Source organism: Larus michahellis, chromosome Z (assembly GCF_964199755.1).
Source record: "Larus michahellis chromosome Z, bLarMic1.1, whole genome shotgun sequence".
Classification (NCBI taxonomy): Eukaryota; Metazoa; Chordata; class Aves; order Charadriiformes; family Laridae; genus Larus; species Larus michahellis.
Genome location: NC_133930.1, coordinates 14,313,841 through 14,890,556, shown reverse-complemented (window position 1 = coordinate 14,890,556; position 576,716 = coordinate 14,313,841). Strand labels below are relative to the sequence as shown.

Here is a 576,716-nt window from a genome sequence, read left to right as displayed (position 1 = left end):
CAAATACGTTATCTTTTATCCTAAAATGCACCATTCATGAAAAAGATCACATTTTAATGTGTGATAGTGTCTGAAATCACCATGATGTTATCCACTATCATTTCAATGCAGTTGTCTTTATTTCACTTCAATTGATAAACCCGTGTAAGTTTAATATCAATGCCTCAATGATGATGCCATTAGAAATATATTTGTACTATATTAAGCATTCAAGATTATCAAACAGAGAGGTAGATGGGGCTCACCAGTGTATTCAGACCATGGTGGAATTGGACTGTCCTTCAGAAATAGGGCCAACTCTGAATTCCTCATGATCTTCCTTTGCCTTCCAAGCAATTCATCCCAGCCCAATGCAATCACTCTGAACAATGGGAGGGTCTTGCCTGTATGCTTGCAAATTATTAATGCTTGCCTGTATTTGTGACAAGGCAAGTGGTGTGTATGCATATCACTTGATGTATTTTTCCATGTGTGTTATCAAGCAATAGCAGACTTAATGGATAGCAAGCTGATATGTCAGCTGTATTTGTGTGCAAATCATAACCCAGGGATTATACTATTATTACTGGCTGCATTTTCAGAGGATGCTTAGGCATAAGGGTGTCTTACAAATAACAGGAATGAAAACAACTGCAAATTCTAAGCAGCATATACACATACAGAGGCTGGGCAGTTCTACTTCAGTGTTACAATATAACTGTATTTTTCTATTAATTTAAGAGAAAAACCTGTTAGTCAATGATAGGTCCAGTTTAGAAAGAAACCCTATTTTTTAAAAAAAATAATCTTAATGCCTGCAGAATGGCATGTAATACAATAGATGTCTAGAAGATAATCCCATGAGTTCAAATTATGAAAGTAAAACACAGAAAAACAAGACCCATGCAATAACCCATACACTAAGCCTCTATATTAGTGTATGTACTGATGTAGTTTGCAAATTATGATTGTTGCTGTATTTTTCAGATCAATACTCTTTACTTTGCAATTCCTTGACTATAAACGCACAAAATCAAAGTGAAAGTTTTGTCTTCTTAAGGACTGGTTGAGGAAGGAAGTTGTACCAAACCATATTGCTGTGCAATTGCAGAGCAAAATGAATCCTAGTTGATGAGGCTGTTGTAGGAACAAGCACCATGCAAATCATATCATAAATCCATGATGCAATTAGTTGAAGACGCAATTACCCAAAGACCTGCAATATGATATTGAAGTACGTATTAAAAAATAATGTAGCATTTGGAAACAGTTAAACAGTATTTTATTTTTTTTAAGTGGCAACCTTTAGGCTGTACAAATGCATTCTTTGAGTAGCAAAATTAAATAATGGATTATAGGGACATTTTCTGTAAGTAATATAAAATAGTTTCTACATCTCAGAATTTTAAAAGCAGTTTTACAACTCAAAATGGAAATGAAAACTTATTTCCGATGACCAATTCTACCATGACAGTTTTGTTAGCTAATTCTTTCAGGAATATTTATTCTCTGTCTATGCGATTCTCTCTCTCTACAGAGATATGCACGATGTACAGCAAGGGTTTTCTGAATTTGTCAGAGGACAGTGCTAATAGTCAGGACTCCAGGAGTTTACACAAAATGGAGCAACTTGCCCAATCCCAGGAGCTTTTTTGAGTGTAATTAATTTACAATGCTTCATTTTTGTTCAGGTGACGTGGAAGAAATACACAGATAGAATAGCAGCTCTTTGGCCATCTAGGAGTGCAGCCAACAAAGCAAACAGATAACTGATATTTGTTATTCTTGCTTTCTTTTGGAGAATTTTTTAACCCTTATCTTTTCTATGGAAGAACTCCTTAAAATCATCTTCACATGCAGAATTAGAACACATCTACACTCCCATGAACAGTCCTTCACACTCCCAGCTTACTCCATAACCAGCTGCAATCCAGATGCCATGTGACTGCATCAGTGTGATGCGGAGTCCAGGCTATAAATCCCGCCTTCCTGAGAGCAGACATGCAGCTGTCTGCACGATGCATAAGCGTCCTTGATGTCTCAGGACGCGCTCGGCAGTAAGCCAAGGACATGAGGGATCCAGTGAGTGTCAGCACAGCCAGACTTGCCAGGGAAAGGAGCTAACATCATGGGCAGCGTTAAGGTCTTGCAAGCAGCACAGTGACGCTGTATGTCTCCAACCGCATACATTGCCTGGACACAGATGCCTCCGAGTGCACAGCTTGACCACTCCTGCTAGTCCCGGGATCAAATATGGTGTGTACACCATGTGAAGTGGCAGAGAGACTGCTGCTTTACTAACACATCTGAGATCTGTTTGAGCACAGGACCTGGGACTTCAGCCTCCTGCTTATTCTAGGCCTCCTTGTATACCACGGCTGGGTTGTGTCTGGGCTTAACAGTTCTTTGTATTCTTTAAGGAAAGAAGTTTATTTAAGTTACAAAGCCCAGACCTTCTATAATTATCCTTAAGAGTGCCAGTTCTGTGTACATTAAGTCCAGAAATATTAATGGCATCACAGGCTGAACTTGAGTGTGTTTGAACACTCAGTTAATTGGAATACTTGGTCTCTCTCTGCTTTGGATTGCACGGATACATGGGACTTACCACAGCCACATCATCACATTGTTCATTTCCAGTATGACTTGCCCTCCAGTTCCACAAGGTTAACTTCAATGGTTAAGTTTATTTTTTTAATATTAACATTCACATTCAGTACAGTTATTTTCTGTTATTGATTAGAGACAGAACTCCCTTCCTTTGGCCCATACTTGGTATCTCTCATAGCCGCATCCCTTTTCACCAGCATGCATTAGTGCTATAATGGAAAATCCAGAATGCTTCTCAGCTTTGACAAGGCTGTAATATTAATCAGTGTGCTCTACTAGAAATGCATTTAAGCCTTGTTAGCAGACATCACATAATCTCACTTATATCAGAATAGTACAAAATGTGATCAGCCTGGCTAATCTAAGACGCAGTACTTCTGCTGTGTTATGTTATGTCTAATAAATGGACAGCTGCCTTATACCGAAGCTTGCACTTATTTAGTTTTTGAATGCTGTTTTAGACTGACAATAATGAGTTTAGAAAGATGTTTTCAACTGTTCCCCAAAGATGTTTGACCTGCCAAGATCAAATAAAACTCTGTCATAATATAGGCACAATAGATTAAACATGTTTTTTAGGTTTAAATCTTTTTCTGGCAGTGACATTGTAATCTGCAAGCCAGAAAGATATATGAAGACCATACACTGAAATATTCCCAATAGGAAACCAAAGCAAAATATGTAAAAAAATCACTGAAGCCTATTGCAATCTCACGGTCCTGAAATGAGTATTTCCCTCAGAAGTCAAATCACTAAGCAATGCTAGTATGGTTATTCTGCTTTTTAGTTACAGCTGTGCTTCATTGCCTGTAAAATTGTAGAACATAAAAAGGAAGGAAGCAGGGGAGGCATTAAAGTCTCTGAATGTTTTTGATGGGGTCTTTTCTGTCCCAAGCGTGGGAGGTGAGAAAACATCAGAACTTCGGGTGCAGTAAGGGCAGCTAATGACACTCAACTGGATGTGAAATATCTTTTACAGGGAGGATGGAAATATGGCCAGGGCAAACTGCTTTATGGACAGATGGGCAAAAATTTCTTGGAAAAAATCCATGGCAGCAGAGTCATGCTTCAAAAATAGTGCTGATGGGGTTCAGTTTTCATTTTAGCTTTATCTCCTTCTCCATTCAGTTTGTCACTGCAGCAAAATCATTGGGAATACTGACACCAGTGCACTGGAAGGTGAGAGGTTTTCTGTACTTTTTCAAAGCCTGCTAAGGTGATTGGGAGATTTTCCTGGATTCCTGAAACTTCTGTGAGTCCCCAGTGAGAATGGGATGCTTTTTCACAGAAGTACCTCACGCTTCTGTTGTATTACAGAGATAGATTTATCGGACAGCAAATGAATACCTGCGTTTCTCTGCCAGCAGCATCAGAAAGGGCTTCAAAGTTTCTCTGAGAGGTGCCCTTCTCCTATCTTTGTATGAAGGATGTTGAATTTTCTTAGCATGAGTGCGTTCACTCCTGCAATTTGTAGTTCTGCACATCCCCCTGTTATCACAAGTTCAGTAGATTATGATTATTGATTCAAGTAGTTTATAATATTAATCAAGTAGGTGTCTGAATAACATAGCTCATAAAATAGTGCTTTATTTTTTGCATAGGGAAATTACGTTTATTTGTCCATGATATTTATATGAACATGACCCTATCCATTTGTCTCACAGGTCTCCCCTAATAGTACCCAAATCAATCTACCAATATTTCAGCTGAATTTAACAGAAGGATCAGTACCTGCCATTAAGACAGGGAGAGAGATTTGCTACTACTGCCTCTGATGATGGGAAGAAAAGGTGCTCTCATCCCTCATCCACTTGGTCCTACTGAGCAGGGCAGGCTGGATGGCCAACCGGCCCATGAGCCCCTCAGGTGACACACAAGGTCCCTGACCCATCACTGCACATGCTGCCTGCTGCCAGTGCAGAAGGATGGAGGTGGGAGACGGTGCTGAGGACATTGGGTTGTGATGGGGACATTGGGTTGTGGGGCCCAAGGAAGTGAAAGGCCAGACCTCTGGATATTAAAGAGAGAGAGTGTGGAACTGGGCAAAAGTGAGAGCACAGCAATAGTGTTGTAGAAAAGCACACAGGGAGAGAGACTGCTGTGGCAAGGGCAGGGAGATGGAACCAGGGGTCATGCAGGAGGGCCTGCATTGTACGGCCAACAGATCACAAATCCATAGGAATCCTGAATTCATCTTTTCAGGGAACAACTTGTTTTGAACACTCCTGATAGGGTATTTGGTGTAAAACTGCTTACATTGGCATCACACCAAAACTGTGGTTTTGCTGGTATTCTCTGAATCCAAGGGTAGGCTGACCTATTTCCCATCTTTTCCTTGGTACAAATTCAGATGTACCAATGCTCCAGTTTATGGGAAAAAGTTGGTCTTTTCAGTAAAACCAGAAATTCTAGCATAAAGGTTAGAAATGGCTTCAAAAAAACCCCTTTCTAATAGTTTCTGAGAAATCCTGCTTCTTTTCAGCTAGTGACACCCTCTCTCCAATTTTTTTTTCAACATGGAAACTCAATTTTTTTAATTAAAGAAACATTGAGTATTGTATCTCAGTTTTCACTCAGGGTTTTTTTTTGAGTCACAATTTTTTAAGCCAAGTTCAAAGTTTTTATTTTAAAATGGTTACTCTTGTCAATACTGGGAAGCAGTAGGGGGGAAAGCTTCTGTTCTCAGCTCTGCCAATGACTTCTCATGGGACCTAGCCATCTAAATTTCATGCTGTCTTAGTTTAACCCATCTGTAAAATGAATGCAATAAGCAACCTCATGAAGTTGTTGGGAAGTCTCTTTAATACCTGACAAGTATTTTGATGTCATCCCATGGTCGCTTGCATAAGGGGAGTATGGTTATTGTGAGTGTTTTTTAATTCCTATTTCCTTTTCTCAGCCCAATCTTGTTTTCATGTCTTTTTGCTGCAGCTCTGATTTCATCCTGTGGAATCTGTTGAATTTGTGCTATATAGGGACCAGAAATGGGTTTGTCTTTTAAAGCACAGATATCATATTATGCATTTTCTAGCGATGTATCTCTTTCTCAATTAACTACTTCTGGCTTCTTACCAGATGTTAGTATGGTAAAATTTAAAGAATCTGGAATCCACATTGTACGTGTGTACAAGGTTCATTTAATTAAATGGAAAATATGCTGCCTTGGCTATTTTTCTTTTAAAACTAATGCTTCTCCACTTCAAGTTTTAAAAACTACATGAAAACCAGACTTAAGGTAGATTGAAAACAGGTTCATGTTCCATGCAGAGCATTTCAGAGTATATCCTCAAACCTTTTCCTGCACAATTTGAAGTCTGTATTAGCTACTGCAATTGACCCATCTTTGTTAAATTAGATTTGAAATAAAAACCAAACCATACAGTGTAAGTTAGCTGAACACAGTAATTCTGCATCCTGATACCAAGAATAAAAGTAATTTTCCTGACATATTCAACACAAAAGCTATCCCTGGTTAGTGCTAAATCTGTGACAATCAGAAAAATCCATGAAAACATAAAGTTAATGCTGACATTTTCTCCTCAGTACTTTTCAATACGTCATTCTCCTAGGAAATTATTCTTTGATTTCAATGAAAAGCAGATATCCAGGTGTCTGAGTGAACTGAGACCTAAAACACGCAGTGAGAACAACTCCTTATTTCTTTCCATGCAAGTCAAACTACAGGTTACAGTCATGAGTCTTATCAGAAAGACAGAGTCTTTGCTTGTTAGGAGCACAGCTGATATGGATTAGATGAGAGGACTGTGATTTAAGGTATTAATAAAGTGGTGGGAAACACAGGCTGTTTCTCCAGACCTGGGAGTTTTAATCCCTTTGGGAGCAAGGCACACAATATACCCTACATTATGGTATTTCTTACTAGCTCCTTGCACAATATGCTGCCTTTAATGAATCCTATTTTAAGTCTCAAAAGTTAATACAGTACTAAGGTAATAACTTAATAGGTATTGCCCAGTCATCTTAGATAACATGCTATACAACTACTTCTGATTTGTTCTGCATGGTTGAATATTGAGACCATTGAAAATGGAGCAAGAACAAGGGAGAGCAACACTGAAAATGCCCTTAGTACCCTTTAGGTACCATGTCTTTCAATATCAAGGCGTCAGTGTCTATCTCCAAATCGCCCAGATTGCCAGCCAGCCTGATTTGGTTGTTAATATTTCTCTGGGCTTTCCCCAGTAGTACATCTCACACACATTGTAAGTACAAGCCAAATAACCCATTTTTCCTACCTCAGTTCACTGCATGGTCCACACATTCTACCAAAACTTTGATAACAATAGGGCTTAGGTTTACTAGTGTGCTAAGAGCATAATTACTACCTCTTTCTTGATTTTCATCCTGTAATTAAATTTCAATTTTCTTTGGTGCAAAGAGGTTTTTTTCTGCTTCTCCAGCATTTAACAAGATGCGGTCTACTGCTTGACTGTGCATTCTAGACCTTGAAGCTTAATAACACCAACTCCTACTCTGACATCCTCTAAGAAATTGCTTAGAACCATCAGGACACACTACAACACATTCATGTTCACACCTGAAGGACTTAGAGATGGGTACCTACATACAAAATTTAAGTCTTCAGTGCTCTGCTTACCTCCACAAGTACCTCCCTTTTGCTCAATCAGAGAGCCATGTTGCTGCAAATATATTGTTCCAGGGCAGAAGCAATATCTACTACCATACCAGAGCATAGGAGAGATACATGTCTGTACTCGCCTGTGTATGCTTAACCCTAAATTTTTCACCTAAATGTTTTTTGCTGCTGGCCATACACATAGCTGCACAGATCATGACTGTACTGTGCAATGTAGTTACTGCCTCAGGTTTAAACCACAGTTTAACATTTCACACATGAGGTGCTCTCTGCATTTTAAGGGAGAAAGTGTACTGTAAGCAAAATTTGCCACTCACAAAATGGTAGAGTTGATGCCAGAACCACCACCATATTTTTATTTAGAAGCCTAAAGCTGTGGAGTAGAACATAGTGCTCTATAACTAAAATACTAACATACTGGGATGTAAATGAAGCAAATTCAAGGCCATGTAAGGTACAAATTGGAGCAGAGATCTGAAGGCAACTTCCAAGAAAATGCTTTTATCACCAGGCTACTGAGCATTTGAAGGAATGCTGTCTCCTGTTGAAGCTGTTGTGATACTGGAGTGAATGAGAACTGTGTGAATAACTGATTTGGGATGGTTTGCTGAACTGGAAGACCACCAGACTAAAGCTAGATAATTACCTATTTTTGCATAGATAATTAAATATTCACTGGAGCAGGAGGTGAAACATAACTGTCCTTTATTTCAGACAAATCTCTGCTGACTGAGCTGTTTGCCAGAAGTGCAAATGCACCACAAGCTCCTTCCCCACCTCCTATTCCAGCTGCACTTTATGTGAGAAAGGCCTGGCCACCCACCTACTTGCAGGAAAGGATTCATGGCTGTGAAGGCCCAGAAGAGACAGGGGCACCTTCCTTCAGAGTTAGCTGCCTAAGCCTCTTTGAGAGAGTAGGATGAAAGACTTCCTACATCCTTAGCATCTCTGATCAGTCCCCTGCTTAGTGTCCCAAGTTCCTGCCCTTTCCTCGCATACTAGGCAGACACCCCTAGCTGCCTACATCGGGACTGCAAATTCTGCCATTCAAGATAACAGCTAAAAGATGGGCACCACAACATGAACCCAACAAGCTTAATGTTGCCCTCAGAGGCTCTCCAGCAGTACAAATTTCTGAACCCATTTTATTTGGGTTATGAGGATTGCAGCAAATGAATAAGTAGACTTTGACTACTTCCAGATACATCCAAGACTCATCCTGAACAAAGCTAAATTTGTAAGACTGAATAACAGCAACATGTGGCTCCAATGCTCCACTTTGTCTAAACATTTTTAAATAATAATGTTTTACTAACAAATGTACACTGAGTTTACAGAATTACTATCCACTCATAACATTTTGCAACATTTGTATTTAAACCACCCCTATCTAATTAAATTCCTATTGGGGGAAAAAAGAAAAAAAAAAAAGGAAATAAAAGCCAGACAAACAAATCAAGATAACCTGTTCTTTAACAGTCATCTTTTTCCTATGTCAGCCAGATTCTCTGACCTATGTTATGGACCTGTTATAGAGCTTACTCCCTTAATCAAAACCAAAAGGATTTGTGTGATATCAAAATGAAAATCAGGCTGACAATAAGTAATGCCCATGTTGCTGTTGTTTTTAATTAAAAAAATATAACTAATTATCCGAATTAATTGTAACAGGTGTTCCAAAGAGAAAATGTGTTTACTATTTATTGATGCATTTTTGCCCTGAACCATGAAAAATATGTATTTATAATGCAATATGACATTTGCTATCCATCATTTTTATTGCACATTGTTTCACACGGATTCAGCAGACCAGGCACTGCACAAACCACAGTCACTGCCCCTACACCCACTTTCAAAGATCCGCTGGGGAGCAGGAGGCTACTGCAAGGTCTCCAAGCCACTGACTTCCATCCGCACACAGACCCACAGTCAGCCTAGAGACTGCCTGCAAGCTGTCCATCTGAGGGTACCTAGCACCCAATTCATCCACAAGATCTGGCATTTTCCAGAGGACATTTCCAATTACACATCTGCTTACAGAGGTTGCTCTCCCTTGCTCTCAGTCTCGTCTTGAAAATGGCTACAACTACCCTGCAAAAACTAACCTAAAACAACTTAGAGAGAGATAACCTTAGTCATGAAAACTTGATGGCATGATGCTTTCTTCTACAAGGACAAAAGGCACACATCTACACACAGCCAGTGCCACTTTACTGCAGTGGGGATCCAACGCAGATGTACTCAAGAATCCATTTGCCTTCACCAGAGTGCAGCAGCAGGGCTTGGGCCTATGACAAGCTTTTGCTAATGAGCAGATAGGGTGAAAAACTGATTTAGGAGAGCTGGGTAAAGCAAAAAACCTACCACTCTGAGACAAAACCTTCCACTTTTATCCAGCAAGACACGCAAAAATGTCTTTCAGGTGATGCAAGCCATTTCCAATAGGAGGGAAAGCAAACCTTAGGGTTTTTCCAGTATCTGTAAATCCATGCACATTACTGAACAGAACACGGCTCACTGCTGAATTTTTATTCTTCAAAGATACCAGGTTGTAACATTTCAATGCTTTCCTAAAATACTGGGGTTTTATATGAAGCAAATTGCTGAATTCTAGATGAATTTGTAAATAATTTCCCATCAAATGAAATTATAAATTTGACAAAAAAATATTAGTGATGGTGGACATCTCTCATGCACTAGAGATAAAGGTGTTGAGGACCTCCCAAAAGACATTAATTTCTGCACACACTCAGGCCGTTACAGTGATAGGTGGAACCTTATGTCCTCATAGATGAACTGTGTTCCACAGTAACCAAAGAGATCAGTGATTAAAAGATCCAATCCCCTCTCCAGTACATGTGGCAAATACCCATGTGGCCTACTGGGAAATCAAACAAAGGCTTGCTTGGGCAGTAAGAATCATGACTAGATTTTTCTGAAGTTAGTATAACCAAGTTCAACCAACATTTGTATATTTTTATCACCTTGTGTTAAAATGGGGTGATCATATTACTGTGATATTGAATGTTGGGGTTTTTTTCCTAAAGGGTACAAAAACTCTAATTTTCTAGAAAAAATAGTGTTTTCAAATATGAAGAGATATAAAATGAGACCTTATGCCTTATTCATGAGAGACAGATGTTATTTTTGGCTGCACAGTTTAATGAATACCATATTATGCTCTTTTTAACCTTAAACCAGAAATAACATACTTCTAGCATTCATGAACTTCAAGCCATTATCAGTAAAAGCTTCTATTAACATCCAGAACTTTTCTCAGTTCTCACTGCAAAAGCTTTAAGCTATCAGCCACAGTCCCTATTATGGAAGGATTTTTTTTTTTACCGATCAAAAGGTATTAATGCAAAAGATATAATCCTCAGCAGTCAGCTAGCTGAGGTTGAAAACACTGCAATATTATCTTGTTGTCTTCTCTCTAGTATCGAATTTACACATTTGATGCCTTGCTGTATTTTTGTACGTGTGTTTTGTTTTCTGGCCTTCTAAAAACCAAAGCACGGCAACCCTTTTAAAAATGCTATTATACTTCTGTTTATTTTCACTGATTTGGAGAAACGCCTGCCAGTAAGTATGAGCTGAAACTAATTATGATGAGTACAAAATCTCCAAGCTGAACTGGGATGCTGACAAAAATGCAACCAGAAAATGAATAAAATATTTCTTGGGAAGCAGAAATCAGTTTCGCCAGCCAGTGACTACAATGAAAAATAAAACCCTGCATACAAACAGTTATTATTAGCATTTCATTTCTGTAAGGATAACTTTCTTCATAGAGTAAAGTCTGTGTTTCATTCAAACTGCTTGATTTAAGCCAACTACAAAAGATTTTGTGATGCCTGCACCGCAATTGTGTCAGTGTGTGCAATAGGATTTTTCCCACTGCATCTAATATAATGTATTGAAACAAACGAGGCTGTTCTAAGAAAGACCGTTAAAATCTAAAGTCTTGGGCATCTGTTTCAGCTTCATATATGAGAATATAGCAGGATATGTCCCAAAGAGGTAAGCACAAAACAATCCTGAGGTGATGGTTCCTGGGCCTGAGGTACAAACAAACCAAGCTCAGGAGTTAGAGCATGGAGAAGGAAAGATACCTTTACAGCCTACCACAAGCTCAGACTGTATAAAAAGCTTCCCTTTGAAGGTAGGTGTAAAAGTGTTCAAATTACTGCCTGTGTCTTCATGCCCACAAGGAGCCATTCTAGCAGATCTTAGCTACAAAACCCTGCTGGTGTGGGCTTTACATAGGAACACACCAAGCAGAGTGCTGAAGTCAAAAGCTGATCCAAAAGCTTTATTAAGGAAATATCAAGCTGATGAGAGACAACAAGGAACAAGAGCAACCAAAGATTAAACAAAAACAACAAACTTATGAGCAAATCATGCCTCACATTGCACAACTGGGCGGAGGGAAAACAGAGCAGCACTTCCATGGCAGCAAGGGAAGACAAATCTCTGGCAGTCAATTCACCTCATGATTAGCCTGGCTACAGCACCAGTCAGCAAGTCACAAAGCAAAGAGGATGTGATCAGAGCAGACCGCGTGTCATTACTCTTCCACAGAAGCTGACACACTCTCTGTTGAGATAACAGAAAAGTGCCCAACAATACACTTTTTCCCAGGGCAAATGGAGCCTCTAGCTGTGTGAAGCACATCCATGACAAGAGCCATCTGCAAAGACTCACCGCAGTCTACACATGATAAATTCTGGGAATAGTAAGGAGAGCCTCAATTTACACAGGCAGAACAAGTGCAGGATGTACCACATTTCTCCTGGGCATCTTATTGCTCTTTATTTTTTTTCTGAAAAATAGAATGGCCATGACTCAAGCCAAAAGTTTCTCCAGCTCTGTATGTTGTCTCTGGAGGTAGCCTGGCAATCTAGCAAAATAAACGATAGCAGTAATATCAGTAATTATTTGCACTTGCCAAATTGTCAGTGTGAAGAGGAAGTCAAATGTGAAGTCTTACTTACCCTTAGGGAGTCCACACACTTAACATAATTGACTAGCAAAAGAACTATCCCTGAATGCACAAGTGAAACCCAGCAAGAGAAAGTAATGTATTATTGGCAGTAACAAACAGAGCTCAGTGGTTAAAGCTGTAGTAAAGGGACTTTAATGCAGCTGAACAGAAGACAATTTACAGTGTTTAGACTACACCAGTGCTGGTATTGACAAATACTCCAATCAGGCCAAAAAACCACTCAAAACTTTTGGCTAAATTTAAATATGGCTGCACATGCACAAGAACAATTGTGAATGTTTTATTGTAATTCCTTCCTTTCCTTTTTAATATTTCATACATGGTACAATTCACCCTCCTGACCACTGACCTGGAAATTTAAATAATAAAATGCCTCAAAATGCTTTGAAGTTGTAGATGTCAATGAAAAGTGCTCATAAAATGCCTTCAACTTTTATTATTGTTTGTACTCTTTTATCTCAAAAATCATCAAATTGCCTTTTTCAGATGTCTTGAGACTTCCTTGTGTTTCCTGTACTCAGCTGCTGATGGCCAAATTTTACCTGAAAAAATCTTTTTACAGTTCCATTAAAAATAGATAAAAGTCAGAAATATAGGGTTACGGTATGCTGATACAGAAAGGTTTTAATCTTGTAAAAGGGAAAACCAACACATTTCTGAGGGACAACGTTGCCCAGAAAAAGCAAGATACTGAACAGTGATTGTTCCTTCACAGTGCTGATTTGCATCAGACGTGCATTTGTCCCCCATGTTCTTTTTTCTTATTAAATATTTTCCTTCTATCCAAGTGTTCAGAATGTTTGAGGGAAAAAAGCAAGGTGTGGGAGCCAAAACACCGTCTGGAGAGCTGGCAGTTCCTTAAACCATTTCATCACACTGTCTCCACTTGGGAGACTTGGGATAAAATCCTTCCCTGGTTGACTGAGCTGTTGCAAGGACCAATCTATCAGTATTTTAAATATTTCCAAAAGAGCAAGTTCCATACAGATTACAGTCCTGCAGAAATCCAGTTCCTGGGTCTGTATCTTTTATTCTTTGGGTTATATTATGTAAATAGTCTATCAGAGGTGCTCTGCAACTTTAGATGGCTGCATACCAGCAAGCCCGGTAGTACGATGGCAATACCTTGCCATAAACCACCATAAGCCCTGTTTCATTGAGACCAGGCTGTAATGGATGGAAGAACAGCTTCAGACAGGCAGATTCTGCACATAGTTAAGCACTTAACTCTCAGTCATTTCAGAAAAACGGGGATTATGTCTACATGGTGAAATAGAGAATGAGGCAGAGACCACCAAATCGGAGCCAAACATGCTAGCATGTATTCATAGAATGGGGTAAAGCTGGGCAGAAATGGTATCTTGGACCCTCAAACCAGACACTACCTCAGCACAGCATGAGCCTGGTACTAATTAGACTCGTTATGAGGCCCATAGCTAAAAAACTCTGCATGAGAGTGGCCATGTTGCTTCTCATTGCGAAGTTTCATTAGTCACTGCCTAAGGCACTCAAAAGCTTCTACAAATGCTTCCCAACACCTCTAGGCAGATTCACATACCCAGGTTTTATCCTACACGTAATTCCAGGGCCTCCACTAATGCCACTGCTTGAACTTAAGTCACTCAAATAGCCAAGTGTTTCGCTGATGCAAAACAGCTGGGCCCATGCCTGAAGCAGGAAGGAGAGGTAAGGATGGAAGACAAAAGGAAGATGCCAGACAAAAAGGGGAAAGCCAAGTCAGTTCTGAATCTGACAGCAATTGTGGACTGCGTAACTTAGCCACCTGCATCTTTGGAGAAATACTTTTTAAGCCCAGAAGCTGTCCTTGATGGATGGATCGTTATTCTAGCTGGAAATATATGCCGCAACAGCAGTTTCATACCCTCCCTCGGCAGCTGTCTTTTTTGTTCCACGCCTCTAACAAACCCTCCCTGCTCAATTTATATTTTCATTCCTACTCTGTCCATAATTACTTCTACCATCCTCCTAGATTAACATGAATAATGATGTTGCTTCTCCTTGTAAGATTGTTTTGATGTGAAATAGTCAGGTCCCATGTTCCCATCAGTCATCTCTTCATTACATATTCTCACTTCTTTCCACATAGGTCTTCATTTCCAAAACATCTATCACATTCGCTGCTCTCCTCTGATCTCTCTCCAGCTTGTCTGGGTCTTTTTTACAACATGTTGCCCAGAACTGAACACAGTACTACAAATCACGTGTTGACTACAGCAAGCTAAGAACACTTGCCTCACACATAATACCCTTGGTAGTTCAATGAAATATAATAGTAGATATTTTTCTCATTAGTGGTGCACTGTTTACCAACTCATACTCAAATCACCATTGACTATAATCCCCAGATACTTCTCCATGGTTTAAATACATGTCCTAAAAGATTTCCCACATTCTATATTTATTCTTTCTTATGTGAAACATGCTATATTTGCATCTGAAACTTCACTTGATTGACTTCAGTCTTTTTCTACAGTTATCACTCATACAGTATTTTTAAGCTCTGTTCTCCAAAACATTTATGACTCTTCTCAGACTGCTTTTATGAGAATTTAATAATGAAGGTTCTGAGAAATACTGAATCCCCCTCGAGTACAGGCTCCTCATATATCAGCATGTCCTGGCAATGAATAAATAGCAATTACTGCTTATATTGGTTTAAACTAACCTTGGTCAGAAAAGTCTAGAGTTTCACTATGGCAGCTACACCTCTACCGCATCCCTGAGCTTTTCAGAGGAAGACTTCACAAAAGCAAAAAACCGGTATGGGTACTGCACTTCTTTCCTTCATGAAGATAACCACCAAACACATAGTTTAGCTTGTCATGAGTCTTTCATAACAAATCCACATTACCTTCTCTTCATTGTCTTATTTTCTTAAGATTTCCCTCTGGTCTCTGTGCCTGAAGCATTTAAGGACATCAGTGGGTGAGAAAAAACATCTATGAGATTTCTTTCTTCCATCCAACCCAACAAGAAGTGGGTTAATTAACCCAATGCAGTCTTCCTTCTTTTGATCTCTTTCAGTACCTGAGCTAGCATGTGTAAAGCTACCTCCTCATCTCTACTCTGCACTCCAGTCTGGAACACAGGCAGAGAAGCTCTTGTTATCCATAAGTATGAATGCAAAACATAGAAGAATGCAGATTCCTTGCAGTCACTGATGGGTAACTGAGAATCCCATTACAGTAAGGGGAAAAAAGACATCCCCCTTTACAAACCAAATATCCTATGGTGGGAAAAATGAGACTACAATTAAACACAGCTCCTCTCTCCTCCCATTATGACCACCACCAAGTTAAAAGTCTCCACAAAATGAGAAACTTTTGGGAAGCATTTATAGTGTTTCATTATGTATCTGCCAGCAGAGGCGTCCAGCAGAAAACAGACTTCAGAGCGCAGCAGCTTCTGAAGCACTTGTTACCGTTCATCAATTTTCATTTATTTCTGGCAGAGAAGGCTAACTATGAAACCATGCTTAAGAAATGGGAACAGTTCTGCATGCCACATAAAAATGAAACATACGAGAGATGTCATATGTTACACGCTTAAAATGAGTGTAGAAAGAAGGCCAACCTATAGAAGAGTTTGAGGCTGATGTAAACCTGAAGAACAAATTTCTCCTATAGACAAATGAAAAGGAGAAAGGATAACAAGCTTGATCCATAATACAAACCAGATTGTCACTAGGATCAAAGTCAAAAACTCTAGGAAGCAGAAGACTGAAACTTTTGACAAACAACCTTAACAAAGCAGTTATGATTTGCAATGTGAATGAAATCATCCACTCTGGAATGAGGTGGACATGGCTATTGTACAACAGACATGACCAACAATCAAAGACACTGCAGCTGAACAGAGCCTGCACATCAAAATAAATGGGTATGCTTGCGCTTTGCCATGATAGAAAACAAGGTTACTAACAAGCATCACAGCCTAACCAGGGTTTACGGTTTTCCATACCAGACAAGCATATGCTACTAAAGACTAGGCAATATGCTGCTCACATCTTCAAAGGAAGAAAGCACCAAGAGTCTTGTTTTGTCCAAGAAGATGTCAGACAGGCAAAACATTGGCCATTAGAAACAAGAGAGCACCAGGATACAAAAAAAAATCCAACTAACTCATTGTTTTTGAAAACCAGCAGTGCTGGTGATGCAGGCACCAGCTGCTTGCATACATGCAAACTTCAAACCTGGTTTAGTGGAGGGTCTTCCTGCCCATGGCAGAGGGGTTGGAACTAGATGATCTTTAAGGTTCCTTCCAACCCAAATCATTCTATGATTCTATGAAGAACATAAACCTGTTACAGGACAGCGTTTATAAAAGCCAGTAAGTGTGAGAAAGACTGAATGGATCCAGTATAATGGTCTGACAATGCCATCCAAGGGCTGCATCAAGTTTGCTAAAAGAAATATGAGAGTTGGATCAGAAATCAGTAACACAAAAGGAAGTACTGGAAGTAATTAATACTCAGCTGATGAAGGAAATTATGGACTATTCAAGTCACACCTCTTTAGAAACCTTCCAAAAGAAGAGTCTTTGGGATCAAAGAAAAATTGAAACTATGCCAGAACATATAACTTCTTCAAACATGCTTTGAACAGCAGGAAGAGGGACTTCTGGGCAATACAGCTTGCATCAGTGACAGGAGAACCCCGAACCCCACCTCAGATGTGATTCTTTCTTTCCTGTTGCCACCTCTTCCCTGTCTACCCTCTCTTGCCTACTATCTCCTTCAAATCTTATTTCCCTTTATTGTGTCTCCTTTTTTAGCCATTTGCCTCAGAAAAGTCCAGTTTAGACAGCCCACAACATGTCTTACGAAGCACTGGTGTGATCCAATGTCTTCTGAGGAAATTAAAAGCAGTGTTCAGTGAACAGGCTGATGCTACTAGGTTTGCCAAATTTTGTAGTGACTGCAGCTTTGGTTCTCTGAGAGTCTGAAATTCAGTCTGTGCTGTTTCTACTGTTCTTTCCTGCATCTTTGGTCTGCACATCTTGCTTTGCTTTCAGAAACAGAATCAGATTTTAACAACAGCATCAGGTCCAGCCACAGAACCCAACTCATGTCTTCTTTTTCCCAAAATGGAAATGTATTAACTACATCTCACAGACTACGGAACAGGAGCACTCCTTTGGCAAATTAAACCCTCCACAGTTTAAGGGAAAAATGACCGACTAAATCATCATAATTTCTACAAATAAGGCTCAATTTTGCTATACCTCTTCTGTGAATAAATTGGAATTTTTTGTAATCAGAGACTGACTCTCAAAGGCTGTTCCTGTTTTACATTACCCTTTAGTTCTGATTCTGTATTCTTTTGTGGTGGTTTTACCACCTGTAACAAAGGGAACTGCTCAGAGAAGTAGAGTGCAGAATCTTTATCTCCTTTTTATTACAAAATTGTATTTCAAAGCATTCATCAATTTCTGACTATTGGAACGACAGAAATTTTCAATTTTACTGCCCTGCCATCTTCTTTTGCCAGTATCGTTACAAAAATAAAGTCAAAATGTTTTCTTTCTCTGTACGCCAAAACCATCTGGAATTAGGCCTCAGAATTAGTATCTCAAAACTACAGCATATTTCAGAGCTCTGGCTGTCAATTTTCTGCAACACGAGCGACTTTTTGCTGTCATCTATACATGCTCTACCTTAAAACTGCACTTTCTGATGACCAGGGCTGAAAGTCAATACACAAAAATATCCTTGTAAATTAATGCAGTGCTTTATTACCTATACCTTCTATAGAAATAAGCTATAAATGTTGCAGCCAAGTTACCTCCTGAATTTCCCTCCAAAACATCTCATCTACTGCCATGGATCAGGAGTCCAGAGGTCGTTACTGACGGCTTTATATTTGTTTCTGAAGACTGGAATGGATACATACCCTAATCAAAACCTCAACGAAATTAAAGATTCTTTTATTTTCTGCCATATTTCTGGAGCAGTGTCGTTACTGAGGCTTTTATGCTAAGATTTCATTTTTATACAATAGTCCAACAAAAAATCTGCTACAAATGAGTACAATTCTCATTATTTTACATTGGCAACAAAGATTTAAAGCATTCCTTAACATCACAGTAACCACTGATTGTGTATGCTAGGGTGTCAGTAAATATCTTTGTTGGTCAGGTTCCATTTCCACAAACTTGTGAAATCCACATTTTCCAATCTTGTAAATACTACATCTTTTTAAAATAAAAAAATCAAGGGAAACTGCAGTTTAAGAAAAAACATTAGCTAAATAGTTCATGCAACTGTTTCTATGATGCATTTCAACCTACTGAAGCAAGGTTTAGATAGCTAACACTGTGCAACTTTAGGAAATACATCTAAATGGCAAATCAATAAATACATTCCATTATGAGTTGTACCATGAACTCTAAACTATGGCAACTTCTGTTTTTCAAAGGAAAGCATTCCACTGATACTTTACACATTAATAAGGAAGGGCATTTCTAAATAAATAATCTTCCAAATATTACATAAAGAATAACTGGTCTAACACGGGAGATGGATGAGTGAGTGAAGATTTCAGACAATGCATAAAACATGACAGAGACAAGTATCCATGTTGTGTAACCTAAAAAAAATAGTTACCTGATTAATGACGCATTTTAAATAAAAAATTCAGTAGAAGTCACAAGAATTTCTGTAACATCCTTCAAAAATGGCTGAAAACAAAATAATCTCTCTATTCTCTCTTTTCTCTCATCTGTTTTACAACTGTTGGACTCAGCAGAGACAGGAGAACAGGAAAGATATATATACTCATTTTGGAAAACAAGAGAATCATTTTAAGTTTTATTGATGAGTCCTTATGTGGTTACTATGTTGGCATGCTAACAGGGAGGAGAGCATCACCTACAGGAAAGAAGACATCACCTACACTTCTTGATCATCTTTGGTTTATGATAGATATAAATACTATGGCTTCAGGGCTTCTGCTGGCTGCTTGAAGCGGTCAGGAAAGAACTAATTTCCCCTTTATTATAAAATCTGACATCCATATTCTTTTCCCTTCATATTTCCGAATATTGGAGAACAGTCACATCAAAAAAATAATATAGACCAAGTTTTTGAACATGCTAGTGGTACTGATGTTATTGTCTTACCAGATGTAAATTCAGTACAGGGTGTCTGCTTTGTGGTGTCTGATAGATAGAGGCACACGGAGTAAAAGTTCTTCTGGACTAACCACCTCAGATGTGGTTCCCCAACCCTGCTGAAGACAGGACTCAATGACACTATCAGTCTCTTTTGTCCATCCTGCATTCGTATGCTCCTGTGTCTGAGCATAATGAAAGACTGTATTATATGCTGACTTCATTATGGTCAAACTATGTTGTTCAAGTAAAGAAAATCTTTAATTTCACAATTCTACTGAACAGGGGTGAGGCAGCACTGCAATGAAAGCCCCACGGATATATCCCTTAGCGCTACTGCTTCCTATGTAAAGAGCCTGTGAAGGACAAGCATGTGAGGTTGAGCCAGTTCACTCTTGTGAAGCACCTTCACCATCTGTCCTTCATGGATAGGTCCAGCCTCTGGGGAAAGCAAATGTTGACGGCACCTCAGAAGCAACCAGAGTAACCCAGCACTGTGTCACGCCAACAAGCTTCTGTTCAAGGTGCACAAGCTCCTCCCAGACTTTTTCCTAATACCTTTTTACAGTTTGGTAAATGACTAAGGAAAACACGTGGCTCCCTCTGTCAGTCTGCAACTTATTCATCAGCCTGAAGTTTGCTACAGCGCAGCAGACAGGGAAGGAAAGGGGAATTGCCTGAGGAGAGCAAAACCGAGGAAGATACTGCTATTTTCTTCTGTATTTGTTTCTTATATGTCTTTGTCTGGAAAAGTAAAGAGACAGAAGACGCAAGCAGTGAAAAAAACAATCTCCACCCCATCTCCTCTTTCTTCTTCTTAAAGGTTAATTACTCACTGTATGGAAAGGAATCTCTAATTTGGATTAAAAAAACAGTTTAAAAAAACAGCACAAGGAGTGACACAGAAAAGGATTAAGAGTGGATACCACATGAATTTTAACTTTTTCAGAGGCATAAACAGGTGCAGAGTTTATTCTGAAAAGATGTTCTGAGGTCCTAACAGTGCAAGGACCAAGAAGAGTAATACCAAGGTGGCAACACTGGAACGTGAAACAAGATCCTTCTGGTCCACCAAACCTGAGAAAGACTAGTAAGGCATATAAGGAAGCTGGCAACCAAATAAGAGAGTGCCAGCTGAAAACCAATGGTGGTAAATGCAATATAATGAAAAAAGGGGCAAAGAGTTAAATGTAGTGAAAACAGTACCAAAAAAAGCCTAGTGGCTATGGTGCAAAGTAGAACCTGATGGTGCAAAACCCATACTGAATAATTAGGCTTATTAAATAAGCAGAGTTTATTAGACTTATACAAATCCAATGCTGGTGCAACTATACAACTTCTTAGGAATGACAGTAGTCTGACTACCTCTGGATACCTATTGCATTGTCCAGTGCAGCTATAATCTGAAAATTATCGTGCTAAGCTTCACAAATAACATTCACCCAACTGAAGAAAATCTCTAGAAGGCATAAAAAGAGGGCTGGAAAATAATACCAAGTACGTTGTAATGGTGTTACATTTTGGTATGACATGCTCCCACCTAGAACATTGTCTCACAGACTATCTCTTTGGCTCAAAAAGACACCCAGGCCTTTTATAGTCCTGGACTGCAGCTAATGAGACCCAGATGACCTGGCTAACAAAACAAGTCAGATAATTCATTGCCCCCAAGTCTGACGTATCCTTACATACTCCTTCCTTGTTTGGGTTTGGAAAGTCTCAGGCTGAAACTCTTGTCCTATCCATTATATCACATCTACAAGCCTTAAAATTGTTTTTAGAAAATGTTCATCCCAGTACTGTTTCAAAACATTTAACTAAATACTGCTTTACATTAAGCTAAACTTGTGACTCCATTTGGTCATTTTATAATATCTTGCCCTGAAAAATGCATGCTGCAAATTGACAGCATTTCTCAGCTTGGAAGTACAGATGATAATGGCAGCATTTACGTTTGACAAGTCAAATCTCTCAGTCAGGAATTCTCTGTGTTCTCTGCAGAAACAGTGGTGAAGATCCTGCCTACCAAGTGCTCTTGGGAGCTCAAACTCCCTCTTTCACCCATGCACCCCTAAAGGCCTGAGAAAGTCCAGCCCAAGAGTGCCAGAACAGCCTGATCCAATCTGGGCAGGAGACTTTGCATTGAGCGTGATGTACTCAAGCAGGATGTAGCCTTATCAGCAACACAAGTGAGCAGGGCACAAGTCGGGGAGGAGGAAAGAGACCTGCAAGTGTCCCAAGATGTCCATCCACAGGACAACCCTACCGCTTTTCATGTGCTGTAGCCCAGATTAGCCCACGGCTGACCCAAGAGGGAGTCGGGTGTGCCTCGCACAGTGGCCTGTACATGGCAAATGTAGCAGCACCACGCTAGAGACAAATGCATGTAGTCAGTGGGGTGGTTCACACACCTCAGTGTAGTGAGGGCAAGGGGAAGGTCTGCACAGCACTGCCCACCCTCTGTGTGCACCTTATGTGTTCAGCCGAGGACACTCTGGTGTGGGCCGTGCGGACCTCGGTGCAGGTCACGCCTGCTGCTCTGGCAGCAGGACGGGCGGGCAGCCGGCCCAGCAGGGAGCCGCCATTTCGGCGGTTACCGAGCAACACCGGGGTCCCGGGCCCAACATGGCGCTGGCTGCTAAACTCCGCCGTGATTGGCTACAGCCGCTGGGCAGGCGGGCGGGCGGTTGCTAAGCTACCTCGGGTCGCCTAGCAACCGAGGCCCAGGCTGGGCCTGCAGTAGGCAGGCGGCGGCCCCGGCGGGGTGGCCCCGGGAGGGGTCTCAGGCCGTGTCCCCGCAGCTATCCCAGGGCCCTGGTGAGGGACTGGGGCGTTCCTGCATGGTGCAGGGTCAGCGGCACGTTTTTTAACACTTCAAAGTGCGTTAAAAAGCCACTACATGGCTGCGTGCCTTCCTGATGGGAAGGGGACCTCATCGCCATCCTTCACCTGCGTGTGGGTTTCCTGCAGCAAAACCTGGCTCTTTTCGTCCCAGCAATGGGGCGTGAATTTTATTTCTGTTGACTGTCGACCTTGGAAAAGGCCTCAGGCAACACTCTTCCTTCGCTTCAGCCAGCTCGGGATGGGGCTTGCAGAAAACCCAGCATTAAAAGCCCTGGTGGCAGGTAGAAAACAACATTGTGTCAAGTGTAGAAATTAGGAGCAATTTGACTGACTCTTACTTCTACAGTTGTCTCCACGTGTAGGTGGATGAGCAGAAAGCCATGCGGTGATGTGAAGTCTTTGCTGTTCTTTCCCCCCTATTAAAGTCATATTCTGTCAGCCCAATCCCTCAGCTCTCAGGAGAAAGTCTCATTAATTTCATTTTCAGAGTATAAAGGAGTAGATAATCACAACACGAAACTCATTAGCAAAGTTTAAAAAAGGAACTAATTTAGCCAGCATTTACTTCTCTGCTCTGCAACACAGTACTCAGTCGGTTCGAAGCTAGGGGCAAATTAAGAAAATATTTCCAGCGGGGAAGAGGCGGTTGCAGCATGCCATTAAATTTGCCCACGGCATTCCAAAGCAGAACCTCTTGCTCGATGCATACAGCCTGCTGGGGGCTTATCATTGGAATCCCCACGCGTGCCTGCACAAAGAATTGCCACGGGCCTATATGTACAACTACTTAAAAACGCATGCGGGGTGTGGGGGGGTGTTCCATTTCCTACAATGACTAATTGGAGCTGCAATCCTCGAGGTCAAATTCTTGCAGGTAGATCCAATAAGAGAGTTAACCCCTGCAGATTAGGCACTGAATACCTGGCCTCTAAGCATCTGGCTCCTTCTGTGAAATTCAAAACCCAGAGCTGGGTGCTAAGCCTCCCCCCATTGAGCTCAGGCAAAGTTAGACCTCTCAGAAGGGCCATCCAAGAAAGCACATGTAGAGCGGGAGCCACTTGGAGCTGGAAATGCTAATTGCAGGAGCGTGGACGAATTCTTGTCCCCTCTCCAGAGCTGTGGCATCCGCCCGTGTCAGAGCTCCAAATAGAGCCTGACCCTGCTCCCGCCCGCCAGCAAGCAGCCCTCGTCAGGCTTCTGTTTTCTTTCTAAAACCCAGCCAGGATGCTCAAGCGGTGTCGGCATTCATGCAGACATCATGCCCTGATGCCGGTAGCACCCGCCCAGGGAGAGGCACAGGGGTGCATGGGCTCCTCTGCTGGCTGGTGGACTGTCTTCTGCCTCCCAGCAGAGCTGCCTCATTGCAGACATCTTGGATGATGTGAATTGGATTTCCATAGCTTCCCCTGGAAATCCTAACCCTGATGATGACTCTAGCAGCAGGTCTCAGCACTTCAAGTGTGTACGATGAAAATGGATGAAGTTTTAGCACTTCACAAGAACTGCCTCCCTATGGCTACCCATAGGAATCCCCTGCTATCATCCTAAACCACTATGAGCTTTCATTTGCCTCTTGTGAACATCAGATATACCATCCTTGCAAAGATCTTTCTACCTGTAATACAGGTTTCACCCGCTAGAAACAAAATGCACTCTCTCTGGATTTTGTCCTGTTGTATGAAAGGAAATGTGTATATATATATACACACACACACATATATATATGTATGTATATGTATAACACTGATGATTTGGGGCAACCTACACAAACACATAGTGGCCTTTTTCAGTTGTCTTTTGCTAATTTTACAGTTTTCTCTTTTGTCCACAACACACACACCTGTACAGTAACTGCCATTGCTTTTACACAGGAATATATTTTATGACACAAAACAGGGTGAAGTTAAAGCTAACCTGTCATAAGTTAAAAAGAAACACACGTTTAGCAGTGATGTTTGACATTAAACACATGTCCTTAAAACATATCACTTCCTGTGAAAAATATTTCTTTTAGCAATGAAATTAATTTTGGTCAATATTGTCCCTGAACATGGAATAAATAATAAAAGAACATGGTGATCTTTTTGAAAAATGAATTTCATGTCTATCGGAATTGGTGTCCATAGATATTAGTGGTAAAATACTGCTCTGAAATGTAACTCTAACGTGTATCTATGGTGACATCATATTTCTGTTTTTTCCCTCTGCTTTGAGCACCTGCACCCGAATTCCCTATCGTAAAATCAGTTGAATTGGGTATAATATAACAGATAATTTTATTTAGGCGCAGAAGGAAAATACTGAGATTCATATTACACGACAGAAAATAAGAACTCCCATTAGACCAGAATAATTCAAAATAAAAGCTATCTTTTAAAGTCTTAAGGCTTGGAATTGGATTACTGAGAGACCTTTTTTGCATCTGAAAATACTAGTTTAAAATTGTAAGTGTTGCCTCATTGGAAAAAAATTCTGGAAAGTGAGTTATGATTTACACCCTGCAGCATTGCTATAAACGAGTAATTCAAGAAGCTCCACAGAAACCTCAAGCGCATAATTCCAAAATAAGTTGCATTGAAATGGAATTTAGCAAAATATGTTCCCTGCCATGTAGCAGGAGAGCACGGGGCACAAACCTCCAAAACCCATGCTGGTCGCAAGTCAGGACTCTTATTTCCCAGAGGGACTGCGACCTCTGGCTATTTAAAAAAAAAAAAAAAATTAAATTAAAACCAGTGTTAGAATGTGAAGAAGGAAGATGTCCTCACTCAATTTGCAATACCAAGCCTAAAAGGAGAATGCTGGCAAATTCCTGAGAACTTGAGTGCACACTAAAAAAACAGGCTGTTAGACAGCTGGGGCACAGACACAATAAGCTTTTAGGCAGACCTGCCATCTAGAGAGTGCTATCTGCCACTGACATGTGGCACTGTGGTTGGGGAAAGAGGTGATCTTTCCAGGAGACAAAGGTTTTCTATTTTTCCATAAAATGGCATGAATGCAAAAGTATGTCTTTCCAAAACAAGCTTACAACAGTTGGGCAAATGAAATCATTACAACTAAAGACCTCAGCATCTGTTCCAGGGTAGAGGAGACACTTTTGTCATTGTTCAATCCTTATGCTGCCATGAAAAAATTTCCAAGTCCTCCTTTATAAAGCAGCTTCCTGCTAAAGTGTATCGGTTTAATGCTTTCCACTGTTCATATCTGCTAGGCTTTCCTTATCTGGAGGACCCCTCTGACTTAAATGGAATGAAAGAAGAAAGCCAAGATATGCACAGGATGTCTCTATCTGAAAAAGTAGGAGCAGGTAGATAACTTCTATCACACATCCAGGCACTGAGCCAAATTTTCAGTGTGTGTAAGCAAGCATAACTTCACTCAAGCTGGTGGAGGTTTGACAGTAGAAAACTCACTAAAAGTCCATTCTCTTTACTGCAGTACCAAGCTGATATCCTAGGATAAAACCTGAATTCCTCAAAACAAACAAAAAATAATAAAAAGTAAAGGTTTTGGATGAATAAGCGTCTGAAAGAAAATCAGAACCCTGAAACTCTAAGCTCTCGCTGTTACCTAGATATAATCTATTTAATGAATATTGCCTTTACCCCAAGAAGTTTTAAATGAGGTAACAGGTGATGTTCTCTGTGCACATGACTGTTCGTGGAGCTACAATACTTCTCTCACCCTGGATGAAACTAAACAATTGATTCTTCAAAAGTAGGGATGAATTTCTCAGGATGGCATGGCTAATTTCTCTCCAGTAAACTAAAATCACTCTTGTGCAGTTGTGACTCACTTCAGATAAATGAGGACTGATCTTGTGTCAAAGTTCTTAGACACTGCATCTTATTTCCAGAAAATGTAGGCACTTATGTGACTCTAACTTAAATATCATATGTCATACATCCATATATGTTGGCAAGATTCACAAAGAGCAAATCGGTAAATATAAATATATACCCATAATATAAAGGAAAAACCTGTTTTATGACCATGAGCATGCAAAGCTCAGAAACAAAGGGAAGAATCCTTGACAAAGTTTTATGTATAAAACAGATGTGTACCATCATTTCAAACATTTGGGAGCTAAATTCAGCAGGTCACGAACCTCAGTAAGAAATTTCTATGTGAGAATTAATGATATGCATTATTTAGTAATTCACTGGGAATTGGGGCCGGAAAATTACTTTTCTGGTTACATTATTACTAAATTATTTCAGAAATTGCAAGAGCTTCCATAAAAAAAAAAAAAAAAGGAAACAGCACCAGAAATTAAAGGTGGAATGTCTCAGTCTAAATGGACTTGTAAGAACTGCAGCGGCTAAACTGAAATATATTTTACATTACTGTAAAGTTTTGAGTTGCCCAGGGCCTAGCTCGCTGAAGATGCCTCATCGTCTAAAGTAATGCTTAGTATAAAGTGTTGCCACTATTGCAATTCTATTAACTTTACTTAGAGCAGAACAGTGTTGCAAAATACAAATCAATTTGTAATGCACTTACACTGTTTTTTTCACCTACCATCATACTATCTGAGCAGCACTCATTAGCATCCCTTTCATCTATCTGATATCTGCCTGTTGAAGACGCAGAAATAGATGCCTGATGGTCTAGCTCACTAAGTCTCCCACTAACCTCCAGTCTGGCACAGAGGCGTTTATATTAGCAAAGACCTCATGTGCCTTTAGGTTTTGAACGCCTCCCCCCGTACACATGGTTGGTTGAGTCAGATTTCCAATGCATAGAAGAGCTGGAGTGTGCAAGTTTGAGAAACATGTCCTGTTTTCTAGTCCTCTTGCAGTAGATTATTTAGCATGCAAAGCTAATACCCTGAGACGATTTGTAGAAACATAGTCGTTAAAATTTACACCTCCCCAGTCTCTCCTGTACAAAATAATGATCAGGCTCAGGGAAAAAACACTGTACCTTTCTCACTCTCCCTCCAATTCTGTTTATACAAGATTTTTCTCTATTAACATTTTTCACAGGACAAATACTTCTCTACTGAATAAAGATTTATATTGCGGTTTCCTAGAATAATCCTCAAGAAGGAAAAGGTATTTCCTCCCTCACAAATCCCCTCACTCCATGCACACACAACAGCATGCTCTGAATAGGACGAAGAAAAATTAGTGAGGATAGGATTACTTTACTAGAGAAAGCCTACTCTCTTCCCGCGCCAACAAGATATTATAGGTCAAGTCAAGTAAGGTCAAGTGAGTTCTTGTCATGTCCAGGATCCCTGATTTATTCTGTCAGCTGTTCACTGTCATGCAGCGCGATGGGGTGAGTGTCAATACTGAGATAGTGCAAAGTGACTGGACACGTTGATTTAAACTAGGGTGGCTCATGTTCACTTGAAACACTGAGTCCTGCTGGGTGATTATGGATGTCATGGGGAGTGTGGGATGAACAGTATATTAGCACACGTAATTTATGTACAGGGCTTTCTTGGCCGTTAAGAATGTAGCCCCTGTGATGGGGAAGTCCCATCGGTTCTCCTGAGCTCCGTTATCCCTTAACAGACAAGGATATATGAAGGAATCAAATGCAGAAGAGCTGGTGCAGTAAAACCCACTGCCTCTCCTCTTAACAAACCTACCCAAGGTCAGACAGCAAAACAGAGATACAGCTAGGACCCGAAGCCATGAGTTCCTGTTTGGTATATACCTGCCAGCTTGGTGGGGTATATTACTTCCTTGCTCATCTGAAACTACATTTCCAAGGGCTGCATTTCAGCATTTCCATTGAAAAGGCAAAGTATATCTATATATATAAAGATTTGTAGTGGTGGTGTTACGAAAGCAAATGATGGCATCAACCCTGCAACTTTTTTTTTCTTTACTTTTATTGGTAGATTTTTATTTTTGACTGTCCTTTTATTAGGAGTTAGGCGTATTTGTTTATGCTGATCTTTTTCACTCCTTTTTTATAAATACACATTTTCTGTGGGCAGAATGCAAAGCGGAACAGTTGCTGAAAGGGATCTGATGATTATCAGAACACCCTGCACTTTCTTTTAAGCACTACTTTTTGATAGCCTAAGATTTTACCGGAACGGTTTTCAACAGCTCAGGTGTCAAGGGCCTCGCTTCAAGTGGTAGCTGCAGACATTCATCAGATATGGAGTAGGAGGTACTACAGTTACATGCAATAATTGTATCACTGTCCAAAATTTCAATTTGTTATAGTAAGTGTATATGGGAACTAGATGCTTATGTATGCATGCATTTTTGTGCATTGGCTTATGCAAAACCAGAATTTAATAGAGTTCTTTACTAAGTCTGGTCACACTATGGTGCAAAATGCCTGGAAACCTGATTAGCAAGTCAGGTTACCAAGAAACATTATGTATTGTGGGCAAAACCATGGCTCAGATGAATTCAGTGGCAAAACTTCTAGCACACACGACATTTCTCAGTGCGAATGTTATGAAGCAGGGTTTAAACAAGAGTGGAATGAAACAATCAACTTCTAGCTGTGATATACTATGCTTTTGTCTAAATTGTACTGATCTGGGCCTGTCCAAACCCTATGGTCTTTCCTCTTCCCACAGGGTGTAGTGGCTTTTGAGCCAAACCCTTCAATGCCTAAGTCTGAGTTTCTGCATGGTCTACCGTGGGATCTGCAGCAGAGCGTAAGGCTGGGCTGACACTTTGATAAACACACCGAACAAGCATCTGCTCTACGGAGTAAAGGGAAGGCAGAAGATGTCAAAATAACAGGAAACAGTGCTAAAAATTACTTTTCTTTACAGACTTTGAGACCACTGGAGCCAAAGGAGCTGAATACTGTCAGGTAAAGCAGATGGGACTCCATGGCTGTGTCTCTGGAGCCCTGCAAGTATTTTCCACTGGTTCCTTGTCACAGAACTAAATTTCATTTTGAATTTTGCATTCAGAAAAGAATTTCCAGTTTCCATTTCTATTCAGTTCCTGAAATATCCCACAATTCATTTATTTTGGATATCAAAACCATTAAGTAACACCACTGCAACTTGGAACTTTGCCCAAGGTGGATCAAAGAGGCTGAGTCTTTGTGCCAAGTACCAATGCTGCCAGGGCATAAAAGGTCATTGCCGTTCTAATTTTCAGCTTCAATAGAGAAAATATTTGACAATCAATATTTAGTGACCTTCTCCATGGAAGTCCCTGTTTCCAGACCGGCTTTTATTGGTTAGGGCTCCAAACAGCAAAATACTCAGGCACACGCATAACTTCAAGCAACTGAGTAATCCCAGCACTTTGGGCTGCACTGCTGAAGTGAGTGGGAGTCTTGCCATTGAATTTTATAGGAGCATTATCGGACCGTAAGTGCTTTGCTGGTCCAAGGCCAATATTTTCTCAGACTTCAGAGGAAGCCAGATTGGGCCCGATCTCCACACAGCCTCTCCTAGAAAGACCAAAATAAAAACAAATGATACTAAGCAACAGGAATGCACATAGCATAGAGGAAAGGATTGCTGAACACAAGACAAGCCAAAGAAGCATTAGTCATTGAAATACTGGTATAGGAGAGAATGGTGGCAGGTTGTTTTCTTCGCTATTTCCTTCACACCGAGTTTTACAGACAGATAATTTGTCCATCTAGCAAACAAGCCTCTGTCTGACTGAGATCCAGACAGACAAATAAGCCAGCTGCAGAGCCAGGGCTGCAGCCTTTCTCCAGCGGAAGGGTTGTATGCTGCACTGGTTAGAGAACAGGCTGTGTGAAATACTGTGTACGCCAACCACCCATTCCACACACCTGTAGCGGCAGTGAGGAGAATCAGCCTCAGCTATGGGCAGAGTAGAAAACTATCTGTGGCAGCCTCCAGCAGCAGCGGCAGACTGAGCACGGCCCTTTCACTCCTTGGGGCTGTCCCTGCAGGCAAGGTGACGGGAGAGGAGGAAGCAGGAGGGGCAGCTGCTGCTGAGCACTGAGCATCTCCCCTCACACCAGGCACCCGCACGTCGCTCCCGCAGCAATCTAGGCTGCAGTCAAGAAACATCCACCTCTGCCCCTGTACCCTGAACAACCTTCCTAGAGCAGCAACAGCCGACTCCTGAGACAGCCTTCCCCTAACACCTCCTCAACACCATTTCAGGGAAATCACTGGGTCCATATTACAGCACTATTTTGCTTAAAATAGCTCTGTTCAAACTGTATTTGGTGCTATGGTACTCCCCTCATATTAAGAAATTCTTACTATATTAGCGATTATGTAGACACCCATTTTGTCCAATCTGTGTGTCATTTATATGCTCTCAAAGCTTGATATATTCCATGTATAACCTACTGTAAATATGGACCCATAACAGCCAGAGATCAATGTAGGTCCTCTAAACTAACTGAATCCTGCAAGAACACAGTCCTTCGGGTCCCAAACTGCTGACTGATATACTTTAAATTAGGAATAAAGCAACCTCTTTTCATTTTTTTCTAGTAAGCAGGGGTGTTTTTTCCGCTGTTGTGGCTGCTTTAGACAATGATTCTTTAGGTAAAAAGCAGCAGGTATACACTTCGGGTCTGATTCTGTTATTCCTTTCAGTGTAATCCAGTTACATGTGTTGCTACTCCCATCAAAGTTAGTATGATTATTTTTCTGGCTAAGATTTATTCTTCTAAAGCCACAAAACCCAGACCCTTGGTTTTCTACTATATTTCCTTCAGTGGGATAGCCCATGCTGGGAGAACATTTATTTTTTGCTCTCATTCCATTCAACCACACAATTAACCAACTCTTTTTTTTTTTAAATGAAATAAAAACCAACTACCAAATGCTCTGTTTTTTCAAGCCAATTAAAATCAATGCTCTACAGAGCATATGAACAGCTCAGCTCCATGAAAGGCACATACCTTGAATTACTAACCAGCTCTGGATAGACCAGAGAATGCATTTTAAATGACAATGTCACATGCAGCTTTGAGTGAGTAAGAAGCTATGCCACTATGATGTCTCTGGAAACAAGTGCTACTGTTTTCCCTAGGCACTTCATGACCTTGTGTGTTGATCTTGGTCCATTTTCCAGGACCGTAAATAAGAGCACTTGGAAAAGCTTTTCTGTTCACACATTTGTAGTTATGAGGGAGAAGTCCTGAATGGAAGCATGGCATCCATCAGGCAAGCACAGCAGGTGGCACAGGACAGACTGCATTAAGTAGATTCTACAACTGGGACTTCTGTAGCATTTTATTATGGCAACAACTGAATATATATTTATCAAACAACATTAAATAGGAAAAAGTTGTTCCCATGCACAGTAGTAAGCTGGCAAGTTTCCAGTCAGCAGTTTTGCTGTTGGCAACACAGAGAAGTCACTTGCTGGGGTCACCAAACTGCTGAGAATCTGCAATTACTTTCATCGTATTATTGAGAAGCACATCACTGACCCGGTAAGAAACTTTGGGCACCTATGTACTCCCAGAATAACTCAGATTTGGTCAAAAGAAACTTAGATTAGTTAAGCTGAATTGTTTCATTCATAGTGTTGTAAACATGTTATAAAAGTTACTTTTTTTCCCTTTTTCAGTTTCACAAGTGGTGATATTTTCTGCTTTTAGTTTTTATTTCTATTTTTCTGTTCAGGGCTATCCATGGTGAATGACTAAGAAGCAAGTAAAATTACAAAGTGCCTTCTATCTATTACAGACTTTTTTCGTATTGTCCATGCTACTGTGATAGAAAAATGTTGCCAGCATAGTGTCTGGGTGCTGATCTGAACTAGCTCCAATCCAAAAGGCAGAAAAGAATCTTCAGGAAACCACAGCCACTCTATCACTTTCACATAAGGAAAAGAAAACCCTGACATGGAAAATGACATCTACAGGATAACATATGTGCTAAACATGCTGCCAAAATGAGGAAGCACTAAGTCCTCGACACCTGTACCTTTCAAAAACACTAATGCAATTACAATGCATGCATCACTATTTTTAAAGAAAAACCTCCATCATCCCCACGATTTCCTGGAATCACCTTTCAGACAGATAGAAAAGAAGAAAGAATAGAAGCAGAAATAAGTAAATGGGAGACAGCAGTGATTGTTGGCAAAGTTTCTGCTGCTTCCTTCCTGTAATCTTTGTAGATTGCATCACCTGCACGTTGTTCTCTATATGATCAGCTGAACTCTGTATCTACACTTGCAAGGCCGGACACTGCTTACCCCAGCTTGCCTTGCAGCTCCCACCCGATTTTGAGAGGCCAAGTGAAACGCAGGAGATGGGCCCTTTCTAACTGCCCCATTTCAAACTGCAGTAATCTATTGTTAAATTTTCAAACAAGTACCTTCTTTTTTCCACCACGCTGGTCTTCGCACTTGGGAGCAGCTCTCTGCAAGCAATCACAAAACTACCTCATTTTAGATTCCTCCTTAAAATTTGCCTTTGTGGTGATGTCCACCAAGAGCTGACAAAGGCAAAGCACTGAGACTGTGGGTTAGCCCCCTTTTCCCTGTCTAGCTGCAGCCTGATTTTCGCTCCTGTACTTTTATGATAAGCCACTTAAGATGTGAGGGCTTGCCCTGGTGGTCAGCAAAAATGAGAAATGAGGATAGCTCTTCCTTTCACAATATCCATTCCCCTTCACACAATACTGAAGGGTTTAACTAAAGCACATTATAGCCTCACAATGGCTTCTATGATCTCAGAAACTCCCTGAGTACAAGAGCCCTTCCAAACTCCACATTAGGGAGGAGAATTGTCATACAGGAGTACGGAGAATAAGACCAAAACTCCACAGCTTCCAGATATGCCAAATAGAGTACCGAAAAGTGGACATACTGAATCCCTAGAGCTTCATATAACGAAAAGTTCGTTGGATTTAATACCAGATGACTATTCCTTCTCATCGAAAAAATAAGAAAAAAATCAGTGGTTTCACCAGGAGTTACTTGTCCTCTGAAGTTGAAGAAGAGAACCTTCACCAGGAAGAGAATGAGAAATTATAAAGATAAGCCAAAGAAAAGTACAAAAATAATGCAAAAGGAGTGGTAAAGAGAGAGTGTTCAAAGAATCCTTACACGCTTCAGAACTAAGGTTTTTTTCATGTAAACATCTTCCTCTCTACTGAAGTCCTTACTGGATAGAAACAGATTTCACCCCTGCAGCACAGCATGGAAAGATGATGGAGAATCATAAGACAGAAAAATTGCGCTGAAGAAAATTCAGAATTTCAAGTAGGAATCTAAACTGAAATGGTTTTCATTTGAATTTCCAGTCTAATAGTTCTAAATTTTTATCATCCTGTGGTATTACTAACACTTGAGAAATGTGGCATTTTGTCCCATACTCAATAACAGGGCAGGAAGGAGGAGATTGCCAGTAACAACACTGAAGAAAGGACGTGTCTTTTCTCAAATTATCCAGTGTTTGGAGTTTCTGTAGGACCTCCAGCCAAAGTCACTTGTGATACTGAGGGCTTGTCCACCAATGACATTAGGTTTCTCCGTTCTCTTTTGGAAAAGGAGATTGATAGTCATTTTTAATCCCCTTCAAAGACATGTTTTCCTATACAGTCTTTTGAGCTGCCAAACATTGAGCCAGACCTTTCTATAGCAACAAAGCACAGTAGGAGTCATCCCTTCTGGAAGCTTGGAAGGGCAGGAAGAGAGATATGCCAGTGTCTCTCTATTTATACCTTTAAAGCCTATGAGGAGACTGGCGGGGCATGAGGACCATGGCCAACTAGGAATTCCTTGCAGAGCTAGTATTGCTAGCTACTCTGAACCTAGATTTCTGTGTCTAAGCTGACTGCTACTAAGTGGAAATTACAACTACAACTCATGTGTTTTGCCAATATTTTGAGACAAATAAATTAAGATATACTGGAAGCTACGGGATCATGTGTTTTGTTAATAAATACAGACCACATGGTATTTTCGATTACTTAGTTAAGCCACGCAAATAATCCAATAATTGCAATATTTAAAAAATCCAAACATTCCATAACAAAACTACCAGAAACCCATGGAAGAGGCTACGAAGACTGCCCACAGATATGGGCAACTAGAGGAGGGCCAGCTGCATGCAATAAGGGCGCATATTTTATACTAACAAAACCAATTTACTATACAAGGAAAAAATATTTATTTGATCAAGATCTGCATCACATCTGATAAATGTTTCTTGGTACACCAAGTTTTTCCCAAATGAGTCAAACACTTACGTGCAACGTTAATAATGCACATAAATATCAAAAAAATCAGATTTGTTTCTGGAAGCCAGGAGGAAAGGAAAAAAAAGGATGGGAGTCCTTTCTAAAGAGAAGATTAACCTGTTTAAAGCATAGCTCAACATACAAGTAAGTGAAAATATATTTCATGACGAGGCAAATCTGTTTGCATTTTATTGAGATGAAAAAAAATTTGCTTCTATATCTTCCAAAATATGAACGTCTGTTAGGTAGATCACTAGAAACACTGAAAAGTGTTTTTAACTCTAATTTTAGAGCACTTATTAATTGTTCCCATGGAAAAAAATGTCCTTTCGGTACAGATTCTGAGAAACTTTCAGCAGTTTATTTCATTTTTGTTTCTGTTCTGAGACAAGTTCTTTTTTCTTTTTTTTTTTTTCTTTCTTTCTTTTCTTCTTACTTTGTTTTTCTCTTTTTTTAACTGAAAGATTCAAATCCTCCTCTGGTGTAACACCAGCCAGTATACATCAGGAATTAAGTTGCTCTCTTCAGCCCTTATCAGATAAAACTTTGCACCTTTGACCGTAGCAATGATTGATTTCATTGATTGATTGATTTCAATGGTTCAAACTGTTGCACAAGCCCAGAGAATTTCCTTCACCTTAATTGTCTCATTTAACACTATTAGCTGATACTAATTGCTGGGTCTTTTCCTTCCTTCTTTGGTTTTAGCATCTCTCCATTTTTCAGTCTCACGGAAACTGAGGTTGTTTTGTACTTGCAGTTTAGCAGTATTCTTCCAGATTCAGCTGTATGTTCTTTATCGGTGCAACTTGGTAATGCAGACCAGAGTATTCAAATCTAATTTTGCACTGCTCCAGCTCTGGGAGCTTGACACAAAAGGCTGCCCCAAAGCTTCACAGCAGCTCAGAACCACTGTATCTCCACACATCAAAGCAGCCCCAGGCCTGTGTCCATGACGTTATTCTAATCTGCCCTCTGCAAAGAGGAAGGGCAGTGAAAGTCTAGTCAAAGCTGGTTTTACGTCTTTGTATTAAGAAACTTCAGGCAACTTTGAATCAAACCCTCAGCTGAAAAATATTTCTGATTATTCATTACCAACTTACATTCTTCCTTTATGTGCTCATATTTGAGATATTCTCTGGCAAAGACTCGATATCTCTCCTCTGTTGATTCATGAAGTTCAATTTAGCCTGCATATTTCAAACCTGGTTCGGGTCTGCAGAGGTTTATCCAGGAACAAAACATCACTCTTTAGAAAGAGGACACAGAAAAGCTACAATGGATGACTAGCTTGTCTCAGCCCCATGAACAGCCATTATCTTCATGAATAACAACACAGGAGGGAAACTGCTCTTGAAGTTTTGTCCTAATCATCCAACTGTTCTATTATCTGCCTTTAACAAGTCCAGAACTAGTTGCTGCAAATGGAAGGGGAATAACCCAGCAGTAGACAGATGGAGGCATGATCTACTCCTTATGAGAGGTCTCATTCCAGTCCATAATTGTTAGCAGAAATAATAAATAAGATGCTATTTATCACACGATGCAGCATTTTGTCAACTTAAAGCTTTTTTCTTAACTTTTTTTCTGCTTCTTCTTAATTAGTACCTGGCCTTTACCATCTGCTGAAGAGAGATACGATAGCAAACACCAGATTATCTTCACCAGTATCAGATACAGCTAACTGTTTCATGTCAGAATTGCCTAAAATGTTTTTCTCTGAAAGAAAGGATAAATCACAGCCCTCCTTTTTCAGTACATGTTCCAAGGCAATGGTTTCCAAACTGTTTTGGACCTTGCCCTACTGTCAACTCTCAGCATTACTTACACACCATCAATCACCATTACTGTCAAACATTTAGCCGAACTCCTAGGAAAGCGGGTCTGTGTGTGCCAGCTGTACGCCATGCCCTCGCAGGCCACCATTTGGGACACTCTCCTGCTAAGAAACAGGTTTATACGCACAGGCCACAGTACAGTCAAAACCAAGTCTCCCCTCACCACATAAGAGGGAGATCTGAGGCACAAGAAAATTTCCATCTTCCTGTAAGTCCTGTATGAAGGCCAGCGATAAATGGCAGCCCAGTGTTCAGATGAGCTTAATGGTCCACTTTTCTCTGCATGCTGTAAGACTAAGGGCAAAATGCTTTTACTTCTGCAGAACACAGTACAAAATATTGGAAAACATCTTGTAGAAAGAGTCCACCAAGACAGCAATACAAGGGTTGAGATGTATGGAAGACATATGAAGGGTACATGTTTTTATAGCTTCCTCCTATCTCCCTGCATGCATTCAGAGGAGCTCACGCAACATGTGTACTTGTGTAACGTAGCAGGAAGCTCCTGAAGGTGCTGGTTTCTCCTGGACACCTTGCCACCTTGATGGAGCATCATCCACATCACACTGCTGGCTCTAACTATTTCTGTGAGGCTGCCTCCCACTCCTGCACCCTTTCCGTTGCAGGACTGCTCTTTTCCTGCACATAGCAGTGCCAGCAGCTCCAAGGAGCTGAGCAGCGAGGCCTCTGATTCAGTGGATTCAGTGACCATGAGGCTTCTGGTCCCCCTCAAATGCCTGGGCCAGACCCTGCTGTCACTGAAGTCTGGGGTTTTGTGTTTGAATTCTGTGAAAGCAGCACTGAAGCCTGCTGCCTGGTCAAGGGACTCGAACCCTCCTGACCAGGGTGGTAGAAAGAGGGAGGGCTTGCGTTACATGCCTGCTTCGTCACTGAAACCTCAAATGTTGATGCTTTCAAGATTTCCCCAACAAGTCATTCTCCAAACTTGAAAATTATGCAAATGCCTGAAGAGAGGAGACGCAGGCAGTTTCTTTCCAGTTGACTAGCTGAGGATTTTAACTCTCTGGCCTACAGTCAGCAGAGCATCTACCAGTTCATGTGAAGCTGTAAGTGTGTCATCAGGATACCACATGCTTTGATAATTACTCTAGTGGGTATTAAAGTTAATCCTGTGCTGTATAGATCACTTACAAAACACAATAACTGAACCAGAAATCCTTATGTGAGACAGTCGTAAAATCAGCGGCTGAAAGTGCCAGCACGTCTCTGACACGTCCGGCGTAAACTGGAACCCAAAATTCCTACCCAGTGCAGCCGGTCAGGAATCCAACTGTCCTGTGATTACGAAATCTGAAGCATGGCAGAGCAGCTTATATCAGATCTACTGCGTATCCATGAGTCCTAAACCAAGACTTGTGAATATAACCCATGCCCTTCCTGGCTTGTGAGAAGGGTCATGAGCAACTGGTGAAATTTCAGACCAAAATAGCCAATGCATCATTCAGAGGACCCAGCTCTTCTTCCTTTAAAGACCAGACACCCATCCCAGATGCACTGGTCCTACCCAGCTATATTCCCAGCATGAAATCTCCCATTCTGCAGAAAGCCTACTGCAGAAAGCCTGCTGGGGGTACTGGTGGATGAAAAGCCAACAATGTGTGCTTGCAGCCCAGAAGGCCAACTGTATGCTGGGCTACATCAAAAGAAGGCTGGCCAGCAGGTCAGAGGAGGTAATTCTGCCCCTCTACTCTGCTCTGGTGAGACCCCATCTGGAGTACTGTGTCCAGCCCTGGAGCTGTCAGCACAGGAAAGACATGAACCTGTTGGAGCTGGTCCAGAGGAGGGACACAAAAATGATCAGGATGGAACACCTCTGCTATGAGGACAAGCTGAGACAGTTGAAGTTGCTTAGCCTGGAGAAGGCTCCAGGGAGATCTTATTGAGGCCTTTCAGTATTTAAAGGGGGCTTACAGGAAAGATAAGGGCAAACTTTTTAGCAGGGCCTTTTGCAACAGGACAAGGGGTAATGGTTTTAAACTAAAAGACGGTAGACTCAGACTGGATATGAGGAGAATTGTCTTATGATGAGGGTGCTGAGATGCTGGAACAGGTTACCCAGAGCTGATAGATGCCCCATCCCTGGAAACTTTCAAGGTCAGGTTGGACGGCGCTCTGAGCAACCTGGTCTAGTTGAAGATGTCCCTGCTCATTGCAGGGTGGTTGGTCTACATGGCCTTTAAAGGTCCCTTCCAACCCAAACTATTCTATGATTCTATGAAAAAAGATTCTAGGCTTTATCAACCTTGGCTCAAGGCAGGACACAGAGCTAAAGTCACCTTTACAAGCATGATAGCGAGGGAAAGATATCCATCCTCCTCACCCTACTGCTCTTTTTTGTTACCTCCCTACAGCAGCTGACATGTTAGTATGCTTTCACAGTAAGTTTTCACGATACTTTCACTATACGAGTAGTGAAAGTCCTGAGAATTATGCTAAGATAGTATCAGTCTTTCCCAATTAGAGAAATTCAGTGATCTAAGTAATAATGGCATGCAGCATGTCCACATAACACATCCTTTGGATCAGTACTTTCTCATTTTTTTCCTATGTCTTTGTACCATACTGCATTGAATAATAATGACTTTAACACTGGATAACAGTCAGCATCAAGTATTAATACCAAATATCACCACCTGCTGCCACCACAGCTGTCTAGTGCTTGGGTAATACTGGCTTAAAAGTGAAGAATGGTTATAACCCAGCAACAATACTTGAAGGTAGTTTTATCCATCCTGAATCATTTGCAGGGGTGAAATTGTTATCTTTGCCTAAAGATTTCCAAGTAGCTGCCTCCACTGTGCTGGATCCACCATGTGGTCTGAAAGCAGTATTCATCAATAACACTTTCTGTATCCCTGGTTAGACACAAGAACCTTCCCTTGCTTTCAGATGTGAACTGCAGCTTGTAACAGACATCAAACAGTCCAAATGCCAAAGTAGCACAAGATGTCAGGAGGATATCAAGCCTATCCATGCTATAAATTGGCTCAAATCAACTCCAAGATCTTGATCATTATCTTGGAGGCATTCTTTTTGCCTAAGTCCAGGATATGTAAAAGGCTATGAGCTAAGAGTAGGTAGGAGGAACTTCCTCAAAGACCAGGAGTAAAACCCGGGGTACCTCAATACTCACTACTCTACACATAAGGCACATTCTCTGGTCCTATCCTCCCCTTGATTAAACACACAGAAATATCTACAGGTTAAAAAAAAATCTTGCTAAAATAAGATAATTTACAGAAATTATTTCTCATCAAGCAAAGAATAAAGAAAACTTAACAGAACCTAAGAGTTCAGACACCTAATGAGATTCATTAGGTACCGTAAGATGGAACAGACTTTGTCCTAGAGCCCCAGGAGGCAAAGGCCAAGCCTAGACTGTTGAGAAGGTGAGGAGATGGAGAGGACACAGCTGGACTGTCAGTATCTGGGGTAGTTGAAGGATGGCTTTGGGAGCAGACAGAGGAAATGCATCATCCTACTGGTGCACCGCACCTTAAAGTGGGTTATCCTAACATTCCGACAAGCCCCAGCGCTCATGTAGGAGCTAGTAAGGAATGACATTTATAGTTTCCATCCTGGATTATATACAATGGCTCCTTGTCTACATCCAGGCCTATCTAGCAAGGAAAAGATGTATCCTTCCAAAAGACATCCACACAACATGCTCCCAAGGAGGTAGACCTCTGTTCTTAATAACACAAAGGGGATGCAGTTCCCAATTTCATATATGTTTGAAGTATTTAGAGGGTTTGGTGGTTTTTTCCTTCTATTTCATATCCAAAAAGGGGTTGGAACAGGGTTTGAACTTTCTATCAACCATTCTTTTTGCCTAGCGGTCTTTTTAGCCATGTTCCCTGCCAGTGTTATTTCCACTAACCTTAATTATTTTAATCAGGCTCATTATCCTATTCATTAGACTTGAAGCAGAGGTAATGCTCAGTGAGCTCTGAGTTGCAGTGCCACTAAGACTAAATAGCTATTAATATTATTAATCTATATGAGCTCTAAAAAACAGTCAAACTGAGGTTAAAACCACAGCAAATAGACAAATTAGCAGGAACATTGAAATTAAATGGCCATTTTGGTTAGATTGTCAAACTGAGATGGCAGGGAATAAATCTTCATAAATCCTTAAACAGGAAGTTAAAAGAGGTAGTTATTTAGGTAGTTGCAAATCATATGAGCAAATTTTTGCCTGCAGCACTAAAATCAAATTTCGGCTGGGTGTACGTTTTAGTGCTGAAACCAAATTACTGTTTATGTCTAGATCACAATCTCAAGGCCAGCAAAGGCTTCCTCCCAACATTTTTGTTGTAGGTAGGCTAATATGTTTCCTTCTACCTCCCCACAGAAATTACAGACTTCAGCAGGGCAATCTTTGAGAGAAATGTCTAGCAGCTTGCTCTCTCAGATGTATATGTATATGTATCTCTATACATATACACACACACTTATATATATATAGCTGACAGCTTACATTTTTTGGAATCCTTCACAAAATGGGACACAAAGTTTTCAGTCTGAGATTTGGGCTATAGAAATTTCAGAGATTAACCTTGGTCCCTGAGTAAGGTTTTTGCAGGAATCCATAGGCACAGGGCTGCATCAAGCCAATTAGCTCTATCAACCTTCCCAAGTGAGTTTGCAGTCCCGAAAGATCAGGCCTTCACCCCATCCTTTGGCCCTCAGCTGGCCTCCCCACAGCATCTCTGCTGGAGGCTCCAGGCAGTGTGAAGCATGCCTTGGATTTGGACAAGAGGTGTACAATCCAGGCAGTTCAATATATGCTGCTGAGCCAGAAGTTTCCTTAAAATAGTATCTGTGGTTACAATAAATATAATCATACCAATAGAAAGGAACATGTGAGGCCCTCTTTGAACCCTCCTCTCTGGAAGAGGCAATCAGAGCATACCTTTGATATTACCAACACCTGGTAGAGTTTCTAAAAAGCCATAAAGAGACAAAAAGACCTCTGAAGGTGAGCAGAGCACAGAGGAACAGCAACAAGAACGGATCAGAACAAGTCTGTGTCCTTGCAATCTGTCACTGCCCCCCTGGGCCTTCTACCTCCCTAGCACAGGGCCACTGGTAACAGAAAACTGCTCCCATTCCCTGCTCCCAAGCTCCTTAGGAGGGTTTAAAACTTAAGTTCTCATCCTCAGTGTTTTACTGTTTCTCTTCTATGGAACAGATCTGGAAAACTAGCCATATAATCAGGAAGCATTACATGTGAAGGTGTACAAAATGTTTTCATATCCAACCTCACATTTCATTCTTTTGCTTACTTCCTAACCTGTCTGAAAAATATGTCCCAGAAAAAAGTTAATACCCAGGAAGGAAGATGAGAAAGGAGACAGGGGAGTTTTCAGCGATACCTTGGTGAAGCTATATAGAAACACAGAATGGTTTGGGTTCAAAAGGACCTTTTAAGATCATCTAGTCCAACCTCCCTGCTGTGGGCAGGGACATCTTTCACTAGACCAGGTTACTCAAAGCCCCATCCAGTCTGACCTTGATCACTTCCATCTACAACCTCTCTGGGCAACATGTTCCAGTGTCTCACCACCCTCATTGTAAAGAAATATCTTCCTTAGAATCATAGAATCATTTAGGTTGGAAAAGACCTTTAAGATCCATCAAGTCCAAACATAAGCCTAACACTGCCAAATCCACCACTAAACTATGTCCCTAAGCAGCACATCTACACAACTTTTAAATACCTCCAGGGATGGTGACTCCACCACTTCTCTCTAAATCTACCCTCTTTCAGTTTAAAACTGTCTGCCCGTGTCCTGTCACTACAGGCCCTGGTGAAAAGTCTCTATCTTTCTTAGAAGCCGCCTGTGCTGGCTGAAGAGCCACTCAAATACTTCAGTTTTGCCCCTGCCTATACAGCCCTTAGATTATATTGAGGAAATGATTATTCCCCTCCTAGCCACAACTCCTCTCCTGCATAGATATGACTACGTACATCCTGTCCCACTCATGCACCACTCCAAAAGCCATCCAAACTATGATTCATATCCTTTCCCCAGGGATCCTTTAAAATTTCCTGGCCATACTTGCCATGGGAAGCCTGTTTGTCCTTGGGCCATGAAAAAAGTTTCTGCTGTCCTGTGTGTTTTTAAATGGTATCCCTGCACGACTTTCAGAAACAATAGCATTGTGGAAGAGCTTTTAAGGCTAAAAGACATTCACTTCATTAGGACTGCTTCATAGGAAAAATAGTTTGGCAAAAATAAGCACCAAGTGGAAAGCAGATGCTAAAATTGGTTGGTCAGTTCCTCAACCATCTATGGCTCCATTGAAAAGTGCACAGAGCCATTATGGTCAGCCGCCTGCCTTTTAACACTGGGTTTCTGTATCAGTCCCACATACCTAGCTGCACGAGGATTTTCTATCGCTTGTCAAATCAGAGAGCAAAAGCATTCTCAAGGCAAAACAGACAGTATCCTGAATGAGTCATGAGGCAAATCCACTGGTGACTGAGACCTCTTTCTCCAGCTTGTTGAAAAGTTGCAAATTGTGAAGATTCAACAAGCTTTACTCATTTTAAATGAACCACTCTCCACACACACATTTCAACAGGCCCCTATGATTTTTAGGGGGACTTTTGTGTAGGCCTAGAATTTCATTGCTGTATGCAGATTATTTCAGAAAAGTGAAATCACTCTTAAAAGGTAGTACAGCCTGCTAGCGTCCCTCTTCTCCAACTCTTGCTCCAATCAGTTGACCTTTGCATACAGAGGGAAGGGATTCAGAAGTGATTCAGACTGGTGCTGGAAAAGCATCAGTGAAATTACTACCACCCTCAACTTCCCGAAAGCAGATGCAGGCAGAGGCAAAGCACTCCGCTCTGGAGCAGTTCCTGGTATAGGACTTCACAGGAATGCTGTAGTATTGATCCCACAGCATGAAGCCATCTACTCTGGCCAGCTTTAGTTTTATGCTTTTTATCTTTTGAAGAAGAAGGGGAAATACCCAGCTGACCTGTCATCAATCCAGAGAGGTGCCTGCTTACCGATGCAGGAAGAACTCTTTCATGAACACATGTAGCACGTACCTTCTTACATCCTTCTGCATAAATTAAATAAAATGCTACGCAAATACTTCCTACGCTACCACATATATAACCAAAATACAACCTACTATTTGAAGATTTAATTTTAGGCCTTGTACTCAGCATATATTAGAACATACAGTTCTGTATATTTATATCATTTTCTTGATTCACAGATGAGTGACAAACTTCAGAAAAGTTATTTTTAGTGAAAAGAGAAGCAGACAGACAATTTCATATGGATCTGTAGAATACAACAAGACTTTCATGACTATTTTAAGAATTTTCAAATAATTACATTTGCCACATGCCCATAGTTAACAGTTTAGGGGCAGACCTGCAGTCACCACTGGCTGCTCAGTAACTGGGGTGACTGCACTGTTTATGCCAGCAGAAGTTCTCACGTTTCTTTGGGACCAGATATAAGGAAGGGTGGGTGCAGGCCAGCCCCGGCAGATCTTTGTAGACATCCAGTCCTAACAAATTGCACAGTCAGCAGCTAGAGCAGATGAGGTAATAAAATCTTCAGTAGTGCCATACTGGCAAACACAGGGTGCTGAGACTGGGGACACCATGAAAGAAGGACTTACTCAGCTCACACAGGTCTTATATAGATACAGATCTTTTCTTCCCAAGCTATACTTGGCTGCGGTCTTAAGGAATTTATTTATGTCACTGTAGATTTCATGGAGCTGTCGTTTGTCTCCCAGCTCAGTTCTTTCATTAGCCTTCGTTATCTACCATCTGTCTCTTCTCCTTTTTCTTCCTGGTCTGACTGGTGTGGTTATTACTAGAAAACTTCTTCATTCCATGTTGAGAATTTGCTCAATTGTCCACAATATTTACTTAGGGAATTCCAGTAGCCCAAAGTAAAAGCATCATATTGGCTAAGCTTATGTAAGCCTGGAATAACTCCACTGATTTGAGGAGAATTTGCCTGGATTTACATTGGTATGACTAAGATAAAAATCTGGCCCAGAGTTTCTCTTTCTTTGCTCACTTTAAACTTCACGAGTCACACAGCCCTGGATGCTGATAGTTTGACTAAAAGCGGAGACAGGTTTTTTCACAGAGGCTGGCACTCCATGGTCTTTTCCAGCTATGGAACATCAGCCGTCTGTCCCAGGAAACTTCTGTTTACTGGAGCAACTTAAACCCCGAGCCTAAATTCCGAATAGTAATTTAAAGCTTTTACTAAAGTGTTGTCAGAATTTTTTAACAAGTTCTAAATGCATTGGAAAATTAAAAAAATCAGGAAACTACTACTTGTTTGGGCTGCATTTCTCATTTGTAAACTAACACAGCTATATACTGGCTGTAGATTATTGCAGTATCCTCCCCTTTGAGGACCACTTACGTACTCCAGAGGGTTATAAAGTGGCTTTGCTGTAAATATGAATTGGTCACTTTATGTTTAGCATTTCTTTTGCTGTTTATTGCCAATAATTCTCTGCAGTGCAGCGATTTCTTCTTGTGGATAAGATGCATATGGTTGTTGACCGGCTTCTGCTACTGAGACTTTTATCCCCTCTTGACTCTGCCTGTCTCAGGGCATGCTCCTCCGGCAGCAGCACTGGGGGCACACACCACCAGCCTTGCCTTGCGGTTTCATTGTCGCACACAGTTTTCCCCAGGGCAGCAGCAATTTTCCTGCAGCGATGACTACAGACATCAAGCGCTTTTGTGTTATGGATGACCATCCGTAGCAGACGCAGTAACACTGCGCAATCGAATGCCACTGAAGCCAGCGGGAGCACCATGGGGCTTTGGGTCAGCAGAGTTTGGGCAGCAGCTCATTCATCTCCACTGCATTGTGTAAGGCATTGTGGCTGCACATTACTGGTGACAGTCCCTGTAAGAAAACGGTTTTTCTCCCTGGTGATTTATTCAAAACACTTTGAAGTCAGGGGAAAACCAGTGACACCCTGCAATTTTTAATTTATCTGGCTGGCAGAGCCACCTTCAGAGTTTAAATCAAGACACTTACTGCAGCTGAAACTATCTAAACCCAGATCCATCAACAGGGTAATATCATTTTTAGCTTGCTGCCTGAGGGCACATAACTGACATTTTGTGTATATAAAGTATTGGCGTTCCTCATATGCCAAAGTTTAAACCACAGAAGGAATCTTCTGGCAGATTATAACAGAAGCTCCCCAGAGGCAGCTGAAACAGTCTATTATCTGTGCATGCCTGTGTTGACTAAAAGTTACACATAGGCTGCACTCCACCATCCAGTGAGAAAAGGCACAAAGCCGGCCTTATCCCTGCAGCACTTCAGAGCAGGGGTTCCCACCAGCATTGGGGCCGCCTTCCCATGTGCACCAAGGCAAGCGCTGCCCACTGCAAAACCCATCAGGAGCTGCATGGGGAGCACCCTGTATCCCTCACTGCAGCTCTGGAACATCACCACACCGCTCCGGCCACTACCTAAAAGGGACTAGATATGTACAGGGATGGGAGGATACCATGTTGGGTCACCTAGGAAATTATTTTAAAGAGTTACGGACTAGCTAAAGGTGGAAAATCCGTGAAGCAGCTTGCACAGAGAATACCAAGAAGTTTGTTCCTAACTTTTACGAGGGATTTTTTTCACCCCAAGACAGCCCAAAGCCTAGGAGGAGGGTAGTTTTTCATTTATGCTGCTTTCATAGGGCTGCTCGAATGAGCTCTCTTCGGTCTTTAATGTTTGTTTCTCAAATCCTCACTTTACTTGTAAAGCTAGGATGCAAATAATAAAAGCTACCAGCGAGAGCAATGTTTATCTTTGTGTTGTTTTTTATGGAAAGAGCTTTAACATGTTTGCAGTAGTAAGTTTTGTGATTTTAATTACGAGAAAGCTAATCAATGTAGTGGGTCATTTTGGCTCTCCCATTTAAAATGAATGATGAAATGGAGATGAAGAGCAGCACAAATTGTCTTTTTAACTAAGCTTTTCTCCCCAAGTTAAAATGGCAACATTTTATTAGACATGTTATTGAGACAAGAGTTTATATTAAGTTTTTTCTGTACAACTTAGTAACAACAAGGCCCTCACTACCGTTCTTGTGGCATAAAGTCTTAAATTCATAGTAATTGTAATTTAGATCCATTGTAAGTTTTATTTGTGTTTTCAGTCAGTCTTATTGTCAAGGAAGGTTTGCCACCACGTACCTCGCTCTTCTGGCCCTGGCTCACAATCACAATCAGCCACTGCAGGTAAAGCAGTTAAGCATGTGCAAAGCCAAGTCATATTCAATGGGCCAAAAATAACACTTATTTATGTCTGTGTTTTGCTCCCTTTCTGTAGTATTTACCACATTCATACTTCTTTGTAGAGATCTTGTTTCCAGTTTTGTGAGAAATTGACACTAAGAAATTCCTACCTCACCTACCAAATTTACATATTCTGGTCAAACACTGCAGGAGAGTGGGATAACTTTTTCTATAGGTGTATATACTCAGATGCAATAATATACTTAGTAAAGACAGACAGCATTTTTCCTGTTGTTCAAAGCTATGATTCTGTTTTTTGCCTGTTCCAGTATTACATAGCTGCTGCCCTTCCTCCGCAAACATTAAGTTCATCTTGAGGGTAGGCTCAAGTGGTTGACCTATAACAAAGTAAACACATGTAGCTCAGTCACATGAGCTCAACGCATGCTTGTGTGAGGTTGCTTGACAGCCTGGGGTCTGTGAAAGCAAATGTGTAGCTGCAGCAGTGCAGGCTGCTTCAGAGGGTAATAGTTTACACGAAGGCAAGGCAGAGTTTAGATTAATATCCTCTGGTACGGAGATGTTGCAACCTTGGCCAAGATTATTCACCTCACAGAGCTTTGTTTCACAGCCTCCAGGGTGGTGGAAACGACACTGCGCACCAAGCACAGCCCCTGCCCATCATCAGTCTGCCCTGACACTTACAGACTCATAGAATGGTTCGGGTTGGAAGGGACCTTAAAGATCATCTAGTTCCAAACCCCCTGCCATGGGCAGGGACATCTTCCACCAGACCAGGCTGCTCAAAGCCCCATCCAGCCTGGTCTTGAACACCTCCCACGTTAGGAACTGTCCTGGGCTCTTTTCTGCTCTGGCCAGGCTGTCAGCAGCACCAAGGCTGGGCACATCAGAGAAGGAAGAAAGAAGAGTTTGAGTGGCTGATCAGAGCATCACCTCCTTTCTCCCACAGTGATGGAGAGGACATCTGCCAGGGTCCAGTGGGAAGCATTCAAGTGTAGTTTTAGCTTTCCCTCCAAATACTCAGAAGCAAAACCACTCACAAATATCAGAAGCTGCAGTAGAAAGGATCCATGAGCCCCAGTAACATTTCTGTAACTAGGCTGGACATCCTCTGCCTGGTGCAGCTTGGACCTGTGCCCCAGTCCCACCCCACACCCATTCCAGCTGCACTGCCCGTGTGTCCCTTTACCCCTCTGCACTGCACATTTCCCCTCAGCCATACTTCCATCCTTCTCCCCTTCCAGCCTGCCTTTGCGCACCCCAAGAAGACCAAAACAGAGCGAACATGGGTTTTGCAGCCACAGTGCAGTCCTCTGCACCTGCTTGTCCTCTTCATTTTCTCTCTACCTGTGTCCATCCACAGCATTTGGAACACGTTTAACAACTCAGCAGTTAGCTTTCATATTTTTTGGTGCTTTTAGTTTATGAAAGTGAAAAAAGTATCTGAATATATGAATAGTTTGAAAAGACAAAATTCAAGTTGCACCTGCATTTAATTAAGAGACAAATTTTCAGTCACCAGTTCCCGCTATCACAGGGAGTAAACCAAGCACACAAGTCACCTTGCGCACAGGCAGCATCATGTCTGCAGGTAAGGATTTATTCCACGATAGTTGCAAATGAAGGTGAAAATTACTTACTGCAAAACTAACTCCAGATTTCTGTAAGGCAGAAATGCCATACCTGATCAAGTCAGACTAAAAGTTTGGTCCCAGTAATTCAACATCTGCATGTACTGATGACTGGACCTTTGGTAAACTTGGAAGAGGAAAAAGTTAGTCATTTATCTCAAATAATTATTCTCTTCATGCAGAAAACAGCTCTTTTCAGCATCTAGAGTCATTAATACATGGCATTGGTTGTCTGCAGAGGTTTATTTCTAGTATACGGAGTTGATCAAAATGCAGACGTGAACACTGCTCGTATCTAAACAGAGCTTCTTTTTACTTCCCATTTCTCCTTCCCTTCTCTTCATTTTCACCACAACATAAAATGATTTATCATGATATTATGATTGCTGGTGGTGTAATATTTCAAAACCACCAGAAGTTAAGACTCCTGCTCATAAAAGAATCTTAGCTAATGCATTTTTAAAAACAGAGTTTTTCTGGGAGAAAAAACTTGATGTGACCCAACGGTTAGCCACCACAGACAATGTCAAGAACTCCAGCTTCTCCAGCACACTTTCCAGGGCTGGCATTCAAAGTCTGACTGGTAAGTCCTAAAAGCCTTAAAACACACCAAAACAAAATATCTTTATGCTAAATATATCCAAGTAGACAACATCCTAACAGCAGCTAGATTGTCTAGTTCATCTTTTTCCTCTCTCTTTATATAGTGCCTAGTGTGAGAGAAGGCTGGCCCATTATGAGGTCTCCTGTGCTCACCCTGCATGGAGAATGGGGGTGATCCCGCCTCCCAGCGCAGTGGGGCACGGCAGCCCCTCTGCCCTTCACGTGGTGTTTATTCCTGCTGTCAAGAGCAGCAGGGGTGTGCTAACAGTGTTACTAAAACTGTTTTGATCTTGTTGCAGAATGAATAAACAGACTCACTGGATTGGGACCAACCTTGTACCTCTCCTCCTAAAAAAAAAAAAAAGAAATCCATCCTCATCTTCCATGGCACAAGCCAGGCTCCCATGGGCACTCCGCTGCATTTGGGGTGGGGGGCACACACATGTGAGTGTGCGTGTTATTCTGGCACTTAAATAAGGAACATTCAGCGATTCGTACTGTCACTGGAAATGCAACTGTTGAATTTCTAATAGTTTGGACTCAATTGAGAGCTAAAGGTCAGTTTGCATCAGGCTTTCTATTTAATGAGTAAAACTTAAGTGCTCAAAAATATGCCTCATTCAAATGAATGTACTTAGTCCAGTAGGTTTATTTCAGAGTAGTGATGCTTTGAAAGCCTATAAGCATCATTATTACTGTCCTATAATCAAGAAAACCAAAATCCAAGTGCTATCCTGAGAGGTTTTCAGGATTTTATCACCCACACAAGAGAAGGCAAACATTCTTTTAAAGGAACTGCCCTTAAAAATGGAAAAGCTATTTTAATCAAGGCCTGCTGGCCTGCTTTATCTTGTCACCTGCACCCAGCAATGGAATACTTTTTTCCTTTAATAGATATGTTTCTTAAAACATCCTGATCATAAGTGACCTTTGGTTTTTAAGCAGAACACAATGGAACAGTTTAGTCCTGCTTCTCTTCAGGTCAGTGGGAAACCTGCCACCCCCTTCCAGCACAGGGCGCCTCAGCCTGCAACGTGCACTGGGCTCTACCCTGCAAAGCCATTTCACCCCCCACCAAAGTTCATGGACAAGGGTAGGCTCTCAGCCCCTCCGAGGACCATGGCTAAGAGATGCTTTCCAAATGATCCACAACAGAAGAACTCGGCATGCAGCAACCAGCTGACAGATGAGAGTGCTGTGGGAAAGAAGCTTTCAGTTTTGATTTAAAGAGTGAAAGGGCAGCAGTGTCTCCAGCATCTTTGGGCAGGGACTTTCATAGATGAAGTAGCATAAATCTGCATAAATTTATGAACTGGTGAGACAAGCAGGCTGCTATCTGCTGGCCCTTTGGAGGAGGAAAGGTGTGGCCAGTTTACGCAGAGAGAGAAAGAGCTCAGGTTCAAGCCCTGAAGGGCTTCATAGAGTCAGTGGAAAGCAAATTACCTCAAAGGGAATACTGAAACTGGATCTAAGCAAAGAAGTAGGATAGTATTCACCAGCAGCTGGTGGAACCCTGGAAACATGTGCAAAACAAATTAGGGCAATTTTTTTGTGTGCAGGAAACCAGCATGAGAGGCATCACAGTTAAAAGTGGCTAGAAAGTTTGTTGTCAGAGAAAGGTGCACTGGCAAAATAAACAGTTTTTCATTAACTCACGTCAGTCTCAGGAAAATCCCCATTAAAAAGTCTAAATATACTTTTTGCCACCAGCTGTAAGAACCCTTTCATTTTGCTTTGAATTTTATTTTATTTCCTTTGATATTTCTGTTTTATTGTAATGCTTTTGTGCACAAACTACTACCTAAATCAATAGCTAGGAGACACAATGCGTACTTAACTTTTAAAAATTATCAGATACTGAACATAATTTAAAGACACCTAATCAAAGAAGCTGCTATTATATTGTAAGGAAGGAGCTTCGGCCAGCTATATTTATTACAACATACCCAGATGAGACAAATATGCAGTTAAGTATTTCAAATGGGAGAGCTGCAGGTCCAGGAGACAGAGTGCTGATATTTGTAAAAATGTTAGAGTTCATCCCAGGAAAAACCAATGACTCAAACATTAAATCTTCCTCCCGCAACTATGCTTCTCTGATAAAGGTCCTTAAGAAATGGCACTGAACAGACACAACGGGGGGAAAGGAGTGCAGATCCCCAGGCAATTAATTGCTGGAAATGTAACCAAGGGTAAGTTTCTAGATTATCTAGTCCCTGATAGAGCATAGAGAAAGAATAAGAATTTTAAAACAAAGTGATGACACAAAGGCTTATGACTAACATCTAATACCACATTGAAACACTAAATTTTCCTGGGTGAAGCATGTACAGATCTAAGAGCAGAAGCCAAGAAGATGACCCAATAGGCTGAGGAGTGACCCCAAAGGAGACCCTGAGAGCCACCAGGGGGATGAAGGAGCTCAGGTGAGCATGGACCATCAGGCAAGAGGCTGCAAGCCTCTGGGGATCCCCGTGGGCAGGGCAGCAAACAGACCACCTTCCCAAAACACAGGGAGCTCTCTCTAGACCTCAGGGCAAAAACTATAATGCTCACAGAAAATAGCAGCAAGCTCCTCTGAACACTGTCCAAGGCTCCTTGGGCTGTCAGTCTAAAACCAGCCCTTAGAGACTCTGACATTTTCTACATCTCAGAGGCTTCATTACAGAGTTATTGCCCATCCAGAAGTTTGGGGTTAGGTCTCTTCCAAAGTAAAACACCAGGAATACAGCTGTTTACCATGTTTTACAGTAGGATTTAATATTATCATTAATGACCACAGATTACAGTAAAGACCTGCCTATTACCCAACATTTCAGATAATTTCCAAAAAACAATCAACCATTTCAGAGAGATCATTACCTTTGCAGTCATTCTCTTCACAGAGTAGCAGTGATAAAAAACCTCTTGTTTGGATTGTATTGAGGTTTGCTAAAATTGTGTGTGCCAAGTTAACTCTAAGTCTCGCAGGAAAACTGATACAGCTGTGATGCAGCCAAGGGGGCGGGCTACTCCCATGTGTTTCCCATTTCCTAGTCAGCATAAGCTGCAGCAGATACACAGAGAGCAGACAGAGAAATTATGCAGAGCTTGTTTCAGCTTTGATGGTTGTACCGCCAGTTATTGGGACTGCAGCTGTTGAAAGCTGAAGGCACTTCGCTTCACATTGCCTGTCAGACAGGCGCTGACATACCAGGGAATCTTACCTGAGAGACTGCACGCTCATAACACCACTGTTAGCATTTGTCTTCCAAGGGATCATCAGCTTAGCAAGAATTCATTAAACTTGGTGATTCTTAAATGTTTCCTGCCGTGCGCAGTGCCTATGCCCTCGCATTTTTCCATGCACCTGTGCTGCATTTCCCCTGATGCCAGGGAACAAGCCAAGATCCATGTTTCTCCTTAGGCAACATCTTCTTCTGTGAGAAGCAGCCTGAAAACTTCCTGCCAAGAAAACCTGGCAACACGGAGCCCAGAAGAAGCACAACTGAGTCCCCTCCAGACGTTGTGCTCTGGGGAATTATGGATGAGGGAATATCTGTATGTTGGATACGTGCGTACGGTGTACGCACACAGCAAGGTCTGGACAAGAGGAGCCCTGCTCCCAGGGCACTGCTCAGGGAGAGCGGAGGGGAAGAATTAGGCCAGAAAGATCTCCGAAATTAGGTGGGCAAGACACCCCAGCAGCTGTGGGAAGGACACAAGGGAGGGAAGGGTTTTCAGGACCGCAGGGCTCTGTAGGTCAAGTGTGTATGTTTCCATAAGGACAGCCAGCCCAGGACACGGAACAAACGGTCTGTGTGGAAAAATACACCTCTGGGTGCTCCTGGCAACATGTATGCACACATCAGAAAACAGGTCCTTTCTCCCCTGCTCCCATCCTATGGCCCTGTTCTCATCTGAGATCGTTTTGCAGAGATGCCTCTTTTATGAGACTGGTCACCTCTGGTTTCCTCTCACACCAATGAACAGACAGAGAGCTGCTACTCGTCTCTTAAGTGGGCTGAATTGCCCTCTGGAGAGGCTGTAGCCTCCAGGAGCTACTGAAAAAGCCTGTGACAAATTGGCTGCTCACTTGGGCGCCCAAGCTGCCTGCCAAAAGTTAGGTGGAGGGGGGCTAACCCACAGTAACTCCCTCTCAACCCCTTTCAGTGGGCTTTTCCCAAAATAAGTCAACGTCAAAGGGGCAGAAGGTGGTCCAAGATCATCAATGCCAAGGGTCTTTGTGTGTGTCTACTTCCATTCCCCTGATCCCTCCCTCCCTGAAAAAAAAAACACAGAAAAAAAAATCAGTTTTTCCCTGGCTCCTTTCTAATTGTCCCAGAAGAAGAATCCAAAGGGAAACATAATGAAGGAAGGCTGTGGGGAAACTCCCCTTTTACCCATTTCCAGAAAAATGAATCCCCTAGACCTTCATTAATAATAATATAATCCTGCACAAGAGTGAATTTCTTCTTAGAATAAGAATGTCTTCTTGCTTCTATTTCTCTTTTCCATTCCCCCAACAAAAAACAGCAGTTCTCAAAAACCTGATACAGTGGCTCAGGGAGTACAGGTGAGATATTTTATGGAAAGAGTGATGTTGGGAAAAGATCACAGAATCATAGAATCATTTAGGTTGGAAAAGACCCTTGGGATCATCGAGTCCAACCATCAACCCCACTCTACAAAGTTCTCCCTTACACCATATCCCTTAACACCACATCTAAACGAGTCTTAAACACATCCACGGATGGTGACTCCACCACGTCCCTGGGCAGCCTATTCCAGTGTCTGACCACTCTTTCTGTGAAGAATTTTTTCCTAATGTCCAGCCAAACCCTACCCTGCTGCAGCTTGAACCCATTCCCTCTTGTTCTATCGCTAATTACCTGTGAGAAGAGACCAGCACCAACCTCTCTACAATGGCCTTTCAAGTAGTTGTAGAGAGTGATGAGGTCTCTCCTCAACCTCCTCTTCCTCAAACTAAACAGTCCCAGCTCCTTCAGCCGCTCCTCATAAGATTTATTCTCCAGGCCCTTCACCAGCTTCGTTGCCCTCCTCTGCACTTGCTCCAGCACCTCGATATGTCTCTCATATTGAGGTGCACAGAACTGGACACAATACTCAAGGTGTGGCCTCACCAGTGTTGAGTACAGGGGGACAATCACCTCCCTCCTTCTGCTGGTCACACTATTTATAATACAAGCCAGGATGCCATTGGCTTTCTTGGCCACCTGGGCACACTGCTGGCTCATGTTCAGCCACTTGTCAATTAGAACCCCCAGGTCCTTTTCTGCCAGGCAGCTCTCCAGCCACACTTCCCCAAGCCTGTAGCGATGCATGGGGTTGTTGTGGCCCAAGTGCAGGACCCGGCACTTGGCCTTGTTGAAGCTCATTCCATTAGCGTTGGCCCATCGGTCCAATCTATCCAAGCCTCTCTGTAGAGCCTCCCTATCCTCATGCAGATCAACACTCTCGCTTAGCTTCGTGTCATCTGCAAACTTGCTGATGATACACTCTATGTCCTTATCAAGGTCATCAATAAAGATGTTAAACAGAAATGGTCCCAACACTGAGCCCTGAGGGACACCACTTGTGACCGGCTGCCAGCTGGATTTAACTCCATTGACCACCACTCTTTGGGACCGCCCATCCAGCCAGTGCTTGATCCAGCAGATCATAGATTTCAGCAGATCTGAAAAAAGAGGGACTGGGAATGAGGGGGTGAATTGACTCAAGGAAACAATAATTCTCCATGGGAAATAGCTTTCGCACAAGCCTGCAAAAACTATCCCCCATCCAACACCACCACACTGACTCTGAAATACACCATTCCCTCGGGAAATAGTCACAGTGAAGATAATGGAAATATTGCTCAAGTAATAACAGCAGACATAGCTCTCAATATTGTATATTTTGTATTGATTTTCATGGACCTAAGACAGCAGATACTTGGAAACCTTTGTAGCAAATTTACCCACAGTTATCAATGAAGCCTTGTAGCATCCTACCATCCCAAGATATATAATATGATTTTTTATTTTTTTTGAGGAGCTGTGTTGCCAATTATAACATTTCTGACATTTCTTTCAAGACTAAAAATGACTGGTCATATCTTTCGTGTGAACTCGGGATTCTTTCACACCTTCCTCACTTACTCACCTCTACATTCCTAAATGGCTGCACTCTATTTCAGTTTGCTGATTAATACCATCTATTTCTTTTTCACTTCGCCTGCACAAAAGCAGTGTAAATATAACTCCATCCTGAGACATTTAAAGATACAGGAACCAATTCAGCAAGAAGCTTGCATGTGTCTAAGTATGCTAGTCATCTCTGGCTCAAAGTCAATGTTTCACTGCTTTGCTGAATTGAGATGCTAAATGTAATCTTCAGAGGAACTTCCTTGAAGATCACACACGTCACTGTGCTTCAGAGTCTTACTAACTATGGAGAGCTTGGAGATGTAGGCAAGAGCACGGTACAGTACCCCACGCTTTTCTTTGCTAAAGGAGATAGAGGTCTATGCACAATCCATGCAAAGACTTCACAAAAACCGAAACAAAAGTGAGTGGCTCCCTCTGAGTGACTTTAAAAGGAGCCTGGTATAAATAAAATGTGTCAGTTTGCATTTTTGTCCCAGATTACAGCCGCAAGTTTTCAGAACTTTTTTCTTAACTTCTGAAGAAGATTTTCAGATGGGTAAGTTCACAGCTCCATTAATCATTGTTATACCTATTTTACATGTGAGCTATTTCCTCTGAATTTGTAACAAGTCGTAAGTCTCCTGCTCTGTGAAAGTATGTTCATGAATGTCTCTTTCTGAGCACAGAAACCAAATAAGTGCTTTTAGTGTCAGTAACAGTGACATTTTCCCAGTGTAAGACAGCATGTTGAAGCATTACAAGCTGATGGTCAGCACACATTATAGCTTTTTTCTGAAGAAAAAAAAAAAAAGAAAACAAACACCACCATAATTCCACGTTCACAAGGAGAGGAAAAAGTGTCATTTACTTACCTCTACATTACAAAGCACATCTAAGCAAGGAGCAGAAGATTTAGAGCCCGGTTGTTCTCACAAGCAATCCCAATTACAGTGTGTCTCTGCTCACCGGAACAGAAACATCTGCCTGGCAGCCTGGGCTAGGGATAACCACTGCTATCTGACATTCCACTGGTTTACAAGGACGATGCAGTTACAGCTGCAAGTCTGCCATAAGCGAACAGCTGAATACTCTGCTGAACGTATCACAGTCATTCAGACTGCTGAGATGCTTCTTCCTATCCTTAGTAACTGGCTAAGAGGGATGTTCATCTGAAAGCACCAAGCTTCTGCTACATATCTTGTAAAATTTGATGGGGGTTTTTTTGCTATTTTGTTCTGGTTTTTGTTTTTACCAATGTGGCCTGGCAGAAGTTGAGTTGAACAAGCGAATGAATACTTCTGAATGATCTTCCTTATGTCTTATGCCAACATCTGACAGCTGAATACAAATTCAGAAATATGGAGGAAAAAAAAACCTTCGGAGAGAGAATCCAATGGGAAAAGCTCACCGCTTTTGCAAAATGTTGCTGCTTGTTCCAGTTGTCCCGCTGCATGGCTCACTCCTCTTGGCTGCTTTCGGCACAGATTAGTGACCTTCAACCCTGACAAATATGTTACCCTCATGCTTTTATGATCTCCTAATCTCTCAGAAGGTGACACATTCTGAGATTAGAGTAAATACACCAGGATCCCAATGGCAGCATAATACAGATGTAGCTGTGATGAATGCCAATTAAAACAGTAGCAGCATGTGACAGCTGGTTTACAATTACTTTTAATTAGCAAGTTTTAAACACTCTGTTATCAGGCTCCTCTTTGAAGCATGCAACCAGAATAGCTACTGAGTTCATGATTCCTTAGTCCTTTGAGTAGCTCTCTGCCGGACAACTACTGCATTAAAGTCTTTAGCGGAAAAGCTGTATGTGATCTGCTAGCATTTCCCTGAAAAATGCCTCCTAAAGGATAAAGGAACTTCAGCTGTGGGGGGAATTTGGGCGCAGGACACTGCCCAGATGAACTGTTAAACACAATTTGCTCACAGTGTTCCCAATCACATGTTAAACTTCACCTATAAATATACAAGTTAAAGAATACAAGCAGGTATCTACAACAAAGTTCTGCAAATATCTGCCTAAAGAGAAGAAAAGTTAAGGTAGCTTTTAAGCCCCATTTGCCACATCTCGGGACAGAAACAGGGTCTCTTCTCTCCTTCTCACACCCCAGCAAGAGAAGAGACCCTGCTTAGGACTTGTTTCCATTGCGCAGGGAGGTTTGCCTGAAGCATGTGGAGACACGTTGGCTGCACCTACCCTGGGAAAATAAACACTGCCAGGGATGCTGCCAGGCCCAACCATTGATACTATCACACTGGGAGAACGGTCGCTGGCATGCTGGGGCCCATGCCATCCCAGGCAATCCCATCCCCGCATGGGTGCAGGAGTCCACAGGGATCAGGAGCCACCCCCAAGGCTACGTACGTGCAGCCACCCTCTCTGGGAGGGAAGGATGTGGTCAAAGAGCAGCAGTTGGCCCCTGGGCTAAAGAACAGACCTTGGCACTTGCTCACAATAATTCTAATAAACACAGCAATTAGGGCCAGCTTTGACTAGATTGCTTGAGCAATGCAGGTAGTCTGGGCTCAGGCGCAGGCTGGGCACTCGAGCAAATCCTCATGAGCCCCAACACACCTGCACTGCTCAGGGCCGCATCTACAGTGCCACATTTCCACTCTGGTTCTTATCTAAATTAAGGTCTCATCATTTGCCCACCAGTTACGTCACCATAATACACAGGCCATGGGATGCAGGAACAGCAGGTCCAGCGTTAGATGCCAGTGCAGAGCAGAATGGCCACCCATGTCCCCAAAACATGTGAATTCATACCAACCTGAATCATCTTAGATCAAAGAAAGGAAATGAATGCTCAAAACTGAGTTTTGAGTTTCATGCAATGAGTTTCCTGCAGTGGCCCAATGCCTCAGGGATGTCCTGCAGGTCCAGGGATGACCAAGGGCATTCGACATCACGCAGGATGAGGCAGATGAAGGCCAAAACAGAACTGCTTGCCCGGGCGTGCAGCCACCCAGCGCATTTCCCTGGTACTCAGGTGACTTCCAAGGGCACTCGCTTCAACAACAGCGCAACCTCCTCTCTTACTAATACCAGAGAACCAACCGTTGATTGCCTGAGCAGTCATACTGCGACTAGGAAATCATGTTTCATATTTCAAAGGTAACTTGGAAATTACAATATGGAGCGCTTGACATCTTAAGAGTTCTATACATCATGTGGACACATATAAACAAAAAATGAGACCATACTGCATAATGTCAAACAGTTTTTTAGCTTGTTTTAAAAGAGGCAACCTTTACAATGTAAAGACACACTTTATTTAGGTCTGAATGGGTCATTTTTCTCTTTCCGTTTTTTTTCCTGACAGTAGAAGGTTTTTTTTTTATTTCACCAAAAAAAGTTTTACCTCAAGCAGCTCCTAAACACTTGTGCTTAAAAGTTTATGATGTCTATAGAAAAATATAATCAAGTCTTAAGTTTTTGTAGCTTTTGTTAGCTTTTAATAGAACTATGGAAGTTTTCCAGCAGCTACTTTGGTTTCCATAAAGCAAGAGAGCGCAGGGGTCTCAGTAACCCTCCTTACCAAGAGACTCACAATGGCAGGGCAGGGAGAGGCAGGTACATTATTTTTGTGATTAAAAAGTAGCAGGTTTACTCTCCATGTATTTTTATCATCCTACTACTGCAGCTAAGACATCTGCATAACATTTCCTTTTGCTATGGTTCATGTGAGCTAAGTAACGCATATGTTAAAAACCAGGCTTTCACTGGCTTTTAATAGCAAGGAAAAATAAACTCCTGCAGTATTACAGATACACAATATCTGTCTTGGCTTTGTTGCCTGATGTTATTTAAAGAAAATTAGTGACATTGCACTGACAAAAGCCATGCAAAGGAATAATGCATCAAGCTCATTTTATCCAATGTGTGCAGTAAAGGTTTAGTTAATATTCTTTTAGTTAAAATGCTAGGACTCTGTTGCACTGCGTGTTAAATGGGGTAACCAAGACATTCACTTCAACGCATCTCAGTCCCTGATCTCTAATAGAGGCACCACATCGAATCCATTCCTCCAGCATTTCTGCCTGCTGTGTTCAGGCTGGGAGCTGGGAACGGCTTTCTGGGGCATGCGGCACTTGGTGTATATACAGCACCTTGTGCATACGGCAGTCGGTGTATACAGCACTTCATGCATACAGCACTTGGTGCATACAGCACTTGATCCATCACCCACCTCACAACTACGTGTAAATAACTTCGTGGCAGAGGCAGCACCACCTGAATGGTATCACTGAGCCAAACCAACCACTGCTTCTTGCAATGCCTTCTGTCCCCTTCTGGCATGCACGTATATATAGACAGATGCATTCATCAGATGGCTGCGTCTTTGTTGTACAGATACCATATAGCCTGTTTCTTTTTAACAGATTGTTCTGTCATTGTTCCACCCATTTGTTGTTGTCTGTAAAGAGGCTGCACTTCAGAAACTTTTATTCCAAGTGCCTATCACCAGATTGCCTGTACTGAAAAAAAAGTTAGGGTGAGTTTTAAGTGTCTATTGATGTGTAATACTGTTTCAAATTTATAACAGGAGATAACATTTGGGGAGCACTTGACTCTGCTATTCTTATGAGAAATCTCTTTTGTGCAAATCTGTCTTTCCTCCAATGGTGCAGTTATGAAAATAAATATCCTGAAATTGTAAAAAAAAAATCTAGTAACATAATTAATTCAGGCATTATTCCTGAGTCGCAAATCTGTTGCTCCTGTAGAGGGGGACACACTTTCTCAAGGAAGGCTGCCCCCTTCATCACAAATGCCCCATTTAGTGGAAGATAGCTGTGAAATTTCCCCTTATCAGGTAGATAACTGCAGCAATGGAAAAGCCATGCTGCCCAATGGGGTTTGTGAGGAGGTTTGTGTTCATCTCTCCGTCTTGTCATCTGATGGAAATTTAGAAGATGTCTTCTGCAGAAACATTTGTCCTGGCAGCCCATCCAGATGACATTAGCATCCTCCAAATTTCCAATAAACACATCCTAAAAACCTTCACTACTCTGACTGCGGAGGGCACAAGCATTGATCCTCACTCCTATTACACCTGGTGAGGTGACCGTGACCCCCTCTACAGACCTACAGCCCCTGGCCTGACATCTCCTCCAGAACCAGGCGCTTGGAGGATTTGGCACTTTTCACACTGATGAAGAAGTGGAAACAAGTGTTTTTGGCATGCAAATGCCTGGCTCTGGAGTCCACACCTGAGCTCCTCATCCTACTTTGTGGCCAAGGGGTGCAGAGAGGGTGCAAGGGGTGCAGCAAGGGCTGTGCAGAAAGCCCAGGATGGACAGGAAGAGCTGGTCCTACCTGCCTCCTGCATCCTCTCACTGTGGGGCTTGGGCTGGCTGGAACACACACAGGGCAATGGGGTGGAGGGGAGAAGGGGAAGGGGAAGAGAATGAGGAAGGGGAAGGGGAAAGGGGGAAACAGAGGGAAAAGGGGAAGGGGAAACGGAAGGGGAAGGGGAAAAGGAAAGGGGAAATGGGAAAGGGAAGGGGAAAGTGAAAGATGAAAGGGGAAAGTGAAAGGAAAAGGGAAAGGGAAAGTGGAGAGGGAAAGAGCGAGGGAGAGGGATATACAGCAGAGGAGGTGGTCCAGGAGAGGCAGAGTCGGGGAAAAGCATCCCCGAGCCTGCTGGCGGTGGCGGTGCCGGTGCGGGACGAGTCTTTTCGCGGCCCGCACCCTCCCCCGCGCCCCGCCGGACCCCCCGGCAGCAGCCGTGGCCGCCGCGGCGCAGCCGCCCCCGTGGTGGGGCCGGCACCGGGCAGCGGCCACCGGCGGGGCTGCCGGGGGCTGCTCGCCTCTCCCGGGAGAGCGGGACGATCCGGTGCGCACACACGTGTGGGTGCACCACCGTAACCACACACATACACACACACGGCGGGGAGAGTGGCGGGGAGCCTGGAAACAAACCCGCAGCCAGGCTACAGCTTTCGGGGCAGCTCTGCCGCCGACCGTGCCCTGCGCGGGTCCTTCCGTCCCCGCAGCTGCGGTGCCCGGCGCGGCGCGCTGCGGGAACGGGCTGGTCTGATGGGGGTTTCTCTCTTCCATCTCGTACCTCAGCGCCTCCACACACCCACCTCCCACAAACGAAAACAAAAAAAAAAAAATCCAAAACCAAAAAGCACATTAAAAAAAGAAAAGGAGCAGCGCAGGACGGACGGAGCGGTCCGTCGGCCGCCGCACAAGCCCTGCGCGCTCCCCCGCCGCCCGCCCGGGCTGCGCCGCGTTAATCTCATAGCACCGGCGACATGGGGACCTCATACCTCCGGACAACTGGGTGAGTCATAAATACACGGCGCAGGGCTGAAAGCCGAGACTGTTTACAGCCACTTTGCAGCGGCCTCCGGCGAGTCACACCGCCGCCCCCCGCGCAGGGGCCGGGCAGGGCGGAGGGGCTCCGCGGCGCAGCGCGGCTGCCGGCGGGGGACCCGCGGCCGGCGGCACCTGCGGCCGCCGAGGGGCAAGGAGGGGGCGGCCTCCCCGCCGCCGTCCGTCGGTCTGTCCGTCCGACCGAGCGGCGGGAGCGGCGCTGGGGGGGGACGCGGTGTTGGGTTACCCGGCCCCCGGAGCCGCCGCCGCCGCCGCGGGGCCAGCGGGTGCCGCGGGGCTGCGCCGGCGGCCGCGCAGCTCACGGTATGTCGGGCCGGTGACTTCAGCCGGGAGATATTTGGAGGCTCCGCGGGGTCCGGTGCGGGGGGCCAGCGTGTGTTTGGGTCTGAAAGCGAATCAGCGGAGGGCGCGTCACTGCCAAAGGGCCCTATAAATCCATCTGCGGCGCCGAGTCGCCCTGGCAAAGCCCCCGCGTCCGCCCGTCCGGTTCCGCGCTCCCCTCCGCCCGCCGGCGCGGTTCCCCCCCGCGCCTCGCCCGGCTCCGCGCCCCCACCCCGCACAGCCCCGTCGGCCCCGGGGAGCCGGGCGCGCCCGGGCCCAGCCGCAGCGGAGGCTCCCCGGCACCGGCCCGGCCTGCCGCCGGTCCCGCCACGCTCCCCGCTTGGATCTAAGCTTTCGCCGCGACGGGACCCCCGATCTGGAGGAGGAAGCCTCGCTGCTGCTGCTGCTGCTGCTGCTGCTACCGGCTGTACAGTTCCTAGCGCCGGCCTCTGATTCTCCCAGCAAGCTGAGGGGGGTGGTTTGATTTTTTTTTTTTTTTATTTTTTTTTCCCTTCCCTCCTCAGCTGGCGTGGGTTTTTTTTCGTGGGGTTTTTCTTCCTTTTTTTTTTTTTTTTCCCCCCTCTTCCCGCCGTTGCTTGCGTGTCCGAGCGGTGCGCGGCTCCCCGCGGTGCTGGACCAGCTGGCGTTACAGGAGCCCTGATGTCTTCATCTGACTCCCCGCAGTTGTTGATGGAGTGTCTTTCTCAGATTTCCAGGCAGGGTCCCAAGAGCAGCACCCAGAGCCAGCTCCCGCTGCCAGGCGGCGCTCCCCGCGGCTCGGGCCGCTCCCGCCGCTGCTGAGCGCGGCTGCGGGGCCGGAGCGGGCAGAGACCCCCGCGGCGCCGCTCCTGCCGCGGACACAGCACCTGTGGCGGCGGCGGGGGAGGCCGCCGGGGCTTGTGCTGGCGGATCCCCTCCACCTCTCCATCCAGACCTGCGACCTCGCCCCCCCCTCTCCGTACGTCTCCCCCCACGACCCCGGCGCAAAGAGGCTCCCGGCGGTCGGATCCCGACCTGGCCCACATGCATCGCCCGTCCGGCCGCTCGGCTCCCCGGCGTTAATGTCCATCTCGGGTCCAACGAGACCAGCTCAGAGGTGAGGGCGAGGCGGGGGCCGCGGCGGGGCGGGCGGACCGGGGCGGGCACTCTCCCCCGCGGGGCACAGGGCCGCCCTGCAGCCCCCCGGACCCGGCGAGGCGCGAGGGCAGCGGCCGGCGGGGAAAGCGGGCGGCGGGCGCGCACCGAGACCCGCCGAGGGTCCCCCCCGGTCGGGCTGCACCCCCCCGGGCCGGCCACTGCCCTGTGCCCCCGTCCGGGACGGGACGAACCGGGCTGGGGGCAGCTGTGATCCCCCGGCGGCGGCGGGCATCGGGTGCGTGTCGTGGCTGTCTGCGGGCGGGGCGACCGGGGAGCGAGGAGGAGAGGAGAAAAAGGGAATCGGAAGGGAAAGGGAGAAGAGAAAGGAAAGGAGAGAAGAGGGAAGGAAAGGGAAAGGAGAAGGGAAAAGAAAGGGAAGGAAAAGTAGAGGAGGAAAGGAAAGGGCGAGAGGGAAAAGAGGAGATGAAGAGATAACGAGCGAAACGAGAAGGAAAGGGAAGGGAAAAGGAAAGGAAAATGAAAGTGAGACGGAAACAAAGAGGAAAGAGATAAGAAAAGGAGGAACAGAAAGAGGAAGGAAAACAGAAATATTAAAACACAGAGAAAGGGAAATGGGAAGAGGAGGGGAAAAGGAAAGAAGAAAGGGAAAGGAGAAAGGAAGGGAAAAAGGAAGAGGACAGGGAAAGGAAAGATGACAAGTGAAGAGAATGGGAAAGAGGAAAATAGAGAAAAATGAAAGGAAAAAGAGGCAAAGGAAGGAGAAAGAGGACTGGGAAGGTGATAGGAAAGGGGAAAGAGGAAAAAAAAGAGGAAAGGGAAAAGGAGAGGAGAGGGGAAGGAGAAGAGAAGGAAAGGGAAAGGAAGGTTTGCCTGTAGCACAACAAATCCACGCAGCCCCGCACCCCACATCAGGCCAGTCCGTTGTGGCCCAGCCGGGGACAGGTGCTGTGGCGCCGCATGGGTGCTGGAGGAGGACAGGCACAAGGTGACCTGTCTGCCAGCACAGGGACACGTCCATGGGCAAAGGCTCGTGGGACCTGCCTGCCCACATCCCCCAGAGCAGCTCGCTTGGGCAGAGAGGGGCTGGAGGCCATCCTGCACCGCTCTCTCCCTCACCGCTGGCTGGGCAGAGCCCACCGCCTGTGCTCTGGGAGGCGATGGAGTGGGAGGCTGAGCTGGGCACAGGTTGTTTCCTTCTGCTCTGTCCCCGGGCCTGGCCAGGGTGGACCAGGCTGATCTGGGGTGCAAGGCTGCCTCAGTTTCGTCTCTGGGTTGGCAAGGAGGGGGCAGGACTGGGGGAGCGGCAGCAGCTGGGAGCTAACCCTGCCTCTCCTCTCTGCCAGGGGCCCGTGTTGGAAGGAGATCTAAGATGAAGTTATGGGATGTTGTGGCTGTCTGCGTGGTGCTGCTCAACACGGTCTCCACCTCGCCCCTGCCCACCGGTAAGACGCCTCCCAAGGGGCCCCCTTCAGTGGTAGAGGGGCCTGAAGATGATCTCTCCCCCATCAGCCTGCTGCCTCCCTATGCTGTGCACAGTGACTGTAAGAAACATTCCCCTTTGTAGCCACTACTGTCTGTCTTGCTAAACCTGCTCCCCTTTGCTCAGGCATCAGGGTGAGGGAAGGGCCCCCTCCACTTTCTGCCCCCACTTCTCCCCCAGGCAGGGTCACTGGCTCTGGTCTGGCTCCAGCAGCTCCAAACCAAGTCATCCTCCAAAGCTTGGAGTTGGCAATGGCTGTGGCAATGCCCCACCTCCCTCCCCACCTCCAGCCCTACCTTCCTGGCCATAGTAAGATCTCTTTGGTTGAAAAACCTGGAGAGATGGGAAAGTTATTTGTGTGGAGAGGAGCCCAGAGGAGCATCAGGTACATACACCTCGCAGTGCAGGCACTGAAACTGCTTCCCCACTGCTTCAGCCTCCTCTCCCTGCTCAGAGCTGCCAATGCAATTATTCACTGTCTGTAGTGGGAGCAAGTCCTGATGGAGATTGGGCTCCATGGTGGGAGGCACTGCACACATCCTGGAGTGCTGCTGGGTTTCATTATATCCTACTTGGATCCTGATACTGAAATTAGTGTGTCTGTGTGGAAATTTACAGAAGAGTAGCAGTGGCAGGGTTGGGAGCTTGGTGCAGAGCAATCCACGTGAAACGGCTCACAGTAAGACAGCTTACAATCCAAATGACAGATAATAATAATGCCTCGCTAATAATAGGTCTCCTACAATAGCAGATACAGGATTTTCACAGTGGTTTGTGAGTGTTACACTAACTCGGGTGGCTTTTTAAAGTGAGAGTTAATATGACTCCATAAGAAGTGCCAAAATACTCCCATGAACTGTGAAGATGTTCACTTGGCAAAGGCACAGATGCAGGTTGGAGGCTGCTCCTTTTGCCCTTGCCCAGCCCTCCCTGTTTAGCTCATTGCAGGACGCAGACAGTATCCAGTAATTGGGATTCATTTTTATCTCCTTATCTGGAGGCATGTCCTTTCCCTGCGCCTGCCGCAGCTCCAGCCATGGGCGGCCCCGCTCTGGTTTCTCCGGGAGCGGCTGGACTAACGCAGTGTGGAGGCACCAAGTGGGGAATTGCGTGCCGTGATTCCGCTTTCATCCCCTCCCCAACACCCATCTTTTGCGCACACATCTATGTCCTCCCCCATTTAGTCTTCTCTCTTTCCTTTTCTTACTTGTGTTTCCCCCTTGCTGGAATCTTGCCTAGGCTGCCGCCTCCGTGCGTCCCAGCCCGGGCTCCTTCCCCTCACCGACCAGCAGCCCCTGACGTCCTTTCAGCCCCTCCACGCAGGGAGGTCGGCCAAAAGTCCTTCCTCCCAGGGCTCCAGCCTGCCAGGGCTGCAGGGCCATCACACGCGGTCATCTTCTTTTCCATGGCGAACTGTGTAGCAGGATAGGTACTGTCCTGCAAAAGGCAGTGATCGACTTTTCAGGCCACAGGCTTGCCACAGCGCCGGTGGCAAGAAGAGCACTAGGGGGAAAGTGGTGCCAGTCAGTTTGTGGCTCCAGCAGAAGCTGCTAGGAGGGAGACCGTTAATGCTCCATCTTTCCAGGGTGATCATATTTGTATGATTCCTGCTTTTATCTTGAATCTTACTTCTGTGAATGTGTTTTCCTGGTGAGCTGGTTTCTCCGCAGCAGCTCAAGGGAACAGGCAGCAATAGTGGTCTTGCCTGTTGCTGGTGTCCAAAACTTCTCATTGTTGCCTCTTTTTTTGCTGTGGATTGGGTAAACAAGAAATGGGAAGAAAGATAACCCGTGTTTTATGTGAGCTATGGTAGTACCAACAGACAGCCTCTTCCAGAAATCTCTGTTTCTGGGGTACAGGCACAGGCTTTGCCAAGCAGAGCTGGGTCACAGGTTATTGCCCAGGAGAGTCATTTGAGAAAGGGCTGATAGGTTAGTCTCCGTCTCTTAACACTGCGGATCACAAATAGATGGGCCTAATTGCAAGGGGAAAGTAAGCAGTGCTGTTCTTCACAACAGAAATCGGGGAAAACCCAGGGAGTTCCTGTGGTCTTTGCAAGGCGGTGGTTTACGCAGCACCCATGCCCAAAAGTCAGAAACTCTTCTCTCCGCTACGTTGCCAAGTGGGATGAGTCAGGGGATACTTGCAGAAAGGCGGCCGTAAGAGAGCAGTGAAATACTTTGATCCACTTTTACGCTGGTTTTAGCTGATTTAAAAGTGTGTGGTGTCTGGAGAGCAGTCTGCAAACACAGAGCACATGAGGCTGATCCCATCCGGGCACACAGCTGCACAGCAGCACTTTGCTCGAGTCACCACCATCGGTGTCTTTGACATATTTGTTTCTCTCTGATTACCATTTGGTGGCATGGACCCTTCAACACACAAAAGACATACACAAGAGGAGTGACATCTACACCATGTAGGCTTCCCTCTCCTCTTCGAGGTTTCTCTTACAAGCAGAGGGCACTGTGCCACGAGCAAGCAGGGTGCTTGCAGCTCCCCGTCTCATCTGCTGGTGGACCTGCCATGTATTAATACCACTGCAGATACTCTTGGTCAGCTGCCTTTGCAGGAGGCAGCTCACAAAGCGGTGAGAGTGCCATTACCACCCACGTTGGCTCGTCGGCGTGTGGGTGCTGGGCAGGACTGGGTGCTGCGTGGGTTCACAGAGGGGTGCCCTGCTCTCCCCGAAAGCGATTCCCTGCACAGGCTGGGTGGGGAGCAGCCGTCACGCCCCAAGGTGTGCATTGGTCTCACTCCAGAGAGGTTGGGTCTCCCATACACCGCTTGCAGCAGGGGTTAGTAGGGTTGTGAGATCATGTCCTGCTCCTAGGGACAGGCCAAACACCTCACAGGTGCACAGGTCTGTTTTCCCAGGCCCTTGACACCTTTTTGTGTTCTCATTTGATGGGATTGCTTTCTCTGCAAAGTGCTCTGAGGTCACCTGATGTTACCCCATCCCTTTCAGATTGGCTTGAAACCTTCCTTCGTTCCAGCCTACAGGCAAGGTCCTAACCTCCTGGGCTGATCAGGTGTAATGTGCCGACCTTTGCTGTTCAGGGCAGTAATTAGAGATGGCAGAGGGTGTTGGCAATTGCAGTCTTCTGCATTTTTTAGTGGACTGGAGGCTGGAGTGAGAGTAGCCTCCATAAATGCAGTGCATTTGAGATGAATCCAGGGTTCACAAGTGTTTTAGGCATCAGCGTTCATGACATAGCTTAGTTCACACAAAGAAGGGTACTAAACTTCATAAGGTTTGTAAGAAAACCCTTTCTTCGTTTCCCTCATGCTCGTCTGCTCGGGGAAGGACAGAGCTAGCTTAAACAGTAACTGCAAACAGAACAAATATAAACCAAATTATTATAAACTAAATACTAAGTCAGCAGCTTCAGAAGCATGACAGTGCAGACGGAGCCAAGCACTTGGTTTGGCTTATACACGGTTTCCAGCAAATACATTTTGTAAGTGCGTGCTGCTGTATGGCCATAATCAGCATGTATGTGAGGACTGGAGTATCCTAAGGTCCAGGATATGATATATAATCTTTTAATCAAGTGAGCGTCTTTAGTAAAGACTAATGGTAAGCATGTAGAATTAAAAATGAAAAATCTCGCCATGGGCTTTACCCTCCTAAAAGGAGGAAAAGGGGTTTTTTTTGCATAACGTCTGAGTTACTTTGTGGCCACTATGTGGTAATTTGTTGTTGGAGCTCCTTTGGGATGTTTGTCATGCTATAATACACCATGGTATGTGTGCGTTATACCTCTGCTAAAAATTCTTCATAGCCCTGTTAAGGCGTATTTAATGTTAAGTTACTGCATTTAGTTGCAACATTATTGATTAATGTGGAAAGTATCTAGAATAAATGATATTGTAGGGCTCTTTAAGGCAAAACCAGTATTAAATTATACTTCCAGCTGAATGCATTTCCTTCCCTACAATATTTATTAGGCACATTCAGTGTTACGAACCAGAACTCTCATGTTTCTGCCCAGGCTTTCCTGCTCAACACACCTATGGTGTGGCATGTGCGCTTTAGCCTAAGACACCCAGAAGTTACAGTAAATCCCGTGTGTCGGAGAGGTGTCTGCCACACGGAGCAGGTGCCACCCTGCATTGTTTGATCTGTGCGTACCCAGTTCCACCGGTGCACCCAGCCACTGTCAGACCAAACGTGCCTGTGCCCCCGGGCCAGCGTATGTTTGCATGCTCACGCCCAGGTTGTCTAGGCATTTAGAAATCTCAAGCATTCAACTTGGCCCATTTGTGGGCAAAATTCTAGAAAAAGAAAGAACAGGACTTATCTGGTAAAATCCAGATGCATGTAGCCCTAGAAGCTGATTTCTCTGCAGTCTCAGGTTTAACTACTGAATATACTCCTGCGAAGAGTATTCTGGGACTTAAGGAGAAAAGGACTGAAATGCAAGAGAGCATGGTTTTATTCGCATTTTAAGAATTATCCTTTGTTTAAAGTTTTATGTCTTTGCTGCTTTTCCATTTAGGGACCTAAAAAATTTCCCGGTGGAAGCGTGAGTCCTTTTTAGATGTTTTGCAGGTGTGGGTTGCTAGATAACATACCTGAACGTGCTTTTCTTGGACCGCTTTCACAGACCTCTTCAATATGTTTTAGAAATCCCTGTGTTCAGGGTCTGCAGAAGACAAGCTGCAAAACCCTTCTTGAAAGGTTTCTTCAGCTGTGTAGTGACTGTTGATGGATTGATGGGAGAGGCATTATTTGTCCACTGGAGGATGATCCTCAGATTAACAGGTTGCAATGTGTTTGTAAATTACACTGTTCCTGATGAGGACTGCATGAAGTAGGTTTGAAATATTTAAGGTTACAGAGGCTGAGAGAAGCCATCGGGGCCATAGAGTTCCATCCCCTGCAACTGGAGGTGATCAGGGATGGACATCCAGTGCAAACATCTAGTATTCATCACCCCGTACAGTATCAAGGAACTGTAACTTAAAACTTGTAGTACCTAGGCCAAACCGCACATAACTACACTTGTGGTGGATTTTTGTACTTCTGAGGTAACAAGCTAATGATGAGTAATAAAAGAAGAATACTAAATATTGCAGCATAACCATGTTCAGGATCTTCAGGCATTTAAATAGGCCACTGCCACATTAGTGCTGGTAGAATGGTTGACACTGCACAGTTGTAATTTTTGGCAAAAACAGCTGTAGTTTCTGATCAAGTAGTATTTGGTAAGGGGAACCAAAGGAAAGATTTCAATGATTCTTGGAAATCCAGTCCTGATTACAAAGAGAAGGAAGAAAATAGAATCAAAGAGATTTACTTGAGACAGGTACGAACAAAGCATTGAGACACAAAATACACATTAGAATATTTCTGGTTTTAAGATCAAGGACAGAAAATTAATTATGTGAGTCATTTCAAATATCAACATTCTTTTTAAGGAATAAAGCCACATTGTATGACTTAGGCTATATGTATTGGTACAGCACTTAAACTGAAACCTGCAGGTACATTTCTTTGGAGTCAGTGGGACTTGTACAAATGGTTTCATGATTATTGAGCAGGAATAGTCTTCAAAAGAAGCAAACACTGAAATCAAAAATACTTGTTTTCCTACATCGGGGCCAGGCAGCGTTACAGCAGCATGCCAAAACGTCTCAGGTGGCCACGTTTTTAGAGGCAAGCTGATTGTATCCCCTTAACTAACAAGCTACATACAAACAGCTGGGCTACATCTGCTCCCATCCCAAGTAGGTAAGATTTCTTTGGGAAAACCAGCTATTACTCAGGAAACTTCTGACAAGGAGGTGTGGATCCAGCGTAGCAGCTAGGAAGTAGCTTGCTCTTCTGAGCACACGCCAGCGCCGCCTGGCAGGCCGTGGTCCACACATCCCAACACGACACCATCTGCAGAGGAGCAGGTAGCACCTGCCCTAGAGCCAGGGTCTGATTGTTATAATAATAACATTTTCCAAGCTGCAATATTAAAACTTTTTGTATCTTTCCTATTGTAAACACATTGAAATGCAGGTAGTGAAAGGCAACAGTGGAAGAACACGTATTATTTATAGGTCAGATCAAAATCTGATAGCGGCAGAGATTGCTGCAGGAGGGTCATCAGCCATGGTTTTGCCCGGATGGCTCTGCTTTACTGCCCCAGGGAAGAGACTGAGATAAGTTCCCTTCCTGCTGCTTTACTGCCTGTGTTTGTTCCTTGGGAACACCCCTAGAACCCATCGGGAGATGCAGGGTAAGAGCACAGGCAGTCCGGGAACAGCTGTTATTTATTTAGGAACGCTGTTCCCATTCAGTGAGCTGGCACTAAAGTGAGGCTGGGAGACCGAGGTGAGTCTTTACTGATGTATGTGAGGGCTGGGCTGGATCACTTCTGCACCAGGGATGCTAAAGAGAATTTCTTTTTACTACCAACAGTATTTCCTCCATTAAAGTCAGTGCCCTGCTCCTTAGCTGGCTGCATGCATTCTTGCTCACAGAGGTCACAGGTGTCAGGTGCCACTCATACATACTCATCTGAGGCTCTTGCAGGGTTGGGACAGAACCAAATATTAAGCATAAACCCAGGTTTTGCTGGGAAGATAGATATTTACTCAGCATGGTATGGATTTGGAGAGGTATGAGGGCTTAAGTGAGGAGACAACAGACAGATATGTGCCTTGCCCAGGTTTGGCTCCTGCTCCATCACTGCCTTCGGGCAGGGCTCTGCCACTTTTTCTTTTTCCCCCTTTTACACTCTTTATGCCATAACTTCTTCAGGCGCAGAGGCTGCCTCGTGGGTGCTCGAGTACCCAGACAGCCCCCTGCAATAAATCCCCAGTGCGCATGGGCTCCTGGCAGCTGCTGCAGGAGCTGTCACAAAACCTCGAGAGTGACCACTGAGAAGCTGTCTGCTCCTCCGTGCTCCACAGCTGGTTTTTCCAAGCTCTGAATCAGAGGCAAGACCATGTCCTCCTGCTGCTCCGTTGCTGCTTGTCTGCCAGATGAGACACACTCCTTTGCCCACCCCAGAGAGGCAAGAGGAGGGATCCAGCACCCGATTCCAGCCCAAAGTCAGGCAGGATCTTGTGAACAACCCCACCTGGACTGGATGAAGAACCTCTTGCAGGCAGGTCAGCTTCCTTTACTTCACCCAGTTCATCCGACCTTGCTGTTTCCCCCTGCCCCCAGGGAATTTCCCCAGCTGGCAGCAATTACGGTGGTCCTGCTCGTTCTCCCCTTTCTTCTTCTGGTGGGAACTAGTGTTTCATACCTGTGAGAAAGCAGGCAAAGGAAGCAAGAAGAGGCATTGCCAAGCATGGCAGTGTGAAAATACAAAGTACTCTGCAGATTAGCCGTTATGACTGACACAGGGGAAGCGGCAGGGTTAGCTAGTGAGCTACAAACACAAAACTTGGCCGCTGCATTAGGAACAAGCACACCAGGTAGGTTAACACTGTGCCTTTTTCCAGTGCTGCGTCACCGTACCTGACTGGTGTGAGCGGCCCTGGAGTCATCCTCCAGGTTACTTAGCACTTTGCCTTGATGAGAGACAAGCGACACCGGTGAGAGGCTCCATCTCTGAGGGCCCTCGGCATGGGAAGGGGGGCACGCAGCTTGTCTTGGGAGCTGGTGAGGCCAGGAGTGAGGCAGTGAACCAGAACTGTATTAAACATTTAAAGATGAGCTGGCCCTGGTGTGTTTGGTGCTCTATTTCCTAATGGACATGACCGACCGGTTTCCATTTCACTGTCGGCCCCCTGGATTTTCATGCAAGGCATGAAAGCAATGTCATTCCTCAGATGTGATATTTTAATTGTTTAAATCCTGAAAACCTTTCAGCACAACTATTTTTAACACCTGCCTTTGCTTTGATGCCTGCACGATAGGCTTTGTTTTCCATGAAAAATACTTCATTATCAATAAAATAAATGGTTTATTCCTGCCACAGCTGATGCTTTTTTACTTTGCAAAGCAGAATGATCATCACATTAGTAATTTTAACCTCACTAAGGTCGCGCTTCCACAAACAGGTTACTCCAAGGATCTCCTGAAGTATGTCTTTGTGTTGTGAGATGGAAGGATCCTGTGTTCAGACAGGGCATGCCCACTATAATAAGTACCTGAGAATACTACTGCAAATCAAGCTGAATACAAATATGACTAATGAATAAGTGGTACACCGGAGTACTCTTCATAAGCAACAAAAAAATGGGGGTGATTCGTTGCAGTCGCTGTTAGAGGCACATTCATTGTCTATTTCCCACTAGCAAATGATCTAAGAAGAAATGTACTTATGAGTATAACTTTGGAGGAAACTTAAAAAATAACTGGGAAAGAAAGGAAATGAAAATATTTTAGTTATGAAGGGCTCGGATTAAAGTACCAGAACTGTTTTTGAGAAAGGGCCATTTGATCCTGACACAGATCTAGGTCTGAATTTTCTAAATAATGCCTACCGTTATAATGAGCTGGATTAACCCCCTTGAACTTTGAAATTGTACTTTAAACTACAGTCTGAATGCTGCTGTTTCAGCTTCTCTAATTGAAAGACAGATGTGCTTAAATGAAATATCTTGGTAATTTTATTAAATATTTGGCTTGACATTTTGATGTAGTAGCTATACATTGCCACAAATGCACGCATAGAAGCTACAATGTAAAACAAAAATCTAATTTTATAATTTTAGTATACCTTATGTGACTTCTATTACATCACTTTAAGTCAGGATATACAAAGTGCCAAATGAGGCTGCAGTGATGTGTTTACATTTTCCCAAGATCAGTATGGAAAACTATTCTATAAAGTACAAACAGTCTCAAATAACTTAAAACATCAAGTTTTATGTGATTAAAAAAAAAAAAGAGAGAGAGAAAAAAATCCACTTATATAAATTTTTACTTTACAATTAGTAGAATTTAAGCTTTTCTGGTAAACCATAAAAGACAGTATGGTCAGAAGGGACTGTAGTTAGCCTTTTAAATCCATAACCAGGCACCAAAATGCGTAACTGGATTTTTTTTCTCAAAAGCTGAAGATCCATCTGTTCCCACTGAAATCAATTTGTGGTCAGGTACAAACTGAGGGTTTCTTGCTCTACCATGCTGGGTTACTGCCACTGCGGGGGAATATTTGGCTTTAAAATAAATCTGCTGCTAGTGAAATCAAAGGAGTAGTTATACACAATGTAATTGTGATCACATTTGAACAGACAGAAATAAATTGTCCAATTTTTTCTTAATGGAGACTGTGACGAGTTTGGTGTGGATATTCATTTAGACCTATTTTATGTAGAAGTCTATCTGAACATTGTATAATTTATTCTTCTAAAAAGTGCAGGTGTCAGATCCTGATCCTGCTGGCACACGGTGTCTCTAATTAATCCGAACGGCGGAGGCAGGCCCTGGGGAAGATGCCCAGAGGAAGGCACGTTTCCCTGCGTGCCCCAAGCAGAGGTCCAGTGGGGAGAACCACGGGTGTTTGGCTGCAGGATCCTGTGCCATTATGTGCTGCCAGCTCTTTCCCAAGGGACAGGGACTGGCTTGGGGACAGGCTGGTCAAAGCTTCGGGTTCCAGAGAGCAACAGTGAGGCAAGAAATTTCAGTTTGCGTTCAAGAGGGACATTCCTAACCTAAGAGGTTGGGTCAAAGCTATGATCTGAGGGTGCCCTAAAGGTTCAGAAAGCAAGCAAAGGGCTTGCAAACAGCAAGCAGAAGATGCAAATATTCTTGGGGGTTTAATCAGTGTTTTAAATTAGTCTCATTTCTTCTTTTTTTGTTTGACCCCTGGAGACCTGGACATTTGGCACCAACTGTGCCCCCAGCCTGGTCACTCTTACAGATTCCCATGTGCACCAGTCCTGTGGTGTTCCATTCTTTCCTTCTTTGCTTTTTTATTAATTTTCTGGTCATGTGAGAAACTCCTGGTGGATCAAGGGCCCTGGCTCAGCAGGACATGGGAGACAGAGAAGGTGCCCAGAGGCAGACTGGCACATGGACTGCCATCCATACCCCCCACTCTTGATACTCCAGCGCTAGAAAGCAAACTCATGCTCTGGTTGCCGCCAGAGGAAAAGGCTCTGCCTGTTCCTGCCTGGGTAGTCAGGTCCTTGGCAGGGCATTGGAAGAGGGAGCATGGAAGGGAGCTGCGGGGGAGCAAGATGAGCGGGAGCAGGACACACACGCTGCACACAGCTCCCACGGGCACCACTGCCGGCCCCGCAGTCCTGCCAGCCGGGTGCTAGGCAGAGGCGATGCAAAAACATGTGCACATACGTGCCCATGCACAGACCATCTTCAGGAGATTTCCCCAGGGAGTTGGACAGGCAGGAAACAGCTTTCAGAAACGTGACATTAAACCCAAATGAAACCTCGTGACTTTGCACCCGCCTTGTGAGTGTTCATGGCACCATGGTCTAGGCGGCGGGGCTCAGCACATCACACTGACCCAGCGGAGTCTGTGCACCTTTTTCCCACATTGTGAATGAGATACACACAGGCCCCATGTTCCCTGAGGGAGGATTTTACATTTCCAGGACATGTGGTCCTTTTCCCTCGGAAAACACCTGCTTTGAGGTGCATCACATGTGTGAGTCAACCTTCGCTAACCTATATGGAGCACATGCTGTTGTGGGCTATCCCATCCCATCCCATCCCATCCCATCCCATCCCATGCTGTCCCACTCCATCCTGTTCTATGCTAAGTGGCTTTGGATTTTTAGGTTCTAATTCCTTCACTCCCTGGAGCCTGGACTCGGGGACTGCTGCTCAGAGCTCTTTACTGCTTGGATTGCCATAGTATCCGAGCATTTTCTACTGGCACTTTGCACAGTGTGACAGGCATCTGTCATGTGTTTGTTCTCTCAGCTTTTCCACTAGAAGGCAAGTGTTGTCAGTAAACTAGCTTGTTTTGAAAAAATATGTGTATGTATAATTAGATATGTGTGTATGTGTAAATACAACAGACATATACACACATGCAAATTGTGTATGTTACAGGAAGGGATAATAATATGTGCTTCTCCCAGGGGTGTGAAATCCCCATGGAAAGTTCTGTCTGCTGCACAGTCAGGGTCAGCGCAGTCCATGCAGTATTAGAGAAGCAAAGCTGCTGGGCTGTTGACCTTCATTCTGAGACTATAAACGTTTTTTAAACAGTGTTGGAGACAGAGGGGTAACTAAGTACCCCTCAATCGAGTGGCTTTATTCAGGTTACAAACCAGCACTCGATGCTAAGGCAGCCCTTGTGAGCCTGGTCGTGTTCCCTGGCCATGCAGCTCAGCTCAGCACCGCCTTTGCACTTACCACAGTGCAGAGGGCAAACAAGTGCTCAGCGTGTGGTGGCTGTGGAGCACAGGGGTTTCAGCATCCCTGGAGCACTTCTACCAAGTGCCCATCAGGATGGGGTGGTCCTGCTGTCAGTCTTCTCCACCTTCCCTTCTGTCCATTAGCCTTTTACGGTCTTTAGTCCTTGGTCAGTGGTTATTGCTTATTCATGTATGATGTCTGGTGGTAGCTTCCTTAGCACTTACCTCTAGAGCCTTGTTTTAACCCGCCACGCTGGTGTTAATGCTGGCATTAATGCTTGGTTGCCCAGGGTCCTACTTCAGCAGTTTTTTACAGCGTTTTTCTTCAGGCTCTCAGGCTTCACACCTGTACTTTGAATATCCCTACTGAGTCATGACTTGCACCTTGGCGTAGGCTGCTAAGTCAACTCTCACTTCACTCCTGGCCATCAAGGTTTGCTTTAAACCCTTGCAAGCCACTCCTAGCGACTGTTTGTAGTCATGCTGATGACTATTCTTCATTAAGCAGCAGAAAATTAGCTTGGGTCCATGTTTCAGTGGTTGCTGGGTCCAGCTCCGCTTGACGCAGTACTGAGAGCACAGGCCCGTGCTACCGAGTTTGTGTTGAAACTTGGCTTTGTGGGAATGTATCATAAGTCAGAGTTGTACCAGCCAGAGGCTGGCTGATTGCGAGGACTGGAGGTGTTCCTCGAACGGTGCTAAATCATGAAAGAAAACTTGGCGTACATTGGCAGTCCACCTGGAAGATGCCAAAAAGAGCATTGTTGCATCGATCATGAGTAGTTTGGGGCTCCACCGGCAAAGAGTGTTGCTTCTTACAGCAACTTGCAAAGACTCACTAGTAGCCTGGTAATGCAGCTGCCATTGTGTTAATGTTGTGTACCCACATAGCCACAGAAAAGCCTGTGTGGTAGTAGGTGGGGAGACACTAGCCACAGTCAATAGGTCCAGCACATTTTCTCGAGGTGGGCTCTGCAGCCACTGCTCCCACCAGTTCCCTAAGATCACCCAAGTGTCTTGTGTCTCCTCCAGTGAAGAAATCTTCAAATACTGGGGGTCACTGCAGGAGTCCTCTCAACAGATTTGGATATCTGCTTGGGATATTTTCAGTCCACCCTGGGGACAGAAAATTTGCATTCATCGTAGTCATAGTGCTGGCATCACTCCCAATGAGTCTCCCAGGTGGCCTGATGTTACAATAGGGGATCAGCTGAGCAGGGATCCCCAGCTCCATTAAACATATTGGCCATGCACACCTCATCCCAGGTTACAGCTTGGAGCACTTCTTGCATGGTTTGTGTTAGAGCCACGGGGAGATCAGCGGGATCAGTCGTGCTGCCGATTACCCCATTTTTTGTTTGCAGCAAGTGTATAGGTAGGGCTTCTCAAGTTGGATACTCTGTTGGCCTGATCACTTGATGTACTTTTTGCCCTGGTGCTTCCACCTTCTGGAATGTTGACACCCCATGCCTGTGTTAGAAGTGTTGCATAGGGCTCTTTTATGGCGTGTTTCCTCCACCTTAAATGCTGTAGGCCACTCGCAGTGCAGAAGGCTCTCAGCAACATTAGCTTCCTTAGTGCAGTTAGGGTAGTGCTCATGCCTGAACCAGGGTAGATGTCAGCATGGGCTCTGAGCAAGGACACAGTCCACAACATGGGTCTTTCCTCCTCTTTATCTGCCCTCCAGGGCATACTGGGATTGGCATGGGCAGGACAGTGCTTGAAACCTGTAACTGTCTGACTAATATTTAACAAAAGTAGACTCCTGGATATAGCACTGTCACACGTGTAGGTGATATTTTTGCACCTGAATTGCAAGCAGATTAAAAATGATGTGCCTAGTTGCGTTGTTACCTCTTCAGGTAATCCACAGTTTTGTTTCTCCCTTCTTAAGTGGGGGACACTTACTCCCCTCACTGCACTGGCAGCACACCAGGCTTGGCATAAGTATGAGGCTGAAGGCTGCAGACAAGAATCTCCACATATATGTTGGATTTCCCTGTAACAAGCTCTTGTCCCCTTCCTGATGGTTGACAATTGCATGAATTTCATTGAACGCTAATAATCTGGTACTGCAGCAACTGGGGCTATGCCAGTTCCACATGGGTCATGTTGCTTGACTGAATCTAGCAAGGTGTCTACCCCTTCTCGCTTTGACCCATCACCTTGACCTTGCTCGGGACGGCATTTACGTGGTGTAGGCAGACCAGCCTGTCCTGCTGGTGGTGCATCCAATGGATACACCTATCCAAGCTACCCGCCTCCAGTAGATATGTCTTATAGTGGGTATTTTGGTAACTGCTACAGAGGTAATGACAGAGGAGTGCAAGAAGGGTGCACTTACCATTGTTGTCACAGGAATATGGGGCTTGGTGCAGGGTCCTGCCATGTTCAGGTCCCATATAGCTGTATAGATAGCAGCCATCCCTCCTTCAGGTCTTTTAGCAATCACTGGTTTGCGAGATTGTTGCCTTTTACATGGATATTTATAAAACAAAGTGTAATTTACTTTCTTAGTCCTCAACTCTACAGGTTATAGGATCCCACTTCCCATGTGTCATCCTCATTATGTGAAGGTAAAAGATTGCTTGCCTTCATTACTTTTTTACCAGTCTGTACTATTTTGATGCAGCCGTCTGTGAAAAACTGTATACTTCTGATCCATTACTGTTTTATCATGGAGGGGGGCCTCTAGGATGTGGCTGCTTCGCAGAGGGGTCCATTTTCCTTCTTACCTGCAGATACACTGTGTTTCACCAGACTTTTGCACCAACAGAGTTAGGATCCTGCTGCCCCCATCTCCTCTGTATTTGGTGCTTCTGTTGAAGATATGAAGGTGCACCTTCGCTAGGCAATGGGAGGCAGCCTCAAGTCCTCCTCTCTGCTGTTAACAGAGTCCATGCCACCACCTGTGGGCTGGGTACATGTGCTACCTGGCCTCCCATCAGGGCTTCTGTCTGTTACAGTGCTCGCTAGGGAAATGTGGTGCTGAGCCTTTGCCTAAAGAGCTGTTCCTATCGCAACAGCTGACTGGGTGAAAGCCTTTGTGGCTTAATGCAGGTACCAACCCCTGGCTAGGTGCACTGCATTGGGTAATGCCTTTCCAGATGTTTGCAGTTCCTGGGATATTTGTAGGGGTCCTTCTGCAGATGGAGCTCCCATACATGCAGGGCTGGGTGCGTGATGCTGGTCTGTGACATGGGAGGGCACTTAGGAGTTAAGTACAGAAAGAAGCATCCTCTTAGGTCTTACTGCAAAGGAAGTGAGTCCTCAAGTCTTGATTTTTGACACAATGAATAAGAAAAAAAACCTCAATACTGCAAAGTAGTTTATGTGTTTAAGAGACAATCATTAATAATACCACATAAGGGCACCTACACACAAGCTTCTGACAGCCTTACCCTCCGCTAAATTGCTGTATTCACTAGAGCAGATCACACTGAGGGACTTAGTCCATGGAAAGTTTAAAGATTTCAAAATGCTGAAATCTGAGAACATTTCAGAGCATGTTCCATTTCACCCTTCTTGAAGAAGTTAATTCTGCTAGTATCAAAACATTTCCTTGACTTCAACATTTAATTTACTTGAATAATTTATCACTGGTAGAGTATATTTCAAGTGAAAAATGAAATAGGTATTTTAACTTCATAAAAAGAAAACGCATTAATAACTTTTCCCTGAAAATTAACATAAGACTTCTATTCTGACCTATTTCTACTCAGTCTAATCAGCATCTTGTGATACAAAAGACTTCTATGAGAAATTTTTCAAAAGCTCTGATAATAATTATCCCCTTAGAAGCAGTAAAAAAGCAAGCATTCAGCCAGGAATAATAGTTCAGACCGGTACCCCAGGAAATTCCTCTTTCTGTTCTGCCCAAAAAACCTTATCGATAGGTGGCTTTGGCAATACTAACTGCTCGTGGTGTGAAAAGAAAACAATTAACAATTATAATCACAAAATTGCTTTGAAGAAACCTTGTCCTTTTGCTGCTTTGCTGGGAAGAGCCTGTATAACCTCTCTACAGTAGCTTCATCCACCCATTAACTAATACTCGTATTATGGTATGCATTCCCTTCCCTCGATTTTGACAGGGCTTATTCAATATTGAAAGATAAGCCGGACTACTACCAGGTATCAGCAGACACCTACAGAGATGCATACATATCTCATTTATTTTTCTCCAATTGAGTTTCCATGATGATCTGAACCATTCCAAATTCTCCCTGATTTCTGAGCGTCCTGGGCATGCACTCTGAAGTGATGGGCAGAGCAGCTTGCATGTGTCTAACATTTTTGAGCCACAAATGGACAAACTTAATGACAGCTATTGTGTGACAAAGCCTTTTCTCTCTTTCCCAAACAGCTAATATGCCAGAGGATTATCCAGATCAGTTTGATGAGGTAGTGGACTTTATTCAAGCCACCATTAAAAGACTGAGGAGGTCACCGGATAAACAGACTCCGGTTTTTTCTAGGCGGGAGAGAAACCGGCAAAACGCAGCCATGAACATAGAGAATTCCAGCAAAAAGGGAAGACGGAATCAAAAGGGCAAAAATCGGGGATGTGTCTTAACAGAAATACATTTAAATGTGACTGACTTGGATTTGGGATACGAAACCAAAGAAGAGCTAATTTTCCGGTATTGCAGTGGATCTTGTGATGCAGCCGAGACCACCTATGACAAAATTCTAAAGAACTTAACCAGAAAGAAAAAACTAGTCACCGACAAAGTAAGGCAAGCTTGTTGCAGACCCACAGCCTTTGATGATGACCTGTCCTTTTTGGACGATAACCTGGTTTACCACATACTGAAAAAACATTCCGCAAAAAGGTGTGGATGCGTCTGATGGCCGCACGCCAGAGGCGGCGCCAGTTTTGCATTCCTGCTACGATGCAAAGAGAGGGACCAAGGTTCCCGGGGAAGCGTCTGCTCAGAGCGGAGAAAACAGGACCAAGAATGCAGAACGAGGGGTCGTGAGAGCCCAGGGTGGTGGGCGCGAGGCGGCGTGGGAGGATGGAGGCTTTTGACATCCTACAGGAAAGTAAATAAAAGCTCGGATGGAGATGGCGACGGCTGGATGGCATGCACGCTCCCTTTGCTGTTTGACACAGTCCACCGTCAGTGAGACTCAGATCCATGAGGAATGTGCTTAAAAACACAACCCTGCTGTACCATGCTGTGTTGTAGTTCCGTGCCAGGAAGCTTAGCTGAGAAGTAGCTTAGGAGTACCTTACTCGTCCCCTGTGCCCTCAGCTTTACTGAAAGACATTGTGTTACTGCTCATTGAAGGGCAGTTCCTAAGCTCTTAGGACAATTTCTAAGCTATAGTAAGATTAACCTCGTAAGATGCTATATCGGGCAAATATCAAAATTCCCAGGCTCAAGTTCTCTAGGGTCAGTATTGATACGAAGCAAAACAGTTCCACTTACTGGTTAAGTTTGGTGATTTCCATCTCGTGTTTCTTCAAAAGGAGTGTAGGATTTCATTCTTCTGTTACCTATGGAAACAAGTTGAGTTTTTAAGCACTTCTTCCTACTATAGTAAGAGAAATAACAAGCCCGGCCTACACAAAACATGTTTCTTTTGGTTTACAAAGGACTAACGTCACTTGCGTAACTACATTTCTATTTGGTCATTGTGAGTGAGCAGAGACTACTTGATGCAATGCATCCATTCAGAGACATAAATATACAGAAGATATTTATTGAGATTAAGTTATTGTTATTTATTACAGTTCAGTAATGAGTCTCCTTTCCTTATTTATTGAAGTTTCTTTTCAAAGGTGCCAAAGCAGAAGGTGCTTGGAAGATATAGAGAGACAATGAAGTTGGGAACAACGGTCCATGCTTTTGATTGAAAGTGTTAACTTGAATGCAAAAAATCACTTACTTTACCTTTTTTTCTTTTAAATAAAATCCTGACTATGTTCACAAAGTGTAGTGCTGAAGCCTGCAGCCCTTCCTCCTGTTCACTAATATTTTTGGAAATTACTGCAGTCATACATGCACAGGAGCAGCAATAGCTCTGGACAAGTGAGGGTTGCAGGACTTGGCTCAACATTAGCAATTTGTTAGAAAAACTAATTCTAGTCATATTTAAAATGTAGCCATATTTTTTTCTCACACTTTTTGCCAACTGACCTCATATAACTATTGACAAATGGAAAATAATCACATTTAGCCTTATAATTTCTTGTTATATTTATTTAAGCTTTTCCTTCCATATTTCCATATAGAAGAGGTTAAATCCCTCTTACTAGTTAGCCCTGGATTTAATATAGCCTGCAGGTAAACGATTGTGTTAAATAAACAAAGTGTTATGTATAATTTGCTGAAATGTTACAGGATCATACCCACGCAGCAGAACAGTCTGAGTTTCCTTAGGATGAGGGAGGTTGTACAGCAAAGGCATTCATACCTGACCGCTAATGCAAGCTCTCATTCTGGAGACTTTTTTCCTGAAGGAGCAGCAGTGCAGGTCACTAGACATACCTGATAACCAGTGAAGCATCAACTCCCACAAAAACAACAGGAAAAAGAAAATAATCCCTACTGAAAACCAAAAAGTGATGGTCCAACATTTTATCTCATGCATCTCTGCACTCATTTTGCTCTGGGCACCACAGAAGAAGGGTCTAAAGGTCAAAAAAGTCCAGAACAGGCCTAGAAAGATGTACAAGGTATATGAAATGTAATGTAGCCCTGACCTCCGCTGCTTTCCTAGGCGGACGGAGGGCAGCCCCTAGTGCCCACCCACGGGGGTTCTTGCACTGTCAAGATGGGGATATTTTACCCTCCACGGTGGGCAGGGGTGGTACAGCTGGCACCGCCGCCAGCATCAGCACGATTTGGGCAGTAAAAGCCTGTGAAGCTGAGGGTCAGCTGCGCCGCTGGGCAGTCGCCCCGGTGCAGCGCTCAGTTGTGCTTTCACTTGCCCCAGCTGCTGAAAACTTGCTGCAAAGCATTTTCTGCGCAGCTTGAAGAAGCTGCAACCAAAGCGAATCACTATGTTCAAAATACAAAAGGGTAAAGTTCGTGATTTTTTTTTTATTTTCTAGACCTTACTGAAGACAGGAGTGTGCTTCTCTGGAGTTTTTTACTTCACCTGCGATTTATGTCTCAGTCATTTGTGTTAATCAACCAAAGTTCTCTACAGACTTTATTTTTGTACAATATTCATTTTATAACTTTTTACAAAATAAAACTCATTTCTATTGTTACCTGGTTGCTTGTGCATGTCTCTCATTGTACCACTTCCGAGTTACAGTATTGCCCGGTTTCCGACCCAAATGGGGCAATGCTGAAGAGCCCGCAAGTTCTCCAGGCTGTGGAGCTTTCCTCTCCTATCTCACCAGTGTCTTCAATGTGGATCAGAGATGCCTGTAGCTTCTTAGCAGAACATTAATTGGCCACTGCAATAAATGACTCAAAAATGCATGTGAAGCAATGACACAATAATCAGCCCAGTGACAGGCTTGAAGCCTGGTGTTACCCAAGCTGTCCCTTGCCCATGCAGGACTGCCGTGGTTTCGTGGTGGCCTTGGCTATGCATGGCCACAACTCCTGCACTTGGGGGAAGTTCGCATTTTGCTTTGCTAACCCAGGCGTTACATCGGTTGGACTGTATTCCATGCACTTTGGCAGTCCTTTTCCCTTCATCTCTAAATGGGAAAATACAACTTGAGGAATTTTCTTTTCTGCCACCATCACGGAAAAGATGAGGGCAGGTTTTGCAGCTGTGGCCAGCAACATTTTCTCAACTGCCTCGTGTTAAATGCTGCCGTTCCCATCACAGAGCTGATAAACACATGCAGGCTTACAGGTTCTGACACCAGGCTCTGTACTCCTCGAAACTGCTGCAGAGAGGAAGAGGGGAAGAGGGAGCATCTGAGCAGTGAGCCAGTGCGCAGGAGATCAAACGCTCTTTCTCTTAATGTACAGCATATGGATGCCTTGGCTTCATTTGTGCCGAGCGAGCCTGTGCACGCAGCTCTAGCCCAGCCGCTGGAACCCAAAGCAAAGCTTGCAAGCACTGCTTTCAAAGCAGAAGGTGTTGAAGGCATTCCTCCTCACGTGCCACCACCTCCTCTCCTTACAGCAGAAGCCCATCCACCACCCACCGGGGCTGCTGGTTGCAGTCTGGTTGAATATGGCACACATTCAGTGTTGGGAATGAAAATGACCTGCAGCTTCGCATTCAGCGGAGATTGTGCACTTTCCCAAGCACTGGTGTGAGTGCCTATGTAAAACACAACTGTGAGGTGCTCTGAAGATTAATCGCTGATCTTATAGCTGATCTTATAGCCCAAACCTTCTCTCTCATCTTACATGGATTGGGAAGCACAAGGCCAATGCTGAAGTCTTGCTTGGCCTTATCAAAGGCTTTAAGTGACCACATAATAGCCAGCAGGAGCAGGCTTGCTTGCATGGAGCTGTTTCACCTTCCTGGTGAGGATACTCTTGGAGAGAGCAGATGGGGTTTTGCCATTGCACCCCCAGGCTGACCACTGCTGGGCTGGCACCTTCAGCCTCATTTTCTCCTTAAGGTGAGGCTTGCAGTACTTCCCTGGCATCCTGCATGCATTAAAGCAGCTTGAAACCTTCAGCTGGCAGGTTGCATAAAAGATTTCAAAGAGGGCTTAAAGTTTCATTCATCACTAGGTAGTGCCAGCGCTGGGAGAGATGTTACGTCACTGCTTGAATAGCAGGGACAGAACTACCCTGGGTCCCTTCTGGAAGGAGACGATGTGTCCCAGGTTGGATAAATTATTTACAAGGGAGAGGATGAACCAAATCCCATGACTATTTACACTTATTCAGTACCAAAGTTAGGACGATGTTAAATTTTATTAACCAACATCTTGATAAGGAGATTTTTTTTTTTATTTTATATTGGGTTTTGTTGTATCAGTTGGCTTTGTGCTGTCAGACAAGAAGGGCTGATTAGAGACTTGGGACAAATTATGAACATTTAAGGTATTTTGCAGGAGGGCATATTTAGTGACGCAACTTGGAAACCTGGCCCTCAGAGAGTCCCCTCCATCAGAAGGGATTGCAGCCACGTGCATCCCGCAGGCAGCGTCACCACAGACAGGGCATCAAGAGAGAAATTGTAATAATACCAGGTCCTTCTGCAAGCTCTCACGTGCGCTCCATCCCTCAGCTGTCTGGTGGTGCTAATCTCAGTGCAGAGAGGATGAAGTGGGCAAAACTGTGTTTGATTTTGGGTTGTTTCACCTCTGCCCGCAAAAGGGGAGAAAGGCCAAAAGGCAGCCAGTGCCTCGGTCTGGAACAACGCGGGAGGAAACCTCACTCCTTGCAATCTGGATGGCTAACCAAAAATACGGAGGAAAATATCAGGATGAAGAAAACAAATGGAGCTGACACATTGTATAAATAGGTCTTCAAATGTCATGCACGGCTGGAACAAAGATGTTTTGTTCCAAAGCAAGAGACAGCTTGAAATGGCTCAGTAATACACATTGAGGAGTTTGCTTATTTGGAACAGAGCTCTTCTAATGAAAAGGTTAATTGTGTTGCAATGGAAAAGAAAAAAGGCGAAGCAGAGGCCAGGCCTGCACTCCTCACCCTAGCAAAATTTCCCACTGTCTTGAAGTGAAGATTTTCTATAGCAAACATCACAGGACTGAACTACTGTTACAATAAATTATACAGTAGATATATTCACAGGTCAATAAAAATAGCTAAACAAGCCGTATATTCTAGCAGTATTAATCCCAGTAGCTTTCAGACAAGCCGCAGCCAGTGAGAGAAACACGGTGCTCAGCTCAGCCTGATGCTGAGAAGTTTCCTTGGGCAGGCACCGAGCACCAGCACTTGAGGCCGGCACCGGGACATCTTCACTTGCCGTTGGCTTTTTCACTTCGAAACTGTGGCGTTTTGTTTACTTTTCCCCAAAAGGGTCCCTCACAAGTGTGGAAATCTTTCCACTTTGCAGCTGAAGAAATGGCAAGCAACACAATGGGCTTTTGAGGGCTGCAAAGGGTTACTGTAATTACCCACCAGGGTAATTGTGTGGGCAACTTCTCTAGCTTTCTTACAGCAATCTCAGCCCTGGGCCACAGGTGCAGGTTTCCTCCCACTGCCCTGAACCTTTGATTTCCCATCTGCCACCACACTGGATGAGGAAATTTGCCTCTCTGTCACCCCAGGGAAGACACAAACATCAGACCCTGGCCCAGAGCCACACACCTTATCCCCAAGGTCTCCTAGGAGGCCTAAAGCCACCAATGTCCTCACCAGAGCTGCTCCATTGACTGTCGTGGAGTTACTACCGTTTCACAGGAATGTAAATAAGCACACCAAAGCTGTTGATTTTCTTGGCAATATTCACATACTTATAGAATAACTGGATCCTTGTAGTCCCCCTAGTCTTCCTGTTTCTGTTTCAAGTTTTTCTTATTTCACATGTCCTGGGATTTCCAGAGCTTCAAGATATTTTATTGTGCTCTTATCACGTTGCAAATTCCCCTTTCTTTTCTCCCTCTCCATTGGTGCTCTCCCACAGCTTTCTCTTCCCTGACTGTCTCATCACTCCCTCATTAATCTCTGGCATCACAGATGCTGTAAACATGTTCAAATATTTCCTTATTTCAGGTTAAAAATCATTCCTCTCTGAGGTACAAAGAGGGGTCAACAGGCACTCCTTGTTAGCATTTGGTATTACTTTTAATAGCAGTTTTAAACTGTAGATGAAAAATTTCCTTAAAAAAAAAACAGCTTAGAGATCAGCTTTGAATAACTGAATTTCAGAAGATAGAGACTCCTTTTCTGCTGGACTAGGCAAGTCTTCTAGGGCTAAGAGTGGCTGCACAGCCGGGGCGAGGATGAAGATCTCCCAATACCCCATCTTTGGTAGTGGACCCCAGCTGGAAAAGGAAAGAGTAGAATAAAAAGGCAAATTGGGAGTGGTATTTTCCCTGGAAACCCCACCCCAGCTCCAATGATTTGCAGTTCAGGAACTTTCTGAGCCAGATGTTTTATTGGTATCCAACAGCCTTTGGCAGGTCTGTCTCCCTGGGAAGGCACCCAACATCCTCCTCTGTGAATTTATTCTTTCGGGCTCCCCTGCGCTCTGGGGCAATTTGATTCTGTGCAATGCAAGTAAGCACTTCTCTGCTGGCACTAAACTTCCATTTCATCGACTGCCCACTCATTCCTGTGTCCTGATGAGTTGCCAGTCATCATCCACCTCCGAAGTCCACATGGGTCTGTCTAATCTGATGAGCCCTCATATCTCTCACCATCCGTGTCTTCTCTCTCTCTTCCAACTGGACCACATGCCTCTTGAGGGGAAGATGCTCCCATCTGGATGCTGGATGGGAACAAACCCTGGATTTCTAAAGAGGCACATTGATGTTTTCTGTTCTGTTTTCCACGCTGTTTCCAACAAAATGTTGCATCCTTTTGGGAATCCCCTTGATTTAACACTGAGCTTTTCACCAAATATCAGGTCTGAACCTGACTAACTCCAATCGTGTTGGTCTACACAAGACACCATGTGGCAGCCAAAATAAGATTTTTGCTTTACTGATGTGAAATCATTGTGTGCAGTTGCTGTGGAGCCAGAAGGCATTGCCCCAGGACATTGTGGGATACCAACAAATACCCAGAGCTGTCAACGGATGGAGACCCCAAGTCTCCAGGTTTGAGACACCCATCTGACTTAGGAACAAATCTTGTGTCCTGCTGCTCACAGAAAGTTAATAAATTAAGTTAATTAATCAAAAAGGATCATAGACAGTGACTTGGCTCTTCTTGAAAAGAGTAATTACTGGAGGAAGGGATGTGCCAGTAGCCCAAGGACAAGGAACGGTGACCAAGTACTGCAGCAAACAAGGGGTTAAGGGAGAACGTGAAATGTGGCACAGGCCACCCCCCTCAAGCTGTGACGATCAGTGGAAAAGGGTTTCTGTCAGGCCAGGAAACAAGTGGGTAAATGAAAAAATGTATGCAAAAGAGAAAGTTTCTATGGCTCTCACATGGACTGGGTGCCTACCACAATGAAGAAATGAAGATGACCTCAGGGCAGATGTTTGGGAGGAGCTGAAGAAAGTCCTGCAGCAGTTTTTTCTGTGCACTTTCTTTATCTAGGAAGTTAAATTCTGCTAAACAGCACATCTTCTCCCATCAAGGATGTCTGCCCTAATTTCAGCTACAAGTGTGAATCTCATTGAAAAACCCAGAGCAAGTCAGTGATAAAGAGGTATTTTTGCAAGGAGTATGGAAACCTCCCTTTCTGATTCTGACAACTGGTGGAACAAAATTTGGAATAGTTAAAAGAAGTGCTCCAAAACTTTGGAATTTGTTCCATTAATCTATTAAGAACGGCTTAGTAAGACCTTAGGCTGATTTCTTAGTGTCAGTACTATGTAACTATTATAGGACAATGCAAGTAAGTCTCAGTAGTAGACTGCAGTTTATATTTGACCGTGAGAGAGTCTGTATATTATGTACTAATATGAACCAATGAAGCTTTGGCTAGATGCTCTGGGGAGATGGTTTTAAATCCGTTTAAAACTTCGTCTGTTCTTTTAGAATAGATGTGATATTGGCCATATTTAATGTAAACAAATCTCTTATAGATTTTTTTCTACATGACATCAGTGATACAACATGACATTTCCCTACATGACATGTTTTTTTGCACAAGATGAAATAATGCACAGCCTGAAATTGTTTCCCTATTCCCACCGTCTGAAAGATAAATGGAAAATAAGAGTGCCCAGAATCAGAGGTCAAAGTGATGCTATTGTACTTAGGAAAAGAAAGTTCATTAAAAGTTTCATGTATTGGTTCAATTTACCCATCTCATGATAAACCATAAATCTCTTCTGTCTTCTTTGACACTAACTACAGACTCTGAAGTGCCCTTTAAAATCACACCGTGTGAAGATTTTTGAGCAAATATGGTAAAGCCTCTCTTAAAAACAAAGGTAATCCCTCTGAGCCCGCATGGTCTCAGTCATGTTTATTCACCTCTTCCAGTGTTATAACTCAATAAATACTGCTATGGCTTAGCTAGGACAGCCACTAAATGTATAGTTTTATGGCCGAGTCTGCTCTCTGGCGCTCATTTAATCATGTGTTTTATTGTCAGCTCTTCTCAAACTGTCAAGCATTGTTCCTTATGAGAGAGAGACCTGCTTTCTGTAACACACATCCCCCCTAGTCCCACTCATCATTTGGTACAATTGCCTTTCTTTTCCCTAGCCTGTTGATGACATTTATGGCTGCTTTTTCCCAAGAAATAGCATATTTTTAACACAGGGCCTCTTTTTCACTTTTTAGTGCTTTGGCTCAATGATTCCTCACACGCTAGAAATGGCCCAGCTGATGTCTTGATCTTTATATCCAAGCCCATCCAAGAGCCGTAAGCAGCAGTTAAAACTCACTGTGCATACTGATTTCGCCTTTCTTTGGGAGGCCCCACGGAAAACCCCTTTCCTGCTCAGCCCGGTAACACAAACGCAGAGGCCTCGCTTGCCGTGGCCCGCGGCACCGGGCTGCCTGGCCTCTGCCACCCTCCCCGAGCACCGACACCGCGACCGTGGGCAGCCAGGGCCCTGCAATGGAGAAACGCAAACATTCGCCCACATTCACAACCAACAGAAGTCTAATACCAGTGGCATGACACTGCAAACTGGTGGTATGTAAATGTGCGGTGGCCTCCATTGCGCACAGGATTTACCAACGCTGCGGTGCTGTCTGTGTCCACACAAAGTCTCAGAATAGAATATTCTGACTATTCAGAATAGAATAGTCTAAATAATACACTATTTCAGCTGGAAGGGACCTACAGCGATCATGGAGTCCAAGTGCCTGACCACTTCAAGGCTGACCAACTTAAAGCACGTCCTGTGAGCTTCGTCCAAGGAATAGCACGCAAGGATCAGGGGGGAGAGATGCCGCTTCAGTGGTTACCAGCCTCCTTTAGACCTACAGGGATTCACACAGACTACTGTTTAGCAAGAGGAACCAAGCAAATAATCTGCTTCTTGGACTTTTAAGTATTTCCTCATACAAATATTTTAAGAAGAACAGTAAAGATTGACTGTTTTTCCTATGCTTTTTCCAAACTCAGCAGTTTGTTTCTCCATCAGAAGAAGTCAGCTCAGCAAAACGGAAACCTTTTGTGATAACTCATCCGTTGCTTCCTATGGCAAGCAGTAAAGGGAGCTCTGCTCACCTCTCCCATGGATCTCACAAAGCACGTCAGCCTATGCAGCAGAGCTGAAACAAAACACTCTGGCATTGCAGAGATTAAATATTCCACCAGGTTTTGAAATAAATCCTTAGCTACCCACTCCTGGCACTTCCCTTCCAATACTGGTCTGCAAGGAGGTTGTGTCCACCCTAATAAATGCTGTAATCAGGACATCCCAACTGATGGGATGCTAATCAGGGCATACATATTTACACTTTCTGGGACATGATGAAACAGAAAACGAAGCAGAAAAAAACTGTTCCTTCCCAATAGCTAACACTACAGAACCATCTTGCTGAAGTCAACAGAAAATAGCAACAACTTTAACAATCACCAGTTTAAGAGGAGCAAGATCACCTGAAAAGAGAGTCCTAATACTGCATTAAGTAAGTCACACAGTTTTAACCTCATCACCCGTGTGCTTTCTGCATGTTCCTCAAAAGCCTAACTCTTGCTCTAGGCTGCCTGTGCTGCCAGGAGTTACCGAAACTGCTCAGCAAACGAGACAGATGAGAGGGCAGTGAGAAAGCAGAAAGGTGCTCAGAGTTGGGAGGCAGGGTTGTAATATCACTATTCCAATCCAGCTGAAGAAAACCCTCTTTTTGAGATCTTACAGAGAGCAATAACTCTGTGTTTCCTGACCTCAGCAGGGGTCTGGCTGAGAGAAGCCCATTTCAGTTGCCGAAGCCGCGAGCATCAGTTTTGCAGATTTGCCAGCTCCCTCTGCAAGATGGCCTGCAACATGTGTACACATGGTATCTGGCAACAATAATTCAAAGAAAATGAAAAATGCTTCTCATTCATTGCAAACAAATGGGTACAGTGCAATCCCAGGCAAACTTTCCCAAAGCAGGCAGCTTTCTGGATTAAAAAAGAAGGGAGTGAAAAGAGAGTGTTGGGGCCCAGAGGACCCCTGACAGGAAATGCGTGGGAACGGTTACTTCAAAGAAGGGAGTAGATATCTAGGAAAAGAGCAAGTTTCCAAATGCAGACTTTGCTTTCTGCTCTGGAAGAGCAGACCTCTTCCCGTGGCCAGCCCAGGCACTCACACGTACACTGCCAGAGCTGCAAACCACAGCCACCATCAACGCCCTGCTCCCAGCATGGACCCTCATCGCTCATCGCCAGGTTATCCCCAAAACAATTACTTTTGGCATTTTAAAGCCCTGTGACTCTGCAGGCCTGGACACATTCTGAGGAATAAATAGGCTTTCATTTCATTCCACGTTTCTTTCTTGTAGAGGCTTTGTCTGCCAGGGCCTGTGATACTGGCACTCAAAGCTACTGGAAGAGAAAACCCATGGAGAAACTTCAGAGGGGAACCCCAAAGCTCGTCTAAAAGGGATGTTCCAGATGAAGGCACAAGAGCTGTGACAGTGAGTAATTGCTGACACAGCTCAGAGACACTTAGCCACACAAAATCTGAGGAAACCAACCTGGCGGTTTCCACCTCCACACCTTTACTTGATAATCCTCCTCAGTCTTCTCCAAAGTTTTTCATTCTTGGAGAAGCAAGGAATGGGATCAGCAGAACTGCCACTGTGGACTTCCAGAGGGCAGACTTTGGCCTATTTAAGGACATGATTGACAGAGTCCCTTGGGAGGCAGTCCTGAAGGACAAAGGAGTCCAGGAAGGCTGCACATTATTCAAGAAGGAAGTCTGAAAGGCACAGGAGCAGGCGGCCCCAGGTGCCAAAAAAGGAGCCATCAGGGAAGAAAATCGGCCTGGCTGAACAGAGAGACATGGTTGCAACCCATGGAAAAAAGGAGAGTTTATGATCTTTGGAAGAAAGGGCAGGCCACTCACAAGGACTACAAAGATGTGAGGCTATGTAGGGAGAAAACTGGAAGGGCCAAAGCCCAACTAGAACTTAATCTGGCTACTACCATAAAAGAAAATAAAAAAATGTTTCTACAAATACACTAGCAACAAAATGAGGGCTAAGGAGAATCTCCATCCCTTATTGGATGAAGGGGGAAACATTGGGACAAAGGATGAGGAAAAGGCTGAGGTACTTAATGCCTTTGCCTCAGTCTTTAACAGTAAGACCAGTTGTTCTCAGGGTACCCAGCCCCCTGAGCTGGAAGACAGGGAAGGGGAGCAGAACGAAGCCCCTGTAATTCAAGGGGAGATGGTTAGTGACCTGCTGCACCACTGAGACACACACAAGCCTATGGGGCCAGGTGGGATCCACCCAGGGGTACTGAGGGAACTGTGGAAGTACTCACCAAGACGCTTTCCACCATTTATCAGCAGTCCTGGCTAACTGGGGAGGTCCCAGTGGACTGGAGGTTAGCAAAGGTGTTGCCCATCCACAAGAAAGGCTGGAAGGAGCATCCGGGGAACTACAGACCTGTCAGTCTGACCTCAGTGCTGGGATAGTTATGGAGCATTTCATCTTGAGTGCCATCACACAGCACATGCAGGACAACCAGGCGATCAGGCACCGTCAGCATGGGTTTATGAAAGGCAGGTCCTGCTTGACAAACTTGATGTCTTTCTATGATAAGGTGACATGCTTAGAGGATGAGGGAAAGGCAGTAGATGTTGTCTGCCTAGACTTTAGTAAAGCCTTTGACACCATTTCCCACAGTATTCTCCTGGAGAAACTGGATGCTGATGACTTGGACAAACCGGCAGTGTGCCCAGGTGGCCAAGAAGGCCAACAGCTAATCCTGGCTTGTATCGGAAATAGTGTGGCTACCAGGACTAGGAAAGTGATTGTCCCCCTGTACTGGGCACTAGTGAGGCCACATCTCAAATACTGTGTTCAGTTTTGGGTCCCTCATTTCAAGACAGACATTCAGGTGCTGGAGCAGGTCCAGAGAAGGGCAACAAAGCTGGTGAGGGCTCTGGAGCACAAGTCTTAATAAGGAGTGGCTGAGGGAGCTGGGGTTGTTCGGCTGGGAGAAAAGGAGGCTGAGGGGAGACCTCATCGCTCTCTGCCACTATCTGAAAGGAGGGTGTGGTGAGGTGAGGGTCAGTCTCTTCTCCCAAGTAACAAGTGACAGGATGAGAGGAAATGGCTTCAAATTGTGCATGGGGAGGTTTAGGAAGGATATCAGGAAAAAATTCTTCACTGAAAGTGTTGTCAAGCATTGGAACAGGTTTCCCAGGGAAGTGGTTAAATCACCATCCCTGGAGGTATTTAAAAGATGGGTAGACATGGTGCTTGGGGACATGGTTAGTGGTGGTTTTGGCAGTGTTAGATTAGTGGTTGGACTTGATGATCTTAAAGGTCCCTTCCAAGCTAGACAATTCTATGATTCTATGAAAATTAGCAACTATTCAGAAAAAGGCTCAGCAACTAGGTGGAGAATAATGTATGGCATATATACCACTGACAACTGTGAAAAAGCTACAGCTGCAACATAGGTGAGCAAATAAACCACTTTTATAAAAAGTATGATAGGACATTCAATTTGGATTGTAACTGGTGTGAAAGCTAAAGCTTATTACTATGCATGGACAAAATTTAATTCTCACTTTACCTTTGGCATACATGTATTTATTTATACATGTCAACAGTGTATACAGTACAGAGCTCATAAATTTTCTTAGTGATAGGACCTCAATGCAAACATAGCCAATTTCACAGTCAACAACCAAAATGCTAAAATCAATAGCTCCTCTGATCTCTCCAAACCAATCGCAAACTGATCGATTCATTGTAGCATTTGTATTATCGTTGGTTTAAAAGCTATAAACATGCGTTCCTGAAGGCTAACAGGGAATAAGAGCTGGCGGCAACATCACCTGGGACTCATGACTGGAGACCTTTGGTTGGGAGTTGTTTTGCTTTCCCTTGTAAAAGCTCTGTTGTGTTTGCTTCACTAAAGTTTAATTTGGCTATGATTTCATGACTCCTGAATTCACGCTGCCCCCCTGCCAAGCCATAGAATAGCTAAAGACTCAATAAAGATGAGTGACATCATTAACCCAATACAGTAGCTATTCAGATGTACGCTGTGGTCTCCTTACATAATCACCTAATTTTAGCTACTGAGTGAGCCACATACAGTACCACAGTGTATTATGAGCTCTGAATAACTGTGAAATATCCAGATGCTTTTTCCAAGGTTATTTTATTTTCCTGGTTTAAAATTATTTCCTTACGCAAATCACAAGGTGTTATGTTCCCTAAAGCAAACCCTCTCTGCAAAACACGTTCAAGGCTTCTGCTGCTCCTGATCACCTTGACACATCATTAGCTGCTCATCACAGTTGTAATGGTGCTCATGACACTAATATATGGCACAAGACCTCAGGATTTTATAGTGACTGTCAACGAGAACGGTCCTAAGAAAACAGTAAGGTGACACAAGCCTTAATTCAAGCACTAGACACACAAGCTCAAGCAAAGGCACCTGGTTTGCTAAAAGTAGCTGTTCCATGAAGTTTTACAAAATATCTATGAAAATACTTTTTATACCAGAAATATTTTTGGGCAAGGACTTCTTTTTGCTGCTTGCTACAACAGCAGCATCTTCAAGTTCTTTTCCCTGCAATCAATTAACAGCTGACACATGCATATTTGACGCCATTTGGAGGTACAAACTCCAGATAGAAATCAAACGCGGTAGCGTAGACATCCTAGCGGTAGGGTTGGAAATCCCTCAGATGGATGTTCCACTTCTGAAGAAGAAGAGAGACAGCAGGGCTTTCATCGCAGGACTCCCAGGCGCAGTTTGCACCCGGGCGCTGAGCGCCCCTGCCAGGTAAGCTGCATGTTACATGCACTGCACCTACAGACTCCACGGGTCACACCACATACAAAACCAGCCCAATGATCCCATTTGGTCTAATTTACCTCTCTCCAGCTTTTTGTCTGATATTTTTACATAACTATCCTCTAGCAATGAGAATCGTAGCTTTAAAAAGCTCCTTATTTCTGTAGTGTTTTTCATCTAAATGACTTAACGCACTGAATCTCGGAAATTCTAATTGCTAATTGCTCAGAAGTTCCTGTGCCTGCAGAAAGTTATTGAAAAGAGGCTGACAGATTTCTTTGCAGTTACAGGAAAGAAAAGATAAAAGACTACGTACCGTGCTTGCACCAAGGCACTTTATTATGGAGCATGCAGAAGGAGATTACATGTAAAAGCCAACTGATGTGTTATGATCCCCAAAACCATAGTTCTGCTAATCCCTGCTATGCCCGTACTGGACGTTTGACGTTCTCTCCCTCCCTGCTGCCCGGAGCCGTTCTCCAGCCAGGAGAGCTGGCAGCCAGTCCCTGTCCCTTGTGTAATCAACTAGCTCACCTCGGAGATATGCTCACGTTGTGCTGGCGCAGACTCACTTCTTCCACTTTGCAGCGCTACAATCTGCAGACAGAACTCTGGCCGGGCTTTCTGTCTAGTTAAAACAAAACTAGTGCCTTTGTGACAATTTCTGGAAAAACAAACATGCGAAAACCCACGGCAACATCCTCTGCTGGCTTAAGTAACGGCAGCTCCTTCGCACTCATTTCCATGAGCAGAGGTGCTGGCTCAGGAACCCCGGTTCGCTCTGGTGCTACTGGCACAATATTTTTGATTGTGGTGTTAGTAGGAGTAAAAGAAATCACATTAATGTTGGGAGCTGGATGTTTGTGCTGCAGAGGGGAATTAGCTGCACACAGTTTCCCCCCACTCCCCAAGCATCTACTCTACGTCTAATGATACCATGGTAATTAACTATAAAAATTCCCTATGACCTGGTAAAAACTGACTGTAAAATTCCCTGTAAAAAAAAAATAAATCACATTTATTCAACAGATTAAAAACTAAATGAAAGCCCATCCCTGCAGGAACACTGAGTGAAGAAAACAGGAGTGCTGATGGCACCTTGGGACAAGGAGGACAGTCCAGCTGTCCCTGGGGTCCTGTCTGTTTGTCTAGGCATTTACAAACAGTGTAAGTGAAATAGCCAGGTTTGGTTCTGCCCAGGACTGTCAGATTGCAGCCCCGGCATTCATTCCTGCAGGCAGAGGGCCCAACATTTGAGATTACGATCATTTTCAATTAAAGTAAGCCTGGCTCCCAGGCAGCGCAGGGTGATTCAGTAACATACACCACCAGCACGGAGGCCAGGCTGCAGAGACACAGTGCAGCGCCCTCGCTTCCTGGAGGAAGAGGAATGTTCCTTGTCCGTGAGCAGAGACCGGCGTGCCAGGACGAGGGAGTCAAGGGGCAGAGTGAATACAGACAAGCACAAGGCAGAATTAAGCCATGCATCAGCTGGGGTATATTTCCAAAAGAGCCATTTCAACCTGAATTGCCGGCGTGATGTGCCCACAACTTGAAAGATTCTTTTTCTCGTGACAACCAAATGGCTGCTGATGCACTTACACCGCACAGGTTGTAACTCAGTTAGTTACAACTCACAAAACTTAGATTACAGCCACACAACAAGAGCATCTCCCTGGTTCAAAAAGATGTCTTACAGTCTCTCCTGCAGCAGAGAGGTGCTGGTAAAGAGCACCAAAGGGACACGGAAATAGCTGAATTATATTCCTATGAACTAATCTGACTTTGACTAACTCTCCTCATCTCGCATTTCTGGTTCTTCAGTCCTGCAGTAATGGTTGTTTTTCCCATTCAGATTCCTAGAGCAGATGATACCATCTCTGATCACCAGTTTAAGAAGCACCTAAAAGAATAAAAGCCTGAACGTGAACAAGGATTCTTGTAGCACAGCAAAAAGTAAAGGTGGGAAGTGGGGAGACTCTATAGAATTTGATGAAGTTACTCCCCCCCCCAAAGAAAAACATTTAACAACTTTTCTTATAGAACTGTTTAAACTCTGTTGTATGCCAGAGTAGGACAGCACACTAGACAGTAAAACCAGTGGTTAAAAGAAACAGGAAGAATATATACTTATCTCATTTCCAGAATGAAAGCTTCCCTTTAATTTTTTTTTGTGTAAACATGAGTTAAAAGCTAGTAAAAATTAACAAAAGAATCCTACAAATGGACATTTTATAGAGCCTCAACCAAAAAGACTATCACCTTGTGAACAACAAAGTCTCCCACTGCATTTGGGAACGTGACAGCTCTCTTCCTCACTGAAACCATCTTCTTCTGTAATCTTTCTTGCAGTGCAGGATGACTTTACAATGTTTCTGGAAAAGATTAACAAACCTTTGAATGCTGAATCTTTTTTTTTTTTTTGAACATGGGCTGTGATGCATGGCTGTGCATCATCTTCATCCTTCACCTTCAACCTATAACTGGCCTGGGGTGCCCATCTGCCAGCATGACCACTCCTACAAAGGTTTCCTAAAAAGCGTCAGGGCAATAGGACAGAAGCCTGAACTTCAGAGGGGAGGATAACTAAAAATGGGTGCCTCAGCACAGGGGAAAAAAATCTGACCAAGAAGATAATTGTCAGCATCATGTCAGTCTAACTCTCTCCTCCTTTATTTATTTTTCTTTTCCCATTTTGTGGCTCTCTGGGCTAATCCAGTGCATTGTTCCACTGTGCAAAGGGTTAATATCAGTGTTTTGCCTAAGCGTACCCCAACTGGGGTGAGGGATACTCATGTCTCTCAGATTAAAATACTTACTGCAAATTCTTCTACTTGTTCCTTCATTGGCTGTGACACTCATTCATTATTTGTCCCACTTCAGTTTCTCTGGTCCTCTACACTTCACCCAAGATGCTGCCTTAAGGTAAACAGCCCCCAAGATATCTGTTCACCCACAAAGTTAATGTACCACTTCAGATACGTAGCAAGTGACTTCTTGGCCATAATTCCCTGCATAGCATGTCCTCATCAATAAAAGAAACAACACATATACCAATAAAAGAATACGTATACACATATTTGCGTATACAAATGGTTGTCACATTAAAGACAAAGCTGTTCCCAGTTACTTGAGCATGCAACCTGTTAATCTGCAAGAAGATTATAGTTTGAACCATCAGGTTTTGTCATATATTTTCTGTCAGTCTAACACAGAACACTCCTTTTGGAACTATTTTCTCAGCAATCCTTCGCACTGGAGGGTAATCTGCCTTGTGGCAGTCCCCAGTAGTGCCATCACCGCAGGAGGAGGAAGAACCTCCTGTGAATCAGGAGCCTCTGTGCTGGCGTTGTCCAAACACCAAATTTTACAAGGATCACGGATCTGGAAGTTAAGCATGGGCTGTTTAGTAAATTAACAAAGTGGGAGGTACTTTCTACCTTACTACATATGGACAATTTATAATGGGCTCGCAAGTCCAATATCCGGCTTATTTTTTTTCATTATTGCATTTTCTTGACATATATTTCTTTGAAATCTTTATATGTTTACACACAGGGGCAGGGGAAGGATGGGAAATCAAACCCCAAAATGTTTAAAGCTTGTTTTTACAATGGAAAATTGTCTGTCCCAGCAATTCAACATTCATGACAAATTCTAAAACAGAGCACCTGAAGCACATCCACATGGATAACAGCATGACTGGGAAGAGATGCTTTCTGAAATGTGAAAACTTTCAAACTAGAGAAAGATAAACTCCTATCTTCCTCCAACTTCCCTTGAAAACTCCAGGATTTTAAGGATGCAAAGAGCCGCCACTACAAGCCGGAGAGAGAAAGCAGAGTTTTCAATCTGGTAGGAGACAAGAGTTTGTCCCTCAGAGAAGCAGCCAAATCTGCAAGGCTGCAAACAGAGGGGAGTGCTTTTAACTTGTAGTTAAAAGACACGAGCATCTACTGCTCACAAAAGGAGATCCTCCTACACTGCATTTACCAAGCTGATTTTCAGACAAAAGCCATCCCAACCACTTTTGTGCTGCTGCGAGATGGGACGTGCTACGTTGCCAGCCGGGGTGTCGCTCAGGCTGCTCGGTCAGCTGCTCCTCCTGGCAAAACCTCCACACGCGTTTTTGTTGTCTGCCTTGTCAGAGGAAACACGGAAATACAAACTGCCATCCACCAACTCCGGGGTAGCCGAGACTCGTCCCGCCACAGAGGAAAAAATAATCTGCATTTTTAATCGTTGTTTTCCAGACGTATTATCTTGCATTTGTCAGGGTGACTCCTCCTTATTTCCTGCTTCTCTTTTTCCAATGGTGTTTGCAGTGTTCGTCTGCATCATCTGTTAATTTCATTAACATCCTGTTTAATGATCTCGAAGGGGGTAGTTTGAAATGATGTTACATAACACCGGACACAAACTCCCTATTCCTGCAGCATCCCACCGACCACCTCCCACTCATCTCCGCACCCTGTTACTTACCATGACCTGTTCCCTTCTGCATGAGGTCACCCTCTGTCCATATGATGTGCCATTCTCAGGTGAGAATTCCTGAGCCACCAGGCCTTAGTTTCTTAGTCTGGGATTCCTTCTGCGTTTCCTTTGGCTGCTACATTGTGCCTTTAAGGATTGAATTACATTTATCTGAATCGTTACAATAACCACACAGTTTTGCCCCAGTTCTGTGATGCACTAGCAAGCTATGGGGACACCGCTACAGGCACTTTACTGTTACAAATTAGAGTGTCATTACTGTAACAAACTGGAAAATTCATCTTCTCCCAAAAATGTTACAATAAACATACACTATTAACTAAACTACTTCATTAAGTAGTATTCATTACTTCTTTATTAAGAAGTATTCTATAAGCGGCTGGCTGAAGCCTCGCAATAGCCAGCCCTTGTTCTGGTTGGGGACTTCAGCCTGTGGGGTATCTGCTGGAAATACAACACAGCAGAGAGCAGGCAGGCTAGGAGGTTCCTCGAGTGCATGGAGGATAACTTCCTGACACAACTGGCAGGTGAGCCTACCAGGGGAGGTGCCTTGCTAGACCTACTGCTCACAAACAGAGAAGGACTAGTGGGAGATGGGGTGGTCGGAGGTCATCTTGGGTTTACTGATCATGAAATGGTCAAGTTTTCAATTCATAGTGATGTAAGGAGGGGGGTTAGCAAAACCTCCACCTTGGACTTCCAGAGGGCGGACTTTGGCCTGATCAGGACACTGGTTGAGAGAGTCCCTTGGGAGATAGTCCTGAAGGGCAAAGGGGTCCAGGAAGGCTGGACGCTCTTCAAGAAGGAAATCTTAAGGGCCCAGGAGCAGGCTGTCCCCAAGTGTCACAAGTCTAAAGGGTGGGGAAAATGGCCAGTCTGGATGAACAAGGAACTTCTGATGGGACTTAGGAATAAAAGGAGGGTTTACCACCTTTGGAAGGGACAGGCAACTCCGGAGGAGTACAGAGATCTCGTTACGTTATACAGAGAGAAAATTAGGAAGGCAGAAGCCCAGCTGGAGCTCAACTTGGCCACTAACATAAAGGACAACAAAAAAAGTTTTTATAAATACATCAACCAAAAAAGAGCCAGGGAGAGTCTCCATCCCTTACGGGATGTGGGGGGGAAAGTTGCAACCAAGGACGAGGAGAAGGCTGAGATACTTAATGCCTTCTTTGCCTCCATCTTCAATAGTCAGACCAGCTATCCCCAGGGTGCTCAGCCTCCTGAGCTGGAGATAAGAATGGACAGCAGAACAACCCACCCATAATCCAGGAGGAAGTAGTCAATGATCTGCTTCTGCACCTAGACACACATAAGTCTATGGGGCCGGATGGGATTCACCCAAGAGTACTCGGGGAGCTGGCGGGAGAGCTCACCAAGCCTCTCTCTACCATTTATCAACAATCCTGGTCAACAGGGGAGGTACCAGATGACTGGAGGGTGGCTAATGTGACACCCATCCACAAGAAGGGTCAGAAGGAGGATCTGGGGAACTACAGGCCTGTCAGCCTGACCTCGGTACCAGGAAAGATCATGGAGAGGATCATCTTGAGTGAGCTCTCACGGCAAGTGCAGGGCAGCCAAGGGATCAGGGCCAGCCAGCATGGGTTTAGGAAAGGGAGGTCCTGCTTAACCAACCTGATCTCTTTCTATGACCATGTGACCCGCCTTCTGGATGTGGGGAAGGCTGTGGACGTTGTCTCTCTGGACTTTGGTAAGGCCTTTGACACCATCCCCCATAGCATTCTCCTGGAGAAGCTGGCGAATCATGGCATAGACAGGTGTACTCTTCTCTGGGTTAAAAACTGGCTGGATGGCCGTGCCCAGAGAGTTGTGATTAATGGGGTGAAATCCTCTTGGTGGCCGGTCACCAGTGGTGTCCCTCAGGGCTCAGTTTTGGGGCCAGTTTTGTTTAATATCTTTATCAATGATCTGGATGAGGGGATTGAGTGCACCCTCAGTAAGTTTGCAGACGATACCAAACCAGGTGGGAGTGTTGATCTGCTTGAGGGTAGGAAGGCCACAGGTGAAAGTGAAAGGAGGTTGGAGAGAGGTGGGTGTTGGCCTCTTCTCCCAGGTGAATAATGACAGGACCAGAGGAAATGGTCTGAAGCTGCGACAGGGGAGGTTTAGATTAGATATTAGGAGGAATTACTTTACTGAAAGAGTGGTCAGGCACTGGAACAGCCTGCCCAGGGAGGTGGTTGAGTCACCATCCTTAGAGGTGTTTAAGAAACATCTAGATGTGGCACTTTCGGGCATGCTCTAGTGGCAGAGACTGTAGGGGTTTGGGTTTTTTTGTGTGTGCATGGTTGGACTCGATGATCTCAAAGGTCCTTTCCAACCATGAAGATTTATAATTCTATGATTAAAATAGATATCAAGACATATTGAAATTATTCTATGAATAATCAAGGAGATCTTACTGGAAAATGCCATAAAAAACTTAGACCTGTTGTCAATAACATTGCTGGCAAAGGGTATTTTGAAGATGTTGACCTCTCTGTTTGGAATATTCCTGATGTTTGCCTCTGCTTTGTCAGAAAATTTTAAATGAAGAGCCACTGCATCACAGAGCGGCCCCCTTGCTGATGCCACAAGTCACAGCGTTAGAAAATCTGAAGTTTGCTTGCTAAGAGAAGCCTTCTATTAGAATCACAAGCAGACTCCTAAGTTTCAGAGTCCTTTGCACAACCATTGCAAACTTAGGTTTCACTGCACTAGAGAGATGCCACCAAGTGACAAGGGAAGTGAATAATGCAGAAAAAGGATAATCCCCCACTGGCATAGAATGGCTGCAGTTGGGCGCAGTTTATATGGGATGAAGCATGATTATGTACACCACCACACTACTATTACACCATACTACCACTACTGAAAAAGTCTGTGTAACAATACAGTTAAAATTGTTGTACAGACAATCCCTAGCAGGTACCCCTTCCCACCCATCCGCCATCCCTCTGGGTCCTAAGCTGACACCTAGAGCCCGAGGGGCGATGGGGGAGATGGGTGTTAGGAGAAGCTGTTCGCATCCCTCGCTCTTTGCCAGGAGACTGATGTTCAGTGGGGAAGGTTGTGGTGGTGGGGGGTGTTCTTCCTCATTCTTGAATCTGCAGGGGATTATTTTTTTACATTTTGTAAGACATACTAACCCCTTGCTCTTTTTTTGCTGCACCGTAGTTCCATGTTATGGTCAGATTTAATATATATGGCCTTCCTTATATTTGTTAGATACTTGATGTTTTCCTCTTTGCTATCCCTAAAACCAGCTTATCCAGCTCCCAAAGTTGCATTCTCTGAATGACAAGTAATTACTACGGGTGAGTTCCTATTGGCCCCAGGGCTGCTGGTATAGTCCCGTCTCCACACCTCCAAAGGCTCTGCTGTCAAACCCTGCCTGTATTCCTCTATGCTGCATTTTAGTTCTAGGGTCATCAATAGTTCATTCAACACATAACAACCACACGAATTACTGTTTACCAGTTACAAAGCCGTGAACGATAACATGAGTTTCCCCATCATCATACAAAGCCAAGCAAAACCTTAAACAAATGAAGCAGCGCTCACCTGCTCGTTAGACAGCAGGTAAAGAAGATCAGAAAAGCTCCAGGCAGCCCAAGGCAGGTCCAAAGCCCGGCAAGTCCCGAGGCCTCTTAGCTTAACACAAAACCTTGGCCTGTAACTAGCAATGGCAACTCCGTATTAAAGGGCATCCTAGGCTGCACAACAGACCCAGAGAATCAAGCTAAGGAACACAGGACAGGCATGAACCAGAAATGCAGGTGTCACAGTCTGGTGGACGCTCTGCAGAAGTCACGGACAAACAGCAGTTCTGGGTGGTCAGTGGCACACAAGGCACAGAAGTACAGACAGTGCCTGAAGACAGAGACTTAGAGAGATTTCTAACAAGCTCCAAGTTCCTCAGCATTTGAGCACTATGGAAACCTGCACACTAACTGTCACCTCACACCTGCAACCTAAGCGCCATGTACACTCCTGTGTTCTTACACCAGCTGCAATGCAGCCCCAGTGATCTTGACAAGCATTAGTAATGGGCTAGAAAAATGCCTAAAGATAATGATTTTCAGTAAAATGTTCCTGAGGCCACTGGAAGAGCAGATGGTGAACAGGAAAGCTGTGGAAAAAGAACCATTGCTGCTTCCATCACGACTGGAGTTTCGGGAAGCCAACATGTGGGCAACAAGACAATCACCACAAGCACGGCACCCCAGATCTCATTGCAGTATCACAGCGCTTGGCAGGTGGGAATGCAGCAATGCAACCCTCGTGCAGATCAGACCAGATGTGCACCTATAGGTGTGCAGCTAGCCCTACTGCCAATTCACGGATTATACAAGATTACAGTGGATGGCATGTTTTATTACAGAGGGAGAATTTAAATCAGTGAGAATTCAGGATCAAATCACCTAACCGTGACAGGCTGGAAATATGTTCAGAATGTGGAGTATTGAAATGCCGAACACAAGGAGGTCTTGAGGTCTCCCACATCTAACACTGTTAATGTCAGAAGGATTCCTGCTGGACACAAAGGGACAGAGCCATTAAAAAAAAATAATCCTGAAACCAAAGGACATAAAGGGACTCCAGCCATTTCTAGGAAAGCCGACTGTTTACAAAAATTTCTGAGTGCATTAACTAAAAGCTTATGAACTCTTAAGAAAATTAACACTGTATGCAACATTTCCCTCCCGTACATATGGGAAACCTTATGGATTTGCCACTAAACACCAACTTCAATAGCAGCTTCGCTGAAGGAACAAAGAATACATTCATTACATCTGCTGACAACTAGGAGCTGTAAAAAGTTGCAGGCACTTGGAGCCAAGAGAAAACTCAAAATAATCTGAACAAAATGGTGATGCATTTTGAGAAAATGCAATGAAATTCAGTACAGAGGACAAAATCCAGTAAGTAAGAATAATACATAACTACTAGACAGTAAATTGTCTGGGCAGCACCTTTGCAGTGGAGGCTCTGGAGCTTGAGGGGGATTAGGACCTGAAGACAAATCTTTAATGCCAAAAAAAGTGACTGTAATGAGACATGCAAACATTTTTCCTACTTACTCAGTAGTGCTAAAAAAGTAGCTTCATCTGAAACACTGAACATATTGCAGGAATACGCTTCAAGAAATATGGACAATTAGAACAAGGCAGAGAAAAGCAAATGCCAGAAAACATAAACCATAAAGAAAAGCTGAAAGAACTAGAGGAGACAGAAGATGATAATAAAATTCAAACACAATAAAAAGGTGCTGCAAAGGCGAACATCATAAACTGACTTCCACGTCTGCTGCGAACAGATAGGAAATAGTAGGCTTAAATTGTTGCAAGACTGTTTTTCTTAGAGATTATTAAAAATTTTCTACTGCTAAGAAGAATGAAGCACTGGAACAGATTGTTTAGGGAGATTGTGCTGTGTCTACCACGGGAGCATTTAAAGTGCTGATCCAATGAACATGCCAGAACTGGCTCAGGCATAGCTGTAACTTGAGTCAAGGATGGACTACATAACTTCTCATGGACCCATCTAGTCCATTTTATCAACTGCAGGCATTCATCTGTTGCATCTACTATTTCATGACATAACAAGGAAAAAGGCCAGAGCCCGCAGGAATACTTCTTTGAAAGAGTAAGAAAAATTGTAAGTACTAGACCTGACATATAACAGCTCTGCATGGTAGCCAAGGTAAAAAAAAATAAATTAAAAAGAGGCTTATTGGCTATGCTTTCTGCATCAGCCTTCTTTTGAGTCATCTCTCAGAGTACAAGACGAACATACTGTCTGATCATCAGCCATTAAAAAAATCATTAACTATTGCCAAGGCACTCAAGCAACACATAGGTTATGGAGATTCCAACAAGCTGATCTAAGACACTGCTGCCAAAGTGGGAGACTGTCAGCATGCTCCAATACTTTTGCACGTAGGATGGGAAGCTTTGACAACCAAAGCAAATTTCAACCAGGATGATATGCTACACAGAGAGAAATACCTTGTGTTTCAGAGCTATCCAGACTGCATGAAACAATTAGATACTGGAGTCCCAGAGGATGGATGAAGTGCATATTGTATACAAAATTGTGTTTAAATGGGATTAGCAAAAAGTCCTAGCAGATTTAAAAACTGATGTAATAAGATGCATCTATGCTTCAACGCCAGGCAAGCATAAGGTCATCTGTGCTAGCCAACTATCCAACTCTTCATTTACATGTATGCATGAAACAGTTCAAAAGATGAGAAGAGCTCAGGGATCAATAACAGGGGACAAAACCTCACGAAACCCTAGCCTACCCATGGTAAAATGTCAGAACGAGCCTGCTGATTTTTAATGAGGGCAACTGTAGGTCTTTCAGTAAGTTCCCGTTGCTGAGAGGCAGGCTAGGAGGACATACAGGCATTTAACATGACGAGGAAAGAGAAGAGGGATTTTGCAATACTGTTGTGACTAAGAGGCCACATCAAAATTTAAATGATTCAGTATTAAAGGAGAATGTGAGCTACAAATGTCTCAAGCTGGACACCCCAAAGGCATCAGAGGTCAAAGAAACTAATGGAAAAATATCTAACCAAGAGGATGGCACTTTGGCTCAGCAATGCCACCCATTGCAAAACGCTCCTCAGGGTCCAGCAGAGATTGTACTAATAGGATAAAGATTCGTGGTTTCTCTTCCCATAATACATATTTTTCTATAGCCCAACAGAGAAAAGGCAGGCAGGAAAAAGAACAGCAAGCTAGGCATGTAATTATAAGCAAGGAGCCAACTACTGGAGGCCTCTGGGCACAAATTCACAGTTCTTGGTACTGATCACAAAAAACAGAGGCAAAAGTATCACCTTCATTAAATTATAGTTCATAGGAAGTAGAACAGAAAGGAATTTACACAATAATAAAGTCGTTGCAAACAGCCACTGTAAAAGTCCTAGGACTTAAGGACAGCCTTAGCAATCTTCTCACCTGTTGCCGAAGACTTAAAAATTAAGATAGCACAAAGGAATAGGAGGATAGGACGAGACAAAGGATTACAGAGTCAAATTAAGACCTCTATAGCAATAGCTGCAACGCAAACAAGGAATTGGAAACCAGGCTGGCCACTAGCTGGTGGGCTGCAATGATCTGGCAGGTAAAGCCTTGGTCCTATATAGTACTTAACAGCTGGTCTTAACTAGTCATTAGCACAAAGGACAAAAGACCATAAACTGCTATAAAGAAACATCTAGAAGCTGCACAGAACATGGAGAAAGCACCATGGAAGCCATTCTGCATGCCAAAATGCTAGTGATGATTGTGGCACCTCTGTAAGCAAGTCTTCTAAGGAAGCAAACAAGAAAAGCCCACCTTGTTTCAGAAATATGGAAACAAAAGCCCACGTGGACTCTGGCTGCATTAACACTAAGTAGGGACACATGGAGGACCAAGACTACAACTTGGCAATCACTAAAACCTAGGTCCTTTGTGAAGTTTAAAAGAAAATTAGGTTCGTAAAAAATTAATACAAGTATATTCCAGTTTGCATGCGGAGTTCTACCTTTCATACCAAATATTTAATCATGTTAGTATTTTTAATAAGATTTTTCCCCGGACAATTCAATGGGTTGAGTCAGAGTTTGCTGTCCCAAGTATGGTCAAGCAGACTGTTTACATCTCCTTCCTGAACTGGATTAACTCTTACCTCTTCAAGATTAAAATCTATTTAAAAAAAATGCATTAAGATTTGCCTTGTTGGTGAACATGCCTGAAAACCCCGTGTAAGGAGTATGGCAAACAAACCAAGCCAAGAGTTAAAGTATAAGTACCATTTAAGTTAGTTTTAAATCTTTTAAATACGTATCTGCACAGGCACTGTTTTAAATTCTAGACTGCTAAAACAGTCATTCAAGATAATCACTGTAAGTAACAATGACGAACTCTTAGAGAAATTCTAACAGAACTTTTGCAGGGTTCACTTACAGAACTCATTCTCCTAAGAATTAGGAAACAAGATCTAGCTGATATGAATAAATAACATAAAAGGAGCATAAAACATCTCTTCAAGCTCAGAGAACAGCTGCAGCATTTTTCCTCATTTGCCTTTCCCGGCAGCTCTGCTCGTAAGCCACACAGCCTTAGCGAACAACTAACAACAGAAATGATAAGATGTTAATATTCAGCCTAAAACGAAGGACATGTTAATCCTTTTAAAATCTTATTCAAGATTTTATAGAAATGTATTTTAAAATACTTTATTTTGTAGTGCATTATGTGGATGAAATAAAGACAAAAATTAGTCTTAAATGAAACAACGCCATTTAATGTTTATTTACCGAGGGGGACATTGCATAGGGAGGTCTTTAGCAGGTCTTGTTAACAACTGCTGCTCTTCATCTGGTACTTCTTTTTCGCCTCCATTTACTGTCCACGTAGGTATTAAGTCCTTCATTCTATGTATTACAGCTGCAATTGTAAATTAAGCATTGAATTGCTATTCTACATAAGCAGGTACTAAAATATTTTTACAAAGGACAAAGACAAATTGTGGATTATTTAGTGAGGTTCCACTCTTATCAAAAGACTACACTGAGTGAAAGCAGTGGAAATATTTTGTTGTGGGAACGTTTTCCCAATGCTCATTACACCTTTTAAAGTCAGGCTTACTTTTCCATAAAGTATGAAAATGATAATTGAAAAAGAAAGATAAGCTTGGAAAAGAAAATCATGCGATGAAATAATGATGCAGAACAATGCTTGAAAAAAAAAAAAATCTAAGCTCTGCTGACTATGAGGAGCACGCGCTTGAGGTTAGGAAGGTGATTAAGTGCTTTGCTAAATATAGCCTTAAAATATGCCTTCAGAATTTATTAATAATCAAGCAAGCTTGATTGGGTATGATGTGTATTAATTTCTAGTCTTAGTGGAAATGCAGAGTGCTTGCTATATTGTATATTAATATAATCACAACACTTAGCATATTGTGTACTATTATAATCACAATATAAATGCCTAAAACTAGTATCAGTCTTCAGACAGTGTGAGGCAGGATATACATAATTCAGGCATACAGCAAAGTCAATAGATAAAAAGACCTGGTAATAAATACACAGCTCTGCTCTATCCTAACACTTATCAATACAACAAAATTCCACATCAACTAGGCAATAAGCATGTTATTTTTATTAGACCAGAATATATAATTGCCTGTTCCAATTTCACATAGTTGAAAAATAAAAGCTGTATAAAATACTACTGTGAGGTACTACACATATTTAAAAGGAACAACATTCAAGTAAGGATACTCACTAGACAATGTTTTCTACAATTCACACAAAAGTATGAACTAAATTGGAACTTGTGTGAACACACAAATGAACTCAACTGTATTATACCACATTAATTAAAGTGTGAGCTTTGTTACACTTGTAGCAAAGGGGGTAATTTGTTAAATCCTAACTAGAAAAAAAATAAAAAGAGTCTGAGAAACTATTTTTTTATTTATATACTTCAAATCACTGAACACTGTCACGACACAGCATTTGTAAAGTTGGCAGTAATTAAAAAAACATTTGGCAATATAATGAATTCACTAGAGTTCTATTTATAAAGAAGTATTTTTCATTCAAATCACAAAGCTAAATAACTGACCTAGAGAGCAGTTCTTAGCACAATATAATTCATTCCTTATTACAAGATTCAGATGTGGGATTACAATCCAGTGTAATACAACAATCCCCTTTTTAGACTGCAGCAAGTTTATGAACTGAAGTAATTTTTGCTTTCAAATTTTGACGCACTATCCAAAATAAAGAAATAAATGCTGCACCTTGTTTCAAATGCTCTGAAATTATTCTTTAAAGCAAATTTTTTCAAATTTTACGTTTTTTCCACTCTGGCTTGTCTGTTTCATCATCTTCTGGTTCCACTTCTGCAAAAACTGTTTTTGGCTGCGTCCTAGAAAACATTAAAAGATTAAAATAATGGTCAGGCTACAATTCTTTATCAGAAACTGTATTAGACATGCACTAGACACAAATGATATCCTTTCTGTACTTAGAAAAAGAGCATCCTAGACTTGTCCGTTTTTCATTTTCAACATAAACCTATCAAATAACCTTCTAAGAACGGAAGAAACTTGCGGCTCTCAGGCAAAGAACAAACAGACATCTTTTGCAAGTATTATTTCCCCATCAGCCCACAATCATTATCTGTGTATTCCATGAATAAAATTAAGATAGAAGAGAGGAACAAATCAATTCAATACAAGCTAGAAAAATGGAGCCGCGGGTCTTCTCACGCCACGATTTTAAAAAATGAAACCTCCATTTTGGTGCACTGTAGTATGACAGCAGCCAGTAAGTGAAAACAGAACCGCTAAGCCAGGTTTCTGGCTTAGCCTATGCATGAAAAAAACAGCTTCTCCTCCAGAGACTCTATCCAGCACTACCGTAACATAAAAAACCTAATGATCTTCATATGAGAACGCAGTGTATCCTGCAGTCAAGCTTGATCGTATCTATTCCTCCACTGTTTACTTCTATTTTAAATAACACTTAAACTTTATAAAAATAATTATTGATTACTTTTTAAACGAACACAGTATCAAGTAGCATTTCAATAAACTGTTTGGACATTCAGTTCCCCTGTTTTACACTTTAATCACTGCACGGTCCCCTTTTCCAACCTAATTCTCAGTACAACCACTGTAGAGCTGAAGTGACTAGATTTCTGATGATGGCTGTGCTCGACTTCTCATTACGACACATACGACAAAGTACAAAACGCAGCCAAGGCAGTCATCATCTCATTAATGTATTAACTAATGTTTTTACAGCAGTCTAAGGTTGTGAAGTAGTATTATTATAACAACTGTTATTTGTCAGACTCTACCAAACGCACAAACCTTAACAAAATTGCATCTGTACTTAACACAATGGGCATAATTCAATGTGGCCGCTGACTTTGAAGGGTGACAGCAAGCCACCAGCTATTAAAGGGCAGGATTCTCCACTTGTTAAATACGTGGCACAGAATAGATTTACTAGTCAAAGACAACTTCCCTTATATACAGGATCTTTCTATCGGCCTGCCTTCTCCTCTATCCTCCAAACTTGCCATGGAGGTAAGGAGCATACTAAGATGTTCCAGAGATGGTCCCACTGCAGGACTCTATTGGCACATGGTCCTTGTGTGCAGACTGTGTGTCTCATTACACCGAAGCAGACTGTGTACCCACATGAAAACCTACACTACTGGAATTTAGACGAGTTGTTCTGCTCTCCATGGAATGCAGAACTAAGATTTTTTTTAAAAAAATCAGATTAAAAAATTTCATTAGAAAATGGTTACATAAACTCTACTTAACTAACCACTGAAGGAGGATTTAAAAAAAAAAAAAAAGAAAGAAAATCAACATTCAATCCAAAACAGACACCAGGAATGAAGGCTTTCTTGGCCAAAATACTAGATTTTGTTAGCTGCTCAAGAGGTGGAATGTGTGGAATTTTCTCTTTTTTCAAAACATATTGCTGGAAGTTTATTTAATCCACTTTAACACTGTACCTTCCTTTTATCACAATACATGAAAGGTATCTAAACATCATATAGGATCACATCAGGTCAGTACTGAGATGCTTCTTAGTAAAGCGCAACTAATCAAGTGTAAACTTACAGTTTCTGACTGCAAAATCTGCACCTGTCATAATTTTGGTTAGAAACTTCCAACCAAGAAGAACGTCTTAATTTGTGAAACAAGCAGCAGAACCTATGCATCTCCCAGGATAGGAGCTGCACAGAGAAAAGTAATAGACTAATGTAAGTACACTACTGAGTCCAGTAAAGCTAGGCGTGGAGGGAAGAAACTGTAGCATAATCTAGCAGTAACCAGCTAAAGCAAAAACATGCCGAGGAAATCAAGTCTGCTTGCTATCTCGTTTTTTAAAATTAGCATGAAATGGCTGTAGCCTCAGCTTAGCTGAAATGTAAACTGTTCCACCTCCACAAGCTACACAGCGGTAACTGGGGCACCTGGGGTGATTCATATCCCTGGCCATTTTAAAGACATAAGCATAGAAAACACTGGTTTTGTCATAGCATTATCAGCAGTGATCGTTTAATTTAAACACAAATTGTTCTGCTTAGTAACTGGACTACAGATTGCTAGCGTAGTAGGAGCTTGCTGCATGATTAATATTTATACAAAAATTACCAAAACAGGTTTACTACTTCAAAATATTTTTATTTCTGAGGGCTAAATAATACATGTGGAAATCTGTGTTCTTTTTCACCACCAACTTTCTCAATTTTATTTATCCTTGACTTTGGGCGTTGATTTCAGATTGTTAGGCATCTGTTTGGCAGACCCCATGGGAGACTGCCGTGGAGGGCAAAGGAGCCCAGGAGAGCTGGTTGATCTCAGACAACAACATCCTCAAAACACATTCCATCCTGTGTGCAGAAAGTGAAGTCTGGCAGAAGTCTAGTATGGATGCGCAGGGATCTCCTGAGATAAACCCCTAACCCCAAAAAGGAATAACACAGACAGAGGAAGCAGGGACAGCCCTAGCCAAGAGGAACAAAGGCATTACGTGAACATGTAGGAACGGAGTTAGGAAAGCCAAAGTTCAGCTGGAGGTGAAACTGGAAAGAAATGTGAAAGGCAACACTAAGGGCTTCTACAGCTACGCTGACAGGCAAAGGAATGATAAGGAAGATGTGCTCAATGGGGCAGGTAAACTACTAACGTAGGATACAGAAAACATCAAGATACTCAGTGCTTTTTTTGGCTCCTTTTTCCCTGAGAAGGTCTGTCCGCAGGTCTCTGAGGACTGCTGCACTACCAGCAGGGTCTTTGGGAGGGAGTGAGACATTACCAACAGATGAGGAAGACAGAGACAAGGAGTACGTAGCTCATTGGACATACGCAAATCCCTGAGGTCAGAGGGCTGCATCCAAAGGTACCAAGAGAGCTGCCCAATGTCATTGCAAGGACAGTCTATCATCTTTGAAAGGTCATGGCGATTGGGGGAGGTTCTCAATGACTAGGAGAGGAAACCAGCCTCATCTTTATGAAGAGCAAAGGAGGATTTGGGGAACTACAGGGGATAAAAAAAGGAGGATTTGGGGAACCTCAGTCCCTGGGAAGGCTATGGAACAAATGCCATCCCCATGGAAGGCATTTCCAGGCACACGAAGGACAAGAAGGTGAGAGGGAACAGCCAGCATGGATTTATGAAGGGCATACTATGCCTGCCAACCAGACTGCTGGAGCAGGCTGCCCAGAGGGGTGTTTTGGAATCTCCATCCTTGAGGATATTCAAACTTGGCTGGGCAACTCCCTGAACAACCTGAATCTAATTGGACCTGAGCAACCTGATCTAAGTGAACACACTTTATGCAGGAGATTGGACTAGATGACCTCCAGAGGTCTCTTCCTACCTAAATTATTCTATGATCCTGACTGTCATGGATCATAGTCACATAACTGTCAGCTGAAACCAGCATCTTATGCATTCCTAGTGGGTTACACTAACAGGTGGCAAAGAAAAATGGGAAAACAAACTAACATGATTTATTTATACTCCATGCTTCTCTGTTTCAGTGGTTTTCAACATATTAAGATATGCAGACCCCTAAAAAATTTCCAGACTGCTTTAGAGTCACCATAATCCCCTCTGGTTATGGGTTGTTTTTCTTAATTACCTTTCAGGAATACAATAAAAGTAGCTCATTGACATCTGAAGTTAATAGACTAGCAGCTAAAAAAAAATACTGCTACAGCTAAACCAGCTGGAGATGACAACTGCATATCACAGCATGTGACTCATGTCACAGTAACTTTTGAAATTTGTGTTTATATTGCACTGAAACAAAGACAAATGAAGACTTTCAAGCATGCTTGCAAATCAGAATAACATAAAGGCTAGCGACTGAAAAGTGAAGGTTTTCAGCATCAGGCCCCTTTGTACTCCTTACCCCACCCACCAGCCTAACTCTTTGCTGGATCTCAGGGTCTTCTGTCTCAAAATTACCAATTTCCAAAAAAGATTTAGATTAACTATACCGACATGTACCAACAAAATCACTGCTACAAAATGTTCTGTTCAGTCCTGCTTCCTCAGTTGAAGATACTTGGGTGACTGCATGGCTAACACTTCCCACACTGGTACTGCCATTGAGGAAAAAGTTCAGTGAACACAGCACAGCTACAGGCAGTTGCTTCAAGTCATTCCCTTTTGCCTGTGACAAGCAGCAATGACAAAGACAGCAAAATAGGGGCAACATCACTGAACTGGAAGGTATTTTCTGAGAACTCTGGTCTACCTTGGTGGGGAAGGGAATCTCACCCTCACCTTCCCTATGGTACAGAAGAGAGCTACATCTGGCCCTGATTAAGCCCTCAGCTACAATGCTTAGTAATTCCTGCTGATCCTTCAGAGGGACATCTGAAGTCATTATAGTATCTCTGTACAGCTGTGTTAAAACAAACAGCTTACAAAGAATGTAATTTTCAAACATTTACAACTGATGCCTCAAGTTCCTTTCCTGTAGTTCTTTACTTGAAATCTTCAATCTGTCCTTCCTTTCCTTTCACTCCACTAGAATGGCTCTTGCCAAGGTCTCTAACAAACTTTTTCCTGGAAAAAAAAATCAAGATCTTGTCTTTATCCTCATCCATTATGACTTTTCTGCTGTGTCGATCACATCTTTTTTGACACTTTATTCGCATTAGGCTTCTATGAAATCTCATCTCTTAATTCAGCACATACTTCTTATCATACCCAGTACCCTTTTCAGCAGCGTCTGTTTTTTCACCCATCCTTTTGCCTCTTACATACTTCCCCCTCCTTTTCTGGCTCAAATTTTAGGAGAAACAGAAAGGTCAGGCTAATGATAACAAGCTTGAAAAAATTTTCAAGTGATAAATAATGCAAATGAGTATTTGGCTTCAAGAATAAATTAGGCACCTTCAATAAAAAGGAAATATTCTTCAAGACAAGGTATAAACTAACAGCAAAAGTCATGTTGCATGTATTTCTTATGAGAATTATTGAAGTGAAAATAAAATTTAAAAAAGCATGAAATCAGTTATCTGATTTAGAGATGACCTAATTGGTATGAATCAGGACCAGATGAACTCTAAACCAGTCACCACAATCAGAGTTATGAAAACTCTGATCAACCAGAAAAAGAGTGTTTCTTAGTCTTCTCAGTCTAAAATTATTTAATAGCCATCACTGAGGAAAGTTAAGTAACATAGTTTCCTTAGATATTTTCTTAAGAAGCAGAATGAAGAACTATAAGTGAACAACCATCTGTTAGAAAACAGAAGAACAAAAGCCTTGTGAAACACGAGCTGTATCAAGTGGATAGTTTTATATCATATTTAAGTGAAAATTTACTAAAAGAAATGTGGAAAAACTGACCGGAATTAGTAAAAAGAATAAATACTATTTTAAAAAATGAAACGTATTGGATATACTTTTTTGGTCTCAAGACAGAATGTAATTTTAATTATGTATCAGAATATCACCTTTCCTAACTCCATAGTATACTTATGCTATAGCTACAGCAGCCATTTTCCCTAGGTTTGTATATTCGTTCTCTGATTTTTAACAGGGCCACCGGGACACTCTTACGATCCAGTACTACATGATAATTTATATCAATTACTTGTAATTTGCACATTTTATTAAATATGCATCTGTAAGATCCATTATGTACAGGGTAAACATACATGCCCTGTAAAGTCAGATATAGGATATAATTAAAACAGCTTTCTATATTATCTGCATGTGCAGGCAAGCAGCTAACGAAACCTATGACTGTCATTGGTCTGCAGTGGTTAATATAGATGTCCATTTCGGAAAATTAAGAACATAACTCAATTATAAAGAAAGTTTTTGCATTTCGGCATCTTATCCAATAACAATAGTAGTAGCAGTAATAATAATAATTTATAAACGCTCTTTGCATAGAGTACATCTTAATGTCAAGCTTCTACGGCAAGGATAACGGCAGTTTCACTGACATGAGATTTATCAGCTGACAAAACCATCAAGGCAGCCCACTGTTGGCTGCAGTCCAGTTTCTCCACATACATATCACCGTCTGGTGTGTAAGTTAATAGCAGTCTGGACTTCCATCCTCCCCACTTCTCAGCCAGCTCTCTTCTTATCCTGCAGCTACATCTTTAACAAGAAACTGTAATGAGATCTGCCCACCTGACACAGTACGCCTTCTGTAATACAGCTATGGCTTAAAACTTTCATGTCTACTACATTGCAAGTGTCAGGGATGAAACTAAATATACTATCAATGAAGTTACTGCGCCAAAAATATACTGAGGTATCAATCCACCTGATCGAATGTGTGATTGTATTTACTTTTGAGAACGGATAGTTGCATATCTCAAATAAAACCTTCTTTGGTACCAAGGGTGATACAAGGATGATTGTATAATGCATTAATTTGATGTACGACATCAAATGCTACACTTATTAATTACCAGTATGACATACTTATTAATTACCAAATCAAAGCCAGGCTGGGTCACTGACGTTCTCAAGCTGCTTTGGAACAGCTATTCAGCTATCTTTGTGAACATGTGCGTCAAGTCAGATAACAAGTGTCACCACGAGAAACAGCTATGATTCTTAATGTATTTTGAGTTTCTGGAAAGAGGTGGTGATTGTCTCAAGAGCTAAACACTAATGAAGTGCAGTCAGTAAAGGACTAATGAATGTATAGCCTAGGAGACAAAATACTGGGCTGGAAACAAGAAAAAAATAGTTTGTTATTGGCAGACTGTTCTGTGGAGACTATTTCACCTCTTCAAAACCTTTTCCTTATGCATTTTGAAAATACTACTTATATTAATTATTTTGAGTAACAAAAACATCAATGATAATAACAAAATGTGAATATTTTAGTAATTTTGAAAGTGGTAGTTTCTGTTCATTAGTACGAAATGTATTTATTTAGTATTTATTTTAGTACTATTGCGAATGTCTTTATTTAATGGTCTGCATTGTATTTATTTTTAGAAAAAAAAATCTTCAGCAGAAAGTACTCTAGAAGCATATTGCACTATTTTCATTGTAGCACATACACACAAATACCACGCTCACACACAATTGAAACTGAGTGAACTACCATCTGTGGGATTACCGAGATTTTACTACCATAATCTTGATGAGACTCTTAAATTTATGTAAAAACAACTGAACACTTGTTTATTTCTGCTGAATTTTTGGCAGGAGATTTTATCATTGCAATTTTAAATATTGCTATACCTTTAACACCAAGTTAATTCCAGCAGGTACTCAGGTCCTTATGTAAGAAAATATCAAATAAAAACTTACGACATTCGAGAAATCATCTAAAATATGCTTTCATAACACCAAGTAAATGTTTTGAAGGTTTAACTTAAGAATCAGTCAGAACTAGAGGGTATACTGGAAAACTTATCATGCCAACCCGTCAATGGGATGGTACCTTATTAAAAGGTATATTGCAATTTCAGACGACATTGATCTGTAGAAGATTCTAAATTCTAATCTACTTAGAATCACACAGAATCACAGAATGGTAGGGGTTGGAAGGGACCTCTGGAGATCATCTAGTCCAACCCCCTGCCAGAGCAGGGTCACCCAGAGCAGGCTGCACAGGAACGCGTCCAGGCGGGTTTTGAATGTCTCCAGAGTTGCAGACTCCACCACCTCTCTGGGCAGCCTGTGCCAGGGCTCTGCCACCCTCAAAGTAAAGAAGTTCCTTCTCATGTTGAGATGGAACTTCCTATGTTCAAGTTTGTGCCTGTTACCTCTTGTCCTGTCACTGGGCACCACTGAAAAGAGCCTGGCCCCATCCTTCTGACATTAGAAAGCTTTAAAATCATTTTCTAGCACTGATAGGTACATTTTAAAAATGGAAATGTCAAATTTCAACAATCTTATCTTCATAAAAGAGTATGGCGTATTCTTGGTTTACGTATTTGTGGCAGCAATCTAGAAAAGGCAAAGTATACCATTAAAAATGTGTCTTCTATTTTTACCAAACTCCCACTGGCCTCCAGAAATATTACTTGTATTTTTAATTGTTTCCTTACTTAGCATATGCCGGAGCAACCCAGTATGGATTCTCCTCCGCTTCCTTTGCGTGACGTAAAATAGCCTCTCGAGGGTTGCTATCATCTGTCTTATCCAGTGCAATATTCTTGACTATATATGATGACAAGGTACCTCCGTGAGTTCCAACACGCCCACCACGACCTGTAGCAAAAAAAAAAGAAAAAAGAAAAAAGAAAAAGAAAAAGAAAAAGTATTGTAGAGAAAAATACTTAAGAAATAAACAGAGCAATGTTGTGCTGTCTGTAACAGTGACTTAATACAACGAAGTTATTTAATACTATAGGAAGAGTCTAATTTAGAGTTGCATTCACATAATTTACTGATTATATAACTTAAAGTAAATATAACTTAAAGTAAATCACTGTGATTATTGATTTATTCCAAGAAAGCACTTCAATCAAAAACCAACATCTTACAGTGCTGGACACTGCGCTGGACACTGGACGCTATACCTATATAGTAGAGTTACTTCCCAAAAAAGTTTGAATGCAAGTCCAAACGAGTGTAGAAGCCAAGCACGACAGTCCCTTTGGCATACAACAGTCTGAAATGGTTATGCGTAGATTACCTGGTCCTGCTACTGGAGGTTCAGGTTTGTGAGACTTCATGGGGTCCAGCCTATCCTTCTCCAGCTGTTTCCTGGTGCTTCGCTGTCGTGGTTCACGGAACATTGGAAGCGCATGGGCTAAAGGGTCACAGTTTGGATAAAAAGAAATGTTAGAAACTGATTTTCTTTATAAGGTTTTAATTACAAAGACTGTGATTCTTCCTTGCTATGGCAAAGGCAGCAGAAGCTGCCTCCCAGTTCTTCCGTATCCAAGCAGTGGTTTACTGAGGTTTATTTTAGAGGGCTTCTTTCTGTTGAATTTTTCAAAGATGAAAGGAGACAGATTTTTAGCGTTCCTTCAGGCAGAAGCCTTTCATCTGAAACACTGTTTTCACAGTTTATGCATATTTAATTTATTCCCCTGTCATTCAGTTCTCAACAGTAGCATTGTGACCAACTGGTTGCTCTTTTCTGAACTTTACATGTTTCCACAGCTTCTAATACTCTAAGAGCATGACAAAACCCTGAATGCATTCTTTGATCTGAAACAGAGAGGGGCGGAATCCCCTCAATGATCCCAAATATAATGTTTCTGCATATGACTATCTGGCTAAATTATCAAGATTTCAAACTTCTATTTCTTCATAAACCTGTTACAGTGTCTTCAGTCACAGTAATGGTTTTGGTCTGCTCAGACAAGAGACGCATTTGTCAGCAACAGAGAAACACCATGTTAAGGGACGCAGTTTTCTTGTGGTGAGGTTTAGCTCTCACATTCCGCTGTTGCTGATTGCTGCTGTTTCCAAAAATGCGGGAAACTGTGCTGGGGTCAAAAGACCCAAGAAAAACAAAAAACGAACAAAGCAAATCTTAAATTTAGGGGCACCGGCTCTATATTGAATAAAAAATGGAAGAGAACATCCAGGGACCTACCAGTTTGATTTTTCAACTTATTTCTGGAAGACTGCCCAATTTATTAGACTGAGTGAAGTCATAGCCAGGTGACACAGCAGTAGATCTTTGGAGATAAATGTTTAGGTTTTGTTTTTGCAGATTGCATGAAGTATGAAATGTCTGGGACAATTTGCTGGCAAGCACTCAGATCGATGGGTTTGCATAAAGCATCTGAGGTGGCAAATGCACAGATCCAAGCTTTTGCCATTTGTGCAGTCAAGGTTGCCTAAGGGAAACCCAAACTGCATATTCCCATGTTTTAAAAGTAACACCTAATCCCTCAAAACAACATTCCTGCATTTTCAAATAGCCATTAGAGGCAATCCTGAGATTAAAGAGCTGCTAGAAGTTGAAAGGAAAAAAAAAAAGGAGAAAAAAAAGGAGGAAAAAAAAAAAGAGAAGTCCTTTGCAAAAGGACTTCCAAAATCTTCAGTTCTTTCCAGTTCTACCTGTAACCTTAAAAGACAGACATCTAACCTCTGAAGAGTTTCCAAACTATGTAACAAACTTAAAAATTTGCAAAGCAAATCATTACAAAATTTTTTGCATTGCTTTATATGGAAATATCCTTTTTTAGTTTGAAAATAATGTGGAAGAAACAGTTAAACAGCTAAAATTCAGTGTCAAAATTTGAAACTTTGCATAATTGTGACCTAAATCTTTGAATGGCATTTATAAATGCCATTGAATACACAAGTTCAACTGGATTTTAAGCAGGAAGTTTTTTAAAAATCACAGAAGTTCTTTATAGTATAAACACTAACAACAGTGCACACAAAGTATTTAGATAATAGACCATGTACTGATATAGCCAAGGCTGTAGTAAGGATGGATTTGGAAAAACACCCAAAGGAGATAAATATTCCTGATCTTTGCCCGCTGCTACTTTACCCACTGCTACCCAAAAACTGGAGCTGGACATCTGCAGCAGTGAGGTAAGTAGGAGACAGCTGTGGCTGGAAAGTACCTGAGATGGGAACCCAGAACCAAAGTGCTTTGACATGGTTACCAGCGTGGTTACCAAGACTGACCAGACTTGCTCATTCTAAACTTTCTTTTTGTTTATTATGCTGCTAAACAACTACTTTGTTCTATAGAAGTGGCTTTAGCTACTTCTAAGACCAAGACTAGTGGAAAACAGAGCTGAGCCCAAACACTGTGGAACTGGAAGAGGATGAAGAGAAGGCAGCAGGACAGCACAACTGTGTCACTGTTCTCATTTCACAGCAGGAGACACTACTTCGGGCAATGCTAATGGGGAGGGCCAAAATCTCTAGGTCGATGCCCTCATTCCCTTGTAAAATTTGCTCCTGGGAAAAGGCAGATCACTATACATCTTATAGTAGCAATGATAACTATTTCTTATGCATCGGTGAGCCTTAACATGAACATAAGATCTTACACAAGTATAACCCTGAGGCTAGAGAGATATTTAAGCTGTTTAAACCCTACGTACCTCTGGGCAAGTTCTAGATTTTGAAATTTGTTCAAGACCCATCCCTAATGTCTCTGATTTTGCCACTGGTACTGTTAATATTCCCAAGTGGCAAAACATTTCCTAAATCCATCTACATGCACCAATTCAGTTGCAAAACTGAAGATTTAAGAAAGCTCAAAAATTTTGGAGGGGTGTTTTTTTGTTTTTGTTGTTTTGGGTTCGTTTTTTTTTTTTTAAGGCAGTTATGCTTTCAGGCTCACCAGAATCTAGAAACCAACCATTATTAACAACTTTACAGAGCATATGGAATATGACTTTCTGGTTGTGCAAGGCTACAAAAAAAATTGTATAAAGCACTAACATCTCCCACCAATCATCAATACTCAGTGAAAGACTGCAACATTTTGGAGGGGAAAATATAAAGCTAAATGATCTGCAAATAATTTCAGACCTGAGAAAGAGCTAAGGATGCTGCTATAAAGATACGTTTAAAGTCCTTACGTGTTATAATGTAATCCTGTGTAAGAGTTTCCGCTTGTCTTTCTTTTCGTTTTGTTTTGACCACACATAATTTTGCTCCCCTAGGAGGAAACATACAGCAGTTCAGTTGGTCTGTTTATATCAAACAGAAACTATTTTTCATTCAAGACATAGTCTCAACAAAATTATATAGCACTTTAAATATTCATGAATGTGTGTATCTTGGCCTGTCCATGCACATGTGAAGAAGGGTAGAGAGATTAGTATTTCTGTTAGAGAGCAGTTTATATGACATGCGGAAATAAGGGTGGAAGATTCATTTCACACTTCATTTGTCCGCAGTACTTGCAGGGTGCACATTGGAAGTGCTCTTCTCCAACCCGGGCAGAGATTTGCTCCTAGTACTCTTCCTAATCCGCAGAGGTAGCAGTTCTCTAACCAGAGGTGCCTGTAACACCGCAGCAGGAAAGGATGCGTGGGCCTGACCGCAGCAAGACTGATTTAAACTGGTGGTATTTTCCTATTCGTGGTAAGTACCCAGAAACAAACTGGGCACAAAACTGAGCTAGGGCTCTTGTGGTCTGTGCCTCGGAGACTCAGGCTGTCCTCTGGAGAGGGGCCCAAGCAATGATGACCAACTCTCTTGTTCTCTAAATTGACACAGACCAGAAAAAAAAACCCTAATTTCTGATAAACTTGTCAACTAGAATTTTTCTTCACCTCCAAGCATCCAGGTCACAGTAAGTATACAGAAACTGTTAACTGTAACACAGTATGTTTTTGGATGCCAGTGAAACAAAGATGAGCAGGTATAGGGGAATAATATCTTAATCATACCACTCAATATAGATGAATTGTACATTTCCCCCCGCTGACAGGAAGGAAGCATGCCCCAGTTCTCCAGCCAATCCAGATGGTAAAAGCAAATTAATTGCAAAAGGAGTATTTATAGATTAGTTAAGTCCTCCTCTTTTCATTCCAGGCTGACAAGTCACCTTCTGATGAATCACTACCACCTTTCTGTTAGATGTACAGGCAAAATCCACACGTGATAGATAGGTGTGGAGGAGAAGACTAGCAGAAAGATGCAGAAGTGCTTCCTTTGTTTGCCCCCTCTCAAATTCGGTCTTCCACTATTACCTCACAGACACTGAAGTTTAAGCTAATGCTTCTAAACCAGATTTTTACTTCAGGAAAAAAACCCAAATGACTACATCCAATAAATATGCTTTCAATAACACCACATCAGTAACCTCCAAGAGATCAGATGAAAGGTTGGTTATTCTTACTGCAGATCTCATGCAACTAACAAATGAAAGTGTTTGTAAATTCAGGTAGAACAGCCAGCATTTTGCACCATGCAAAGCCCCGAGGAAAACGCATGGCTTTTCAGAGACAAACTGCTTTGGGTTTTTTTTCTTTCTTCCTTTCTACTGTTACTAAATGAGTTAAACTCTGCAAAACAAATTTTACTAAACCAATTTTTCACCTTTCTTCGAATAGAACCACTGAATAAGGCTATATTTGAGAAAAAAATAACGTTCTTAATCCTTAATCATTACGCACCTCTGGCTTTTGACAGGATCATAGTACACTTTGGCCAAACCATTTCCTGTACCAACCATGATCTGGTTCAGCTTGGGATGCCAAAGGCAACGCACAACGCTCTGAAATAAAGCAACATATTGACAGTTAGTTGGTCATTCATCCAGATCTTAGAATTAATATTCTTATTGTCAAAAAGTAGGTCAAAGTCACACTGTAGCAGGAACATGCTTAAGCACGTGAATGAATATGTGAATGAATAAAAGTTCCTCTCCAGAGCAGAAAACATTGTAAAAGGACTGACAACACATGGAAGTAGGCAGAGAAAGAAATACAAATTGGTGGCAGTGTGATAACCAGTGGTTTCCACTGGCTAATTGCTCCAGGGTCTTCATGGCTATAATGGAAATGGGAAGTTAAAGGGGGGTTTGAATGAGAACAATGAAGTGCTTCAGACATAGCAATGCAGATCTTCATGACTTTTGCATTTTTATTTTTAATTCCAGATTCTTCCACCCTCTTCTTTATCTGTTTTTCCCTTCTTCTCACACAGTGCTGACCTTTTACTTGCTGACTGCAGAAATGCAGGAGTAGCTGATTTTCACTCTTGGTTCTTTCTTCCTCACAACACCCAGAACAACTTGGTATTTGAAGCCCATGTCTCACAGCTCTGTCACCCCTCTGGTCAGCAGAGAAACTCATTTTCAGACATTAAGAGTATTGTTCTTTTATACAGACAGCGTGGTTGTCCATGTGACTTTGAACCTCCGTGTGATTACTGCACTCAATCTGATTCAGCGGACCAGCTCAGAAACTCTGTACTCGAGCTTCTGACTCGAGCGAGCTGAAGAAGTTGGCACAACCTCCCACAGAGGACAACACATCTCAACACAAACACAAAACCTGTATTTGCGTCTGACTAACTGAGGGGAAAATAGTACCTATTTTTGAGAGACAGTAACTCTTCAAAGGGATACTGTCCAAGACTGAAGACAGGTTTTTATCAGTGTTTGTGTTACCTACGTAATAAATATATCCAGAGCTAGCATGACACATCATCCTATTAATATTTCACTGAAAAATGCTCATTTTTCTAGCCCTTTTTCCCCCTTAAGCTTACTGCTACTCCTCTCTCAAAAACCAGGAACAGACTCTTCCCAAAATTAATTAATAATTCAATATTCAACCACTGTCATCCTTCTATCATTGAAGTATACATATATAAACAATTTTTTACATAATACAGCACATGAAATTCACAAAATGGGAACCACTAACATCTTAACAAGAGGAATGCAGCAAAGCTAAAATCAGGGGTGCAATATAGCCCTATAACTTGGGAGATGAGAACCATCTCATCTTGAAGAGAATGGTTATGTTAGTGACTCCTGAATCACTTCCCATTTCATACTGCATACTATTTCTGGTTTGGTTCAGATGCCATTTTTCTGAATGTCATTCAGAATATTGAAAAATATTGAAAAAATTATGAAGCCCATTCAGCCATCATGAATCAGAACTTCATTCTGCTACAAGATGATGGATGACTCTCTTCTGAGCTGTTTTTCTGCTTTGTGTTCTTGTTTAGGAAGAAAAATTGAGATGACCTTTCTTTACAAGGTTCCTCTGTAAAGCATCCTCCTTCTCTATAGATATACATACAAGATTATACCTTCCCATTTACTTACAGGTACAAATAAATCTGGCTTGCTTATCATGAGACAACTAAAGGACAACAATCTTTTTAAAGGTGACTCTGAAGTACAAAGTAGAATTCTGATAACGCATTATGTCCATGATCCCTGCCACAAGCGACCAAAATAACCAATACAGGGTTGCTAATAAGTTGTTTGATTTAAATAAGAGATTCTCACTTACTGTTACATAATGCTCAAAATGCTACGGTAACTCTAAAATACAAAAAGCTAATAACAAGTATTGAAGGTCAAAGGTGGGTGGCCTTTTCTTTTATTAATATTTATTGCATGTGTTTAGCCAGCCTTTTTAAACTTTGTAGTTAATGTGGTTCTCCACTTTCTACTGTCAAGTAAATGTATTTTATAGCATGGTACTGGACATCAGCCAACAAAAACAAAGCCTGAGACAGTGTGGTTCAGCACTGATGGGGATTGCTAAATTTCTAACTTGTCAAACATGCACAGCACACTTAAAACCACCATGGCACGTGCTCCAGAGCAGGCAAAAGAAACTGCCATTAAATGCAGCCCTATAAATCTTCTGAAACCGTAAAACGTCCCCAGAATATAATTTATTAAAAACTGAACAAATACAAGCTCTGAACATGCAAGTAATTTTATTAATCCACTGGCATATAAACCTACTTCCTAAGAAATAACAAAAAGTAGTTATGCAGATTTTCGGATCATTTTAGAAATGGGCAATACTTTAAAAACCCCAAAATATTGAATTTCTGAACTAAATACTGATAATTTTTCCCAATCATATAATCCTAAAGAAGTAAAAATTCTAAACAACTATACAACCAAGGGATCATTGTAGACTAGGTTTTAACATTGGGAGTGAGGGGGAAAAGGGATTCTTCATCTTACAAAAATAATTAGTTCTTAAAGTGCATTTATCCTTTGATGCTTCTAACTTTCCTATTGTTTACACTTAGAATAACTCAGGTAGATGTCTTTATCACTGGAAATGCTAAACATCAAATTCCAGCTCATAGAAGGTCCTATCTCCCGGTCCTCCAAGCAAATAAGCATGTTAATAGTAGGAAAAGAAGTGCTTTCCTGTCTTGGCCTACTTATGCACGCAGGTAGGCACCTACCTAACTGATACTGAATTTTACACAATTACAGAATGTTTGCAGTTGGAAAAGAGCTCTGGAGACCACCTAATTCAACCCCCCTGCTTTGAGCATCGTCAACTACTACAGGTAGCTCAGGACACTGTCCAGTTTGGTTTTGAATATTTCCAAGGACAGAGACTCTGCAGCCTTTCTGAGCAACCTGTTTCAGTGTATGGCCCTCCCCACCATAACAAAAGCCCCAAACCCCAAACTTCTCACTCCACTTACCAAGGTGGTTTCATACGTGGTAAGAGAATTAAAAGAGCAGGGGATTAAATTGCCTAGCACTGCTTTATGGAAACCTAGCACAAAAGACTTGACTAACCATAAGTACTAGTTGGTAGGAAATTCTGTGAATGACAGCTTCAAGACTCAGAAAATACAAACCCCAAAACAACAAAAAAACCCCTTCAGTTAACTAATTCCAGATTCGAATATTCAATACAGAAAGACATAACCCGTTGCTTATAACATTTAAAGCTGAAACACGTCAAATCTATGCAAATTCTGAAATCCAAAAAATTCCAGGTCATATCTCAGCTTTGCAAATGGAAAATAATGTCTTATTATAACAATAAGAAAATGCAGGATGTATCATCACATAAACATCTTCAACATTTGAAAAAAATATTTCTGTAATGGCTGAATGTTTTGGACAGTATATCTTTTGAGCATTAAGTCCTGGAAGCCTGTCATAAAAATCCTGAAAATAGTTTTAATCCATGGAACGGATGTGTCCAGCTTCGTGACCATAAGATCTGAAAATACAGCACTTACTTACAAAAGACAATTGCAAGTAACGATTTAAAAGCTGTTTGGTACTTTTCCTGTTGCAAAAGCATTAAGTTCTTCAAATGAAATAAATCTGAAAAGCCTCTGGCAATGTCTATTGCATACACAAACACAGTAGCCTGCATTGGGAAATACTGGAAAAAGACTGTGAAAATATTTTTGTGAAGTCAGGCAGGGAAAATATTAAAAATGTTAACAGAAGCACTCCAAATTTACCTTCTTCATTGTCACTGTGAAAGAGGATAGAACAGATTCAGTGGGTATTTTTGAAAGTAGACCTTTGTAATTATTTTCAGGTAACAGATTGTCTTGTAGTACTGACTTAAACTAAAAGTCAATTAAAAAAATATCTACACAATTTTAAAGACATCTTTTCTGGCAATCTGGATGAAAATGTTTATTTTCTTAAACAGCTGCCTAATAAAATAAGAACATATAACTGGGTGTTCTTGAAACTAGCCATACCTTTTTCTAAAGTTGCTATAATATTGTTTTAAATAGAAAATATTAATTACCCGAACAATACATAATTTTTACTCTATTTTTAAGCTAAGCACTTCGGACACCCACTTCTTTTAAAATAAACTCAATTTTTAGAAAGTTTTACCTGTAAGAACTTAAAAGCTTAATAATACGTGGCACTCTTAAACCATAAAACTCATAAATACCTAGAAAGGTGGCAGACAAAAGCGATGAAACCACTACTCCCTTGTGTGCTATTCCACCCGCATTTATTCTGAGACATGTGCAGTCCAAGATCCTGTGCATTTCTGGGGTGGTTCATAAATAGTCTCACCCCTAACAGGCTCTTCTCACCTGTGTGTTTCCCTTTGTATCATATAAACCCAGCTGTTGCTGCAGGTAAACAGTAAACTACACCAAATAATTTTTCTGTTAGGTTATGCTCCATCTGGGTTAGCCCATCAGACAACTGCACCCATGGCTTTGCTGGTACTATGCACGCAGCAGTGCTTTGACAGGATTTAACAGTAGTGCCTTTAAATGAGAAACTGAAGCCTGAAACATAATTTTCTGTAACACAGAATGGGACATTTATTCTGGCCTAGAAATATACCCCTGAGTTTCACAGGCAAAGCGAAGAATAACCGAAGCAGATTTCTCAGCAAGTAAAAGCTAATTACCTCAACTGAAACTGTCCAGAGCACTTGGGTAACACCCCGATGGGAGTAAACAATGCAGAGAGGGCATTTTACAAGGTCAGCAAGAAAAGATTAAAATGATTTGTGGCATAGGAATGGAAAATTTACACCTAAGATGAAACCATGAAGCTGGTAAGGTCATAAAACTACAGACTGATGTCAAGGATTGAAAGAATTCTCCTGGATCTTTGCTTATAAAGATGTCTCAAGACTGCAGCAGCAAAGGCAAAATTCAGTTCCCTGGCCCATGCTTCAGGTAAAAACATTCAGTTTTGCGCCACGGATAGAGTGGATCCAGGATGGGAAGAGCAGCCTCAGGGGGGCCAGTACAGTTTGGAGGCAGGAAGGGGAGGAAAGGTTAATAAACTCCAGTAAGAGGGACAAGGAAGGGTTAGAGATGTTTCACATTGGGAAGAGGCACTGGCAGAGATTATGGGGGTTGTGAGCAGCTCTGGAGTGATGCACTATGTAAAATATAGATAAACCATATTAAGAAAAAAACCTGAGCAAATACAGCAAGCATTCCTAGTTCCTACGTATTATAGAGTATGTAAAGTATGTAAATAAATATTAATTCTTATGCCTAAAATATTTTTCTGCCACGTACCAGAGCCTGAGCAATCAATCTCACTACCACCTTTTGGATCTACCAAAATGTAAGGTTGCCTGTTACATAACAAAATAAGGACAGCGTATACAAAGAATGTATCTTGAAAGTATTATTCACCTCTACCCTCTTTCACTCTGCTGCAACAGAGCCAGGGAAAATTCAGGTTTCCCTCCATTGCTGTCTGCTTGTATTCCTATACTAACACTTTACATGTGTGTGAGCTGAAGCTGTACAAAAGCACTGATTTCTTATTTTTCGCATTGCAGTTGAAACTTTGACTAATATCTAACAAAATGTAACTACCTTTATATGCATACAAACCCCAAGATAATAGCCAAACTTTTGTTGTCAGCAAAATTTTAATTAAACAGACATGTATATGTGCATGCATATACTGATCTAATGGAATATGGAGGTCATAATTTGCCTCAAGACTGGCATGATATCAAGTTTCACCATTTTCCAAAAAATTCCAGGGCCTTTCATATGTTTGACATAAATAGGAATCATAATACCCTTCTGCAGCACTTAGGCCAATGGGGCTATACCCTTTCCTTGCTACTACAAAATGAAAAGTAAATCAGAGAATTAGAGGGGCCATATTTTACAATGATGTTTTAATTTCTTTTCCCTCCTTCGGGAGGTCTTACTGCTTCTCAGGCAGGCATTGTTTTCTTTGAAAACAACCCATTCTTCCTAAAGACAGTAAAGTTTTAAGGTTAAATACCATGCATTTGTCTTCGAAAATGAATATTTCATGTAAAGTGTATTTTCAGATATTGCATGATAATGTATCAGCTTTTTCAAGTTTAGTAGTAAGGTTCCTCCTGCCATGCAGGGAAGAAGAAAGATAAACATCCTTCTGTACCAGTTATGAACTGTTGGAATAAAACTTTTAAATTTTTCTTTCTCTTCACCTCAGTTACAGCCTTCCTCTGACAGTCCTCGACTCTCAGCCCGCTTATACATTTGCTCCAAAATGCCAGAATTGATTATTCAGTTATCTGCAGCTATCAGACTTTTGGGCTGAGCTCAATAAATTAATGTCTGCTCCCATGCCTATTCACGAAAAATGTTTAAACAATACAGACAAATCCGGTAAATGGAGAAGATGCATCTATCTACTTCCACACCTACAGAAAACTACCCTGAGAGGGTGGAAATCTCTACTGAATGACGCTGACACACAGCTGACAATCATTCGATCTCTGTGGTGAGCATGCAGCCAACATCCCACTTGTAAACTGGAACAAGTGAAAGTGAGTTACTTGCAAATTACCACTAGAAAAAAAATACTGCTAATTCCAGAGAAATAGTGAAAATGAAAGAGAACATGCGAATCCTAGGCTTTCACGCATGTCTTACTGCTGAAGGAAGAATTCATGGGATTTTGATGTTTCCTTCACGTGATGTTTCCACTGATTTAAAATAAAAGTTTGTTAAAATTTAGATAAAGTTGCGTAATTCTAAAGTGAAGCTGATGATATTTTGACAGCTACGTTTGGAAATTGGGTGCAAGTAAGTGAGCGTAGACTTGACTCTCAGCTAGCACAATCCTCTGTAGAGCGGCAGGCTTTTCTGCTGTAAATTGCCTACCGTCATAAAGCCTTAAATCAATAGAAATGAGTGCAAAAGTAACCCATTGTCTCCTACTTTGCTATTGGCAGGGTCAGAGCACAAGAGATTAAATGTCCCAGTGGTTTAGCAGGAGACAATCGGCACCAACGGAGGGAAGTTAAGATTTTACGTGGGACTTACCTCAACGAACTTAAGATGTCTACACCTCTAACCTTTAGAGGTCTACTCTTTAAATGTCTAAAAACCTTCACCTCCCTTTATAGTTAACGGAGAGAAATAAGCATTTTACAGTGGCCTTCATCTAACCTAATGTTTTAGATATCTATTTTAGGATGAGATAAAATCACAGTCTGGATGTGTTTATTTTTCTCTGTTGATTAGAAAAGGAGCCTAGGGTGACTGGATCAGCTGTAGACATCTATATTTGGTCAGGTGAATCCCTGCAGCCTACAGTGGCCAAAATAACTACATAAGAAAAACAGAAAACTAACGAGGATCTATGTTACAGCATGTTGCGCTACTTACATAAAACTCTCCAGTTCAAGGATAAAGGATTCTGGAAGCCAAATTAAATACTCCTAGTGCAGAAAGAACACAGAAATAAATACTCCTAAAACTGTCAAACAGATCTTTAGAATCTTAGCTTGAAAGATCAGGTCTAGCTCTGGAGATACTTAAAAACTGAATGGGGATAAAACAGGAACAAATACGGCCTATGTTCCCCCTTATTGCTTACCTCTTTCCTAACCTACAATCTAATAAATAATTCCTTCAGAATCTGTTTTCAAGCCATACAATAAAAAAGTGACAGCAATAATTCCTGCTCTAAGAAAATATTTTCAGTTAAGAAATGAAAAACTTAAACAAACCTTCTCTCTTTCCTACATGCAAGCTTTGCTTCAGTGGCCATGACGGTATGTGACGGGTTCTGTTTGAACAGCGCTGCTCGGATTTGCTGCACTTGGCTGTCCAGACAGCTCGATAAGCGGCATGTCAGCAGGGATGATAGTGAACGTGTAAAATGACATTCTGACTGTGGTCGTGGGCTCTGTAAGGACAGGTCACCACAGCAGTGGCCAAATGGGGCCTCTCTGACTGAACTGAACACTTATCTTGACTGTAATTTTTACAAATTCCAAGTTTGATGTAAAAAACACGCAGGCTGTCAAAATCAGTGCAGATACACACACAACTAGTTTATTTAGCTCATCTGTTCTGTCTTTTCCCCTCTAAAACCCCTACACAGTCATGGTGAAGTACTGCTCATGCAATACAGCATCTTTTAAACACACAAGGAGCTTAAAACACAATTAAGCAATGCTACTTAGGGAATCTAACTGCTTATTAGTATTTATTTTAAAGAAACAGTAATTATCTTTCAAATTAACATTACCTGTTACCTAAGCCTACACTTATATTACATTATCTTTATATTTGAGAGGGGTTAAGCAATTTCAAGTCTGTGTTGGAATGAGGGATCAAATCTCAGGGTGCTTTCCAGTTTGACCTTCTATAGTTTTGGAACTTGCACAACATTAAGTCTGTCTGACTTTCATGATATATCTTCCCAAAAGAGATGGGAAATGTACAAAGTTATTTCAGAAAAAAACCTGTACTCATTTCAAAGGATTTCTATGTCTTTAAATAAAAAATTAAAATATTTGGATGCTAACAGCTACAGACACACACACACAAAACCCACTACCACAAAACCTTTCAACAATTGTTCCCATCCCTATTTGGCTACAGCTGCTTTTAAACAACTTCTGTAATTAGGAAAGATATTAAAACAGTGGCTTTCAAGCTTTCGCATTTTATCATGAAGGCGTGAACCATCAGATACTTAGACTGCTGTACACGGGATACAAATCAAGCCTTCGTACAAGTCTTCACAGATATGTTTGAAGTGGCCCACATTTTACATGGACCGAAAACTTCTCTGCAACTGCTTATGAAACACATCCAAGCAAGAATGTATACACCACTTGTTAAAAGAGAGGAAAATGCCTCAGTATATAATAAAAATTTCATGATGTTGGGCTGCAAGAATGGCCCATATGCATTCTAACTTATAGGCAGCAGAGTGACTCCTGCCTGTCTTCAAGATCTCGAAGATTCAAAAGGAAACACTTATTTCCTCCCTCTCATTCCCTCATACTGTATACATAAAGTGCAAAAACAGGCCTAAAAGAGTTTTAAGGAAATGTACCAGCATGTTTTTCCCAAAATGAACCAGCACATTTTCCCCTAAATGTACAGAAATATTTTCTCTCCAGTTCTGTGCAACTGGAATTTAAGGACAAACTAAAAAAAATAATAAATTAGAAACTCAATATTCTAATCTGAAGCTAATGGCAATCTTACCTTGAGAAACACCACTATTCCTCCATAATAATCAAGGATCATTAATAACAGTGGTTTATAAGCAGAACAGAAAGTAAAATCAACTGATACAGTTAGCATAGTAAGGAAAGGCTTCTTTATAGATAGGTCTTTCTTTCTGCTACAGTCACCTTGATTTCTCTACAGAAAATCTACATGAAACAGCAGCTTCATTACCTATCTGCTGCCCTTCAAGAACAACAGAAGTTCTGCCTTGAGAATCATTGAAAGATAATGCTGCTCAGAGACAACGTTAATTCCCACTGGACACACTGTAATCTCTTTTCGTTGGTGGTGTAGAGCACAGCAGTGATCCAAAAGCCAACGACTTGGCTTGCCATGCTGCTGTATATGGGAAAGGCTGCTCTGCCTCCTGGATGCACACACTGACCCAGAGGAGGGGAAAAAACGTAGACTGAGTAACTCTTATAAAAATGCTGTTGTTTTATTTTTTAAGATGATTAAATAACAGATTTAGAACTATGCCATTTCCAAACGTCTGTAAAGCTGAAAAACAAATGCTACCAGTTTGCTGACACCTTGTTTCCTCCTCTTTTGAGCAAAAAGATGGCTAACACTCACATGTTGATACTATGCATGCTCTGATCCAAAAAAAACCAGGCTGCTCACACAATAAAAATACACTAATATTACATTAAAGATCTACTTTAAACCCCAATTGCAAAAATCTTAAGGTCTGAGATTCCCCTGGAGTTCTTTCAAGGAAAAGAGCCAACTACAATAAATAAGGTGGGAGGTTAGGGAATATGTAGAATGCAGTGACCTGCTATCATTAGATTTAAAATACTCATGAGAATACAGTAGTAGAGGAAACAACACTAACGTTTTTCTCTTGTGAAACATGACTTAGAAAATGTGTGGAAGCATTCAATAGAAAAGGGACCAGAAATGGATAAAATTTACAATTTTCTATATGGAAACCAGAAATATCCGAAACGCTCTTTCAGAGGCCAATAATTTAAAGCAGGATCTCAATACAGAACATATGGGTAGCAATGCTGTACCACTTACCTTTCAAGGTACAGCTAGAAAAAGTGAACTAAGTCACTGAGCAACACTTTCTTTTTTTGATGAATAGAAAAAGCGACTTCATCGAGGCGGGAAACTTGTCTTCCTTGTAATTGCAAGGCAGGGCATTTTCAAGCACCTGCTCTGTTAAAATTACAGCCACACTTTCATCACAGTATATCACAAAACTCAGGCAGACAGCCTTCACATAAACCCCCCACTTCCCATTACAGTGAGGAAACCTGCACAGTTTATTTCTCGCACATACCTCAAACCTCTAGTGACAGCCCCCCTAAAACAAAGTACATGCTGCTGCAGGAGATATGAAGGGAAGGAACACGTTGTCTTTATATATATGAAAGCAGAGAATAAAAAATGTCAAGTTGCCTCAGTATAAAAGAAAACACATTCTTGTGATTCACCTTTTATACAATTATTTTTTTTTAAACTTTAATCAGGACAAAAATTTACTGGACCTTATATATTGTGTTCACTTCCTTATTGTGGACAATGTGGTTTTTCCTTTCAAACAAAACAAATGGCTTTACAAAACCCTCAGAAGTTGCATGATGATCTCTTCCAGAAGTTAAAGAATTTATTTTTCTTAAATTCAAAAGCTTTAAATCTTAGTGAAATGGGCCACAGTGGAAAAGCCCTTTACTGTATTACTGCACCTTATAAATAGTAAATGATATCGTTTGAGGTCAAGTAAAGAAATACTGCAATCCTATATCAACTGTGTATAAAGGATGCTGGAAGTTTCATATTCCTTATTCCTTCTTTCCTTTTCACCCTTTAATCTAAAAAGAAATTTTATTTATAGCTTGTCTCAGAAGACCTTCCTGAAACATCCCTTGGAGGTATTTTCAGAAGTATTTAATAATTTAACTTTTGCCTATATTTGAGAAACTAAGAAAATATTGAAGAATCCTCCTAACATAAACAGGTCTCCCAAAACAACCACGAATCTATGGTTTTGGATTGTTGCTTATCTACAAAAACCTGCAGGATATTTCAAAAACTTGCACATCTCATTTTATAATACACACAATCTCATCATCTTGGCTCATATTTAAATTAAATTATTACTTACATTTTCATTTTAATAAGAAATTTCTGTAGTTGTGCAACTTTTTTTTTTTTTTATATTTTTCAGTGCCCACTCTTGCTTGGCAGTAACGGGGTGTACTACTTCTCCTTTCCATATGGGGAAAATGACTGCTTTACTGCTGCCAAAATCAATCTTGTCTGTAATAAGGATAACTACTGGGTGATCTGTTTGAACTAGCCAAACGAATGATAGGCATGTGAGAGTGATTCAAGTGGCTATCCACAGCTATTTTAAATTAAACTGACATTGGGGGAAATGTTGTGTACCCAACTCTGTTTCCCATACACTAGGTATTTATAACTGGTTCCCATGAAGATCTCATACTTGTATAACCAAACCAAGAATTAGGAATGAATCCTCCCTGACTCGCATCTGACAATTAAATCTTCCTTCAATTCCAGAAAGAGAGTTACAGTTACAGACATCGCAAAAGATGAGACCTCATCCCAAAGCAGGTACAGGTCTTCCTTCCTCTCATACTACCTGAAGAACGGGATATGGCCTCTGAGTTTTGTGCACACACTTTGTACCCCTTTTCTGGCAGTTATATTTCCTGACATCTGCTTAAGTCTCCCCATCCATCTAAATGGAGTGAAGAGACATTCTGCATGCATTTATAGATCTTTCACAGAAAATAAACCTCAAATGCTCAAATTGGGAAAGGTTGATATAAATATTTTCTTGTGGATATGTGAGGTAAAAGCAAAAGAACTGTTTGCAGATAATACTGTCAAGAGAGAAGAAAAAGAAACAGGAAAACTATGAACAAGCTGCATGTGCAACTGGATTTTTTTAAAGCTTGGTTCTTGTTAAAAAGAGAGGAATTCTGTACAATTTAGTATACATAACTATGGTTACAGTAAAGAGCCATCATAATTTCCAATCACATCTGTAGACACGGAGCCAGGGTAAGGCTGAAGTACTCCATGCAGACCATCAGCTTCCTCATGAGAGGGGGAGAGGCAGGAGCTCCCACCCCCAAGTTTTGATCTAATCTGCAGTAAGTAAATGACCCTGCCAGTAACTTCCACATGGGTAATTTCACTCCTTGATAAACTCATGGAAAAGAAAAAAAAATCCACTGTGTGCTATCAAGTGTAAAATTCCTGTGTCTGCATAAAGATATCTCTAAGTCACAGATCACTGAAGGCAGAAGAGGATAGTCAAAGAAGCAACATTGCGTATTTGCCCTGTTCACTCCTCCTCCTGCCGGCACACTGCTACTGGACAGGGATGGAGCCCATGGTCTGCTCTACTTCTGACTTTTTTTCTTCAAAAAGTATTGCTATTTATCAAAGAAGCTTGAGTTCTACAGAAGTGCCAATGCCTATATGGTGGCACTCAGTAGTGAACACAATACCGTCACTACTTTAGCCACAGATTGTAACTGGGAAAAAAAAACGAAAACCAAACAAATGCAAAAAAACCCCTAATATGTGAAATGAAAAGCCAATTAATATTCTATACCTAGCCACAACAACAGAGACCAATCAGACTGTTAGTCCATTAGTAAAACCACAAAGTTTCACTCCAGCAGCTCTGAAACAGTAATGGGTTTTCCCATGAAAACTTGAAAGAAAAGGTGAAAAAAGGTTTGTGTGGTATGATGGAAAGGAATGCCAGACACAGCTTTGGTCAAACATTCCCATTAAATATTTTCCCATTACCCCCTAGGTTCATTCACAGGCCAATTGCACTGGCTATTTACCAAAGAGGTTTAAGATAATGTTTACTGCTCTTTAGTGTTTTTCAATTTTCTAAGCTTAGTCGCATTTCCTTTAAAAGATCCCTGTGAAATTAAAAAAGTAACACATTAATAGTTTGTTTTCTCTCCTCAGTAGACTTTCCGTTATGCTGATTAGATATGTTCTACCTCTAAACTGGTATACAGATGCCCTCAAAGTCTTATTCTTTTCATTTTATACTTGAAACAAATGACTAATGATGTCCCTTTTTCATTAGCAATTTGGACTAAATCCAATTGAAATCACTGAAATTATTTTCATGAGGAATGAGCGCACATAAAGTTCTTTGCAGAGATAGATATTGGTGCATTTGTGCTTTTACTACACATATTGGCATAGTGTAACTTTATCTCTGCAATGCCTAAAAAAACCCAAAAATAGAAACATTGAAATTATATGTTTAAGCACTAGATAACATAAAAAAGGTTAAGTATGTTATCCAGTTACAGAAGACAAACTGAAGTCTTAGACAACATTATGTATTTATCTTTGATTACACTGCTATCTGCATTTTTGAGAGTATAAGGAAAAAAAGGAAACTAAGAAAGCAGTCTGTAGAAAGCAAGTCTTTACTGCACTGCTGAAAAAATGCTCTCATAAACTACACACAAGATATTAATTTACCAATTTATAGGCCAATTTATATGTTTCCAACAAAAAGCATATACTGCTTATAAAATACAAAAGCCAGCTTCTAGAAGATTCTTTTGTTTTTAGCATGCCTTTTTGCATTTATATTTCATCAAACACTGCAATTTGAGAAGAACACTAATGAAAAAGCAGAAAGAAATAGAAAGATCTTGAAAAAATATACTGCTTTTATTTTGTAAAATCACTTATAGTAATTTTTCTTCTTTTATATTCAGGTCGATACAATTAGCTGTGTTTTTCTTAGATGTGTAGCGTTGAAGTTAGAAACTAGACAGACTGATTTTAGACATATTATTAATGCTGACTCACTGAAAATAATGTCATAAGATCAGCATTTATAAGTCTCAATTCTTCACCTACTATTTCCATTATTTTCATTCGATCCATTATATTAAAAGCAGGAGAATGACAGTCTTAAGTTTCATAACTACAAATGAAGTAAAACAGCAGCACTAAAACCCTATAGACACAAGTAATTTACTACAGTCTTAAAGAGTACCATATAAATATCAGCACCTATATGAAATTATAGTATGAAATTATGAACCTGCTCAGATTTGTACACATCCTTAAAATTTTACTATGCGAGTGGCCCCAGTGAGGTCACTTACTGACCCCTAATTTTGTTTTTCCAACAGTCTCCTACTGTTGGTTCTCAGCTCCATGCCTGCATTTTGAAGCAGAGGAACAGAAATTTGTCTCTCAATTTTGAGAGAAACTGATAGCAAAACAATCTTTTCTGGACTCTCCTGTAGTATTATCTACCTCAGGAGGTAAACAGACCCTCTATTTCAGAGAATCAAAGAACTGTTTTCCTGAGAGACAAAGTTAGCAAGTGAAAATTGTATTTCTTTTGAACGCAAAACAGGTAGGTTGGTGAGCAGTAGTTCTCAGCATTTCATTTCTTTCGGAGGTACAGGATCCACCATTGACAAGCTTCTCATTCTTTCAGCCTTAAAGCTCAAGTGACGTTTCTGTGTGCTGCTACTGATTTCACCACCTCTAAACGCAGATGCCATCCATGACCACATCCAGACACTCAGCTCTAAGGAGTTCAAATTCATGGTGAATAGAATTGCAAAGCTATTTTGTTTCCTGTGCCCAATACTTGTAATACTTATATCAGAAAACTGAAATCCTCATGAGTTGAGGTTTAGTATGTTCCATAGTAAAAAAATTTAAAATCCAATGCATGCTATCTTTGGAGAAATTCTTTAGTACTATATAAAACTTCCAATGTCATATAACAACTGTATTTAGAATGTATGTTTAAAATAAAAACAGGGTGGTTTTTTTCCAGAAAAAACACATGCTTTCTGCTTTGACAGGAATTCTGCATTTTTTATTTGCAAGACTGCTGACACAGAAATGATGGATATAACATTCATCCCTAAGCAGATTTTGCTTTGGGATGAATTAGAAGAGAAAGTGGTATTTGAAAAGAAAAGTAAGTACAAATGTAAATTCTGTATAAATGATTTCCAGCACAAGGGGTTTTGGTCCGTTGAGCTAGGAAAGACTGGTGTGCTGGGTTAAGAAAAATGCAGAAGGAGAAAACAATATGCTGAAACAAAGCGACAAAGTTGCTATCTGACAGACTGCAACAACTAATGGGACCTAAGCATATACCAGTGTATGGCCATACAACAGAAATTTACCTCTTGGTTTTGAGAGAAACTGATGGTAATACTTAAGCAATGGTAATTCTGTTTGAATTTCCCCCATTTCTCTTTGTTATAATCTATAAGCTTAATTGTGTACATGACAAGAGTGAAAGGACCTTTTTTTAACCATGATACTATGACAATGATTCACAATTTTAGGTTTTTGTATTACTGGTGAGGATGATATTTTTGATGGAGGGATTCCTAAAGATGTCTTCCTTTTGCCACAAAATTGTTGCATTCACACAAGCTAGAGTCCATTGAAATACATTCTATAGTAACCACTACAGTGGAAGTCTAATTTCAAGGACAAGTAGGAGTTTTGTCACAATACGTGTTTCACCATAACCGGTGGAGTAAACAGCATAAACATGTAAAAAATTCAGGATTCGTGCCTCATGTCACAGATCTAGAAGAGTTCACAGAAATCCATGAGAAACACAATGGTAACACCAAAGCAGGGATCTCCTAGTCCTTAAACACCTTGCCGAAGATTTTCTTTTCTTTTTTTTAATTGGAAGGAGATAGCACCTATTCAGCCCACTCTATCTCTTAAATACGGAGTAGAGAAATTACAGCAGTGACAGTAGGTCATTACCTGTATAAGGGGAAAAATGAGTATGATTTCATTCATATTTTGAATAGTTGACAAAAGAAAACTAAAGTACATACCGCATCTGTAACTTCTATCTCATATAACTTCTGGAATGTGTCCCGATAAAAGAAAATAAGCTTCCCACTGCCACCACCTTTCTTAACAGAGGTGCCTGTGACAAGTATTTTATCATCTGGGCTGAAACAACAATCTGTCCTGTTGAAGAAAAATCATCATACTGGGTAAATCAATAATTAAAGGATAGGGAACTTACATATAAATTGCACTCCTTAAAAATAAAACATTATATTTTCTAATTCTTTCAAGACAAAGCTTTAAAAATTTTTTTTGTCAGCTGTCACCTATTACTATATTTATCAGACACAGTTCACATGTAGAATTACAGCTGTGCACAGAATCTGCAAAATTGGCAGATCCAATAAAAATTCTCCTCCCAAGAAAATTCTCCTCTGCCTAGAAGTCTTGTAAACTTTTCAACATGAAAAACAAACAAAAAAGTTATTTTCAAATCTGGTTATCATCATTAACTAAAACAAATAAATCAATCACGAACTCTGCTTTTGCTGATGATACATTCTTCAATGATGCAAGGCAGTGTGCTTATACAGTGGCCCAAAGTGTTTGTCGGTTTGTTTTCCCTTTATGCTACAAATTGCAGTCAAGATTGAGCTGTCCATGACCTGCCTTTCTAAAATCTTATTTCAAAAGTATAATCTATCCTTAGAGTTGGATTTGGCTGTGCTACAGCTATAGAAATGCAGGTAATACCAATAAATATATTAAATACAATACTTGGCACCATGCAGTACAATACAGTATTTTAGTACCAAAGAACACAGTCATCATCACTTCTAACATCATAACCTGAATTCATACCATGCACCATCATGTTATGTCTACTTTTCAATCCAGCTCTTTTTTTATTAATCATAGACCAAATAAGAATGAGGATTACTTATATATCTCATTACACAAGCATAAGGCAATGAACTGGCCTCCTCCTGAAAAGTTGCTAATCTAATTAGACAGAAGACATATGAGACTGAAAAATGGCATAAAATAAGCAAAGCGTGGTATGAATTATCACAAAAAATACAAGCTCTTTTAAAGCAAGATGAAGTCCTAAAATAGCAAAGAATCCTTGTTGTGCAGTCCTTTCTACACAGTTCTGGACCTAGTGAGAACTCCAATAGATTCCCTCCCATTCAGCACAACCACTGCTATTTGTACTAGTTGGAATAAATTAGAGTACTTACATTGGAAAGAAGCTGGGCAGTCTTTCTGCTGAATTAAGAGGCTTTTTAAATTGTCTGATATCCCATATCTTTAAAGTATCATCTCCTATGCAACAAAAGGGACAAAGGTTAGCAATAAAGAATTTTAGTCAAGAATTTAGATGTGCAGAAAATTTCATCCTCTAATTCAGACATAGAAAGAAGAGAATGATACGGTAGAAGCATTTGAGATGGGGATGGTTTGGAAGTTTTTTGTCCCCAAATGACTATGAAATGACTACTCATTGCTAGAATTCGTAGTTCCACCTGCTGCACTCCAGTACATCAGAAACTTCTCCTCAGTGGCTCAACTCCATCACGGCAATCCCTCCTACCAAGAACCATTATCCACAGTGAAATCAGGTTCCCCAAGCACTTACTTATTCTGTGTTTGTGAGCGTTGGTGCTTTGCTACTAGGAGTAAATTTAAAGTTTTGAGATACCAAAAGAAATTAAAATGTTACTATGGTTGGTCTAGATCAAAAACTGAACAACTTTTATGTGTCTGGCTTCTACTTGCCCTGAAAAAACGACCAGGAAGAATGGAAGGCACATGAAGTCTTCCCCCTTCTTTATGGGGCAAACAACAAACTGCAATCTCAGTATGGAAAACAGGCCCTGGAATCAGTCAGAAATTCTTGGGGAAGGGGCAGAAGGGAAGTAAGTGAACCTGCATTTACAAAATCTTTTCACATCCCTCCACACCACCTTTGGCCATAAAAGCCAAAATCAAGGTTACAGCAAGACATTTATAGCAATTCTCGTCTGCGCTGGATAAACATGGTGTGACTGCAGGCCAGTAAAAGTCAGGCTGTTTATTCCTTTTGAAAAGTTATGACATATTAACAAAGTGAGAACAGGAAAAAGAAAAAAAGGAGATTAGTTAGTTATTCTCAGAGAGATCTACATCTCTACTGATTATCCCTCTGGGATACATATTTCCAGCATGAGAGGAGCTACAGAATTCGAGCTTCGAAGCACCTCACTCAGGCACCAAGGCATTGCCTTGCATCGGTGCCTCAGCTCTTTCAAGGGTGAAAAGAGGGACTTTCAAACAACAATTCTCTTTAAAAATATCCAGAGATATTTTAAACAAGAAGTGACAAAATTTTCCCATCCTAGAAGGAAAAGGAGGCAAGTGGCTGGTAATCCACAGACTTGCTTCCTTCCAAAGCACAAACCTTGCAGGGAAGTAATTTTGTTGTCTGAAAGTATTTTGTGGATTCACAGCCTTTGAGATCAAGAGCTTAAATGAGGCCTTGAAAATAAAATGTAAAAAAAAAAAAAAAAAAAAGATGCTGTAACAAAAGAAATCAAGGCCAGCAGTACCCTTTACAGGGAAAGCAGTAATGTGTGGCCTCGTACATCATGTATGTTTATATTAAAGACTAGGATAACTCTTTACTACAAAATATTTTTAAGAAGTGGACAACTTAAATAAATGATGTCTAGAGCAGAATATATTTCTGTTGATTGGGAAGCTAGAAAATGACAAGAAAGAAAAATGTTGAGTCCCTATTTTGGGAATATCTGTTTTCTTATTGTTTCCCAGGAGACTCCACCCCCAGCACTTCAAAGCAATGTCTTGTAATATGAATCCTCTCTTTTCCCTCCTAACCCCAACAAAAAAACCTACTTATTTGCGAGATGTTACATCTAAAGTACCATCACTTTATAACTGTATGCTAAGGATACCAGTTGGCCACTCTACAAATCTCCGGATAGGGACAGATCTAAGGCTAGCAGCCAAGGCTGTTCTGTTCCTAGTGGAATGAGCCTTGACATGATCTTCAAGCTGTAGTCCTGCCAGGCTTTAGCAGCAGAGATGCAGTCAGACATTCAGCTATAGCTCTTCTGCTAACCAGAAAATGTAATCTGCTGCTTTAAAAAAATTAGAAGACTCTATAAGTACTCAAAAATTCATGGTTGATTTCAAATCAACACTGTTTTACACTGTGCAGGAACAGAAGATTAAGTATTTGGAAAGGGAGAAATGACAGTAGAATGACTTGGCCAATGTTGGGAAACTCTTACTATCATTAAAGATTTGCCTAAATTCACTTCTCGTAATTAAAATTTTCTGTGTTGCACATACAATATTGGTTTCTGAATCTAATCTGCATTTGGAGTTGAAATCACTAAGAAAACAGACATAATAACTTTCCACACCACCATGGATTTTTTCCAATAGCATCCTTCTATTGGTACTTAAGAGGCTTCTTTATGAGAGCTGTAGCAGTACTGATCTATTTTTAATTACTTCATACATGGCTGAAAATAGTTACCCTTAATCAAAAACATAGAAACAGAAGTTGTGCAGTTCAGTATGAAGCATTCAAAATAGCCCACTCAGATCATTCAGTATTTTTCTTGATGGCAGACTTCTCCAAAGCCTGGCAGGATTATTTGAAGATTTTATAGCATTTTTAGTAGCATTTCAAACTCTATTCTTTGCCATTTTAGTAAGAAGGATACCAATAAACAGGCTCTAGTTTGATACGATCTCGTCAGACACCATTATGCCAATGATATTGAGCACTGGATTTATCAAAAAGTAACCATTAGGTCCTAGAAAACACTAGAAAACAGTCTTTGGTGAGCCAGGATAGGCATTTTGCAAACAGCTTTTAATCAAAGTAAGGCCAATGCACTGATACTACAAAGATTTTATCTGATTTTTTTTTCCTTTTCAAAAGGTACTGACAAGGAAGACAAGTACATGGATGCAAATAGGCCCAAAAGAAGCAAAAGTGCTGCCAGAAACTCAAAAAGCCAGACGTCAGCAGCGCTCTTCAAGAAGATCCTATTTTAAAGAGGGAGTCTTGTGTTGAAAGCAAAGCTCACAGACAGAAATCCACAAAGATCATTGGGGAAAGCAAAGAAACATAGGAAATGAAAATTTAAAAAAAGAAAATACAGCACAAGAAAGGCATAGCATAAGAAGGCCTACCATGAGGGAGCACCAGAATACACTATGTTTATAAACTCTGAGCCTTTCTGTGAAGGCTTATACTATATATATGCAAGGAGAGGCACCTTACAAAGCAAAGTATATGCTTCTGCATTCTGCACTGGTTCTGCAAGAGGAGCTGCAACAGCTAACGCATGACCTTTGGAGGCACTACAGGTCAGGACCACGCTCACTCCAAGCCAACGGCCTAGGGAGGGAAGTCACAAATTGGGGATTCTGCACTTACACTTGAACAGCTGTCACCATCACCTGCATCCACACCAGCCTGGCCAAATATGTAAGTGCATCATTCTCTCTAAACATATGGAAGTGAAGGATACTGGAAGATTTTGAGAAAGCCATTTCAGCTCCAACTGTTACAAATATCTTACCGTGCCTTTTAAAGCAAATGAATGCATTTTTGGCATTGTTTGAAATGAACATCAGTATTCAGCTCCTGAGAAATATTACTTGATGTAAAACCCATTTGATTTTTTAAACGCTAATGTCTGTATTTAGCATAGAGACCAACATGCTATTACTCTGCACAAAATACAAAGTCACTGTACATGATGCTGCATAATCCTTGAGTATACAAGAAACTCCCCTACTTTTTAAACCAACTTCAAAATTAAATGTTTTATTTTTCCTCAAGAATATTGTGAAAAGAGAAATACAGCTAAAACTAAAAAAAATCCACCAAACTAAAAAAAAAATCAAAAGGAAACACAAAACAATAATTTTTTAAGCTCAAAAGAAAGTATGTATCTGCGTAACCCATCTCATAGGCTTAGATGTGAGTATTATTACTTGGGTTTAACTACAGCGAACTTTTTTTCCTATATGTTTACTGATTAAGATGGCACTGAGTCTGTGTGCCGTTCATACCACAGAAAATAAATGAACCATGAAAGCTAATAGCTATCATGAGATTCATGGAATTAATGAAGTCATTGCTTCATATTATGACAAAAACTATCTCCATAAATTTTGTACATACCGGGAGTCAAAAAAAGTGGTCGGTTTTGTTTGGTTTTTTTATTTTTTATAATAGGACCCCAAGTCCAGTCCCAATGCTTACCTTTTCACTGCTAAACAAAGGAAGTGTTCCCCAAATACTATCTTCACTGTATTTAGAAAAAATTACCTTCATCGTTACAAGCACGCAAAAATGTAAGTTTCTGTCAAGTTGCCTACCTAATGCCCAGCAAAAGTAAGACTGGGAACTCTCATAAGCAGCTCCTTAGCTTTTCATTTTCCCTTGTGCTTGCAGCTGAGCCCTGCCTCATCTCTCATATCCAACACAGAATCTACATCAGATGCAGGAGAGTCAATCAGGCTTTCAACGAAAGTCCCCATTCCCCAAACAACTATCCTCTCTTTGATCCTCAGCACTTGGCAGGTGTGTTAATCTATGAATGCTGGATCCACATCTGCTTTTGCTGGCACAGATCCAAAGCAATACTCATATTAAAGCACTAACCAAACAAGTCAAAATAAGGTATGAATCCTTATTCTTTAGCATAGCGCACACAGAACTGCTTTTTTTTTTTTTTAAATACACTAGACAAAGGTAGCACTTTTATCCACACTGAAGGGCCAAATTTCTGTAGAGTCTTACATTCTGCAAACAATCAATCAACATTTTATATAGCTTAGAGCAGTGTGGTAGACAAAACATAAGTAAGTGAAAGTCTGTTTAACATGACACAAAATCTGGAGACAGATGAGGAAGCGCAGGCAACCAAAAGTGCCACGTACAATAAAACCAAGCAAAGGTCATTTATGTGATCCACATTCATAAATGTGAAACATAAGAGAATTTACATAAATGGAGGTTTCAAGACAGCACTACTGAATATTCGTCACGTAAGTATTAACCTTGTTTGCTGTTAACATTTAAGAGCATGCTGAGGTTTCTCTTTAGATCTTATAAAGTACGTGTGTGTGAATTTTTGGGGGGCAACACTGCTGGCAGACAGATGCAGCATTTCACTTAGTCCGGAACAGAAAGACAGATGGTTCTCCCACTTTCCAAGGAGGAGAAGGGTCTCACATAGTTACTGTTGGGTTCAGTAAGGACCAGCAAGGTTGAGAGTTTTTACCTCAACCACTTAGGACTCGTTCATGATGAGTACAGTGGGAGTAGAACTATGGATCCAGGAGCCTGAACAGCAATTAAGAAACACCCCAGGTGCCATTACCATGCCCTAGTAAGCTGTCAAGGACAAGACCACCATCATCCTACTCTGCAAGATGTGATCTGGGGAACATAATGTTTGGAATCTTAGAAATGTGGCAAGGCATACAAAGAAGTCAGAGAAGTAGCATCCAATAGCAGCTGCATATTGCTGTAAAAGCCACCGATGCCACTCTACTCATCGGTCCCACTCTACAGGGGGAGGACACAAAGCAATTGCAAGCTACAGCCCCTGCTTCAGAACTTTTGCCGTCTATGAATACCTCTATCCTGGTATTTTGTATATGTAATCTCATTCTGTCTACGTACCAAACTGACCAGATGTCCCGTACATATGTTAGGCACAGCGTTAGCCGACATTAACATATACTGCCTCTCCCTAGGCCTGTTTATTTGGCCTTGGGGCCATGCTAATGCATACACATAGCTTCTGGTTACAGCTGGTTTCCATCCAGACAGCACGGATTGTATGCCTGCACCTGCCTGCAAAATACTGCGTAGACAAATCTCTGCATGAAAAGCTGTCTTGGGCAGACACCATCTTATCTAATACATCTAATACTGGAATGAATGAGTCTTCAAATATAACTTTCTCTTCTCAAAACTTTTTCTGTTATCTAAGACTTTTATAAAAAATTTATCTGAAGTTTAAAACACAAGCATTTTTTTTCCTGTCCTGTAGACTTTTCATATTTTTTTTGCCATTCGAGCACATCTTGGCCACTCACTTCCAGCCGTCACCTCTTGATGTTTGTAATATAAATCAGATAAAAATTCCCATTAGACGAGAAAAGCACATTGCATAAGAAAGCTGCTTGAGGAATTAATAACTACAGAACAGAGATACTGTTATTGAAAGGCAGTAATCTTCCTGGAAATAACTAAATAATGAAACTGGTCTTGTTTTATTTTTAATTAAGGTAGTAATTTCCTTTTGGTGTATTATTAGTGTATTATTAATGTATTTTTAAAAGTTTTTTTATGTATGTTATGTTATGTATGTATGTTAATGTATTATTAATAGACAAGAAGACACATCAGGAACTCTGCAATATAAACAGCAAAGTTCTCTTAAAATATTCCTTAACCATAAAATGGCAGGAAGACAGCATTGTATGGTGTATCAAAATAAAAGATGTAAATTGTGAAACACTTCAGGTTTAAATCACTAGTTGCTGGTTTCACTATCTTGCCTCCATCATAAAAAATTACATTCAACAATGATACAACTTAAATGGTTTGTTTACCAAATGATTTCACTTAGTAAAGTCAAAATTGTATTACATTCAACATATCAAAGGGTTCTTTCAATCACCTACCTCCGCGGCTGGCAAGGACGGTACCATCATAGGAAAATGTCAAGCATGAAGTGTCGGTGCCTGGAGCATGGGCTTGCCTGCAGTGGAACTTGGTGTGTACCTGTTTGTCAAACAAGTAAAACATTAGAAAATCTGCTTATTTCAAGACAGGCCAAACACTTCTTTATAGCATTTTGTGTACTCTGCCGCTATTCCTAAATTTAAGCAGAACCCCCTGTATTTTTAGCAGGTACAGAAGCTAAATATTTCTGCAGCCTTTTAAAAATGTCATATGTGTTTCAGAAAAAGCTTTCGTAATAAGAGCTTGAATGCAAAATTTGACTTTTTCATAGGTTTAATTATACAGCCCACATTTACAAAGCATCAGCCCTCTTGGAAAACTCCCACTAGCCCAGAATAAAGGTAGTTACGCCTAGTTAGGATAAAAATACATTTTAAGACAGGTCTCAACACTCCCCTAAGCAGGCTTATAGTTACAAAAAATAGCAAAATACAATATACATACTTTGGGAAGGACTTCAATGAAATATTGGAAGAATTTACTTTTGCCAAATTTAATAATCCCTGCCAAAATTAATGGCTTATATAACAGAACAAAGCTCAGATATTCTGAGGTCTACGCTCCATTTAGGTGCAATAAAATTCAAGTTTGGGAATGATGTATATTTTAATTATTTCTACTTTGCTAATAATCCTAGAGAAAGGTAGTAATTACTTTCAATTTAACATTTTGTTCTTGTACTTCTGTTAAGTCAGTATTTAGTAAGATCACTAAAAATTCTATTAAAAAGAGAGGAACCTCACCTAAATTTTAGCACTCTTCTAAAATCAAGCTTTCCTACTTCCGAACCAAAAACAAAGGTCTCAGCTAAGATGACAAGATGCCTTTTTGTATACAGGAAGGGGAAATGGAAGAAAAGGGAAAAGACAGAAACAGGGATGTAGGAATTTGAGACAGGTTGACTCCTTTTTTTAACACCTAAGAAATTACATTTCTCATTTGCCCTCTTTTCCTAACATAAAGCTAATTCATATAGTTGTAAAACAAAACATTCAAGAACTAAAGGTTGCCTGTGCAACTGTATCTTGGTTTCCCATCTGTAAGATGAGGATTAAAACATTCCCTTCCTCATAAAGAGGGGAAGAAAACAAATTAGTGACCTTGAAGTCCTTTATTTACCACAGCGATGAGCAAAACAGAAAAATACGCACAGAAGCATGTATTTTCAGAGGAGGGTTTAAACAGTATGCAATAAGTCAGATCTAGACTCACACCCTGAAAAGCAAGAGGACAAGAGAGCAGCTGCTTAGTGATTACTATCCAACCTATACATTAAGAGAGAGACGGTTCTATAGAATAAAAAAGGAGGATGCGGTCATCAAATGCAAACACACAGCCCGAATTAAGGTTGCACAGGAATACTCAGTTACTGCTGTATCTTCTAATTTTTTACTATGCACGTTAGTAAGGCTCTTTTTATGGGCTGCTTTGTATGCTAAAGTCCCAAGCTAGTAAAGTAATTAATGTTGTTTACCCTTTCAAATATTTATGCTAAATTTGGTCCAAAAGCTAGAGAAGCTTTGCGTGATGACATTAATAATGATTGCAAGCTTATTTTGGTGTTCTGAGAGGAGTCACTTAAGTCGTTCCCTCCACAAATGACTCTTCAACAAACAAAGGAGGACTTCAAACACAAAGTAAATGCTTCTTACAGTATTTGGAGATAGAATGTAATAGCCGACATTAGGCTATAGTACTTGTTTTGAAATTACTGTCACTTTAAGCAAATTGTGCATATCCTGGAGAAACTCTATGAACAGATTGCAGTTTACAACTGTATGTCTTTGGTAGGGGTGTTTATAAATACTAAGAAACATATTTTATGCATCCAATTACATAAAATTTTCCAAGAATGTGGTAGCATATAAAGGATAAACTGTGAATTGTCTATCAGAAAATAAATTTTCTGTAATATTTGTTAAACATTAACAAGCAATTAAAATGATGTATTTTCTGTCTAAGAAATATCATGGACACTTGCAAAAACATCATAAATGGTTAATAATCACACCTAAAAAAAAAAGACAGAAAGAGTACAATATGGTATTTAGCTGTTTCAAATAAATTGGAAAAACTTTGTTTGGCCTCCACTTGTCTACTCAACACTCCCATCCCTCCCTGGCAATGTCACATTAACATACATGTATTAAATTAACAGTTTTTTCATTTTGCTGCACAACTTAATGCAAGGGTGGGTTTTCTTTTCCTTTCACTTCACAATCAATCTAAAATTCCTTTCATTTGTTTTGTTTTAGATACAAATTAAAATAAAGAAAAAGATTCGGGGTCCAACCAATGCCTTTTCGTTTAGGTTTTACTAGTAAAAACCCAAACATATAGATAGATAGACAGATAGACAGATAGATAGATAGAAAATCACAATGTTTCAGGAGTTTTGCTATTTTTCTATGGCCAAAGATACTGGTTTTATTTAGCATGAATTTATGAATCCATTAATCAAATCTAAACTGCATCTTTCAGGTATTAAACAGCTCACCTTAAATGTGTCACCCACTATGGAGCCTTTTCAATGAAGTACCTATATTTTGACTAGTTCTTACCCTTTTTTAACTATCCCATAGAAAAAAAAAAAAAAAAAGCAACACACAGATACCCAAGACTCAGACATTATTTGATCCTTAATCACAAAAATTAAAACAACAGAACAAATTTATCCCAGCTCTATCCAACTTTGATGCCATAGGATTTCATGTAAAATGAGACTTGTCTGAAAGGGACAGTAAGACTGCATGAGCAATTGTGTTTGTCTTTAAAAATAAATTTGCTCAGCTTACCAGTAAAAAGATTGTTTTCCTAACTTTGAGCTCTGCAAGTTTGCCCTCCATATATTATTCTGCAAAGGAATATAACCCTGAGTTGTAATACTAAATCAAATATTCTAAAATGATTGAAGGTTGCTCTAAAAATTATAGAAGGTTGAACACGAAGTTTTTACATATACTGGCAAACGTTCGTTGCAGTTCTCAAAGAAAATAATGTGTTTGGCCTCTGGCCTCCGAACATTTTTAACAGATGTCTAATCTTGCTAACAAATCATTAGCAAAAAAAAATTGTTATCAGAATGTTTCTTGCTGGAAAGACATGAAACAACAGAACTAATGTATACAATACAACAGTTTGATTCAGGAAGGGAAGAGAGAGAGCATTGAAACACTAGATAAAGATGAAAAGATAATTAGAGCAAAGTGTATCTGCATTTCTCCCTCATTACTCCTCTCCTTTTGTTGCAGAAGTACCTGCTTTTACAGAGTACTAGTCACGTGCCATACAAAACTAGACAAGTTCATTAGTCCTTAAAATTTTTTAAAGGTTTAATTATTTCAGCAAATTCTGCAATAACACACTCCGTCTTCCACAACTTGTTTGAAGGCTTTCTAACAAATAACTCCAGCAATGTAAGCACTTTCTTACTAGCTTTGTATTAGCACGTATATTTTTGCTAAGCAATTACAGCTGACTGGACTTGCGTGCAACATGAAATGACAGGCAGAAAACATGAAGCATGTGTGAGAAAGGACGCAGTTGCATGTATCAAGAAAAATGAGGATAACGGACAAATGTCAAGGTTTGCAACATCACAGCAGTCCTCACAGCGAGGGTGAGAACCAGAAGATAAAAGGAAGCCAGAGAAAGGATTGCAAAGGAGGGATGGGGAGGTGGAGGGAAGGTACATGACTCGAGCGTCAGGTAGGAATGTCCTTCATACAAAAGTCTGGGTTGACTGAAGAGAACCACTATGGGAAGTGAAGAAGTCAGTGGCCACATTAAGTGTTTATCACAAATGAATGACCTACAACAGAGCTGCATGGTTAGAGTTTTGCTTCACACAACTGCTCTCCTTCTCCAGAATCCTAAATAAAACATGTTCGAGGAAATGCAGAAGATAAATGTAGTAAGTTTGTTCACCTCAGAAATCCAAGCCACGTCCATGAGAAAAACAACAATACGTTTAACTAACGAAATTTTTGAACTCGCACAATGTTTCTAGGATACAATATTTCACAGTAAGTGGACACTTTCCCAAGATTATAATGCTTCCTCCCCCCACCCTTTCTTCTTTTAATGAAACAACGAATGTCTAAGCCAAGATGTTCTTCTTCCTTCTTGTTCCTAACATCTTCAAGATTTTTTTAAAAGCAGAGGCAGTAAATTAAGTAAGGCCTTGGGGAAAGTGAGACCTACCAAGATTACTATATCAATCTTTCCCTGTATTACAGACGCGTAACAAAATTTTACTCATTTATTAGCGTGAACACAGTCAACCATGCAACCACAACCGTGCGTATAGCAAAAGAAACTCTATCCAATAATGAGTGTGCCACCAGCAATGTGCAATGTACTACAGTTTGCTCCAGCACAAGGAAGGTGTATTGGGAACAGGGATGCTCATGTCTAGAGATGACCCCCCTGCTCACTTACCAGCTGTTTCCCCTCTTTCACATCAAGGAATGTTTCCAATGATCCTTGACAGAGCTGGAAATCGGGATTTACGCTGGTTTCAAACGTGAGGCAGAAGGGCAAGACTAGCTGGGCAGAGATGCCAGACAGGCAAGCCCCAAGCCATATATGGCTGTTTGAGATTTAAATGGGTGATTTCAACCTGAGTAAGATACTGTCAGCAAAATAAATTATCTGACACTGTCAATATTCAACATGAAAAATGGTAATTTTCAATAAACATAAAAGCCTTCCAAGATAACATATTATCATAGGCCAGTCTCAAAGTGACAAAGGCATGAGCTATAAAGCTGCAAGAAGAAAACAAACAAACAAACCAGAAACCTTCTTTTTAGTCATAACTGAACAAGGCTGTCTGGGTCTTTGTTGAAAGCGATCCCATCAGAGACAGCCAGCAATCTCAGAGCTGTGATCACAGCTGACAAGACAAGACAGGTTCCCAGGGCACAAGTTACACTCTCCAAACGGTCATTTCCCCATCCCCCCTTCGGCCATCTCCACTGAAGGAAGCATATTTGCATTGCTCTCAATTGTAGTCCAGAAAAAGACACGTAACTGTACTTTCTGGGTTTAGTATATCACTTACAAATTATCAGGTCTACATATGCCAGCTGAATTCAGGAATTTCCCAATTTTTTCCCTGACTAGGCAGTTGCAGACTATATCAGATGCTTTCCTTAAGTCTCTGTAAACATGATCCCTGGGCTTTCAATTTATGTGACAGCTCTTCAATACCACTTCCCGTGGTGTAGAAATGGATGCTGTTTCAGTAATGACCATACTGATGCAAAACAAGATTAACTTGTGAAATTTGAGGTTTTAGTGTTTACATGATTACACTGTTATACGATTTGCTCTTCTCTGTGATTTTCTAACTCTCTGACATCTACATGTATCATTAGCAGACCTGAAACACTCCTTCCTTTCTCTCAATCCTAATTAACCAATTATGAATACAGTAACCTAACTTTATTTGCCATAACCAGGACATCTGACTGGCAATTTAACTGTCCTGTGTGTGCATTATATTCTCATCTGTTGCAACTAAGGCCTTTCACTGGGTGGAGGGATAATATTCTAGGGGAGGCAAGTCTTTGGGATTTCTTTATCTCTCACACTCAGCAGTGGTTTAATACCCTCCAATAATCTTTCACACGTATTTCATAGAGAAGTTTTCCTAGTTATTTGGAATTCTGAACAGATAAGAGACTTGGTTGGTTTTTGTTGGTGGTTTGGTTTTTTTTTAAATATTCTGCAGTTTTTCTTCAGTTACAGTATTGCGATGAAAAACATACATAACCAGAACAAAACACAAAAAAGATAACAGCTCTGTAACTATTTTTAAAGTTTATAAAAATTTTCAATCCCTTGGAATGAATCATGCATTGTATCATGTAACTACGAAAGAAAATAAAAACATAAGTGTGAAATGCTTAGTCGGAAAAGGTTGGTCTGTTTCAGAAAACAGCATTCTTCGAAGAGAAGCCATACAGCAGTGTAGCCAGTAAAAGTGAAAAATTATTTTGCATTTTGTTAATTGCAATTGACACAAAAAGTTGAGTTGACTGAAAAAAAATCATTTGCACAGAAGGCAATGAGGCACAGCAGATGATCCATTTGACTACATAACAAGGAAGCAAGCAGGCTGGCTTGCCTTAGAGATGCCTCTGAACCACTGCAGAGGGATGAGAAAGTCCTTCCTATCTGCCCATACTTCCTTCACCACTTAGAGAAGAATATCGCTGACTGCAGAAACAATTTCTTCTTCTTCAAGTTTATTTATCAAGAAAGATTTTAGGAAACCATTTTAGAAAGATGGCTTCTTAACAGCATTGCTAAATGTTTGCCTAATGGTTTGAAAATGAAACCCCAGCTGAATGTTTGGCTGCACTGTCAAACCTTGCATTTGAGAAAATAATCTATCTTGGCTACAAAAACAATAAATATTACTAATAAAAATAGCTTTTGGAAACTATTCAGTTGGCTTCCTTTGGGAATTTTTTACACCGCATGCGAAAAACACACAAGGATGCGAAAGAAATGTTCCTTTGTATCTTTTCGTAACTTATCTAACCCATCCCATGCTATCCTAGCAAATTTACGATTTTCCTCCTTTTTACTATCATAAATATGGCTTCTGTAAACCAAAAAAATCAACCACCCCTTCCTTTGTCTCTTTCAAAAATAAATTAATCACTCTTAGCCTTGCCCAGCTGTTGAAGGTTCCTTTGCCTTCCAGAAAATAATCAAATCTGATCCATGTTATTCTGTAAAAAATTCATTAAAAATTTAGTTAAGATATACTAGAACCCCACCAAAAGTCCACAGATTGCTTCAAACTCATCTATGCCAACACCAGGTTTTTCATATCAATTAAAAGTAGCTTTTTGCCTATTGGCAATAAACAAGTAAAAATATAAACAGGAAAAAAAAAAGAAGCTACAAATATGTCTTTAAAAAGGAACTACCTCTAAATTATTTCCACCATAATTCAATATAATTGCCCATAATCTTTCAGTATTCAGTGCTACCAAAGCTTAAGACCCATTTTAGTGATCTTATACAGGGTGAATAAAGTGAAATATAACCAAAAACCACTCACAATTTAGCATAAAGCTGATGTTTCTGGTTCAGTAACACTTGAGCCAAAAAACGTGTATCTTGCAATGAGTTATCAGAGGTGGCCATATAATAAATTTACTTACTTGTTGAAAAAAGGTAGCTAAAATGTGTGTGTTTCAACGAGACGGGTGCATTTCTCTAAGAAATTACAGTCACTCTCACTAAACTTTTTTGAAACATATAGTGAGCTATTATTTCTTCTCAATTATTTTATTTTTATAATAAAAATGTACTGTAAACTGCTATGCTGTATTTTCTCTGCCTATTAATTAAACAAATATAAATTTTTTAAAACATAGATTTGGTTTTATTTATTCAGGTGGAAAGGCAAAGATGGAAGAATGCCTCAGCTAAAAGGGAAGTGGTATTTTGCCACAAGAAGTATTTCAGTGATAAAATGAGCATTCTGAACTCAGAGCCTCAGTGGTTTATAAATAAGATGGCTGAGATTATTAGCTCAGTATACTCAACACTGATTTTCAAGGACCATACATATTTGAAATAATTTTTTAAAAGCCTCTAGAAAAGAAAAAATGCCATCACCATTCAGCAAAGGAAGTTGAGAGAAGTTGTATTTGAGAAGTCATCTGGTCATTTATGGATGGTGGGGAATATGCGTTTTTTTAATAACCAAATACATGTTTCTATTAATCCACAAAACACAAAGGTGCTAAATGCCCTCTATTTCAGTTACCTTAACTCATAATTTCACATGATGAGATCAGCAACGTCAGGATAAGCCCCCAGAGTTATGGATAAGTAAAACGTAAAAGTAAGAAACTAGTTGAGAAAAAAAGAAAAAGGCAACTCAAGCAAACTTTATTTTCTTTTCAAGCAATATTCCTATCTCAGTTTCATGATTGATTACTTCTTTGAACTTGCTTTCTTCTCACAATAATTTTATATAATTGACTGGCTAAATAAGCAAATAACTCTACACGTTCATAAGCAAAAAATCAGCAAAGTGGAAAAAATTTTCAAAAATTGTTCTTTGCAAGTAGTTTATACCAACTGAACACAGTGTTCCACAGGGAAAAGAAATAAATTCCCACTTAGCTTCAGACTCTGTAAACCCAAAGTTACAGATTTTTACAAGTAAAATATAACAGTGTTAATCACTGTTTCCATGCATATAATATACAGTTGTTGAAAGCTCTTTTGACAAAATGTGGTTTTGTATAAATACAACAAATTACAACTGAATACTGCATTTCATTTCATCTGGCATTTAGCTCAGAAACAACATACTGTCTTAAATAACTCTGGCAGTTCAGGTTTTGTGGTAGCATCAACTTCTGTCTAAAAAAGATCCCTTAAAATCTTCCATGATTAAAGATACTTTGTAAAATAAGTTAAATTTAAAACCAAGATTTCACTACTTCAGCAAGATGAGGGTCTGGTATACTTGGACTGGATTTCTGACACTCAATAGTGAAATCACTTGAAAATGAATGTTTCCATTTTAAAACACACTGTATATTTATCCATGTACACTGCACAACACCCTGTCATATCAAGTGCCCAGCTGGCCTACAGAGCAGCAACCAAGTACCTAAGCATTAGGTAGAGTGAAAAAAAACTTGTAATATCCTTTAGAAAAACATGGCTTGCTGTTCTACAGTGTGAGCTGGAGCGTGTCCAAAGAAGAGCAATAAAGCTGGTGAGGGGTCCAGAGCACAAGTCCTGTGAGGAGCAGCTGAGGGAGCTGGGGTTGTTCAGTCTGGATAAAAGGAGGCTATCTGAAAGAGGGTTGTAAGACAGGTGGGGGTTGGTCTCTTCTTCCAAGAAACAAGTGCTAGGATGAGAGGAAACAGCCTCAAGTTGCACCAGGGGAGGTTTAAATTGTATATTAGGAAAGATTTCTTCACCGAAAGGGTTGTCAAGCATTGGAACAGGCTGCCCAGGGAGGTGGTGGAGTCACCATCCCTGGAGGTATTTAAAAGATGTGCAGATGTGGCACTTAGGGACATGGTTTAGTGGTGAACCTGGCAGTGTTAACAGTTGGACTCAGTGATCTTAAAGGTCTTCTGCAACCTAACTGATGTTATGATTCTGTGAGATTCCTGAATATATTTCATACATGGATCGCTTTTAAAATTAGTTTTCTTTTTTTTAATAGATATTAAAAACAGATTAATGTTTAAATACCAGAGGATAGAATTCCTTCGTTTGGAATTAGTGTCCTTAAATCAAAGAATCCCTTCTGTCTCATTTAATATAAATAATAATCTGATTATTAAAGCTATGGTAACGTAAAAATGTCCCAGTCAATACCCAAGACTCCCTCAAATGGGCTGCAGTATCTCCATACCAATTTGTCCCTGAGAAATACAGAATCATTACAGAATTTTTTGTTCTGCAATTAGCCTTCTCTTGTTGCTTCAGTACCCTCTTTTCTTTTCCTATTTCCATTTTTTTTTATGATGCTTTGTAGTACACCTCTTGACTCCAATTCTCTTTCACCACTAACTTTTGTAAAATTCTTCTCCATCCAACAAAAAGATTCCTTCCATTTTGTCGTCCTAGCATTCCAGTTTCATTTCAGCATATTTCACACTCATGCCTGGCAACTTCTGGTTTCTCCTCCATCAGCAGTGGCATCTTCAGAGCAAAGGAGATACATAAATTGCTGCTGTGAAAGCCATATCTCAGAAATCTCATTTGCATCTCCACTTTTCACCAAATAGCTCCATGTTTCTTTCTCTCTCTCTCTCTCCATTACTCTTTTTCACACTTTGTCCTTTTCATCCAATACTGCCTTCTCCTCCTTCTTCATTCCTTGTCAATCCCACTTAAATTCCTTCCTGAGTCTCAACAGATTTATCCCTGACAAATCCAACAATCTACTCCATCCTCATTCTCATCAGCCCTGGAAAAAAGTGCCTATTTTCTACTCCCTTTCTTCATTGTTTTATGAGGTCCACTATCTCCTGTACACCTTCTACATGTTGACTCCTTTCTTCACTATTCTCTCTGGTGCGTGATTCTCTCTCTTTCTCTCAGTTTCACTGGTTATTCACCATTACTCAGTCCCCTTGGTCACTGAATTTGTCACTCTACAACGTATTTTTAAAAACCATATTCACAACCATGACTACCAATATTTTCACGCCATTAAACTACTTTCCAAGAAAAGGTACATCATTCTCTGTCTGCTGAACATCTTAGTTCATCTTGACATCACTTTGTGAATGTTTAACTGGCAACTTGAATTCAACATGATGAAAGCAGTTCATGATTTTCTTACCTGGATCTCCTCAATCTTCCTGGAAGATCTAGCCTCTTTTAACCATTCACCATAAGAAAAAAGTTGTTACATGCATCATGCCAGTATAACTACTTTTTATTATTATTACTTTGACCTCTTTTTGCCCTCTTTGTTTCCTTGATAATGGTCTTTCACTTTTCATTGTTGCCTCATTTTGTCTTCTTTAACAGCTGTATTTTGCCAATGACTTCAATATATATTCTTCCAATAATAGCAATTACAGATCCTTCACTTAATCCTTAAGCACATCTGTTTTTCTCACATAAAAAAAAAACAAAGTCAAAACCAATAAAACCACCACTCTCTTTTCCATAATACTTATGGACATACAGTAAACTATCATTTAAAAATGTCCAAAATAGGGAGACAAGTAGCAACTGAGTTTGCACACTGCCTTGCTTTCTTTTGTTGGTATAAACCTCTTACCAACTTGACGCCAAAGGATTCATTCTCTGACATAATCACATTTCTTTCAGGAGAATAATCAAAACTGAAGTTTGTTTTACGCAAGTAGGGACACAGCAGCACACATTAGTGCAGCCCTGCCTTGCTCTCCTACATGAATGCAATAGCCAAGAAACAACGGTGACCTGTCTGGAGTATAGAAAACATTCCTACACCCCTGACAACTCCTACCCAGTTTGGCACCACGCTTTCACACATCAAATAACCAAATCAACCAGGCATTTGCACATTTGTGACAAGTGACAAGCCACTGCCTGGCAAAGCAATGCTTTCTGCTGACTAAAACAGGTGTCCCTACTTCTGAAAAAATCACTCAGGCTCTTGAAGGTGGTCTTGAATATAAGCCAGTCCTCCCGTTACAAGGGCAGGGACACACTACCTGTACCAGCTGTGCTTTTGCAAGCCCTGGTGAAACAGCCTCTAAAAAGATCTAAGCACCATACTCTGGACCTCAACAAGATGCAGTTTGCTTACACGTCTTGGTCTCAACAGGACCACAGACCGACATACTGGTGTGGGCAACGGAACAGACCAAGAAGCTAGGATACAGTGCCCTTTACATGCTCTTACCAGGGTATGCGTTGATCACAGCAGCTACATTCATCAGAGCATGTGTCCATACGAAACATGTTCCGTGATTATACAATGAATTGGATTTTTGCAGAGTATTTCACTCTTTGTATGTGAACTAGCACAGTACTTTCTAATTTGGCCATCCTATCCCAACCTTAATAAAATGCATTACACCGAAAATTTATTATATATTAAATTTTAACTCTGATTACAGGCGGCTAATTTGAGCACAATAGAATCACAAGCCAAATCTGGAAGTGATGCATATACATTGTAAAAAGTTAAACAGAAACCATAAATGCATTTATTTAAAACCCTGCACTTTGTTTAATCTGAATGAAAATTACATATGTTGAATTATCTGAGAGTACCTTGTTAACTAGAGATTAGAATGGTTATTCATACACAGAAATTCTATTAAAACTAGAATTTCATTACAATTCTGTAGGCATACTTAGACACACAGAGAAACACTGTATATGTATTTATAGATAATGTGTGAAATACATAGGTAGTCATATCCAACTCCAAATCTAGTTCTCTATCTCATGAGAAATTTAGAACTTGGTTCGAGGAAGGCAGCTGTTCCACGGACGTATCTGATTTCAGTCTGTGTAGTATCACACCAGTCATACATTAAATAAAACACAGCTGGACAATGCTCTACCTATTTCACCACCCTCTCTGCTAAGTGTTTAGCACTAACATCTGTTGAAAACAAACTTTAGGAAATAGGGACATCATGAAAAAAACCCTTTATTTTAAAATATTTTGCACTGGAAGAAATGTTACTGATTCATAAATAAAGCCTCGCATACATACAATTAGGTTTTAATTGAGACTTATACCTAGAGTTGAAAGAAACTTCTTCACTGAAGGCTCTTACATAAAATATACTATTATTACAAATACTTTTCATTTCGTATGATTGGTTTAGTTCCGTACTTGTGGTGTAGAGACAGTGTAGTTGAGCAGTTTATCTACTCATAGATAATCATGGACACAAAAATAACTTCTTTAGTTTATAACCTTATTATGAATTTGCTACCAATGCTATGCAAACTTCTTTTAATTAAAGTTAACTAGACTTATGAGATGTTAATTAAAAACTGAGGGCAGTCTCTAGTATATTGCAGCCAACTATTTAAGCACATTTAAAACTGTATCCTCACAGATGTGCACCTTTTAGCGGATGTAGCCACGAAACAATCACTCTCTACGTAGAAACAGTTTGTTCTTTATCAGACTTCCTCTGTGTCAAGTGTACGTAACCTAATGTTACATACAAAAGCTACGCTTCGCTATAATTTATCTTCTTTTTTTTTCATTTTTCAATTTCTAAGAGATTCATGGAGAATATTTTTGTAACAAAAAAGTGAGTATATTTCCTAATGTTGTGAAACTGAGTACATTTCAAAATACATCACTATCATTCAACTGAAAAAAAAAAATTAAATACTGTCTCTCTTTGGTAAGTTTATTTTTTCTAAATTAAACAGTTATGAAAAAGGTGACGCACAAGCACCGCACAACATTAAGCTAGTTGTTTCCTAGATCAGTATCCATTTTCTGCTAGTGGTCACTGACACAGGAATACATGAAACTCCAACAACTCTTAAATGAGAAGAATTTGTTACCCATCTTCTACATTAGACCTCTAGAAAAGTCAGGAATCTGGTAATATTTAAAATGAGAGCAGGAAAAAATAAGAAGTAAAAGATAAGTTTACTCTACTATAGTAACGAGAAGAATTGAGGAAGGAAATATAAAATACATTTCAAAAGTTTAAAAATTCCAAATTGTTATTTTAGAGATTTTTGTATCATCTGAAATGACCATCTCATTTAAAAAAAACCCACTACCCTACCCGGCTAGCTCTTGGTACACTATTTACTAAAATTCACTTCACATTATTCTTTATGAATACTCCAGAATAGAAAGCTTTCTAAATGTTATGAATTGATGAGAAAAGTGAAGCCTGTAAGAGATATATCCAAATATGAAGCTGGAAGGGGGCGAAGGGCCCATAAATTTACCCAAAAATAGAGCAAGCATATGCAGACAGAAAGTACCTAATCTTCACTCAATAAGTTCCACAGATCAGAAGTCATTATTTCCTACCTTTTTTGTTCTTAAATAAATACACTTGATCAAGCTGTAAAAGCTTTCCTTTCATATTTTAATATATTGGAGTTCTAGGCTTCTCTAATAAAACAAACTCAATGACCAAGAGTTGTACAGAAACACACTTTTCATTGCTTTTATGAAATTCAGGGTATAAACCTGCTGTTCATCTCACTAGCTTCAAGAAATACTGACATACTATGAACCACAGCGAGAAACATTTGGACACAAACTAGCTTCCCAATACACACATCAAGCACAAACTCTTTTTGTAATATACAAGCCTTATCAGGCTCCAGACCAATGAAGTGTTCAGCTTGCTTGAGCACTGCATACGCTGCAGTATCTAAATGTCATTTTTCTGATAACCCAGACAACTCTGGAACTCACTTCTTGTTAGAACAAATGTGGCATCTGTACGTTTAACTTTTTCCCTCTGCATAAAAGGAAAATTTTCTCTAAAATAACAAAGCCAGCTGAAGAAGACTCTTCTATTTCTGTTTCATTATTTCTCATTATTTTATCTTTCTATTTCTGTAACATTATTCATCCTACATTAATATTAATAACACTACAATATTAATAAAGCCAATAATGTTGCTATAATGCCTACTCTTTTCTTCTCAAATTGTCATTTTAAAATTATTTCTGTGAGCTCTGCTGTTCTTTTTCTAAATACTAAATCAAAGAAAGATATATAATCCTTGTGGGATAAGCCTTTTTCCGCTAACCATACATGAATCCAAAGTAAAATCCTTTATCCTATTTTCATTGGGGTGTGACAGACTTCAAGATTTAGAATTGCCTTTCATCACTATATTAGATAGCGCAAACATTTAGATAGTTCTTAACTATAAACTGTTTATTACATAAGAGAGAAATGCACTTAGAAATACAGCAGGGTACATTTTATCTTAGCATATGATTGTCAGATTCTTTACTGCAGCTAGCTTCAGGGTGTAGATAGTGATGTACTGGTTAAACCAGACGTATACAAAAAGGAATAATATATGAATCTGTTAATATTTGCTGCTGGCAAGCTTGTGTGTGATTTCCAGTTTCTAGAGCAGAGGTCTGGCACATATACATACGGAATGAAAGGGTGGGATATTATGGATATGGAAAACTTACCTTAAGTTTGAAAGGGGAATATAGTATATTTGGATATCTTTCATCTTGTATTTACACAAGAAATTTCCAGATGTAGCCAGACTGCCCTCTTCAAAGCATGAAGCATGTTACATACTTGGGGGTAATTGGAAGATTTGCCTGCTGTTTAGCTGTAGTAGTGATAGTCAGCAAATTCAAGTACAGTCATTGTAAATTGTTTCTATTAAATATTGATGTTTCACTGGAATAATTTTAATTCTGTGAAGATGTCTGTATAAACCCCAAATTCTATATAAGCAAAACCAAAACAAAATATCCAAATTGACAAGTGAATATTTGATGGTCGAAATAATGAATAAAATCTAGCTGGTTGGAAAGAGCATAACCCTGGAACGCTGTAATAGACCAGATGCTAAAGACACACTATGATTTTTGCGTGGTAGAAACTGTGTCTAAAAAGGCATATGCACACTATTAAAGTTTTCTGGTGGACAGACATAAGACATACATTTCAAGAATTTATTACTGAGAGCTCTGTCTTTTGCATATCAGCATATGAAAAAAGCATCCTGTAACTGTGCAAAGATCCAACAGTCTCATCTTCCCAAAGCATGGGTATAAATCCCCTCAAAGGACCTTCCAATTAACGGAGAAAATATTTACAGCAAGTCTCAGATCTTACTACTAGTTTTCATTACTCTGTCTTGGCAGCATCAGCTGTAAAATCCATCAAGAACAGCAAAATAAAGTTTACCAAAAAATTTCCAAATAAGATCTGGGCTTGGATTACCGTTCCAAAACAAAAGGGTCACCCTATTTGGGCAGTGGGGTGGGGGAAGAAGTATCTTACATGATCTTTTTGCATTATCTAAATCTATGTACTTAGCTGTACAGTATTTCTTCAAAATGGCTTCAATATTTGTAAAACTTCTAATCTCTGAAAACTCTTACCTTAAAACTTCATACTGCACACTCCAAAACTAAAGCTTACAAAAATCCTTTCATAAATATAGAAATGTACTTATCTTACATCTATTAATCATGCAATTATTTGGAAAATACTTCTAACATGAGTATTTGTAATTAAAATGTACAGAGCTTAGATCTGCTTAACTTCAGGGCATACTGCAACACCCCACTTTTCCTCCCCTTATATTCTAAGCGTAGGGTGGCTTAAGGGCATGTGGAAAAATGGTTATTGGGATTACCACTTGATCACACCACTTTTGGGGATATTCATGTGGGCAGCATAGTAGTATAGTTTTGGATTTCAGTATTACTGTGCATTTTAAGTTCTGTAAAATCACTTTGAGCTTTAGCTAAGTAATTTAAAACTGATCAAAATACATAAATTATTCTAGCAATTTAAAAATCAAAGTAAGGTTTTAAAATGAAAATACTAGCAGGGTAACAGTTCAGCAATACTGTAGTAGATGCTCACTTTTGAGCAGGAAATAGCTTAAGAATGGAGCTAAACATACCACTAGATCTTTTATGAAACGAGATAGTAAAAAAATACAAGTTAATGACTAGCTATAAAAATCTTCCCCTGAGCACTGAATCAATTTGTGTTTAATGAGAATTAAATTGTGTTGAGAATCATAAAACTTTGCATCTTTCCTGTTCAGATTTACACTACATAAAAAGTTAAACCTATTACAGATATATCTGTCAAAGTTAATTCTTTACTACTTGCAGTGCAGCCATTAGCTAGCTAAAACCTTATAAAAATTACTCAAGGTTTCTAAACAGAACCAATTTAATATAGCTAGAAAAAAAAAAAAACAGACAAGATTTTGGGTGTACAGGCTGTTTTCTTAAAGGTGTTTTTTTAAAAGACATCACCACTCCTTACAAACTCTGCCTCCCCGACATCCTTATCAATATTTTTGTACCACAGCTGTAATGATATACAATAAATAGAAACATGATTCAGGCTGCCATATACAGAGAAGATATTTATGCAGTCCTGGGCTGAATGCACCCAGGAAGAGCTGGAGGGAAAATTCACATAACAGGTAGCCTCATCAGGTGGGCTAAAAGACTAAGAAAGGCTAACTACAAAGTTTAGCTTTCTCACCCTAATAAATCCTATTTGTAATCAAAGAAAAACATCTTGATCCTTTCCTGTTAAGTGTGGAAAATTAGGGTAGCTTTTTTGTTCATTAAAGAGATTTTTATCAATTTTAATTCACAATACATTTTTAACCTACCCACCAAGTATAAGAATAGTTTTTACAAAAATGACTTCAGTCTTTCCTTATCTCTATGAGTGAGATACTCCCACTTCTACACAGGAAAACTGGGCACAAAGGGGTTTACTGATTGCAAGACACACTTTGTTCTTGATACCAAAGACTGGCTCCACAGATCAGCTTGTCCAGCAACAGGTATTACTATTGGTCTTACAAAAAGCTCTGAGTGGGCAAAATGAGGAATTTGAACCTATTTGAACTGCAGGTCAATGCAGTGGTTTTACCACACTGCCCTGTGAATCAGTAATTTTCAAGATCCTGTCTTATTTTGACCACTAACACTCTCTAACTCTCCATATATGCCATACACTTCTCCACGTCTCAGAACATTTAAATTGAGAGAGTACTAATGTGTTATGATCGACTATTTCACACTATTGTTTCCACTATTCATTGGAAGTTCGAGGGAAGTTATTTTTTATGTCCTTTGAAGCTGTTATTTTAAGCCAAGTTGACAGTGTTCATAATATTTCAAACAAGCTGACAGATCGTTCTGCTAATGTGCACTGTAAATGCACACATACGTGAACTTTAAAGAAAAACCATGCACTGACAAAATAACATACGTGAGAAAATAACACAGATTTATGACAAAATGAAAAAATCCTCTGAGGCAGGTGATTATAATGGATCATGATCATGCTGAGGAAGTCTGGAGAAAGCCAAGGCAGAGCTGGAATGCATTTGGCTAACTTCAGCATTAGCAAGTTACCAATGTCAGTGTCACAAAGACAAAAAAAGTCTTCCTCCAAAAGTTCCAAAAGCGTTTTTACTCTCACTACATACAGCTGGGAGATTTGGAATTGGACCAAAAAAATAGTGGAAGCAGAAAACTGAATGAAATGGTCATGGTGTGCATTACTAGTCAAAATTCCTACTAAAGAAGGGAACTGATCACATACCAAAATCACTCCCTAGACACAACAACATAATTGAAAAAAAAAGCAGATACTGAGGTGGCTCTAAGTGGCTTGGAAAATACAACTAACTCATGACCCTAACTTGCAAAAACCAGATACTTTGATTTCAGCAGGGATGATAAAACATGGGATGGAAAAGATCTTGTCCCTTTCTAAATAAATAAAAAAAATATTCAAAGAATTATTTAATCACACCATTCTGAACCAAGTTCTTCTACAGTACTCAGCAGCAAACACAAGTGACACCTCGGTAGTGATGTGGATGCCACCACACTACAGGTTGATTTTTAATTTGTTTGCCCTTTGATAGACACATCAGCAGGATTCCTGTAGCTGGGCGTAAAGCTATCAACGAGTCATGCGTGGAGCAGAGTGTAATAAACCTATAACCAGCAGTCAGAAACTATGGCTACAGTGGCAAGGAAGATTTCCAGGAGCTTTGTCAGGGATCTTCTGCCACCTTGTTAAGCATTACGTTCTTTGTGAACCCTCAGAGGAAGAGTGGCTTCCTACCAGTACTGCAGCAGCGTGCCTGCCTCTCAGGAGCGACTCTTTTGCTCAAGGAAAGGGCATTATCAGACCTTCCTTCCTATCAGGGTATCCACTTCTGACTTTGGTACTGCTGTTTTCATGACCATGTTTTCATTTACAGCAGGAAAGTGGGGGCTTTACATTTTCACTGAAGGAAAGAGAAACCTCCCTCTCTCTCTGAAGTGTTTGACGGGAGTTTTTAATTCTGTCAAAAATAAGCGTGTCTAAAAAACCTTCACAGACATCAGGATAACAGACGCTATGGATACTACAGCCATAATATCTGCTAGGAACATCTTCCTGGATTTAGTTTGTGCTGTTATCATCATATGCAGGAACAGTGTTACGGGCAGTCAACAGCAGGACTGAAATATAACTTATATTTTTGCTTAAATGCACAAATGAATTCAGACACTCAAAAACAGGCCTTTATCAGATCAGCTATGGCACAACAGCAAGGTCAACTAAGCTACAGTTAACTTTAAACACCTTCCTAATGCACATGTACCAAAACCATAGTCTAAAATAATGATGCCAGAATCATTCCTATATATTCCTATAAGAAATTATAGCAACTATTTTCTGCTTTCAAATACTAGTTATTTTTGTTGCAGGTTCAGTAGAGCCTTCTCAAGTTAAACACAAATGCTGTCTTAAGTTTTGACTTGAAACAGAGATGCACTGTAGTACAACAAAACCTGTGTACACAGCTCTACACTTGTTTCAACAAAATCAAATTATATTTACGAGATGGGAATTAGAAAAATTTCTTCTTCAAAAATCAGAAGTTAGTTTTTCTACTGTATATTTCTTCAAGCAGCTTAACCCTCACATCTTGTTTTTCCACACTTTTACCTGTTTTCCTGTGTCACCTACAGTTCGTTACCCCCAAAACCGCACCACTTTGTCATGACTTAACATTTTCGTGTTCGCCTTTGCAAGCGTCTCTGCATCCTGCCACGCCACTAAGTGCTTTCATCATTCCAGTGCAGGAGTCAATCCCTTCATCATTCCAGTGCAACAGTCAATCCCACCCTCCTCTTTCTAAATCCTACTTTGAACACATGTTCCTTTTAAATTTTTTTTCTTATCACTCCCCCACCCCCCAAGTGTAAGATGAAGTCTTCTTCATTTCTCATTTATTTCATCAAGATGCCTTTTGAAATGCCTGATTTTAACTTTACACACAGATTTCCAGAGGGTACTAGTAGTTTTAGGTAAGAATGCCACTAAAAATACAATTTCTACTGCTGCTTTACACAAAAATCTTGCACATTTCTTAATGACACCAACAAAAGCAAAGACAAAAATTCTTTAGGCTTTAAAAATATAAATCCAAGGACACTACCAACTTCATTTCCAGTAGGAAATCGTTTTAGTCTTGCATTATTATACAGGGGTTACCAGTTTGAAATTGCACAAGATCCACAGGATATATCTTTAAATTATTCATAATCACCTTAAACTGCACTCAATAAGCATTGCAATATGTCATCTTATAGACACACAAAAGTTCAAAAGGAAAAGCACATGAAAAAGCAGACTACCAAGAGCACTATTGTTAAAACTACACCAGAAAGCTTAATATTTCAATACTGTATATGTTACAATAAACAACATACACAGGTGATGAAAGCCAGTCTCTGAAAAATTTATTATTCTGTTAGAACAAGTTTACACTTAGGATGAATTCTCAAGCTTCATGCCATTAGGAAGTTTTACTGGGTTTATAGTGGAAATAAAAACAGAAATAAAAATAGATGACAATCTCAAAATACATGCTGTACTTTGAATATGATCAACGGGGTTTCTTTTCATTTTACATCTATACATTTCCTCTTGCCTCCAGCAATCAAATTTTATTCAGCCTTTGTGAAAAGTTCCCTAAATTGCCTGTTTTCCTTTTTAAAAACAAATGTTTTAAAAGATTAAGTTTAACAGACTCATGTAACTTGTATTAGTTCAGTACTATTTCCCCAAAGCCATCCTATTGGAATTATAGAGCTTTCAAAGATCTATGATGTCAGTTTGATTCAAAGGATCCTGCTCCCCTGCCCCATTTCCTCTGTAATCTTACTTTGGCCTCCCAAGTAATTGACCCTAATCTAATTTTCTCTTCTAGGCATGTCATAAGTACTTATCCCACTGAAGTGAAAGGGACTGGGTATCAATTCTTTGGGTAAGAGGAGCATTAAGAAGATATGGATGATTATTAGGATGATTAATTTTAAAAGTAGCAAAGCTTTGCCTGGTGAATTTGCACTCAACATTGAAAAATTAAACTCTTGGAACTGGACTTCTTTGTAAACTGTACTACACAAAGCAACAGGGAACACTGATTGATCTAATCTTTGAATTATAAAGTAGTAGCAAGAATTGTATGTATTCTTTGTCAGACTCATAACTACTGGAAATTAAATTTTAAATTAAATATGAACAGAAGAAATTACAATGTCTATTTCATAATTTTTAAGAACTTGAAATAGTTCCCATTCTGACTCTTTCTGACCACACTGCATTTAAATAAATTGTTCAAATTTGCCTCAGTGTTTATTTTCACACGTTGGACAACGTAACAACATTTGGCATTTAAGTGCAGCATTACCCTTATCCTCTCCCACTTGGATGCTATTCTCCTCTGCCTATTATCTGGATGAATAACTGGTTTCAGTATGAAGTTTTATGACTTACTGTTTAATACGTTCACCATCTCAAATAAAATATGGAAGTATACATTTTAGGTTTTATATAAGAACCAACAAGAAATTACAGCTTTTTCCACAAACATTGCCTCTTAAATGAATAATATTCTAAATATAGGTATGTGGTCAACTTTATTTTTTTCTTAAAACAGACTGCCAAGAGTTTCCTCAGTGTTTTGAAGTGAATAGCAGCACACTGAATGATCAGTTGTAGAGAGGCAGAAGAAATATTAAAGTTTCTCTATGAGTTACTTAGTTTTTGGGGGGAGGAAAAAATAAAGTACCAAAATTGATGTTATCATCTTCAACATTCAGCATTTGCTATAGTAGAAGCATATATTGTTATCAAATACTTGACTTACAGTCATATTCCTATCCCAGATCTGGATGGACCCATCTTGACAGCCAGCTGCAATAAGTTTACCATCTCTGCTGTACGTGCAAGTTGTAGGAATCACCCGTTTACCTTGAACTGATCGTGGTTTAAATACGCTTTTGTGCTTTTTTTCATTGTTAACGTCCCATGTCCTGACAGTTCTGGAAAAATGTTTTAAAAAAGAAATGGTTTAGATAAAGTTAATATATGAATATAGGAATGAATATATATACGAATGAAGTAATTCTTATGTTATAATCAAACAACTTTTTCAGCATAAATGGCCTATAACATTGTTCAAATAAAGTTTTAACAGCAAAATAGTACTTAATATATGGTATGGCAGTCATGAAACTAATGCAACAACTTTCCAAGTAAGAAATATCATATTCACTAACATGCATGTGAAGGTTACAAAAAGAAAAAAAAAAAAAAAAGAAAAAAAACCAACAAAACAACACCCCAGATCTTCCCAAGTTCTCATGTAAATACATCAAATTCTTTACAACTGGACAAATGACCAAAGGTTAATATGCAGGTACTACACAGTCTCCACTGTCATTGGAAATCAGGAAGATGAAAGCACTCAGTCCTTTACAAGAATAAGGACCTCGGGAAGCAGGCATAAATACTTATACAAATTCATTAACTAAACAGATTGTCTTAATTGTTCTGACATGACAACTGACAAACCTGCTTTTAACTGGCAGTATGGCAAACTGGCTGGTTATTCTTCAGGCTATTTTTAAAAGGCACTTTAAACAATTGATTGCAATATTATTATAGTTCTCTTCCACTAATCCTGAAGGTCTCAGAGTTCTGTCATAAAAGTGTTATTCAAATACTTTACAAAGGCTCATTTATGTAATACTGTTTTTTCAAGTTGAGTTTTTCCCACATTATTAGCAAAACAAATACATCCTTTTTCTTTTTAATGGAAAAAAAGTATCTGCCTGGATCTTCAGTGTTTCTTAGATACATGAAAACATCCAAATGAAAGAGAACTAAAACACTGAGATACAGGTGGACTCTTTAAACTGTCTTAGATACAAATGTTTTCTGTCCGTTTAATACGTTGAGTTCTTTCCAGATAAAAATTCAAAACTCTTCTGGCATCTAACGCAGAGAAGAGTTTCAGGATTTGGCAAAGGAAGGAAGATCATTAATTTAGAAAGAAAAAAAATCACTAAGTTCTCAAGACAACCTCATTTGTTTAGACTATACAAACATTGCCTATAATCCAAGAGCACGTAACTCACTGGTCTCTAGTAAAGCAAATACCACTTTAAGAAAGGCTGCCATTTCTCCAGAACAAGACAAGACACCATGGCATAACATTTGGAATTTCCATCAGAGCTACAAGACCAGACAGGTTACAGAGCTGACATATATATAATTCTAGGATAAAACAGACAAGAAAATGAGCTGGAAATAGCTCATATAAGTTTTATTTAATTGCACACTCAATGACAGTACTGAGAAATCAGTAACCAAATAGAATGAATCTCCAGTTGTCCACAATAAAGTCAGATTAGTCTCATTCTTAAAAGTCTTCAGATTTCATATCTGCAAGGCATCACTTCATTGCTCTATGTGGAGCTCTAGCATAAGACACTCAAGTGTTCTCTGATGGTTGATTTGGGGCATTTTTTTTGTGGTGGTTTGTTGTGGTTTTTTTTCATTTTAAATTAAACATTGGATTATAATGCATTTTCTAGGGTTGCTTAAATAAATCCATGCTGCTATATGGTTGCCCAGCAAGGTTATGCAATTGCCTTTCTTGGAGTTATTCAAAACCTGTCTGTCCATGGCCACGTGCTAGGTGCTTAGGTGATCCTTCTTTGAACAGGATGGTTGGATCAAAGGATATTCAGAGGTCGCTTCCAGCTTCCATCCTCAACCATTATGTGATTCTGAGATTCCCCTTTTCCTCTCTATGTGTTGTCAATAACCACCTCAATCTAATACCTTTCAACAGGCACCCTGACACTTTCTCCCATTCTGATATTTACTCAAAACTTGAATCTTTTTCCAGTCCTTTTCCCTCATAATATTTAATCCTTCTAGAATCTCATTTGAATATCCTGTACCTCCAGCTTCTCTTCCTCCTCTTGTGATGACCATCTCCTGCTGGAAAGCTACTCCTTTTTGTGCAAGTTTTCAGGACTGCCTCAGCATACGCACTTCTCAGATGGTGTACCTAGTGACATGGTTATGTGCAGGGAAGTTTAAAGCCTGCCTCCCCCTATTTGCCTTTTTTACCTAAAATGCCTCACAAGCATCTCAACTGCAATTCCAAAAATACCATCTGAGAATCATTCACCATCCTAATTCTTCATTTCTGCTGGCACAGAAAGACTTTTTTAAAGCCTTCAGTCACCTCTTCAGAGCTAATGTCCTGTCAGAACCTGAATCGCTTCACAACACTATACAGGGTACTCAAACCTGCTTATTCATTTTGCCTTTCAACTGTGAAGAGAGAAGTAACACGTAAACAGTTCTCTCTCTTATAACACAGATAAAAAAAATGTGAGCCCTGAATCAACTGTAGTATCAGCAGAAAAATACGAGCTGCTGCTTCTGCTGCAGACAGTTGGCCACACTCCCTCACATATGAGTTACGTGTCCTGTTAAAAATGCCCACATACGCTATAGTACATGTTTAACGTCCCCTCTGTGTTTTCTTAATGTCCCCACACTGAATGTGTGTTTACTGTTGCCTTGCTGGTATTGGATCTAACTATAAGACTTTTCTACTAAAATAAAAGAAATATTTTATAAGAAGTCATCTATATATTACTTACAAATTGATCAACCATTCCCAGAGAGCCCTTAACTCCTGAGCTAAGACTGAGATCTTTAATCTCTTCTTTCATGTCAGATCATTTAAGTGTTTTTATTCTTTGTAGGTACATTTCAAATTTTTATTTAAAGATGGACATTGTATTGCAAACACATCTCATAATACCATGGACAAAATTTTGACTTACCACATGAATCAATTGCCCCATGGTTTCTGACTGAATCACCACCAATCCAAACATTAGGAATCATCTACAAATTATACATGTTTGATATTTTCCTTCAGACCATTGATGAACTAGAAACAGGGATCGCTGAAGGAACTCGGAGAGGTACTTCCACTACCCCATTCTAAGGATCTTCATCACACAGTCTGAGTATGCCATAAATTAACTTGTTCTGACATTCCCCTTTTACCCTCCATGCTCCATCAATAACTATCTGAGCATCCTGTCTTTTCCTTCAGCAGGCACTTTGATGCTTTCCCCCTCATCTACTGTTTAGACTTGAAACTTACTTATAATGTTGTTCTTTCATCACAGCAGATTTTAATATACTGATACACACAGCCATATAAATATTTTAATTTCTCTTTCATAAATTTCTTTTTAAGGAAAACTTCCATGAAAAAGGCTCCACACAAGTTTAAATTTAACTTTTTAAATGGTGGATTCCACATCTGCAAAACAGATTTTGTAAAGTTCTTACATTTGCCAAGTGCAATTCAAAGGAACTTAGAAAAGGATGGGAATGTTCTTTTGGAAAGGTAATGTGGATATTTTCCTCACCACTGAGAAGTTAAATAATCCATAATAAACAGCTAATTTAATTACTGTGGATTGTGTGGTTGTTTGTTTTTTTCCCCACAAATGGTTTATCTCTTTTTTTCTCTTTTTTTTTTTAACGTTCTTATGACATTATTACTGACAAAATTTCTAATAAAATTAATTATTGACAATGCTGCTGTATTACACAAATTATTAAAGGTATTTATGTAGCTGCATTTCCCAGCCTACAAGCTTGGAAAATTTTTCTCGTAAGTCCTGATTCAGCAAACCAATGCCCATTCTAATACTATTCTAATAGATTCTGCTGAAACTCAAGGAGTGAACCAATACAAACATTAAAAGCCTGACCGGTCAAATTCCTCTAAGATTCTCTGCCTCTGTTTTGACTGGACTGCAAAACTCTCTTGCGGAATATTGAATGTTACTGGCATTTAATATAGCATAAATATATTGAGTCTGTTGTTAATAATTAAGTCTATTCTCATCACACTTCAAATACAAAAAAGCCAACAGAATACATTAATGCTCAAAGTAAAGATCAGACTTAATGTTGTACATCTAGTAACTATATTTTAATGTGCATGTTTGTAACATATTACAATGCCTACGTTTGTAACATAAGGTTGCCCAGAAAGGCTACCCTGCTATAACATACTTGAAAATCATCATACAAACACTGCTGCAATGGATTTTATTGTCAGAGCACAGATTTCCAAGTCATCTTATCAGTGATAGAAAACACATTTTTGAAAGTATCAAATTAAGCCTCTTCATATAAAAGTAACCCACCTTGAAGCAAACTTTTTTTTCCATCTTTTTTTTTATTATATAAAACAACCTTACCTACACAGGAATGAAATTAAGACGCTTATATAATACAGCGAAAAATTACCTAAAGCAGAATATGTAAAGAGAACAGATATATATAAGAAATAGATGAAAAGTTCTGTTAAGATGCACTTCATGCATATGGTAGTAGAAGACTATGTCAGCAAAAAAACTTTAATTTTTGTATTCTCTTTGCCTTCTTTCAGCAGAAGTTATAGTCGTCTTCTGTTGAGCACATGGGACTCAATGAAGGTTGAATCACCTGCCAGATACTGAAAAAATTTGTACACACAAACAGATGGAGAAATCCAGAGAAACTTTCCATACTTGTTTGGCAGAAAAACTTCTAAGTAAGCTACCCACACCCAGCATCTGAACAAAGTTAAAGTAACTTGAACCAGAATACAAGAAAAGTCACATCCAACATAAGTAAAATTTTAACTATGGAAGGAACTGCCAAAAAAATTGACACAACTTAATAATTTATAACAATTCTTCAGCTTCTCTGTTACTTAAATAATCCCTAGATGTAAAAAACAAACAGAAAATTTAACAGATAAAACATTTTACCAGAGTGAGAAGCAAAAACATCAAAATTAATTTTTATGTGATATGCAGCAAATGGGTTAAAGCAACTATGAAACTATGTGTTTACATATTTCCAAATGAAATTGGTAGCTCTTTTTCTGATAGAAGAAATTACCACCATTTGGGTAATTACAGCTGAATTATGATTACTATTTTGGGGGTAAAAAACAGATTAAAATCTAGTAACAACAAATGGGAACTACTCCCATTGTCCTGTCTGAATGAATTAAAAACCAACCAACTCAAAATTGAACTTACACATAAGCACGTCTGAAAGAGCATGGAAAGCAGACGTTCTGAATCACTAAGCAAAAATCCTGTTGTTGTCCAATATATGGAAGATTTGAGGGAAACTAAATTAGAATAGGAGACAGAGAAGAACTGACTATGAATGATTACTAACCGGGATAATGAACCAGAACTCCTAATGAAGGTCTGGGAGAGGAGTAGAGATGGAAAGAGACAGAGTGGGTAAAAAGAATAAAAGCAAGAACAGAATATAACAGTTATAAAGTCATGTGAGATTTGTCATGACTGCTTTCAAGTCAGCTGTGGAGCATGTTCATGAGAGGAAAACAGCAGCAGGAGTGAATACTAGCAAGTTATGACATACAATCACTTCTGGCTAAGGAACCGGCCAACACATGCCTTCAGATACAAAGAGTTACCCATCAGTACATGTATATATCCCCTTTCAGGTTATAATGAACGCACAGTTGTAAAGACACAGTAGAATACTTGACAACAGAATCTCTTATTTATGGCATAAGAAGTTCGTTTTTATTGCTTTCCAGACTGAGTAATTTTTGTGTTTTCCCAGATTAAACCACTGGTCAGGCTAACAATACAAAAAGTCATTCTTCAAAAGGGTAAAAAATTAAGAGTAGCAACAAACTTCCTAGAAATAAATTATTAATTAACATACCACAAATCTTACCAATTTAGTATTGACAAATATCATCCAAGCAGAACTCAGATTTGCTGAAGTCATTCAGCCATCTAGTCCCTTCCTTCCTCAAGGTTATCAATAGGAGGAAAGAATCTGTTCAGTCCATACAATTAATTAGGCCCTTGACCATGCAGTGATGAACAAGAGGACATCACCTACCCATCTCTTCCTTGCTTCAGTTTTTGCATTACAGGAAGAGTACCCATGGAGAATATAACCAGAGCTGGAGACACAACTAAGGTACAAAGCAAGCCAATATGAAAAGACTACGTTTTCTCAGTAATTTTTTGAATCAGCAGATGCTGTACATAAAGTTACACTGTATTTGCATATGAATTACATATCTATTTCAGTTATTCCCTTCTAAGGACCCATCCAAAGTGATGGAAAAAATGGAATTTTGCACAGAATTTTAAGTATATTGTTACTTCTTTCAAAACCTGAAAATTTCCCCAAAGTATTTGCAGGTCAGCTCATCAAAATTACCAACTCCAAAATTCCATTATTCTCAAAGTCAAAGATTATAGCAGACATATTTCGCACATCACATTGGCAGAGAGAAGGAGTGACAAAATACAACACAGAAAAAAAAATAATCCTACATTATAAACGTTGACATTTATTAACTAGCAACAGCACATGTTAACTCAAAGCACAAGAAAGAATATCCAGTCACACAAACGGGAAGATTTCAGAATGGATCATAAAAGAAATTCCAAGATTCTGCTCTAGACTTCTTTTTTTTCCCCTTGTGAATTCCCACGGAATTATACTGCACAATGCAAAATTCAGATAAATACCTTGCTATCTCTAGTCTTTAACTTCAACGATTCTGAATCTTTAATTCAAACCAGTAAGTTTCATCTGGGACCTAAAAGTTTTGCAAGAGATTTTTTCCTTTCTAAAAAATTTTTGTCTATACCTTTTTCACAGATTTTCAAGAGACCCTCAAAGTTTAAACTACACTTGCCCTTAACAGATCCAAAGTACATTTGTTTTCTTGTATCTTATTTGTTTTGCTAAATGTATAGATTATGAAATAGTTATTTGTAAATGAAGTGCTCTTACATAATTAAAACCAGCTAGAAAACATATTACATATAATACATCATTTTTACTAACAGATGAGGATACCAGCAATCTGCTCGGAAAGTAATCACTATCCTGGAAGACAGTATAACATTGAAATATAAATCATATACAGAAAGGATCAAGAGGAAAGTAAATGAGAGAATATTTTGATTAAAAACAAAAGAATAACATCACTGTATGTCTTTTCCATTAAAAGTTATTAGAGAGAGAGGCTAGTTCCAATGTAGTTACTAATGATCAGCATAATTTTCCCCACATCAAAACAAATAGCCAGAATGTAAGTAAAACAAAAGGCTTGGTGGGAGAAACTTTACAACCTCATAAGAAAAGATAGGGAAAAAAATATTATGAGAATGAACATACAAGTAGGGGAAAAAAAAAAGCTACAGATCAATTCCAGCAAAACAAAAAAGGATGACTAAAGCAAACTGCTGGACAGAAAGCAGCAGTAGAGGCTATGCAGGCATGGAATTATTACGCCAGTAAGAGTCCATACTTCTAACGAAGGAGCATTAAGATTCCACATACATGTTATATTTGGTGCTGCTTAGAACACAGAAAAATAGAAGAAATCTAAAAGCAGTTATTACATTCTGAGGATATGATAGCATATTCTGAGGAGGTGGGTAAGGGGGAACAAACATCCCCACCCCCTCCCCACTAAACCAAACAGCTTAAAGAATCAATGCACAAGAATACATTACATAAAAGGAAAATGATGTTAAATAAAGCTTTAGATATTATTGAGAGGAGAATGCACTGCACAGAGCACTATCTTAAATATAACTAAATTCTGTATCAGATAAGTTGGAAGGCAAATCATTGGGGCATTTAAAAACAAACAAACAAAAAAACCCACATACATGCCCCAGAACACTGTTTAGATTCCCAGTGATAAAAAAAAGGCCCTCAGACTAAGAAAATGATCTTAAAATTAAAGGCACATACGGTACTGAAAACAGTGGTTGCAGGGCTCATAAGTTAATAAAAAATAATTCATTTAGGTGTTCCAAACTGTGTGGGTGTGATTGTTTCTTCCTTGAAGAATTTTTTCACAAGTTTAACTCAAGGTAGTAATAATGGATTCAGTCTTTTTGACAAAACCCCTTCCGTGGGCTAATGTACAGGCAAAACTGAACGTACCCATCGTGCCCGAATTCCTACAAGCCCTTCTCCCTTAGTATTTCCTTAAATATGAAAGTATTTCGGTTTGTAATTCCCTAAAACACTGAATATATTTGATTGCATTACTGATGAGCATTTGGGCAACTAGACTGCACTAAGAGAAAAAGAGCTTGTTAGTTTTGAATGACTTCCTCACTGGCACTGACAGCTAATTTGCTGTGTTTCTTCAGGATGAAGTCTTCACATACAAATCAGACTGAAGAAAGAGGTTGTTTTTGTTTGCATCAGCAATTAGATCGGCAATCATGGGTGTCTGCATCAAAGCATATCACTTCTACAGTTCAAATCAGCAAAGTATCTAAGCAGATCTTCAGAAAACCATTCATAGAGTAGGTCAGAGAACCATCCCCCTGAGATCTTTTCATCCAATGATTAACTGGTTCAGTGATTTTGCTGAAGTCTATTGAGCTCTGTAAAGACTCAATATGCTTTTGAATTAATAATAATTCAAAGGTTATGTTAATGCTGTGCTATTTAAAAAAATCAAGCACTGGTATTTTCCTGAGACTATGTAGCACTTTGCACAGTAGTCGTCCTTCATTTACTATTCCAGAAACATCTAACTTCGGCATTATTATTTCTATACAGAACATTAGATAAATTACAGATATTACTTGACTGACTTCTGAAAGCTCTGGCAGTAAAAAGAGGTACAATTTTGTGTCATTTTTCAAATGAGGCAAGAAGGCAACAAACTGAGATCTCATCTCCCACTTCGTAAAGATAAGAGTGGGATGTAATCAAACCCTCTAGGGGGTACATCTGATTAAGATCAAAGGGCAAAACGTCTGGTAAAGAACATCACAACAGTTCAAGTTACTGTCACCTGCAAGAACTGAAATGACTCAAGAGCAGTCTTGCATGATACTGCGAAAGCAAGAGGAGTAAATCACTAGGAAAACAGGATGCCTTCTAAAAAGCTGATTAGTCATGGCTATAAAATAGTTAAGGCTCATTTGGATCTCAAGTTCTCCTTCACTCCAATAAATAACTTAAATTGGAACTAACACTCAGCAGAACTCTCCATTAAACCAGTGAAAAATGAACTGAAATGAAATTAACGCAGTCAAGCAATTAAAAGCTCTCTGAAGCAACATCTCAGCTGATCCTGTACGTATGACAATTAGTTTTAACCATTTTTGCTGCCATCTTAGATCTCACTCACAGCCACTTTCCTGCAGTTCCATTAGCAACAAACCACAATCTAACAGAGGTAAGTAAAAAAAGAGAGCAAATTTTAAGTCTTTAATGTATATTAATTTTTCTAAGTTACAGAATCTTCTAAACAATTCAAAGTTTGACTCATCTGTACAAAGTAACTGTGCACTTTGCGCTACAGAAAATTTTAAAAGTGAGTTTTATTTTGCATTTATGTATGCAGTAACAAACTTTATGTGTTGTAGTACAATCTCCATAAAAAAATTAAGAAAGGCTTATAAAGACGATGCCAAACTGCAGCATGTGAAGTGTAAGTAAATAGAAATTAATGTATTTTTCATGTTTTCTGGAACACGCACCAACTGTAAGACACTTCCTTCCTCCTCACAAAAATTCAGAAAGGAAGACACCATTTTTTGTAGAGAAGAAATACAGTTCTTCGCCTCAGGTTCCTAAAGAGTCATGATACAGTCCCATATCTGCCTGGATAACCACGCAGAGCATCATTTTTTCATACACTTGTCACCATGGTCTTTTGACATCATAATATTGCTGCTTCTGAAGAAGCCCATATATCCCTTTCTGCCTTTATGTGAGGTTAAAAGTCTAAAGCAAAAGTTAGTGGACAAAGTATTATTAAATTTTATTATTTCTGAAGATGAAAACTAAGGAACTTACACTCCCTTATCAGTTATGTTCTCCATATGGGAGGAAATGTTACTGTTTTGCTAGAGTTGAAAATGTGTAGATTTAAAAATAGTAAAAGCAGGACATAAACGACTAAAAAAATATTTTTAACAATGTTTTTCCTTTTAAATAAAAAAGGCCAATGAAATGAGTTGTTTCATAGCCCAATAAAATTAAAAAAAAAATCTCTAGAGTTTGAACACGTTATTTTGCAATGCTCTAGTCTTCTGTTTGCCTTAAGCATGGAAATTTCAGTCTGTTCAGAAATTCACCTTTTAAGTTCACTGCACAGCCTGCTGCTACCTGAGCAACCTGATATGAGTTGGCCTTGCGCTAAGCAGGGGATTGAAACGGATGACCTCCAGATGTCCTCTTCAACCTAAATTATTCTGTGACGACAGACAACTTGAAAGGGTGCTATACAATGCATTTAGAGCATATGAATATTCTTGGCAAGGACCCACATTTCTTATACCAAAAATTCTATGAACCAACATAAATCTGTTCGAAACCCAGTAAGACTAGAACTAAGCCCAAAATCACAACAAAGACATACAAATAGCTTCAATATCACTGATATTGGGAAAAGTGCAGAAGCTTCAGTTGGCGACTTATGTTTTGTTGCTCCTGCATGTTGTAAATGAGATGTCTTAGTTCTCCACTCCCTTCTGCACTCATGAGTAGTTAACAAGCACTATCCCCACATCTATTTGGATACTCCACAGCAACCGAGGTTTAACTCGCTGCTTAAAGTGCTCCTTCACAGGTCAATCAAGTAGCAGAAAAATTCTCAACTCATTTTTTTTGCAGCTAGAACTCATGGATACCTCATCAATAATTCAGCTATTCTTTAAATGAGTGCAAATGTCCAGCCCTACCCTTCCTGTGGAATCAGCAAAATTTGTAATTCTTTTTTTCTTGGAATCACAGAATATAATCACAGAATACCTGGAATTAGAAGGGACCCATCAGGATCAATTCCAACTCCCTGCTCCTTGCAGGACCACCTGAAACTAAACCACATCACTAAGAGAATTGTCCAGACACTCCTTGAACTCTGACAGGCTTGGTGACTGCTTCCCTGGGGAGCCTGTTCCAGGGACCAGCCACCCGCTCAGCGAAGAACACGTTTCTAATGTCCAACCTGAACTTCCCCTGGCTCAGCTTCATTCCATTTCCTTGCGTCCTGTCGCTGGTCACCAGAGAGGAGATCAACACCTCCCGCTCAGCTGCCACTTGTGAGAGCTGAACAAGCCAAGTGACCACAGCCGGTCCTCATAAATCTTGCCCTTGAAGCCTTTCACCATCTTGGTCACTCTCCTCTGGACACACTCACATAGTTTGATATCCTTCTTACACTGAGGCACCCAAAACTGAACACACAACTCAAGATGGGGCTGCACCAGTGCGGTGCAGAGTGGGACAGTCACCTCCCTCGACTGGCCAGCTGTGCTGTACTCAAGGCACCCCAGGAACGGTTGGCCCTTTGTGTGACCAGGGCACACTGTTGACTCATATTCAACTTGCCATCAACCCAAACCCCCAGATGTCTTTCCATGGGGCTGCTCTCCAACCTCTCATCCCTCAATTTGTACGTATGACCAGGATTACCCCATTCTAGGTGCAGAATTCAGCACTTGCTCCTGTTAAATTTCATGCGGCTGGTGTTTGCCAAGCTCTCTAGTCTATGCAGATCTCTCTGTAAGACCTCTCTACCATCGAGGGAGTCCACAGCTCCTCCTAGTTCAGTGTCATCAGCAAACTTAATGTAATTTCGATTCCTGCATCCAGATCATTTACAAAATCATTAAAGTTGAGCCCTGGGGCTCACCCCACTGGTGACTGGCTGCCAGCCTAACTCTGAGCCTGACCCATCACCCAATTGCTCACCCAGCGTATTATGGACTTGTCTAGCTGTGTGCTTAACATTTTGTCCAGAAGGATACTATGACAGACAGTATCACAAGCTTTGCTAAAATCCAAAAAACCCACATCTGTTGGCTGCCCTTGCTCAACTAGATGGTTGCCCTTATCATAGAAGGAAATTTAGTTAAGCAGGACTTTCCCCTCATGAATCCGTGCTGGCCATGACCAATGACTACGTTGTCTCTCAAATATTTTTCAGTAACTCCCAGAATAAACTTCACCATAATTTTACCAGGCACTGAAGTGAGACTTGCAGGTCTGTAATTACTAGGGTCTTCCTTCTTACCCTTACTGAAATTGGGACGCTTGCCAGCTTCCACTCAAATGAAAGCTATCAGTGAAAACCAAGCTCAGGACGCTTTGCATGTTTAGCTCCTTCCTACTATAGCAAAATGCAGCTAAGGAAGCCCTTAAAAAATAAGCTGTTTCGGAAATAAAATGTTTAATTTTTGTATACTCTTATGTTTAAAATCCAAATGTGTTTTCTTTTGGAGCAAGACAGCCATCAATAATAGATGCAAATAGGCCAGACTGGTGGTCCCAGGCTGAATTTGGTTCCTTACACAATTTCATCACTCCTGGCATCCTCAATTTTTTGGAAAGGTAATACAGCTTTTAGAAGTGCATGAGATGTCAAAACCTCCTCTTGCACGTACCTACGACTGCTTGTTTAGACCCATGAGCTACTGATTTTACACAGCCTACGACAGACATTCCTAAGCCGCCGTTCAGTTCCTACCACAGAAAAAGTGGAACCATCTTGTTTCAAAATACATACAGCAGCTGTAGAGAAGTCGGCGTCAGAAATGTAAGTTTAACAGATACTTTCAGCCTTTGGTGAAATCATATTAAATTGTAAATTAAATTTACAAAACCAGTACTATTTCCAAATGGAGGGGGAAAAAACATGTATTTTCATGTCATTTGCTGTTTGCACAGGAACAACATGAACCTACTAAAGTCACATGCTTACTGAACTCACAGCATTTATACACACACCAGATATATATGCATGTATGTGTATTTCAAACTACTGTGAAGGAACTACTAATTCTTAATTTATGCTCCATCACCACTGGGTGGACTCCCTAGCTTTTCCTGCATGGGTTTCGCTGTCTTACATTAACAAACAGAATGAGCCTCCCCTATTTCATACATGATAAACTTGAAATGGTTAGAATTTTATGTTATCCACAGCTTCCATTTCAGAAAAACAAACTGATCTAGTCTTGGAATAAATGTATGAAACTAGAGGCAGAATATCGAGATGAAATTGGAAGATCAAAGCACAATGCTTAACTGAAAACCAGTCTTCAGCAAAAGTTTGTGTTTACATGAGCTGTAATGTAAAAAACACTTGATTTCACTTCAACCCTGCTATGTGGAAAGTAGAGTTTTGTTCCTGTCTATGTCTGTAAATGCATATGGATTTTAAAATGAAAACCATTCCACAGGGTCTAGGGACAAAACAAAAGCCATACTCACTTCCACAGAACCATCGACAATATTATATCAAGACTTGCTTAAATAAATGAGGAAAAAGAGTTGGAACAATTTAGCATGCTTTGGTCCCCCATTTTCTCTGCATTGCAGCAAGTTTTTCTTTTGTTTTAAATTTTTAGTTCTTAAGATAATCTACCTGAAACTGCATGAACCCTTTAAAAGTGAGATTATGCAGTAAAAATGTCAGTTGAAAAAACTCTCAAATGCAAGCTCTTACAACTGGCTGCATTTTTTATTGCAGTAGCTAACATTTCAATCAAGAAAAACTTCAGAAAAGTATTAATATAAACGTACATAGTTTATAAAGACGAAAATAGCTCTACTAACCCTTTTGTAAACATACAGCTTTCAGCAAGGGCCAGCATAGTCATTATTCAAACTCCTCTTAACCAGGCCTGCTCATTTGCTGTGCTCTCTTAATCAGCTCTGCACTGCACATATATCTATAAATAGATAAGTTAGTCTAGGAAAAGCCATCCTCACGTATCTGGAGTGGACTTCACACACCTTTACGTGTCAAGACAAAAAGCAAACTACTATGCAAGTGTAGTGCAAATTACTACACACATGTAAGATAGCAGCAATTTCTTGAGGAAGGCACTCTGGTGCCTTCTGGAGAGGCAATTTTTCCAAATACTGACTAATCAGGGGAGATTTTCAAAAAAGCAACAGAACTTTACCCCTGCAAAACAACAATGCTCCCTCTTCTCGAAAAACACCATGCTCCTATTGCAAAGGATGAGAACTCGTGCTGTTACAGAGACAGAAGAAAGAAAAAAGTCACCAGAATTTAATATAATTCATGCATGTAATTCCTAAGCCTCATTATTGGAAACAGCTGAATTGCTATGGCTGAAATAAAAAATAAAATATGAACTACGTGAGGACAGATAGGGTGGATATACAAATCCTCCTGTGTAATTTGATTTTCATAAATGCCAATTCTGCTTTATTTTTACCTCATGCAACTCTTGGGAACAAGTTTTTAGATAATCTACGTGGTGTTTCAACGTAGGTATTTAAGCAATAACTCTACAGTACCCAGAGTATACAAAATACTAGTTAAACCAGGTTTGTGTGGAGGCAAAACATATTATATTTTACACAGGTAAAAACTGTGAGACCGACCTAAAATCTTTGTAATTGACAGAGGAATAAAAAAAATATTTAAAAAAATAATTTTACCTTGGGACCAAGTACCAGACTATCAGCTCTTCACTCTCTGTATCTACTTACGCGCATGCACACAAAATATCCAGTTACTTTGAAGCCATAAAATTTTGTTATTTCATGTACCTCTAACTTTCCTCCTGCTTTGCATTTTATGAATGTAGCACTAGTCACATAGATTTGACATTTAATTCTAAATAATATTATCCGCAAAACAGTTTGGGAGTGCCTCATTTAAGTTCACTTCCAATTCACAAACAGTCATTACAAGAAATAAAGCTTGTAAGACTCAGTACCTTAAAGTCTTCCTATATTATGGCACTGAATATGCATGGCATACTTTTAAGTTATATTCCACATAATTATATGCATTTGCAAACAAAGCGGGCAGGTCTACCACATCTGTACTGTTTTTGGAAGCCTTGTAATATTTCGTACTTTCCCCAAGACCTTATACTCCTGAAATTAGCAGACTGCACCAGTACTACAGTTTTCACTTGAAAGAACAAAGACCTTGAAATATTAATATTAAGCAGATTCAGTCTAAAGGCTCAGAAATGAAGAAACAAATAAGCAACCTGTTAAATATTTCATTTATTTGTATTTTGAATAAGTAGATGTTGTGATATAGGTGCTTGAAAATCTACTTAGCATTGTTTAAGATGTTACCATCTGGCTGTTTCATTGCTAAATCATTCATTTGAATGTAACCTGATGAGGAGGCTCTTTAAACCAAGACACTAACTTTCTACCAAAGCAGAAGAGCAATGTTCACATCAGTCATTCCACTGATTTTGCTATAAGGGTGCTAACCTTCATCAAAGGATAAAGAGAATGGGAGTTTGCATGTGGAACGGCTACTTTACAACTTCATGGACTGCTCCCCAAAGTATCAGAATCTGTGAAACTAAACTATAACGCTATTATTTACATACAGTGCTCAGGAGACAATTAATGTCATCTAGATCCTTCTGAACACGCATCCTGGGTTAAAAATTAGCCATTCCTAGAGTCACTGAGAGAGTTGTACTCTATGGCTGAGCTTCATGTAAACAAACATGAGCTATGTAAAATATACTAGACACCCCTTGCCTCCATGGAAAAGTTTTTAGAGCAAACAAGTCGTGGCCATGGACAGCACAAGTCTACTCAGGTCCTCTGGTAGTCTCTCTGCATGAAAGAACTAGAAATGTACATTCCACACTCTATTTCAATAACAATCTTGATTTAATGGTCCAAAAAGACAACTACAAAAATGTATTTTTATATTAGCATTATACTCACTAGTGTCCTTAAAAAATTAACAAAAAAAATTCGAAAGGAAAAGCAGTTCATGCTGCGGACAGACACATGCTGGCATGAAACATCAACTTTACACAAGTAATTAAATCTATTTTCAGAATTATTGTAACTTGGATGAAAAAATAAAGTCATTTAAAAAAAAAAACAAAAACACTCCTAGAAAAAAGTTCTAAAGCCAAATTTTAACTCAAACCAACTCTGTTTAAAGTTAAATTATTTGCTAGGATTTACAATAAATATGCTGATAGAATAAATAATTTTTAAAGCTCAAGTGTGTACCACCAAAAAAGGGAAGACACCTATTTTCTTCTCTGAAACTCTTCAGTACCTGTTATTCTGCTATCCATTTAATTCACCATGAATCACACAACAGAAGGAAACTACAAATGAGTATAAGTAAATTATTTATTTTGAAGGGAGGAATACATATGGTCTAGTAAGTTTATGATGACAAAAGAAGATCTGCATCTTATCTCACCAAAAGTTCAACCTTAGGAGACTGAAATGTTTGCCAGTAGGTTCTAAATCATACAGACACCAATGAATGCAGATCCAAATTGTAGAGATTAGCTGACCAGAAGTTTCCACTGCCATTAATGAGCTAAACTGAAGAATATCGATCAGATGTCTTCTGTCTTAGCAAACAGAAAATTTCACAAATCACAGGTCTGGACACATTTCAAGAAGGAGATGAAAGGTTTCCAAAACGAAACTAATCCTTCTCAAGAGAAATGCATTTAATATAAAACTTTATTAGCAAATACTTGAACAACAAAATTAGCTTAAAAGATCAGCATTATTACCATAAAGGGAAAACAATCCACTGGGGAAGGATTCAGAGACAACGGGGTGGGAATCAAGTAAAAAGTCAATGAGGAATTGGTTGATAACACTGTGTAGGCAGATTAATTTTGAAGAGATAACATGAAACTAAAAATAGAAAAAATACCTTCCTAGCCTCAAAAAGTTGAATAACCTTAACAGACATTCACAGATCAAGCCCCGAATCCTGATCTGTAAGCAACTAAGTCATATGTATGATTTATCACCAAGAAATCTACATGCCCATTCCAATCTGTGCTTTTTGAGTTCACTGGTTTGCTTGATGATTAAAAGAGAAATTTCATCCACCAATTTCTATGTGAAGGCTACAAATGGTAAAGAATTTACTGCATTCCTTCCTTAACAATCTGTTCCACAGTCACATAATCCCTCTGTTGACAAAGAAATACTTTTTCTCTCCTATTCAAACCTTGATAACTTCTATCACTGGACTAGCTATGTCTTACACAATTTAAAGACATTTCAACTGTCTGACATTTTGTCTCCATTTCAGTATTGCTTTATTACTGCCAAGATTCTTAATATGCTGTTCAATAAACTGAAGCATATTCAGCTCCTTGAGTCTCTATTAAGTGAAGTTTCAGGATTCTTCTCTGACATTTTTCTTTCTCAACATCCTTTTTAGGCTGTTGTCATTGGAACTAGACACAGAACTCAACTGCAGTCTCAACAGTCATTGTTGAAAGAAAACATTAACAACATATCCTTTACCAATGTCATTAGTAAAAGTTAATTCTCTGTGTGTATACGGATTTTTAAAAGAAGTGTATCTGCTCTTCCATAGCTTCATACTAAGAGCTTATATACAATTAACCTACAAAGATTTCAGGAAACGGGTCTAATTTTGAACAGATTCTTCTTCATGGATGACCTCACCTGCTGTTGTCTTCACCCAGTTCACTAACCAATTTGCATCATTAGCAGTGTCTAGAACTTAGTGTTCAGGTTTTAGTAGAAATAGATTCACACTTTCTCTGATAAAATATGCTTTAATTAAAATAATTTATAAAAACATAGAAGTTTTGAGGCAATAGTCCAGTCTTATGAAACTGCATTAGAAACATGTTGGTTCGATTACTTCAGATTACCAGTTTTAAGACCTCTCCCCTATTAGCCAGTCCAGATGATATATGACAAATGTCTCACATGTATTTACAAGATTAATCCTTTAAAAAAGTCACAAGAAAAATTCACAGGAATTAACAGAAAAAAAATTCAACATATTCTGGATTACAATTTGCTGCTTCTAACTTACTAATGGCTACTATACAAAAATTTATAAAATGCTTAATTAATTAAACAAGAGAAGTTTCTCTCATAAAACCACACAGAATTTCCATTATATTCTATCCCATTTGTGAAATGGGGTTTATCAGCCTTAAACAGAATTTTCTGAACCGAAAGCAATTCTAGACCACCACCCAGTGAAACCATACACTTTGAAATGACTACCAATTGAGAAATGCAACTTCAGACTGTTCTACTTCATTTCATGAAAAACAAAAACCACCCACGTACATGTCTTAGGCACTAAACAAGTAACTTATTAGTGGGATTTTAACTAAAACATATATTTATATAACATAAGGACTTTGATAAGAGGAACAATTTTAAATTTAATTACGCAAACAATGAAATTAACTGCAATTCCAAATGTCAAAACCCCAAAGCAAATATTTTCACAGAATTTTGATCTATAGGATATTAACTACTGTTATGGTTTAGGCTGGCCTGGCCACTAATCATTACTGCATAACTTTAATACAGTATCAGATTTGAACATTAATCATGGCAATTTAATTTTATTTTCTTAGACAGAATACATTTTATCGTTGTAGGCAAATGTGCCAAAATAAATTCTTGTCTACCCTACTTTATTTTCTCATTATCAAACAAAAACATTTGAGTTTAGTTTACTAAGTCTATTGTACTTCCCATTATTACTAGAACAATCAGCGAATTCTGGTCATTCAAATAAGATGCGTATCTCATGAGAAAATAGTGCTTTAAATTGAGTTACAGGTTGAAATAATCAGTGAATACTTGCAAGGAAAGGATTTCATCTTCATATAACAGAAGACATAATATATTCTTCATGGGAGAAGACAGAAAAGGAAATTGCCATTGTGAAAGATACTGGTGAAACAGTCATCACAATGGATGTGTTTGCTCACAATCTGCATATGAAATATGGGAAGTTTCCTATCTGTTTTAAAAACAGCAAATTCCTGTGTTCTTCCCTATCTGATATAAAGTTGAGCTGATGGAAATATTAAAACTTCCAGACTCCCATCATTTCTATCCTGCCAGAAGTTACTTACGCCTCAGATCTGCCAACCAGGCTGCTCAAAAGTATTATTTAACCCATCTCAGTCAAAGTGAGTGAAGACCAGGAAAGATGTAATAATTAAACAGTTTTTCCAATCTGTCTCATTTTGACAGCAAGGTGTTAGGGAACAAGTCCCAGGGAACGCTCATCCATATAACTTAAGTTGTGCACAATACAGGTGAGAAGTGAAATACTACTTATCTGGGACAAGAGAAGCAAATATATACATCCCTGGAGGTGTTCAAGATCAGGCTCGATGGGGCTCTGAGCAACCTGATCTAGTGGGAGGTGTCCCTGCCCATGGCAGGGGGGTTGGAACTAGATGATCTTTAAGGTCCCTTCCAACTCTAACCCTTCTATGATATACACCAAAACTACTGCCTTCCCACACTAAGCTAAGAATATTGCAATTAATTAGCAAAAGCCACCTTCCTTTGAAAAGGCTGTCCCTTCTTGCTGCACTCACTGCACAGTTCTGAAAGGAGAAAATTGTTCAGGAAGTACTGAAGTACTGTGAATATTTAAATTCTGTGTTTGCCAGATAAATCAACCAATTTTTTTAATATATATTTACATCTGACAGAAGAAAGAACTTTCAAGTTTCTTGCCATAATGAAAAACAACATTACCTTGGTAAGAATAAAAATAAATCACTGAACTGAACTGTATTCTTTTATGTTCTAAATGAATTCTGAAAATTTGCCTAAACTATAATACTGTCATGTGAAAAAAGTATCCTATAAAAATCTTGAAGAAAAATTTTCAAGCTTCAGAATTTCATCTTCATATGGAATACTTCACGAGGTGAATATGTATGTGTACACACACCTACAGACATATGTGCTTGAAACAACGTGGCAAAAATTATTTTTTCTTCCTAGGATGGAAGTCCAAGCCATACCACACTACTGGCAAATTCAGCTGTTTCACCTCGGTATTATTTGAATTCCCTACCCTATAAAGCAGTATGATGCAACTAGATATAGTTCAGGGTGACCTTTTTGGGGAGCATTAACTTTGGAACCCAAAGCGGATCCTATGCTGTACAGCATGCAGCTTGTTTTAAGTAAATCTAGAAACTGCACAAAAGCACAAGCCTAAGATTTTGCAATTAAACAAAGATTTTTAAAGGATTCCCTAGATAAAGGTGAAACTTAAGTAAATATTTTCAAGTATGCTTTGCCAACTAGTTTCAAATTTGTGAAGACAGATGCAGTGTTGAGGCTTAGGTTCTAACAAAAGTTTATACAATCATCTTGGGAACAGCCTTGGCATTGCAATCTTAATGGTCTTAGCAGTTTTCAAAGCTGAAGACTGATCAGTGTTAACTGTATTTATTACATGTAAAATGTAACACACTAAAGATGTTACAACTAACAATATTTATCCAAAAGCTTTATTCCGTGTTGTAGTTTGTTTGGTGCTTTTAAACAACAAAAAAAAAGTTGGTATATGTAACAAGTTTACTGTCATATTTCTTCAAATTTCTTCTTCACAAAAGTCTACAAATTCTGCGTAACAGCAAGACAATATAACTACACTTACACCAAACTGTACAAGTCCAGATTCTGCTCTTACCTATGTTTTCATATGCACAGTATTATTGATCCTTAAAACATTCAAGAAAAGTAAAATTACTGCTTCAGTTCTCCAGCTGTCAACCAAGGTACTCCAGGCCTTAACAGAGTTCAGACAAATTCCAGGGTTGTATTCACTTGAAGTGTAATCAGCTTAGGCTGAGAGGCTATCAACCTAGAGGGAGCAGACAGTATGTAACCTCAAGATTAGATTCTCTAAATCCAGGAGAAATCCTATGTAATCCTAGTTTCACACCCAACAGGGCTGTCCTTCGCAGTGCATGGCTACACATGCTGGAGATACCAAATCTCACACTCTCCTGAGAACAATGTACCATGCAAAAAAAAAAAAAAATCTAAGGAGCAAGTATGCGAACTGTAGTAGGTGACTTGGCTCTAAAACTTATGGGGCACAGACATCATCAATTAAATGAAAACAGAATCGTGTGGGCTGAAAGGCTTGCCAGTTCAAGACAAGCAGAATAGCACACGGGAAGAAGAGGAGCCGATTGCTTTGTGGGCAGGAAAACTGTCGTCTGGCCATCTTCAGCAGTACTATTACAGACCTTGCTCAAATCTCTTTTCTGTCAAGCTATCACGCCTTTATGCAGTTCTGGGACTAACTAAAGGAACACTTGCCAGAAAACAATAATCATGAAGTGGAAGTCATATACTGATAGCTGTCACCTACACAAACATAGAAACAAGGCAGCTAATGGGAAGGAGAGGAGACAGCAGTTATTCTGGATGAAAACCTGGCTAACAAGATGGAATTGGTTAATATATAAAAAGTGAAATGTAGCTGAGGTAAAAGCGATCATGAAACAGTATTGTTCACTAATACGTTTCAAAAGTGTGTGTCCCCCCCCCGCCCCCGGCATTATCTAGGACATAACAGATGTCGTAAAGGAGAGAAAATTATTCTAAACAGCAATGCTTGCAAACATTAGATGGAAGTCATGCTAAACTACTATCTACACCACTTGTCCTTCACAAATCATATTTTACATCCTTTCAAGTACAAATCATATTCGCAAATTTAATTAAGGTTATTGTCAACTCTTCCTTTAAAAAAAGATAGTTAAGCTACCATTGTCAAACAGTTAATAGTTTTAAACCTGAAAAGAAGGATTTTAAAAATGTATTCACTTTTCCTTTCTGAACACTCTCTATGGTCACCACTTACTCTACTTTACATCACAAGTGGTAGAAATCTGTCTCTCTCTTTTTTATTAAGACAGAGAACATCTACTAAGCAGCAGTATATGATTAAAAAACTCCATTTAACACCCTATCCCATGGAGCAGAGTAGCTTCATATTTGAAACATACATTTAACAGAAGTCTAAGGATTAAATTGTACCTTAAACGCAAAATTTTGTTTCTGAAGATTTGAAGTTACTTCGCTGAAATAACTCTATTTAATTGGAGATAGATCTACATTGAAGCACAATTTATCCCTAAATAACTTATTACAGAGGTCACTTGGTGATGGCACTCAATATTCCCTAAGATATCTTTTAAAGAGTATGAACATTAACTTACTAGAGGGTGAGAGTGGGAAGACTTGTGAGAGGAATTTTCTACAGTAAACCAGCTGTTAAGCAACCACAGCCCTGGCTGCAATGACAAATCACAAAGTTCAGGACTGCTAAATTTCAAGTTTGGCTGCGATTCTACTTCTAAAAGGAAAAAATATATGAGAGCAGGGACATAAAACACCTGTTGCTGGAACATGTAATATCACTGAGCTCTCTTGCTTATTCATACAGCACTACCTATCACATTTGTGATAAGAAAACATCCAAATAACAAAAATAATATTATCCGTTTCCTCTTCCTCCTTTGTTTTAATATAGAATTAAGTCAACTGATATTTTGGAATGATATAAACAAGGAGTTAGTTATGACTTAAAACACTGGGTATTTTTTTAGGTCACTCTGCTCAGGTGCGTTTCCAGAGAGGAGAACAATTTTTAAAGTCTTTCTCATTTTCAAAATTTTCTTTCACTTTCAGGCAATGCATTAATGCTGGCATTTCTGTTACTATAAACCTTACTGTGATTCTGTAAATATGCTCAACATACTGCTGACAAATTGACAGATGCTTGGCTTAGTAAATGTACGTTCCAAATAAGCCTTGGTAATTTGGTAAAGGCATTATGAAATGCCAAATGGTAAAGGCAATACGAAAAAGACAAAGGTGGTGTTGATCACACATTGTATCTGAGCCTTATCTAGAACGGCAAGGAGTACATGCAACTAAAACAGACGTATCCTTCAGGAATAGCTGTGGGGTATTTAAAGTTCTAGACAACACACAGCCATAAATGAAAAGACAGACTGTCCAAGAAGAAAGCTTAAATCAAGCTAATACCAATACTGAAAAGAGCTTTGTACGTATGCTTTAAAACCAGTGAAAGTTTGGTATGAATTAGCAACAGCCAAATTGTTGAAAATTGAAATTATCGTATCTGTAAGGCAAACTGTTAAAGACAGAATTAGTGCAGTTCCATGGAGAAGACAATTGCATTTCTATGTCTATCTGTTCTTTTGACACAATTTTATTCTACTCACTTAAAATGTTGGAAAGCTAGAGTAACATTACACAGTTCTGAGAATATATGCACAAGATTTAACCTAGTTAAAAAATACATTCAAACAAAGAACCTATGTAAATCTCTAGGTTAATTAGCGTTATTCATCCATACACTTAAGGTTAATCAACAGGTTACTTACAGAACTTACATATTTCTTACTTCGTTCTGCAACTAAAAGCTAACAAACCCTGAACAATCTGTAAAAATTATTATTCATCTCTAATTCAAGAATAATGAAACTATTTGTTTGGAAAATAAGGGTTTTTTTAAAACTTACTATAACATGCAAAAAATAAATGGTATGGTCTCACATGTTTTAATAAGCCATCATCTGGAACATTTTCAAGACAAAGAAAATTAAGTGAGCTACTGTAAATTACATATCTATTCAATCACAATTGCATAAGTGGACACGAACCTGTGCAACTTAACGAGGAGTTTTCAGACTTATTCTGTAACTTCTGGGTCTAGAGTCTAGCTCATGCCAGTGTGTAAACTGACCAGCTTCTGTTTGCCTCATATAGGAGTCAGAAGGAAATGTTTCTTTTTCTTATGTAGTCTTTTCCTGAGTTCATTGAACAGTCATACAAAACACACTGAGACTCCCTGCTGGTAACCCATATATCTGCAGTCTGAAGTAATAAATTTACAACAGCCTAATAACCACTAATTAGAATACATTATAGTCAAAACCTACTTTAGAGTTATTTCTTTTAAATGTAGAGCAAATTTGAATGCTATGAATAAATCACACGAAACAGACCATCTCTCATAAGTACTTCTTCTATGACAGCAATTCTAAGAGTCTTCATTTGAATTACTTTTAGTTCAGTATACTACTACAGCCTACTACACCTGGAATCAAAAGAAACTGTCAAGCATGTAGAATGACTATCCCCCACGGAAAAATTTGAGTTATAGCAGGTTAACATACAAGAAATATGTATTTAAAATATTTTAAAAGCATTTATTTAAAACATATTTAAAATTTATGTTCGTTTGACTCCACAAGTCCACTTGCAAAGTTTGCTTTTTAACTTCTTCATGCACTATGAAAACTCCAGCTTTCAACATACCAACCAGAAAATGCAATCTTCTTTCCTTACTTTATATTTAAATTGTGTGTGAGTGACAGCCATTCAACTGAAGAGACAGACAATGCAAATGCTACCGTAGTCAGATAAAATATACCCCACCATTTGTAAATAGTTCTAGCGTTCAGTTTATGAATGACTGTTTTCTCTAGAGGTGGTACAAATGTTATCTAGAAGCACAGAATATACAGATTAGGGTTTAACAGTACATTAACATCCCTCAAGTGCTCCCCTGTGTCCTCCTCATCAACTTCAGACACTGCAATTCAGCATGTCAAGAAGCATGACACACATGCTTCAACTGTTACTTTCAGCAGCTTCCAAACTCGTAGATGATAAACTGAAAACCCTTACACCTTTACTTGCAAGCATCTTTAAAAACGGATGTTGGTTCTGGCAACCAGGTTTGGAGTACCCAGCCAGCAGCTCTCCATGCAAAAATTCTGACCAAGTGATTGGAGAAATCTCTATTTAAGAGCTGATACTGCCTTGCTTTAGTGTTTTGTATGATGTCCAACAGAAGCTAAAGCCAGCAAAACAGGAAGATGTTCAACCTTCCTTCATGCCTATTAAAGGCAATGCTGGTTTCATTCTCCTACATCCATACACCCAGGATTGACCCTCCAAAGGGTCCCATTTTGGTGTTCAGTGTTAGGTGTCCTTCTCCACACATGCCAATTGTGGCTGTTCCTTTTCCAACGTGAGGATTAAGTCTCAACATCTAGAGATACAGATAGCACCACATTCCCCATTAAAAATTCCAGAGCAGTCACTGTAATTCAAGTAATTCGACCTTACATCAATGTCTAGTACAAATTTTAGAACAAAACTAACAGAAACCTACAGCAAAATTTCCAGAGCTCATCTACACTGTATAGAAGAGCAGCAGTGTGTTGTCAGGAGAAAAAAAACTTAGAGATGAGTAAGTGTTTGATTTCACCTTTTCCTCTGATATGCAATACTGTAAAGCTTTTAATTTCTCCTCTTGTGGATATAGACTTTCTTGATAAAGTATGACAGAGGAATATGTTGCGGACTGTGAATGCAAAATCACATCTGTGTATAATGTCAGGAATGTCAAAATTGGGTACAGGCAGGTCTCCTGCCCTGTAGAAAGGCCGATTCAGCACTGGAAGACTCTTTTTTTTAAAACTAGATTACACATTCTTACATGAAATCTCTATGTACTAAAGCCACAAAGATTTGGGCTTTGTCTCAACATCTTCTTTGCGACAGAATACCTTACCAACAGTTAGCCTGTTTGTATTAAATACACATCAATACTAGATATAAAACCACTGGAAAAGCATTGTATCATGAGAACAATCCACACAACTACATTTCCAACTCCAATATAGCATGAAATTCCATCTTAATTGTTAACTGTCACTGAAGACCATATGAAAATATACAAAACATCCAACTAAATCTGACCACAGATTCATTTAGCCCTGTATTCACTCTTTGATCACAGCAATAAATGCTGACCAAGTCTGGCCTTTATGGTGTATTCCCTTCCTTCCCCCTTACTCTCTATAACTGTCATATAAGTGATGTTATATTTCATTTCCTGTCTGTTCATGAGCCCTTCTAAACATGAATTTTTCTCACACCTTTTTAAACCTACCTCCACAACCTCCTGTGACAACACATTCCAGAATATATTTCAACAGTATCCAAAATTAAGTATTTTCTTTTATTAGTTTTAAACTTAATTCTAGCCACTTTCAACAAATGCCTCTTAGTATAAGAGGGTTTGGCAACTAACATTTCCACATCCAGCTAATCTACCATCTTGAACATTTTGCAAACTTTGATGACATCCTATCCCCATTTAGACCTCATCTCTCTAAAGACTGCCAGTCTTTTGGTCTAACCTGACAAGGCTGCTGTCTCCAAAGTTCAAGTTCTGTTATAGTTGTTTTGTTTGCTTTGCTTGCAACATAAGACAAATTTTCACGAAGACTCTTCAACAGTTTTGCATTTCATTACATGCAAATCTATTGATTCAAACCAAAAAAGCCAGCTTTACAAATCAATTAAACATAGTTCTTGAACACATTATCGTCAGGTGTAAATAGGCAGGCAGGCAGATAGACAGCTGTAGCATTTAAACACATTCATAAACACATTCTGTGATGATGTAGAATAATCAGTACAAAATAATTTCTCATTTATGGAATGCTTGGTATAAACAGAATTTTTAAATTGGTTTTACTTGAAATTCAGAAAACCCGTTTCCTTTAAGCACAAATCAATGACAGTTCTCAATTATCTCTCACTGGTATGGCCCATTTCTTTCTTTAGCTTTAAAAATCTCTGCTCTGAAACAAGTATTCTAATGTTACTTTGCTAAGCAAAATTACAATAACAAAGCAGTTATTTTTCCTCATTCAAAAACCACTAGACAGTACCTTCATTTATTTAGAGTCACACTTCCACTTGAGCATTCTTCAACCTTAGACAAAAGCAATGGCAAGACCCACCACCAGAAAGAGGTCAGAAATTCACCCAATACTGTATAATGCCAAAAACTGCTGTCATTTACTAATGAAACATACATTTTCAAAGGTGTGCTACTCACTAACTGACCTTTAAGCAACATAATTCGTGAAAACAACACTTCTATTTACCTCTTTGAATTACTTAAGTTTCCCAAGCTCATTAGACATTAGCATGATCAGATCACCTTCCTTACTTGGAATCCTACTTTCTTAGCTCAGCAGGCTCCATGTGAGCCAGCACTGAGCCCTGGCAGCCAAGAGGGCAAACCGCATCCCGGGGTGCATCAAGCCCGGCACAACCAGCCTGTCAAAAGAGGGGACTGTCCCGCTCTATTCAGCGTTGGTGCCACCTCCCCTGGAGCGCTGTGTGCAGTTCTGGGCCCCACCATTTAAGAAGGACGTGAAGGGACTTGAATACACCCAGAGGAGGGCAACAGAGGTGGTGAGAGGGCTGGAAGGAATGCCGTGTGCGGAGCAGCTGAGGACTTTGGGCTTGCCAAGTTTGGAGAAAAGGAGGCTGAGAGTGACCTCATTGCTCTCTACAGGTTCCTGAGGAGGGGACGTGGAGAGGGAGCGCTGAGCTCTTCTCCCTCATATCCAGTGTCAGGATGCGTGGGAATGGTTCAAAGCTCTGTCAGGGGAGGTTTAGACTGGACATTGGGAAGCATTTCTTTACCGAGAGGGTGGTCAGCTGCTGGAACAGGCTTCCTAGAGAGCTGGTTGATGCTCCACACCTGCCTGTGCTTAAGGGGCATTTGAACAATACCCATAATAACACACTGTAACTTTTGGTCAGTCCTGAAGTGGTCAGGTGTTATTATTGTAGGTCCCAATCTAACTGGAACTATTCTGTTCTATCGTATTCTAGCTTACAGCTCCAGTCTTAAGATGAATTACTGATTAAACATTGGAGACTTTATAGTTTCTTTTCTTACTAAATTTCACAGGCAGAATACTGTCTTTAACGTTTAAGTCCTGTGCTGCAAATTAAGCAATCCAAATTTTTCTTTTCACATGACGTGTCCAAATCCTGGAAAGACCTGTCACTAGCATGAAACAAAATTAAATGGGTTTAAAATACTTTTCCTGTAACGTCTGCCATGTAGTGTCTCTGAAAATGCAGTTATGCAGCCATTTACAGTAGTATTTATCTGTATTTTACTTACTTGGCCAGACCATTTTAATTCACAGCAATTCACGCATCAGGGATGCACTGAATCCATATTTGGTATATTAATTAGACACTTGCTTAGATAGGACAAAATTAGACAATCTTCAGGATTTAGAATATCTAAATCAGTTTTTCACTATCTACAAACTATTCAACCTAATTAAGAAGCTGTACTAATGTCTAACTACATTCAAAAGAGCAACAAACTTTTTAAAGTACCTGCTCTACCATTTAAAAAATATTTCTACTATGGAAGTAAAACCTTTGTGTCTGCAAGCCAGAAAAAAATATATAGTTAGCTTAACTTGCACGTATTTTTAGAACTGAATTGCTCCATAGAGCACACTGCAGTATTTAAGTCTTTTTTTCTTCTGCCACAGTCTCAACAGAAATTGTGAATTTTCCTGCCAAAATCATTTTGTCACACACCTGTGTGTTAAACCAGTAAATTGGTCTCTTTTGGGGGGAAAAAGAAAACCAGACCCAACATGTCCTTTAAAGTAATTGACAATTGGGGTCTTCTGTTTACCATGGACCACACTATAGATACACAAGTGGGGCAATGCAGTCTTCCCACTCACTGTCAGTCTGCAGCAAAGGAGATTGCACATTTGAAACATCGATTCAAAAATCATTCATGATCTTGCTGTTGACAGCTGCAGTAACTTTATTAATTAATGCAATTGCCAGAGTGGCATTTTGCAGTTTGATTTTAACCACAAAGATCAAGACTAAAGCCACAAAATAATTTCTAAGTCTTTTTGACACTTGTCAAACATACACCAATATTCAATTACACTTAACATAAAACTTGCAACTTCTAATTGAAACACTCTTATCTTCCCAGTGAATTCAGTTACATCTGAGTCCCTACACAGGAATTATTCTACTCCGAAGATATACTGAGTAAAGTTAAATTTTGCCCCAGAATTTTTGTAAAAACATATTTAACCAGAAACTTTCATGAAATATCATTAAAAGTCATTTTAAATTAGAAAACTAAAATAACACAGACAAAATACATTCATTATCTAGAGCCGGAACAACTAAAATTTTTGCTTCCAGATCACAGCTAAGATTGTCCTAAGCACTTGCTCAAGATTTAAAAGGATGATATTTAAAGCAAATTAGGGCACAATACCAAAACACAAAAGCCAGACAAGCCTCTAAAAAAACCGTGACAAAGTTAAACCTCAATACTTACCCATCATTAGAACATGTCAAAAATTCTTCCTTTATTTTGGGATGCCAACAGCCTGAATTGAGCATCGCTGTGTGACCCTACGGAAATAAACACAAAGGTTTTGTAAGATGTCTTACGAGGTTTTACAAATTTTACTCCAAATCCTTCAGGTGGAATCACACAAAAGCCAAGGACCCCATCAGACCCTTCTGATCACAGTAATGGCTAGCTGACATCACAATGATTTAACAGATTTTATGTACTCTACTCCATTTCATCCTTGTTTGTTTCCATTTATGAATTATAAAAACCCTGCCATTCTTCTATTAGTATTTTTTCTTTCAGAAAATGGCAGGGAATCATAGAATCTTCATGGTTGGAAAGGAACTTTGAGATCATTGAGTTCAACGATACACACACACAAAAAAAAAGAAAACAAAACCAACCAAACAAAAAAACCCAAAAAACCCCCCCAAAAAACACCCCCCAAAAAAAACCCAAAAAAACCCCCTCCCAAAAAAAACCCAAAAACCCCCTCCCAAAAAAAACCCAAAAACCCCCTCCCAAAAAAAACCCAAAAACCCCCTCCCAAAAAAAACCCAAAAACCCCCTCCCAAAAAAAACCCAAAAACACCCCTCCAAAAAAAACCCAAAAACCCCCCCAACCCCCCCCAAAAAAAACCCCAAACTCCCCCCCAAAAAAAAACCCAAAAAAAAAACCAAAAAAAAAACCAAAAAAAAACCCCAAAACCCCCCCCCCAAAAAAAACCCCAAACCCCCCCCCAAAGCCCCCCAAAAAAACACCACCCAACCCCCCCCCAAAAAAAACACCCCTAAAACAAAACCGACCAAAGAAAACCCACCAAACAATAAAACCTAAAAACCCTACAATCTCTGCCAGTGGAGCATGCCCTGAAGTGCCACATCTAGATGTTTCTTAAACACCTCTAGGGATGGTGACTCAACCACCTCCCTGGGCAGGCTGTTCCAGTGCCTGACCACTCTTTCAGTAAAGTAATTCTTCCTAATATCTAATCTAAACCTCCCCTGCCACAACTTCACACCATTTCTTCTGGTCCTGTCATTATTCACCTGGGAGAAGAGGCCAACACCCACCTCTACAACCTCCATTCAGGTAGGTGTAGAGGACAATGAGGTCTCCCCTCAGCCTCCTCTTCTCCAAGCTAAACATGCCCAGCTCCCTCAGCCTCTCCTCATATGACTCATACTTCCCCTTTTTCTCTTGGGAGAACTGTACTGCAGATCAAGGATGAAATAATAGGCATTGATATGGTGTCATGCAAATCGTTCCAAGCTACACAAAAATACCAGGAATAAAAAGAATTACCAGGGTGATACAATATTCATAGTCAATGCCAAACTACACTAGCCAAAGATCTTGTGGGAGAAAACTGGGGAAACAGAATTTGAGAGTCAAGATGGATTTAACTTCAGGTGAGTTTTTCATGAAATATTAGAAGTTGCAAATTGAGTAGTCCGCCCTGTTTCTTTAGGATGGAAAAAACCAGTAGGTAGGCATTTTATCCAACGTGATTGCCATTACCGTGACTATGAATATAAAATGTCTCTGTCTCTGAGCAATAAACATGCTCACTAGCTACATTTAAAGAGAAATTTTGAAATTACTCCTGCAACGCTAGAATTACTTCAGTTTGCTTTAAGCATAAATATGGAGAGAAATACTGAAAAATTAATGGGGCGATATAACAAATATTTTAGCATTTTGACTGTTGGACCACAATACACGGCAATTCCAGAAGTTTACAAGAGAAAGAAAATCTGAATTATTTTTAAGTAAACAAGAACTAAACGAGATGTTACTATTTGATAGTTTTATATACATATCACTAGCCAAAAGCAATAGTCATCTGACAAGAACAGCTTTAGGCAAAACAGCACTTAGCGTAGTTATTTGGCAATATACTTTACAAGCAATAAATAAATCAATTTTATCATCAGTTTGAGCAGTAGATTTTATCATTACCTTTTAGGCTTAATCCATTTTAAAAAATGACCTGAATTTAAATCATCTACGTTAACAGAATCCTTGTCTCATACAGTTTGTGGGGATACAAAGGCAAAGTGGTCAAAACCCAACCAACCGTTGTTAAAATACTTCAAAACTAGGAATCGGCTCTTCTCTATGTGCAATTTAACTACCATTAAAAATGTCCACATTGTTGCTTATTAGTCTTACACTCATGGCATGCGAGTAACAATAATAACAATCTCCAACCCCTGCCTTGAAAGCGGTAAATCATATCAGCAAAAGAACAGAGGGTAGAAGAAAGCAAGAGACTAGATCAGCTCTACAGTTTCTAATGGTTTTTTTGGTTGGTTGGGCAAGGGTATGGGGGAAGCTGACAATTTTTACAACATACACTTTTAAATAGATGAAGTTGTTGTAGCATCATAGAAACAGTAGCTGTAAGAGATCTCTTGAGCTCAAAGCCAGGTAATAGTCAACACCAGATCAGGTCAGCCATGGATTTTTCTAGCTGGGTCTTGAAAACCTTCATGGATGAAGGTCCACAACTTACAGCATGTATCAATATATGGGACTATCGCGTCCCAGAGACAGAGCTTTGCATGCTTCCTCACCGAACTTCATGAGCTTTCTCATTAAGAGCAAAAATACACTATATTGTCAGTCACCTGGCATTCAATTAATTTCTGACTTTACCTTTGTGTTTGTCATATCCACAATGTATTGGTCTCCTTTTATGCATTCCATTACTGGGAAGCCATCTCTGTCAAGAACTTTTGCCTGGGAGTTACCAGAGACAACAAGAATGACATCTCCTGTGCTGCTATATTGTAAAGATTTGATTTGGTGACTGAAAAAAAAAAAAAAAGAAAGAAAATGTCTCATTTCACTTCACTTCCTGTAAGCCTACACTAAAACAAAAGTGTTAATGGTGAGACAATGCATTGCAGAAATAAACCCCTATACATTCCTATACTAAAAAGGTGTGTAAAAAAGAAAAATCTGAGGTGTGTGCACCAATCATATTTCCTTCTTCAACCACACAGCACATCAAACACTATTATTTACAAAGCTGGCACCTACAATGTCATTTCTGGCAAACATAGTTAACTTCAAGAATGCTCTTATAACTCCAAGTGAAAAATAGTATGTCTCAGATTCAGCTCTTCAGGGCTGAAAATTCATATTATCAAAAGCAACACATGGATTTACAATAATCTATAAACTACTATAAAAGGATGTTGTAGTCCTACATAAAATTCCACTGTGCATTGTATACTAGCAAATTAGTCGTATGCCAGCATTCTTGCATCTTTTCCTATGTTTGGGGCTACGGTTTCATCTGAATCTTAGATAAAGTTAAATATACCATCAACCCTGGAAACATGACAGTAGATAACAATCTACATAGTCTATTTTGTCTTGATGATTTCTTATTTTCTGTAAAGGTTTCTTCTTCTACTGATCGAGAAAACCTGGGACAGAAATTTTGGAATAATCCCAAAGTGACAAAAATTATTAACTGAAAGTGGGAAGATGGCTGATGAGTGAGAAGTCCATTTCCAGTTTCAGCATCTTGTCTCAGCATTCTGCTTTATGAACAAAGTTCACTGCAGTCACTGCATCTGAAGCAGATAACCCTTTGATCCCCTAACTCACTATACTCCATTACAAGGATGGCAAAGAACACAAAGAAGTCTATCCACTCCACACCTGACGGAATTTACACCCTTACACATTAATAGAACGTGCACAATAATGTTACTTTATATTAATGCTTCAGCACTGCAGCTAAATCAGCCACATATTAAGGACTGGAATGCATTTGCCAGCTAGATTTGGATTCCTACGGCATATGAACTGTCTTCAAAGGACTATCTTCCTTTTGGTGAAGAACGTAAAACCACGTGCATTCAAATCCTAGTAACTTTGAGGAAACTACTTTTTGACATAATTTCACATCAGTAAAATTAACACTCAGATGATCAACAAAACTGACTATGCAACTTGTAAATTAATTTGTTTCACGACTTACATGGTAGTGACTTCGTGACTGACTCAGTAATAGCTATTATCTGTTAAATCTGTCCTCAAACTGTGAGTTACTACACAAAACACATAAAATATTGTAATACACGTTTTAAAAGTTCTGCATTGATCATAGTAATATAAACTAAGCATAAGTTACTCATTCAAAAAACGTTTGTTTGGCAAAACTGATCACATTATAATTCAAAAGCCAAAAAATGCTTCAAGCACCCTATTACGTAATAGAAAGTGGCAGCCAAATTGGCTGAAGTATTATAAACTCTGATTTTTTAGTAGAAAGGAGACGCTCAAATTTGGGAATTTCCGAAACAGATCACAGGCGATGTCTGAAAAACCGTCCTGAGCCTCAAGTGAAAAATTGGTTACTTGCTCTGGAGAGAGGAAAGAAGACCAGACGTGTTAAGCTCAGAGGAAACACTGAAAAAAATTAGTAAGAAGCCGACACAAGAAACTGTATTCTAAAGTCTAGAACATTCTCTGCAGTCAGCTGGTAAACCTAGACTAAAGTACCCATAAGATTCAGCTTTAGAGCAACAAGCATATCTTAGGAATTAAAAAATTTTTCCCACTTGTACTTGCCATACCACCTGATTCATACAAAGCAGAAAATATTCCTGAGCTCCACCTGAGTACTGCATGCAGAATGAAGTACTTACCTAGTTATATTTCTCACATTCTAACACTAAAATTGTCAAAAGAAAATACCCAACATATCTACAAAGCACATTCATGTTTTGAACTTTTCATTGTTGAAATATAAGAACCAAAAATGAGCATTTAAAAACTACAATAAAAGATTATTTTTGCTTGATGAATGCCTCATGCATGAAGAGGATCTGGCCACTAGATATGATCAAACAGCTCGCCCAGAAGTAAAATCTGATTTCTGAGAGAATCCACAATACTTAAAGACCCACAAAGTCTTCTGAGAAAACTTTTTCAAAGACACTGAAGTTCTGAAATTAAAAGTACAGATATTAATACTGTTAACATGGTACTGTTCATAATTTGACCAACATAATCTCACTGCTTCTTTGTAGTTCTATTTTAGTGTGTTTAAATAAGCTTTGCTTTCATCTTAGATTTGAAGTTCCTTCTAAGAAGGAAGAGCAGCTGATTTTCAGCGCCTAGGAACAATAGGATCATAACTAAAAATTTATCAAATCAGTCATGTGAAAAAGTTAGTCTGAGAGAAAAGATTTCCACGATCTTTAAAGGAAAAAAAACCTCCTTTATGACTGTGCAACATGACTTTTAAAATCATGTCCAAAAATTGATTCTATGAACAGGGTATTTGCAAAGCCCTAGAAGTTACCAATTCTCAGATGTTTATTGGAGCATGACCAAGAGCGAGGCTTTGCAGAGGCAGTTCTTAAAGAAAACATTTTTGGTTCTTATTAATGTTAAAGCAAAAGTCTCAGCAATCTTACAAAAACAGTTCCCCTTAATAGCATTAATCCAAGTCATTTTGGTTTAAATCTGTCAAACGTGCATAGTACTTTTTGCCAGGACCTGTGGAACAGAGCTACATACGTGGGTAGAACCGTGACACACAAATAATTTCTACACATGTACCACAGCTTTGCCTTACCCTTCCCTCCACCTTTAACACTGAGGTGTGGTTTGAATGTACTGGTTTTTTTGTCAGGCTGATGGGGTTTTTTCCTTACATCCCAAATCCAAGGAGAAATTAACAGAGTAACCTGATATTATGCTACAAAATGGAGCCTGGACAATACAGAATTGTTCTGAAGCTTTTTTATTCTTTAAATTAAATTAAATTTATGGCTCCAGAACTGGATTTCTGCTAACACCTAAGCTTTCATTCCAGAACTCCTCAGAATTCTTTGAAATTAAGGTCTGTGAATGCTAATAGTCCTTGCTATAAATTCAATAATGAAAAAAATAACATAAGAATATATATACATCTGGGCATAAGTTATATAATATTCCACATAGTACTCACCAGCATGCCTAAATGTCAGCTGGAAAGAACTTTTTCATGAGTTTGGATCTTTTTACCAAACAGAGCTATAGTTCCAGTTTTATGTTTACAAAAAGATACAGAAGTGCTATTTAAGGAATATATTCTTAAAAATCCAAAATTAATACATGAGAATTGCAACATAAATGACATTCCCAAACTTTTCACCAGTCAATTCTATTTTCATATTTTATATTTTTATGTATTTCATCTATACTTCAACATAGTCAAACCACAAGAATGTACATTTCACCAAGAAAATTCACATAAAAATACTGATGAGACACTTGGTAACACACTAAATGAACAATATCAGGGATAGCATGCCCTTTAAGCTCATATTTTACCATGAGTTTTTGCCAAAAGGAGGCTACAAATTTAGTTTGCAAGCTGTTTTCCTTGAAATGGGACATTAATGTACACTGTACTTGTGTTTTTTATACCATTTTTATGTCTTATACCACTATTACCAAGTATTACTAAATTTGAATGCACTCTTCTACTCAATTTGGAAACACTTCAGTTAATTTCCTATTGTGGGAGTGAAGACTGGCAGCTCACTCTTACTGCTCAGTTAGGATGGAGGAGAGGAAAATACCATTTGTGTGCTGCTACATAATCATGTAAATGAAATTCATGCCAGAAAAGTCTGAATGTGACTTCACATTTGGAGAATTTTAGTTATTTATTTACTTCAAAGCAGCATGTTTACTAAGTTATGTTTTCAAAGTAAACATGCCATTCATTGGTTAATTTTAACAAGATAAGTCTGTCAAAGAGATTAGAATTGAATAATTGAATCGAAGCACACTTTTCATTTCCCTGATTTTTCACAGTTTAGAACATCATTAGAATCCCTTTCTATCTTGCTCATTATCAGGCTAACAGCACAAACACTTCTTGTCTCTCATTATCTAGATTTTTGGCATGTCTATAATTAGTCATATGCATTCTAACCTTGCAAAATGACCAAAATTCAGCTGTAGCTTTTCCATATAATAATGAGTAAAAATAGACATTCTAAGGACTACTTACTGCACATAATACATTTCAATGCCTTTTTTCAGTACACCAAAGTATCTTATGAAGTGCACCGTATTAGTTGGACATTAGAAAGTACCTTGCTAAGAACAACTGTATTATTAATTTATGAATGTATTTCCCTGAAAGTTCACTGTGCATGAGACATGCTTTATTTTTGAAGGAGTTAAGATATTTCAATTCTCTGGAACAAGCAAATGAACTCGGTTTATTCATTGCTGAAATATCAATGAATGGTATGGATGGTATGGAAATCACTCTCTAAAATATGTTTCATTTTTTAAAATTTTTTGTAATACATAAAAATATTTAGATAAATGTAAATAAATATATAGCTTTTTTTTCCTTTAAAAAAAGAGAATAGGGTTTTTTTAATGCACACATGCAGCTATACAATTATCAGTGCAATGCAAAGGACCAGTGCTTCCAGAAACAGAGGATTTAATGGGAACTAGATACCCTCTAACTCACAAATACAGGCAGCAACTAGAAGTTCTCCACAAAGCGGTCAACAGTTTTAACTTTCTTGTATTCTTCATCAATTTTATATAAGCAGAGTTCATATGGAAAATGTAGTCCGTTAATTTTGATTCCAATTATGAAAGTCAACCTGTCTCTTTGAGAGGTTCTTAATCTATTTGCTGATACCCTACTAACAATTTCATCTGCAAATTCACCTGTAGCTTTCTAAAAAGGTGAAAACATGCATGTCGTTGAAAAAAGCATGAAAAGACATAAGCAGACAAGTTCCCAGATTCACATTCCATTTACCACAAAAAGTACAATGCGATACAAAAGCCTTTTGAACAAGCTATCCTACAAGACTTTTGTGCATTCTGTTAGGAGCTTAACATTGGCATAGTCTCAGGTTAAAAAGGCAGCCTTCATGCCTACCATTCACAAGGCTGGAGTGACCGAAAAGCTTGGAGAGAGGCATCCATTCCAGCAAAATCCCAAAATTTAACATCATAGTCATATCCACCAGTTATCAAACGGGCACCTGAAGGATCCAACCCCAAAGCAGAAACCTACACAGGAAAATAAAAAATAAAAAAATTAAGATCATTCTAGCTTTCCCCCCCCCCCTACAGTTCTTCAGGTGTCACCAAAATACAAAATAGTACTACAGTAAAAAAAATTATTCAGTGTGCTAGTTTTTCTTAAAATACATGAGCTATATTTTGTTTTTGAATTTTCACTAGCTTGTATAATGTTTAAGTACTTTGGAAGGGGTAGGGAGAATGGAAATTACATAAAATTACATTTTACCTGAATAAACCACTGAAGACAGCTGAAAAAAGTTAGTTTACACTGTTTGCTTTCCAATCATCCCATTGCAGAATTTGGATATGTTTCATTTTGATGAAGAAAACTGTACTCTAGACTTTTCTCAAAAGTACAAGTAATATTTCTAGCAAGAAACTGAAATGGTGTTTAATATCCCTCAGTTTAAGATTTTGTGGTAGTTTATTCAAGACAGTTCATGTGCATATATACATTGTTTGGTTAAATGTCTCAAATGAAAAAAAGAAAAAGTATAAGTTTGATTTTTAAAAAAACCACAAATTTAAAAAATTTAAACTAAATTTTAACTAAAAAAGCTCAAAAAAACCTAACCAAACCCCATTTGTTTTATATACATAAAATAGTTGCTTAAAGCTACTCAAAAACTTTAAGGAAAGAACGCTTAATGCTCATTACTCTCATTTGTTATCCTCAAATAAAAGGTTGGTTAAAATTGGATTTTTAGTGAAAATCCTATTTTAATTTTCTATTTGAAGAACTTTATTACAGTAGTTTTCAAATCACTGTATCACTGTATGGAGAAGTGAGAGTAACAGAAAGCACCTCACTGATTAAACATCCTTTCATTTACCTTCAAAATTATTTCTTCTCTTTTCTCACCTTTGAAAAAACTATCTAATACCATGATTTCAAGTATTAATACAAGATTAGCTAGACAATGTGCTAAATTAATTTGTAAGTCAAGTAAAGAGAATAACTCCCCCAAATTAAGTTGTCTACATGAGACAGTGTTGAAAAGTGATGTCGAAAACTGTAAAACGAGTACTTTTACAATTACTCAAAATTACACCCAACTCAAAGTGTTAAAATGAGTGAAAAAGTTTTCATAAGAAGATAAAACTCATACAGAATTCATGCTTAGGTTTTAAGCCCTAGAACACAATTCAACCTCTATTAGGCATTTCAAGTTAGGCAGATCATGAGTAAAACCTAGTCTCTAACCAGAGGATGACTTTTAACCTTTGGACAAAAACCTGGGTCATCCCATATACATGAGATAGATAAGCATCAGATTTAGAAACCCTTTCACAACAAGGAAGGTAGTCTTCAACACAAGAAAATATTTATCATTATTATCATTATTCTAGAAAATGCCTCGAAAGGGATTTGAAGATATAAGCCAGAAAATTCTGAAAGAAGAAAAACAATCTTACACTTTACCAAGAACACTCAGACTTATAGAAAACTGGAGGGGGGGGGCGGGGGGGGCAGACCAGAAAGGGGGAGGAAACGATCAAACAAAAAAACTGTATACACAATAAAAGAAAGAAAAGCCTTGATTTCTGAGTCAAAGATAACACCTGAAAACAGCATCATGGCTATAGGCTAGCAATGCCGAACTTCTACAGAAAAAAAAAAAAATCAGACCAATTACTTTCAGATACCTAAAGCTGTATTAAAAATTCTAGCTATTGATGTATAAAAATTACAATAATTTGTATGTAAGTATGCTCGTCTGTATGTATCTTCTTTATATGTATACATGAAAAGTACTGCCAGTCACTATGATTTAATGCGGACACATAGAAGTACCACCAAAAAACCCTTGTCTCAAAGATATATCAGCCTACTACTGTACTTTCTTTTTTTAAAGCTTTAGTATATACACATAACAAAGTTATGGAGACTTTTAAAACTTATGTAAACTGTTGAATAGTTCCCACACAAAACACTGTTTAAAAAATGGAATTTAACATGAGATAGTCCCTTTTCCATCCACAGTTGAAAAAGCAACCTACAGAAAATAAATGTTTCAATAAAAACACCAGTTATGAATGGAATTTATTCTTTAAGATGGATGATTTGTTTTGCTAAAATTAAGGTTTCCGTATATAAAAAAGTCTGGGTTTCTTTTGAGTACTCTTTTTCCAGTTTCCTGTAGAAAAGGTTCACTTAGGTATTTCTTATTTTATCAAAGACTCATTTCTAGCCCTCTTCTCCTTAAGCTCATGATGCTTCTCATGCTGGTACCTCGCTGTGTTTCAAACATACAGTGCCATCATATAGCCAACAGTTTGAAAAAAGTACTTTCAAGAAAACGAAGATGTTGCAGACATGATGCTGCTGCTCACCAGGCAACTGACTCCTCCTTAATCTAATTGTCCTGCATTATTTTAGAGGCATTCACTTGCAGAAATCTTTTTAGAGAATGTCTAAAACCTCATTATTGTAAAGAATGCAAAGGATCATCAGATGTCCTAATCCAGTGCCCCCTACAAAAAAAAAAAAATCTAATTCACAGAAATACTAATAGATTCAACATTTTTCCTTTGACATCCCTGAATCAAATGTTTACACGTACTGCTTTGTGCTATCCCTAAGAATGAATTAAACTCCACTTAGTGATTATGTCACTGTGACATATTTGATTTTCAAATGAAACAGATGCAACCTTTTACGTGTTTCCAAAAAAAAAAATATAAAATGCCCCTTTTACCATTTAAACGCAAATTTTGAATCCCATTTATTTCATTCATGATTTCTAACATGCAGAAAAACTGGGCATCTCCAGATTAATTATGCATTCATTAATATACTCAAGTGTTCTATTCTACAATAGCTCCTATAGGAAGGAGCAGCTGTGATATGAGATGTTAGAAAGGACGCTGTTAAGAATACTTCTGGTTATGTATTCTTTCTTATACCCACCTACGTAGCAAAACTGTCAGGAGAAAAAAAAAAAATAATATATACATATCCCTGAAGTTTCATTGAGAACAGTAACTGCTATTACACTGTATAAGCAAGGCAACCAGGAAATTAATCAGGTTTCTGGAAAGAACCTCCAGCTTGGGAAATCTTTTCTGAGACTTTTCAGCTGCACAGGAATAGAGTCATCATGAAACCCATGTTCATTAGACTGAAGAGGTACAGATGGAATACATAAGTTTAGCTGAAATACTGTACACTGTATGAACATAATGAGAAGACTGTATTTTAAAATGCTGGGGTGAAACAACAATACCAAGATATGAAGTTGGTCCCTTCCTTATATGTGTGTAATGACATGGGTCATTATTAGTTTCATTATTCTAAAACTAACAAATAAAATGAAAAGATAGTCCTTCTACAGCAGAGCTGCTTTTTCACTGATATGTTTGATTCATTGCATCCAGCCTAATCCAACTGTGCTATAAATATCCACACTATAATTCACCTCTGCTCTAGATGATGACAGCTGCATTCTCATGCAGTCAAAATACCTCAGAAGTCTTCCAAAACCGTAACTTCCACTTCACAAAGCCTTGTAGTTCAAAATAACATGAGCTTATGCTTTAAGAAACCATCAAAATATTTAATGGTTAATAAAAAGAAAAATAATTCAACAAACGTACCATAATAAAGTTTGTTAAAAAACGTATTCAAGGAACATACTGCAGAAGCAATTACTGTCACATGTGAAATGTAACTGGTTTGCACTAGTATACTAGTATGCAAATCCTAGTATGCTTAAAAATAAGTATGCAAAAAAGTTACATGCACTGCGTGCATAGAAATCCACTCTAATTTTGTTTAGTGTTATACAATGCATCTTTTACAGGCTTAAAAAAGAGTATTTTACTATTTTCATTTTTAACACTTGCTACTTCTTTCTTTTCCTCCTCTACGTCTGTATGTCTAGCACTGTGATAAAACAAATGGGTAAGCCTTATCATCTCTCCACATTCCAAGACAGGCCACAAAGGTTGATGCCAGATTCATGAATAGACACTTCTGAAAATAACTATTTCTGAAAGCTTATTAAAAAAAAATTTATGATCTTTACCATCAAGCTTAAGCCCACAGAAAACTCCTTTAGAATGCCTGACAAATCTTAAAAAATTAGTCATTAAAAATTCAAATCTTAAACTCCTAAATTACTGATATTAAATTAATATATATAAAATTAAAAACAAGTTTATTATTAAATAATTATTTAATATTGCGGAATGGTAAATTATTACATGTATGATTACAATTAATCCATGAGTTTTCTTAAAAATCCAATAACGGAAAATCATACATTTCCTTAGATTGTTTAAAACCTCATGAAAAAACATTTTTCTCAAATTTTTTTCTGTTTTATTTTTCTTTCCTTTCTTCTTTTTTCCCCTCTCCAAACAAACTCCCAGAAATACCATAAGTGAGAATTTTTTAACTAGCTGACAGCACTTTCACAGGGTTATAATAACAATAGAAGAAATTCTAGTATCATTTTCTCATTGAAGCCTAAGTCACAGCCCAAACTGAAGAGGACGAACAGCAGCAGCACCTTTTTTAATGACTAAAGAAGAATATGGGGAAAGGATTTAGGAATAGAGTCAGTGCTATTGATGGCCAGAAAATAAATTTCATTCTATAAAAATAGATCTTTGATCAATCAGCACATAAAAGCAGCTGAATTGGTACTGGAAGATGAGATTACCCAGAGATAAAAATATTGAGAACAAAGAAACGATAGTTCGAAGTTGGACAGTGGTTCTTATAAGAAAGTGAATGACAACATTGGAAGTGAAACCTAGAAAAGACACAGTCAAAGACAAAGAACAAGGTTTCAAGAAATAGAGAGTAGTGTATAAAAGGCACTTAAGATTCAAGGAAAATGAAGGAGATCTGTATTCAGCGACAATGAAGTCCTAGAAACTTCAGCAATAGCATTCTCTTTGAAATCCATGAACAAACAAAGAAAGGTCTAGATTAGACCTCTGTCTACGTTAGAAAGGTCTAGCCTAGAAGAGGAACTCTAACAATTGCAGAGAGCATATTTCACAAAAAGAAAGAAGAAAATTATACTACAATTGAGTCAAATGGAGCCACATTTGTGTTATTACAAGAAAGTGAAGAGGCAGCTGTAAAACACACTTCCAGTTGCAATAAGAAAAACAGCTAGATTAAAATAACAAATTAAGAAAAAGAATTAGCTTCTTGAACCTTAGCTGACAATAAGTATGTGTTAACTTATTTCATAGACTGGTTCTCAGTTCCAGAAAAACAAGGAGTGTTGAAACTGTGTTATCACTTACTGTTTTTGTCCCATGTTGGAGTGTAATTTCATGAGAATCTGGAATTTTCTTGACAGGGTTCTGGAAAAAAAAAAAAACCACAAAATCCACCTCTGTGAAAACATTGCTGTGACAAACCCCTCCCCCACCCCGAACCAAACAAAAAACACAATACTGCAATACATATGAAAATAAGAAACGTTTCCCTTACACCAGTCATAACCTGAGGAGGAGAAAGCAGGGGGAAATCAGTTATAAGAGAGTGATTCCAGATGTTTATTTCCATGGATATACCCCTAGAAATATGAGGAATAATTGTTAAAAAAATAGGAGAATACCTTAATAAAGAAAAAAAAAAACCAGGAAATCTTGAGTTGTGATTTAGTCAATCCATCATTATTATACTACTATGGATGTCTATACAATTATATATGTCTTTTCAAATAAAAGGACTCTACGAAGTAAACAAAATGAATGAAAAAAATATAGAAATTCATTACAGGAGTTATCTATGTGGTTTATTAAGATTATGGACTGGCTTCCCACTTCCACTTGTGCCATTATCCCCAGCTCTCATGGGTCTTCACAACTGCCACTTCGATGGCAGCCATAACACAGTAAATGTAATTCAGGGAATTTCACTTAAAGATCAAAGGCAATTACATTTTGAAACATCTAACACATCACTAACACAAACATGAAAATAGTTAATTTACACAGAAAGAAATGTACTGAAAGTACTCAAGTGATTGCAAGGTTCTACAAAGGTAATTTGAATCATTATTCTCAAAATGCTAATTTATCTTGTACCACTTATGTTTCCTAAAACAGACAAAATCTATCATTTTGATGTCCCACACCTTTGTTATAAGTTTCTGTTGCTGAAGTCTGATTTTAAAATAATATTTAAGCACACTTCATATGATATGTTATATCTCTTTCTTTATCTGTGTCTGCCAATTTCTTCTCTTTTTTTCATACTTGCCACAGAAAATATAGCATCAGGCTGATTTCCTTTATCCTGCAGTTCTATCACCTTTATTTCCCTGATAAAACTGAAGTTTTCATTATCTTCAATTTAGCCAAACCTACCCTTCTTCTAACTTTACTTCTTGCCACTAACACCACCTCTGATTCCCAAAACAACTGTATAATTTCTTTCCCTTTTCACATGTATATACACAAAAATAAGCCAGCAAAAGACTCATGTCCTCTGTTTTCACATTCACAGCCTATGCACATCTTTGATAGTCACAGATGCTTGAAGGGGAACTTCACGATTAGCATGGAAATCATATGCACCTGAGCAAAAAAATATTTATGGGACTGTGGTCCATGCAAAGTCTGAAAACGTAAGAGTAAAGGTTTACAAATAGCTACACGTGACATTGTGAAGGGTATAGTCCACATAGCATTAATAGACACTTCACAGACGCAGTGGTTTACAAGTTGGGAAGCAGGTATAACTCAAAATTTCCAAGTAAAGCTGTGATTATGAAAACTATTTTATTGTTCAATTGACATTATAAAGCACCCCGATGAAGGTATAATTCTAATAAGAATTAAGTCTTCCCTGCCTCATCATTCCCTGCACTATACATTGATATTTGCTGTTCTCAGGAGGCAAAAAAAATGCTCAACGGCCACTGCCTGTACTTGCCATCTAAGCACATTCCATAAAAACATAAGTGTGAAAAGGAAACAATCAGCTTCCAAGATTCATACTGCCAACACCCACAACAAGAGATGTACTACTATTGTGAATCAAAGGCTTTCACAATAACCATCCACTTCTGGCACAAGAAACAGCACTTTGGTCATTCTCATTTTTATCACTGCAAGGTGATTTTGTATTCCAATCCAATTATTGCAATATTATAAGGTTGCTCATTTCATATACCTTACCACAAAGGTAGGTATTGTATTGTATAGGTAAGGATTGTATATTGAATCAGCACTGAATTTAATTTTAAGAGTGTATCTTATCTACTTTAAGAGTTCTTTCAATAATTCAAACAAAACCATTAAATTATTAATAAACAAAAAGTACTAGAACAAACTTTTTTAATTTTAATTTAATTTAATTCCTAGCTCCTCCAGGTGCCAATACTCAAATCCCTCTTTTAATGAAAAGAGTGGAACACCCACAGAAAAACATTTTTGCTTTACAGCACACTCACGTTAAACACTGTTCTGGCTACTTAATAGAGAACAACAGATAGGAATACATTCTGCCACCTGATAAATCAAACAGCCTGAGCCTGAAAGTTGGACACTGGATGCTAGCGTTGCTACACTCTGCAGTGTCCAAGGGATGCCTGACAGTTGAAATAACTGTTCAGACTATTCAAAACAAAAAAATTAAGATAACAATGTCCAGGAATGTATCTTGGCATAACATCTTCAAATCAACCAAATATTTACATAAAACCAAGGTGGCTTATTCTATTTTAGTAACTATGAACTTCCTAAATGACTGAGAATGCTATAAATATATCTAGCCTGCTACAACAAATGCCTATATGTGCACACAAAAATCAGATGCAGCTACCACTTTTCCAGTTATTACATTCCAAAGAATAAGGAATGTGATAAAATCCTTTTTTCATACTCTCAAAGGAAAACATAGTTAATACATTTTATGCTGATGTGAACATTAGGATTCCATGTACACTGGAATATTACTGTAAGTCTGAAAAAATGAAAAGGTAGAGTTTGCCCAAAGTGTACTTGCACTTCCAGGTCTTCCAGTTGTTGCCTGGAGTTCAGCTGCTAAGTTTACACACATTGATTTAGTATTTCAATAATGCTGTTCTGGAAAATTTGTAATGTAATTAAAACCAGCCAAGATAAAATCTTTACAGGATTTTTTTGTTGGCTTTTGTTTCTTGTCTTTTTTCTTGTTAAACTATATCAGGAAAAGAAAATATGTTAAATTTCTCTTTCTCTTTCAGAAGAAACAAAGGAAAAGAGTTTCGGTGTTGACATATCTCCTAACATTTTTGCAAGAATTCTCAATTCCCTGTCTTATGTACGATTAATATATATTAAATTTGTGAAATAGTGTATTCTCAAAAATGAAAAATCTTACCTTTTCAATAATTTCTGCAAAGGGACACTGCAAGTCAGGCATCACATCTGCAGTTTGCAGTTACATTTTTTCACAGAATTCCAGCCCTAGCTGACTGTTAAGCTCTCATGCCTGACAACACTCTTCATTCACTGCACCACTGTCCCTAAATACTGTGGACTTTTTTTTCTTGTTCCTTTTGTGAGCTTCCTTATCCTCAAGCAATACTCAGAAAATATGCCACTAGAAACCACAGGCTGAAACTAGGTCAGAGTCTCCAAGATCTCTTGAGAAAAATCAAAGACAAAACCAAAAAATTAGATGAACGAATCACACAGGTCAAACCAGACAAGCGAGAGACACAAAAAGGAAAAATTAGGTAAAATCTAGTTTTCTACATCCTACAAGATAATCTCCAATATCCTCAAGATTGTAAATATGGGCAATGACAATCATTGGGACTTGGCAGAAGACAGAGGGATACAGAAGGTGGGAAAAGAATGGGCTGGTATATATATGACAAACATTTGGCTTGGGGAAAAATTTAGGTCCTACAGAAGAATTGATAAAAAAAATCCACTAAACTGTATCAGAGAGAAGAATTTACAATTGAAAAATACCTCAACCTTTACTATCTGTTAGCCTTTAACAGACTGACCATCCAAACAGCATTTTAGAATGACTTTAGAATGACCATTGGATTATGTCCATAGGCTTAAATGGATAAAAGCAAAGACTATGAAAAACAAAATGTAAATTCCACAATGACATATTCTGCTGATCTCAAACACACAGTAACTGCGAACTGCACTTGCTGAAAATTCATCCACCAGAATCTGACCTCTCCCCCCGCTAAAAATACCTCAACAAGTTAGAATATAGGTCTTCAAATGACTCACCTTCTCACGGCCCAAGCAGAGAAGGGCAGAGTGATGCATTTATGCCTGTTAAGTACCTCTACTGCTCTGTTTGCAGATGTCTGTATTTCACTAAGTGGAAACTATCCTGAGTGAAAGAGACTGACAAGCTACACCAGGCCCTTAAAGGGAAGTTTTCTGGGCACCCAGAAGACTACCATTTAACAGAGGAAACAATACAATTTTTTTTTTCCTCTGTGTTTGCAATTGGCTACTGCTTACTTTAAATACCTTAAGTACTATACTAAAAAATCCCATCTGCTGGAAGTGTTAACACTCACACCCTGCTCTTTTGGGTCTCTTGGTTTGCTACCCACCACATGGAAGATGCTGTTTGTTCATGGGCAGGAGTGAAGAGAAGGTGGCAAGAGCTACACTTTACAGAGACTTCTCCCTTTCTGGTGAAAGTGCACATTTCACAAAACATATTTAACAGAGGTGGTCTGACACAGATGACTGCTGCCTCACTGGAAGACAGATGGAATAACTGGGTTCCTAATGGACACCAGAAATAGCTGGTGAAACTTGGAGGGGGACAAAAAACCCTAGCATCAAATGGTGGTGGAATTACCTTCATCTACTCAAGAAACTGCAGCAATTCAAACTCCCAAATGAAGGACTCCCTGCAGAAAACCATGTTTTAATCATCCAAATTACAGGCCTTCCGTGAATTAAGAAAAAAGAACTTTTCTATTTTCAAGCATTTTAAGTACATCATGTTCATGTTTTCTTTTAAGTTTTTGTAAAGCCTCCTTGCTTCTCCTCCAAAATGACTGTATTGCATGGAAAAGCAAATGCCACACTGCTGGAGGCAATGTGGGGGGTGGGCAAGAAAATTTGAGAGCCTTTGAAAGGCTTTTATTTCAGACTCCAGCACACAGACTGACAGTGCTGAAGTCTTCTTCTTTGTGACCACACATTAGCAATTTTCCATATCTTCCATTCTTCTGCAGGAAAGAGCTTAAAGTAATAAGTGTGATTAAAAGAGTAATCAAGGGTGACAGAAGTAGTTACAAAGAGAAATGTAATGTCTCCAATAAAAACATTTCTGCTGTGAATTGTGTGACATATTGAAAGAAAATGCTCTTAAGAGATTTTAAGAATAAAACAAATGGGCAGACAAGTCATCAACAATCACAACAGAAAGGACGGGATTTCTGACACGGTAATTCCCGAAGCAGAGAGGTACAACACCACAAGCTCTTCAGTTTAGACAGGTAAAATACCACAGACAACCACTGAATTGTGCAGATAAACTGTTAGAACAGCAACATAGAAATCTGGCCCAACTGCTGCAGTTCCTAGGCACAATAACATGCTAATACCAATAGCAGAAGGCTTTAAACTAGTTTTATTTTAGAAGTTACAATAAAAAAGCAACTCATGCCTGTTGTTGCTTGCTCATTTCTGTATCAAATGTGTTTGATTTACAGGTCCAAGTATTCTCTTTCAAACAGCATCTAAAATACAACCCAAATGCTTCTCTTTTCAGGGGAAAGGAGTTACAGAATTCCATCAAACTTCATTGGGCCATGCTTGCACAACATCCCTGTATTGCAGTTGAGTTCAGAGCAACAAACATGCCATTTTTCTTTTCTACCTCAGATCCAGCTTTGATAGATACTATGTGTAAGTGAATGAAATCAAGAGACTATTCTACTGATGATGAACAGAGAGAATAGAATCTTGTTCCATCCTTCAGTATTGAGCCTGAAACACTATTAGAAGAAAGATAAAAGGCTGTGGTGGGGGGTATTTCACAGATCTGTAAGAAAACATGCCTCATTCTTCTTTTCAGACTACAAAAATGTTTTAAGCTGTTAGGCACCCAGCTGAATTTTCCATGACAGCAGTGAAAGCTGAAGACAGTCATAAGAGTTTAAACTGATTTTTTTTCTGTTCTTTTTTAAACTAGTTCTGCAAACAAACACACATTGATATTCATGTTTTGTTCCACAAGTTATACTTCATGCACTGATTAAAACCATATTGCTTTTAAAATGGGCAGGTTTTCCAAGTCACAATTTTATGTTATTTTCCTCCACAACTTAAACTGAAAATAAATATCTAAGATATACACTAAGGTTGCACAACTGTACACTCAAGAGAAAGATGGAGTATGAAAAACCACAATGTGAGAGATTGGTAAAACACTGTTTTACAACAGAAAAACAGAAACTTTTTTGGGTTTATAAGAGTGCATAATCCAAAAACTTGCATGCAGAAGGAAGCATCCAGATTTGAAAGGACATTTCAACAACTTTTAATTTCCTCTTTTTTAGGTGTTAGAGTTGACAGATGTATTCTGATGCAAACTTGCATGTTATTAAACTCAGTTTGGCCTAGATTCACATAATCTGAGTTTCTGAATGTGATGCATCTAAATACGGAAAACACTATGGACTTCCTATACAGCCTTAAAAAAAGAGACAGGTAACTCCAGAAGAAGAATCAGTGTGTCAAAAAACTGAATCATCTGGAGACCTCTCCTCTTCATAAACTATTCGGGGAGTGCAAGGCAACTAAATTCCTAACATAGATGTCTTGATTAAATTGGATGAATCTGGGCCCATGTGTGTGTATTATCTATATTTTTGGCCCGAAAAAGGTAAGAAAAAGGAAAATATTACGGAAAACAGGAGGATGCTTGCACACACTGGTATGAATCGACTTGGCTGATATTATTCCCATGAAACACCCACAATACCTGTCACTCATGGAAAAACATAGGTAACTCATAACTCCTTGACAAATGCAGACAACCTTCAAAATTAACAGAAATATTGGAAGGGAACAACAAAATGCTACTTCTCCCAGTTATCCTTTAATCTGGGTAACACTCAAAACAACACTGAGCTTATTTCTTGAATTTTAAGTATGGGAAGACTAAGGACAGGTTATTCTTTTCTCTAGTGAGCTAAAATGCATTACTGCAGGGTACATTCATGAATTAAGAAGGTGCTTAAGTAGATGAACCTCCTTTCAAATGCCTACAAGAAGTAAATTTATTTATTCAATATGGAAAGAGTACCATGGCTAGCTTCTCTCAACATCATCTAATTCACAGCCTCATGAAATTTTCTCTTATGATCTGAACCAGAGTGCTTTGTCAGGTTTAACCAGCAAGGGAAAAGACCTTAGATTAAATCTTCATTCCAACACGACTGCCTAAAAATAATAAATTTGTAATGTTATTATAGGTCAGATAGAACATATTTTATTAGATGATGGGTCAAATGGTAATTCAGAGACTGTTCCCAGACACAACTCAATCTCCTCTTACTTACTGGCATGTCCCCTTCAAAAAGACTCCAATAGCTTAACATTTTAGAAAAGGCATTGCAATTAGAGTCTCAGCATGGTTTACAAACATCTTTTTTAGATATAAACTTCATAATTCTAAAGTATAGCAAAAAGCCTGCCTGATCTGTCTCCTGGGTGATAGTTTTAGATGGATGTCAGGAGGTTACTATTTTTCACCTAGATTCTAAAATCTCAGTCAGATAATTTCTAAATTTATAACAAGCCCTTGATTTACGAAGTCATAGTTTATATTAATATTTATAACCTGGGAATTGTTCTCACAATGTATACCAGAGACGTTCTCTTGAGCCTGTTCTAAAAACAACTGATTTAAATCTAAAATTGCCTGTGATCGTTCAAGATTCCTTTGCAGTTTCTGGGAGACCAGTTACTTAAACTGAGTGTTCTGGTGATATTTCAGATATGCTACATTCCGCTCACATAACCACCTACCTATTCCATCTTTATCATCTCATTTCAAATGCATATAAAAACTTTGTATTTGCTAAAACAGTATGCACAACTGCCACATACCACCAAAAACCACCCATGTTCCATCAAGACGGTTTGACTACAGCAATTACTAATACCTACTATGTTAAGAATGAAAAAAAAATCACGAGCATATCACGAGCATTTTCAGTCAGACATACCGTTTACTAAGATTATTCTTCAGGGCTAAACAGAGTATTTCATTTTGACCCAAAGGAATACTTCTATTTACTTCACAACAGTAAAATAGCACATACAACCACAGATCAGCTGACAATGAGGAGGAACAAAACAAACACACAACTAACATCTTTGATCTGAAAGCTCTGCTTAGCCTGGCAGGCAACTAAAAAATAGCTTAATTCTGAAATCAGAAAGGACAAATAGTTGTGAACTTTCAACTCTTTGGAGTCTAGGTGCCAACTGCCTAGTTCAGATGCAAACAGGCCTCTCTTGCACATTCACATATTTCACATCCAGCTTAATAACAATTTTTGTACCACACAGATTCCACATGCAATTTCTGCCACAAGGAATATGCCCTAAAAGACACACATGACAGAATCCAAGAACACAACATAGGATGCAGGACCAGACTGAACCTAACTTTTGTTAATGCTTTTATTCATTTTTCATTTTTCAACTTGCTAGGCCGTTCACTAATTATTTACATTAAATTCACTCAAAAACATCCTTTATCTAAACTATACAGACATTTTATCATTATCACTTTTTGGCAAAGTTAGGAAAAAAAGTGTGAAGTTCTTTCAATTGACTGACCAAGAGCAACCATGAAAAACAAGGTTACACTAAGAATTCCAGCAGCAGTATCCTGCCTTTTCATAATTAGAACACTTCTAGATGTTTTTCAGTCATTAAAACGACTCTACTGTTCTCCAGATTTGCCTTCTGTGTTAAAATAAAATTATTTATGAAACATTTTAGAATTTAGAAACCATATATTTATAAAGGTTAAGATTCCTTGCAAAAAACCCCACCTTCCTCTATGTATTTTAAAAGTCAGTGATACTATTAAGCCTTTGTAATCCATGCAGCAAAAGGCTACCTTAGTTACACGCACTTCTATGGAAGTACATTAAAATAATAGATGCAGCAGAATAAGTATTACTGTCTCTTTTGTAAGTTTTGTAAGCAGTGGAACTAAGTCCATCAGCAGCACTACACTCTAAATTTTAATTTTTAACTCATCAAAAAGCCAATGCAACCAACAGATGTTCAATATTTGGGACTGCCGTCTAAAACAGACATGGAGATGACTACAATTGAAATAAAGCACATTTTTCCGCTTGTCAAACAAGAGCCTGATGCTCACTTTAAGACTTCTGGTGACTATGTTAGCACAGAATTTCTTAAGCATCAAAGCAATATGAATAAGAACCTCTATAACGATATGATACCAGCCTCATTCGGGAGACAACCTCTTTTACATTACACATGTTCTGATGACCAAATTAAAACAATACAACACTGGTGTAGACCAGTCCTTGGCCTTTGACTTTGTGCAATTTATTTCATTCCTGCATACCCCAGTTTCCTCATCTGAAAAATTTGAACAAATAATATCCATCATAAGGAATCAGCTACAAGGTTTTATTCAGCAATGGTCGTGAAGTTCTTAAAATTCCTCAGGGACCCTGTTATTCTTAGCAAACACACTACAGTCAGCAAAACTAAACTATCACATCTCTAGAGAGTTGTCCACAGACTATACTTTTCAGCAGTTCTTCAGTTGTGATCGTAAAAATGTTTACTCCAGGATCTTGAGAGAGGTATTTATGCATACCACCCCACTTAGTGACAAATATTCCAGTGGTCTACAAAAGTCCTAATCAATGAGGGTAGGGAATTAAAACGGCAGGGGAAGGCAGGGGGAGGAGTCATCAGCTGGTCATGCAAAGAAGACCTACAACCACAGGATGAAGGTAGGGGGGTGGGGGTTAAAAATTACAGCATGTCTAAGTTACTGCAGGAAGGAAGGACAATTTCCTATCTGGCTCCCACAGCTGGTTCCAATTCTGTTACTGTTTCGATTACTAATTCTCCCATGCCACCCATAAATTACCTTCAAAACATTAACATTTAAGCTGTCTTATAGCAGCACAATTTTATGTAATGTGACATAAGAATAAATTGCTAAGTGACTTTAACTACACATCTGGAAAGAGGAAAAGATACGTTTATATTGTACACATGTGAAGTCCACGCTTGGAAGAAGCACACCTTTCTCCACACTTCACTCAGGTATATTCCTTTAACTAAAGCTTAAGTCAGAAGAAGGTAGTGCATTATGATCAGATGATGTATCTCATATTGTTAAAACCGTTCTAATACTCAATGATACTGCAAATAATTTTCAAAATGTTCAGCACTATGTTAAAAATCACAGCCAGTGTGAATATCTTGGTTTTATTTTTAATCATAAAACCCATCATTTTTAAAAGTTGTGCCCAAGAATTATAAAACATACTTATCTTCTATGCATTTATATGACTTCTATGCATTTATATGATACATCTTCCTATAGTATCTATAAATGGTGGGACCCCTCCAGCATACCGTATCAAAACCACTGATTTCTATACACATAACGTAGTCTGAAAATTCCAAATGATTACAATTAAACTTGACAAGACACACAACTAAATAAAGTGCAATTGATTTCTACACAGCAATGAAACAACTATGATTCAGTATTGCTCAGCTGTAGATTATACAGGAACAGAGTAAAGACCCCAACACATTTTCCAGTGGAATTATGCCCACACATCAAATCCAACACTTATTATAGTCATTCCTCAAAGAGCCTGAAGTATAAAAGCATTCAAAAGCAATGCTTTCACTTTTTAACCCAGACTACGATAAGGATCCATTGTCTAGACAATATTTTAGCTGTGTGAATGGAGAAAGAAGGCAAAAATTCAAGAACATCATACCTTACTGAAATGCCTCATTTCACAGACATTATGTTAAGACCTTGTATATTTTTCTTAATCTGTAACTGTTAGAAAATTTAGAATATTAGATACATCCTACAACATCTTTCTTTAAATTATTCAATAGGCTTCTTGATCTTCTCCACAAGGAGCTGCTGCAGATACTCCGTACTATATAAAGATTGCTTGAGTTACTAGAAAAGTCTTGTTCCTTACACATCTAAAATTTAAATTTAGATTATATGATTCAAATTAAGTCACAATTAATCATGTACAAAATAACCTTGTTAATCTATCTGAGATGGATTATTCGCAACATGCATCTTCAACTTGGTCATAATACAGTTAATATATTTTTAACTCACACTTATATAGTGCAAAGATGACAATTTTGGATGTTCAGATGATGCTCTGCAATTACTTTCTTTTGGAGTCAGGAAAGAAGAGCATAGCCCACAGATAGAAGGAACTCCAGATTCCAGATCGCATATCTACTACGTATCTGCTGTGAGATTTTCAAATAGACAACTGCTTGTGTGTCTAGTATCATGTCTCAAATGGGATAAAAAGTCCCATCTTGCAGGTGTGCTACAATGATACATTAATAAGTATAGTAGGTTTGTTCATGAATTTGCGCTGTTCAGACTCTACCAAGCCAGAAGCCATTATTAATGCCTATTAATACAGAAACAGAATAGTTTGAGTTGGAAGGGACCTTTAAAGGTCATCTAGTCCAACCCCTGCAATAAGCAGGGACATCTTTCATAAGATCAGGTTGCTCAGAGCGCCGTCCAACCTGACCTTGAATTTTTCCAGGGATGGGGCATCTACCACCGCTCTTGGCAACCTGTACCAGTGTCTCACCACCTTCATCGTAAAAAATTTCCTCCTTGTACCAATCTGAATCTAGCCTCTTTTAGTTGAAAGCCATTACACCTTGTCCTATGGCTACAGGTCCTACTAAAAAGTCTGTCCCCATCTTTCTTATAAGCTCTCTTTAAGTACTGAAAGGCTGCAATGAGGCCTCCTGAGAGCCTTCTCTTCTCCAGGCTGAACAGCCCCAACTCTCTCAGCCTGTCTTCACAGGAGAGGTGCGCCAGCCCTCTGATCATCTTGGTGTCCCTCCTCTGGACCCACTCCAACAGGTCCATGTCTTTCCTGTGCTGAGGGGTCCAGAGCTGGACGCGGTACTCCAGGTAGGGTCTCACCAGAGCAGAGTCAAGGGACAGAATCACCTCCTTCATCCTGCTGGCCCACCCTTCTCTTGATTCAGCCCAGGACACGATTGGCTTCCTGGGCGGTGGGCACACATTGCTGTCTCATGTCCAGCTTTTCATCCACCAGCACCCCCAAGTCATTCTGGGCAGGGCTGCTCTCCATCCCCAGCCTGTATCGATACAGGGGGTTGCCCCGACACAGGTACAGGACCTTGCTGAACCTCATAAGGTTCACATAGGGCCACCTCTCGAGCCTGTCCAGGTCCCTCTGAATGGTATCTGATCCCTCAGATATGTCATACTTTGAGGTACAAAGTACTCATTTACAAAATAAAGTAAAAACAAACAAATAACACACTAGGAAAAAAAAAAATCTCTATTTATAATGCTCATAACACACATGCAATCTTGGAATTGTTGAGAAAATAGATTTGTGGTACTTCTTATCTCCTGGTAGACTGACTGGTGAAGTTACCAGGGAATGCACAATTCTGTGACTACTGTTTCCATAAATAAACAAGCTACAAAACCCCTCCAGGAGTTCTTCCCCTGTAACAAGTAAGTGGTTAAACATAGGTCCAACTTGCTCTTCTATCAGAAGAGAAATGAAAGTATAAAACAAGCCAAAAATGAGCTTGAGAGACGCAGAGAGCTTATAAACAGTTACTGGTTTTCCACAGGAAAAGCTGAAGTGGTGGGAAGGAACACATAAACCATAAAATAATCTGAATCAAATGCAGTCCAAGAATTTTTGTTCAGATTTGTTCAAATTCCCTGCTATGGACATTTTCCAGAGAGCTAATAACGAAGCCAAAACAAGGATTCCAAATTTTGCATAGTTTGCTGGGCTTGGGATAATTTAACTCCCATTTCTGGAATTTGTTCTGTAGGAATTCTTCACATTAACCACGTGTTTGACATCCACCTTGGACCTATGATCCATGAAGTGATATGATTTAGTTCTGAAACTAATGCTATCTCACGTAACACCTACTGCTGTCCTGGGTCCTTTTAACAATTTACATTTCATCTTCTGGGAGCCACACAAAATGGACAATAGATAAGCTTCCAAAACAAGTTGTTTCACCTTGAGTTTTTCAATGCCATTATTCTGTTTACAGATAAAGTTCAAAGTGCAAAGCACAGACCACTCAAAGGCACCTTTCTTTACATGCTTGCTTTTTAAGTTTACCTTGCCTTTTGTACCACACATTCAGATACTCTGGATCCTCACTTCATCTGGCTGCCACAGGTAATATCCAGCCTGAGACAGCAAAAATGGACTCTGAGTAGAGGCTCATGGTCTCCTCTTGTCTTCAGGTCCCTCTCATGAGATCCGTAAACCTCCACAGAGAGGGAGAAACTCCTCCCAGGAAACTTTATATAGGTGAAGTCTCCCTTCATAAACCAATTATTTAAGAAACCACTGTATAGGCCAATCTATTAAAATGACACTGATGGTAATCTGTTCCTACTTGTCAACCACTTGCCTTTGGAATTTCAGTGTAATACAGAAATAAGAAAATAGAGAAAACAAAAGAATCCTGCTTTTAAAACTCAATCATCAGTTTGACACAAGCAGGTACAAAAATTATTAAAACCCACCATAAGCCATTCATGCATTCTCGAATCCTCACAGTCACGATAATACTGAACAACTCCAGTAGTGTGGAACATAGGTGAAGGAACAAGCTAGCAAGAGTGAGCAAATGCATATAAATAGATTTTTGCAGTTGGTTGTGGGTATCAAGAGCTTAGAAGTATCTATTAATACAGACAGACACAGGGGAGATACACTCTCAAAATTTTGCACAATAAAGGGAGTGGGGGAGTTCTGGCTGAGACACTGGAATTTTTCATAAGCTTAGATATTTGCTCCGAGATGATAATTACTGTCCAAGTGACAGGCTTGTTTACAAACTTGCACTTAAAGAACTCAACTCATAAACTGTATTTTGAACTGCATGCAATTTAACCTAGCTATCCCAAAGGATGAAAGACCTGAGACGACCTCCTTAGAACTTGTAATTACAACAAGGTACGATATATGTTAAGCCTAACGTTTACACAGTAAGCCCTTCTCATTGTAAAAGTGCCAAACTCAGAGATTATGGTCATTGTGCCTCAGAGCTTCTCCTCCATGCTTTTTCAGCAAGAACAATGTCACAGAGCGAAGTCAGGCAGTGTATTAGCAGGGGCTGACACACAATGTTTTCCAAAAAACCTATGAAATCTAAAGCTGGGTTGTTTTCTTTGCTGAGAGATAAATGATTACAGATTAAAGATAAATTAATCAGTATTTATTCATCTTATTTAAATGCAAACACTCTGCATGTGTGTTTGGATTGTCATATCATCTCCTGGCCTGCAAGACAGATTTCCTAACAAAGAAAGCCTAAAACCACCAATGATCTTTCTTTCAGACTATTTGTGCCTCAATCACTCCTAATTTAATTTTTTAATCTGCAAAAACTGGAATATGTATAAACAGCTTTGAACCAAACCCAGTTATTAGGACATTATCCCGCTCAATTTAGTTCTGAAAGTGAGCCAATTACCTTAGTGGTTATGCAACCATCAGAGAAAACATAGCTTAAAGATACTTTCTTGCCTACACATAAATTAGGTTTAAAGTGCTCTACAGAAAAATTCTATTGCTACTATTCCAAAAGGGTAAACAAACAGGAAGTGACAAGGTTGGCTCCAGAAAAAGAAATAATCTCCCTACTATATTTAAAAAGCAAGTAGGTTTGATACATACATAACTGACAGAAGAAAACATGAACCTTTGCAATCCCATGTTTTTGGGTTTTTTTTCCCCACAGTTTTCTGAGTAACAAAGTAATACTAACTCTTCTTCTGACACTTCCCTCCCTCACAAACAGCAGAGGATTTACACTCTGTTCTTATCCCGCTGGTTTACTGTACCGTTAAGCGTTTTCTCACATTACTGATTCTTACTTGCCTAATTCATCTCCATATCATCTAACTGCTGTGTATAATCCACATTATAAAAGGTCTGCTATTATAAATCCAACTTTATACAGTACTTCAAGATGCAGCTAGACACAAAACCGCCTCCTAATCAGCCAAAGAAGTTCGGTAATTTTTGTGATACTCTGCCACTCACTCAAACTTGGTTGCAGACTCCATCATGAGGTCACTCCCTAGAAGTATCAGACAGGGTTGCAGCTTCCGTTAATTCCTACACTATGAAGCAACTCCCAAGAGATAAACCAATGCAAATTGCATTAGGCTACATAGAATTTAACTACAGCTGACAAGTATTATTTTTTGACAAGGTAGAACTAGTTTTCATAACTACCATGTGATTTGGGCAGATGCTCATTTAAAATAGCATTATAAATAGCATAGTTATAACTAATTTAGATTAGCGACATTCATTTTACTCTGGGGAGTTATTATTTTTGCTGGAAATGCAGTGAATTAGTTGACTACTGCTCATTCCACATTCAAACACTGATTGCAGTTTCCTATTTGGACTACAAGACTTACGGAAATCACAGAAAACTACCATTGGGCCTTCTCATAAATTCTCTGTCTATTCAATGTATCATAATGGCCTTCCCTAAGAAAAATATTTTATGGACTGCAATTGGACTACGCCTGGTACTATTTATACCATTAATTTAGAGATAATTGAAAAGATCTGCCCTTAAAATTGCAGCTATTAAATACAAAAACTTCCTTTATTACTCTATTACTTAGAAGCTTGCACTATGACAATACAAATATAAACACTTATTTGATATTTTAAAACCCCATTTTTCAGAGATCCCTTTTCAGAAAGGAGAAGAATTTGACACGGAGTCACCAGATAGAGATACAAGCTGGAAGGGGACACAGATGATCAACAGGATGCCTGATCCCTACAAGGCACCTTAGGAAGAAATATCAATTACAACATAGCACAGATCTGTCACAGAGAAAAAACAAAAGCCCCAAAACAACTGGTTGCCCTCATCGAAGAAACTGCTATGTAAGGCAGCATTTAATCATAGAACAGAGGAACAACTCTGAAGGACGCATGTGAAAAGAAAGGTAATAAATTCCAAATTAAACCAAATTAATTCATTAAAACAAGCTACTCTATCATTGGCAGAAAAGACATCCATGTCAGATTTGTTAAACAATTTTCTATCAACATATACTGTGAGGTTTGCTCTGGCATCACTTCCAGGATTTAATTTTGGATGACACACACTTCTATCCTCTGAAGGGCTTGTCTTTAAAATGATACAGCACTCTCTGTCACAGTGGTCTTGTAAAACAGGTATGTGCAATTTGCAGACATTGAGGATGATTAAGCTGTTATTTTTTAATTTGAATTCCCATATTTTTGGAACTCAGTAGAAAAGGTAGTAATACAATTAATGTACTTAAAGAAGGAATGTCACTGAGAAATATTTTAGTTCTTACATTTAAGGCAACAAGATCAGTTACTTACATCATGACTTTCACTTTGCAAGAGACACACGCTATTTGTACTGAAAAAGGTTACAAACCTGGTAGCACTGAAAGCCAGCTGATCCCTACAAATGTAGTTATAGCCTGATATGTAAGTCTGCTTTCTTTGCAGAGAATAGCGTGTTCCAAGAGACCCTAAGCAACAGGTTGGTCAGAAAAAGGCAGATAAATGTCTATAAACACAGATGATGCATGGAACTTGGAAAATACCAACTTGAGAAAGAAACAGTAATTATTCTATGAGCTATGATTTTCTCATCCCAACTTAGATTTTAAGTGAAGCCTAGCACGTTCTTCACATAGGGTTATCATAGTCAAACAGCTGGAAGACTCTAGTTTGAAAATTGTGCTTGAAATTCTGAAAGTCTGAAGAATTGTTTCAAGTGCCATTCAGACATAGTTCAAAAGTTTAAGAATTAATCAGTTTTCCCCTTCTGCTTAGAATATTCCCAATATGAAGAATGAGAGTTCACCTCTTCTAAAGAATTGCAAATTCATCTTGAAATCTAATGCTGACATGATTTGCCTTTTCAATTGAACTATCTTTGTCAGCCATAACATTTACAGACAGTTTGGGTTTTGATTGAAATCTGATCTTCTACTCTAATTCAGCTCTTTCAGTCCTGTCAACTCAGCTTTTTTTACAAGATTTGCTTCATGCCTGCACATGTGTAGCACAACTGCAGTATTTGCAAGCAAGACATTTACTCAACCTGCAGTAATTATAAAGGCAAGCTTCAAAGCAGGCCCAGAGATGAAGGTTCAATAACACGCAGAAAATGTGTCACCCATTTGGTTGTTGTTCACCCAGGTAGTTGTCTTTTGGAAACAATGACTAACAGCAAAATAAGCAGGCAATCTCTGCGTATTCTGAGAAAACAGAAGTCTTTTATTACTTTCATTTCTAGTATTTCAAAACAGGCATGAACTAGCACAGTTGTACACTGAGGGGTCAAGGAGGCTTTAAGTCCCTCTAATTGACTAATGAGAAAATGGCAAGTCACAGGACACAACAGCATAAGCGTACTACTTACAGACCCCTTTTTACTGTGCTTGCATTTGTCCTGCCCTGAGATTTTGTTTGCTCTGAAACTCCAGAGATTTAGCATCATGACTGTTTTCACAAGACCCAATACCTAAACAGTGAACATGGTGAGTAAGTCTTAGCCACCTGGTTAAACTTGGAAAAGAAGGGCATCCCCCTGTGTTCTAATATAGCACTGGATAAGACGCAGTCTGTGGGTCTGATCCACTCTACATGTGATCAATACAAAGTCACACACATCACATTACACACATACTTGGTAACACAGAGACTGACTACATTTTGTCTACAGGACAGATTTTTCCTCCTATACAAGGAAAACTCAATCAAAAGATCTTCCATACTTTGTTTAATAAATGGAAATAAAAGAAAAAGACATTTGACACGGGATTTTTGACACAAAATTCAGCTCTATTTTCCAACTCCTTTTAAAGATGTAAGTTGCTGCATAAATCCTAAGAAACTTCTCCATCCTCCAACTCTCTTCCAACTTAACAATTCCACTTTTTAACAGGAGGGAAAAAAGAAGAAGGCTATGTGTATAACATAAAAAAATAATTTTTTTTGTTTCCCTCTTTAAATTAAAAAAAAAGTATTAAGTCCTATGGTTTGCCTATACTACAGGATAGGAAGACAACAGCTGATTCACATAAGCTCGTAGAGGTAGACTTTAATATAAAAATTATCATAATTAATAGAAATTTGCAACTCTAATAAAGATTCTCAGCTCTCTCTGGCACCTCAATTAATCTACAAGTACATATCATACAGTAAGCAATAGGGAAATGTCACCTATTTTGTGATATTTGTGAAATACTTGACAAAAAAACAAGCCAAACTTTCTAGCATTTCCATGCAAACAACTCACATGTTAGTGAGAACTCCAGCTTTTGCTTTCATTCCAGATATGATTTGAATTAATTTTGGTCATGCATAGAAAAATAAATTACATTCCTAATTTCTACAGCTCTTCCATGATTTATTTCCAGTATTCATACTCATTATTATACAAAAGATGACCTATGGGGCTTCTGTACTGTAAAAAGTCCACTGTGACTGAGTCCAATCCTTCTTTAAGATCTTGTGTTTCACCACACGAGAATGTACACTTGCTCACTGCAATGAATGCCACACATCTAAATAATCCCAATCAAAATCTTTAGATAATGCTATTTACTCTGAAAATTGGTTCCAAGCTAGTTGCTAAAGAAACTAGCAAGACAAATAGAAGTTCCAGGAAATTGGTATGCATTTAAGATGTTTTCACTGCCCCCTACTGCAATTTTGGGGAAGAAAAAAAATAAAAAAATAATATTGATGTTAGCTGGCCATATTTGGGTTAAGTTGTATCAAAGGAATAGGAAAATTAAGTCAAACATTGACAGTACCACATGTTGACAAATTCAAACTCGTGCATCAGCTAGGTAACTCGTGTATAAACTGTAATGCAGACACAACAACAGAGAATGAACAACCTGCGTTGTGCTCCCTTTGCAGTTAGCCTGAGCAGACTTCAGTGCTGTCCCAAGCTGCCCAGAACGCAGAGTGCTTATTTTGGGAGTGCGTTATTGCTCTCACACAGGCACATAGAAGACTGGTCAGTTCCATAAGCTCCTATTTGCACCCTGACAGCACACTTTGCTGCAAAATACCATACATTTTTATTTGCTAAACACTGTTAAACTCATTAAACCTGGAAATAAATACGGAAGTCACAAATCACCTTCCTTCTGTTAGTAGCGAACTATGTTTTATCTGTGCCTTCTGTCTCATCAACAGTGAAAAAACAAAAGGTACAATGCCGGCAGTTCCACTGATTATGCATACTCAGTCCCACTTACAAAACTGAAAGTCCATGTCTGTAGTCCCACTGAAGTCAAGGCAAGTATTTGCACGGAAAAAGATCTAATTCTTCAACGTTAACTAATGAACCTGAGTTGCATGACATACTTATTTTTTAGCTTATTTGCATTCATCTAGAAAACTGAACAGAAAGCTCCTTATCCCTACTGCATAAAGGTCCTGTCTGAACTGTTCTTTCTTTTTTATACTGGGAAGTAAAGGTTGTATAATTTATCACCTTTTCATTGTTCTTACACATGTTCATAATATGAAAATAACTTTTGCTTTACAAAGTAATGTTTTACTTGAAACCCAATGTACATCTAACTCATCTGACTTTTTAAACTACATTAGGGTCCTTGTATAAATAGATGTAAGATCTTAAAGGATTCTTTTCCAGTTTTCTTCTGTCTTACATCTCATTAAGTAGGTACTCTTTGAGACATTTCAAAAAGTTTTTCTAGAAAAACAGCAGATGTAAACCTGATAATTTTCAAAATTAAAATACAATGCTTCTAGTCGAATAAAGGAAAAAACAGTTTACAAAAAAGCAACAAGTGCACTCACTGGAATCCAAGAGCTTTAAACACTTTTCAAAAGCCTCAGGACTGGACCGTGAAAGGGTATGCATTTAATAAAATTGCATATGAATGATTCTTTATGATTCGTCAGTTCCTTTGGAGAAAGTAATTCTTTTGGTTTATGAAGGGAAATCAGAAAAATTTTGTCACATATTCTCGTAGCATTTGTTTATATGAAGATTTATCAATCCTTAGTTACAATGATGCATCGAATAAAAATTTATAGTAGGCAAGTTAACTATTCAAGATCCTAATAATTTGAAAATAACTGTATTATGCATTAAAATAAAAAAAGAGATATGCTGGAGTAAAGGAAGTTCTGCGTGATTGTTCTGTGATCTGGATAGTGTTAGCACCAAGTATGTATAGTCCCCGTGTACCACTAAGTGCCCACCTGTAAATAAGAGATGCCATTACAGCAGTTGTAAAACATTACATGTGGTAGTCTCACATTCATAAAAATCCAAAGCCATCTTTTAAAAAAAATCTGATATTCCAGGAGTCAACAAAATTACTCTCCAAGGATACCACTGGAGCAGTCTGCAGTTCCAACAGTTTAACATAAATCATTTGTGAATTGAAAATCCTGTGAAGACTTGTTTTAGAAAGGAAACATAACTGCATGTCACTTACTCTTCCTTCAAATATAGCCCTTCTAAATTATTTAATCATCCCCACCATAAATATCTCAAAAACTGGTTATCATGCACTTTATTTTCCTCTTCATTCATGCAAGAGTTCTCTATACCTGTATCCCTCATTATTCCGTTTAGAGTATAAACAACTTTTTCAAAAAGATAACATTCATATGCCAGATACAAAAATACCCTTTATCTTCCGTTTATGTACTCCACAGTGATAGCAACAGCATTGAATAGAGTCAGTATTGCTGTGAGCTCCCTTTCCAAATTTGGAAATATTTTATATATTCTAACACTGATAGAAACAATATGCTATTTGTGCTTCTTTATACAAGTACATCGGAAATTTGTTGCAATTGCCAACAAAAGCATCATGTAAGATAGTAGTGAGCACTTTCTTTTGACTCTGTAAGCGTTTTAAGTTCTTAAAGAATAAATTCATTTCAGCCCCTTCACCTCCAAAGAACCCAACTTCTATTGGAAGGAAAAAAAGCAATATTTAGAATCAGATGTTCGTATACCATTGCATGAATGGAATTAGGATCCTAGCATTTCCAACTACATATTCTTGTTAAATAATGCTATATTTAAAGTATGGTCTTGTGACTGAGATACACATGTAGAATATGTGCTTAGAAAGACTTATAAATTTTTTTCTTAATCTTTCTTAAGACTAGAATTCTACAGTTTCAAGGATACCCATGCCTCAAACATACCTGGCAGAAAAAAAAACCCAAACATTTTCACTCTGCCTCTAAGGACAGTAGAGGACACTAGCTTCCACAAAATCTTCCTGCTGTAAAGAAACCAAAGGCATTAGGAGAGCTGAACGTAGGGATCCAACATAAGGATCCCATGTTTCAAGTGTGGGAGCTCTACAGCCACAGCATACCTGGCCCAGACATGAAGAACACTTTGCATCGCTCCTGGCAGTTCCTTTCCAAATACAGAAGTGTTACCAGCAGGTCCTAAAGAAGCTTTCTACAGGCTCCACCAGGTCAGGCTGACCTGACAAAGGGTCTCTAAAGGAGCTGGCAAAGAGTAGAAGCATGGCATAAGATCTCTAAACTTTGTTACAAAGGATAGTAGTAACAACAATTATGTTCTATATCACGTTTTATTTAATACTACCAAAGTCACCTCTCTAATTTTTTAAGTACCTTGAAGTCAACAAGTACATGCCTATTTTCTCAAAAAATATTTCTAGAAACAAACTCATAGGACTAAGTATCTATGTGTAGAGGAAACATTCTAAAACTGCTCATATTCAGTCATACTACTAATTAATTAAAATCAATATTGTGCCATCAAAAAGGCATGGCATGATATACAACAGAGAATTCTTGGCATTACTATGCTCTGTAGAAATGATAAATAGAGATGTTGTAAGTACATTTGTTTTCCCTGGGGACAAATGGTAACGACAAACACTGGGGCACTGGGTTATAGAGGAGAGGAGCAAACACCCCATGCCTTTCTATGAAAGGCAAACATTCCATAAGGGAATTGCCTTGTTAGCTTCCTCTTGTACATTGTCCATATGATGCTCTCAGTTTCTAATGTAAGTATTCCTTCCCTTTCAGCTTCTGACTGGTTCTCTCACATTCTTACACTGAGTTGTTATACAAAATGTAGGGGTTTGATGTTGTTTTCTTTTAGTTTTTGTGAAGCTTGAAAATCCTGTCTAACTCACTTTTGAGATAATCTCTCATTCTTTGTAACACCAGTAATGACATCTATGATCCTAAACAAAAATTCCATGACTTGTTCCAAGTTTAATATAAAGAAAATACATTTTCCTGATTTTTACAGTGAAATACTGTCAAGACGTAAGAATCTATAATGCACATATATGACATAAGTATTTTCCTCCTGATTATGTATGAAGATAACATAAAAGGAAATTGAAAGCAATGGTAATTTCTACCTATTTTTCACCAACACATCAGTGACTAGAAGTCATTAAAAAAATAATGCCTCTCATCCTCAAGCCCACACTTTTCTGTCTCTATGGTGCACACAAAAATTGCTTTGTTCAGCTTACTTCACTTTTTCTTCTTTAGACAAGATGAAACATGACTAGGTAAATAAGATTCAGCAGTTACCAGGACATACGATCCTCAGCGTAAATGTTATAACTCCTTAGGATGACTAAAAATTCCCATAACATTTACTTATTTTTACAACACCAGGATTTTTAGCCTGGTACCATGGCCAAATTCTAATTGGAGCAATTACAGTCTACTTACTTAAATTCTCCATCTAAATCAGCAGGAAATGGCTTTCTCCCATTCCGAACAAATGACTGTTACTAGCATATCCTGTTAAACCTCTGCAAAAATTTAAAAGTGTCTCAAAATAATTCTATAACTTGGAATACAGCTATGCTATCATTCTGGAAATATGCCCAAATCAGAGTACAGCCTTGGAGAGGCCCAAGGCTGTACTTGTTTCAGGGACATAATTACAACATGATTAGTTTCCCTTTGGTACTGAAGGGAGAAATAGTTCTCCATTCCAAAGGAGAATCAACTGTAAATAACCTAAAATGTTGCAAATCCATCCAGCAAATTCTTTCAACAACCATCTCTATACCTGTTGCTTCAAGTGAGGAAAAGTGTCACAAGATGCTAGCACTCCATTGAGCTCTGTTAAAGATCTCATCACATTTTCTAATGGCACGTAGAAGAGGTTAGTAAATACACACTTTCTTACTACTGTCTTTTCATAGGTGTCATCCATTACCTTGAAAAATGCTTATGTCCTAGATTTAAAGCGGTCCACTCACTAACCCTGACATGACTGCTTTGGCTAGTCTCTTGTCCCCCTCCAATCAGATTTTGATTGCACTGATCACAATTCAAGTAGACAACTCTTCTCATTTTCTTCACTCCCCAAATTAATGCAAGTCTTTCATATAAAACGGAAAACTATAACAAGAAGAAAATACCAGAGGGAATTGATACCTAGTGTAGCTATCGTCCTTAAAAAATACTTCATATAGCAGTATTCCTTACACTACTACAAAACAAGCAGTGTAAAGTATTTGTGTAAATACTTATAAGCATATTGTGCCTTGTTAAGAACCATCACTTCTGTACTGAATGGAGGTGAATTATACTAAATGAATACGTTATTAAATCTAAAAATTTATTTGTTAATTGTAACTACCATCAGTATTAACACAGAATTTAATCAAACACATATTCTTTGCAATGGCTACCACAGACTTGAGTATATAAAATGAACTTACATAAATTCAGAGAAGAAAAGTAACTCAAATCAGAATTCGTGTATGTAATACAGTATCTATGGCTCTCCTCAAAAAACTTATGTTTAGTCTGTATCACATGTAAATTACAGGAATGTGCAATACTCAAAAACATTCAAAACATTCAGCAATTAACTGCTGTTATTCATTTTCCTATAAAAACACCAGTAAAGTATGAAAAATTCCCAGTAAAGATAATAATCACCAGCTACTCTTTCCATCCAATGATTATTCAGTAAAACACCCAGTGTGAGCTGGGCAGTCCTAGGCCAACCCTAGACTTAAAAGATGCTAACCTCATAGCATGCAATTTTGATAAATGCCTCTATTGACAGTCTCTCATAAGAAAGAAAAAACAACTGAACAAGGAAAGGCGGGAAAATAATGTTCCTATAACACAAACCACATCTAAAAGTCAGGCTTGAGAGACAGTGGAAAGCTACTAGGACAAAGCCAGTATTTTGATGCACACAAAGTTTTGATGTTACACAAAGTTCAGAGGACTTCAGATTACAGAACTGCAACTCCTATAAGTATTAAAGAAAAATTTGTGTCTTTCAGGGTCAAAAATAAAGATATTTGTGTTTTAAAGAAGTTACTTCAGCAACAAAATATGATAACAAAAGAGAGACAGTCTCACCGTACATCTGGAAACAAAACAAAAGAATTATTCAATGGAGCTTTCAATTTCTCCTTTCCCAGTTCTGCCCCCATGCATACCAACCACAGCCTCATGTACAAGCAAGAAAACGGAATCACCGAGTTCTCATAACAGCAACACCTGCCTTCCTTGGGGTTCACAGGATCATACTGTGATCACCAATCGATCAACAGGAAATCAGGAAAGCACAGCTGCTTCCTGATTCCCTTCACAGGAAAGAAACTAACTGAGTTCACGAGCAGCAGTAAGGGGAGGCTCTAGACCCCAAAGGCCTCTGGCATCCACGCTGACACAAAATCTTCCCAGTTATAAATTAACTGTTTAGACTGAAAACCCACAAGTCTCATATTTCTGCTGCTCTGCTTATTCTCAACCAAATCTATTCTAGACTGTTTTGTAACTATTGTCTTAAGTTCAGACAAACTTAAATCACAGCAGTCTGCAAGTTACCTTTCTGTCTGAAACTTTTCATTGGGTTTTTTAAACTCCAGTTTCCAGTAACTCCACTTTATTGAGACAGTTGTAGCATTATTCAAATACATATAAATACAAAATTAATACCACACTCTTGCTAGAAATTAAAACAGTCAGCCAGCAAACAAAGCAACTTCTGAGAAAGACAGGCTGAAGTAAAATCAGCTATTTCCACACGTTTTCCCTTTGGCATTCGAGAGAAGTTTACAGAACTAAAGCAAAAAATTCACTGAACAAGATGCCCACTGCCCTTTTGAGAGAGATAACAACTATATTCAGTGCTCAAAATCCATAAATATAACAGGCATACAAGCAATTAAACAAAACATTTTTAAAAATCCATATCTCATTGGCATATAACAGACATCAAGTTAAAGTAACAATCCAGTTGTTTTTTCCAAAATTATTTATATGCATAACAGACTGCATTTTACAGATTTCGATGCACAAAGTCCTACTAAGGTGCTACCATCTTTGATAGATGACAACAGAAAACAGTAAACAGCGTACTATAGCACACAGGGATTAAAAAAAAAAAAATAGATATTTTCTATTACTTTGCTGATAACCCCCTCTTCTCTTCATAAGATACCTCTACTACTAAAATGCTTACCCTGTTCTATGGAACACACATATCCCTTCCAAAAATATACAGTTTTACCACTTAAGAGATGTTATGCATCTTCCTGCAATTTCTCAATTATTAAATACTGCTGTTCTGCCACACTGCTATGCTATGTAAATGTGCTCAGCATTCAGTTACTTTCTCCTACAAATATGAATAAACGAAGGAGTCTGCGACAACTTGGCACTAATCTATAGTTTGAACGTTATTACATTGAGGAATCCATATAGCACTCACTAGTTGAGACAAAAGAGGTGATTATACCAGAAACTGGAACAGTGCTATGTATAGGTTTCTTGATTCATGTGGATCTAATAAAATTACTAAACTAAAATTACTCAACAAAACAAATGTCAAACGATGCCAGCCTTTCACTAATCACGCAATAAAACAGACATTGAATATTTAGTGTATTTCCATTATAGCTTACTTGACCATTGTGTTGAAATTTTCTTTGATGCAACTGAATAATTTTGCTAATTCGCTATAAGTAGGCAAGACTACTGCCAGGACTCTCAATCGAAAGGTATATAGATATTTTACAGAAAGTGACATCTCTAACAGACCGTGGAACCAGGGGAAAAGTTTTCCTAAATTTTAATCCAGTCTTACAAAAAAATTCTGGCCAAACCACAAGCTACTTGAATCAGTTTTCATTTGCAAAAGAAAACTCAAGTAATTTCTAGCATGAGTTACAAGAAAAATTTAGGTATATAAGATGAACAACCATTATTTAGCTAATCTGATAAGTGTGCTTTTTAAGCAAAATTCTCTATGATTTTCTCACACATGCAAAATTCCCTGAATTATTAGGAAGAACAATCTGGAGATACTCAGTTTAGAAATCAACTAAACAAAAAAACCCAAAAATTGTGATCACACAAGATTAGGCTAACTCTAAAAATGAGTTATGTCATTGCTTAAGAAGCTCCTATCGCTTATTTTGAGTAGTTTAAATTTATGTTTTAAAGTGCACAAGATGCAAGAGGAGAGATTTTATACGAAAAGAGCGGACAAACTGAATATCTAGTCAAAACTGAAAAGGAATTGACAAGAAACCCTTGAGACGCTGGGGTATTTGTTTTTTAGGATTAGGTTTATATTTGTGTAAAAGGACATACAGGTTTTTATCTGCTACCAAATGGTTCAAAACGGCATAAGTAAGGCTTTTTTTACAGGACTTCTATCATTGTTGCTAAAAAACATCATACAAAATCCACTGCCATAAAATATTAAATCCAGTAAGTTTTGAAGAATGAACATCAAACCATTAAACTTTTAACTAAATAGAGATTTGGCAATTGAATATCTGTGATACCCAAGTTAGGCTGTCAGGAGTTTTCTTGCTTTTAATACAGACAGAAAAGACAATCTATATTCACTCTAACAAACCAGTCTGGCACTTATTTAGGTTTAGAAAAAAACAAAACAAAACAAAACAAAAAGAAACCCTCAGTTACCACAGTTCATTTTCTCAGAACAGTTTTGGCACAATTGCTCTCCCTAGATTCAAGCCTACCTCTACCTCTTCTTGTAAAAAATTCTACATGTGCATTCAGAAACATATCATATAAAATATTTATATAAAACATTTATTTACGTAGTTCTTTAATAACGTAAAAACAAAGAGTAAACAATGTATACTAATTGATGGTGAATTTCCTTTGAGATTCACATCCATATTTTTTTTTTAAATCCTGGTACTTTTAAATTAAAACAATTATTTGCATTTGTTGAATGCTCATGAGAAAAAAAACACAAAAAACCCTGCATTTCAAACAACAGTCATACTTCACCTGCAAACTCAATCATAAAGGAAAGGGCATACTTACAAATTAGAGTCTACTCAAAGCGTTAAAACATTAGAGGAACAGAATACTTACGTTATCTTCCTCCTCAGTGTCATCATTGTCATTATCGTCATCGCTATCCTTGAACCCAGGCGGAAGTGGTGGCCCAATGAATTCATCATCTTCATCATCATCACCAGCATCCTCAGCTGGACCTTGAGCAGAACTCTGAGATTGCATGGAAGGACCAGTTAATTCTTCATCTGAGCTATCTTCGCTTTCACTACAGACTGTCTCTCTGCATGGAAAAATTTAAAATATTATTATTTCAAGAACATCAGCACTTCCATAGGAATTTCAGATAAAAGATGTAGAGCACTGTTGTAAAATTGTAAACACTGAAATTAGCAGCAAAACATAAACTAGTTTTCATTAACAGAGTGCAGGCCCACCATCATCTCAAGAGTATAAACAAAGCTTTAAAAAAAAGGAATACCATAGTGTCAGACAGTTCAAAAAACTGGACAAAATAAAACAAAGAAAAAGTTAGATGCATTGTAAAATCAACAGTACCACATCACTAGTATGGATTTCAATACTGCTTAGATGCCAACAGAATATATTGTTACAGAGTGCTTTCAAGATTCTGCTTCAAATTGCAGCTTGTGCAGATGCTCTGCACCTCTGTTGGCTGGGCGGAACTCAAAACAGTAATCGCCCAGGCTCACAACCAGAGTGCGAACATAAAGCATGGCACTTGCCTTATAATGCTGGTAAAGAACAACAGGGAATCAGGCACTTTCCACCAAATATTTGATACTGTCACAAATCTAGATTATAAAAGTTGCATTAAATTATCGTTTTGTTGTTTTCCAAACCAGTTGTGTGAACATATTATTTTTGGCATCGGAAAATTTCTGAAAAGTAGAGCTATTCAGTCCACATTCATTCAGTTTATTCAAAATAAACGTGCTCCCTCTGCTGGTAATTATCACGCAGGAGGTATTCTAACTGGCAGAAGGTGCAAAAGCGGTAAGAAAACTTTTCCTTTTAACTAGATACAGAGTATCATTGCAGTGATATCAGGCAGTGGAAAATAGATGTTCCTTTCAGATTCAGTGAGATAAGCTCAAATTGCAAGACTTCATTTGGGAGCTTACATTTTAAGAGTGTATATGTGAGTTTTTAAGTGAGCAGACTGCAAAAGATAGTTTAACAAAGGAAAAAAAGAAGACCACAGAGGTACTGGGGGTTTAAGCCAGGTTATCACTTAGAAACTATAATAAAAACACAAGAGCTTAAGAACATAATAAAGGATTAAGAAAATGTGTTCTAAACTATGTAATTGTGACAGAGAATGCAACCCCACTCAGCTCCCCAAACCAGCTGTAAACCAAGTGCATAGTAGGTTACACAGCAAATATTTGTGTTGGATAAGCAATTGAAATTCTATTTTAGGGAGAAATCAAAACAAACTGAAACCAACATGAATTAGGTCCTCAGAGATGTTAATGATGAGAAGGGTTTGCATGCCTGAATGCTTGTCTAATTTTTCCAACTATACTTACTAGCCTAATAAAAGATATTACCTCTACTTACAAACTTTGTTTTGCATAGTGATGAGAGACATTTAAAGACCTAGATCAGGATATGATTATCTAATAAATCTAACTCAAAGAAAAGGAGCTTCTGTTGCTCTACAATGTCCTTTTACCAAATCAATATCCTTTTACCAAATCAATATCCTTTTACCAAAAGGAAGCTTTTCCAGCATGTGAGGAGCAGGTTGGGACCTTCAAAGTTCTTCAAGTTAGGTATCCCCAATACTAACAACTTTACAATACTATGTGCAAAAGAGTTGAGTTTTAAGAGTCAATATGCATTCCCAGATCAGCAAACCATGGATCTTTACCCCAAATGCCAAACTATTTAACTAGTTTTGGAATGGAACTAAATATACATTGTATCTGCCAGTGAGAACAATGTATACAACATAATTATTCAAGGAGGCTTTTCCCATCCTGGAGTCCCAGATTTTCAGATCTTTCAGTAGACACCCAAGAACAATACCTAGCTTCCTTCCTCATTACCTATCCTTACAATTCCCTGATTTGCTAGGAAGGATAAATTGATGAAATCAAACATTTCAGTATTTTGAGAGGCAGTGTAATCACTCTGCATGTGAAATAGCCAGACCTGCAGTGCTATTTTTCACCACGCTCCAAGCTTGGCAGGGACAGCCAAGTATTCCACCTACAGCTACTGGTCTCCTCTGTCCTGACTGGAAGAAAGTCAAACATAAAAACACCCCAATGCAGCCAGACCAAAAGCCCATCCACCCTCCTGACAGCGACCAGGAGTGGTGCTGACAGAAAGGACAAAATAAGTGGTGTTTCCTTCAACTTTCAGCCTTGCCAGAGGCTGTAAAGAAAGAAGCAGCAGTTTGCCAGCCCATTTCCCAGGAATCAGAACAGTGTGAGGAACTGGGGTTTTTTTTGCTTTCCCTTACTATCTCCTCAGTAAGTGAAACAAGCTGTAAGAGGAAAAGAAGAAAGCTACATTAGAGCATGGATGGCTCACAGACAGGGGGAATAACAAAAAACAGAATCTGAGTTGTGTGAATATGCAGGCATATCGCCCCCACATGTGTTCACTCTCCACACATAATCCACTCTACTTTTTTTTCAAGTTTTTTTTTCTTTTTATATACTAGCAGATGCTTTCATTTCACATTAAGTAATTATTATACTTCTGCATAAATAGATAAGTACCATAACTATTGTAAACATTTCTCTACAGCAAAGTAGCTCAAAAGCAAAAAGAATCAGTAGCTGTTCTTCACATTTTTTTTGGAGTGACCAACCACTCTTCAATAATTAAAAAAAATCAGTTTGAGGGCTACTATGATAACTGAAAGTACTTAGAATTTTTAAAAAAGTAATATTCAGGAAAGTGTTGCCATTTTCAGAGAAGAGAACAAGCTATATATGTTAGATCAGTTTATAGTAACTAAAATCTACATTATAAAAAGAACTACTGAGTGTCCTATATTTCAGACTTAAATTGTCAGCAGTAGGATTATTCCTCTGAATTAAGGCTGAGTCACAATGGCACGTCTCCTTTACTAGCATCCTGGTTTTAGCACTACGTACTAAGCTACCTATCAGATTTTACAAGGAAATATAAAACTTCCAGGAGAGCTTTTCATGTCATGCCCTCCCTTCTCAATGCTTGTTAAGAAAACAAAAAAGGAAAAAAAAAAAAGAAAAAAAAAAAGAAATATTAGTATCAGCAGAACTCTGGTAAAGTAAAGTACAGAAGTTCCTCCTCATGTTGAGATGGAACTTCCTATGTTCAAGTTTGTGCCCGTTACCTCTTGTCCTGTCACTGCGCACTACTGAAAAAAGACTGGCCCCATCCTCCTGACACCCACCCTTTAAGTATTTATAATCATCAATAAGATCCCCCTTCAGTCATCTTTTTTCCAGACTGAAAACGTCCCTCAGCCTTTCTTCATAAGAGAAGTGTTCCAATCCCCTAATCATCTTCATGGCCCTTTGCTGCACCCTTTCCAGCAGTTCCCTGTCGCTCTTGAACCGGGGAGCCCAGAACTGGACACAGTACTCCAGGTGCAGCCTCACCAAGGCAGAGTAGAGGGGGAGGATGACCTGCCTCGACCTGCTGGCCACATTCTTCTTGATACACCCCAGGATGCCATTGGCCTTCTTGGCCACAAGGGCACATTGCTGGCTCATGGTCATCCTGTTGCCCACCAGGACTGACAAGTCTCTTTCCACGGAGCTGCTCTCCAGCAGGTCAGCCCCCAACCTGTACTGGTGCATGGGGTTATTCCCCCACAGGTGCAGCACCCTACACTTGCCCTTATTGAATTTCATAAGGTTCTTCTCCACCCAATTCTCCAGCCTGTCCAGGTCTCTCTGTATGGTGGCACAGCCTTCTAGTGTGTCAGTCACCCTGCCCAGCTTTGTGTCATCAGCAAACTTGCTGGGGGTGCACTCTATCCCTTCATCCAGGTCATTGATAGGTCACAGGTATTGAACAGGACTGGACCCAGTCTTTATACTGAAGTCACCCATACACAGTACAGAATCACGTTACATTTAAATTCTTATGATCCCTCATTATTTCACCACATAGGTATCTAAGACCATCAGAAGCAAATGGGAGCACAGAATATTTTCCCCTCATGCACCAGAGATAACACAGAATCTATAGGGTAGTATATTGTGCCATCAGTTATTTCAGTGAGAGTGCACAGCTCATTTGAGTTTTCCATAGAGCAACAGGCAAAAAGTAAGTTTTATAACAGAAGATTTTCACAGTCTGAAACACTAAAGTTTGTCGATAATAACCTACCACATATATACTCTATCAGCCCCTAAAATACATACACGTAGGTCTACTAGAGTCTATTAGACTCTAATCTAGTCTACTAGAGTCTGGACTATTAGATACAGAAGCTTAAAAATTTACAGTGCACTGATCTCCACAACCCCTGCCATGCAATGGCGTTGTATGGTGCCCATTACTTTTGATTTCCCAGCATTTCAGAATTCAGACTGTCAAAGCAGCAGCATTTATTGTTTGTCAATACCAAACAAACATTGGCAAGTTTGTGAATAAATTTCAGACTGAAGTTAAAAAAAAATACTTTCTCAACCCCATCACTACTCCATACAATGTGCGTACAGAGGCTCTTCACCTACTTTGCTTTCTTTTTCAGGAGGCATGAACAAGTATATTCTATCTACAGGTGGGAACAATAGCTGCTTATTAAGTCAGCAGATGTAGTCATTATATTTGCCCTAGTATTTTAAAAAATACCCACAGATAACGTTGTCATCGTTATTTTTTTTTAAAAAGTATGCCAAATGGGATTAGGGAGGAGACTGCAACATTAACTATTAAATAAACATAATGTCAATATTTACAAATATTGACACATCTTTAAGAAAGCATGGATTAAAAAATTAAAAATTAGTATTTCCACTGAAATACTTCAGATAATGTAGACATCTTCGCACAAGTTGAATGACATTCATGCTCTCAAAAAAAACCCAAAAAACCAAAATTCTTCAGATAAGTAAGCCATTACATGGAATCTCTCACCACATCTAAGTACCTTTGGGTTGACGTGGACCCAGCTCCTGTTGCACTGGATGCTGAAGCTGAAGGATCAGTGGCTTGACTTCTAAACTCTTTTTCAGCCTGCTCTTCCTTCTCTCTTTCACGAGCCTCTGAATACGGAGAGCACATAAATCACAAATAATTAAGACTTTTAGAAAATAGTAAAATCAGAGGCTTGCTGATGACAGTAAAACAATTTTCTTCATTTTCAGACCTATGTATTTAAAAAGTTAACAGCAAAATAGATTACTTCTCCATATACACTTCTGTTGCAATGATCACTCAGAGAAACAAAATGTCACAAGGAAAACGCAATCACCTTCCAGTTGTTAATTTGTACACACTATCAAACATAAGCTGATCATATAAGGAAGCTGATATTTCAATACTGAAACAGTATGATTGTTTCAGAGAGTTCTTGAAGTTTTCATAGCGCAGGGAACTCAATTAGTACATGAGTATACACAGTTGTATAAATAAGTGAATTCTAAATATGAGTTATAGAAAATAAATACAAAGAGTTGTTTGTATTAAGAGTTTGTTGCCACTTCACTTACTGAAAAAGCATCCCTGTGGAACAGCGCAACAAAAATCAAAGTAAACGGAATCTCCCATTTCAAAATAAGAATGGTAAGATTATGATAGGGTGACAGATACATTTACTCTGTCTCTGAAAGTGCTCAAATAATTCCATTTAGGCAGAAAAAAGTCACTTTCTTTCTATACACAAAACATCACTTTCTTTTTTTGCTCACTATTAACTAAACTAAAAAGAAAAACATGTTTTGCAGCAAAGCTAGGAAACCCTTTGCTCTGAAGAGAGACACGAACACCTGCAAAATACAGAAACAGGAAACATATTTTGATCTAAGTTCTTTTTATCCACAGTTCAGGTAGTGGAGAAGACATTTCCAAAAGTTATCATAGGTATCCCAAAAAGCTAAAAGTCAACAGTGTATCTTAAGAAATCTGAAAATAAAATGCTCACATTACCCTACCCCAAAAAAAAGCTGTAAAACCTTTTTGATCACTATATTCTGAAAAACAAAATTCATTTCTAAGTTAAACAGATGAATTACATACAAAGCTTTGTAATTTTTCATTAAATGATCAACCTTATAAACAAGAAAATACCTTGTGCTTCCTTTATGGATATGGGCCTAGAAACCTTGCGGGGGGCAGGTGCGAGGGAGGGCACACATTCAAGGTGCAATTCAAGATGTCTTGCCTTAAAAATATTATATTTTTGTAATCACTTAGGGGATTTCCCTCCTATACTAAAACATGGTGTAAGGAAATGATCTCTCACAAGGAATGATAGCTCAATCAGAACCAGTATTAAATATGAAAAGGTTTCCAATATGGAAACACATTGTTGCGTTTAGATTCAGTCAACACAAAAAAATGGTGCAAATCAAGTTTTGGAATCCCTTGTATATTTGAATTTCACAGTGTCTTAAAGTCCACAAAATCAACGAGCCTCCACAGAGGTCTGGTCTTATGGTTCAGCACAGCATCAAAGCAATAGAAACAAACAACATTGTAATTATCTCATTCTTTCATACAGATTTGCTTTCTTTGTGATAAGGTGCTTCAAGTCTACTAAATTCATAAACTGCAATACTTTAGAGGGCGGGTTAAGTGTAATCTAGTAGGACAGAAGCTGCTCATCCATGATGGTATCACATGAGAAAAACAAAAAAAAAAACCAAACCCCACACATTCTGCACAAACTGTCCAAGCAGAGGGAGAAAGCATGGGCATTTGGCTTGGCAAAGCGGTTTCTAAAGCACGTGAGTGTCTCCAAGGACCTTTTTTGGAATGGTGTTTGCTTGGCTACAGGCAGCATGAGAGACAATTTTCTCCATCTCCCACCCTCATACCACCACCTTGAAAATTTACCCAGCCCCAGCACAGCAGGAAAGAGAGACAAATTTGTGGGCTGCTACATAACCTGCTGTTCGGTACAAGACACACATTTCATCCTTGTTATTCTGTTCTCTTTAGATTACGGCTGTCTGTACCAACTTCTCTTCCAAAATAAATACACAGTTAAGTAAAAGAACAAAGGAAGTAGTCATATGTTGGAATTCACCTTCTTCCTGTGTCTGTAAGCTACGCCTTGCAACAAGAACTTTGCACGTGCACACTACTCTTACATACTCAGACAACGTCCACAAATTAATAACTTTACTATTTACCAAGCGCAAAGCTGCCTTCCTTGAAAAAAAGTGCAATTGTTTGTTGTTCCCTAGACAGGCAGTCTGAGACACTTTGAACATAACCCCAAGACGGAAAAGCAAAACACGGTTTAAGATGCATTAACCCATATCTTACCCAAGACCTTCCTGCTCCTCTCCACTGCAGTTCTTCTCGTCTGCTCAAACATGGCTTCGAGGTCGAAAGTCCGGGCTTTTTTCCCTGAAAATGAAGAAAAAGGAGACTGGAACACAGACCCACCTTGGCCACAGGCACTCCGGCGCTCCAGGCCGGGGCGGGGAGGATTGACGGACGGGTCACGGACACACGGACAGCCACGATCGCTTCGTTCCCACCTCCAAACCCCCAACAGCCTGCCTTCCCGAGCCCTCCCCCACCGAGGGCCGCCAGCCCCCGTGCCCCTCAGCCGGCCTCCCGCTGCCCCCCGGCCCGCAGCGCAACGCACCGAAGCCGGAGAAGCCCATGGTGGCCGCCAGCTCCGGGTCGGGTCCCCCCAGCATCTCGGCGTCTGCAAGGAGGAAAAAAAACCACGGGGATCAGCCGGGGACGCGGGACGGGCTCGGTCGAGCGCCGCCCGCACCGCACCGCCGCTCACCGCCCTCCGCTGCCGGCTCCATGCTGCGGCTGCCCCGGAACCACAACAGGCGCCGGCAGGAAGTGGCCGGGGCGCCCGTCCGCCAGCGCCGCCCCGCGGCCGGGACCGGGACCGGGACCGAGCCCTTCGCGTGTCCACCGCCGGCTTCGGGCGGCAGCCGCCCGCCTTGTGCCCGCCTCCCCTCGCTGCTCGCTAAGCCCCGAGTAGATAGATCTGCATGGAGTCACAGAACATCGCGAGTTGGAAGGGCCTCATCAGGATCATCAGGTCCAACTCCCTGCTCCTCGCAGGACCACCTGAAACTAAACCACATCACTAAGAGCATCATGCAGACGCTCCTTCAACTCTGACAGGCTTGGGGCCCTGACCACTTCCCTAGGTAGCCTGTTCCAGGGACCAACCATCCTTCCAGTGAAGAACCTCCTGATGTCCAACCTGAACTTCCCCTGGCACAGCTCCATTCCGTGCCCTCGTGTCCTGTCACAGGTCCCCAGAGAGAGGAGGTCAGCACCTCCCGCTCCGCTGCTTGCCATGAAGAAGGTGCAGGCTGCCGTGAGGGCACCCCTCAGCCGCCTCTGCTCCAAGCTGAACAAGCCCAGTGGCCTCGAGGCCTTTCACCGTCTTGCTCGCCCTCCTCTGCACACACTTGAGTAGTTTGATAGCTTGATGTCCCTCTTACATTGGGGCACCCAAAACCACACACACAACTCAATGTGGGGCTGCACCTGTGCGGGACAGTCACCCGGCCGGCTGTGTTCTACTGGGTGCCCCCCAAGACACAGTTGGTTCTTCGGGCGACCAGGGCATGCTGTTGACTCATACTCAACTTGCCATCAACCCATAAAACCCACACCTCTCCCTATTGGCAGCTCTCCAACCCCTCATCCCTCAATCTGTACGTATAATCAGGATTTCCCTGTCCCAGGTGGGGAATCCTGCACTTGCTCGTTAAATTTCATATGGCTGGTGTTCACCCAGCTCTCTAGTCTATGCAGATCTCTCTGTAAGGCCTCTCTATCCTCAAGGAATCCACAGCTCTTCCTAGTTTACTACCAACAAACTCACTTTCCTGCATCCAGATCATTTATAAAAACATTACAGAGCACCGGCCCTAAAATCAAACCCTGGGGAACCCCACCGGTGACTGGCAGCAGCTTCTCAATCCTGAAAAGACACAGGGGTAATTCCCTGCTGCGCCACGTAAACCCTGCAGGGTTTGGGGTGCAACTTCAGATTCTGTTTGGAAAATGGAGCAGGGGGACGGCGGGAATTTCCTTTCTTGGGCCAGGTGCCTCTCCCGTAGACAAAGCTCTCCAGAACGGGCGCAGGACCCGTCCAACAGCACGGAGTTGGTGCAGTCAGGGCAGCAAATACGAGTCACAGCCCCATTCCTTGAAGCCCAAGTTTCACACAGCCCGGGGGCTTCCTACGGCAGTTTGTGCCCTTGAGGCCCGTGACAACGACCACGCCAGGCCCTCGGGTGGCCCACAGTGATGGTGCTGGGGCACCGCTGCACCGGCGCGGCCGCCCCTGCCCGCCCGGCTTCCGCAGCTGCGCCCCGGACCCGGACTCCCGCCTCAGACAGGCTCAGCTCGACCCTTCGCCGGAAGCGCCAACCGGCGCGGCGGAACGACGTCACGGCGCAAGGCCTGCCGGGATTTGGCGGGTGGCGGCGCGGCGGGCGACGAGCTCGCGCCTTCTGGCCTTACGCGGAGCCGCCCATCGTCCCGGGCCCCAGACCCGCCGGCCCTGTCCCCGGTGTCATCCCTGCCACGTCCTATCGCCATGCCCGCCGCCATGAGCCCCGTGGCGCCCACCGCGCAGGAGGTGCTGGAGATCGCGGGCCGCATCATCGACCGTCAGATCCAGGATGATCGCTGCTACCCGGACCTGTCCGAGCTGCTGGCCGTGCCCGCGCCTGGTGAGGAGCGCTCGGTGGCCCGCTGCCTCCTGTCGCCTCCTCAGCTGCCCCCGTGCCCCCGCCGCACCGCCACCCTCAGCGGGGCGGCCTTGGCCGGCCACGCGTGAGGCTCTCTGTGGGGGCACGACCCCCTCCCCTCGGCGGCTGCCTCCCTGGGCAGGCCCCGGGGACAGCGGTTGCTGGGCCTGCCTTCTGAGAGAGGGTGGCAGGGCTGAGTCTGGCGGCTTCGCAAGGGAGGGGTGGGGGAGGTGGTGTCGTGTAGTGGACGCTGTGGTGCCTGGGTGAAAGTTGTGGATGAGGGATCCCTCCATGAAAGGGGGAGCGCTTCGGGGAATGGGCTTGGGTTGGCTCCTCGACCCGTTGCCCTTAAGAAGGTGAAGAAAATGGCACTTGTTTTCCGTTCTGCCAATTGGAAGTTTCTTGTGGAATGCTTTTAGGATCACTAACTGCCCAGCACCATCCTTAAGTTATAAGCAGCCTGAAAATCTATTTTAAGCCTGTTTGAGTGACATTCATTTGTCTATAGCTGTATATCACATGTAATTATAATTTAAAGTATACATCGTCTCAAACTTTTGTTTTCTTCTGCTTAAAACATGAAGAGAGCATTTCCTGCTTCATTGGTGCCAACTGTCTGGCAAAGTGGTCTGTGAAGAGGCACCGTAGACCTGGTCACCTAATAGGTCACCTAATTAATATATATCCAGCAGGTGTCAGGATACAAGCAAAGATTATCTGTTTTCTGTTATGATACAATATGATGTGCGTGGATAAAGTGTAACTGCCTTAGCAGTGTCATGGGTACGCATCACATAAAATAATGAGAATATGTGGGTATTTTAACTTGATACTGGGAGCTCAGATCAGCTTTTCTAGGTAAGCGCTATGTTCCTGTCTTGTTCACATGGCATATTTAATGTCTGGCCATACTGTGAAAAAAGGGATGGAGAGTATCACAGTAAAAGTGGGGTCCAGATGAGTTGTTGTTAGAGTTTGTTTTCAAATCTCTTTGCTCATATCTGATTTGAGGTTTAGATTTATTGCTTATGATCCTGCTCCTACAGAAAGTTCTGCTCACACATATCCTGTGAGTGGTGGTATTTATATGCTTAAAGTCTCTGCAGTGTCAAGGCGTTTTTTTCTACATAGTCTGAAAACCTCTATTCATCTAAAGTAAAATGGGTAATGCAATTAGTCTTAATTTAATTTTCATGGATTAGGAAACAATCAGGCAAAGAGAGAGACAGAGAATATAAACCTTTCTATAAATTTCTCATGCTTTATAAAAAGTCTAATCTTTTTTGTTGTTCTTAATTGCAGGTAGCCCTACTGTTTCTGGTATGTCAGATATGGATTATCCTTTGCAAGGACCAGGTTTGCTATCAATACCTAATCTTCCAGAGATCAGCTCAGTCCGCAGAGTCCCACTTCCCCCAGAGCTAGTGGAGCAATTTGGACGTATCCTTATGAAAACTAATGTGTTATGATGTGTAAGTCATAATATTAAAACCAATGTTTTTTCTTTTATAATGTTCTTCACCAATCTTTCTGTCAGATTCCCAGTAACGAGCTTTGATATTGTTCATGTTCCCTTTGTAAGGCTCCAAGTGGTAACAAGGTCCATTTAGTGTGGAGTTGCTGGTGGAATTAGTGTCTGTATGAAGAACTTTGAATGTTTATGGTACATAGTTTGTGTACCACTGTATATAAAGTAATAATTTTTTTTTTTTTAAATTTGCCAAAGGAGCTTTTGCCTTTGCTAACCAAAGCGCATTTAGTCCTTACATCATCAGTGCTTCAGATATGCAGTGCAATTGTATGATGGGAGTGTTTCCAGAAATCAGCAGAGCTTGGCTGACCATCGACAGTGACATTTTTATATGGAACTATGAAGACGGGTACGTAGCGGACGCATTCCTGATGATATTTTATTGGTATGAAATAATTGCAGTAGTGTTAGATTGTTTACTGGTAGCACAGCGCTGTGCTATTCAGTTTAACTTGCCTTGATTCCTTGTAGCTTTTACTAAAACTTTTGAATAATAAGTGTAAGTAGTATTGTTGCCAAATCTAGAGATGAAAGAAAAGAAAGTGCTTTTGCTTAGGGTTAGACATATCCTACAGTTTTGCTGAATTTATGCTGGGGCTTTGCTTATGCCAAAAAAGTAGAAAAAAATTATTCTTATTGCCTAACTTTTCTAAGCAGATTTAGTAAGTACTCTGATGCATGTACAGTGTGTAGTCATTCCCATAAAGGTAAATAATGCAGCATTAGTGCTGCAAAGTATTGTGATTGAAGCTCTCCTGCCTAGCTTATTTTAAGAGTGCACAAAACTGAAAATAATTTCATTATATTTTCAAATGGCAGTGATATGTTTGTAATTTGCAGGTTTGCTTCTTTATTCGCCTATATAGTAAGAATTCTTTCAGTAACAATTGCTTTATACATACTGTTGCATTTCCTAAGAAGATTAAAGTTCAGATTGTGGCTCCGATAGCTCCAATCCATACATTTGTGTTGTATCACAGTGTATTAAATACATTTCTCAAATAAAACAGCACTGCATGGTGTTAATCGTAACGTGGTGGGGAGGAGGTTGGGAATTCCTTATTTAGATAATTTTCATGGGGAAAAAAAATCATACCAGTTCCTCCCTCTTGATTTTAATCAGCATTGCAGATGCTGCATTGTGTAATTCAGAGCAGACTATATGAATTAACAAAATCCAAAAATATAAAATACTGCAGTTGGGTTTTAGATTTGAAACTCAGCTATAGAGGCACCAACGAGCTCGAATGATTACCTGTACAGTTTTGCTGTGAAACTTCCCGGTCATACCATTCTGCTGGACCTGCTTTCATCCAAAGCAAAAGATGGAGATGGCCTCAGAGTATTACAATAAGTAATAATATTTTTTAAATATACGGAATCTGATTTTATTTACTTTGTTATTGTGTGATACTTTGTTATTATGTGATACTTTGTGACAATCAGGTTGGGTTATTGTGGTTTTTTTTTAATTGTTTGTTGACAGGGGAGATCTGGCTTATTTTGATGGCCTTAGTGAAACTATTCTTGCGGTGGGTCTTGTAAAGCCAAAGGCAGGTAAGGAACATATGACAGTGACTAGATTTAGGCAGTTACTGAACCTTCTATGTATGTTTTTTTTACACATACGTATGTGAAAATCTGTGGGGTTTGTGTGTGCAAAATATGTATATTGTGCATATATGCATACACAAGATGCATGGGTTTGTTTCTTTTTTAGAAACTTGAAACTGTTTACAAGCCAAAAGTAATGTAAAGTTTAAAAATTATTTACACTGATAAGCTTGCATTTTTTTGCCACACCATACTGTACCATTTGTACTTTTTATAAATTTACACATTCAAGTGATAACTTCTATGGGAACCTGATTTCTAGCCCTCTCCGTTCTTTTCATAGCTACTGCTTAGATAATATTGAAGTCAAACTTGAAAGACTTGGGTCTTTTCAGCCTGGAAAAAAGATAACTGAGGGGGGATCTTACCAATGCTTATAAATACTTAAAGGGTGGGTGTCAGGAGGATGGGACCAGGCTCTTTTTAGTGGTGCCCAGTGACAGGACAAGAGGTAACAGGCACAAACTTGGACATAGGAAGTTCCATCTCAACGTGAGGAGGAACTTCTTTCCTTTGAGGGTGGCAGAGCTCTGGAACAGGCTGCCCAGAGAGGTGACTCCACCCAGAGAGGTGGTGTCTCCGTGTCTGGAGACATTCAAAACCCACCTGGTCGCGTTCCTGTGTAACCTGCTCTAGGTGACCCTGCTCTGGCAAGGGGTTTGGACTAGACGATTTCCAGAGGTCCCTTCCAACCCCTACCATTCTGTGAATTCACTGTAGGGTTGGATTTAATATAAGCATGCGTATAAGAAAAATACCGTTTTAAAGATCCTGTGTTTCATGAACTGAAAGCTGAACTGTTGACTGATATTCCCTTCTAATTCTAGAGTTTCACGGATCATTAAGTCTTAAATACGATTATTCCCTCTAATGAGTCAATTTGTCTTTGCAATGGATACATTGGATACATCATAGTGATCTGAGAGGTTGGCTGCAAACTAAAATTTCTTTTTCTCCCCTTCTTTAGGCATCTTCCAGCCTCATGTACGACACTTACTTGTTCTGGCTACCCCTGTGGATATTGTGATCTTAGGGCTCAGTTGTTCTAATATACAAGCAGGTAATTCTCTTTTCTCCCCTCATTCTCTGTTGTGCATTAACAAGCATATGTGGCTGTTTCATTAGTAGCCATTTAAACTATTTAAAAAAAAAAAAAAAAGAAAAGCAAGACCATGTGCTAAGTGCCTTGCTAATTTTTGGATCATATTATGGACAGGGGAAGTAATTTTTATCGGGTGTGCACTCCTGGATTCACATAGGAGCATTGAGTTGTATTACTCACCTGTTTAGCATAAAAAGAGCTTTTGAAACAGGTGCTTATGTTAATTAAACAGCATGTTGGAGGGGGAGAGAAGAAGTAGGCATGGATCTTGGATCTGTTGAATACATTAACCTGGTTGTCACTGGTATTCCAACCACAGAAATTAATACTCTGATACCATTTTTTTTTTTAATGGCATACATATAATAGAGAAAATACAGAATTGTTTGGAGAAAGTGAGAGGCTTACAATCTTTTGTCTTTCTATGCTATCTTGGTGTAAAAGAGCAAAAATTAGAAATCTGTGGTTTAGACTTTGACATTTAGAGGAGATGACAATGTACAGAAATGAAAAACATTGCATTTCCTTACTTGGAAACTTATACAGAGAATTTACTTTAATTTTTTTAAAAACAGGAAATTTGTTGTTTTGCAGTTCACTTTGGAGAGTAGCTATTCCAGCATGTGTTTAGTAATTTTAAAATCCGCTGTAATTTTTCCTGTTTTCCAAAATGCTTCTTATCACAGATCTGTAATATCTATTAGAACAAATTAAAAACTAAAGATGATTTATTTATTCATTTAAGGTACTGGATCGCTCAATGACAGTATGTCTGGTGGAATGCAGCTGCTACCAGACCCTCTCTATTCGCTCCCTACTGACAATACTTACATTCTGGCAATAACATCCACTGATAACGGGCGTATCTTTTTGGCTGGGAAAGATGGCTGCTTATATGAAGTAGCGTACCAGGTGACTATAGGTTTTACACATGGGCATTTTTCATTGTTTTATGGTTGTGGGATCTAGGCACTAAGAGCTCTAAAACATGTCAGGTTTGCTGTCTTTTTTTCTTCTGTAATGTTGTATGCAACTCTGATATATTAATGTAAATACATTTTCTTTGAAGAAGTAGTAATTATATGAGGAATAGCAACACAGCTTTTTTCAACTTCAAAAATAAAATTGTGATATCCTGCACCCTTTTTTATGTCAAGTTTTCCTTTTAATGATCACCTGTTTGTTTCAATTGAATAGTACATACTTTTTCAATTAAATCAATGTAGTTAGATTTTTACTTGGTTTCATACTTGTCCTGTTAACCAATTTTTCCATATAACTAGTAGTTTGGTTTTTGGGTTTTAGTTTTTTTTTAATGCTGTATTTATTTTCAATTGTAGGCTGAAGCAGGCTGGTTTAGCCAGCGCTGTAGAAAAATTAATCATTCAAAGAGCGCGCTATCTTTCCTTATTCCCTCCTTGCTACAGTTCACATTCTCAGAGGATGGTAAGTACTGATGTTAAAAACTTACCCAATAATTTAACGTAATCTTTTAAATAATACTGTAAAGAAGTTCGTTTCCTGAATAGTTTCCTCATTCAGAGCATTTATTTATGGTCAATGAAACTTGCAGTAGTTGATTATTATAAAAATCAGGTCACTTATTTGTGTGTCTAGCTCAGGATATGCATACCAATGCCTGGAAAGTTTGATATTTATGACTAAAGTTAGTTTTCTGAAGTACAAAAATAATGTGCTTAGTAGAATCACTGCAAGCAGTAGAATCTTTAAGTAAATAATTTTACCCTGTTTCACTGTTCAGTGAAAAATTAATTTGAAATTATTATACAATTTTTTGCCCTTCTTTTTTTTGTAGTTTACTACTAATTGTGTGAAATTGATTGCTGTTTTAAATGGCTTCTGATAGGAGTCCTGTGTGGGACTCCTGCAGTTTTTGTTAACTTACAATTAATTATTTTATAGTTATTTTGTCTTGTTTTCAACTTGTTTTCACCAAATCCAGTGTTGATTGGCTTGTTCTCTCTTTTTTGTCCCCCTCCCCAGATCCTGTGGTTCAAATTGCCATTGATAACTCTCGAAATATCTTACACACCCGCTCAGAAAAAGGAGTGCTGCAAGTATGTGACTTCTTCTGACTGTTTGCTATGTTACTAATGTATATATAACTCTTTAAGTTTTCCTTAATACCTGGGAATTCTCTGTAGTTATGTCAGGATGTTATTCCAGTTTATCTTTTTGTAACAAAAGTGTGTGCTGAAGACCTAAAAAACTTCCTTCTGAGGAAAGAGTAGCCTTTTGATCTTTCCCTCAGTTACATGGAAACATAAGGATGAAATAAAAATAGAGTTTGAGTTGCTGCTTGATAGGTGAGGCTGTATTAATTAATTCAACCATAAATCACTAAGCTGTGTTACTGAATTGCAGGTTTACGATTTGGGACAAGATGGTCAAGGAATGACCAGGGTTACTTCTCTTTCACAAAATGCTATAGTTTCTGCTGCTGGGAGCATTGCCAGGTATATTTATGACAATTACAGAGTAAGAGGCTTCCTTTAAGGCCAATAGTTTCATGCTATATTTTTGAAGAATGTTGTTTGCTTAATTCTCTGAATTGAGAGTGTATGTTTTTTTTGTATTTTGTTTTTTTAGAACAATAGATCGTTCTGTATTTAAGCCTATTGTTCAAATAGCAGTGATTGAAAATTCTGAATCCATAGACTGTCAACTACTAGCAATCACACATGCAGGTAAGAAAGCAATGCTAGTCCCCGCTCCTTGTAAACAGATAAATGTCATCTGCACAGTTTAGCAAAATTGTGACCTTTTTTTTTATCTTTTGTTCAGGTGTCAGACTGTATTTCAGTACTTCACCATTTAAGCATCCAACAGCTCGTCCCTCCATGTTAACCTTGGTTCACGTCCGCTTGCCGCCTGGCTTTTCAGCTTCTTCTAATGTGGAGAAGCCCGCAAAGGTTCACAGAGCTCTTTATAGCAAAGGTAAGCAGTGGAAAACAGTTCAGGTGAAATTGATTATTTTTTTGTGACAATCACTATCACGTTGTTTTTACATTGGAGAGTTTGAAGCAGTGAAAATAACTGAAGAACTAAGCATGGCTTCTGTGTGTTAATGGGAGAGGTTTTGGAAGTGGAAGGTAGTCATATTTTTCAGAATTTAGTTCTTGTGCTGTGTTTGAGCAGTTCATGTGTTGATCAACAGTTTTTTCTTCTAAGCTCACCATAAAGCAGATTTAATGTGTTCAAATGCGCCTACATGTCTCTAGTGATGTGTGATTAGCTCTTGAAAGCAGGGTATAGAATAGGCTTCTTACCTATTTAGTGCCTCTTATGCTGAGTTTAGTGTATGCTGACTGTTATTTATTTTTTAGCTTGTTTAGCTACTGATGCCATATAAGATGCCAAACAGCTGCCACATGGCTCTAGCTTTATATCATTTCTGATTGTAGTCTGAGTTTTTTAAAGTGTTGCAGAAGTGCAGGGCTGGGGGTGGTGGTGGGGAAATACCTCTATGTTGCTGACCCTTCTGGTCATACATAATAATTTTTATCCTCGAAGTCATTTCCTTATGTTTTTTCATCCATAATCTGTTTAAACATCTCACTTTTGAGGGATGTTCTACCTATTTTAGGCTTATTTCTGTTTGTACCTGTTAGAGTAGATGGCAAATGGTGTTGAAAGTGACCTGAAGAACTCTATGACGTACAAACTCAGGAGATACTATTTGCTGTTCCAATTGTATGTTTAGGACTTAAAGATTGCTTTTTACTAAATAAGGAATGAATTAATGGATTTGCATCTAATGCATGATTATGACTTCTAATACAAACCATATTGGTGTTCTTGATAGGGGTCCTGCTGATGACAGCTTCAGAAAATGAGGATAATGACATCTTGTGGTGTATCAATCACGATTCGTTCCCTTTTCAAAAGCCAATGATGGAAACACAGGTACTAAAGCAAACTTTTAGACAATTTTGATGGAATTTAGATATTATTTTTTCCTTTCTGATAACAGATACTTGAATAATACTATCTGCAAGAAATGGGTAGTTCACAGAAAACCTCATGAGGAGTTTGGAAACACTTAAAAAGCTACTAATCAATATGCTTCAAAGAAAAAAAAAAATAGTAGGCAGTTTTGTTGGTGAATGGGAACTGATCTCTGACTAGGAAATCCTAATTCAGCCATGCTTTCTAGCTTGTTGCAAGCTATGTGTCAAAAGCAATTGCCTTGACTTCTAAGACTTGACTTCTAATTAGCATATTCAAAACCACAGTTGTCTATAGCATGCTGCGTATTGTGCACAAGCGTAGGAAGACATTTCTCACAGTATATAGTGGTGTTTGTTGAGGATAAAATTTCACAAAGGTCGTTTAAAATGTAGATGCTAGAGGCTTTGGGTTTCTTTATTTAAACTGGTATGCCACATCTTCATTAAATTTCAGACATGATTAACCTCTTCATTGTTTCACATGTTTTTTTCTGATTTTCCTAGTTGCTACATAAGTGGGTTTGTAAGAGGGGTTTGGAGGGGGTTAGTTGCCTTATGCAACATTTCATGTATTCCAGCTCTGAAGGAAGTCCGAAGTCTTCTGCTGAAGTACATGAGTGACATGTCAAAAATAGTATTATTGGAGGAGCAGTGGTAGAGTTGGAGTGAATGGAGAGACTGTAAAGTTTCGAAGTCAGGTTTTAATTTATCTACTGCTTTAGTAACTAAAGAGGAGCTTTATAATTACTCCAGATCCCTTCCCTGCAAAAACTTACACGTAAATATCCCAAGTGCTGACTTCCTTTTTTTTTCCACCAAGGCATTCAATAGTAACAGACAGCTGGGTTTCCCAACCGAAATGGCAGCTTATTCTTGAGCAGCAGTTCTTCCTTGTTAGCATACGTGGGTTTTCTGAAATGTCTTCACTACCATATATTTTCTTGAGTTATATCTGAAGTACTGCTGCCAGCTGTCTTGTAAACCTTCATGATTCAGTTGCAGCATTTTTTGATTCTTTAAGAAATAATTTAAATTCATGATACCTTTGGTACTTAGTTCTGTATAGTTAGCAGATTGTTGCTGTTTATATTTTAGCAGCATTAAAAGATCCCATTTTGCAAGTTGTTTTACATTAAAATACAAAACGCTATCCCTGTCCCCCAAAAGATGCAATATATTATTCCCTGTCTCCCAAAAGCAACAGTATGTATAGCTGTAAATTTGGTGGTAACCTTCTGTTAGACAGTATAAGAACTTGCTTATTTTCTTTGGGTTTTCTTGTGTCAAGAGTAGATTCTATTCTGTGTAATTTTAAATGGTAAATAGTAAAATATCACCATGGATGTACAAAATCCATGTCTGTTACCAGACTTTGAATAATATCCGTCCCTTGTTCAGATGACCACCCGTATTGATGGACATTCCTGGGCTCTTTCTGCTATTGATGAATTTAAAGTTCAGAAGATTGTAACACCGCTCAATAAAGACATTATTCCAATAACTGATTCACCTGTTGTTGTGCAGCAACATATGCTGCCACCTAAGAAGTTTGTTCTGCTTTCAGCTCAGGTGAGTATTATTTTTCGTAATATAGGAAATCAGAAGTGTAAGTATAAAGTTGCAAGGTTGATCCAAACCTGTAAATGTTTATTAATTTTTTGTATGTTTTAAGGATTCTATTTTGAACATTAAAAGGAATAAGGAAGAAGATTGCTTAAACCATCTGTACATATTTTAAATTTACTCAAAGCTATTGGGCCAGCTTCTCTTGTACAGTGCATTAATAGTTTTTGTTGGTCTCCAGAGACCCTTGCACATACAGATCATCTGAGAAGCTCTTTTAACCTTGGTTGTACTCATGATTATATGAAATTGAAACAGACACTGGCTGCCCAGAAAATACATTTTGAGTAAATATTGTTGGCAATTGAGATTTGAATATATAATTTCTTCTTTGTCATAGAAGTCCTAAAGGGGTTTTTTGAAAGGGTTTAAAAAAAACCACACAAAAGGAAAAAAGAAATTAACTTCCTTGTTTCTCTTTTTTGATTACATTTAGCAATATTTTAGGGCACTTGGTATTTTAACCAGTAGGCAATTAAAAAAAAATTTAATCGTTAATGTCTTGCAACCTCTAGACTCAACCTGCATTTGTTTAATTGCAACTGTTTTGTTAAAGAAACTCTCCGGTAGTTAGTATAGATGCAGGCAAGGTGATTGAGTGAAGAGTCTTACTATGGCCTTGATCTTTAATTCTTCAAGCATTTTTTTTCTAGGCAGTTTTGAGGATTTGTAAGATACATAAAGCCTTATTTTCTGTATATGCATGCTATATATTTGTGTTGTATACTTCATGTTAGGCTAAGAACAGCAAAAGTAACTCAGTTTATGGAGAGTTTATAGCCATTGCAGTATGTTTTCTGCCTTTCCTAGACTCAGTAGAGAATTTTCTACATGTGAATGAGAACTGTGCTTTACGCACCATTCACTTTATACTTTGATCCAATAACGCAACAAAGGAAAATTCAGAATGCTGAAGATAAGCATTGTGGGGAGGGTATGTTGAGGTGGCCAGAGTAAAGACATCTTTATTCTAACTTATTTTGGGTTACTTCTAGGGGAGCTTTATATTTCATAAGCTCAGACCTGTTGATCAGCTGCGGCATCTGCTTGTTAGTAATATAGGTGGAGATGGAGAAGAGATTGAAAGGTTTTTCAAGTTGCATCAGGTAAGAGCTTTTGACCTGTTGTGCAAAATGGAAGATTTATGATATTTATATAAATATAATTACTTCCCTTGTCACCTTTTTGTTGTTTCTATAAACTTCTAATTATCATTTCATTTATTGATTAAAGTATTAGCTTTTCCTCCTGTATTGTCTACATAAAACAAGATTGTATAATGAGAAATAACTTACCATTTTATGATACTTAAAAATGGAAGTGTAATCCACTTTCCCTGAAATTCTTAGATTCTTGTACGCAGAAGTATAATTCAATTCTTAGAAGCGGAGGAAGAGTTTCTAAAAAAGTTAAATTCCTACCGCTACAAGAGGTTTTTACATTTTGAAGGCCAGTAGAAATGTGTAAAATTGGTCTGTGTTTTTGTTTAAGGTGAATGACAAACACAGGTGACAATTTTGACTAGTACTGATTAGTATCTGTAGTGAATGTTCACTGTAATCCATACTCTTGTGCTTTGATAGGACATACTAAGTGATGTTTTAACATGCCATTAGAATATTCATACCATTATTTGTATAGATTTTTTTTCTTCAAACACAATCTTAGTTTACATTTCTGTAGAAATTGTGTGATTCTTAGACATAATTAGGTGACAGACATGGAGATTGTTTCCTACCCATAATCATACTGAGTTTGCAAGAACTGTGTAGCAAAAACTTACCTGCTATAGTGGGATGCCTCCCTGTGATTCACTTCCTGTCTATAATTGGGAGGAGCTGATTTCCTTGCCTTCTAAATAAAATTATGCAAAAAGTATTCACTGTTTAGTTATTGAGCAATATAACTTCTATACGTTTCTTACCACCTTGATAGAAGCTGCAACACTAACAGTATAATATGCCTTAGGAGGATCAAGCCTGTGCCACTTGCCTTATCTTGGCCTGTTCTAATGCTGCATGTGATAGAGAGGTATCGGCCTGGGCTACTCGAGCATTCTTCAGGTAAGTTTCAATTCTGTAGGTTGTTGTGAATATTATGCAGGATCGCTACACCCACTGAATAATTGTACAGGCTCTTTAACTTGCTGCCTGAGCGAGCGCTGTTTTAAAATGAGCATAGACTGTTAACTCTGGTGGATTATGGTTCTGCACTAATTCAGGGCTCTTCAACAAAGGAAGCTTCCTGTAATGGTGATTTGTGGCTGTTTCCCCTTTTGGACGCTTGTATTCCACATGTAGTGGAGGCTACTGAAAATGCAGTTAAATGTGCTTGAAATGCACTTATCTATACTTCACAGAAGTGCAATGTGTGGTAATATCTTTAATGAGAGCAACTCAGGCAGTGGAAAAAGGACAGATTTTTTTTATTTTTGTGGGGGGGTTGTGTTTGGTTTTTGGTTTGGTTTTGTTTTTTTCTTAACATTGTAGTTAGTTATGCTGTTGACCATTGCACCAAGGAAATTTATATTCAAGTGGCCTTACCCTGTTCAGGGCCTTATGGCTCTTGGTCATAGATGTTGAGGGTTTTTTATTTATTTTTTTATTTGTTGTTTGGTTTGGTTTTTTCCACTACAAATTGAGTGAGGAAGTACGGGCTTCCACTCTGGAGGATTAATTTGTCATCTATGTATCTTAAGTGCTACATATCCTTGGTATGGTGCAGATATGTGTATTTTAACTAGCTACCTTAATCAAGTTGGTGTATCATGTAGCCTGAAGGAAAAACAGGTTTTTGGTAATATATGTATATTTTAATTAGCTGCCTTATACAAGTTGGTATATTATGGATCTCTTGGCTGTCCTGTAGGAGGGCCACGTGGCCTGGAGGAAAAAAGGGGGTTGGTAAGATGCAGCTGTTAAAAGTGATGATAAAATGTGCGTCTTGGACTGTATGTCTGCATTAGAGTTGGAGTGTAATGTTCCCTAAAGCTTGCTTGTCCTTTTCCAAAACTTGTGCAGGTGTTAGATCAAGTCAGCTACTCTGAGTAGGCTATGAATAGTTGTTCTTTGTAAACTCAATTACATTACAAGATCTGATAGAAAATGTGGATGATAACTCTGGAGAGATGGGTGTTAGCAAGGAAAGACGTAACAAGGTGCTCGTGTAGCACTGTAGGAGAGAGATGGATAGAAATGACTTGTGGAAGATAGAAGGATAAGCATGGGTCATGGCAACTGTGTCCTTCCTTCCACTTCCCTGTAGCGGCAAATCATAAAAACATATAAAGCATAAACCTGATTTTGAGAATTGGTAAATTTTTCTCTGAAGCCTGATTGTATCATATCACGACAGGACTTAAAACATCCACAAAAAAATACTTAGTTGTTCATCTAACTTGTCTTTGCAATTGCATATGTTGTGCTTTTCATATAACGCGTATGCATTTAGTTTTCTTTTCTTCTGACAAAAGTCAAAGATATTTCTGAAAAGTTATGCTGTTTTTTTATTGCCCATTTTAAAAGAACCCCAAAATCCTGTTAATTCTTGAAGACGTGAAAGTTAAATGGACTGTGTATGGAGCGTGAGGAATTTTTATCTTTGCATTTAAATTTTAGGTATGGTGGAGAAGCACAGATGAGGTTTCCATCAGCTCTGCCTCCTCCAAGTAATGTTGGACCTATCTTGGGTTCTCCTGTTCCTGCCAGTAAGTAGCAAGCATTTCATGGTTTGGGACAGGTTTGGGGTTTTTTTCCTTAAATATATAATATTTTGTCTTCTCACAAGTACCTGTGTTCTTTTTGTCTGAAATAGTTCTTGATTTTCCACTCATTGGCTGATTAATTGCAGGGTTTTTTCCATTTCTCTTGAGTGATTCTTGGATTCCATGGGAGGTTGATGTGGACTTTAACTATGTCTGCATGTTGCATATAGTCTATTAAGATTATGTGAAGAAGGTATATGTTTCTTGCTGCCAGAGGCAGTTCAGCAGCCAGAGAACAATTTATGAATACTATAGTTCAAACTTTACAAAGATTAGTTGGTTTGTTGTGTGGCTAAAACAGATTATCTTCTTATGGTGTCATTGTCACGCTTCATCAGATACTGCTTATGAAAAGAAAACAAAAATTTTGATAAAGAAATGGGTTAGTCATTTGGAGTGATTTCTCCCTGTAAAAGCTCTAGGTTCAGCATTTGCTTTCTGCTTAGGTCATCAGTGCCACATGCAAATGAGAATAGTGTCTAATCTTTCTCCTCAGAACTTGATGCTTATTGGTATGCAGGACTTTCTGTATTACTCAGATTCATTGAAATTACTACAGTTGCTTTAGGAATTTGTCCCTTAACATGTGTTACTCAGTTCCAGGTCTTAAGGGTTTTTACAAAAGAAATTCATAATGATGTAGGAGGTTGTAGTAAGGTGGGTGTCAGTCTCTTCTCTGAAGTAACAAGCGATAGGACAAGAGGAAAGTGTCCTCAATTTGTGCCAGGGGCAGTTTAGATTGGATATTAGGAAAAAATTCTTCACCGAAAAGGTTGTCAAACACTGGTACAGGCTGCCCAGGGAGGTGGTGGAGTCACCATGCCTGGAGGTATTTAAAAGATGGGTAGATGCGGTGGCTAGGGACATGGTTTAGTGGTGGACTTGGCAGTGCTAGGCTAACAGTTGGACTTGATGGTCTTAAAGGTCTTTTCCAACCTGAGCGATTCTATGAATTTGGAACTCACTGACTTAAATTAAATACATTTTTTAGTCAGGAACTCATTAATTTCCAAGATCCTTTACCCTTATCTGACATGCAGCATTCAATTTTACACATCAGACTTGGGGAAAAAACTTGATTGCCTGGAATGCAAAGAAATTCCATTTTTGTCATATATCCACATTCGTAAGTATTGGAGAAAGGTGTGCTGAACTGGAATGGAGTTTTGGAAAAACAGTTGACCCTCTTTTTCAGAATTCTTAGCTAGTATTAAAATACTAAGAAGGGTGGCTATTTTTAATGCATCAATGGCATCGCTTTCCAAGCCTGATGATGTGGAACAATAGCAATGCGGGCAGGAGCTGAGGCAAAGAGTAAGAAAGTAAAATTAAATCTGAGTTGGAGGGAACAGGAATTATGGGGAGAACAGGTGCTAGGAGCAGACTGAGAATGAAAGTAAGGTGTGGGGGAACTGACAAGAAGCTCTGTAATCAATAAGGTGACTCCTTTTAGAAGTAAATGTAATTTTCCCAAGTCTAAATGTTTGGATATTTTTATCGTTTGCTGTCATATATGCCTCTTTGAAACCTAGTATCGAAGGATGTGTTTCCATTTTGCTTCAGTGACAGGTCCAGGTGGAAGATGGCACCATTCTTCTGCTACTGCTTACTCTGTTTGCTCAAAGGGTAGAGAACTGTCATGTGAAATTAAGATTCTGATATTGTGGATGTCCCACATGGTGGGTCAGGCCATGCTGACAGAAATTGCTTAAAATTGAAATTTTGCATGTGAAGCTATATTACAATAATGTTGTCATTAAACGGCCAGGCATGTGTCGTGTTTTAACCCTGGCCATCAGCCAGGAGCATGCAGCTATTTGCTCACTGTCCCCTGCCCCCAGTAGGGTAGGGAGAAAAAGAAGTAAAAAACCCAACAGCCTTGTGGGTTGAGATAAAGACAGTTTAATAGAACAGTAATAGAAGAGAAAATAATAATAATGGTAAAAGTATATACAAAGTAAGTGATGAAATACAATTGCCCTCACCACCACAATGATCCATGGCTGAGCCCATCCTGCCTGAGCAGCAATCATGGATTCCTGCCCCCACCCAGCCTACCCCCGTTTATAGACTGAGCATGATGTCTTTGGTATGGAATATTCCTTCGGCCACCTTGTCCTGTCTGTGCTCCCTTTTAGCTTCTGTGGGAAGCTGTAAAAGTCCTTGACTTACTATAAACATTACTTAGTAACATGTGTTACCGACGTTTATCTCATACTAAATCCAAAACGCAGCATCTACTGGGAATAAAATTAACTCTATCCCAGCTGAAACCAGGACAGCACATTTAACTTAGTTTTCTCTTACTGTGTTGAAAGCCTAGTCATGCATTTGCTTGCTGCTTTTCTGCAAGTTTGTGATTTGCTTGGCAGGCAGGAGAATATGCTCTGAGAATGCATTGTCACTGTTTAGTGAAGGACTTTGTTATCTTTTGCACTGTTGTGTGTTGCCAAGTAGAGAGAAGCTTAGTGAACAAGCAAGAAGGACTGATTTGATAAAAGCTGAGTTTTCAGAGTGCCAGCTTGCCCTTTCTGCGATATATCATCATACATGCTGATGGTACATGGACATTTTTGTAGATGACCACAGGTGTTGCTCATATTTTGGGGTCTTAAGCTAGGTATTCAGACTTAATTTGCAGGAGGGTTGAGTATTCACAGCTGAATCTGTGGCCGTGGACAGTCTCAAACTGAATGTTCTAATTTAACAGTGTTTGTCCAACTGCCCTATGTAAAAATTAAGAGTAATAATACCAGTTTCTTTCAGTTGAGTGCTTTGAAGGTAAAGTTGATTTATTTTTTTTTAAAAAAAGATCTAAATGATTGAAGGTGAGTGCTTTGAGAATAGGTGCTTGTATCAGGAATGGGAGCAGTCAGAAGGTGAAGAACAACAAAAAGTATGTGGACAGCATTGTGCTCAATGCAGGGAACAGATGGTGTGCAATAAATAACACGTGAATGATGGAAAAAAAATACTTAATAACTGTTCTTGAAAGAAGTGTATGCATTTGCTTCACTTACAGAGTGTTGTGTTTATAAGAAGTGAGTGCAATTTGGTATTTCACTGTACATAAAAGCTGTCAGAATGATTCTAACTTTAAAATGATTGATTTAACAACTTTGCTGCGTTTGCACAGGGATTTTGTGGGTTATATTTTGGTTTGTGGGGTTTTTTTATTTCTTTGGTTTTTTGTTTTTAACAAACTTACCTTTATTTCTCTTCCCTTTTAGGTCCCCCTTTGACTGTTGATAGTCTGTATCCTGTTAGCTTTTTGACAACACCTGGGCAAGGTAACGCTGCCTTTTCCTTTGCTGGAGAAATTTTTTTTCAACTAGGCTTTTTTATTTGCATTCAAATGAGTAATATTTACATACTTTTACCCTAGGTTTACAACCTCCTAGTATGTCAACTCCCATGTTACCTTCTGGGAATTCCATGTCTCACCCTGGTACCTCCATTAGTGGAATGATGGGTCCCGAGATAGTATTCTCTGGAAGACACAATGGCATCTGCATATACTTTGCTCGGATTATAGGGTGAGGTGTTGGTGTAAAAAGATACTCAGTCACTCAATTTATTTCATAGTTTTTCTTTTTTCTTTCGTCTAATGTTTGTGGGTGTTGAATTCTATCTTAGTGGCATTTAAATTTGAAATTAATGAAGTGCTTTTTTATGTTGTGTTAATGAAGTACTTGTTGATATAATACATTCTCTTTAGAGCTCTATTAATAATAATACATTCAGTGAACAGCTAGGACAGGAAAGCTGCTTAGACATTGATCCTGCAATCAAGTGTATATATATGCACAACTCTGAAAACCACAGTTTTATTTTTCAAACCTATGAGCTGTATGTTTTAAACTCCTACCAAAGGATGAAACAGAAATGCAGAAGGACATACGGGATCAAAGTCCTGGCATGAAGTACTTTCTGTTAACAAGCTTTAAACAAAATGCTCAAATCAGAGTAATGAAGCAAGACTAAAGAGGATTCTGTTACTTGGATGTTGAGTCCTGTGTTACTAAACACTCCAGGCAAGAGCACAGGTCCTCATGTGTTTATCATCTCTCTGCAGGCTGGGTGGGAAAGAAATTTTTGTTACGATGCATGTTTGCCTACACTATATTTCCAGAGAATAACATTGGCCTATCTTTAAAGTATTTGAGACTATCAGAATTCATTTGATTAAAGTTTTAAAATTTGAAATTTTGTTAATTATCTGTATCCATAGCATTCAGAAATGTATAATGGTAACTTTTTTTGAATACTTAATTTTTGCCAAATTAAATCCTTATTTTAGACCTTGAAGTGAAAAGCATTACCGTTTCTTTCTTAAGAAATTATACGTGGAAGACTTGCAATAATAGTTGCATATATTACTTGGCTTTTAACACAGTACTGTTTTGTGTTGCAGAAATATTTGGGATGGCAGTATAGTTGTGGAGAGAGTTTTCAAAAGTGGCAATCGAGAAGTTGTTGCAGTATGTAAAAGATTATTTTGTATTTTTAAAAGTTCCTTGTAGTATATGTCTTAAACCCTGTTATTGTTCCCAATTATAAACTGATATGGGAAAAAAAACATCTTTATGATTTGAATATTTTCTTAAGTGCTGCGCTCTTAACTGAGGAGTAACTGTAGGTTTTAAATCTTTTTAAGCTAGTATTTTGAATGTTACTTCTTAAGAAACCTAACTGTAATTTGATCTCTGTTGTTAATTGTCAATGGCGAGTTTTCTCCATGTTTAGTGATTGCACTTCCTTCATTTATGCATACCCCTTCTAGACAAAGCCTAAAAATAAAACGCTTTATTGGGTTGGAATAAACATTGCAGTTAAGTAAGGACACCAAAAGATTTCCAGCATCTTCCTGACTAAAATCTTGGTGTTTTGCTTTTTGTCTGTGATCAAAATAGCAAAATCTTTTCTGACTGCGGATGTTAGTAGAATCCTGAACTGAGTAATTTCAGCAATGCAAATTAACTGCTATGTGAGCTTTCTTCCTTCAGTTATAAGGTAACTGGGACACTCTGGAAGACTTTGGCTAAGACTCTGTGTCTTAGCAGTGCTCAACCGTTGTTTAAGTTCACAGTTGGAAATGGTAAAACACAGCTGATTTGGTTATCAGAGGCACAAAGAAAGTAGCATCTTGAATACAGTATATCTTCAGAGGACTACTGACTCTTCACATGTGTGTCCCCTCCTCAATGACTGTGTTGTGTTCTAATGATAGCATTACTGTTACGCTATTTATTTGTTGTACCCTCTTTGTTGCGTTTGTCTTTTTAGAAGCCTTAGTTTAAAACTATAAATTTTTGGAAAAAAGTTTGGAAACTAAGCTTTCTGTAAAGAAGTCTGTTTTCTTTTGCAGGTAGAAAGCAGTGTTCCATCTCATGCGCTGGAATGTGTACTACAAGAACTAAAAGGTTTACAAGAATTTCTGGACAGAAATTCCCAGTTTGCTACAGTAGGAGCCCTTGGAAACCCAAGGTATTATTCATGAAGTTTTAAATTTACTAGTGGTATTTAATGTCCAGCTTTTGAAAAACTATACCATGCGTATTTGTGTTGAGTTGAAGTGTATGTGTGGTCTCCAGCTGCAACTAGTCAGATACTAAAAATGAGTTGTTAAAATTAATCTTTAAAAGATTCTGTATTTGTAATCATATTGATATCTCTTTTTATTTTGGAATTGCAGTTTCAGTACACCAGCTAATCTGCAACAGAGGCTCCTGGGTTTCATGCGGCCCGATGGTGGAAGTTCTCAGCAAGTCCAGCAAGAACTCCAGAGGAAATACCATGGTATGTAATTACTTTTGAACAGGAAGTATCAGGGAATGCTGCATTTAGATGTTGCCTTTCTCACTTTTCTTTTTAAAACCTGTGAATGCTTTTTTTCCATACAAATTTAGCATTAATCAGTATGCCACACTCAGTAATAAGTTCTTCAGAAAAAGCACTGTAGTTTGGATGCTAACTTTGCTAGCACTTTTCATATGGTATAGACCATATCATACTGTTCTATGAGAAGCAGTGCTTCTGTAGTGATACCGATGTGAAAAAAATCAGGTATGTATGGCTCTACTAGAGGTCAAGCATATACCCAGACAGCCTGTAGGTTGACAGTGGCAAGAGACTTTGTTTTTTATACGCTACAGGTGTTACCTTTCAGTTTGACAGTGAAAGCTTTAATATTGCAACTAATTAAAGCAGTCTACAAATGAGAATATCCCTCTATGAAGAGATTCTAGGTTTCAACACAGTAACATCTAGTGGTCTTGAGCCACCGCAAAACACAAGTTGTGTCTTTCCATTTATTAAGCTAAAGTAAAAGTACTTGAACTTGGAACCACTTTTAAACTTCTCTCTCTCATAAAAAGAATTAAATTTCAACTCTCAGTAGATATGTATCCTCTTTATCCTATTTTCACATTCAATCTTGAAATACAGAACTAGAGGTTTCTTTGTATGCTTACCTGTTGTTTGGGTTTTTTTCTTTCTAATGTTGTCCATGGTTCATAAGATTGTTTCATCTCCTCGTTACAATACTTAGTAGCTGCACACTCATTTATATTTTCAGGATAGCAATTGTTAAGCAATTCATTTGTGAGGCAAGTGAGTATGTTGTCCTATTAAAAAGAAATACTGCGATGCAAATTGCTGAAGTTACAGTTGCTGAAATGTCTACAAAACTTTGTTTAGACCTTTGTTTGGCCTGTCACATGGCCCTTTGAACTCGTTTCCTCCAATAGTATAGCTTATGTAGAATTGGTAGATATTTAATAATTTTATTTTTGATTTTTATGCATTCCAAAGCCCATAAACTCTTTTAGATTGCTAAATGACACAATATAATTATTGCTGCCTCATATCTGAACTGTAAGCACTCAAAAGTAAAGACATAAATTGTTGCAATTGTATTCCACTTGTGTAATAAGTATGTCCATATTATTCTTTCTGTGAATATATAATACATCTTACCAGATTTAAATGTTACTAGTTTTTTGGTTAGTTGTTGTTCCTTTAAAGATAGTGTAGACACTGTTGACCCAAGTTGTAATTGTAATTGTTCTTTCTAAAAGCAAATACAGGTAATCAAACAAAAAGGGAATACGTATGGTTTTATTTTTATTTCTTTTATGTGCATCATAAATACATCTGTAATAACTATTTATGACAAATCCAAGCGAAAATTTAACACTGATATGTAAATCCAGTGCACTCACATGAAGCCATACTACTTTTTGAGAAAGTACTCCTCCTGTATTGCATAGTTTGAAGTAAATGTTAACAGATGGTATTTGTTTTGGGGAAATGTTAACATGGCACTTTGCTCTAAAGAGAGCTAGACAGCATTAATCAAGAATGGAAGAGGAAAAAAAAATTAGAAATTTAAGGAGATTGTCTTTCAGGAGCGACTCATTCTGGATGTCATCTCCAAACACACAGAGGAACAGGAAGTTATTGGAAGTGGTCAGCATGGATTTACCAAGGGCAAATCATGCCTGACCAATCTGATAGCTTTCTGTGATGTTATAACGGGTTGGCTGGATGAGGGGAGAGCCGTAGATGTCATCTACCTTGACCTTAGCAAGGCTTTTGACACTGTCTCCCATAACATCCTCATTAGGAAGCTGAGGAAGTATGGGCTAGACGAGGTGACAGTGAGGTGGATCGAGAGCTGGCTGTGTGACAGAACTCAGAGGGTTGTGATCAGCGGCACAGAGTCCAGTTGGAGGCCTGTAACCAGTGGTGTCCCTCAGGGGTCAATACTTGGACCAATTTTGTTCAATATATTCATTAATGACCTAGATGATGGGACAGAGTGTATCCTCAGCAAGTTTGCTGATGATACCAAGCTGGGAGGGGTGGCCGACGCTCCAGAGGGCCGTGCTGCCATCCAGCGTGACCTGGACAGGCTGGAGAGCTGGGCAGAGAAGAACCTAATGAGATTCAACAAAAGCAAGTGTAGGGTCCTGCACCTGGGAAGGAAGAATGCCAAACACCAGTATAGGTTAGGGGCGGACATGCTGGGAAGCAGCTATGAGGAGAAGGACCTGGGGGTCCTGGTAGACAGCAAATTATCCATGAGCCAGGAGTGTGCCCTTGTCGCCAAGAATGCCAATGGCATCCTGGGCTGCATAGGGAAGACTGTGGCCAGTAGGTCGAGGGAGGTCATTGTCCCCCTCTACTCTGCACTGGTGAGGCCACAACTGGAGTACTGTGTCCAGTTTTGGGCTCCCCAGTTCAAGAGGGACAGGGAACTACTGGAGCGAGTCCAGCGTAGGGCAACCAAGATGATTGAGGGATTGGAGCATCTCCCTTATGAGGAAAGGCTGAAAGAGCTGGGACTCTTTAGCCTGGAGAAGAGAAGGCTGAGGGGGGACCTGATTAATGTTTACAAGTATCTAAAGGGTGGGTTTAAGGAGGACGGAGCCAGGCTCTTTTCAATGGTTCCCAGCGACAGGACAAGGGGCAATGGGCACAAGCTAGAACATAGGAAGTTCCGTTCAAATACACGGAAAAACTTCTTTACAGTGAGGGTGACAGAGCACTGGAACAGGCTGCCCAGGGAGGTTGTGGAGTCCCCTTCTCTGGAGATTTTCAAGACCCGCCTGGATGCAGTCCTGAGGGATGTGCTTTAGGCAATCCTGCTCTAGCAGGGGAGTTGGACTAGATGATCTCTAGAGGTCCCTTCCAACTCTGAAGATTCCGTGATTCCGTGATTCCGTGATTGTTGTTGTAAAAACACAAAAATTTGCATGCTAATTTGAAACATGTAACGCAGTTACTTATTGACAATCTCTGCTTTTTCAGCTGAGGCGCAGCTAACTGAGAAGACCTCACTTCAAGGCATCCAGCAGCTTATACGCAAAACTTGCCAGGCACTGGCTTTATGGAAGTTGCTGTGTGAGCACCAATTCAGTGTTGTTGTAGGTGAGCTTCAAAAGGTACGAGCTGAATCATATAATCTTAATTTGTTTGTATTTAACATCTGAATTTCTTTTGCTACCTAAATATTCCCAAGGAAGTATTACTTTAATACACTGAGAAACAACATGAAGCTTAAACCACATATAGATTTTTATTCAGGTTGCAAGTGTTTATTTTTAAGAGACTCACGTGTAGTATTGACCTCATCACCCAATTTTAGCAAATTGGAAGTGTTACTAACAATAGAATTTATTTTAATTTTGACAGTTAATGAGTCTGATTTTATAAATTACTGTGTTTACCTTAAGCACATTCTGCAAAATGTGCTGAAAAGAATAGACCAATGTCGTCCAGCCAAAACCACTCTTTGTGTTGGTAAAGGTTTAACAGCGGACAGCGCTAGGGTTGTAGAGTCTCAAACCCTTGCATTTTTGTGTAAGTAGGCGTCCAGAATGCATCACCGAACAGCTGAGGTTGGAAGGGAGCTATGGATTGCCCACACCTGTGTCCAGTAAGATTTTTAATATGTCCAAAGGTGGAGATTCCACAGCCTCTAGAGTAAAAAAGATTTTTCTTATGTTCAGATGTAATTTCCTTTGCTTCAGCTTTTGGTCATTGCATCATGTTCTGTCACTGAGCACCACTGAGAAAAGTCTGGCTTTACCTTCTTTACACCTTCCCATAAATATTAGTAAGATCCCACACACTGTCCCCTGAGCCTTCTCTTCTCCAGGCTAAAGAGGAGTTCTCACTGTCCTTTGGCATCCAAGGGTCTACTGCCTTTCTTGATAGGGCTTTCTTTATTATTTCCATTTTGCTATTTAGTGTGTATTCTAAATAATGTATTTCTATGCTGTGCACTTCAGTCTTGGGAGTTTTGTATGTTTTTATTTACTGGAAACAGTTAATTTTGCTGCTATAATATGATTTTTCCGAAGAGAATAAACTAAAAACTTTGGTAAACTAATGAAATTTTTTCTATCTTCAGGAACTTCAAGAACATCTAAAGATTACTGCTTTCAAAGACTTGGTAATTAGAGACAGAGAGTTGACTGGAGCACTCATTGCCTCTCTCATAAACTGTTATATCAGAGATAATGCTGCTGTGGATGGCATCATTGCCCATTTGCAAGATATCTGTCCTCTTCTTTATAGCACTGATGATGCTGTGTGTTCCAAGGTAAGCGCACTTCCAAGTTTTACAGCACCAAAACACAACTTTAGAACATGTTCAAGTTAGGTAAGATGGGCAGCTTGTAAATCATTACGCTTAAGTAGTTTCTAGAGCACGAGAACTATTGAAGGTAGGTCATGTGCATGTTTATGTCTTGTAGTTGATTAATGCTGAAAATTATGTGAGCTTTGGTTTGAAGCATTTGCCGTTATTTGTAGTGTTCGTAGGGTGTCTACCTCCCATGCGATGTCTAACAAAACTGTCTTCTTGATCTTAATAAAATGTATTCTTATTCCTGTCTTTCCTCAGCATAGTCTCATGTTTTCTGTCTGCTGCCCAGTTTCATGGAATTTGTGGAAAGATAATTGTGTTTAAGAACTTCATTCTTTGAAGCTCTTCAAATAAATTTGAAAAAACTAACTGGTGAGGGAAGAATGGGGAACCAGTTGGTTGTTTAAGTCTTAAGCCCTTCTCTCTACTGCCATTGTACAGTCTTTCTGCTGGAAACCTGTGCTATCAAGTGATGAGAGAGTGCTTTTGAGAGGGTGATGTTTCTACTGTTTCAGCTTTGAAGTTTGGAATAAAAACTCATTAACTTAAAACAGTGGCCATGATCTGTTCATGATGTGTTCATGTGAATAATTTCCCATCATTTGTCTTTAGGCAAATGAACTGCTTCAGCGTTCTCGACAGGCTCAAAGCAAACTGGAAAAAGAGAAGATGCTAAGAGAGTCACTGAAAGAGTACCAGAAGATCAGCAATCAAGTAGACCTTGCTAATGTTTGTGCACAATATAGGCAAGGTAAGAGGCAATCATTGATCATGTTCTGGTAAATAGTTTCTGTAGTATCATTTTGTGCCGTCTTCTGTTTTGTTTATTTTGTTTACTAACTTTCAACTCATTTTATAGCATTTTACCTATATATGCCAACCTGTTCTCATATAAAGCCTTTCTAGATTTCACCAACCAATCAAAAAAAATACTTCTGTATAAAAATTTTCCCATCCACTTTTTTTCACACTGCAGTGTTTTATTTGTTTCATATATGTGGTAAAAATGTTTTTAGGAAAATTATAAGCAGATGGTAAATGACTATACTTTTGCAGGTAACGTGTTATACCAAATAAGCTGTTTGAAAGATGTTTCTGAATCCTGTTTGTGCTCTAGAAGCTAGTACGTAATTTAAATGTAGGTATAACTGTTGTAACAGTCAAGATTTCAGCCTCTATACAAATACATAACTTCAAACGTGCATGGATGTTTGTTAGGTACAGGTTAGGTTAGGTACAGGCATAAACCTTTATATGATACAGACTAGAGTGAAAAAGGTTTATTTGTTCTTGCTTGCTAAAATGGAAAGTGTTTGATGTCACCTTAATTTTGTCATAGGTTTAATAAAATAATGAATGGTGATATTTGTTGGGTTTTTTTTCTAGTGCGTTTCTATGAGGGAGTAGTAGAACTCTCTCTTACAGCTGCTGAGAAGAAAGATCCCCAGGGCCTTGGCCTTCATTTCTATAAAAATGGAGAACCAGAAGAGGATGTTGTTGGACTCCAAGCTTTTCAAGAGAGGCAAGTTTTCAGGATACCTTATTACCTTTATATGAGGTGCTTTATTTCAAGTGACTGGAAAAGTATCTCTTTTGGGGAAGGTATGTGCGGTAATGACAAATGAGCATTTTATAATAAGGGACACAATATAAATGTTTTTGCCCTGCATGCTGTCCTTGATTATCATTAATACAGCACAATCTTAATCTGGAACAGAGGGTAAACTGATAGATGCAAAAAACATGATCTGAACATTACAGAAAGACTTGTTAGGTGATTGAGAGCAAAGTAGATTGTGGCAACTACCTGACAATAAACTGTGACCTTTTTTAAATTTTAATAATGGTGTGGTGTTTACAAAGGCATACACTAACAACTTTTGAGAAGAGTGTTTCATAGATAGTTGCAATGAAAATTGTGAGGCTTTTATTTTCTTTTGCTGTATTTACAGATTGAACAGCTACAAGTGCATCACTGACACCCTTCAGGAGTTAGTGAATCAAAGTAAAGCTGCTCCTCAGTCTCCCAGTGTACCCAAAAAGCCAGGTCCTCCAGTGCTGTCATCTGACCCCAACATGCTAAGCAATGAAGAAGCAGGGCATCATGTAAGAAACTCACAAAAACATCATGACTGCATTCCAGAAAATAGTGTGATTTGAAGGGGTGTAGAATTTATTATTTTTTTTTTAAATTATGGAATAGTTTAGCGAAGTAAAAGTCAAGATTTGTCATAAATTGGCTTCTTCATGTACAGAGTGTTCATCAAAATGATGGCATGCAAATAACATGAAGCTAAGTATTGTTGTATATGTATTCAATGCTCGATGTGATGTAACCACTTCCAGAGTAACAGCTTTGATCTTTTCTTCCCTTAGTTTGAACAAATGCTAAAGCTGGCTCAGCGTTCAACGGATGAACTCTTCAGTATTGCACTTTACAACTGGTTGATACAAGTTGACTTGGCGGACAAACTGTTACAGGTGAGCTCATCTCTGTACAATGAAATTATTTGTCGGAGGGTTCTACTGAACTGGAAGAGTTAATTGTAATAGTGCTGATGCTTTAAAAACGAGGAGAGAGCAAGAATATAAGTGTTATCTTTATGACTTCTACAGGTTACTGCCCCCTTTTTGGAACCCTACCTTGTGCGGATGACCAAGATTGACCAAAACAAAGTCCGTTATATGGATTTACTGTGGCGATACTTCGAAAAGAACAGAAATTTTAGTAATGCAGCGAGAGTCTTGGCTAAGTTGGCTGACCTGCATAGGTATGGAGTATGTGTGATCTATTGCATATAGTGGGGTAATTGGGGAAAACCCAAACAAACTAAAATCAAAACCTTATAGGTAGGTATTTTAAGAGAAGGCCAAGGACAAGAAAAGGCCAATGCCCAAGGATGTTTGCTAAAAAAGATATAAATGAATGGAACATATTTAGCTACTAATCCAGGACACTATTGGAAAGAAATTACAGCTTGCAGTGTATTTCCTGTTGCAAGTATTAAGTAGTCATTTCTTACACAGAATTTTATCATGTGATAGTGTAACTGTGGAGCAGTGGGTTGAAAAGTACACTAGAACAGAGCGTGCAACAAAGATGGGGTTACATAGTTGGATAATGTCCAGCATGACTTAGTAAAATCACGAGAAGTCACATACTAATTTGCAGAGTCCAATTAGAATATAACTAACCCTCAAATCATTGTATTAAGTACCCATCTTATTTTGAATATTTGTTTTGCAGCACAGAAATTTCTCTTCAGCAGCGTCTTGAATACATTGCACGTGCCATTTTGAGTGCCAAAAGTTCTACTGCCATATCCTCTATGGCTGCAGATGGTGAATTCCTACATGAACTAGAAGAGAAAATGGAAGTAAGAAAAAAAATATTAATCTAAGCTACACTGTAAATGCATTATTTCACTTGTCTCATTGGCACGTGACATTTTATTACCAATTCTGTAGAAGAAGTTGTCTGTGTTTTCGTACAGACATGGCAAAGTTATGCAGTTGATAGGAGACTGTGAGGTGTAATATAGTAACGTTCCTACATTTAAATAAGTTAGTTAATTCTGGGTGTATTCTTAAGCTTTATTTAAATTAAGCCAATCTTGAAATATTTTTTCTTCTTAATCAAGGTTGCAAGGATCCAGCTTCAAATACAAGAAACATTACAAAGGCAGTATTCCCATCATTCTTCAGTGCAAGACGCAATCTCCCAGCTTGATGCTGAGCTGATGGATATAACCAAGGTGATTAAAATTCCTCTGTATTAAAAGTCAATTGATCACGTTTGCTGGGAGGGAAGCTGACTAGGAAAAGCAATAGAAGGACAGTCTGGCATTCCTGGTCTCAGAATGTCTGTTACCCTGGACTATCTTTTTCTGTACTTTCATATTCCTTCAATCTTTACTACTTTAATTTCTTCCATGTCTCTTAGATTTCTTCATTTAATGGGAAAATTGTTAGAAAATTAATGTTCTTAATTATAACTTCATTTAAAATTGGGGATTGTACTTAAGAAGTGAAACTAAATGTAGTAAAAAAAAAAAATCATTTAGTGTTTGGCAATAGTTCTTTAAGTTGCATGTTTACTAGTCTGATGTCTACCATACAAAATAATGAAAAGCTGAATTTAAAATTTTCCTTTTTAACCTACTTAAATGTAAAGCCTGGTAATTTTTCTTTCAGCTGTATGGAGAATTTGCTGACCCTTTTAAGCTCTCAGAGTGTAAGCTTGCAATTATACATTGTGCGGGTCATTCTGATCCTATCTTGGTGCAAACTCTCTGGCAAGAAATCATTGAGAAAGGTAGGTCTTAATGGAGTAGGAGTGGAACAAGCTAGAAGTATAGGAAAACGGTACAATTAAAGCTTTTAAGACTGATTCTGTGCTGCTACTGATGTGCTGTCCCAGTGAGATGTATCTTTTCTGGACTATTCTGTAATATATTTGGTAAGTGTAGTTAACTAGTAATTCATTAACGTTATTACCTTTGGCTTGTGTGACTAAAGGACAGAAAAGTAATATTTATAAGTATATGTTGGAGCATATTGCATGTATTGCTTGAATTCCAGATAACATTAAAGAAGTCATTTCATTCCTTGTTGTTCTTAGATGCCGTTATATATGGACTTCAGAATACCTGTGAAATCTTGTCTGAAGGCTTCACTATTAGGAAATTATAATAAAAATGTTTAAGTTATCATGAAAAAGATCAAAGAATCTTCAGGGAGTTCAGTGGTTTTATAACGTTGACAGGAGCAGAAGTGTAAGGGTTGTATCCATTCATAGAGAAGCAGAGTAGTGGGCACAGCTCTGCAAGCCTGTGTGATACACTCAGCTGTGGTAACCTGTCTCACCCTTTACCATGAGTTGGTTGTTCACTGTCTTACTCTTGTTTTATTTTTCTTGGATTTTGTGCTCAAGGTTGCCATTGTGGAAACACAATTGACAGTGAATTGAGATAAAAGCTATGGGGTAGTAGGTTTTTTGTGGGTTTGTTGTTGTTGGGGTTGGTGGTGAGGTTTTGTGTGGGGTTTTTTGTGGGTTTGTTTTAAGTAGATTTGCATGGAACTTCAAGGAATCATGAAAATCTGTGAATATATATGCAAACACACCAGGAAAAGTTGTATTTTCTCTTCCACATGCTTGTTTTGCACTGACAGTAGTGTAAGATTTTGATGCGTTACTAGTAAATTTGAGTACCTCAGTGCAGTTGTGTATAAATGTGGAACATGGAACTTTTTGTCTGACATTCTCTTGAAATTATTTTTTTTCACTTTCAGAGTTGAGCGATAGTGTGTCTCTGAGCCCTGCTGACAGAATGCAAGCACTCAGTCTGAAGATGGTATTGCTTGGAAAGATATATGCTGACACACCTCGTTACTTCCCTTTAGGCAAGTTGTTTAGCCTGCATAGTAAATAAACATATGCATTATATGAATGAGTCTCAGCTTTCTTTTTAGCCTCTTAAAAAAAGTTTTAACCTAAGAAATGTCTTTTTAAATCTAAAAGGAAAGAATATTGATAATTTTGTAATACATAATGACATGCTTGTGATCTGTAACTACTGTAGTTATTAGTGAAATTTTTCACTGTAACTAAAGCAACAAATGATTTCACTGTCAGTAGTGATGGACTTGATCTTGAGCGTAGCTGGGTAGTTTTGGGGTTTTTTTTCAGTTTTGTCTGGGAAATTAGGAACAAAATGTTGTGATACTTGCTCATTATTGAGTGACTTTAATAAGGGATTCAGGAGAGGGAGGTTAGATGAAAAGTAGAAATAGACTTTCTATTGGACTCTAATTTTGTAAACACAGTATAATTGTATGATTACAAAACTATTGCAGCTTTTACAGGTTTTTCCTAGAATTTTTCTAGGGATTTAACCAGAAGTTATAAGTTTTCACCCTAAATGGGAAGTAAATCAAGCTTAGAAGGCAGCAACAGTTATTTTTGAATGGTTGTGCATATCCCATTTTAGAAAAGAGTAATTTTTCTTTGTATTGAAGTACAAGGTAGAAATGTTTATTTATACATATAATAAGAACTTAGACAGCCACATTTATCTGCTGTCTTTTGAAGTATCTACTGCTATCTGCAGGATCAGATTCTAAAAAAAGAATTCAGCGGATTTCTGGATCCTTTTTGGAGCTTCTGACTGCTTTTGAGATGCTCACATGTTATGACAACAACAAAACCTGGAAAATATATTGTTCAGCACTAAATGTTCTATTGTAAAAGTACATTTAGTTCTTTTAGTTCATATATTGTTAATTGTTACTGACGCTTAACATGATAAAGATGCAGTAGTGTTACTGGCTGTTCTAGGAAATGAAACGATACTGTGTTCTTTTGTGCTGAACCAAAAGTTATTGAACTTTAATTAAGAGCATAGTTCCGTGGCAGAACATTAATAAAGTACTTAGTATGAGTAATGCCTGTCATGCATTGCTGATAGCTTAACGCCATCCTTGGAAGTAGTTACATTTTGCATATCCTTCCCTCTATGCAGACTGGAGGAAACTGTTACATGTGCTTCAGAGGAGGTACCTGTGAAGGTTTTTACAAAGGTACCAACTGTGTAGCAGACAGAAAATTAAACTTGGAGTAAATCATGTTCAAATGCTTTTCTTTGCTAGACTGCCATTAACAAGTTGGAATCTAAACATCCCATTATTTTTGTCCTCCAGATTTTCTAGTGCAGTTTCTGGAGCAGCAGGTCTGCACTTTGAACTGGGATGTAGGTTTTGTAACGTATACCATGCAAGAAATTGGAGTGACATTGCCAAGGCTGCTTGAAGTATATGACCAGTTGTTTAAAGCACGGGTGAGAAAAATAGCCACGAAATAAAAATTTTGTTTTCAACTACTATCAAGGTCTATTAGTGGGTAACATAAAATAATTTAAGGTGTGATATATCAAAATACCAACTTTGTAGCTTTTGTTGTATTTTTTTACTGAAAAGCCCTTAATGCTGCTTTTTTTTCTCCTGTTGATTTCACTCGCATCAATCTTAAAGTATGAGGAAAATTGTTAACACTTTTACTTCACCTAAAGCTGATTTATGATTAAGTAGGACTAGAATTGTTATTTGCAGAATGAACAGCATCTCTTGAATATATTAATTTTATTTGTTTCTTATTAATGATTAAAATTTGCTTTATTACTGCATCTTGTCTCATCTATTGATGCAATAGGCATAAAGAATAAGGAGTAAATTTTTTAATATTTTTGGTTTGTAGAAATGGCTTAAACAGAATTGAAACCAAGAGAATTTACTTGCCTTTTTTTAACCAGATTCCTTACAGAATTCCTAAAGTCAATTACTTTACAGCCTGTTAAGTAATGGAAAACTGAGTTAAATTCATGTATGTTTTAGTACTCAAAAGTCAAAATAGTACTTAAATATAAACTTAATATAGATCAAGATATAATTCCCATTTCTCTTACATTTTTGTTACAATGAATAAATAATTGCCAGAGCTGTCAATTTGTGTGTAGACCTACTTTTTCTTCTCCTGGTCTCCTTAATACTTGTCTCATTAATATTTTGGCATCTTTTTTTAGGACCCCTATTGGAATAGAATGAAAAAGCCTTTACACCTTTTAGAGTGTATTCATGTATTATTATCAGGATATGTACATGATCCAAGCAGAGTACCTCTGAGGTAAGAAAGGCAACTATATCCTAATAAATATTGAAAGATATAAAATATCCTAAAGCACTGCACTTCACAAATTCCCAACGCTTTTCTTCTTTATTTTTGTGTGAATTTAGTATTTCTTTCTTAGCTGTGATTACTGAGATTCATCATTCAAAACCAGTTGGTAGAAATTTGTAGGGTCCTCTCTATATCAATAAAAATAATTTTCTCCACTTTACTGAAGATTCATGAGGAACTGATAGGATTGTTTTGTAAATTTTGTCAACATACTTTAAGCAGTAGTACAGACAAATTTGAGCGAAATGGGAAAAGAGGGGAAAAATGAGAATTGGGCATCTCATGAGTGAAACAGTGAAATGTTTAATGAAGAAAGGCTAGAAAGCACTGAGTTCTTTCGCAGTGGAAGAGGGAAGTCTAAACACGGGGACACATCTTCCCAAATTGTTTTTAAGAGGTTGGTGGTGAATCATTCTCCAAGACTAAAATTCATCTTTGTCTGCAACAGGAAAGAATTTAGGTTTGATATTAGAAAAAGTTTCTAGCTAAAAGAATAGCTATGTATTTGAACAAGTTGCCTGCATAGTATGGAATCTCTAGCTTTGGCAACTTTTGTGAATGAACTATACAAAGATCAGTCAGAACTATCTTGTCTCAGAAACAACAAGCAGAACTAGGCAAAGTCTTGACAACTCTTGTAACCATAATTTTTTTCTAATTCTCTTGAAAATATACATGTAAATATTCCCTATTCACATATAAAGTTTACATCTATCTTTTCTCACTTTTTTGGTCTTTTGTGGTTAGCTGATTTAGATACTCTAACTTATCAGAGCTTTAGTGAATGTTGTCTAATTCTAATATCTATTTATATATTAATACTTAAACTGTTGTGACTTATTACTAATTTTAGATGTTTAAATTGCTGTATAAATTAATAACTTACACATTGATTGTATTCATATGTAAATTAATATCTAAATATGAAAGTAAATATTTCACGTTGCTGTTACCTATATCATGTTTTATTGTTTATATTTAATATTTCTTTTCCCATTATGCCTTAGTCACAAAACAATTTTTCTCATAAATAGTTAAATGCTTACAAGTAACTGACAGGTGTCTTGCTGATATGTTATTCCATTAAAACTCAAAAGAATGCTCACTTTCTATTTCAGATGAATTCTAATATGCAGAAACAAAAAGGAGCTCATTATTATTATGTTTTCTTTACAGGCGACGATTCACAAATGTTTGCTTGGATGCGGTTAGTTGCTACCTGGTTGAACTTCAGTCTATGAGCCCGACGCTGATGGTGCAGACTACTGTTGGGAATTTTAAATCACTACAGGCTAAATTAGAACGGCTTCACTGATTGGCTAATATAATAACGGGATCATTAACTCAGATAAAATGAACTATTAAATAAAAGTTCAAATGTCTGCACTGAATCTCTGGAAGAATAAATCCTCAGAAAGAAATTCTGAGAAAGCTGTATCACCTGCTGCAGTTATCGATTGCGTGGCCTGTATTCATGCTATTCTAAAGGTATCTACAAATTGTAGAATGTAAATGTGACAAATGGATTTTCTTTTACCAATTTTTTTAACAATGGAAAGCTTTTTTTATACTGTTGAAATAAAATACATTGTGTGATCTTTCCTTGAGGATTAAAAATATTTGGAAAACATTTTTCATTTTCTTTACTTAACAGAAAGTAATGGAGAAAAGTAGGATGTAAAATCTACTTGATAGCTGTTTTACAAATAATCAAAACAAAAAATGACAACTGCAGAAGGCAAGACGATGATAAAAGCGCATGTATGTGAGTCAGGTTGTAAATGTGGTCATGCCAAGGAATAGTGATGCAATCATAACTCTGCATGAGCTTATTGGCAGCTCTTTCAATAACAAAGATAATCATCATTTCATAACTGTGACTTTAAATGCAGCCTGCCTCTGTAAACAGAATGTTTGATATTAAATTACAGCAATCTAATTTGTATTACAAGTGAAAAAATAGTTTTAAAAGCCTATCAGGTTATTTTCCCTATTTCGTTTAAATAAATATGTTGTATCTCTTAAAATCAAATAAAGAAGTCAAGAAGTGACTTCTGTCTACTTTCATTACATGCACTCAAGAACCAAACTGTCTATATTCCTTAAAAGGAGCAAAGACTACTCATCATCCTCTATGCGTGCTTCCGAAGATTTTAAAATCTCATCCAACATGTTTGTTTTGTCTCCATTTTACTGGTATGCATTGTGTACATATTCAACAACATAAATGCTATATAACATGCACAAGAAATTAACAGTTCGTGCTGGTCTTAGTCTTTCTCAAATAACTTCATTTAAGTAAATAATCAAGATTCTTAATGGGGGAAAGAAGCAAATATCTTCATGCCTACAAAGTAGATTAACATATTTCTTTTGCAGGAGAACAAGCAGTTAATAACATCTATCATAGGTGTTCAAGAAACAGAAAAAAAGTATAGATTAAGACATTTATATACATGCAAGTTAGCTACTTATAGCCTTTACTACTAGATCTGATTACTATGCTTAAAGTTTTGTTTAAAGTACAGCCATTAAATTTCTTTCTCTGTGAACTGCTGGGTACATTCTGATTATTTTCAGTCAGAGAATGCACCTACTGAAGTAACAAGTAAATTAAAATACATCTCCTTTTTACCTCTTGTTAGATCAAAATAGAACTGAAATCTTAATGGTGGCTTTTCTCTTTTGTCAGTGTTGAAATTTCCTCACAAAGTATTTAAATAGAGGAATGTCTGTATGTCCTGGGAAAAAGATTTGCATCTTTCCATATAAAGTATACTGTCTTTAGGTATTACAAGTTATTTTCTGCTGATAGCTATGTTTCATACCAAGAAAGTCAGGTATATTTATCCCGCTCTTGTTATTGCAGTTCTGTTCGTACAAGTGATGTCCCAAGTCTTACCTGGTGCATTTAACTTTTATTTCTGAATTTTAATATTTGCATGAAAGTATGTAGTGTTGAGCATATTTTCATATTTTCAGATCTGGGGAAATGACAGAGTTGGGAACAGGCACAAGTCACAAACTTGGGTTTCAGCTCTTTTTTTTTTTTCTTTCTGGTTAATAGAATAAGAATGCCTCCGGCAATATTGCAAGTTTTTTGAAGTAAGAGTATTTCAAAGCACATCAAGCACATCTTTGGTATTTTTCAGATGATTGCAGGTAATTTCAGTGTAGACACTGCCTTTTATTTCCATAGCCCTTGCTCTGCTCTCGGTCGAAGACGGGGCTGGTTCTGTTTGCCAGTTCAAATTGGGAGGGGTGTGGAAACCTGGGATCAGAGAGGGGTGGGTGGGTTAACGCAGCAGCTGATACAAACAGTGACAAGTACCGGGAAGTAACTGACCAACACAAACGTGAAACACTGGTCATTAAGAAAAACTCAACAACTGTATGATTACTTTTGTTGGTTTTAGGGGTTTGTTTTGGTTTTTTTCCCCTCCCAACGTTACTCATTCTCAATGAAGACTGTGTTTAAGGGAAGGCAGAAAGGAACTTTCTAAAGTGGTTTGAGGAACAGCTGCTTCAAGGTAACCAAAGGCGGTGAAACCAAGCGACAGTTTGTACCCCACTGAACCTCAGTTCCCGTACTCGATGAGAAGCGTTAGTCCCACAGCTGTGTCTCCTGCTGTCGCACAGCCCCCACCTCCGAACGCCGATGACGACGCACATTCTCCCTCAGCAGCTTGCTAAACCGGCCGGTTCCGCGGCGAGGGGGCAGCGGGAGGCCGTAGGCCGAGCCCGGCCAGGGCAGATTGAAGGTACGCTGCTCCCTGTGCTGAGGCACATCCCGCTCAGGGAGGCGGCGAGGGCGGTGCCGGCCCGTGGGGCTGGGCCGGGTCCCGCGCCTGCGCGCTGCGCTGCCTCCGCCCCGCCGCCCGCCGTTGACTCGCAACCGTTGGCGGTGGTCGGGGCGGCCGGGAGGTGAGTGCGGCCTGGGCGGCGGCGGGCTCCCGGCTCTCGGGTGGGGCGGCGGCGGCGGGCTCGGGGCTCCCGGCTCTCGGGTGGGGCGGCGGCGGCGGGCTCGGGGCTCCCGGCTCTCGGGTGGGGCGGCGGCGGCGGGCTCGGGGCTCCCGGCTCTCGGGTGGGGCGGCGGCGGGCTCGGGGCTCCCGGCTCTCGGGTGGGGCGGCGGCGGCCCGTCAGCGCCGTGTCTGTGCCGGTTGCGGTGAGGGTGTACTGCCTCCCCTCAGCCCGCGGCCTGAGGTGGCTCTGAGGCGGGGACGCCCTCCTCCTGCCCCCTCCCTCAGCCCCGGCTCGGGTGGGAAGTGCCGTGTCCATGGAGCTCCGGTCGTATTTTGCTTCGAGTTTCTGATCTCTTGCTCTTAGGGGGCTGCAGTATGTTTCTCTTGCTTTCTGTGTTCTTACTAGAGATTTTAGCAAAGTGCTTGTGGCTCCTTTCACTCAGCTCCTTCTGGAACAAGCGTGTAATCTGTACGGCTAAGCCGCAAATAGGCTGTGAGCTATGTGAATGAAAATAGCTGTTTTAGTTTGGAAATACTGGTAAGCATCAGTTCTGTTTGCGTTTAGAAGAAGCTGTTGTAGTTGAGAGCTTGTGTCTAGATTCCCATCTTCTAATCCCACTTGCCAGGTAATAATAACTTCTTTTTTTTTTTTCTTTCTTCAAATTCTCTATAGATATGTGAAAAAGCCATTATTTGATTTTCTTTATAATGGTTACCTAGAGGTTTAATAAGAATGGAGATTAAGCTAGATGTTCTCATCTCTACGTGTATCAAGCAGAGGAAACCATGGCCTCGCATCTCGTGGATTGGACAGGTAAGTGCAATGAACTTCTATTTAAGTAAAATTTTGCAAAGAGTAAGTTTTTTAATTATGTGATACTTTGCACTTCCATTTATGGGGGGGCGGGGGTAAAGAAATGTCTCAGGAAGTGATCTGAATGTACCCCACTTAAGAGTTCTTGAAATAAGTGGCCTGTTTTTCTGTCTTACTGACTTGAGGTTGGAGTTTCAAAATTTTTCTAATAAACAGTAGGGAGTCATGGGGTATTTTTTCCTTTTCTTTTTTTCCCACAAGACCTGTCCCTTATATGAGATTGTTATTTTGATAGTTCTAGTTTTTCATAGCCTTTTCTACTGTACGCTGTTGGAAATTGTGAACAGAATTTTTTTTCTTATTCCATCCTGCATCTGTTGAAAGACACGCTTTCTTAAGCTTTTTGGATAAAATTAGACTAATTTTGTTTTTTCCTTCTCTTCTAATACATGTTTTGAGTTTAAGTAGGTAACCATTAGGGCAATTCCTTCTATTGAACTCAGTGGCAAAAATCTCACTAAACACTGCAATACAAGATAACTAGTGTCAAATTTGTTGTTGTGCTGTCATTTGTTGGCAGGTAGTTCAGTTGTGGTAATTCAAAGAACTTTTTAATAATGATTGTAAAATTAGTTTGATAGTTTAAAACCTGTGAACCAAATTCATCATCACTGTAGGTTGATGCTAGATACAATGTTGTACTGTAAAGCAAATCCACTGAAGAATGAAGTTGAAGAATTGCAGCTGTAGCGTCCTTTCTTTTTTTTTTTTTATTTATATTTCCCCAAACATTTTTTATCTCTTTGTTATTTTGCCGGCTTATGTAGAAAATTATTTTTTTAAAAAACAAAATGCACTTTTTTCTTTCAACAGGAAAAAGAGTCTATTTTTCTTCTAGATGATAAACATATAAATGAAATTAACCTGGCATCAGGGAAGACAAAGAAGAAAATCCCTCGGCTGCAGTCATTGTTGAAAAACGTAGTTGTTTTAACAACATCAAGAAATGGTTAAGTATAATTTCTTATGTATTATAAACTCATTTTATTTGTTGTTATAACAGTTTAGAAACGTAGAATATCTAAAGGATCTGCCAGTTCACTGTCAGCTTTAGAACTATGGCTAAGATGGAAGGGAAGTAAGTTTAAGTACTTCACAATAACATCCTTCAAAACATCTCTCCCCTGATGAACACAGGTGCTTGGTTGGCAGGAATACTCACAACGGGAGAGCTGTTTCTTTGGAATAAAGATCAGGACTACTTGAAAATTGTGCCAGCAATTGAAGAGTCTAGGAAAGTAGTTGCAGCAGCACAAGGTAGGGGTTTTTTTTCAATTAGTCTTTTGAAAAGTGGAATAGAGTGAAAGTGGTTTTCCTTTTGTTAAGTGTTATTGCACAAGTAAAAGCTATGTTCTCACACTGTTTTGCATTTGTATAACTTGTGTGCTAGCTAAGCTTTCACAAATTTCCTCTTGGTCACTTGAATGCTACAGTTTTTTGCAGTTAGTAATCTGTAAGAAGTAATAAATTTTTAAATATAGGAAATATTTTTTAATGGTTACTTTCAACTGTAGAAAAACCTTGCTTACTAGGCTAAAAATACCTTAGAGCAGATGTACATCTGATTTTAACCCTATATGCATAAATTGAAGCTTATTCTGTTTTTATCACAAATGCTAATTGGAGAGAATAATGTAAAGACACATATTTGAAAACTTAAATATCAAATATTGTCATGTATTGATTAATGTCACCGATATCGGGTTATAAAGTGAAGTATTGTGCAAGCAATACTGGCATTTCAGGGAAGATCAGTAGTGCATTTAGGAGATGAAGGTAATAGATAGTAGGTCACTTACGCATTTATTAATAGTTTTCATGAAAGATGGATTTCAAGAAAGACAATCTCAGCAAACAATTCTAATGATTGAGTCTTGTGGGAAAGATAATTCATAAAATGCATTAAAAAAAAAAAAAAGTATGTCCCATCTGACATTACTGCTGCCTGAGGTCTACTGTCAGTAGTGGAAGCTGGAAATGAAAGATACTAAATGTGGTGTCTTGGATTTCATGTGACAGAGAAGAAATTTTCTTTTTTTTTTTTTTAACATCTAAATCTAACAGAGGATCAGAAACTGTTCTAGCACATTGTTGCGTTTGTTGGTTTTTTTCCCCCAGAGTGTTTAATGAGATTGTACTTGTATGTATCTGGAGATGGCAGAAAGGCACTACTAACTACTCCTACAGCATGTGTCTTTTTGTGGGAGAGCACAGAACATGAAAATACAACCTCTTATAAAAATTCTTCTGGGCGTTGGACGCAAATTTTGCCTGATGAATCAGTCATGTTGCCTTCTACTGAAGAAAAAGAAATTGGAGTGCATGCTGCTTTCATACAAAATGAGGTAAAAAATAAGCCCTAAACCAATCCATTTTGTCTCTTAAGTAAATGAGAGCCACAGAAGCTACAGTGAAGTTTCGGAGCGATCTCTGCCTCTTTGGTGTTGTGTGCAGGCTTAATCGTTCAGTTCGTATTAGATTTAACAACAACGTAAGAAAAGCCTTACTGGATCAGATCAAAGTTTAGCTGGACCAGTAATATTCTTACCAGCATTTATATTTCTGAATGGCAACATTGTGTTATTTAATTGGAATAGTAATAGCTATTGATCTAAATATATAAATTAAAGAGAAAATTGTGTGTAACCAGGTTTTTGGGTTTGTTCTGGATTTTGTTTGTGTTTTTTGTTTTCCACAGGTACTGGGTGATTGTTGTTTGTGCTCTTTTGTGTTTTACTCTGGAGAATGTTTGATGCTCACATTTTTGATTCTTCGATGGCAGGAAAATAGCTTTAAATACATTAGGTAAGTTCAAATATATGAGAAGTTACATTAGCTTAAGAGAAAGATTTTTATTAGGTGCTCTAAAGCTGAGATTCAGGGCTGCAATTGAACATGCTTACACTGATGTCCAATTAGCCTATGGTTCTGAGCACCTACTTAACATTTGCATATGTACATTCATAGCATGCTACATTCTATATGCATATGTGGACAATATAGCCATATATATGATCCATATATGGACAAGCATTTGAATATGGTTAATGTAACAGCATTTATGTATGTATGCCATACTTCATAATTAACTTGCACCTAAATAAAACTGAGTGTATTTCACACTGTATGTGGGTGGCTATGTATACATACACATGCCTGTACATGTGTGTGCAGGCATCAGGGAGTTTTTTGCATCATGCTAATAGAATTTCCTTTTTTTGTTTTAGTTATATTATTAGTGCATACTTTGTGGCCATGAATGCCCCAAATACCTCTTTTGCTTCTTTATTATGCATATTTGTATATTTTATTTGTTTTCTGTTCCCCTTTTTCATCTCTTACGCCTAGACTGTGTAAGAGCGTGCACGTGCATTTCTTTATCTGGGCTGGGGCAGTGCACTGTAATAGTTACACTGATACAACCACTTAAAAATGCAATTGAATAATAATCCTCAGTACATGTATAGTCCATTCCTCTTCCTAGGTGAGATATATGATTTTAAACAGATACGTCCTCTGCAGGTATAACTTTAGTAACTTGCTAAAATTTTGCCCTATGCCTGATGTGGTACAACTGCTTTTGTTAAATGATGCTCTTTTGATACTAACTTGGTAATGATTTCTGCCTTGCCCTGCTAAGCGGCATCACTTTCACTCCGTTTCTCAGTAGCATGGCAATGCCTTTCTGGTAATACAAAAAATGAAACAGAGCATAACATTCGCAGTGTAGAAGTACGTACATATACTGTAGTACTTCAACTTCAAATTGTAACCACATTTCTCAGTCATGAGAGTCATTTCTCATAATTTCTTTATGCCAACTGTCGCTCAATTTCATTACTTAGTATTGTTTAATTAATTTTTTCATGTTAATGCTTTATTTTTTGTCTGTTAGGTGCCATGCTTCCAAGTGAAATCTCTGTTGTGTTTTCTATCACATTTTGAATCTTTTTTGTATCATAGAATAGTTTGAGTTGGAAGGAACCTTTAAAGAATATCTAGTCTGACACTGCTGCCACAGGCAGGAACAACTTTCACTAGACGATGTTGCTGGAAACCCGATCCAGCCTGACTTTGAACGCTTCCAATGATGAGGCATCCACAGCTTCTTTGTTCAGAGCAGTATCGTATTGATTTTCATTTTCAAATTCTGAGCATTGCTGTGTTTGATGACATTACCTGTGCCTGGGAAGGTCATGGAACAGATCCTCCTCAGTGCCATTACACGGCACATGCAGGAGAACAGGGTGATCAGGCCCAGTCAGCATGGGTTTGTGAAGGGCAGGTCATGCCTATCAAACCTAATATCCTTCTATGATAAGGTGACCCACTTAGTGGATGAGGGAAAAGCTGTGGATGTTATCTACTTGGATTTTTGCAAAGCTTTTGACACTGTTTCCCACAGCATTCTCCTGGAGAAACTGGCTGCTCATGGCCTGGACAGGTGTACTCTTCGCTGGGTAAAAAACTGGCTGGATGGCCGTGCCCAGAGAGTGGTGGTAAATGGAGTTAAATCCAGTTGGTGTCCAGTCACAAGTGGTGTCCCCCAGGGTTCGGTGCTGGGGCCGGTTCTCTTTAATATCTTTATCAATGATCTGGATGAAGGGATTGAATGCACCCTCAGTAAGATCGCAGATGACACTAAGCTGGGCGGGCGTGTTGATCTGCTTGCGGGTAGGTTGGCTCTGCAGAGGGATCTGGACAGGCTGGACCGATGGGCTGAGACCAATGGTATGAGGTTCAACAAGGCCAAGTGCCGGGTCCTGCACTTGGGTCACAACAACCCCATGCAGTGCTACAGGATTGGGGCAGAATGGCTTGAAAGCAGCTCGACAGAAAAGGACTTGGGAGTGTTGGTTGACAGCCGGCTGAATATGAGCCAGCAGTGTGCCCAGGTGGCCAAGAAGGCCAACAGCATCCTAGCCTGTATCAGGAATAGTGTGGTGAGCCGGACTAGGGAAGTGATCATCCCCCTGTACTCGGCACTGGTGAGGCCCCACCTCGAGTACTGCGTTCAGTTTTGGGCCCCTCGCTACAGGAGGGACATTGAGGTGTTGGAGCGTGTCCAGAGAAGGGCTACAAAGCTGGTGAGGGGCCTGGAGGACAAACCTTATGAAGAACGACTGAGGGAGCTGGGGTTGTTTAGCCTGGAGAAGAGGAGGCTGAAGGGAGACCTTATCACCCTCTACAACTACCTGAAAGGAGGTTGTAGAGAGATGGGGGCTGACCTCTTCTCCCTGGTGACAAGCGATAGGACGAGGGGAAACGGGTTCAAGTTACGTCAGGGGAGGTTTAGATTAGATATTAGGAGACATTTTTTCACTGAAAGGGTTATTAAACATTGGAATAGGCTGCCCAGGGAGGTGGTGGATTCACCATCTCTGGAGGTGTTTAAAAAAAGGGTAGATGGGGCACTTAGGGACATGGTTTAGAAGTGGCTCTTGTCAGGGTAGGCTAAAGGTTGGACTCGATGATCTTAAAGGTCCCTTCCAACCTCAACAATTCTATGATTCTATGATTACACTGTCCGAGGAAGCTGTTCCTGGCTAGAATGCAAGCACCTTAATTATATGGCATGCGTCTATATTTATTTGCATGTTCTACACATATAGCCCAAATTCCTGTCCCATAAAAATAATTTTCAGTGCTCAGACATAATTTTTAAACTCATGTAAATAAAAAATATTTTTGATTTCTAAGGTTTTTGACGAAAAATATGTGACTTTTTTATTGTTTTTATTGTTCGTCCTTTATGTGGCTTTTTACAATACATGATTCATCTCTTTCAGCATAACTGTCTAACCTCTTGGTTTTTTGGTTGGTTTTTTTTTTGGTATTCAGTTCTTTGCCATACCAGATCCGCTGGGTCCAGCAGACTTGTTCTCTTGTTAATTTGGTTCCTCCGTGTGTGTTTGTGAAGTCAAGAGGAGCTTTGCTATGTGCATTTGCAAGAGATGGACTTCTACTTGCAGTAGCTGTTAATCAAACTGATCCAGAGGTACGAATGATAGACAGTATGTCATTTAAGCTAATATTTCAGTTTGAATGAAGTGGTAACAAGGATTTAATAACACATTGTTAGGAGTGATTTTTCAGCATTCTTGTTGAAACGTGATTATATTCACATTGATGCTCATATATAAAATATTCTGCCACAACTTGTAATTACTTGAATGCTGTTGTTTGGTTAAGAAGTCAATGTATGCTGCTCTGTCGCTTCTAATCTCCAAGAAATACAATAATAAATTAATTTCCGTTACTGCATTTTATCTGCAAAGATTCTGAATGATTCTCAATCGGGCCTCAGCCTAACATGTATTGGAGGTTATGTTCCCACTTCATAATGTTATTCCTTCTAGAAACTCAGAGGCCAAATCTTATTCTAGTTTTTAGATGATGATGACAGGGAATACAGACCAGCTTATTTAGTGTACCAGGATGGGATGATGCAGTCCTTCAAAGCTCCACTTGTTATTCACCAACAATACTGGAGAAGAGTGATCTTATATTATTTTGAGGGTTTTAGAAAAGTCACGTTAAAAAAAATATTAAATTATATGTTGAGTATATAATAATCTTCTATTATTTTTCAAATGTAGGAATAGATATAGAAATTAATAAATAGTCTAAGTAGTAATAAATATTGAAGTACAGTTGCATTTCTTTCATGTATAATAGTGTTTCCAGTGCATCAAATGTAATGCATAGCTTGCTAAGATAAATTGTTTTTTACAATAATGACATTTTGATACAAATATTTATGTTTTCTGTGATACAAATATTTATGTTTTCTTTACATTTACTTTTTCTTTCTAGGCAACTCAGATTTTGTTTTTAAACACGTTGAATTTTGTAACTCTTTCGGGTAGCCTTAAAGGTTGTGGTAGCAAGAATAACACAGTCCCATCCAAGTTTATCAGGTCAGTAATTTATATTATCTTTGCTGCAGTTGTGGATTTTTTGGGTTTGTGTTCGGGGGGAGGGGTCATTGTTTTATTTTTTTTGTTTTGCTTTTTTAATTATCCTAACTTTTTGATACAGAAATTTGACAGAGAAAAATGTTTTGTCCTGCCCAATTTAGGTCTTACTGGGTTGGTGATATGAGTTGGACTCCTGATAGCCTTTTCTTGGCTTGCATGTTAAAACGTGGATCTTTGATTTTATTGACATGTATGGGTGAATTGCTGACCTTGGTTACTTCTGGCTGCTCTGTAGAATTTGGACCAGCAGAGTTTATTCCATTTCATCCACTAATAACATACAGGTAAAAGGGTTTGGAAATGCTTATACATTTTTGTCATGTGATTGTATCTTACCTTCAAATACATTTTTTACAAATTTATGTAAACTTCATCTGTCATATTCACTCTCTTGCTTTTCATGTGTCTTCTCAATATCTGTTTCTCATTCATAGTTCTCTTCTATTTCTTATAATGGGTTTGTCGTGATGAAAGTTGGCATTCTGACAATGTAAGTACGCATTAAGTGATCTGGGTTTTTTTAAGTGTTTGAGTTTAGTAGTAATTAAAAACAGCATGTTTTTATGATGTAAGAAGAAATTAAGTGCTAATAGTGCAGAATTATTTTAATCCAGTTGTATTTCTCTGCTCACTATTTAATTCTACCAATAAAACTTTGTATCACATTTCCATATCAGATCTTGTAAATAACAAATTTGCATGGACAAAAACTAGTTTAAATGGGTTTTTTTGGGGGTACTCTAAATTTAGAAATTATGCTGCTGGATGCATGGGGGAATAGAAGGATCTCTGATAACACCTTTTAGCGTAAATTGAAAGTTATGAAAAGTAACAGAGTCTGTATAACTAGAGGAAACAAAATAGGATCTAAGCTTTAATATTTATTTTTTTTAAATTTTATGAATTCTGAGTAACTAAAACCAGGTAGTGTGTAAATGTAGCACCTCATGAAAATATTCAAAGCTTTATAATACCTTTTTACACTGTCTGGTTGAAAAATCAGATACTAAAATATATTAAAATACCTTAATTATGGTTATTTATTGAATGTATGCAGCTGCTTTGTTTTCAAATGATCTATGAACTTTTGGACTATTGAGAGATAAAAACCCAGTAATTTTACATGTTTCAAAGCATTATGGGGATAATATTAGAATACATGCACAACACAACTTTCTGGAACTCAGGAAGGAGTGATTTCTTTATAAGAAAAGACTTTGTAAGACCTCTTTTGTAAGAGAAGACTTGTGTGTTCATATAGAATTTTCTGCTGAATGTCTGAACTGATTCTGAAATAGTAAGATCCAGAGCTTGAGCAATTTTTTGTTTTTCATAAATGACTTTATTACAGGCTACTTAGAATTTTGTCTTCAAGCAGTCATACACAAAAAGAGTTAGATAAAGAAGTGTGATATTTAAAATTAAATGTATATATTTAAATAAATTTTTATGGTAAAGAAGTGTGAAATTTATAGTCAAATTGTGAAAAAATACGTATAATATTAATGAAATAATAAGAATACTGAAAGCTGGTTTTATTTTTCTTTAAACTAAAATAGTTGCAACAACAGCAAAATACTGGCATCTAGCAAGCATAAGTAGTCTCATCAGGAGGGCTTATCCTGCAAAAATTTAGATACTTCCTTCTGAATAGACCTATTGGGACAGTGTGAGTGGTATTAGATGTTTGTAAGTTACTTCTTCTCTATTATTTTCGTGTTTATTACATATAATAGTTGTTTCTTTTTTTTTTTTATGCATCTTCGTTTAGACAGCAGCACTCCTTTTGTCGAGACTCTAGTCAGTCTCTTGGGTCTTCAACTTCTGAAAGTGATCTTATGAGACAGAGATTCTCTGTTGCTTCACATTCAAGATTACCCTACCTCATTGTCTCCGATGGATACATGATAACAGTGCTTAGATTTCCGAACAACCTTTCACCGTCAGGATTTATAAGATCCCTTTTGCTTGATTCAACACAACGACTTGAAAATATCCGTCAGAATTTGCTGAACTTCAAGGTAGGGTTATGAATTATTTTGTAGGCTTTAAGTAAAAAAACTTCATGCATGTAAAAAAGTGTAATTTTTAAACTGAGTACATCAATTTACTTTACTGTGATATTTCTATAAATTCCTCTGAATTATGAAGTTGTTTTGAGAATAGTGTTAATCTGGAAAACAATGAGTACAAAGGTTTCTCTGGAATTTTATTCCTTTGATGCCTGGGTGACATTTCAGTAAAACGTAGTAAAGAGAACAGTCTTAACTGTCACTATATATTCTTTCTGGAACTGTAAGAGAAGTTGGGTTTTCTGTATTTATAGAGTTAATTCAGGGCATTGACAGGTATTGTGCTACTCTAACCAACTCATCTTTTCAGAATAAGGCAGAAAAGATTCCGTAAAACCTCTCTATCTTAGATTGCTGCTGTTTTAGAGCAGTCAGCAACAGTCCCAATGGTGCTCTGTGCATGTGTCCACTAGGTTCTCAACCGAGTTTGTCAATTAAAGCTTGCTTAAAGCATTTTTGTTTATTTTTCTGACACTTCTAAATTCAGCTAAGTCTGGGAAAAGGGAAGCGTTTGAAGGAAAAGGTCCTGCAACTGTGGCCAACCACGTAAGATGTAATAGATATTAAGTTCAGATTTTTTGCATTTGCTGGTGGAATACAACTTCTCTTCCAATTCAATTTCCTTTTTGGATTTTGGAGAAATGAGTTGTGATGGTATTCATGCATAAGCTAGAAGAGTGGGCAAGGATTTGAGGATTTAAAGAGATATGTAACTAGTAAGAATGCAAGAAAGCCATACACACTGGCAAACTTGTAGAGTCATTTCAGGGATCACGAATGAAGCAAATAAAGTTTTCTGGTGATGAGAAAATTCTGCATTCCTGAAGCATGGTCAAATAGTAGTTTGTTTCTGTGTAATATATGCCTGCTGACCTGTTCTCCCTTACTGTCTGTGACTTCTAAACTGAAGCTTTTTACTGAAGGGACCAATTTCCTTGTTTTGTTTAGAAAGTGCACGGTTTGCTCTTGCTAGAGACAGGTATGTTTTGTGTTACTGTTATTTCTTTTAGTCTAAAGGGAGACCTCCGTGTCTACGATCGCTGTTGTCTTTAAAAGCTAGTCTTTTAAAACACGCTCAAAACCAAAGTTCCATCTTTTCCACCATTCCGAAATTTCTGGAAGAGGACACAACAGAAATGAGTGAGAAAACCATGGATTTACTGGTACTTAATAGCATTTTTCCACTTATAATTATGCAAATGACTTAATTTGCAAGTATTCTAAATGTCAAGAATAATTTTCTTCAAATAATATAGGTATATTTACTCTTAATACGTATATTTAATTCAATATTGGTTAAATTCTCACTTTCTTTACAGGTGTGAGGTATATAGTTATTTTTCTCAACTGATACTTGATTTTTGATCTTCAAACATCTTATTTCCTTCAGCACTGCATTAACTTTCTGAAAAATGCGTGCTAATTTACTTATGCGTCAGTTTATTGTAGTTTAATACTTTAGCTTCACTTCTTATAATAAAATGTAACACTACACTACTAAATATGCTGGGGCTGTACAGTATATTAACAAGAAGTACAATATTATTATCCTTAGTAAATAAGATGTTTTTCCTCAATTTTAGAGGATTCTTCCATCCATTCCAAAATCTGTACGTGTCTTTTAGAAGAATGGCTCTGTGATCAAAGTCACTGTGCAGCCTTTCCCAACTCTGTTTCATGCTTTGTTTTTTGATGTGTTCTTTGAAGCTTTTGAGCTTTTGTTGAGTGGCTCTTACAGATATCTTACAGGTATCTGGCAAAAGATCTTCCTCGTACTCTGTGCTTAGTAAAGGACAAGGTTTCACTTTCTGGTATAAAAACTACTGCTGTGTTTACAGCGTAGAGTTTTTTTCTTATTGTCAGGTAATTTAATTTCTGTCTGCCCAGCTATTCCAAATAGCCACATTTAGTCTGAGATCTAGATGAAACTGCTGTGAATTAAACTTACTCGCAAATAAGCATGAAGATTTTGTTTGTGAGACTGACTAAATGCTGATTGCTTGCAGACTATGCTCTCTCTCAATAGACTTGAATTAAACTGTTGATTTATTATTTTTTTTGTCTGGTTTAGGATTATGAAGAAGAATCAGATGACGAAAAGCAGTTTTGCAATAGCCCTTCCAGCTTCTATAGCCAAAGAATCCATTCATTTGTTGGTAAAGCTGATCAAGGCCGCTTAGAATTTGCATCAATGTTTGATACTATCCATGCAAAAGACAATACTGAAGAGGAAGATAAACTATCAGTGGAACTGTATTCCATTCAGAAAAACCTCCTTGCTGCATGGCAGATAGGGATTTCAAAAAATATGGAAGAGAAAGATATGTTGCTGAATTACACAGTGAACTGCATTATCCATTTTTTCAGTGTTCTTCAGTTTGTGAAATGTTCTTTGCTAAACCAGGATGCATCTTTAAACAAGTCTGCGAAGAATACTCACTGGATGCACTGTGTCCTAAAATATTTCCAGCAGTGTTTAACTGTCTTGTACTGGCATTCAAGAGCCAGTCTGACTGGGCACGTGGCAAAGCTGACATTACAAACTTTAAAATTGATGCTGATACAGCAACAAGATCAGTTGTTCTCAAAAAACCTTTTGGCATGCTTCTGTCTGTTGAAAATGGTTTCTCACTCTCTAAGTAACGTATGCATACTACAGTATGAGAATTTTTTTGCATCTCCTCATGGTAGTAGTCTTGTGGAACTTGATTCCCTCACTGTGCCTATTTTCCTAGTTCTTGATGAGAGTAATACTCAGCAGTTCAGCTCACTGAAATCTCTGCTTCAAGAGCCTCCTCGAGCAGTAAATCATCATGCAAAAACAGAAAAAAGGTATGGATGTTCTTTGCATGGGGAAAAAAAAATAAATAGAACAACCAGGTGATAAGGCCCAGTCAGCATGGGTTTATGAAAGGCAAGTCCTGCTTGAGTAACCTGATCTCTGTCCATGACATGTTGAGGCACTTAGTGGATGAGGGAAAGGCTACAGATGTTGTCTGCCTGGATTTCATTAAAGCACCTGACACCATTTCCCACAGCGTTTTCCTGGAGAAAATGGCTGCCCATGGCTTGCGTGGGTATACTCTTCTCCGAGTAAAAAAACTGTCTGGATGGCCGGGCCCAAAGAGTGGTGGTGAATGGAGTTAAATACAGTTGGCGACTGGTCACAAGTGGTGTTCCCCACGGCTCAGTATTGGTGCCTGTTCTCTTTAATGTCTTTATCAATGATCTGGATGAGGGAATCGAGTGAACCTGCAGTAAGTTTGCAACCACCACCAAGTTGGGTGGGAGTGTTGATCTGCTTGAGGATAGGAAGGCTCTGCAGAGGGACCTGGAAAGGCTGGATCAATGGGCCGAGGCCAACGGTATGAGGCTCAACAAGGCCAAGTGTCGGGTCCTGCACGTGGGTCGCAATAATCCTATGCAGCGCTACAGGCTTGAGGAAGAGTGGCTGGAGAGCTGCCGGGCATAAATGGATCTAGGGGTATCGGTCAACAGCCCTGGTGGCCAAGCAGGCCAGCAGCATCCTGGATTGTATCAGAAATAGTGTGGCCAGCAGGAAGTGACCATCCCCCTGTACTTGGCACTGGTGAGGCCTTACCTCGAATACTGTGTTCAGTTTTGGGTCCCTCATTTCAAGAAAGACATTGAGGTTCTGCAGCATGTCCAGAGAAGGGCAAGGAAGCTGGTGAAGGGTCTAAAGCACAAGTCTTATGAGGAGAGACTGAGGGAGCTGGGTTTTTTTAGCCTGGAGAAAAGGAGGCTGAAGGGAGACCTCTCTACAACTACCTGAAAGAAGGTTGTGGTGAACTGGGGACTGGTCTCTTCTCCCCTACCCCAGCATCAAGTGATAGGACAGGAGGAAATGGTCTGAAGTTGTGCCAGCAGAGGTTTGGATCGGATATTATCAAAAATTTCTTTACCAAAGGGGTTGTCAAGCATTGGAATGGGGAATGGGCTACCAAGAGAAATGGTGGAGTTCACCATCCCTGGAGGTATTTAAAAGACAGGTAGATGTGGTGCTTTGGGACATGCTTCAGTGCCGGACTTGGCAATGCTAGGTTAACTATTGGACTTGATGATCTTAAAGGTGTTTTCCAACCTAAATGATTCTGTATGTTGGAACAACTATTTTATTTTTCAGTTTTAGACTAATTACAACATCCTTTTTTCTTTTTTCTGTGTCGTAATCTATGGAAAACCATGATAATCTGTTAAAACATGCATATTAGGGCTCAGACCTATAGTTGAATATAGCTTAGTTATAGTGACTAAACTAATAACTGGCAGTCAGTTCAGAGATAATTGGTGAGTTAACTGCTCACACCACATCTGCTAGTACAGCATCAATCCAGTTATTGCAGCTTAAGATGCTTTTACTGCCTCTTGCCCTGTCCACTCCTTCCTGTGCAGAAGTTCCAAATGCTGTGGAGCCAAGAGGCTGCTCATATGCAAGATATCTGCAATGTCAATTTAGTCAGCAAAGTTTGCACTTGGTTATGGATATGGTGACCTGGAGCAATAAGAAAAACCCCAGTGTGTGGAACACTTATTAAAGTATCAGAGCGGTTTGTTCTTAGAAAATATAAACTTGAAAGAAGCTTAAACTGAAGCGTGCTATCCAGCTGTTGGGAAAGTATATTATTATCACTGGAGTATTTCTCTACTGCAGAACTCAAGTGAATCCAAGTGTGTTAATCACATGAAAAAGCTATTCCTTTCCAGAGACTTAGAACCTAAGAAGTGTTATAACTTATTGTGTTCATTGCAAATTTAATAGGCAAATTTCTGTTGTCTCTGAGAAGATAATTCACATTTTTGATTAATTGTGCTCCAGGTACTGAGTGCTATGCATATCACTGACTACGTATTAATAATGGAAGCAGTCAGTAGTGCTAGAGAAGAAGATGCAGATGCATCACAGTACTGTGCGAGCTTTTTCAAGTCCCTGGCAATGTATATTTGCATGTATTGGCAGGCTTATTACATATGTAAGCTGGTACATCTAATAATGGGCCTAAAAACACGTTCTGCAGTCGTTTGTTTCCCTGACTTTGCTTTTCTGTGTTACGCTTTCGTTGTATTTTTAGTACATTTTGTTTATAAAGACGCTGATACCTATTTTGAGGTTTATCCTAGGTTATTTCATTTCACCATTGTTTAGATAGCAAGGAATTCATTTTGGGTGCAGTTGGGTGCTTGAGGTAGATTGCTGTGTTTACGCAAATTTGGAAGAATCCATGCTTGTTGGTCAAACATCAAAAACCAAGGTGAAAAGTGTTTTATTTTTTTTTCCCCTCATTGAAGTCAAGAAAGTAGTTGTTAACTTAAAATGTCATTTAGTTTTTGGATATGTAATGCAAAATATAAGAAAATATGAAATTGATGTAATTGTGTGCTAACTTTTGATGATTTTCATAGTATTATGCTTCTTGAACTACAGGTTGATTGTACTATGGCGATTATTGTATAAGAAAGTGGCTTGGTATCAAATACAGCTGAACAGAAAAGTGAACAAGAATGCAGAAGAAGAGTCTGTTGTCTCATTGCTTTTAAGTCACATACAAGCGACCCTCCAGTCTTCAGGAGTGACCTTAGAACAACATCTGAAAATTAATTCTGTATCTGGTTAGTACTTTGGAAAGAATATTATGTAGTTGCATGGTTAACTGAATATAAGGAAAATTAGGTCCAACTTAATGACAATTAGTAACTGACCACCAGATTTAAGAAAAGTTAATAGTGGGGCTTGTCTTAAAATTCTTATCAGAACTCTCTTAAATGCTTCATGTCCCAGTATACCTGTAGATTGTATTATAATCTTTAGAGCTTGTTGTGCTAAATAAAAAGACTATATTGACTTCAGTTTGCCTTGAATCATATCATAGAGAATCTGTATACAGGATCTGAATTCTTATCTCATTTGTACTGTGTTATTTCCTGTGAAGTAGATAGGCATCACAATGTGTCTTTTGCTTGATTTCTGTGTAGAAATCCTTTTCACTCCATGTGATCACTGTGGGCATTAGAACATCATGTACATGAATGTAGTCAGCCTCAACTAAGCATATAATTTAGTATAACTTAATGTAATAGACTTAATCTAGCATATTTATTTTGCAAACAGTATATGGTTGTAGTCTAATTTCCTGCATGTTACTGTCCTATGCTCTATCTTCCTTTCCCCTCCCACACTAATAAGCCCAGCTTCCCATTTATGCCTCCCACCACAATTCTGTTCCTTTCCATGTTCTTGATTTCTCTCCCTTAAATCATACTTCTAGATTCTTTTCCTACATCACTCAGTACAATACACTAGCTCCTTCATGTCTCTTTCACTCATCATAACAATATATGCAACTTACTCTTCCTTTGCACCCATTCTTTATGTTCTTTATTTACATTCATTTTGCCAAATAGACATAGCATGGCTTATGGATGAGCTAGAGTAACATGTATGCTGACAGGCCAGCCAATACCTGAACTGCCTAGCTGCTGATAAGCAGGATAGAGTGGCAAATTTGTCCTTGTTTTTTCTCGTATGGTAGCGCTATTTTATTCTTTTTCGCCTTCTCCTTTGCCCAGGAGCTGTGCTCTTCTACAGTTACCTTTCTGTCAAAGTATTTAGGAATTGATCAATGGATTAAAAATTAGAATGGGAATAGAGGTGGAGAGGTAACATTTAGAGAGATGAAATGTATAATAGTCCATAAACATGTTATTTGAAAGTGCCTTTACACCAAAAAAAGAATATATATTTTCAACTTGCTAAATAATTTTACAACTGCTTTTTTCAATGAAAAAATGTCTTCCACATCATGAAAACAGATCAGAGAAAATGCTTTTCCCCATTAATAAACTCTTGTGGGGTTTGAATACTGAAGTTTCTGACTATAGTTAACATTTATAACCTTGTGTAATCTAAAAAAAATAACGTAATTACTGAAAACCTTTTAGGAGTAATTATGACCTGGATTGATATTTTTAATTTAATAGTGATTTAGCATTTAAAAAAAAAAAAAAAGGCAAGAAGGGTTATTCAAAGTCATCAGATGCTGAAAGGTTAGATTTAGCTCTGAGTATAGAAATTGGCTGGAAACTCACATATTTTATTCTGTTTTTTATAAATCTGTAATACTGAAGTAAGTGTATGTGTGTTTCCACATGTAAAACTTAACCGTGCAGAGATTTTCATTTGTTATGTATGTGACATTTATAGGTGAGGAGAAGTTCCTTTTAGGTTCATACAGAGAATCTGTGGACATTTGGAAAAGATCTCTTTGTGAAATCAAGGCAAAAGGTAAGGGATAAAATCTTTTTTGGGGTATAGGGGTAGGTTGTATAATAACTTTATGTAGTTATTTGTGACTCTCTGCTGTTCAAAAAAAGGAGGCATGATACACAAAGGGTCCGTGTTTGAAATTAAGCTGGGATTTGAATAGAGACCGGTCAAAACTTAAGTCTGATTGCTCCCTGAGAAAACTCCATGCATTTCGATTTTAATATCAATGTTTTCTTGTGATTATGAAGTACTTCGTGTAGAAAAGCTCTGGATATATTTCTGAGCAAGAAAGAGACAATGAGAAACAGATGAATAAAAATCAGTTCCTTTAGTAGAAAGGGTTCTTTTGTAGAATCAAAAGACTTAGTGTTTGGGGAGTAACAAAACAAAATAGCTTGTGGTAGGAGTTTGTTTAGGAGTTGATTTGAAACAGATATTCTGGAGTCTTTTCCCAGGCATCATGAGAAGAAAATTTTGCTGGTTATTATGATAAGGAATACTTCACACAGAAAGAATTGACAGGGTATTGGAAGCTTGGTGGATGTCTAGGTAATTTCTATGTGGTTTAGGCATCCTTTCTTTGAAGGTTATGCTCCCTTGAGCTCTCCTGTCTTTGTCTGTGTCTTAACAGTTATACACTGTATTGTTTTGAAAACTGCGAGATCTCTAGAAATAAAACTGTTATGGATGAGCACTAACTCACTAGCAACTTAGAGGTTGTAGGAGGATCATATTTTCTAAAATGGATGCTCCTGACTTCTACTCATTGTCAGAGTATATGTTAACATAGATATGTTTCTGGAGAGGGAGGAACTAGTAATTTCAACCCTGCTGTGTCTGGTTTTCTGATTATTGTTTCTTTTCCAACTGGACTCCTGTCCTTTTTTCTCTTTCAACGCAGGAGGAAAAAGAACACGTTTTCTGCAGATGAGGTATTATCTTGCAATACTATTTTGCCACTTATATCAATACAACTTGTGTGAGGCTCAGGGACTCTGTGATCATCTGGTAGGAGAGATTCTAAGGCGATCACAGCTCTCAGTGAGTCAAATGGAAAACTTTTCTGGTATGTTTATATTGCATTTAAGTGTGATAAGGTATGTTAATACTGTTTAAATAACCTAGTATCTAATTTCTGTGCCATCATGTGCACACTTGACAGCATGCATTTCTCTTTACACTGGACTGAAGTCTGTTTTCTGATCTCAGTCTTTTTCTGATCCTCAGATTTTCTTTCAGCTGCACTTGTTGGAGTAAGTATTTAGACAACTTTCATTGTATAACTAATAGTGAAAGCGTAGTCTGTTAAACGTTCTTAAATTCAAATCTGCTCAAGGAAAGACTTTGGATAAGAAAAATAAGGGGGAAGTGATGTGATTTCGTTTTATCAGTTTAACATTTTTTTTTTTTATGATACAACATGATAAAATAGTGGACTTTTGGTTGGTTACCAGTCGTTAATTGACAGTGTCATTCTTTAGCAGATACTTACGGCTTTTTTTTCTATTAAGTCAGAGTAGTACATCTAAATTTCCAAATTTAAACAATTTTTTCGACTCAGTGCTCATCTAAATTTAGATAGTAGAGATCCATGTCTAGTCATTAAAAATCTAACATAAAAGTTTTAATATTCATATAATGTGCAATTAGTATAAAAGATTAAGTTCCATAAGTCCTGATATCTTGTCAAGAAAGTAGGTAATACCATAGTTTGCTTATTTTTAAAAAATATTATATAAGCTGTGATTAAACAATTTTAGAATTCAAATTTAAAATAATTTTCCTCATAATTTTTTAATTTATTACCTGTTTTCTTTAGATGCCAAGTATTTTCAGCATGAACTATGGATGGTAACAGGTGTTCATACGGAAACTGCTATGGCTGTGATCCGATCCATGGCACGATTCATGGCCGCTTATTTCACAAATCAGCTGCTTTATATCTTCCCCCCACACAATGTTGACATCCTGCATCCACTTCACATCAAACAAGGTATTTTCTTCAAAAGCAGTTTAATTTGCTGTGCATAGCTCTTACCATTTTTTTACATATATATCAATGCTGCCTGTTATACACTAACATGGCGATTTATAGTTTCAGCAACATTAACTGTAAAGATTAAATAGTTTAGTTTTTCCAGATACTTTTGTTGAGGGGAGTATGTGTCTGTTTGTGGGATTCATGTTTTGCATCTCTTGGTTATTGACAATGTTTCTGGTACTTTAAAGTTAATAGTATGTGTGCAATTGAATGATTTCATCCATAGAATAGAATCACAGAATCATTTACGTTGGAAAAGACCTTTAAGATCATCCCCTGGTGCAACTTGAGGCCATTTCCTCTTGTCCTATCACTTGATGCTGGGGTAGGGGAGAAGAGACCAGTCCCCAGTTCACCACAACCTTCTTTCAGGTAGTTGTAGAGAGGTCTCCCTTCAGCCTCCTTTTCTCCAGGCTAAAAAAACCCAGCTCCCTCAGTCTCTCCTCATAAGACTTGTGCTTTAGACCCTTCACCAGCTTCCTTGCCCTTCTCTGGACATGCTGCAGAACCTCAATGTCTTTCTTGAAATGAGGGACCCAAAACTGAACACAGTATTCGAGGTAAGGCCTCACCAGTGCCAAGTACAGGGGGATGGTCACTTCCTGCTGGCCACACTATTTCTGATACAATCCAGGATGCTGCTGGCCTGCTTGGCCACCAGGGCTGTTGACCGATACCCCTAGATCCATTTATGCCCGGCAGCTCTCCAGCCACTCTTCCTCAAGCCTGTAGCGCTGCATAGGATTATTGCGACCCACGTGCAGGACCCGACACTTGGCCTTGTTGAGCCTCATACCGTTGGCCTCGGCCCATTGATCCAGCCTGTCCAGGTCCCTCTGCAGAGCCTTCCTATCCTCAAGCAGATCAACACTCCCACCCAACTTGGTGGTGGTTGCAAACTTACTGCAGGTTCACTCGATTCCCTCATCCAGATCATTGATAAAGACATTAAAGAGAACAGGCACCAATACTGAGCCGTGGGGAACACCACTTGTGACCAGTCGCCAACTGTATTTAACTCCATTCACCACCACTCTTTGGGCCCGGCCATCCAGACAGTTTTTTTTACTCGGAGAAGAGTATACCCACGCAAGCCATGGGCAGCCATTTTCTCCAGGAAAACGCTGTGGGAAATGGTGTCAGGTGTTTTAATGAAATCCAGGCAGACAACATCTGTAGCCTTTCCCTCATCCACTAAGTGCCTCAACATGTCATGGACAGAGATCAGGTTACTCAAGCAGGACTTGCCTTTCATAAACCCATGCTGACTGGGCCTGACCGCCTGTGTCATGGCACTCAAGGTGATCTGCTCCATAGCCTTCCCCAGCACCGAGGTCAGACTGTAGTTCCCTGGATCCTCCTTCTAGCCCTTCTTGTGAATGGACATCACATTTGCTAACCTCCAGTCACCTGGGACCTCCCTGATTAGCCGGGATTGCTGATAAATGATGGAAAGTTCGAGCTCCATCGGTACTCTTGCGTGGATCCTGTCCAGCCCCATAGAGTTGTGATTGTCTAAGTGATGCAGCAGGTCACTAACCATCTCCCCTTGGACTATGGAGGCTTCGTTCTGCTCCCCATGCCTGTCTTCAAGCTCAGGGGGCTGGATATCCTGAGAACAACTGGTCTTACTGTTTAAAGACTGCAGCAAAGAAGACATTAAGTACCTCATCTTTTTCCTCAGCCTTTGTCACAATGTTTCCTCCCTCATCCAATAAAGGATGGAGATTCTCCTTAGACCTCCTTTTATTGCAAGTGTACTTATGGAAACATTTTTTATGGCAGTAGCCAGATTAAGTTATAGTTGCGCTTTGGCCCTGTTAATTTTTTCTCTGCATAACCTCACAACCTCCTTGTAGTCCTCCTGAGTGACCCTGCCCGTTCTTCCAAAGGTCATAAACTCTTTTTTTTTCCTGAGTTCCAGACAGAGCTCTCTGTTCAGTCAGGCCGGTGTTCTTTCCCACTGGCTTGTCTTTTGGCACATGGGGACAGCCTGCTCCTGCGCCTTTGAGATTTCCTTCTTGAAGAATGTCCAGCATTCAGGACTGCCTCACAAGACATTAATATTCTGGCCCCCCCAACCCCCAGCTTTTTTTTTTTTTTTTTTTTTCCCATGCTTTGAGGTAAGTGATCTAAATCTGATATTCAGGTAAAAGGATGCTGTATTTTTTTCACCTAAATTAGGCAGTATTAGAATTTCATGGTTCTTGCACTACTTTTGCCTAAACATGTAGCTTTGACTGACTTTGATCCTCCCAAAAGTGAGACAAAAGCAGTGCTTAACAAATAGTTGAATTGGATCTGTGATATGGTGTGACCCAAAATGAAAAGCCAGAGGAAAGCATTTTTTGCTTATTTGACAGATGAGCTCTTGGAAGCTAAAATGCCTCAGACATCATGTCATCAGAACAGCTGGCAATGTCAAGTTGGTTTGTTGTTGACCCCAAGTAGTATTTGTTAGTTTAAGTCCTGCATTTCAGCATTATTCTGAGAAATAGTATTTATCACAGTGAGTGGTTTATCAATTTTCTGCAAGACATTCTGTCTAAAGATTTTCCTTGTTAGGAAATTTTTGGTTTCAGAGTTAATTTTTCAAAGTGATTTCATGTCCACAGGAATGAAGATTTATTTGACAGTATTTTAAGTGCTCTACTAGTAAGTTCATATTATAATGCCAGCTATTTCTCTACAATTTCAGCTTATTTTGATTGATCAGATTTTCTGCAGTGTGTTTGAATATATTGACTATTTTAATGTTTCTGTACTACAACATACACTGGTGTATATTTCTTCGTGGTTTTTTGGATGTTTTAATTGGACAACTTTCCAGGTAAAACCTACAAAATCAGACCTTGATTTTAATACTTGCATTAGTCAAAGATCCATGTACATGGTGAGACAATCTTGGAAAAATTGTGTTGCACAGAGCTGTGTGAATATTTCCCTAATGTCATTGCCTCAACAGTAAAGAGCAACTGCAAGAGAAGCAAATAACTCCTTAGAGTTAATGTTGATCAGCATCTCTGCAGGAAAACTAGGAAGTAAAACATTGGAAAACAGATCCAAACCTCAAGAAGCAAGGAGACACTCAATCTGTCTTCAGTTTGTCTTGATACACTGTCTTAAAATAGTGTATTATTCTTTCTTGAAAATTCATTGTAGCTTTCTGTCTTCTGCAATAAGCAGCACAGTGGGTACAAAGAACATGGGTACACTTTGAAAACTCTCAGAATTTCAGTTTATCTCAGTTGCGTCCTCTGGAATATCCTAAGCATATGTAGCGTACTTGCAAATGTTCCATCAATGTAATTAAATCTTTAAAGTAAGAATAATACACAAATTTCATGTGTGCTTGCATATCCTACATTATTAAGCAAAAAAATAGTCTACACTGACCTCGCTATTGGATCATAGCATGGGCTGCATCTGCCTGCTGCAGCTAAAGCCGCAGTGTTCCTCTAATAAAGTGAAGAGCAGTTGTTCACACTGCTTTTGGATTAATTTCAGTGTACATATGAATTCTAGATTCTTCATCAGATAGCATGCACATTTATTTAAACTTTCAAATGTGTTTTTTGTCACAGACTTATCTCCTCGTATTATTCCACTGCAACACTCTTTGGTTACCAGAGCTGTCAGGGACCAGAACCTTTCATCTGTGTGGACAGCTGAATATGCTCTTGATTTGTTCTTTATTGGTGGACTCATTCCAGAGGCTGTGTGGTTAACACACAGACTTGGGGACTGGAAACTGTCTGTATCAATTGGTGTGGCCTACCAGCTCTATTGTCGGAACTCTGAGTTCTCAAGGTAACTTTGAGCTTGAAATTAGCATGTTATATTTTGTTATAAATGTTAGTTGCATGAAATTTATTGTAGCAAGACATATCCTTTGCCTCAGAAACTTACATTCCCACACTCCTAGTAGGTGTAGACCTGGTATGTCAAGACTAGTTATTTTGTCTTAAATACTTATTTAACAGAGCTTCATCAGATTATCTGTGGCTTTTACTTTGTCATTAACAGTTTCTTGTTATACTTTCAGACTGAAAAACACAGAGCATTACCTGCCATTAAGCTTATCACCGATGCAGACTTTTCAGGAAAAGTTGCAATCTTTGTTAGGACAGCCAGTTACTTCTGAAACATCAGGATGTATTAAATACAAACAGTTTACAGGTACATAAAATTATAAATGATTATGGTTATTTTTCATGTTATTTCACTGCATATTCTATGTTATACACTGTGCTAAAAAGAAACAATTACCTCATCTTTTCCAGTGTTTGCATTACTGTTATAATGTATTCAAATACTTTCATTTTATAGGGGTTTGGGTTTTGGCTTTGATCATTCCAAAAAGGACTGTATTATCAATCATGTCGTCTTTGTGCATATCAACCAAAACCTTAGTGTCAAATAACTGAAGAAAACTGAAGCTTCATTAAAATAAAAAAATGCCCTGAAGCAAATATGGATGTGTTAACAGCTGGGAAAGTATCATCATACTTAAAATTAGTTGTATGATGGTGTTTAATTTTTGCCTTTCCTCTCTGTCGAAGAGGAAGAGGGCTGTATCTCCAAGCCTGACAGCTCCATCCCCCTGTGTCCAACAGCTAGCAAGGCTGAGACTGTATTCCCAGTAGGCACATATGCCTTTATACAGCTGGACACACAGATCTACACCTACAGACATGCTCAGCACTTGCACAAACAGCACCAAACATCCTACCCTGTTTCCCTTTCTTGCTGGTCAGGATGAAGGTCTGCATATACATACCTATATGGTTTAGACCCAGTTGCTGGCATCTGCATATACAAGCCCCCAACGCTCCAGCTCTACTCCCTTTTCTGGTACAGACCCACACACAGATACCCTTTTTCCCCCAGTCCACATACTGTCTATGCAGTCCCACAGTAGCTGGCCTTGAATATGCAGTCCATCTAGTAGCTAGCTGTTCTGGGATCTTCTATCCTTCCAGGCCCCTCACCCTTAGAGACACACATACCTGTGTGCACACTATCTTCCTGGCAGGTGGTCACGACTCCCTTGGTCTCTCCAGTATCCAAATACCGTTGTCTTGTCCTTAGAGACAGGCAGACACACAAGCAGGTCTCTCAGTTGTTTCTGCAGCAGTTGGTCAGGTCCCTCCACTCACTGCCAGTTCTGTGGTCTTACTGTTGCAAGAGCGAGATGTGCACACCCCTAGCTCCCAGGACACTTCATTTACTCGTCAGTTGTCTGACTTGATACTTGCTAGCACTCACACATTCTCTTACATAGCCTCACATGCTCCAGTTGCTGGCGCTATGGATACATGGGCACTCGGACCCACGGTCCCGCACCATTTGCTGGCACTAGATTTGACTTAACTCCAGTCTCTGCAGTTGCTGGCATCCCAGACACATGGGCTTTCTGACCCATGCTCCTGCTCCAGTTGCTGGCACTTAAAATCCTATATACAGACATGCAGAATAGAGAGACCCTCACCCAGGAAAAGAGATGTGCTGCCAGGGCCCAGCAGAGGTGAGGCTGCCATAACTCCATGCCATACTTTTGGTTTCTTTCCTGAAGGTCCCATAATGAGCCTCGTGCAATAACAAAAAGCGCGTCCCCTGCATCCTATCCTTCTGGACAGTAACTGCTTTTAAGCAAAAAGATATGGAAGAGAGCCACTCTCATTGGCTCATCTTGATGGGTTTCATACCTGTACACTGGGTGTCTGTTTCTCTGAGAACATAATTTGCTGTTGTGGTTTGTGGAGGTGAGCCTTTCATGGGTTGATTTTTCTACTGTGAGTAGATGGGTCAAGGCGTTATTCAGGTTCCCCCCCCTGCTGTTGACTATGTGCTCCTTTATATGTGTGTATACGAGCTTTTTATCACATAACCTAACTTAATACTTTACTTCTGAAATTCCCCCAATTAGCTAGATCAACATGTCCTTCTTTACATTTTACAGAAAGTTTACTGGCATGATCTGTATTCCTTGCTGTCTTTCTGTGTATTTGGAAGCCACGTTTCAAGTTCCCTTTAGCAGGTTGATGTCAATTAATCTTTAAGACATATCCCAAACACTGTGTAGACTCTTCTTTTCTACTAATTTCCAAGGATTTTATTTCAGACATGCACACGTATATGTGCTGTATATAGTAATGTGTAAGTAGGATAGATAGGAGAAAGATTGGTCAGCACATATTTCAAGACAAGCAGGAGGAGTAGAAATGAAATAGAGCAGTGTAATATTATGCTAATTTCAGAACCAATAAATGATGTATGTTAAAGGTCCTGCTCCTTCTAGGAGATGAGGAAAAAATGTAATAATATGTAAAAGAGAAAAAACAAATACACATTTTTCTTTCCTTGATCATCATGCTCACTGAAGAGTTGTTGTAGTCATTATTAATAGTGTACCTAGTTTATGCCTGCTTGGTGAGAATGATTTGCCAGAGTTTTAAGCCAAGCAAGTGCATGGCTGAAAAGTTCAGTTCTCTATCTAGAAAGGCAATAACTTTCCCCTTAATGTGGCAAAAACTGAAGTTAATAATTGAATACCATTTTCAAACGTGAGAGATCTTATCTTAAAGCAAGTAGATGCGATGTATACATTGTAATAGAAAAATACAGATTCTGAGAATGTAGCCTCATGATTTCAGAATGAAAGCCATGTATTAATTGAGTCCATTAATTTATTTGTTTCTGTGCTTAATATTTTATAGACCCCATTGAAGAGGAAGATGCAAATGTTCTTTATAGTTCAATACAGGAACTACTGAAAGCAGCTGTTATGGCAGATGCTGATATTCTGTCAGAGACATTTCAGCTTTTGATGGATTCTGCCAAGGATCTTAGCAGAAAATTGTATGGTTTAGTTCCAGATGGTCTTTATCTTCCAGCACCGCCATTATACTGTCCTCAGCCAGCTTCTCTCAGTGAAGTAAGCGTGCATGACAGAAGTTTCTTGGGGCTTTGTTTGAATGTATTTATGAAATAATCATGATCTTCATTCTGGTTTCTTGCAACTTAGTTTTCTGTCTTGTTTTTTCCTTCACTTACTTAAGTAGCACCATAGTGATAAGAAAGTATGTGTGTGTCTGGTTTTTCCGTGAAAGATCTATTCTCTAAAGAGGAAGGGAAATATTCTTAGGAGAAGAAAAAATGTTTAGGTCAGATTCTTTATTGTATATGTCCTTTCTAATTTGTGGGCTTGGTTTTTTTTCTTGGAATTTGCATTTTCTAGGAAGACTGCAATGACATTCTTTTGAAAATTGAGAGAGAAAGTCGTCAGAAAGTGTCAGGAGTTCTTCAGCGAATTATCTTGCTCTTCCGTGCTGCTCATTGTTCCTGCCCTGCAGCACAGTGGTATATTGCACAACTGAAGTGGACAAGAAAAGTTATGCAGAAAGTAAGCATTTAACTTGGGGGTTTTTTTGTAATCAGTGGTAAATGTTGCTGACGAGTTTGAAATTGCATTACAGAAGTGTTCAGTCTCATCTGGACTTTTGTGTCATGGTTTTTATATGCCTTCTAGTTTTACACTCCATGTTCAGTTCTTTTAGGAAACCAGAACTTTTTTTTTTATATATATATATATATGTATATATATGTAGGGTATCTACTTAATAAATGTCTCCTTCTACGTATATTTCTATACTTACTTCGTAACGTACAAACTCATTTCTTTCTCCATTTGAAAGAAACAAGGTGATTTTAATTGGGACTTACAGCTGTTAACTGAAGTGTGTTCTGGATCGCTTAGAGTTGAATACATAACAGAGAATGTGATACTGACTGCCAGTAAAGTGGTCACCTTAGTGCACAGAGCACAGGACTTAAAAGATCTCATTCTACTCATGTGCATTTTGTTTGCACAGAACCAAGCTTGGAATATATAGATTCAAAATTTTTGTGTAAACTCAGGCCTTTCTTAGGTCATTGTTACACAGCCACTTAAAGAAGGTTGACTTGCTACAGAACGAGGTGCGTGTGACTGTCTGCCTTCCCTCAATGCCCGTGCACCAGCTTTCATGCAATGATTCAGATCAGGAACTGGTCTGACTGACAAATATTTTCTTCCTTTTGCTCATTGCATGGTCACATGCTTAATGCTGGCACAGGGAGGTGAAACAGGAGGGGAAACTAGTCTGCCTTGGTTGACAGCAGCCTGGGCTGTGTTTGTTTACACTGGTTTCTTAATTGTAGTCTTAGCTCTTTCTATACTTTTTTGCTCTTGTATTTCACGGTAATCATGAGTACCATGTAAACAAAAGCACTTTTTTGTGCCGTAGCTCATACTAAACATATTCCTTTAAATGAATTTTCAGACTACTGATTTGAAGAAAATGGAAACCAAGCTAAAGGGAATTCTACTTATTTTGGTAGTATTCTGCTAATAACTGAAAGGCAGTACATTTAGTAGCGATACATACAAAGCTTTAACTGATTTTTATTTCCATTTTGATTGATTGATTATTTATTTATTTATTTGTTCATTCATTTTTACTATCCATAGATTCGAATGAAAGGATCTCTTCCTTCGCTAAGTCCATTCCCAGAGACTTTGCTTCGTTACTCCAATTTCCGCACTGTTTTCTACAGATGTACACCTTCTGGAGACCATCAATTTGATGATATTACCTGTAAAATTTTAGGTGTGTATGCAATAAAATAGAATAATTTAGAGCTGGAAAAAGAGCACAAGTGAGAATCCATGGGTGCAAAGAAACTCTTATTAGCTTGAAATGGTATACCACAATGTGGGCAGAAACACACTCTCTTTCCAGCTTTTATCTTAGTTATCAAAACTCTTAATCTGAAAGTTGCTGTTCTGGATTGGTGTGTGTGTTATAGATCTGCCAGATGTGAAAGAACATGAACACTAAGTGGGACTGCAGAGCATTGTTGAAAACACTGTTGAGTAATTATTCTCTTTACCTGCTGTTAAGATAATGCTAATTCCTTTCTTCTAGCTAAAAATCTCAAACAGTTTTATTTCATGTATTTAAATAGAATCTCGCCATGTTTGTGTTATAGGTTGGTTCAGAGAGCTATGTGCATTGTGTTGGATGTTTCATGTTCGTGAAAGATTATCTGACAACTGTAGGCGCTACCAAACTGCAAGGGAAAACATTAACAATCATAAGGTAATTATATTACTAAAAATCCATTTTAATTGCATAAAGCTATAAGAAAAATTCTAAAGGTCTGCTGTACATTTCTGTGAGAACTTTTATTTGCTTAACAGGACAAAATTAGCACAGTGCTGTAATGTGCGGTAAGTTTTTGATGCTACAGGATAGTGCTGTCCATGTGAACTACATCTTTCTAATAGTATTTCTGTTGGGCTTTTGCTTGGCATTTAACTCAGATAATTAAAGAGGTACTGCCAGAAGAGCAATAGTTTCTACACCTTTTGTCTACCTAAGTATTTACTGCTTTTTTTTTTCATAAGATTAAGATGGTTTGGGTGTTTCCTGACCAATATATAGTTGACACACCAAAATATTTCTTTGATGCACTAAATATACATGGTTTTCAAAAAGAATAATGAAAAATATTAGAATTTAATCATGTTTTTTCTATTTGTACCCTCATCAGTTGATGTCAGAGGTCAAGGAAGTGACAGAAAGAAACTACTAGCATAATATTTGTCATATATTCTGTGGCAGCACAAATGTTGATTTTTGTCCTATCTAGTCTGGCAACTCATCTGTCCTTAGCAAAGGTTGCTTCTTTCTTGAAGCAAATCCAAAATTTCTCTTCACCAGAAAAATCAAGCTTCAAATAAACAGGACAGCTTTGTTTCTAAAAGTAGAATAGTCTGTTTTTTCTGTGCTTTGTGCGACAGTGGCAAATGAGATAGAAACCACTGATTGTTTCAAAGTAAACTGATCCATCTTAAAAGCCTCATGGCTGGCTTAAATATCTTGCTCCCAACAAAAGAATTTGTGATCAGTTTAAGTCACAGTAAAATTATTACTTCACCCAGTAATTCAGTATATTTAATCAGTTACAGCCTGTTTAGTCAAATCGTCAGGTTTTACTCTAAATGACTGTAAACAGACTCTTCAGCAGTGTGTTAATGGAATTATTTCCTAAACTGGTTCAAAAAAAGCTCCTTTTTTTTTTCTTTCTTTTTTTTTAATATAAGTTATGGTCCTTTACAACTCTGGTCTGTCTCCTAGCATTGTATACTTCTCTGTTTGACAGTTAAATTAGAGATTTTTATTTTCTGTTGGTTAGGGAAGAATCATTATAATTTGCAACGTGTGAATAATTTAACTGAAATGCATTGTTCATATCAATTAATGTTTCTATAGCAAGGTGGGTTTTTTTAGGATCTGAAGAAGAATGAATGTGATGCCTCCATAGTTGAGCATTGTCTGAATGCAGTGGAGTGGGCTTGTCGAATGCTTCCTTTCTGCAGGTTCATGAATATTGAAGAATTAGTTCAAGATGTAATTTTGAGTCTGCTTGGAGAATTGCCACCAGTGAAAAAGGTAAAAGACATTAAAGCTAGAACATAAGCAATAGAGATTATCACAAATGTTTCTTCTTCTAAAAGCTACTTGTTAGACTTTCTAGAGGTGTAAGTTCTGTGGGAAATTATACCTTACTTGTGTGTTAGGTACTTGAAACAATACCTTATTTTGTACAGGTGGCAGAGATTTTCGTAAAAGCATTTCCTAATCCTGAAGATATAAGAGTTCCACTAAGAGATAAATACAATGGACTTCAGCAGCGACTCAGACACAGTGTTGTTAAAGGTAACATGCATGCTTCTTCAGGAATATTCAGTGAACTTTCTTTTTTACCCTACTTATTAATTAACTTGTGACAATACCTTCTTTCATGCACCATGTAAAACAATTATTATAGTTTTCAGTTTGACAACTTTGAGAGAGTTTTGTGGTAAATTCTGTATTTTCTTTCTAGTATGTTTATACCAATAACAGAATATCATGACTTCCAAGTTGATGGTGTTTCTTCACTTTATCACAGTTTCTGTCTGTATTTCTAAATGGCTGTAATTTATGATGATTCCAAGTTCATTGATGGCTCAATTTGAGAGGATAATTGAAAACTGAGAAGTTTGCGTTTAAAATCTCTTGGTTTTATTTCTTTTGGTAGGTCCTGAAAGTGAAGAAATGATGTCTGTTGTTCTACAGGCTACTGAAAAAGGGAGAATGAAGGCCTTTAGACGTGTAATAAGGAATATAGGCCCTATAGAAATTAATATCTGGGAGCCAGCAGAGGAGGGAGCAGCAGATAATGAGGAACACTGTTTTGACAGATTCTCATTAGGCACTAGTCTAAGCAGAAGCACACTTACTGATGTTGAGAATCCTCAGGTATATAGTGATGCTGACACAGCAGATACACTTTCTGATGCTTTGCTTACTGAAGAAACGAGAGCTCAAACACCTTCACTCCAAAGGTAGGAAAAAAATGGCAGCAGAAGCCTTTCTATTTAAATTTAAAAAAAAAAAAAAAAAAAGAAAAAACATTGTATCTTCCTGTTCAAGTAATCTTCACCAAACAGGATGATTTAACTTTGTGTAATTTATCAAATGAAGAGTTACAAATTTACCAAATCTTAGAACGGCTAATGTTGTATCAGTTACTTTGTGACTAACATGTTATTGAAGTGTAAATTATTATCAGGTATGACCATGTTCATATGCGATACTGCTGAGTTGCTGTGTATGTAAAAACTATGGATTTTTTGTTTGATTAATTTGCCACCTTAACATTGTATTAATGTAAATCTGGGGGGTTTAGTTTCCTGTTAGTAACAATAGAGGAAGAAAATAAACTAATGTTGCATTTACTGGTTTTTTTCATGTAATTCTTAAAAAGTATTTTGGCATTAATGATACTTACGTTTCTTGTCTTACAGGGATAATGAACAGCAGAGACAAGAAGTAGGTAGCAAAAATACCACATGCAAGATAAAAGCTCTTAACTGGAAAACAAAACATAAAGACAAAGTACATGGAAAAGACATTCATAATCAATGTAACTTGCCTATAGTTGGTGCATGGGAATTTGAACGTGATGATGATGAATATGTTCATTTTTTAGAACTCTTTTTGAGTTACGTGCTTGAGAGAGACCTGATGAAGTACAGTGATGTTGGAATTCCATTTCTTACTAGTTTTTCTGGACTTCTTCGAGAGCATGAATTAAACTCTCTCTTTTTTGATGTTCATACAACACTAAAACGTCGACAAGGCAAAACTAGAAGCCAAAGTGTGTTTAGGGCAGGGTCTTGCTATTCTGTCACCCTAGCACCTTGTGGTCCTGAAACAGTGGCTGTCTATAATGAAAATCAAAATATTTTGGAAAATCCAACCATTTTACATTCCATTATACAGACAACAGGACCTTCTGTGCGTAACCTAATGAAAGGACATAATGAAGGATTATTTGGTTTAAAACACAAGTCAATTTACAGAGCCCACAGTGACAATCAAGGAGTCAGTGTTGCCCCAGCAAGCCAGACCTTTCCTAACCATTCTTTCTCTAGCCTGCAAACTCAGGCAACTTCTAAATACATTTACAAAACTGTTGATATAGTTGATATCGTACCAGGAGAAGAACTAGCTGTAGAATTGATGGGTAAATTGAGCAATATTGCAAAACTGCTGGAGTGGATGATCAGATGGTCTGATAAAAGACTGCTCTGTTGTTCCAATAAACAAGATTCCTTAGAAGAGATTCTCCCAGTGATACATGTGAAAACATCATCAGCTGCTGTTCTTACTTCTTTGTGGCTGTTAGAACACTTATACAGAGATGGCTCTCATGCAAAGAGCGTAAAATTTAAGGTAAGAAAGATGGTGGGGTAAGCATCAATGAAATGTGTGTGAGTTAGTTATGCCAGTAAAGAAAATCACACACATCTTTTACCTCATGCTTCTGTTCTCAGTAAAACCTGGAATATTGAGTGATAGCCTTTATTTTTACGTTTATTGGGAGAAGAAAAACATTCCAGGAATACTGGAACTCTGTCTGTAGGAAGACTTTGGTTTGAATTTTCAGTTCTCTTTGGAAGTCCTGTTTAAAATCGAACTCATTTATCTAGATACCATGTTATTTGAGAAGATTCCTATAAGTTTGGCCATTGTGTCTAGTGTTAGACATCATCTTTGAAGAAACCTAGTACTGGGGATAGAGTATGTAAAAACAAGACAAAGAATTAAGAAATAATTTTTCTAGGGAGACTTGAATTTAGATTCATTTGTGTGTCAGATACAGTCTGACCAGAGTTACAGACTGGTGAAAAGTGAATTTTGAATTTCTATCTAGCACTTATACAGAGTTGGAAAATGTGTGTTAATATAAAAGAAGACCTTTGCTGGAAGAACCTGATAAGTATTGTTTTATTTTATATTTAGGGACAACTGTATCACTTATCTTCTTTAGTTAAGGCCACGTGAAGAGTTTTGAGGGAAGAGGGTTGTGGAGGTTTTTAGAGGTTTTTAATCCAGGTCAAAAGAGGTTTTGTCTTGGTTTTGGTTTGTGTTTTCTGACAAGTGGCACCTGTATTTTACTTACAACTTACTGCCAGAATTTTGAGCGTGTGTCTAATTGCCTGATTATGTATGGCTTTTTGCCTCTCAAACTCGTTTGGAGTTTTGTATTACATGTGCTGAAGGCCAAATCTTATTGTGTATCTTTTTATAGAGTATATTTATTGTCGTGTAGTGTCTTTGACAACTGACACTCAATTGACAGTGACAAATCTCTCATTTTATGTTTCCTTTGGATAATTCAGAGAACCATTGATTCACTTAATGCAAAAAGGGGCAAAACTCAGGTTCCACAGGCAACTGTAAATCTAGAATTTCTCAGCTCTATAATAGAGAAAAGGATATGAAGTTAAGCAGAAACATACTATATGAAATCATTATTTTGGGGTTTTTTAAAGTATCGGCTATCTGTTTTTTAACAGTGAATTTTCATTATCATTCTTAATAGAGTCTGGATAATCGGTGTCTGAAAGAATTTGCATCTCTATCAGAAGCCCAGTCTAGGACAGAGAAAGAAAGTAGTATGGATGAAGGCTCTTCCATGCTGGCCAGTCTTCCTCTTGATGTCCAGAGTGTACAAGCCTATGATGATCTTTGTGAAATGGGTTTTGGGTAATTTATTTTTTTTTAACCTAAGAACTCTAGTTGATCGTAATTCGTCAGCAAAACAGCATATCAGTATGAAGACTTCTACTGTTATTACCGGTAATATACATGTTTAATTTTCAGTGCAAAGTCAAACCATGCACATAGTTTAGAGCTACATAAAGCAGATTAAGTATTCTCCATCAGCAGATATACCTCTTGGTAGAAAACAATGTAGCTGTTGCATATGAAGTGAATTGTACATACAAACTTGTTGTTTATAAATTTAATGATGTGGAAATGGAATCTAGATTTCTGATATAATTGATATCAAGGTTTTTTTTAAAAAAAAAACAGATAAATTCAACGGTCTTTAGTGTCATTTTCTTTGCATTGAGATGAGAGTTCACAATATTAGTTTATTTTTCCCTGGATCTGTAGTCTAGCTATGTTCATGTGTGCATGTCAGAAAAATAGATGGAAAAGACAGTAAATATTTTATTTGTTAATATCTTACATGATTCTGAAGATGGAGATTCCTTAACCTGAAGTTCTTTGAGACATTTCTCTTCATTATTTGGTGCACTAAAGAAACAAAAGATCTTTGGTATTAGTATTTTGAGACATTATTATGTGTATTCTCTGACAAGAATTTTTTAAAGTGCAATTCAGAGAGGAAATGTATATGAGCATAGATTATACCACAGCAGTGCTTATTTTACAATATGCAGTAGCCTGCAATTTGAGAGGAAGAGCCTACTTAAACTATGTCGCATACTTGTATTATTTCTGTTGCTAATTACCTTTTATAATTCCAATTACCAGAATGTCTACAAAGTCAGAATACTTTGATAAGAGGGAAATTAATCATGGGAATTATTCTGTACCTCATATGACTGAAGATCTTAATGAAGTGGGACCATTTGTTCAGGAGGAGTTAGACAGAACATCAGAAAGAGGTTTGTTTTTATGGTATATCCTTTTACTATGGTCTGACATACAAAGCAGAAGGAGTTTTGCCTGAATAGGATTATATGTCCCTCTGTTTATTTAACAAAAAAATGGAAATGAGTTTTCACTGTTCTATGGAAATTATTATTTTATCTGTTTAATAGTATAACTAAATTTTATACAATTGCTGTCTCAGGACTTTCTCATGAGTTTTTCATTTGTGTAACTTCTTTTTGCTTAGAGATAGAACAATGTGTATTAGCAAACTTAATTCTCTCATTTACTTTAATTCCAAAAATATTCATGCACAACTGTGTAATTTATGATTTGAAAATTTTAAGAGCTGAGTATGCATAGGTTAAGTTTATCATTTTCCTACCATGAAAATAAGCTGCTTTTTTTTTTTCTTCAGGTGCACGCATCATCACCAGTAATAATACAAATTTTGAATTTGCTGAGATGTTTCTCAGCTTCTTTGACTTTGCTAGGGAAAAGTGGACTGATGTGACCAGAAATCATATAGCTGTGCTCAATGTCATGTAGGTTTGTGATTTAGAGTAATTGTGTTTATTTTGTAGAGTACTTTGAGGAGCTGTATGAAACTCCAAAGACCTCCAGTACCCCTATCAAGATCAAGCCTATAGAACGTCAAAGAGGAAAGGCAAGTTGCCATCTTCCGTAGAAGCATCAAACTATTATGAATACTCTTTTCAAAATATCCTGAATTACTCAATATACTTAAGAAATTGAGGGCTTAAAGCATTTAGGATTGTTGATTTTTTTTCCCTGCTTAAATCAGTAATTAGTCACAAGTAATTACACAGTAGTAAAGTGAGATCTGCTGTAAGTGCTTTTGAAAACTGATTCATTGTTTCTAAAACTAAATGTGTGTATGCCTATATATATAAAATATGTATAATTATATATATAATTTAAATCTATGTAATGTATAACACTACATATAAATATATAAGATTATGTATGCACACATATATACAAAAGCATGTAAATTAAAGAAAATACGGATGATCATCTGGTTAATAAACCAGATTTTTACGTGTATTTTGTTATATTAGGAAGCTGTATGAAGAACTTTTTTTTTCTTTAAAAGTGTGTTCTGTCTCTGAAGTTTTCACAGGGTGATTAAGTAAAGACTCTACCACTTGTTTGCGTACTTGATTGTTTTTAAATTAAATACAGAAAGATGTTTATTTTGCTCCTTTCTGAAAAATGAATCTGGATCGGTAAAAAAGCCTTGTTTAGTCATAAGTCTCCTTTCTTTGAAATTAGCTAAGGGCTGTTAAGCTGAAATGTGATTTGCAATGCTATAAGTTTACTTGCCTTTAGTAGTCTAGATTCCGTGTTGTTAGTGGGATTAGAAACAATAAATGTATTGTGGTCTTCAATTCTGCAATGCATTTCTCTAGTGTTCTGTTCTTTAGTATTGTCTACAACGGAATTCTCTAGTGAATCTGTGGCACATGTAAAATCCTGCATTTGTTTCAATTTCGTAGTTTGTAGGTAGTTTGTGTGTAATAGGATTGTTTCCACATTTTCATCTTTACCAAGGGGATGCAAAATTAACAGAATATATTTCAAGGGTACTATATGGATATGAATTTGAAAATAAAAACTTAGAATAATGACTTTAAAAGAAGGATGGTCAGATAAATCATTAGGATATCTCCTTATTTCTGATCTCTATCAGTCCTCCGATAAGTATGTAATTTTGATTATTTTTCAGACAGAATTTTTTTCAAGTGGCTGATTAATCAAAAGTATATTTCCCTTAGGCTGATAAAATAATACTTTATTGAAGCAGAAGGGGGATATAAAAATTCACAAGTTCAGATGCATCTTTTTATATTCCAGCAGGTCTCCATTTCAGATGTAGATAGTCCCCAGGAAGATCAAAAGGTGGAAGAAACAAAGGAAGGAAAGGCTGAACAGAATGTGTGAGAGACTTTTTTTTATTGTTTTAATTTCTCTTTTAACTTTCCTTAAAAATCTAATGTAGTTTTTGTTAATTATGGTATCCAGTGAAGCCTCAATGGGTTCTTGCTGTTGCTTGTAGCAACAAACTTATAGTTTGAAACAAACTTTCAGTCATCTTCTATTTCAGTCATCATTCTATTTCACAGGTGGAGAACTGTTTTTCTAGGAAATTTTAGTGGTTAATTTGTTACACAGTGTACAAGAAAGGAAAGAGAGGTTGGTGTCTAGGAAGCAGAAGGTGAGATGGATATGGGCGATAAGCTTGTTAGCTCCTGAAAGATGGAGGGAGGTATTTTACACAACTTAAAAAGTGTACTTTATTATGATCTTTTTAAAATTTTGTGGTTTAAAATATCTCAATATTTATAATACAATGTATATAAAATTATAGAAACAGTCCATAAACCTGATTATCATCTGTTTGAATAGATTACTGCTCAGTTTGATCTCTCTGAAGTTTTTCAAGGAAAGAAACTATATTCTGTAAACACAGGTCTCATTATGTTTACCATAAGGAATCTTGGTCTTTTGTGATTTTTTTAATTTGTTTTAATGACAGAAAAATATCAACTTATTTTTATTATTAAAATTAGTTTTTTCTTTAATCCACCAAATTTGTTGTAATGGGACCTTTTTCTCTGATATACAGTGCCAGAATGTCTTGATATTTAGAAAATCGTATTAATTGTTATGACATATAAATACATATTCCTGTGTACATATAATGTTTGTAAAAAACTTTTAAATGGTTTATATTTAAAAACACTTAGAACCCTCTACTGTTTTAAACTGATATATTTTTGTTTTGCAAGAAACAGAAATAACTGCACAGAAGATGCACCTCAGAGATTTCTTATGATACTAGCTTTTCTTTTTTAGGAATGCAGATTGTAATGATATTAACAGTATTGCTTAAAATGGATTTTATCTTTTTTTGTAAATTCAAAACAACCTGGGTTTTACCTGCTGTTTATGTTGAATAGCCAGAACCTTTTCAGTGCTTTTGTTTGAGTCAGTTTCTGATTGCTAGGGAGACAAAGCATGAATGTCAATATTTGCCAGCTCAAATTGCAGTGTAATGCAGTAATTGAAGCAATGCAGATCAGTGTAGCTCCAATCAGATGGTTTTCAGGTATTTTATCTCATATTAATTAGAATACTTTTTCAAGAGGTTTTTTATATATATATGTGTGTATATATATACGCACGTGTATATATGTGTATATAGTGTATCTAAAATGAAAATAGCGTAACAAATTATTGCAGTATTTACAATATTAATTTTTTCTTTCTTTATAGCATGACTGACGTTATTAGCACCACTTCTCACTCATTCTCTTTAGAACAAGATGCAGAAGTTCCCAGGTAAGATAAACCTATAATGTTTCATGTAATAAGAAATTGACTATATCTATTAAATTTTCAGTCTGAAGTGACACGATGTGGGTTTGATTACAAAATATTTGCTGGTATTGTACCTGCAAACTGTAGTACTGTCGCAGACGGAAGCGATGCACTTCACTCTTAGAGAGAAGCAGCTGTACATTTATTGATATAAAACAGAGATTTAACAAAGTTCGATGGTAAATGCAACAGTGTTTTAACAAGATTCGAGACGGCAAGGTACACTTGGTTACTTAGTGCACAGAGGACAGTCAGACAGAGCTGTCAGGGCAATCCTCCTGTTGAGTCACAAGGTTCAGAAAGGCCCCCCTTGCTTTCTAAGCTCCTTTTCAGAGAGGAGTCTAGGTGCAGCTGGATCCAATCCTACTCCCAGACAGACCTGATCAATGGTTTATGTCTAAAGAGTTATATACACAATCAATCCTTTATATCACTTAGCTAAGATTTCAAAGTTTAGCATTCTATTAGTCACATACCAAGGATCTGTTGTGGCAAGGAATCTCACAATCTTGAGAAATAAACACAACCTTGAGCAGGCATCCCTGCTCAAGGGGAGCTGCTGGTGTACAACGCACTGCTGTGGGCGTACAGCCCAGTACTATTCAGGAGAGCTCAAAGGGCTCTTGGGCTGTTCACTATTTATGGAGGTAAGGTGATTGACCACAGTACCAGTATTGCTCAAGTTAGCCCTTGGCTATTGTGTTGTTATCTGTCTCCCCAAAACCACATTGAACCTGGTGCAGCCATCACAACTACATGCACCCAATGTGACCATCACAGGTGGTTATTGCTTGGGCAGAGTTACAGGGTCAGGTTGGTGCTTGGAGAGGGGGAGTACACCATCACAAGTACTATTTAGACTTTCCTGAAACCTTTTTGTACTGTAATCCTTGAGAATCATATACTCCTGTGTTGTGCAGAATATCACGTGAATCTAACATGTTCATTCAGAGGTACTAGATTTCAAGAGAAGTGGTACTTCTGTGTTCTGGTTCCAGACAGAATCATTATAATTACATAATATTACTATAGAAGATATATTATTTCATAAAACACCTAAGCAGTATTATAAATTTATATTCATATTTTTATAAAATTATTAAAATGCATGTGCTCTACAGCAACTGCTAGATACACATAAATATATACATAATGTTTCTATAAACAGTGAGATGTTGAAAATTGGAAAAGGGGTCAGGAGTCAATCTAAGGATTTCACTTCTAGAACAGTCCTCTCTTAAGTTTTTTCAGTTTAGAGGAAGATCCGAACTATGCATTCCTTTGGATTCCATTTTCATGTGTCTCTAATCTCACATCCTTGTTGAGTTTTTCATGTCAGCTTATTAAAGAAAAAACTCTGCTCAAACTTTTAGGGCTTCAGGCCATGCTTACACATTCTAATTGTCTTCCAAAAGATTTCCTGTGCCCCTTCACACCTACGACATATAGAAAACCTTTTCAGTGTTACTCACTAGCCACTGCTTTATGCTTGTATTTCTTCACGTGCTTGGAGGCCATCCTGTTCTATTGTGAAAAGTCTTCCGAAGGTTGCCTGAAGCCATAGCAATGTCAGCATTTTTCTTAAATAGAGAAATGTCTTCTGGGTCGATTTCTGTTGATGTAGGTAAAGTCCTTCAGTTTCTTTATAACTTAATGTAAATCCTAACCCTCTCTTCTTCATTTGAGGACTTTATCTACTTAATAGTCTTTACCTACTAAAAGATCTACTTATCTCTGAGAAAATTCAATATATTGTATCATCAGGTCCATATTATTTTAATTTTAATTGTTTTCTGATCTGAAATTTTGTTGTTGATTTTTAATTCCAAATATATGAAGTCACCTTTAATTATTTATTTAGAATCATAGAATCATTTAGGTTGGAAAAGACCCTTGGGATCATCGAGTCCAACCATCAACCCCACTCTACAAAGTTCTCCCTTACACCATCAACTCCACTCTACAAAGTTCTCCCTTACACCATATCCCCTAACACCACATCTAAACTAGTCTTAAACACATCCAGGGATGGTGACTCCACCACGTCCCTGGGCAGCCTATTCCAGTGTCTGACCACTCTTTCTGTGAAGAATTTTCCTAATGTCCAGCCTAACCCTACCCTGCTGCAGCTTGAGTGTGAAAGTGAAAGTGAATCTCACACCTCTCTTATTTCAACTAATAATGTCCTTCTCCATTTCCCATCAGCTGTTTGGTTTTATGATTAACCTCTTTCTGTCAAATTACTGTTTTCTGCCTATATCTCTAGTGAAGATAACATTTCAGATACCCTTGTGACTAAAAGATCAGGTAGAACTTACATCTTTACTACTGCTTTTCATTCAGTAGAGTAGGAAACATTAGGAAAAAGATGTCATACATACTCTTCGGTGAATATTGTGCGGTCTTAATTATTAAATCTTTCCTACAAATTAATTATGCTTTAGAAAAATGATATCTTTAAAATTTTCCTGGATTGATTTAGGACTACCTCATGTAGGTGTTCTCAACATAAATGTTTTTCATACTTTTATTCTTTTCCTTTTTAAGCAATGAAGAGATTTCTCTAAGTGATGGTCAGCCCTCTCAGACTATTGTGTCAACTATGTCAAGCGTTGCCTCTGATGCTTCCATTTGTGTAAAGAAACAAGAAATCAAGGAAGAAGTCCCTACAGAGGAGAAACTAGACACATCAGAAACTGTTAGGCAGATGCTCCAAGATGAAATGTTTAAGTTAGTTCAGGTGAGAGTGTCTTGTTATTGAAAATAGTATTCACAGTACAAACTATGTTATTTAAAACAATGGAGATAATTACTGTTTTCAAGGCATTCTGTGTGTGGTTGTTTTTGAAAGAGATTTCTGGTTCCTTGTAAACTACGGTGAAAAGTCATTTGAGACTTAAAATCTTGCATTTGACTCAAGAAAATGAGAAATATAATAATAACAGTTTGAGTGTGTTTTAGTTCACATAACTCAGTGTGATCTAATAGTATAAATTAGGAAAAATTCTGAAGCTGTAATAACTTTGCAGCTATATTAGGGTTTAATTGTTTTAGTACCATGAGATGATTTCGTGCAACCTTACGTTTACTCAAACTTCACCAAAGTAGTGAAGGATTTTGTCTTGCTTTAGCATAATCTGTCTGTGGCAGGTATTTAATGTATCTCAAAAGAAAGTCTAGTACAATAAGCAATTGTACATGTGAATCATTATTGAAATTTTGGCATGTTGTTTATTTTGTCACCTAGGATAATGAACAGTTATAACACAGCCTAGACACAGAATTTTTGCTAAAATTCCTGTTAAAGTTGTTTACAGTGTTAACTTTGTATGTGTGTATCCAGCTACAGCAAATCAACTTCATGAGTTTAATGCAAATAGTGCAGTCATCCTTTGCCAACCTGCCAAATGTGCAACAAATTTTGCCACAGCATTCATCTTTACATATGGAAGGAAGCCAGCCTGCACACACTGACAAAGGCAATGGCTCTCTGAAAACACAGGTGCCCACTCAAGAAGATAAAGGAAAATGTGGTCAAAAGAGCTCTGATATTCAACCAAGGAATAGTTTAAGACATGAAAGTGACAATGACCATATAAAAGTAGGTATCAGATATCAAAGTGTCGTTTATGAACTGTTCTGTATATTTGGCATGTTATCTGTCCTGTTAAATTTGGAAAAGTTTTTGTAGTGATTTATACCATTTTTGTGCACATTTAATGCATGTTTGCTATTTCAAGATACTTGTAAATGCTGTTTTGTTTCCTTTTCTTATTTAGAATCATCTGGATGTGAATGTTTCTTTAAGCCTATTAGAAAGCCACAGCAAAGAAACGGGATTTATACCACCATCTCAACACTTCTTTTCTTCAGCACCTACTAAACCACTTCATCTCCTAGCTCCTTCCTCAGACATCCGGAAAACACCAAAGCTTATCCCTATTGAGAAAAAACTGAATTACTCAAATGGATTTCCTTTGCTTAAGCTTGAATCAGGTTATCATTTCAAACCGTCATTTTTACATCCAATAGAAATGTCTTCAGCTTTTGCTAGACCACCCCCAGTACCACGCGTAGCTTGGAGTTCATCAGATTCCTTATGGAACCGTCAGTCGTCATATGCGCTAAGAAACAGTAAGTCAAAAGAAGATTCGAATATGAGTAGATACGACCCAGAGATCCCAAGACAAATGCACGAGGAAGAGAAAAGATGGGCAGAAACAGTGCATAAGGGGCATTCCAAGGACCTGAATCTAGATCAGTATAAAGGACAGCAAGAAGTTTCACCTCAGCAGCAGTTCTCTGCAAATGAGAATATGGACAAAGCACTGATCACCCAGAACCTGGCTGGTATTCCACTGTTGCACTTGCAACTTGACTCAGTACCTAGACTTCCACCGGTTGTAAGGCAGCCAATCACTACTACTTTAATACCTGTTAGATCTGCAACAGAGGAGACTGACTCCAGAGAAACACTACAGCATACAGGAATATCACTACTCCATGCTAATTTACCTCAAAAAAAGAAGGTACTGGATTTTAATAATGTATTTTTCTAAGTTGTGGGGTTTTTTCAATTTCATGGTTTCTTATTCGTCAAAAATAAGTTAATGTTTCCAGACTATGGAATTTGGAAGTGTTGAGCATAACTACCAGAAGGGATCTGAACTGAAGTCCCTCTTACTGGCATCTCAATATGAGGCAGGCTGCAAGCTTGGAAAAGTTTTTAACAACATTAGATTGATTCCACATTCCATAGTTCATCAACATTAGTAGCAAACATAAGGAATTCACTATCTAAAATATTGGATAATATTTATATGGTAAACAATGGTTGTTTTTTTACAGAAATTTAAATTGAATTATTTGCAGAAATACAAAGAACATAGTAAGAAATCCTCTTTTGTAAGGGCAGAAATGGAATGCTAAAGGACTTGCTAGGAAAATACTATCTTCTGGATGTTGAGAACTTGATGTTTTGAAAAATGTTTTTCTGATAGACTCTCATATGCTTGCACATTCCAGTTGAAAAGAATGGAAATGTTTTTCTTTGAAAGGTGCTTCTTCGGTCCTTGTCTACATATCACAGTTCCTACCTTCATCTTCAGCTACATACATTAGCAATGCAAATATTAATGAGATACATTACATGGAGAAAATTCATATCTTTTAGTTTACTTTCAGATAATAGTTTACGCATGTACAAAGTAGATGAGATTCTGGTCCAATGCTGTTAATATTACATTTTCATTTTCTTTATGAATTGCTACAGGAGTTGTGTTCGTATAGCTGAGGTCCAAACTGGACCTGCTCTTTTCATCCAGTCTGACTGGTGTTCCTCTCTGTGTTTGCTGTATCATTGTTTCATTTTTGCTTCTCTCTCTCTGAACACTTTCAGGCACCAAAACTCATTCCACTTCAGGATCTCATTGCATTTGAGCAACGCCACCAGTATCATACTGTGCCCAATACTTCCTTTGGACAAGACCAAACTGAACCTATCCAGTTACTAAAAGCTGATGTTGAACCATTTGAACTAAGAGATGTGCAGAATAATAGAAAAAGGCAAGTCAAACTTTTCAAGTGGGTCTTCATGTTGAAATACTTACTGGTAACCTATACCTTTGAGCTCTGAAATGAGTGGGAGTTTTTACAGCAGTTTCAAATGAAGTGTGGTTGGATGTAATTCTTTTGGAGGAGAATAAAATAGCAATTATTAGTAAAGACACAGTGGGAGAAGTATATCATAAGGGCGTGAAGGGGTTGTTGCTGTTAGCGGGCTGATAGGAAGAAGACTCAAGGGGAAATGTTTTTCATACAGATGTCTGTGGTTTAAAATCCTGTTGTCACCTAGCTGTTTGCTGTATACTGTTTATGAAATGCTTTGCTGCTTACACAATGAATCTTAATAGGCTACTGTCTGCACTGCATATCATCACTGTTAGTAGTCGTATTCAAGAAGGAAGCTCTTTCAATATAATCCGAGATTCGTGCTCTGTTTCTGAATACATACAATGATTAGCAAAATTCCTGCTGAAAGGATATTTTATTTTGTTTTGCTAGGTATGTTATTCATTACTTTTGAAATTTGATTTATTCTTTGTTAATTGATTGCACAAGCAGTTAAAACAATTTGTTTAAGCTGCATGCTCAGTTGTCATATAATTTTGGTAGATTCCTGATGTTTCACAGATCTGTGTTTTCCATGGAAGTGTTAATGACATCATTGCATCTAGAACAGAACACTTGCTTCTGATTATGATGTTTTTAATGCTGGCAGTTGGAAACACAGACTCTGAGTTTTTCACTTTTAAGGTGAAAAACAATTGATAAATAAGTAACTGCACCTGGAATTTAGAATACCTGTTTTGATATTATCAGCTGAAACACTTGAAGCTACAGTTGTTGTTTTATAATCTACTTATCAGATACTAAAGCAAATAAGCAACTTTTTTAGTACAATAGTTAATTAGAAAGTTTCAGTGATTTCAGAGATTTGTTTCTTGCTGATGTATTTCTTATAGATTCTTTACAGGTATTTTGTCTAGTAGTGATTATTTTATTATACAGAAAATACAGATATGGAATGTTATGCAGTTTGTAATATTTGATATAAATAGCTTATTAGACAATTAACAGATTTTGATGTGATTGTTAAGTATTTTTATGAGTTCCTACAACAATTTTATGTAGATTTCTGGTATGGAACAGTTGTGTTTGTCTTTTCCACCTTTATTTCAGTGCATATTTCTTAATAGCAATATTTCTTAGAAAACAATGATAGGCATTTTTATTATTTCAGTGCAGTTCTTATTTGTAATTTATATGTTGACAGACAAAAGAGGCGTGATAAGCAACAAATGAAAGAGAAGGAGGAAAAGAAGAAACCAAGCGTGTCCTTCTTCCCAGATGACTCCGTCATCAGTATTGGTGATACAGTCACAGCTGTTGAATCAGGGACTGGGGTATAGAAAATGTTTTTTTCTTTGCCTTTTTCCATTCAAGTATTAGCAGGAAAGAAAGACACTGGTTTTTGATTTACATTTTCCTGCTTAAGTCTCTTCCAGGCTCTAGCCTAGAAACAGTATACATCTTCCATTCATATACTTGGATTTCCTGTAAAGAAGAAATTTATTTTTTTAAAGTATTCCAAAGTTGCTCTTGTTTTTTCCTAGGACATTAACTTGTTTAGTTTGATGGGATATTTATCTGTATGTACATTTAAAGTAAATATATATACAAACACTAATTGCTTGGGAAAAAAAAGATATTTAGCCTGGCAGTAATGCTAGGACAAATGACCCAGGCATTACTCTTTTCACATGAGGCCAGATGATGACAGTATAAGAGTGAGGATCGGGATCACGCACAAGGTCTCAGCCAAGAAACTGAGAAAAGTCTTCATCAAGCTGGGTTTTGATTTATGCACTTCTCTGTTTGTTTCCCTGGGGCTTCTTGATATCTTTTAACATATTTGGGGGTTATCCTTGCAAGTACCAGATTTCAAACTAGAACACTATCAGATTTAAAGCTAGATCACTACCCAGAGCATCAGGCTCTATTTTTGGTCCCTGCCGTATTTTCGTTGAGACTTCCCTGTCTCAGCACAGCAGCTGGACATCCTCACGAGACCTGGGTCATGTTAGTTATGATACAGATGATAATACAAAGATGTTAATTATGATACAGCAGAGACAACATTATTCTTCTTGAAGAAGAATGAGGAATTTGTGTTACTGCAGATCACCCCAAGGTACATGTGGGAAAGAATGTTAGATAGTCGGTAATTCTGCTGAGTTGGAATAGATCAGAAGAATTATAAAAGGGGATAAGAAAAGTATGTTACAATGATTTTTTTTTTTTTAATGATTATTCAGAGGAGGTATATTGGAAAGTTAACAGCATCAATAAAGCCTTTAATTGGCATTGGAACTATTTTTTAAGATAATTATTTTTCTCCTCATATTAGGATCAACAAGCAAAATCTACACCTTCCCTTCAGGATGGTTGTTTCATTTCAGTGGGCAAGTACAAGTGTCTTTAATTCTTTGAGTGCTTAAATAAAATAAATCAAGGAATAGAGGTATGATAGATTTCAAAGGAAAACTCTATAGTCATCAAGATATTAAAACCCAAATTGTGTAGTCTGTGAGCAGTACAGCGTAATGGCTTATGGGATCTTTCACCAGAAAAATAGGACAACCTTTCAGGTTGTACAACAGATATTCAGTCTTTTTTTGAGATTGTCAGTTCTTAGTTCATCAGAAGAATGCTGTAAACAGTGCTTTCAAATTCTAAATCAGTTTATTTTATTTTAAAAGATATTACAAATTTATTTGCCTGAATATTCTAATTACACAAAATTTAAGAGTCTTTTAAAAGAAAATGAATCTTTACGTTATTTCTAGATTGGAAAATGAAGACCATGCCTGTAGAAAGACTTTCTTTCTACAGATCTTTCTACAGATCTAGCATCTTTCTAGTATGTTAATTCAGTACAATATTTAGTTCTGTCAGAGGACAAAATGCAGTCCAATCTGAAATTTGGCCTTAGAGAAATACTGTCTTGCAAAACTCTTTAGAAACATCAATAAATACACATGTCATAAGTATTTTCCCCCTTTTAAGATATGATACAAATTATTATTTTACAGCATAGTATAATATTTAATTTAAAAATTATATGTCCAAACTGAGTCTTGATTTTAATTCAGTGTAACATTGTAAGTTTCCATACAGTTGCATACTCACATACAGAAGGTAGTACAAATTTTTCTTGAAGACATTCATGAAGTGTTCTTAGAGAAAGGTTAAAATTATGTGTCAGAAATGCTGAGAAAAATCTGTTGGAGCCCTTAGTTTTAAGTTAACATCATTGCTTTTGGAGATTTCCAATTTTTACATCATTTGTAGACACTTGTTGTGTATTATCACATTTTAGACACAATGGGGGAAACAATTACTACTTCAGCAGACCTACATTACATGATTTCTACAGGGAAAAAACCAGCAGAAACTCAAGATGCAAGTACCAATACTCAGCCAGGTAAGTGCCACCTGTGTGACCTACAGCAACTATTTCTGGTGTTGCTTCTTGTTAATTGTAATATTTGGTCAGTTTCCAAAACGGAGTAAGTTTTAAAAGGGAAAAACAGTATTTTATGCTGTAACATTTTCGTTTCAAAAAGTGTTAAACCAGAAGATACTGGAATATAAATTACAAAATATTAGTTAAAATAATTATAAATAAAAATATTACTGGTGCAGTCATGTAAGAGTCTCCACATGCTTTCTGTAAGGCAGTTCTGCTGTAACTTTTCCTGAAAGCTCCTTTTAGCTTAGCTTGACTTTATCTAAATGCATTTTAGACAATATTTCACATGTGACTGAAATTGTTTCCCCTCATCTTCCCCCCTAGCTTTGCTTTGATTATGAGCTGGGAAATCAGGAATGTGCATTCAGATAATGCCATCAGTGTCCTTACTTTCCTTAAATTCATGCGTTTTGGTTTTGTTTTTTTTCTTATCAAGTGCTCAAATCGTATCAGGATGTTGGAATCAGTGCTGGAAATGAGGTTTCTGAAGTTCGAAAAAATGAGCCACTCATGTCTGTTCCTGTGTCAGGTGTGGCTTCAGTCTTTCTCTACTTCACTTGTTGTTTGGGAAGTCTATAAAAATATTACAATTTTAACATGGTTTTTGTACATGAGGTAGCTTAATGCAGGGCATAGATAAGAAGGTGGTAATTTATTGAAACCAAATAACATTAATGGTAATTATTGAAACCAAATGTGAAATAATTATAATACTGTTTATGAAAGGTTTGGCTGGATTTTTTTGATGGTGCAGTGTACCTATGTTTTTGTATTCCTGTATGAGGAGGTACAGTTGTGGATTTTGGGGAGTTGGTGTTGTGTAGGCCAAATGGATTGACCAGTGGAATGTTAAGGCACAACATGAAATCGAGCTGTAGTAGCTCAGCTAATTATACAGTTGTTCCATGCATCTGCTAAGCTGTGTAAAAGCTATATGCCGAGTAACAATGTTCCAATCTCAAGCTGGAATTTTATTCCAAATCAGTCGTCTTCTGGGTCAGTTTGTAGAACAAGTAATAGAAGGTAACTTTGATTTTGGGCTAAAGAGGATTTATTTTGGTTTGAGGTTTCTCCCCCCATTTTATAAATTCTTGATAAATTCTACTACACAGAATTCAGTACCTAAGTATTTTCCCTATGGTACCAAGTGAGAATATTAGTTTTTCCATTCTTTTAAGATTTGACAGTGTTGTTCCATTTGGAAAATTATTTTAGTACATGACGTGACTTCCTTGCAGATAGTTTATTAGACGTCTTTTTTGCCAAGTAGCAAGTAAAGATACAAATTTTATTTTTTTTTTTTTACCTATTCAGGAAGGAACTGGAAATGAATAGCAATTTAGATTGCAGCATGTTGCTTTGATTTTAATCTTTTTAGTATTTTTCTGCTAATTTATCACCAAAATGAAAAATAATTCGGCAATTTATTGTTAGAAGCAAACATTAAAGAAACCTATTAAGCTACATTGTTTATATTTTTTAAAAGAAGTGCTAATCAAAGCATTTCTTATCATTTAGAGAATGCAGACCTGTTTCCAAATAGTTTGTCTGAAGTTTCTTGGCTTTTACTGTAAATATAATATTGACTATTATTCTTTTCTCATAGAATCATGTAGCACCCATGAGATACTACCACCAGACATGTATTTAAACCTGAAATTTGCCACTGATGTGAACAAGAAATCTTTACCATCCTTTCTGTCGGATGCACCTGATTTGGTTAGTGGTCCAATGTACATATGGTTGTAAAACATTTTAAATATACCATTTGTCTTACCTCATGAATTTGGGTTCTTTATATCTGGATGAGTCAGTTGTATAATACCATAGGGAAGATTGTAGTTACTTTGTCTCCAAAACAAGAAGCCTTTCAGCTCAATGTGGTAAGAGGTAAACACACAAAATGTTTAACAATGTACTGTAAACAATGTATGCAAAACACGTACTTTATAATTCTTAATAATCTTGTTCTTGTTTAGAGTGAACGTGAATATATCAGTGTGACTGACATTGAAGACAGTGACATTCTTAACAATTTGCCAATGATACCTGAGTCTGAAGAAGAGACAGCTACTGCACAGCAAAATGAGAAGTCTGAAATTCCATCTACGACAAAACTTCATCACATGGCAGCTTCAGTTACTAATGCAATTCCACCCCAGGCACGTCAGAAGAAAGGTAAAACATTTTGGTTTTAAATCAGAGAAAAAAAGCTGTATGCCTATGCTGTAATATACCTCCTACAAAAAACCTGCAGCCTTTCCCCAACTCACCTCCTGCTTTTTTAGTCTTATACATCAAAACATTTATACATTTGTCTTCTTTTGTGAAGATTTCTGCTTCCTAAGACATGCTACAAGGTGTAGCACAGCTGTGCCTAATTACTTGCAATACTTAAATGTTTGCAATTTATTCAATGATGTTAGTGCATTATTTTTTTTCAATTTCAAGATGATCTGAAAACTGTATCAAGCCAAGTGCAAAAGGAAGATAAGAAATCAGATTCTGCTAGAGATAATGCAACTTGGAACATAATACATGAAGATGACAGAACTTTCCCTTCTTCAGAGCTTCCATCCAGAGTAATTGGCAAAGAATACTTTTCCACAAAGCAGCAGGAAATGGATATGCAATTAAAAACACTACAGAACATAACAGAAAATATGGAGGAGGATTTCAGAAATACGAAACTGGTGAGTTCTGACTGCTGACTGTTGTGTCTGAAACATTTTATTTTGTAACTTCTGTCAGCTAAAGACAAAATCTGTATTTTGGAATGATGGATTTTCAGATCTGTTTAGTATATGTTGAGAGAGATCGAGAATAATAGGACACAGTTCTTTCACATTTAGTGCTGCATCTGTTGTCTGACACTGACATGGTTACTTACAATGAACCAAATGCTGGCCAGAATGGTCATGTTCTTAGTGAATGGGCAGAATATATTCGATTTCTCTCTAACTGGGAAAATGGAATAGCACGAAAGTTCAGGCTAAACAGAACTTTTTGGCAAAGATTTCTGCAGTTATGCCTCTGCAGAGTATAAAGGGACTATTTCTGGAACCTGTTCCTATTTATTTTCATAAAATATTTGCATTTTTAATGTCTTTATAAATCTAAAGATAGAAGTAAAATAAATGCATTTTGGACATAATGCATTCAGATGATCTTATATGTAATTCAGGAATTACTATTTTATAGGTCATAACAGCGATAATGGTAAAAAGTTAAAAATTTTCAACAGACTGACCTCTTAATACTAAGTCTAGTTTAATTTGCCTACACCTTGAGGTGTTGCTGACTTTAGGTGTATGTGAAATGGGGAATGCTGGCAATTATTTCTTCACATTACTTTGATTTTTTTAGCAGTTTAGAGCAAACATGGTAGTGACTAATCTAAGAATGAGCAAGCAGGTTCTGATTTTACCTAGGTGGTAAAAAAAAAAATTATTTGCATGTCGAGAAAACTAAGTCAGTTTCCAGTTCTGTAGACCTGGCTTAATACAGAATGAATTCAGTAGTACTTTGTAGTTCCACAGCATCCACCTTCTGTATAATCTGTCAAACTAATAGTGTCCATTGCCTGTCCCTCCATGTGTTTGCAGAAATGTAGGGACCTCATTGTGTCACCTGCACAGTTATTACGCTAAGAAGGATGATTAATCACTTATATTCTTCATCAAGGTGACGATCTAGACAGGTTTTTAAAAGCCTGTAGTGAAAAAAAATCTTAATATATCTTCTTTGTTTCAGCTTTCACTGCATTTGAGTTTTCAACCTTCTTCTAGATATCTAGCCAAATCCCAAAGATAAACCAATTTTCTTTTTTGCCCCTATTTCAGTGCACACCAGTTGGTCATTTCTTTTTATAATATCTTATCTATTAAAAATGAGTTGTGAGGCCTGTTTGTTGTAAGAGTAATGTTCAGTAAAATGTCTTGATCTAGGTTAGTCAGTTTTAGTTTTCACTTTCTAATTTTAAACTTCAGGAAACTCCTGATTTATGAAGAATATGGAAATATTTTTATTTCTGTTTTTTTTAGATAATGTATGTATTTTTCTGTGTTTTTTAGATTATATATATATGTAAAACTAACTTTTTAAAATATAGATAATGTAATCAATAGGAGTAAAACTGTTCACAAGAATAATACAGTTCATATGTATTTTTCTCAGAGTAAGAGTCAAGAAGATTAAACTCTTTAGATTAAATGAATCTACTTGAGCTATTTTGATTCCTGAACTGCTTTCTTTGTTTTGAATCAGGGTAATCCATTAAAATGTTTAAAAGATTCTGAGGAAAAAAAATTGTATTTAAAGCAAACTTTGAATGAATATCTGTGGCGTAAGTCTCAGAAATACCTTGAAGAATATGTTGTTACATAGTTTTTTGGTTTGTAGCTAGTGAAAATAATAGAAGATTTTGAAATGGCTGCCAATTCAGACCTTGGTGCTCATCCTTCATTCTCCGAAGATGCTAGGATCATTGATGATGGTATGTGTTCAGTTAACAGAAGGATAGTAAACTTGAAATTGAGTATTAAACCTGACTAACTTTTAATTACCACTGAAGCTTATTGCAGTCCTAAAAGGTGTTATTGAAATATAGACCAAAAATCAAAAATATGAGAGAAATAAAATTAAAGGTAGAAAATCTGAATATTATTGGTACTGCTTCAACAAAAATGCATTTGAAAATATCTGTATACTTTGATCTTTTCCAAAACCATAATGCAGGAATTTGATATAAAATTTTAAAGATGATAGTATGTACTTTTGTTGTATCATAAAATGAAAACATGGTGCTTATGAGTGCTTTGCTTGCTGATATAAAAGGATATTAAATTTGTCCTAAACGTTTTTCATGCATCTTTGGTGCCTATTTAATTGCAGTATGTGCTGATATTAATAAAAGCTTACATCAGCTTGACTGTTTGCTAGAGCCGATGCATTGAATAATTTATTCTATAACAATTAATTATATAGTACCTCATTACTTACAGCTATTGTACTGTGCCAAGAAGGAGAATGCTAGGGGTACATACTTCACATCCATTTTACTTTCATACCAAAACATAGTCTAATCTACTTCTGAAGTTAATACAAAACTAAGTTGTAGAACCAAATCATGGATATGTCTGTAGTATAACTAAGTCAATATTTAAGATGTCCATTAACCTCACACACAGCAACTAGTAGTTTAGTCTTTTTGTTCACATGTACAGGACTGGTACATACATCACAGGTCTGGTAGTGCCCTTTCACAGGGAGGCACAACTGATCTAGGTTCAGGTGGTTCTAGGTTTGGCAGATAAACTAAATATGTCACTAACAAATATGCATGATAGTTTTTGCATTGTGTGTGGGATTTTTTCATTGGTCTAATTACTATGTTTATTATTTTTTCATGGCATCAGAAAACTATTTGAGAGACATGATTTTTGAAGATGTTATAGCTGATGAAAAGGAGCAATATCTTGTACCTGGTTATACTACATTGGGAGTGCACTCTCCTGCCTCTGCAGCCTCTGCTTCTAACTTTCCCAGTGGCACAAAGTCATCTTCTGGTATAATCTTTAGTGTTTATTTTCCCCTTTTTCTCCTTTTAAAATAAGTAAACTTTTTCTTCCTGGTGTAATACTTTCTCATTGCTGTCATACAGAATGTTATGTAATGCCAGTGAGCTTATAAAAGTCAATTGTCAGTCTTTCTAGATTTCTGGGATGTATGTTGATAATGAGCTTATATGTTACATGTCAGAACAGCATCGCTAAGCTTTGAAAACAGTTCAGCAGTGAATTACACTTGCACTCAAATTCACCGTTATTGAAAGAAGATGATAACTTTGGGTCCATTTCTGAAACCCGTCACTGCGCTGATATGTAATTATTTAGTTAAGTGTACATGAATATAAATAGGTACAATGCCACAGAACACTCATAGCTTCCTCCCAAAGCTGTCTTTATCATCTCTGTCAACATCCTGTGTTCTAGAGAGGTGAGATCTCAATTAAATCCAGTCCACATCAGCAAAATAAACTGTTTTATATCACTCCGCAGTAGCTACTGGCTGTGTCCTAAAACGTTATTTTATGAGGTCTCATTTCATTTTTCAAATTGTCCGTAAATTGATTTTTGCAATTATGAAGACTGCAGTAGCATTAAAAGGAAGAGGAAAAGTCACTATGCAAGCAACTTGTTGTCTGTGTTTAAAAAGGCAGAGTGTCTTATTTTGTCTGCATATTGCCTGCATTGCTTGGATTCAAGCTTCTAAAAATAATACATACTTTGTACAGGTGAACATGCATTTGATAGCCCTATTTGCAGCAGTCTATCTTAAAAGGTGTTAAAACATGGTTCCTGTATCTGCATACAGCAGAATTGAATCTTAAATGGCATGCACATCCACATAGATTTTATAACCAGTAATACACTTACAGATTTCTCTTTAAGTATAAACTTGTTACTTGCAAGCTAAGAAAGCTGTAGGTGATACTAAATTGCAACTATAATTTCTTGAGAGTATGATTGTGCCCTTCCTTCTAAGACATCCCTACTGCTCTTCAGCCACATTTCCTGAATTTCAGGAGTTTGTAGCCTGGCGTCTTCAAGTAAGTGGCAGTTGTTCATTGCTGTATAGTTAATTGGAAGAGATAATTTCCAGTTAGTTGGAACTGATAGTCTTAGTTTGATCGTAGCAGAAAACTGACAACAGTGATCTCATCTTCCTAGCAAAACTAGCGATGTCAGTCAAGGCTGTTGTTAATTAATGTTCTCTGAAAACTCTGTATTAACCTGGCAGTTGATGACATGCTCTCTAAGAAGCCAGTAAGCCTATGTACAATATTGATTTCTTTTCAATGTCAACATATTCAGACTGATATATTTCTGTATTTTATCTCACAGACTGTTTAACCTATGTATTACTAGTTTGTGTACAAGTGCAAGGCTTTTATTAACAATTTATTAACACTGTTTCTATTCCAGGCTTTCATGTATCTGGAGGCCTATGTGATAGGTATGTATTTCAACAGTAGTTTTGTTGAAAATTTGTTTACTTTTAAATTCATACCAAAACGGGGACTGTCAAGGTGGAACTATCACTTACATAAAAATCAAGGCATTCATTTTCAAACTGAATGAAAGCCTTTTTATTAGTTAATTTTTGGCATTATTTCTGACTTTGGTAGTGCCTCTTAGATTTACTTTATGCAAAAGCTGCAGGAGTATTCAAAGTTGCTTTCTAGTTACAAGTAACAGAGCTGTTAATGTAGATGGTGCTGTTGTCTCTGTGCATTTGTTATTTCTCCTATTTGCAAAACAGTGTTTTCGGACAAGTACTTATAACTGCTGCTAGTAGTAACTGCTGGCCTCTACTGAGGCCAGCTATGACCAGGAAGTTTTTGAAATGTTATCATGTGAACAGTGTAAAGCAGCAGACTGAAGATTTAAAAACTGGAATGATCTTATGCATTGAATAAAATGGTCTGACATACATATTTTTTACCGTTAGCTGCTGTTAGTCTTCTGGATCCAGTTGTGCAGTAGAAAAGAGTAGCTGGCATCCCTTTCGTCCTGGTCGTTCTGCTCAGTTATCCACCTGTATTGTTTTGCTTGAAGCATAGCAGTAAACCAAATGGTTTAGTTTATTTTTAAAGTATTTTAAGTGAAACTGGTTGTTGTGACTGAAGTAGATTAGGGAGTGATTACATAACCTTGAGGATGGGTGTGAGGCAATAAACTTTAGCAGATGGTGATTTTTAGCCAAAGGAGGAACTTGAATCAACTGTAGCTTGTAATCATAAACTACATGAGATTTATTGAAAGCAACTGATTAAAAGAGAGGAAAGAAATGGGCAGAATTTAGGTAAACTATTCTCTCACTCACACTGATTATTGCTCAGAAGGTTGTTGAAAGCTGGGGTTCTTGAATCTGGTAGCATCCCACAGCCTTATCTTGGCACGGGCAGCAGTACGACCCCTGTGGATGCTCCTGGCCTTCTGGGCTGCCAGGTGTAACCTCCTCTGGGCCAGCCACGTTCACGCACCCCAGTGGAGCTCAGGCAGTTCGGCTGTGAATAGGACCATATTTCTGGATAGTTTATTCAAGCCCTCTTTGCTTCAATATCCTCAGTGTTAGTCAGGTCTGTACCCTCAATGTTAGTCAGGTCTCACTAATTCTGTCCCATTCACATTGTGGAGTTACAAAGTTGGCTAAACTGTAAGTGGTGACAGCAAAGCTAAGGTGATGGCTAGTAACTGTTTATAGACAGTGCATCTACACACATTATCCAGGTATTGCTTGTGTGCCCTAACACAGTGAGATGTAGGGGAAAGAAGATTCAGTCCAAAGGCTTTTGGTAAAGCAACCTGAATATTCTCTTTTTAAGCATAAAAGAAGGATTTTAGCTTGTTGTTCTTACAGGCATGTTCTACTGCAAATCAGTAACATTTTTTTCCCCCATCTGACTTTAAGCTCTTTAGAAGATCCCCTGCAAATTACTGGTCTGAGTGGTGTTACTGACATCATTAGTGATCTTGTAGCAGAAGGTGATGTCTCTCTGTTGGAGCTGGGCTTTACAGAAATACAAGCTAAGAAAATCTCTAGGTAATACCATGTCTGGTTTTTATTGTGTATTAGTTAAATCATTTTAACCCTGGTTATTCTTCTTATAGCTCATACCCCATAAACAATGGAAGCGAGCATGTGATTTGAGTTGATATGAATGGGACTAGTATTAGAACTGTTTAATAGCCACTGCTTTACTGGCCGTTATCGTCAAATGTGCTAATTGTTTTTTATTATTTTGGTTTTAAAATTCTTTCCATCCTCCTACTTGCTATGAGGTATAGGCTGGAACACAACTCTATAATACAGCATATTCAGTTCAACCAAAGGGTCTGGACCCTTCTAAAGTAGTTCTGAAAGACAGAACAGAAATTTCTTGTCAATGGCAAAGCAGCTTCAGAAGCTTCCAGCCCCAGATTCCAGCTTGTCATGCCCTCCTCCCTGCTGGAGATTTCTGCACCTTCCTGACTGTCAGTTATAGAATCAGTTGTGTTCTTTGCTGAGAAAGGTTGAAATTACAGCTGTTTCCTACATCTGTTTGTGTTATGAGTTGATTACAAGGCAAAAATACAGCTGTTCAGGATGCCAAACAATCTGTTTTGTTGGTGCAATGCTTCACACCAGTTTAAGATACCTGTTTCAGGATGTTTACCCCTAAGATGAAACCATGAAGCTGGTAAGGTCATAAAACTACAGACTGATGTCAAGGATTGAAAGAATTCTCCTGGATCTTTGCTTATAAAGATGTCTCAAGACTGCAGCAGCAAAGGCAAAATTCAGTTCCCTGGCCCATGCTTCAGGTAAAAACATTCAGTTTTACACCACGGATAGAGTGGATCCAGGATGGGAAGAGCAGTCATAGAATCATAGGGTTGGAAGGGACCTCTGGAGATCATCTAGTCCAACCCCCTGCCAGAGCAGGGTCACCTAGACCAGGTTACACAGGAACGCGTCCAGGCGGGTTTTGAACGTCTGCAGAGACAGAGACTCCACCACCTCTCTGGGCAGCCTGTCCCAGTGCTCTGCCACCCTCAAAGTAAAGAATTTCCTCCTCATGTTTAGGTGGAACTTCCTATGCTCAAGTTTGTGCCCATTACCTCTTGTCCTGTCACTGGGCACCACTGAAAAGAGCCTGGCCCCATCCTCCTGACACCCACCCTTTAAGTATTTATAAGCGTTGATAAGATCCCCCCATCAGTTATCTTTTTTCCAGACTGAAGAGACCCAAATCCCTCAGCCTTTCTTCATAAGAGAGGTGTTCGAGTCCCCTAATCATCATGGTAGCTCTCTGCTGCGCCTTCTCCAGCAGTTCCCTGTCACTCTTTAACCGGGGAGCCCAGTACTGGACACAAGACTCCAGGTGCGGCCTCACCAGGGCAGAGTAGAGGGGAAGGATGACCTGCCTCGACCTGCTGGCCACACTCTTCTTGATACACCCCAGGATGCCATTGGCCTTCTTGGCCACAAGGGCACATTGCTGGCTCATGGCCATCCTGTTGTCCACCAGGACTCCCAGGTCTCTTTCAGCTGAGCTGCTCTGCAGCAGGTCAGCCCCCAACCTGTCCTGGTGCATGGGGTTATTCCTCCCCAGGTGCAGCACCCTACACTTGCCCTTATTATTATCTTATTTAAGTAGAGTGTCGTGCTCTGGTTTAGTTCTAACATTTATTCAAATTGCAAAAGGAACTCAAGAACTTCAAAGCTAAATTTGTGCACAGATCATAACGTCCTTGTGATCCTTTGAGAATTCCAAACACATCAGTAATCACTACATCAACATATAAATGTTGCTAGCTGTTTTGTGCAATTATGTTAATATTTTCAAAATCACTGAAAATTTCAGAAATGTATTCAAGCAGCACTTAATCAAACCTGACCAAAGACCTCAAGACAACTCAGTTTCACATGTGACTGTGAATACTTCTGATAATAACACTTCCCTTTGCCATAAAGTAAATCAGTCTCAAATGTGTCAGAGTTCTAATCCCTTGAGGGCTTTAATGCTTCCATCCATAAGCTTTCTGTTGAACTGTGGCTACTAGATGTAGTCTTAACTTTGCTACACGTTGTGGATTCTGGAATTATTAGTGCCTGCCAGTCTTGAAAATGAGAGAAATTTCAAAATGGGCTGTGATAAATGAGTCATTTAAAATTGAAACACTTCTGTTGGAATATCTCAATTTTTAGGTTAGTGCTTTTAGTTTTACAATGAAGAAAATATTTATTAGCCAGGTGCTTACTTTAAAGACTATTGCAAGGTGAATTAGTAAATATTTCTGAAGAACTTTAAGAAGGAAGTTACCATTTCTTATTGACTGCATTTTTCTGTTGTTAGGACTCTAAGTTAAGTGTTTTTAAAATTACTTTGTACAGGTAGACTGGTGAAGGAGCTCATAGGTTGAGGAGAGGGAATGAAAGCATGATAGAATCTCATTGGTCTTTTTTTCTTTTTTAGATACTTACACCATACACGTTTAAAAATGAAAGATCAAAGCAAAATGACTTGCAGTTTTTTCTGTGCTAGTTATCCGATAAAGACCATAACAGATCATCTACATTTAAAGCTTTGGCCCTGTTATCTGAATCTAGTTGACAAATGGAATAAAATTTTAGGAAGTTTCTTGGAAATTACTTGTGTGCCAGGATTTTATGTAGTAAAATTTTGCAGAAGAAAATTTCCCTGTTGTTCGTTGCTTATGCTTTCATCTGAGTCAGAATTTTAAAGGGATTGCAGTATTTTTATTATATCATGTGTAGCTGCCAGTGTTTGCAATGTAAAGGATGTGCTTGATTATATCTCATTTACATCTGCTCTCAGGGCTCATGATGCTGCTGCTGGACATTCTCAAAAAACAGAAAAGGAGAAGAGAGAGATACAAGCATGGATGAAAAGAAAGCAAAAGGAAAGAATGAGAGAATATTTGAAGAAACTGGATGAACAAAGACAGAAAGAGCGTAATCCATTCAATCTAAGAAAGAACGTGGTAAGGCCATCTTGAAGAAGTAAATGTTATATGTTGTACAAGTGTTGATTGTTCAGGTTAGATAATTTAAAGGCTGTCGGTGATTTTTTTCCTATTTTAATATTGGGGTTTTATATGTATTATTTTATTGGAACTGACCACGATTGTGTCAGAAGTGATCAGTAAGCAAATATACTAGTGTTCTTCACAGGCTGCAGTAATGACAATGACTGCAGGTAGCAATCATGACCTGCCCCCCGGCTCTGGATTCAGGAAGTACAGACCATTGACTGTAATAGATATAGCTGTAACATTCAAGGAGTGATAACTGCAGGAGTTGTAAAAGATGTGTTTATGTCTTGTTTCATCTTCCTCTGCACGTCACAAAAACCCCCAGTGAGTTTAAAAAGCAGAGTTCAGATGCCAAAGTTCTTCATTTTGTCATCCTTGTCATTTTGTCATTCATACACAGGGAAGTGTATGCAATTACAGAGGGTCGGCAGAGATGTTCAAATATGACATGTATCTCAAGTATCTGATGAATCTTTTTGTTGAAGTCTGGTTTCAATACAGGCTCAGCAAACACCCCTGTCCCTCCAGAATTTTTTTCAATTTTAAGTTTAATTAGTAAAAACATGTTTATGGCCTGATACATTAATATCTTCTGATCTGCAGTGTGCTGGAAATAACTGGAGGGGAAAAAAAGGTACAAAAGTAGTTCAGAAATAATTTCCCAATCAGTATAAAGTCTTAAAATATGTATTTTTCACCTGGAAACCTTCCAGACCTGAAAAGACACTGCTCCGGGGTTATAGGAGATGAGACCTTGCAACAGCAAATACATCCCTGTACTTTTTACTCAGCAGTTGAATGCAGGGTGTGCTGCAAATTCTTTCATGCTTAAGCTCTACTGGTTTTAACTCCCAAGCAGCAAATACATAACACACAGAAGTTTCCTGTTACTAAACAATTCAATTGTATTTGCTTTTAGAAAGAGTAACAGATCTCACACATGAAATACAGTATTTCCTCTGGTTTTAAACAGTCCTGCGGAGTTGAACCTGGCTGCACTTTTGTACACCTGTAGAGAGAAGTGATTCAGGAAAAATGGGTCCTGCTTCTCCCTCTCCTGTGTTGCGAACTCATAAATATAAAGTTGATGCTTTTGTTATAAGCTTTTCTCCTGAAATCATTAGATGGGGAGGGATTCTCAGCTTTGGGGGTTTTAGTTTTTTTAGAAGAAAGCATTAAAAAATTAAAATTGTACTCCAGCAAACGCGGGTCAAACTGCAACCTTGCCCTGTTTTTTAAATTAGTTATTGTTACAAACGTCACTGATTTTTAGGAAACTGAAGGTGAGGCCATTTGAAACTTTGAGCTTAACAGTGAAGACATCTCCTTAAGAATGTTAATATTTTAAGCATATGAGCTATAGGTGTGACTGTAAGCTTTCAATATATTTTTAGAGACTGGGAGTTTATAGAGACAATCTTACCTGAATTTCCTGATAGGGCCATATGCTTTCATATTGTTTTTCATTCTGGACAGCGTCTTAAACAGTAATTTTCAAGTCAAATACATCTACATTTTGAGAGTGAGAAGTTGGAGGCTGGGATGGGAGCACAGTACAGAACAAGTTAATTATTATTATACTTTCTTGCACAGCATTGTAGTCTTACTTCAAAGGATATTAAAGTCTTCCAGAAGAAGAAAGAAGAAAAAGACAAGTAAGTTGCTATAAATGTAACTTGTGGTGTTCTTATTTATATATTAATCTTCCAGTCATAAGGAAGGGGTAGTTTTAACTATCTTGTCTATGAAACTTCAGATATGAATGGCATTTCAACCAAAAGCATAGGTAATTAATGTTTGCTTTACCATTTAGGAAAACTCTGAACATGTTTCATCCTTCGATTTTATTTTTCACTTTCCAAATATAATTTTTTCTTTTTCTTTTCCCCCAACATTGACTCTTCCATTCTGTCAAACCCATTGTTAATAAATGTTTTAGCTTTTTACTAATGATCTTAAAAAGGTTACTGTATCTTCTCTGAAATTGCAAAAATAAGTTGTTCTATTCTGTTTACCATGTGGCCTTACAAGACTCAAAAGCACCTACAATTAAAGGAGTGATAGCTTGAGTTAATATGTAACATTATTTCTTCATAGAGCCCTGTTGTCTGAACATCACAGTATGAGAATATCACAAGCACTTTCTCTGATGAATGAAATGTTGTCTGAAACAGTGGTGTTACCTACAAGTGAACATAGTCCGTTGTCCAGGACAAGATCACCTCAAGAGTACAGAAAAAGGCATATGGCATCTACTAAAGGGTAACAATTCAAGCATTAACTCTGTTCAGATGTATTGGTGTCTTTACCACACTTCATATTTGCCTGCAATTTGCAGCTAGTTGGGAAAGGATTAGATTGAGAGAAGCTTTATATTCTGGCAGAATCAAATACACACTTTGTCTGGTTCAGAGGAGTCTTAAGCTCTTGTACCAGGCTTCTTACAACCACAAATGCAAATCTTGGAAGGAGCCTTAAAAATGCCTTTCAGAGCACAGACAAAGCCAATTCTAGAGACAGAGCTGTAATCAATGTCCTAACCCATTCACTCAACAGCAATTCCACTGCAGTATAGCCAGCAACATAGTTAATGATCTGAAGAGCATCTGGTAACACGCAAGAAGCAAATATAAATACGACTGTCGGTGCATATAGACTAGTTAAATGAGAGTTCAGCAAATGCTAGATTTACTCTCTTCCTTTCTGATTTTTTTCATTACCTACGATTTTACTTGTTCTTTCTTTTGCACTTTGGTGCTTATTGCATTTTGAGATGATGGTATTTGAGTATTATAAATCTGTAAATTTATTCTACTTGATGGCATTAATGTCACATGTGTGTATATGTACTCCAGACGTATATTGCAATATACTTTTCCTTCTTCTGCATACAATTTTATGTTTTCCACAATAACAGGAGGAACTGTGTACTTCAGATAGCCCTGTCACTTCCAGACTTAAACATTTCTCCATCTGTTTTTAGTAGGTGAAGTTCCAGGATAAAGCATTAAACCGAAAGTAGTCAGTGCTGTACAGAGCCTGTTGGTGGTGTCCAAGAGCACTTTGAATACATCAGCCCTGCCAGAATCAGAAGCACTAAGGAATGTCATGCACGAAGCCACCTTAGGAGTGACAGTGACTTCTAACTAACAAGTTTTTGTTGCACCTAAACTGGCTGTTTGTATAGTTCTGATTCTGGTGAGGCTTATTGGCCCCCCAGGCAGCGTGTGATGCTGATCCTCAGCTAAGGGGGCTGAAGGTTATTTCTGTGGCCTTTTGCCTTGTCTGAATAAGCCCTGTTAGACCTAAGTCGTGTCGGGGAATGGTATGTAGTAGACAGTGGGAAGTATTTGAGCTTTCTTGTTGTGTTGTGTTTTTTTTTTCTTGTAGAGGGCATCTGAAGAGTCCTGTTCTGTCAGAAAGGGGCAAAATTGCTGCCAAACCCAGCTTTGGACAAAAAGTACACCGTTTCACACCAACTCTTGGTTTAACACAGTCCAGGGGTAAGAACAGAACTTTGTTAATGAAGGCACATACTGAGGATGATCTTCAAGTTACTACTGGATTTTGGGAGGGAGAAGCTTTAATACTCATGTTGAAAGTCAGACTTACAATCCTGCAGGTTTCCTGTCCTGAGGCTTTTGCAAGTGTGCTGTCATTGGCCTGTTAAATGATTAGAGTTACCTTTTTTTATCATCTCTTTCTAAATCCAAAGTACCTTAGTTTGCCATAGCAAGAGTACTGTGTAAGCCAGGAAGCAAGCTCATAGATGAAAATTTTGAAGCATCTTGTGAGTAGTTTCGATCTGCTGCACCTAACAGGAGATGCTTTCTTTGTCCTTCCAGGAAATGCCTGTATGCTCCTACAGAAAAGTACTTCCAGAGGAAGAATGAGAAATGCTGCAAACGATCCTTTTAATTCTAGATACTGTAAGTTACTAAGAGTAATGACGCAGTGCTGTTCAGCTATATAATACAGGGGAAAAATAAGACACAGAGAATACATTTCAAAATACATCCTGGGTAAAGTTTATGCAACACAGGCCTCAGATACATCATTAGTTTAAAAGAATAAAAATCATCATTTTTGCCCCACATAAAAACGCTTTTCATTAGAAACATCTGAAATATTTTGACCAATCACCTCTGTTTACCTCCTGAGTGGTTCTAGCCAGATGGCAGTTCCAAGATTACAGAAGCAAATGTGCTAGATTTCAGTGATTTCCTGAAACAGGCATTACAGAGTCATGAGGGACGGAGGACTTGAGTCTTTCTTTCACTGGAAACCCACAGAGAGAGAGTTAGTTAGCAGTACAGTACACAAGTACTGTGCCTCTTCCTTACCTTTCTATGCTGCTTAGTTTCTGGGCTCTTTAAAGTAGGAATTGTCTTTGTTATTCCTCTGTACAGTATCTATTTAAGATATTATTTTGTCATTGTGTTAGAGTGGAAAAAGTTTATGACTGAACTTTTTAAAAAAAAAAAAAAATTTGGATTTTAGTGATCCTTTTTGCCTAATTCTGTCTGTGTAGGTCTAGATCCACACAAGTTTCCTCACATAAATATTTCCTCCTAATCAAATTCTTTAACAGATGCAGGACTTGATTACAGGAGCAGACTTTCTGATCTGACTGAAAAAGATTGAGGAAAGAATCGGTCTGAAATTTAGGAAATACTGTGGGTTGATTCCATTCTCCCTTACACCACAATTATGCTATTGACATAACAGAGATACTATTTGGCTAGCCAAATGTCAATTTATTTGACTTGGCAGTGCAGGAAAGCAAAAGAAGCAATAGTAAGCAGATTTTTTCCGGAATCTATCACTCACCTCTATGTGTGTGGGAAGTAGTTTTTCTCCTCCTTTCTATACATTCTCTTTTTAAACTCTAAACACAGGTTGATCTTTATCTGATTTCACATCACTTTCTTCTGACTGTTCCTCCAGTATATCCCATCACTGCTAAGGGTTTCACTGAAGTTCTACATCTTCTAAGAGGCACAAATGCAGGATTTATATAGTTTCATTCCTCTATCAAATAATGCCCCTTTTGGGGGACTGCATTACATGACATAGATGCTATAGGCACCGTGCACAGTCCTACTCCACTTCGTGTTCTGCCCTGGGGAGCGTTCAGAGTATGAGGCTGGAAGGGAAGAGCACCATTTTTTTGCCACAACCTCACATCAGTTCAAGATAAAAGAGTGTGCTGCTTTTACATGTGTTTACACACAGCTTCAGTTCTCAGAACTTGGAGCTTCAAGACATGTAGAAAACAGCAAGAATCATTACAGTGCCGTGGTTGGCCTGTTTTCTTCTCAGCTGCTGAGCACAGAGACGGCAGACCATCAAAACAAAAGCCGCCACATGTTGCCACCGCAGTTCAGACAGAAGGTGTTGATCAGGAAGCTGATCGAGATGTAGTAAGTCCTTGGACCGTGCCTGATGAAATCCAAAGAATACTTCAAGATACTCATGACTCCTTGTTTCAGGTAGGATGTAGGTAGATTCAGGTAGATATTGTAGAATTATTTGATACCTGCCATTTAACACTTTGTTTACTTCTGCTTTATTTAAAATGTAGTTCTCTATTCAAAATATGCGGGTGGGTTAGATGCAGAGGGACATAAACTATGGTGATTCAGCAGAACTACATATTGTCTTTACAAGCAAAGTCATTCTTGTGAGCCTTGAAAATTAATGTTTTTTATAACAACTGTGTAGGCATGTTGTCTGTCCAGGCAGCAGACGTTAGTGAAAGTCTGTAAACAGGAAAGCAAAATTGCATTTGTTGCAGAATAATCAGATAAGTAACTTAATTAGGACATATTTGAAAAAAGTGGGATCGTTTCTGCTGGCTACACAAAGGTCTTGTCCGTGAATGATACTCGATGATTCAGTTTGTCTTTTCCTCCAATAGGCCTCTGCACCGCATCCTGTGAGTTTCTCTCCTCTCGGCATGATCGACACTGATGGTGTTTCTGAGAGCACGGGAAGTATCCTCAGCAAACTGGACTGGAGCGCAATTGAGGCAATGGTAGCGGATGTGGAAGACGTGTGAACAAAATTTCTCAGCTGCTGTGCACTTCCAAACAGTTTCTGATGTTTGGTTTCATTTTTTAAAATAATCATCGTTGTACTTAAAATGGATTGAGGCTTGCATTGGTTTTCTTCTTAAGCAGCACAGAAACTGTCACTGCTTTCAGTTTGCCTAGAATGAAATTCATTTCCTTAACACATAGTTTGCTTTCCACATGTCTTCAAGTCAACAAGAACTAAATGCTGTTGGTAAGTGCAGACCAACAGTCTTAAACAAGAACTTCTGGGACATCTACTTTGCCCATCTAAAATACATAAAAAATGTATTCAATTTTAAGAGCATTGCACAACTGTTTTACCTTTGCATTTAGTATTTAACATCATTATGGATGAAGTTATTTTTGTAACTTAACAATTGTGATAAACTGATTTAATAAAAGTGAGTTTATTAGTTTCTGCTCTGAAGTGATTTATACACAGAGCGCTGTTACTGCTGTGTGCCGCTATGGCTGTACACGTGCACGTGCGCTACTCTCATATTTTAAACCCAGCTTACTTGCATAGTAGTTAAGAGAAATCTTAAAAGAGTTTGAATGATTGATAGAAGGAGGTAGAAATAGGCAGCAATAAATGAAATATGGACTTTTGTTAGGAAAATCAGACAACAGTATAAGACATGAAGGACAACTACTTACTGATGTAAAGTATTGCTGTTCATCCATCTGTATGGTGCTGTTGTGTCAGAGCTTTTCTAGCAGCCCCCAGATGTTTGTAGAAAAATTTCCCATATGGTCAGTGACCATCAACTAGTTGTGGTGGCCTGAGCAGATGCAGCTATGGTGACTCCTTCCCAACAGCAGTAGTTTTTATATAATTTGCATGTTCCTGAGTGAAGCTGTACCTTGGCAAACATCAAGAAATATGGTTCAAAGAAAGCCTGTTACAGAATTACACACGTATCAGGGTAGAACTGACTGTTCCTGTAGGTTCAGAGATCAAAACTGGCTATGCGTTTTTAGCAGCCCTCAGAATCTGCGTCGGCTTGTCCCACAGGAGCAGCCAGAGTGCAGAACTCCGTACTGGGAGGGATCATCTCCAAAGGAAAAGCAAGCACCTTCAGAGCCAGTCCAAAGCACTAAACTGTGACTTCACTCGAAGTCTCAAACTGTCTCTCTCCAGAGGGGCAGCAAAGAAATGGTCACTAAGTAACTTCTCTTCCTGGTGGGAAAAAAATCTGTTTTGGCCAAGTATGAAAGTCTTACGATCACAGCCAGCTGTGAGAAGGAAGAGAAAGCAGGGACAAGACAGTGACTCATGAACCTTCTCCTGAAAGACTTGTGAGAACTGTATCAGACTCAGCCTTTGTTTTGGATGATAGTTACACCATCACAGTCAGTAAATGTTCATGGACATGCTGCAAAGCACAAACATATTAACAGTCATAATTAAAAAAAAAGCAAACAAACGCTCTCCAGACAAGATTGGAGATAACAAATGGGGTAATTTGCCAGCAGTTGAGTTATACAGGTTACCAAGACACTGTATGTGCATGGGGCAGTTTGTCTGTAAAGAAAACTTGTTTGTAAGGAATTCAGTCCTTGACAGCAGATGGCTGAAGGTGAAAATGTTCAGGTAAGTTTGGGGGGAGAGGAAATGCCGAAACAAGGCATAAAAATGCTGTTTATAAAAAGGACCTTTACAGTCTTTCATCACATGCCTTTTTCCTTAAGGCTGGGGCGGCGCAGCACTCTTGGCTATCGATGGAAGCGAGGATCATTTGTTACCGAGGGGTTGTGGGTGTAAGGTGGCTCGTCCCCTTTCTTCAAGCAATGCATCAGGTCATCAGTTCATTTCATTGCAACAGTGGCGAGGGAAATCCTTTCTTTAACTGCCTGCTGATCCACAGCATCACAAATCTCGAAAACAAGGGTGAGAGGCAGTTCAAAAACCTCCCAGCGGAGGCGGATTCCTGGGCAGAGCTGCACCTGGGGAGCCACCGCAGTGTGAAGATGAGCATGGGGACAGGACCATCGAGAGCTACCGCTCGACCCTGCTGCTTACACTTCTCGAGGAGGTTTCTTGCACTTTCTCTTTTTTCTGTGATGCTTTTCTTTTGAGAGCTGGAGATGAAACTTCTCAGTGTGTCTTTTTCTGAGACGAGCCAACAGTCCTTTTAGCTCTGCCAATCTCTACATGAAATTTTGAAAGAAGCATTAGGAAATAGCTCTGGGTGGTCTCTGCTGTCATAGAAGCTATAAGGATCAAGCAAGTCAAAACCCATTAAATTAACTCACAACATCATTGCATTCCTTTAGAAACAAACTTCAAAATACTTTTTTTCTCTAGTCTCTCATTAAAGATTTCTAGTCAAAATGCAACTGTATATGTATTTACAAATCCCATCTGCTAAATAAGGCAGTTTAGTTGCCTTACTATTTTCTTAACTTTTCGGAATGTAAGTCTCTTGCAGAGTTGAAATAGAACTTAATGCTTACATTCAACCTTGAAGGCTTAAGATTCTCCACAAACACCAAACTACAGAAGCTGCAACTTTGGAAAAGGAGGAGGTTGGTAAATACCATTTTCCTGCTTTATCCAGCTCACTTTCTTTCTGCTGATTTTGTTTTAAAGTCTACTTCATATTTGCCATCCCTTTTTTTCTTTTTTCTTTTTTTCTCTTTTTTCTTTTTTCTCTTTTTCTTGTTTCTTTTTTCTTGTTTCTTTTTTCTTGTTTCTTTTTTCTTGTTTCTTTTTTCTTGTTTCTTTTTTCTTGTTTCTTTTTTCTTGTTTCTTTTTTCTTGTTTCTTTTTTCTTGTTTCTTTTTTCTTGTTTCTTTTTTCTTGTTTCTTTTTTCTTGTTTCTTTTTTCTTGTTTCTTTTTTCTTGTTTCTTTTTTCTTGTTTCTTTTTTCTTGTTTCTTTTTTCTTGTTTCTTTTTTCTTGTTTCTTTTTTCTTGTTTCTTTTTTCTTGTTTCTTTTTTCTTGTTTCTTTTTTCTTGTTTCTTTTTTCTTGTTTCTTTTTTCTTGTTTCTTTTTTCTTGTTTCTTTTTTCTTGTTTCTTTTTTTTTCTCATAGCCTCTTACCTCTGTAGATCACAGACTAGATCCATAGAACAGTTTGGGTTGGAAGGGACCCTTAAAGGTCATCTAGTCCAACTCCCCTGCAATAAGCAGGGGCATCTTCCACTAGAAGTCCCGTCCAACCTGACCTTGAATGGTTCCAGGGATTGGAACCTCTCTGGACAACGTGTGCCAATGTTTTACCACCCTCATTATAAAAAGTTTCTTCCTTCTATCTAGTCTAAATCTTCCCTCTTTTAGTTTAAAACCATTACTCCTTGTCCTGTTGCAATAGGCTCTGCTAAACAGTCGGACCCATCTTTCTTAAGAGCCCTCTTTAAGTACTGAAAGGCCACAAGGTCTCCCCGCAGCCTCCTTTTCTCCAGGGTGAACAACCCCAGCTCTCTCAGCCTGTCCTCGCAGGAGCAATGTTCCAGCCCTCTGATCATTTTTCTGTCCCTCCTCTGGACCTGCTCGAACAGGTCTGTGTCCTTCTCATGTTGGGGGCCCCAGAGCTGGACTCCAGGTGGGGTCTCACCAGAGCAGAGTAGAGGGGCAGAATCGCCTCCCTCGACCTGCTGGCCACGCTGCTTTTGATGCAGCCCATTGGCTTTCTGGGCTGTGAGTGCACAATGCTGGCTCATGTCCAGCTTTTCACCCACCGGTGCCTCCAAGTCCAATTGGTTGCTTCTTTCTCTAAGAAATAACAAGACCATAGTCTCTTCCCCATACGTTACTCTGAAGATAAAACCAAAAGTTTTAATGCCCATGAAATAGCAATCTCTCTCTCACAGCAGTTTTCCAGGTAAGTGTATTGGCTCATAGCCCAAACCTGAAAAAAGCTGTAGATGAAAGACTCTGCAAGATGCAGCCACCTCAGCAAGGCTCTGCCAGCGAAAAAGTTCAGAATTGCTTTAAAATCCTTAACTGAGGGTAGGTGGCTACTCTCATCTTGCTGGTGACTGAGATTACCTCTATCATGAGAACAGATTTCAAGTCAACATGGGCACAGCAGAGTGATGCAAGTCCAAGGCATCCTTTTGATTCCTCAGAGCGGGATGTAAAGTGTGCAACATCTCCTTGTCTCTCCTCAGCCCCCAAATCAAGAGGACTTGCAGCATTCCTGACCCCAGTCGCTGCAGCTTTATAGTTATATATTTAGCATTTAAAACACGATATTTTATCCTGAACTTTAAATTGTGCTCCTTCTTCTCACTGCTTCTGTCCTTTCCCATCAGAGACAGTTGTAGTCTATATAGACACATATACATCTGACACCTCAGATAATCAGCATAGTTTCATGGAATTAGCAAAAATCCATCCTCACCCCCCACCCCACACTTGTCATCTCACAGCAGAAAACATACTGAAAAACAGTGCAACACACCAGGGCTAGGCTTTTATGATATTTTCAGTCCAGGAAAAAAAAAAATAATTCTTTTTTCTCACTGCTTTTTCCATCAACAGAGATATTCTTCCCTTGATGCCATATCAAATGTTTAAAAATTTTCCACAGTTCCATTTCAAAAGCAGTACATGAACCCAAGGAAGGAAAAATGGAAAAAGAGAAGACAAAAGGGAGTGGCTTGAGCTCGGCTTTCAAAGAAGCCCAAACAGGACCTCCATACTCCTGAGCTGGAAGCCCCTTTCAGACAAATGCCTTCACTTCTCCCTGGTTTCAGTGACATCTGCGTAGTGTGGGCATGGGAGAAATTGGGCCCATCTTGCTTGAAAAAACTATCTATCTGTGCAAGATTTTGCTCACAAAAGAGAAGCAAAAGGTTATGTACGTCAGGTGAAAGCAGATGGATTTGGAAAAGGAGCACTGTACAGTGTAGAGGAGTGCAATTGTAGAATCATAGAATGGTTCGGGTTGGAAGGGACCTTAAAGACCATCTAGTTCCAACCCCCCTGCCCTGGGCAGGGACACCTCCCACCGGACCAGGCTGCTCAACAGATGGTTATGATTTCACAGGAGGCAGGTAAAAAAAAAAATTCAAAAATTTTCTACAGAATTCTGTATGGAATCTCTGTACAAAATACAGGCACTCTCTAGTGTCTTAGGAGCAAACAGTGCTCCTCTGTATTACAAAGTCCCTGTCCATGGAAATATTATTTTGGGAACCAGTTAAAGTAATTCCTTTTTTTTTTTTTTTTGAGCGATGCTGATGTAATGGCATTTCCCTCTGGTCTCCCATGAGCAAAGGGAGGTCTGGAACTATCAGGAACACAGGTCATGTTGAGATGAATGGGAGCACCTCTTCCCCTTCTGACTTACAGCAGGAAAACGAGCAAGTAAATTCTGGAAAATCTCCGAGAGGCTTGGCGGAGGTAGTGCGCTGGCTCTGGTGACAAGATGAAAGCAGGACAGGAACACTGACTTGTGGCAAAGCCACCAACAGCCCAATCCTCAGTGAGAACAAACATCCCACGTGTCCTACCAGAAAAATTAAGAAACGTCCGCCTGTGAAAAGCAGAGCACGGAGCGCCGCACGGCAGCGTGCGGTTAGCTGAGCCTTGGAGCGAAGGGTTGACCCCAAAGTCGGTGTTAGTGGAGTCTGTGGAGGTGGCGTCCATCTGTTTTCCAAGTGCCTGCTGCAGCGAGATGGAGAGGGAGGGAGGGAGGGAAGGAAAAATAGATACTATCACCCAGCCCCGTTTTCATGAGAGAACTTCTGATTTATCTGTTTGTTTGTTAACTGCAGATAAATCAAATAGAAGTATGTTATGAAACAGATCAGCTGCAGAAAGATGGTGTATCAATTAGGTAAGAAAATACATATGGAAATACAGAGGAGGGAAATGTGGGGAATAGAATATATATACATAAAATCTTATGCTTAGTTAGAATAACCTAATAGAAAAACAAGAAATGGAGGAAAAGTATTTTAAAAAGAAGCATTGAATTTTTAGAACAGCTCAAGTGGGACAAGTTACAGCAATTTTAATTTTCCTAAAGCATGGTTAACACTTTTTTGGAGTCCCACCCAAAGAAACATTAATTTCCATTAGCAGCCCAGTAGTGACACACTTCCATCTGACTGAAAGACACTGAAGTTTCACACCTTTAAGCATAAGATTATTTTATCAGGTGAAATCATATATATAGGCTTAGAAACTTGAATTCAGTTATCCTTTTCATAAGAATGAATGTTTGAAACAATTTTTTCTATTTTTTGTACTTCATTTTCGTGCACTTTACATCTTAATATATGCTTTCATCCTTGGTGTCTTTGGTAGCTTTAGTCAAAATGCTTAAAAAAAACCCAAAACTACCTTACTGGGAAAAAAAAAACCAAAACCAAAACAAACAGAAAAGAAAAAAAACACCCAACTTTCTTCCAGGAAGTTTAAAAAAAGAAAAAAAAAAAAAAGTGAAACTAAAAAACCCAACCCAACCACAAACCAAAAATCAAAGAGAGATATTGAAAACAACACCCAGCACCAATCAATAAAACCCAAGGAAATAAAAGAATTAAAATAGGAAGAGGAAAAAGACAAAGAAGATGCTACATTGACAATCTTTATTCTTTAATATGAACTCTTGATTATTAATGGACTTGCAGAGTAATAAAGAAAATGGCACTTACCATTGGCTGCCTTCAGCCGCAAGCCTTCAGCAGGAGTCTGTCTTGTCAGAGCTCTGGCAGAGACACTTGAACTAAGGGACTCCTAAAGAGATGTCAAATTATGTGAAAAGAAAGCTTAAGATACACAGGGCTGGCACCTGTGTTTTATTTCCAAAAATACTGCCTCAGAAAAGGTAGAGAAATAAGTAAATTGCACAGAGGACATACAAGGAAAGGTAGTTGCATTTTTGGGCTTCCTAACTCCTCAAAGTCACACTCGCACCTCCTGAAGATGGAAGAGATTGTGTTCAGCTCTGGAACAACCCACTTTAAAGATCCCACACAGGCTTCGAGAAACTATGTGCGCCATCATAACACACACATAATCTGAGTCTGCACTACAATTTGTGAAAATTTGTAAGAAAAAGGAACAAATCTTCATTAATACCTGCTGCCCACAGAACAAACACATCCCTGAAACTTGCCTTTGAAATCACAGCTTTATGCAAGGCAGAAGAGACAAGGCTTTAACAGACTGCTCTGATCCTCAACTGAAATATTTTCAAACAGGCTAAAATAATGGAAGAGTCTTTCCTTATATCTGATGTATAAAGACACAACAAATAGAAGGAAGGCAAGTTCAGAAAGTTCTCAAAGTTGGCAAGGGCCGGCTGACAGAAATATATGCCTTGCCATGACCAACTACGCGCACCCTCCTAGGAATATTTAACGTGTCCCTTCGGGAAGCGGCCTGTCTGAGCGCGTTTCTCAGCCACCACGTACAAAGGAAGGCAGAAAAGAATTCCACTAACCACAGAGCATCCGATACTAATCAGAGCTGCCCAAAGAGAAGACGTGAGTGCGTGGGAGGCTGCACACGGCTGGTCTGGGAGGTTGGGTCTGAGTGAGTTGAAGGCTGACACGGAGGAGTTCTGCCCCAGTTGTTTCGGACGGATTTCAGTACGAAGGGAAGGAGAGGAATCCTCCCTCTCTCTCTCAAGTAGAGCAATACCTCCAAAAGAAATGTGCTGTCTAGTTCGGAACATAATCCTCCCCTTTCCTTGTGGTTCTTTGGTTTTAAAATACCACCAATACATTGAGAACATGCAGACAGACCCGCTGGAGGAATAAATTATTTAAAGAATAAATTTCTGCCTTTCCAGAAATCTCTGAAAACCGGATGCAAGTTTAATCAAGGTATCACAGATGCTGATTTTGACAAACTGAGTTCCAAAATAATTTTTTGTTAAAATTTTGCGTATTCTGACTGGCTACTGAGCTGGTCATAACTGAGGATTTTATACAATGTATAACAGCTGCTGGATTTTTAGAAAAACCCCACTGCGTGCATCATCATCACCTGTACTTTTGGACAGCAGATAAAGGGAGCTGATGAGGAGTGATCCAAGTCACAGAGAACTTGGCATTACATGAGTCTGACCCACAGGTCTGCAGGTGGAGATGAAGCGGTCCCGTCCAGCACCGCAGGGACGCATCAGGCAGGAGATGCTCAAGGCTGACCTTGACTTTGAAAATCCATCTCCGCATGGGACTGTTGAGAATCAAAAAAGTTCTCATGAGCCTGAAACCAGTGGCTTTTCTCCAGGAATCATTACACTTTAGTTTCCTGGGCTCTCAGAGCATGTTTAGTCTAAGCAGGACACACAAACCATTGAATTTCTCCTCTATGCATGTATTTCTGGCTTACAGGAATTTAAGCGCAGTTCAGGTTCTGTGTTATTTCTGTACAAGCACAAACCTCAACAAGAGAGCCAAACATGTAAAATAAGATAGAATGACGACCGTTGCTCAAAGAAAGTGTAAGTCTTCAGTCTGTGCTTATGAAGTCAAAATGAGAAGCAGACAATCCCCCGTACAGTTTCTCAAAAACAAATTAACTGTAGTGACAGGCTCTTTCCAACAGATTTTGTAGCCCTTTATGGCTGGGAAGAGAATTGCAAATAAAGGATAGGTAAAGCAAATTCAGAAGCAATTTTGGGAGACGGGGAAAGGAGGAAATGCTTTGAAAACGAGCTGATGGACAAGACATGGTGTTGGGGGAGTGAGGTTTACAGCCCGAGCTGGGGGTTGAGCCTTGTCCTGGAGCTCGGAGCCGTGTTAGGAGCACAGGAGTAGTGTCCATACCCTCTAACTGTCATTAACAGCAGTGGAAATCAACCACATCACCATTCTGGATTTTAGGAACAAGGACCCTTGTTTTCAAAACAGAAATACGGGCCTTTCAACACAGCTGCACCAAGCGCAGCGATGGGCGACAGTTCTTCCACAGTCAAAACAAATTTCTGTAAGTAGTGACTGAAACAACGAGGAGTACTCGCCCCTCTGCCACAAGCTGTAACTGGGACGGTCATTTGTTTGGTGACGTGCTTGTGCAGCTCCTGTGGAGCTAAAAGCTCATCACACCCCGCACGGCACCGGGCGCCTGAGCCACGAACCCCCCCCCGCCCCCGCGGTCCCCCAGCGCAGCCCTGGAGGGGGAGGCTGGGCTTGAGCAGGGTCCCGGGGGCAGACGCGGAACACCTTGGGTCGCCGCAGGCAGCACGGGCACTCGCACGTGTGCCAATGGAAACTGTTCCTCCCTAATACAAGGAACTCCAAAACTAGGTGGGAAACCACATCTGAGTGACGTAGAAACCAGAAACAATGAGGTAGTTACGTCTGGTGGGTTGAAGGCAGACTGGCAAGAATCGTCTCAGAATAATCCAAAACTGGACGCCCCGGATGCTTACAGGTGCCCAGGCATAATTTGAGCATTGTGAGCACAGAAAAGGGATCTACAAGTGTATGAGCATTCTAGGATAAAAACGTGCAAGTTTCATTCTGGAAGGGTCCAAACTGAACTCTTAAAACATTTATTTTAAATAAATGAAATATGAAAATACTATGAATTTGTTTGTATATAACACTTTAATATTTAGTCAAGGAACCATGAGATCTAAAAACTCACTCACATTAAGAACCCACCCATCAACAACTCAGCACTGTAACGAGGTGCGGGAGTCTCTGGGGGACATGGGAACACCGCTGTGACCTCGGTGCGGCTCCATGGTGGCTGGAGCCAACTCGGACCCAGGACCCCTGCCTCGGGCTCCTGCTGTTTCCAGAAGTGCCGGGCACTCGACGACAGCGGGAGGTGACAGCTCCAACGTGGCTCCCTTGGAGCCTGTCTGGGGCTGGGGGCTGACGCGTGTCGGCACCACTGCAGGGACCAGTGGGACCGATCCACTCGTTAGCCCGCACCATAATCACCAATACCAGCCTTCCGGCAGAGCGCCCTGCTGTTTAACTAGCACCAGGTGAGTCAGACTCGATTACAAACGTTTTTTTTTGTCGTGAGCCACAAACACATTTAAGAACCATTTCAGTGCTACAAGGTATTTTGTGTTAGAGCTAATGTCCAGCACAAACCTCTTTATCCCACAGTAACAATATTCTCACTAGCGACACCACAACAGCAAAACAAAGGCTAAAGTTTGACTGAAATTTTAAAAATTTAAATAGCTTTTTTAATGGCCACACCTAAAATACTTATGCTGAATATTGACCATGCCTACCTTTATACATATTAGAGTTGTTAATATAAGCATTAAAGAGCCTCAAAAAAATACAAAAGGGCATTAAAAAAATACTTATTTATAATTAAAGTTTTGTCAAAAACTATTGTGATCTTTTATAGCTGCAGATAATGAAAATAGTCAGGAATTCTGCAATTTTACAGTACTGAAGTGGAAGATTAAAAATAACCATTTCATTCTTACTTATGTAGATTGTGGAAGTGTCTTGTGTTTTCTTAAAAAGTACAATATGGCTAGTGTTAATTCGAGAAGCCTGACAATATCCCTTTGTTAGGTCAGCTGCAGCAACAGGTTTCCACATACAGAACCTGTGCCTCAAAGGGAAAAAGCAGTAAGAATAAAAAAATCCAATAATCATTATAGTTATGTATGTAAAAATCTATAGCCATACGGTGAAAAAATACTAGAAAGCTGCGTCAACACAAAGGAGTAAAATTCTGTCACCATATCAATTACTGCACTGCAGGACTTTTTTTTTTTTTTGGTAAAAACTAAACAAAACACCTTTTTTTTTTTTTTAAATGCAGAAAAAGCCTTATGTTGGTGTGTGCTGTTGCCAATAACGCGGTTCACGCTGGTGAAACTGTGACAGCCACGCGGAGGCCAAGCACGGCGCCGGCTGCAGCTGCAGCCTCAGGGTTTCTGCTTCACACCACTGAAAGCCGTCAGCTGCGTCACACACCGGAAACAGGGATTTGCTTCCCAAAAATGAATGCTGACACCGCTCTCTTTCGCAGCGGGCAATATGAATCTCTGTGATAGGCAAAACAAAACTAGATGTTACACTCTGGGTGGTACAGAAGGGGAAAATTAACTCTTAATTAGTGAGAATCTTATTCAATTTATTCAATAATCTATAATTAATTTTGCAAGTGTGTATTATATTATAGCTAACAGACCCATCAAGGAGCACATGTGCCCTTTGGCATATCACACAACACAGTAATGGTCCAAATCCTCTCAACTAAGACAACTCTAGACTTCAGATTTCTATTGTTTAATTATAATTTTTTTCTGATAACTTTATTCCAATAAATACCAAGGAAATTAAAATAAAACCCCTTCTCTGCTATCGGGGAAAGCCATATAACCAGGAAACAATCTGTTTATGATCAAGGAAATATTTGTTTTACCTATTAAAAACAAGATGCTTTAATATAAACAGCATCAGAAATGGCTAACAGGTAACTTCACTTTAGAATCCATCTGTACGAAATTCTTGGTTTTTTATCATTTGGAAGTTTCTATGTGAAGTATTTTCAACTCTTTCTAGTCATAACATGTAAGATGTCATACAACCCCTACTATTCTTAAAGTATGAATTCCCCACTATAAAAGCTGCTCCTGGCTCTGAGAAATACAGTATTTCATTGTTTGCTACAAAACCGTCCTGCTCCCAGAGCTGCAGAGGAGTCGCTTCTGCTTTTTCTGCTTCTCCCTACTTTAACAATACCTATCTCAGCCCCAGAGGTGGCTTTTTGTACAGTGAAGAAAACACCAAGAACTGCAAAAACAAAACGGTGCTAAAATATTTCTGTTCAGAAAAATTCCAGTGGTGAAAGAGCAAAAAGGCATTTCCCATAGGAACAATTACTAACTAGATTCTGAGGAGTTATTAATCATTTCAGTTTAATGTTGGTTGGTTTTTTTTTCGTACATGAGAATATTTTGGAATACTGTTACTATTCCTCACAAATTGAATACCGTATTAGAATTCTGCAAGTTAGTTTCATAAAAACAGCCTCCTACCATAAATTAAATTTGTAAAAGAAAAGAAATTTAACAGAAAGATTTGCTTATTGAGGAACATTTGTTTTACATAAATACATGTGAAAACACAGCAGGGTTTAATAAGTCCTCTAAAAAGTTTGGCTGTTTTAGATTTTTTTTCTGTTTGCAAGTATGCTGCTCTTCTCACTCCCTACGAAGGCAAACTGCTTATGAAAGGCTGCGGCAATGCAGTTGAAGCAGATGCTTCTGAAAGCTTTCAATAGCATTTTTTCAATTTACAAAATGTGAAAACATCTTTCAATTAGTAAAAAAAATAGTCTAATATACAAACTTTTTTTTTTTTAAATTCATTTGTGAAGGAATGTAGCGTAATTACCCAGACTCATAGCCATTCACTCCTCAGATACCGGCCGCTGCCTCCTCGTGACACAAACCTCTCTGTATTAACGCGGAGAAATGCAGACGTGGCCAGTCAGCCCAAGCAGAATAGTCATTCAGCTTTCCCCAGATTTAAACTATCATAAATTACCATTTGGACAGCATTAGAAAGAAACTGAAGCATACAAGGGATAAACTATAGTTTCTTTTTATATCAAAATGTACTCTTGAAAATGTGTTTGGCACAGTGCTAAATCATATAGTTAATACTAAATATTGCAGGATACAATAAAACCCTGGAGTTAACTTGTGTTTACACCCTTTAAGGGATAAAAATAAAAAGATACCAGTTATTCAGAAGTCAGCCTATACAAACTGTATAAACAATATTTTATGTCTTGCTTTGAAAACCACTGATATAGTAAATTTTACATAAAAGACTGCAAAGTAATATAAATGGATTTAAACAAATCTTTACAATAAGAAATTCAAATGGAAACAGACAAGTAACAAAGAGAAGTAAAAAAATTTATTGCAGTATTTGTTCCACCAGATTTGCTGGGGATCCCTTTTCTTGTATTATTTCAGGGTGACCTAATACATCAAAATCTACATTTACAAAAACTCCTCCTGCAGATAGGTCATAGATACTGCATGCTTTTTTTTTCTTTTTTTTTTTTTTTTTTTCTTTTTTCTTCAACAGAATAAATTATATATCCAGGAGATTCTGCCATTTTACAGCCTGGAAAAACAATGCTTCCCTGGAAACTGGGCTAAGCTAAAGAAAGCCATCCGCTGCTAGGTTAAACTCCAAGAACACTTTATTAAGAACATTAACAGACTAATTTCCAACATTCACTTGTTTATTTTTTTTAAACAGAAAGGTTTTTTTTCAAGATATAAACAATTTTTTTGTTAAACTATAATACAGTGGGAGTAAAAATGAACTGAGAAGTTTCTGCTGCACAACAGCGAAGGAAGCTCCCACAAAAATGTTTACCAAACATTTCCTTCTTTTTTCCCGCGTCCCAGGTTCCATTCTTACTCTTCATTTAACTGATTTTTTTTTGCCAGAAAGTTGATATTTCAAGTTTTTTCTGTTATTTCAATTCCTGTAAATTTGGCTGCATGTACAAATTCATTAGCTGGAAGTTCCATCCTTGGCGGCATACAGCGATCGTAAAGTCTGCACAACTTTATTAGTCAGCTTATTAGCACTCGTTAGAGCAATTTTTTTGTAAATAATGTCTGACTCTTTAATAGTGTCTACCCAAGGCACCAGTTTGCGGCCATCACGGCGCTTAGCCTCAGTCCAGGAGCCACTGTAGGAGCCTGCCATCCACTGAACACTGAAGCCATTGCTGGTTTTCTGTACTACTCTTGCAATTTGTGGTCGGTCTTTGTACTTTGGACAGCAAATAGCGATGACATCCATGACATCAACACTTTCATTCATCTGTGCTGCCAACTCCGTAGAGTCTGAATTTCGTTTTGACCTTCTCAATGACTAAAACATTGGGGGGAAAAAAGACCAAGTGTTACACAAAAGAACTTTAGTGAAATTATTGCTTTTATTGCTTTTAATCCCTTGACGCCGGGAGTTGGGATTTCCCGGCACACATTCCATTGCCGGCAATGAGACGCACCGCGACCGCCAGCGCCAAGGGGTTAACATATCCTTGTAAAACCACATACTCTTAATTTGTACCCGTGTCTTTATCTCTTATTGATATATAAAATTATATATACACATGAATCATAAAGCTACATAAAAACTTGGCAACAATAAAAAGGATAACACACAGTACATTCCAAAGGAAAATTAATAACTTTTTATACGGGATAAATCTCATTTTCTAGTTTGTTTTTTTTTTATTGTCTTTTCTGTTAAACTTTCTACAAAAGTTGTATAAACGGTTAAGTAGAGAATCTCTATCTACAAAATGCTTTCTTTCATGTGGATTACATTACTTGGTGTACATTTAATATAATAGACTGACATTTATAAGCACATAAAAATCATTTTACGTAATACGCTGCGAAATACGTTGACTCCTCCTCCGCCTCACCCCTGAAGTGCCTCCTCCTCTATCCTCCCCATCACTTTCATCGTCCTCTGTCTCAGCTGCATTGTTTTTAGGGCTGCCTCCTCCAAGCAGCGAGGTAATTGCTTTGTTCCGAGCATTTGTGCTAGCTGACACCTCTCCATCTTCTTCCTCTTCATCAGGATCCAAATGTTCCATAAGGAGCTTGAACTATTGAAAAAACAGATTAGTACACATTGTAACTTTAAAATAGACATTTATATCACACTACATTAAAAAAAAAAAGAAAACCAAGGCAAGATAAAGAAACAGGGTAAAACAAATGGCAGACAACTTCAAACTTGAACAGCTCATGTTTTGTTCTACAAACTTTCTACTTTCCTCTCTTTCTTTAGTAGATATGTAAAAGCTTTCTTCCAGTGTTTCCAAAATCACAAGTTTTCTCTAATTGATATTTGAAGATTGCGGGGGAGAATATGCAAGTAAATACACTAGATCTAGTTTCTGTTCCTATGATGGAAACAGTCAGGTATAAAGTGAATAAGTTATTTGGGAGAGGTATACAAGAGGGAGACCAGAAATTAGAAAATACTCCATAAAGATGAATATCCTTTAGTTGAAATTCATTTTATTGTTTAAACTTATTAGAACTATTTGAAAGACAGTCCTGCTGAACATTGTGAAAGGAAGTGGTGAGTTATCAGTATATTGCCACATCAGTATATTGCCTGGTAAGACTACCAGGAACTTAACATTTTGAAATGTTCATCCAATACATCCACATCTGCTTTCAAGTCTACTCTGTGTTACCTAGTGTCAAAGGATTTTAGGTTTTGTGCAAAGCAAAATTACTTACATCTAGGTACTGTTTTACTATACTCCTCTTCACTTCTTCAGTGATCTTGGAATTAGCCATATCACTCCTTAGAAAATCCAGAGTCTGTTTTGGATGGAAATGCACTCCTGTCTTCCTGTTTATCGCTTTATCATAAACTTTTGCAGATTCAGATGGAGAATATTTCTGAATTTTACTGTTTGAAGACAACAAAAAGGGAATAGCTTTTAAGCAGAGTCCAAAGTAATTTCAAGGAAAAATTTTTACTATCTTCAACATAAGTAGTTATATTTTATCGTTCTATATAAAATAGACATCCTGCTAAGAAATTAAATGACTGCTTTTTCTAACACAAAATTTTGTTATGTTCAACTTACCATGTTTAAATTTTTTCTCTTACACAAATCTATTGTTTAAAAAATTAGTTGCAATCAACTTTAAAAAAAAACAACTTCCAAACTTAATCCTCACAAAGAACTCGCTAGATAACAAGATGGCCTATTATCTAAGTATCCTTACCTATCAGAGAATCCACACAGGTTCTTTAAATGCTGTTTTAGCATCAAAAGTAATAATATGCCTTGGGAGACATTTGCAAATTCAATTAAAGGAGCTGAATTTTCGGGTAAACATTTCATCACAGCATTTATATCATTTTCTTCATCAGAATCTGAATCAGAGTCTACTCGTTTCCGTAATCTCCGAGGCTTAGAAGCTTCCTCCTCGCTTTCACTCTCACTACCACTGTTACTCTCACTCTCAGTCTCCTCGTCTGATGAAGGTTTTCTTTCCTTTTTTTTGTCTTTCACCATAGACTGCAAGACAGAGAAGTTAACACACATTCCAAAATTAGAGTAAGTAGAATCATATACATTTCTAAGAAATCTTTCCAAAATCATTACTGGCTTAAATTAGGAAGAATTCCCTGAAAAATATTATTCACTTGTAACTTGATATTAAAAAATAAAATTATTTATGGCAAAAAGATGCCGAAAAATTGATCCAAAGCCTGCATATTTTTTGCAAGGTGGGTACAGAAAGAACTGAAGCAACAAGTACTCCACTGGAATGTTATTCTTAAAAGACTGCTCAAGTTCGTTAGCAGTGACAGTAGAAGGCCAAACACAATAAATCAGGAAGAAAATTCTGTTCCTCTTCCACCTGGATATCATTTCTGTGTGTCACGTAGATTTCCGTCTGTACTTTCGTACAGACTAGTCCAAGCTGGTTTTAATCCTTGTCTCTTAAAATTCTACAACACTAATTACACTGCTGACCAGAGAAATCCCCAGGTGATCATACACAATATTAATAATAATAATCAGTTCTACTACTTGTAGAGCTACAGAATTTCACACGTACGTTACTACTGCACATAGTATGATTTTTCATAACACAGAACTTAAGATGTCCTAAGCAGGATCTCATCCTTTCTGTGCTGGGTGCTACACACTGGTCCCCAGTCTGAAGATCGTACTGTCTCTTTCTAGCAGACTAAAAATCTATTTTGGTAGGGTGAGAATCGAAAGCAATGGTACTATCCAGGCATCAAATCTGACTTGTACTTACTAGTCAGACTGGACATTCTATAAACGGGTTTGCTACCTGACAGTTTGCATCTTCTACTGTTAAAGCTGAAGTCTTTAAGAAGGAGAGGCCGCCTTTTTTCTTACAGGGTTGTGTACTGCCATAGCAACGCATACTATACCATGATTCAGGTTCTTATATGCTGCTTTAAGACATATTGTGCACACTTTTCTTTCAATAAGCAATGTATTAAAGTCTCTCAGGCAACACGCATGCAACTGCCATCAGCTACTTGACAACAAAACACGCAGCCAACTGGATTTCATTATTAAAATCATAAAAGCAACCACAATAAAGTAGTATTTCATTGTTATTCTGGGTTCAATGTGCTTCTGAATGTATGCAATTAATTATTATGCATCCATATCAGGGAATGACATAGATTTGATATTACGATCTCAAAATTCATCATTCTTTTTAATAATGCAGCAATGTAAGCAAAGTTTTTAACTAGAGTCTACTAGATGCAGGCCAGAACAGAAAGGGTTGCTTGTTTTTAACTACTGGTTACAAAGTAATGCTACTGGTCCCTATCATAACAACAGTACTGTATTCACCAAAAAATCAACAAAATTACAGAGAAGCTTATGTTGCCACCATAATAAATATATTAAAATATAAACACACATACCTCTTTAAATGACTGTAGTAGGTTGCTACCAGAAACTGATAGTGTGATGTCTATATGATGCATTATAAACAGTGGCTCTTCCTGTGTTTGATAAGGAAAACAGGCTAGATTGTCCGCTATGTACAAAAGCATATTCACCTCTGTTTTCTGGAAGTTAAAAAAAAAAAAGGTACATATAAAACCATATCCAAGTATCTTAGATTTATACACTTATCCTGTGTTCCTAACAGTCCGGAGCAAAAAACATGATCACAATTTTTATTCCACGTATCCCCCCAAACCCACTCTAAACAATATGTATATATGCAAAATTTAATCATACCTGAAGATATATTATTTCTGATCAGTCCAAACTGGGTACAGAAAGGTACAGAATGATGCAAAATAACAAATGGTTCTATTATATAGGTGATATTATATAGGTAAATACCTTGTATTACAAAGCAAAACAAAGTACATTAGGGAAATAAACTTATCAATAATTACATATAAAAATACATTGTAAAAGGAGAATTTAAGCTTGTAATGCTGTATTTTAATTTAATTTTAAGTGAAGGAAATGTGATTCTTACTGCAGTATCATCAAAAAGGTTGAGTAAAGAAATTAGAAATGCTCGTCTGTGTTGACGGTTCCCTCGGATCATGGAGTATAGGTGTGAACACAATGCACTGGATGATTCATCGTGTCTAAACCCTCTTACAGGATCTTTTGGGCAGGTATTAATTGCCTGTTGCACCTGGTAAGACATCTTCATACCAGCCACCGCTTTCATCTGAAATGGAAATGTATTTATTTTTATTTAAACCACTGCTTTCAAAACAGTAAAACTTACTCCTTTTAACGATGCTCATTTGAAGTTTCACTTTAAAACATGCACTAAGCGATACTACCTTTTGAGTTAGCAAACGGATTAAAACAGAACTTGTAGCAGATATCAGAAAGTTTTATGAACTGCTTTCACAAGCAGTTTAATTCTGTTAGAAACATACAGCTAATCTATTTACCCACTACCGGCAGGTGTTCCAGTTTAAACAATTTTCAAGAATACTGAAATGTTTTCATACATGAACAGGATATTTAACCCATGTGTATGCTTGATGTTACTTTTAGTGAAATCAAGAACTGAATCTGTAATAGTACAATAGGACTACCAAACAGGAAATGAGGGGTTTTTTGCATGTATCCTGTAATTTCCAGCTCATTTTACTTACTTCAAGGCTCCTGCTCTATTTTCATAACAAACTGCATCTCAAGATAGGGTGCATATCCTACTCTCCTCATTCCACTTCTGCTGCTGTTCAGCAAAGCTGTCTCTTCAGCTGTACATTGCTGTAAATCCCAGCTGCCTACAGAGCAAATTTCCTCTGCCAGCCTTCACCAACTGGATTATGTATTGGTTTGGAGGACATCAACACTGCAATGCTCCAATTGCAGTGGAATACCACCAGATATGAGAAGTCCCACAATGCACTACACACACTGAACCTAGACCGAGGCCTTCTGAAATAAGAAGAGTGCGTTGCAGCTCAGTTTCAGATCTCAAGCAGAATTATTGGCACTATGCCACAACTCCACAAATCTTCACATAGCCCTCAGATTTTCCTTTCAGCAAGATTCCTCAGAGCTGAACAGGTTCCTATGCTCTCTCTGCTTAAACTACGATTTATAAAGCCTTGATGCCTTAGCATTCTAATATACATGCAACTAAGGACTTCTACTTTTACAAGGTGTGCTCTTCCCTAGCCCACTGATGCAGGAAAATCATTGCTAAACATTATGAAACAGCTGTCCTTACCTCTTATCAAGTAAATATGCTTAAGTACTGTTCAGTAAGGAAAATAATACTGTGAATTACAAATAAAAGGAAATTTTGGGCTGGAATAGACACTTTGAATTATTATATCTTTTCTATTTCTAAGAACAGAAATCTCCAAACAGGGGAAGGAGTCAAGATCTTCTTTACAACTGCTTATAGTTACTGTTTGTTACTTTATACTCTTTTTCTGCAGCTGAGGCATATTAGGTGTCAAATCACTAGAGAACATGACAGTATATTGTAAAATGTGAAATCAGAATTACTTACATGAATGAACCCAGCATATTTTTTGTCTATTTCCACCAACTGCTGGTCAGCTTTATTTCGCATAGAGGGCTCTGGATCTGTGCCCATAGCAATTAAGTACGGCACACACTTGAAAAACAAATGAAATGATTATTCAGAGTCATTGTACCTCCTCTTTCTGAGTCTTTGTTCTTTTACTACACTGTTGTTCTTGTTACATTCTAGCTACTGCAGAAACCAGAATAGGAAGCTCTAAGCAACTTACCACCTGACTACTTTTCGCAAGCAAATAGTACAAAATACATGAGACCAGCATTATAAATAACAGAAGTTTTGTGAGGTCTCAGGCAGTATTTCCCTTTCTCTCAAACTCTAAAGTTAATTTACACTACAAAAAATACCATTAAAAAAACCCAAAACCCACCACTTATGAATGAACCTGCAGAATGGCTGCAGAATAAAAAATAATTACAAAAACATTATGTAAACAAAGAATAACGGACATCATGACTGATGTTCTGACATTGACTCTGAAATTCCATAGCATTTGGAGGACATGGGGATTGAGGTGGAGGCAAGCTGACACACTTTCCAAGATGAATCAAATGAAAAAGACAGCTTGGCATACATCTGAAATTTATAACAGAAATACGCTCCAATGTATATTTGTACATGATCTTTATACACTGGCTGGGCTTTTTCATCTTCATCCAAAAATAGAAAATACAGCATTTTGAACCTCACTAGCTAAACAACATAGAACAGACTTCAAGATATGCTTTCTGAAAAGGTCCTTGCTACAATAAGAAATTACTGTAACATAGTTGGAAGAGAAAAACTGGAAATTTATGTAACAAGTGTAAAAGCTCTGAAAACCTGAATAACAAATACCTCCTTCATAAAAGCCTACCATACCTGAACAGGATGGATGAGACCCTGGTTTAATGTCAGTGCAATGACATTTAGAGCAAAGTGGCGTACGCTGGACTGGGTATGAAAGAAAGCCTCAAGGACCTGTTTGAGATATAGCTGCATGATGGAACTGCTCATCCCTGAGGAAATATCACCCATTTCTTTCAGGTCTTCCTGTTTTGCTACTTTTTTCCCTGTAAAAAGGACAAAAGCAATAGCACACTCATCACAGTATAATAATTTACTTTGCATTACTTGATACATGCTGATCTTTAAGCCTTACAATACATACACATTTCAGCTGTCCTAAAATGGGTTTATGATCTCCTGAAATGTAGAACAGTCTGACGGTAAACATACATCAATAAAACTAAAGAGACTTTACTTAATTATGTCTTGTTCCTTAATAAAGGTTTTTTATTTAAAAATCTTCTTATGTTTAATTTACTTATTTCTACCTGCACTTTAACCTTAGAGGGGATTTTGATGAGAAGTATTACAGCATTTACGCATTCTGGATTGCTTCCAGGATTAATACATCTTGAAATTAAATAATATACCTATTATGTGTATATATCTATGCACATAATGAATTTTTGAAAATTACTCTAAGATACTTTGGGTACAATATTACTAATCAGATAACAACCTCAAGTGACTCAGTTCACATATATAGCAATTTTATGCAATTTATATAGCAATTCTTTTTAGGTTTTGCATTCCCCATTAGCACAGAAGAACTCAACACTTACAGTCTCTGTCTGCCTGCTGCATACGTGTATCCTCCTCCTGCAAGTAGGTCTGGAGGTTTTTTAACACCTGTATTTTTAAGTTCACTGAACAGTTCTTATCTGATAGAATGCTGTTGTACAGAGTCTTCACTTCCTGTTCGAACATTAAACTTGGGTGTTGTATAAATGCAAATCCTAGGGGTGGGGAAAAGAGAGGAAATATTCCATGTTATTATCATCTAGAAATTGTATTTCTGCTTTTTAAATCTTTCTTAATAGAAGTATGAAATTTATCTCCTCCCAACAGCATAGCCTTTTCTAGTCCAAGCAGTATTGCTTTTCTATACAGACTCCATCCATAGCTTAGAAGGAGCTCTCTTAGCCACGACAGTTCCATTAGCCATGACTCTCTCTGATGAATAAAGATGGGGTGTCAATGCAGGGCAGCTGTGTTAAGAACAGTTATACAGTCTGGAAGCATGTCCAGCATAGTGGCCTTCATCTGAATGACTAGGAGCTCTCAGAAGAACCAGGGAGGAACATCGCTAAAAATTACCCATTATTTTTCTAATACATTTGGAGAAAAAAAAAATTTGCTGAAACTGTGAAGAATTATTCATGTGGAGGCAGAGCAGATGTGGAAAAATTATAAATATCACAAGTATTTAAATAAAAAAAAGTGAACACAGTAGAATTTATACCTCTTGCTGTCATTATTCATGTACTTCTTAAGGTCTATCTCAAGCATTCCCAAGACTACATCTGTTGGAAGACACGCACTATAGAACTGTTTTTAGCTGCAGCTTTGCCCTTGTTCAAGGAACTGTTTTTTCTTAGTCTATATTTTATAGAAACTTTTCTAAATTAGTGACAGTATATATAATTTTAGATCATGTATGTAGGTTTAGAAGTGCTGCAGACAAACTCTTACAGAGTATCATAAAAAAACAGTAATGGGAACATAACATCCCAATTTAAATTACATTTAACTACTTGATTTATTTTATTTTAAGACACTTCAAGAAAAGCAGACATTAAATGTATTATTTATGACTATGGAAAACTAAGATTCTGAATGAACACAGAGCAAACATAAGAATGAAAGCAAATAAAACTATGCTTGTGGTATGTATAAAAAGCAATGTATAAAAATAGCTGTAACAAAGGGAAGACTGAGTCAAGTTTTAAAAACTGGCTCCACACACAGAGAAAAGGCAGTGTAGGTAAAGGCTGAGTCCAGGGCAAGCCCTCAGTGTGTTTCAGATCTCATTTCAGTCTCAAAACAAGACCCAGAGAGAAGCAGGTGAGGTGGAGGGGAAAGAGGAGAAAAAAAAAAAAGGAATGATGATGGCCTTTGGAGTATGTGGTTGAATCACAATTTACACTCTATACAGGTGTAAACTGATGTTTTTAAATTGACTGTCTCTGAGCAAGTCCAACCCATTTCTTACGGTTAATTTTAAAAATGAACAGCACGTGCATCTTTGTGTAATAAACCATAACACTTTTTTTCCTTCATTCATTTAAAGGAGTCTAAAAAAACCAGTAATCTCAGGGTAATTCTTATTTTTGCATCGCCTGTAAGAGGGGAAGAAAACTTATTTGGCATAAGAATTTGTCACAGGAGATGAAAAAAAACACCTGCTGTGTTCTTTTAAGGACTGACTTCACATCTCAGGGTTGCCCTCACACCACTTCTCTTCATACCTTTGTTTTCACTCTGTTAAGAGTCTTAAGAGTAAGCACTGAACTTGGCTGAGTAAGACATTACCTATTAGATGCTTACAGGTTTAGCTAAATTCACTACAAAATTTTGTATCCTGAACCTGCCTTGCAAGTACACATCTGTAAGAGAAGCATAACCATAACCATTAAGCTTAAGGTTAAGCTTAATCCCTCAACAGTGGTGACACATCCCGAAGCAAAGGCTAAAACTGTTGAGTGCCCTTACTGAAACAACACAGTAATAATTGCTGATAGGAAAGTACAGACTCTTCACATGATGCCTTCACTGTGTATAAATGTTGAATTAACTTGCTAGTCCTTTTCACCTTATTGCTGCACACGAACGTTGAATGGCCTTGACAACTTTGCTCAACTACCAGCCTGTGAGGTAGGACTTTGCACTATCTACCACATGTCCATACACCTAACAGCTTCCCTCAAAACAGAACCAGTACTCAGATGAGATCAAGATATCACTGAAAACAGTTGTTCGAGGTTTAATTAACGTAAAGACTGATATGCTTACAGGCAGAGAAAAAAAATAAAAATCTGAAGAAGGCCTACTGACAGCCACCTGTTTCCTCTCCGTCCCCCAAACTGATCACAGTTCCGTCTGTAATTTAGAAATATTTTGGCAAATGCAACATTCTCTACATCCATGAGCAAAGCAATCATGTGTACGGTTAGGAAGACAGCCTTGCAATATTCTGAGGAGGACAATTAAATTGGGCTGGACTACCGTAAGTCTTGTGCACCTGATGTAATTCCTAGAAAAATTCCAACTAGTCCAGAAAACCATAGTACTGCTTCTGCACAGAGGCAACTCTAGCGTCAGTAATACCACTCAGCTGTCTGAAATGGTTTCTCACAGAATATCAAATCAAGATTCACTCTTGGTTGTTATCCTCGGAGCTCTCCCTAGCCTGAATTGAGGCAGGATAACTAAAAACCACTTGAACAGCAGCGAAAAGAGGCAAATTCTTGTCCACAGTTAAACTAGACAATGCAAGCTCATATGCCTGGGAGACAACGTTCTTTAGACTAAGCCATAACCATGAACTGAACTCGTCCAGAAACCACAGCCAAATAACTTTCTCTCACATGTAGTTTTTGTGCTTTAGCAGAGGATGAACACGACACAAACTACTCAATGGCAGTTCATGTACTACTGCAAGTCCCTGAAATACCATACTAATGCCTTAAGATCAAGAACCTATTTAAACGTGTAATACAGCTAAAATCCTGAAATGAACTGTAATATCTAGACTATGACATCATCTCAGTGCTTCACGAAATTGCACAGAGCACCCCCGGCCTGTTGGTGTAAACTGCCAGAGTTCCCTTGACTCCTGCAGAATATCTGCTGCTACACCTAAAACGTTCACAGTTTTTCCAGCACTTTTTCTAGTTGTTCTTCAACCATACCTTGTGGACTGAAAAACAAGATTTGGAGTTACAACGTGCCTGCATGTGTAGAAAAAATACCATCTCCATTACTTTGGAAATCCGCTGTACCTTAAGACTTGGTCACACATCAAAAGGCATTCACTGTCAAAAGCATCCACTCTTCGGCAGAAATATGCAACTAGCAACCCTTTGAGAACTTTTCTATAGCCAGTTCTCAAATAAAAGATGCAGTAAATTTTGATTTTAAACAAACTCCCTTGCCACTACACAAATACATGAATTTCTAGTGATAGGCATGGATTTTTACTATAGCAGAATAATAAAAACTATTAATATTTCTTACCAAGGCCAATAATGGCTTTTGTCTGTACTTCTTCATCTGAATGCTTTGTAAAATACATCAGCAGTTCAAGTACTTTATCCTTAATGTTAACCTGAGCAAATTAAAACAAAAATAATAGCTATTTGAAGATGAAACAGATGTTTTTAATCTCTTATAAAAAGCATAAATACCAAAAAGAAAAGGAGAAACACAATCTTACTGCATGTCCTTTGCAAAACCATGTATTTAAAAAACCAAAAAGCTATATTGTATCCATTATGAAAAAATACATAGCTTTGAGGGACTAGGAATAACGTGCTTTCAAACTGAAATGGAACATTCAATATATCTAAGATATGGAGAGTAAATACAGGTTATTTTACCTTACTGTTCCCCTTAAAATCTTCCTGATCAAAATCAAAATGCCGACACAGTGCTCCAACAGTGAAAAGTGATCTAAGGAGTGCTGGTTTATTGGCAGTAAGTATTGTACTGTTGGGGTCTTCTTGGTGTTGACTTTTTAATTTTGAAAGTGCACCTACAGTAAGATAAAAGTTTTGATCACAGTGTTTAATCGTGGTGTATCCCTAAGACAAGACTTGTAGCCAAAACTGAAGAGTGACAATTAAACATTGTGATTTTACTTACCATAGTATCTATTAAAACAGGCCCACACAAATTTGTAGTTCTGGGTGACCTTGTTCACAACAGCCCCAAGACAGCTCACACAATGCTGAACAACCTAGGAGCAAGAAAGAAAAAATGTATTATATATTTAGAAGTTGAAATTGAGATTTTTGTGAAGCCACATAGGAAAAAGGTATGCTGAACTAAAGCTAATGATTTAACGGATGTAACGTCCATCTTTTACGCTGCTCTAAAAACCTGCTCAAGCTTGTTAAAACATATCAACAACACATATAAACTTGAGTAACCCAAGTACACTGACTTTTTGTGGCTCAAAAGTTATGTTCATAATGAAGACAGACTTTCTTTAAATCAAACCCATGTACTTCACAATGTGAAATGGAATCAACTGAATAGCATCAATTAAAAGCTTACCGTCATGCCATATTTGATGATAAGTTTCATAAGGTCTTCCTCAATAGTGGCAAGAAAGGTCTCACTTGGATGTTCCATTAGCGGCACTACAAGCTCTAAGATTTTTGCAACGTTGCAGATCACCATGAAATCATTCTGAGTCTGAAAAAACAGTATTTATAGCATTTAACATTTCTGACCACGTTACCTATAAGCTAAGTATTATTAATACACACTGACAGTCAAAAATCCCAGCTCATGTAAGGTATTTCATAAAGACCTAAAAGAATATTCATACAGTTTACATCTGCTATCAAATTACATGTTACTATGAAAGCTAGTTCTGTTTTCTACAGAACTTTTGGTAAAAAAAAAAATAAATGTATGAGTAGACCTTCACCTCTCATCAAGACTATGACAAACCTGAAAACTTTTGGTCCTGATAATTTTTTGGAGTCCTACAATAAATCTAGGAACTCTTCCTCACACATGCACACTAGGGAACACACAGAACCTGGAAACAGGTATCAGCAACAAAACGAACTTGTGCTATGACTCTACATGCCTTAAACAAAATAGGTAATGTGCACAAATGTAGAAATTACAATTTAAATTATTAGTGGTTTGCACTATCATGACTGTATATGTATTGTGAGGAATCTGTGGAAAACATTTATCTATTGACACATCCTGCTGGAAATTGCCATTTTTTTTAACAAATCAAGCTCACTGATCAGAATAGGGTAATTCCCAAATGCTACTATCAAGCTATTTTAACATATTCAAGCTGCCAGTGGTAATTCTACAATTCATCTCAACCTGTGTAAGTACAAAACCAACATAACCCACTAAATGGGTTGCAGCAAGTACATAACCAGATAACCCTTTCCTAAACTGTTTGGTCAGATGCAGCTCTAGAAGTCTGTTGTAAATGTGCCTAGAGATGCTCCAGTAAAACACTAGGTTTTACCTGCCATCTAAACTGATAACGACTAGTCTCATGCCTGCCCTGGGCAGCTGACCTAACGTAATGTATTGCTGCCAGCCACCCACGCTCCTCCTTGAGCCACAGCTGCATGATCCTGCACTGCTCCTTCTTCCAGATCAGGGGTTCACCACAGCCTTCACTGAGCCAACTGTGCTGATCAAAACAGTAGAAAGCGCCGCAATGTTTCAGAGGAAGGGCGGGGGGCATTTTACTGGAGTGGATGGTTCAGCATTATACCTCTCTACCGTTTTTGTGAGCTAAACCACAGGAATACAAACCACTAGAGCTAGGGAAGTGCAAGATGAAATATGGAAGAGGATGGAGCAGGATATTTTTCTTCTGATATATTTGCTCTGTGTTAGATCACTATATCTTATGAAACCATACCTTTAGTCTTAAGATTCATATGTTAAATACTAACTACTTTTAAGACTGTGACTATAAAACAATACAAGTTTAAGAAATTATTTCATAACAGGTTAAAAACTGGGTCTTAGTCCTCAAGGCAAAGAAGATGCACAGGTTTCCATTTCATTTGGCTATAAAATGTGGAGGTAGAGGGTGAGGCACAGCATGTTAGAAGCTACAAAGGTCATCAAAAGGACCTAGTACCTTCAGAAGCCATGATGCCCATGAAATAAAACCACAATTTAAATTTTTCTTCTCCTACCTTCAATTTAATCAAGAATACAAGACAGCCATTCATTTCCACGCTTAATTATGTGGGGGGAAAAAAAAGACTCATTTTCTTCACTTACACTACATTTAGTGGTCAGGTATGGCTGCATGGTCATGGCATGTTTGACCATTAGCTGGGGCCTGATTTTGCTGAATAAGAACAAAGTGGTTATGCAAGCAACCAAGCGACCAGAATTCACACCTTTATTGTCAGAATCTGCAATGAAATACAAAATACAAAAAGGTTACTAAGTCCAAGTACTCTGTGAGCAATGAAAAACATATGGCTTAAGCATCATATGAATACCTCTTTTGTTACATATCTTTCAAGATCAATACAAAATACTCTTATTAGATTAGAGAACATAATGTGTTAACATTTGTATGTGATCACAAAGTATGTGAAAGAAGCAAAGATGCTTCAAAGATATCACTAGTTTTTAAACCACTTACTGTACAGAGAACGCTGGCCCAAACAATGATTTCTATTATAACTGTAGAACATAGTAATAAAATAAAACTTGTCACGTTTGTTTTGGTTTTAGTGATCTAAAAGTTTGAACAAGTTATTTTAAGAGTAGTTCTGTTACTGTGGTTAGCTAGTGAAGATTAAGCTTTACTATGACTATACAGAGCTCAAAATTTCATAATGAACTTAAAAGCAGATTCATTACCATCAGTTTTGTCACAGTAACTCTGTAACAGTAACTTTTTGCAATAGTAATTTGAACAATGACTGTTACAGTATCATATAAAATTCAAAGGAGTTTAGCTACTGGGTTGTGAATAATATTACCTGATAAAGATTCCTCATATTTAAGAATGTGCTCAACCAGATTGTCAACAAGTTGAGTACAGGCTTTCTTCACAGGTTTGTATGAGGCATCCTCTTCTGACTTCAACAGCTGTAGCAGATGAAACAGAAAAGTTTTTAGTATTAAGGGTGCGTTCATTTACATTGGATATGTGCTGGGTTTATAGCAGTTACTACAGATACAAAAATATTTATGTAACTTCTCCATAAAAGTTCCATGGTGTAGAAAAAAAATTAAGGGAAGTAAAAAAATCAAACTAAAATGTAAGAGAAGTAAAGAAAAATTAACTGCAATAAAAACCCAGAAAAGTTCTACTGATTTTTGCATTGGGATGAAAGCTAACTTCGTGCATTATGCAGAAAACAATAGTGTAGTCATACTTGCCAGCAGGAACTAATAGGAATTAGAAGGCTTTTTAAAATGTTGAGGGAAAAAAGAGCAAATTCAAAAGGAATGTTGTTTTGACACTAAGCAAAAAAAAAAAAATCAAACGAAGATGAAACATAGCTTTATGAACATTTTACTCAGTTAGCCTTCTTCCATATGACTTTGGGTACTGAAATTGTGTCCATGAAGATCCTTTAATATCTAAGAAGCATTGAGACCATACTTTCGCACTTTCTTCAGTGCAGGTATTAAGAGGCTCTGGTTTACTTGGCTATCTATTTTCATTGCACTCCAGGCTAAAGTAAAATCAAAAGGTTTTTTTTGCTTGATAAGTAACCAGTGCATTCAAGATGTAGAGGTGGGTGATAACACAGGCTAAGAGATATAAACAAAGTGAGCTCAATTCTTAGAAAAGTCAGAGTAAAATACAATGTAGAAGTAAGCTATACTCTGAAGATTCACTGCTTCTATGAACTGTGTAACAAATATACTGGATGTGAAAACACACCGATCTACCATTTTAAAAAAAAAAAAAAAAAAATCAATAATACACTAGATGCCTCATTTCAGAATTAAGTGTCTTAGCTGTGGACTCCATGTTATGTCACTCATTATTGAAGAGACTATGACACTAAAAACAAACACACAAAACCCCTCCCAAAACCAGAAGTGAAGCATTTTTAAAACAGATCATATGGAAACATAGAAATTAATGTCAGAGACAAAGAAAATTGCAACAATGAAGTTTAAAAAAAAAGGTGAGATGTTTAAAGGGCATGAATTGAATCTGTCTACTGGAAAGGACTGCTCTTGTAGTCTCCCTTCAATGTGTTTTAGTACCAAAAGAAATGTTAAAATTCTAACAATGATTGTACCATCCATTCAAAATTCATTACTTACATTTTGAAGAAGCTGTTCAAACCAATCGTACCCTGTATCTCTACAAGCTGCAACCTAAAAGTATTTTTGAGAATAAACTGGTTAATAAAAATAGCATCTGAAGAAGTTACTTCAATACAGACATCATCTTAAAAGACCAGTAAATTTGCACAGCTATATTTTCATATGCATTCAGTACAATAATTTTGTATCTTGGGAGATTAGAAACTGTCTTCTGCATTTGAAAAAGTAGTTCTCACCATTTAAGGGATGCCAGAATTCGTATTTTTACTGGAGATTGCTGGCTCTAACGTAAACCAAATTTGAGATTTGTAGAACATTTTGCACAGATTAAAGCACAAATACAAGGCTGACATATTAAAAATGAATGTGCATGTATATGTATGTATCTATATATTTTTATATAAACAAAGCAAGCCTTCACTGGTATCATATGTCAGGAACAGCTCACAGGTGCTCTGAAGTAGAATTGGCAGGAGAACTGAGAGTTAAGTTGTAGTCAAATTGACTGACTTCTCAGTCTGGAAAAATGCACACTAGATTACCTTTTTGTAACAATACTGAGAAGTAGGATGAAATTTAAACCCATAATTGTAAGTAGTGAAATGAGTACTTTTATTTGATATTTACATCTTGGTATAATTGACATTAAAACACCTTCTCAGCACAGTGGTTTTTCACAACACATTTTCACTAAAAATTAAAGCTTTTTATTTGAAACTGTTTTTATTATTTTGGAGACATGCTGTTTAATTTACTGCTTCTAGAAAGTGGATAAAACCATGCAGATACTAGTTTACCCTGTGTGAGAACAGGACTCTGTATTTGTTAAAGCAGTTTATTAACCTTTCAAAATAAATGTTAGAAATTGTTAAGAGTAAAATTTCCTTTTAAGAGACAACTTTTTAGTTAGGCTTAACTATATGCTGCTACCGGCATGTTCTGCAAAATGTTAAATATAATAGAAATTTGTTGTGTTTTAACTGAACAAGTATTTTATACAACCTGAATATAGTGTGGTCCCAGTTACCATTACCAGCAGATAATCGGGCATTTAAAGTTTCCTGCAGTCTGTTCCACCAGATAAATAATTTTGGCATATATTCAATGCCAGGAGAAATAAAAAGAAAACCATCTGACAATTAAATTACTGTATTCCAAAAACTACATAACATATTTCAAAGATACTAAAAACATAATAAAATTTTGCACACAAGTTAACTCAAATTTGTTTAACATACCACATCAGTGATGTTTAATATTTTCCTTGTCATTGCTTCTTTGTCATGGTGTGGAGTTGGAGTAAACCAGAGCTTCTGGAATGTCTCATTTACTAATTTCTGAAGGAAAAAAATATTAGCAGAAATAAACAAACAAACTCATCTTGGCACATAGGTATTATTTTTAATACATACATACAATAGATTTGTTGACAATATGTGCCATTTCATAAGGAATTAATCAACCTCAGTGAGACTGTTGTAGGAAACGTTATCTGAGACAGACCCAGATCTGCAATTACAGGGGTTACACTGACCTCTAAGCAAGCTTCAGAAAAATGACCAGCGGGCACTGATGCTACAGAAAACGGAGTAACCACTTTCCTGCACTAATTTGCATTCCTCAGGAAAACACAGTGCCCTGAGAAGCTGACAACTGAACACAAGATTATGATTTCTACAGCAGAACTATCAGCAATAGTAGGTTTCTTTGGAGTATTCAAAACAGCTGTGACAAGGTGGGCAAGAGAGAGAAGCCAGGTCTCTCTACTCAAACATAGGAGATAACGTTCCCTTCCAATGTTTTGGATGGAGGAAAAAATGGAATAGAATGAAAGTGAACAAAAATTATTCCCACATTACTTATAAGGCATATGGTTTTAAGAAGCTCTCCTCCTTCATGGAAACATAAAAAATACATTCAAGATAATGCCTCCTTTTTTCTGATGTTGTTAGAAAGGTAAAGGAAAGAAGGGGAGAGAGAACAAGGTCATCCTCCTTTCCCAGCAGCACCTTGGATCCAGCTGTTCATCTACTTCTTGATTAACAGTCTTCTCAGAAACCCACTTGTCATTAACATATCTCAAATGGTAAAAATATACATGCTGCAGCTTTAAAGTTGCTGATTTCAAATCCCACTGAAATTGTGATATGAAATTATTACATGTGTGTTCTTAAGTATGCAACAATTTTTAAATCATTTTGCCAAATCAAACAAAACCACCATTGTCAGGTTTATGATTTCACATATAATCTTAGTTTTGCGTCCTTCTGTATATACTTTGCACAAAGAGTAGAGCAACGTTTTAAGGTGAAGAACTGATGCATTGAGCGTTCAGAATGAATGCAAAATTAGCATGGATGAATAGTTTACGATTTTTATATGCAGAACTTACAAATCTGGCATATGCTAATGTCAAGAAATAAATTTTAACTTAAAGATTATTTCGTTTGCAGAAAGAAGTTTTATATGCCAATTTTACTTGTTAGAAAAGAGAAGTACCAGAGACAATGCTTGCAAGAAGAAAAAAAAACTCTAGAAAATAACTTTTTAAAATATTTTGATTGTCAGCACAAACTTCAAGAAAATAAAAGACAGAAAAGAAATAAAAACAAGTCAGAGAGCATTTTAGAAAGCTAAGATATTTGCTCTCAAAAATTAAAGGTAAACAAAAGTCATAAATATTACAAAGGAGCAACACAATACTTTTTTGGTCAAAACATACAAACACTAAAATAACAATAATTAAAATCCTGAAGGGTATATTTCATTCTACCTTAATGCCTTCTTCGTCATTGACTCTCCGAATCATTTTCACACACATCTCTGTTATTTTGGGAAATGTTGGTTGTTCAATGCAGATATCCCTAAGTATCTTTATGACTCTTTTTCTGACACTGATACCAGTATCCTGTGAAAAGAAAAGCATTACGCTCTTAAAAACAAATCAGAAATATGAATTAATTTATGTATTACACAAATTGACTGCAGAAAACCTGACTTGCAAAATTTATGTAGAAAAGGCAGCCAGAGTATTCTGGACTGCATTTATACAAAAGGTCAGCATAACTTGTACTACTTTATTTGCAACAATTCTAAAGATTCTAGGTGAGTACTCAAAACGCTGAAATGCTTCCTCCATTTGTACCCTCCCATCTAAGAGCATTCTTGCAAATGTATAATTCTACTTCTTAACTGAAAAGCTTACAAGCTAGATCTGATAATGCTTTAGCAACTCTGTTGAAAGACATAAGACCCATTGTAAATCTGGACTGCAATACGTCAAGCCTTTGGATAAAGCTTATGGATGATACATGCAGCAAATCTTTCCCATTTGCCTTGGCTTCGTCTAAGGAGGTGGATGAGGAGCTTCACTTCATATTACCTTATTCAAAACCTGTTGAATCTGAATGTCAGGATGAAATGCTTTATGCATGCTCACATGCACATGAAGCTACATATCTCCAAAACCCTTCACAGACATATTTTATCATGTAACTGTAGCAAATGAGTAGTATTTGACTAAAAAACTGACAGGAACGCTAAGAGTTAGTGTTAAATTAACAGTTAAATTAACATTGTGTTTATCTGAACACCCAGAGAAAAAACACGTTTTGTACAAAAACTCTAATAAGAAGCCTGCCTTTTAAAACACTAAAAATAGCGTAGAAAAGCAAAGCAGTTTCATCCATTTTATTTTCATCTGGATTACAGAAAGCAAGTTTAGATTACCGTGTTGTAGATCTTTCTTCATCACCCACACTACTGAACTGTCCTCAATGACCTATATCTCAGACTTCAGAGATGTGCCAAATTCCTCATTTCACTAATTTGTGCCTTATTAATGGAATCAAAAGGAATATAATCCTTGGTCTGATGCGGTACAACTTTCTATATATGTTTACTTTGACGTTACAAACCCTCACTAGAAACAAGTGATGCATTTTACAAAGCTGGTCTTAAAAGCACGATGCTTCCCATTAAAGCACTAAGATATAACTTACTCTTGAGATCACCATTCCATACTATTAAACATATAAACTCAGTTGAAAACAAGTCTTCCAATGCCAATTATTACATCATAAATATCACATGTCACCGTACCAATATTCTTTCAATCAGCATGTCATAATACTGCTCAGCAAGCTGAGGACGACAGAGGACAAATCGGCCAAGCAGCTCCACAGCTGCTTCTCGTACACTAGTGGAGTTATCCATTAAACGTCCATGAACACCTCGTTGCATATCCAGCTAAAAAGAACAAATGAAACACAGATTCAAAATAAGGATTGCAGATTAATTTTAAGTGTGACAAGAAGAATATATGTGCATGCATTTTTACCCTGGCTAGAATACTGGGGTCTACAGCAACCACCTCAGACAAACACTTCATGGCTTTTGTTCGAACAGCAATTGCATTTTCACCAAGTACACGCAGAATCTAGTGAGAGAACAAAAACAAAGATTCAATTGCTTTGGGAAGGTAGCGAACAATGTTTAACAGGTAAAAACGCAGCAGAATAGCATGTGAACAACTTAACTAAAATAAGAATATCTGTCTACTAAAAACTGAATATATCTTCTGAGACAGTAGAAAGGTGCATCTAAGTGATATTCATTCCACAGCACTGATAACTGAGCATGGATATTTACTAGCATTTGCTACATCTCTAAGACTGGTCCAAACATGATTTGCACATGTTCACTTTGTCCCTTCATTTTAAACTCTACTGTTGTCATTCAATTGTGGCTTTCACCATGTTTCTTTTAACAGGAGAGCTGGATTTGTGAACTATAAGAATGGCTCTGTATGCAGATCAACATAAGTAATGCAACCTAAGTTAGTACTGGAGTACAAACATGCCACCATGCCAATGCGTTAGTGCTCTTCTCCCAGAAAAAGCAAAGAAACAGCACTGGTCAAACAACAGCTTCCAAAGAGACACTAGCAGGCACTGCAAGCAACTGATCAAGCTGGCTTGTATTTTCAAATCAAATTAAGCTCAACTTCATGAGTTAATATTACCAAATTAACATGCATCTTACAGAAATTATCAGAATACAGAATTATCCTCTTACGGTGTACATCTAATTATAATGATTTTGACACACACATATATGGACAAATAAAATAATGTATGAACAATATGACACACAAAATGCATGCAAGAAAAAGAAACAATCACTTATGTCATCAACACAGAATATGAAAGCATATGGTGTTATCATGGTCTGTTGACCATGTGGGCAATACCTGTGCCCCACAGTGAAAGATATTGCACGCTACCACAAAAATGTTTGGAATCAGAAACCAACTGTGTTTCACTGTACTAAGATCTCCGGCATAGTTTACCTGTGTCAAATAAATATCGAAGCTCTGGGCAAACGGCCTCATAGAGGCCAAGTAGCGAACAATCAAACATGCATCTTCATAGTCCACAGTATCAGAATTCATCCTGCAACAAATTCCATGTGTTAATTAGGATGTGTTTATCAAAAATGAATTAAAACATAAAATACATGGCTAATAAAGAAATAAATGGTACTGAAACATACTTTAATGTACTGAACTGAGATGGAGCAGTTTTAATGATGCTGCGAAGAAACTTTTTGCGACTTTCTGCTCTATGCATGATTTGTCCTGTGGTCTCAACATCTTTAGCATGATGAGCTCCTTCAGATGAATCCTCATCTTTCTGAGATTTAATTGCTTTCTCTGTCTCCATAGTTGTATCACGGAACCACTGAGCTATATAAAACTTCCGAGAAAACTGGAGAAATATAGCAGGATACATAGAAAACAAACACAACAGATACAGAAAAGGAAATTTAACAGATTATAATGAGATCAAGTGAATCTGATGCATCAACAATATTTCAGAAAACACAATTAACAGTATATGTTCAGGTGACAACTAAATTGACGCACTAACATGCATAACCGAAAATAATCTTATTTGGTACACATTTATACACACTTGACATTAGAAAGTTGAAATTTACCACTAATGATGCATCAGTTTCTGTGTTCTCATCCAGATAATCTAGCAAAGCCTTCTGCAGCTGTTGAATTTCATCTTCTCCTCCTGAAGCCTGTCAGAAGTAGGAAGATAGTTACAAAACAGAATATTGCACAGTGGTAATTATCATCTGAAAATCTGCACGTCCACATATAAGATACACTAAAGTAAGTTGTTTTGATAATTGCAGAACATTAACAATTTTTTAACAAATTACTTATAAACTGCATTAGACCATGCCTCTAAAGTCTAAAAAAGATAAAGCCGAGTAAGACTGGTTTTAAAACAGACCGATTATTTTGATTCATTTTCATTCTATGACCTTGTGTGAAGACCCTCTGTCACAGAGGAAACAAAAAAGGCCTGAAATCACACATAGCAGACTAACACAAGGTTTAACCTATAAAAGTCACCATTAGGTGTCTCACCAATATTAAATACTGAAACAGCGACTTATCAGGTGAACAAGGAATAAAAGGCAAAAAAAGTGAAATAGAAAGAAATACGAATCAGACAACAGTAAAAAGGTACGGGAAACATCAAAGAAATAAAAATAATTTATCCCTTTGCAAAAATATTTGGTATAACTGTTTTCAGGGATAAAGCATCCATACAGAGAAAGTGCAGCAAGTGTGCTCAAACTAGGAAAGAACTTACAAAGGTTGTTCCCAAACACCCCTGAGCTCCAGCACTAAAGAACCATGCTCTCTGAGATTCCACTAACTTTCTATCAGTCAAAAAGCTTGAGAACAAACACACATTTTATAAAAAATGTCACCTACTGCATAAAGCCTATTTACAGAACAGGTTAGTACCACTTTTCCTGTGAGGCACTTTTAAGATGCACAAAAAGCCTTACATATGAAATACTCATCTGAAAACTGGTGCTGGAGACTCTGTATCACATTTATAGTATCCAAATTGTATGAATGTTAAAAAGAGAATGTATTTTTTCCAATAGGCCATTTGATAGGAAATATGTATATCTCCTATATGTATACAAGCTACTTCATGGAGGACAGGAAGGTGATTCGAGACAGACAGCATGGCTTCACCATGGGCAAGTCTTGCCTGATCAACCTAGTGGCGTTCTATGATGGAGTGACTACATCAGTCGACAGGGGAAGACAGGAGGACAGATACAGATATTGTCTATCTGGACTTCTGGAAGGCCTTTGACATGGTCCCCCACAACATCCTGCTCTCTAAATTGGAGAGGTAAGGATTTGATGAATGGACTATTCGATGGATGAGGAATTGGTTGGATGGTCACATCCAGAGAGTAGTGCATCAAAAAAAATGCAGCCAGCAGGTTGAGGGAGGTGATTCTGCCCCTCTGCTCTGCTCTGGTGAGACCCCACCTGGAGTATTGCATCCAGCCCTGGGGCCCCCAACATAAGGAGGACATGGTCCTGCTGGAGCAAGTCCAGATAAGGGCCATGAGGAGCCCAATCAGAGGGACAGAACACCTCTCCTATGAGGACAGGCTGAGAGACAGTTGGGGCTGTTCAGCCTGGAGAAGAGAAGGCTCTGGGGAGACCTTATTGCAGGCTTTCAGTACTTAAAGGGGTCTTATAAGAAAGATGGGGACTTTTTAGACTTTTTAGTAGCACCTAAAGGACAAGGAGTAATGGCTTTAAACTAAAAGAAGGTAGATTTAGACTAGATAAAAGGAAGAAATTTTTTACAATAAGGGTGGTGAGGCACTGGTACAGGTTACCCAGAGAGGTGGTAGATGCCCCATCCCTGGAAACTTTCAAGGTCAGGTTGGATGGGGCTCTGAGCAACTTGATGTCTCTGCTTATTGCAGGGAAGGTTGGACTAGATGACCTTTAAAGGTCCCTTCCAACCCAAACCGTTGTATGATTCTACATATATACTGATCTCTTAAATAGTTCTAGCTTATGCAAATCTAACAATGACCTTGTATATGACCACGAGACAATGTACTTCTCCACATATACAGGTTATATGGAATAAACCACTATCAATGAACTTGTGCATGAGTCATAAACTAACTTTCTCAACATCTACAAGACAGCATAAAACCGAACCCATAAACCACCCTTTTTTCCTTAGTATTACACTGAAATATGCAGCTCCTTGCAGCTGCTGATGTTACAGCAGACAAAAGGACTATTATTTTTTCAAAATTAATGAGTTCAAAAGTTCAAAACATGTCTACAATGCACATAATAGTGATATAGGTTGATTAATACACATTTGACACCCTAATATATGTGTAAACTGTGATTTGAAATTATGGCCTTCAACCAACGTTAAATTCTGTGTATAATTGGCTGAATAAAAAGACTGCTTGATGAACCTTAACTATTTTCAAACAAGAAAAAACACAGAACAAAGAAAGAGAAACTGTGAAAACCACAAAAAAACATATTCAATATTGATAATAAAAGTAGAATAATAATTTCTGGCTTAGATTTCTTCAGCTACAAAACATTTTTTTTCTTCAGCAGTAAAACTTGCAACTTATAACCATCTTAACTTCTGTACGAACAGCACAGATTGAGAATCTTGTCACAAATACAGCACATAATATAACTTGCAAACAACAGCAAGTGGAAAAAGGTACAGTTACAAGTCTAGAACATCAGCGTATCAAGAGATAAACTAACGAAAACCATGCACAAATGTTCAAATCAACTTGACAATCTATGACAGATTTCTAAAAAAAAAAAATCTACTGTTTAAAAATGTCAAAACAGAATAAATTTTCTCCTAAATTTACTTCTATAGGTCATGAGTCCAAACCACAGTAGACAGAGTTATAAGTATTCATCAATCATTGGGAAATGCCCTGATAATGATATCAGAGGGTTAGAAGGAAATATCCAACAGAGTCTAAGTGTTCAATTCAGCAGGAAAGAAAAATCTGTAGAAGTTAATTTCTGAATGGAAATAATAATTTAAGTTTCTGATGACGAAGTATCAGAGCAGCAAAGTGAAGCTTAGCTGTCATGTATACATTTCCAAGTATTGATTTGTTCTTAGCTTACAAGTAATTTATAAACAACACACTGTCTATCCTGACTGATGGTACTGTATAGTACACACCTACCACAATGTATGGATGGTACTGTCTACCATCAAATGCTAATAACCTTCCCGAGTAACTGAAGAAATGCTTTTAACACTCAATTGCCCGTAGCAATTTTTATTTTCTGCAGATGCTAATGCCTAGTTACTGCCTGATCCTGTAAAAACCCTAAAATAAATAGAAAAATTTAGGTCATCGCTTGAGTATGTATCTTTTTAGAATATCTTTCAACACTATTATAGCTTTTGGAGATAATGAAAGAGCAAAGGATTCTTCCAGAGTATTTCCCCACGAAGTCTAATATAGAACTGTCAGAGTCACTGCCAACAGAACAGAATTATAACCCCTTAGCACACAGAAATATAAATTATATTAAGCCACGAAAATAAAGAAGATTCTACAACTACTAATTGACAAAAGTTATGGGAATTATCAGCCTCATAAAGGAGTAGATGAATCTTGATTCTTTATTTGAATGCCTGTAAAGTGCAGAAGTTCTTCTTTCAACACAAATCTGTAATAGGCATTATAAAGTACATGTAACAGATCTGAAGCCTTTTAGGTAACTGAAAGGGAAATGAACTTGATATGACTACTCAACTTTAGATCATTGTGATAACAGTTAGTAGTTCAGAAAGAAACGTATAGCATCCGTAAGAAATTCGCAAGTCCACATTTTTAAAAGGACACGTAAGATCTGATATTTTCTCATCATACTGTGTACTGTATAGTATAAAATGCATACGTTGCTTTGATAATTGTTGTCACCCTTACAAATTTGGAGCTGCTTTAGCAGAAAAGCAAATATGCACTCTCTAATGAAAGATACATGCAAGTCCAGCTTTTTTAAAAAAATTAAAAAATAATAAAAAAAGACCAATACCAGCTACATCAGATAAAAACTAACCTTACAGGCCTAACAGTTTAACTCTCTAAAGCCTGTATGAATGCCAGAAGCTCAGGTACCACTTTGCAACAGCAAATTCACACACATACTTATTTTTAAGGCCTCTTAAGATAGAATCCAACTGTTGCTCCATTATTTCCTCTGTATTGTCACACGAAAACTGGCTTAACCACTGTAATTATCCACTTCATATGATCACGACAGAGATGGTGCAAGGAAGACATTTGCTAACAAATGTGATGCTTATCAATCGAGTATACTTGACTCAGAAATCTGAACAACGAAGACTGATTCTCCACAGCGCCAATTTTTCAAACATCGTTAAAATTTTCCAGTATTTGAACGGATACATCTTAATCCAGCTGGAATGGGATTTCTCACATACCTGTTTGACAATTCTGGCTATAGATCCTTGATCCATTTTGCTAGTGACTGCATCTTTCCTCAGTCTTGCAGCTACAGTTCCAAGATAGTCAAGTGATGCAACTCTTAATGCCATTTCTGTAGATTTGTTACTGAACTGGTGAACCTAAGAAAAACAGAGTAAACTGTTAAAAACGAATATTTATTTATGCAACTGAGATTCTTCTCACATGAGATTGCTTGACCTTATTAAAAATTCCACCTAACTTCCATGCTGCATAAAGTTATGTAATTTACTATTACACCACAGATACAGTACTCTTCCTTTATTTGTTCTCTCTCTCTACAAATATACCTGTTCAGTGCTGAAGGAATAGTCCAGAGAAGATATTTTACAGGAATAATTACACCTATTAGTCTGACTTTACTCCAAATGGCTATCTACACTTATTAGATGCTACACAATGGCATTTTTTCATGTTGAAAATATCATGGAATAGTGGAAGTGGACTACCATGAGAAACTGTACACATATTATCTTTAAAAAATTCCATATCAATGACCCTCTAACCCAAATTTTATTATCTATGTATTACATAGCAGTGATACAAGTGAGAAAATCCTTAAATGCTGCAGGTGTGTCAACAATCAGAAAGCATTCCTGTAGTAGTTTCAGTTGAAATAAACAAGACTTCATTGTGATAAGAAATAAATTAACATAAGTTAAAAACAAAAATCCCTTACCAACAGCCTTCCTAATAAGCTAAGTAGCAACTCTGCAGCTGGCCACTCTGGTTTATTGACTGTGGAAAGAAGATCTTGAATGAAGTTCTCAAACAGTGGCCTGTAATCTTCTTCCCCTTGTTTACTGCCACACCTGTTTAAAATAAAATAGATTTTGTAAGTGAATTTAAGAGCCATTTAAGCTTTTCTTCTGATGCAAACAGATGTAATCCTACGTTTAAGCAGAAAACAGTTTTATGTAATCCTAAAAAAAAAAAAATCTGAAATACTAGCAGAAAAACTGTTTTATTCATTTATGGAGAAATAGTTTAAACAGTTATCACCCCAAATTGCACCACAAGAAAAGCAACTAATCCACAACAGTAGAATTTTGTTCCTAAGATTTTTTTTTTACTGCTTTGGGTTAAAGTCTGCATTAACTTGGATGGACAAAGTAAAATTCTAAAGCTCAAGCTGGATCTGGGTATTTAAGAGGTGTTATGTCTATGTTCCTTAAGCTTGGTCTGATTTATCTCACAGTGATAAGACACCTCATTATCATGCTCCACAAAGGTTAAAATCGGAATGTAAAAAAATACCTGATAACATACCTCATAGTGTTTCACTTTTATGTGGCATCTCTAAATTTAATGATACCAGAAGTATGTATAGATATTGCTAGATGGCTACTAAATAGTTTTTCAGCTTAAGAACAAAAATTAGCATGATAAAAACCTCAGAACTTGTTCTTAGAAATCCTTTGGTTATTCAGGTATACTACTTTTTTTTCCCCTGTTGAGCTATTGACATTCCTAACTAGCTAAACAGAAGTAATTTTTAGATTTTTTTATCTTTGTCATTCTGGTGACTGAATGAATATAATTTTGCCACTTAAATATTTACTCAGCCTTCTCTTCCAGGCTTCAGATGACTAACAGATCCCTAATAAAAGGATCCTAACATGAACTATCAAACAGATTCTTAAATGTGTAAAGAAGTCTCTGCAGAATTTCTGTTCCACAATTTTTGTCCAGATAGGTAGCTCTTTTAGGGATCTACGAAGTATATTGTTACAAATAACTTAATGAGTGGGTATTTAGCATTGCAAAGTGGTTAGGTTTGTCTTACAGTATGACAGACTTTATTTGGAATTGGTTTAATCAATATGCTAAAGAATGCAACAGTACTTACTTCTTAAGGAAAATAGAAAGGAAGTTTTGTGCTGTTCTCATGGCTGTTTCATATGAGTTAGTAATAAGCACATCTTGATCCACCTAAAAATAACAAGATATATTTGTCTACTATTTTAGCATACACAGAAATATCAGCATGTCTCATGCATCAAGTAATTACAGCAGACATAAAATTACAATGTTTGATTATCAGAGCACCATAATACAATATTATACCTACAAACACACAAAATCATTCCTGCACAAAAAAAATAATTATGGATTTTAAAAAATATCTTACTTTCTTGTTTGATTCCTCCTCTGCATTAGAATCTTTTTCTGCTGATGGCAAGTGCACCACACACTGAATAAGCTGCAGAACTAGTGCTGTTACCATCTGAATATACATAGGCTCCCCATCAGTGTCACTGCTGTTTAACCTGTTAATAAGAAAAGACAGCATTAACACTAAAACTAAACAAAAAAGACAAAACAAACCAAAAATGTTTGGTCCTAAATAATACCCTTCTAAAATTATTACCAGAACTAGAAATCTGTGCTCTAGACATTCAGCTAGTCATTTGCTTTGCTCTTATGCAGCGTAAGATTTGTTCTAAAAAAACCAGTAAATATTACTCTCAGACAGAAGAGAGGAACCGAAACAGCCCACAGATGGGCTATCGGGATATCTGTGAAGTTCAGCAGCTGAAAAGTCTACAGGAATACTTAACAAATCAAACACCTACACGCTAAGGCACTTACCAATAGGCTTATTACGTATAATGCCATATCCATTTCCAACACAACAAAAGAAATACACAAAACTGTTGCCCTAATAATTTATTACTTGGATATTATTTAACATATATGAAGCGTGCAGGACTTGTAAACAACACAAAATAGTGACCATGACCTGGACTGACTTCTACAAGAGTTACACCTATGGTAATCTGAGGTAGCATAACAGACTATGAACCTCAGCATGTAAGTATCTTTAAGTGTGTCTTTTAAGTTGGTAAAACCAGTATGAATACACTCCCATGTTTCTCCCATGACAGAACTTGAGAAATAGCATGGCGTTTACTAGCCATACATACATCAACACCACCTATTGCTACCTTTAACAATATGGAGGTCAGTGACGAGTGGCGTTCCCCAGCGGTCAGTACTGGGTCCAGTCCTGTTCAATATATTCATCAATGACCTGGACGAGGGGATAGAGTGCACCCTCAGCAAGGTCGCTGATGACACAAAGATTAGGGGGGGTGGCTGACACACCGGAAGGCTGTGCCGCCATACAGAGAGACCCGGACAGGCTGGAGAGTTGGGCAAAGAAGAACCTTATGAAATTCAATAAGGGCAAGTGTAGGGTGCTGCACCTGGGGAGGAATAACCCCATGCACCAGGACAGGTTGGGGGCTGACCTGCTGGAGAGCAGCTCTGTGGAAAGAGACCTGGGAGTCCTGGTGGACAACAGGATGACCATGAGCCAGCAATGTGCCCTTGTGGCCAAGAAGGCAATGGCATCCTGGGGTGTATCAAGAAGAGTGTGGCCAGCAGGTCGAGGCAGGTCATCCTCCCCCTCTACTCTGCCCTGGTGAGGCCGCACCTGGAGTACTGTGTCCAGTTCTGGGCTCCCCAGATCAAGAAGGACAGGGAACTGCTGGAGATGGTGCAGCAGAGAGCTACCAAGATGATTAGGGGACTCGAACACCTCTCTTATGAAGAAAGGCTGAGGGATTTGGGTCTCTTCAGTCTGGAAAAAAGATAACTGATGGGGGGATCTTATCAACGCTTATAAATACTTGAAGGGTGGGTGTCAGGAGGATGGGGCCAGGCTCTTTCCAGTGGTGCCCAGCGACAGCACAAGAGGTAATGGGCACAAACTTGAGCATCGAAGTTCCACCTAAACATGAGGAGGAAATTCTTTACTTTGAGGGTGGCAGAGCACTGGGACAGGCTGCCCAGAGAGGTGGTGGAGTCTCCGTCTCTGGAGACGTTCAAAACCTGCCTGGACGCGTTCCTGTGTAACCTGGTCTAGGTGACCCTGCTCTGGCAGGGGGTTGGACTAGATGATCTCCAGAGGTCCCTTCCAACCCTATGATTCTATGAGGTGGTGATAATCCCTGACATTATTCTCCACAGATTATCAAAATACTAACCGGGCACAAAACACACTACAATTATTATCTTTATGAAGTTATCTTTGACTACTTTTAGAGAGAGAAACTTTTCACATCAACTTTTGTGTAAGTTTTACCCTTCATGACTATAGCCACAGTTAGAGAATGCCTTTCAAATGAGCAGAGTTAGGACTCTACAGATAAACACTGCAGTCACTGGCCTTGAAATAGTGACTTCCTTCTGATACATGTCCCAGTTCAAAGAGTTACCCCCTTCCTATTTGCTAGATCTCTCTGATTTCTATAAGCAAACTAACAGGAAATAGTAGGAACAAGCACTTATGTTAACATTACAGTTACTGAATTCAACTTCAAAGTTTCAGTGAATTTCTTTTCCTGGAGATTTCCTGTTCATCCACCTGGTTCAAATAAAATATTTAACTGACAATTTGTCTGCCTCTGGGAGCAAGATGTATGCAAGCAAGGAATAAAATCAACACCAACAACAAATGTTTTAGAATCATTTGAAGTGTTTCAACCTCAACTGTTACTGAAAGCAGTTCAGGTCTGATTCTTTCTCAGATGGAACCTGAATGTATATTATTATTCTGAAGGTGGACTGAAATCCAGTTGAAGTGCATAAAAGACAGTTAAAGTCAACAGAGTTGTTCCTAAATGAAACTCATTCAAAGGGATATGGGATTGATTTCACTCCTGGAAAGAGTGCTCTGAGTGCGTCCTCAAAGAAATTCAGCCAGAATTTTCCTATGAAGCTTTAGGAATGAAGAAATGTAACTGCATACAAACAGAACCAAAGAATTTTCCAACCCAAACCTCTGCATGCACATTAATATCACACTCATTTACCTCCTTAATCAGACAAATAATAAGATATTTCAATTATTTTTATAAGCAAGCACACATACCATGGCATAAAACCCAGTGATTATTACAAGACATTTGTCAGGCACTTCTGCTTGCATTTTTTTGAAATCTGAAACTCTAATAAAGTGCATCTTGTGCAGTCACAGATTTTTAAAGAACTAGTAAATAGTGAAGCCTGAAGTCCTACCATCTATGAAACTGTAAATGCTACTGTCTACAAGTTATTAATCTATGTCAGAAATTACCTGAAGTTTCTCAAACTCCTCTTGCTAGTTGGTAGTCTCGCAAGGGAAGTGAAAATTTCTTCTAGTATTAACTGTCTGTGTTTTTCGTACCTGGAGAACACCTATTTAACAGTTACAGGAATGTTAGAAAATTATTTATTGTTACATGAACTATCACTTGTGAAATATATTGTTACAAATTATGTATAGAAACATATACTTTACGTGACACTTAGATTATAATTAATGCATACCTTGTTTTAAAACATTACTTTGTTTTTTCAAAGCAAGCGTTTCTTTATAAAATACATTAAATCTTTTTCAAATAGAGATTTAAAAATCTTCAAATAAAATAGATGTGTAATAGTTCATAAAAATACCTTACGTTTTAAAAATTTCTGTCAATGGTAGAATACACGGCATAGGAAAGTCAGTGTAATACTAAGCTTTCAGATACCAGTACGCAGCAAAACTCGGTGGTAACATAAGTTACACGAACACATGTGGTTGTAGACCACACTTTACACAAGTAAAAACCAGTTTTACTTCATATCCTAAGCTTTAATGTTTGCCTGACATGGTATACTTTTTACAGAGTCAGGATTGTAGACTTTGCGTCTCCTTTTGTTTAGACAGAATACTGGAGTATATCATCCTCACAAAGATGGAAAACTCTCACTTGAACAAGCACATATGTGTTGCATTTCATTTTTCCTCAAATAATATTTATCTGTCCTATGATGTTTTCACATAGCCACCTCTTCTGAGGAAAATAATTTATTCTATTACTTAGAAGTATCCTACTAGTTCAATACCTTATTCCATTGCATAAATTCAAATCTTAACATAGGTAATTAGGAAAACCACATCGCTAAGATTTCTTATGACAAGAAAGGACACGTAAGATAAAGCAAGCACATTCTTAATTTTGGTTAAGTACACTATTTCTTTCTATAGAGTACTCTGCAAATAGAAGCAGCTCAAGTAGACTTAATACTGTTCCTAGACTATGATACCAAACTGTAAAAACCTGCAAGAATAAAATTAGTTCTAAACTCCAATTCTCTACCAGAGAGAAAATACAGCCCACGTGAATACCCTAACTCTCAGAAGCACAGGAACATGAAACTGCAAATTAAAAAGTACTTACTGCAGTCACTAATTTGATGGCACATAACTGTAGTTCACTGACATTTTCTACAAAGAAAGGTGTTATTCCCATAGATGATACCTATCAATAGAAAAAAATTATTGTAAGTATATTTGATTAACAAACTGATATTTATGCAGTTTCACAAGTAGGTTATTCATTCAGCAGATAAGGTATTCAACAAGATGTATTACTTCATATTATTTGCAAAGTTATTAGAGAACAAGTCCTAAAAATATTAGAGAACAAGTCCTATGAGAAGTGGTTGTGGGAACTGGCGGTGTTTAGCCTGGAGAAAAAGTGGCTGAGGGGAGACCTTATCGCTCTCTACAACTACCTGAAAGGAGGTTGTAGTAAGGTGGGGCTCAGTCTCTTTTCCCAAGTGACAAGTGACAGGACAACGGGAAATGGCCTCAAGTTGTGCCAGGGAAGATTTAGACTGGATATTGGGAAAAAGTCTTCACTGAAAGGGTTGTCAATGCTACTCTTGGAAGCTGCCCAGGGAAGTAGTGGAGTCACCATCCCTGGAGGTATTTAAAAGATGTGTAGATGTGGCACTTAGGGACATGGTTTAGTGGTGGACTTGGCAGTGTTAGGTTAAAGGTTGGACTCGATGATCTTAAGGGTGTTTTCCAACCTAAATAATTCTATGACTCTATATTTGAATACAACCAGGTCAAACTTTTCTTAAGTGTACGAGAAAAACCATTAAAGATTTGAACTTTAAATACTCTTCTGCAGATTACCTACTACACAACAAAGTAGTCACTCTGATGCTAATAATTCAAAAGTTCGTACTGATTTCATACTTCATGTCATCAGACAATCTCACTTTACATTCTCTCTGGGAAAAGAAAAACAAACATTCTGAGACAGAAAATATTCTGATAAAACTTACCTGAAGAATAGTTGTATCAGTAAGAAGCTGTATCTCTAGCAACTCAGACAAGCTGCTGACTATGTCACAAACTTTGTTATACAACATTACTATAACTCTTTGCTTGTGGGTGGAACACTTGGCACGTTTTGCTTTTGAACTTAAAACACCACCTAGAAAATAAAAAATATCTTCATTAGTTTTTTCAACATTTCACATCAAATATTAGAAAGATGACCTTCCTCAAAAAGAGTCCTCAAAACAAGTGCATGACTACAGCTCTGTAAGAGCAATTGCTTACAGAAGAAAAACTACTTAGTAGCATCAACTGCAAAGCAAGAATTTTACATTATACTAATATTTCATAACTTCTCTAAATTCTGGATCCAAGATCTTTTAGAAGGTTCTTGAAGTTGGACCCTTGCCTCTAAAGGGATGCATGTGACAACAAAATGCTAAATCCTAAATAGTTTTCACTGAACTAAATCATTATATACACAGAGATTATAACTATAAAATGACCTATTCCTAGATACAATAACTAAACACAGAAACTGAACTTCAGACAAACTTGACAAACTTCTGAATACTTTAGTCTAAATACTTTGGTTAGATCAACATTATTGCAGTAAACCAAGAGGTTTAATGACTAATTTATTCAGAGGATGCATTTCACTCATTGTTTTACTTTACATTTCATCATCCTAAAACTAACACAAACCATTAATTCAGGATGCTGTATGTGATACGGAAGCACTGTTAGTATAGGAGTTGCATATAAAAATCTTATTACACAAAGTCATGTCACTCTCGTCATCATACAGTAGATTATGTTTTGATATATTTTAATGTGGAAAGATTTTAAAAAATTACTTAGCATACTAACCACCATGAGGATCCACTCTATACACAGGATCATACTGAGGATAGAGAGTGTTTTGCAAATGAAATTTTGTGTATTGAATAACTCTTTCTATTACGTCCTCAATATATACAGCTTTAGGCATATTTGGTGATGTCATAATATTGATAGCAGTAAGACAAGCATCAGCAGATTTTGTCACTCTTTCCATAATAAGATCTCTCCATAACCTCTCCTCATCTTCAGTGTCATTGTTCTGTAACAGGCAAGAAAAACAGGATAGTGTGAAAAAGAAGTCCAATTTTTATCCTTACGTAGTAAAAGATAACATCATTACCTTAATATACTTACATACATGTGCATATAAAATGTTGTATTTCATTTCTGATACAAAAATAATTTGTTTTAGAAATCAACTAATGTTTGTTTTAATAGCAACGTGTTTGTAGTATGTCTCCCTAAATTACAAGTCTTCAAAGTCTCACTGTATTCTTCTGCTAGAACAAAAAGAAACTTTCTGTATACCATGGGGAAGCACTATGAAGGAAGACTGCCAGATACTCTACTTAAAACTGATGTACCTTAAGCAAAATCTAAAGTCATTCATCTAGGATCTTCTTCAGTGGCCTATGCCAACAGTTGCTGCTTTGATCAGGCTGATTTTTGCCGCTAGAGGGAATTCTTACATAAAAAGATATGAAGTCAAAGGAAACTCCTAAGTACATGACTTTGCTTCACAGACCAACCCATCTATTATCAACGGGTTTAAAAAACGTCTTATCAAATATATCCACTTAGATTTAGCAAAGGGTACAGAATCTCCGTATTTCTGTGTTTGTACATGTTACAAAACCAAACATGCATGAGGTGAATTATGACCACCCAGCAATACTTAAACATTGTAATAACATTATTTATAGTAAAACCAGGTAGAATTATTCATAGCTTCTCTGGTACATATATAGCCTACAGAAAAAAGAATCTTTCCTGCCTGTATGACAGTTCAACACTGTTGAACTTTGGTGTCATACCAACTTTTTCCCTTTGGGGTAAGAGAATCTAAAACAATATCCCTGTAAATTTCTTGCATAGCATGGCTTTAAGTCATTACACACAAAAAAACCCAAGTAGTTTTAATTTTTTTTTCTCATTAATCTTGGAAATAAAAAGAATATGCAATTGCATTCAGGCTCTGAAAAACATCCTGATATGGAGGTAGGTTATCATACTGCACTGCAAAGCCTTAGCAGAGTCTTTCTTTGCCATGATTATTTGAATCATGTTTAACAGCTTTTTAGAAAAAAAATCTAAAACTTGTTTGGCTAAAGATTGTTTCTTTTTTTAATTGAAGCTTTGTCTCTGAATTGCAATCATTGGACAATTTCATTACGTACTTAATAATCTTGAGTTTTACTACAAAAGCTAAAAGAAAAATATCACTTTAAAAGCATTAGCATGAAGACTTAATCACAGTGAAGCAGAGCAGGTAAACCAACACCTTCTTTTCACTTATTTCTCATATTGCTAGAGACATTCAGAACTGTATACTGAACTCTGAAAACCCTAAAAACTATCTAGGTAAAAGCATTTAAGTACAAATAACGTGTCTCTGGTTTTCATTTTCAAGTTTAAATTCTTCCGTTCCAATGTAAATAATTACTCTCTGTTTCTGCAGATCAAGGGGTTCTTATTCCATGAAACTCAAGCACTCTATTATTGCTAGAATATTGTTTCGACTAGAAAGTGTAAAAATAAACATATGAAATGTGAAACATCACACATCAACCTTATAAAGACTCCAAATTCCCATGTAGTTTTAGTTATATCAAGAACAAAACCCTGACATCTTAAACTTCTTGTTAATTCTGTTTATGTTGACAACTTTAACTCTGCAGCATAAGAACAGACCTAAACAAAGTGTTTCCTCCTTTCCTAGTGCTCAGGAGAAGAATGTGATCTACATGAAAGCTGCAGTACTTCTTATATTGTGTAAGGGATATTTTATGTACATGAAGCAAAGTAGCAAAGAAATGTCCAATGGTGCAAGTCACACCAGTTACCATGAATATTTCAGGATGAAACTATAATATTCAAATAACTCAGTTGCTCCCAATATACCTGCTAGTTATCAGTACTACAGAAAAACACCTTTAGTACTGAAAAAATTGAATCAATTTAATTTTACTTCAAAGCTTAAAATTTGGAATCTCAATTGCATACGTATTATATCAGAAATTCCTTTCTGATATAATACACATACACTGCATTTGAAACTATCACGAAGTAAGACTCGAGTGAAAAAAATGCTATTCTACACCATGTTGTGAAATTATGTTATTTGAAACTCACATGGTTAAGTAACGTAGAAAGCTTTGATCCATCTTGAATATTCTTCTCCAAAATATTCAGGACTTTTACTGTTTTATCTGTTGAGAGCTACCAGAAGAAAAGGAAAACATCAAACAACTGCAGGAACACAAAGGCTTCTGAATTGCTGAAAAGAATGTCCATGGATGAAGGATAGAACTTGTTATATAATCTGAAACTCTTAAATTGTAAGCAATTTGAGATAAGTATCGGATCTTGACTTCTGTGGTTTCTGACAAAGCACGATTGAGAGTGCTGATAATATAACTAAACTATGTGAAATACATTCTAAGATTGCAATCAAATTGCATTTTCAACCAGCAAAATCCATAGAAATAGATTTAAAATTGCATCTCTGTCATTAATGTTGTATAGTTATACACTTTTTCTTCTAGAAATGGAAGTTTAACAAATCTGAAGTATCAATCACAAATTATAACTGACCACACAGACTCTACTTGGAGAAAATCCAAATTCCATGAACAAGCAGAAATTAAATTCCCTGATACTTGAGTGCTAATAAAAAGGAACTGTATTCTTAATACTAATGTTATCTTCAAAGACCTAGCATGTTGAAAAAAGAAACTCAAACTCACTCACTGATCTTCTACAGAACGATTATTAAATAGTTTGGAGAATATGCTAAACTTGAGGAGAGCCAGCTTCACTCATCCCAATACTACCGGCACTCACCTTTAGAAGCAAAAAAATTCTGTTTATGTATACTTGTATGTATGTATGTGTGAAAAATATGGAAGGGAGATTAAGGGTGACAACTATCAGGAAAGAGAAACAATCATGCTGACAACATGCTACAAACGCAGGTGGGGAAACTGAAGAACAATCCAGGAAGAATATCTAAATTTCGGATATGGTATCGTATCACCCTTCAGAGTGACTTTTATAGTAAGGGGCTTCAAGACACTTCATAAACATAGTAAATGGCCATGAGCAGGCAGAGTAAGAATATAACATATGACTGCCCAAAGCCAAGAGATAAGGAAAGGAAGAACATTGTTACTAGAGGTGTGATACCAACAGTTTGCACCAACAAAAAGTTCCCTTCAACTTAAGTTGGGAAGCGTATGGCCGAGAAACCACAATACGCAGTCTATAGAAAATGAATCTTATTATCACCTGGGGTGTTATAAGTTTAAAAGGCCTTTTTGGAACGACAGAGGAAGCAGGTGATTCAGTGTGATGCTGGCTGAACATCATACATTTACACTGCACTGACGGCATTTATCAGAAAGGGGGAAGCTTTGATTGTGCCAGCAGGTTCTGATTTACTGTGGTTGCTCAACACCAGCTGTAAGGAGCAAAGCCTAGAGGCTGACATGCTTTTGTGAAAGTAGATTAATTATTTTAGATTTTATCGCTAGGGCATGGGTATTACATACTGGCATATAGTCAGCATTGACACAGAGGACCACTCAACAAAAAATGTCTCAGCTTCCGAGAAGACAGTAACAGTTAAGATGTGGTAACTTCTTAAGCACTTCAACGAAGTCAGCAGAACAACTGTTCGCAGTATCTGCCACATGCTCACCTGAACAGGATGGCATGTTATTCTAGGGGACATAAGTTTTCGTATTTTAACCAAAACTATATATCCAAAAAGAGTAAAAGACTTTGAAAATGTACCTTGTCCATAATGCCCATTGCCTTGATTTTTGCAGATTCGCTACCCAACTCACTAAGCTGATGTTTTCCCAGTAGCAATTCCTGTGGAATTTCATCATCATCGCCTTTAGAAAAAAAATAAAATAAAAAAGAAATTAACAATCATATTTCTAACTAGACTTCACAGAAATCAGTATTTTACAGCCAATATGAAAAAGCCAACTGAAGAAAAGGAACTGATAGCATCTAATAGTTCTAAATAGTTAGCATCTAATAGTTCCATCTAATGAAGGCTGATGATGACAACTTTTGGTTGTGTTAAAAAAACGACTACTTGTTAAATATGATTGGTTCTGAACTATAACAGCCTAAAATGAGGTATCCCTTTCTGAAAATCATAAACTAAAGAATTTTAATATAGCAAAACCCATTTCTTGCAAGTCTTGTGCCATCACCCTTACTTTAGTAAAAAAAAAAAAATCTCAAATTACTGTAGTCCTAATTCTAAAGTTCAACTCTGGGGAAGGGCAAGACGAAAACCACACATGAAATTAAGTACTCTGGGATACCCTGTGTCTTAATCGTACTTATCCTTACAAAAACCCATGATGTTACCAGACACAGAAAGAATCAATGATTTCACTTTTCCATTCAAGGTTGTACAAATTATTGCTTTAAGAACTGTAGTGATTTGTTTACTATGTTCCTCCCCTTGTTCTAATACTCTGACAAAGATGGTAAGAAAAAAAAATTAATGAATCCTCTATTATCCATTGCAATAGAAAGTCACCTTGGTCAACCTTAATTACTTCCTCAGACATTTACGTTAAACTGGCTGGTCAAAGGCAAGATGCAAAATTATGTGCCTCAAAGGTTACTAGCAAGAGAACCATCTTATGTTAGTGTTGTTTACAAAGACATGTCTGACAGAAGACAATACCCTAATGACATCCCAAAGAGGTATCCTTTCCACTCCAGGTGACTACTATTTGTCTCATTATGATTTACGCCCCTTTTGGATTCTGCAGGGACAAGGAAGGAGGATGATCTTCCTGCAGCAGCAAGTGAAATTGGAAAGGCAAAGGCCACCACTCAAGGTGCAAGCCTTGCATAAATGCAATATGCCCTCGCATGTATCACAGGCAATTAAGTCATCAAGAAGGAAGTTTGAAAATACTGAGATACAAATTTTTTGGTGTTTCTCATGTTTCTAATTGGGGAAAGCATTTTGCAAATTTCTGACATATTACCAAAAGCTGTAAAATCCATGTCTTCCAAATTTTCCAAAATATTCTCTATGGAAGCAGTAAACCTTTTGAACGTTGAAGAATCCATCATTTCTGGTGAAAAAATACATTTATAAATAATTATTTTATATACAAAACAATATAATATACGATATTTTATATACAAAACAATATAATATACAAACCCCACAAATATACAATATTTTATATACAAAACAAAAGATACAAACTGTAGAAAACATATAATCTAAAATTACCTTCAGGTGTTAGTTTAGGTTCATAAGCTTTCCTCTTCTTTTGTTTTTCTTTTTTCTTCATTTTTCTAGCCACTAATTAAGAGAATAAAATGTGAAACTTCTCAAAAAAGAAATATAGGATTATTTACATTTCTTGCACTTGTATTCAATGCTGCATGGAAAGATTTATTTTTTTTTTACAACGTTTAACACATCTGTTAAAAGTGCACTAGTATTACGGAATTTGCATTACAGTTATGGATTTGATTTTTTTAAATTATCAGTTACCTTCACTGAGGCTAGGGGGAGGAGAATAATCATCCATATCAGAGTCATCAGGACTGCGATTACGGTAACGGCCACTACCAGAAGTCCTCCTTCCTTCATGATAATGACCGCTTCTCCTGTGGTCACCAGCACTTCTTCTGTCATGTTCTTCATACTCCCAAGCTTCATCTCTCTCCTTTTTATGTCTTTTACGAGAAGCTAGAAGTGAAATGCATTTTCATTATAAGTACAAAAATTCTACTTTTAATAGCTCAAAACTAAACATTTTTAAACATTTAAAAGATGTGTAGATGTGGCACTTAGGGACATTGTTCAGTGGTGGACCTGGCAGTGATAGGTTTACAATTGGACTTGATAATCTTAAAGGTCTTTTCCAGCCTAAATAATTCTATGATTTGCAAATTAAACACTATTGTATAGCTGTTCTCTAAAACAAGTGACCACTCTAAAACTATCATATAAAATTCTGTTATGGCATTATTCTAACGATTTATTTTGAATTACATGAAAACTGTGCCTGAAACTGGCAAAGACACCAGCAAACATTTAAAAATACAAATTTACAGGGCATTTGTCCTTTTAAGGAAAGTAAAGAAAATGGAACAAACGAAAATAAGTTTAATCCTTTCATAAGAGAGCACTGAGATAACTTCTTCATCTACATAAATTGTAACTACTACTGGGTGTCCATATTCCAATTCAGTGACTGCTTTGCTCATCTAACACATTAAGCTCCCGTGAGATATGGCAACCTAGTTGCTTAAAGACATTCTGTTTTGCCAAGACAACTAAAATTTTGTCTTTATATATATTGCAGGAAATTGAGTGTAAAGGAGAAAGCTGGAGTCACAATTTTGGGCCACACAGCAAGTCAGTACCCACAGAAGGATATTATAACCAGTCTTCAGTCAGGACCAAAAAGTCCAACAGAAGTGAATGTTGAAGAAACAGGGATAAATGTTCTATACAGTAACAGAGATTTGGTGGAAATAAAGTGGGTGTGCAGAATGGAGAGTTCTCTGTTATTTTCAAAGAAAGTCTTGTATGTCTTGAAGGGGAGAGTGTGCTAACATGTAACAAAAAAAGGATGGAGAGGAGGAGGTAGCTTTGCCAATGAAATCAGCCAACTCTCAGTATCTTATGTAAGACGATAACTGGGCTAGCGAAGAGAAGTCTAACACAGACTGTGCTGTGAAGATCAGAACAATTCCAGAACATCACATTCTAGACTAGCAGAGTTTATGATTGTGAACCTGCATATAACAGCCTGACAGCTGTGTGTCTCTACCAAAGTCTCCTGAAGTTTATACAGAACTGGAACAGAACCGGAACAGAACCGACAAGTTCTTCCCACAACCCCAGTTTATTGAGAAGCATAGGAAACATAAAAGGATATAGTCACACCTGGTATATGTACCAGGATATAGTTAACAGTCAGCCCAGGCTCAGAATTAATTAAAAAAACCCATTAAAACCTGAGGTGATACAAATGCTCTGCACTGCACCCTAGATGGCTCCCACTTCTGAAAATGTAGTACAAGACTTCTGCACAGAGGTGGTCCGAGTCTTTAAGGTAGTAACTCAGTTCAGGCTTTGAACTGCAGTGCTTCTTGATCAGACTTGCTTCTGGAGGCAGTACAGCCATGTTCATGATGCCTGAGCTACTAACACTGTCTAAACTGCTTGAGCATTAACTGCAATTGAAGAAATGAATGGCCATCTTGGATACCTAGAGTGAGCGTATTGGAGAAGAAAGTTAAGTGTTTTATGGGGAAAGAATTTACACATCTTAACTGAATCTTCTTCCCCCATGAGACAGTATTGTGGAGGCACATGACATTTGTCGCCATGTTTACAAATCATCAGTATAAATTTAAGCTCTGCAGGATGAATTCTGACCCCAGCTGCATCTCCATGAGAGAAGTAACTTACAATATTGCTTTCCAGCAGAATTTTAAATTGACCGGTTTATCAATGCTGCATGACAAAACAGAATATGTTACAATTGTTCTGGCTCTGCAAGGCAAATAAGATGAACATGGGAACTCCTACTCCCACCACTGCTCTACAAAATTTATTTTGATGTAGATAAAATTGACTAAAAATTTAATTATTAATAAAATTTCAAGAGGTACTATTGATTGTATACATAAATAAAGACTATTTGTAATATAAATACACTGTGTCTTTCTGAATTCTGCCAAACATTTATGCAATAACACATTTAGCACTTACTGTATGAGAATGTTTTCATCAATTTTTAGTTTCTCATCATTTAATTTAATGGAATGTCCCTTCTTCATGAGATACTCAAACTTCTTTTCGTCTATATCAATCACTATTTCATATTTTTTGAAGCTTAATTTTAGTCAACCAAACACATTTGTAACAATACAAATCTATTCAGTGTTCTTGTCACATAACTTTCATTGTCTTGATCATTTTGTCTCATTTTAATTCAGTTCAGTTCTTCAGTATCCTTTGAGAAATACTATAATTCATTTTTAAACCAGACGTCCTCAATGAATTGTTTAGAATGATGGCCAGATCTCTTGATAGGCCATTCTATAATTAACCTAGAATCTCTTAAAGCATATAATTACTGCCAAAGTTTTCCTTAATTTGCTTTACTTTGTATTTAATAATTTCAACTGCCACTGTGGCTAATAGGTAAAGGTATCTGAAATACTTGACAATTCTCTCCATTCCCGACCAATTTAAATACCATTGCTTTACTTATTTATTTTTTTAATTCACTGTTGCAGATTATTAACATAATAACAGGACAGTGATATGATATGGTAAACAGAGAATACAGAACCCTGAATGAAGCAAATCATCATTAATTCTTGGCCATAATCAAGACTGATTACAAATTATCACAAGATCTCATACTCACATGCAAAGCAGAATTATTAATTTATAATTAAAAGGAAAAACAAAGAAACAAAAGGACATTCTTTTCTGCTTCCTTGATAAAGATCAGAGGTATGGTTATTACAATTTTTACATGTATGTGTGCATAAGCACTGCATATTTATTGGACAAGAACCTGAAACATATTAAAAAGCAGAAAAAACAAATCTTTCTCTTTTGGACCCTAAGAAGACTTAAAAGGAAAACACTGTGTTTTACAAATGTTCAGTGAGATGTTTATATAAGCCAAAGTGGAAAGAGTCTAAACTTGGGGGGAAAAAAAAAAAACATAACAAGCAAGATGCCTTCTCAGGATAACACCAACAGGCACTTCTCCTGTAGCCCTGCATGGGTAACACAGCTAAGATGTTAACGTGACTGAACTGATTTACTCTGTTTTACCAGAGTTTCTTTTCATTGCTGGCTAACTGAACTACCATAGAGTCAAACTTACCATACTATTATTAGCAAGTAGGAAATCCCTTCCTAACTTAGAAGCATATAACAGTTTTTCTAACGCTTGGGAACTTCATCTGATTGCATTGCAAAATACTAATTACAACCTTCCTCTCTTCCTTTGAAAACAGTTAATTCAAGAATAGTATCATCAGCAAATGATATTTTGAGAACTCATCAAAGGCAACTCCAGTTTTTCAAGCAATATGCCAGAGAAATAGTGAAAGACAACCTATTTTGAGAAACTTCTGGGCATTATGATTCTCAATTTATTATATCAGAAAAATTCAAGAGGGGATCCTTCACTTTTCTTACCAATAAAACTAAGAATAATTTAACATTTATTTACTAAAGAATTTCTTTGCATACCTTTGTATGCAAGTTTTCTGTGCTGCTTTAGAGGATATTTTCCTTAATCTGATTATGGGTAAAGATTTTTCATGGTGTAACTGAAAAAAAAATAAATATCTAGGCAGCAGCTTCCCAGAAGGTAATTAAGAAAAGAAAATTAGCAACTAGCTGCTTTTCATCTTAAGTGACAAACTGAAATCAAGTAATTTTTCTTTAAAAAGAAAAAGTACGTTCTTGGCCAAGTAGTTGTCAGGACAGCAAACTTGTTTTCTTATGTTTTACGGTAGCCAACGTGAAAAAAAGCCACGTATTAGCAAAGTATTAGCTTTCATTAGCAGTAGGAACAGAACAATGCACTACTTACATTCAAAAGCTTCTTCACTGTCATTGTCTTCATCAGAACTGATTTCAGCGTATTTTGGTTTCTCATTAACTGTGCTACGTTTGCGCTTGTTCATTTTCACACGTTCACAAAGTGGCATGGTGGATTCAATTTCTGCCAGGAGCTCAGGAGGCAACTCCTTTAACACTGACTGATCTATGCTACCTATTAATGGAGAGTAAGAAGAGCAAATGTGAACCTGAAGATAAAAATACGAGCCCAACACTACAGTTGTTTCTCAGGAACCACTTACGCTATACCCACTAATAATACCAGAGTTAGATATACCTGGATGTATTTGACAGCCCTTTTTAAAGTTGCATTTATTGTTCCCACTACGATTAGAAATTAACACAATAAATTGCATAGACAGTTCCTTCAATAAAATATTCTGTCAGACATATAAAATAAATAAATTCAAATCAATGAATTTCCTTTGTAAAAAAAAAAATCCCTGCTCCACTTCCACAAAATTCAGTCTTGTTTTAGTTCATACTCTGAATTTAACAGGTCTTCTAACAGTATAGGTAAATTAAGGATTCTTTTTGCCTCATTAACAGTTCTCTTTATTCTCATTCATATTATTTAGTGTACACAAGAAAGTAATCTTGTCTTTTCCAGTAAGCAGGGACAATCTGTGGCAGAACCTCTGCGGTCTGATCCTTAAATACAGGACAAATCATTGACAACTCAACCTCTGCCTCAGATTTTTTTCTTACACCCTACTTGTGATTTTATAATGCAACCCAAATTTTTGCTTGATTTTTCTTACAAAGCAAACTGAAAGATTTTCATTGAATATAGACACAACAGCTAGCTGGACTACGTCAGGTTTCTCTCCCACAGAGGTGAACAGGTAGACAACATCACAGCACTCTCATCACGTTTTCAAACGATGATTAGATCCATATGAAGGAGATTTCCAGTCAAAATTATTACAACTGGCACAAGGAAACCAAATTAATTCAAATGTATTTAATGGGGTTTTGTTTATTTGATGTCTTACCTTTACTTATCAAAGAACCTATTGCATGGATTTGAAGATTATCGAACTAAACTGCTAACCTTTTTCCAACAACAGAACAAATAGCTTTGTCACAAGCACCTGTCTTCCCTTCCCAAAGCATACTATATTATTTAGAGAAGAAACCACCTGCTAAACACACACACACACACACACTCTCTCTCTCGCACTCTCTTTCTCCTCCAAAAAATCATCGTCTAGATGAAAATTCACTTTTTATCTGCATTCACTATAGCACTAACATAACTTTCTAAAATTTATGTCCATTTTTACACTAATATCATATTTTCTAATCCAAGTCCTTTTTTTTTTTCTTTCCCTCTTTAAACATCTTTAACTGAAATTAGAAGACCCTTACTATGAGAAAATAGTTTCCAACAACAAAATTTTTAAAAAGTCTCATATATTACTGGTTTCACATATATCTACATCCATAAGAATTGCTTACAAGTAATGAAACTAATGATTAGAAAATTATTTTTCTATAATTCTCAAGTATGTTCAGCATGTCATTTCATTTAAGTGCATTTTTAAAAAAGATTTAATTTAAAATATTAGGGGGCTCAAATCAGGGTAGGGAAATATCTTTAAAGTAAAACAGACAGCAAAAGTTGTCTGTGCCTCCCTCATGCTGTGGTCATTCTTCTTTATTTGTGTTAAGTTGCCATCCTTAGATAATCTCCACCTGCCAAGTTTACCTGAATTCTCAATACTGCTTTCAAAAACGCCAGAAAACATTTTACAGTGTGTCTGACTGTGTTGCTGTGACATGATTATTCTTTGCAGGCTGGACACTTGATTGAAGACAGGCAGAATTGTGCCAGCACGGACAGATCAGTTCTTCTGTGTGTACCAACTGCTGACTGGATCACAGCCAGGTCTAATCTGGATGCTGCCTGTACATGCACCTGAGCGTTAGCATCCCCACAATAATACTTCATTTCTTCTTGTATGCCTATCCAGTGCCTGAAGAGACTTAGCTTACATCCAGCCCCAGACTACAGGAAAACTGATCCACAGAAGTTTTAAGACAATTTCCACTGGTGACATCGCTAGAGGGCCTCAGATCCTGGTTTTCTAACACATATTCTAACACATATTTTATGCACTGTTGGTAATTTCATTAAAATCAGCAGGACTACACACATAACTTAAAGCCTACAGTAAATCTGGCCAAACAAAGACATTGCGAAAATCAGCTACAGGTAAAGGAACAAATGTTGGATTAAATCCCCAGACAAGAAACAAAAATCACCGGCTACTACTCACCTACCTCCCTGGAATATCTATTCTTGCTTTCTATATATCTATCAAGGAACAAAACCAAGGAATATCTATCCTTAATTTTGTTCCTTGGGTAGAACACTATTCAATCTTTAAAAATAAATCAATTACCACAGTATTAATTGGACATCAATAAAAAATAAAAATGCAACTACTTTTAAATATTTGGAAAAATAACCTTATTCCCTTCTAAAAAGTTCCTAGTTTAATATGTTCTCCAGCGCTAAATTCAACCAATGCTTGAGTTGCACTCTCTCCCATTACAGATATTTCAGATGACAGTGTAAGTTTACACTTTTTTTTTTTATTAGGGAATATGCAAAGCTTTCTTTAGTCAAGTAGGGAAGAGCAGAAAAGAGAACAAATAAAATTATTGTAAAGTTCTCTGTAAGCTTGCTTTAAAGTTTTTGTTTCTATCACAACATTCCCTGGAGCAAGTCTGCCACACACACAGTTTCCTTAGCTGCTGAGGATTGTAAATGACCAAATCTAAAAAGTTTTACTCATGCAGTACAAAGGAGTTAAGCATGACTGCACATGTATGAAGAATTCTGACATGGAAAAGGACTCCCCATCCTTTCTGAAGAAAGCCAGGGTTATTATACTCTGTGGGACTCCAGTCAAGAGCTTGTTAGTATTTATTTTACTGTATTACTTACGTTGAGTCAGGGCAACCCAATCTTCACTAGAAACATCTTACTAAGTTTCTTCTTTTATACCTCTTGTGTTTTGTAATGAAGCTACTGTTTATTTGTTCAGGGTAGTAAAGAAATACTTAAGAGAATCCGGTTTATCTTAAGAATCCAGTCACATGGCAACAAACATTAGGTTATAAAACCCATGCTAATGCCTTTTCAGTTTATGGGATACTTTTCAAAAACAATTAAAAGAATATACAACACAAACACGTTTGAAAGTATCTACAAAACCATATATGATTACCTTGAGTTTTTCAATTTCTCTTATAAGTTTGCTAAGACCGGTACCTACTTTGGTGTTTCCACTTTAATCATTTACATTTGCCTGTAATTTGCATGGCTTTTTAAATAGCAAAGGAGAAAGTAACTTTACTAAAAATTATTCCACAATTTAATAACAATGCCACATTAAATTAGCTTTCTGAAGAACTGTCCTTATCAACGGAATAACTCAATTTTTGCAACGTCTGTGATCAGAGTACACAATATGCCCCAAATGGGCTACAGGCAACAGTGTTCTTCAGACATCACTTACACATATTCTTAAAGCTGCTACAGCTATTAAAGGAAACGAAACAACCAAAAACGTACCATCATAACAAAATCTTTGTCTCACTGTAAAGAGCAGCATATTAACAAATGCCATATTAATGAAACTGAAGGGCAAGTCACAGAATAGCTTTAAGAACAATTAATCTCAAAGAACTGCATACATAAACAGCCAATTCTTCAGTGCTTCTCCAAACATATGCAATGCTGTCCATGACTTACATACTAGTTGCTTGCTGGAGGAAGAACAAGTCTTGGTTTTGTTTGATTGCTATTATCAAAGTTTTCTTAGAGAAGGTATTCATCAAGAACCTTCAGCTGTTACTGAATATCCACTGACCATCAAGATACTTGTTTTCTCACCAAGCAATTCTTGACAAAACATAATACAGTTAAAGATCAGCCAGAGAATCTTAGATAAAAATTAATTAGTCTGTAAGCCTCCTCCCATATTCTATTTTAATCTGGGAGCTTTTCAAAGGGTTTTGCTATGTACAGTAGATAAGATTTCTAAAAATATCTAGTACTTACTTTCTTCATGTATGGCTTAAAAAAAGAATGGAAAAGCACAGATCTGAGTCAAAATTCAGCATCACTTTTTGTTCATAACTTGATAGGTAGTTCCAAGTTTGTAGAACAGCCTTTAACTTTAGCTAATATTTATGCATATTTAAACTTCAGAAGGATCCAAAATCACTTTGCCTTGAATTTGCAAGAAAAATAGATCTCCCTGATCCAGGCAGATGAATGCCTTCAAGAGAGGCTGAATGTTTTAAAAAAAAGTAACATCATCATAGACTTTTACTGGATCCATTACAATATAGACAGCACAATTATTTTTTGACACAACTATTAGGGTGTTCATATTAGTTTCACCTGATACAACAACTTCAAACGAGCAGCTATGGAAAAAGGGATGATGCTTGCTGATGCTTAGGTCAGCTTTCCAGGATCAGCGAGGCTGTTCCTGACATAAAATCAAAACCAACACTAAAACTCTGTTATCTTCTCAGTAATAACTTATCTTTGCTTTCCAAACTATGGAAAACAGATGTATAAGTTTACATTTTGGTGCAATTTCCTATGAACTAACAAGCCATCAAAATTTGAATACATTTTGAAACTTAAACTCCAAATTACTACTTCCATAACTATAAGATACAGTTAATAGAGTGGAAACAGTCTGTACCAGTTTGCTTATATGGTTACTTTTAAAATACTTGTAACACCAAAATGGTCTGTTTGCACATGCATCTATTATGGCAAATGAACAAGTGCTTGAAGAAAAACTGCCCCTGAAGTTCATTTCAAAACTGAGGTTTATGTTAATGAAGTCTTTTGCACAATTACCCTCCCATAAATATTATCTTTTCCATTTCTGTGTGCTAATAGTTAGTTATAAGCAAAACTGCAGATAATGCAATTTCGTATTTGTAATCTCTCTATCTTGTATTTTAAAATGCATCTTTTTCAAACTATCAAGACATTATATAAAAGAACACACAAGGCTCTAAGAGGGAACAGTGACACTCGTTTGGGGTGAGGATATGAATCTTAACTTTTCATTTCTCAGAATTTTGAAATTTAAGTTTAACTAGTTTCCAAATTCTTGAACTTCTACACTAATGAATTACCACACATCTTTATTTTTATATTAAAAAATAAAAATGCTGCTCAGTTTTGCCTTCCTCTTAGTCCTTTTTTGCCACAGAAGACACTACCTGCTACTGGACTCCTATTTTGCTGTTATTCCACCGAGGTCAAGCTCAGCTTCCTTACATGTCCTCTCTGAGCGTTTGATAGAGGATGTTCCTCCCTTATGTACGACCAGTTTGCTGCCTAACTTTCTCAAGTAATTTTCTGTCGCTGCTATAACTACACTGATAAAACCTCCTATGCCAGACATATCTGCAGGAAGGAAAGCAGTTTTTTTTCTGGATTAGCTCTAACAACCTTCAAACTCTGTGCTAAATCAAATAAAATACACTCTTACTCCATAACAAGAATGCCACCTTCTTGTTGGATAGCCATGTCATTGTAACTACAACAGCACCAACTCACAGCTAAATTCTACTAAAACCACTCACGCAGATAAGGTTCTATTTTAGATAAAGAACTAAAAGAAAAAAGAGGGGATAAAAGTAGTTCTCTGCTTTATAAAGATGTTTGGAAAATAAACACCCTTTGAAAATAGTTAAGTACTGTTACAGTATAACACTCAGGCACTAGAGTGCAAAGGGCCACATGACTACTTGTGATTGATGAACACTGCTTAAAGCTGAAAATTTCTGTCTCTCTCTCAGTGTGCAAATTTAATGACACCCTTTCCACCAAGATCTCCCTTAAAATGCTCCAGTACGTTCTTCATATGGCGCACCGACTCCTTGGTGATCAGCGTTCCTTGCCCACCAGCTTCACACTCCTCCAAATAATTCTGTACCCCAGAGACTTTCAAGAACAGAAGGGGAAACACAAGGAAATTGCAACCCTTTTCTCAAAGGGTAATTAAAGGTATGAGAAAGGTACAACTGCTCATAAGACAGAAGTTCTACTTTTATCTCTATACTGTATCATCAGCTGAAAAACACACTATCAAATTGAAAACTGGTGAAAAAAATCTGAGAAGTAGTGCATTTACTCCTGCAGCTTTAATCTTCCCTCTCCAATTCTCTGCCTTAAAATTTATGAGAGGATACACGGCTACATCCTATAAACAGGATATAACCCTCCATGAGCCCCTTTTGACTACATCCGTGAAGGATGGTGGGTAACTCCTGAGCTCAGCTCACACATGCACACAAGAAAGAGGGTGGGAGACTGAGATGCTCTCACTACCACCCAAGGGACTGCGCCCAGAGGACTCCCTGCTGCAATTTATTTGGCAGAAGGGAGAGAATTAGTGTTAGGAAGAAGTACGTCCTATATCATTCCATAGAATCTGCTCAAACACATCTTTCAAAATGATTTTTCCTCATCTGCCCCAATACAGGCATAAAGGGAAGGCTCTCAGCCTTGGGCTAAACAAAATAAGAGGATCAGACTCCCTGTTTATACTCCAGTCCTTAACTCTACCCTTGAAAAATGGGACCCAGCCAGGCTGGTGGGTCAGAGAAGAATTTGGACACGGCAATGGAATAATTCCATGATACAGCAGAGGTCATCATTGTCCACAGTTATGCAGCACAGACTCAAAAAGGAGTTTACAATAAATAGTACAAAATACTTGCAGAAGCAAGACACATTTTTTGATGGAGGGACAAGATTTCCAAAGAGCACCCTGAAAAGATCCAGGCAGAGAGCAGGGAATATACCCAACGTGCACTCTCTGAAGATGCCAAGAGAACTCACATTTACATCAGTATCAAGGATTTCTTCAAGCTATCTGACTGCTTTGGAAACTACAGCCACAAGTTCTTTTATTCCTTATTGCTATTCACTGGCTTTTTGTCTTTATTAAAAAAAGGAGGCTAGAGCAGTCTAGTCTTGCAAGATACCTCACAAAAAATATAGCAGTACTCAAAGTAAAATGGAGCAAGACTGGCAATTGAAATAAAGGCAGTGCTGCACAAACCCCCTCACTTTTATGAATCAGTGTCAGGGGATCGCTTTTAGATTTTGCTGTCATTGCTTTTGAACATATACATTGAAACTTAAGACAACTCAATGTATTTTATTAAAATGTTAAGGTGTTTTGTACAGCTGCAAAACACAGCGTGTAATTTTACCACACTATTAGTGTTTAGAATCTGAAATTTATGACTGATGCATTTTCCCAGCCATGTATTCTGATTTATTTAAAAACTGAGCCATGGGGCCTCACCTGGGAAAAAAATCACCTTAATTAAATAAAATAAAATTGCACCTCATAATTTTTCTTCTCATAAAAGACAAACCCATATATAAGCAATAAAATACAGACAATATTTTTGCAGAGAATAAGGAAAACAAAATGCCATCATTTACATCTGATCTGTGACTATAGGCACATCAAGAAGATCTGCTTTTTCCTCACTATCATGGAAACATTCTCAGCCTTTATCATTGAAAATATTACATGAAGATACTCTTGTTTTGCGTTTTGCTTCTTCAAAGTAACTCAATTACCAATGCAACAACAGCAAAAGACTGCTGATTTTTTAGCTTTTAATATAAACTACTACAGGAAAGCTGCTCAGAAGATAATTAAACAGTGTGTATATTTAAAGAAATTTTATGTGATGCAGAGAATGGTTCTGTAATTTGAACAAAAAAAAAGGGTCTCATCCCTTTCTTTTCTGTTTGTTGGTAATGTTCCCATGGAACAAAAATAAATTCCAAAATTTCAAGTACTCAGTTTAAATTTTCTAACACAAAAAAAGTCATCTAAAACAGCTGAAAATGTCGAGCAACAGAAACGTTAATTTACCAGAAGCAAATGTGAAGCTTTCTCCTATTTGTATTTTGCCAACGTTACCCTTCCTTTAGAAGAAAATTCAAACCAAAAATTTCAAACCAAATATCCTTGCACATAAGCCAAAAAATAACATCCATATTTAGATACTTAGACACATGAACAGGTCTGCACTGCATATTGTACTTGATGTCAGACAAATTGCTGGCCCACATTTTTACATATTGCAATGCATTGTTGCAAAAATTATTTATGCAAAATAGCCCTCGCTACACCCAGAAGTAAGAGGAACCTGATCGAGCATCCACGTCCACAAACAAAAGGCAGTTTCAGACTTTCAATGAATTGCTCTTACAAATTAGGTAATAAATTTCTATCACTTACATGTGCCAAAGTAATTTTTCAAAAAGGAACTAATTAAACAATGTACTCCTAAATCTGCAAACAGACAAAGCATCATATTGCAGATGAAACAAAGTACAATTAAACTAGTGGGTTTGGTCAAGTTTATTGTTGTGACGAACTACATGTGCAACACCCAAAGGTCACTCTTACTACCCAGAGAAAACTTAAGAACAACTATGGGAGCAAGAATCAGAATATTTACCTTAGTGGCAAAGACTAAAGTAGGAAATAACTAAAGCAGCCTCCAGGCAAAGCACTGTGCTGAAAATGTCTCCTATTGTACGGGTGACACAGATCAACACAGAAAAGTGTGCAACGGCTGAATTCCTGCTGTCTGCCCATACCAGTTTATCCAACATCTACTTCTGAAAAACTACCATCAAAAATGAAGGCCCCAGAGAGAATGTACAATGCCCATACAAATCCCAACATATTTTATGGTATAGGACAGGCACACCATACCTAAAAAATTCCTGCAAGTGGGAACGATCCACTCCGGTGCAAAGCATGCTAGAGAAATGAAATCTTCCAAGACTATTAGATTTAACAGGTTATATATAGTTTGGTTTTGTTTTTTGACTAAACAATGCCTAGAATATTTTCAAACTGTGAACCTGATCAATTGAGAAAGGAGAAAAAAAATTAATCAGGGCCAAATGGACAAAGCATATATAAAAATGGATCCTCTGCAAACCCAATATATCTTTATTAACTTCTAATGCCATGAGAGACAGCCAGCTCCTCTTCTAGACTAGTTAAGTTGAAAAGAGGTAGTCACTAATATCTCAGAAAAGAGGAAAACCAGGAACACTGGAGAATTCTTATGAAAGTGATGTTTCTTTTCTAAAATTCCAGTTAAATTTAGAGTTTAAGAGAAGCTTTAAAGACTTCAGCAGAGAAGAATCATTACAAACTCCTTGCTATAAACCATGAAATGCATCCTTTTTTTCTCTGAGATAATTTTCTGTAGAACTTCAGACAAAGTTATGACATGCTTGATCCAGCTGGCAATGCATGCACTTGCAAGATGCTTAGTGGGTTATTACTCAAGCCTTCCCACATGCAAATGCAGTTGCTATCAGGAAGTCCAAGACAGTGATTTCAAATTTCAGATCTGTGGGCTTATGGACTTTAACAATGGTTATCTCTACAAAAGTACAATCTATAGTAAGCAAGCTGAAAGGCAGCCTTTTCCACACCAAAGGAAATATGGTTTTACTCCAGTTATTTCCTTGGAGCACAGCTGCTTGCACCACTGATTTCATTGAGTACAACAATGTGCCCATTTCATCCTCAAGAGATTGTTATTTAGGAAATAAGCTGTTTTTCTCAAAGGCTTGCCAATTTTGTCCTTATAGAAGTCTTATATGCAAAAGATTTAAACAAATGTTTAAAACTGATACTCCCTTTTTGTCCACAGTTCTCAGCTGTATCAGAAAGTAGTCATGAGTACCTCTGCTGTGCTAACTAGAAGTCTGTGAGAGGCATCGCAAGTTGGCTCACTGAGCCAACACAATGTGGACACAGCTTTTCATCCTGGGATACTCCCTTTATTGTCACTCCTATCTAGAAGGTGGGTACCTAATTGATTACTCTGCTTCACAAGAGAAACTACTTCCAGCAGTGCTAGAACTCAAAGATGGACCATCTTGAAACACAAATGCCAAATTAAATTACTACAGCCTCTGAAAAAGTCACCTGTAATTAAAAAAAAAACCAAAATACGAAACCCACAAACAAAACCACACAAGGAGAATACAGAAAAACATAGAAGCATTGTTTTAACTCTATGACATGAAGATGATTAAGCAGTATATTTTTTAGTTGATCCTGTACGAATATGTATGAAGAGCACCCTTGAAGAAATGGCAAATCTTCACTCAGATTTCAGATCACAGCAGCACAGAATGCAGTAAGTATATTTAGAAAGATGTAGTGAGCAACAAAACCCTGTGTTTAAACTTAGGTATGGTACAGATAATGAAATCCTATAACAATCTCCACAATGAAGGAGTAGCATTCAGAGCAGATTTTATTTTTTTTAAACAAAAAAAGTCTTTCAAGGTGATACTGGAAGACCCAAAAAGTGTTTCTGCACAAATCTTAAAAAAACACACACTCATTTGTTCTAGAACTAAAACTTGCATTACATATGTGGTGATTATTTTGGGAAGGCAATCCTTCAAACATATTATAAACCAACTCAGACACCTCCTTACACAGACAGTTACAGTTTCTCTCATTACTCATATCTGTTTCATACTTCAACAACAGAAAATTTGTCTTGTTCAGAATGCAGTAACTGTGAAGCTGTTAACAACTCCCATCCCAACATAGCTGATCAGTATAGCTCTAAGAAGCAGCAGAGGAGATATTCGCTGAAGCTCTGAAAAGAAAGGATAGCAAACATGACCTCCTCATTGCAGGCACAAACTCGAAAAGTTTTACGGATCCCCGAACAACACACATTTGCATCAAAACCAGGATAAAAGGCATTCACAGATGTTAAAACCAGAAGAAAAATGTGTTACAATTCATTCTGACCTTAACAAAACAGGCTAAAATTTTTACCATAAGATTCCCTTAATAAAATATTATGAAAAATATTTCCACAACTTTCCTCTGAGCTAGAGTGAATCTTTCAGAAAAATGCTCAAATATCAGGAGAGAGAGAAAAAGTCGCTTCTTCCTTGTAAATGCCAAAAGGTACTGTTGGGATGATTCAATATTAACCGTCACGTACTACAGCTATTCCTCCCATTCACATAAAAACAAAATTTCAAACCAGTCTATAAAATTTGATTAAGATGTTACTTTGTCTTTTTGCAGTACAATGCAAGGCTTATCCACATGCACAATAAAGGTATGGTTCTAAAATTTACTGAAACAATGTAAAAAGTTGTATAGACTTTCAGTATGCAAAACATTGATTTTAGCTTAAAACAAGTCAATTTTACTGAGTTTTACAATGAGTGGGCATTAGGTCCCTCAAGGCTGAATGAGTATCTAAATGGTGTTTGAACTAGCTGAACTAATCCGATTTTAAACTGGATTTCAGATAAATCACAGCAATGATGTTGTACGTGACAAAGCCTGGAGAAGACATTTTCTTGGGGGAGAGATGGATGAGAGAGCAAAAACAAAGGACACGAATTACAAGGAAGTAAAATAAGGAAAGATAAAGCAAAATACACTAAGCTACATGGAATAAGAGGGATGTGAGAAGTGGAACAACGATGCTAAAAGGCAACACTAGAAAAGATTTGCTACAATCTACTAAGAAATATAGGATGAACTAAATAAAGAATGTTTATGAAAATTACATTTCCTAGTGTATTAAAACGTTTATAACTAAAAATGGCACAAAGTGAAACAATGAACACTATTTCTCTCAAGTGAAGCGAGGACATTGTGGCAATGGCATGAATATTTTCTGTTTCAGTGTGCTGTTGACAAATAGACTTTGGCTTTTGAAGAGATACCTTTACAAATTATGAACCTTTTCAAATATTGGAATTCACCTAGTTATTTAGCATAATATAACATAGGAAGTTACCAGGAAGTTGGGGAAAAAAAAAAATCCAAAAGTAAAAATAAAAGTATGCATGAAAAATCTGAAGTTCAAAGACACTTTCTCCAAAAACTGCCTTTATGAACACTCAAAACTTGATTTGTAAGAGAAACATAGTTACAACATTATTCTTTCCATGAAATATATTTCTAGTATTGTTGTAAGAATCTTATTCTAAATACAATAGCGAAAAGACTGATATCAGATTCAAACACTTTCTTTCCCTGGAAAATAAGTCCCAAGTTATTTAAGAGTACGAAAGAAATATATGACTTCAGAAAACAAAAAGTACACAAAAACACTGCAGAAAAGTTATAAACCTGAACTTAAAATTAATGCATTGCTCATGTGACACAGCTACTGGAGTCATGCCAATCAGACAAGAGTCATTAAAACCTTTACACATTACTAAAAACATTCTATATAAGTAACCACATACAACACAGACTACAAAAAAGTACTTCAGAAACAGTTTAGAAAGCATACATGCGCTATATGTAGCTCTAAGGTCTCTAAAAATTACTGATTTTCTGCACATAGAATTGTGTGAAGTCAAAAACTATCCTTCTGAGACTAGAGCTGAGTTCCATCAGAAAGTTTTCAGCATTCTTTATTGCAAACATAAAGGTTTCATCTGAAATCTTTAGACTAAACTGACAACAAAGATGTCATAATTTTATGTCTACCTCTAGATATCTACTACTAGAAATGGAAATTTTGCCTGTTCTAAACCTCAAAAAATGGAAAGGGGAAATGCTCATGTTTCCAGAATAAAGAGAAAATATTTAACATGGAGGCTAATATTTTACAAATAAGTAATACATATTCTGAATTATTAAGTCTTTAAGTGTTAATACAAACAGGTTAGTAGATAGAGAACAGACGTAGCACAAGAAATTTATTATACAGAGAACACCTCTGTACACGTGCACTTAAACACAGTTATACATTCACAAAGATGATTCCTATGTCATTTCTTATCAGATCAACTATGTAAGAAAGCATTTTAATCACGAATTCATGATATTCTGAATTATTTCCTGTCCATATTACTTATTCAAAAATGCCAGCCGATTGTTCACCAGTTCCTTGCTGCATACAATGGACCCTAGGACAATGATGTCTGAAATCTCCTAAAGACAGAACCTTTTTGTAAGCTCCACAGCCTCAAGTGTGGAGGCTCCCCACCACAGTTATATTTATAGTGTAAGAGAGGCAGATGGGACTTTGTAACTGCGTTCTTATTGCATCATGTCAAAACATACCTTGGAAAACCACATTTCAGTTCCAATTGAAAATATAAAGGAATCTTAGGGCTTGTATACATAGTATTTCCCACCACTCCAGCTACACTGATTTAATTACAATAGTATCAGTCCCTTGTACAGACACACTTAAACCAGCTTAAATCATACATACAGCAGTTATGTTTCACTGGATAAATTTCCAGGTTAAGCTGTACTTCAGCTACATTAGTTTAAGACCTCTTAAGTATTCCCACATCAGGTACTTGCACTGGAGTAAATAACTCATTTGAAGTACGTCGTAGCAAGATTTCCCATAATGACAAGCCTGTAGATGACTTTAATTTTGTTCCCCAAAATCACCATATAAGCAAGCATATAAACTAACTAGCAAATGCTTGCATTTAATTTTTAACCACAGAAGTAGCAAACCTAAAAGAACAAGAGTGTAAAAGATATAATGGAATTAATATTAAAAAAAAAAAATAATCTTACCTTTATTAGATTTGGATGACTTGTTCTTGTTAGGTTTAAAACAAGAGCCCCTTGATTTATCTTCTCTATCCTTAATAAATTTCTGCACATCATCCAAAGAAAGCTTTTGAAGGACAACTACAGGCTTAGCTCCTTTATTTAGATCTTCAACTAGCCCAATCTTCTCTACTTTGTCCTTCTGTTCACCTCTAAATTCAGTTTTCCTTGGCTCCTGAGTAACACTGCCATCTTTATCACGCTTGATTTTTGGAATGACAAAATGTTTCAATGCGCCAGATCTTGCCCCCAACAAATAACTGGGAAACTCTGCTTTATTGTCACCATGTGTTTTATTACTATCTACTTTACTCTTATTACCATCTGTCCTTCTTTCATCCTTGCTGTTGGGTGATTTAAAAGCAGGTTTATCAGGTCTTGATTTACTAGAATCTCCTTTACCTTCCTGTTTAATACGAGGGCTGTCAGGTCTTGATTTCTGATCCCCGGAAGAAAACCTTTCCCTTGATTCACCAGACTCATGCCTGTATTTCCTGTCAAACTTCTCAGGTTTTGAACCTTCAGATTTAATACCATGCTTAGAATCATGTTCATTTTTGTTTGAGGATCTCAAATATTCAGGCCTTCTAATCTTGGATGGATCTCCTCTGTATCTCTCTGGCTCCCCCCTGTCCTCAGATCTTTGTTTAAGGCTATCATGGTCACGCCTCAGTGTATCAGAAACTGAACGCCCATCAGGCCTTTGTTTTGTTGGATCAGATCTACTTTCAGGTTTTATCCTTGAAGGATCAGATTTCACATCTAGTTTATGCCTAGATATTTCAATTCTCTTATCTGACAATGGTTTACTGGAGTCCCTCCTATTATCATGTCTATATTTTGGTGTTTCGGGCCTGCCTTCACTCTTCTGTTTTGGTGTTTCGGGCCTGCCTTCACTCTTCTGTTTTGGTGTTTCAGGCCTCTGCCTTATTTCCTGTTTGCCATTATTTTGTTTCCCCTCATTTTGTTTCATCTCCATTTGCCTGCTCTCGTTTTGTTTTGATTCTGTCTGTCTGTTCTCATTTTGTTTCACTTCCATTTGCCTGCTTTCATGCTTGCTTTCATGTTTAGCTTCTAACTGTTTGTTCTCGATGTGTTTACTTTCCAACCGTCTGCTCTCATTTTGCTGAAATTCCATTTGTCTGTTTTCATTTTGTTGGCTATCCGTCTTTTGACCCTCGAAGTCTGACTTTTTCCTAAAAATCTCAGGATGGTTTTCAGGTTTAAATTTAAGAACTCCAACTGCATCTTCTTGGGGAACACACACAAACCCGTCGTTATACTGCTTAATTTCTTCAGGTTTTTTGATAGTGTCCAAATCCTGAGTTACTGTTGCCTGAGAGTCCGCTCTTCCTGCTTGCTGCAGATCAATACTAACCATCAACGCTGGCCTTGCCCCATTTCCTGCAGAACCTGTCTCCTGAGAAGCTGCTCTATTTCCTCCAGTAGCACCTCCAGCCTCCTGTGGTTTGTTTTCTTGTTTTCGCTTCTTCAGAGGCTTATCTGCAAGTTAAAAGAGAAAAATCAAACATTATATATACAGATTGGTACATGTCCAAGCAAGAATGTCCATTCCCCTCCACTCCCACCAATTAGTCCTCCTCAGCACGTATGTGCACACACAACAAAATCCATTGAATTTAAAAGCAAGAACGGAACTTCTCTAGCTAATACTTTTTAATGTATTCAGACTGTCATTCAACATAGGTCTACCACATGTGTCAATCATTAAAAAACCCCACCCTCAAAACATATGAAATCAAAGTCCCTGTGTAATTCCCAAGAGAACCATTTAATAAAGCAGCTGCAGCACATGAAGACCAAAAAAAAAAAACAAAACCCAAAACAAAACATTTAAAAAACCCTCAAACTAATCAGTTATGCTGGAAGCAAAAATCTGCAAAGACAAAGTTAAGGTGCACCTCCACAACTACTTTTTGAGGAATACTCCTATAAAACATTCTCTTCTGCAGATTCAGCCTGCTTCATTATACATGAACTAAGCAAGGATCTGCAATGATTAAGGGAGAAGTTCTCCCTACTTGGTTCAATGCATCAGTTGGACTTCACACATATTTTCGTCAGGGAACACACAAAAAAATAAACAAAAATTATTAAAATAACTCCAACACTCCATGCTTCTCTTTGAAGTAAAGCAGTATACCAAGAGTTGGAGTCTATACCATAATACGTATATATTAGGTGGGGAAGGGGCACTACACACTTAAAAGCTTGAGTATTTTCCCTTTGCAGCCATAATGCTTTTCATGGATGAAATAAAAAGTTCAGTGATAATTTTATGTTGTGTCAAGAGCTTGACTCTGCAATAAACCTTTCAGTTTATATTAAAAAATTGTTAAGAGTAGAATACAGAAAAATAAAGTGAGCCAACCACACACCCTACAATTTGGTAGAATTCATAGAAATGAGAAGCACATCGAAGTATCCAAAAGAGTATGTTCTATTCATTTAAACTACAACTTATTTATATTACCAACATGGTACTCTAAAATAAAATTAATTTCTGACATGACAACCAAAAGCCCTACCTCTACTAAATCTTATATTCTCATTTCTCAATTATCATTGTGCAATTTTGTCAAAAAAAACAATGACTTTCTCTGTAATCAGGGAATATGACTTCAAGTTTAGGGAATGACTAAACATAGGTTGGAAATTCTGCTGTAGATCTATTGTCAAAACACCTAGACCACAAATGCAATATAATGAAAATAACATTTCATGCCTAGGTTTGTGGTGCCTTATCACCAGATGCAATGAGCCAGCTCTCTTTGGGAGCAGGAGAATGAATGTTAAGGAGGATGCAATCAAGGAACAGGGAAATAAACTCCAAGGAAAAAAAACAAAACACCACCCTCTCAAATTGTAAACCAGAATTATAACATATGAATTCTAATTTCTTCTATATTTGTAGAAGATTCTTATTAGAAGAATCAAAACTGTGACAGATCATCTCCAAAACTAGTATTAGAACACAATAACAAGCAGTAACATGGTCAATTGCAGTGATGAGAAGAAGCTTTTTTCCCCATCATTTTCATTCTCAAATACACTTAGACATCTCTATCTTCCTAAAATTCCAAAAGTATGTACAACATTTAATGGCTGGAAGATGTAAAGACAGACACAATAAACTCCATGCAGAAACTGGTCAATTGTAAATAAGGAACCTTTCAAATTCAAGAAAAACCTGTAGGAATGCCTGCCAACTTTATGATAGGTGTGTGAAACAAAATAAATTTTCTGAATCAGAGGTGCAGCTTTTTAGCATGGAGATTTTTGCTTTTTCTTTACTACAGCAACTGTTGGATTTATGAGAACTTATATAGATTAATTTCCCTATACTACTGATAAAAAAAATATATATATTCTTTCAAAACCTTCATGCAGTGGCAAAAAACTCCCTTTTTCTCCCTGTGACTAAGAGAGCTTTGACCTCACTGAGCCTCATGGCAGGTCTTAGGAATGGTCATGAAGCAGAAGCTTCCAGACTAACAGGTTTCAAATTTGATTTAAAAACCCAAACAAACAACAAAAAAAAACACAAGGAAAAAAAAAGTTAATACACATGCATCCACGCACACCTTTGCCCTATTTCTCAATTAAAATTCTTGAAACATAAATTGAAAAACTTGTGTTCTTAGGAAAACATCAGCCAGCTTTTTCATTTTAACCCAGAAGTGTCAGCCACACTAAAAAAAGTCCTGCAAAGCTCTGATGGTGGATCTAACAGTAGCCTTTAAGACATTACTGTTATCAGTTATCTGCTCCATTACTTTAACTGAGGTTATCACCTGTAGCAGAAGGGAATACACATTCACATTTCCACAAGTGCATTTCATTGTCCAATGCATCACCTTAAGGCACTAATGAAGATGTTTTCAACTAACCTACCACGTTGAAAAAGTCAGTTAAGAGCCAAGCAAATGTTTCCCTCTGCTATCTCTACTATAGGAGCAAGGCAGATGGCCAGGAGCTGTAATGCATTAAACAGCTGTAGCTGGATCAACCAAAACTCACCTTTCAGAGCCCTCATGCTGAAGGCTCCAAGATTAAACAATCAAAACAATTCAAGTAGGACCAATTTTCTCGCTTGAACTTCTGTAACTGACCGGGCTCAAAATGCTGCTGCTCTTCATCCAAAACGTCACATTGAAAGTTGAGAACATGTAAGTAGATGATCACATCACAACTTGGCATACATATTCCCTCTAATTACAGAGCTCTTCTGATGCACCTTCTTCATTTCTCTTGATAACTCAATATTGATGTTTTACTAAGTTATTATAACCACAACCTGTTGACATCTTATCTGAGAAGAAAGGGACACCTTCAACGTTTTCTCTTCCTAAATGGCAAGGTGATTGCAGACAGAGTTACAGATTACTCACAGATTTCTTCATATTTGCAGTGCATCTTGATGGCGATCCTCGGAACTAGACTTGATCATTAATGTTTTACCTCTATGAGATTTCTCAATCTAGGACACAAAAGCTGGCCCAAGTACATGAAAATAGCAGGTTGTACTAGGGCATAAAAGGTAGGATGAGTGCATAGTACCACTATCTTCATCGAACATAATGGAAAGACTCCACTGAATGAGCACAAAAACTTTTTAAGTTGCCATGACAGCCGCAGAAATCTGTAAGTTCAAATACACCATTGGTCTTCAAGGGCTTTACAAAATCTTGAACTCACTTTGAACTATATGAGAATAATCAATAGAGAATCAGAGAGGTGAGGAGAGAGTAATTACCCTCTGAAAACAGATGTCTTCCTATCTTCTTTTTTACAATTAAATGTATGCAAGCTTGCATACATCCACTTCACTACGGCATTAGTCCCAAGACCCCTTAGGGTTTTGACAAACAAATGAACTTAGGAACTTTTCAATATCCATTCAAATATACTTTGTATCCTTCAAGGCATCAGGAACCAAGCTTCATCCACTTCCTTCCATAGACTGTAGCATTTCTTCTTATTATCAGGATCTAGGACTTTGCCAAAATATCAGACTTATGTTTGTCTTTCAAATCCTGCAGACCTAGATTAAAAGCTTGCCAGAGTTCTGAACTCACAAGGCTCTCAAGGCTTACAAGCTCTTGAGATCAATAAAGTGTGATCAGGATCTACAGTTTTCATAATAAAAGTAAAACGTAGTAAGATACAGAACAGCTTTCTGAATACATTAGAGACCAGGTATCCAAGTTTGTTGTTTTCAGATTCTTTTCTTTTTAGAAACATTATTCACTCCTCCCCCACCCCTGCCAGGAATGTAGATACATCCAAAATATATCTACAGTTTGTTCAGTTCCTTGAACAAATATATGACAGCTGAGAGCACAGTCTGATCCCAGTTATTCTCTTATGTATACATCCTTTTGGCGTGGCAAATCCACATGGATGTTGTCTTTACATTGCAACATGCTCACCAAAAGGCAGTACCTTGGCACTCAAAGCAAGATTGTAAGCTACCTTGTTCTAAAACATGGTAGAGATGTTCTGTCAAATTAAATGGGTCACTGTGGTGCAAGAAACAAAACATTATAGGAACCACAAGTTTGACACGGAAAAAAAGATTAGCTGGATTTCCAAGTGGTTATCTCTCACCTGTCCCCTCTTATGAACAGTATTCCTGGAGGGAGGTTGTGGCCTTCAGCTTTGGAAATATCTGTGTGTCAAAACGACCAGTACTTTCAGATTTAGAAATTAATTAATTCCTGTGGAAGCTTTGATTAAAAAAAAAACACTGGACTGGCATAACCACAGATACCTTCAAATACATTTCTGCTGAACTTGCGAGTCAATTCGAAGAATATCCATCCTGAAAATGGATACACTTGGAAGCCGAGAAAGAGTTAGGGGCAGTTGCTGGATGGGAGGAGCTGTATTAAAGGAGTATCTCCGTTCTTCCATTTAACCTGAAATCTTTCCAAAGCAGCGGCTAGAACACCATTAGTACGGAAGCCTCTGATGTTATGCTTTCTTGCAAGCCTGATGATTGCCTTAAATTCCAGATTAAACTCTTTCAACAAATAGTAGGATGATAGCCTAAAGACTTCTAGAACTGTTTGTCCTACCAAACTGAAATGGGCCTTTTGTAAATATCTGTGAAAAGGTAACAAGTCTAAATAATAACCATGCTAATCTTTGTTTTAGCAGAATGGTAACACTCTATTAATACTGTTTGGTGGACTCTAAAATCCAGAGATTTCTGAATGATCTTGAATGATCTCAAAGACACAACAGATAAATTATCACTTCCCCATTTACACCTCATGAGGGATTCAACAGGAGATTTCATACGCAAGAGGGTTAAATGTGAACATACTTCTCTTCAGAAACACAAAGATGACTGATCCTCTAATGCTGAGTTCTGGATGAACCATTTTGATGACTCCAGTACAAACTTTCTTTTTCTAAAGCATAACAATTGAGAGTTTTATATTTTAAAGCTCTAACATTCTTCAGAGATTACTGGGCCATGACTCCACTCATTTGAAATACCACTTATTTGAATTATTTAAATCACCAATGAATAAATTTAAACAAAACATACCAGTCCTAAGCAGTTATTACTTACTGTCAAACCTTCCAATTTTTAACACCAGAGACAAGTCAGACAGAGGCCAATTACAAGCTTATCTTACTTAAGCTAACAGTTGAGATCAGGAATTTTCAACAGGTAACACATAACTGTATGTCTAAATAACAAGCCTACATTTACTGACAACTGTTTTCTTAGTTACTTTTCATGGATCTCTTCAAAGTTGTTCAAGCACCCTGTCCCCCACAAGCAACGGTGTTCTGTAGACCACAAGAATCTAAATGAATCAACCTCATCTGGGTACAAGGAAGGTTTAAAATTACTGTAATGGTACTGATGGATGACCTATCAATGGAGCGAGGTACATTCTTATCTTTCTACTCCTTCATGAACAGCCAGCATTACTGACCATGAGAGTTAGCTCTCACGTGATCTCCCGCAAAAGCCATATTCCAATAAACAAGGAACTAAGCAACCAAAGAGAACTCTTCCCATCACTAGAAGAGATTCCCACAGTACTGGCTCCTCCCCTTGAAGGAGAGAGTCATCAAACACAGGTCAAAAATTTTATTCTCACTGCTTGCTCCGTTACAGAAGAAACTAAGAAAGTACAGTATAGGAGTAAAGTATAATGTGTATATATACACCGGTATATACTATACCAGTATAGAAACTGGTATAGGAAGCCTCCTAGAACAGAAAGTAATTCCGAAGTCTTTGAAGTAGAGAAGAGAGGTCTTCCAGCTGCTGCAGTTCAGAGGAAGGGATTTCTGGGAATCTGAACAGAAACAGCTGCTAATTTTTAGCAATCCGTTAAAAGACTTTATCAAACTTCTGGTCACTGTGCAAAAAGGAAAGCCCCTCAGAAGGATGTACAAACTCATTCAGGACAAAACATAAAAAGACTACAGGAATCTCTGACATGCCTTAGGGTGTAGCAGACTTCAGAATCTTCATTTTGGTAAAGTTTTGCTTGTTCCCTTAAACATAACAATAACATAATCAGCATAACTGGAGAATGAAATATGATTTTATGAATTTTTCTACTTAAGGATATCTGATAACTTGTTATTCCTTGTCAACTATAGTAATACAAAAGAAATATTACACTAGAAAATAAGAATTAAACTACAGAAAAGTATAATCCAGCATCTACACTTGTTTAGAGATTGGAAACTATAACTTAACCTCCCTGAATTTAATGTTGCTTTCACAAACAATACAGTTTTTATTTATGAGATAGATTTTTCTGACACAAATATTGGGGTTTATCCATGTGATTGCTTTGTGAAGAATTATAGTTTTGTAAACTCAATTGTCAAAGTATCTGAGCAAAACCTGAAGTGCAGTTACTTGGAAATACATAATGCAGCACGTAAGAAAAATGCAACACAGTAACAGCAGACTTAACAAAAACTACTTATTTTACGTATCACTTACATATTAACATATCCAATTAGTTTTTAATTCATTTGTATAAACAGCAAACTTCAGAAATAAGCAATGACTTTCAAATCTCCCTTCCGGATGTTGACTTTATTCTGACATCACACCTTGGACTCAAAAATACTTTCAGTAACATTTATACTGCATGATAATGAAAAAAAGTCTGTGTCTTCTTAGGTTGATGTCAGAGTGAACTTTGTGACTCTGAACTATAGAAATGCTGGGCTTAACCTCTTATAAGGTTTATTAATTATACATGCCATTTCCTTATCAAGATTTAAATCCATTGTGGAGAAGTGGCTGACCCAGACCAAAATACAGTTATTACTGGGTAAGTAATACTATAAATTCTCCCATCCATCTAATAGTTTCAATCAAGGGCACGTGCTACATGCAAGCTATATTTAATTTTCTATTCTTAGTTTACGCTACAGATTAAAAATTTAAAAAAAAAAAAACAAACAACTTCTTATGGAACTGCTAGGTTTTAGTTATTTTCTACACCTGCCTACAAGATCAGGTTTCTGCACAAAGCTATATAAAGCACAACCTGTTACACATGAGCACCAAAATAAAGTGAACGCTGTTTAAAAAAAAATAACAAATGCTCTACGTAAAAAAAAAAGTTTTTCACTCAGTATTTAATTCTTTAATTCTTTATAAAAAATATAAAAGAAAGTATTTTTTCCTAGATAGATGGAAACATTGCAATACTTCATTGCAATTTCTCTAGATAGAAGAGGAATTTCTTCCCCTTTTCTTAAAACATATCTGAACACACACACACACACACACACACAAAAATCTCTAATCTATAGGAACTGGAGGCTGCAAAGCTGCTTTTTCTTGGGAAAACTACATAAGGTGCCAGTTTCATCCATCATGTCACACTACGAAATGCAAACCTAATGAAAGCTTGTATATACAAAATACATGATACCTAATTTTCACGCTGTCCTACTACATAGACACACAATCATTTATATTTTACACTGTCTCATTTCATCTTCTGGTACTAGTGACTGTAATCTTCTGCAAGATTACTATACAAATGACTACACCTGTAGCTCCATTTTTAAGAAAATAAAACCCCTATAACATATTTTTGGAAATGAATGCAAATATATTGGTTATAACTACACATTCTGTTGTTTCATTAATTGGCTACATAAAATTAGACGTAAACAAACTATTCATTCTCAATAGTGTTCTATTAGTTTCTTCTTTGGGAAACTTTTGGGGGGAGATGGGTAATGGGGAGAAAGGGAGGGTAGCTGGACAAAACTTAAAAGGTAAGAGAAAAAGGTTACTTACCTATAACTGTAGTTTTGAGAGTTTTGCTCCGGCAGATTCACACTCTTGGGATGTGTGTCTCTGCTGCTATGGGCTTGGAACGAACTAAAAAAAGAAGGGCCCACAGCAGGCATCCAAATGCCTCCTAACTGATTCAATTATTGAAAATAAAGTTATTACAGCTTCACTTCTTCCTAATTCAAAGAATCCACAGTAAGATTCCAAAGAAGTGGGTAAAATGGATCCTCAGAGGTAAAATATATAGGGGGGAAAAAACAGATATACGAATAGGTTTATCTCATTAAAAAATGCTTCTAATGCTTTTAAGATTAAAAAAAAAATTAGCCTCCCAATGAAACAGTTAGTGATTAATGATTTCATTACTCCTCTCATAAACTCCACAGAACAGTGCCTTTTACAAGTACAACTCCATAATCTGTTAAGACAACTGCATTATATAAAAGGGTCTTTGAAGTAGCCTAAAATCTAACATTGAACACACAGTGCTATGCACAGAAGAGCTTGAATTAAAATTTCCCAAAGAGTCTCTGAAAAAAGATGCATTACTTTCTGTTTTTTCAAGTAATTTCCAAGGTTATCTTCCCTTTTGCCCTTCCTAGAAGACTCAGAGGTCCTTTTAACATTAGTATCTTAAATACTTCTGATTCACAGTATTTGGGGATTTTAGAAAAGCATGAAAGATCTTGAGGGATAAACCCCGAAACTGCAAGTTAATTCGGTAGCGGGTCTAAATCTTGAAGAACAAGAAGAGCTTAATGTAATGTTCAAGGAAAGGCTTAGACCGACAGTGACTGACTAGCTTTGAACTACTTGACTATGCACAAAAACAACCCATTTCTATTTGAATAGTGGCAAAGAACAAGTTAATGCAAAGAACTGAGGTTATCAAAATAAAAATTCTCCCTCAAAACCTCCCTCCTCAACCAAGGAAAAAAAGATTCCTGAGAAGAACAGAAATTCCTGGGACGCAATCCTCTAAAACTCAGCAGGATTTCCTGTACTTTCTTGGAGTAGTCAACTTCAGAATGTGAACAAAGTACAACTTCAGTTAAGTGAACAAAATATGTTCAGAATATTGTTGTGGGAAAAGATAATCCCATTCTGTATCAGGCCTTCTGAATCACTATTTTTCCAACTCAGTTAATCTCAGTCTTATTAAGTAATAGCTGGATCTATCTATAATACTACACATCCTTTCAAAAGGGAAGATATGATCTAGTATTGATTTACAACTTGTATCTGATGAGGGTATAGAGGCCATTGCGAGGTGGGCAATGAGAACTGAAGATCTGAGGTACGTCATGCTCCATGGACTTAATTCTTTGATCTGACGTTATTAAACATAATAGATGTATTAGAATGTAACTTTTGATGCCAAGTGCCTTAATCTCCAAAATCTCCAGCTATTCCTTTCATTAACAGATACGGACTAATTATTGCAAAATTAATCACTACAGAGAGATGTCCTTGATGGAAAAAGTAGGAAGAGGAGATGGACTCTTGTCCTTACACACAGAGGACAAGGATGAAACTAACTTTTTCAATCTCTGCACCTCTCTATCATCATGAAAAGACCATATAATCCACTTGATCCAAGACTCAAATAGACCAAAAGGACAGAATCATAAAAAGAGCTTTGAAAAGCACTCAGATATGAGGCAAAAGGTCTGTATTACAAAATCACGCCTTACACATATCTCACATACATTAGGTCAAATCTGCCAGATTTGCGTTAGTGATTTTTGCACTAAGAATTCCTTTTTCAGAAAGCAAAAAACATGACAACCAGGTTCCAGAAAGATACACTGCGTTTCAAAGACGACACTTCCGCAAAACCCTGTGTTAGTTCCACCTCTGAAACAGAGACTGCTTTCCACTTTGAGACACTTTGGTGGAAGTTAAATATTTTAACATTAATTTGTTGGAATTAATGACTTATTACAGAAAGTACTATAATTACCAAAGGGCTCCAATCCCTATTTCCCACCTATACCAAACATCATAAAAGGAATTCAGCATTAAAAAAAAAAAAAAATCTCCTAGCATTGCCCTAGGCAAGTGTAGCAGTTGTAGAAATTTTAGCAAGAATGCCCCCAAAAAAATCTCTGCCCCTCCTCTGGAATAAACAGTTCCACCACACTACTGGTTCCAAGCCTCAGAAAGAACATGTCACATGCAACAAAAGCCTTAGTGATAAAAAGAAAGAATCTGAAAACCTTTGATGAAGCACAGTAGTATAAAGATTTCATGACTAAAAGAAAAGGGAAGAAACCACTAATCTTCTATCAAAACTTTTGAGTGCAATTCTATTCAAAGTAATTTATGGAAGACAGCAATATGTGCCTACACAGAAAGTGCTGTGTGACTGTAATATGTATCCCCATGTCTCGATTACAAAAGCAGCAAAGATGCTTTCATGCAGATTTTAGCATGTGCTAGCATCTTGAGTAAGTTCTCTAGAGGGACACTTGCTATGGTTAGGCATCAGCTAGCACTATACCCTCCCGTTCTAATTAGACCAAGTACTTGCTACAGTCACACTATTTTCTTGACATAATGTGACCTGAAGTTACAGTATATGTACTAAAATGCACAAATGCCAGGCTTTTGCATAAATACAGCAAGCAGCTTTGCAAAAATGAATGACATATTTAGGAGTTATTGGATATACTTCTCACAGACATATTCCTACAGGAACAATAGAGGAAGCTTCCTCCTGCAGTCACACCAAACCTACAACTAGAACAATCCCAGAGTGTATCAACATGTAGACATAGGATAAGTTTACAAGCAACAGCAAAAGCATTACCAAAAAAATAAGAACCACATTTCTCCAAGGTAGCAGCTTTTCAGGAAATCTGTCCCAGGACTGCTTGAAGTGCTACTACTATTCATTGATGGCTGAAACCTCAGCAGCCAAAATGAAAAGAGCTGCTGTCTAGATAGGGGCAACTTACCACCATTGCCTAAATGGTGATCATTTGTCCCAATATAAGGCAGCAACTCTTGAACCTGATTCATAGCAACTGCAGGAACTCAGGAAGAACTGAGACTTGCCAGAGGATGCAGGTAGAAGGGAACCATAAGGCTGGAATCCTGATTTGGGAAGATGGTTACTGAGCAGTGGTGAAGGGGAGAGATCACTCCTTTCCCCAAAAGAAACAAATCAGAGTCTGCCCATGGCTTTGTAATTATGGTAAACAAACTTTATAACTATTGCTCAACATTTCCTGAAAGCCAGAACAAAAGTGAAAGTCTGTTTTAGTCTTGCTCTAAGAATTTGAAGGCTGCTGTGCGCTATCAAAAACTCAGTGCATTCTTCCAAATGCTTCACAGCTAAAATGTACTAGAAGTCCTACTTGAACTGTGTGGATACAAAAGTAGCTTCTGAAGTATTAGGAGACAAACCACAAGCTCTCTATCGAGAAATTTAAAATTGGTAGAAAAGATTTAAGCAAAGTAACAAATTCCCCATTTCATTAAATTAAAATTAAAGACAGTAGAGATCTATTTTGAGATGAGCACACATTTTTTCCATATATTCACAAACAATGTTTCCTAAAAACACTTGATTTAGTTACCAAATAAGAAATATCTAAGAAGTTAAACCTTTTAGTAATGGCAACAACCACATTTACAAACAAACACGCACATAAACTCTCTCTCCCCACTCCCATCACAGCAGCTTTAAAAATAGAAAAGAAATCTTTGAATAGGGAGAAAATTTGGGCTCTTGCTGCTGGTTAAAGACCAAAATGGTATGTAAATTCAGTTGTGTCCATGCAAGTCTGTCCAAAATTGACTATTTTCACCTATGAGATTCCAAAATCAGAATTCGCGCCGTTTTCTACTCCGCAAGATTTTTGTTGGTTGTACTATAAAGATTTTTTTTTCTCAAAAGTTAAACACAGTCCAGAGGAAGCTTCTGAAAAATACTAATGATAACCTATCACTTATCTTCACGATTTACATGTAGGCTTTGCATCTACTTTTGAGATTTCTGAAGCCTAAGACCTTCAAACCAGTTAGCAACAGAAAAAAACAAAACAACAACAAAACAATCCAAAGAAATCAGTTAAGACAACCAGTACAGCTACTGAAGTGAAGATAAAACATTTCAGAGGCTCATCTGGTTCTGTGCTAGAGATCATATAGATATATGGTAATTCTCTAAAGCTTATAATGCCTATGTAATAATGAACATCCAGTTGAACAAACATTGGAGACAACATAGTAGTATATAGTACCCAATCATTACACTGTCTCTAAAAGACTAGGTGTGATTTAATCTAACATCTCTTTCACATTAGGTTCAAATGGGGATATGAATAGAAATGTGAAAAAAAGAATTTTCCTGTATTTTTTTATATTAGGGAACATGGTTAGTTAATTAGTAACCACCAAAACTTACTACAAATTTTGACTTATGGTACTTCTGGGATTATGGAAACTATAAACAACACAAATTGTACTTCATTCATTCTCATGGTTCAAAATAAGAGTAGCTTAAAAAGAATTCTGAAACTTAAGAACTTAATTTTCCATCCATTAAGACCCGCAAATAAAGAATACCAGATATAAAAATATGCATATATGAGAGATTACAGTTCATTGTTGGAAGGGAATGGAGATGAATGTCGCAGAAGAACCTACACTGAGTAAACAGAACTGAACTATGTGACAATGACAGGAAGTTTTTTATATATATATATATATGGGTTTTATATGCATATATATATATTTATATAATATATATAGTGTATACACACACACATTCCTTTTACCTTTATCTTGCACTTCTTTTGAAAATCGCTCCCTTTCAATAGCTGATTCACGTTCTATCCGCTCAATTTCAGCCAATGCATCCAATTCTACTTCATCATATGACGTTATAGTTCCTTGTTGCGAAACCTGTTGCTGTGTCTGTACCACAGGAGTTTGAGGTTGTTTTGCAGCAACTGAAGTGTTCTGTTGTAAAACAGGCACTTGTTGTGCCTGAAGGAAAGCTGTCTGTTCGTGCTGCGGCAAACACTGAGCAGCGTTTAGTGGGCGGTTAACATCCTGTGGAGTAACGGGTGTTTTAGAAGTCTGTCCTGGGTACTGCACATTAAAAGGAATATCACCCTCTGACACACTGCTGTTTTCCAAACCAGAAAGCATATCATCCTGCTGGTCCATATCCGAAGATCTTACACGAGAGAGTCTTAATGTAAGCTTAGTGGAGTCCTTGGAAGGAGAACTAATGATATCATACATTGCAGCTTTTTCAGTCTGGTCTTTTTCATCCTTGCCTAACTTCATTTTCTTTTGTTTCTTTTGCTTTCTTTCTGGAGAATCTAACAATATGTCTGGGGGAACATCTCTAGGTGATGAATAAGGTGGAGGCTGAGATTGTTGGATTAAAGGTTGTCTTGATCCTAGAATAATAATTCAGAAAAACTGAACAGTTATGTTGTTTCATGTTTATATAAAAACACACTAAATATAACCTACATTATTTTAATGTGTATTTCTACACATATCTGTGTTCACAAAAGGTCTACATAAGATTGGTAGGAAGCACATCATTCCTAGATCGAGATGCAATTGAGATAGTTGCAGTGTATTTCCTAGGAATTTCAGCAGTCCACTGCAGGTAGAGAAGTGATCATTTCAGAGAAGATGGAACAAAAAAACCCACCACCAAAAAAGAATAAATAAAAATAGTACCTCCAGCTTCAGAATACCAACTATTAGAAAATGGTCAATGAAAGCAAGCTGACTACAGAAAAAGGAAAGATCAAAAAGATTCTTAACAAGGTCCAGTGATGAAGACTTAATGATCAGTTTATAGGTGTTAGCCATTTCAGTCACGCGTTTTTAATTAAAATAAAAATAAAAACATACACATCCTCCTTAACTTTGATTTTGACAGTTCATTTTCAACTTTCTTTTTTTTTTTTTTTTTAAGTTTTATTTTAGGTAAACTCATTCCAACCTCCCCCACTCATTACTATCTAGAAAACACTAACTGTCTTAAGACATTTTTCTACCATTCCCTGCCTTATCTCCCCCACTTTTTTTTTTAAACATACGGATTTTTACTTAAACATGCACTCATTCCAGGGTTTGAATGTATCCAGAGAAATTTTTTTAAGAGGACATTTTTAATTAAAAACATTCTCCAATTAATCACATTTAAGTTTTTTTGTTCCTCAAATTAAACCAGCTCCCCATAACTGTCAGCCCAGAGAAAAGCTTTGAAGAACACAGAAGCTTTTCAACTTGTCCCAGTTATAATTTTAGCTACAATTTTTGCCTTAAAAAGGAATACTGGTGTGGAGGAAAAAAAAAAAAGAAACGCCCATTGGCTGGAACAATAGGGCCAGCCTCCTCCTCTTAAAGCAAACGTTTATCAGATTCCATTGATCCATTGGGCAATACTGATCTTCAGAAAGCAGTGACTGAGATCATTATTAGTCATTCTGGTTCAGGTCATCATAGGTCAGTACTTCCAACAACAATCAAAACCTAATTGGAATACAGGTGCCCATGTGCTTCATTCAAGAAACACCACTACATGAGAAAACGGCTTTATTCTGCAGCTTAAATTTCTACCAGATATTTTAAGAAATATTAAGAATCATTAAGCAATGTACTGACATGTCGATGACAAAAAGAATGGATACTTCTAGAACTGCTTGAATTCACATGAAAGTTGTGTCTTTACTGATGACTTCTTTGCACAGTCTGCTGTACTTATTCTCTCTCCCTAGTACATTCTATGAGAAGTCCTATAACTTCTGTATGTAGAGAGCAGGGTGTGAAATGGGTTTATCTTACCCCTTCTTGACCATCAGCAACAACTCTGTATTCTGCCAATAACATCCACAATGTTGGAAAGCCCTGTTTTGACTCATCCAGGTTCTCAAGATCTTTCCACTACTCCACTTCCCCTCCTCAAATTAGACACCACACTCAATGACCAGTTCTGAAGTCCTGGCTACACCCTATGATCTACCACTTGCCTTTCACCACAGATTCCTATTCTTGTGATGCTTCCCTCCACCAATTACAGTCTCTCTTGGTAATTTAGAAGACTGTCTTAATGTAGTGTATAGCAGAAGTCGTTAGCCACCGATTTCTTTTATGGTAGTGACTACCACTCAAGAAATACAAGCTGCATTTTTATTTCTACAAATATTAGAGGCAGCTCTAAACTTTTCACAGAGATTTTACTGACATCTTACTCTTGAATTATCTCTTAAATGAATACTGAAGTTGTAACAATGGAACATTTACTGTTTTTCAGAGTTACACTTCAAACAGAGGACACAGATTTGATTTTCCATTGTCCTAAACTTTTAAATAAATATGAAAAGATTGTTCTGATTTGGTATTAATTTGGTATTTGTCATGCTGAAAAATAACACTACAGCAACAGATAAGGTGGTTCTTTTTATCTTGGGGTAGACTTGAGGAGGTCAGAAGGATTTCAGTGCATTTCATTGAACATAATTAGAATCCAGTAAATGAAGAAATGTAAGCAAAGTTTTCCCTCTCCTAGGCAGCACTACGAATAGGTATTTGAAAGTATCTTCCTCCTGAAGGAAATTCCTTGATAGCAAGGCCTATAAGCCACGTTTTAAGAGTGAGAAGTCTATTGGCAACAAGGAGGCTTAGAATGTACGATGCCTATGTTTTGAGGTGAGAAGAAATTGAAAAAGTTTCACTCTGCCACAGACATTAGCAGTCTAAACAGGTATCACACATTGAACAAGTACATATTCTGTTGGATGCTTGGACTTCAGGCAACACATCACCCGTTACACAGAGAGTGTTGTGCCTCTTACTGTGAAAGTCAGTCTGAAATATTTCCTATGTGAAAAGCTTGAGCCATGATATGTCTGAGAACAAAGCTCTTACAAGACTTGTTGATAACAGAAGAAATGCTTTTGTGGAAAGAATACACAGTCAGATGGGTATGATCTGCTTGCTGAACCATCTGAGATTCCAAGGTTGAGAAGGTTTGTTCTACAAAATGCTGTCAATGTAGTAAAACATGAGATGATGTTCAGAAACAATCTTTGTGAATGAACCAAACTTCAGAATGTTCTTTTAGAACAGAGAAATATGTAGGCAGCTTTTGAGTCTGAATCTAGGTCTGTGTGGTAATTCAGGAGAAAAAAAATATGACTTTCTGTAGTTCCTCTTCCATAGTATCAGTAAAAGAATTTTGTGCAATCTCTTTTTATATGGCAGGAATATGTAAAATTTGTGAGAGGAAAAGAGATTCTCCACTGATTTGGGAAGGTCATTGTATCATTACTGAACAGAGAATATTGATGTTCAGCCAGACAACACCAAATGTAGCTGAGAAGCAGGTAACACCAATAGGAAATATGGCCTTTACAGAGAACAAATACACCCATCAACAACACCTCCATCGTCTTTCAGTAACAGTCATTCTGATCATCTGTGATAATCCTGGCGCTGGTTCTCTGTATTAATTAGTTTTCCTACTAATTCCTAGGGGTAGATGGCACTAAGTATGGAAGAAGTTTCATCATCTGCTGTAGCAATTTGTAAACACCTTTTTTCTGTGACTCGACTGTTTTCTTATTAAATCCTTTGTAATGCAAGCAACTATAAAACGCATTGCATTGACAGTGACTTAGCCTTCTTAAAAATAAAAAATTTTGAAATAACTTCTTGTCTGCTTTCCCCTGGAATGGCTTCACTTGCTCATTGTGCATCAGTAACTTGGGTAGCAAACAAATAAGCATCTGTCCAGGAGACTGCAGACAACACTGACATCTCCATTTTACAGTTTTTGTCTGTACACGTCCTAATCAAACCACAGTACTCAAATCTTATTTAAGTATTCATGATACTTTCTCTGATCACCTCTGAGCTTCTTCAGAGAAAAGGCCACTTGCCTTTCAGAGCTGATGCACCAAAGTCACACCACTGATCACATTCTTTGTTATAATCCACAGGGTTAAAAAAACAACTATTAAGGTTACCAGGAACTTAGGATTCAGATAGTTTACACAATTTTAAAGAATTATCAGCTCTTCACTTGCATAACAACAACTTCCAAAGTGTCACTCAAAGGGTCATTCCTTCAATTCCCTTGCAAGTAAAGGTTGCCAGATGTTGACAGAAAGTCTTTCACCCATTCTACATCCTCTTTTGCCAGAAGTATCGTTCCCTATGCATGAAATCTGTAAAAAACTGCTAGTGAACAAATGAAGAATAATGTCTACTACTTTGTTCATACACATTTGAGAGAAACTTCAGGAACATTCAAGACCTGCACCTTTTTAAATCCATAGCAAAGTGATCCTCAAGACTCCAGAAACATTATTTAAGTGGGTACCAAATTGTTGTACAAACCTGGACACAGCACTCCAGACTTTTTATTGGAAAAGTCTTTGGAAAGAGAGGCTTTAAGGAATGAGTATGTGCTACATGTGGATTATTAGACTTCACATATGAGTAATTATACTGTAAATAAGTTCCTACAGGCAGAAGCTGGAGAAGGAGAAAAGAACCAGAGCATTCATATTGCATTCATACTGATGTTCATCTGTTGGAAATGCTAAGAACCTGGCAATAACAGAACATGAGGAAGCCACTACTGCCAGAAGATTCTAAGAGACTGCAGTGACAATGTGTAAATGGAAGCACCTCATTTTTTTAATTTTATGTACCACTTTCACATAAATGGAATGTTTGCATGAAAAAGATATAAGACAAATTCACCCCGGAACTCCCGCTAAACCAATCTCAGCATTAGTAATAATCATCTTGATTTGTGCCTTCAGCAGACTCAAAAAACAGACCCTTCAAAAGGATGGTCAAGGAATGCCCAGAGTATTATACATAGTCTGTATGATTTGAGTACATACTATGCATACAATTTCTCTGTAAGGATTGAGATAATAATAAAAAGGTAGTATTCCAAAGTGAATTTGTTAAGAATAAGTATAATCAAATCAAAATAATTTTATCCTGTGAAGAAGTAGGTCTTGTGGATTAAAAAGAACTGAGTGCCATATTTGGACTTTAGCATGGCTTTCTGTATAAAACTCACAGAATATTCCTCTGGAAATCTTCCCCAGTTTTGTACTAGATATAAAGAAATTATTACTTGTTTTGATAAACAGGCAATGTTGACATTCATTTTCAAAGAGCATAATTCAATTTAAAATTCAAACTTAACGGGATAGCATATGAGACAGACAAAGAAGAACATATATTTGGGAGGTTTTTAGGGACAGGTTGTATTCACTTTCCACATACTCTTTCAATAGTTTTCAGGGAACAGTCCCACCACTTTCTCCAGAGCTTCAAATGCCTCATGAAAAACTCAGCTTTGGCTGTTCCAGCTTAGAACTGCTATGTTCAGAAGCATCCTTGCATAAAAAAATTAAGATTTGAAGAAAGAAATAAGAATGAATGTTTATTTTGACCCTGTCAGAAGAAATCTTTGAATAAGTTTCTTCCATCTTTCTTTTGAAGGAGAGAGCGTGGGATGATAATTTTTTTTAACAAGCACCTTTAAGAGCACTGAAGTCTGTACTACAGATTTGAGAAGATTCCTAATTCTTCTTGCCACCCACTATACATTCAGAGACCAAGTGTAGAGGAATCTCTCTGGAGAAGTCCTATAAATCCCTAAGAAAATAAATGTAATCTTCCCAAATTATTCAGAAAATAAATAAATACCCATTAAAAATTTCTGGATGGAAAGAATTTATTTCTGAAAAAGAGTGCAAAATTATATAGTTTCATAAGGGTTGTTGCTAGTCCTCACAGATGTTTTCCCAGGAGTTTAGGAAACTGTATGGGAACTGGACTGTAAATGATATGAACTCTTCTCTTTGGAAGCAATGGACTAAAAACATTGCGAAAGGCATTCCTTTATACAGATCTTTAGAAGTTATCTTAAGGAAAAAAAAAAAAAATCTTTTCTGACGTTCCAGAGCAGTGGAAAAGCAGAACAAACGGATAAAAGATTTTGATGAGTAATCGATCTTGGGTAATGGAACCCACAAAATATTTTATGAGATCAACAAAACTCCATGTTAACTCTTCATAGATTAATTCATATAAATGAATTTTTTAAGAAAGTGGATGTGGTAACAGATGACAGCATGAAAGCAGAGCCATTATTCTGTTTGCATAGCTAAAAATATATAATTTACATTAAAAGGAAGGATAAAGACCTGGATACAACTTCAGCTGCTCTAGTACCTTTACTAGAGCAGAAATGAAGCAAAGATTTCTGTAACAGAGAAATTTTACTCCACTGAGTAAGTGAATAACCAACCAAAACAACAAATATAACTCTGCCATCTCTCAAGCATCTGCCTGAGTTGCCAACAAAACTTCTTCCTCATTCGGATTCGATCAGACAGTTACATTCAGTCTTAAAGTAATTCAAGACTGTGAAATCACATTCTCCAAGCCTTCAGAAGTCCTTGCTACTTCCACGTCAAAAGTACAGAAACGCAGTCTGGACCCATACCTTTGGTAATTGCCTCAAGCTTCTATGTTATATAAGAAAGCTTAGATAGTGTAACATCCTTCCTGAGATCTTTCTCTGGACTAATGATGTCTAGTGACATTTTCTTTGTCCTCCCAAACAATTAAGTGCTTTGCTTATTTTCTTTATCAAAGTTTGCAACCTGTCAACCAAACTTTCAAGGGTTAATGACAGTGGCAACAAAAAGCTCAGCATAGATACTTCCTGTTTGTTCATCACTGGGAAACTTATCAGTACAACTTTCACTTCAAATCATAGGCAAAAAACTCACTGTTAGGGATGCTGTGATCTAAATAACACTGTAATTATCCACACCTCTTCCATGCATTTTTAAAATATGAGATTAGAGGAAGGAAATGTCTCGCAAGATTCTTGCATCATCAAGAACTGGCAAAATGGTAGCACCATTAGTAACAGTATTTCAGTTGTGTACTTCATAGATGGGAAAAGTAAAACTAACGTACAGGTAGAATAAACCAAAAAGCTCCTCTTGCATTTTTTCAGCCCCTCTAATGCTCAAACATTACAATCTTTACTGTACAATCAGACTGTTTTCAGAAACAATCTGAAAAGGTATCCCTTCAAAATGGGGTTCTGAGACAGCCAATTGAAACAGCAACAACTTTAACCAAAAAATAATTCAAATGTTCTTCTGGCTGAGTGGTAAACATGTATCTGAGTGGAAGCAGCTTAGATTCACAACGCTGTTAAACCGATAAACTCAAAAGAGAAAACCAACCACATTTAGTTTTCACCATTTACACAATTCTTACAAGTCCTTCAGCACAAGACCTCCTGAAATACTGATGCTGCTGGCATGCTATACACATACACAGAGATCACTTAGCAGGCACAGGATCATAGGATAATTCAGTTAAGAAGGAACCTCAGGAGGTTTTTAGTCCATGCAGGACTTAATGCAGGGCTTTACCCAGCCTGATCTTGAAAACCTCAAAGGACAGAAAATGCACAGATTCTCTGGGCACCCTTTTCCAATACTCAACTGATAGTGAAAAAGTTTTTCCTTGGACCTAGTTAGAACCTCCCTTAAATAGACTTCCAATTTGAGTCCATTGTATATCATTCTTCCACAACACTGAAAAGCCTGACTCAAGTCTTTCTGATAATCTCCTCATGGGTACAGGAAGGCTGTTCTAAGGTCTACCCCCAACAAAGACATCTCTTCTCCAGGCTGAACAAGGCCAATACCGCTGCCTTCTCTGGAATCTCCCTATCCCCTGTTCTCCCTCTCCACCTAATCTGACCATCCAGAAAGACTTTGTTACTATTGCCCTATAAACATACAAGCAGTGAAAAAGTAAATTAGCAAGAATATGCCCAAACCCCTACCTTGCTAAGTCTCATGTATCTCAGTCATTGCTTCTTAGGGATAGTATTAAAAATAGCAGAATGCATTCCAGATTTTAGCATAAAGAATTATTTTGAGCAGTTTTTTTTCTCTTCCCTCTCAACTGATTGACAGTTCACCCTATTCCTTCTCCACAGCTAAGGTTTTCAGGCTTCATTTATGCTATATGTACTGCATAGTACTTGAACTTGAACTACATTTAATTTCATGTTCTTAAAATTTCATGATTGCAATTAAGACAAGTGTTGCACGTCAAAACACTTTTGAGCTGGTTAAGAGTTCAATACTCGTAAGGCTGCCTTTAAACCATTTCTTATGTAGAGCAACTAAAACCATTCTTATGAAGAATTTAATGCTCATATTGGAAAGGATTTTAAATCCTTCTGTCCTCCATGAATTTGAGCTTTGTTTTGAAGGATGATTAGTCAATTTTTGGACCTTCATAAATTTCTTCTGGATCAGGGCTCAAAATAATTTTGTATCTAAAACATAAATGACATAACCTCTAGCACTATTTGTATACAGAAGTCAGGAGGAGTAACCCAATACCTCTTTAAACCCTCTGTTCTTTAAAACTTGGGAAAATACATTGAGATATATATGACTGCTAGACTACCTTTAAGGGTTCCATCACTTCCAGCCGGAGAGCAGACTGACTGTGGTGACCTCAAGGAAAAAGATGCAGCATTCCTTATTGAAGGATCACCATCCTAAAGTGACAATGATAAAAAATTAACATTAGGAACATGAACACTTGATAAAATAAAGACTAAAATTAGTACATATACTGATAAAATGGATTGGACAAAAAGCATGCAAGAAATATTAGAAAAATATTTATTTACAAAAAAATCTTTGCAATTTAGATGGCTATTAGACTACTATATAGGCAATATTCCAAAACGCAATCAGCCCTAAGAAGAAACTATAACCAGTACATGCACACAAAAATAAATCTATGTACATGTCTTACAGCTAAATAAGCACTTTTGGTTTACACCAAGGTTACATTTAGAACAGTTTTTGTTACAATCGCTCATAGTAAAGAGCTGAAAAGCAGATATATGACCTCTCTACAATACCAATTGAAAGAAACAGAGAATAAAATGTAGATTTTTAAAACAAACTCACCCTTTTTTTCACTTAACCTACCCTTAAAACTCATTGAGAATGCCATCTTACTTTTACAGTCAAATAAATTAAGACTTTGTATTTATATCCTCCAGCATACGCACATCAGGACTGAATAAAATCTATAGCATTCCCATTGCAGCAGCCAATATAGTCTCGTGTAAAACACAACTGGAGTGAGTTTAGCTTGTTATTTGCCTCTCTCAACAGTTAGATAGGAAACAACTCAATAGTGATATGAAGCACTTCGCAATAAGGAAAACTAGTTCTACTGTCTTCTCTGTTTTACACAGAACAACTTGTTTCAATGGAATTCATAATTTGACAAAGTTCTTCATAATATAAGACTAATTACAGTGTAATGATGTCCATGCTCTATAAGAAATTAAATGTGTCCTTTTTACCCCCACACTATCTTAAAATTATATATGAAAACCATATTTATTCAAATTTCCATTTAATAAATTAATAAATATTCAAATTTCCATTTAATGTTCTACATGGGGGTTTTATTGCTTTCATGGAGCCCTCTGCTGGTCACAACTATATCCATTCACTCAATGCCCTAACTAGATTTAAACTTCTATAGAACAGTATTTCCCATTTTTAACAGTTTTATTTATACAACATGTACAGGAATGTTTTGGGAAAGAACAAACTAACAACCCCTATACCTATGAAGAGACAATTTCTACAATTATAAAGAAATTGCAAAAAGTGTGTTCTTTTAAAGAGTAAAGTCATATAAAGGAAGTCTCCGAAGAAGGTCTAAGGTTATTTACTCTGTTTCCTAACTAAATCGTTATTTCAGTAGCTAATATTCTAACGTGGCTCCTACTGAGGCATCTGAATACACACAGTTCTTTTAAATAATTTTTTTTTTTTCCAAACCTGAATTATCTGTCTGATAAATACCTTTCGTCCTTTTGACCAACTTCAACCCAATTAATAGTATGTTAGAAGACTCAACTGTAATTATAGATGAAAAAAATCAGCTGTTAGTAAGTTAGACAGCTAAATTGGCATTTCAAAGAGATAGAAGCCGGAACAGATGAGTAAGTATGCGCTCCCTCTGTCAATTGCCAAACAGCCGATTTCCACATGCACAGCTGTAGACAGTGTACTTGTTACACCTTGTGAAGACGTGGCTGACACTGCTTAGGGAAAGGAAAGAGTTTGAAATTTGCAGACTGAAGGTGCTTACAAGTCAAGGAATATAAATCCATAAGAAACCAGATTTCATCAATTTCACCATCCACGGGTACTTAGAAAACATTTCTACTACCCTTTTTTTTGCCCTTTCCCACAGCACAATGCATCTAAAACTCAGGCTGTGCTATTAATTACACTTACTTTTGCAACAGTGCTTGTGCAAAGAAATCTAATATTCAGATTCAACACTAAAAAGAACTGTATCTTAAACTTATATGACGTTATTGTAAGTCAGATTGAATTAATTTCCTGATGAGTTACTCATTTACCTACTACACTGAAATTACGGAGCTGATTTTTTTCAAACCTGACTTATCTTTGACTTGTAATGAATCTTAAAAAAATCCCCAAAATAGAAGAAAAAAAAGTTTAGTAACTTTTTAGCATATAAGTTTTATTAGGACAGGAGAGGTCCTCTACTCATGAATGCCAAGGACATAAGCAAAGGTGACTTTTATTAAATTAACTGAACAGACTAACTAGGTAGATGACCTTTCGGGTACACATACCATTCCCACCACAACTGACAAACTTCCAGAAGTGCTCATTTAGTTTCCTAGTTCAGACCTTAATCAAATGATGATATGTGAGCACGAACTTACACTCTAGAAATACTCTCAAGTTTTCCAAAAAATCGCCCTTAGGTAGACTGTATGTGTAGTGAGCTTTCAAGGGTATACTTGCTGATTTTGTAGAATCATATATTGCAAATACACTATACCCTGTAACTATTCACATTTTTTACAGCAATAAAATCCTAAAACTAAGAAATAATAATCCTTATTCATAACTATCTTTGACAAAGGTCACACTGCTTCTGAAAAGGCTGAAACATTACAATTAAGCTTATTATTCCTATATAGACACAAAACTTCAAATTCTTCAAACTGTTTTCTGCATGACAGCTTCTAAAATCAGCTTCTAAAGGTATAATTACAAATAAAATAAATGTAACACATATGCTCCATTTAAAAATGCACAAAGGGATAAAAATTCAAATTTACAACATTTGCTGCTTTACATTTATTATTTCTCCAATTAAACCAACCAATGACGGTATGCTTTATGTTTTCATGGTCTGTCCATTCTGAAAGAGTTTCATGAACTACGATGTGCATTACTTTGATCATAAAATTAGGGATAAATATTTTTAAATATTTCCTCTTTAAAAATTATGAAATAAATTACCCTAATATTAAAGTTTTACAAAATACTGTCTTAACAAAACCTAGATTCTTTTGATAGTGTACCTTTAACATAGCCGGGGGACCTATGTACACTTAATGCCAAGAATAGCTTCCTACTTTGAAGAATTTGCATTGCTGAAGCAGAGACTGAGAAAAGCATCTGATGATTGTGTATTATCATAGGATCATAGAAGCGCCTAGGTTGGAAGGGACCTTTCCGATCTTCTAGTCCAACCATCAACCTAACACTGACAAAAAACATTGCTAAACCATATCTCTAAGCACTATGTCTACCCGTCTTTTAAATACCTCCAGGGATGGTGACTCAACCACTTCCCTGGGCAGCCTGTTCCAATGCTTTATAGCCCTTTCAGCGTAAAAATTTTCCTGAATATCCAGTCTAAACCTCCCCTGGCACAACTTGAGGCCCTTTTCTCTTGTCCTATCACCTGTTACTTGGGAGAAGAGACTGACTCCCACCTGTCTACACCCTCCTTTCAGGTAGGTGTAGAGAGCGATAAGGTCTCCCCTCAGCCTCCTTTTGTCCAGGCTGAACGACCCCAGCTCCCTCAGCCTCTCCTCATAAGACTTGTGCTCCACACCCCTCACCAGCTTCATTGGTTCCTTCATTATGGCACTCTCTTGTTTATGATACTATGATATTTCTTAGCTAAAAAGAAAAATTTAAAAAATAAAAGACTAATAAAACTAATAGCTCTCTGATTTAGGGAGCCTGATGTTAACAGTACACGTGTTGAATACAGCACTTTTTTGCTTCCAGACCCTAGTTTAGGAAGACAAGAGTTGCCCACAGTTTTTGTAAGCTAAATGAAACACACATACAAACACACTAAACACACACACACACACACACACACACACACACAAAAGAGGCTTGCCTGAAGCCAGTTTTGATAAAAAAACAAAATTGAAACTTAAGTACCCTACCCTTAAAAGCCATTAAGAGATTGTGTGCCAAACTTGTAAAGAGGAATCCCAACAAGCTTCATCCTCAGGATGAGATGCTCATTAAGAAGAAAATTAATCAGTACTTCAAAAAAATGTGGGAGAAAAGGTTTTTTTCTCTTTTAGATTCAAGATTTCAGAAGGAATTTCTCCCGCATGAAATAAAGTCACTAAGAGAAAACTTCTTACAAAGAAACCAGGCCATAAAAGCACCCAATAGACTAGTAAGAAAAAATGTCCATAGGAATTCTTGCTTTGACAACACTACTGTATTACCCAATAGGTTATTCAAATATGTCAAATCTAATTTCAGTTGCAGGGATCTTCAGAGAGACAACTACATACCTATTTAGAATCTAGTACTGTTTGCATCAACATATCGCTAACGTAATTGTAGAGACACTCTACCATTTCTTTAAAATAAATTCACACATGAGATTATGTGAAGATTTTTACTTTTCCTAATTTCATCAGAATAAATGTTACAAACAGTTCCAAAGGAATGAGAGATCTAAAAAAAAAAATAAAAATCTCACACATTAAAGTTTCACGTTTGAGTGCACACATCTGAAATTGAAATATATTTTCAGTGATTTTGTATATCAACAACAACAACATCAACGTAAAATATCTGACTTCTAAAGCAGCTAAACACATACTTGCTTTATCATAGTAAATGTTTGCTTTATCATAATAAACTGATTTATGATAGTAGACTGATTTAGGTAACATACATCACTACTTAGTCTGTGCACCATCTGTAGGTAGTCTTCATTTGAGCCATGTCTAGAATTATCACCATGATGATTAGCTGAATTTCCAGACAACTGACTTGAAACTTTACTTTCATGGAGATTCCTCATACCAGCTGTCACAATGGGACTGGATACTGAAGCTGAAATACGAAAAATATAAGTAACTATACTGATATATTCACACACTCGTTAACTCTTTTAAAAAGTTTCAGAGAAAACACCATAATAGTGTATATTAATGAGTTGGATGCAACAGGTCTGGAATCTGAAAAAGAATCCAACTTTTTGACTGAATCCTTTTGTCACAAATACCTTGAATAAAATTAGGTATCTAAGATTTTAAATTTTCAAAAGGATTTAAAACCTAAATTCCATGTACAGATTAGCCAAGTTTCTCTCCGCATCTATTACAGTCAGTATCATATTCTTACTGGTTATAGAAAACTGTTTTCCTCTATATAATTTGTATTCACTACCTTTAGTAACTTCCGAGGTATTAATGAGGCATACATACGACATTACATACAGAACAGCTATATATATATATTCTAAGCACAATGCTAAACTTTAAAAACAAATGATTTAAGAGTCCAATCAGCATTCTACTTACCATTAAAAAAATGGCTAGATACTTTAACAATGTTCATGTTGTTCAAAAGTGTTTTTAGAAAAGGGAAGAACAAAGAAATCCATTCATTCTGAAGGTCATCTTTGCTAGTTACTGCATACCTTAAGCATAATTCTAGCCAATTTAGAATTAATCTAGTCAACACTACAAAGGTTTGGTAAGGCAAAATACGGTGGCAGCAAAATTTATGTTATATTAGCAAAAATGAGGTTTTCACTAGTACAGATATATGACAGCCATAGCTAACGAATAAAAGTTTTTAGTTTGTTTGGATTTTTTCTATTGTCATCTGTACGTGACTTCTGTGCAAAATGGGCACACGAAGGTAAAGCTGACATGAGATAGGAGAATAAAACACACATCTCAGACTTACCTTGCTGCATCTGAGGATGTGGTGTATAACTTGGAGGATGTGAATATGGCATGTATCCTGCAGGGCTTTGAGGAGCATATGGACTAGGCACTGGACTGTTCTGTTGTGCCAAAAATCTGTTACCAGAGCTTGTCTGTGGTGGCACAAACCGGCTAAAAATAAAATTTGAAAAAGTTTTTAGAAGTTGGAAAAGCAAATTGAGACAAATTTATTATCTCTTTTGGAATATTATACATTCAGAACATCATAACTTCTGTAAAATACAAAATTCCAGCACAATCAAGAATCTCCCTCAAAAGCAGTATTTTAAACTATCGATACCTTCCCAACTTCAATTATTACTTAAGAGTCCCAGCTTAGGTACTGTATTAGTACAGCATTAGTAGAAGTAAAGAACATAATAAAAGCATTCATAAGACCTCCACCTAGGGAAAGGAAACAATGACACAAATATGTACTAAAACAAGATCTTCAATTTCCAAAAGTTAGTCCTAGAAGTTTGAATGAAAGTGACAGCTAAGTTTTAATGAAAAACTACGTCCCAAGGATTATCAAGGAGCCGTCTGCTCTAAATATGATTTTTTCAGTAAGATTTCAAAGATCATCATCTAGCAAAACTATTCTGCCAAGATATAGGAATGTGATAGGCAGTTAAGTAGGACCTGACCCCAAATTCCACTTAATTTGTGTTAAATACAACTTAATTCTTTCACTGGGTTTATCTTAGACTGATCCTACAGATAGAAAGCCATAAAAATAATATAGGCTTGTGACAATAACACATGCACTTTATAACTTACATTCTTATATGAGCTTTTCAAAACAAAAAAAACCCAAATAAATACTTCAGAAAGTACATTACATGCTTTCATAGCCCTCAGTTCTAGATAGCAAGACTATGAAGGTAAACTTCTACAGAAAGAATCAGGAAAGTACTTAACACAAGGACTTTGCAAAGATTTCGAGAAGACTGTAATATTCACAATTCAAAAAGCCTTCTTCAATATCCCTTTTAGATATAAAAGTAAAAAAGTGTAATGGTTTTTATGAAGATACAGAGCATTTTATTTGCCAAAACGATTACAGTAACTTGAAGTGAAATGCGAAATAAGTTAATTTTAATAATGATATCTAATAACTGAAGATTAAATCTGTTAAAGCCTAGTAAATGGGTTGAAACTACATGCAGAACTCTTTCCTCTAGTCCAGAGTACTTTATTAAATTAATAAAAGCCTGGATTATAGGTACATGCTATTTGCCAACACTCAAAAGTTTAAAAAAGAATCAGAAATTTAACAAGGATGCTGCTGGAAGACTGAGCAAACTACCAGCCTATCCTCCTCTGAGTGGCTTTTTGTATAACTGTTACAACAGTACTCCATGCTTGTACAAGCCTTCTTTCCCACTGGTACTGCTACACATGCTGGAAACACATTAGTCTCTTCTCTCCTATCCTCCTGCCAACAGTGTCAGCCCCTGTCACAGGTAGAAAACAGCTGGAGGGGTGGCAGGAGGCAGGGGGACTCCTTAAGCAGGAAAGAAAGTTTGCCAAAATTACAGGAGGGAAAGAGAATGAAGAATCATGACTAGCCCTTGGAATACAAGAATTAATTCACTGACAGGAACATACTTCTTTTCCACCTGTAGAAACTCACCCTGCCATCAGACAAATGCAAAATTTGTCTGGACACTGATCACCTTCCACTCACACACTTGTAACAAGAATTGATTGTACTGTAGGAAGAATTTGCAGTTTGTTACCCCTCCCACCCCATTTAAAAGAAAGCGTTACCTGGAAGGGCTATGTGAGATAGTGGTTTGTTGATAATTGGAAGATGCAGGACTACCACGCATGGAATTCTGAGAAATATTAAACTGCGGCATCATCATCCCTATTTAAAGAAGACAGCAGCATTACTTTACACACATTCCTTTTTTAATCAATTAAATCTCTAATTTCAGAAATTATTATACACAAAGAGATTATAAACTTTATGGACATTAACATAGTCTACCCACAACTGTTAGAAAACATGAGAAGTGATTGATTCTGTGTAAAATGTCCATTTTACATCATAACATAAAAAAGTGTTCCCTAAAGCAATGTTAATTCAGTTATAAATACTAACAGTAGTTCCTTCCTCTGTTCCTTAAGAGCTTCCCAAACCAAAACCTCCTAGTAACAGAAATGTTTTATGATAGGACATATATTCCCCACCCCAGGCTGGTGTGTACAGTACTCAATGTGCCAATGAGTAAAAGATTCGGAAACTTCACAAGTCAGAAAAACACAGGAAATTTATCTCCCATTTTTAGAGCAAGTACAGCAAACATTCATCTCAGGCTGAGTGCTGCAAGATATTCTCACCACTCCCATAATGCCTTAGTGGTCCCTTTCTACACAGGGACAAAAGCTTTCTATCCCACCTCCACTATGCTTATAAGGAATGTTATCAAAGAAGGTGCTAAATTATTTCAATTGCAAATCCCAACTGTAGTGCCCCACAGCCTGTAGATTCCCACAGTCATGGTTTGGAAATTCGGAAGTTCTACTAGCTGGCAAGCCACAAGTACCAATGTGCTTGAAACTAACTAATTTAATATTTGCTTGAACTTTTGGTCAGCCCTGAAGTTGTCAGGCAGTTGGACCAGACGATCATTGTAGGTTCCTTCCAAATGAAGTATTCTATTCCACTCTAACTCACATCATTATTAGGCAGAATCTAAAGGGATCTTTTTTTTCCTCTCTTGATTACAGGTATAAGGAATTCCCTAACAACAGCATGACACTGGAAATTGAAGTGATGCAGAAACACACAACTTAAATTAATGTTAAGTTATTTTAATGAAAGAATTTCATGTCTTGCAGCCAAAAGAGCATCAGAATTCACGTGCACACTGCAGCTTGGGAAGCCCAGCAAATGCTCCACAGCCATGGGTAAAAGCACATCAGTAGTACAAATGTTTTAAACCAAAGGTTAGACAGAAGGCTGACAGAAGTCCCTGCTCCAGAGAGTTTGGGAGCTGTCAATCCTTCAATTGCTATCACCGATTTTAATTACTGCAACATCCATACAAGCAAAACTAGTTTCAGAAATCCTCCCTGACACCCTCTTCTCTTCCCCTCTCCCTAGCACGGAAGAGATGTGATAATCCCCCAGGAATGCAGCCGTTACTGCCTCCCGTTAGGTGTGAAGTGCTACATTCCAAGTGTATTAGCACAAGAAAACTAGCCTAGAGCAGGACTCAAAGTCCCATGCAGCGCTGGGGAAAAAAAAAAAAAAAAAAAAAAAAAAAAAAAAAATCAAAAACCTCCATACTTCAATACAGAGGATATTTCATTGTCCAGAGTATTAGAAGGGGCCTCTAACTCCTGCAAAATTTGTTTAAATCGACACTGGTTGCCTTTCATAGAGGCAAGTGACGAGGAAACTCCAGGGTATTTTTGTTGGAAGTAGCACCAGGCATGCCCTCTGCCCGCTCACCTCTCACTGCCACTCTCAATGCAGCTAGGTACTGTATTTCAGTCAAACTACTAAGCCCTAACATTCACGTACAGAAAGCTGACAGAATGTGCCAATACGATCATGAACTCTACAGATGAAATCTCATTTTATGCTTAAAGCAGATTGCACTTCTAAAATACTAGAAAAATACACCTATTTATTTTGTCCTCCCTAAATTTAAAACATGTTTTGAACCACAGTTTTTGGTTTAAAAGAATGACAGAAAATATATAAATGAATCCTTTTTTAATACCATTTAAAAACAAACTTAAAACTTATTCTGTGATGGACAGCTCTCACCTCATCTCTATTGAGGGGTGTAGGACATAGAAGGCACAATCTAGGTAACTTTAAAGAAAAAGTTTCCAGACAGGTAACAAGTATGACTGATAATGATAAAGTGAGATAATAAGAAAGAAATAGAAATGAGCCCCAAATATTTACTCTAAAAAGGAGTTGAAATTAGTCTGCGGCCATTAGCACTAAGGTATTTTCTTGTACATTTTTTACATTCTTGTCATATCACTAAGCAGCAGATTTACAACTCCACTGTGCATTTCTGTACCTTAAATATTTAAGAATTTCTTTTAAATGTAACCTTAATTTTGAATGTTGGTAATGTTCAGGTTTGACAAAACATCATCCTAGTAGTAACATTACTAGAATGAGTTTCCTTAACACATACTCTCAGTCTCAACTATCATTTTCTTACTTGGAAAAAAATGATATGCATAAATGTATTTTAGCATTCCTACAAAATACCAAAGAACAAACACACTACACAAAAACGCAGATCAAGGTCACAGAAAGTCTTGTATGATTATAATGTATTACAGCATCGTGCATGCTTAAGCCAGGACTGCTCACCAACAGGTGATTTTTAAGTAAAATATACACTGTTATTGAAAATGTACGTCTGCAGAGCTTTTCCCTTTTACTGCACATGCGTACTTGAATTCTTGTACAAATGAAAAAAATTATCCAAGTAATTGACGTTTATGGAAAGATGCATAAGATTTTAATCCCCAAAATTCACAAATTCTGATAGTTTATAGTGAATATTAAGTCCTTTCTGAACTGTAACCAATGCTATGAATACTAACCTATTGCAATATACTATTTTAGCTCATCTTCCAACACATATCTGATGAAAGACAAAGGCACAGTGTTCAGAGGGAAAAGAGAAAAAACTATTATGAAAACTGAAATTGAATAATACCTTAATTTAAAAAAAATAATTATAATGAAATCCACTTCACTTATACACTATAAGGCGCAAGACAGAATCAGTTGTAAGATGGCACCCAGAATTTTCATGTCGTCTGATGAAGAAGGTCTAAAGTAAAATTAGCATTTTGCCCTTGTACAAAGGTAGGCCTGACACCACAGGGTGATGTGACAGTCTGTTCAGACAACCTGATAATAGAAAATAGTCTGAAAAATCTAACTAAAAATCTAATATAAAACCCTAACCTGTATGAAGACCGTTTCGACAATGAGCCTGCTATCAAAAGCTGGGGAATATTGCTGCTACATCACCTGAAATGAAATATGCCAGTAATGGCAGGGGAGGAAAATAAGGGGTGCCCACTCAGGACACAAAGCGAAAGAAGTATCCACATAATAGATCCTTCTTAAACGATTTGTTCATCACAACTAAAAACAACTCTTGCTCTAAACTTAGTGTTGAACTACGATCAATACAAACCTGGGAAAAAACATGAGCACAGAATTCTGCTTGTGCTTTACTTTATATTCACAAGAATTCAAAACACAGTATTTAGCTTTCTAAAGATGCCTTTATTAGATCTGAATGGGACATAGTAACAGCTAATAAGGCTACCACAATTTGCCAGCATCCAGCTTGAAGATTCACCAACATCCAGGTAAGAGCGTGGCCTTTTTCCACTGAAAATAAAGTCACACCTCACCTAGCTTTACAATTCCAGGGCTTTCTTACTCTCAAAATACTTTGTCTACAGCTATGCTTTTCCCTTCTTCCCCCTTTATTTCCAGTTTTACACTTACATTGCAATGCTTGCATTTGTACAAGTATTCAGAATTACATTAAATAAAATTAAATATTCAAGGAGTTTTAAAGTCTGATATTTCTGGTTCTCTGAAACCACTTTGTTAACTTTACTAAAATAACATCAACTGTTAAGTTTCATGTTGAATTATTTTTTATTCTGTGCTAGTATCTTCCTCCAAGCACAGGCCAAAGCACATTTACTAAAGACAGAGGTGCTTTTATTTCATAATGATTATTCTTAACCTACTGAATCAAGCCGCCAAAGTGCTTCTCCTTATGAAGCACTGAATTAGCAAAAACTAGAAAGAAATTAAATAGTTTTGTCTTTTTGCTTTCAAAAGTCTTTGCTGGAACAGATAATTTCAAAAATTATATCTCCCTGGCAAAAATTATTTTACTCTACAAAACTGGTGGAAAACTCTAATTCAAGCATATGTTTTTCTGGGACCACTCTACAAACTGGCAGGACAATCACAACTCTTCCCATAGCTGGAAAAAATCACACTCTGCCACATCTACCGCTAAATGCAGGATCTGCAGACTGCTTTCAGAGCTTAAATTTCAGTGTATATGTACCAATGAACTTACAAATATTTAGCACTGCCTTTCACATTTTCATTCCAGGAAATTTCTGCCTTCTTTCAAGGAACTTTACATGTTCTGTCCTTAGCAAGTTCTTTTCAAATATTTTGTGGCTTTTTACCCATGAGCCTAGGTGAATGAACCTAATAATCTCATTTTATTATTTTTCCCCTCCAAAATCACCCTACACTTCCTACCTGCTATGGACTCCAGTAACACTTCTATCTATATCTCTAAAGTGCTAGCAAAGCGTTATCCCCACACTACAAAAATCTGGAAATCCTACTACTCATTTCATAGTTTGATATTTAAAGAACATACTTCAGGCCAAGGCTCCAGATCTGCAACTAGAAACTGTCCAATTAGTCCTTTGCTTGGTCTCTCTCCTTCTTCACCTTTGCTATCAGCGGTATATCTCACTACACCTCAGACAAGGATTAGCTGTCAGAACAGTAAAATCTGCAGGGCATCACCAATTTCTGAGACGAGGAATGTCAGGGAAGAGCTGTTAAGTGTGGTTCAATTCAACCTTATTCCTTACCCCAAAACTATTAAGAACTACCACTGTAATGATACACTATAATAGTACATGTTTTCAGCAGGATCAGGGCATATTTTTCCAACTTTAATTATTTTTTAAGACAAATATATAAACCTAGCAGTAAAGAAATTCAAATAAAATAATTTTAAAATAAAATCCAATCACTCATCCTAGAGATTGAACTTTGCAGTGAAATTAAACATTTTTTACAAAAATACCTGGTAGAGTTTATTTCCAAGCTTATTCTAATACAGTCGGCTCTTAGAAGATATCAAGGTACACAGCTTTATATCACTATCAAATACAAGGTAAGGCATAAATATCACAGTTGTGCTCCATGTATATTTCTGGCTACTATTAGTCCCCTAAACTTACAGAACAACATAAATGCAATCAATAAATAATCAAAAATCCTTACCGCTTTGTACCCCGTATCTGTTTTGCATGCTTTTCTCCCTGAAAACATTAGGATTCCTTGCCAGGATAGCCTGCAGCAAGACTGGTATATCTCCCTCTGGATCATCACTGCCAAGGTTATCTTTCAACTCTCTGGAATTGTGGAAGTAAGCAAATAAAGAGGCAAATGCATTTTCAAATTATAAGAAACTATGAGTCAAGTAAAAAAAAAAAAAAAAAGGAAAACAAAAAAAACAAAACCAAAATGAAAGAAGACAATTTACTGTTAAAATATAGAAAAAAACCCAAGTCTGCAAAGCACTGTTCCCTGCCTCTATTTTTTTTCCCCTCTCTTCTTTAAGGAATGGCAGAAGAGGTATTCCTATTAGTCTTCAAAACTCTTTTCTGTTACTAAGCACTTAACATACACACGGCTGTCAGTTTCAGACTATTATAAAGTCTTTTATGCCCACTTTTATATCATGATCATCTCCATAAAAGAATGTTTTGGCATAACATCAAGAAAGTATCATTGTAGGATTGAAAATAACATATGCATGAATGTATAACGCTCAGGTTGCAGCCCAATGCTTTGAGAATCCTTTATTTTAAAAAGGGAAATTGGCATATCTTTGACATCACAGGATTCCTTCTGAACCATAAAAAAAGTAATGATTTTCTATAAATGCATCCATGCTTTCACTTATTATTTGCTTGGAGGACTTTTAAAAGCTACTTCCATTTGATCAAAACAATTGATTGGAACGTGTAGGGAAAAAAACAGGGTTGTCAACACAAGACAATTCAAAAGACACCAGGGAAAAACTAAAAAAAAAAAGAAAAAGAAAAAGAAAAAAAGAAATTAACAAAAAGAGAACACATTAGCATACTTGCTGGTTCAATTCTTGAAGTATTTAAGTTCAATACCTACTCAGAATTGACATGGGTCTTACACAGGTGTCCCAAAATTTTTTCTTTTTGTGTAATTCTGAGTATATAATTTGTCTATGCACATTATTAACCAAAGTGGAACATAAATGAGTATTGCACAATCAACACTACGAAGTCTGCACTCCTAACTACCAAGAATGCAATAAGAAGCAGACCTATAAAACAATCCCCACAATTATGCATAAGGGCTGACAGACAATTTTTAACATTCTGACTAACTGAAACATTTGACTCTTACATAGCAGTCGCCTGCTAAGCAAGCCAAATAAAAATCCTGCATGTTCTAATTTTCAGATTCTCACAAACGTCCCTCTCAGTCCAGTTAATTTTGATTTCAGGGAATAACAATGGTGATCTGACACAGCTGAAGTTCAAAATACATACATGTGATCTGTTGACACCTGATTGAGACTGTGGACGAGCTGTGAAACCAGATTTTCATCCCTGCAAGCCAGAAGGCAGTTCACCTCTTCAGCTATCCGTCCATTGAAAAGCAAGCTTTTTGTTGTTGTAGCAGGTAAAGGTGATGGAAGAGGCAGCTGGTTCAAAACTGGTATCAGAAAACAGAAAGGAGTTCAGAATCATTTAATAAAACACAAGCATACAAATATGGGCACCTCCTTACTCCCTCATGTGATTAAGAAAGAAAATCTGACAAATACATTTAAAATAAGGGAAGATTGCTGATTTATTCTTTTTTAAATTATGAACACGAACACACAAAGGCTGGACTCTGTTTCAAACAAAGTAATGCAATCAAGTCTACAAGTTACACTACTGTATTATTGTAAATATTTAACTGTGCTAATGCAAGTATTATGAATAAAATCATACTTTTAAACATTTTACATTATTAAGTTATTTAGTATGTTATGGCAGTTTTCTCTTGGAGCCAAAAAGCATTGATGAAGAAAGGAAATGCAAAATCCTTGTAGTTGTATGCAGTACTGTAAATGCATTACTGTAAGTGCATTGAGCATTCCAGTTTTCTACTCTGATCTAGTTAGTGTTCCCACTTTGTATGGTCATGGTAGATAAAAAAAAAAAAAAAACCACACCAAACCACCAAAAAACCAAACAACCCAACAACCAATTAAAGCCACTAATTAAATTCTCAATTTATACTTCTCTTGTATTTATTACTATGTAAGTCATTTTCTTAAGAAAAGGCTAGTATCTTTGATTGGTACGATCACTAAAATGTAAATTCAGTCAATGTACCTGCTCATAAATCTTGGTAAAAAGATTTAATTAAAACACCCATCACAATATTTCAATCAGATTATAAACGAGCACACTATACTTTAAGACGGCATTCTCAGGTCTACGGATGTAACAAGGAAGCGTACCATATAAGAAACCTTGACTGGATGATTGGCAGAGCAACACAGACAAGAGCAGAGTAAGCCAGAAGAGGCCAAAAAGATAGCTACACAGAAAAGTCACTTTTCTGAGTCCAGAAAAACAAGCTGAGTCTAAGTTCAAGTTCCCAGGTCAATTACAGCTCCGAGATAAAGGTTTTAACTGAATCATTAGAAATAGCTTAAGAAAAAACAACTTAAGTGAAATATACACTTTTGTCTCATCTGTATTTTGAAATTCTTCATTTTAAGGGGGGGGGGAATTCCAGTATTCTTCCCCCCCTATATAATGTATATCATTATTGTATTTAGAAATACATTGCAATTCAAATATAAGTGTATAATATATTAAAATAGGTAGCTTTAATTATTTGCATCAGATTACCTTGAATGCAGTGGAAACTTGGAAAAATTAGCAAGATCAGCAAAAAATATTTATGACAACAGTATAAATTCAGCTAGTTAACTAGCCTACTCTACTGCTTCTAGTCATCATGTCCTCCATGCTTTTAGGGCAACAGGTTCTTGCCCCTTCCAGCTCGTTCTATTCATACAAATATGGTGAAGCAGTTACAAACCTTTCTCTTTCAGCTGTTCCTGAGTTTCTGAACATCAGATAAACACAACAGACAAAGAAGCAAATGCTCCTAGCGCTAGGGCAAATCCTACCAAAAGTAGTTCATTGTTTCAAGAAACTCTTGCAGCAGGAGTCTGGCCCGTGACTTTTACGAGTTATGTATTTTGACTTTCTTTAGAACCTTACCTGCGCATACTTAATGCTGGCAAACTCCCCATGGACCAGAAACTTATTATTTGCATCCTGATGATCCATTATTAGACATACATAATGACACATATATACACATGTAAATATATAAGCAGCATCTTCCACTTTGTTATTTCAGAATATCAGAAAGATATAAAGAAGTGGGTTTTTTCCTCTAATACATCTGTCTTTTTTACTGTAGGCAATTAAATTCAGTTGCTGGGTACTCTTGGAAAGTCTCCAAATTTCAACAGTATAATAATAAAAACAAGAGCTCAGGAGAAGCACCTGGGTCACTGAGTCCAATTATCCTCAGAGAAACAACTGAGCTGTAAACTCTTTCTTACACTTTATGAACTAGATGCATCTTTGTCCCAGCTGTGCTTATTGCACTGGTTGTTCACATTATTGCAGTGTTGTTCACATTATAACCATGTGGTTTTGTGCCAGTATCAGCTTTTAATGTAAATAGTTCTTTTCCTCTCCATGCATGTGTCTTCCTGGCATATTTGACGACAGCACACGCACCTTATCTCCTGCTTTTGTAGGATGAACAGCTAAGAAAAAAGACTCGTAGGTTCAGCTGCTTATTTCCATTCTAGCAACCATTCTTTGCACCTATTAATTAGAGCAACTTTTTTGTACCTTGTCCAAAATTAAGGAACTAGGTTTTAAGTATATTCAGCATATTCCACAACTCTCTTTAGTTAGTTGAGCATCAGTCTAATCCTCTCTCTCTCTTTTCAGTGAAAATGATGAAAGGTATGTCTTAGAGAAGTATTTTATCATCTACATGTTTTTCTTTATTCATGGGGTACGCAGATATGCTACTGAATGATATTACAAACAAACAATTAATTCCTATATTTTGTTTCAAGTTTCCTCAAGGGTTGCTTTGTGGTTTTTTTAACACACATTTCATTTCATGTTTAAATTAGCATGTTTTATTTGAACAGATTTTTAAAATTCAAGTAATGACAAAATTAACATTTTTAATGCCAAATCTGACTTTGAACAGATCTACCTTTAAGAACTGGTATTTACTGAAGAGGTAGTAAACAGCAAAGACCAAAAAAAAAGAAGAGTACTTACGGTCTGTAAGACTAGCAATCCCTGCAAGAGTAGTGATGGGAACATGAGGCATATCCCCATTCATCCTGAAGTTCTGGGATAGTAGTGCCTACACAGATATTTTAGTTCAGGTGCCAGCTATCATTACTTCCCATCTCCCAAGCACTAAAAAAAGAAAAGGGGGGGGGGGGAACAAAATCAAATTAAAATTCTCAGTTTACTTGTTTAGAATTTTAAATTCAGTAACATAAATGAAACAGAGACCATACCCTCAGCTGCATACTAACTAATTTTTGTTAAGAGTGGGTAGGACAATGTAGATTTTAAATATCAAATACGCAGATTTTTAAATATCAAAAGAAATCAAAAGGCAAGGTTCAGGTCTCAGAAGCAGAGCCCTTCACAAAAAAACATAAGGCAATCAAAAGAAAATTTGCTCAGGTTATACAGTACCAACTCAAAAACTAGTAACAAAACATCAGTTATTTCATAATGCAGGGGATAGCACTTAATGTATAACCAGTTTAATTAGCTGCTATAGTCACTTCCCAGTTTTGCAGAAGGAGATATTTTTCATATATCAGAGGCTAGCAAAAACAAAAGCAGTAATTTACAGATGCAAAAATCAAGGATTAAACAATGTGAAAAATACAAAATCTTAGTACATTTTAAAAGTAGTAGCCATTTCAAAATTGATCTGAAAATATCTCTATTATATTGAACACTGTCTTGTCAAACTACTACCAGAAACTGTATCAACCCCTCCACAAAAAGAAAAGGTTTAGCCACCACTGAACTAGTTCATTTATTTCTGGTAAAACAACACAGTTTATATTCAACTACTGAAAATGGAATTTGTTCACTCAGTTTTCACTAACTATAAAGATCCCAACGGTAACAAAGTCCACACTATTAAAAAAAAACAACAACCAAACAACCCCAAACCAGAAATGGTTATCACAGTAATTTCAACTGCAGTTCCAAAACAAGAAAAATTTACAAAGATCACATATTACGTTCCACTATTATACTCCTGAAATGACAAAAATTGAACATGATATTTTCTGAAGACAAGCAAAACAAACTAAAGGAAAGGAATTTGATACATATGCAGCTACCTATTTTAGACAGGGACTTGTGTTAACAGTTTGTGATATAGTAAAAATACTTTACTGTAAGCATTTATGTTACCTACTGAAGGGGCTGAAATCATGATTTGCTTATGCTTACTTGAGAATGCAACATTTTTGAGAATTACATATACAATACATACAAACCAAAAGATCACTGCCATTTCCTTAATAATTTTTATTTCATTCTTTGTTATGCCACACCAATGACAATATATAGGACACCAATGCTAAAAAATACATATAGATTCCAAGCAAGACAAGAAAACCAAATGTTGTTAGTCTTTTTCCTGCTCAAAGTTCTCATGAACCACTCAAGGTTTCCCTATCTATGCACAACTGAATTCTTTGAAAAAAAATGCCAACACTGAGGTTAAACAACTGACAATGACTTGACTTCCTTTGCTACACCTGCCACAGTCTCACTCTCACCACTAAATTACACTCGTTTATTAAAAATGTAGTACATTACAGGTACAGAAATTCAGTTAAGGAAACTGCTACAGATATATATTCTGTGTGGGTTGTTGCGTTTGGGTTTTTTAATCCAAGTGAAAACAGCCTTTATACACCCAGAGCAGTTTCAAATGCTACTCGATACTTGAGGTTTTTTACTCAAAACTAATACCAATATACACAAAATTTCAGTGGTTTCATAGTTCCATAAGTGAGCAATTCTTAAAATTAAAAAAAAAAAAGAAAAAAAAAAAGAGGACTTAAATATTCCCACAGTGAATCTGCAACAGCAAACCCACAGATGCTATCACTTTTAGAATTTAATTTTTCATTGAAAGGTTAGTAATTAAAGAAATTAAGGAACATCTTTCACACATAAATTATTTGTAAAATAAATTATATGTACAGTAAATTATATGTACAGTATGTCTGATGATCTTGTCTCTCCTGACTGAAACTGCATCAAAGCTGACTAAGGCCACATCACTAGTCAGTACTATTGGAAACCCTGTACGTAACACAGAAACAATGGGGGGTGTGGGGTGTGTGTGGAACCAAGAAAAAAAAAATCTGTTCACTTTCCCTTCCTGATCACCTGGGAAAGCTGTAAACATCAGAAGCTGTCACTACTAATTCACATTCTTTCCTGGTATTACTGCCACAATAATTAAATTATACAGACATTCAATGGGAAAAATTCCTCCAAAACCAGACATTTAAATTAGAAACCTCCTCCACAGATACATGATAAGAAACCTGAACTGGCAAGATCCAGATCTAAGAGTGGAACAAGTGCAGTGAGCAAGGATGGTCAGAGGAAGAGTAAACTTTCTTTGTTAGAGTAGAGTAGAAGGGGTTGGTTTGTTTCGCTAACAAAACAAAGGTCAAGAGGGGATGTGGTTGCTCTAAGGCAGGCAAAGAAGGTTACACAGGAAGAATGCTACAGGGCAATGCTAACACAACAATTAACGGGGAACAAGAATGCAAAGAAGAATAACATCAGAACAGAGCTTCTCACCATCAGAGCTGCCACTTTGTGCAACAGCCTTCCATTAGGAGTAGTAGAGGTAAGCAACAGCATTACTTTAAAGCTGGATCGCTCAGATGTTACAGAAGGGACAGGAAGTGGTTGCCTGCACTACTTGGGAACTAAGCACTGCAATTCAAGAAGTGTGCCTCTTACACTAAAAAGTTTTTTTAAGCATGGTGATGTGAGTAAACAGATGAGGGTAAACAAAAGACAAAGAGCAACTGATGGGATTAAGTGATGGGATTAGTTTGTACAACAAACACAATATGAAGAAACCACATAGGAATAATCTGGGTCCAAATATTACATCTGTTGTGTTGAGAGCAAAATTGCATCTGTTACACAACTGGGAAACAAGGTGGAATTCAACTCCAGAACTAGAGACTGAGATCCACTGAAACTAGAACTCAAATTTGATGTCACTGAGAACATTAGTAAACTCACTCATTTAAGGAATTTAAAATATCAAGCAGTTAGAGGAAAATCAAGATGAGATAGGTTATTTCACGCAAAACATCAGAACGTCATGCAATAATTAATGGCTTGACTGACAGACAAATTTTATTGTGGTTATTTGTTGGTTTTTTCCATTCTCAACTGTAACAAGAGTTCAAAGTAGCAGCTCACAATTAGTCAAGAAGAATCAACATTCTTCAGTATTTAGAAAATTTTACATTATCAGCTTTGTACAGTAGCTATTACCAGTAGTACAGGATTTCTACCTCTAGACTGAAAAAATGAAATCGTTAGTAATATTAGCTGAATTAAGGAAATCAAAGAACTGCTGTATTGCAAAGCATCAGAGTGTAGTGTGGCAGTTCAAACACAGAACTAGAAGTCAAATTTACATATATACAAACAAGTCTCACATATTCAGTGTATAGATGTATTTAGGCTCTTCCTTCTTTATAAGAAGCAATGGATATCATAAAAGATGTTTCAGGGAGGAAGAAACTACAGTGCACAAAGGAAGTCATACAAAGAACCCTTCCGTGAAAGGAAAACAGTGAAATGGCACCATATATTAAGAATAATATATGAAAAAAATCTATCCTCATAATACACAATAATAAAGTGAAACCAAGCCAAGCCATCAAGGAATTTAATATTAAAATAGTTTTGCTATGGATAATAAATGTTACTTCTGTATGTTATCATCGTCGTCCCTTTTTTGGTCAATTATGTATGTTCTCCTTTACCTACAAATTAATATTCCAAAGAAAAATCCTATCAGAATGTTATATTTAAAATGTTATGGGTTGTTGGGTTTTGGTGTTTTATGTGTTTTTTTTTCCTACTCTGCATTTATGAAACGTTCCTCTTGTTCTTGTTTCCTTAACAAAAATACCAGTTCTTCTGCAGCTTAGCTATGTGCATGCATGAGAATGGTGGAAAACAAAATAAAGGGAAAAATCTGTTTATGTGCAATAAAACACAGGCTCAGTAGTAATACAAAGATAAGTAACAGCCTCAAGATTCTGAAATTTCCTATGTACGCTTAAACGTTTCATTCCCCATACTCCAGGGTATTCTTTAACTTATTATATCTCTGGATTTAAAAAATAACATATACATGACTGACCTAATGTATTTCTGAGAAGATTAGAGACAAAATTAGGTGGATTAAAATTAAATTTCAAAGGGCTATGGTATTAGGTCTCTATATTTTTCTTTTTAAAAGCATTCTATTAAGTAGAATACTTTAAACAGTTATGTTTTATTTAGTTTAGATTACTAAATCTTTATTTAGAATGAAAACACTTTAACAAGTGGTTTTCATTTCTTGTATGTGGAGTAGCATCGTATTGATATAACTGCAGCACCATGATCAAAGCTGATTTCTACAGATGCACACTTAAAGTAAACCAGTACAACTCACGTATTAGTTATTTTATAATTTAGGTGAGCAGTTGACTTTCTTTTTTTTTTTTTTATATCAGCAAACATGCTATTAGAAATTTAAGAAGCCTTCCTCATAGCCAGTTCTAAACTTCCATATTTTGCAGTAAACTACTTTTCTTGTTTGTTACTACATGAATCTCTGCTAGTTATTAGTCCATGAACTGTCTTAAAAAAAAAAAAAAAATCACTTAAAGAATGAGGGAGAGAGGCAGAAAGTGAATGATGGAATATCCTCTAGTTTTCATTCAAATCAGATACCGTGACTGCAGTACATCACACAGATTTACCCACAAGAGGGCAGATGTCTGGTTTCCACACCTGAGCTACAGTTTGATGATACAATGACAGCAAGTTTACAGAACTAAATGCTTACAAAAGTACTTTAAAAATTACTCAGGAATAAGATATGGTTGCTAAGACATAGTCTAACACTTAAGTACCTGGGGGGGGAGGAGGGGAGGAATAAAGCACACACAGCCACAATATAAAGCACCTTAACACTAATTCAATCTCAGGAAAAGTCAGTATTGGAAGTGAACAGTAATTAATCACTGATGCAGCTGTCAAAACGTTAAAACAGTAATGCAAGAAACTATGAAGCGACCTGGTATGAATCTAACTTGAACAACCAAAGGGGGTGATGGTTGCAGCATGTGGGGGGAGGTGAAGAGAAGGGGCGGGGGGGGGAGATGTCAGAAATTCAGAAGACTCGTTATTAACAATAAAAGCCCATGAAAACACATCAGCATTTATAAAACCAGGATAAAAACTACATAATAGTTTCACCTTCTATGGTACTGGCTACAAAAAATTAAGTTTGAAAATACAGATACAGAAATCTAGAAGCACAAAACCAGAGGATAATTAGTGTACTAGTGAAATCCATACATTTGGATCATAAAGCCATCAGCCACAGAATCACCAATGCTGACAAAGCAAGTGAAAAATTAAAGCTTGAGACAAAAATTAAATAGTAAAATTTCTAAACCAATATTATCATAATGTGTTTTTTTAAAACTACTCCAATAGCAGGTGTTCAAATCACTACAAACTACAACCACTGTAAGAAAAGAAACCTTAGTGAAAAGTACTGTACTGGGCGAATTTTAAGTCGCCTCTGAATATAAAGCAACCTTTAACAAAAACTTTAGACCAACCCACTTGTTCCTCTGCAGCTACTGCCACACGCATTTGGTCTCCACTGTTCTATTCGATAAAAACGACACTGATGCCTCTGCTGCCCATGTGAGAGTAGTGGCACTAACAGTGCACTACCACCACAGTAAATGACAAGGGAAACCCCAGTAAAGGGGTGGATGCATAGACAGTGAGAGGTCTGTGGATCAAGGAAAGATGCCCCCTAATGCAGGTGCACACACATTTCTACAGAGTTAAACTAACATAAAGCATAAATTGTGCTTTGCATCTGGAATAACTCTCCCTGGGGGAAGAGGGGAGAGGAACTGGCATAATAGGACCACCATAATAAATAAAAAAAAAAATATTTTTTTAAATTTAAAAAAAAAAACACAAACAACAGACTAAGCCACATGCAGAAAGCAGATACCTATGCACCTTCCCTGATCTACACTACGTCCAGCAGGAAACGTTGACCTTTCTTGCTACCTTGCAATTACAAAGGGTGAAAATTCATTAGAACACCATTTCCTGAGAAGAAGGAATAGGTGTCCGGCAGCATTAGGATCTTTTTCTGTTAAAGTCATTTCCTTCTTTCAAGCACAGGAAACTTCTCCTTTTTATTCATTTTATTCTATATAAAAATTAAAATTGTAGACAGCAATCTGCACTTAAAATAACATCTCAAATATTTAATTCAGATGCCTTAGCATGAAGAACTCTTTAAAATGAGCCCATATCAACTCCTTCATACACAAATAAGCACCAAGTAAAAGCTTTTTCTTTCAGGCAACATACCCTGACCCCAAAATTTGCAGAAAATCAAATTATATTTACAAAGTGTTGTGATGATCAACAAGTGTAGCTTATTTCAGTACAAGAGAAAAATGTAAATCTCAGAATTACTAATTTTCATGAAAAATACTCAATGCATCAATAGGGCTTTATAAATAACTAAGAATACTGTTCTACATGGAAGTGTATTTCCTGCTATTTCATTAGAGAAGTAATGCAAACCAGAATCTGTTTAAAGAGCTTTACTGTTATGCAGCTCAGTTGTCTTCTTAAAACACAGGGATTAAATTTAAGTGAATGGAACACAAATCTTAAACCAGATTCCAAAAGAAGATAGAGAAGTGATGCAAAATCAAGGCCTACAGATAAGGTAGAAAAACCTAAACCAAAGAACTGGTATGTTTTTAAAAGTCAACCTGTATATAATACACATTATTTTTGCAGACACAATTACACTGATAGCTGTCAGACATGAAATACCTTAGTAGGGTAGTTACGTTCACCAGTTCTGCAAAATAAAGCAGCTAAAACTTCTGTCAGGGCAATTCCAGTTATTCAGGGAGTTTATTACTGCTCCCTTTACATATTTTTGAGCAATAAATAGCCTCTTTATGAGATTCTCCTTCCATGTCAAAGATTTAACACTACTGAGGGCTACTGAATTCTTTTTGTCCTGCAGAAGCAAATGTAGAATTAAACTTTGCTTGGCAGAAGTCATGGTATTAAGCATAGCTGAGAAATTCAAACATAAAGGGAAAACCTCAAGCTACTTCAGTAGTTCATACATTTATTTCCCATCTGCACTACGTATTCCACATCCAACTTCTATTTCAACAAAGAAAGTACATCTGCAATTGTGCTCTTTTTGGTGAGCGGACCCCTTTTACTTGCTCGGGCACAAACGCAGCAGCTGATATTAGATACAGTTCATTTTATTGAAAAAAAATAGCTAAGACGTGTAGAAGAGGAAGAGCAATTAAAAGGTTTCATTAGGTCAGCTCTATCAAATGGAGAACACTTTAGGTTGCAACACACATCTTTATTAACAAAATAGTTGTGACAGTTATAAGAAAGGAAGTAGCAGCTTGGGTTTTTTCAACTTTTTCTTGAATGTCCTATTTATGATAGCTGGTAGTAGTGCTGCCCTTCTCTAAAAACAGTTGTGTACTGACATTTACTTGTATTTTAAAGACTTTTCATTTTTCAAGTAGGTTGGATCTTAAATAGGCTAAAAACCTAGTGGCTTAACACCGAACTGAAAATTATTTCAGTAGTCTTTTCCAATTTTTAATCTTGCATTTCTGACCTTGAACTCTCTTAGATGATTCATAACCTTTATAAAACCGATTTAGGAAGAAATAAACCTGTTGAGGCAGCAGCTGATGTTGCACAAGTCTTCCAGTCACACAATTTTTGCCTCTTTTTCGACTTTGAAAAACCATTAAAATCCTTCCAAGCTTCTTTAATACACACTAGGAAAACAGATGCACAAGCATAACATTTCTTTAGAGATCCACAATAAACACCAATGTAAAATTCTGTATAAACAGGTTCACTGTGTTGCACTTCAAAAGTGCTTCATAGTCTTTTTATATTGGAATTAATATTGACCTGTGATAGGTTGTGCCCTTTGCCCTAATACTCATCTTGTTGCCCGTTTTTCGACTTAAGCTCCATGCACATTTAAGAGAAACTCTGTATAGCACTACAGGTGGTTAAAATGGACTGGTGTATTATTTCACCTCATCCCCTCACAACAACAATGCAATTCCTCCATCCAAAGGCTGTACAACAGCTCTCTAACGTACCCAGTGCCCTCTCCTCAAATCAAATCCAGTCCCACACCTCTCAGCTGCTGGAAGAAAGACAGCACATGCTGCAGCCTCTTCCTCAATGGGGACATGAGTATCTCCTCTACCCAACAACCAGTTTTCACAAACTGAACTGTCTTGAGACTTCCAATCCCCTGTAAAATATAACTGAAATTAGCTGATGCTTTACAAAATTATTAGACTGAAGGGCTTACAGATAAAGAAGTGCCAAGTGCCATGATCATTAGGTAGAAAATTATTAAATAAATCAGTGTTTTTATGACTATGTGCAGAAACACAAAGAGCTCTGGTCATACTGTCCTACTGTACACATCTGCTCAATTACTGGTAATGCAATTATTTGTGTAATTTTATAGCATTCACTACCCAAAATTTGTTCCATTTGGTTCATTTTACAAGAGGTAGTTTATATTGGTCATGCAACATACAGATAAGATATACTCTCTCCTAAGGAAAGCATGCTAACATTTAAAACACATTGCTCATGCAACATACAGATAAGATACACTGTCTCCTAAGGAAAGTATGCTAACATTTAAAACACAAAAAAGCCCAAAGTAATCAATGTAATTTAACATTTTCATTCAGATTACTAACATCTTATAAAAACACATTGTTTGGAAAGATTGAAAACGAAAGCAAAAGTAACTTTAAAAAAATAAATGCAGCATTTTTGTCTAGTAAATAAAATATCTGTGTAAGAGACTTCAAACATAAAAACAGTATCACTGGTCAGCCAGGATATTCCTTCTCTCCAATTTCACATGCAGTCTAGTCACTAAAGGCTTTTCTTCATATGAACATTATAGTCAGCTAAACTTTTGGAGCACAATTAACTCAAAGACATAGCATAGGAAACAAATGGGGACTACAGCTGGAAAAATCACACTTATTCAAAATTATTAATAAGCCCTGAAGCACACAACACACAACATCTAGAGGTATTGTGTTGGAATTACTGTCAATCAACTAAGCTCAAATGATGGCCAAGTAACCATGAGCAACGGGGGCTAGATGGTAACAATCATTTATCTCTCAATAGCTAGGGAAAATACCATATTGGGTTATGGTCTTTGTGGGTCTGAAGATGGATTCATACAGTTACCTAGAAAAGTGTCCTATGTCATCCTGAACTGCTGCTGCTGTTGCTGGTTCTCCTAAGTCTGCAGCACAAACACAACAGAAATTTCTTAAGCTCACAAACCACACTGAAAGGAGGGAAGCAGTTCCAAGAAAAGCATTTCTCTAAAGTGGTGTCTCTTTCACCTCACTGATCATCTTCCATATCCTACCCTTGACAGCCTGCAGATGTTGCAAATCTAACTCAAAGCTACCTAGGAACTGCAGCAATCGGTTTGCAAAGCTGCTTACAGGCTTGGTCAAGCTTACAGCTTCAATCAAGTTTAAACTTCCCAACCTTCACATTTTCTGAAATTAAAATGATTCTATAATTCTGTGATCATAACTTCTGGTACAAGCGTATTAATCAGAATAAAAGTGGGTAGAACAAATAAAAGAAAACAGAAGATTCACTATGACATTTCAAGATTGAACTATTGTCAATGTAGAGGGAGAAAAATGTCAAAACCAAGGCATACCACTGGAGATCAAGTAAAAACACTGCAGGTCATATAAAGAGATTAGACTGTTGCCAATCAATAGCAGGGCTTATTTTCACTTTAAGAAGGAATGCAGGATCATAATACATGATGTGAAAAACCTGAGAAACTTTCCTACTGAGGAACTGTGCTGAACATTTCAATTAATTTGCAGACTATTTTGAAAAACACAGAACATGGCCCTTCTATAACGGTTACCTCCTCCATCCACAGCAATTTAGAAAGCGAAGGCTAGAGGTGACAAGGAAGGCCAAAGATCTTACAAAACAGTCTATGAAACTAATGTGATTACCAACCAAACAAGTTATCCTTTGCTGCCCTTTTTCCCACATCCAAGATTTCTTTTTTTTAAATGTCATGTCTTTGTATTCCAGTCTGGCTTTGTTCTGCTCTTTTTGGTCAATGTTTTGCCAGCTGTCTCTGTCTTTCACAATTCCCAAGGATGAGGCTGAGACACCAAGTTAGAAGGCTGCAGCTCAGTTCCTCAGACAGGTGGGCATACATAACATGCATGCGCACACATACAAACATTCATATGTATAGAAACAGGGGAAGAAGATAGAAGAATCAGTATAGATACATGCAACCAGTAACCACAACTGAGATTCCCATCCTCTTAAGGAATAAGGCTTCTGCTGACTCACAGGACAGCACAAAGACAAATGAGTAAGAAGGAAGACAGTTACACTTCCCAAAACTTTTACAAACATAGCTTTTAGCTGACTGAAGGCACAACACACAAACTTACTCTTTCCTGACCTGCCTTCCTCCTGCCCCAAATGCTTATCATTTTCCTCACATCCATAAGTTATGTATTAATTCCATTCCGCCATAAAACATGGTCTACCCACGCAGATATTTCTCTAGAGAACTCCTTTTTAGTATGCAACACAAAGAACAGCAGAAAACAGGACACTTCACATTTGACAGGACTAAAAATTACCATCAAGCTAACACGGCAACTACCCTACGCTGCATTGAACAATGCCTTTTAGTACCAATGAGGTAGACAGTCTATGACAACAAATACTAGAGACATTGCACATGTTCATTTTCCTTTCTTTCTTCCCCTTTACTCCCCACCCTTTGAGGGAGAAGGAAGGAACAGAGGACTACCTACTGTGCTCCTGCAATCCATGATTTTCCATTTCTCACTATTTTTGTCCCCAAAATCACAGAATGCTTGAGGTGGGCAGTGACCTCTGGATGTTGTCTTGTCCAACCTCCTGCTCACGCAGGGACACCAAGAGCAGGCTGCCCAGAAGCTGGGAGGGGGTGTGTGTGTGTAAAAAAAAAAAAAAAAAATTAAAAAAAAACAGTATTTACTCCAACTGACTACATATCTTATTTTCTTTAGGAGTAATCTTTATTGTACCTGGCATATAACTACCCAACTTGCTCTACAACAAAATAAATCCAAAGACAATTCAACCATTTAGACAAGATATTTTACTAACCTGAGGAAGAAAGCATTACCCAAAATTTAAGGCTCCCTATTCCAAAAATGAAAGTGTAAACAATCCACTGCAACATTAACAAAATTAATATTTTCAACAGTTGCAGAATACTGTATTTTTTTCAACTCCTCTAGAAGTAGATATTTTCTCCATTTTCATTTTAAGGAAAAGCATTGAGACTTTTAGATTACAAAGGCCACAAGGAAAGTTGCATCTAACATTTCTGATTTTGACATTGGCAGTAACAAAGCCAAAACTTTCCCTGAAGTTCATCGTATTAACCTCTTTAGACCAAGTAAGTCCCAATTGAACACATAACCGCACAACAAGAGTACATACAGCTAAAAAAATCATCACAAGGTAAAAGAGCACCAGTAATGCAGAAAGTGCACTAAATTCTACAAAGAATTAAGTCTACACTTAAGTTTGCTTGTTTCCCAAAGCTATTCCATGGTGTAATTTTTTACTTTTGGCTTTTAATCTTATTTGTGTATTACTTTGATGGAAAGCAGAAATTAAGTTACTTGCTTGAAGAGAGCTAACATGTACACTGAAGAGCCATTAAAAAAAAAAATCCCTCTTACTGTAAGAACAACAAACAAAAAACCAACCCAACACAAACCACTAGAGTCTTTTTAAATCCATCTCGCAAGAAGAAATGGGTATCTCAACGTCTCCAAATGGAATGGTCTTTTTAAATAAAATGGGCTGCATTTAAACAAAATAGGCTGCATCAAAAGAAGCGTGGCCAGCAGGTCAAGTGAGGTGATTCTGCCCCTCTTCTCCACACTGGGGAGACCCCACCTGGAGTACTGTGTCCAGCTCTGGAGTCCTCAGCACAGGAAGGACACACACCTGGTCGAGTGAGTCCAGAGGAGGGCCACCAAGATGATCAGAGGGCTGGAGCACCTCTCCTATCAGGACAGGCTGAAAGATTTGGGGCTGTTCAGCCTGGAGAAGAGAAGGCTCTGGGGAGACCTTACAGTGGTCTTTCAGTACTCAAAGAAGGCCTACAGGAAAGATGTGGAGGGACTCTTTATGAGGGAGTGTAGCAATAGGGCAAGGGGTAATGGTTTTAAAGTGAAAGAGGGTAGATTTATATTAGATATGAGGATTAAATTCTTCACTGTGAGGGTGGTGAGACACTGGAACAGGTGCCCAGAGAAGTTGTGGATACTCCTTCCTTGGAAGTGTTCAAGGCCAGGCTGGATGGGGCTTTGAGCATCTGTGTGTAGTGGAAGATGTCCCTGCCCACGGCAGGGGGGTTGGAATAAGATGACCTTTCAGGTCCCTTCCAACCCAAACCATTCAGTGGTTCTATGAAAATTAGAAATACCCATTATGACAGAGTCACTTTTTCCTATGTGATTACTGGATGCCACAAAGTCTTCACTGTTCTGTTCACAGATTCATGGAAATGGAAAAGATTCAGCTTCCAGCTTAAAGTGCCAATACTCAATATGAGCAAGAGACTCCCTATTCTTGCATTGACAAATATGAAGACATTTGGTTAAATAAGCTCTCTGCAACCAGATGAAGTGGATGAACTGGAAACACTGGATCCAAGGACGTAACTTTTCTACTTCCCCAATTAGACCGTACCTGTAGTTGACTACAACCCCAATAGTTATTCAAACAGGATGAAAAATAGGTACATTGACCCCCAAAGAATACATCTTGAACCAGCAGAGCCATGCCTTTTCTAGGTGGAGGAAAAAAAAAAAAAAAGTAGTAAAATAGTTGTGTACTATCTTACATTGCCAGTCTGCGTTACAATAGTTTAGATATAAACCTTCTATTCTTTTTTGCTGAACTTTCATTTACTACACCTGCAGAGTTTTACTGATGGGAGTTTTACTATGAATAGTACATAACGCATTACAAAGCTGAGCCTTAAACAAAACATGACATTCCCATTACAAGATGTTATCAATCACTGTCTAATCAAAGCTACTTCATCTGCTACTTCCATTGTGCTTGCCTCCCATTTCTCTTCTTTTGGAGAATATGCAATACAGTTTGCAAATATGAAGTTATAATAAAAAGGGTAAAATCTTAACTACAGTGCTCACCACTTTGCTACGATCGGTAAGAGAAATGAAGAGCTCCAATAAGACTGAACCATTTCCAATAAGGCGCACTGTAGGATAAATAAGAAAATCTACCTGTTCCTAAGATTTCTCCTTTTCCAGTAACCCTTCTCTTAGATCACTAAATACCATACCTGAAGTAACCATTATTAACAATCCGCATACAGATAGATTCCCAAGCAAAGGGCTTGCTTCCCGCGCCTTGAAGGAACAAAACATTTTGGTCAATTGCGCAATTAATCCAAAGTAACTTTTACTGCATGTGACACACCTGAAACTTTTTTGCTGGGTTCAAAGCAATGGTCACAGCCTTCGCAACTGTTGTACAAATGTAGATGGCTCCTTGTAATGACCATCTGGTTTCCCCTTACTGACTTCCCTCAATTCAACTCAGTCTTCCAGCAGGGCTTTGCAAGTGAGTACCTTCTCCGAAGGGATATTATTGTTACCTGTCACAAAACTTGACAGTACATCATCCAAAGCTTCAATGATACTGAAAATTGCATTCTAGGTTAAAAAAAATTAAACAAAAAACCAAACAACAACAAACACAGCAACCATACACACATGCACAAAATCCCATAAAGCCAATATCTTAAGATACCGGTTCTTAGAAATGCCTTTGCTAGACCTCAGTTCCTAATGGAAAAATTAAAGTCCTTCAGAATCACTCCTCAGCACAAGGTTTAAAACTAGATGGAAAAAGGACTGCAACTGCTATAGCTCTAAAGCTGATTCCAAGTTCACAGTTCAGAAGGTATCTAGGCTTCACAAAGCATGCAAAACCTAATACAAGTGCTATTTCGATGTCCAGGATATTATGTGAGACAGCCAATCTTGAAAAGCTGTAAGCAGCCAATCACTCCCATAAAACTTCCATTATGTTTGTCTACCTCTTTTGAAGTATGTTTAGTAAGAAAGACCTCACTGCTTATTAATACATAATGGACAAAAAGGATTTTAATATCAAAGTTGAATTCCACTGCATATCATAAAAGAATAAATTCTAGCTGGAAATGAATTTAAAATAATAATTTGAGGAAACCGGAAAGGTTCATATTACCAGTCCCTAAAAGCGACAATTCCCTCTGTACTCATTTAGGGCATAGTTCTACTTTGAAAAGCATTTCAGAGACCTAGATTATCTTTTTTTTCCCAAATCAAGAATGACTATGCTTACTATATCAGTAGGTACAAAAATTAAAGAGTATAACTACTTATAAAGCAGAAATTTTATCAAATGTTACGCTGCAATGAAATAAAACCTATGACAAATTTCAACAGTTCAATAGCAATATTTTTTTCAGCATTGTTCATGAAAAACTCTTCACAACTTTCTTCAGTTTTCATGAGTTACCAGTACCATCTTTTACAACTATGTGTTTTCCTTTTAGAATTAATGTATCTTCTGTTACAGTGAAATCAGGCATAAATCTAAATCCAGTTTCTTGTTATCTTATTTATTCCTTAGAATGAAGTATCAATGCAGACTGCATACATAAGGACTGCAGGACATGGCTTTAAGCTAAAAGCACTGTTTCTCCTCTGTGGCAGAAAGCTGACATCACAATTTCCACCAGCTAAGAATTTTAAAGTTGTCCCCTGTAACTTACTGAATACTTAATGGCTTTCCAAGGAAAAATAAGAGGAGTGGAAAAGATTTTTTTAATTAGTAAAATTAGCATACGTGAAAGGATGTACTTTTTAAAAATCACCACACCCCATAAAGTTTCCTACATATGCTAATGCAAGAGCCTTAAAAGTTCAAAGGCGGTAAGTATCTGGGCAAAATTGCCACTTCTGAAATTTATGCGGGACAAGAAGCAGATTTTGCATTTCCTGGCAGTAAAATATCTGTGAAAGGTAAGTTACTGAAATCAGGAAGTAATGCTATAAAAGCATTTTGTAACAGATAGCTGGCACTTACCAACTGTGATGATTTGCACAATGTGAGTATGTTTTTCTGCCTTAAGGGAATTATGTATTAAAAAAAATAATCATAGAATCCTGTAATGTTTAAGGTTGGAGGGGACCTCTAGAGGCCATCTAGTCCAATGTCCCTAGGTTCAGCTACAGCAGGTTGCTTAGGGCTACGTCTTGTCAGGTTTTGAGTAACTTCAAGGATGGAGACTGCACAATCACCCATATTCCAATGTTTGATCACCCTTTAAGTCAAAGAGATTCTCCTCTAAATGGATTTTCTTGTATTTCACTTTGTGCCCATTGTCTCTTTTTCTGCCACTGGACATCACTGAAAAGAGTCTGGCTTTATCACAAAGCTTAGCAACATACTGATAACATCCCCCTGACCCTTCTTTTCTTCAGGCTGAACAGTCCTAGCTCTCTCAGATTCTCCTCAAAAATAAGATGCTCCAATCCCGTAACTATCTTTATGGCCCTTCACTAGACTCACTTCACTATGTCCATGTCATTCTTGTGCTGGGGAGCCCAGAACTGAACCCAGCACTCCAGATGTGTCTGACAACTGATGAGTAGAGTTGAGAGAAGCCGTGAGAAGAATCACCTCCACTGACCTTCTGGCAATACTCTTCTTAATGAAGCATAGGATGCTCTTTGCCCTTATTTGCCACAGGGAACATCACTGGCTCATGCTCAACACTATCCACCAGGACCTCCAGGCCCTTTTCTGCCACCCTGCTTCTCAGCTGGGTGGCCCTGGGCCTGTACTGTTGCATGGGGCTATTCACTCCCAGGTGAAGAACTTGGCACCTTCCTTTGTTGAACTTATTGATGTTTTTGTCTGCCCAGTTCTCCAGCATGTTGAGGTCCCTCTGAATAGCAGCACACTGATTTGTCATATCTATCACTCCTCCCCATTTTGCCTGAAAACTGGCTGACAGTGTACTGTGTCCCATCATCCAGATCGTTAATGAAGATCCTAAACAGTACTAGCCCCAGTGTCAACCCCTGAAGTACAGCACTGATGGCTGGCTTCCAGCTGCGCTTTATGCCACTGTTCACCATGCTTGGAGCGCAGCAGTTCACCCAGTTTTTGATCCACCTCACCGTCTGCTTATCTAGTCTGTATTTCATTGATTTGCTACCAAGGACATTATGAGACACAGTGCCGAAAATCTTACTAAAGTAAAAAATGAACATGCCCTCATCCATACTGCTAGTCATGTCAACATAGAAGGTAACTGGGCTTATTAAGCATCATGTCCCCTCCATAAATCTATGCTGACTACTCCTGATCGTCTTCCTGTCCTTCATATGTTTGGAAGTAGTTTGCAGGATGAGCTGCTCCATCACCTTCCCAGGGACTGAGGTAAGGTTGACTGGCCTTTAATTTTTCAGATTCCTTGCTCTTGCCCTCCTTGAAGATGTGTGTGACATTTGCTTTCTTTCAGTCCTCTGGTGCTTCCCCTGATCACCATGACCTTTCAAAGATTATTTAGAGTGGTCTCACAACGAGCATTCATTCAGCACTCTGGGATGCATCTCACCAGGGCCCATGGACTTGTGCATATCCAGTTTTTTTAAATATTCCCTAGTATGATCCTCCACTACCAAGGGTAAATCTTCACGGCTTTGGACTTTCCCACTGGCCTCAGTGCCTGGGATTCCCGCAGGCCAGACTTACCAGTTAAGATCAAGGCAAAGAAAACACTGAGTACATCACACTTTTTCATGTTCTTTGTCACCAGGTCCCTATTCCCATTCAGCAGTAGATAACTCATTTTCCCTAGTCTGCCTTTTGCTGCTGATGTATCGGTAGAAACCATTCTTGTTGCTCATCACATTTCCACAGCACACAGCTCCAGATGGGGTGTGGCTTCTCTAATCCCAGCCCTGCATTCTGCTGGGTCACCTTATCCTGCCTACACTTCTGCATTTCCTTTTCACATTTGAGTTTTGCCAGGAGCTCTTTGGTCCTCCACGCAGACCTCCTGCTACCTTTGCTTGACTTCCTGCATGTCAGGAAGGACCATTTTTGAGCTGTGAGAAGGTGATCCTTGAAAAATTAAGCAGTTTTCTGGGATCCCTTTCTCTCAAGAGATCTATCCCAAGAGATTCTTCCAAGCAGATCCCCGTATAGGCCAAAGCCTGCTCTTCTTAAATCCATGGTTATCATCCTGCTATTTGCCTCGCTCCCCCCTCTCAGGATCCTGAACTCCAATGTCTCATATTGCTGCAGTCAACGCTGCCCTAGCCTGTATCCCCAACTAGCTATTCCTTGTTTGTAAAGATGAGGTCCAGCACAGCATCTCCCTTGTCAGCCACTCAGTCACTGGTGTCAGGAAGTTGTTGCCAAACTCTAGAAACCTCCTGAACTAATTGGCTGTACCATGGTGTTGCTCCAGCAGATACCATGGTGGTTCAAGTCCTCTGAGGACCAGGGCCTGCGAATGTGAGGTTTCAGCTGGTGCTTCTTCCTGACTTTTTAAATCCAAGAATTTTGTAAATGTGAAAAGTACTAATACAGATGGTGCTTTGGAATATGTAACTTACAACAGATTTCAAATTGTATCTAGAATGACCTGTAAGAGACTTTGTAATAGAAACTGGCATTGAAGAAAAGGTAGGCAGTTAAAATTAATCCTCAATTCTACAAACAATATAAAACATATAAATACATTTAGCCTTTAGATAGCAGCTAAGTCCTATACAAAAACACCGGGAAAACAAAACCATCAGCAGATACAGAAGAATTGACTATCAGATGACAGATGACTATCTGAATTTCACACCATTATTAGAGTCTTGACAAGAACTGAAAGACAGTTTCCCACTTCTTAGCACATTTTATTGTGAAATACAGGAGTCTATCCAAAATACAGGAGCTGCTTCAAGCAGTGTGATTAATGACAAGGATTCGGTGGCATTCATCTCACAGTTTTGAAGAGACTGAAGATCAAAGAATAAACTGAAAAATGCAACAGTCTCTCAAGGGATGCATAGTGGTCAAAACTGCATAGATCTTTCAAAACGCACTGAAAGACCTTGTGATTTTTATACCATCAAGTCCTACTTTCAGTATCTGAAAAAGTAACTTAAATGCCTGTCCTGGTTCCGGCGGGGATAGGGTTAATTTTCCCTGGTATTCCATGCCATGTGAGCCATGCCCACCCTGAGCTGCTGGGGCAGGTGGCAGGAAGTCGCCGCTTGGAGCGGGCGGGGGCGTCCCGGGTCCGGTCGGTGAGCAGCGGGGAGCGGCGGTCCCGTAATTGTGTTTGTATATGCCTCTGTCCGTGTTATTGTTGTTGTTTGCTTGTTCCCTTTGCTGTCCTGTTAAACTGCCTTTGTCTCAACCCAAGAGTCTTGCCTTTTCTTCTGATTCTTCCTGTATTAGGAAGGCCCGAGCGAGCAGCACGTGGTTCTTTGTTGCCGTCTGAGGCTAAACCACGACAGTCCTTTGTGGCGCCCAACGTGGGGCTCGAAGGGTTGAGATAACGACAGAATTCAACTAGAGCTTGAAAAAAACGAATGTGTTGTATGCGTTTATTGTATTAGGCAAATAGTCGCTGGTCACCATGTTGCTTGGTTTGTTCTCATGGCTGTGTTATGTGAATTCCTATATGTCTTATGTACTCCTTCCGATGATTTTTGTTACTTCTGGGAGAGGGATGAGGATTTTTTGTTGTCCTGTGCAATATCGGCTTATGAGATGATAACATCACTTGTTAGACAGTTACTTTGGGGCTTTTATGTGGTGTTGCTGTCCTGTCCGTACCTTGGGCATCGTCTCTCAGAATTTATTAATAATTACACCCAGTCTGTGGGAGAAACGGGGGGGGCACTTTCCCCAGCTCTTTTGCCTCCCTTTTCTCCTTCGGGTCAGGTATGGCAGCTTTTGAGAATTTTGAATATCCTTGGGATACTCAAACCAGCCTGGTCCTATTGTTATGTCTGCTGAATGTGTTCCACGTCCTGTTTAAGGTTAAACAGCTATTTAAGACTGCCACCCGGAGATCTGCCCCAAGGCTGGATAGTCAGGGGTGGCATGGCATGTGGGAGAACATGGGCAGGTACCTAGAGAACTACTCACCTCCAATGGTCTGGGACTTCACCCCTGAACAATTACAGGACCCTGATAAAGTGGTAGAATATTTGAAGGGAAAATGCTGTGGCTATTCTAGAGAGGCACAACTCACCGCGCTGTGCTGGGCCCTGGCCAGTATCTACCAGGCACTGCTCAGAATTATGCAGCACCCTCAGGGGGAAGAGATGGAGACCAGACCAGCAGCCACTGCGGCTGCTGCAACCCCTGCGACGGACACTGCGGCTACTGCAACCCCTGCGGCAGCCACTGCAGTTACTCCAACCCCTGTGGCAGCCACTGTGGCTACTCCAACCCCTGTGGCAGCCACTGCCGCTGAACCAGGGAACCAACCCGTGCCAGTATCAGTTGCCCCCATACAGAAGAAGTACACGAAGAAATCAGTTCGCTTAGTAAGAGATGATGATGAACCAGGGTCATCACGAGAGCAGGAGGAAGAGGCAGAACCAGAGGTAATTACTCGATCCCTATCCTTGAGTGAGCTGCGGGATATGCGAAAAGATTTTAGCCGACTTTCAGGCGAGCACATTGTCACCTGGCTGCTCCGGTGCTGGGATAATGGGGCCAGTAGCCTGGAATTAGAGGGTAGGGAGGCCAGGCAGCTGGGATCCCTGTCTAGGGAAGGCGGTATTGACAAGGCAATTGGAAAGAAGACCCAAGCCCTCAGCCTCTGGAAACGACTCCTGTCAGGCGCGAGGGAGAGGTACCCCTTCAGTGAGGATGTTGTATGTCAACCAAGCAAGTGGACTACCATGGAAAGAGGTATCCAGTACCTGAGAGAATTAGCCGTGTGGGAGATGATTTATTATGACTTGGACAATGCAGACTTACCCACAGACCCTGATGAGGTGCAATGCACAAGGCCCATGTGGCGGAAGTTTGTGCGGAGCGCACCATCGTCATATGCCAACTCCCTGGCAGTAATGGAATGGAAAGGTGAAGAGGGACCAACGGTGGATGAGGTGGCTGGCCGGCTCCGGCGATATGAAGAAAGTCTCTCTTCCCCCCTTGTCTCAGCTGTGGAGAAACTGTCACGGAAGGTCCAGCAACTTGAAGAGAATATGTCCTACTCCCCACCTGCACGGGCCAGCGTCTCAGCTATTAGAAGCAGGCATTTCCCCACTCAAGAGAGCGAGTACAGAGGGTACACACCACGAGGCACCCTGTGGTTCTACCTGTGGGACCACGGAGAGGACATGAGGAAGTGGGATGGACAACCTACTTCGACCCTGCGGACACGGGTACAGGAGTTGCAAGGAAGGACAACCACAAAAGGGGATCTCTCCAGGAAAAGTGCTGCCCCAGTTTCCAGTGGGCAGTTCCCCAGACAGAGCAGAAGGCCTGATCTTGCTTCTGATCCTCTTGAAGGAACTTCCAAGTCATTTCTGCAAGAAGTGAGTAATGGATACTATGACCAGTATTAGAGGGGCCCTGCCTCTGGCCAGGTGGAGGAAAGGGACAACCGGGTTTATTGGACGGTGTGGATTCGATGGCCTGGCACATCAGACCCACAGGAGTATAAGGCTCTAGTGGACACGGGTGCGCAGTGTACTTTAATACCATCAAGCTATAGAGGGGCAGAACCCATTTGTATTTCTGGGGTGACAGGGGGATCCCAAGAGTTGACTGTACTGGAGGCGGAAGTGAGCCTAACTGGGAATGAGTGGCAAAAGCATCCCATTGTGACTGGCCCAGAGGCTCCATGCATCCTTGGTATAGATTACCTCAGGAGAGGGTATTTTAAGGACCCAAAAGGGTACCGTTGGGCTTTTGGCATAGCTGCCTTGGAGACGGAGGAAGTTAAACAGTTGTCTACCTTGCCTGGTCTCTCAGAGGACTCTGCTGTTGTGGGGTTGTTGAGGGTCGAAGAACAGCAGGTGCCAATTGCTACCACGACGGTGCATCGGCGGCAATATCGCACTAACCGAGACTCTCTGATTCCCATCCATGAGCTGATTCGTCAACTAGAGGTTCAAGGAGTGATCCGCAAGACTCGCTCACCCTTTAACAGTCCCATATGGCCGGTGCGAAAATCTAATGGAGAGTGGAGGCTAACTGTAGACTACCGTGGCCTGAATGAAGTCACGCCACCACTGAGCGCTGCTGTGCCGGACATGCTAGAACTCCAGTACGAACTGGAGTCCAAGGCAGCCAAGTGGTATGCCACGATTGATATAGCGAATGCATTCTTCTCAATCCCTTTGGCAGCAGAGTGCCGGCCACAGTTTGCTTTCACTTGGAGGGGCGTCCAATACACCTGGAATCGACTGCCCCAGGGGTGGAAACACAGCCCCACCATTTGCCATGGACTGGTCCAGACTGCACTGGAACAGGGTGAAGCTCCAGAACATCTGCAGTACATTGATGACATCATTGTATGGGGAAACACAGCAGAAGAAGTTTTTGAGAAAGGGAGTAAAATAGTCCAAATCCTTCTGAAAGCTGGTTTTGCCATAAAACGAAGTAAGGTCAAGGGACCTGCGCAGGAGATCCAGTTTTTAGGAATAAAATGGCAAGATGGACGCCGTCAGATCCCAATGGATGTGATCAACAAAATAGCAGCTATGTCTCCACCAACTAGTAAAAAGGAAACACAAGCTTTCTTAGGCATTGTGGGTTTTTGGAGAATGCATATCCCAGATTACAGTCAAATTGCAAGCCCTCTGTATCAAGTAACCTGGAAGAAGAATGATTTTAAATGGGGTCCTGAGCAACGACAAGCTTTTGAACAAATCAAACAGGAAATAGTCCATGCAGTGGCCCTGGGGCCAGTCCGGGCAGGACAAGATGTTAAAAATGTGCTCTACACCACAGCCGGGGAGAACGGCCCTACCTGGAGCCTCTGGCAGAAAGCACCAGGGGAGACTCGAGGTCGACCCCTAGGGTTTTGGAGTCGGGGATACAGAGGATCCGAAGCCCGCTACACCCCAACAGAAAAAGAGATATTGGCAGCATATGAAGGGGTTCGAGCTGCTTCGGAAGTAGTTGGTACAGGAGCACAGCTCCTCTTAGCACCTCGACTGCCGGTGCTGGGTTGGATGTTCAAAGAAAGGGTCCCCACCACACATCATGCAACCGATGCTACATGGAGTAAGTGGATTGCACTGATCACACAGCGAACTCGAATGGGAAACCCCAGTCGCCCAGGAATTCTGGAAGTGATCATGGACTGGCCAGAAGGCAAGGATTTCGGAATGTCACCAGAGGAGGAGGTGACGCGTGCAGAAGAGGCCCCACCATATAATAAACTGCCAGAAAATGAGAAGAAATATGCCCTGTTCACTGATGGGTCCTGCCGGATTGTGGGAAAGCATCGAAAGTGGAAGGCTGCTGTGTGGAGTCCTACACGACAAGTTGCAGAAGCCAGTGAAGGACAAGGTGAATCGAGCCAATTTGCAGAGGTGAAAGCCATTCAGCTGGCTTTGGACATTGCTGAGCGAGAAAAATGGCCAGTACTTTATCTCTACACTGACTCATGGATGGTGGCAAATGCTCTGTGGGGGTGGTTACAGCAGTGGAAGCAGGGCAACTGGCAGCGCAGAGGCAAACCCATCTGGGCTGCTGAACTATGGAAAGATATTGCTGCCCGGATAGAGGATCTGGTTGTGAAAGTACGCCATGTAGATGCCCATGTACCGAAGAATCAGGCCACAGAGGAACATCAGAACAACCAGCAAGTGGATCGGGCTGCTAGGATTGAAGTGGCTCAGGTGGATCTGGACTGGCAACATAAGGGTGAACTATTCATAGCTCGGTGGGCCCATGACTCCTCAGGCCATCAAGGAAGAGATGCGACATGTAGATGGGCTCGTGACCGAGGGGTGGACTTGACCATGGACACTATTGCACAGGTCATCCATGAATGTGAGACATGCGCTGCAATCAAGCAAGCCAAGCGTTTGAAGCCTCTTTGGTATGGAGGGCGATGGCTGAAATATAAATATGGGGAGGCCTGGCAGATTGATTATATCACACTGCCACAAACCCGTCAAGGCAAGCGCTATGTGCTCACAATGGTGGAAGCAACCACCGGATGGCTGGAAACATACCCTGTGCCCCATGCCACTGCCCGGAACACTATCCTGGGCCTTGAAAAACAAGTCCTGTGGCGACATGGTACCCCAGAGAGAACTGAGTCAGACAACGGGACTCATTTCCGAAACAGCCTCATAGACACCTGGGCCAAAGAGCATGGTATCGAGTGGGTGTATCACATCCCCTATCACGCACCAGCCTCTGGGAAGATAGAACGATACAATGGATTGTTAAAAACTACACTGAAAGCAATGGGTGGTGTGACTTTAAAACACTGGGATACACATTTAGCAAAAGCTACCTGGCTAGTTAACACCAGGGGCTCTAACAATCGGGCTGGCCCTGCCCAATCAAAACTTCCACGTACTGTAGAAGGGGATAAAGTCCCCATAGTGCACATGAAGAATATGCTAGGGAAGACAGTCTGGGTTAGTCCTGCCTCAGGCAAAGGCAAACCCATCCGTGGGATTGCTTTTGCCCAAGGACCTGGGTGCACTTGGTGGGTGATGCGGCAGGATGGGGAAGTCCGATGTGTACCTCATGGGGATCTCATTTTGGGTGAGAATAGCCAATGAATCAAATTGTGTGTTGTTAATTACTAAGTAACACTGTCACTGTATGTCCTCATTACCATAATTGCTATCAGTTGTACTATGAGTAAGGCACAGGGATGATGGGATAAGAACTGACCTCAGCAGCTGGCGCCCAGCAACTTCCTCAAGATCTACATCTTCAGCCCACGGACTGTGAGCATGAGCCACACCGAGTGCACCAGTCACAAGCTCCGAAAAATACAGCATGCAACAGACCAGCACCACACAGCATCTCACCTGCCCTGAGAGACTGTTCTAACAGATGGAGCCCAAAGCCATGGATTACAAGAGCTCAACGGACACTTTTGGAGGGATGGCCCATAAACTAAGGGCATTATATTTGCATGAATATATATGTGTATATATATATGACAGGGGAGAGTGGTGGCAATTCATTGGAACCTGTAAGATCTGGGCATGGCATAGATGGTATGGAATAAGGGGTGGATAATGTCCTGGTTCCAGCGGGGATAGGGTTAATTTTCCCTGGTATTCCATGCCATGTGAGCCATGCCCACCCTGAGCTGCCGGGGCAGGGGGCAGGAAGTCGCCGCTTGGAGCGGGCGGGGGCGTCCCGGGTCTGGTCTGTGAGCGGCGGGGAGCGGCGGTCCCGTAATCGTGTTTGTATATGCCTCTGTCCGTGTTATTGTTGTTGTTTGCCTGTTCCCTTTGCTGTCCTGTTAAACTGCCTTTGTCTCAACCCAAGAGTCTTGCCTTTTCTTCTGATTCTTCCTGTATTAGGAAGGCCCGAGCGAGCGGCACGTGGTTCTTTGTTGCCGTCTGAGGCTAAACCACGACAATGCCCATTAAAATATAGAACTACTAAACATGCAATTATGATACTCAGAAACCAAACTCAAAACTCATGAAGATTCCAAGTTATGGTATTTTAACTGCAAGAATTATGTAATCATGAGAAGTATGACAACAGATGTTTTATATGAAAATATAAATAATATACAACTGATTTTTCTAGAACAACTTTGTAACAGAAACTGATGACCAAGCAGAGGGAAGCAAATAAATTTAAAGCTGATTAAGGCATAAAAAAAACCTGAGGAGGAGTAAATGATCAGAGCTTAACATAGACACTTATCAGGAACTCAGCAATACTTTCAAAGGCATTATCAAAATCCGCCACACGTCGTTTCTTCATCTTGCTTTAGCCACATCATTCAGTATTACATGTCTTTCCAAAACTAGAAAGCTAGCAGAATGAGCACTAGAGATCAATACAAAAGAACAATAAAAATAAAAATTAGAAGGACTCTAAGTTACTTCTATAAACTAATGATCAGGGGGTTAAAAAGAGGGAGAAACAGCATATCCTTCATTGCTAAAATCTGACAGTTTCCCTCTTTCACCGCCCACTGCTGAAGAGTGCAGAACTTCCTAGTCTGTATTTAACTCGTACAAACGAATACAAACTAGGGAAGAGAGATCCATCACTACAAAGTGTTCAAAAAAAGAAAAAGAGCAGGCAGCCAGAAAGTAATCACTTTTCCTCTGATTACTGCTTCAGTCTACATTTAAGCTTTTATCTATAAAAAAAGGCACAATTCCCTACTTCAACATCTTCTGTTACAAGCACAGTTTTATATAATATGTATCAATTCACTGACAGAAATTACCGGTCAGCAAAAGCTGCACCTTTACAAGGACCACCAAAAAAACATCACAAACATATAAATTCATAACAAATGTGTCCGCAAAAGTTTTTAGTATGTAGTCCATCTTAGGAAACTATATGATGCATTAATATTGTCTCCTAACCTGAAATACTACTTTCTGTTGCGAAATCTAATTTTACAAAGGAAAGAAGAAGGCCAAAATAAAGTTATAATCATGAGGAGAAATTTAGTATATACAGAGAGGGTGTCTGTAGATAAGCCTTTGCAGAGGTAACCACTTAGGTAAAAAGTGAAATGCAGTGGGAAATTGCAATATGCTTATTCCATAACAACTAAGATGATCAATTAAGTGAGTTAAAAGCTAATAATGCAGCTTTAATTCATTATTAATCCAGAAAACACATTACTGAAGTAGAGGAGCTAAGAATCAAAAGGTCATATAGGTGCATTTAACTCTGCAATTTTTTAGTGTTCTTTCACATACTTTAAGAATTATCAGATCATAAATTCATGATTAAATGACTGTTAGGGTACAGTCATGTACTACAACAGATTTTTAGAACTTGAAGTATAAATGCACACTGAAATATTCTGCCCCCAAAACAGAAACTTACACCCACCCACCCACCCTGAAGATTAGTAATGAAAGTCTCTCCTAAACAATCAGCTACAACAGGAACAGTTTTTGCTTTCAGCTGACCAAGAGCACATACATGAATTATACAATGTCAATACGGACTTACTGTCCACAGAACAGTTTTGGTGTAGCTACTGGAACTACTAAACACCAAATACAGGACCTTCCATAGCTGTCTAGCACAATTCAGCAGCAGCAAAAAAAAAAAAACAAACCAACAACAAAAAAAACCCAACAAAACAAAACCAACCCTACAAGAATATCCTGCCATCTATCATCTCTCTATCCACTGTTTTATACCTGCATGCCCAAATGTTTAATATCTTGCTCTACTAATCATTCTCTGTTTTGCAGCTGAAATGGCTAAGTTTGACAGAGAGTGAGGAATTTTTCCTGGAAAAGTTAATATAATAGGAGGAGGAAGTGGTAGGGAGAAATGTGCAGGAACTTCAGAAACGAACACAGTTTAGTAGAGATGGAGAAACATATGACATGGAGATGCAGAAGCAGGATCAGCAGGACCATCAGATTTTTGCTTTTGAGAATGTACCACTGTTCCAGAAGATCTCAGCTGTTTCATCTTTTGAAACTGAGCACTTGGTATATCTTTACCTGTAGCATTCTTGTTGCCTTCTTCTGAACAGGTAAGTTAACATTGCCATCAATGGCATGATATATATGACACGATCTGATACATAAATAAGATAAATCACATCAGTAAGAGATGAACGAGTAAAAAAGGGTAAAGGTCAGTCATTCTCTTTCTTACACTAACTCTTAATGGAAAAAATATTCCACTCTGTTATATGACTAATTTTTACACTTTTCCACAACATCCTCAATAGATAGCAGGATACATCTGCAGTGGAGAAAATACAGCATAGCCACCACATAAAAAACAGTTCTTAGCTCAATTAATAATGCATATTACCAGCCTTATAGTCAAGAGTTTAGCAAGAGAAAGAACATAGATCAATTTGTTTCCTTTTAATTTTTTGTTGAAATGACAGAAAGGCATTATGATATCTCCTGCTTAACGCTACAACATGCAAAACAATCCTGCAGTTTCTTTAAAGTATACAGTATTTTAAAAATGCAAACTTTGTATGGCTGTGCTTTCTAGGAAGCCTCAAGGTACTTTAAAACTGTTTTAAAAGCAGCAGTTCTTGCTAATTCACCATCCATGTTTCACAAGTTGTCTCCAAGAAGCATAAAAGCATGAACATACACTGCATACCTCCAAGCAATTAAAACAATTTCTTTATCTTTCAAGTACCTTGCTTTAAAAGTGTTTATTAATAAAAGCCTTCCCTTTTCACCACCAAAATAAGGTAGGTTTTTGTTGGGGTTTGGGGGTGTGGTTTTTTGGGTTGGCTGGTTGGGTGGTGTGTTGTTTTTTTTTTTTGAAATAAGCTCTCTCTGGTGTCTTCCTCCCAAGGCAGTGATTCATGTGCTATGCTTTTTTTCATTTAACACTTCACACTTAAGTATCACTTGTTTGAGAAATTTACTACTCACTTTGCAAGAAAAATGTCATCATCGTACAACCAGAAATTCTGTGTACCCAGTCCCGCTGAAATTATCATATGGTACATGTATTGCACAAGGTGTTATTTCACACAGGAAAGCAAGAAGAAGGAAGAAAAGGACAGGAAGGACAGACTGATTAGAAGAAGGTAAGGAGGCATCAAATCCTACAAGACTCAGACTCCTTCAGTAACAGAATCTACTCCTGTCTTCTAAGTTGCTAATGAACTCCTACCACTGATACCCCTTCAACCCCGGAGAGAAGGAAAAAAAAAGAAAGAAAAAAAAAAAGATAATACTGTCTGCATGGTAATGCTGCCAGAATGAATTATGAGGCAAACTGAAATGGTACATGGAGTGAGGTTTACGTGGCTCCTTCCAAGTTAGACATCCGTTGTATCATCACAGCTATTGCAGGAGTCAGATTTGATGGCCTGGCTGGACACCACCAATCCCATGTCACACTAATTTCTTGGACACATTACGAAGAGTGAAAGATACTTTTCCTTGACTATCAAACCAAAATACACTGTCATTACACAACTGAACATTTTTAAGGTAACTTTAAGAATGTCTCTCTGTCCTCCGCCTCTGCTTAGGCATCGTAAATTTCAAGCATGAAATTTACTTCTCTACTGCATAATAAGGATTTTCCAAACATCCACAAGGGATAGGGAAAGGATTGTGAATGATGACAGCAGTCTGGCAGAACTATGTAATGCTAAAGGCTATGAGGAACACTGCTGTATCAGGGATTAGGGTATGTCTGGAAAAGCACAGGATGCTGTGGGGCTGTGGTGCGCTCTACAGGACAGCAGTAATAAATTCAGCATTTCTATATGGGATGCTAAAAATGCATTAAAATCACAATCACACATCCCCCTTAAAAATAAAAGATTTTCAACCTCTCATTTAAATTGACTGAATTATAAAACCAAACAAATATAGCTGGAATAAATTAAATCACTAACATGTATTTGCAGGTGTCAATGTTGACAGTTTTAGACATTCTGTCCTTTCCAGCACAGGATTATTTTTGATGGAGAGGTGAAAGGCTTTACCCATACAATAATATTCTAGAGCAGCATTTAAACTGGAATACAGTTTAACAGATTCAGTCTATTAACATTTAACAGAAAACAGAGACAGATACAATGGGCTGTGTACTGCATACTGACTGTTGGAGAATACAAGCTTATACCACTACCTTGATGTTTTATTTACACATATTTTCCACAACTGAGAGGGTTTAACTTTTCAGGAAGAGAAATTAAAAATAAAATGAAGAAAAGACTCAGCTCTGTCCTAGTGACCTGAAAGTGCTGACTCTTCACACTAAGTAGTTCACCCAGTATCACCTGCATAGCAGTTTACATGCCTAACCTCCAACCAAGGGCTTACGCATCGCATTTAAACAGCAAAAGAAGTTTGCTTCTTCTGTGGATTTAAGAAAAAAAAAACCTAAAATAAAGTAAAAATCTAAACTCTTAGAATACAGAACATTTTAAACAGCCAAAACAAATCCACGGCACAAAAAGAGGGCGAACAGCACCTGGAATAAAGGACTTCACTGCAGCTAAATAACTGTTTCTTCAGAAATGCTTGAAAGACAGTTTCAAATACTGTAAGGTGAGCTGATGCCTTCCAAACCAGCATCTAATGAAAAGCCTCAAATTGCCTCATCTTCACTGCCAAACAAGATGGGTTTGGGGGCTTCCAGCACTGATTTCAGAAATGGGAAAGGGTACAAGGAGGTAGTGATGGAAGACTTGCATACACTATGGATGCACATTTTCATTTTAATTAATTTTTATTTAGCTTCAGAAGTTAATAGGAAGGAAGCTGCACAATTTCAGTGTTCTTCTCTCAAAGGTATTGAAACCCTTTGTTAGATAAAACTGCTTGAGAATAAATTCTAAGTGTAGGACACAACAAAACACACATTACCTAAACTATATTCAACTGAAGATTTTTCTGGCCGACAGGTACAGAGGAAAAACAAGGAGCTCCTTTCCAGAAGCCCCTGCCATGTCACCACAAACACACTTGCATAGGTCCATATAAGCCTATGAAAAATGTCTCTACTCATGTACAGTATAATGCCCTCCAGCAGCTATCTGTCCTTCCTTGTGCCTGTACTGGACATCACAACTCTTCAAAACATCAGCATGAGACTGAGTGAGGATATTCACATGCACCTTCTACAATGCTGATTCAAAAAGCTTGCCGACTCCAAATGAATTTTTAAAGTAAGAATTCAGGGAAAAGACAGGCAAAAATTTTGCCGTATGTATTATGCAGGAAATAAATTGTTCTTGTAAATAGAGTCTAAGATGTCTTCAAATGCACATGGCAAGTTCTCACAATTTCCTTTTTTGTTAAAGAATAACATCACAATTACTGGCCATAATCCAGAGGCACCCAAGCTCAGTATGCTTCCTTTCCTCTACACTGGGAAGCAACAATGCAAACTTCATCAAGACAGTGAAGCCACATATAAAAAGAACAGCAAGCAGAAAACTCTCTACAAAGGCTTGCCATAAAGAAGAGAGGGGGAGGAATATGTAAAGCAAAAAAGAAATCAAATCCACTACTTTCAATTTTAACATCCCTACTTACTCCATCTAAAACAGGGGCTTTGGCTTAAACAGAGGAGATATTTGGTTGGTGAACTACTTCAGTTTCTTAATTGTTTAACAAAATCTAATCAATAATTTGAAAGGAAAGAGGTAACAGTAACCTTTTACAGATTATTTAGGGAAAAAAAAAAACAAATGCAAAACTCAGAAATACACTAGAATATTTTCCCACAATAAACTGTAATTTGATGAAAACACTGATCACCAATAGTTTAGAAACTAAAATTGCTCACTTAAACAGATTATTGGTTATACTGGCAAATAACAAAACCAAACAACAAAACCATTGTAGAAAAAGGCAGACCTCTGCAACATGCATGAGATTCTCAGGCTTTAATACACCAAACCAAACAAAACCAGAACACACTGTGAAACAAATGCAAAATTCTAATACCAGAAACACTGGTGAAAATAAAGAATCTCATTGAAGTGTTTGACTAATGATATTGACTCAGTCATAATAACACGCCTTTCAAAAAGAAGGCGCTCTCAGAACTTATTTAATTTCACAAATTACAATACAAAATTATTTTGTGTCATGCTTCATGTCAGCTTTTATATAATGTACATACAATTTCTAATTGCAGATAAGTGAAACTTCTGCAGTAATTCTGATTGGACATACAAGGCACTTAAACGTTTCAGAGTAATATTACTATCCTTCTGAACACTGAAACAGAACTAGTAACAATGATGAACAGCAAGGATCTCCGTGTAAGATTTCTTCTGAGACACTGAACCTTTTATCATAGCTTTTCTGTATAACTAAAATCTTGTCTTTGAAAATCTCTATGAAATGGACGATAGATCCTTCCATTTTTTGTTATCTACTTGAGTTCAATTTCCCACCAAAGCACCAATCGATTCAGTATCTCATCTGATAAAGAATGTCTTATAAGAGAGAAATTAAGTGTCTCCTCAGTTTGGATGCCGATTGACTTATAGTAAGCTTCATTCTGCATCTTTCAAGTATCAATTATCTACAGACTAACAAAACATTAAATTCTTCCATCTTCTGAAGACATAATCCCCAGGAATCTTGTTTTAATAAACACCCATCCTAAAAATCACAGTATTGGCTCCTTCTCTGGGTACGGGTAAAGCCATCAGGTATAGTTTAAATGGGTAAATTCAGATAACAACTTATGATAGCTTTGAAAAAAAAAAAGTAAGAAAAGTCTGTATGTATTAAGTAGTCAAGATAAAAACTATGCATGATCCTCTGACACTTATTTTACACACCTCCTGCTCAGTTCAGTTGGGAGTTCTACCTCAGAAAGCTAAACAAATACTTTCCCCCCTTGCAAAACTGAAGCATATGATAGTTCATTGTATAATTTTGTTATGTTTTCTGTTTGGTTGGTTTTGGGGTTTTTTTTTAATCTAACTACTCAGTAATCCAAGATTCATTTTTAAATGTTAGCTACAGAGTTTCTGGATGCAAAGAACTACACTGTCAACTACGGAACTCCAGTATCTGTACTATGTGTACAGATGCTGAGATACATTACCATGTCCTTTTATCTGCAGACACAACCGAATATTTCATGAATTATTCTGTATTTTTGACATTGTTCAGCAATACTCTGCACAATTTATAAGAAACTACAGAACCGACAATTAACCAGCACTGACAATTCTATGTTTTTCCTTTTTATTAGACTACCGAGGACTAAACAAAAAGCAGTCAAACTTTTAGACCCTTGTTGTGGTTTGAGGTAAAACAGAACCAACTTTCTGTTCAGTAATTTACTTCTTAGCTAGAACTCTTCTAACTCTCTGAAATTAACAGCATGTTGTGTCAAAAACGATTCGTTCTCAGAGTGATATGACCACTGTTTACAGTTTGTGCCAAGGAATAGTAAGCAGAGAGGCTCTTGCTTATACTTATTGCTATAACAACCAAGGTCAGCTAATTTTGTTATTTGCCCTGTTGGAGGGTCAAAAACAGAAAAGTGTAGAGGAGTCCCACCTGCAGGGAAGAGCGGACAGGACAATGGACCCAAAACTGACCAACAGGGGTATTCCATCCCATCTGCCCCATGCTCAGTATAAAAGCTGAGGGATCAAAGGGTCATGTCTCTCTTTCTTTAATGGATGACATCCAAGGACCCTGTCTGTTCATCTGCCTTTGACCCCGATCCGTGCGTCCCTGACTCCAGCTGTGGAATCCAGTTCCCGCCCGTCGCTGAGTTCAGTCTGGGACTTCCCCAGTGCCTGCCGGTGACATCATCCTGGGAGCTTAATACGGTTTTGTATATACTGTATCTATTTCATTATTTTCCTTTTTATCTTATTATTAATATTTCATTAAAGTAGTTTAGTTTCCTCTAAACTCGTAAATCTCTTTATCTCTCCTCCTCCTCTCCATATATGAGAGGTGGGGGGAGAGCATCTGTGGCCAGCCATTAGCCAATTTGGCCAAAACCACGACAACCCTCTAATATCAGTTTTCTCATTTGTCCCTCTTAGTTCCTGCAGTTTTGCAGCAACTTCTTAAAGGTCTGACCTTCATCTCAAACCGCGTGGACTGAATTTTGTTTACAGGTAGAATCTCCCTCATGAAATAAATCAGTCAATCATTACTTTGAGAATGTTCAGTTTAGTTTGCACACACTTTTTTCTTTTTAAAACATTTTAGTAACTTTAAATGAACTTCAAGTAAACCAGTAACATAACATTTAAAAACAGTAATTCAAATAAACTAGATGTAGTCTTCTCAACATCTAAACTAACACATACTACATGCAAAAGGTATACCTTTCATGGATGATGAATCTATGTTTCTCACTGTGATCATTTTAAAAATAAAACTTTGAGTTTGCTTGCTATTTGAAGACCATAATGCATAGGGCTACATATTTTACACATCATGAAGTTTACCCTAATGCTAACACACAGAGTTCTAGCTGCCTGATAACAAATCAGGGGAGAACTAATTCCAGCTTATACCACATTCAGCCAAGACAGTCTTCACGAAGCCTGCAATAACAACCTTTCTTAAAATTTAAGACTTGCACTCCTCTTCCAGATACAGCTGATACTGGCAGAAAAGGTTCAGAATTTGGTACAATTGTGTTTCTTTCTGTAAGAAATCAAGCTAAGGAATTGCACAGCACTCACAATCTTAAGAAAAATTTATCAATAGATAGGGAAATACTACAGAAAGTGACATATGATAGCCAGCAAGCTGAACATACCAGCAATTTAACTCAGAGTTAGAGGTGACTTATCAAATCCCTGATTCAAAAGAACAGGGCTCACGATGAAATGCTGTTGCAACTTACCAAGTCATGAAATGATGGTGGTATAACCAACAGCAACCTAGAATATTAAAGTAATATAATCCAAGTCTCATTCAACCTGTATTCATTTGTAGATTCACTTCACTGATAAAACTGAATCTGCTTGTATGAACTTCTAAATTTTGCAAACCTAGAAATTTTGTATAGTTTCACATTAATTTTATGAACTTCAAGAACTTTAAATATATCTTTCTGTAACTGCCAAACTTAAAAGTTTTTCTTCCAAAGAAGTTTCAAATAATTTGCAACTAATCAAATGACTTTTGGGGAAAAAAGCACAATAGAATCAGTTGGTACGCTAAAAGTTTTCATGCTTTGTCTACTGCCAGGTACAGAAATTGTGTACTGCTGACTACAAGCGGTTCAGACAAAATGAGTAATACTATCTGAAACTTTAATATTAACACCAAACAAAGAATAATGACACAGCCAAGTATCATGATGCCATTCACTCTATTCACTAAGTTATTGGGATAGGGGAATTGGAGAAGTGTCTTCAACTCCTCAGCTGCAGAGCTCTCACCTTGCTGGGAAAAGAAGGGAAGACACATCACCAAGTCCTTTGCCTTTGTTATAGGGCATAGAACCATAGAACAGTTTGGGCTAGAAGAGACCTTTAAAGGTCATCTAGTCCAGCCCCAAGATATACAGGAAACAAACACAAAACTCCTCAGCCTCCTCCACACACATTTCTAAAACCTACCAAACATGGTCATTCACAAAAGCATTCACAAACAAATGTCCCCTCTGAAAAGTCATGAAGACAGACTAAAACTACTTTGGACTAGAAATTAAAGTGTCAAGCTTTTTCCTTTGAAACAAAGAAATGCACCTTAGCAACAGGAACAGTTTTGGTAAAAAGAATAAGTAACACAAAATGCATTTAGAAAGCAAGCCTTCCAAAACAGGGTCTTAACTATGTTTTTGTGAATGACACAACACAATGCCGTTCTCGTATCTTGAACAAATAGCTCCTATAGCAGTATGACTACAAATCAACACCACCATTTATTGTATTCCTTTTAAAGAAAAAGGAACATGCAAAGCATGTAGGTTTGTTTTTTCAAGTGTCCACCTACAAACACAGCATCAAATCAGGCTCTTCATTTCAAATGCACTACTTCTTTAAGTTCTGCATTATACTTGAACAAATACTTCAACTAAAACAGTTCAACACTATATAAATGTATGTTTCATTTCTGCCTTAAAATACTCGGAAACCTTAATCCTGTTAGTACCAATGGATTTACATATGAATAGTAAACCCCAGCTAAGCAAAGTTAGGGGGACAAATTCATCTCACCGTCTAGTAGTAGCAACGACTCTATACTCCCAGCAGAAGGGGAAAAAAAAAAGACACCACCCCAGAAACTTTATCTATCTATGCAAAATTGTAACATTCGGAATACACTTTAGAAAGCCACCTGAATAAATTAGATACGAAGCTCCTTCTCCAAGAGGGTTACAGTCGAGAACTACCAGGAGCTGAAGGTGTAACAGGAATTCCATGACATTGAATATGGCTAAATACAGTAGTCCTGTAATGTAATTTTTGGCATCTTGTAACTTTTGTTATTTACAGATTTTTATCTTTTCACATTAAACACATCAGAAATTATTAAACCATTTATCACACTGTTTGCCTAAGAAATACACATTTCCCTGACCATGGAGTCCAGATTCTTATTTCTTATATCACATAATATATTTCAAGCATTTAGTAATTTCATCAACTTTTCTTCCTTAACTAGTTAAACATTTTGCCTTCATCATTCTTATTAGAAGGTAATTCCAGCATCTCATTCTTTCGCACTTTAGAGCTTTATATCTATTTCCAGAACTGAATTATTCTGAGTCAGCTTATATTCCCTTTTTCATGCATCTTCTTTGCCTGTAGTTCCTCTCTGTTCCAGATGGGGACCCTTCCAGAAAATTTAGAGAGGTCCTAAAGATGGAGCTGTAGAACACAAGCAGTTTACAGATTTGACAAATTTAACAGCAGGAGCATCACTTCCAAAAAAAGCACAGTCACAAGCTCAGAAGTGGAACAAGGGCAAAGAAAAGCTTGGGAATTGTTGCACGAATAGGTGAAATATGAAGAGTATCACTCAGTAAACACTCAGCTAGTCGGATACGAGCCAGCTGTACCTCAGAAGCCATGTAAACAAATTAGTTCAGACTGCTGCACTGTAAATTATGCTGAGAGTCTCCTCTTACAAAATAAATTTTCACATAAAATAAATTTTCCCAATCTTCTTACTGACCTCTACATTTGATACCATCTGATTATTTTTTTCCTGAGCACAAAGGAACCAGGCACCAATGCAATCTCAGTGCATATATTCTGATACTTTATTATCTCTACACAGACATACCTCTCCTGGTAGATTCAAAAACTGCATATGCTTTTTAATAGTCTCATTTTACTGATGACTAGGTATTTTGTAATAATACTAACATACACAGATCTTTTGCTTCCTGTGTCATACCCAGCTGAAAAGGTGTCTGCATACAGCAGAAATTCTAGTAATGAATCTCTAATTGTATGAACTTTTGGCACTTAAATTTCATCCTACTTCTATATCTGCAGCTCTCAGGGTCATCAAATTTTTCCTGACAGGTATTCCCACCCTCCCTTGTAGTAACAACAGCTAGCAACTTTAAACCCACAAGTGATACAATTAAATTTTTTTTTTTATTCATGGCTTTTTAACAAATCTGCTATTTTAAGGAGACTGTACATCCACCTTCAGAACTTGTATTTACTATTAACAATCTTTTAATATTTAACATTGCTTTACAATAAAAGTACCAAATTACATTCTTTAAATATCATTACTGTGTAAGAACACTGAATTAAAGCTATACAACAGCCTCTATCTACAGAAAATGTCCATCCATAGGAACAGGAGACAAAGACTAAAAATATTAGGAAAAAAATGAACTTGTAACTATGATTGTTTTGAGTAACACCCTGTGGGAAACACCTCTACGCAAAATAGTACAACTAGTTATACTCTTTCTTTCTTCATTTAAACATAGAATTTCAAAAACTGGATATGCAGATACAGCAAATTAGATCCAGACATTTGAAAATACATTTTAAAAGGTACCTTTTAGATAAACATCTTAATCTAACCGAATTATTTAATTTCATCAAATCCATGAGAGGTAGCATGTAACTCAGACAGGAGAATAACTTCCAAGTATTTTGCTTAAATGAAACTTCATGTTCATGGTTGGATTATATTGAATACGTCATCCAAGTAAGATTTAACTGGTCCGGTATTTTAACAATGCTTTCCCTCAATAACTCCTGTTGCTACAAGTATAGATAATGATTCTAAACAAACAAGCTGCCACAAAATCATAGATCTATTTAGGTTTAGGAGGACTTCTGGACCAACCCTCTGCTCAAACTAGGAGCAACTTCAAAGTTACATCAGGTTACTAAGGGCCTTCCCAGTCAAGTTCTGAATATTTCCAAGGATCGACTTTTCCCCCGTTAAATCCAAACAGAATTTTCCTTATTGCAACAGCAGCTGTTGCTTCTTTTGTTGTGCACCTCAGAGGAGCTTGCCTTCTCTTCTGTATAAATGCTCATTAGCTAGTTAAGGCAGCATTTTAATCCCTCTTAGCTTTCTCTTCACCAGGGTAAGCAAACCCATTTACTTCAGATTCTGCTTCTACACTTCATGCTCCAGCCCCCTCAGTGGCCCTCTGTCACACCCACTCCAGTTTGTCAGTATCTTTTTTTTAAACTGATCATGTTGTTTATATTCTCATTTCAGACTGGTCATGGCCCACAGCATAACTTGTTCTTACAACAGTCTTCAAGGCATTTTGAGTCCACTTTTTGTCTTGTTATCTTCAAACAGCTTACATCTGTACCCCACAACGTTACAGCTGCAAGACTTTGCACAGTTTTTCCCACTTGATGTTACGTATCACTTACGCACCTTGTCTCACATCATACACTTCATTCTACCTCCACCACACTGTCAATAATGCCAGCTCCTTCTACCATTTGCCCCTTTCCTAGACTTACCACAAGTCCTTTGCATTCTCCACCCTGAAATCTCTTCTGAACAATATTCTCCTTGAAAAGCACAGAACACTTGCTGATTGTCATACACAAGGTACAACTTGTATACCCTATTTATATATATTTGTAAATATTAACGGTATTTACCTACTTTATGTACCCATAAATTATCCCATCTTTCCTGAGACTGAAAGCTTATGCAACTTTTAGTATAGAAGGCAGTCACACAGCTGAAGTCATAAGCTACTCTTTCACCACTTTTGAAAACTGCTTATTTCAGGAATGGATTTTATTATTTTCCTGATGAATTGCTGTATGAGTTTTAACTTATTTTAGTACAAGAACTGTGGACATCGAGATTTCCTCTATCCATATACTATCAATATTCTGGCTTAGGGCTCTTCTCAGGCTATGGTCCATCAGCGGAACTATGGTAACTGCAGGTGATACCCTGCAGCTTTGCAACTGCTGTACAGTAAAAGTGCAAATATGCCTCTGTTAATATACAAAAACATTATGCTATCATATTTTGACAATGAAAGTTTAGCCCTAGAAAACCTATGCTTTATATAACAGGAAGCTTTCTGATTCATTTACTTTTGCATTAGTGTGCTACTTTTATCAAAATACGTGTTTCATATTGTAAGTTTGGATTAAAGACACGGAAGCAGGAGTCTGAATCACCCCACTGTTATTCATATATTTTTAATTTGGACCATTCACAACATAAATTAAACAGCTTGCTGTATTGTGTACATAAACAGAAAAACTGGAGCAAGAAGCAGCATCATCAGTTGACAAAAGTTAGTCCCACAACTTTTTCTAAATGAATGCAACAGGAAACAGGAATACTAATTAATATACAAAGCAATAAAAGCAGGACAACCTGAGAATGAAAGATGCTCTGACTGTAGTTTAGTGAAAGTCACTAGTAGCACTAAAGATGCTGACATAAAGCACAGGATAAAGTTCCATGTAACAGCTGAACTGTTTCAGTAGCTTACTGTCACTGAAAGCTACTGCTCTCACAGCACTGTCTCTGATTCATTATTCATTTCAACGAGAAAGGACAATATAGTACACAAATAGGAGGCTAAGAATGAGATGACCTAATCTTACTCTGAAAGGGAGTACTGAAGAAGAAATCTATATTTTTAATTTCTAATGCAATTAAGAACTAGACTGAGAAACAGCAGAAAGGCACTAATCGTTTATCTCCCTCTGCCTCCTTCTGTGTATTTTCCACTGCTAAAGCAAAATCAAATATGCCTCCTTTCCTACTACTCTTGCTACCAGCAACTCTTCAAAAATACTGTTTCACAAAAAATCTTTTCTTAAATTCACTTATTCTATGTCTTACTGCTTTCCTTCTCTATCAGTTCCATTCATTAGCCAGGTTTCTTTCCACACTTGCCACTGCTTCACACAAAGATCAAGAGAAACTATTACGACAGAAACACCAAGAAAAACTAGGATTAATTCTGCTCCCTTTCCTCCCTCAGGAGAGAAGACCAACACTGTAGTGTACTCAATATAAGTATTAGTAGAAACAGTGGTGAGAAAGTGATGTAATCTTTGAGAGCACAGATGTGCTGAATTTTCCTATCCAGTCTGCCAATATTTCCAAATTCTTAAATATTATATGGCAATAATTTAAACCTGAGATGTGTACCTGCCATATTTTGTGGGCAAAAAGCTACAAAGAAAAAAAAATCCACAACAAACCAAAACAAAAACCAAACCAGAGAAAGGTCATGGGAACTTGATCATCAATGATAAAAGTGACTCACTAATGAAAGGCTTCTCATCTCCAAGCACTACAGAGACCATGTGGTGATTTAAAGCACATAATATTTTGTTCACCTGTTGCTACCATGTTATCAAAAGTTGGTCTATATGGGAAATTGGTCACTTCAAACACTCATATCCCATTGTTCAGTCCACTGCCAAACACCCTACTTGGTCCCACGCACCTGACAAAAGCCTCCAGCTATTCTAGTACAAACCTAGCATTTTCTATATCTCTGTCAGGATAATTATATAATGATAAGCATCAGTGTGTCAAAAATCATTTGCAAAAACAATGTAAAATAAGCTGGATTTAAAATAAGACCATATATTTTATCCACATCAAAATAAAGCCATATAAGCACAGTAACATGCACTATTCAAGTAGACTTAGGTCACTGAAGATTTCTTATCATGCTGTTCTGCAGAATCCCCGAAACTTTACCTTACACTGCAGCACAGCAGCTATGGCCATTTTCACTGATACTACTGTAGAGAAAAACACCTAAGACTTAAGCAAGTTACTACTACTGCAGACTGGGAAGTGCGCAAAATTACCACAACTTCTGTATTTATACTCTACCAAAATTACTCCTGGTGATCTCTGCAGAAGCAAACAAATTCAAACTCCACCTGATATTTCACTTGTGAACAAACCCCCAGCAAGGAAATTTGGTCTACTGAATAGACTCACTGAAAACAACTCACAGCTGAGGTCTGAAACATCAGTACAATATGCCGACAGTTCACCCATTATGTAACATTGTGTAGACGACACTCATGAATACATAGCTTATTTCGAATTTAATCCTCACTGTCCCCTGAAAATGGCTCATTTTGTACAGACTTCTATTTCAGATATTAAGGGCAAGTTCTTCTCTAACTTGAATTCTATTCAGTGGACAGCCCAATTTCCAACTTAAAATTATGCATCCATGCCTTCAAAGCAGTAACAGCTTCCGGGTGAAACTTCAGAAATATTTTGGCAACATATCCAACACTGTCAGGTAATCCTCTTCAAAAAGCTTAATGACCCAAGATGATTTATGATTCACAAATAACGGCACTAGTAAATACTAGAAAAGAAGTAGAACTTTTATGAAGAGGCAAGTAAAGCCTGGGCTTGAGTAGCAATACTTGTCAGAAATATTTATGAGTCCTGCAAACTGTCAGACTGACACTGGCCTGTTAAGGAGCAGGAAGTTGTCTGAGTTCTAGAAGGTGGAAAGCAAAGATGCATGATCAATATAAGATGTGGTGGACAGGGAGAGGCACTTGTCCATTAAATGGCAGACAGTTATTTCCAGCCTTTAGCAAAAAAGTCTTATGCTTGAATTCTGCAAACAAGGAATAAGGCTTGTACAAACAACATCATCCTTTTACCTCTCTCTCCTTTCCATCTTTTTGGAAATTAACATCACAAAACTAAGCATACGGTCAAATTTACTGAGAACAAGCACTTTCAAAGTCCATAACTTCTGATATGGTTTGGTTTTGTGGCTTTCCTTCCCCTTGATGACAATGGGATAATTTTGAACATAACGTGCAATCTGAAGGTTGTAATATCAAAATATGAAAAAATTTTGGAGTTGGAGGTCAGGCTGTCCACTGAACAGAGCAGAGAGGAAAGCTAAATTTGCCTCAATTTGATGCAGTTACTATACTTTGTGCTAATGATGGCGTTCATAGTATTTCTGTTGTACTGTTAAGATGACACACCATAGGGAAAAGAGGTGTTCAAAAAAAGGTGACTACCAGTGTACCACTGGTATTTCATCACTCTTGTATGATGGGGGAAGGAAACTTCAGACTTCTGTATGAGATAGAAGCTGCTGAAGTATTAACTGACCTGTAGAAACTTGCGCAGGTCACTGGAAGTTTTGCAATACCTGTGCAACAGAATGGTTTCTGCAGTTCCTTGGTCACATGGAGATCTTTGCAGAAGTAAACTTGAAAAGGGTTTAAAAAACAAGGATTGTAGAAACTGGAGAAGCAAAAAAAAAAAAAAAAAAAAAAAAAGGCTCGGGAGAACAGTGCTTTAAGAATTGCTTCCAATATTTTGCTGTTACTGAATGCACTTCAAATTTTTAACACGACGACATTTTCAGGTGCAATATTTTTCTCTATTATTTTTCCTTTCCTGAACAATAAGAATCATAGGCCACGTCAGTTTTTATACTATTCACGGTCAGGTACAGCTCCACTAGCAACAGAGTTCAATTAAGAACAGATCCCACATTAGGTAATGCCCAACACAAAGGAAAACACCCTTCTTATCCAAAAGCTTTCCTTTTTTTTTTTTTCTTTTTCAGTTCATTGTTAAACTTATAACACTTGTCCATGGTTTTAAAAGCACTTTCACTGCCTAGGCCAGGTAAGAAAGATTTCCCTCACTTTCACAAGGTTCAGCCTGCATTTTCCAGCACTTGGTGCTTCTGAGAAATTACGAGCAAGCATTTTAATTCAGTCTTTGCCTGTAGAAACTGAGAGAATCTTTGAGACTGTATCACCTCATTCAAGTACCACCAAGCGATTTAGACATCAAAGTATAATTTGTCTAATGTATAACCTTACATAGGAATTTAGTGAGACCTAAGTAAATGGCAAATACAAAGTTCAATTTAAAATATATGGTTAAGGCAAAGCTTAACCAACAGACTACAAGAACACTTTCTTTAAAAATACCAGTTTGTATGTCAATTCCCAAAAACAGTGTATTGCAATGCTAGCGGGTAACTTAAAAAAAAATTTGCTATCTAGTTGTCAGGGTTTCTGCCACAATGCAACCACGATCTCTCAAGCAGTAGGTGAAAAAAGGCATTTCTTAACAATTTAACATCACTGGTGGACGAGAAGCTCCACATGAGCAGGCAATGCACGCCAGCAGCCCAGAAAGCCAACTGCATCCTGGGCTCCATCAGAAGAAGCATGGCCAGCAGGTCGAGGGAGGTGATTCTGCCCCTCTACTCTACTCTGGTGAGACCCCACCTGGAGTACTGCGTCCAGCTCTGGAGTCCTCAGCACAAGAAGGACATGGACCTGTTGGAACAGGTCCAGAGGAGGGCCATGAAGATGATCAGAGGGCTGGAGCACCTCTCCTATGAAGACAGGCTGAGACAGTTGGGGCTGTTCAGCCTGGAGAAGAGGAGGCTCCGAGGAGACCTTATAGTGGCCTTCCAGTACCTAAAGGGGGCCTACAGAAAGGATGTGGAGGGACTCTTTATCAGGGAGTGTAATGATAGGACAAGGGGTAACAGTTTTATACTGAAAGAGGGGAAATTTAGATTAGGTATTAGTAAGAAATTCTTTACTGTAAGGGTGGTGAGGCACTGGAACAGGCTGCCCAGGGAGGTTGTGGATTCCCCATCCCTGAAATTGTTCAAGACCAGGCTGGATGAAGCTTTGAGCAACCCGGTCTAGTGGGAGGTGTCCCTGCCCATGGCGGGGCGGTTGGAACTAGATGATCTTTAAGGTTCCTTCTAACCCAAACCATTCTATGATTCTGTGATCTTACCATGTTTTACCCACTTGCTTTTCAAGCTAGGAACTTGAAAAGCTACGGAATTATACTACACAGGTAACTTGAAGTACAGAGAAGAGTAATGTGATTATTGTTAATATTATGGTCTGGTCTTGTACTGCCTATCTCAGTGGTTTCATACTTTCAGTTGGATAGACAAATCCTGATGAGAAAACAAAAAAAAAGTAATTGCCAACACACTGAGAACATGTTCTCCTTAGTTTCAGAAAACAGACTAAAAAGCAACTGACCATACTGAAATAATCAAATATTCTGAAAGGCTATTTTTAGGAATCAGAAGGGACATTTTTTGTTTGGAGTCACAACTGGACTGCCTGCCAGTTGGTTGGGTTTTTTTCTGCCTAGTACTCAAATTGTTTTTTAAATTACACATTTGTCAGTTCTCTTTGCATTATATATTGACACCCACTCAGACAGGTAACACAGGCAGGATTATTGCTATCAAATCCATCACAAAAATTTCTGGCCAGTAACACTTCCCCAGTAACAGTACCTAAATTAATAACTGTTTTAGTTTAGGCAAATTAAAGCTGTAGTTACAGGCGTGGCTGGACAAGCAATATCAAAACGAGGTTTAAGAGAAGAAACACTGTAAAACTAGAAAATTATTAGAGGATTTCAGATGCCATTAGTGTTTTTCTCAGTTAAACTCTTGCATATGACAATTTATTTGGTAACATGACTGAAAACAAAACCGCATAAACCCCTACATTTTCCACCTCAAACACATACAAGAGAAGGGGGAAATATATAATCCAGAATGCAATCTTCAGTCAATATGTAATGACTGCATACAACAGCACTATCACAGATTTTTAATCTACTTCTTAAAGACTGTCCTTTCACAGATGTAAATTAAACTGCAGTGTTACAGAGCGTTCTTATCACAAAAAGTAAATAAAACTTGATACAGAAGTTTTATTTATCAATTTTGAATTAAAGCATTCTCCTTACTTTTCCAGTTCTAGGGAGTCAGAAGATCATAGCCCTGCGTATCAACTATTTCTCAATGGTTCTGAATAAACTAGTTTAATTGTAATAACTTTCAAAACTCCTGCTCTACCTATAGTGGAGAAAGTATTACTGTATAGGTAAACAAACCAACTAAACAAAGTAACTATTCAATAATTTAGGATAGGGTGCACACTGACTAAGCATGTTCACTCCTAATAAGCTCACACACTCTGAAAAGAGATACTAACTTAATTTCACACTATCCACAAAAGCTTGTATTAATGGTCTTTATGCTCCCCAAGTACTATACTGTTAAACTTGTATAACTAAACTGCCAATTTCATAGTATAAGAAATTAGAAAATTCAGCTATAAAGTTATACTTCATTGAATACCGTGATTTCCCTAGCTGCCCTTGATATAGTCACTGCGCATACCGTATTTTTTTAAGCTTAAGGAAATTTAGATGTAGCAGTCTTGCAGATGAGAAGCTGTACAGCCATGTGACCACTGTCCTGCCATATGAACCTGGCAAAAAGCACAGTAGATAGGGCTATGGGTGAGAGTCACAAACTGAACTACAGACACCTTAACCCACTTTGTCTTGTATTTTCTAAATTCACATCTGGTAAACAGGGAATTTTTGTTTGCCAAAAGAAATATCAAAAAAATATCCACATAAGCACCAAGACAACTGAACCTCCTCCAAAACTCCTAGCTATCTCCTACAACCTCTTAGTAAACCTGCCTATCTAGCAAAATTTAAAATAATCCATGAGAAGAAAGCTGTCTAAGGCTCTCTGAAGTGGACTGTGATAGAATCTAGAACATAACAGGAAAAGCAAGAAGCACATGCAAAATCTGGAAGAGATCTTACAGCTACTATCTTATACAAAAGAGAAATCATTTGATGGCCAGAAGTTTAAGAACATTACTCAGATTACATTACAGCATATAAGACCCTTATAAATAAGGTACAGGGGAGAGACACTAGTGAAAATCCCACTTCCCTCACCATTAATGGCTAGAGAGAGAGAATTTATGCAGATCCTCTCTCCCAGACAGCTGCCCATTAAGCTGAATGAGAATTTTTAAATTAGAATGTTTCTCCGAAAACTGTCATTTGTCGAAGTGGACATAGCTTAGAAAATGCTTCCATTTAAATAGGCTTTACTTTAAAATTAGAGAACTAAGGTGTTTCACCTTGATGCCACTACAATATTTCCAAAATAAAACACTTCAGTTACCTTCTAATTGCAGCTCTAGTACACTTTGATTTGATTTGTTCCCACAATATCACTATGTTGTTTTCTAATGTCAAACTAAGTATTTTTACTGCCATAACTTTTCCAGAAATTTGTTCAGAGATGCCATACATTGTTTTTATTTTGCTTTGGAGTAGAGCATTATCGACACCTGTACAACATACCATACAGAGAGAAAGTTCACACTAGTTCACATTTTTGCTAAAAGTAAATACAAGACAACATATTCGTATATGCTAACCATAATTCCCCAAAAGCCAAGGAAATAAGAAGTGTACTAAAAAAAAAAAAGAAAAGAAAAAAGACACAAGCAGCATTATCTGTTCTATTATACCGAAATTTGTAACTTGTTAACATCTTCCAATCAGCCAAAACATTTCTCAGGATCTATTTTAGTAACATACTTTAAAAGTCAGTATTTCTAAGTCATTTATAAATACTTCTAATCAAACACTACAATACTGTAAAACAAATGATGAAATTATGGCAGATCAACAAACACGCCCTTTCAGAAAACCCTCAGAAATCAAATTTTCTCCCACAAACCTACACAACTCACCCAAGCCAAAATACTTTTGTTCATGTTTTGCAAGGTGAGAAAGGGACTAAAGCCTTTCCATCTTGTTCATATCACACACTTGCAAAGCTCTCATTTGCTAAACTGTTAGAGTCACAAACCAGAGAAAGACAGCCTCATTCTTACTCCACCCAACCAATCTCTTGTGTCAATGGTCCAAAGTAAAAAAGCACAAGAAAGATACTTATTTCCCCTACCCCCAGAGCATCTTTCATTATGTGGCTTCTTCACTGGCTTACAGGAGTTAGTGATTAATCAGCCAATGTCAAAATTGGGAAAAGTGTGGGAAGGGGGAGAGCTGAACAAGCCTTTGCTAATGAAAATGGATTACACTTTTAAAAAAAGTAGGATGTTTAAACTACCATCAAAGAAATGCAGAAATCTAAGTCTCACTATAAGAGCAGCTTGTTTTGGTTTAGTTAAGCCTGTTTCCAACTTCAGTTACTGAAGAATTCACGTGGCCTTTCCAGAAAGTATATTCTAATTATGGCACATATATAAGCTCTCACTTAGAAAAGCAAGGAGATGATGAGGTTGACAAATAAAAAACATGGCAAAAAAACTGCATAGTAAAAGAAAAAAGTGCTCTTAAAATTATTTCTTCAAAGAAGTGACTGGTAAAATCTCAGAGAGGATAAATGGACCGCTACTACTTCTCTATTCATTAATATATGACAAATATTTTTTCATTATTTATATAAGTAAGTCACACCTTCCAATATAAGAAAGTTGGGCATCAATTAATGACTGAAACAAGCAAAAATTGCCTTTTCCCATTTGTGAACTTTATTTCTATGAATTGCAGATATTAATATTTTTATTAAATAAAAATCCACATGCATCCTATAAATAGATCTCTAAATTCTAAACTGATACGCTAAAATAAAAGAGCATGTCTTAGGCCAGAGACACAGTTCCAAGTTACTAACTGAACTGCCAAGCTGACTATGTTATGGGCATATGGAGAAGGCCAAGGAACCACTCCACGAAGGTTTGATTAGTCCTCACAGGATCAAGCCAAGACAATCCACACTGAATCCTTTCATCCTTGCCTGTATGCAACCTACATATGTTTTACTTATCTTCTATGTACTTTATTCTCCGGGCACTTCACTCCAAATGATGACCATCTCCTTTTCTTAAGGATCTGTGAAGAGAGGGCTAATTATAGCCCTCAATTTCTCTTTAACACAAAGCTTTCTACTACAGAATTCAAACAGCACTATTGTGAAGGCTGTTGCTAAGGCAAAGGTGAATGTAGCCCATATGCTACAGATACATGAACCACCACAATTAACCATGCAGATAAATCAAATCAATAAATAAACTGAAGACTAGATTACTCAGTCATGCTTAATTTTTTAATAGAATTTACACAATTGCATGCTGAGCGCTTTGTTTTCATAACTTGTTGAAGTGCAACCATTTCCAATGAAGTATTCCTTTTTTCCAGCAAGGGGACGGATTTCAAAATGCAGGTAAGTTATATTTGAAATGTCACAGAGTTTTACCTATGTTGAAAAAAACCATAAAAACCCCAATCAAATTGGTTTATCATCACTGTATCTTTTAATTACTTAAAACCTAAACATTTTGAAATATCCTAAAATAAGTGTCACCCTATGTCACCCTATATAAATGTCACCCTATTATGAGAAAAGTATTGTTATAGCTGTTTGCCTACCAAAATTCACTGACGAATGAAAATGAAGTAAACCACAGCATTGCTATAAATATATATTTGTAGGGCAGTACCCTTGAGGGTAAACTAAAGCTAATCTCTGCAGTCTTCCCTGATATGCAGGTGCTAACACCCACCTTTTAGAGAGGTAGCTCGATCTTTCCGGTGTGAAATATTAACATTATTTCACAAGTAAGTCACAGGCTCATTTTAGAGAAGATTCTCAGTTTTCTCCGGCTTTGCTATTGTAGAAGGAATATAATCAATTTGCTTTTTTTCCAAACTGGAAATTACTTTAGCACAAAGGAGACCCAGAGGCCACACATCTTTATGGGAATATTCTGGCAATACAGAAGCATTAAAAATGAGGCATGATACCCTTCTAGTTTTATTCACATACCATTTGAACAGAAACCAGAAGCAGCTGAAATGGATCAGGCCTCAGCTACCTTAAACTGGCATCAAGACTGACATACGCTAAAGTAGCAATATGGAGTAGCTGGTTCTCAGTCTTTCATTTTCACATCAGATGCCGAGGCACCTATACATATACAGACACTGTCCTTTGCTAGCTATTCATCCAGGCTGTCAAACTATTGAGTTTCTCTCCTGTTCTCCAGTAGTGTAATCACTAACTCACCACCAAACTCTGTGGTAAAATATACTACTGAGAGGAGAGCAGCCAAGTAGCCGTTACAAGGAAAAGATCTGTTCCTGTGGCAACAGGCTGTTTACCTCTGCAAAAAAAAATAACTTAAACTCTTCACATTAAACTCACAGGACATGATCCAGGGGCACATCTCAACTCATAGTCCTTTTTTCTTTTTAACAGTTGCCATAGGAGACCATAAATTAGAGCTTGCAGAACCACAAGTAGCCTTCCCAGGCCACATGTTTGACATTACTGACTGCATGCTTTGGCACACACGATAATATTTATGCCTGAGACAAAAATTTATACTGACAGTAGTATTCTGTATAGTACTAAACTGCTATTTCACATAATCCAATATTCATTTACATTTGTGTTTTCCAGGTTCATATTACAAGGAACTTGAGCTCCCCCCACTGCTAATTATTCCTACTGTTTACTCACAGCATACGTCCTCTTCCAGATCTTCTAAGACACTGACTGTCAAGTAGGTATTTATTTCTGAAAGATTTCAATGCAAATTTTCAAATATGTCTCTGTGCTTTTCAGTGGACAACTACCTGAGTTATTACCCAATGGTACATATAAGCCTTTTACACAGGTGATTATAAAAAAAAAAATCTTTCAAGTTATCTGAAGTTAATTAACATCTACATTAACATAACACTGATGAGTATGTTAGTAAGCTACATGAGTGCTGAATTTATTAAACTATGTTCACAGTTCAGAAAGTTATTGTAAAGAAATCACAAGTGGGAGCCTACCACTACATCTTAGCAATTAGCACTCCAGGCCACAACTCACTCCCACCCCCTCCCCCCAAACTACAAACATCTTTAATTTACAAAGATTTATAAAATGCTTAATGATTATGACAAAACCCAAATGAACCAGAGAACAATACTAAGTAACTACAACAGCATCATAAAGATACTGTTGGTTTTAATGGGGTAAATCTAATCTACCAAATGACTATATATTATTTAAAGAAAAACAAAATGCTTCTTAAATAGTCTTGTGTGCACAAAGACCATTTACTACTGTAATCACTGCGTCCAGTGAATAATTATTTTACTATATTTGAATGCCTAAACTTTTAGGGACTACGCTACTTAAAGTCCAACTGTAATTCTAACTTATTTCAGGAAGGAAATATGTTGATATCTATCAATTTCAACTAATTATACCTGTGTAAACCCACTGAAGGCAATCCATTCACAGAAGTATAATTTTAAAGCATTATTTGATACACAACCCCATTAACACACCTGTATATAGCTTGATTTACAGAATATTTATTCATCATAATCATGCACATGAAACTAAACTGAATTCTTTCTATCAAGGTGAATGTCATTTTAGTAATAAAACCTTTAAGTTCAGCACAGCAAATTTAACGTCCTTGGTAACTGATGCTATTTCTGTAGGGTCACCTTTATAAAGCACATTTATCTTCTAATTTTTGATTGTTTTTCATAAAAAAAATACCATAAGCATGTAAGCTTCATCATCATAAAACTGATGAGGTTTTTCTGCTCTTGTTTAAAATAGTTACCTGCTTCTATCTATAACAAGCGTTATGGTATCTGCTAACAGGATTTCTAAATTAGTGTATTTTACAATGAGATATTTCAACTATTTTTATTGTCCTTCCCAAAACACTTGTTCAAACTTATATCCGTATCAGTAATTAGGTGCAGGTAGGAGACCTTCAACAGTTCTGTTTCAGACAAATACTGTTCTTTCCCAAAATTCATATAGGGTTACATGGAGTGTCAGCCACATTCGGACAAGTTCATTGGCCTAGACACTCAAGTTACTGTGCATCAGCTGACTTTCAATAATTGTGCATATACACTTAGTCATGAAAAATGCAAACTAATTCAACCTCCCTTAGCCAGCAAAGAAACAGGGTTAAATTAAATCAAGTTACGTGCGATTGCCACAGGCTACATACACACAATTGAACATTCACTATAGCTGAGTATGCAGTTAACTTCCAATTATCGGGACTTAACAAGTTATGTTGAATCCTCAGAAGTCCATCTACAGAGTTTTCTGTAAGACTTCATTGGGTAATTATTTATCAAGATGTGAGTAAGAATTTGCTTAATCCCATTACATTGTATGTTTACTTTGAGGCCAGAAAAAGCATTTGACAGGAATAAACACAAACATTTACAGAAAAAGAGAGAATCCCTATTGTGAAGTCTACTAATTCAATATAAACATTTAACATGGCACTAAATTAAATTTCATTATTCTTACACCAGGTTGCAGGCTAAGATTACAGTGTGATGTGAAAACGGAGAATGTTTACCTTCCAGTATTATGATGGCTTGTTCATGTAATGATATTTAGAAAATTACCAGCAAAACAGTTTTTAAACCATACCATTTTTTATTGCGATTCCTCAAATATTTTAATACTTTCCATGGTAAAAATAAATGATCCATTTCTGTAATGACTAACCTTTACATCATGCTAGATAGAACCAGAGGGAATTACTCCAGTGAGTAAATATGCAGAGCCATAACTCTCAATAATCTTTTATAATAGTGACCCTAGAGTGCACAGTGTGTTCCTACAACTCTCCAAGCCATTAGTCACTTAAATTATCACCAGGAAAGTTCACCTACAGCTTTGCTTCAGTGTATGTCAGAACTGCCACTATTTCTGCAGAACTAAGCAGCTCAACACCTGTTTTACACCTAAGCCTGGGCAAGATCTTCAGCGTAGGAAAGTCCAGTCATACAAATGCTTTGAACATGCCTAGCACACAAAAATGACCACCTCGCGCTGTGTACTAGCCACCACCTCCATCCCTTCGCTCAAAATCTCGGCAGGACAGAGGAAGAGCACTTGCTCAGGATATCAGACGCATAGATTCTAAAATCCTCCTCAGTAGCAGGATGTTCAAAGGTGCATTTGTCACTACTCGTTAGAGTCTTCGACTGCCTCTAAGATTTTATGGGGTAGTGAGCATTCCCGTCTCCTCTTGTCGAAGCAGTACTACATCACAGTGCAAAGAAAATTAATTAGAACAGGCAAAAAGCCTGGAAGAGAGAATATGATTATCAAAGAAATTGATTTAAACTCTCTTTCAGGAGGTAAACTTCTCTCCAATATTTTCTATTGACTAACCAATATGGATCCCTTAGCACCACAAGAGCCGTGAGTTCCTTTCTGCACGCTCACACATCTCAAACTTCTGATTGACACTCAAGGGCTGCCCTGTTCAACAGCAGTATCAAACCAACAAAGTCCGTTTTTGATCTCACTCCAATTCCTTTTTATGGTGTAGAAATCAAGATTAGAAGTCTTACTGCACTGTGACAGCTGGTTTACAAGCAATGCTTAAAAAGATATTATACTAAATGCAATTCTGTATGCTAAAATTGCATCATTAAAAATGTTAAAGATCTTACTTTTAAAAACCCTGTAAACCAGAACACTCAACACATAAAATCTGACATCAAAAAATACTCAAACATTATTTTTCCTGTATCAACTCAAACCTTTCTAGACCTCCACCAGGAAAGCCGTACACCCCCAGATTGAAAAATCACATTTTCAAAGTCAATAAAAAGTTAATAAATGCCCCTTGCACTTAAGAATTCTGACACAGCCCTTGGATTATATAATTGTGTAACATTCTGCTCCCACCCCCAGGCCCAATCTTTATTCAGCTTACAGTAGGGATCTGCTCTGGAAATGAATCAGAGGCTATTCATAAGCCTGTAAGTTTTGCTATATACATGACTCTCCAAGTAAAAATGAAAGAGAAGTATGAAGCGAAAGAGGCTGCAGATCAGATAGCCAGAAACAGAAAAATGCCACTCTTGGAAATCTCGTTCTATTTCTATTACTAATGGTAAATATTTCTGTGTTCCTTTTTTCCTGCATGCTCCAAAGCCTAATTTGAAGAAGCACTGATTAGTCATATTTGTAACCAAAATTAACAAAATCTGTTCTAATATTATCGCACATGTTATGATGCAAAAAAAAAGAATCAAGATAATTTAAAAGTCAGGTCCTACAGTTGTTCCAGTTAAGAGTTCCAAAGTTACAAAGGCCAGCTTTTGCATCTCAGTTCCCAACTTGCATGATTATGTACTCTCCTCAAAAACATCAAAAAAAAAAGTATTTGTGAAGCATTCCTATATTACAATACATGTCACAGAAAAGCCCATGAGGAAATTATGAATTCTATCTCTGGAGCAGGGCTAAATGATGTGATGTGATTAAAGCAAAGGACTACACATTGAACACTGAAGAGAAATCAAAATACTTAATCATAAAAGACAAGACTGCAGGCAAGAGTCTACCCCCTTCCCCAAGGCAGAATCAACTATATCTAAGGCCAATCCTAGGAGACATTCATTTAACCTGTTGTGTTTTTAAAACAAACAAACAAACAACTCCATTAAGGAGGCTACATTCATTCCACATAGTCAGTGAAACAGGCATTCTGTTGTAAGGAAAAAAGTGATGACAGTCTTAAAGACTACCACAATGCATTCACAAAGATGCCAAATGCAGACTACACAGGTAATGGGAACTACAGAATTCCCTATTGTTTGCTCTTACAAGAACTACCCCCCATTTCTGAGCTTTTTTTTTTTTTTTTACTATGTTATTTCCTCAGTTAAAAAAAAAATTAAAAAAAAAAAAAGACAATTCAAACAATGAATTCCTGTGTGTGAAATAATGCTTCTTTGCCCAGCCAATCCTTGTTTTGTACTTCTGGCTTCTCAGGCAATTTGTTCTTCTTCCCCTCTCTGGCCTCTCTCAGTACATACTTCCCACTCATTCCCATCCCTGAACTGCTTTCGCTTCACTGTACAACCAACTCCAAAGTATCCTTCTGTCTCAGCTTCTTGCTAAGGCTATTTCACAGCTCATCCTGTATCTTTACTAAGGACACTTGTATCTGCCTCACCAGCTCCTTTATCCAGTCCTCACCGTTCAGTCATTACTTCCTTAGGAACTCCGAGCTCCTACCCTCCTCCCAGTTCCTGCCCTTCAAACTCCAATTCCCTCCCCATTCTGTGTTAAGTCCGGTTCTAGTCCACCACTCGTGCTCCATGTGTTCACCCTTCCAAGCCACCTGCAACCTCAGTTCTTGTCTTTTCCACGTTCAAACAAATCAGGACTGTGGATAAGTAGAGAATGGACACCAGAAAACTAAAAGTCTGTACCACATCTCACTGCTTAGAACTGTATTTATTAGAAAAGTCCTGTTGTGCATACAAATTTTTTCAACCTTAATACCTACAATCAGAGAAGTTAGGTTACTTTGCAGACATTAACAACTTGCCCAATTTTTGGACAGGTTTTTGAATGGCAACAAAATGCACATCCCTAATGCAAAAAGTCACCTCACTCTCAAATTTTAAATTCCTTCCCTAAAGCATGGGGGTGTTCCAATTACTTGAAGCAAAGGTCAGAAATAATTTTTAAACATTTTTTCACTAGCATGACCCTTAGGATCCAATGAACTATTTTTGGCTTTAAACTTTATTAAAAGAATCAGTCAATCTGATCAGGCAATCACCTAACATGGAAGATTTTGGCACAAATGACTTAAGTTTAGCAAAGCCAAAAGCAAAATCAGTGCCTTTAAATAGTAAGCATCAGGAAACTGAGTCACTACCAGTCCTACCTATACCAAATAAGGGGGGAGCAACATGCATTCCTGAAGTCAACTAGTTACTCTGTTAAGCAATGTTTCAATTCCTTGTAACTGCCAAATTTTAATAGGATACACTGAAGTTTTTCTGTGTTACAGGTTATGCCTCAACATGAGTTTTCAAGGAAACTGCCAGGAAGAACCAATCATCACTGAGCATGCCAGTAGAAGAAAATCCATTTCCCATTATTTAAAACAGGGGGTGGGGGGTGGGACAGAAAACCTACATGCACATAGTAAAAAGCAATTACATCTCCTTAGTCTGAACTAGAAATTTAACAAACAAATAATCAAGTAGATTTTTAATTTTCCCTTCAGGAAAAAAAAAACCAAAAAACAAAACAAAAATTGAAGTTAAACTGATTCTAGATCGCCACAAAGTACTCCCCATGAGTTCTCATCACAATCTTATTAGAGTCTTATTGACATTTTCCCAGCTTTTAGGGAATCTAGGTTCCAGATTATTTTTTCTACAGCTGCTAAAGTAGCTGCTGTACTAGCATCTGATGATGGCTCTCTACAAGTAAAGACAGAAAAAAAATGAAAAAAGAAAAGACTAAGTGCTACTTATTCTGTGGAACTGTTCCGTAACATACTCACAGCTTCTGGGCCATGCCTAGAGCATACATCATAAAAAGCCACACGGGGAAAAAAAAGCTAAAGGACTTCTCTGCCCAATGCAGATTAGGCATTTGGATCTGGACTTCTTAACATCCCAAAAGCAATGTTCTGGCTAGAATGCACTTACTATACCTCTCAGAACAGTTTTGCTTTCCCAACAGAGCCATATAGCAGCTGGACAACAAACTGACATTGCAATGAAATGGTCTGACCACTAAGCTGCAGAGGTTTCTGTTCAACCAGTTTGCATCAGCTATCAATTATCAGTTTAAGAGGCAGAGTTTTATCCCTAACAGCCAATAACCAATGCTTAGGATACCCTCTACGGTTGCTAGTTCCTGCTGGAAGTTAAGAGAGTAACATTTTTAATCTCTGTCGCCAGTATTGCAGGCAAGTCATTTAATTACTTGCAGGATTTGGGTTATTATCTAATTGGTGTCTCGGTTCCTCCTGATAAAGTTTAAGAGATTTTGGTTTCTTCACAATATGGAGGGTGATTTCTTTTTTAATTTTTCAGGACAGGAAGTCTATTCTTATCCAGCTGTTGGCATGCTCAAGACAGTTGAAACCTAATAGATGCTTAAGCCCATCAGCAAAAATCCATTCTATACTTCTTAGGGATCCAGCATGAGAAACAATGAGCCTGATATGCTGAAATGCAGTGCACTCACAACCACAAATAAAGTCAAAGAAAACAATGTCATGAACTTACTAAGTGCTGTAAAGTAACTCTAAAAATCTGAAGAATAAAGCATATCAAATTACCCAAGATTTATAAGCACTTTTAAAACTCACTATTTTGAGTGAGAAGACTCAGTTTCAGTCCTCCATCTGTAAAATGGAAATAATATTTTACAGATGTGCAAAAAAAAAAAAGTTTTCTAATGTTTTTGAAGCACAGATATTTATTTTGAGATAATTCCTACAAATTAACAGAAGAATACACTTCAGCATTCATGAAAGATTTGGATGTATACAGCAGGCTGCACACTGAATGACAGAGAGAAACAAAATATATAAACTAGGTTATAGCAGAATACCGGTCAGCTGGCATTTCCCATGCACTGTATGAGGCACTGAATTGGGGCTGCAAGGGAACAAGGGAATACAATAATGTAGTAAAGGCCCAGTGTATGGAGAAGGGGGCTGGATTGCATTTGTTTCTGTAATCTTAGTCTGCTGTTTCCTTATCTTAGTCCTTTACTTTGCAGCCTAGCGTTTTTGACACTGTTCCTCTAAGATGCATTGCATGTCTACACATAGCTACAAAACCCAAAGTGCTTCAAATCAAACGACAGAAGTAATCTGAAAAATTAAAATATCTACCCATGTAAAGAATTCTGAGATCTCTGATTAGAAAACCACTTAAAACCAACCAAAACAAATACTAAAATGAACTTTTATAGATTTTTTTCTGACTTTAACATGAAAAATGGTCTTCATTGTTTATGTTTTTTTGAAGTTATTTGTATAAACCAAGTAGTCACCTTCAAGTAGAGTATCAACAACCACATTCAATTTCACTGGAATTCCTTTTAGCTTCTACACACAGTTGGGCCAAAATCTGTTCTCCCCTCTCTTTTGCTAGTGAGATATTCCATAGCGAACAGTAGGGACAGGAAGTGAGACACAAATCATAGGTCCTGCACAATCTCCTCAAACACTGTTTCCTCACTCCTGGGGTGCAGCAGATGTCAATACAAAGCACTTCTCTCACACGTACTTTGGGGGTCAGGATAAGCTACTAAGAAGTATGCGTGTAACACTAAGAAAATAAAAACACAAATACAGTTGAATTATATTAAAGGCTTTTAGAATACAAGCCTTTAACATTTCAAAAGGACTTCCTGTTTCAATTATTAAAAAGGATCATTATTGTACAGTGGTATTAGCAATAGTACACAGGTATCACCAATTTCAGGCATTTCCTTGTACGTATATCTGTGCAACTGAGTGTTCTTCACTGCTGATGATTCAAAATCAGAAGCTAAGCTAACCTGTACTACTTCTAATAAAGCATATGAAGAGAAAGATTGAAAATAAGCAGTATCATATTGAAATGGCCATTTTCTCAAATGTTAAATATTTCTAGTGATGAATTTTATGACACTAAATACCTTCCCTAACACTGGATGACCCACCTCATACCTACCAGACACCAAATCCTAAAGCTATCACTACTAATATTTTTACAATTAAGTATGCCCATTACTGTTATCAAGGTGTCCAGATGTTCATGAATATTATACATTCCTCTAGAATAATTTCTGGAAAGTATAAATTTCTGAATTCAAAAACTTAATTTCTTTCCTAGGTCTAGATATTCAGAATAGAAGTGTATTTTTCTTTATAGTTACCGCAGTTATCCGCTAACTTTACATTTCTAGTGCAATATTTATGAAATGTTAATATAAATTCAGTATCATGACTTTAACACTTTGTAATACAACATATATCTATCAAAGTATCACACTTGCCACTGATCACGCTGAAATTTGCTATAGGAAACTTGTTATACCAATTCCTGGCTCAAATCAATTCACAATTTCACTATTTTTCATCTAGTATCCTTCAAAATATAGTTTATTTACATTGTGTTGAAATAACATGAAACATTTAGGATTAAGGTTGCATTACCTTAATCATCATACAAACACAACAAAAAACCCCATAGTTCTAGCCCAAGGAAATACTATCTATTGCCTGGATTCTGCAAGAAGAGTCATACGAACATTAATGTACATGGAAGTCTCAAACATGCAATATGGTTGCACAGGCATACCTGTACTCTTATGTAGAACAGGGATCTGCAAAGGGTTCTAGTGATACAATTTTCCTTCTCTGATCCTGTTCTGTTTCTCCTGAATCAAAATTTAGACATTTCAAATGCAGAAAAATTATTTTACTGGTATGCCTGTTCTTATGTCTTTATTTTTAAAAAAGTAAAAAAACAGCTTTAAAAGACAGCAAAAGTCTTTAGGGAAAGATTTTTTTGTTGGAATAACTTCAGGTAAAACATTTAAGAAGTTGAGAGGAAAAAAATAAAACCTGTACAAAGGAAACAAATTCGAAATGTACAAGGTAGACAAAAGCACAAAATAAGAGATAACAAGAAGGTATTTTCCTCTTTCAATTAAAATAATTGTTATAAATAATATCTTGAGAACAATTCATTTCGTATTTCTATAACATGAACAAAATAACTACATCCTCCTTAAACAGCTAGCTATTGTGATAAACAGTGGACCAGCATTAACTCCCAACATCAGGGAAAAGGTAGTATGAATGTGACATAGTTCTGCTTCACACACACACTTTTAAATGTGCTAAAAAATACAATATAACATGAAAATAAGTCAACTTATAAGGATTTCCACATTAAATATTTCAGGATGCTAAATATATTTTTCTGAGATAAACTTACAGCTACAGGAAATGTGATAAAGCAACTAATTCAGGATTAATCACATATGGCTCAGAATAACAAAACCAAAAAATTCATTACAAATCACAATTAGACAGCATCTTAAACTTCCCTCTATAAATACGCCTGTTTTTCATACCAGAAAAGTGCATGCTTTCTGATTAAAAAAGAAAAAAAGAAAAAAAGAAAAGGTACCGTAAACACAACCGTGGCAAGATAAACTTGACAGGAACTACATAACTACAGTAGCTCATTTCCTGCTCATATCTGGCATATTTAAAGCAAACCTCCTTAAATAAAAAAATAAGTCAGAGAAGTTCACTACTGTTAGCTTAACAAAACCATTTTTGTTAAAACGAGAGCTGTTTGAAACAGACGACAAAAGAAACGCTAGAGCTCCTGTCGCTTCCTGATGATGAAAACTACCCAAGAACTACAACTACTTCTGCACAGTCCTTTCTTTCCTGTAAAGCAGAGTTACGCTTGGCCTCTACGCATGCTACGGACCAAAGCAAAACAGCAATTCTGCTGCTACATACTGAGACAGGGACAGTTAGAGACAACTAGTGGCTCCCACTGCAATTCACAAAGTTTAAAATTAAAAAGCTGCTTTTTTCGAAGTGTAAATGGTTCCTCTCCACGCACGTAGGCCTGAGGCCCTGTTGCAAACAGTGTCTAACAGGACCAGGCAGCACAAAGACAGGAATGGGAGATTAGTGGGAGGGAGGGAGGCCGGGATTGGGGCTCAGCAGGATCTTCAGGCTTTTTAAAATTCAAACTGCTCCCTGACCAATACAAATCACGGACACGCTACTGACTACTACACGGATTTACAGCATTAAAAACACGCCTTCTACGTGACAGCTATATTAACTTGACCCTTTTAAACAAGTATCAGGGCACTCAGAGGCATGATAGCACAGTTTTATTTTAAGACTCTAAACACAATACACCAGAAAGTTACTCTATTAGATATATTAACCACTTATTATTACAACAGATCTGCCTGAACAACTAAAAAACCTGCTGAAAAATAAACAAATTATGTAACATTTGTATTTATTTGCCATTTACAAATTTCCCTTCTATATGAAAGATGAAACTTTGTATCTTACAATTTCCCTCAATTATGTAACTTCTGTAGGAGTATTTTTATTAGTTCACAGGGTGTCTGTTTTAAATCCATCTCAATTTTTAGTAACACTCTCAACTCTACTACATGTAACTCTGAGATTTACTTTACTATAAATTACCTACCATTTATTGATAAAGGCCTGACACTTAATCAACAATCATTTACAAAACACATCTGACCTGTTAAAATGACACCTAATTACATATTCAAACATCACGGACACAAACAGCCAATAACAACCTCAGGATCTCAAAGTGATATGGCCTGACAAGAAAGGATGACACTTTTTAAGCATTCCTGACTTTTCACTTAATTAAATTTACGTTTGATTCTCAAGTACTTTGGGCAAGATCTCATCTTCACCGTGGTCCCTTAAATGTCATAAACACAGCACTTTACACACGATCCCTCTCCCGTTTTCTGTTTGTTAGAAGCATAAAATAGTATTTCTTCTGAATTTAGTACATATTCCTGTAAGGCATACAAGACATAGACACAGAGATTGTGTGGAGTACCTGATACAATATGCTTGCCTATCTGTATTTCCTGGGTCTGCAGGTGTCCGTGTTGTGTCAATCATCCCACAAGCACTAGTTTTATGCTATAAATATACTAAGTGATTAACACACTAATCAATCGCTATATTACTTAGAGATTTATCCTCTGCACATTATAAATCCATGCGAATTCCAACTTTTGAATGTTCAGAACTCGGTTAGGAGAAGGTAATAGCGAAGAGAGCTGGTATTTTTGTTCGTGGGTATTTACATTGTCTCTCTTCCCTTATTCCTCCACTTACTCCTTCCTCACTTCAGAGGGCTGTCTGTGCTGGGACCTTCCTTCCTTCCCCTGGTGAAGTTGTAAATATGGCAAAGGATCAGCGCACATTTGCGGCTAATTGTATTGTTTCCTCCTCCTCCTGCTCCTCTCCGGGTTGAGGCCTGTCACCGAGAAGCCGCTTCGCCTTTCTAATCCCCGAGCTGGAGTAAAGGCGCTGGCCGGCGGGCCTGCGCTCTCCGGCGGGCCTGGGCCTCCCGGCAGCCCCGGAGGAACCACTCTCCTCCCCCAAACCCGAGCGAGCAGGAAGGGGGGCCGCAAAATAAACACCTCCAGTTGCCACTTACTCCCCTCTACCCCGGATAACAGCTAATCCCCTCTCCTCCCGGCAGTGCTGGGCCGCCTGGGCTAGGAGGCCCGGCCCGCTGCTGGAGAGGGCAGGGAGGGAAGGGGAGACAAGGAGGGGGGATTACCTGAGCAAATCGGCGTCTGAATCCAACGAGAATCCGAGCGAGGGGGTGAGAAATCCGCCCCCCTCCCTCCTCAGAGGAGCCGCCGCCGCCGCCGCTGGGCCGCCGCCGCCGCCGCGGAGCAGGAGGAGGAGGAGGAGGGGAGATAATATAACAACAATAATCCGGGCCGGGAGGGGGGCTGGCTCCTCTTCCGTCTCCTCCTCAGTGCAGCGAACATGTAGAGCCGGGGGGTGAGCGGCCGAGACAAATCCCTTCCCCCTGAGCCTGCTTCACAACATCAACACGGCCCGGGCCGGGCCGGGCCGCGCCGAACCGGTTCCGAGGCACACTCCGAGCCGCGGGGGAGCAGGGGGGTGGCCGGGGGGAAGCGGGGGGGGTCAGCGCTGCCAAGGGGCCGCCGCCGCTGCCTCGGTGTGTGCGAGTGCAGGAGGGCGGGGGAGGGGGGCAGCCTGGGCACGGTGAGTCGGTACCGAGCGGGGGGGTAAGGGGAAGAGGAGGAGGGGGAAGGATCCTGTGTGTGTCTCTCTCGCTCCCTCTCAGAACAAAATGCCGACCGGAAGTGCAGCTGCAGGAATGACTCCCTCCACCGGCGCCAAACACCAACAGCCTCCCCCTTCCCTCTGCCGCTGCCTCCTCCTCGCCCGCTCGCTCCCTCGCTCAACCAGCGCCGCTTCCGCCGCCGCCGCCACTGCGCCGCTCCCCGCCCTGCGCCGCCGCAGCTGGAGCGGCTCCCTCCGCCTCGCCTCGCCTGGCCTGGCCTTGCCTCGCCTGCCGGCGGGCACAGCTCAGCTCCGCTGCCTGGCCGGCTCTCCCCTTCCCCACCCCTTCGGCAGCCGCCGCAGTTTCTCAGTTTCTCTTTCCTTTTTTTTTTTTTTTTTTTTTTTTTTTTTCCCTTCTTCTTCCCCCCGATTTCTGGTTTGCGGAACGAGACCGGAGTTGACGCTCAGGCCTGCGCTGGGAGGAAGGCAGCCAGAGATTTGTGAAGAAGTGGCCATTGAAAAAAAAAAAACAACCAAACAAACCCAAAACAAACCAAAAACCCACGCGTTTTGGGTTTTATTTTTGTCTTCCCTAAGGATGGTGGGGAGGATCGCAAAGTGCCGCCGGGCAGGAGGCAGATCTAACAAGGCGCCCTAAAACGAAGCCAGAAAGGCGGCAGAACTCCCCCGCCGGGGCGGGGGGAAGCACTGGCTGGAGCCCCCGTCACCGCTCACGCCTGTCTCGGGGCTGTAACGGGGCCGTGTCGCAGGAACGGAAACACCCGACGCGGAAAGCGCTGCCGGGGCGAGGGACTTCCAGGTGCAGACACCGAACCGGAGTGGCTTTGTAAAAACAGCGGGTTTGGACAAGCACGGGGGAAAATGCCGGTGTTCAGGTGAAGGGTTCTTTGCTGGAGGCTGATGCACCCCACCGCCACCAGATTTACTGGAAATACTTTAACTGTGGGTTGTGAAGGAGTGTTTGGATAAAGAGAATGTCCTAGTCTGAAAGCTTGTCTGGTGTTCTTCTGTACAGGTAAAACTGTGAATAATCATAGCACAAGGATAACAGTGAAGAAGCATTTCTATCCGATACAGTCTTTTTGTACTCACTTATGTCGTTCTGCTCCTCAGTACTTGGACAAAAATCCCTTGATTTCTAGAGGAAGCCTTGCTTGTGTGTCGACTTCAGGATTCAGCCATACAGTTTGGACCTCGCTGTAAATGCCCTGTGACATACAAACACACCCCTTCAGCTCTGGATGGATATTACTTGCACAAAGGGATAATATCTTACACCAATGCATTTGAATCTTTCCAGGTCTTAGGATTTCCTGAATCACGCTGTCCTTAATACAGATTTAAAATGCCTCTCTCAAGCTTAAACAGCTCTTAAACTCATAATGTTGGATGAATCGACGTTCATTTTACACCTGTGTTTTTTTGTTTGAAAGTACAGAAATGAAGATGGCACTGGAGAATACGGTAATTCAGTACTGCAAATACTGTATCTAATGGATACATGCTCATGTAAGTTAAATGGAAAGAGAGTAAACCGGGCTCTGAAAAAAGTGTATTACATACCTTTGTTCCAAGTTAATATAAAAGGTCCCAATCCTATAATTGTTAATACATTTACAACTTCAAGTTATCCATTTGAAATAAAGGGAAATAACTGCTGTAGTTACAGTGCAACTCTGTAACTCAAGGGGGAAAATATTTATCTTTTCTTGGTAATAAACTAAAGTTTAATGGACTACTTACTTGGAGTTCACATACCCATATGTATGTGGACATATATGCCTATGAATTCACAGGAAAACGTGATTCTAAAATAACAAAGTTCACCCTGGAGTACTACCTCAGTCATCTTCTAAGTGACTGTTACCAATGCAAGTTGATGGAGTCTTTCTGTGATATTAGCAATTTAATTCTGTAACAAATGTTTTTTTCTTAATTGGTGACTTAGTGTCTAAATAGAATGTAAATACTGAAATTTTCTTTTTCAAATGACAGGTATGGTTTAGCCAATACAAACATCATGGTAAGACACACCACCTATTTGACTACTGTTTCAGTCAGAATTTTCCAGTGAGAATGTCACTGGACCATTTTATGCTTTTAAAATCCCATTCAACTAAAAATATTTGTAGAAATGGCTATTTTGCCCGAGTACTGTGATGTTATTACCTGCACAAGAAAATAACTAATTTAATTAATTAGGATGTGTGTTGTAACACACATGAGCAGATCAGGATTATTTTTTTTCCTTAAGGGAAATATTTTTAATTCCATTAGATATTACTGTAATCCACTTTTAAAAATGAAAGATCATATTATTCAATTGCATTCAGACAAGTAGTTCCTTGTATTCCTGTTGTCTTCAAAGGTCCACTCACAGCAATTTATTGCAGAAAGAGGCTCACTACGTTCCTAAAAAATATTTCAGTATGATGCATGGGGTTCACATCATTATGCCTGAAATGGCCAGAAAAAGGGATAAACCAGATGTTTCAGAATATTACCTGAAAACACATGAAGATACTTTAAACCTTATTTCTGTTCGAGGCGCCTTAGTCATGGGGTGGAGGTACTCCTCATCTGTATGGGAGGAGCTATGCCGTCATACAGCCATGACTGTGGTACACTCCACAGGGCAGACGGCACCGAACAAAGCTGGTGGCAGTGCCGAAGAGGGCAAAGCTCTCTGAATTCCCCTGATAAATCCACACCTCTGTAGTCGTGAAAACGAACTGCAAGTTTCAGGGTAAAGCTTTAGAACCTAATCCTACTCCCTTTGATGTCAAGAGAGAATGCGTCTTTTGCCCTAAACAAATGACTGGGCTCCCATAAGTCTAAGCTATTTGCACACTTGGTTATTCTAAGACTCGTTTCTTCTTCTTCAAAGAGTATTTTAATGCAACTTTAAAAGGCAGGAATTAAAGATCTTCATGCAGACAGTACTGTTTTTAGAAGTTATTATTCAAGCAATTTTCACAAAATATATGGTAAGTTGTCAGTACCTCTCTTGCTGTTGTTTGTTTACAACTGCGTACTGAGATAAGCTTTCTCGGTGGAAAAACAAGCATGTGTGTGTACACTGTTGAAAATAGTGAAGAGACCTCTTTGCCCTCTTCGTTCTGATGTTAACTTCCCTGACAGCTACATGTTGTTATTCAGCTTCATAAATTATGGACAGCATGTAATATTACAGTGAAAATACACCTGGCACTAATGTTTTCTTAGAGGTCGCTTGTTGTCATTTGGGTTTTTTTCTGCAGAAAGAAGGGAAAATGTATAGTGCTTTTCCATTTTTGTCTCTTAATGGGATGGTACAACATACAGGCACCTGTCATTTTAAATTATCTAATGGGATGCACAAACATTATTATATTTTACCTTTTAGTAATTTATAGGGAGTGTGTATTTCTGGGCAGATTTTTAAAATAAATGTGATGTGTCAGTAAAATAAAAAATAACATTATTATTGTATATTTTTTACATTTTTCAATAACTGAGAAGAACTTTCCTATAAAATTTTGGGAGCTTATTATCTGAATGTAATATAGTAATGCGATCATTAACTATCATCCTAAATTTAAGTATTCAAATTATTTACAATCTAGTGTTAAGAATGGGACTACAACAGCGAGTAGGAACAATGTAATGATGAATGCTGTATAACAAGTAATATAAAGTTATGTTCTTTGCATTGACTTTCATTCACAGGAGCAAATAATAGCATGACGTAATTAATTCACTGGGGAATATTCATTGTGAGAAGTAAGCAACCTAAATACCAGTTAAGGCCTTCAACAGTACAGGTAAAATAAAAAGCCAAGGAAGCCTGCAGATTGAGGAGTAAAATATTTGTATAGTTACTTGCTCTAGGCTTCCAACTTCATGGTGACTACTGATTATTATTTTTTTTGGTAATATTTTTTTCCTTCTTTTAATTATTTACCATAATCTAACAACAATAATTTAATATGAATGAAATAATAATTTTTCATTTTTTCCAAGTGACAAACTTGCACTATCTCTACCACGTTAAAAATGTGCTTCTGTTTGTATGAAGACACAATATTAATTCTATGGCAGATACATCTTTTAAAATGTATATTTGTAAAAATCAGTTCTCTATGGAGGAAAAATGATGGAAGACAAAGCTATAGTACTTTCATTTGAATGTTACAGTCAGTTCTTGTTATGCAAAGCACTAGGGATTCTGAATAAAGTTAAAAGATAATGTAAAACATGTCATTTAGACTATAAAACATATATAATAATAAAATACATTATGTAACAGAAAAAGAGGTCAGTGATAGATTACTCTACTGGACAAGCAGACTGTACCAGTAGTGTTACATTAGGGTCATAACAACAGACCTAATAACAGTTGGTTTTGTAGCAAAGATAAATGATCGGTTACACATTGTCATTGAAAGAAATCTGAAATCTGGCTAAAGATGCTTTTTAGGCTCTTTTCTGTGCATTCACCATTGGTGAACTTCAAAAAGGAAGCAGGTACCATTCCTGCTATAACTTCCTTAACTTCCCACAAATTCTTTTTCTTCATTTCTTTTCTCTTTTTTTTTTTTTTTTTAAATTTCAGCCTTATATAACTCTATCCTTTCAAATATCTTGTTTTGGCTAGGCACCAGGAAAACAACTTACTGTCACGTTTTATAACAGAGATGCAGAATTATATGTCAGTTACACCAGAAATCCTGTGCAATTTCATGTAAGAGCTGTGAGGCTCACTATGGATTATTTTGAGAGATAAATATGAAAACACTTGGGCAACTTTTTATTGGTTTTTTCACTTTTTAAGGTGTAAAGGTAAATCAATACAGCTTCATGGGCCAGCAAGTCAATGTGGACATTCATCTTCTGGCACAGGACAGAAGTTAAAAATTGGCCGTGAAGACTGTTGTATTCAGCGCAAGCTGAAAGCCATACTTTATGGATTAAATAAATCTGAGCACATCATATCATGCTTAAAATGCCCTGCCACTCTGGTTTTAATGAAAATGCCAGTAAAAAGAAGATTTAAGACAGAGATATGATTATCTAAATCATGTATGTAAAAAAAGCTTCTTGGGCTTCAGCTTTTAAAAACAGCTTCTTTGAAAGAAAGCGCAACTCTTCCATTTTTCAGATACTGAAGTGTTAAATATCTCAGCCAAAAGATTCAATGGCTACATATGAACTAACAGATTAAACATGCCTGGGACTGTTCTCTGGCATTGAGGCTGGTAGCCACACAATGTTTTATACCTACATTATTAAACCCTTTTATTCTTCAAAACAGGATCTGCTGGCCATTGGGAATGGTTCCTGACTCACACTAACTCCCAAACTGCGCCCAGGAATTGTTTGGGAAAGTGCTAGCTGGCATGCTTTTAGCCTGTGCCAAGGTCTGTTCAAACACTGTAATACACAACTTTCAGACAAATGATTTCCAATGTCCGTGAATGTTTTGTGGTGGTTTCATTTACATTGCATTTTATAGACACACCTAAAGCAGTGTCCTTGAGTGATTAGCCAAAAGGAAGGTAAGAGGGAACCGTGCTCCCCCACCTAGAGATGAATCACATTCACATTTCCAATTAACTCTTTATTGAAGCAATTAATCGCCTAATTTTTTATCCAAAAACCCAACAAGAGGAAGTTGATTGAAATTTGGCTGTCAAGTTAGCTATTTGTTCATGTGAAGGTATTTTAGAAAGTCCTATACAGTGGCTAAAACAGCCTTCTAACCTGCAGCAGTTGTCCCTTTTTCTTTTAGACATCCTGTGGCCCTTATGAAAGGATGTTACAGTGAGAACAGGAACTGAAAACACACATTGTGCAATAAAATGAAATAAACATAAGTGACTTCTACACTCCTTTAAATTATGTCTGTTGACATCAATTTGTAATGAAAATAACTTCTAAAGTGTAATTTATTGATTTTAAGATAAGAATGGAAAACAAGTAAGGATAAATAAAACATCATTGGGTATTTTATGAATGCTGAGTATTCCTCTTACAACTTTTTGTCAAAAAAAAAAAAAAAGATTATTCCATTTTGTAACTGGATACGTGTTGGCAATTTGCTTCTCAGTGTGGCCATAGGGACAAACATCAGTCCATCTACTCTGTCAGCACTTCAGAAGATGTGTGGGTGCTCCATTAGTGAGCCAGAAAGCAGTATTAATTTGTCACAGATTTCATTTCTCACAGACTTGCAATGCCATGCATTCTGAAGCACAAAGCCTTTTTTTGTTTATTTTAAACTTTTGATGGGGACAATAAGTAAGTGATCAAGAGAATTGAACTGTTGACCTGGAGAAGCTGCCAAGACTTTTACAAGACAATTAAATACAAATAAATGTCTCTACCTAGTTAGTGCAACTTTGTTACAATAGGGAAAAAAAAGAAAAAGCTATACTGAAAGAACCATACCTTTTAAGAATGGTGATCATGGAATTCTCAAATAGCCATAACTTAAAAATCAAGTCAAAATGATCTTTTTATGAAAATGTCCTTTTTTGTACTATAATGTATTTAAGTCTTAGTTTTTGATGTTGAAATTTCTGTATTTGTCCTCCCACTGTTTCAAAATATCTACACGACTTCCCCCTTCCCTACACGATTTCCTAAACATAATTCATCTTTGAAGACAAGAACAGCACAGAAAATCTTATACCTAGTTTGGAGAAATAACAGGTTAAGCATGAGCAGTTTTCTTAAAGTTTATAGGTAAGTGGAAATTATTTACAAATCTTGACTATGAAAGAACACTAGTGGGCACAGCATTGTTAGTTTATGTTAATTTATAGTTTTGAGTTACTATTGAACATTTTGTAGACCTGCTAACTTTGTCCATTGTATTCCCAGTAAAGACTGCAACCCAGTGCAGGTACTCATAGCAAAGATGATATAGTGACTCTCCTGAAGAGACTGCAGTATGTATACCTGTGCTTTTGCTGGTATGTTTTCCACGCAGGGTTCAATTCATTAACGTGGCCTGTTATCCATAATACTGCTCTTAGATAAAACATACTACAGCTAGTTGTCATAGAAAGTGCTCTTTAAAATTCCTATAAGAAGTATTTAAACTTTCTGGAAAATGAACAGCCTCCCCAAGAACATGGGTACATGTCACCACCCAAAACAAATACACATGTGGGTGGCACATGTTTGGTTGGATATTCAAGGATAAGCATGTATGAGAAAAAAGATGTAAAATGCCATAGAAACAGATGCAGAGAAGACACAGAAACCCATACACAGGCCTGAGCAATCACTGGGAATGTAGCTGTAAGAAAAATGGAGCAAGAGAGATTCAAGGTTAGTATCAACCAAAAAGGACTTGAAACTTTGAGTGAAATTTTCCCCTGGTTTCAGAGGAAAAAATATACACACAATCTTTGTCAATAAGAGTGCATCAAAATGTCCAATGCCATCATACATTTTTTTGGATGGAGATAATGCACTAGTCATTCAAGTCAAAGCAGGTAAGAATACATTTCCAATTTTCAAGACAGTTGGCTTCTAAATAGATCCATAAATTAGAATAACTTGGCAGCATTCAAAATATGAATTTTCCAGACAGGAAAATATATACACGTGTGATAAAGTGTTTTTTATACTTTCATTCACTAGATTTTTTCCTGAAGTTACTCATTACTTTAGTATCTTCCATGATTCCATTGCTGTTTGCCCTCATTTCCAGACTTAAGTCAGTCTTGTGTTTACTCCAGACTACACTGGTGATCACTCTCAACTGGTCAAAGTGCTTGTTTCGCCTGCATTTTCCTGGGCAATGTTTATCTTTTCTCTGCCATTAGACTGCATTTTCCCTAATATTTTGCATTGTTTCCTTCTTAATTGCTGCCAAAGATAGGGGCTGCATATAAAAGCCCTTACTTTCCTTCTTTTCCTACTCTTCTTTATTAGCAAAAATTATCCAAAATATGAAGCTCTACCCACTTCTCTTAAATAACCACTGGTTTAAAAGACAACCTCTCTATAATCAATGGTCTTACTGGTTTTATTTTTTCTGGTAATTGTGTTTAAAGACCAGTCAAATGCTCATACAGGCAAAAGAACAATCTACTATGTCTTTGAGTAGATGGTGAATATAAAACTTGCTTTGGTGGGTATGCCATTTTAATACTGCAGAAAAGGTACTTCTGTTTGAATAATGTTTGGGTAAAAAAGTCAGTTAAACAAGGGATAATCTCTTGGTAAAGAGGTAATTGTAAAACTCATGCTATAAAATTTATATAGTAAGCATAAAAAGTACTTACATGAAAATACTGTTTCACAAATATTTAGGTATGAGCAGACTTGAAAATATGATCTATTTTCAATTTTTTCACATCTAGTTCTAGGGACTTCAGACTGTAGAGTGCACGTTTCATTTCTTTTTTAATTTAAAATACAAATGTTGTGCTGTGTTTATGATTGTCTTTGAATACCTTCGCATATTGCTTATACTATGAAAACTTGGACACTACCGCATAATCTTTAGAAGTACAGAAGTAGACTCTCCAGCCTAGGGGCATCTTAAATAGAGATGTACAGGCTACGTATTTTGATGTTACCCTCATCTGAGTTTTCCTTTAGAATGCAGTTTCATGAAAAATTGGTCATCTAATAAGTGCTAACAGAAGTATGGATGTTTGTTTTGTTTTTTAAAAACTAGATTCATAAAGGTAAATGCAGCTTTTCTAGTCCATTTGAATTTTGAATGGGAAGCATCAGATTTTATTTTACAGTCAGTCATGATTCCCTTATTTTCAAAACCTCTTATTAACACCAGCTAGAACTTGAAAAGTGAGATAAATGCTTAGTATTCCTATATTGTTGATAATTAACTCGAAAATATTAAATGGCCTATGGAGGAAGGAGTGTCACATATGTATTTTATAGCCTGTCTGTGAGGCTTTGTTTCATTACTATGAACATTGTGTTACACAGCATTCTGATGACCTTCATAGTGTTATGAAGTTAGTATAGAACTGTGTAACTGTTGAGCATTCAAGATCTATTACATTGATTATCCTTAGCAGTTACTTACACCTTTTTTCTCCTTCTCACTCCTCTAATAATCTTCCCTCCCAACAATAAAAACAAATGTGTATATTTAAATGAAGATTTTTCTTACCAGGCCTCTACCAGCTTTCCCCTCTTCTAAATGCAGTTCAGAGATGTCTATATGAGATTTCTTTATGGCTGGTGTTCTTCACATGTAATAGATAGTTCCCCAAAATTTCATTCAAAATGCTATACACTGATGCCAAAATGCCTGAAATAGAAAATTTCACATATAATTTCAGGGAAGTTATCAAGCTGTAATAATCTGGCTATAGGAATACAACTATATGTTTAGGAAGCTGTAGAATAACAGCTAATTATTGCCCTTAGGAATATGTTTTCATCAGCAGATATTTAAAGAACAAGTTCTTAGAATTATACATGTGCCAAGCAAAAAGTTATTGATCTAACAGATTTCCTCCAGCACACACACTTCCCTTTGACTGCAAAAACATACTGCAACTTTTTTCTTAATTAAATATTATTTTTGGTCATGTGTTAATGTGGAGCTCAAGAAAGCATCTGAATTGCTAGATTAGTGCACTGGAGTCTTTATTTATCCACAAAACCAAACAGCCCAGAAACAATGATTAAAAGAAGCTTCCTGGTGCTGTTTCACTGTGTGCCCCAGAGAGACCACCATTACGGTTGTAACGTAGTTCAATCTCTTGTATCTTCCTGGAGTATGTCAACTCTCCATATATAGCACGTTAACACAGTACTACAGCTCATACTACGCAGCTGGTACTTAGGAGTAATTGGGCAGACACGAAATGTTATTATTAATCATATAGGAAAAAAAATACGTTAAGAAAATTGTCTTCCCAAAGACAAAAACCCCCTCGTTCACCTCCTTTTATGCTCCTCATGTGTTTATTCTGTGTGGTTTTGGTTTGCTGTTAAATTTCTGAGTTTCTCAGCGGAAGTGGGCTTGGCATTTTATAGTTGCCTGGGAAGCACTACACATGCCTATGATTCTACAGAAATATTTTTAGAATGACGGAAAGCTCTCATGTTTATCACTAATAGCTGCTCTTAAACCAGCTACTTCACGAACATTTTAAATGCCCTCAGTTTCCCTCTGCCTGGGCACAGATCAAAGAACCCAGTTCCTCACTTTCTTGTGAATGGCTTATTATGGGCGTCTCAGTCAAAGATGCCACAGCGTAATCTGTTAATAGCTAGAAGTACTTTTTTGTATACACTGACGTTTTAAACCTATCCCGAAGAACACAACCAAACTATCTAAGACACCGGTGCACCCAGGTGTCAGAAGCCCTCAGTGCCCCAGCGCGTCCCCTGTGGCGGGTCTCAGCCGCTCAGCCCCCCGTTCTCAAAACACTTTGTATGAAATCTACTTGCGTTCATGTTCAGGACTCCCGTTAGCCAAGCCTCTTTACTACACCTCTTCTATTGAACACCTTTTGTCTCAGATTACACTTATTTGCGCTAAAGAAAGCCACCGGACTACCGACGGAGAGGCACCCCGGGCCGCCCCGCGGTGGCCGCTTCCCGCGCCTTTGTCGCTCCGAGCCCCTTTTCCCACCACCGCTCCCTTGCCCTCCCTTTCTTCTCTCCTCCCAGCCCCGTTCAGGAAAACGAGGCCTGTTATGCCACTGAGAAGGAAAGCTCTAGCGACGCTGGAAGGAGAAATCAAAGTGCATCGAAAGGCTCCTAAAGCGCCCAGCCAGCCCCAAACACGCTACCGGGGTGCCGCCTCGCCTCCTCCCTCCAACCGGGCTGCGTGGAACTTGCCCACGCAGGAGAAAGGAGAGAGGTGTCCTCAAGATTTCACCTCAGATTCACCTTTCTTAATCCATAGATCTGCTCCTCGTGCTTTATAATAGCTGGTTATAGGTCTCCTTTTGAAATTTTGTCATTAATTTTATATTGAATAATTAACAATGTGGAGGTAGATTCCCCCCCCCCCCCCGCGCGGGTAATGGAACAGTCCTTTGGGTTCCTCGGTGCCGACGCTCAACTTTTAACTCCTTTTCTGCCAAATCACAACGTTCTCTGGTAGAAGTTTATTTTTTTCAGAGACTTGGATCCTGCCTCAAGCTCTGCCACACTTAAACATCACACACAGGTCAGGGTTGTAAGAACTGTCTCATACAGAAAGTGAGAAATGGGGGAAATGGCTACTGACTCACTATGGACTTGAACACCACCAGGTGAAATCATCAGGTGAAGTCATCACACGTGTTTTCTTCTTATTAAGTGTTGTGGAAGTATGTGACAAGGCTTAAATATTGATTGGGTAAACTGCTATTTTCTTTCTTTTTCAAGTTTTCCAATGGAGGACTTTGCAGGGCCTGCATGGCGCCTACCTGCCGCCCCAGGTCGGCATTCCCCTCAGTCAGTGGAGGGCAGTTGCTCCTCTCAGGTGAGCTAAGTCACCTTTCAGAGACAATTTTTTTTCCCCCCCCTCTCTTGAGCAATAACTGGAGACATAGAGGTGTCCTGACCTGAGACCTGGAGTCCTAACCTGCATTTCTCGATTTAAGCAATTAAGTGTTTATGGTCAGATGGTAGGGACTTCGATATAGTCTTTCCGCATTGCAATTGCTGGAGAATTAAAGAAAAATGTAATAAATGTAAGGAGTCATTTAGATAACATTACTTCAACTTTTTCTCCGTTTCTCTATTCCTGCTTCTCCTCAATTTCAAGTGGCAATTCAGTCCCTCAAAAAGCTTCAGTTATCCTAAATAAAAGCGTGTACAAAACCTATGGATTTATTCTCAGTTCTTAGTGTCTTCAGTCTCTTGGCTGTATTGAACCCTAGAAAGCCCATTTCCCTTCCTCGGATTGTTTCCTGGGTTCACAGCACTGGATCTCTTTGGAGATTTTCCTGACCTTAATGGCTGCAATTAAATGTTTTTCTTTCAGTATTTTCCATCTCTGACATCCTTTCCAGATCAGGGTTCCTTCTTTTGACCACTCTTTTTCTTTTAATTCTTTTTTATTCTCTAATTCCCACAGGATAATGTTCTGAATCATACTGAATTGTACGGTAAGAGGCGTTTACATTTTTTATGAAGAAAGGGAGGAATATACCTTAAATGCTGAAGAAAATTATTACTTTTACTCCAGGTTATTAAAGTTATTAGGCGTGTGTTTGTAGCAAAGAACATGTGGAAAGAGTTCTGGTAGAAGAACTTCTGCAAGAAGTTCATGTCCCCTGTGCTAGTGCAGGAGGGCTTTTTCTAGAAGCCTCCTAAATTATATGTATGGATGTATGAATTGCAGCTCCTAGATGGCTCAAGGCCAAGTGAGGTGAATTACTTGTGCTGATGTCTGACAATTCATGAATAATGGTATCATATTTTCTATAATAAACTAGGCATTAGAATATTTAAATTTATTACAGCTGTATAACTTCTTGTCTGAAAAATGTTTTGCACATTTGGCTTGTATTTCGTTAGGCCTAGTTTTCTAATCTAGAAAGCACACATGGTGTACAACTGCAACCACAACCCTTAAAAGTAAAAAGAGAAGGAAGCCATTTCGCAAAATAACAATAATAAATTGCAAGATTTTGCTTAATACAATGCATATGAGAAATGTCTGCTTTTGCTTAGAGAACTTTGGCAAGTTTTAAAAAAAAAAGGGTAAACTAGGGTACTATATTCACTCAATGAATGTTGTGTGCTTCTCTTCAGTCCAATGTAAAGCTTTCCTTTTCATACAAGGAAGTTTTGGGAACACTGGGAACTTTTCAAGTGGTAGTTGATTCTGTTGACCTCTTGATCCCCTCTCCAGAAAGGACCTCTTTACTCTCACTCTCCAGCCTCACAGGTGACTATGATCCTTTGGGGTTTTTTGGTTGTTTGTTTGGTTTTTTTTGTTAAAATCCACAGCTTGTTTTTCTTCCTTCAGAAATAAACGAGGAGATCATATAAAAACTTTATTTCTACTCTAGGTCCAGTCTTTCAGAACATCCATAAACCTTTCTTTGTAGAAGGCACCTTGGCTGCCTTTTAGTTGATATTGAAGGTTGCCCATACCAATGCTTTTTTGCAGTACTTTAAACTGAATGCCCCTCATGGCATCTGTCAGCTTCTGTTTAGTTCTCATGTCAAAAAATTCAGTGCTAGGTTTATATTTACAAAAAATGTATTTAGGTGTGGAAATACATAGCTAGGTCATAAAAAGAACCTGGTCCAATGGGAGGTGTCCCTGCCCATGGCAGTGCGGTTGGAACTAGATGGTCTTTAAGGTCCCTTCCAACTCTAACCATTCTATGATTCTATGAAGAACTCTCAACTCTATATTGACATGTGAAGAGAGAAATAACACCCTTTAATAGCTGAAATCTAGTTTGGGAGCATGTACACTAAAATACCCCAGCCCTAGTAAAATTTTCTGAATAATCATCATGTCCCTCGGATGGCCCTGAAAATATCAATATAGCTTTTAAATTTTAGCACTATTGGATATAAAATTTGTCCTGGAAACCAATTTTTCCTTTACCATTTCATTAAGAGTTATTGCAAAAAGGGAAAGAAGTGTTAGAACTCTTCCACTAGTCTTTGAATTTTTACCCTACAGAACAGGTTTTTCCATTAGTATCGTCTTCTCATCCTTGTTTCAGGGGTTGAACAAATTATGCCCAGTTGTTCTATTTCCCTAAAATAATCACGCCAGTTTTGTGGCCTGTTCATTTACAAGGAACCCATTATTTTTAGTGAATGTTTGCTCCAAATAAGTTAGAGTGCAGTTTCTAATTTTTAACCTCCAACATCTATGGCATTAAAAAATGCGCTGATTGTTTTGGTCTGAAATAGTAAAAGGTTAAAAAAGTTGATGCACCTAGAGCTGTCAGGCTGGGTTTTTCTGAACATTTGTGATCTAAAGTTCAGTTTAGTCTCCTGTCTCAGAGTTGATTGATCCCAGGACACTAAGATTCAGATAAAGCGGATAATGTGAAATCTGTCAGTCAGGGCATTCAGTCGAGAGCCTGCTTTCGTACTGACGAGGTTCAGACGCGTCATGGGCACGTCTGTGGAAAGTGATGGAAAGTGAGGTCATTGCAGAAGCCTCAAGGGAGGGTAAGGTCGGGACCGCCGCCGGCCAAGGCCCCGTATGGCCGCCTCGCACCTCCTATCTCTTTCCCACTAGATGGTGATAGAGGAACGGCTTTGGCTTCCCTTGTTGGCAGGCCAGCGGGTTCCTCTCCCGCGAGCTGACAAAAAGCAATACATTCTCACTCGTGCGTTGCCTCTTAGACGCAAGAGGACAATTAGAAGTAGTTTCAAACTAACTTCCTTCCTGGTTTGTAGAAAGCACGGTCTGTGATAAGATTATAAAGAAGGATGAATCTTATCAAGAGAAAGGAGGTATTTGAGTCTGAATAATTAATGTGTAAATATGTATGGTGATAATACTAACGTGCAAAACTTATTAGGACACTTTGGAGGAAGATATATTTTAGAAATTTGACATTCTAAGTGGCATCAGCCATAATCTTTTGCCTAACTCAAAAAGAATGCCTTAATTCAGCACCCAGCAATCTATCAATCCATATGGCATGAATGATTCTGTGGAAGCCCTTAAATTATATTGGACAGAGCAGTATGTGGAACTGCTTTTCCTGTAAGGACTTGGCTATGTAATGACAGCAGCAGAAGTTGGAGCTATGAGTATATTTAGAAAGACGGGTACTTGTATTAACAATATATGATAGAAACATTAAGCAATTGCATGTTACAGAGCTGTGGGAAGGTAATGGTACATATGGAAAGTAACTGGTAACAAGTTAAAGTCTCACACTCCTTTCTCACATGTGGACCTTCAGTTTCTTCAAAATAAACTGGCAAAAATCCTCTTAACTTGAACAGTTTCGTAAGTGTTGGCTGCTTACAAAAGATTTACTCCACAGATTTTACTCACTAGTAGTTTTCCTGCTTCTTCCTCTGATCCTCTACATGTTACCTAAGTGCTTATTCTCAAGGCCTGGTGCTTCTAAAAGGGTGTGGGTTACCTGAGATGCAGGCTACACTCATGAAAATACAATGTATGCTATATAGGAGCATTGAATCATAAAGTTAGTTTGGAAAGCTTGTGTTTGGGGCCAGAAAGACAATCTTGTAAGGCAAGTAAATCAGGTAAGTAGAGGAGAAATCTTTAAATACAGGTTGAAATTGAGAACTTATCGTCAAAGGGCATTGTCACCATTTTTGTCTCTGAGACAAGGATATAATCCAGAACATTTTCTGAAAAATGTATCCGAGAAATTTGACAAGCCACTGGCAAGAACATTAGAAATGCTATGCTGCTCTAGTTCAGTGTTTCTAAAATAGGTAGTCAGGTTTTGTTCCTACTTAGACTTGCTGTGATTGAAAAGGAAACCTGAATCCTGTCAACCAAATGATGGAGACATTAATTTTCCTTCCTATCCTGTAAGGCCTCATAATTAGCTAATATTTATGCTGCTACATCTGTTTTTATGTAATATTTATGTTTATAATACTGTTTGTGACAAGTGTATACTAAATTAGTGAACTAGTTTAAGCTAGAACTGAATATTTCAATAACTAAACAACAGGTAACTCTGAATTCAACATGCTATACAACTTAAAAAAATTAACAGTGGAGAGAAAACTGGAATTAAAAATATGCCACAAAGTTAGTATTTTTGTGCTATTATAACCACTTACAATTAGGTTATATGAAAGACCTGTTTAGTTAGAACAGACTTTGTAATATCTTAATTTTCATTATCTTGACCACAGAAAAGTTAAAAAGACCTGAAAAGATTTCACAGAAAATTTTACACTCCAGCATAGTGCTATCTGAAAATCAATGAGTTTACCATTCTAGATTGAGGTATACACACAAATTTTCTGCTGTTTTAATTACTATTTTCTATAGATAACACTTTATCTGTGACTCTAAACTAAATTTTAAAAGGTTCATTAATTATTAGTAAGAATTTTTTACAGAGAGGCTAAATTAATTGCTCAAAGTGGTTACACAAATGAAAAAATAGCTTCACTCCCCACACTGAAAAATTTAGATTGGATTTTGTAGTTTGCCTTGTCAGCATCCAGGTTTATTTTCTGAAATACTAACAATTGTTGAAAACATCCTGGTACAAGTTGTTGATATTAGAAATAGGCAGGAGCTGAGACATTTTAGGAAATAAAAGATCTTCCAGTATGGATTGTTTTGTTACCAGTATGATTATTAACATCAGATACCAACATATCCTGTCTGAACCTTACCAGCTCAGACCTTCCTTTTGACTTTCTTCAGAGGTACCTTGATGTTATACTCCATCCCGTCCTACTGTCTCTCTTATGATTGTTTAAGTGTTCTCTTCACAACATTGATAATTATTAGCTCATCTTTATAGGCAGTAAAATGTCTTTTTCTAGAGAAATCTGTAAGCATTTTTCTATACTAGTGTTGCCCTGAGTAGGACCAGATGACATGGTGGTGCCATCTCCATCCTGTCTATACTGTCGCCTCCACTGTTAGAAACACCAATGGAGTTGCATTAGTGGATAGAAAACAAACAAATAAACAAAAATCCCATACAGACATTTCTGTAAGGTTGTGGCATGTATTTGCTGGAATTTCTGCATACAATTTAATTTGGCTTTATACCTTGACTGATACAAGTGGTCGGATGTCAGCTACTGCAGAATAATCCTGTCCACCTCCTTACTTGGGGAACACATCTGTTTTAACACATTTTTTCTAATGCCCTACTTAGTTCACACAGTCATTTCTGCTTCTAATCCAAAGTTGCTGTCTTCATTTTTACAATTTACCATAGTCTTGCATTTGAGAAAGAGCATTTCAAAAGACAGCTAGATACCTTCCATTAAAAAAAATACAGGTAAAATTAATGTTCCACAGTCTCGTCACTGAAGTAAATGATTTTTGGAACCACAGTTTTAGACATCAGATTTCCAGATTTGAAACAGACAGGTTTAACGGAGCAAAAAATGAAAGTGAAAAACTAAGGTGCGTAGGAGGTAAGTTAAAAAAAATGGTAAAACAACAGCATTAAAAAAGTGGTTAGTGTTGAGCAAATAAGTGATTTTTCCATCTTTTAAGTATGTGTGCCACCTGCTGCTAACTTTCGGCTTGTGCCAGGATCTAGCAGACATTTTAATTTATATTTAGTATAATGTAAGAAAAGGCGTTCTTTATATTAAGAATGAGGGAGAGCTGGATCCAGGAAGATCATATATAATAGAAAAATTAGGAGCTGAGATATACCAAGATTGGTTCAAAAGATTTGTGAAATATGATTTGCCTCTAAAGCCACTTCACACTTCCCTCTCTACCAGTATTTATCCATATGTCATATGTCCATTATTTGTATGGTTTAGTATTGTTTCTACCAATTTCCCTCCAGTGAACATCAGACTTTCTAGGCTGTACTTGCTATACAGGGCAAATTGTTAATAACAATAATTTTATTTTATGATTATTTTGTTGTGATATGGGAATTATGGGAGTTTTATGAGGTGAAAAAAGAAAAATTATTTGGAATTTTATCTAGAAATAAAGCAAGCAACATCATTTCAATTAAAGTACTGAAAATAATGTCTTTACACAAAATTTTACAGAAATGCACTGTGAACCAAGCCTTAGTCAACAGCATTTAGTGGCAAACTTGCTAATCAACATGATATTTAAAATTGTGGTTATGTATCATAACAGATAACAATACTGCTACTCAGGACTAAAAACTAGTTTATGCTCTTCTGCAATGTGATTTAAGTCCATTTTTAAAAGTAGCAAATGTGAATGACACTTTCTTAATGTATTTTTACAAATTCCATAAATACAACTATGAATTAATTATTCTCATACCTGCCTATTCTGTTTTAGATCTATCTGATTATTTGCGTGAAGGAACAACCTCCCTATCATGTTTGTCTCTTAAGCAGACTCAGCACATGCCATTGCGCATGTAATAATTTTTTAAATCAATTAATAGAATCTGATAATCTGTTCATTACACAGTGTCTTCAATGTTAAACACACACATATTCTTCATTTCCATTTTGAATCAAATCACTTATTTACTAGTACTTTTGGGTAGCCTTGACATACTAAATTTTTCCATTAAAAAAGAAGAAATGGATTACGCTTCAAAAAGAGGTGTCTGTAAAATAACTGTCTGGTAGCTTCTTGCCTACCTCAAACTGTGACACATCTCTGAAGTATTGCTGAACTAGCTACTGGAGAAAGGACATACGTTGTTTCAGACCCAGGCACTGGGCACTGTGTCTGTACAACAGGCACTTTACACTGTCTGTTGTACAGTGTAAAGCTTGGAATTTTCTTCCCAACAGCATTTTGGCTTGGGCACTTTCAAGTATCTGGGAGCTATATAATATCAGATTTCTAATCAGAAACCTTTGGCTTTGTGAATGAAAGTCATATTCATGCTACAGTGATTCACTTGTGTCTGATTTTCAACCCTTTATGTGCCTTACAGTCTTTTTACGTGGGCTTCCCCTCCGTCCTTTCAGTGCTTCTTCCCGCTGGTGGCGCTATCAACTTCTCAACTCCTGGGATCTGGCTCATTCACCCATTTAACCTCAACTAATCTCCAGTTTTCTAGGCTGAAGTATGGAATCTGTTTTCTGATCGTCGTTCTTCATTGTTAAAAAATCTCGTGAGTTTGTATGAAAGAGAATATACGTCTTGTTGTTTATAATAGTTACTTGTTAGTACTGAATGCCAGCCCACTTTACTGACAAATTTGAGTCAGAAAACAATCCCCTCACCCAAAATAGCTTACAGTTTAGATAAGCAGCCAAGAGAAGAAGGACAGAAGGAGAAAGAATGGGAAAGTAAAACAACAGAGCAGTTCAGTTCAATCCTTATCTTGTTATGCTGTTCGTTTCCTATTTTTTTCTTTTTTTTTCTTTTTTCTTTTTTTTTTTTTTTGTCTTAGAAGTTTAAAAATGCAAAGTATTTTGTTTTCTTACTAGTTAGTGAACATTTCACTGTGAGGGGATTTGACATCTCTGGGCCTTTAAGGCCCACATAAGGATATTGAAGAGGAAAAAAAACCCTCTTTATTTTTCTATTAGAGAATTTAAAAGATTTGTGTAGCAAAGGAAAAGCAAATGTACTTAGTAAGTTGTTATTTTTATTTTGGAGAACTAATCTATAGGTGTTATTACCCCAGACAAGTCTTATTTCTAGAGACTATTATAGTGTTCAAACTTGGGAGTGGAGCAACAGTTATTTTTAGTGTTCACTATGAGATTTCCATTTTTTTCAAGGAAACATGCTCTTTCAAATAAACTTTTTTAGGATTCATGTACACTCCTAAATTGTGTCAGTTTCTGCTAATATAATTTAGACAAGATGATCGACAATAGATCTATCTGATAATAGAAAGTGTCACAAGAAAGGGTTAAAACAATTTACAATTGTCTTAAAGCAGTCATTTAGAGTCTGTGCTATGCCCCACATGGATAAGACCGCAGATACTAGGTCCATGGCCAGGACATATGCAAAGGTGTTTCTATATAGGGTGGTTTCCATACCATGACTCTTCTGTAATGGCATCAAAATGATGAAGAAGACTTCCCCCAAAGAAATCTCAGGGAAGGTTAATGGTGCAAATACTGCCTGCTCTCCAGCAAAGATGAATCATTCAGTGGGAATAGTACAGCCTCAGCTGGAGCAAAGCAGCTTAATCTGCATACTGCAAGGCCGCAGTGATCAACAGCACTCAGAATTTGGAAAAAAGTGGTGTGTCTTTTTACCCAGGAAAAAGCTTATTTGGAAATTGTATTGCTATGTTCTAGAAGCTACTATGGACAGTGTGATAGCTCTCTGGTCTGATCAACAAAAGAGCTTGCTAAATGATAACGTACTGCTTTGATTTCTATTTCACTGTCTAAGTGTATATCCTGCTAGAGAATCTTATGGATTGAAATCTGGATTTTCAGAGAAATTGCTTGCTTACAATTCTGCAATCATTTCATTTTCCTAGGGTTCCGTATGACTCTGAGTAACTATTGCTTCAGACATAACAGATGTACTGTGCTATTATTACCAAATCATATTATTTACCTCCTAGAATGCACATAAATGATTCATTGAAAAAGACATAAAAATAAATACATTAAAATGAACAATACATTAAAATAATATTCAAATGAAGGTGTCATTTCCACAAAAGATACATTCTAAATTATATTAGTTAAATATCTTGCTAAAACAGTAATCAAAGGAATCCTCAAAAAGAAACAATAGGATTAGAAGGTTTTCTTATTGGGCTGTAAATGATCTTAAGGGAGGTTAGATTAAAGTGTAAGGAGACTTTTTAAATTGTACCAGCCAGTCCATTCATTGTTGCTGATATAAATTAAAGTTACAGGTCTATAAAATAACTTCAAAATATTTTTTTCCAAATGTAGCAGTGTCATAATAATAATAAAAATAATAATAATAAAAGCCACTGCCTGTCTTCTAGAGGTTTTACTACTAGCACACGTCCTGCTCCACTGTATTACATTTGTATAGGAAGGCTCATTTCAGTCTTCACCCCAGCAACATTCACTGTCTCTTCTGCCCCTCAAGTATCTGCTCCTTTCAGGCAGCAACCATTTTGCTTTCTTTCCTCTTGTCCCTGTGATTGATAAAAAGTTTTGTGACAAAAACAGTGAAATAATTTGTTTCACAACGCTTTTCCAAATCTTTTCCCGTGATACTTATGATGACTACACTGTGCTCATTTTTAGCAACAGTTATATATACAATTTTGCATAACTTTCTTGTTTAGCTGCTACTATGTTGCCCCTTCCCTTGCACCCACTTTATCTATTTAAGTTCCCTGTATTTGAAGGCGGTACTGTAATCTTTTCAAAACAGGTAGTGTCTTTATTTTTGCTCCTTATTTAGGGCCATGATCAAGACTGTTAGGTGGTAGGTAACCCAGATAATAATAGTAAACAAGAAAAGAGACACCTTCTTGGTTTCAGTAATTTATACGCTGTAGAAAAGTGACATATTTAAAAGTAACCCTTGGTAAACCTTACCAGGTTTTATTTCCCCTCCTCACCTGCCGATTTTCTCAATGTCCACAACGTCCTTTGAGGTGGTGTTTCTTTAAAAAATTGCTTTCTGCAACATTGTTCTTTCATTAGGCCATGGTATTGGTTCAATATTCACTTAGCATTATCAAATTAATTAAAGATGCACCTTCATTAGTTTTTTTAGGGTTTTTTTTAGTGCTTTGAAGTTATTTCAGCATGAAAAGTACTATGGAAATGAAGATGGCATGTTTTCCTTCTGTTACTGGAGTGTCATCCCAGTATGCCTGCACTGACATCATTGGGATTGTGGGATGGGAAACAAAATCCCTTGAAGATGAATGGTGGAATCAATGTCATGACAAATGAAGTTATGAAAAGTAATTACTCTGCATGCTAGATAAGGGCTTTCCAAAGGTACAAATACTAGTATTTTTTAATATAGTGAAAGGATTCCATCTATTAGCTGCTTGAAAATGTTACTTCTTAGATATAAGTTCAAAACAGGAGAAGATTATTTTCAATTCAGTAGGAAGAAGCAGAAATCTATCCCCTCTTTTTAGAAAAGAAGAAAAGAATCATTCCATCTTCACTAATAGCATATTATTCACAAAGCCGCAGGCTATTTTAGAGTGTTGGAATATTACAGACTGCATAGTGGGCTTTAAAATGGAAAGTCAACCCGGCCTTAATTGCAGGAACATTCCGTGCATTATTATAATAACAATGTGCTCTGTGATTCTCTTTCCAGTCATTAAATCTGTCAGTCTATGGCAGGTGAGAGGTGCATTTATAATAATATATAACTTTTATTTAGCACCTCTAAACCAGAAGGTATTTTTCTTGTTACCTATAGACAAGAATAAATTCCGTGGCCATGAATGTGATCACCTTTGGGGTGAAATGTGACAATGTAACCAAATGAAATAATGCTTCTGAACTATCTTTAATATGAGAATAAAGATGATAGCAGCATGCATCAAAAACTGCAGGAATAATTTTGGTAGAAGCGATTTTACTACTTAGGATACAATTTGGTGAAATCACAAAAAGAAGGTGTCACTCCATTTTTAATGATAGGGTTTGCTTTAAGTGCAAATGAAACCGTGATGTCAAAGAAAAACATTATCTGCAGCGGATATATTCCTGACAGTTTTCCAATCCAAAGGCTGGACAGTTTGACCTAATGTTGCTCGTCATGTAATCTCGTAATAAAGGTAAAAGTGTGAGAGTGAAAACATCTTTTTAGTTCCCACTGATTTATAACAAATACATAAACTTTTGCTTGCAGTGATGGGAGATTCACTTGATACCTCCACATTTCATCAGAGAGATCTAAATATATGCTCTATGTACATAACCATTCCAGTTCAGTACGGTTTATCATTGTTTAACCCCAGTTGCTTTTTCTGGTTGCTATATTATGAAGGTTTTTGCTAATAAGTATTTCAGTAATTAAGGTTCTGATCTCTCATACCTGTACTCTCACTCATCTGTGACCATATATTAGTGATACTTTTGAAACATCAAGTCCCGCTAAAGTTCTGTCATTCAGCATCTCCGTTGTGTCCATTTGTTTATTTATCCTCTGGACTACAACTTAGATCTGTGGATTCCTATTGCCTCCACTTCTGCTGCAGTCCTTATTCATTCCATGATGATTTCCTATTGGCAACCTTGCAGTTCTTCCTTTAAAACAATCCTTATAAAAAGCCCTTCCTAAATTTGGGGAAACAAACTACCTGGGGAGACTGACCATATTACTTTATTTAATTGTCTTATATTTTTGTAGAGTACTATTTTATTTTAATCTATATAACAATCCCATCCCCCAGCCCAATTTTTTTTCCCATCTCTTATTTTTATTTCCTCAACTGCTCTGATCTTATCCTCTTCTCAGTGATTCTTGCACCTAGGAGAGAGGAGATGACACAGTGCTTTGTCCCCCAGGAAACTAAATCTTTGGATCTCACTTTAAAGCCTTCTGTTTGTTTTTGGCTGTTCCTTACTGTTTCATAACATTATACATACTATGAATATTAAAAAACAGCAGGAAGTAGATGAAGAGTATATTGTATTACAAAGTGGCATTCAATGCTTGGACACATAGAAAGATTCCATTATCTGTTCAAAAAATCATATTTTTTTTATTGGACATCCAGTGCCAACACTGATAACGTCTGATGCAAATGCCTTGTCTAATGAAGTCCTGATATTTCCTGTGTCTCCTGTCTTTTTCTTTATCAATAATGTAATTTTACTGTGGTTATTTTATTATATATCATAAGGAGAGTACTGCAAAGAAGTTTTGAATGTTTTGTTTGAAACATTTTTTTTGTTTGAAAGGATTAATATTTTTTTTACCATCTTTTTCTGAGAAATTGATTTCTTCAGGTCCACCTTCTGAAGAGAGAAATGTCCTTTTTGGTTTTAAAGACAATAATATTTTACTCAAGAAAGTATGATGTCTCAAATATAGGTTAAAAGCAGAATCCCTTTCTTGTGTTAATCACTTATCTGGGGAAAGACCCAAAAACAAGGGTGGAGTAACATCACCTGCAACACTTCACGTCTCCATAACAGTTTGAAGATTCCTCTTAAATTACTGCTTACTGGTTTTGTTGCAGGCCAGTCCCATTCCTTCCTACCCTCCCACACTGGGAAATACTGTACACAAATATAACAGAACAATGGTCTTCATTCTTATAGCAGTAACAGCAGGGTAACAAGGGAGACTGAGGTAACGAAGAATTATGCACGTGAGAAGCACTATCAGTTAGGGCCTGGAAAAAGCAAAAATACAGAAAATAATAATCAAGTTTATCTTCATATAAATATGGGTTTGCCTCATTAAAATTAATAAGTTAATTTTCAGTCTGTAAGTTTAGGTGTCTTCCCTGATTACCCAACTTTTCCACTGGTAACATACTTAAGTGAAAAATACCAAATGATTTAATGAAGTTCAGGTAAATATCGTGACAGATCATTATCTTTGAACTAAAACTCCGTGACAGCTTCTGATCTCTGTCATGCTAACCAGAATCACTAAAATTCCATGAACTTCAATGGTGTAAATTAGGGCCCTAAGAACACATTTAGGATGCAAATGTTGATTATGAATATGGCTTTGTGTTTAACTCCACTGAAATCTTGCATGTTCTTCTTAACGGGATGTTTATTCAAGTAGAATGTTATAGACCATCACATATTTTGAGTGGCAGCTGTTCTCATGTGGTAGGATGTTTCTCTTAGAAGTTCTAAGACAAGAAGGATAAGAAGTTTTAACTTGATGTAATTTTAATATAAATCTTACTACATATTGCATTGTGTTCACTAGCTTTATTCTGTAAGGTAAAAAAATTACATTAAAAGACTTTTACAGGCAAAATGAATAACTTAAAATACCTAAATCCTTTGAAATAATGTTGAGAAGTGGATTGATTACCTTTCTGCTTATATTTACAATTATCAAAATCTCCCATACAAAATAATGGTGTTTCTGAAGGTTCTGTAGCTGACCCTGTAATTCAGTGAGGGAAATCATTATCAAGAATAAAATCATTCTATTTGGCAGCTGCATGAAAATTTTGAAGGTTGTTAATAAGTGTTTCTTCTTGTATTTAATGATGCAAGCAATAAAAAGATCTTCACCTTGAGAACTGAAAGGAGAAATTATCATGGGACACTCACATGCTGAAATTTTGAACACAATAAATCCTACCACCAGAGCAGAGCATTAGCTTTCTAATTGGACAAGATTAGGTAGAGTTCAGTGTTGAAGCTCCTGATTGTGGTTGAGAAAGTCATGTAATCTGCCTTAAATTGAAATTACTGAAGAGATTTAAAGAGAAGGTGCCATATCTGTGCACAGAATGTAATTATATATATTCTCAAATCAATAGCAGAGTAATGGCTGATACCAATAGAAACAGAACTGAGTCAATAGTTTGTGAACAGCAAAATTTGTTCATAGATTATTTTTTTTATATGTAGCCAGCACATGCATTTACAAAGAAATGAAACTTGTGGGAAGTATGGTGGTGGATCAGTAAAAAGTTATCTTTGAGCTAGGGTCAAAGACATGTTAAACAAAATAAAAATATTTTAGTCATTTTCTGATGTTCTGCATTAAAAAAGTATGACAATTCTCTTTCAAAGTTAGAAGAAAGAGCCTAATTTTTATTCAGTGTACATCTTGTATTTCTAGGCAGAAGAAAAATACAGTGCAGGTTACAATAGTACTAAACTGAAGTGGTAGAAGAGTAACGTGGTATCAGTCATAGCTATGAAAAGAATAGTGTGACTTCTCAATATCAGTTATTCTCTTGGAAAAACATTGGGATGATGAAGTATTGTGCTTTTGGGAAGGAAAACAGTGTTCTTTGGGGGATTGACTGAAATATTTTGTATTTATACTTTTTGCTGTAGAGAGACACCCGTTGATTTAATCTGAGCAGTTTTACAAATTACTAGGCAAGCTGTATGAGAAAACTAAAACATACACTTTATGATTGGTTGCTTAAGAATGATACTTTTACCTTAGTAGCTTTTATATTGAATAAGTTGATTCACCACATAGCAGCAGATATAACATATAATCTGGTAAAGACCATATTTTAAACTGAAGCATTGGAAAGTTAAGGGACTTCTGGGTGTATTTACAACACAAATCCTACAGATAGATATGCAGTCAAGCAAAAGGAGACCCCAAATTAATCAGATACACTTTTCTGTTACTGCTCCCCAACATGCCTTATTTATGCAAGCATATTTGCAAAGTGAGTATCATGTATTATTTCCTTTCTTTTGATTTATTCTGGCCACAGAACAGCACCCTTTCATCATTCTTCCCCTTATTATAATTGCATCTTTACCAATTATTGTCCAAGCTAAATCCTACTAACTTGAAAAACAGCAGACTGTTTTTCTAAGCGCTCTTCTGTGGGTGCAGAACTCCATTCTACTCATCCTCAGACATCATCTCAGTAACGTCTCTTTCATCTTCATTGATAAAGAGGCAAATATTGGACATTTCATAAACAGCAGAAAACCTACACCAGCAGTGAGAAATAGGTTGCAAAAATTAGATGTGATGGAAATTATGCTGATCTCCTTCTGCCCAATTCTGAAAAAAAGTCCACCTTGAGCTGCACTGCATAATTTTGATGGTCTATGTTTGGAATGATAACCAACTTCTGTGACAACAAACTTCTGTGCTTTTCTTGCTTAGGTTTGTTTGCTTACTTAGATTTGCTTGATTATTATTTGCTTAAGGTTTGCTTATAACCTTATGATAGGTTATATTTAGGAGTGGGACCATTTGACACATTGAAGAGAGGCAGCGTGTTAACTATATGTGATAAGGAGGAGTTAATTACTAGGATTATAGCAATAAACTGTGACAATAAGATTCCCTTTTGCTTTCGTTCACCTGAGAATTACATCAAATATCTGACTATTGCATATGTTGAGATGGCTTATAGCTATCGTAGTGAATCATCCTTTCATTTGGGAGAAAGAAAATGAAAATGGAAAGACTGTAAGTAACCGTCACCTCCTGTTTTTAAAATATTTACCATTTGTATTTGCTGTTTGCCAAATACAGCTTTTTGGAGCAGCAGTTGTTGCACAGAAATCAATACAGGCCTTTTATTTTATAGCTACTGAGAAGTTCCAAGCTAACATTTTTCCTCCAAAACAGCAAAGCAAAATGTTTGAGAGGGCCACAAACTACTGCTAAAGTGGAATATTTTGAAACTGTCATTTTGGTTTCCTGTCCATAATTCTTCTCATCCTGGTTCTTACATGGTGTTATATTACCTTTTTCTTTTCTCTGCCTTGTTTCTCGCCTTTCCTGCAGGTACTACTGTAGACGGTGTTTGCATGCATTGGTATGTGATTTGTTATTATGACCCCGCTGAGAACAATTGAGAATTGGTACATGGCGGTCCCAGTCAGGAATCAGGATGTGGCTTTGTATACCCAGTGTGTGTAATTGTGTTTTTAGAGTGGTTAATCAGAGCCTGTGGTTTGCGCTAGAAGTGTCATAGATGTATTCTGGTATCATGAAATAGGGTTACATATGAGAACAGTGCTTGTAAAGCTTCTACAGCCTGGGCCTTCACCATTTACTTTGAAGATTCAAAATACATTTCTCTCATAAATTGTTGTTAATTACTATTCAATCTATATGTATATCCACATATAGAGCATCCAACATATGTGTACATGTTCAGTCAGTCTCATGAGAACTTGGGCTGAGGTTTTGCCAGATCTCTTTTTTACATCTGCAAAATTTCTTGGGTGGTATCTTTAAACCTGTTTCTAAGAAAATTACTGACTTGCACAAGGAGGAATGAATCTTCTGTACAAGCCTCTTACAGTGTCTTTTGTTGTGACTGAAAAGAAATATTTTGGATGTTCTAAGAGAAAAAAGAAATCTTTATTAACATTTTCAAGCCACGGGTGTGAAAATTAACCTCCAAAAATAATATTTAACAATATTTGCAGCACATACTCAATTCCTAGGATCAAGCAAAGCTGCGTCTAAATGCACGTAGTGATATTTGGGATTATTTGGCTGATTGGGCTCTGTAGTGTAACAGCACTTTGTTGTTTATTGGTCTGTATATTCCCATATTTCAGACTTAAGGAATTTATTCAACATCACTTCCGTTTTCATAAATTCTGTTGATGATCCTTGTAGGTTTCTTGTCATTGGACAAGAAGACACATCTTGTCATCAGAGGCAGCAAATACTCTAAACTCCATAGACAGCTTACAGGTTTTTAAGATATTTAAAAAATTATAGCAAGTATTTCCAGAATTAATTGCCTGGACAAAGGCACTTATTTTTCCAAAGAAGATAGACAAACAAAATTGAATAGCATTAGTAAATGTAGATGACTTGCTGAAGTAAGGCTTTAGAAGTGAAAAATGTATCACTTTTTACATACTTTTTTTTTTTTTTTTGTCAAATACCTCATCAATTAATTTGAAACTTTCCAAAAAGCTCATCTTCAGTATATCATGTTGCTCAGGAAGGAGAGTACCTCAGCAGTGACTTTGAAATACAACATAAAGTTAACACTAAAATAACTACAGTACCACCATGGTATTTGGGAACTAAAAGTATTGTTCTTAAATTATGAGTGTTCTTGCATTTTTATTCTCTTTGATTGTTCTTTCTTAATATTTCCATGCATGATAGTGTTACAAAAATCAGAGAGTGCTGATAGAAGAACTTGCTTACAAAGTTTGACAGCAAAAATGATTGGCAAACTTTTAAGATTCACTGGTTTGTGATGACAAAAAAGAGGGATGTAGAAGTTGGCTATCGGATTACTATGTATTACACCCATGAAAAAGACAATAGTTAGCCAGCCATGGATCAGATAAAGCCTTCCCTACAGCAATAGGGAATAATTACCCTACAAATAAAAGGCACTTAGAACTGTAATCTAGGCCACTCCAAGCAAGACTGGCCTCCCATATTTAAGGAGAATTACCTAAATAGGAGAAAATTGGGATGTTTCTAACCATTAAGGAAATGAAGTTTCATGGCAGCTTTCTAACAGTAGAAACGGTAGTGAGCCACCTGTCTCTTTCGAAAGTGGACAATATGTATTAATACTGAATTTGAAATCATACTTTTAAAAGGGCATCACCATTTCTTTAATGCCTGGACTGTGGTTGTGGTCTTTGTAAAGCTGTCATTTTTCTGTAGATGTCCCTGAGATGTACCCAGCCATTTTCAGTACTGAAGCTTTATTCTTCTTAAGCAGTTATTGATGTAAATTGTTAGAACTCAACAGGAGTCCATGCACTTATGCATCTCTGAGACTTGTACAAGTACAAAAGAAATCTCTTTCAAAGAATACATCTGAAATGGGGACAAAGGCAGTTTCAAAGTTGTTACATGACAAATTCAAATAACTAACCAAATTATCTTTGAATTTCACTGTAACAACTTTGAAAGATTCTGCCTTTGTCATGCATTCCAATGGGAGAAGCATTCCAGGAGTCCCATGTGCTCCATTAGTCTGTCAAAATGGCACTATCCTATTTTATTGCTAATTACTCTTTTTTGTTACACGGTAGTGAAGACACTTTGCATGTGGTTTTTAAGTGATTTACTCTTCCTTGTAATTAGCGTGATTAAAATATACTTTATGTTATGTCACTGTTTCTTTTAAAGAATGAAATTTGTGTTGGGGGGAGAAGCAGGTCATAAAATAATGACAACCTGCTTTGATAGGATTGTCCCTTTAGTGAATTCCTATGGTATCAAAAGGCCAATAATTTTTCTTTGTTCAGAATTCACGCTGTAAAAAGGCAATCTACATTTAAATAGTATACTGTAAGTTATTTGAGAAGTTATAAGAATGCTTATGAGATATAGACTTTATTATCATTCTCTTAGAAAACGCAGCTTACTAAGACAACACAGGAAACTTCTTGGCATTCTCAGCCAGTTTACATGGGTAGGTGTTTTCCCATGAATGACTCATTTTTCTCTATTGGAACTCATTCACCGATATTAGAGATCAATGAAGGTATCTGTTAGGTAATTGCACTCTTTGTCGTTTATTGTTACATTTATACATTTTTCATCACTCTGCATGTGCTATATACAAGACATTTAATTTCTCCCTCCTACTTCCCCTTTTGCAGTAAGGTACTATGCTTAATTTCAGACAAGATATTACTAAAAAAAATAATTTTATCATGCTCCTACAGAAAGCCTATTAAAGATATCTGTACTTGGCTTTTAGACTAAGATTTCCAGACATTGATAACCGCCGACTCAGTTACACTGTAGTGCAGACAATCTATGAACTTTTAGTTGATATTACATTTGTTGACACTTGTACTGTCAGAGCAGGATCTGGCAGTGTAGTGGAAGGAGATATGTCAGAGTTACTGAGTTACCAAGTGACTGGAAGGCATTTTGCCACAAAGAAAATGTGAATGTATATCTAAGGAAAGAACTGATCCTGTTTTGGAGGACTATTCCTGTATCTGCCAATAATTTCTGAGGAGACCTTGAGATTGTCACTCGGGGTGACATCTGAAATACTTGTGCAAGTTTCTTATTAAGGTCCTAAGAATTAAATTGCTTCTTGGCTAGACAAACCTAGATGGAGACCAGAAGCTTGCAAATGCTTGTTTTCCGTTGCTCTGCTCATTACTCACGTGGTCCTCAGCAAATTTGTCTCCTTGCCTAATACAGTCCTCCAACAGTAACTCTGTAGGCCTTGTGGGTTGCTAGAGGTCCAGGTCCTCATGTTCTTACCACTTCTCCACATCTGCAGGCCACATCTTCCAGAGGGGTCTGTAAAAGGCTGTGCCTAGCAGTCCCCAAACCCATTATTTTTAACCTGCATCTGTGAGAAGTTATAGTGCTGGCACAACGTAGTACAATCTATGAGACCTGATGTGTGATTCATGTTTGTGTGGACAGTGCCTAGATAGATGTTTCTAGTGCTGGGAAAACTCCCAGGCAATAATATGAAGATACTGGGTTGAAGCCGGGCATCTTCACATAAACTGACAAATATCAAGTTCAGGAAACTCAAGGCTGTATTCTGTCTATAAAGAAGACAAGAACTCAAATTACCTGCCAGTTCCTTGGTAAGTTGTATGAGTTATTCAGCAAAGAGATGAACTTGAACTTCTGACAGTCCGAAGCCCTGTGCTTTTGTGACAGAGTGTCACAGGTAGCTGACACCAAGGAAACCAAGGACATTAGAGAAGGACTCTCATTGCCAAACCACCAGAGTCCACATTGTCATCTTTTTCATTGTCAGAGGGAGTGGTTAGTCTAGAGTAAGTCTCTGATCTGCCAGGAGCCTAGATTTCATGTGTTTTTTTAAACTTCACTTGCGGCATTCCAAATGCAATCCTATTCAAGAGAGAGGATCCTGGCAACTGTCTTGTGCAGCAGGTAAGTGTAGACCAGTCAGGACGGTCCAAGGAGAGTAGAGCACAAGACTTTTAGTCCAGTCAGATCACCTGCTACAATCTGGTGGTCTCAACTATCAAATTTATTTTCAAGAACAGGATCTGAAGTAGCTGAAAGTTCTCAATCTGTTCAGCATTCATAACTAAGCTGTAAAGATGCAGCAAGGACAAGCCAGTGTGGTATCTCACAGAGGAGGTCTCACAAAGGAAGTTAGAAGCTATTTGTTTTCAATTAAATATGTAGATGAGCTGAAATCAGTTCCATTAAGAGATACAGAAGGAAGTTTACCAATAGTATTTTGAGAACTAGCTCTACCTGGTGAAGCACAGAGAGCCTCATGTCTGTTTCTGGAAATCTTAGGGCTAAATATGTGTAGCTGAAGCACCAGTGCAGAGAAGAATTTAGTGGCTGTAGGAATCAGCAATATGGATTATCTAACCAGGACATGTCTAAGGTACCCTCATACTTGATGTGCTACAGTAGTGACAAATTCGCATGTACTCAAGGGTGCTGGCTGCTCATGGTTCCCAGCCAAATGGTATAAGCAAACATAAGTAGCAATAGCCTCATAAAGAAGGTAGCTGTTGACTTCTCTTGCTGTTATGTCTTACAATAATTAAATTACTTGATATTTTAAAACCCTTAAGGTTTTTGAAAGAAGATGGCTTCTCAAAATGGAAATGCATACAGACACAATGAATTGAAAACTGCCTTTTCAGAAACACTGAAGAGGATGAAATCTTACAAAAAAGTTTCCTGTGAGACTTAGGTATTAATGTAAAAGTACAGTATGTAGGAAGGATAGACATTAATTTGGAAATAACAAGTACTCGCAAGGATAGTAAAAATTCTGTTTCACAAATAAAATCCTGTGAGCTATAAAAAATGAGGAATTCATCTAATTAAAACAGAACATGAGAGAAAGATGATTGGATACAAGGACAAATATTTTTCATTAAGAGATTACAACACAAGTCAGCGGTGTCAGGCAAGAGGGTTGTTGTGTTCGCTTTCTAATTAGAGGCAAATGCATAAAACTACCTACTTTTCTTCACAGTTTTCCAAGAATTGCAGAGTCATTGTTACTGAGCTATAGGACAAAACTCCAATAAGCCTGCAGCAATGAAGTCTTGGTTGGATTTTTTGATAGATGTACAAAGTTTGACTGAAGACTTGTTTGTGACTCCAGAAATAAACTAACTGAAACTGAGGTAGGTGGTTTAAATTGACATAAGCTAGCATTGCCAAAGCAAAGTTGTCCTGCTCTTCTAATTCACTGCTGCTATCAGCCTCTTGTCCATTCTAGAACAGGTGTTCATGCCGTCAGTGAACCCTATCCACCAGTGAACTAACATTACTTTTTGTCTAAACTAGTTTTGCCAGGTGCTTCACTTTGTGGCTGGGAAAGTACTTGTGCCAGGACAAAGAAAATGTTGCAGAGGTGGGAAAAAAGAGAAGGTAAGGCTCTGGCTTAGCAACATTGCTGAATTATTTGACCTAAGACATACCTGAAGTTATAGTCTCCATTTCTAGACAGGCACCCAACCACAAAAAATAAGCAGAGATGAGATTACAGTTGCCCAGGATGAAAAGTGTTGTTTTATAAAGTAGCACAAAGACACCTGCATCTCAAAGGGATTTTACACGACTTCAATGGAGAAATCCCACACTTTTGAGCGGAAAGGCTGGGACAGTTAAGTAGAAGCATACGGTGTTACCCCAGTATTACGCAACAGACCTAGAACCTGCCTAGTTGCCCTGTACAGGATGCAAAAAATAGGCTTTAAGGACTGGATGACTTTAATAAACCAGCATACATTACAGATGGTATCTTGTATCGACAAGGATTCTAATAGGATGTAAAAAGAGTTAAGAATTACATGACTTTTACATAGCACCAAGAAATGAATTACATAATTTTCATGTGGTGGCAAGAAATGAACACTCCTTTGTGTTTGCCAAGATAGTGAGATTGCTATTAATTGAATATGCTGCCAGGTTACTGGACAATCATTATGATAAAACCAGATAAGCTAAGAATTACTGTGGGCCAAAGTAAGGTCATTAAATATGAGCATTACATCATGATAATTGCTCAGGGAGAGATTTTCAGCTATCCATGCAAGCAAAAAGTTTTGGCAGCATCAGTTATATTAAAAAAAACTCAGAAAGACTGCACATCTCTTTTCTGTTTTTCTATTTATGTGGCTTTCCTTCAGTATTGCCAGAGTAGCAAGGCACACTGACCTGGGTGTTTCACGGGTGAAAATAAATATCAGTAAGTTCTTTATATGTGATGAACATGATGACAATGGTGGGCTCTGTAATGCTCTGTTAAGTATGAAAGAAAAGAACTTGTCAATGAAGAGGGACAAATGCCAAACAGGACTGAATGATATTAATCTGAGACGTGCTTAGTAACAAAGGCACAGGGAAAGGTGAAATGTATTATACATGTGGAAAATGAGAGATTATTAAAGCTTCATGATACCTATTAACTTATTTCAGTTAATTCATCCTTTATTTGCTGAAACTAAATTTTCTCTCAAAATTCCTTCAACTGTGTAATAAGTAACTAAAGGTGATTTGCTGATCAAACAAGTTAAGCAAGAGGAACGAACCCATTGTGGCAGTCTTGAGAACTCCCTGTTTAACCAGAAGAGACATGTCCACAATGTTATCTTGCCACACCAACATGGGAACTCCTGTTTGACAAAAAGCTTAACCACAATGTTATCAGAATGTATTATTTTGAGCTGATTCTGTGAACGACATTTTATCTAAACTACCTCAAGCAAGAAGCTACAGAGGGGCGTACGGAAGATGTCGAAACCGACCTCCATGAAGATAAAAAGAGCTGCTCAGCTTGCTTGAATTTGTGAGCCTTTGGTGGAGCTGCGACTCCCCGGCTGCCCAGCACTGCTTTTGCCTTCCTACCTCAATAAATATTTATTGAATCTATTTTGGACTCGATTTATTTTAAATTCAGCTGTAACAAATTTGGTGCCGTGACTCGGATCCAGACAGCCAACTCGGAATTCAACTCTGGGAGGGCGCCCCATCTTCGGATGGTCCCGGAGGATATTCCAACTTAGCTCACCTGGATTTTCCCAACTAAGATAGGAAAGCAAAAAGAAAAGAGAAAGGAGATACTGCAGCTCCCTGTAATTTTTGTGCACGAAGAGCCGGACGAAGACTCGGGAGTGAGTAAGTATATTGCGGTTCCGTTCGGTCGGGGATTGGGTACCCAGGTGCGAGTGACTGAGACGTCCACTGGGCTTAGTAGCCCACCGGACAAAGTGAGTGTGGACCTCCTAATAGTGCGGTTCCCATTGTCCGCGAGGGCGTGGGCCACGAATGGAGGGAAGTGAGTGAATTTTGAGTGAAAGAAGGCACTTTCGGAAGGTGGGACAGAAGAAAAGTAGGACTTCTGGTTCCATGCAGGAGATACGGGGTGGGGGTGGGCTCCCCGATATACCCCAATATAGCCCGTTAGGTCTAATGATTCGATATTGGGGTAGTTCCCCTTCTCGAAAAGGGAAGTCCAAGGAGAAATTGGTCTATTATTGTATGGAGGTATGGGGAAGAAAACAGATAAGAAAAGATTTATATTGGCCAATTCATGGATCCTTAGAGGACTGGATATGCCAACAATTAAACATATATGTTAACAACAAACGACCATTTAATAAGGAGGAGAGTGAATATGCCTTTTTATGGATCCTGGACACGGCTCAGGCCGCTAATTTGTTACCATTAAAAGAAAAGAAAAATGATAGAAAGAAAAGGTGGGATGTAGACGAACCTCCAGATCTCCCCCACCCTATGTCCCCCCTCCGCAAGGTCCTGAGCAAGATCTCCCTCCAACAGCCCCCACAGAACCTGGGGAAGAGGCTCCTCCTTCTAGTCAAAGAATAACTAGAAGTCAAACTAGAGAAAGGAGGGAGGAAAATTTATTGTATCCCTTAAGGGAGACTGCTATGGGGGGACCACAACCCGGAGTTGGATTTGTATCTGTACCCCTCAGCTCCGGGGATGTGAGGGAACTTAAGAAATAAATGGGACACTTGTTAGAGGACCCATTAGGGGTAGCAGAACGTTTTGATCAATTCCTCAGGCCTAACATTTATACTTGGGACGAGATGGAGTCTATTTTAAAGATCTTGTTCACAAACGAAGAATGAGGAATGATCAGAATGGCAGGCATGAGGCACTGGGACCAGAGGCATCAGCATGGTCCCGCCGGAGATGTAAAATGGCCCTTACTGCGGCCCAATTGGGACAATCAAGACCCCGCACATAGAAATAATATGATTGATCTCCGGGATATGATAATTCAGGGGATTAGAGATTCTGTACCCAGAGGGCAAAATATTAATAAGGCCTTTAATGAACAACAAAAGAAAGATGAAACCCCCACCGAAGGCTGGAAAGATTGAGAAAAAGTTTACAGCTATATTCTGGGTTAGACCCCAATAGCCAAGTGGGTCAAGCCCTGCTGAAAACTCAATTTGTAGCTAAATCTTGGACAGATATAAGGAAAAAGTTAGAGAAAATAGAAGACTGGCAGGAAAGGGGGTTAGATGAATTATTACGAGAAGCTCAGAAGGTGTATGTGAGAAGGGAAGAAGAGAATCAGAAGAAACAAGCCAGAATCCTGATGGCAGCTGTAAGGGAAGGACAAAATCAGGGCAGGAGAGGAGAAAGTCCCCGGAAGGGCCCAGTAGAACCGAGAAGAAGAAGATTTAGTTCGCAGGACATAGAATGTTTTTATTGTCGCAAGAAGAGACATCTACAGAGAAATTGTCTGAAAAGAATGCAGGAAGAGGAGATTTTTAAGGAAGATTAGGGGGGTCAGGGGCTCTATTTGCTGGGGACCCCTAAGGTTACCAAGCCCTTGATAAAATTGAAATTGGGTCCTCAGCATGAAGTGTTCGAGTTCCTTGTGGACTCCAGTGCCGAAAGATCAACAGTCCAAAAGTTACCATCTGGATGTGCTGAATCAAAGGATAAACTCCAAGTAATTGGTGCAAAGGGGGAACCTTTTAAGGTGCCCTTGATAAGGAATGTAACAATAGAAGCCCCAAATAAATATGGAGTGGGAATATTTTTATTGGTCCCAGAAGCTGAGTATAACCTCTTGGGACGAGACCTGATGGTGGAATTAGGAATCAATTTGGAAGTAGAGCAAGAGAAATTAAAAGTAAGATTATGCTTATTAACTGCGGAAGATGAAGCCAAGATTCATCCAGAAACTTGGTATAGCCCAGGGTCGGTGGGAAAATTAAATATCAAACCGATCACGGTCTCCATAAAAGACCCAGACCAGCCAATTAGGATAAAACAGTATCCCATCTCTAGAGAGGGGAGAGAAGCGTTGCAGCCAGTAATTGAGAGACTTTTGGCCCAAGGGCTTTTGGAACCCTGTATGTCTCCCCACAATACTCCCATATTGCCCGTAAAGAAGCCGGATGGGTCCTATCGTTTAGTACAAGATCTGAGGGCCGTAAATGAACGAACCATTACCCGGTTCCCTGTGGTGGCTAACCCGCATACTATACTTAATCAGTTAAGTCCAGATTATAAATGGTATAGTGTTATAGATTTAAAAGATGCTTTTTGGGCTTGTCCCTTAGAAGGAAAATGTAGGGACTATTTTGCTTTCGAGTGGGAGAACCCCAAGACCCATAGAAAACAACAATTACGGTGGACCGTTTTGCCCCAGGGATTTACAGAGTCTCCAAACTTGTTTGGACAAGCTCTGGAAGTTACTGGAATCCTATGAATTAAGTCAGGGACTAATTCTAATACAATACATGGATGATTTATTGATCGCTGGAAAAACTCAAGAAGGAGTCAGAAATGAGAGCATCAAATTATTGAACTTTTTAGGCATCAAGGGATTAAAGGTTTCTAAGTCCAAATTACAGTTTACTGAAGAAGAGGTAAAATATTTGGGGCATTGGCTCATAAAGGGACACAAGAAATTAGATCCCGAAAGAGTAAAAGGAATTTTGTCTCTAACAGCGCTCACTAATAAAAGACAGATAAGACAGTTATTGGGATTATTAGGGTATTGTCGACAGTGGATAGAAAATTACAGCAGTAAAGTAAAATTCTTGTATGAAAAATTAACTAAAAACGGGTGGTAAAATGGTCCCCTGAAGATGAGAATCGTTGGGAAAATATAAAAAGAGGTCTGGTAGAAGCACCTGTCCTCAGTTTACCCGATATCTGTAAACCCTTTCAACTCTTTATCAATGTAGATAACGGGACAGCTTATGGGGTTCTGACCCAAGGATGGGCAGGGCAGAGAAAGCCTGTAGGATATTATTCTAAAATACTGGATCCTGTGAGCCGCGGGTGGCCCACCTGCTTGCAAGCAATAGTGGCCACTGCATTAGTAGTAGAAGAAGTTGGAAAAGTCACCTTAGGAGGTGAACTAAAAGTATACACCCCCCATAACATTCGAGGAGTATTGCAACAACGGGCTGATAAGTGGCTTACAGATAGTCGACTGCTAAAATATGAGTGAATTTTAATTAACTCCCCTCGACTAGAAATGGAAACCACTTCTATTCAGAATCCTGCCCAATTTTTATATGGAGAACCTAAAGAAGATTTGACACATGACTGCCTCCAACTAATAAATTTGCAGACTAAAATAAGGGAGGACTTAGAAGATGATGAATTAGACGAAGGAGAAAAATTATTTGTGGACGGCTCCTCATGAGTGGTTGAAGGACAACGGAAATCAGGATATGCTATTGTGGATGGGTATACTTTTAAGATAAAAGAATCAGGACCATTAAGTAAAGCCTGATCTGCACAAGCGTGTGAGTTATATGCTATGCTAAGGGCATTAAAGCTCTTAGAAAATAAAGTTGGAGCTATTTATACAGATTCAAAGTATACCTTTGGGGTGGTACATACTTTTGGAAAAATTTGGGAAGAGAGAGGCTTAATTAACACCCAGGGAAAAGGATTAGTCCATGAAAAGCTAATCTTAGAAGTTTTAAAGGCATTAAGAGGTCCACTAAAGATAGCCATAGTCCATGTAAAAGGACATCAGAAGGGACTAACCCATACTGTAAGAGGAAACAATCTAGCTGACGCGGAGGCAAAACGGGCTGCATTATTAATGGTTCAGACCTTGAGAGAGGAACCTGAAAGGCTAAAATTAGATAAACCTTTCACTCTCCAAGAATTGGATAAGCTAAAACAAATTGGAGCAAAAAGAGATGGTGATAAATGGCTGCTACCAGATGGCAGGGAAATTATTCCGAAAGGATTAGCTCGGGGAATACTGAATAAATTACACCATAAAACTCATTGGGGAATTCAAGCTTTAGTGGATCAGTTTGAGACAAACTATGCCTGTGTCGGAATATACGGTCTAGCTAAAAGGATTTTAGAGGGATGTTTAACCTGTCACAAAGTGAATAAACGACAACTTAGGGAAAAGGTTCAAGGAGGTCGTGAATTGGCTAAAAGACCCTTTGGGAAAATGCAGGTGGATTTTACCGAATTGCCAAAGGTGGGGAGATATCAGTATTTATTGGTCTTGGTTGATCACCTTACGCACTTTGTAGAAGCGTTTCCAGTGGTAAGAGCTACTGCAAAGACAGTTATTAAGATTCTCTTGGAAGAAATTATTCCAAGATATGGGACTATTGTGGTAATTTGACTCAGACCGAGGTCCACATTTCACATCCAAAGTAATTAAAGAGACAACTGAATTGTTCGGTACAAAATGGGAATACCATACTCCCTGGCACCCACAGAGTTCTGGGAAAGTAGAAAGAATGAATGGGGAGATAAAGAAACACCTAACCAAACTTATGGTGGAAACAAAAATGAATTGGGTTAAATGTTTCCCATTGGCTTTGCTTTACATTAGAACTCAGCCAAGAACAGATACTGGTATATCCCCCTTTGAAATGTTGTATGGAATGCCTTATGACTTTGGGTTATTAGTGGAACACCCAGAAGTCAAGGATAAACTTTTAACAGAATATATTTTAGAACTTACAAAAAGAAGACAGGAACTAAGAAAGAAGGGCTTGGTAGTACAAAGACCTCCCTTGGACATTTCCATACACCGAATCCAGCCCGGAGACCAGGTACTAATCAAAACCTGGAAAGAAACCTCCCTAACACCCCGTTGGGAAGGACCCTTTGTTGTTTTACTTACCACAGATACGGCTGTACGGACAGCAGAAAAAGGATGGACTCGTGCTAGTAGAATTAAGGGACCTACCTTCCCAGAGAAGTGGACTGTGACGTCGGAACCAGGAGATCTTCGAATAAAGATAAGGAAAAGCGAGACCGGTAAATGAACCACTCCAGAAGGGAAGTAAGAGATAGTTTATATCGATGGTTCCAAATACCACCAGGAAATACTCTATGAAAGGTATATTTTGCACCTTGGAGTGAAGAAAGGATATCAGACCAAACAGGGGGGGGTGGATTATACAAACTAACAGGAACTCCCCAGGTTTTCCCATTTTGTTGCGAAACAGAGACGGAGATACCCGAATCACCCAGAATAGGACATCTCTGGGGAATACCCTGCTTAGAACACCCTACTTCCGGACATTTATGTTGGGTTGTTTGCCGATGTCTAAATTGTAATAGAGATTGGTCCTGTGTTTCATTTAAGAGACAACCCTACTGTATGAAATGTTGCAATGATTTGATAGGTGCCAGGGGACCAGAGGATCCAGTGGAAATTCATAAATTATTTTGTGGATGGGAACTGTCAGTACCTGAACTTTGGGAAGTATATGAAACAGACTGGTATAGAGTTTTAAGACAGTGTGCTATAAGATTCACCTGGAAACGGGCATAACAACCACATAGGTGGAAATATATTTGAGAGATAACTAACTCTTTAGACCTTGGAAATTATTGACAGGATAACAGCAAAATTCCCCTGAAGACTATCTGCTGCTGCCGAGAAGATCTTGATATCCCGTTGCTCTCTGCAAAGGAGTAGACGAGGAAGGCAGAGAGGTACTAAACAGTGGGGAAATGAAAGCTGGTATCCTATTAATGGTATTGATTACTATGACTTTAGAAAATGAACATCAACCCTTCAATTGGACCTTAGGTCGATGGGAAGATTCAATGGAAGTTCGGTATAACGTGACAGCCGGAGCCCCAGAATTCCAAGTTAAATTGGAAGATTTAGTCTTTTATGAACTAGACCCACCTGGCCGACGAGAAAGAGCAATAAAACCTTTTTATCTCTGCCCCAGTTCGAATCCAGGGAAAAGCTATTGCAATTTCCCTAATCACTATTACTGTGCATATTGGGGATGTGAAACCATAGCTTCAAACTGGGACGTAGCCATTAAAGATAGATTTTTAACTATAACATGGGGACCCAGAGGATGCAACCCGCCAGCTCCTAGCTGGGATGGACACATAGAGGGCCCCCACCTTGGCAACTGTAAGCATGTTATACTAGAAATCCTGCAGCCTAATGACCACGGATGGTTATTTGGACGAACGTGGGGAATGCGATATTGGGAATCTGGAACTGATAGAGGAGGACTAATATTCATTCAAAAACGGGAAGTTAAAATGCCACAAGCAGTAGGGCCCAATCGTCCTGGTATGAATCTTGGTTTAATCAGTCACCATGGCTGACTACCTTAATTTCTACTTTGGCGGGACCCCTCATGATGTTGCTATTGGCTCTGACTTTTGGACCCTGTGTCATTAATAAATTTGTAACCTTTGTTGAAAGCAGGTTAGAAAAAGTGCAGCTAATGGTGATGAAGCAATCAGAACTGGAAATGAAAATTATACCGAATGAAAATCCTGAATTAGATGCAGCTTGTGAGGTATTGTCTAGGTTTGATCAGCAAATCACTTATAAATAAAAGAAGGGGGGGATTGTAATAAGTAACTAAAGGTGATTTGCTGATCAAACAAGTTAAGCAAGAGGAACGAACCCATTGTGGCAGTCTTGAGAACTCCCTGTTTAACCAGAAGAGACATGTCCACAATGTTATCTTGCCACACCAACATGGGAACTCCTGTTTGACAAAAAGCTTAACCACAATGTTATCAGAATGTATTATTTTGAGCTGATTCTGTGAACGGCAAGAAGCTACAGAGGGGCGTACGGAAGATGTCGAAACCGACCTCCATGAAGATAAAAAGAGCTGCTCAGCTTGCTTGAATTTGTGAGCCTTTGGTGGAGCTGCGACTCCCCGGCTGCCCAGCACTGCTTTTGCCTTCCTACCTCAATAAATATTTATTGAATCTATTTTGGACTCGATTTATTTTAAATTCAACTATAACAACTGGCTTTACAGAGAAAGGTGAATGAGGTGAGGAAGAGAAGCACTGGAAGAAATACCATTTTAAAAATGAACAACAGCAGTGTATTCTGAATCTGTTTCAAAAGGAATCCTATAATCTTAATGAGTGTAAGCACATGCAGAATGGAAGTTCTTTTTGTAACATTGTCTAATTGTTTGTGTTTGCAGAGCACTGGGTAAAATGTCAAAAACATGGCTGAAGCAGGAAAACTGAAAATTGTTAGGTTTTCAACTGGCTTCTTGGATCTGTGGTCATTGGCAGGTCCATTACACTTCTGTAAGGCACCATCTGCGTTTCAGAAAATGATAATGCTATTACACAATTGATTGTTAAATGTGTAGGCAAGCACATACAGGAACTTCTGAGGCATATTTTCAACTAACTACAAATAGTGAAAGCAAGGAACTGCTTGAACAGGATTCTGAAGGGAATAGAAGACCTCTAAGATTTTGGAGCAAAATTTTAAAATCTTAAAGGAAAACCACATAATGATCCCATCTGAAGATCTTTAGAGAGAAATTGTAGATAGTTGCTCAGCAGAAAAATTTCAAGCATCTGGAAGCAGAGAAATATACTTGGGTTATTGAGATGAAATTACTCCCTATGGTGGCATTCTGTACAAAGTAGTATTCATATTTCACAATTCCCAAGAAATTGTTGTAGGGCTATGTTACACTCTCAAACAACTTCATTTTGGTCAGATTTAGGTAGACAAGTCAGAAATTTTCTGTAACAGTGAATGGTTTGGATTTATTGGTCTGGTTTCATATCCCTTGGTTTCTTATCCAATGGATTCTTATCCCTTCTGGCAATAAGACTTGGGAAACTACTGTATCACTGGAAGAGAGGATTCTCTGCTCTCAAGGTGTGCTGCTAATTATTTATTACAATTTATGTTTGCACTCTTCTGAACAGACACACCCAAACTCTTGTGAAGGATTCAGGAAATCAGTGTGGCTTGCAACTTTCTTTGTTAGAAATGTGCTTTTAGAATTACCATTAGAATACATTTACAGCAGTGACCCATTCCTCACAAACAGGAAGGTCATTTTCATTGTCAGGGTCTCATTCAGAAGATTTTCTGAATAGCAAACTCATCCTTTTAGTACACAATTTTGCCTTTATTTACAGTAAGTGTTTTATCTACAGGTATATCTGACCCTACATGGTAGCTAGAAAGATCTATTATTAGTAATGCCTCTTGTCATTACTGGCATCTAGTGAAGAAAATTCAGTGAAAGAACATAGAGACTTTATTCTGGGCTATAAGGTACTCACTTCAAATACTCGTACTCACTTTTTCTTGCAACAGTAATGTTTGAATATGGGACCACTCCCTTTTGTCACGTTTGCACTTCAGAAGTGACACCTCATTTTCCTCCTTATTTTTTAACTGTTTATTAGAAAATGATAATGTTCTTGAAAAAGGTTATTCTTTGCCTGGTGCCTTCCCTCTGGATACCATGACACTATGGCAGCAGGGTGGGTAAGCATTTCTGTGTTTTGAATATATAAGTGCATATTTTCATGGTTAAGGAGTTTCAAAAAATAGCACAATGCACAAGGAGCAGCTATAGAAGTAACATACCTTTTCTACAGATGGGGCATCAACCGCTGCTTTTTATTTTTCACAGCCATGGTATGTTATACTACCAGTGTATACATATAACACACTCCCCTATCATTTTGTAAATGAAATGTTGATATATTTAAAACCTCTATGTATGTCAACATTTATTTAAATGGTAAGTGGCCTACCACATCCACATCAGCCCTCCACAAAGGCAACATTTAATATGCTATTCTCAGGAGAGTTTGCAGTGAAATTTCTGCTTCCAGACACTGCTGCCACACTGCTTCCATCTGCACACAATGAAATGACATACTGTTGATCACCACTGACCAGCCCGGATATTTGCAGGTCATTTGTGATAGGAGAGGAAGGCAGTTTCATCACCAGAGTGAATAATGAAAGAGATAAAATGTAATCTTGATAGATAATCCTGTTAAGAGGGAAACTGGAAAGTATTTAAACATCCTGCTTGATACTAATAGGCTATTCTATAGGATTAGATCTAAGATTAATACTCAGTATTCATAAGCAAAGCTTCCTCTGTACAATTACAAGCTTCTCTTGAGTCTTAGGTGATTTGCTTTTTTGCAGAGGATATCCTTTTTTTTTCTTTCCTCTGATTATCAGAGCAAAACCACATATGCTTTTAGGAAAAAATAGGGTTTTATTTAAAGGAATACCTAACAACATTTTATTCTATTTGCTATTTAATTTCAAAGACACAATTCATTTTCTTTTTAAAAGTTGACCTAGTTAATAATTTTCTTGAGAGTCAAAAGACGACTGAAAGTTGTTTTTTTTCTACCAGTTATTATGAAGGAAAAGTACCTTTCTCAGGGAACCAAATCTTCAGGTGCTTGCTTGAAGTTAGGTTCTCTTTTACATATGAGCAGAGGAAAGAATGGCTCAGGGGTTCTGCCTGTGTTGGGTGGCTCATGAAAATGCCAAGTAGAATTGCAGTCTTTTTCTAGATGGGGCTGGAAAGGCTTACCATTCCTGCTCTTTCCAGTGGAATGATACAGATCTTCACTGCACTGTAAACTATGCTTAACAGATTAACTCTCAGTGCTATTTTGGGACTATCTCAATATTTGATCTATGCTAATAAAGAATTAGTAAATAGGTAGAACTGACTTTATTTTTAAGTACAATTCTTCATTCCTTACTAGCATAATTAAGATTTCATGAATCAGCTAAAGTCTGAACAGGAGAATATGGACTTCAGATAGTTGAATGCATCTGTTGGACATGAAATTAGACTACGTAGTTAAGATAGTTTAGGAGCAATAGGAAAAATCTGCTCGTTGTTTCAATCTGCTAGCTTTTATGATTCCTAATAATGAAAGTAGTTTTCACATTTTAAATCATCTCTTCTAGATACCTCAGTGCAAAATTGAGAACTAGAGATTCATGAGAATAAAAGTACCAGCAGAATGACACTACCAGTACTAAGTACCATAGTCTGTTATGGAGATCTGATAAATTGAACTTTGAAATATACACCTGAGATTAGGGTCAGATTTTCATAAGAACAGTCGTGCAATTTGTACATTTGAATTTTGGAGAAGAATTCAAATATCTATGCAATAACGTCTTGATTATTGACACAATACTGCAAGGTCTGATTCAGTGGAAACCAATGTACATATTTGACTCCATCCACTTGAATTTATTCATTATATAATGTATTTATTTTTACTTTGTTGGATTAAGGACTTTGTTACAGAGCAGTCAGAAGGGAGAGTCTTTTGAGAGTCACTTTCTTAGACAGGGGAGTAAGAGATTCCTGCGGCAAAAATGTGAAAAATTAAGTGAGAGCTCTGGAACAAAGCGGGAGGTTGTTTTGAGTTTACAACAGGTGTAATTGATGTCATGCCAATATCCACAATTGGTAGCTATAAGTATTATGAGTGGAAAATCTTAAGATACCGAAAATCAGAAAAAGCTAGAAGCAGAGATCACAGCATTAAATGAAACTAGTTTATATGAGAAAAAAACTGTATAGATGACAAGTTAGTGGAAGAATAATTTAATTATAGATGTTACTTCTTTTGTCTTGCATTCATAACTGCAGCATTTTCTCCTCCTCTTCCTCTTATTTTCTTCTACCCTATACTCCTTCCTGCTTTGCTGATTCTTTTTCTTCCTATTGAACATAAAAATTATTTTCTAATCTGTGATTGTTGTGATTTTATGGTATAATGTGCTCCACTGACCACCTTGTTAATATATTTACTGAAACTTTATGTCATTTTTATTGTAAACAGGAGTAAAAAATATGTATTGACATATGGATAAGCATACTGGAAATGAATGTGAGGTTCCGAAGGTTCCAGATGGAAAGAATGCTGTCAGCCTGCCTGGGGGAAACTAACTATGGGACCTGATACTAAAGAGCCACTATAGCCTTCCACTTCGAAACAGGAGATGCAATACACAATCCTTTCATGAGATTAAGTATTATGTTTCCTGCAGACTTGAAACAAAGAGGTATACCCGGATGAAGAGAAGAACAATAACAGAAATGGCAGAGCTTCAAAGAGGCACCAGTGTGTGTATTTGTGATGGCAGCTACCTTGCACTTTCACAGGCTATGCAGAGAAGTCTTACACATTATTGAGAAATATATAGAGCAGTAAAGAAATATTTTCACAAATTCTAATATCCTTACCCCTTCCAACTGCAAGGTGTGAAACTAAGAACAATACAGTTCTTCTGAGGACTCAGGTTTGTGTGGAAATTGCAGCCTCTTCTCTCCTGAGAACTAGTTGCCTTTTGCAAACCAGAATAGAAATAGCTCTTTTCCTATCACTCTGGGAAGAGAGACTTAAGATTTAAGGTGTATTTTGAAAGAGAGGGGGAGAATCCTTCCACATGGGAAGTGAGATTTTTCCAAACACTTGAGGATTCAGTGAGAGCAGTCATTGAATATCAAAGGAGACAAAGAAAGTTCTGAGGAGTGAGCAAAGCTGCAGTAATACTGAAAAATGAATGCAAATAAGCTACGTTGACCTGTAGTACAAAATAAATTGATTCAGCTGCTTCTGCCATGTATTTTTAATTTCTGAGTTGAGGTCTGAGGAGTTTGTCTTTTTGGTGGTTTTTACATCTACAGCATAGAGCTACAAGGACCAAAAAAAAAGCAGCAGGTATAACACAATTGAAAACAATATGGGTAAAGAGATATGTAAACATTTTTTTTCATTGTGAAATGACCCATTCCCAACACTCGATTTAGGATAAGCATCTCGTCAGTGATGAATCGAGAAACTGCCACGCCTGCTAGCTTTACAACTTTGTTTCAGTAGTGAGTGGAGATGTTCGGTGCATAAGCGATCTGACACCCTTAGGGAAAACGGACGCAGATGCAAATGGTAGGAGTAAGCTCGGGTTCTGATGATTGTTTACTGAAAACAACGCTTTGAATTGTTGGTGCTGAAGATCTCACGCTAAACGAAGACAATGCCGTGGTCAGGAAATCCCACCAGACGTTCACAAGTGGGAGTACAGACCATATGAGCAATTTCTAATAATACACACCCTTGGCACCCTGAGCTGCAATACGAACTAAACACCCTCAAACTTGACTGGAGACAACAGCGTATCGTTAGATTTTCTTACCAGTGTTGTCTCTTTTATCGTAGCTAGAATGATGTTACTTTTACCAAAATGCAAGGATGATGGCATCATTATCATCTTCTACAGATAGCTTGACAATGCAGTTACAAAGATAGCATGGAAAGAAATGTATATTCCTCCCTTCCCTAATGATCAGGGAAGATAATATGGAGCTGGCTAGTGGAAACTTTTAATTTTTTCTTTGCTACCAAATCCTCGGTTAGTGTAATTGGCTTAGGTCCACTGAAATCAATGACACTATACAAAACCCTCCGCTCCTGTATGTAAATAATGCCAAACAGTCTGGCAGCAGTTGCTTGGTTCTTTGAAGGTGTTTGCTTTTGATACACAACATTTCCCACTCCCACTCCCACCACCGTCCCCTGGAGTTGATAAACAGTGAACCTACACATCCCATCCAGCCCCTGACGGCACAAACAGTGAGAGATCACGACTGGGAGTCAGTACCTAAGTGATTGAGTCATTTACAAAGTGTTCCACAGTGATTATGGCTTGAGCTGCTATTTGGAATTTCTCAGATCCTCTTTCATCAGTCTCAACTTGAGATAATTAAGCTCTGAGGAGTGGTTTAAGCTTATCAGCTCTTATTTATATATTTCAATAGCTTTTCTTGTGGATTTTGTTTCTTTCTATTTCATAAATTACATTAATAGTAGTGTAATCTATAATAAATAATTTATTTACTTAGTAGGATTAATTTTTAGGTGCTATTGTATTCTATCTGAGTTTGTGCTAAATCATTTGTAACTTGACTAGATATAAACCCACTAATTTTAAAGAGCACAAAGGAAATTTTTCATCTATGATAGAGTACTAAGACACCCTCATCAAACATTACAGGCTGATACTGATGCCAAATCCTGCCAAACTGTAAGTTTGCTTGTTAAGTCTTAAGTATAAAAAATAGGGAGATACAAGGCATGCATAACTTTAAATTCACTATTTTGTTTTTCTCTTTCTTTCTCCTTTGTCTCTCTCCTGCAGAAAAAAAGTTTGAAAGAAGTTGCTATAGAAATGCAGGCATGTTGGTTAAAAACTTATGGAGTTACAGCACAAGCTGAAAAAGCTTTGAATGAACTTCCTGTTCCTCTACTTAGCTCCCAGGTAAACATTATTTTGATATATGACTCCAATGGCATTCATAATTAAGGATGGAAAAATCTGGATCTTATCTAGTTTCAAACCAAAGACATAATAAAATGAATTAGTCTTAGATAAAATGAATTAGTCTTAAAGATATTATACAGATTCAAAATCACCTATTAGACTATCAACATTATCCAAGGGAGAAAAATAAAAGAAAATAAGCAGCAACTAATTCACTAGGATTATAGCTATATGGAACATTTATTGCTGTAAAATGAATCACACAGGATAAAGTTTCAGAAGCAGAGCTTGGAAATGGGCCTGTGTCATACACTTGGTAATATAATTGGATGTCAAACTGACCTTTGGACTTTCTAGAAGAAAATGGGGACCATTTTTTTCATTAAAGATATGAGAATAAGAAACTATGGAAACCATTTTGTTGTTTACGAGTACTAGATTAACAGTAAACTGAATATTTGAAAAAAAAACTTTCAAATTTTCTGGACAATGTGATGGAACAGGCTGAGAATAGCTGAAAAATTACTATCTGCTATTCAGTTTGTAATAATTCAGTTATTATAAACATAGTTCTTTAATATTTGCTTTACTGTCTTGAACATAGACCTTATTCAGTACCCAAATCCTATATATCTCTATATTCAAGAAGACATTTAACTCTGGAGGAATTAAAATAAAATGTTAGTGAGTTAAGAAAGATGACATCAGCAAGGAATTTCAGTTTAATTCTTCCTTTCTTGATTTAATAGAACTTTTCTATAATTACAATAGCTCTTATATAGCATTCTTTACCCATAGATCTTAGAAGATGATGAATAAAATTATCTTATGTAATTAATTATGTGGAAAATACGCTTAGTCAAATAAAAATCACTGGGCTTAATTTTACAGTCCCTTTGGCAGTAAAAATCTTGGGATGTTATTACTTAGTTTACAAATGAAGGTACAGAGGATGGAAATGGATCAGCAGTGTGAGATGCAGTAAAGCAGAGCAGAGATGACACATCTACTGTTTCTAGATTGAACACCTTCTCACAGAATCACAGAATCACAGAATCTTCAGAGTTGGAAGGGACCTCTAGAGATCATCTAGTCCAACTCCCCTGCTAAAGCAGGATTGCCTGGAGCACATTGCTCAGGACTGCATCCAGGCGGGTCTTGAAAATCTCCAGAGAAGGGGACTCCACAACCTCCCTGGGCAGCCTGTTCCAGTGCTCTGTCACCCTCACTGTAAAGAAGTTTTTCCGTGTATTTGAACGGAACTTCCTATGTTCTAGCTTGTGCCCATTGCCCCTCGTCCTGTTACTGGGAACAATTGAAAAGAGTCTGGCACCATCCTCCTTAAACCCACCCTTTAGATACTTGTAAACATTAATCAGGTCCCCCCTCAGCCTTCTCTTCTCCAGGCTAAAGAGTCCCAGCTCTCTCAGCCTTTCCTCATAAGGGAGATGCTCCAGTCCCTCAATCATCTTAGCTGCCCTTTGCTGGACTTGGTCCAGCAGTTCCCTGTCCCTCTTGAACTGGGGAGCCCAAAACTGGACACAGTACTCCAGTTGTGGCCTCACCAGTGCAGAGTAGAGGGGGAGAATGACCTCCTTTGACCTACTGGCCACACTCTTCCCTATGCAGCCCAGGATTCCATTGGCCTTTTTGGCAACAAGGGCACATTGTTGGCTCATGGATAATTTCCTGTCTACCAGGACCCCCATATCCTTCTCCTCAGAACTACTTCCCAGCAGGTCCACCCCTAACCTATACTGGTGCTTAGCATTCTTCCTCCCCAGGTGCAGGGCCTTGCATTTGCTTTTGTTGAACTTCATTGAACATTTTGTTGAACCATGTTCTTCTCTGCCCAGCTCTCCAGCCTGTCCAGGTCACGCTGGATGGCAGCACGGCCCTCCGGAGTGTCAGCCACCCCTCCCAGTTTGGTATCATCAGCAAACTTGCTGAGGATACACTCTGTCCCATCATCCAGCTCATTAATGAATATACTGAACAAAATTGGACCGAGTATTGACCCCTGGGGGACACCACTGGTTACAGGCCTCCAACTGGACTCTGTGCCGCTGATCACAACCCTCTGAGTTCTGTCACACAGCCAGCTCTCGATCCACCTCACTGTCACCTCATCTAGCCCATACTTCCTCAGCTTCCTAATGAGGATGTTATGGGAGACAGTGTCAAAAGCCTTGCTAAAGTCAAGGTAGATGACATCTACGGCTCTCCCCTCATCCAGCCAACCAGTTATAACATCATAGAGAGCTACCAGATTGGTCAAGCATGATTTACCCTTGGTAAATCCATGTTGACCGCTTCCAATGACTTCCTGTTCCTCAACGTGTTTGGAGACGACATCCAGAATGAGTTGCTCCATTACCTTCCCAGGGACAGAGGTGAGACTAACCGGTCTGTAGTTCCCTGGGTCCTCCTTCTTGCCTTTTTCGAAGATTGGAGTGATGTCAGCCTTCCTCCAATCCCCAGGCACCTCTCTTGTTCCCCATGACCTTTCAAAGACGGTGGAGAGTGGTCTAGCAGTAACATCTGCCAGCTCAGCACTCGCGGGTGCATCCCGTTAGGGCCCATGGACTTATGAATGTCCAGATTGGCCAAGTGGTCTCTGACCTGGTCCTCCTCAACTGAGGGAAAATCTTCCTCTCTCCAGACCTTCCCCCTTGCCTCCAGGATATGGGTTCTCAAGCCATTGCCAAATTTAAACAGAAATCAACTACTCTTAGAAAATTAATGGCACAATTAGGGCCTCTGAGTGACATAGGCAAAATCAGAATATCTCCTTCTCCTTAGCAAACTAATAACTTCAAAGCTGATAAGCAGCACTTGCTGCGGTCAATTGTGTCAAAGTCCACTTTGACAACATTTGGTTTGCAGATCAATAACTTGGAAGACTGTAACTGCTCAGAAGCCATTGCAGTTAGTGGATCAATAGAAGTGTTGTTTACTCACAGGCTATAATAGTTAGGCAGGAGATGTTTTTATCTGTTGTGCCAAGGATGATTGCATCACTGACTTTATGAAGTCCTCTGAATTGTAACAAGCTATCCAGTCAAAGACAGACAGCTAGATCACAATTTTCCTATTGCCCATATATCCGTGTAAATTATAAAGACTAAATAATGCGCATTTTTGAAGATAAGTCCTGGTATTACCCTGTGCCCTAGACATTTGTATGCAAGTGCTCCCCATTAGGGCTCTTTCCATTATTTTGCTCATTTTGACTGAGGAGATCCATGCTGCTCTGTGTGACAGCTAGCAGGCATCACTCAAAACTGATTCAAGATGCTTGACAACTAAAGGGTTCAGGTTTCCCAGATGCTCCTGGTATGAAGATTGAGGTACCAAACTGTAGATTGCCAGATATGGTCAGGGTAACAGGTGGTTTTATGTATGCAGATGGCTCTCTCTTCCTCATTGCCTTACTGCTCAGTACTGAAAATGCACAGGAGTCTTTTTTTAGTTAACTATTATTATTGTATTTTAATTAAACAGGAGGTACCTAGAACAGATACTGACAATCTGCAGAAGAATATTAAGTGGAGTAATACATAAAGTCTGCTGGAACACTGTACACTGAAACTGTTGCTCCAAGAGATCCTAAAGGCTATGTAATTCAAGTAATTTCTGCTACAATAAAAATTGTTTTCAGACTCTAATTTGAAAAAAACTTTTGCTTGGTAATTTTATACATTTTTTTTCTTTTTTTTTTTCTTCATTTCAGGAAAGGGTACAGAAATTTAGATAAACCACACATACATTTGCCCTTTTCTAGGCTCAAAAGAAGAGATCTGTCTTCATTCCTGCCCCAGTACCTTTAAAAGATGATCTCCTGAGGAACAAAAGAGAAGTCTTTCCCTGAGTTTAGATATCAACAAAGCCTGTTAGTCAGTTTAGAATAAGCTTACATTGTAAGTAGAGGTCTTTTGCAGAGGATAAATAAATAACAGCATCCTTTTTTGTCCAAATAGGAAATTAAGTATCTTAAGGTACTATCTGACCTTAATTGTCATGTAGGTCAGTGATAGATAGGTGATCTCTTTAGTCTCTAAGACTGCATAGACCAGAACTTCAATGTAGAAGCAAAGAGGAAATCATTGTAGCAGGCAGAACCTGTTGAAAAATTGGTGTAACTTCTGCTTCTTATAAACCCTCACCTAGTAAACAGTCAGTCATCTCCTTTGTGGATTTATCTCTTTAGTGTATTAAAATGCATTCAGTGCAGAATCACCTGAAGTGATTCAGTCCAGATGTCAGAGGCATGGGGAACCGGGGAAGTCTGTAATGAGAGGGGAAGTCTAAAAGAGATGCCAAGAGATGTGGAAACAATTAATGCCACCTGTGATTTGAGAAACGACTTGCATCTAAGACCATATTGCATCTGAAACAGTCATTAATGGGAGCAGAAAGCTGTGCTTGTCAAATGTAGGGTGTTCTTCTGCAAACTAATGGCACTGCTATAATCTTGTTTGGCCTATACTTCCTCCCTGTTGTGCCTCCTCGTTCAGTCATGCTTAGCAAAGAAATTTTCAGCTGGCTAATTACAGCTGGTCTCTATGCTTTCTGAACAGAGCAAAATGCCTGTATTTTAGTTGGCTTGCAGCATGACCACTGAACTTTGGTCTTTTGCGGACTGTTCGCAGGCAGAGATGATCCACAAGCTGCCATACAGTGAACTGGCTCTTTGTAGGTACTTGATTGATAAAAGAGCCATCCTGCTGACTCAGTGTAGAAGTCAGACTGTCTCAAAAGGATAATGGATAGACTGTACCTAAGGTGTAGGCAGAAAGGTCAGAAATGAAGTGCTCTCAGCTTCAGGTCAGAACGTCCTCTCAAAACTGAGGTATAGTCAAGTTCAGACTGAGATTTATGATTTTTAGTATTTAACTTAGCAATGAAAGCAAAGGGGGAAAAGGAGGACATGTACACCATATCCAGTGAGACAACATTAGAAACAAGGAAATTTGTAGATGTCATCTACCTTGACCTTAGCAAGGCTTTTGACACTGTCTCCCATAACATCCTCATTAGGAAGCTGAGGAAGTATGGGCTAGATGAGGTGACAGTGAGGTGGATCGAGAGCTGGCTGTGTGACAGAACTCAGAGGGTTGTGATCAGCGGCACAGAGTCCAGTTGGAGGCCTGTAACCAGTGGTGTCCCTCAGGGGTCAATACTTGGTCCAATTTTGTTCAATATATTCATTAATGACCTAGATGAGGGGACAGAGTGTATCCTCAGCAAGTTTGCTGATGATACCAAGCTGGGAGGGGTGGCCGACGCTCCAGAGGGCCGTGCTGCCATCCAGCGTGACCTGGACAGGCTGGAGAGCTGGGCGGAGAAGAACCTAATGAGGTTCAACAAAAGCAAGTGTAGGGTCCTGCACCTGGGAAGGAAGAATGCCAAACACCAGTATAGGTTAGGGGCGGACATGCTGGGAAGCAGCTCTGAGGAGAATGACCTGGGGGTCCTGGTAGGCAGCAAATTATCCATGAGCCAGCAGTGTGCCCTTGTTGCCAAGAATGCCAATGGCATCCTGGGCTGCACAGGGAAGACTGTGGCCAGTAGGTCGAAGGAGGTCATTCTCCCCCTCTACTCTGCACTGGTGAGGCCACAACTGGAGTACTGTGTCCAGTTTTGGGCTCCCCAGTTCAAGTGGGACAGGGAACTACTGGAGCGAGTCCAGCGTAGGGCAACCAAGATGATTGAGGGATTGGAGCATCTCCCTTATGAGGAAAGGCTGAGAGAGCTGGGACTCTTTAGCCTGGAGAAGAGAAGGCTGAGGGGGGACCTGATTAATGTTTACAAGTATCTAAAGGGTGGGTTTAAGGAGGATGGTGCCAGACTCTTTTCAATTGTTCCCAGTAACAGGACGAGGGGCAATAGGCACAAGCTAGAACATAGGAAGTTCCGTTCAAATACACGGAAAAACTTCTTTACAGTGAGGGTGACAGAGCACTGGAACAGGCTGCCCAGGGAGGTTGTGGAGTCCCCTTCTCTGGAGATTTTCAAGACCCGCCTGGATGCAGTCCTGAGGGATGTGCTTTAGGCAATCCTGCTCTAGCAGGGGAGTTGGACTAGATGATCTCTAGAGGTCCCTTCCAACTCTGAAGATTCCGTGATTCCGTGAAATGTGATCTTTCTGGCTAGGTGGTGTCTGGAAAATGGATCCTTGTCCTTTATGCAAACACATTTGTGTTGTCACCATCTGTATTTGTACCTGCAAGTACCACAGCTACAAGTTACAACTGTTACAACTGCACGTGCTGTGAAGAATATTTTTGTAGTTACTGTATTTGTGTATGTAAATGGTCATAAGAGCAGCAAGTACAATTTGAGATGAGAACAAAAATTAACAATATGTTTATAAGAGAACTAAAGCTACTGATTTCTCTCTAAGACAGGTCAAAAAATATACTAAGCCATAAGTTTCTGAGGGTTGTTCTGTAGGAAGACGCGTGTATGACACTTGATTTTTTTTCCTGAGGTTTATTTTCCATTAATTCTAATCTCGTTCTGAAAGTCTTGCTATTACAATGCTTCAATGTTGCTAAATAACTTGACAATTAGTTTAAAATACGAGTCCAGCCAACTGAATTCACATCTATGCCTTGAAGAACTACTTTTTACATTCCTCTAAATAAGATTTATTCTGTTGATTTTGTTGTTTTTTTTTCACTTTGATAGTGTGTTTTTATAATAAGCTCTGATTTCTCCAGCCTCTGCCTTTTCTTAGTGGGCTTGCATTTGATGAAACAGAGCAACATCCTTCTAGTAGCTGTGCTGGATCACCAGCATACATCAGTATCATTGCGGCCTTATCATCTAAAGACTTTGGAGGGAAGAAAAAAAGGACTGCAAGTCAACCACAGAGAAAGTGGGGAGGCTAGCAGACCTGCCAGGATCAAAATGGTTTATGGAATCCGGGTAACCAGGGTCTTTTGTGTCAGAGAAGGAAGAATACCTCAATGAGAGAACGTCCTTCACTTAAGGAAGAAGTGCCATTTAAACAGTGAAGGCTGGGTAATGCTGACTGCATTACATAGCCAAAAGGTGTGCCTGGGTAGGGAAAGGGTAGAAGTTGGTTAGCACCTATGCACTGCAGCTCATGGAGTGCTTCTTTGCCAGAACGTGGAAGTAGTGTATTGTCCTGGTCCCTTCACTCTGTTGTAGCCCAGGATTGATATATTTCCAAATGCAGAGAAGCTTCTGCTTTGCAAATAGGGAGCCCAGTGCCAGGAGAGTGAATCTAGTCCATCATTCATTGTAATATTTATAAGTTCAATATGTGGACTTTTGTAAGACTTCTTTTGTATCTTAAAATATACTAAGATGAACGTGGACTCATAGTATCTAATAAATGTGTGTAAGATCTTAGTTACTTTCCAGTGTGCTAGAAAAGCAGAATTATTTCCATGACCATTTGAGCCATTGAGCAATGGCACAAGTAAGTTGTGGTAAGATGGGACATCCCAGGATTACATTGATAGGGAGGAATAATGCAAATATACCTCTGCTAGGTGTGTTTAGCATTGCAAAATTTTAATATAATATTGCTGCTCAGAGTACTAGACATCATGTTCATTATGTGAGATCCCCCTGTGCATGACAAACGAAAAACCAACAAGGAAGGCCTGAGCTCTCCTATCCAACATCTCTCAGACTTACCAGCTGGCAAGAAGGTAAAATTGGTGAAATTTATCTGCCTTTCTTTGCCTAGTAAGAGTCTTTCCCTAATACACACTCACAGCGTGGCTACACTTTGAACTTTAAATGCAAATTCATGCTGTTTGGTATTTAGGATGCTTCTCAGCTCTGTTGGCTTGTGGAATCCAGCACATACTTTTGTTTGTGCAGTAGATGTTGTCAAGACATCTGAGTGCTAACTGTAATCTACATCTAATTGTCAATTTTTGTTACTTAGTATCTCTAGAAGAAATATTTCCATTCTCCCTCCATCCTTTCCTCATCACTGTGGGATTTAAGCGAGCACAGGTGAAAATTAAGGCTGTCATTACGACTAAAAAAGGCATATGGCACTTGTTGGCACTGTAGAAAAATAGTCATTGAAGTGTTCATAAGTCTACAATATAAAAACTGGGAAAATACATGCTGGTTGGGCAGGTGGAACATTTACAACATCTTTGTAATAGCTTCAAATTTTCATTATTCTGAGTGAGAAACTATTGGTATGAAATCCAAGCACTTAAATTAGCATATGCTGTAAGCAGGCTTAGCCACATGGCTCAACCCAATTAAAGCTCCACATCTCTTTCTTCTGGGTTCTAAATCCAAAATCTATTAAAAAAACAGCCATGGGCTACCACACATCACATGAGTCTTCAAACAGCATTGACCTTAGAAATTCTGGGACCTCAAGCCAATCTCTTCCATGCCTTCTTCCTCTCTCTCACTCTCACACACACTATATATCCTTTTCTGTCACATTTTACAGAAGTCTTTCTTCTAGTTAGAGCTACATATTTCCTTTATGCTAGGAAGAAGAAGTATCTTCCAACTACAAAAAAATGCTGTCCTGCTATATAGTGACATGCCTCCATTCAGCGGTTCCTGCAACACATTACCATAGTGACAGGAGGTGTTGCTAGGAAGTTTTTCCAGTGGTTCTTAAAATGCTGACCTGAATGTTTAAACCTTAAAGGGGCCGCTAGAGTGTGCATTTTCAATTATAAGAAAAAGAAATTAAACAGTTCCTTGATAGTAACAGATTGTTCTGTAATGCTCAGCAGTGAAAACAGTTTTGTAGCAAGACCCTAGCAGTTCTCCAAGGTGGTGATCTAGTTTTCTGCTCAGGTAGCTTAGAAGCTTGTATAGCTCAGGGGCAGATTTCAGATATTCAGAATTCAATTGTCAAATCACAAGTCTTTGCTGTGGCGCCAAAGAAGATTTTCTATTACCCGTCCATGAGAAGAAGCTGTAGAGCCCTGTTCCCCTTGTAGAGAGGTTAACCAAAAAACTCATTACTGTGTTTATGTCTGTGTCACAGCCTGAGGCCAATATTCAAGATGAGTTTGTCTAAGGACTAATTAAGGACTAAGCTGAGAAAACACTAAGATAACAGAAGGATAATGAAGCAAGAATGCTAAAAAGGAGCCCCACATTTCTTGTCCACCTTATTCCAGACCAGCAAAAGGATCTGTTATGTTGGTCATATCTACTCTCCTAGTTTTCGACTTTGTTGCCACTGATTGACTCTTTAGAGTTGTTTTAGTCACAGATGAAATTTTAAAACCAGACCATGTAAAACATTTCTTTAACTATGTTACTTAGAAAATCAAAACTGAAAAAAGTTTTTGTATCTTGCTTGTTTTGCTTTGGATATAGTTTAACTCCCCAGAAACTATGTACTTAGAAAAAATCCAGTGCATGGGTTGCAGACTCTGCAGGGATTGTCTTCTTTAGCACACTGTTATTCCATTTGGAATAAAAAAATATCTTTGAAACACTCTGCTAGGTTTTTTTATACTAAGTTTTATAAAACCCATAACCTGGGATTCCATTTAGCTCAGCAATTTCTCATTAAAAATATTAAATAATGAAATGTTTGCAAAACTAATTTGGAGAGGAGGAATCTGATTGTACTTTATTGCAGCAACATAAATGTGCTGGAAACATTTAGAAGAAAAGTTCCAGAGTTTACAGGCATGTAGAGAGCAATACTACCTGAAATATCCAGTGCTGAGGCTTGCTGCTGTTGTATGCTAATGAAAAGTAACAAACAGGTATGCTATTACGCTGCAGAGCTCAAAGCTATTATATCAGACAGGTTCTGCTATAAAATGTATAGTTTTAGAAGGAACAGTGAGCTTGGTCATTTTTCCCTTCTTCCACTCTTTTCTTTATGTGAAGTTCTGAACAGAGACGTCGATAAAGGC

General features: G+C 38.3%; 5 protein-coding genes across 19 annotated transcripts; 3 read left to right on the top strand and 2 right to left on the bottom strand.

Annotated features, from left to right (window-relative positions):
• Window positions 1–60,744: 60,744 nt before the first annotated feature.
• Window positions 60,745–80,733, top strand: GDNF (glial cell derived neurotrophic factor). 3 transcript variants are annotated; one of them, XM_074569603.1, is made up of 4 exons: window positions 60,745–61,137; window positions 62,220–62,607; window positions 63,953–64,150; window positions 79,739–80,733. In XM_074569603.1, exons 3-4 carry the CDS (start codon window positions 63,979–63,981, stop codon window positions 80,221–80,223), a joined length of 657 nt encoding a protein of 218 aa, XP_074425704.1. In that variant the 5' UTR covers window positions 60,745–61,137; window positions 62,220–62,607; window positions 63,953–63,978; the 3' UTR covers window positions 80,224–80,733. The 3 variants fall into 3 exon arrangements, with proteins under 3 accessions (XP_074425704.1, XP_074425705.1, XP_074425703.1); XM_074569604.1 differs by lacking the exon at window positions 60,745–61,137 and having other exon boundaries at window positions 61,582–62,607; window positions 63,953–64,051; XM_074569602.1 differs by lacking the exon at window positions 60,745–61,137 and having other exon boundaries at window positions 61,582–62,607.
• Window positions 80,734–107,126: 26,393 nt separating this feature from the next.
• Window positions 107,127–245,490, bottom strand: WDR70 (WD repeat domain 70). Of its 2 annotated transcripts, XM_074569772.1 has the most exons (19): window positions 245,284–245,490; window positions 245,134–245,196; window positions 244,806–244,889; window positions 242,464–242,578; window positions 237,414–237,618; window positions 209,971–210,030; window positions 204,557–204,690; window positions 199,285–199,438; window positions 196,602–196,678; window positions 167,289–167,463; window positions 145,817–145,916; window positions 139,330–139,414; window positions 138,130–138,268; window positions 121,936–122,036; window positions 120,391–120,470; window positions 117,519–117,635; window positions 116,929–117,091; window positions 108,649–108,776; window positions 107,127–107,285 (listed from the first exon to the last, which is right to left on the bottom strand). In XM_074569772.1, the coding sequence occupies exons 1-18, from the start codon at window positions 245,303–245,305 to the stop codon at window positions 108,692–108,694; spliced, it is 1,959 nt and encodes a 652-aa protein (XP_074425873.1). In that variant the 5' UTR covers window positions 245,306–245,490; the 3' UTR covers window positions 107,127–107,285; window positions 108,649–108,691. The 2 variants fall into 2 exon arrangements, with proteins under 2 accessions (XP_074425873.1, XP_074425872.1); XM_074569771.1 differs by lacking the exon at window positions 107,127–107,285 and having other exon boundaries at window positions 107,981–108,776; window positions 245,284–245,345.
• Window positions 245,491–246,928: 1,438 nt separating this feature from the next.
• On the top strand, window positions 246,929–280,765 carry NUP155 (nucleoporin 155). The gene is made up of 35 exons (XM_074570199.1): window positions 246,929–247,204; window positions 248,525–248,662; window positions 249,006–249,102; window positions 250,240–250,310; window positions 251,335–251,427; window positions 252,215–252,381; window positions 252,810–252,915; window positions 253,474–253,547; window positions 253,855–253,946; window positions 254,080–254,177; window positions 254,275–254,427; window positions 255,296–255,396; window positions 256,839–257,009; window positions 258,059–258,169; window positions 259,032–259,126; window positions 260,681–260,769; window positions 264,057–264,116; window positions 264,212–264,362; window positions 265,241–265,307; window positions 266,195–266,313; window positions 266,522–266,625; window positions 269,641–269,774; window positions 270,746–270,937; window positions 271,595–271,733; window positions 272,369–272,504; window positions 272,935–273,088; window positions 273,359–273,463; window positions 273,599–273,753; window positions 274,230–274,359; window positions 274,624–274,737; window positions 275,177–275,297; window positions 276,275–276,385; window positions 277,682–277,818; window positions 278,560–278,660; window positions 279,891–280,765. The coding sequence occupies exons 1-35, from the start codon at window positions 247,069–247,071 to the stop codon at window positions 280,027–280,029; spliced, it is 4,161 nt and encodes a 1,386-aa protein (XP_074426300.1). The 5' UTR covers window positions 246,929–247,068; the 3' UTR covers window positions 280,030–280,765.
• Window positions 280,766–282,531: 1,766 nt separating this feature from the next.
• On the top strand, window positions 282,532–347,583 carry CPLANE1 (ciliogenesis and planar polarity effector complex subunit 1). 6 transcript variants are annotated; one of them, XM_074570123.1, is made up of 53 exons: window positions 282,532–282,638; window positions 283,351–283,491; window positions 284,365–284,500; window positions 284,689–284,808; window positions 285,670–285,896; window positions 286,250–286,356; window positions 289,393–289,549; window positions 290,368–290,471; window positions 290,633–290,815; window positions 292,303–292,552; window positions 293,614–293,766; window positions 294,675–295,435; window positions 298,047–298,231; window positions 299,823–299,903; window positions 300,787–300,951; window positions 301,705–301,878; window positions 305,511–305,736; window positions 305,972–306,105; window positions 308,646–308,863; window positions 309,167–309,331; window positions 310,439–310,577; window positions 310,960–311,069; window positions 312,264–312,425; window positions 312,584–312,692; window positions 313,057–313,363; window positions 313,826–314,756; window positions 315,910–316,073; window positions 316,872–317,005; window positions 317,576–317,658; window positions 318,870–318,952; window positions 320,292–320,357; window positions 322,944–323,136; window positions 323,740–323,997; window positions 324,176–324,925; window positions 325,795–325,961; window positions 327,232–327,361; window positions 328,366–328,420; window positions 329,338–329,442; window positions 329,927–330,019; window positions 331,097–331,209; window positions 331,470–331,668; window positions 331,942–332,183; window positions 333,892–333,985; window positions 334,908–335,057; window positions 336,477–336,507; window positions 337,966–338,097; window positions 340,877–341,042; window positions 342,687–342,748; window positions 343,191–343,355; window positions 344,484–344,596; window positions 344,939–345,022; window positions 346,416–346,585; window positions 347,014–347,583. In XM_074570123.1, exons 2-53 carry the CDS (start codon window positions 283,411–283,413, stop codon window positions 347,152–347,154), a joined length of 9,528 nt encoding a protein of 3,175 aa, XP_074426224.1. In that variant the 5' UTR covers window positions 282,532–282,638; window positions 283,351–283,410; the 3' UTR covers window positions 347,155–347,583. The 6 variants fall into 6 exon arrangements, 5 of the variants coding, with proteins under 5 accessions (XP_074426224.1, XP_074426225.1, XP_074426226.1 ...); XM_074570124.1 differs by lacking the exon at window positions 282,532–282,638 and having other exon boundaries at window positions 283,219–283,491; window positions 318,873–318,952; XM_074570125.1 differs by lacking the exon at window positions 282,532–282,638 and having other exon boundaries at window positions 283,219–283,491; window positions 332,059–332,183.
• Window positions 347,584–360,266: 12,683 nt separating this feature from the next.
• NIPBL (NIPBL cohesin loading factor) lies at window positions 360,267–519,269 on the bottom strand. 7 transcript variants are annotated; one of them, XM_074571163.1, is made up of 47 exons: window positions 518,607–519,269; window positions 458,167–458,310; window positions 455,332–455,497; window positions 454,019–454,149; window positions 448,732–448,831; window positions 446,939–447,090; window positions 445,917–446,077; window positions 441,303–441,396; window positions 432,569–433,201; window positions 418,421–419,959; window positions 404,743–404,925; window positions 400,656–400,853; window positions 400,389–400,460; window positions 400,135–400,224; window positions 398,906–399,009; window positions 397,244–397,330; window positions 394,919–395,150; window positions 394,054–394,205; window positions 393,156–393,236; window positions 392,027–392,127; window positions 389,075–389,213; window positions 388,793–388,875; window positions 387,623–387,755; window positions 386,901–387,044; window positions 382,534–382,623; window positions 382,087–382,301; window positions 381,884–381,986; window positions 380,873–380,971; window positions 380,635–380,781; window positions 379,307–379,441; window positions 377,772–377,870; window positions 376,531–376,584; window positions 375,225–375,333; window positions 374,509–374,645; window positions 372,784–372,924; window positions 372,370–372,463; window positions 372,105–372,259; window positions 371,743–371,833; window positions 368,289–368,462; window positions 367,540–367,730; window positions 366,646–366,753; window positions 365,134–365,334; window positions 364,562–364,708; window positions 362,863–363,158; window positions 362,365–362,539; window positions 361,492–361,718; window positions 360,267–360,970 (listed from the first exon to the last, which is right to left on the bottom strand). In XM_074571163.1, exons 2-47 carry the CDS (start codon window positions 458,228–458,230, stop codon window positions 360,964–360,966), a joined length of 8,034 nt encoding a protein of 2,677 aa, XP_074427264.1. In that variant the 5' UTR covers window positions 458,231–458,310; window positions 518,607–519,269; the 3' UTR covers window positions 360,267–360,963. The 7 variants fall into 7 exon arrangements, with proteins under 7 accessions (XP_074427264.1, XP_074427263.1, XP_074427266.1 ...); XM_074571162.1 differs by having other exon boundaries at window positions 361,533–361,718; XM_074571165.1 differs by having other exon boundaries at window positions 361,533–361,718; window positions 432,569–432,845; window positions 518,607–518,641.
• Between the last annotated feature and the right edge of the window lie 57,447 nt (window positions 519,270–576,716).

Bases quoted from the DNA above. Each gene is read 5' to 3' on its own strand.
- GDNF (XM_074569603.1), top strand. From the start codon at position 63,979: ATGAAGTTATGGGATGTTGTGGCTGTCTGCGTGGTGCTGCTCAACACG. The intron at 64,151-79,738 runs GTAAGAAACATT...TTTCCCAAACAG, and splicing joins CTATGCTGTGCACAGTGACT to CTAATATGCCAGAGGATTAT.
- WDR70 (XM_074569772.1), bottom strand. From the start codon at position 245,305: ATGGAGCCGGCAGCGGAGGGCG. The intron at 204,691-209,970 runs GTAAGTGATAAC...TTTCCTGTGTAG, and splicing joins TCCAACATGGGACAAAAACA to GTTTCTGCTTTGGGGTTGGA. The intron at 120,471-121,935 runs GTGCGTAATGAT...GTTTCCTCCTAG, and splicing joins GATCCTGTCAAAAGCCAGAG to GGGAGCAAAATTATGTGTGG.
- NUP155 (XM_074570199.1), top strand. From the start codon at position 247,069: ATGCCCGCCGCCATGAGCCCCGTGGCGCCCACCGCGCAGGAGGTGCTG. The intron at 248,663-249,005 runs GTATCCTTATGA...TCAGTGCTTCAG, and splicing joins GCTAGTGGAGCAATTTGGAC to ATATGCAGTGCAATTGTATG. The intron at 257,010-258,058 runs GTGAGTATTATT...GGTTACTTCTAG, and splicing joins TTGTTCTGCTTTCAGCTCAG to GGGAGCTTTATATTTCATAA.
- CPLANE1 (XM_074570123.1), top strand. From the start codon at position 283,411: ATGGAGATTAAGCTAGATGTTCTCATCTCTACGTGTATCAAGCAGAGG. The intron at 290,816-292,302 runs GTAAAAGGGTTT...ATCTTCGTTTAG, and splicing joins CATCCACTAATAACATACAG to ACAGCAGCACTCCTTTTGTC. The intron at 327,362-328,365 runs GTATAGAAAATG...TCCTCATATTAG, and splicing joins CTGTTGAATCAGGGACTGGG to GATCAACAAGCAAAATCTAC.
- NIPBL (XM_074571162.1), bottom strand. From the start codon at position 458,230: ATGAATGGGGATATGCCTCATGTTCCCATCACTACTCTTGCAGGGATT. The intron at 400,461-400,655 runs GTAACTGATAAT...TCTCTTAATTAG, and splicing joins TCCCCCTAGCCTCAGTGAAG to TGGCTAGAAAAATGAAGAAA. The intron at 395,151-397,243 runs GTGAGTTTCAAA...TGCCTGTTACAG, and splicing joins TTTCTACGTTACTTAACCAT to AACAATGACACTGAAGATGA.